Source organism: Anser anser (genome assembly GCF_964211835.1).
Source record: "Anser anser genome assembly, chromosome: 1".
NCBI classification, from domain to species: Eukaryota; Metazoa; Chordata; class Aves; order Anseriformes; family Anatidae; genus Anser; species Anser anser.
In genome coordinates, this window is record NC_139720.1 from 168030047 (window position 1) to 168602514 (window position 572468).

A 572468-nucleotide genomic window follows, 5' to 3' on the forward strand; every position below is an offset into this window, starting at 1 on the left:
AGAGATAGGAACACTGAACTGAAGTGACTTTGGAAAGTGGCTATTCTGGAAAAGATGTCAAGTGCCAAAATAGACAAGAGAACAGGAGATCTTGACTGACTTCCCTCTTTAGGGCACCAATTCCCTTTCAAAACCACTACAGTTTTAGTTACTTAAAATAAATTTAAAAACAAACAAACAAAACAATGCATCTTTATGACCAATATTTTAAGTCAAGGTGGTTTGTGCTCTCATTGCAGCTCATGGTGACAGAATTGATTGCTTTGTTTAACACAGGCTTCTTTTAGGAGCTGGTAAGAGAAAATGGAACATTTCCAGCTCTGAGCATAAGCTATTGCTGTGTTATGGGAAGGAGGAGTGGGCAGAGCTGAAAGAAGAGACATTGATATTAGCTGGGAGAAAAAGGGAGAGGGCAGCAGAGGAGAAAGTTATTAAGACCACAAACAGTAAGTGATTGGAAAGTGAGAGAGCAGTGCCGGGAGCTAATAGGCAATTACCTATCAGCCTCTAGGTGAGGGTTTACACCTTCGATTTCTTGGGATAATCTCATGTGCAGCCAGTGAGAGGATATTGAACCCCATGATCTCAGGGGAGAGCTGTGTCATGAGGAGCCAAGGACCTTCTTGGCTCACAAACAGCATGAAGGGATCGGAGCAGGGGGCTGCACTGCTGACTCAGGCATGAACATTTGCACTGCCCTGGGGGGGGGGGGAAGGCAACTGCAGTCTAATTGTTAGTGCAGAGTTAGTGCCCCAAACTGTAAGAAAGACAGCAATGTCAGCGATTAGTATCTGCACCTCCTGTGCTTTGTGCTTCTAAGGAGTGTCACCAGGAGGATAAATCTAAACTCGCCTTTGGAAGCAAGTGTGGCTGGGCTCTCTGGGTCCTCCAGCCCACCATGCTCTGGCTGAGGGAGCTCCATCGCACGGAGCAAACATCTGCAGTAAGGACGTAGCACTGGATCTCCAAATCATTTCGGCAGCTGGGCATCAGTGCCAAGCTAGAGGAGAGTTCCAGTTTCCAAGCCAGGTTTCTATTATTTGGCTGGCAGCTGGATCCTTGAGTCAAAGCAGACTGTTAGCACTGCTGGCAGCAGAGAGACCACCAGGGCAGGGCTGAACGGTTTAGGCTAGTGAATGGTAAGAAAGGAGTCTATAGTGGTTTCAGTTTATTATAAACAAAATTAGCACATATTTCTTTGCTCATATTAGTACATTATCTACTTGTAAAAAATAATAATCTAAAAGTAATTATTCATAATTCTATATTCCTTACTTGAAAATATAGATGATACTAGAGTTAAGCAGAAGTAGTAAAATAATACAGATGTATAGATACAGCTAACTACAAATAAGGCAGAATATATATATATATATTATTATTTCTTTTCTCCAAATCTTGAATCTGGAGCTGCCATCTCTTGTTGGGAAATGGTCTGTGTGAATCCACAAGAGGAAATAAAACGCATCAGTAATGTAACTGTCTCAGCTGTCATTTCATTCAAACACTCTGCAGGAGACGGTGGTATCCAGTAAGCAGAAATCACTTCAAGTTCACAGCAGAGACACAAATGTGACACAGCTAGTGAATTTCCTAGCTTTATTAGGGACATTCCCAGAAGTCCACACATCCATGTAACACTGGGCTATTTCAAAGATGTGTGTGTTATTAAGTAATGGGTTGTTTATATGCGTTTAAACTCTCCAGTTCATTGACAGCCCTTCTGCAGAAAACATCTGTAACTACAAATATCAAGGAAAATATGGGAAATTGTTCATTTATGAGCCTGTCACAAGAACTGGCTGTGTTTTGCAGAGGAGCTCATACAACAATGTGCTTATTAGTTACTGCTGGCTATTATATTACACAAAAGCCAACGTTACGTAAGGTTTGGTCAGAGCGCAGGTGCTGGCAGGAGCAGGCTCTGGCAGGCTCCTTTCCTGTGCAAACACTGCACAACAGGGAGCCCAGCTGCATCTGCTATTTAAGTTTGACTGATCAGTACCATGTAACTCTAGTCCCCTGGTATGTGGCTTGCTTTGGCTAGCTCTTTCTGGAGAGCCTTTAATTCTTTCTTTCCCAAGCTGGGCCACTTCCAATGTGGGCAGTAGTTGCAAGGGATTATCTGTAGCACTGGTTTAGGGTAGGGGCTACCGTGCTGGCCAACACTTGCCTCCGTGGCCATAGGACCATTGTGCTCCTTGTGCTCCTGTACTTCCCTGACATAGTATTGGCTGATCTGGAGCCAGTCTCTGTGGATTTGTACAACATTGATGACTGCTCTCAACAGCAATAGCAACACCTCTGAAATATGCCTGTTTTGTCCTCAGTCTCCCCATGATGGTCTCTCCATCCCAAACATAGCACCCATAGATGGTCTCCAGTGGCATACACCAGCCAGTCTGCTGACCATGCTTGGATGGGATTCAAAACTGATTTGGAGAGATATTCTTCCCTTCTGTGAAGGGAAGGTCACAACTAACATTCTTTTGGTCAGGAAAAAGAGGGAAAGTATGGAATTTCAATTTTTTTCACCTACACAACTGGGGCCTGGAGCCGCCACACAAGACTTTTCCTTTTATGAGAGCAGCTAACTCAGGGGAGTGACTCCTTCATAGACGATTGCCATGCAAAGACTGTCAAACTGCAGGAGAAGGTCTGGATGCAAAAATTCCTTCTTATTCCTCACCTATTTCTGCACTCATGAGTAATGATTCATCTCGCCTAACTTAAGCCATCTAGGATTTAGTCATCTAGGTGTAAACTAGATATCTAGGCTCCTTCTACAGTCAGTGGACAAAGACAGGCACTTTGCAGTGGTGATTCATCCCACCCAAGGTAGATGTCTAAAGTAGGTGTAACTGAGTCATCATCTGGAAATGCCTCTTATTTCATTAACCATAGACAGAGACTAAGTAATTAGCAGGAGAATGCCTATATGGGGATGGAGTGGGGGAAGAAATCATATAACAACCCTTAAATCCACCAGTAACAGCAGTTAAAAATTCACCTAAACTTCAGAGATCCTTTTTAGTCTTTCAAAACTCATAATAATGCCGAAGTCCTGCGTTCACTTTTGGGTACCAAAGTTTAAGTAACATGAACCTCAATCCAAGATAATACCAGAAAAGGCCAACAAAAAGGGTCAGTCTTCAAATGTGACCTATGGGGAAATTGAAAGCTGTGTATGCCTGCATGTGCTCGTTTTACCAGGCAAACACACCATATTAATAAAAAGATTAAGAGTTTTCAGAATACTTCCAGTCATGTCAGGGCTTCATCATCAGAAAACTGAAAAGCATTGTTATTTAGTTTATTTTTTTACTATTTTATTTCAGATTAGGTAATTTAGAGAGATTAATAATTCCCTTTAGGTCTCATTGAGCTCCTGCTGAGTGTCTATTCCAGAATTTATTTATGAGTCATAAGAAACCTGGCAAGACAACTAACCAAGTAATTGTGCAGGAATGTCACTGTGTTTTGGATGTTATTTGAACGCATATATAGTATACAAACAAATTAGTACTTACTTGCCCTGTTCTTATGCTATTCCCTCTCCTGTTCCTGATTATTGCCTCAATTGGGTAAATCAGTCAGGGCTATTTGAGCCTAGTTTTTCAGATATAAGGATTTTGCAGAAAGGACATAATGATAGTCAGGAAAGCTTAATCTAGTAAGAACTTTGCACTCCATAGCATTTTGTAACTTATTGCAATGAATTTATTAGTTTCAGGGTGAAAGATTATTGTTAAGTAGGTAAAAGATCTATGATTCACCCAAAGTGTGGATTGCCAAATCCATTTTGATTTACTCACAGAATGAACCCATGAATGAATTGGCTGGACAGTACTTCATTTACTTCCAGAATTTATTTCTGGAGAATATAAAATTAAAATTATTGCATCTGCCTCACTATAATTGATGTAATTTATTTTATTTTCTTGGAGTTTGCTGAACTATTTTTCACCAACTTAAGAAGTCACAACCAGAAACTAGTCTGTTGTAAGAAATTAAATCATGAGCTTTGGGAAATAACTTTGATATCAGTTAGCAAAAGTGACAAGTTCCAAGGAATTGTGTAGTTGCAGGTGATATCAGTTTCTCTGGTATTGTTGTCATTGCTGCAATGGGCTAAGGGCATCAGCAAGACAAGGTTTCTAGGTAAAGGTAATATTTGATTTATTTTTTGCTGATTTGTCACTTTGAAATGTTGCATGGTTTATTGAGACCAGTGTTATAAGCTCTTTCCATGCTCACGGAATATATCTAGTGAGACAAAAACAGTCAGTTTTTAAAGACTCAAAACTAGACTTCTAAAAATTCTTGGATTTAAAACCTTGAATCCCTGAGCTAATTAAAAAAAAAAAAAAGTGGAGGCAGAAGACAGATAAATTAACAGTTGTATGTTCTGGTGTTTACAGAAGTCAAGCTGCATGTGAACTCATTTTGTTAAATTCCTGCATCTGATGAATACTTAGTATTTCAATTACATTGAATATTTAATATTCATGATTAATAGTTATAGGTTATAGGAATCAATCCACCTAACTCTGCAAGATACTACAGAATATGGTCCCATTTGTACCAAATCTGCCTTAATTAAAATATCCCATCCTGACCTGAGGGGAGAGAGAATCCACTGTAGCCCTTGGCAAACAGCTTGGTTAATCAGATGAATGAATCAAATGAATCAATGAATCAAATGATTCAGTCAATGAATCAAATTCACTCTATTTTAAATTTGAATTTGTCTGAATTCAAATTCCAAATGTTGGATTTTATTATACATTTACCTTATATTTATATTAAACAAAAATCCTTCTGCAAAAACATTATTCATCATATTGATTAAAACTTAAATGAAGTTACAGGCTTATTTTCAAAACATCAAACAGATAGATTACCTGGAATTTTTCACTTAAAAAGTATAGAAAACACTTTTTTTTTTTTTTTCTAGCTCTTCTTTGAACACAGATTCAAATGGCCTTCTTCCACCGTACTTATCAGAACCAAATCCATTATTCTCAGCATGTTTTCACCAATAAAAGACACAGAGGTAAGGTAATAAATCTCCTGTGTTCTGACTTGAGGTTGTTTTTTTTCTTTTAAGCTTTCATAGATTATGTTAGTCCCTTCTCTAAAAAAACATGAACCCATAATTCCTAGCTCCCAGGAAAACACCCTAAACATCTCCAATGCTATACAGTTTCTTCTAAGGCTACTGGAAGGTAAAGTAGAGAGTATGAGGTACACTTACCTTGTATTTGTTTCACTTTGCCTGCACAGTTTAACTGGTAAAAGGGACAGTAGTAGAGCCGTGGCCCTATGATCTATGTTTACAAAATATTTTATGACAGTTGTAAAGTGAATTAGTGACCAGAGTTCAAATCTCATCCCTTCCAGGTATGGCACTCTGAACGCTGCACTTACAGATTCATAGTTCTTAGTTATTGGGAATTGGATGTATTTCACTCTATGCCACTACTGTATAAATCACTCAAATCACTCTGGTGTGATTTATACACCAAATCTTTCAAAAGGAAGATTGTCTGTTTGTATTGATTTTTTGTGTGTGTGTCTTTGCAAATACCAAAGCAAGTGAAGTGGAAAACAAAGGTGGATATATATCTGGTAAATTACACCAAGAGCAAGAAAATGAAATAACCCACTATGATTAGCTTTGGTAGCTGACAGCACTTGAAAATAGCTGCAACACATTGGCAACTGAACTTTGCTTATCATTTATTGAAGCAAAAGAATGATACTTAGAGAGTAAAATTAAGAGATTATGATATACTCTCCAGTAAATTTTAGAAGCAAAAACTCCACCCCTTCCATGTGATTAAGGATTAGAGAAAAATGATCTCCTCCTTCTGAAGGAAGTGTAAATGTGAAGTACTGTAATTTCAAAAGAGTTTTGCACAAATCCTCATGCAGCTCTGGACTGACAGATACTGAACTCCCCCAAACACAGGAGGAAACAGCAGCGTCTCATGGGGTGACAGTTTCTTGCCTGCTTAGCCTAGTCCTTGCCTGCTGTTTGCAGCAAGTACCTCAGGTGCACTAGCAGGGATTTCAGCTGGGTTTGACCTTTGCATCTGCTTTCTTTCCGCTTTCTGTGATCTGCCCAAGAGGCAAGTCTCCTAGCACAGCATGTACACAATATAAGGCAAAACACCATGGAAATGACACTGTTCATCATTTTCTCCATCCCAGTGCTCAGGCACCACTACTTTTTCCATTTCCCAGATGCTATCTGGCTTTTATATTTATTTAAAAATGGATTTTAGATCATTTTGAGTAGTCCTTCTCTAAAACAAAGATTTTGCTGCACCTTGTCTCTGTCAGAGCTCTAGCCCCAGATGGACAAATGAGCATTCAGAGTAATAACTCTGAAGCACAGACCTCTAAGAAAGCTGTTTTAATAATAACCATACTGACTCTAGAGACTGTAAGAAAGTCTCAATAACAAAATTCCAAAGAGAGTGTATAAAACCAGTATATTTTAGTACAGGTATTCTGTGTGGCAAGTATACCAAGGTTTTGATCAGGTTTAATTATGAAGATCGATTCATTTCTGGCTTTGCTATAGTGATAATGCAGTCATCTGAAATTCCTGATAAAAAAGTTTTTTTACCATTCTATACCAGCAGATGTATTCCAGAGTCACTAAAAGCAAATTAAGGGATTTTTAAAAACACACACACAACAACAACAACAACAACAACAACAACAACAACAACAACAACAACAACAACAACAAAACCATTATTAGGGCTGGCTAATCTTTACATCTGCAATAAGACGTGTCACCAGTATGTTCAAAGGAAAATATGAATATCTCCAAACATGACATTAAGCTGCTTTGTTGAACTAAATGTGAAGATGCCAAGAGCTTTTCTCAGGGCTAAAAGTGAGTGCTTTGCATCTTATCCTAATAACCCAGTCCCATGGGGAAAAAGATCCTTTTCCTAGTCTAAGGAAAATATCAAACCCTCAATGAATGCTGACTCACTTCAGGACAGTGATCTTATAAAAGAAAAAAAAAAAGTTATGAAAGGAAGACTAACCAAAAAAAATCATACATGAGATTAGAAAATCATAACCTATAAAGAGTAATACTTTAGACTAGCTATTTGAATGGCCAAAATAGGTTTGGCTTGTGATGGATTACAGGAGAGATTTTAGTGCACAGACTGGGTAGGATAAGAAAAAAGATAACAGTTTTAAACTGAAAGAGGGCAGATTTAGATGAGGTGTTAGGAGGAAATTCTTCACTCAGAGGGTGGTGAGGCACTGGAACAGGTTGCCCAGAGAAGCTGTGGATGTCCCATCCCTGGAAGTGTTCAAGGCCGGGCTGGATGGGGTTTTGAGCAACCTGGTCTGGTGGGAGGTGTCCCTGCCCATGGCAGGGGATTTGGAATTAGATGATCTTTAAGGTCCCTTCCAACCCAAACCATTCTATGATTCTATGACTGGTTTCTTATATGTCTTTTCAATTAATAACAGTAATCTTCTTTACATGACACTTGTGCTAAAATAGTGTTGTCCCTCTGCCAAGCATCACCTGATTTCTAGGCCTTAAAAATCAGCATCTCTTTAGAGAGGAAATGTGTGGCAGTCTCCTTATATAAACCCTCAAATTACACATGCAATTGTGTAAAACACTTCTCCAGATTATTTGCCACGTGGCAGGTGGGCACGACCAAGTCACATCAGCGTTTCAGGAGCTCAGCTTACAGCAGCCCCTGTCTTGAAGCAGTGACTCTGCCTCCATAAATAGCCCCGTTGTAAAAAGTGTAAGAAAACAAATTCCTTTGCCATTCGAGCCCTTACTTTCCTACCCACTCACTCCAACCACCAAAACGGGCAGAGCACAAAACGCCGAGGTGCACAGCGATTGCTGGCTGCCAGCCCGCAAGACCCCCTGAAAGAGCTTGTAACAGTGCCATCTAGTGACACCTGCCTCAAAAATACACCCACAGGCCGTCCAAATCCGCCCCCAAGTCCCAGAGCGTGCTCCTTGCTGCATCACATCAGGCACACCTCGATGGCGATTTGTACCCGTTGAGCACTCAGCTAAATGAACACCAACATCAACAGGTTGTACAGACGGCCCCCAAAGATGACCTCCTCCCAGTCCTAGACCTCCTTCCCTTTCATCTGTCCTCAGGTCTCAGTGCCTGGGTATCATCCACCCAGGAAGGGATGTTTAAAAAGTACATGAAATTTTCAGATGTAAGTCCTGTATAGCTTTTAATGTTTATATATAGTGTACGTATTAGACCAGTTTCTTTCACGCCACCACCAAGAAAATGTCTTTGTTACTTCAAGCACTGGATAATCATGCTCATTGGGGGATTGCAGTCACCGAACAACCCCAAACAGTTGCCTCAGCCCTGCAAATGAAGCAGCATAAACTGTGGCACAGACGGACCAGGTGCTGAAGATGAAGTAGTACATTCGATTTTAAACATTTTCAGCTTCCCTATGTCTATGAAAATAAGATGATCCTATAAGAATTAATTGCTTAGAGAAATTATTAGCACTTTCTTAAATAAAGAAAAAAGGAAATCTGTTGCAAAGATTCAATGGCTAATATCTAATGCTTCCCTATAAACAGCTACAAAGCTGTTACCCAGCTTTGATTTCTTTGACCACAAGGTGCTGACATGCTTATGGATGATGGCTGGACCATCAGAAAGTGTATCAGATGGATTAATTACTCAGTCTTTGAGAGGCTCACCATGGTTTTTGGAATATTATCTTCTGGTTGGAGGGCTCCTTTATTTGGTACCTCTAAAGACCTTATGTCACCTGTCATGTTAGATCTGTCTTCAAAGCCAGATGTGGAGAAAACAGATGGCACCATTACTTTTTTTCTGGATTCCTTACCGTATGTCTCCTTTTCAGCAAACCCAGAGAGAATAGATACTTCCCTTATGTAAGAGCTTACATTAAAATTGTGCATCTAAACCTTTCTTCCATGTCTGCAGACACACAATACTGCAAGAAATCTGTAAGGTTAAAGTTCTCCAACACTTTTTAACCTTAAGAATTTCTTCTGGTTGCTTATAACTACCTAATTATTTCCACATGAGACGTTTGCCTAATGTATTGGGCTTATGTGGCAAGGTTTTGGCAGCAGGGGGCCTCAGGGGTGGCCTCTGAGTAGAGCCCAGCAGCTGCCCTGTGTCAGATCAGAACCAGCTCCAGCCAGCTCCAAAAGGGACCCACTGCTGTCCAGAGCTGATTTTATCATATGCATTCTTATAAATCATCCTGGAAAACCGAATTTTCTCCCTGCCTCTGTTATAGTATTCGTCTGTGATTCTAGGCAAGGAGTTGAGTTAATTTTGCCTTTAATTTTAAAATACTTTTTTTTGCCCTTTTTCTTCCCTAACTGAAAATTAGAAGTAATTCTATTCCTTTTCCTCTCAAGCTCAACATAAAAATGAAGTCATTTATTTTGGTTATTATGAACATGATGGGGTTAGAGTGAACACCACAGAAATGCCTTTGCTAGGCACATTACACAGCAGCTATGGCAATCTACTGAAGGACTGAGACACATAAAAGAATAGAACAAATATCCCTTAATCAGCATTGTCTATTCAATGTATAGAATGGAGCAGGCATCCTATGGAAAATAATGAATTTATAATCATGCATAAAATACTTATCATAATCCATATACGTATGAGGGAAATGAAAGCTGTATTAGTTCTGCCAGAAGCAGAACTTAATAAAAGAGTTACTTTATAGCAAAGATTGCAATTTTCAAAACTATGTCTCAGTTACATTGGCTCAGTATACAAAGCACAACGTCTTGATAGATCTTGTAAAGGAAATTGGTTCTCTGTGCCCCATTATGGCTGTAGTGTACAGGGGCTGTATCTGCAGGATCTGCTTGTTTCCCAGATAAGAGTTTCTGTGCTGAGAGAATTCCAGACTAATTAAATATTTTCCTGGCAAGTGGTGGGACCCATTTAAATGAGTGAAAGAGAAAGTGTTTAATAAACATTCAAGGAGCAAGCATTGTCTGGTGTCTTTTTGAAAAGAGATGTCACTGGGGAATCAAGAATACAAGATATTTATGTTTAAACAAAACTGTTTTGAAGCTCTGTAATCATGCTGGAAGTTTCTCAAAGACATTAAAAAGGGTATCATAGGGTGTCAGCGTAACTGTACATGTTCTCCCAGCGTAGTCTCAGGGAAGCTTTCAGAGCTGCTAAGCAAAGGGAAACTGGGAGTAGCTTTCACAACTTGAAAAGAACAAAATTGTCATTAGGAAATTATGAATCTCTTAAATAAAAGTGATGACATGAAGAGGTAGCTTCAGCAGTTACCTCTTGAATTCCTGAAGTGAAATAGATCTAGTTATCAGGCTAATCCTTTCTTACAAATACCTATTGCTGTAGTAGGCCATGATAGAAATGTTTTTTTGCAGTTGTGTTTTTTTCTGTTGTGAAGTTGGGTTATGTACAGTATTGGAAATTTGTCCTGCTTGAGAAGTGAAATGCTAATATTTGGGCCAACTATTTTTATTTCTATATCAGACAAGGATGATTTCACAAAGCAAGTTCTCAGAAGTGGCAAGACAAGAATCACAGAATGATTTAGGTTAGGGGGGATCTCTTGAGATCATTCAATCCAACCCACCCTGAGCCACCTAAAGCAAGTTGTCAAGGACTGTGTCCAGATGGTTTTTGAATATTTCCAAGGATAGAGACTCCACAGCCTCTTTGGGCAACCTGGTCTAGTGTTTGGCCACACTCACAATAGCAAAGGGTTTTCTAGTGTGTTCAGGTGAGAGTTCACGTGTTTTAATTTGTGTCTACTGCCTTTTTTCTTATTACTGGGGACAACTGAGAAAAATCCCCTTCATTCCCTCCCTTCATATATTTATACACAGTGATAAGATCTGCCTTAGCTTTCTTTTCTTCAGGCTGAAGTCCCAGCTCTCTCAGCCTTTCTTTATAGGAGAGATATTCCAGTCCCTCAGTCATGTGTGTGACCCTTCACTGGATTTGCTCCAGTAAGTCCATATCTTTCTTGTACCGGAGAGCCCAGACTTGGAGACAGTACTCCAGGTGTGACCTCACCAGTGCTGAATAGAGGGGAAGGATCACCTCCCTCAATTTGAAGGTAACACATTGCCTAATACATCCCAGAATACTACTGGCCTTTTTTGCCATGAGGGTGCATTGCTGGGTTATGTTCAGCTCAGGTCCACCAGGGCCCCAAAGTCCTTCTCAGTAAAGTTGCATTGCAGCTGGTCAGCCGTCACTCTCTACTGGTGCCTGGGGTTGTTCCTCCACAGCTGTAGGACTTCCCCTTGTTGAACTCTATGAGGACCCTGTCAGTCCTTTTCTCCAGCCTGTTGAGGTCCCTCTGTATGGTAGCATGACCCTCTGGTGTAACAGCCTCTCCACCAAATCAGGATATTTAGACATTAGAAAATATTACTCTTCTTCTGGTGTAAATAAGAAGGAACCTGACAGCTTGAAAGTTTCCAGTCATCAACAGAAGAAGGCTTGAAACACCAGTTAATTGTTTCTCTGCCAAAGGCACCATCTATTCATCAGCTTCTTTAACTTTGCTTTGAACCACCTGCAGTACAATACCTTGGATGGTCTCTACCACATTTCTTAGCCACTTCTGATTTTAGAAGTCAAGGAAACAAGAACCGTAGCCCAGAAAAAAATGTATATATATTAGTTTGCAGAAATATATTTTTATTCTTCACTGAAACAGAAACAGGATAATTCCAAATACTTCACCAGGGGAAAGCAAGTCAGAAAAGAAATAAAAGAAACACAGAGAGATAGCCCACCATGACACTGAGGATAAAATATTATCTGATCCATAGGCGATCATAGGTCAATTCCCAGCTCTAACTGACTCAGGGCTGGCACTCCACATCCCCAGTGAGTGCCCTCACACACAAGTTACAGCTTTAGTTTCTTTATGGAGAGCAATAAATAATGAAGAAGAGCTTCAAAAGGAGGGACAGAGAAGGATTAACTACACTTCATCGATCCAAAACAGTAGGGGATTTGCATATAATTCTTCAACGCCTTCAGGATAATTCTTTAGCATTTTCCTGTTAGTAAATCTGTGAGGCTGTTTTTTCATCCTCTCCTCATCTTTTGTCCTGCAGCTGCACAGACTTTGCAGTGTGGGTTTGTTTAAAATGACAGATTTACACAAAAATTTTAAGGTTTAGCAAACTGCCATGTTCCAATATAAACTGTTCTCACCAAAGAAAACTCTTATCAGCACTCCCTTTGACCTTCCATGTTATCGTTTTCTTCTGTTGGGTCTATTTTTTTTTGTCTGTTTTGCCGGAAGCAAAAAGTATATATTCACAAAGAGGTTAAATTTAAAGAAAATGTGTTAAGTGAAAACAAATGAAGAGATTTGTTTTCAATTCTGAAGAAAAAACTACATAACAGATTACGTGGTGAGTGTTATTTTATCAAATTTATCCTTAGGAGTTCTATCTTGATCAGGATGATGTGAACACAATTGTACCTATGGAGTCCTGGGCAATGCCAGACAGTCCAATATCATTGCCACACAATGTTGTTCTGTGTCTTCTGTTCTTTTGGATCTGTACTTCTCTGATAACTATCTATGTCTGGGAAATAGTAAGGTCAAAATCATGATATGATGTTATTTTAAGGAAATCAGCACCATTAAATCATGTTGTCTGAACTGGGCAGTTCTAACATTAGCACCTTCTAGCTCTTATTTTGCCACCATGGTTACATGTTAAAAGTGTTGTAATGTGCTACTTATAGAATGGAAAAGCAAAACAAGAAGCAGTGACTTTAGAAAATTTGTTAAATATATTTTCATTAATGATCTACGAACAAATTCTTCTTGCCAGAGCTATGAAGCATCTAAGCCCTTACACTATTTTGCCAGGGCACTGTACTGTATTTATCATCTCTCCCACCTCTGGTTTCATTTTCAGGCTTTCACAAGATTCCATAGAGCGACCAGGATTCAGAAATGACTGTCAAGTCTTCTTTTATAGATTTCTCAATTTTACCCGTAGAATTTCACTGCAATTGCAGGAAAAAGGAAAAGAGGCAGACAATGAAAGACACAAGACTGTGTAGTATTTCACAAAAGAATCTCACTTTTCTTCACTATAAACTATTTTTGGAAGAAAAATATCTCCTGCAGAGTTAGGCATTCACCGCAAGAGATAGCTACATTTATATGTCTCATTGACAAACCTAAAAAAGAGACTCTTGCATTATAATTTCAGAATAAATAAATAAATAAGGATGCGAGAAAAGGGAAATGTCAATTTGCAGAAGGAATTCCCAAGGCAGAATGACGTTCATTAGAATCAGAAAGGTTCTAGGGGCACAATAACAGACTTTCCATAATACACTGAAATATAGCTCAATATAATAAAACAATAGTAAAGTAATAATAGAAATGTATGGTTCTATTTAGAGCAAGAGATTCTTTGGGGCAGAGAAAAGGGTATATAACCCTTAACTACTTTGTTTAATCTTTTTATAAGTGAAGCGCATATGGTTTTCTCTGCTTGTAATTTTCACAATGATCTGGAGTGTTCCCTATGCCTGGTTTTGTATTATGCACAGACAAGTTCTTACTGTGAAAATCGCATTACACATTACCTTCTAAAATTTAGTGAAATGTAAAGATATTGCTAAGCAGTTGTAATATTACACAGGGCTCAATTCTGTGTTGGAAATCTGGGTTCAGAATTGAATAGTCACAGAGACTTGAAATCCTTATGAGAAAAGTACATACTATGACAGGGTGGACACACAAAGGATTGGTGAAAGCATGATAAGATGGCACTTGGGGCCAGGTCTATTGGTACAAGTTTCAGTGGACTCTTAAATGGATCTTGGAGTGATGACTAAAACAGTTAAATACATTTTTGTTAATGTGTATATTGGTTTGCTTTTGTGATATTATCCTAAATGCAAGGATCAGAGCAGACTGATGGAGGAAACAAAGAGAAAATAAATCAGTGAGGACAATGCTGTTTGGTTCCAACTAAAAGGATAAGATTTATTTTTCTGTGGGTTTATCAGCAGCAGCTGGAATAAGCCTTCCAAAGAAAGACACACACAAATTGCAGCTAGCCCCTATCTCTCCCAAGCTGGAGACTGTGGAAATTGAAAGGCCAGAGGGGATATTATAAATTACAATGTAGATAAGACACATGTAGATGGTAGCTTTTTTTCCAAAAAGTTTTCAACCAGTGTTACAATCCCAACAATCTCTGCAATATCATTCCATATACCTGTTGACAGATGATTGTGACATATAAAGCAAGTGGCTGTGATTTTTTTATTTTTTTTTTAGTCTGTCACCTTGAAGATTAGAGCCCTTATTTTTTTCCTGGTGCTTTGTTTCTGAAAAAGTGTGATTTATTTACAAATCTGAATGATGAACATCACTTAAAATAGAAAAAGTGTTAATCAGATGTACATTGGTAGTTTGGATTTAATTACAATTCACTTTAAATTAAGTAGGAATCTTGCCATGGCATTTTGTCTGTAAACTCTTCTCTAAAAGGCAATTTTGACTTACATACTACTGAGGCTCTTAGGAACCACTGTCATATTATTGATATTTTATGTAATTTATGTGTGAAATTACGGAACAAGGACAGCCACAAGATGGCAAAGTATGTCAGAATTCAAAGTGACTCATTTATACGTTCTTCGATAAATTCAATTGTTATTTTATGTCTGTTTGAATTTGTAGAAATGAAGTTGACAAAAAAATCAACAGCAGGAAATAGCTTCAGCTATGCAACAAAAACACCTGGTTTAGACTTTGTGATGGATATAAGCGAAGTTAAAACAAGTTTTAAAGTTTTCTATTGACTTTCAGTTATAGACAAGTCAAATATTGGTACTTGCCTGTTTCAGTTCACTCTTTCATGTAAAATGAAGACCTTCTTTTCCTGCCTCATGAAAGCAAACCCAGTCTTTCTGAAAATGGTAAAGTTGAAAATCTTCATCATTTTACGAAGTTCATTCAAGACAAAATAGTGAAAAGATGGAAATGTGTTATCATGGTTCAAAATAGTGAATGTTTTAATTAGAAAATACTCAATATTTGTCATTAATAGCAAAACTGTTAACATGTAAAATCTCAGAATGAACTGAGAAAACGTGTAAAGTGTATGGTCATGGGTTTGTGATTATATTATCTATAGATATCTTCTGTATCAAAATGACAAGGAAGTGTTTAAACTAGTTCTTGCAAAGCAGCTTAGGATCTAGAATAGACACATACAACCTTGCTTTTAAATTGAGGGGAATGTTCTGTTGAATAGTCTGATGATAGCTATTGCATTCAGCCTGACTGTCGAAATTGCTTCTGGTGGAAATAGTAACTCATACAATTTATCTAGAGGGAAAAACAGCTCTGAGCTTATTGCACAAAAACTGATCTGCAGTGAAACAAGTAGTTGGAGTAGTTTGAAGAACTGGAGGAATTTTGTTGTTGTTGTTGTTGTTGTTTTATTTAAACTTTTTAATCTTCTAGGATATAAATAAAAAAAAGACCCTCATTCTTCACAAAACAACTAAGTTTTCATTAAAAGTTGTGATCATATAAATTCAGAAATGAAATAAAGGTATCTCAAAGTAAAAGTCTTCATGTCTTCAACATGGTGTTCACTCATTAAACCTTTATGAAAACAGCTGGTTTAGTTGACTGCAAGTTAAAGATTTCTAACCTTTATGCCAGAAGCAACTTGAGTCCTTTGGTACACAGTGTCCTCTCCTGCTTCAGGCATACCTCCATGTCTTTGCTGTTGCTGTAAATGCCACTGGCATGTGGCCTGGATTGTGTGTGTAGCGAGAGGAAGTCCCCCAATGCAAGGAAAGAGGGGTTCACGGTGGGCTGCTACGAGCCAAGTCCTATCACCCACCAAGAAACATGGGGATGCACAGGCATGGAGATCATGTATGGGTGTCTGAGAAGCAAAGCCTGAATGAAATCTGGATCCTCCTGGTTGTTGGGGAATGCCCTGCATAAAAGAGTCTCCAGTCCTGGCAGATCCTCACCACCTCACCTTGTTGTCATTAGTCAGAAGACTTTGGTTTCAGCTTCATTGGATTTCTGTCATGGGCACATGAGAAAATGAAATGCCAGCTTGCATTGGAGCTGGCAGGGATTATGCTTTTCTGTGTACCTAGAATCTGAATGGGCATCATCAGAGGACTGGCAATCACACCTCCTTCAAGTTTCTCTATTCGGTATATTGTATTTTAATAAAACACAGCCTTCACTAGTCTCATGCCTTAGGAATAGACACAGAGCTTCCTGATAGATGAAGAAAGTGGTTATTACACAATGCAAATATCTGCCACTGGGATAAATCTATAATTAGGATATCCACTTCTGGACATTTTCCAAATACGTCTAAACAGTTATGCCAATTACTGGTATAATTGTAAATGAATCAGAATATGCATCATCAAATGAATCAAACTGGAAGTTGTACAGTTTGCCTTGCTAATTATACTGCTCACAAAATAGCTGACATGAGATATCTGCTACCTGCTGACTGGGGAATGCAGGGGGTTCTTTATGCTAATACTGAACACTCTTAATAAATAGGTTATTTAAATAGAAAAATATAAATAGCTTCAGAGAGTGATCAAGAGTGGTTATTTTAACATCTAGGACATTCCCATTCTATTGGATTTGGAAAGCATGCATTGGTGAGGACACCTTTGCAGTGTGTTAACAGAAAATACTGATGTTTTTTTCTTTTTTTTCTTTTTTTTTTTTTTCTCATCAGTTTGGAGTCTGAGTCTGGCTCCAAACAGCTTTTTCTTTTAGGGTTTTATCTACCAGTACCAGCAAAACCTTCTGTGACAGACCAAAGTGTATGTCCAGGTGTTTGTTGGCAATCACTTTATGCCCAGTTAAAGTAAGGATATTCCTGAGATCTCTATAATTCTGTACCCCTCCCCTCCTTAGAGAATTGGAACCTTTTTATTGATTCTGAAATGATAGAAATAAAATGTGTTTTATTTTATTATTTTATTTTATTTTATTTATTATTTTATTTATTAAGGGAACTTTTAAGTAGGTATTTGTCATGGATTTTTGCCATGGTTATTTACAAAGAAACTGACAGGGAACTCACAGGATTGACAGTTAATAATATCAGATTGATGTCATACTCATCGGAATAACCTTCATTTTGCAATTGACCCCTCTCAGTGGCGCTAATACTTGACTAATATAACGAGCTGTGCCTGCTCCCCCACCACCAGCTGGTTCAGTCCCACACAAGATGACAGCAAAAGCTGGTGAGGGGGAAGCAGCAGAGAGGAAGCGGAGACTAAAGCTCTTGCTGCCTCATCTTTGGTGTTGCTTGCTTCGCTGTGCAGCTCGGCAGTGGCAGAAGTGCCTCACAGGTGCCTCTTCAAACAATGATGCAAGTGTTCATGCGTCCTCACCACTTGCAGGAGTCAGGGGGAATCAGCTCATCTGCAACCCCTAGTAGCAGTCTTACAAATCAAAGAAGCTTGTTAGCAACAATAACGAGTGCCAGGCTCATGATGATCTCTTTTGCCTCTTGTGTTTTGCTTCCCCTCAAAAGATCTGACATTACAGCACACATGGAATAAGAGTGGTTGTAGAAGCAGCCACATCTCTATGAATGGCTGTAAAATTTTTCTTGTTCATAGGAGGGAAGAACTGACTCTGCAAAAACGTGGGGTGAAAGGGAGTTCACAGTCCTGTTTAATTGCTGTCGTTATCCAGAAATAAATCCAGACAATGGCTTTTTCCACCTTGTACCTTTTAAAATATAGAGAGGAGAGAGAGAAGAAAGAGGCTCAAAAGGTTAAAGAAGAATAAGTGTTCAAATAATTATGTATGCAAAAGTGAACAGAATTATGTTTGGTTCTTACCTTCTATGGTCTATCTCAGATGGCTCACAAACATTGAATATAGGGAGACTATAATTATCATTAGGTACCTGATTAGAGTTAAGTGTGAATAATAGCACTTTTCATCCACAGGCTGTACTCACACATTGGTATGTAATAGTGCCAGACTCCTTCCTGAACTTTACCGTATAATGTGATAATTTAGGGGAAAAAAGGAGTACCTGAGAATTCTTCTCTTTGATCTCCCAGGTATCCTTATCCACGATAACTATCCAATAAACCAAGTACATCACTCTAATTTTTATATTTTTATACATCTCTTTTTTTCCTCATATTGAAAACCATCTTTAGCTTTCTAACAGAATTTCACAGACACCCACATTCCGCAATATCATGCTTCAGAGAGTAAAGTATCTCTAATACAGGTTCTTGCTTATTTTCTTATGCTGCTAAGAAAGCCAACCTCTGCTCAAAGAAAACTGCTTGTAAAACAACTTGAGAAAAAACATGACATATCCTAAACTCCCTCACCCTTTTTGGCATATCTGTTATGTTCAGTTTTAAACAGTAGCCCCATCAGCTTAGGTGCAGTAGTGTCTTTTGATATGGCCGTAATATCTATGCTTTTGCAGAGCTTGTCCCTGCTCTGTGATGCCTACTGCCTCTGATGTCTGCATACTGGAGAGCTGTGCTTTGAAAGAAAGAAAAAAGCCTGAATCTATTTAGAGATTAGGAGTTTAAAGAAAAGAAGAAGAGGAAGAAGGAGAAAAGAAGAAGAAGGAGGAGGAAGATGAGGAGGAGGAGGAGAGGGAAAACAGAACTCAAAAATGGTTAAAAGAGGCTGTGAAATACTTAATTTTGGACAGTGTCTTGGACCACTGAATCAGTGACAAAACTCTTGCCCTGGTTGCAGTGGATCCTGGGTTTCACTGTTTTTGTATTCCTGAGCAGAGGGTAGATGTTGTTCAGGAATAAAATAATGACTGTATAAATATTATGCAGCACTTTGTCATATAAACTATGACCTTCCACTGCTTAAAAGTTTTCACTCATCATTCTGAAAAAAATTGAGGTTAAATGCTACGGACAAGCTCTTCTGCTGCTGATGATTTGAAAGATGAGGAAAATGCATAACCTAGATGATATTTACAAAATACAGTCTGCCTTTTGATAATGAAGATGATGACGATGTGTAAGAGTGACTATCCGTTACAATGTGATACCTGTTGTATATTAGGTATTACGTTACTGGGACAAAAGTATTTGAAATCCCCAGGAAAACGTTTGCAATTTATGTTGATGGCTATTAAAATATAAGGAAACTTCACCTTTCTCTGCTGAAAAAACAAACAAACAAACAAACAAAACAAAACAAAAAAAAACAGAAGATATCAAAATATATAGAAAAAAATGAAATAATAGGTTAAAGACAAAATGCTTGAGTAAATCATAATAAAGGTAATGAAGGAGTTTCCAGGACATAAATTTGAGATAGTAGAGAAATTTATAAAGGAATATGAGAATAGATGAGAAAATTTTGAGTGGCAAAGAGTGGAAAAAAAAAAAAAAAAAGAACAAAAAAAACTGGGGAATACTGAAGAAGTACATTATCTTGAGCTGTTCCTTCCACTTTTCATCCACTCGGCTTCATTTCCAGTGAAACATCCTCTCACAAAAGTCTCACCTATGCTTCCCTTCTTCCTTGCCAGCCACCAACAATCTTGCCTCCTTCTGCCAGCCCTCTCCTTCAGCTCCTCTCAGCTGAGGGCGACAGAGTCTGTCCAGCCCTTACAGGTTGTCCTGTGCCGAGAGGTGGTGCTTTACATCACCTGATTGTATTGTCTCATGAAAAGGGACAACGCACCCTGCCAGGCCATGTGCGCTGCCATGCAGGCTGCCTCACACGGTGCAGGAAGGAGGCAACTCATTACTATCTTCCTCCTCTACTAGCTGCCCAGAAAAGGAGCTCTAGGGTTTCCAGTTCTTTTCTCTCCAAAGGAATATGAGCTTTTACTTGAGACAAGGGAGATAGAGGCCAAAAAACTGTTTCCATATCAGTTTTGGGGATGCAGAGTAGCTGTCTCCTTCCCTAGGCAAGCTTACAGTGGGATTTGAAGGGGAGTGAGGAAAAAGCCTGTACACATCCCAGTTCCCAGAACCAAAGACCACACAAGGAAGAGGAGAAACACAAACACAAGAAGACAAAATTGCTATGCAGGATGACAAAGCAGTGTGTGGAACAAAGATGACAACAATGGTAATTGATGGGGAGGGAATAAGGGAGGCAAGCTTGGGCAAATGGAAAAGACAAAAATAAACGACCTGCCTTCTCAGTACCTGTCATACAGAATCCTCCTGCTTCCAACCACTGCTGGTGCCACCAGCTGCTTCTCCTCCGTGCTGCCCTCCCACCAGATCTCTCTGCTTCCCGTTACTCACAGTAAATGGTGATAATAATCATCGAGAGTGATCAGCACAGCAACTTGCAGTACTACTCCCGTCAGGAGCTTTCTCCATAACACTCTAAATTCCAGAGACACAAGAGAGCAAAGCAATGATCAGATTATAATAAGCATCATTCACTTTACACTGCACATAGTCAAAGTGCAGAAAGCTGAGCTTTGACAGTGGAAGAGCCTTTGCTCCCACACTGTGTTCCTGCTGGAGAAAAAAACAACAACCCTGTTTCATCCCTCCTAGTTCCTACCATTTCTCCCTGTGATTTTAGAGCCTTCACAACATTGAAAACATGAACTGCAATGCAATGCAAAGGATTTCTTATCTCACCCCACTTGCCATTTCAATTTATTGGCATCTCCTGCTTAAGTCATGGTAGTGACAAATCTTCTCCGTCATATTTATGGTTAAGATATGCTGCAAAAAATAAAGATATCAAACATATGCTGGTTGTAAAGAAACAAAGATTGCAGATTTTTTACTGTGTATATACAAAAAGAGAGAGCATTTTGCTCAATACATTTTTTATATAGTAGTTCCAGATTCAGGAATGTAGAAACAATATCATACATAACTGAAATCCATAGACTTTTAATTTTGACTTTTCATTATGAGTCCTTGGAAATAAACTACTTGCAGCTCAATTGGACAATTCGTGCAATGTTTTTGACAGTTGTGGAATAAAATAGAAGCCTGAAACAAACTAACCAACAGAGCTGGGTAGAAACGGAGCCTGCAGACAATTGTCAGTATTTTTAAACTCCTTGCCGCAGCCTAAATTCCATTAACATGAGACTTGGAAGGACACATCTGTTATTCTTTAAGGAACTAAAGCACTTGGCTGGTGTCCTAGCTCTTGAACAAAGTGTTCAGGGCTCACATGGCAACACTTTGCTGCATATAACGAATCTGTTTAATTTAAATTATTTTTCTAAAGGAAGAAAGAAAGGAATGAGTAATGATTGAGAAGCATCTGTGAAGGATCTGCTATACTTTGCATTTTTTTTGCAAAATCTGTCTTCATAGGTTGGTTCATCCATCATCTACAGTACTGGAAGCAGCACAAACATGTGGAAGTACTCTAGATAAAAAGTGAAATGTCTAGAGATTAGTTTAGCTTCCTGATATACAATCTTATATGTTAATGGAGAGTTCACAGAATAGGTGTGAAGAAAGCTCAGTTTAAGTTGCAGCTATTCCCAAAAAAAATGATTCAAAATACTGGCAAATCTTTTCTTCTCTGAGCCACTTTTGTGTTGGAGTAAACAAGCATATTGTAAAAGGAGAATTCAGGTTTCCTTGAATTGGATTTTGGTGTAAGAATCTGATTCTTAAGATTTCATAAAATTCAGATTTAGGAGTGTAGGGAAGAAATAGCCAAGTGTGAAAAACAAACCAAGAGAATAATATTATCTAAGGAGACAAAACAAGGGTTAAGTGAAACCAGATGTGTTTGAAGCTGTCCATGAAATAATGTACCAAGAAAACCACAAAAATAAATTACAGAAAGAGAAAAGTTCCCATTCACTCTTCAGGTGAAGAGATTCATCTCGACATATCTGAGTGGCTGCATATCTCATACTAGGATAAGTGTGTCTGTGTGTATGTATGCTATATAGACATTCACAGTGGGTTAGTAAAGAAAGAAAAATTACAAGGAGCACTTACAATAAATATGCAGAGGAAAGGTTTTGTGATTTGGTTAGTAGGCTTTAACTACTGCACTCAAAGCCTTTCAGTAGTCAGGTTTTTCAGTATCCTCATAGCTAATACAACCTGTAAATGTTGCATAGGGTGGATAGCTTTATGGGTATTTTAGGGTTTTGATTCCTTCATTCAAAGGACTTAAAAAAACACAAGTGTTTTTCTCTGTCCATCCAAGTTCCAGATGCCTCACAACTCATTCTGGTCACAGAAGTATTTCAAATACTACTTCAAGTAAACCCCTCCAATTATAAAAAAACACTATAATCATGCATTTAGGAACATATGTTTAACTTAGCTTCATCTATTTTAAGCAGAACAAAAGCCAACCGAAAAGTTTCAAAGGAGATTACACCACTTTGAATGGAGACAATAATAGTTGGTGTATTTCTTTTTATTATTTTTTTTTTTAAAGAAACACAAGATATAAAGCTGAAAAATAATATAAATAAATTATGGGAGAATGAAATTTCAGCATGTATGGACTTAAGAATGATTGCCAGGAAATCCCTACCTCTCATGCCAGCTCTGTCAGTGATTTGCTGTATAATATAAAATTAAGAGGGATGAAGTTTCTAGGAACAAGTAATTTGCATTAGGCTAAATGATGTCAAAGAAAATGGACAAATTTGCAAGCCTTTCAAGACTTTAAGTCATGGAATATCTCTGTCCCACTTTTGTCTGTCTGTAGCAACATTCAACCTGATCTACTTAAGGTACTGGCTGATCCAGCTGAGCTCTGCTGCTGAGATACACAATCATGCGTGTGTGCTCCTGGGAAACACTTTGGCATCAGTTCAGCAGAGGCACTGAAATGTGCCAGGCTTCATGCTCACAACTAATTTTGGTCCAAGGACTTGTGGCATCTTACTTGGAGTACTCCCATGTATCAGAGCTTGTAAACTATAATTTCAGTGTGCAGCTTTAACATGGCACAGATACAAGTCTGCCTTCATGCCCACAGCTCTGCCCAAGCAGTTATAGTCAGCACCATGTCACTTTTAAAGCCATTTCTCTGCACCCCTGTACAAGATATCCACTGCTATGTCAGGGATAAAAGTTAATAAGTACTGTGGATTTCAGTTCACCTCCCACTTTTACAGGTGGAAGAATGTGAAGCAGCATGTAGGAAAACTCGAGAATCTTTGAGTCATTTTGCTCCATTGTACTACAAAGGGAATTTTACTGTTTAGAGGGAGACAGATGATGAAACACTTGCTCAAAATACAAGAATGATTGACCTTCAAGGCCAGCAGACCTGGTGGCAGTAGACAGCATAACTTCTTGCTGAGTAGTAGAGGCTGAATGAAATGAATACCTTCAGTGCATTTTTCATCCTCAAACTCATCTTCTGAGACTCATGAAGTAACGGAAATTGTGCCACAAAATAGCACCAAGCTAATAACATTTCCTCTCTTGCATTTCTTTCCTCCATCTGCTCATTCTTCCTGCACATCAGATTGAGCTGAACAATGTTTGGTTGAAGGTCTGTCTGGCCTGTAAGCCTCTTGCAACTTCCGTAATCTGCAGTAGAGAGAAATAGTGAGTGGTTCTCAATGATTTTCCTATGTAAATGTTGACCTCAGAAGGAGCAAAAATACCTGCTCTGTTAGCATTGCATGCACTGTGCCTTGTCCTTTTTGCTCAAAAGCAGAGAAGGAAGGAGAGGTTCAAAGAGCCTAGAATTCAAAGTTCTTTAGACAAAGAGCTTCCCTTCAAGCCTGTAGACTCTCAAATCTTTTAAGTGTGTTTTCTTGACATAATGTTAGTGTGTGATCATGAAAATGGAGGCTTGCTTGTTTGACTTCTTAGAAAGAAAGAATTCTCCCATTCTTCAAAAGACATTTTGACAACAAAAATTTTAAGATTTTCCATTTCTGACTTTAAACAAAGACATTTAGCAGCAGTATTTCCTGAAGGCCATGTTCTATCTTAACATATATATTCATAGATGTAGACCAGAGAATTTGCCTTGAACCTGAGAAATGCTTGAAAGAGCAGAAAGAGGTGGAGAATGCGACACATAAAGATACAGAAGAGTGACCTAGAGATAATTAGGCAATCATGTAATGATTTAGCATTTTCTAGAAAGCCTGTGGAGATGACTGCATCAAAATAACTTTCACTAATCTATGTTTATATGGTTAAATAAAATGGAAGGTCACAAATAGAGAGGTGGACCCTGCAACTCAGGCCCTCATTTGAGCTGTGAGAGGCTGGGTAGGAATTTGAAACTCTCTTCCACAGGCCAATTATATACATTGATCATTGGTCTACTGGCTATTTTTACACAATTTTGACTGCTTTAGCCAAAAATTCTGTGCTGAAAAATCTCTGTCATTCATTCTCATTGACATTCTTTTATTTGTATCAGGTTTCAGAAACGGGCATTTTCCCACTGCAGAGCTCTTGGCAAGCAGAATTAGCACGCACTCTTGGTGACAGTTTCATTACTGCTTTCGTTCATTTGCACCCTGGTGGATGAAACATAGCTCTGGAGTTGAGGAGAGCTTTACTCTGCCAGTTTTCTGCATAGTAACCTTGGGAAAGCTGTCTGTTTTGGAGGCTTCCTTTCCCTTTCCCCAAGAGAAATACAAAGACTTCCCTCCTTTACAAAGTGCCTTGAGACCCATTGTTGGCAATCACTCCATGAAGATTACCTATTTTATATAATCTTTACAGCCACCTTCTTTTCTCCCCATTTAACTGATTCATGTTGATGTTTTCACAAAGAGAGAATTTCTGTGTGCTACCAACCATTCATTCAAGGCCTCTTAATTCAATCAAGCCACTTAATTCCTATATTATATTATCAAAGAACTATGTCTCACACTGTCAAAGAAATGTGATTACATTTCTAAAATTGTTTTTCCAGAAACTAACCTCTGTTTATAGCAAATCAAAACAGAATGTAATCAACTCAGTTTGCTTTTGACAGATGTTTAAAGCAATTTTATGCTACATAGTTTCCTTGTGTCTGGTTTCTTCAGTGCCAGGACACATTAGTTACAAAGCAGGTTCACTGAATATGAGGAGGATTGTTTGCCATTAGATAATCCTCCTCTATACACTGCTATTCCTTTACTTCCAACATGTGTGCTGTGAGTTCAATGCTTGCAAAATGTATTGCTCTGAGAGCAAGGAAAGTCATCTTCTGCTTATAAACTGGGAAAAACACACCGACTTCCTCTACTGCGTTACTGAAGTGCCTTAACACTAACATGGCTCCAGATGCAAAATCAACATAGCCTTGAGGATATGCTTAGCTTTGAACATTATCTGTCTTGAAATCAATTATACTAATTCTTCTCTAAATTGAATCGTTGAACTGCTCTTTCAAACTAATGCTCTACTGCCCACTCCTGGACATAGGAAAGTAGTTCATTCTCAAAACCTGTCTGATTCATGACTTCCCTCCTGAGCATTTGAAGTTGAGTCTGAGGCAGACAGTTATTCCATCAAGAGCAGGAGTCCACTGAATAATCACGTCTTGGCATTCAAAACCATTCTGGACTGGATTTAAGCAAGTTGTCTGAACTTCCCAGTATTTCCCCACTGACTTGTGTATTCTCCTGTATTTCCCTTTTCCCTCCTCACCACTGGCAATAAAATAAATTTCAACATTATTTATCTTTATTAGACTGCAAGTAAAATGAAGGGAATGTATTTGATATGCATCACATCTAGTAACCACCTTAGGAAAATTGTTTTTCTTCTCAGTATTAAATGGCAAACAAGCAATTATAAGCTGAACATCACATGAAGAAGGAACATCTAAGAAATGCAACTTTGGTTATTATAGGAAAAAAAAAAAAAGCTTATAAAAAAATATAGTATCTTGAAAAGGAATGAGAACATGATTAGTGCCCTGAACATAGTACTTAAATAATTTATATCCCTAGGCAAGAATAAACGTTATTTGAAACAGATGAATTGATGAACAAATGAACTGATTTGAAACAGAATCTACAAAGTAAGCTCCTTTATCCCCAACACTGGTTTTGGAGATATGTCTTGCAAGATGGTGGTGTTTGTCTTCAGGACCTAAAGCAGTTCTTCACATTATTTCTCCCTCTCCCCCTTAAGGCTTCAAACGGAGGCTGCCAATTGCTGTTTTAGTAGTAACGGCCATAGACTGATAAATTTACAAAATAGTTATTAAAAGATAAAGTATAAAAAGTAAAATTGCAACTATATCAAAGCAAAAGTTCTCAGCAGAAGAGACTCAAATGCAAGGTGAGACCTGTAGATGCCTGCTCCTGTAATGCAAGGGAAGAAGAGACGTCATGAGTTCAGGGAAAGCAAGAACAATCATAAACAGCCTTGGTCCTACCTTTCTTGCTCTTACAGCTAGTTACAGTCTTTATAAATGCTGAGCATTAGGTCTTACCTGAAGAAGTCTTGTCGTTCTGGGGACAACGTGTCTATCCCATGGATACAACAGTTAATTTTTAGACCACTATCTGTCTCTGTTTGGGACCTTCTCAATAATATTTTTCCAGGACAATCTTGCAGTGGGAAAATCTTCCCCAAAGCAGTGTAGATGAAAACTAGTAGTTGATTTATTTCCCATTGTAGACATGGCCTTGTAATTCCGTAGTGTCAACTCTTCTCTGTCTTTTCCTGGTCCCTTTTCCCCACTTCAGAAACATTTACAAAATATTCTTTCTTTAGTGCCCAAGGATTTAACAGAGATATTGACAGTAGCTGGTAGTCTTATTGCTTCTGATAGTATCAACAACAAATATTCACATTTGGGAGAAGTGCTCAACTGATTTGTATAGGACTTGTTTCCCTAGAAAAACTCTACAGTCCTAGCACTGCACTGTACTTGCCTATGCCACAAGCATGATTATGCAACAGCAGTATTATTCAAGGCACAGTTAATGGTAATAGCTTTTCCCCCAAAATTAATGAGAAAATATATGTCAGCATATTTAAATAATACATTGAAATCAGAGCACAGCATGAATAATATTTAAATTAAATCTGACAACACAAGAAATATAAAAAAGAGTATTCACAGTAGTGGAAAAAAATAAATTTTGAAAACTACATTTTCTAAAGGAGGAAATAATTAAAAGACCTACTTCAGTAAGATAATTTATGGAATCACCTTATCAGCAAATAAAAAGTACAGTTAGACTAAAAGAAGCCTCCATGAAATGAAAATGAGAATAACTGAAAGCAAGATGGATATGTATATTGCTTTGCAGGAATGCACAGAAAACAAAACAGGGAGATTGTTCTCCTGAAAGAAGTCTCATTTCTTGCAGTTGAAACCTTTATGCCATTAAAAGAACTTTCAGACAAAAAGTCTTTAAAAATGATGCTTAAGCACATCTCAAACCAAGCAGCTGAACAATAAGGATCCAGTTCACATTTTTGAATGGTGGAGCTCACAATGGGAGGTTACATAAAAACAAATGCCTGAAAAATAATGAAAGTCACTGTGACAGCACCTTGTTTTGGGCTAGAGATAAGGAATGCACTTAGGTGTAGGTACTGTTTGTTCAATATTTCACTGGTGCAGTGGAAACAGGACAAAGGTAACCTGATTTTGCACATTGCGTGACCAATTCTAGACACCAAGTGAAGTACAGTGGGCTAGAGCCTCAGTTGACTCAGGTCTGACTTTACTACCGTTTAATGTCTTTAAAACTCCAGATGCTAGTGCCCTTCCTTCCTCTCTCCTGATGTGATATAGCCAGCCATGTCTTGTATTTAACTGAATGGCATGGACTTTGGGCAAGGGTGATTTACTCTGCTGAATTAAAAGAATCTTTTACCTTGCTGTCCACTGGTCAAGAGTATCTCCCTCTAATTTAGCTGTTTTTTGGTGGTGTTCCTCAGAAATGCTCCTCGGTGGCTTAGTGTGCTTCCTGTCTCTGTGTGTCCTCTGGACTTTTAAAAAGTCCTTTCTTATATACAACTTCATACTCAAATTGTCCATCAATCATATACTGTGATTGAGCTATGTCTTTGGGGGAATTAGCAACTGATATGAATAGTGACTGATTCATTCCATCCTACTGCTCAGGCTTACATAAATATCAAGATGTAATGGTAGGAATGAAGGTGTCACCTGAACTTTGTTCTGGCACACTGGAGGGTGGTGGGGAAGTAATAGCTTTTCCACTCTAATGTACGTTGCTCAATTAAGCCAAAAACTGATCTCAGACAAAGGTACTCCAAACTTGCAGATGGGAGCAATGCCTTCTTCACATATGGGTGTGAGTGTCCAGTACCAAGGAACTATCACTGAAAGTGTGTTGATGCCTGACAAGATATGTAAAAAAATGGCACTATTGCCCACAATACAAGGCAATGCACCACTAGTCATTTGCAGAACTCCCTGGGGAGAAGCAAGGAGAATTTAATTAGTAGGTTTAAAACAAGCTGAGTGTTGTGAAGTTCATGTCTACATTTAGAAATCTAGAAATTTAGAAAGAAAGAGTCTTAGAAATCTGATCTCAGTGGCATCTTCTTGATTTCATGAGAACATGGGAATAATTTTCCAGGAAAATAATAGTCCTCCTGAAGCCAACAATCTTATTCCCCTACTGCAGGTCCTGCTATTTTAGGGGGAACTGAGACTACATGTCACCAAATATAAGCCTCAAACTCATCTTCTGAGACTCATGAAGTAATGTAAATTGTGCCACAAAATAGCGCCAAGCTAATAACATTTCCTCTCTTGCATTTCTTTCCTCCATCTGCTCATTCTTCCTGCACATCAGATTGAGCCGAACAATGTTTGGTTGAAGGTCTGTCTGGCCTGTAAGCCTCTTGCAACTTCCGTAATCTGCAGTAGAGAGAAATACTGAGTGGTTCTCAATGATTTTCCTATGTAAATGTTGACCTCAGAAGGAGCAAAAATACCTGCTCTGTTAGCATTGCATGAACTGTGCCTTGTCCTTTTTGCTCAAAAGCAGAGAAAGAGCAATAAGACTATGTTCATAAAGCCACTAGTCTAGAGGAAACCACTTTCTCTCATTCTCAGGCCTGTGGGCTCTTGCATAGCCTGAGTGTACTTTCTTGACATGCTTGCTTGATTAGCTTTCTGTTAGAAGACTGTACTGCCATTCCTCAAAAGATACTTTGCTCTGGGGAAGAGACAAGTGGTTATCCAGGTAATGTGAAAGTTAATCATCAAGAAAGGGAAAAGGACAAATATGGGAAAGCAGGATTGTTGAAGGGGTGAGGGTGAGGAAGGAATGGCTTTTACCCTCAATACAGTCTTTTAAGTCGTGCATCATGTCACCCAACATGAAGTTTACTTTCCTCTTCCTAGATGTTACCCGTTACTCAATTCTGCAGAGGAGATAGTATAAATTAGCTAGCTGTATTAGTTCTGTGTTTGTGAGCTGACAATGAGCTTATATAATTTGTTTCACAGTTCAGAGATATACAATTTTTTTGACAGGTATCTCAGCCTTCATGGGATTATATGCATATTGATTTTCTTTTACTCTGAACAGATATTTCTAAACTATCCAGTTCTAATGAAATATATTGTCTGTTTTTACAACTTTCTTTCTTCCACCATATCTATCATCCAGGGCCCAGCACTTGTATTGGGGTTTTGGCTTTTCACTTAGGAAATTAGTTTTCCCTGTGGCAACTTAACATCATGAGATGTTTCAAAAGCTTTACAGTACCTAAAATTAGTTATGTTGGTTTAAGCAGATTTCTTACAACTTTTCATGCATCTAAAGCAGAAGGAAATGCATACTTTTGACATTGTGGAAAGTCTTAGCCATTGAAACTGTTAATTCTTTACAGAATTCAGATAACTACAGGAATTACAGTTCATATCCTTCCATGCATAAACAAGGTATAGGGTATAAACTGTCAGTTCTTGTAAGGAAATATAAATAATCTCCTGACAGTCTCTTTGAACAGAAGTTCAACATTTGTTTTCTGTTAGTAAATACTGTCTTGTCCACCAGTTTTCACACCAGTGAAAATTCCCCTAAGGCAGGCAAACTTTTTGACAAAGTGCCTAAGGGTTTGGATCCACTACTTAATATAACAAATGTCTTTGATTTGGACATCGGATAAGACATTAACTGCTTTAGTAGAAAAATGAGATACTGTGACATTTACCAACTGTTCTCTGAAAAGGTTTATTTTCCTCTACAATTTTTGGTTAATTCACGGAAAAATGCCATTTGGATATGGCTTGGGGAGATGATGTTTGTTTCAAAGTGGAAATTCCCTATGCTGTTGTGTAGAAAGGGAAAAAATGGACAATTTGTTTTTGTCTAAAAGCTGTCAATTTTGAAAGCAATCTTTTTGTTGTTGTTGTTAAAACTATAAACAAAGAAGTTTCTGATAAAAGAAAAGCTGTAAGAATCACAGTGCTTGGAAAAAAAAATCATAATCCATGCACAAATAAGTTATGAAAAGACAAAAGGTTTGATAAGGAAATCGCATCAACAGTGATACAGTAACTCTGGAAAACCATTGTCATTTGAAGGACAGCAGAACATACAGTTGCCTTCCTCATGAGTGCCGTTTTCTTTGTGTCAGCAACTAGAAGTTTTCACTTGTAGTTTGAAAAAAAAAAATCTGTTAGATAACCAGCTTTTATGACATGTTCAATTGTTTTTATTTCCTTTTTTTTTGTGAAAGTAGATATTATTATTAAGCAACACTTACTACTGTAAAACAAGTTTTCTGTGAAATGTTTTACATAAGAATAGTTTTTTCATCTTTTTTCATAATTTTATCCCTACCCACCCAACTTCCAACTCTGTAATTTCTATTGCCAAGTGATAAAAAATAGTCATCTTTCTGCATCGAAAGAGATTATTACATTTCTGTGGGTGTGATTTTTTTCAGATAACTCTGACTAAATCAGTTTAAGGCTGGCATAAGACAAATATCTATGCTTTTCATAGAAAACTATGGTTTCCTCTGTAGTCAGAAAAGAGACATGGACATTCCTGAAAGAAATTTGTCACTTCTGCTGTCTTGCATGCTTATTTTGGGCCATCTTTGAAAAGATTTTTGTTTGTTTGTTTGTTTGTTTGTTTTTCCTTCTCTTGCTACTAACTGTAAAGGAGCCTACATCAACTAGCTTCTGCATAGTCCAGTTTTTAGATGGCTCAGGTTAGGTATGATCAGTTCTACTGCAAGCGTGTGACAGCTTGCACACTAAAAGATTTTAAGTAACTACATGCAAATGTTCCTACTCAAAAAGGAACTGCACACAAATAAAATGCTAGCTCCAATTGGAATTAGTTTTGATTCAATCAAATAAATGTTATCAGTTTGAAAATGTGATAGAATAGGCTGACCAGCTTGAACCAAGAAAGGATAATTAGAGACTTGTAGATCTGGACACTCCTCTTTGTGAACTATAGAGGGGTTTTGATGATCTCCTCTTCTGAGTTCACAAGTAGGCATGCTACACAAGTTTTCCTTTCACTTAAACATTGTTTTCAGCAAGAAATCACCTGCTGGATTTACCTTCACCCCTTATACTGTTACAACAACTACTCCAAGGAGCAAGTGTGAGGTACAAATCCAACTGGGAAGGTTGTTCATACAGAATTTGGGTTGATAATGCATATATGTTTAACTAAGAGATTAATGTTATTTCTCTTAAAACTAGTTTTAAACGCCTGGCATAGGCTATACTATACACAGACACGATAGGAAGAGCTAGAGAGAACATTTTAGCAGTAACTATTTTCTGACTGTTTATTTGAAGCAGTTTTGCTGTTTAATAATTAAAAGCAGTTAGTCAATTTTAGGACCCCCTGTAAATCACTTTCTGGACCCATGAATAGGTATAATCCCTTTCAGTTTTGTCAGGAGAGACCTGCCTAATCTAATCTGCTGTATTTCTAATGTTTGCATTCCAGGGTGTTTAATTGCTTCACTGAGAATCATTTCCATGGAACGGGAAGGAAAATCCTCAATAAAATTGCAGAAGGCTGAAAGTGTAGTGAGCAAAGTATGGTACTGTGATTCATGGGTAGCTTTCTACACTTTACTTAACCAGATGCACTGGGGATGTACTTAATTGTGCATCATCCCAGGAAATCAGTTTGGCCCAAGGTGGTGAATGGCATTGACTGCTGAGTAATGAGGGTAGTTCTGACAAACATTTCTGTTTAATGGATATCATTTGGTAAGGGCCAACAGCTTAGGTTGTGTTTAAGCACAGGAGAAAAGAGAAGGATATTTCACGCTTACAATTTTATAGTACAGAAGCAGCCAAATAAAGAAGTTAAAATAAGTAATTAAGATGGAAGAAAATAATTTTTTTTGTCTGTGTTTATACATTACCGTATCTTATTTTGAATAATTCACAGCATTAAATTGCTTCCAAGTCTGTAAGAGACCGTTGAAACATTATTTACTGCTGAATGCCAGCTATATCTGTCAGCACTCCAAAAATGTACAGTTGACAATGAGTCATAAATAAGAGATTAATTAGTGCAGTAGTTGGAAGTTATGTTGCTGATTCAGATATTTAGTATCCACTTCTCTAAGATAATTTGCATGTGCTCTGCCCTCTTATCTTCTGTTGAAAGATCTGTTTAGAAAAAGGAATCTAAAACCACTGATGGCTGAAAGGAAGAGAGGGACATACAAGAAGGGTGCATGGGGGTACCTCAGTGCTGGCATGAAACAGTCTGGGAGTCAGTGAGGGTGACAGGATTGATGCCTTTGGAAACAGAATAATAGGCATTATATTTAGAAGGTCAAAGGCCAACCATGAAAATACCTAATCAGTTTACACTCTTGATTTAAGCCCTGTTCCCTTATTCTGCATTTTATTTATTTATTTAATTATTTTTCTCAAGTCACTGGGAATTTTGCCAGTGCTCCTAGTGGGAGAATTAGGTCTACTGGAAAAACATTTTCAGATATTAAAAGAATTTATAGCAGTATAAAAAAATGCACACTTATTACAAATGAAACAGACATCACATATTGGAGATGACACGTGTTAAACTGCAGAGCTGTAGAAAAAAAATAATTGATGGTAAATCTTAGTCACTTCACCTAGCTCTGTCCCCTAGTTCACCCTTGGACTTACTTTAATATCCTGAAGTAATGTCCTATCTTTTGGTAACATCCGATGTCTTACTGCAATATCCTAATAAATGCTTGTACAGCTTCTGGAGGTTAACTGTTTTTTTATTGGCAAATATGAAATTCCTACAGGAACAGTTGCCTATTTCTCCTTGCCCACACATAGGACATCAGCAAAATTATGCCCTAACCTGTTTTCTTCTGAACCTATGATGTTATGGGTTCTTATTACTGACTAGTAGGCAACTGCACTCTGAGTTAGTTAGTTAGCTCTGAGATCCCTATACACTTAAAGGAAATAGGTGCTTTGGAGCCTGTTTCCTCATGAGCGTTTAGAAAAAATGTAGCCATCTCCTTTTGCATGACCTCAGTTGCACTTTGGAACTGGCTGTTTCTCTTACCTGGATGAGCTTGGGTGACCAGATCAGATTTAAGTATCTGCATTTGGTCAGATAAACTCCATGACTCCAAATCTCTAGTGAACCTATTGATATTTATGCTGATGGGGTCATAAGTTGAGTGAAATAGAGAAGTCCTTCCATACCATTCATCACTGCTGGATGAATAGTCTGCAGAGTCAGGAATGATGTGGGTCAATTTTAACGTGTTATAATGGTGAGCTTCATGAATGACTGAATGTCTAGAAAACAAGATCTTCATGAAAAGATGAGAGAAATGGAGATTAATTTAGTTTAGCAAAGAGAAGAATGAGGGAAAACATGAAATCATGTTCAGTGTATTTCTTTCATCTGCAAAGAGGCAAACAAATTTGTCTTCATGACCTCTGGGAATGGGACAAGAAATAAAATGCTAAAAGTGCAGTGAGAGAAATCTAGGTTAGATAATAGAGAAATTTCTAAGGGAAAGGTTGCTCAAGCAGAGGAACCTTAATCACTTAAGTGGTTATAGAATGTTATAAGTAAAGATTTTGTAAAAGGGCTGAAGCAATGTCTCTTGGGTATATTTTGAAGTTGGGATGTGAAATGGAGGTCTTCAGGGTCTGTTTTTTCTATCACTCCTTTTATGTCATTCTTTCTTTCATTCACTGATCTCTCTATTTCTCTCTCTTTTTGCATGTTGTATTTGAGATGAGAAACTCTCAGCCTCCAACAGTAGTCCTGGTTTTATTTCTAGGTCTTTATCTCAAATAAGTAACTATTTTTTTAAGTCAGCTGGAGTGTTTTAGATCACTCAGAGTTTTATGACTTTGTGGCTGGCCTACAGAAAAAAATGGTAAGTGAAGAAATATTTCTATTTATTCTATACTTCAAAAATAAAACACAACGTGCATCAACCAATTAGAGAATAGCCACTCTCACCCCAAACTCTGCCGAACAAAGGGGATGGCCCCAGGAGGGCATGCAAAGGAAAGGAATTCCTGCAGAAAACCTGCTGTGCCTTTCCTGCTACCTGCTGACTTAGCCTTCAAAAACATCATGCTTAACAACCCATAAATGAACAAGCTGGTGATTTATATCTGTCTATAAATGTTTATTATATTTCTATTTCTAAAGAAGAATTACTTGTTTCCCTCAGTCTGGGACTTGTTCATTGCATTTACGGAGCTTTTTTTTTCAAAAATGGTGACTGCTAAGTGTTCTGTATACAGCTGTACTATCCTGTAATTAAATGCTCTTTAGATAAAATCAACACTATTAAATTTTCAAATAAGTTTATAAATGAGAATGAAAAAAAAATCATAAAGTCTTTATTTTACTGTATCACATGAAAATAAAGAAGGAATTAGGATGGTGACAGAACAGGAGGAAAAATCGTTTATCACAGTATCTTATTATTTTTCAGAATATCATAGAATTGGTGTTATTTGATAGATTTTGCTTTCTGTGTCTACTAATAAATGAAAAATACATAAAATAATATCTATTGCTTTTGTACTGAAGACACAGTAAGCAAGCATCTCTCCCCCACCCTGTGCCCCCCCCCCAAAAAAAAAACAAAAAAACAAAAACAAAAAAAACACCACTTTCTTTTCCTCTGAAGTGCTGGCAGTTAAAAGCACATTTAGTTGGCTGTTATACAGAATATACATTTGGTCTCTTCACCAGCAGTAGACAGTAATTTCCTATACATTAGACATTGGACAGTGGGAAAAAGCCCATTTTAATATTCCCATATTCTTTCTAAAGCTTACTTCTCTTTTTTTTTTTTTTTTTCCCCTAAGAGAATGAACACTTTTAAAAACAAACCCAGGGTTGATAAACTGTAGTCCAGAGGTTAAAAAAACATATTTCTTTGAGACTTGTTGCAAAGGAAATCCCACTATATTTTAAGAGCAGTTCTAATAGAAAAACTTAGAGTTTCATCTGTTTTATAATAGCCATATGTGCTCATTTTTAATTATAGCCACATGTAGCAAGAATGTGTCTTTGGGCTATTTATGAACCTGGAGCTAAGTTTGTTGTGCAGCTAAAACTTCCCTTGGACACGAGGAATGCAATGTCAGGCCTAGAATGTGACATGCACACAACATTATAAATATACAGCCCAAAGTATCCCTTTGGTCATATGAAGAAGCCCAAAAGGCTACTTTAGACATTGCAAACTTCAACTCTAAATACAAACTGAGCTACAACTGTACGACCACTAAAACATGGGAGCTGCCTGCAGGGGCAGGTAGCTTGATTTATGTACTTAAACCCTTTGGAGAGTCTACTCAGACATTAAATCTGTTCCTGTTGCCTTTCCCTTGCCAAGCAATGCCAGTGTTGATATTTGCTTTTCCAGAAACATCTCCAGACTCATTCTCTCATGTCCCATTCTGTATTAAAACACCTCCTCCAAAATCTTCCCTACTAGTAACCAAAGCTAGAAACATTATTACTCTGCACATCAGATGAGATCCAATCACAAGTGAAGTACAGCTGCCAAGGCTCAACAAAGTTCAGGTAGGAGGTGGTGGTAGTGGGCAATCGTGAAGGTTTAGAGGAGTTTGCCACCTCCTTCTGGCTCCAGGTCCACCATCAGGATGTCTGCATTTATTCTTCCAAGTCAGAGATATTACTAGACTGGCCAGAATCTCTGATGTAGCAGAGGTGTTGGAGGTAACTCAATAAATGTTCAATACGTACTACTTAAAAGACTGTGTGACAGGAATCAGAATATTTCCCTCTTCTTACTCAGTGTTGTCACCTTTGGGTAGAATTGTGATGCTTCTTCCATTGCTTTCTTTTGGTCTGCATTTCACTCCTCAAAGTAACACAGCTACAACAAGAGAGAAGACATGTTTAGCCTGTTTCACAGCTTTGAGTTGCTCTCCTGGGAGCCGGAAATAGAAGATCCATACCCCAACAAAGTGAAAAGAGCCAAGACACGAAGCTTTCCTCCATCTCCCACTTCAGTCGTCTAATTGCTCTGTGGGTTTGGCCTCAGTAACACATTTCCTACACCTCAAACTGTGACTTGGGGTGCTCTCAGAGATACATTTTCAGATGCCTAGGCTAAAAGTAGAACCATATGGTTGTAGGCATAAACAGAATTAGGCAGAATTTGAGGAGGATTTGAGGAGGATTTTGAGGATTTAAGTTTTGAATGTAGCTATTTACAGGTTTGTAGGAAGATAAAATCTATTCAGCTGAAAAGTGGAAAGCTCTGGGGCACAAAAGTTCTTCCTCGGGTCTGAGACAGAAGACTACAAAGCCAAACACAACAGCTTTTGAGCTGCAAAGAGCCTACCACTAAAACATGGATGTTATTTATCAAGACAGCTAGCTTGGCTTATATGCCTTTGTTTACAGAACTAGCAAGTGCTGGCTTCAGAGGCAGCCAAACATCTAAATACCTTTAAGATTTTATTCTTTTTTCCTATTGTGAAACCATGGGAGAAAAAAAGAAAAAAAGAAGGAAAAAAAAAAAAAGAGGAAAATCACAAGTGTTTCAATATATTTTAACAGCAAGTTAAATCAATATTCTTTTCTCACATATATAGCTTTAAAACATAATTTTCTTTGTTGCCAAATACTCTTGTAACAGTATTGTTTGTTTCTTATAAGTACATTTTAGCTGTGTCTTCAAAATACTTTCCAAAGAATGAAAAATGTTTAGGGTATGGGGAATACTGACATTCAGGATAAAGTTATTGCCAAAAGGGCTTTTGAGAAGTAAAATAAACCTTTTCCCAATTGATAAAAATATATTAAGTAAAGATGCCTCAGTAGAATAAGCACATTTAATTTTAATTTTTTTATTTTTTTTTTTTACTTTTCACCAAAATCACAATAATACGAAGTTACTAGCAGAACAGATTTAACACAATTCTGTTATGTCACTGTAGAGAAACTACAGTGCAGGTAAAGATAATGGACTAATTACACACCACATGCCATTAGAGTTCAATGGCTACTAGAGTCCGCAGGGAAAAATCCAGCCCATTCTTTGAGAAATACAAAGGTATGAGTGTGAACAGAGGCAAGAAAGTACTTGACTATCCCACTGACAAGATTTTGTTGTTAACCAATGGACTCCTTGTGCCCAAATTCCCACATGGAATGGAACACTTTCTTTTTTTTTTTTTTTTCTTTGTAATTTTTGTAATATGTACAGTATCATGAGCATAGATTCCTCTAATCTGTGTCAATATATAGCCTTCTTCAAGAGTCTGGAATAGAAAAGTGAAGTTTACTGCTTCCACCTACAGTTTCTTTCAGGAATACCATCAGAAGTGGTCAAAATGCCATTGACTTCACTGTTCCATCCTCCACTTGTTTGAGATCGGAGTGACAGACACAGCACTAAAAAAATGGAGGCGTCATAGATCTGCTGAAAGACAAGTCACTGAATGGGCTGAGCTGAGGACAGGAGGTATTAGCAGCACATGACAGCCTGATTCAAATGTTGTGATTTAAACTAAAAATGAAGTCTGGCCCATACAGACCATTTCTGAAAAGTATTCACATTGTGATATGGTCAGTTATGTGCAGTAAGGAAAGAAGAGCTAATCTCCTGTTTGCTAATTTATTTACTCAGAAATTATTGCTTAGTTACACAAAAATTTTTGCTATTCAGTTATTTCAGGTTCTCCTGGCCTAACTCGAATGAATGAACAAACTTCCATTTCAGTAAAAGGAAATAACTTTGGACTAAGATCAACTATTGAAAATTCTAGGCTAAAAAGAGATCATATGAGCATATAAGTGAAAACTATATGACTGTAGAAGTGGAATTACCAATTTAGCTGTATTATGAATTAATGGAAATTATGATCAGTGAAAATTAGGCTTGAGGAAAATGCAAAGGACTTCTATTTAAATCAGAGGGAACAAATGAGGGAAATGCAAATCCTAAAAACAAATGTAGCCTTGGGCTTGAATAGCCAGATATATGACCTTCAGTGACCTTCAAATAATGTTTTATTGAGAGAGATGGTTCCTGGCTCCATCTTTTCATCTTCACAAAATAAATGAATTATCACTGTATTTCACAGTTAAAGGAGTATCTAAAATGCTGTCAATAGCCTTTCAAGCAAAATCTCACAGAAAAAACTAGGACATACCACTGACAGAAGAAAAAAATAATATTTAAGAATATTTCTGCAGACAAAACTGTAAGATAAACCTCTTGACACAGACTAGTGCCTTTTTACAAAGACTGCTGAACTAAAACATGAAAAAGAGGGAAGAATGGTACTGGCAAGTGCAAAACATGCCAGGTTAAAAACAGAGAGGTTACCACCTTAAAATATGCTTAAAATATGCAATGGAAGTCTGATTCTAGAACAGTGAGGTGCTTCTGGATTCTTGATTATTATTTGATATCCTTATTTGGTAATTCCTTCCAGAAACCATGGGAAAATTCAACTGCATTTTGTTTTCCATACAAGAAATGTTTAACAGTTTTATTTTTTTGTGTGTGTTTTAATTTAAATGAATGTGAGCTAATAGCTAATAGGTAAGTAAGAGGCCGATATGTATATAAAGATGAGAAAAGGTAAGACTCTGAGAGAAGTATTCATTCATCTCTTGGCAGCTAGAAGCTGACCATGATGACAACGATGATATCCCATCAAACATGCTCTTTTGTTCAAAATGAGCACTATACTTTATTGATTCCCGGTGAAATTGCTCTGAGATGAATCAAAATACCAGCTGCCCCATTTATTGAGCTGTGAAATATTTCTATTCGTTGTGCAGCTGTGTGAACCTGAACTAATCTAAAGGGCAGATCATCTATAAAAGAGCTCAAAATAGTTTTAGGGAAGGCATTTTGCCTAAGTATTAAATACTCCCTGCTCATGAAGGATTCTAAGACAGGGCTTCCTCTGAAGGAAAAGCAATGCTACTTGGTGAATAGAATGCAGATTGCTGCCAGTTTGTCATAGATGTATGGAAATTACAGAACCTATTATACATACACAATTTTAAAAAGTGCTAAGAAATCTCATGCGTAAGTGGTATGTCAAGGAGCCTACTGCCTTGCATGTGGTATTTGTGTTTTGGAGAACAAGACCCATAGTTCCACTGTGTGGGTGACAATTCAAGTTATCTTTGTACAACCATGTGTTTCTCTAGTGAGTGTTATCCATATGAGGGGTCGGAAGGGAACAGTATAGCATACTAGTTTATGTTCTGACAGATGGTAAATAATAAAGCAGCAATGAAATCAGCCAACCAGCTTAAAGTTTTCATTTTTAGTGCCAGTGCATATGTATACTGCTTTGGGAATTATGCTCTAATTAACCTAAAGCATGTAGTATTGCTCTTTTACAGATAATGGGAGGATTAAGGGAGTGCAACAGATTTTTATGGTCATTATCAAAATACCACTGGTAATCAAAATTCTAGATAACATATAGGAATACTCTAAGACATTCCCAATTTGGGAATTTTGAGTAATTAAAAAAAATATCTATCAGTTTGCCTACTTCTTTAGCTGTGAAACAGTAGATTCAAAGACTATTCAATCACAACCAGAATTTCAGGGACTAAACTAGTAACTTATGGGCAGAAAAATCTCAACTGGGTGCATTTATAAAGAAAGATGGAAAAGGAGACATATGGGCTTTCTTGTCATCTGCTTAGCACAACCCCAGGTTCAGGAACTTCTTTGACCATTTATACATCGTTTTGCACTTGATAAAGCTATCCTGAACTACAAAGTACCTCCTGGCACCCTCTTGTTAGAACAGAAAGAAAAGATAACATATATTTGCAAACAGGTGATAATGTTATGAAATAGGAATAGGAAATATGTAGGGAAGGGAACGACTACAGTGGGCCCTGGCATAGAAAAGAGAAGATTGGATGAATGCACAATAAGAGGAGCAAGGAATGGGACAAGGCAATGTACATGGTCCCTGGCCTCAGATGAGAGTAAGGAATGTGGCTTCTGGGGAGTACAGAACTGGGGCAAGATGACCCCGCAAATGAGACAAATGGTACTGTGAGACTGAGTTGACAAACTGGTCTAGTCTTAATGAAACAATGAGAATGAAAGAATCTATGACAGATGTTCATACCACTGTGGAGAAGGAGCTGAGGGACCAGAGCAGGATTTCAGTCCAGGTAAAAAAGAATCATAGAATCAGAGAATTATCTGTGTTGGAAGGGACCTTAAAGATCACGTGGTTTCAACCCCCCTGCCATGGGCAGGGACACCTCCCACTAGACCAGGTTGCTCAAAGCCCCATCCAAAATGGCCTTGAACATTTCCAGGAATGGGGCACCCACAGCTTCTCTGATTAACCAGGTCCAGTGCCTCACCACCCTCCGAGTAAAGAATTTCTTCCATATACCTAATCTAAATCTACTCTCTTTTAGTTTAAAACCATTCCCCCTTGTTCTATTACTACACACCCTGATAAAGAGTCCCTTCCCAACATTCCTGTAGGCCATCTTTAGGTATTGGAAGGCCTCTATAAGGTCTCCCTGGAGCCTTCTCTATCCAGGTTGAACAGCCCCAACTCCCTCAGCCTGTCTTTGTAGGAGAGGTGCTCCAGCCCTTTGAGCACCCTTGTGGCCCTCCTCTGGACTTGCTCTAACAGGTCCATGTCCTTCTTTTGCTGGGGGCCCCAGACCAGTACTCCAGTTGGGGTCTCATGAGAGCAGGGTAGAGGGGGGAGAATCACTTCCCTTGACCTGCTGGCCATGCTTCTTTTGATGCAGCCCAGGATATGGTTGACTTTCTAGGACGCAAGTGCACATTGCTGGCTCATGTTGAGCTTCTCACCAACCAACACCCCTAGGTCCTTCTCTTCAGGGCTGCCCCCAGTCCATTCCCCCCCCCCCTCCCCCCGCCTGGATTTATGCTTGGGATTTCCCTGGCCCAGATGCAGTATCTTGCACTTGGCCTGGTTGAACCTCATGACATTTGCACACCTCTCAAGCCTGTCCAGATACCTGTGGACGGCATCTCTTCCCCCCAGCATGTTGAGCACATTACACAGTTTGATGTCATCAACAAACTTACAGAGGGTGCACTTGACCCCACTGTCCATGTCACCAACAAAGATGTTAAACAGCGCCAGTCCCTATACAGACCTCTGAGGAACACCACTTGTTACCATACTCCACTTGGACATCGAGCCATTGACTGCAATTCTTTGAGTGCAACCATCCAGCCAATAAAAAGAATATATGAGGGAAGGGGTGATGAGATAGCATACAGAGTTACTCATAAGAGGAACATTGGCACAGAGAGAAAACAGCTAATCAGAAATAGGCACCTGCCTGGCCAGGAGGAAAATGCAGAGGGACAGGAGTATGGCAGATAGGACCACAGTGATGAAATACAGTCAGACACAGTATTTGTTCACAATAAGCTTAAATGACAATAGCTGATGAAATATGTAGTCTCCTTGCTGCTGCTGCTGCTGCTTCCCCATGCTTTTTAACTACCTTGCATTCACTGCTGCCCAAATGTAACAACACTTTCAGTTGGGTGAGCAGAGAGGATTAGGAACAGCATGATGATTTACTATCCACATAAATCTCGGCAAAATTTTTTTGCAGCTTGGCTTAATGCAGGAATATTTTCATGTCTTTTGGTATGATTGGAAGGTCTTGATAATGCTAAAAATCCCACAGGTAAGCAAGGTCCTAATGCACTTAAAGAGATTATTTGTGCAATGCACTTCAAAAAGAAGGATCAATGTGTTCTGTAATTTTGTAAAGACTGGGCAGACACAAAAAACAAGACATGGGTATATATAAAAAAAAACAAACATATATATGGGTGTTTGCTGTTATGGTGGTTTACTCAGGTGGGAAGCTGAGCTCCACCTCAGCCACTCTCTCACTCCCGCACCTCAAAGGGGAAGGGGAAGAAAGTTCAATGGAACGGGCTCAAGGGTTGCGATAAGGACAGGGAGATCACTCAACAATTATCGTAATGGGCAAGACTGACTCAGAGTAGGGAGATAATAAAATGTATTGCCTATTACTAACAAGCTAGAGAAGTGAGAAATGAAGGAAAGAAACCTTCTCCCCATCCACCTCTTCCACCTCCTCCCCCTGAGCAGTGCAGGGGAACAGGGGAATGGGGGCTACGGTCAGTCCCTGACGCCTCGTCTCCGCCACTCCTTCACGGTCACTCTCTGCCCCTGCTCCACATGGGGTCCCTCCCACGGGATGCCGTCCTTCCCGAACTGAGCCTGCGGGGGCTGCCCACAGGCAGCAGCTCTTCAAGAGCTGCTCCCACATGGCTCCATACCACGGAGTCCATCCCCCAGGAGCAAACTGCTCCAGCATGGGTCCCACACAGGTGGCAGCTCCCCCCAGACCCCCTGCTCCTGCGGGGGCTCCTCTCCACGGGCTGCGGGGGCTCTCCATGGGCCGCAGCCTCCTCCAGGCCACATCCACCTGCTCCACCGGGGGCTCCTCCACGGGCTGCAGCGTGGAGATCTGCTCCGTGTGGGACCCATGGGCTGCAGGGGGACAGCCTGCTCCACCAGGGGCCTCTCCACAGGCCGCAGGGGAACTGCTGCTGCATGCCTGGAGCACCTCCTGTCCTCCTTCTGCACCTACCTTGGTATCTGCAAGGCTGTTTTCTTAGTCCCCTCTGTCTCCCAGCTGCTGTTCCCCAGCAGTTTTTTGTTCCTTTCTTAAATATGCTCCCACAGAGGTGCAAACAACGTCACTTATTGACTTGGCTCTGGCCAGCGGTGGGGCCCTTATCTAACATGGGGCAGCTTCTCCACTGCTACCAAAACCTTGCCATGTAAACCCACTATACTTCTGGGAGGAAAAAAAAATACAAGGAAAAAATGCCTAGAAGCATTTACACAAATTTTTTTGCAAGTGGGCCTGAATTCATGATTGGGTGATAACATAGGAAATCTGAGGAAGTATTCAGAGATTGATTATGCCATGTTAAGTAACAGAGAAATGATTTCCCTTTGCCAATAAAATTAAGTTGGCTATATCTTGTTTCTATCTCTGCAAATGGAGATTAGATCCAAATATTTCTCAAGGCAGTGCTAAGGCTGCCGTATATATAGAACAAATATATATATAGAGAGAGAGAATTCTATATATAGAACAGGTCTGTAGCATTTTTCTGCCTTTGTTTGCAACAATATGAAGCATCCCTTATTCTTATTATCAAACACATCTACATTCTGAAACGGGTCACATTCAAAATGGCTATTGAAAATAGTCATCAATACTATCAATCCTGTCTTCCAAGCTATGCCCAAGAGTAGTTTGCGAAAATGGTGTTTGTCCCAGGTCTAAGCCATAGCAATTTATTACTATATGTAACACAATCCAGTGAGTGGTAGTGCAGCCTCATATCATCTGATTTGCCCATGGATGTAATACCTTCGTCTTCAGTGACCAACTAAAGATAACAGAAACACCTTTCAGATTCTTTAAAACAATACAAATAAGAGAAGTTCTATAGAAACCTCTTCTCAGTGCATCTTATCCCTTATTGCAGTCTGAATGTAAAAAGCTTTTGCCGTGATGTTTAACATTTGGCTTTGAAAAAATTTAAATGGACGATCATATACTCTCTTGGATCTAGGCATTCATCTGTCGAAAACTTCATGGCGTAGCATTTGTAGGCAACAACATTGTGGCAGTACAATAGGAAAAAACAAACCGCTCCTAAATGGATATTCATTTGCAAGTTTTCCTATAAAGAAATATCTTTGGAAAAAAAAAAAAGGTATCATTTAAGTTACGATATTTTAAATAAACTTTTTAAAAGAAGTTTTAGATTTTCTGCCTGCTAGGGATAATGAAACAAAGTGGATTCCAATTAAAAATTCCATTTTGAATACAGACTTCCCAGAAAAAAAAATGCTATGGAGGGACAGAAAGTAAAAAATTATAACAGAAAAAAATATGATTTACATATCCCCAGAGTGTTAATTTTCTTGTTTATTTTCTGAGTATATATAACACTAAGTATCAGGAACAAAGAGAAACAGAGACAGAACAGAAAGCAGCTGAAAAGAAAAACTAATTACATGAGGGAATATGAGTGAAACAAACAGCTTTTCTGCTAGTTTGGTAAATGGCAGAAAGTATTTAGAGAAGGTTCACAACTATACAGACATCCAAATTGTTACAAACAGCCATGTGAGGAGTCTCAAACCCTCAGACAATGGAGAGGATCTTATAGCACAGGAATGCCCAGACTGCATCCAGGAACCATGTAAATGCAGCTTATTGATCAACTGTCCAAGTAGCATTAACAACGCCTGGGATTCAGGGACAGTGCATTCCAGGCAACAATGTCCCAGTCATAAGGACCAGGGAGCTGCTCCATCATCATTGTGGCAAATTTGTGAGAATAAACTGATCTAAGGCAAAAGCTCCCAGCCCCACCTCCTGTACCCTATCCCCCTTAAATCCTTCAGGAACAGAGAAACTAAACTGGTGACAATATTTGCATTTCCAGGTTCAAAGCCAACCATGGTATGGGAGGTGGGATGTGAAATGGGAGGGTGAGAGAGGAGATCTTCCTTTGTGGAAAGTGCAAGAGGGGCAAAGAGTCTGGTATCTTGGTTTGTTCAAGTTGAGAAAGTGAGGAATGGATGTAGAAAACAGGGTCTCAGGAAGGTAAGCTATCAGGAGTGTAGTATCAGGAGAGAAAAGATGATGCTTACATTTGCTGGGACAAATGTAGCTGGCAGTGGTGAGATGATGGGTTAGTGCGAACAATGATGGGCATGACCAATGTGAAAATTTCTAACTCAATTTTGCCATGTCAACATGAGTCTATTCTAATAAGGAGAAATAGCACTAGGAATGTGTCCCTGCATATCAGAAATGGCATTTAAACACTTTTCCCGCCTTACATGTTTATGTACTCTCTAGCCATTTTGCACTATCATGTTTTTATCAAGCAAGACTTGGTGTTTTCCTTTGAAAAGTGCAGCCATCACATTTGTTGTACACACAGGTTTCTATTTTGCTACAGTGTTAAGCCTTATGTTCATTTAAGAATTATGTATGTCAAAAAATAAGAAAAAAAAAAGGTACTTTTGGCTTCAGATGCATCTGTTCTTTTGAAGCCCAAAGATTATTTCAATATGAACAGCTATTTTATGTTTATATATAGAAGCGTATAAAATATGTTTTAAAAGGAAAATCATAATTGACCTACTATTTGGTGCTTTTGATCTTTTAATTAATTGATCCCCTAATTACTGAAAACTGTAGCAGAACAAATGGTAAGCAGGTTGGTTTGGAGCATTTTTGTAAGGATTTAAGCACGCAGACATGCAGCAATATGTGCATGCAGGATTATACAAAATATTGCTTTTTAAATACAATGCAGCTCTAGGGATTAAAGTTTTCTGAATAGCCAAGTACACATTTTGGAGCTGTGATTCTATTGTTGCAGTAATCTCTGGATTAAAGTCTTTAGCAGTGTACATTTTGACACAATAAAGTATAATGACACCAAACGAATATCTCATAATAGACAAAGTTATAGACAAAGGGAAAGCTTGAGATATGAACTTTGATATAAGGCTCTAGCTCACATTACATATTAAACATCGTAGTTGTGTCATTATTTTCAAATATATTTTCAGTGATCCGTTTAAATGTATTGCATGGAATTTCATTTTATCTATTCTTTCCTAAGGCAAAACATATCCTTCTATAGATGAAACTAGTTTTAATTTAGTAAAATAACATTAATCCTTCCTAATCCTTCCTAACTTCCTAACAGCAACTTTCTGCTAGATTATCCTTCCTTCTCCTTTAGCAAATGCATAAATCAGGGACGTTTACAGTATGGGAGATGATCAGCACAGGAGACACACTCAGACTTCTACTTGTGCCCATTGTATCTGATAGTAATTTCCCATGTTTACAGCTTTGCAATGTGAGAAAATATGCTAGTGGAAAAAACAAACAAACAAAAAACCAACAACAACCAACCAACAAAAAAACAAAAACAAAAACAAAAAACCAAGAACATAAGGGAAACCTGGGTAAGTCCCCACTAGATTTAGTAATACCTTAATAGAGTCCATAAAGAACAATGTGATTTAGGCACCAGAAGAGGCTCTTTCCAGTGGGCGATGAGCTATGCATTATGCCAAGAATGCAGATAACCAGTTTCTGTTGCGAGTTTTCTAGTGCCATCTTCAGTGAAAACCTGCTCCAGAAGCCAAGTTCTAGGAAAGATTTTTTGGGGCCTGTCATTCTTCGTAGAATAACTTCTTGTTCAAGGAGTTTTGCCCATTATGAAATACCACTCAAAGGCATTGAAATTTGGAACAAATTAAGACAGGCTCTTTTGTTTGAAAATGATTTATATCCACAAACTCTATTTTACTGTTGCAAATAAATTGGCATTTTGACATTCATTATAAAATCCATCTCATTTCTAGTCTCATCTTGGTTCTATACTGAAGCAAATGCACAAGTATCCATCTAAAGACATTTAAATGAGAGGCTCCACTATGACTCACTCCACCACTGCAGAAACAAAATATTTCTCTAAGCCGATAATGAAAAATCAAGATGACTAAAAAAGAAAATATCTGAGAGAACTCATGGGGTCTGCTGTGTATGTTGTGAGTTGGACTGTATATTTGCAGCAGATCCTATACGGTTTTAATAAATGCCATTGGCAATACTTCTGGTAGTTTTAAAGGAGACATCCTGAAATCCAGGACATTGTCAGCTAGAACACAACAGAGTCCAAGACAGTTTAAAGCTCTTCTCCACCCCCAAATCACATCTGGAAGTAATACAGAGATGCTGAAAGATGCATTTCTCCCCCCACCGATGAGCTTAAGAAGGTACAAGCAGTCCTAGCTAAAGGGCTGAGTTCATCATTCCAGTCCCTGCCAACCGACTGCCTCACCACAGCTGTGTAGTCCTCACACCCTCTTGCTATATCTGCTGCTCATCCCATGCACAGCAACATCACTTTTACTAAGCTGTTTGCCTGCATGCAGACCAGCACTTGGAGAACTAGCTGAGCCCCCTTGGCACACAGCAGATGTGGATTCAACCCCCCCCCCCACCACACACACACACTTCATGTGAGCTGGGAGGTGAAGGTGCATATCTGCTTCTTGAATGGGTGCCTACCTATGAAAGAACTACAGAAAGAGGGTGTAAGTCTTCCTCCATTAGAAAGAGAGTGAAAGAGGGAAAGAAGAAAAAGAAAGAAAAAAAAAGAAAAAGAAAAAGAAAAAGAAAAAGAAAAAGAAAAAGAAAAAGAAAAAGAAAAAGAAAAAGAAAAAGAAAAAGAAAAAGAAAAAGAAAAAGAAAAAGAAAAAGAAAAAGAAAAAGAAAAAGAAAAAGAAAAAGAAAAAGAAAAAGAAAAAGAAAAAGGAAAAAGGAAAAGGAAAAAGGAAAAAGGAAAAAGGAAAAAGGAAAAAGGAAAAAGGAAAAAGGAAAAAGGAAAAAAGAAAAAGAAGAAAAAGAAAGAAAAAAGGAGAGAAAGAGATAGAAAGAGACAGAAAGAAAAAGAAAGAGAAAGAAAGAGAAAGAGAGAAAGAAAGAGAAAGAAAGGAGAAAGAGAAAGAGAAAGAGAAAGAGAAAGAGAAAGAGAAAGAGAAAGAGAAAGAGAAAGAGAAAGAGAAAGAGAAAGAGAAAGAGAAAGAGAAAGAGAAAGAAAGAGAAAGAGAAAGAGAAAAAGAGAAAGAGAAAGAGAAAGAGAAAGAGAAAGAGAGAAAGAGAAAGAGAAAGAGAAAGAGAAAGAGAAAGAGAAAGAGAAAGAGAAAGAGAAAGAGAAAGAGAAAGAGAAAGAGAAAGAGAAAGAGAAAGAGAAAGAGAAAGAGAAAGAGAAAGAGAAAGAGAAAGAGAAAGAGAAAGAGAAAGAGAAAGAAAGCAAGAAAAAAGAAGGAAGGAAGGAAGGAAGGAAGGAAGGAAGGAAGGAAGGAAGGAAGGAAGGAAGGAAGGAAGGAAGGAAGGAAGGAAGGAAGGAAGGAAGGAAGGAAGGAAGGAAGGAAGGAAGGAAGGAAGGAAGGAAGGAAGGAAGGAAGGAAGGAAGAGAAAAAGAGAAAGAAAGAAAAAGAAACGAAAGAAGGAAGGAAAAGGAAGCTATGGCTGTATGTGTATAATGTGCTTCTGTTATTTCAGCCACACTAAGCCCCATTTAACATTATATTTTCTCCATGATTGCTTGGTATGTATACCTCAGGAGTGATCCAAGGCCCTAAACCACTAGTAGCCAAGTGTTGCTTTCCCACCTTGATTGGTGATATCCACACTACAAACCTCCTAATCATGCTGTACTGTTTTTTCCTGCTGGATGTGATAAGATGTAAAACTTTTCTTAATGAACACGCCATTCTGCAATATCTGCACATCATTATGTCAAAGTGTACCCCACTTCCTAAAGAAGCATTAGCAAAATATGGTTATCCACTGGGATCTCTGTGTTCAAACCAGAGCTTTACACCTGCAGCTATGGGAATTCATTGCTTTCCCATTGCCATTTAGGATCCACTGTTCCTTCTAACTCAGGCACCAAAGCAAGTAAACATCTTCAGTTTTTCATCTCCAGTCATTATCTTTACAAACTTGAAATGGACTTATTCAATAAATGTTCTTTCTAGCACTGAACTTCAACTAGTAAATCACAAATATTTTTAAAGAAACTATAGTGCATATTTCCCAGTGGTCCTTCAGTTTCACTGTCCCTATGAAAAGAAAATCAGTAAATTACTGATACATTTTCCCTTGATAGCAGTAACTGTCACCCTGATAAAGCATCAAGAAATTAATATCTACTAAGGATAGGCAAAAACAGGAACTATGTTATCCAAATAGGTACTTGTAGTGAGCCATCACTAATGCTAAACAGAGTCCCAGACTTGTGCTACAATAAAATCCGTTCAGTGGTTGTTATACTGAGATTAATCTTTTGGGTACAAAATCCATAAAAGTACTTTTTTCCCCATGAATATACCAAAATGGTGAATTATGATATTATGCAACCCTTGCTGCCTATCTTTGGTTCAAAACCATTTCTGGTAATATATTTCAGTAGACTTTACCCTGAGTTCTTCCCCTTTCATTGCTTACCACAAAACAGCTTATAGTGACCAAAGACCTCTTTTGCCTGTATAGCTTAAAGCATTTCTTTGGACAAACAGCAAAACACAATCACCATGAACAGGACTTTTCTTTTGTCTGTCCATAGTGCAGCTATATTATATACAAAGATTTCTGTCAGAACTACGGTATTGAAAAATTCCATATATATTTTTTTTCATAGATACTAAGAGAATGATGAGCTGTAAATGCAGGTAAGTCATATATTTCTGTAAGATTACATATTTCATTTATTTCAAGATTATTCTGTTCTGTTTGTTAAGGTTTTAGATGTAATGACATCTCTATTAACATGTTCAGAAAGTGCTTTGCCATTTTATTTGTTTGACCAGAGTTGTAGCTTTGGATGATTAATAGAAGGCATGCCCTGATTTCATAGAGATTTAATGTACTCTTTTCTAGAAAGCTGGATGTGTTTCAAGAATGAAAATAAAATAAGCTAAATGCTCACAAAAAAAACCTAAAAAGTAAAAAAAAAAATCAATGGCTTGTGTACAAAGTAGCATTCAGTAATAATAGTTGTTAATTAAGATTTTGGTCAGTAGGTGACAGCTCCAGCAGACAGCATATGAAGTTCAGAACCCTTGTCTACCTTACAGCTGGTAGGTACTTAATCATAAGAACAAAATTTTGTTACTTGAATGACTTCAGACTAAATCCACAAAGGAACTCTCACGGAGGGATTTATTTCAACTAGATTAGGACACATTTCAGTTATTAGCCTTGACTTGATGCACATAAGTAGGTAGAAGCAAGATCATCAAGGATGCTATTCGTGTGGCATTTTTTCTGCTAGCTGCCTTAACATGTGATGACTTGGACCCTAATAAAGTCCTGCTCCTTGATTGGCTCTGTCACCATGGAGCTGCTTGGATCTCTAGCTTATATTTATGAGGGTAATTTAGGATTTTCAAACTAGGCCTTTAAAACCAGCACTGTGAACCAGGTTCTGATCTCACAATATTTGTGTGACTCCAAAGGATTACTTACAACCTCAATGGATTTATTGAGAATTATGTAAACAAGGACAGAATCAGGAATGTCTAACAATCCTTCCTAAACAGAAAGAGGAGAGACAGAAATCCTGGCATGCAGTTATCTTCATTGTTTGATATTAACCATACTCAGAATGGTTTTGGTCTGTGGCAACCGGACAATGCTCTCTGAACAGCTGGAAGTGTAAAATATGCCCAGGAATTATTCCAATAAGAAGTATGAAGAAAAATCATTTTGGGGAGTGGAGAAAGTTTATGTGGTGGTTGTGCTGTGCCATTTGTCCCAAGTGTCAGAAAATGCCTTTTATTTGGTAGCAAAAAGGCAGTATTGACAGAAGTCCAGGGTTCACGATCTTGACAAGAAGACTGTTGGTGCTACTATATAGAGCTGGCAGTAATGTAAATGTAAAGTGTAAATGTAAATGGCAGTTAATGGTGGTAGTGGTCTGAGGTACTTTGACTACACTGTTCCCAGTTAATCTTGCAAATGGAAATGTATGCCTCTGAAAATACTTTCACCTTCCCAATTAATAGCAATTAATCCTGAACTCACTTATCTCCTTATGCTTTGGAATACTAGTAAGAGGTTTATTAAAATTGCTGTAATTGAAATCTCTTTCTTCTAGCATATGCTAAGAAGTTAATTGTTTGTCCACTAGACGTATTTGTCCCCTTTGAGAATAGATAGCTACATATTAATCCATTCTCATGAGTAATTGTTTAATCAGTTTCTATAGATTTTATGCATCCTTAGTCTTTACTTTTATTCCTTTTCTGTCTTTGACTGCAAGCTACTGAATAACGGTGTGCAGGATGTAGATAGGCATTAGGTTGAAATGGGTTGTAGTTTATATATAAGCTTCACACTTACAGAATTTGCAGCTCTGAAAATAGCTGATGGAAATATTTTCTAAACTGGGCTACAATTATTTAAAAATACTTCCTGTGAATATATTTTATTAGTTATTGAAACATCACCAAAGGACAAAATGTAGAGGATACCTTTTTATTTATCTTAGTGGTAAACTAAAATGGTGTTAAACATATGCTTACAGATAAATTTGAAGATTTCCCCCGGAAAGGTATAATCAATCACACTCTTAATCTATTACAACTGACTTTGATAGTAAGATTTTAATTGGATTAGCTTTCCCTGTACACTACAATCTTCTTTCAATTTCAGTAGCCCCTTATAAAGGTCCTGCCTCATTGCTCAGTGGTAGAGTTTCACAGGCTTATAAGTGAATTTTCCAGTGGGGGAGAAATCAAGGACATAGTGTGAACAGACTTTAAATGTCGCTTATTATGTCAACACACACACATGCATCATAGCAGCTGTAAAATGAAGGCGACCACACACAGCATGAAGTCAATCTCCCTTCCAGGAATAATGTCATTACACAACACCTGGTATGCAGAGAAACTCTCACTTTTGAGAACTTATTCAAATTCTAAAAAAGAGAGGAAACTGCCCTGCTGCTTACTTAGCACCTTTCCAAAGGCTATGGTCTCAGCTGGAGCATAACTTAATGTAAAACTCACAGAAAAACATCTATCAACATTGTGGATTTACTTGCAAGCTAGGAAAAGAACTTGGCAGACAATGTGTAATAATGCCACCTACTGCCACCTGCCAAATGTAATTTGCTTAGCTGCAAAGCAATGTCATGATTCTGTTTTTACAAAGTCCTTGTATTTATAGATTAATGACCTTAACGTTGAAATGAATGAGAATTTTACCTGAGTAGTTTTGAAGTAAACTCTATTCATTGTCCTAATGTTTCAAGACCACTCCTGATTAAATTGACACACATGTATTCACAAAGCATAAATTCATGGTTTCATTCTACTAACATTAAAAGAGATTCTTCACCAAAACTAAATACAGTATTAAATCTCAGTAATCAAACCAGAATTTTGAAAATATATTATACTTCAGATGTTATATTTTGAGACTAAGAAAAGGAAAACGTGAGTTGCCTATGGTCAATGTCATTATTTTTCAGCAGTATTTTTATCATAGTTTGAATGAAGTGATCTGTTTAGAGCAAACATGCAAGAAAATAGCAACAAAGTAATATTAATAAATTTATAAAAGCCTAAATGTGTTAATAAATCTTCCCTTATTTTTTATTAATTACACAGAAATGTAACTCCATATTTAATAATTCAGATTTATATTTATTACTCCATTTTACATTCCTTTCATACTGAATCTATAAGCAAGAAGATTTTAAAGTTAGTTTTGTGAATTTATGATCATATTTTTAAATTTGGTACATAAAATTCTGGTGTTGAGTCCACATTCAGCAAAGCAGAGGTGCACTATGCCTTTTTTTTTTTTTTTTTAACCTGTTCCATTGTGCTTAAAATACTCCAACAGCCCTTGAGGTGAGCAAAAATATGATTTTGGTACCCTTGTCTGGATGTAGAAATGGGGCTTCAGTATCTTAGAAAGCTGAATCTTGCTAATTTTTGCTCTCTGAGTGTAGTTGGAGTTTGAGAACTGCTTTGACTGACATGTCATGATCTGTCAGGTTTTTTTTTCTAAAATACATGTCATCCAGCTCATGATGACATGAGCTTCCTCCCTCTGAGTCAAGAAATAACATCTTCACTAAATAATTCATAGAAACAGACCCTTACCGCTTAACTAGCTTATTCAGCACAAAGATCTTGAACAGCATTTCACTACACCAGAGAATGGAATATCTACCCTATTGAATTAAAAGTAGCATTGTTAATTCCAGGAGAAATCACAAAAGGATCCAGAGGCTGACTCAACATACTCAAAAGTTTTGTCCTTTCAGTGGGTTTAGTGCAAGATTATCATTCTTGAAGACAACAGGGAGCAAGAGGAAGGCCTCCAAGCTTTGCTCCACTGGTATTCCTGAGCCCACGTCTCTGATGAGATGTCGATAAAGAACTCTACAGATTCTTGCTTGCTAATACTAGCTGTGACATTGCCTTTCAGTAAAAGCATTAACTGAAAATTGGGGATACATTTTTGCCTTGATTTAGAGTGCTACCTGGCACTCCAATATAGCCCCAATGTCCTGGATGCAAAAAGTGCAGTATTGCAGCCGCTTCCTTCACCTGGCAAAGGGCCTTGAGCGATATATACGGTTCAGCATCTCTTTCATGATGGTGGCTGAAATGCATCTTTTACAATATCGGCCAACTTTTGCTTTCCTTTGCTATTCAGGAAAACCTGGGTAACTGATCAGTAAACTGAAGTAGTTGTGGCAATATGACACTAAACAGAGCTATGGCATGTGAAGCTTAGAGTTCAAACAAAGATGAGATTAGAAGAATCCATTAGCTGAAGACACTGAACTACAGGATTTTTTTTTTTTATTTTTATTTTTTACAGTACAGCATGCTGCATTCAGGCAGAATAAACCACTAATGACTACAGAAAACGAGCAGATTCTCAGTCATACTTCAAAAAAATCTTTTCAGTGACCTTCTTAAAAAGCTTATAACTGGATGCAAATCATCTTCGCACATTGTTTAATATGTGCCTTTTTTTCCTGGGAATGGCTGCTTTGCAAGACACATCCACATTACTCAGACACACCCATATCAATCATACGAATTATTTTGGAGGTCAAATTATGACACTTTTATAGTTACTTAAATAGTAGCCAACTGAAAAGAGCTACAGCTCAGAGAAAGATATGTTTCAGATTTTATTTAATTTTAAGCAACAAGTAGATTACTGCAAGCCACATATAAGATCAGATGGCCAAAATAATATCAAAAGACTTTCATCACCAATGTATCATATTTACAAAAATTCCAAGTATTGTTTCAACTGATTAGATAATTTTAAAAAAGGATGTCTTCACACAAATAAAAACAAACCTTTTATTCTGAATACCATTTTTATAAAACTTAGTCAGTTTTGTTGATAAAAATCCAACATGGAATAAGTGGAAAAAGTAGAACAGAGAAGTCTTTTCTGCAAGAAAATATTTCATCATTATTATTTTTAAACCAATTTTCAAACATCTGAAATACAATGTACACTAAGTGAAAAATTAGTATTATAACACTTTGTAGACTTTTTCCCAGTTTCACAGGATTCTGGTTTTTCTTGGGGAAAGTTGCAGATGAACTTGATGGCAACTTCGATTTTGTCCAAACTGGCAATATCAATACCTGGAATGTGATAGGAAATAGTTGGAAACCAAAGAGCGAAAAAAATATCAAAATTAAAAATTAAATAGATGTACTTAATTGAGTAATTAATCACAGCATTAACCACTTACAAGTTGTATGTTAAATTAATTCCCACTTAAGGGTTTTGAAACAAGATTAAAAGTATTTTGGAGTGTTACAGACCAGTTCAGCCACAAGTAAGTGAGCTCAATATTGTTTAATTGACAACAGGGAGAAACAGCTTCCTCCTCTGCAGAATTTTTTTAACAGCATTCTGTTCCTAAGATATCAAGATCCTTATAGTACCCTTGGGAGTGAGAGTATAGGAAATTAAATAAGCAGAATCACCAGACTTATTTTTGAACTAACTCCAGTTTTAGTTCCCATGAAACAACAGCCTCGTGTTCCTAACTCACTCACTTGTGAGGTTTTCATCTCATTTGGATTCCAGTGCAAATGGTCAGTCCTAGGTCTGAGGGAGCTCTGTTTAGCAATTACTAATGCAAAACTGTACATATACAAGTGATCTAAGGACTAATGAGACATAAGATGTGATGTTTCTGAGAAGAGAAGATGAATGTCTCAAGGGAACAGGCCTGTATGACCTTATGTACATGTATACTTTCCATTTAATATCATTGGTAGATCAGGTGGATGGTTGGACGTGTTAATCTTGAAGGTATTTTCCAATCTAAATGATTCTATGATTCTATCTTTTGAGTTTAACTTGAAAACCAAGCATAAGAATTATAGCAATTTTTTTTCTCTGATTCTTCTCTTTATTCTCTAGTCCTTCTTCCTGTCATCCTCGTTATTTAGCGATACAAATTAGTGGAAGAGTGTTCCTTTAACGCATTGAAAAATCTTAACTTAGAAAAAAATAGCAGAGGTTGTTTAGGGCCCACTGTCTTAAAAGTTCAGGCTAGTTAAACAGAAAACTGTGGAACCCTTCATATCTTAAGACATAGTGGAATCAGAAAGAGAAACAGTGAGGACACCTAAAATGAGTAGGAAGATGGAACAGATCCTTTGTAAGGACAAGTAAAAAAAGGCTGAGACTTCAATATGAAGGGGAGAAGTCTAAGGAGATGTGACTGGGATTTTTGAAAAATTGTTAAAGGATAAACTGATAACAGAACCTTATTTGTTAAATTTTGCAATACTGAAAGTACAGGGTGATCACTAAAAGTAGAAATATCGGTTCAGTATAGATGTGAATGCAAAATGCTTCTTTACAAAGAAAATGGTGACCTGAATTTTGTTTTCATGGGAAGCCATGGAGGCAGATAATAACAGCAGATTAAAAAAAAGGGGGGTATTAGACATATTCATGGAAAATATATCCATAGACAAATACTAAAAGGAATAGACCTTCTAACATCCTTAACCCAACAATTGTAGAACTGGCAAAGCATAAAGGAAAAGACTGCAGAAAACAGGCAGGCCCTCGTGCTCCCATTAAAAAGCCTATCCAATCTGTGTACTCTTTTGATCCTATGAGGCTTAAGCAAAGCCGTCCTCCTAATTAGCCTCCTAGGCTAATTTTTTAAAGCTTATTTTTGCTGTAGTTTTAGCTTATTTGAGTCAATAATGTATTTTTGGGAGGACGAAAGCCACAAGGAGAACTACTGAATTAGGTTGTTCATATATATATATACATATGAAGCATATATATGAAGTGGGGTATGTGCTGAATTAAAAGGTTTCATGGAATAACTATAGAACTTCAGACAACTGAAACAAAAAATTGTAATGAAAACCTTAAATGTCCTCTTAAATAACCTGACAGAATTCTACCTGACAGAATTCTTCCTCAAAGTTCAACATTATTGATAAACATTTATAATAAGCTTGCTCAAGAACATCATAAATATGTAACTCATTTTCAGGTCTTCTTCGAAGAACTTAATGAATGCAGAAAGTACAACTAAATCCTATTATTAGTATTATCCACTATCAAATAAGAATGCCACAAAACAGCTTAATCTCAGCAGCCTTACAATTGCACTATCTTAAATAGAAAATCTTCTGTGTTCCCTTATTCCAAACACAAAGAAAAACCACCAGAGACTATTGGTTGATCAGTAGGTGGCATAAATTACTCCTGACTCCCCACTACAATCAGAGGGCTTTATACAGTTCCTGTTTAAACCAATAAGAGCTTTTCTAGCAGCCACAATGGGAGAAGGATTAGGGTGGTATTTTGTAATAGTGGGCCTTATATTTAGTGTGACAGTAATTTATAAGTCATTACTATTGAACAAAATGAACACAAAATGTCATCCCACAGCACTAATGGTTTTCCAGTAGTTGGCCAAGGCTTTGCTTCATGGAGAAAAGGGCTGAGCAAATCAGTCCACACCTGCAGTAGCTTTAATAACAAGCCTTATCCAATGATGCCATTTAAAGTATTCTAACTATTTTTGTTTCCCCTCCCAGTTACAACCATACAAAGATGATGGGTAATTGCCAGGCACATTGCAAACAGCTGCATTCGCTCCCTTATGTTAGCTGCCACCTGATAAAGGAGGCAAAATAATACAGCAACATCCTTCTATAGGGAGAAAGCTGCCATCTTTTGCCACCTAGTTACATCCTTTTCTTGCCTGAGGAACTCTCTCTCACTTCCTTGCTTCACAGTAGTCAAATACTAATGAAGAGTGCAAACTCAGAGTACTCACTGCACTACATGTCCTGGCTGAATTTCATCTCTGCCTTTAGCACTTCAGCTTGCACATAACATACCTATCTATCTATCTACATATTATTGGGACTAAACAAGTATTCAAGAAAAATAACAGCATGAAAGTCCTAGAGATATCTGATTCCCCTTTCATGTTCAGGTGCTTGCTTGTAGCCCTTATAATCCTCAGTTCTGTTCATTTTTCTGTTTGAGTAGCACAAGGTTCCCTAGCACCCATGATCTGGTGAAGGAAAATAAGCATAATGCTAGTAGACTTCTATTCTTATGGGCATGAATGATATTTTGGAATATTGTGCTTCTCAGCAAGGAAAGAAAACACTGTTTGGTTACTAGGCTAGAACCTATTAGCCCCCTTTTTCCCAGAAAAGTGCTAGTATTGCAAATTTCATGCAAAAAGAAGAGAGAGAATAAAGTATCCTCCCAACCCCCCTGCATTAACTGAGAGACCTCCTTTAACACTTCTCTTTTACAAAGCTATTTAGGTTAATATACCTCTGAGAACTCAGTGGAGGCAGCACAAACAGCAAGAACTGCAGGTGTGTCAGGCAAATCAGGTAGCAGCACAAAATTGCTGAAGATTTACAGGAAACAAAACTGTTGTTAAAGTCATGTATTCAGGAAGGCATTGTGAGATGAAATGACATGTTCATCTTTGTTATCCATTACGGAAGAGAATAGGAAAAAGGTTATCTGTCTTCATTTTTCTTTGCCATCTCTTACAAGTCTTTAAAATAGAGTTTACAAGATTTGTAAAGGCTCAGAATTCACTCTTATTGAGCTCTGCACCTCACACAAATCAATGAAGACTAAAATGAAAGTCCATAGCTTCTTCCTTGCCTTGGCTACTCAGGGTAGCACTGGGGCTTTCTGTGGGAATTTGTTCAAGACAGCCATTTGTTCATTTTCTCCAGCTAAATCACTTGATCCAAGAAAGACTATTAAGTCCCTAGAAACATTGCCTCCTAGGCAAAGAACAAAGTAGGTGTAAACTTGATTCTTACCCTTTCATTTTCGTCCTTCAACAGAATATACTTCCCTTATCTTAACATTAGAAGACCTTACTGGACATGCTTTTTTTCATCTCTTCATACTGTCTCAATGCCTTTAATCTTGCTGCCCATAACAGATTTAATAATTATATTATTGTCTCTTAAAGATAGAATTGTCTCATGTCAGCAGCCTATCATGTAAGATAATGTATTGGTAGTATGTGGCAAGGTGGGAAGCAATTTGATGGTGGGAAGGGAGGCTGGGGCAGCCTCTGTGAACAGAGCCCGGCAGCTGCCCCATGTCAGATCAGAGCCAGCTCCAGACAGCTACAAAAGGGACCTGCTGCTGGCCGGAGCTGAGCCAGTGAGCGAGGCTGGTTGGGCCTCTGGGAGAGCAGATTTCAAAAAAGAAAGGGAAAAAACAAACAACAACAAAAAAAAACCAAACACACAAAAAAACACTGCTGTGCAACAGCAGCTGGGAGAGAGGCTTGAGAAAATGTGAAAGAAACAACCTTGCAGACAACAAGGTTAGTGAAGAATGAGGGGGAGAAGGTGCTCCAGGTTCCATGGTAAACTATGGTGGAGCAGATCTCCACGCTGCAGCCCATGGAGGAGCCCCCGGTGGAGCAGGTGGATGGGGCCTGGAGGAGGCTGCAGCCCATGGAGAGCCCCCGCAGGAATACTCCATTCCTGAAGTATGGACCCTGTGGTACGGAGCCATGTGGGAGCAGTTCTTGAAGAGCTGCTGCCTGTGGGCAGCCCCTGCAGCCTCAGTTCGGGAAGGACGGCATCCCGTGGGAGGGACCCCACGGGGAGCAGGGGCAGAGAGGGACCGTGAAGGAGCAGCGGAGACAAAGCGTCAGGGACTGACCGCAGCCCCCATTCCCCATTCCTCTGTGCCATTTGGGGCGGGGAGGTGGAAGAAGGTGTATGCAGATAAGGTGTTTTTAGTTTGCTTTTAGTTTCTCACTGCTCTAGTTTGTTATTGGTAGGCAATAAATTACACTAATTTCCCTTATGCTGAATGTGATTTGCCTGTGATGGCAATGAATGAGTGGTCTCCCTGTCCTTATTTCAACCTACAAGCTTTTTTTTTTTTTTTAATATCATATTTTCTCCCCCTGTTCTGTTGAGGTTGGGCAGTGAGAGAGTGATGTGGTGGAACTTAGCTACCTATTGATATTGAACCACCATGGAGAAGCAGAAAACAAGGGGTGGGGTAATGAATTTATACCTATCCTTTCTTCATCACCAACACTTTATTAAGGGCAAGAAAACTCTGGTTTAGTGACGTTATATATATACATATATACAAGCAGATCATTAGGGAGTTTCCTTTGCATGACTCCTCCAGAATTAATTGAAAACCTCATGCTGAGTTTCCTGTGTTCATTTGAACCAGGTAAGTGTAACTGCTTCAAGTAGATTCAAAGTATAGGCACATCCCCACCACGTGTGTGTCATTCTGACTCAGAGCCCAAGCAAAACAAGCACTGAAGACAGTGAGAACTTCTTCAGTGACACAAGTGGGTTTTACATTTGCCCACCTAAGCTAAAAAAAGAGCAGATAGCCTTCATGATCCCCCAACCCACACATCATCATATCCACATGGGCAAAAACAGCAGAACACATAGCACGCCTCCCAGAGATCCAAGATTACAGGGAGTGTTGCAAATACAGATGTCAGACTCCGAAAGACTCCCACTGTTGTCTTGCGACACCGGTCTCAGCATTCCCACATGTTGCTGGATAATTTGGCAACACCAGTCTAAGCAGTTCCCACTGGCTCTTTTCCTCCTACAGCAGGCACTCAGTTTGTTCCTCTGCCAGTTAGCAAGGAAAGAGTATGTTTACAAATATAGTAGCTGTGCTTGACCTGCTAATGGCCATACTTGGTTTGAAAGCCACAGGTAGCCCATACCTGAGCTCAAAAGCTCCTGTTATTTAGGTTCTCTTCAGTCTGCTGCTACTCAATAGTGAAAATTTGGAGACTGTGAGATTATACGGCATTACTCAGCTCGTGAGTAATTTGTCTTGGGTCCAATGAAACTAGTAAAATTTCACTTGTTTACGTCTTCACAGAATATGCCCACCAACTATTAAATCAAGATTCCCTACTTGGCCATAACAAATACTGATAGTGGTACTGTGTCTGCATAGAGTGGACTAAAATCCTGGTATTATGCTGAATTAAACTACTCAGGCTGATGCTATTGCTAATCCTATGTGTGTAATGAAGAAAGAGAGAACACAGAACTACTGCTCTCGATGCCATTTTAGTTAAATTCGCACAAATCGTGTTCTGTATATGATTAGTCAGGAAGCCTGTAAATAAAATTATATTGTGATGTTTCCACATTTTGAAGGTGCAATATAAAGCAGAGTAAATATGAGCTTTACATTCATGAAAGTTCAAGACTCCTAAACAAAACCAAGACTCAGTTTTATTTTTCAAAAATTGAGTTACATGGTAGATTTTAGTTTTTCTCTATCACTTAAAAATTATAGGGGTTTGATAAAGCTTAATGAAATCAACAGAAAAAAATCCATGAGTTACTATGGACTCTGAATCCCACCTGTGATATTCAGGTCTCACAAAGACATCTCATGGCAAGTGTCAGATATGAAAAAAGAGTTCTATTCTTTCCTGTTACTCTCACTTCATTTGGAAATCCAGTCACTTGTAATTCAATTATGAGATCATCCTTGACATATAGCAGTTTTTCATCTTTACTGTGTTCCTTCTATGGTTTTCAAAGTAATTTCTTCTTACTAGTCCAGTGATGGTTAGTCCTACAAAAACTGTTAGTGCTACGTCTTTATTTTGTGTATGCGTAATCATTCCGTTATTTAATATTAATATCAAATGTGAACATGACTTTGAAGATTATTTTTATGACAACTGATATATTTTTTGAATTAATCTAGAAATAAATTTGTTGCTGGAATATAAGGAATATCATGAACTGTGTGCACAAAAATGAGATGGTAAGATCACAGCAATAATGAACTCAGAAAAGGTGCCTGAGCTCAGTACTTCATACATGCAAAATAAGGATCCATCCAACTTCTCACACCTCAGAGCTCTCCTGCATAAGTACAATCCATTCAAAGCCTTTACACACATTGTTATATAAAAGACATATATGCCAAATATCTAACTTAGAAAGCTGGCAGGGGAAAAATTGTCTAGAAACTAGAAAACTGAAATTTTCTTAACCATGTAACACTTGAGCTGAATCAAAGAGATTTGGTCCATCAAATCTAATAAAGCTCTCAGATGTTACAGCCTACTTTTCCTCCCCTGACTTCCCTGGAGTTACCCTAATGAAGAATCTGTGCTCCTGCATCCACTTTTCAGAGTTAACGTGATAGGTACTGTAACACCCAGTGTGCTTTTTCAGTGGCTAAGCCATCCATGGCGAAAACACTATGTAGGCAGCTAAAAGGGCCGTGATCCATGATATTAATTCTCTGAAGCACAATTCTTACTACTGTGGGAAATTCTATAAGAGTGCCTAAATTATCCATGTATATGGATGGGAGCTCCAAAAATGTGCATTTCAGCCAGGAATTTTCCACTTACAAAACTGGCATTCACTACAGCTATCATATCATAGTAAACATACAGTGCATGACAAGGATATTAATCATAGCTATAGGTATTCTTGTAGGTAACCAAAATGGCAGAGAACCAACCTGGTCTGAAAAAGGATGCTGAAAATGATTTTCGCATCCTGGCTTCTATTTTATAGATGTTCTTGACATGTTTTAGTTTTTCATAAAAGCTGCACAAAAAAATACATAGATGAGTTGTTTGTGCCACTGCAGTTAAAGGAACAAAATGCATTTTACAGAGAGATGTTAAACAACACAACCATACTTATTATCTGCTGCGAAAGGAGACCCCAAGACCTGGAACAAGGTGGACCCAGGCTCTAAATTCCCTCTTGGATACTGTGGCAGCTTGGGCTGAAGTCCAGCCAGAGCAGAATTTTGAATTGGTTGTGGCATGATTTAAATAATTTTCCGTATATCCTGCAACTCTGATAGCCAAAAATCAGAAAGAGGAGCATGAATTCTGTCCTGCTCTCTCCTTTTGAACTTTTCTTCCCACAGGTGTACCTGGAAAATAGGAGGCAGAGCCACTTAATAGGCCTTGTGGCTATTGAAGACTCCCCTTAATAAGAAAATCCACATCTTTCTGACTGCTTTGCACTGCTTCAACCAAGTGAAACAATTTTCCTTCCTCTTCCATTGTGCCTTTTCTCATTTGTTTTTATGGCATTTCCTTTCTTCAAAGCTCAGTCCCCTGCTGTGTTTGTTCCTCTCTACTTTTCCCCCTTGCTTGTCTCCCTGATGTTTCTCCATTCTTGTCTATTCACTTGCCTTTCATTTTCCCAGTACTGTGCCCTTATGTACCTCCTGCTGTCTCTGATATCTCAGTGCCATCCTTTTATTTCTCCCTGCTTCCTCAATAGGCAGGAAATTACACAACAGGTTTGCAAGAAAATGTTCATACAGACAAGAGTTCTAAAAGATGTAGCATTCCTAAAATACTAAAAGTTCACTGGCTTACAGGAATAGAAGAACTAATTCTAATACTGGATTTGGTGCCATGGGCTAAAGTGCTTTTCTTCCATTAAAAAAAAAAAAAAAAAAAAAAAAAAAGGTTTTCCCTTGCAAAAAAATCCAGAAATACCCTTAAAATTATGTATGCTCTAAAATCATGATGCCATACGTGAATTGTTCAAATGTCATTAACTATTTAAGAGACTTTCAAAGTTCTAAAAGAAATTAATTCATGGGTTTCTGTCATCTCAATACTTCCCAAGTTCTGATTTAAATATGGCTGATCTCTTTTTGTACTCATTTGCCTCTTAGGCAGGTCACTAGATTGCAATCTGTTTCTGACTTTAATCTCTAACTCTTTTGGCAAAGCAATCAGAGAGGTATTTTGTTTTTTCTTTTTTTCTTCTTTTGATAATGTATTCAATTCATAATTAATATTTTGTGTTTATTAGATCTGAGTTTTTCCCTTTCCTTTCCTTTCCTTTCCTTTCCTTTCCTTTCCTTTCCTTTCCTTTCCTTTCCTTTCCTTTCCTTTCCTTTCCTTTCCTTTCCTTTCCTTTCCTTTCCTTTCCTTTCCTTTCCTTTCCTTTCCTTTCCTTTCCTTTCCTTTCCTTTCCTTTCCTTTCCTTTCCTTTCCTTTCCTTTCCTTTCCTTTCCTTTCCTTTCCTTTCCTTTCCTTTCCTTTCCTTTCCTTTCCTTTCCAACACTAGCAGGGATATTTTTCTCAGACTGTGATATTGTATTGATTTTTATTTCTCTGCCTTTCATTCGTTTCTTGGTATAGGTAAAATGGGAATATTTTCATGCAAATTATTCATTAAAATGTTCATTTTTAACTGTACCTAGTGTCATCCTCTTACAAACTGGCAAAAAATTGTTATGGGCTTACTGTGTGACTTTGGAAGAGATCACGAAAAGCTTTCTCTACAGGGTTGGCAGAAGCCTCATGGGGCTACAACTCATGTGAAAGGAGAATGGCTTGCCTTTTACAAAGTTCCTCTGTTTTATGCTGTAAATAATCAATTGTCGCCTTGTGAAGGTGAAAAGAAGGGCATGAGTTTGGAACAGGCTTATTCCTGAGCTGGTGGAGAATGCAACTGAAATATAGCCCATTACTCTGTAATTCCCAGTTGTATGTAAAATGCCAGAAATAACAGGTAAGCAAGGAAACATTTTCAGTATGCTCTATACACTTGCATCAGCTGAGTCTGAGCAGCAGGAGACCACCCCAGGAGACTGTTACTCTGGCTTCTTGCTGCTTTGCATTGCCATAGCTGCAGGAAACGTTTTGCAGCATTTAAGCATGAATCAAACCTTGGAGATCTGATTTTCTGCACCCACTCTTGCCCATCTATGTTTTCAGCTTGGGCTCGGCTGCTGTTAACTGGGTAACAAGTATTAATTAAAAGACTCTCTCCATTCAGTGCTTGGACTGAGAGCGTGCAGCTCAGTGCTGTATGAGACATGAGGCTACAGCCTGCAGGTACAAGTTTATGCCATATGCCATGTGGATAGCTATAACCCAGGCCTAAAATATTCTTTCTTCTAAGAAAAGGGCAGGATACCACTGAAAACAAAAAGCAACAATTAACTTATAACTTATATTATATTGTCTTCAGAAGGTGCCAAGTTACATTTTTTTTGGTCCTTGCATCAGGGAATATCATCAGTTGGAGAAGACCTCTGTAGATATATGAAGAAAACTATCGACAGGTAATTCTGCACAAGCATAGTATAAAGTGGTGAAGATGAGAGCAGCTGTAGCACATGTATCTAGTTGGACTGGTCATGAACCCAGAAAAACTTGAAGCACAAAAACGTACACCAAAATATTTCAGGAAATGGCTACAAAGCCGTTTAAAAAAAAAAACAAAAAAAAAAAACTGTTCCTTTATTCACCACTTTCCTTTCAATCTAATAAGCTTTCAGTTAATTCTATCTACAACTACCTATGACTATCAGAAACAGTCAAGTATTTCACCTTCCTCACTTCCCTTTAAAACCACCTCCTTTTTTGCAGCATGAATGAAAACCCCATCCCAGAAACAGATCTGGCTCTCGGTATTATGTTTGCCCTGCTACTGCGAGCGCAGCAAACCTGGGAGTCATCCTGGCAGAGCTTCAGTGCCCCTGGGGGGCCCTGCGATAACACCTTACCCTGCTCCCTGATCTTCAGCATCCACACAGTGACTTCCACCCAGCGTGCCACAAGCTGTGACATGTGGCCCTCCCAAACCCCTAAGGTCAGTACAACCTTAAACACATCATCGCCTGAGTGTAACGAAATCCTGCAGTCTGACACTGCTGCACACAGTGGGGATTGGCAGAAGCAGAGAGAACAGAGGGGCAGTGGAGAGAAAATGCTGGTGAGAAAAGAGAAACAGAGCAAGAAACTCAAGAGAGCAGACTAGGTGCAGAGAGCTAAAGGAAGAGGGACAGCGGGAAATGCAGGATGAGGAGAGGAAAGCTCTTTTTTTAGACCTGGGCTGCATGAAATGGGTGCCAGTCCTGCATCAGGCAGACAGATCCCATACCTCACTTGTTTCTTAATTTCAGCACCGATGCTTAAAGAGTAAGTTCTCCACCTTGGCCATGGAAGCGAGAGTTGTCTTTGAAAGCCTAAGAGAAGAGTTTTTCTTGACCGAGTTTAGACACCGAGACTATTGGTTTCATGTGGCAGACAGGAATTCCTATGTGACTTCTCTCCATTGACACACTGTGTGGGGAAAACAGGCACTTACTTCATGAAGCACCTAGAATTTCACCACAAGTTTAGCCTGTAAGGTAAGCAGATATTGTCACATGATGGCATTCTAGGTTGAACATACTGAGCAGATTTGACCTCCCTTGTTCACCATTGAGATAATCTCATTTTTTGAAGACACACAGAAGAAGATGATAAATATTGCTAAGCTTCTCTAGTAACAGCAACTTGTTGAGACCCAGATGTCAGCTTTTATCTCAGCTGCTGCCCGTTATGAGCACACATCATTCTGGGATGAAGTGTTAGGATTATAACATCAAATGTGTCAAGGGTATGGGGGGATGGCACTATGTAGTTTCTTTCTTGTTAAATGAAAATTACTCCCACTACTAAATGAGAAGAATACCTGCGGAGATTAACAAAGAGGAAAAGGATGCACTATCCTGTGCTAGAGAAACCAGAGTCCCAGCTTTTCGAGTCCTAGACTTCACTAACCTCATTTCCTATTTTCCATATGATTCAGGTATCAAAAAACTATTCCTCCTGCCAAGGTTATACAGTCTGAGGCTATACACTTTGTATAGGTTATAGTCTGAGGCTATACACTTTGTATAGGTTAGCCAAAGGGGAGAAAGTAAAAAAGATGATGGCACCAAATCTAGGAAAAGACAGTGAAAAAGCATAGTTTTTTGGGTTTTTTTGTTTGTTTTTCCTATTTTCTTCATAGCTTTCTGTCCACCAAATGGAAAGTAAGGTTCTCACCAGCCTTACTGCACTTCTCTTCACACATATTTAGAGGGTGGAAAGCCCCTTCACTGCCATTAAAAAACACAGTGAAGAAAGGAAATTGTGATCAGAGACACTTCTCTTCCTTAGTCCCCTTTCTCATGTGTGTTTCAAAGAGTCACAGTATCACAGAAGGGCTATGGCTAGAAGGGACCTTGGCGCCCATATGGTCCAACCCCCTGCTCAAGCAGGGACACCCAGAGAAGGTTGTCCAGGTGGCTTTTGAAGATCTTCAAGGAGGGAGACTCCACCACCTCCCCGGGCAGCCTGTGCCAGTGCTCAGTCACCACCACAGCGCTTCCTGGTGTTCAGAAGGAACCTCCCATGTTCCATTTTGTGCACATTGCCTCTTGTCTTGCACTGGGCACAACGAATAAGAGCCTCGTTCCGTCCTCTATGCACCCTCCCTTCAGGTCCATATATGATTGATAATATGCTGTCTGATGCCCAGTCCTGTGTCTGCTGTGAAGGCAATGCCTTTCCTGTTTGTAGGAAGAGTTCACTTTTCACTGAATCAGGAATAAATATCCCATGAGGGGTCTTTCTTTTTTCAAATTTTTGCCTTAATGTTTCTAATCAGTCACACCAATACCAATGATTGTGAAAAGGAGCCAAGCTTCTTACATGTATCAAAAAGCCACTGTAAGAATTTCCAAGTACTGAAAGAATAATAACTGATCATATAATACATGATCAAATTTGATTAGTCTAAATAAGTTCAGTTCCTTATTGTTCTGAAAGCTGAAGGTGGCTATTGTGTAGACCTGCACTAAACTTCTGTGACACAATACTATGTAAACAGATAAACCAAAGCCAGATTAGGTAGATCTGACAAATTCCTCCTTCAATTAAAATAAATCTCAGTACTTCTAAATTAACTTGTTTCCCAGGATGATATTTAGAAAACTGCTAGCAGCTCTGTTCTTGGAAGATTCACTGTTAAAGCTGTGTCTGCCTGCAGGCTCTCACTGACAATGAAGAAGTGCAAATAAAACAGGAGATGGTTCCAAAGACATACTTTTTGCAGGTAAGAGAGTACGCTACCATGCAAAATCATGAAAGAATGCCACTTTTTTGCTTATTTTTGGAAAGAAAGTTGTCATCATATTCTAACTACATCCTGGCTGTATCATTTTCCTCCATGATGAATGCTGTGTGAAAAACAAGTTTATAAAACTGAAAGAGTAGATGATGTAAGCTGAGAGTGCACTAAGCAGTTTGGCTGATAGGAATGACAGCATCCTTATTTGTCCTACTACACTCTCATAGAAACCACAATGTCTACATGCAGTCTGACAACATAATAAAGTCAAAAAGGATAAATTAATGAAAGTTTCTGATGGTGTTATCTAAATGTGGTCATGTCACAGAGATGAGCCTCTAGATAACACCAACTAAAGAATTCTGAGTTTTCCTGCTGTGCTTTTATTAACTTCTGCTTGATTTTAAGTTTGATTTTTGATCTCAGTAAACAAAAAAATTAGCAGCAATACTAACATTGAAAGAGCCTGTTTTCTCAAAATCTCCAGTGTGTAAAGAAAAAGTTCACATGTAGACGAAAAACAGAGAGATTTAAATAATTTAGATAAAAACAGGGCATAGATAATGAAGCATGGAAGAGACCTACAAAGCTATTTGAAGTTATGTGACAGAATACAGGATTTTTACAGAGAAGAATGTACATTTGAAACCTGTTAGGGATTTGGAAAAAAACAAGTGAGATTATTTTGCAATAGAGTTTCTAGACCTTATCTTGATATGCCTATGAAAACATGTTGGAAAAAGAAAACTGTATATCCATTCAGTCAGTTTAGCCTTATGCTTTTGAACTGTCTCAATGCAACTTGAAGAGAAATGGGGCAAAACAAGTAAAAGAAAAAATAAAAGTAGCATCTAGAAAAAAATGTTGTGCAGTAATAAAGGTAGCTGGTGGGTTTTGTTTGTTTGCTTGTTTCATGTGAATATGTGGAAAGTAATTCCTTGGATCAATTAATACAGAGTCCATGCAGGTAAGGTGGCCTCGGACAAAGTCAGAAAGACCAACTGATACAGAAAGAGACACGATCACTTTACATAAATTCATTTCTTGACCCATAAGTGAATGAGGGAGACTTTTCACACCATCCTGATACCTATCATTTCAGTTTGTGTGGTGAAAGAAAAACAAATTTTGTTGTTCTTGTGCCTGCCAATGTTGTAAGTTGTTATTTTATGTCAGAGTATTTTGCTGCTATGTGCCTGGCACTGGACTGGTTATCCCCAGTGATGAAAGACCTGTTTCATATTTGACATCCAGCATCACTCTACCAGTCCTTTGAAGAATGATTCACATCAATCCTTTAAGAGATTAGTCAGCTTGACAAATACAGCCCATCAACTTAGTGAGTGTCAGAGACTCAGTCCTCTAAAACTCTGGACTTAAGAGCTGTAGTCAAGTTTAGAGTGAAGGTCATAAATCTTCTAGGGTGGTGGTAGCTGCAATTTATTTGATAGCTGCAAGTCACTGAGGACTACATCAAACTCTCAGTGAAAGACTTATATTCTTTCAGGATAGGACTTGGACTGGATTCAAAATCATACTGTGTGGTTTAATTGAATGAATGAAACACAGTGTTGAATTGCCAGCTGTTATATTAGAACCCAGACTTTTTAATTCCTTGCTCACAAATGACTCTCTGCATGTAGGAGGAACTAAAGGATTGTTCCATTTAACACCCAGTAATTCAGAGCCTGTAGGGAACTCTGCTGCATGCAATGCAAATACTGGGGATAAATACCTAAACATTCCCAAGTATGAAAAATAAACACCCTCAGAAGTTTTAAAAATTAACATAGTCTTAAACCCAGAAATTGCATTTTGCAAGGAAATGCATACATCTATATATAAATGTGTATGTTATGCATAAGTATGTATGTTACAGTGAAATATTTCAAAGTCTGTTCTTAGTTTACTAAAACTTTGCTTCTATTTGTCTATTCCAATTTGGAATTGAAAAAAAGTATTAACAAAAAATTCTCTTCCCTTTACCCTATCCAGTATCATGAATTATAACTGCCTGTGCCAAGTCTGGCATCTTTCAAAATGAGCACTCTGAATTGCTGAAAATATGACAGAATCTAGAATAAAGATATGGGTAGGCAGAGGAACACAGCTTGAAGGCAAATAATGGTGTAGAAATGTAGCTGTCATTTCCAAATGCAAAGATTTGATTTTTTTTTTTTTTTCACATACCTGCCAGGATAATTTGGGTGAAAGGAGGGAAGAACTGTTGCTTCTTCAATAACTGAAGGACTGAGATACAGGTCTGAGCTCTCTGCTTTTTAGACTCTTCCTAAAAATGTAGGATTACAGAGAAAAATGAACTCCCGGTTATTAGATGCTTTAGCCACCTGGGCACTCATTTTCAATTGTGAATAACAGATTGAATCATAATAGTTAGGTCCTGAAGGCCAACCATTGCTATTACATTTGATTCAGTCAGCAATGCCACATTATACAGACCGCAAGTGATAATCAAAATCCCCTTTCACAACTGAATATGGTTAGATACAGCACTAAGTAACATCTGAATTTAGAGAGAAGGAAATTGATTACCGAACATGTATATTTAATGTCTCCACAGTTCTTAAATTATTAAAATAATCACCTTTAAAAACAAGTAGATCTTATTTTCTCAATAAAAATATAATAACGAGGAGTACTGGAGTTCATTTGCATGAGTTAGGATGATTAGCCTTTCAAAATCTCTTATGATATCTAATTTCCTAAAGGAACCAATCCCAAGAATTATTATCTTCTCTTCCTTTGGTGCTTTCTTCACATATAATTAGTGCAGGCAACCTAGTACTTTCATTCCTGATCTTAGGAATTGCTTTTTCATTGAATACAAAAACATAAGTAGAAATATGCTGACAGCAAAATGAATAGGGAGTTCAGCAATCACAACCTGCTGAAAAATTACTTCTAAATCTTATGAAAATTTGAAGAGCTAGGGAAATTTCAGTTTTGTCACTTTAATGAAGTACAGTGGTGTACTTGGACTCTTTCTGTTACTTGTATTATAGTTATCATTCCATGTGTGAACTTCCAAGCCAACTAAACTCAGTGGCAATTTTTTTTTTCTGACCAAATGTCTAAGATTTCATTTCCAACTTATTGTGATTGCTCTTTCCCTATCACAACTACTGTTCCTCAGACAATAAAGTGAGTTTAAAGTTTCCTTAACAGCAGATGTATGATAAATAAATGAGGTCCAAAATGCACCTCATTTGCTGTTGGATGTTTCCGAGACCCTGTCAGCAAAATGTGCCTGTGGACAAGTATTTGAAGTTTATTAGGCCTATTGTATTAACAACAAAGAGTTAACTGCAAAGCTTTAAAGCCAACTTGCAGACATAAAAATACAAAGTTAAATGGAAAGAATATTAAGACTTCAATAGAGAGAAAATCCAGGATGAAAATTTTATGCCATTCAGTGCAACATATTTCTGCATATGCATTACGATGTAGTACTGAACCTCTTACAATTAAAAAAAAAAAAACAAACTCTTCCTCAATCAGTGTATGAAATAGTCAACACATCTGTTCAGTAGTTTCTGTTCTTGATTAACACGTGTGCCTGTTGCATGCCATGCATCATACACTGCTGCATGACAATGGAAAGTGATTTTTTTCTCTGGTATGCAAATTATTGGAGGTCTTCAAAAACATCAGCAGATTTATTTTCGGAAATGTTACTACTTCTGTCATATAGACAACTTAAGCAGAGTAACATAGTTATAAGTATGAATGTCATGGTTGCCCTTGAGAATATGGCATACAGTATTAAATACTTTTTTTGTGTAACAATCCAGTTCTAGATCTCTGTTGACTATAGTGGGAATTTAGACAGTATGCATACAGCCGTGTACTTACAGACACTTTCATATAGCGAATCTGAAATCTATTGAAGATACATACTGCTGCCTCCAGACATTGAGCAATTCTCTTATTTATCCAACACTAGACAGGTAGACTTGACGCTCTTTAATCTCATCTGAAGTCTAGACCGAAAGTCAGCAAAATCTTCCTTCAGAAAAGGGGCAGGATTTATGGTTTCCATCAGTCTTTGAAGACCCTTCTTGAAAATTCATTTGAAGTAACGGTACCACTTTCTGGAAGCAGCGATTGCTTTTAACAGTTATTCTGGGTATCTATAAACCTTTGCAGCATCCTCGCATACCCAGGCTTATAGCTATCTGAGACAGAAAGACATATTTCTATCTCAAATAAAAATATTTCAAATGCTGTGATGAAGACTGCCAAAATCAAATCAAAAATAAATTAGGAAATTTCAAAATTATATCTGCTTTTTCAAGGCTAAGAGAAGACAGATTACATCATAGACAACTAAAAGATTTATTTTGCTTTCACATTTGCTTAAATTCTCTTGGGCAAGTCACATAGGAAAAAACACCAGTTTCTCTTTCTCTAAAACAGAGATAAGATCATCTTCTGCAAAATACTTCTCGCAGAAACACAATCACCTTCCTGCAAGGAAATTGAGAAGCAGGACTCTAATAAGAAGGATTTTTTCTCCATGTATAGATAGGTCAGTATGTTCGGTCTTGTGATTGTGGTGGTTTAACACCAATAGGTAACTAAGCACCACCATGCCACTCTCTCACACTCTTCTGAGAAGGACAGGGGAAGAAAATATGATGAAAAAAAAAGTTCATGGGTTGAGACAGGGACAGGGAGATCACTCAACAATTACTGTCACAGGTAAAACAGACAGTTTACAGGAGATTAATGTAATTTATTGCCTCCTAATAACAAATAGAGCAGTGAGAACTAAAAGCAAATTAAAAACACCTTCCTCTCCATCCTCCCTCTTCTACTTCCTGCCCCCAGTCAGCACAATGGAATGGGGAATGAGGGTCCCCCACGGGCGGCAGCTCCCCCCAGACCCCTGCTCCTGCGTGGGCTCCTCTCCACGGGCTGCAGCTCCGGCCCGGGGCCTGCTCCTGCGGGGGCTCTCCATGGGCCGCAGCCTCCTCCAGGCCACATCCACCTGCTCCACCGGGGGCTCCTCCACGGGCTGCAGCGTGGAGATCTGCTCCGTGTGGGACCCATGGGCTGCAGGGGGACAGCCTGCTCCACCAGGGGCCTCTCCACAGGCCGCAGGGGAACTGCTGCTGTGTGCCTGGAGCACCTCCTGCCCTCCTGCTGCACTGACCTTGGTGTCTGCAGGGCTGGTTCTCACTCCACTCTCCCAGCTGCTGTTGCACAGCAGTTTTTTGTCCCTTTCTGAAATCTGCTCTCCCAGAGGCCCAACCAGCCTTGCTCACTGGCTCAGCTCTGGCCAGCAGCAGGTCCCTGGAGCTGGCTGGAGCTGGCTTTGATCTGACATGGGGCAGCTGCTGGGCTCTGCACACATAGGCCACTCCTGCTGCATGAGCAATCTTGTAGTATATACATAAATACTGCAATTTTGAGGCTCTGAAGGGCAATACGGGATGCTAAGTATTATTAATTAAGATGTATCACAGCTTATGTTGACAATACAGACAGTTAGATATTGAAGTCAGAATGGAACTACAAAAGCGGTGGGCAAAAACGTTCTTGTGCCCATGGACTCAGACATTGCTGGGTACCAACAGGAATAACAATGAGGAACACCATCTGCTGAGCTCTGAAATGAGCTCTTTATTCATGCCTGGCAGACCTGGAAAAAAAAAAAAAAAAAACAAAGGAGAGTAAAGCAAGGGGTATGTGGAGTTTGTAGCCAAAATTTGCAAGTAGATAAAGGTAAGCACAGCAGATGCTGTTAGCACATCCCTCATGGGGTTTTGTTTGCCATCCTCTATTTTTCTTTAGGGACTGGAGCCATCATTACAGGCACCCATTGAAATTGCCAGTGATACTTTCCTAAGCCTGGTACTTTCAGCAATCAGGTGTTAACAATGCATAAATACATGCTGCTGTGAAGTAAATTTAGATCTTAACAGAACCCAACTGCAATAACTGAGATGGAACTAATGCCATTTGTGATTTCTGCAGGATAGGCTAAACTCAATGCTTCACAGAGGAGCGAAGGTACATCAGAGATATTTACTCATATAACAGCATATAGGTTTAGACCTCCACCTTTTTAAACATCAGTAACTAGAATCCAAGTGGCTCAGTCCACAAGTATAAAGCACAGCTGATTTGTCAGCTGAAAAGCAAAAGGAAGCTTCTATAGATTGTGTTTTCAACTACCAATACTATAAACAAATTTACAGTGCATCTTACAGCTTCAAAAAGGGCTTCCATTGAATGTACAACCCTGAGGCTGTACCCCAGTAAATATGACTTTTGCTATTATTAGTAAAAGTCTGAAGGTTTTGTGCTGACCTGACAGCTCAGGGTCTCTGGATTTTTTGCACTCGTCTTGGCCCTTTTCTGATGTTAGCTAGCTTTAATAAGCATGACCTAGTGCCCTATTTTAACTTAATCTCTGAGAATTTCACATGTAGCAAAGGTCTGACAAACGTAGGTAGTCATCATGGGTCAAGAAACAGCCCTTTGTGTGAAGTGTGGCAGGGGAAGGCTGCTGTGCAGCTTTCACACTTCACCAGGGAACCAAGGAGGTGCAGGCAGGTCTTGTTAGCAAAACATGTGCATTTACATCAAGCAAATAACCCAAGGAAGAAAGCCTCGGCATCAATGCCTTGTTCCCCCTGGCAAAGTAGGGGAAGACAATCCCACCCAGAACAACGTACTTCTCTTGGTAAATCCTAGCAATTTCTATCATCTTAGCCCTCCTCACTGCTGGAGGAAGATGATGTTGTTCAAAGTTAGGGTGCAGGTGATATTGTAAGGATAAACATTACTCCAGGCAAAGTAGTAGATAGTATGCAGGGCTTTTCCTGTATAACAATTTTGAGAGTTTTATTGATGAGGCACCGCTATTAATTTGAACAAGGAGTATATATACTTTTGTAACTGGGTAAATAGTTTTGACTTTTAAAATATTAATTGGACTAGCAGTAAATACTTTTTCTAGGTATATGGTATGTTTCTTTCTGCTCAGCAACATTTGCAAGTGTATCAAGACCATTTACTACCAAATCTATGCCCTCCTGGACCAGCCCTATAAATCTGATTATGAAGACATGAACACATTTCCAGTGAATTAGCTAGAGGATGCAACACAAACTTTATGTTAGCTGTGGGAGGACCAATGACACACGGTAAAGCCTGTTAATGATATCAAGTTAACATACCAGAAGTTTTGCACTAATTTGAACCAGCAAAGCAAGCTTACAGGGGATCAGCACCTGGCTCCTTGCATCTGCAACAGTCTGATCTGGCACTGGGAAAAGGAGACAGACTTTCCTGCATCATAAAATCATGGCCTCAGAAACTCCAGTGTGGTGGATCTGATTGGTATCCTATCCTATTCCCTTTACAATTCACGTGGGCTCTAGAGTGTTCATATGACAGAGAGTGCTCTTTGGGATTCAATAAGTAAGGCATATTATGATGAATATGTCGATTATTTTTCTCCTTTGTGCTATATAAGTATATAAGTATCAGTCACCTTATCTTCCCTTTCTCTCTTCTCTCTTCTATCTCTATTTATCATTCTTGTTGATTTTCTCTTTCCTGGCTTTGTTCTGTCTGGCTTTTTACTAGTTATCTCTTGATTATTTCCACCCCACCCCCCCCCCCTCTATTTTCTTGCCTCCCTTTCTTTTTGATGGCTCAACAAGATCATCTTTCCTACAACTCACTCCACCCCTCCTCCTTGTTGATCTCTTTCTGTATGCTGAGCCCTGCAGACTGCTCATCAGCACTGCTTCACTAAGGAGCAGGGGCAGAGCAGGGTAATGGGTTAGCATGCTGATTCCTGTTTTGAATAAGATGCTCGTGTTTATGGAAATAATTGCTGTGTGCATGGCTTTGCTTTGACTACAAAGCTGCAAGTGGTGCTAGAAGTTTAGCATTTTCCATTTCTACTAAATGAGTAAATGGGAGGTAATAAATAAAATTTAATATACTGTAATTTGATTGTGTTCCATAAATAGTTGAGAAAAAGTTATAAGAAGGTAGTGATTATTTGAGACAGATTAGACTGGAAATATAAAAATGTGGTCATTTGAAATAATAATAAAAAAAAATAGAATAACAACAAAAGGAAAGAAAATAAATACGATATTGTAAAGGAAGGGAGAAACTTTCAGTTTGCATATGCTTATAATCAAACAGATCAATCTCACTCATCCAGGGATGGACTTTACACCCAGAAAAAATGGTTAAAAACAAACATATATACAAATAAGCAAACAAAACCAAACAGGAACCAAATTAAAACTGTACTCGATCAGAGTGGGATACTGACCTTATAAAAGCTGTAGTTACCCTTTTCAAGGTACCACTGAATGTACTGTTGTATTACAGGATGGCTTTTTGTTCCCTATATGAAGTGAGTTGATGACTTTGATCCAGGCAGTAAGGCAAAGTCACCCAAAACATATGGAAAGTTTACACAAATGACAATAAGATATATACATTTTGGTCAGTTTACCGAGAGTTAAAAGGAGCTATTTTCTCTTGGCAATTTTCTCACAAGAGGGAAATGGTATTTTAGGGCTGCTAATATATCCAGAAGGCTAACACGGTGAGATTGCCACATCAGCAGCAGAGAACAATAAAATAATGCAATGCTTGCTGAAAATGTAAAATAAAAAGATCTTTATAGACAGCAAACCTTCATTAATATAGAAAAAAAAAGATGATATATCCACAGGGGATAATTTCAAATTTTGTCTGTGGCTGTCAAGGGACAGAAACCACTGAGGGACTCTAATTTCATCCATCCCTTTTCAATGGGATGTTGAAATGAGTTCAATGGGATGTTTTCAGTGAGTTTTCAAATCACCGTTCCACTTTCTTGAGCTATGTAGTTCAGATGCTAACCAGAGAATTTCATTGCTGCCTCAGTCTCTCAAGATTCAGTATGATATGTGTATTGACTCACAAAACTCTTTTGAGCCCCCTGTTTCACCAGGCACCAGAGATTCAACTAAAATGCCTAAATGAAGAACCAAATGAGGGTCATGTTGCCCTCACTTTCTGTTACAGCTCAGGAGAAATATAGACATTAACAAAGGTGACTCAGTCTTAAATAGGCTAAGTCTCTTTTAAGATGTCTACATGAGAAGCTACAGGGGAGTTATGTTCCTAATTTAAGTTCCTAATTGCTTAAAATTAGGATGAATTAGGCATGAAAGAGGACTCAAAGTATAAATAATGCTGCAGAAAGACACAGAAAATAGGCAACATACACCTCAGGAATTTACCAGTCCAGCCTGTTGGATGATACAGGATCACACAACACAGACCCAGAGAGGCATGTTGTCGTAAGACCCCATTCAAAGCACGTTGAAGTGAACAAGCCTTGATTGATCTCAACGAGCTTTAGGTAAGGCCTTCAGAGCCCCGCCTCTGCTTCCCTGCATGATTTTCACAGAGGTGAGCCAGCACTTCTCACTTCACAGGTGTAGTGAGGTGTGACTGCCTGTCCAACTCGGAGATGTTGTCAGTTACGGCTGACATCACTTGTCATAGGTAAAAAGTGTTTCTCTCCATGCGTTTTGTGCCTGCGTGTTCTGTTCTCCTCTGTTTTGTACTTACGTTCCTGCCTAAGCAGCCTGTAATCCCCAGCTAGGTCTACATGCTGTGGGAGCTGTCTGCATATTTCCCTGACCTTTCTCAATGGCAAGAGCAACTGCATTACTGCTTCCATGCTGACAGCTTCAATCTGGGTTTTACATATGCTGTCATCTTGCCAACTACTTTTCACGACTCATCAAAAACAAGCAGAAAAAAAAAAAAAAAGCCAACCCACCAACACACCACGCTTTATTCAAAACCAAATTATCAGTTTGGACCACAACTGGTTTTTGAGCTTGTACAAAGCCTTGTGCTTGTAGTGTGTGGAGTAGAGGAAGAATAGTTGGATAGAAAAATAAGTGCTTCGACAGATTTCTCTTGTCTTTTAATTTAGAGTCACAGCACTGTTTAAATGCCAGATCTGATCAACCACTGAACAACAGTGATGCAGAGAGATCATAATTAATCTGTAAATCATTTTTTTTGCTGAGGGAAAGTTGGTAGCATTTATCATAATTGCTCTTTTTATGATCACATTTCTAGTCAGACTGAAACCCTGCTCTTCCACAGATCAAAGAACTATTGGTGTATTTCAGCAAAAAATCATTCAACTACTTCAGTATAAAGGTATATGATAAAAGCAGGTTGTTTGCTCACTTTAGCACAGGCAGGCTTTGCTCTAGTACTTAACTTTTTCAGGCACAGTGATTTTTCAATCTTGAAAAATGTTCTTTCAATGTATTTGTGTGCAGAGTTTATTTTTTGTTTTGTTTTGTTTTTGTATAGAAATCTCTAGGTTTTTAAGAAAGTAAACTGTAACAATCAGAACTTTACCAATCCTATCACTCAAGGTAACAAGTACTTAGCAGTAGCAGTGATTCATGTAGGTTTGACAACAGAAAATAAGTGGAACTCAAGAAAAATGGATTATACTGAGCACTGTGCAATGCTAAATGGGAATATTTGAGCTTGCAAAGGTACTGGGAAACTGAATCATGATTCCATTACTGTGGTACTCTTCCTGTGCTAATTTCTCCTGATGACAAGTGCAAAAGAAATGAAGTAAATTTGCCCAGGCAGATCTTTGTTTTCACAGTTATATTGATGCGGGTATGGAATATCAACATGGCCATGAATTGTGCATTTGGGATCAACCTTTCTATCAAATTCGGTCTCTGTCAGGAACTTTCTGCTTCCATGCAGGCTGTTCTTCCCATTCTCTTTAAGCTTAATTTTATCTTGCCCACTGCAAAAGAGTGATCCCAATGGCAGTTCTTTCCCTGCTCTGACACTGGAGCCTCATCACAGCCCCACATAGTCCCATTGCTCGAGTCTTAACTGATTTTTAATAAAAGTGAAAGTGTCCTTTTCTGAACAGCTCTTTTTGCTCCATTTAAACAGCCAGAACCACCTCCTGAACCCACAGCTATGCTATAACTTTTGACTGGATGCGACATCTCACTTTTAGGAACACTGAGTCTTGAGTGCACAGAGTTTTTGCTAAAAGAGCAAAACTTTCTGCAAACTGGCCTTTCATTCAAGGCTTTTCTGAAGTTCACAACCTTTGATCCTCCTCCACTTTCACAATCAAACTCTTGCCTGGGAAGACGCAATATCCCTCTCCCTACTTCCAGTCCCACTTCCTCAAGTGTGCAATATAGTTTTCTACAACCTACATCTTCGAATTCCATCCCATGCCCTAGGCCATGTTCCTTGTGTGTTGCTCCATAGTCACACTCATTTCCCCTTGTTATCCAGCCCAGAATTTAACCCATTGGTGTGTAACCAATTCTTCTTCCAGATCTCCTGGGCCCAACAAGAAAGTTGTTAACAAGCACACAGTAAAGACCCTTAAGATCTGAAACCTGGACTTGGCACAGTTAGAATAGGCCGCAACCATAATTTTAAGCATAGTCCCGTTCAGCCCCCGCAACCACATTCTGGAACTGTCACAGATGGGATCTTTGGAGATTTTAGCCTGGAAAGCTACAGCAAGAGGGTATCTGTAGGACATAAGCCTATTGTGGCTTTCCAAAGGCCAAATCTGAGCAGATTTTTCCAGAGAGAGAAAAGACACGTGTCTGCCAAAGCACACAAATGGATACATACATAAAGGGTTTTCTAAAAAAAAAAAACCTTTCTTTTTTTTAAATGAGCAAAACAAATGTATTTTTTCCATTCCATTACTGCTACCAAACCACTTACAAGTTAATGTTAAAATAAATAAATCTATTGGGCAAAAACAGGCATTTGGCATGGAAAATTTCAGTTCAAAATAGCTAAATCATAGAAAGCTTGTAAGCAGATGAAAAAAAGTCTTCTAATAGGAAGCAGAAGGCATATTGATTGCTAACAACCCCACATCTACTACTTTTCTGTTGCTTTTTTTTTATATTATCTGACACTAAATGCAGACAACAATCTGAAATGATAACAAGAGGGTGTGTGAGACACACTTAATAAATATCATAACTGCTAGGCTTTCAGAAATGACAGAGGGAGACTGGCTGAAGCAGAAGATAACCTTTTGTCTGTAAAAGTATTGATGAAATAGATAAACCACATACTGAGTCTAATCTGGGAATCTGGAGATGCTCAAATGACTGTCAAAACAAAATGAGAAATAGAGGACAAAACACTGTTCCAAAGCCTGCTCATTGATTTAAGCATTTATTAGTGCCAATAGGAATAATAACAATGAAAACCATCTGCTGATCTCTGCAATGAATTCTTTATCTATGCTTGAAAGACTTGTGTAGAAATGGAAGCTGTGTGAGGCTGTAGACAAAACTAGGTGTGTGTGAAACAAGATGTTCAGAGGGCTACACTCACAGGAATCCACCTGCTACGCTGTTTAGACCTCTCCAAAAACTGGAGGTCAGCTTCTTGTGGAGACACTGTCATCAGAGCTAACAATGCACTTCTAAATCTTGGGGTTTAATTAATCACCCATTGACCAAATATAAAAGAGATTCTGAAATGAATACAAGTTCAGACAAGCATATTGCCATAATAATTAAATATCTAGTGACCTAAATATAGATTGATGAATAAATAGAAAATTGATAGAAGATATACTGGTGGTTTTTACCTCCTGTGGAAAATTCCATAAATCCCTGACCTCAACTGGTAGTTTTTTATTGTATGCACTGTTTCAGTCCAAACTGGTCTGCTGCATGCTCGCTGCAGTTGTGATTCCTAGATACTTTTCATGATATTTTGAAGCTACATTATACTGTAAGATAATTTGTAATGTCTGTTTGCATTCTCATGCAAGGAGACTTGACCATTCAGGCAGACCTGACAGAAGGCTTCTGCATAAATCAAAAGGAAAAGAAAATTGAAGATTTAATTAGGGTGGCAAAATTTTCCTCTCCTAAAGCAGAGATAGTCTTTATACCACTCCCACATATATATTCACATGTTGAATATATATGGTTAGCACTGGTTAGCAGCTTCTGTTCACCACCACACAGCCACAGTGTATGTTAGTAAATACAATTTTTGCCATTATTCATACAAGACCACAGGCTTGGCATGGATCTGAGAGTGGAGGGACTCAGAAATTCTCTGGGGCTGAGCTGTTTTTTGTAATAGTCAAGGGACTACAGCCTGACCCTGTTGTTCTGGCTCATGTGGTAAAGGTCCATTGGACATAGGTCATCAGTGTCAGAAGTACAATAGGCCTTTGTGTTCACAGAGGCTGGAGAAGGCTCTTGGGTGATGCTCAATGAGAAGAAGCAGATCTTATTAAGACATGTAAAAGTAGCTCCAGGTCAATCCTGGGATCAAGATGGAAGGGACCCTCACCGCTGTGTCATTCTCTTCCTCAGGACTGCAGGATGCCCAGGACTTGTCATAGACCTTGCCTCTTCCATGAGCTTCCATTTGCATGAAGAAGGCCGAAGCTATTGACTATAGGGTCCATAGAAATGCTGGAAGGGTGAGCATAGCTCAAACAATTTTTAAATTATTATTGGTGATGTACTACCTTGGATGTTGGTATCAGTAAGTGTTTGCTGCATTTCGGTTAGATTGTCATGATTTTCATAGAATCATAGAATTAGCCTAAAAATAAATTATTTTCTTCATATTATTTGCTGCGCTTATATATAAAGTGTTCCCTCATGCCCTGAGCAAGCTTTCAATTGCAACAGTAGCTGGGATGCAACATACTTTTTTCCATGTCCTTTGAAGAAGAAATAACAGTGAAAGATAGATACAGATCTTGCAGTGGCACACATGGTAATTTATATAACTGCAATCAAAAACACAATTGGCTTCATACTGGGACATATCAGTGCTTCTGTATTGTAGCTACCCTATCCCAAAATATTTCTCTTCATTGGTAGCTCTCTGTTAGATGTAAGACCTGAGTTGAAGTTATTTTAGTAATTAGGATCAAATCACAGGTAAGAGTTAGCCTACCTGGCTATTTCTATAATTCTGTACCTCTCTCTATATGCATATGTAGATATCATAGGTTCATAGAGTATATATCTGTATGTGCATTCATCTACCTATCATGTCTACAGTGCTGGCTTCTGGCAGAAAACAAGGACAGGTATGTGAAGGGTTACCTATCTGTCACACCGCCCAGGAGGCAAGCGGAGAGGGAAAGGAGCCTGATGTCTTTGTAGTGCAGAAGATGGAGAAGGCAGCTAAAGTCTGGGCTACTCACAGAAGCCGAATGACCAGACCCAGGGTGTGGTGGTACAAAGTCTGGTTGAGGCCAGTAACGAGCAGAGTACCCCAGGGGTCACTCCTGGGTCCAGTCCTGTTTAACACCTTCGTGGGGTCCCTTCCAGCCTTAGCCATTCTGTGATTCTGTGAAACTTTTTTGGATGGTGAAAGTTATATTTTTAACCACTGGGACAGATCATGGCAAGTCTTTTGTGCAAGGGAGGAAGATGATCATTTCTCTGTATTATTCAAATCCATTCCAGCTGCTATAGCCAAAAGGTACAGAAATAATTTTTCAGTAACTAAAGTTAGAATGCGCACTCCGAAATGCTCTGATGTTGCTCTACATGCTGACCAATAAAATACATGAAAATGAAAGCTGTCAATGAGAACTGCAAGGACAGACCTTGCAGCTTTTTACCTTCTGCATCCTTGCTGATTTGCCCTTCCCACTTTCTCCAAGTGTGGTTCCTAGGGATATCCTGCGGTGATGACTGGGCCTTTTGTTTGGACCTTGTAGGTCAGACTTGGCCTGGAGCCTGCTGTTTGAAGAGCCCGGCACTAAAACTGATACAACTATTTAGTACTTCAGTGTGGCACAGTAATACACTTAACTCTCTAGATCACAGTCCCCTGCTTGGTGACTCATAGCAAGTCCTCTAGGTGGCTAAATTGGTTTTGTTGGCGGTTTTCGGTTGCAAGTTTTTTCTTGCCAGTAAGATCTTTGAAGATGAGCTGGAGAGGAAACTAGCAGGGATGCTCTTGTGTTATTGCCAGCTGCAAAACTGGGCTCAAGAAATGTCTTCTTTTGAGAGCTAATGGTGCCCCTCAGAGATTAAAGGGTCAATCTGTACCATATGGTTGCTGTCCTAGTTCAGGCTCTGATGGCAGAAGAGCTTTTCATGGCAGAAAGCAGCAGAATGAAGAGATAAGAGGAGCACTCATCAGCTAGCAGAAGTTTGGGATTCTTTTGAGCAGAGATGAGGGGTTCTGAAGCCTGCTAAGTAAAATAACGACAACCCTGTCACCCATCCCAACCCTGCCAAACAGAGCTGTATATATATCAGCATTCTTCCTCTACAAATTCCTTTCAAGTGTACTCAGTATTCAGTAAGAGACTATGCACATCTGCTGTTACAAGAAGCAAGTTTAATTGCTGATGGGATTTTTTCCCACTAGCATTTCAACCCATCTGCATGTTGCGATTACTGAAGCCTAATTTTGTTTTTGTCTACTTCAACCTTTTCAAGTGATATTCATTAATCCCATCTATGGCATCTCTAACATGTGGGAAATCTGCCTAGAGTAATTACAAAGTATTTCCTCTGCACTTAGTTCTCATATAAGAGCATGGGAAGATAATGAAGGCTGATTGTAGTGTCATCATTCCATTGAGGAAATGAATGATGCTGTTCAAATAACAGCTGGCTTGTTATATAAAAGAAATGACAGATCAGAATAATAAAGGCAAACTCCCCTTTAACGGATCATTCTGAATTGAAAGTCTCAAATAATTGCCTGGAATCCTGGAAATACAGAAAATAGTACAAAGAGGTCCTATAGCTTGCTCTCTGAATGGTTGCGTGTATACGTATATAAATATATATGCATGCTTGAACATATGTGCCTAAAAACGTATAGCATTTTTCTTTCTATTATTTTTAATATGATATATATGTTAATGTATGTATCACGGTAAGCAAAAAAAGGATCACTAAGAATTGTATTTTTATATCTGGAATATCCATTCTGGAAAATAGAACACAATTTCTTTTTATTGTTAACTGACTTGAACTGGGCATTTACGAATGTGAATGATATGTATTAACACTGAATTTAAGGGGCAATAGGAGTCTCACTATATAATAATAGTTTACAGCACAGTGCCTTTATCAAAATCTTGTGAGAGCTTTAATCATATATGTATTATATATATTATATATATAAAATAGAAGACCTCAGTTTTAAAATATTCTATTTAGAAGGTCTCACTTCTCCACAGATAAAATTTGCAGTGCTCAGCTCATATCTTGAGAAGCTGAAGGGCTCACTTCACTGTTTCTTTTTGTCTGAGGGTGCATTCCTAGACAGTCTTTCAGATGAGCTAAACCCTAGAGCTTGGCACCTTTAATAAAGAAAGGTTAACAAAATGTGGAATTATCCGTGTGCAACACCTGCTTGCTAAATGGAGTTTGGAATGAAGACAGGCTAATAACAAGTGATATTTTTCATGTCTACCAATTTCCTTGAATGATGCAAGGAAAATGTCATTCAGCAAAAGACATGATTTTAAATGATACAGAAGATAAAATTAAAGCCAGCAACTTCATTAGGGTAAGATGAGGCACTGGGATGAAATCTTTGAGAACAGACTCTCTCAGCAGCACCAACTACATTCCTAAACTAGACGCAGGAGATTTTGGAAGAATTCTTCACATGCTCCCATTTTAAAATGTAAAGCTGCAGTAACTGACATAAACTGGGCACGGAGGATCCATAAATAAGATGGACCCCAATAAAAGAATCACAGACTAATACCAGTCTTTAGTTCAACCTCCTGCTCCAGGCAGAGTCTGCTATGAAATCAGACCACATTGCTTAAGGTTTTGTTGAGCTGAACTAACCTTCAAGGATGGAGACTGCACAACCTGTCTGGGCAACGTGTTCCACTGTTTGACTTTCCTAATAAAGAAATACACATATTGTTTTTATGCAGTAATGTTTGCCAGTGGGGTAGCATAAGCTAAAATCCGTGCGTAGAGCTTTAGCAAAGAAATCCATATAGAACATAAAATCCTGTAAGAGAGGGCAATAAAGTAGTTTAAATTGAGAGTATATGAAGTCTTCACGAAAGGCTAGCTTCAGGAAATGGTGGAACAAAAATATAACTTGATTCAATTAGATTTTTATCATTATTCATTAATGAAGAAATAGGGATCTATATTGCCGTAGCAACAAAATACTGTATGTTATTTCTATATAAATTTAAAAATGTAGTGTTCTCACATGAAATTAAAACCAGAGCCCGGGAGCACAAAGAACATTGAAGTAATGCATTTATAATAGGAAACTAGTAATTTTCTGACCAACTGGTTTTGTATCCAAATTAAAAATTGTTGAAATGGATATTTAACACTGAAGTTGATTTTTGGGAAGTATCTCTTCACTCCAGAGCTAAAAATTATTTAAGACCCACATTTTTCTCAAGGAACTATATATGCAGTTTTGCAGAAGTAATGCTTTGTTTGATAACTCAGTGCATAACCCCTTTAAAATAAAATATATATATATTGTGTAGAAAGAGGTATAATCTATGCTGCACATGTGAACTGATTCTACCTCTTGAAAACATAACTTATAGAGAGGTTATTAATCTCAGATTTACTGAATACATTTACTGAAAGGCTTTTTCTGAAAGCAATTTTATACAGCAGAGATATCTGCGTGCATTTAGAATGGCATTCTGCACTCCTAACTTGCTAACCTTTGCATATGTTGTAAACCCTTCAACCTGATTGCCTCTTAATACCAAACTAAGCCCAACTGCAAATTTAAGGTAGTAGTGGTTAGAGCCAAAGTCAGAGTGAAAGTAGTTTGCAATCTTTTAGCTAGTGGACAGCATTCACATTTAGCATTTCAGTATCTCATTGGAATTCAGACATCAGATGAAATTGAGATCTAAATGGGAGCTCAAAATGTCTTTTTATTAGCAGCAGTATTCTTGCAGCTCTCACAAGAGTGTCAAAGAAGGGAGACTGAATAAGAATCTCTTCTGCTGCTTATTCTTTTAAAGCATGGATCTAGACTCTGCTGCCTCTGTTAGAAATCACATCAGCCTTTAAGAATTTGGGGGCTTTTAGGAAAGGATAAAAGAAAGCAATTTCAATTCAAAAATTTGCACCTGACCTGCTCTTATTGATGTCACTGGAAGCTTTCCAGGCTCAAGTATGGCATAATGTGTATGAAGGTGCTGTGCTGACTCTGTTCTGAGTGAATTTTCCCAGATGATTGAGGCTCTCATCTGTTCTACATTTTTAATTTTCAGTAACGGGGATAGACCAGTTGTTCTTTTCTCAACTGATTTGGCAATGGTAGAAATTTTATATTTTATATTGAGTGTCATATTAAAAATTCAGACCTTAGTTCTGTTAGTGAATAATTACATCAAGATCAAGGGGATAGATGTGATGGGTTTTATTCCTTAATAAATTTTTAAGTCATTAACAATAAAAAGACATTTAATTGCTATTTCTGCTACAGCAAAGTTCTCTGAAATTTTATGTGTTCCGTCTCATCACATTTTTCCAGTTCACATTTTCTCCTCTTTCCAGAACGTTGTGGTGAGCTTAGTATATAAATGCAAAATATTTAGATAGTAATCAATGTCAAGTGGCCTTAAATTGAATGGCACTGTCAGTTTTGACTGATTAAATTGCCAGCGGCCATTGTGTCAGCAGAATATCTCTGTCAGTTACAAAGCAGCCACTGACCAGCTGACCAAGGAGATAAGTCTGTTAAAACATCCAGTGTTTTAGCAGCTGGCAAAACACTGAGGAATGCCTGACAGTCAGGAAAAAAGAAGTTCATGCTGCATGCATTGCTAAATTGGTAATTGCTACCATTTCAGCAGTGGGCTCAATAAGCATCGAAAAGATCAGGTAGGGAGAGAGAAAAGAGGATAAGCTCTTCTTTGAATTCCTTTCATTTAAATTAGAGTCAGCCCATAGCTGTCTGTATTTGAGGGTTACAGTTGTGATATAATTCTGTCATTGGACAAAGACTTTTGAAACTTCGATTAAATTTTTCAAAAAACCTGGAAGGAATTAAGCACATAAATACCGCTAAAAAGAAGCAGAAATTAGGTGTTTAATTCTTTTCAGGTCAAAGAAATGTATGGACTAAACTGAAAACATATAATTGTGTTTGGTTTAGGTAGACAAAACAATGCAAAACTGATAAACCAAATCCAATGTTGTTTTCACTTCCTTCAAAAGACAAAATTATTTTCTACTTCGAATTTCCCTAGGCATGTGTAGTCCTGTCTTTGGGTATTTCCATCTCTATATGCTCTAGTCTGAGCACCTTTTCACATCTACATCCTTCGTTAGAGATTACAGACACGATCTTACATGGAAGCACAAGGCAGGACTGTCCCTGTCTGCACGAGTATTGCAAGCAAAATGGCCATTGTTCAGCTTGAGCAATCTGGCTTCTGGGATCCTGGGTCCATTTCAGCAGAAGAGATTTTACAAGGGGATGACAAACTCCGGGCAGTCAGCAGCCTGTCACAGCACTCTGCCTGCAGCAACAGCAATAAATCACTTTAAATCACAGCAGAAGGGAATTCCACCTTGCATAGAAGATATTCCTTCACCCTTGCACTTTTTCTCATGAAAACAAGCAGTATGTGCTGCTGAAGTATCTGTGTGACTCACTGTGGGCACCTGGGCACCTACCCTAAGGAGACAAGCTCTATTCCTGGACAGAGGCCAAGATTATAGCCCTTGAGAAGGCAACGAGATACCCCTGTGATAACTTTTTTATATTAGCTTAAGTTGTACCTACTCAGATCCTGTTCTGTGTTGGGCATCTCTTTGCTGAGGACACTGCTGGAAAGGTCTCAAAATGGAGATTCTCTAATCCTAAATTTTAGCCCCTGATCTAGATGGTCAGATCTTCTTCTATATCATTTCTCTACTCATCAGGGAGCAACCTCATATCAGATGCTTAACACAGGAACACCAGGTTCTTGCTGGGTTTAAGGAGAGGCTTAAGAATATCTGCCATGTGACAAGAAGGGACTTTTCTGCAATAATTATAATAATAATTATAATTAATAATTATAATTTCCTGCAATTGATTATAAGCAATCACATTACATAAATCTCTTTAAAAATGTCAGCTCCACCTTCCAGCTAGTCAGATTTGGAACTACCTATATATACCAGATCCATTGCAGAACCTGCTCCTCTCATATTTTTCTTCTAAAAAAGAAAGAGCATGGAGACAGGTAAGGATATTACAGACCAAAGTGTGGGAAGCAATAGCAGTAGAAATTAAGGAAGAACAACTTTCATTCTTTTTATACTGCATTGGTTTTCATTTAAGCTTGTCCTTTAGTCCTACTGAAGATTATTCATTATAGTTTCTATTTGATTTGGCACTCAAGTTGTAGAGTTCATAACATGGGAGTTTGAAACCAAGTGGCAACACAGCTACTTAGTGTGGGATAACTAAAAGAAGGATCTGGACAGATTTAACAGTACATGTCTGAAATGCCTATGAGAGATACGCCCAGATGGAAAAGCTGTGTAGTGGTATGGCAACTCCCCATGCATATGCATGTAGTATATGTGAGGTGCTGGGATGTATTAATGGGGGAACTACATTAAGACAGTAGAGTTTAAACCTTCAAAATCGAAATGGACAGTTTGGGTGTTGTATAAATGAAACTTACAAAGAATTCTGTTTTCCATCCTCAGACAAAGATCAGTAACATATTTTGAATTGATAAGGAACCAGGCTGATCTTTTGCTCAGCCCTACTCTCTCAACCCTAAGCAGAAATACTAGATGATTCTGCCCCTCCCCCCCCCCCCAAAAAAAAAAAGGATTGTAAATGCCAAATATGCCAAATGAAGGTTGACTGTGTGCAATTAAGATGAATGGATTCAGCCAAATTGTGGAATCCAACAGTTAAACCCTTTTCAGGATCCAAACATGACACTAACAACTACTCGGGCCACTTTCACTATGTACACACAGTACAATAGTGAATACAAAAATCCCATCCAAATGCACAGCTTCCCCTCAGACTCTGTCTTGCTTATGATGTGCTACACTGGTCTGCATGCCCAGGAATCTTGATTTGTGAAGAGGGACCAGCGGCTCTGCAACCCTCCCTGTGCATGTATTCCTGTTTACAAGGTGTGCGAATGTACGCAAACTCTGCAGTTACCCATTTCCCTCTTCAGCCTGGTGGTGAGAAGCGCAGAAGGTGTTTGTTGAACTTTGAACAACATACACTTGCCTCTGAATTAAGTAAGTACATCCATATCAGAAGCTACATGGTAGAATAATGGAGGCTGGGAGCAGGAATAACTTAGTGGTCTGCTGATGAAGCCGTGAATAATGTGATGGTTTATTTCTGTTGCAATTTCAAAGCTGGAATATGTTCTACTAAAAGTTCCGTGCATTTTTTTAGCTTGGGATTTTTGAGAATCCTACACGTCTGTGTACCCACGTTTTACATGCATGCACTCAGAAACACCTACCAAGTATATACTTAGATCTTTGAGTGGATTATGCTATTTTAACATCTGCAGTCTATATAAAAACACGGGTTGAAACAGAATGCTAACTTAAATAGAAAAGGAGGAATTAGGAAGCACAGTTCTAGAGAGTTAGCAGACTGTTAGTAGCAGTTCTTTTCTTTTTTACTAATTTCAAAATTTTAAAAAGAAGACCAAATTAAATTTTAAAGTAAGATGTCCTTCCAAGCAAATAATGAGTAAGCTTTTTGGACGGTGCTTGACAATGATTCTCTATTTTCTCCACTTGCTTTTTTTAGCATTTGAAATTTGCTAGTCAAAGGAGCATTTTGAGGAATTTCTCACAAAAAGAAATAGAAATTAAAAAATGAGAATGTAATTAAGGGGTACATAAATATCAAGTAAAAAGAGGGAAAGAGCCACAATTATTATATTTTCCTTCACCCGTTGATTATGTCATCAAAGATAATTTCTGTTTACTTTTTTCCCTTCTGTGAAACATTAGAAAATGGGGCTTCTTGCTCGTGTCTAAGATATTTCACATGAGCCATTATTGTGATATTTCTATCACACTTTGGCATAATTTGGAAGAAGCTAATTTATTTTCTGGATGCATAACAATTCCCCCGGACAGGTGCCATTAGATTGCTGAGGGTCAGTTGTTGCTCCCTTTATCCATGTATTTGAAAGTTTAAATGATTCAAAGGGCAGACATACTTACACATAATCAGTCAGGAAGAGAATTACTAAAACAGATATGAAACAGCTTTCCATCCTGATCTGTATTTAACAGAGTTAAGTATGCTAACACCATAAAACAGAGTTATCAGATTTATGTGTGTAGAACCCTGTGTAAGTCAAGCCTCTTTGACTTAGATCCTATGGTCAAAGTGAATTTTAAAAAATCATTTTGTTCAAACTATTGCCTGACAATACAGTCTAACGCTTGCGTTGAAAGGCTAAATTAGATACCAACTCCAAAAATCTGGCAGAGCCTTAGCCATGAAAGTTCAATAGGAGGAAAGATGTCTCAGTAGTAGGAGATGCATTAAAATCCTACCCTTGTGGAATGAGATACTAATGTATTTTGATGACTTAAGCATGTCAGGTCTAAAATAAAGCATAGCAACTAAAGAACTCTGTGATGGAAGAACTGCTGGAGAAGTACTGGACATGGATTCCTATTGGGGTCTTTTTTTTTTTTCTTTTTTTTTTTCTTTGTAGTTACTGTTTCATTTGAGAAAAAAACTAATTTGATTTCAAAATGGTGGAACACTTTCTTGAAAGCATATATGCAGTTGTTAAAGAGACTGTTTTGTATCACTGTAATACCAGCTATACAAGTACTGTAATGAACCTACCACATTGTTATAATCAGAGACATTGAAAAACAACTGCAAGTTTCAGCAGAAACTGGATAAAAATCACACTTTGATTATTTTCTATATTTAATTCCATATTAGTAGCAAACCAAAAGAAATAAAAGTATTTTTGATGCAAAGATACAGATAGAAAGTTAATGTGCTGAATCAATCAAAAATGAAAGAAAACAAGCCAGTGTGTACTTGAAATTTTACTTTGCTACAGTAGCTGAAAACATAATCATACTGACAACAGTTCTAACAGTCTGCACATTTCTGGGCATTAAGCATATATTCATTTTTCACTTCAAAATAATTAATAATCTGATCTTATCTGTGCTTTGGCTTAAGCCATGCAGCTCCTCTGAACACTCCAAAACAGCAAAATAAATTCTTCTTTCTCTTCACTATCTCAGCAAATTTAATAGGGTTTCATATTAAAGTTACTGCCTTAAGGGTATCAGATTGCTCATTCACCAAAAAAGCATCTCATGTCCTCAGCTGAAAATCTTATTAAACATAATGAAGTAGCAATCAATCCCATTATGATGTACAGAGCTATTTTTCACCAAAGGAAAAAAAAAAAAGAAGAAAAAAAAACAACTACCCTTCAGTGTCGTGCCAAATAATACATGTGACTGTTACTTCACAATTTCCTTTTTCACACAATCAGAAGAATTTATGTCAGAAGAAACCTCTGAAAGCCATCTTGTCCAAACTCCTTCTCAAAGTAGGTTTGACTTCAAAGTTAGATCAAGTTGCTCAGGACTTTGTCCAATGAGTTTCCAAAATCTCCAAGGACAGAGGATCCACAGCCTTTTTGACCAACTCCCTTCTGTGCTTGGCCACCTTCACTATGAAAAATTATTTGCTGTGACCATTGCTTCTTGTCCTCTCATTGTGCCTCCTTGAGAAGTCTGGCTCCATCTGTACTATAACTCCCCTAGAGACAGCGAAGACTGCTGAGATACCCCGAACTTAGACTTCCTCCTGAGAGTCACAGACTTTGCAGACGCTTCAGGTGATTTAGCTTCCTAACCACTGTAGTGGCCTTCCACTGGACTGTCTTCGGATTATCCTTTCCTATATAGGACAGGGGGTAGCAAAAGTAGATACAGCTCCAGACATGGCCTCACAACTGCCATGCAGAGGGGAATAATCACTTTCTTTGACCTACTGTTTATGCTTTTACCAGCACAGCCCAGCATGGTTATTGTCATGGTTATTGCATAGTTATTGAATGGTTTATTGTCATAAAGGCATGGTGCTGACTTGTGCTCCTCTTGCTGTCCTCCAGGATCTTGGGTTCCTCTGTAGTATGGGACATTGCTGCATGAGATTGTTCTGCTCCACATTCAGGGCTCTACATCCATCTTTACTGAACATCATAAGGTTCTTCTCAGCCCATTCCTCCAGCTTTTCAAGGTTCCTACAAATAGCAGATGTTCTCACCAGCCCTTCATCACAATTTTGTGTAATCCATGAACTTGTTGAGTGTATGTTCGCTCCTATAGTCCAGATTGTTGATGAAAACACTAAACAGTTTTGGGACCTAAATTAACCCCCAGAGAATACCATATTTCATATGCTACCACTTAGATTTTTAACCACTGTCTGGTAATGCTTTGAGCCCAATGGTCTAATTGGTTTTCACACAGGTACTCCATCTACCCCTCCAGTCTGTAATTTGGCTGCAAGGTTACTATGGGACACTATTTCAAGGGGCTTGGAAAGCCAAGACGAATGACTTGCTCTACTCTCCCTTTGTCTACACAGCTACTCTTTTATCACAGAAAGCAACCAGGCCAGTCAGACATTATTTGTACTAGGAAAATCTATGTTAACTGCTTCCTGAAAAACTTTTTTTTTTTTTGCTTGGAAATAGCTTCCATGAAGACAGTCCCCATAATTGTCACAGGCACTGAATTGAGGCTGACCCTCCTGTCATTACTGTCCTGTTTCTTACTCTTTTCCTGAAGGTGGACAGTCTTCAGAAAGCTCCCCCGATTGCCAAACACTTTGAAGAGCATTAGAAATGGGCCCCACAGTAATATCGACAAAACCTGAGTTTAAGCCTGTCCATCTCCAGGGAGTTGTCTGTGTTCAGTTTGCTGTAGCTCAGTCCTCCACCATGGCTACCAACACAGACTAACTAAGAATTAATTGCCAGAACAAAGGCAAATAAAACACTGAGTATCTCTACGTTTTTCATGTCCCTCATAAAGCCATACACCCCATTCAGTACTAGACCTCAATTTCCGTGTTTTTCCTCTGTTGCCGAAGTATCAATAGGACCTTTCTAGTTGTGCATCACATCCTCAGCTGTAGCTGAGATTTGACTTTCCTTGTATCATCCTTGTCTGCCTGGTCAGTTTAGCCAGGAGGTACCCTTTCAGTTAGGCTGGTCTTCTGCTCAACTGCCTGCACATCAGGATGGACTGCTCTTGTGCTTTGAGAAGATTGTTCTCAAATCCTTGGCCCCTTTAAGCCCCATGGCAGCCTCCCATGACTATCAGTTTCCTGAACAAACCAAAGTTCGCTCTTGTAGTCCATGCTCATTATTTTGATAGCTGTTTTCCTCATGTTCTTCAGCTCTATTATCTCATGGTCACTGCAACCAAGGCTACCATTGCTTTTCGCATCCCCAGCAAGGTCCTTCCTATTCATGAGCGCTGTGGTTTAACCCGGTCGGCAGCTAAACACCACACAGCCATTCGCTCACCCTCCCCCCTCCCTCTCTGGGATGGGGGAGAGAAATGGGAAAGTGAAGCCTGTGAGTTGAGATAAAGAGTTTATTAAGATAGGAGAATAATAATAATAATAATAATGTGTATGAAACAAGTGATGCACAATGCAATTGCTCACCACCCGCTGACCGATGCCCAGCCTATCCCCGAGCAGCCGGCCCCCCACCCCGGCCAGCCACCCCTATATATTGTTTAGCATGACGTCAGATGGTATGGAATACCCCTTTGGCCAGTTTGGGTCAGCTGTCCTGGGTCTGTCCCCTCCCAGCTCCTGCTGCACCCCCAGCCTGCTCGCTGGCAGGACAGAGCGAGAAGCTGAAAAGTCCTTGGCCTGGTGTAAGCACTGCTCTGCAACAATTAAAACATCAGCATGTTATCAGCGCTCTTCTCATCCTAATGCAAAACATAGCACCCTACCAGCTACTAGGAGGAAAATTGACTCTGTCCTAACTGAAACCAGGACAATGAGTAACTGATCTAGCAGAGCACCTCTCTCAGCCAGTGTATCCAGCAACTCTGTCACAAAATTATCTGTAGAACTTTCTTGACTTGTTTCTGACACTTCTCTCTCCTCCCAACAACAGAGCTCTAGAGAACCCTAAAGTCATAGGGTCACACTAATTTGTTCACCTCTACTTTGTCTAATTCAATCAAATCTGAAATTGTCTTTAGCCACTTTTATGCAACAGAATCGGATACGGAGCATCAGCTTTCCACATATGAATTCTTTAGGTTGTATGTTTACTTGTAATGTCAGTTTGGGAGGTATGTTTCAGCTCAATCAAAAATTGTGTTTGATGCAATAATTCCTGGAACTGAAAGTCTGCATTATATGGTGTTAATGGGAAATCAAATGAGGTGAATAGAATGATCCCTTGAAGTCTTAGAAATCAATTACTTAGAGGACATGGAGAAATTATTTAGTTAAAATAAGAATCATATTAGCCTTCCAGCAGTATTCAAGCCAAAACTCAAGTGACATAGAAAAACATTATTTCTTCTCTTTAATATCAGAACTGCTTTATCCTTGCCAAAATCTAAAGAAAGGCCACCAATCTTTTAAGAAAAATATTGTTCTTGTTTCACATATTTCTGGTGCAACTGAAAGCAGTCAGTAGAAACCTCACAAAAAGATTCACAATTGTTCTCAGACAACCCTCTGCACTGTTGAGTGCTTGTCCTAACTCTGTTATAGATTTAAAGAAAGCAGAAATTAAGCAAATATAGTTTTCCTACTAGCATTATCCAATATGACACATTCCCAGTTAAGCTAGGTGGCTAGAGCAGTGTGGTCATACAGACCCCACTACAACACACCCACTTACCTGTACTGCTAATTTGCATCTAGACGCATTTTATTGTTTCAGGATTTGGCATTTTGACTAATATCATTAAGCTATGGAATTTTGCAGATGCAACTTTGATTAAAGTAAAAATGCCATCCCCACTTCCATTTCTTCTTCACTGTGTGCTTTCATAATGGCTATTTTTTTCTCCTTTCAGAAAAAAGAAAGTTCTTAGACACTAGTTTATTCCCTTGCTAAATTTAATGGGCTTCAGCAATAGCCTGTTTTAAACTGAAATTTCAGCTCAACTGCAGCATCCTTCATCTAACAACATAATCACAGATGTGCTGCTTTAATGTTCTGTTGATACTGGAAAAATGAGAATAATGACCTTTGTGCTAATTAGTTAACCCAGAGAAACTACTGAGATGGAGAGTGTGAAACTTTGCAGGGCACTGGGTTACATATTCTACACATACCTTATGTTAATTTTGGGCTCAAATAAATATTGTTTCTGTACATGTTAGTAGCCTTCTAATTCCTTCATTTTAGTTGTGGCAAGTATATAGTTCCTCTCAATCTCTCTTTTTTTTTTTTTTCTTAAATTCAGGTGAACTAGAGCATTAGAAATTGATCAATCGTACATGGTGCTGTGCGATTCTCTATGCTATTTTCTGTTGAGACTTATGTCCTCTTTCTGTCTAATCTTCTTCTTTCTGAAGATACTCTTGTGACACATTCCTTTTTTATTTCTGATAATATAAAGAGTTAAGACGTTATCCATGTCATTACAATAAAAAACCTCCTCATAAACATGCAAATTGTATCTTTTCGATATGCAAATTGTGTCTTTTCAGGTACCTCCACAGTGTATCTGCCTGAACTATAACAATAAAATTGCAGCACACAGCACAGTAAATATGATTGTCAGATCCTCTACTCTCAGACCCTATCCTTATAATGAAAACACCCAGAATCTAAATTTTGTTCTTGGACAAGTCACCAGTTCTTTAAGTCCCTTCAGAGGTGACCATTTCACTCAGAGAGCATATTATCTTCAAGTTATTACTTGAAATGTTATTTGGCAGTGAAGTTAACAGAGAGATTGTCAGGTAAGACTGATGCTGTCAGCCTGAAAGCACAGTCATGCAGCTGGTACTGTGCAGAAATGCGTGAGCTTCCATTGCAACAGGATCTGTCAATCTGTCACATTATTAAAGATCTTAGGGGCTGGTGACTGCAAATGTACCAAAGGTTTCCTAGAAGGTAATGGTGCAAAGACAAAAACCTGTTTGATGTTTCCATCACTGAGCAGTCAAGGGCAACAAAGTTAGTTTTAAAGCTTACTTATCCTCGTATTTTCATTACATTTTTTCAGATTACTTCTTGATGGAAGTTGCCCAAAAGTGCTCTTTGACCCCTTGTTGCCTCAGAAAACGCGTATATTACATAATCAATAATCAGGTCCTTCGTCTGCCACTTTTATTTAAGAAAAGGCTGGAAAACAGAAGAAACTTGCCACTTTATTAAAAAGTGGGAAAACATTTTTTTTTGTCTTTCTCAGTTCACAGAACTTTATCTGCATCAGAGTTGCATTCTGTCTCATTTCTGAAAGAGGTTTTCTACCCATAGCCTTGGAGAGGGCCCTTCACTGAAAATAAGCCCTAGAAACTTTGTAAATCGCAGAGCTCTGTGGATGACTTGCAATAAATAGTGGGGAGATCAAAGGAGGATTAGAGGCTAGCTGTGAAGAATACGGGCAAGAATGACAAAAGGAAAGGCTCTGTGTTAACTCAGTTATGTTCCTACAATGAGAAAAAATATAGGAAGAAAACCCTTAACTTTTATTTATTTATTTTTTGATTCACTGCCGAATAGAAGAGTTCCTTGTATACCTGTGTTGCTTTTGTCCTGTTGACCTACATACCAGACAGGAAGAGACTCCCACAGAGCATTTCATGCTAGTGGAGGAGTTGGTTATATGTCCTAAATTTGGAGGCTAGGCTGCAGGAATTTTAAATAGTCTGTTAAATATAGAAACATCTTAAGATTTAGAAAAACACGTAAAAACAAAGTAGAAAACGAGACCTTCTCCATGATTATTGTTTCTTTCCTTGACTTTTCTTCTTTTTGTCTTACACAGCTTGGTCTGTTCTAGCTTCCTCTCAGGCACAATTTGCCAAGGTGAAATAATGAGCAGCAACATTGTTCTTCAGAATAATGAGCACTGACCAGCATTCTCCCTTCTTTTCTTGTCATCAGAATTAGATAAATGCCCACTTTAAGATCAGCTTTACCTTTTAATCTACACTTTCATAGCTGTGTGTTTCAGGAGTCGATTCACAGTAAAATGGGTTTGAACTTAGACCTGAGTACTATGAGATGTGCTGTCATGCACTGCTATTCAATTTAGATGACTAACACATTGTATTTTGTCCACTGTGTTATCAATGCATGGTGACAGTCCTCTGCTATGTGCAGACAGATTATGCGCTATGACCCTTTCTGCTCAAACCAGGGTACCAAAGTCTGATAAATAATGATTGTAGGCAGTCAAGGAATAGCGATTAGGGTAAGCACCAACTATTAATAATCTGTGTCCCCTTATCAGCTGTACTAGGGAAGGTACTGGAGCACACCGCAGCTCCCACATGGCCCCCTTGACCAGGTTTCCTTTCTGTGGAAAAAGGGGGACAGAGAAGAGAAAGAGGGAGAGAAAAAGGACAAAGATCTGTGATCAGGACAGACACCCACAGCTGGGAACAGGAATTTCTCACAGGCCGACTAATATAAACAAAATTCTTATGAGGCCTGAGGTAAGCATACATTATACCTGACTGAGCACTCCTCCATGAGATTGTGTTGTACTTCCTGCATAACGAACATCAACTTTCACTCACAAATGTGTTAACAAGGCAGCATTTGTAACCATCCTTAGCAAAAAGGGAAGCTTAAACACAGTGAAGTTAAGTGACTCCTAGATACTGAACCTCTTGTTGACAGGATCAAATATAATAGACCAGTGGGATAACTGGGACTTGAAAGCAGTCATGAAATGATGAGTTTGCAGATATTAATCATCATTTTCCCTTTGACTTCAGCAACTGAGCAGTCAGGATTTCAGCTCAAACCTTTGACTGCCAGACTGCTGCTTTGAATCACAATGGAGCCTCTTTCATCTGGTGGCAGTGGAGAAATCTCTAAAACATTTTTTTTCGTGGTGATGGCAACCAAGAGAGGAAACTAGAAACTCAGAAAGAAAAACATGATCAAATGCCGTGTTTGAAATATATTGATGTATGCCAAGAAATCCCACTGAAGCTCATACAAGCTTTAATCCTTTTCACTACACATAGGTCTTGCAACCCGTAAAATGCAATTGCTAGGAAATGTAAACTCCGTCTGATGTCAGTAAGACTATTTAGGGGGATAAGGACTGTCAAATGCAGTTAAGATTGATTCTACAATAATAAGAACATAAAATTGGCCAAACTGACTAATCCATTCAGCTCAACAGCCTGTCTTGAAAAGTGGCTTGTAACTGATTCTTAGGAAAACAGGCATGCATAGGGTAAAGGTTCCCCTGATACTTCCCATACAGCTCTGACAGTGTACTTTCTACATCAGAGATTGCATCCAAATGATTGTCTTTAACAGATGCTGAAGGATGTGAACCCATTTTGGCCTCCACAATATCCTGTGACAACGAATATCACAGTTTAATTATTTATAATGTGAAAATAATCCCTCTGGAGAGAAAGCAATCATTTAAGTGAACTGTGAGGCAACTTGCTCAGTCAGACATTCTGTGGATTGAGTTGCAATGCCAGGGCCATAGCAAATACCCCAGGCAGTGCTACCCAGAGCAAAAGACACACATTAGCAACGATCTATTTCCACTTGCTATTCTGAGCTCACTGAAGTGTGATGGGTATCACGTCTTGCATATACCAATAGGACCTGCTCCACGGGGAGGAGTACAGAGAGGCATCTCAGGGAGAGATCTCAGCCCACAACTGTGATTATGCCACTAAAATTTACAGCAACTTCAAGCACGCTGCTCAGCAAATTGTTCCACCAGGCATCTCAAGAAAATTATGTGAGGATCTCTTCAGTTTGGCAAACAGGAATATCACCACAAAAACTGACCTGGAAGAGTAACAGAAAATGCTGCCCACTTTCTTTATTACAGGTTTGAGTGAAATTATTATAGCTTAAAGTAGATGCATTTCCTCATAGATGGTCCAGAAAATAAGAAGTGATAGAGTATTTGGGCTTCTTTTTATCCTGGCAGCCATATAAAAGCTTTATAAAAGAGCAAAAGTTATTTTGATCTCCTTATTGCCCATCACAGAATAGGAGGGGCAATCTTAGGAGACAGTAGTCTTAGGAAGCTAACAAATAGAGAAAAAAAAAAAAAAAAACACTTAAAAACACCCTATGTCAGATGGTAAATGTTTCTTTAACTCACCTTTCAATTCTTGCTACAGATACATGACTCATATTCAGAATCCTACAGATGTTTTCCCTGTGACATCAATGTAAGGTGCCTAACAACTCTATATACTCTTGCTGTGAAAAAATAAAAATAAAATCGCACAAAAACAAAACTGCAACTTTGGAAAGGGCAGGGAAGCAAATTTGTGACTATTAACTGAATTAGGATCACACTAGGAATTTATAAAGAGTCGTCTTGATCTTTCCACAGTACCGGGAGTTAATGCTTGCTAATTTGTCAGGCAACAAGAATTTAATTTAGTCAGTCAAGTTGATTGGGATGACAAATTCTGCAGGTTGACTGTACATATTATTCACTTGTGTTTGTCATCCATCTTTTAAAAGTTTTCTTTGCAAACTTTGATGGAACTCCATTCTTTGACACAGGCCAGAAATAACATCTCTTTTCCCAATGACAGATATTTCTGAAGTCTGGACCTGTCAGTGAAGAAAATAACAGTTTTTGGGCTAAGAATTAGTGTGCTGCAAACCATCTCCCCACATTGTTCCACTGCAATGTGCAATTCAGTGAATATCTACAAACATTACTATAAAGAAATCCATTGTTCTCTTGCTTCCTCTTCAGCTGCAGTTTCCAGAATACTAAGCTTGAAAATTAATTAATTAAAAAAAAAAGAAAAAGAAAAAGAGATCAGAGATGCAAACTATGCATGTAATTTGAAAAAGCAATGAAGACAAAAAAAAAAAAAAAAGTAACTCCCTTTTTCTTGCAAGGCATTTTGAAACCTGAAGGATCTAACTCTCACCCAGGAGCACATACATTAGTATACAGAAGCTGCTGCAGACAGAATATATATATTGGCAGATGTCATCTCAGAAACCAAAAAGAAAGGCATGGGAACTGCAAAGGGACTGCAAAGAATAAATTGTTTTAGAGGCTCTTATAAAGAGGTGCTACAGAAGGGATATTTGTTGGGATGTGTTTCTGAGCTGGCTGTATAAAATCCCAGGGTTTCTGGCTGATATTGCATGAGATGGCTGGTCTAATCTGTCAGCTTGCTACTGACAAGTGGGCTGCCCCCATAAAAAGGGGGTTGAGGGAGTCAGAGCAGGGCTCAACTTTCTCTCCTGCTGCTGTCTTGCCCGTCAGACTGATTGTCAAGCACAGATCATCCCTTTTACACTTGGGCTATGTTGTATAGCGTGGCTGTGATCGTCTGGGCAGAACCTGAAGCAAAGCTTTGCAGTTGCAACCCCAATGATTTAGGCAAAGGGGAGAAAGGAAAAGGGAAACAAGAGGGGCAAGGCAAGCAGAAGATAGCACTGACAATGAAGCTCTGCTCGCAATGTAGTTTAAATTCGGTACTTTGGTACGGGGTATCACTTTGCTTCTAAATGCCTTGCTTTGCCGCCTGCAGGTCTGACTGCTCTGCTCTGAAGTCTCCACTTGTATGTATATCTGAGACAGTTCAGAGTTTGTTTAATCATTTGTAGCTCCCTAGTTGTTTGTAAGAAGGCCACAGCAATGTCAAAAGTATTGAAATACATCGAGCAAACAATCTACCCAAACCAATTAAATGTGACCATATGACCCCCAACTAGCAAGCACAGAGATTTACATTTTAAATTCATACTTACTTCTGTAACAACGATAAATATCAACTCTTACCAGCTGCAGGCCCAAACATTCATCAGGGACAAAATAATCCATGGAGACAAAGAGCTTCTCTCACATTCTGAAGAAGTTTAACACACAAACACAGCAATCTTCCAAATGCTTGTGGCAAAGCTGCACAATTTACTCAACCCCCGGAAAAGTACTGGATTCCAGAAGCCACAGCAATGTCTCATGTACTTGAACGTATCTTAGCAATTGGGTATCTTTACACATAACGTGTGTCTCTCTGTGAGGGCAAGGTACTTTTGCAAATCAACAAAACTTCTTGTGCAAGTTCTGGAGCCAGCTATTAGTCAATCTGTGTCCTTAAAAAATTCTGTCCTCATGTCACCTCACCTTTTTTCTTTCATCCAGAAAAGGTGAGGTGCACACACAGCAGGAAATATAAGATGGAAAGGTTTACTCAGAGCTGTATGGGTATTCCTTCAATTCCTCTCTCTCATTCAGGGCCGCTCCACAGTTCTGCAAATTCTGCACATTATTCTGATCAAAAATTCCTAACAATTCCTATGTTGCAATCACAAGGAGTTCCCAAAAGACATTAGTTTCTTTTCGTTTTACATCAACAGTAGAAGTTTAAATAAATTTATCATCCTAACTCCCCTGGGCATCATAAGAAAAGAAGAGATGTTCTGAGTGCATCCCATGACAATTCTTGGAGTGTCTGAGCTCTGCATGGCACTGTAAAACCGGGAGAAATCCCTATTTATATAACAAATATACCTAGAATAGACTGAATATACCTTATATAATGTATACCCAACTCCACCAGCCAGTACAGGAAAAAAATACCAATGTACAGCAGTACACACAGATAACTGGAGCTCAGTGCATGAGTAGGCGTAGTTTGCATTCTTGATTTCCCATGCCCCTAAGCAAAGATACGTATCAAAGTAACCATAATAAGTAGCTGCAACACATTTTTACCATCTCCTCAATACCACTAACAGCATGTTTTCAGACTATCTTTTTTTAAAAAGACAACATAAGAATTTAATTCCTTTGCCATTTTTTTAAATTGTTTGTGACATGTTTGTGAAAAAGAAAACTAATTGCTAGTATTCTTCTTGGGGTATGTGTAACTGTAAGTTGCTGGGTTTGCCTGTTTTACATTACCAGGATCTGTATTTCTGGGAAGACTTCAGTGAGATTCACCAGCAGGCAACAGTGGTATCTCTATTTCAACCCCAAAGCAGAGGAGTTGGTAATTCCGAAGAATGATGCCTTTAAGATGTCTTGCTTTTTTCCATTAAATATATATATATATATTATATTTTCTTCTTGTTTTCATCCTGTCAGAGCCATTGCAATTTAAAAAGGCACAGTGGCCTTCATCAGATCAGAAAAAATCTATCATCCATCCTGCTGTACTGTCTAGGAAAATGGCACTTGCAATAACGTTTAAAATGATGGTTTAAGCTTTTTCTCTGAGGGAAACAAAGCTAGCTCTTGTCTGGCTAAATAAGACAATGTGTTCCTTTTTTTTTTTTTTCCTGAAAAAATATATGCAAAAAACGTTGTCATGCTGTAAAAATTTCTAGAAAGCTGCTCTGATTGCCTTAATGTGTCACACACAGCAGGCAGCGAGGAGAAATATCAAATTCATGGAGCCCATAACAAGTGTGCCCAGACACACTGGCTGAACTGTTAAATCCCTGTGAGTAGCTGAGGGTAGTGGTGGATCACTGCACAGCTGTATCCAGTACACGGTCTGCAATGAGGAGCCATGCTGGGTGACATGTTAAAACAGCCTCTGCCTACTTCAACATCTAATGAAACATTTGGGACAAATGACATCAGTTTTTACGAGTTAAGAGCTCAGCTTCTGTGATCGTTACATTTGGGCAGGGAATAAGACATTCTACAACTTGCAAGATTTAATCAAGCTGGGATTGAAGCTATCACTCAAGTCTAGCTCTAAAACTTAGAGCAGGCTTCCCATTTTGCATTGCAGAGCTCTCCTTCTGCACCAAATCCTTCTTGCCTTTAATCTCTGCATATAGCCAGGCACATTTTCTTTCATACTGAGAATAGTGTGCACCTCTGGCTCATGCACATTGAGGTAGTCATATGAGGTAGTTCATGTCCTTGCTGGCATGCTGACTGCAGCTGTAATGCCAAAAGGAAGACCCTGATGACAGGCGTCATTCTTGCAAGGGGCAGGAAGTTTATGTTGGGGAGTAGAAGTCATATCTCTGTAAAAAATAAAACTAAAGAATAGCCAACAGCAAAACACAAGTAGTCCCACTCTAAATAATATCGGGCATTTTCAGAACCTACTGGGAAAAAAAGAAGGGAACTGGAAAATCTTTTGGTTAAAGGAGCTGTCTAGACCAGTAAACCTGGCCTCTGTGATGGTTTACCCTGCTGGGCAGCTGGACTCCACCATAGCTACACTCTCACTCCTGCACCTCAAAGGAAGAAGCAGAGAAAATACAATGAAAAGGGCTCAAGAGTTGAGATAAGGACAGGGAGATCACTTAACAATTATCATCACAGTCAAAACAGACTCAGCATAGGGAGATTAATGATTTTTTTTTACCAATTACTAACAAGCTAGAGCAGTGAGAAACTAAAAGCAAACTAAAAACACCTTATCTGCATCCAGGTTCTTCTACCTCTTCCCTCCAAGCAGCGCAGGGGAACAGGGAATAGGGACTGTGGTCAGTCTCTAACGCTTTGTGTCTGCCGCTCCTTCACACTCTCTGCCCCTGCTCCCCGTGGGGTCCCTCCCACGGGATGCCGTCCTTCCCGAACTGAGCCTGCGGGGGCTGCCCACAGGCAGCAGCTCTTCAACAACTGCTCCCACACGGCTCCGTACCACGGGGTCCATCCCCCAGGAGCAAACTGCTCCAGCACGGGTCCCCCACGGGCGGCAGCTCCCCCCAGACCCCCTGCTCCTGCGTGGGCTCCTCTCCACGGGCTGCAGCTCCGGCCCGGGGCCTGCTCCTGCGGGGGCTCTCCATGGGCCGCAGCCTCCTCCAGGCCACATCCACCTGCTCCACCGGGGGCTCCTCCACGGGCTGCAGCGTGGAGATCTGCTCCGTGTGGGACCCGTGGGCTGCAGGGGGACAGCCTGCTCCACCAGGGGCCTCTCCACAGGCCGCAGGGGAACTGCTGCTGCCTGCCTGGAGCACCTCCTGCCCTCCTTCACTGACCTTGGGGGCTGCAGGGCTGGTTCTCACTCCGCTCTCCTAGCTGCTGTTGCACAGCAGGTTTGTTTGTTTGTTTGTTTGTTTGTTTTTCCCTTCCTTAAATCTGCTCTCCCAGAGGCCCAACCAGCCTCGCTCCCTGGCTCAGCTCCGGCCAGCAGCAGGTCCCTTTAGAGCCGGCCGGAGCTGGCTCTGATCTGACACGGGGCAGCTGCTGGGCTCTGCTCACAGAGGCCACCTCTGCAACCTACCTGCTATGCAAACCTTGCCACATAAACCCAATACCACTTCACTTCAGATTGTCAGTCTCTGAGGAGAACATCACGTCCAGTAACATTGTTTTCAATAATTCACAAATGGGGTAGAGCATTTCTACAAATGATCAACTGCTTTGCGAACCTGAACAAAATGAGCTGAGAGCCAAATTTCTTTGGAATAGCCAGTCCTAAAAGCACTTTACAAGCACTTTTCTTCCTACTTTTTAAAAACTACTAATTCTACCTGAAGTTTTTTAGCATCCAATTCTCTAGTGCTAACAGGAAATCTATGAAAGTCAATCTGCGAGGACAGATTGTAGCCTCTTACGCTAATGCTTTCAATTCCTTCCTGCAGCTCCAGATTTATTTATTTATTTATTTTTATCCCTTTTGTGTCATAAAGCAAATTATTTCCTCCTCCAGAAAAGAAGGGAAAGAATAAATCAGAAGTGCCACAGCATGTAGGAAGCCCTACTCTCTTCTTTGTAGTGCTGGCCTGAAGTCTTGGGGAGGTTGGTTGAGGGAGATCAAAGCATTTGGGAAGTACAAGTAGTATCCAAAGGGAAAACCAGACAGGTGAGTCAGCTACTTTTGGAAAAGGATATGCCAGCCTGGGCAGGGTCATCCCCCTGTTTCTACAAGAAGAAATAAAAACATATCAGCAAAGTGGAAATAATGATTCTTCCAGGAAACCACCCTGGCAAGCCACTAAACAGAGACATCCATTTAAACATCTACTATTTGTTACTGGCTATAAGGTCTGTCCCTAATGTAGGATACCAAAGAATCAGGATACCTCCTGATTCTTAGTATATTTTCACTCGGGTGAAAATACGTTTTTCTCTCAGGGCAAATAAATATCCCTGAGTTTCTTCTCAGGTGCAAATACACTATCTTACACTAACACAACATCTGTTTCATTCTTTATATTGCTGTAAAGTAGTTGAAGATTTATTTAAAGACATATCTACAGTATTTGACAGTAATTGTTTCTAAGGCTTTTACGGAGGTCACCAAAAATTCACCGTTTTTAAGGACAGCAGGCTAGCCCAGTTTGAAGATACTGTCAAAAGGTACTGAGGTACTGTTGCTTGGGATATAGGAGGTGCTTAATCTATATGTTCTGCTCATGCTTCCTGTGTGACCTGGAGCAAATTTTAAATGTACAGTATCAAGAATCTTTACAACTGAAATGGTAATTAAAGCCCTTCTGTCTTCCACAGGAACATGATGATGACAAAAATAGAGGCTATAATACCTTGGATACTATCACGCCTCATATAAATTTAATGTTACACAACATAATGGGCATTTGGAACTGGTCCCTGTTCACTGAACCGAGTGAATGCTTGATTTTAATTTGGCCACCAAAAAGATATAGTTTTGCCAAAGGCAGAACATGGTACAGACCTCTTCACACAGCAGTATAACAGCATCCCATCCTAATATTTTTCTAAAAAAAAAATAAATCTAAAAGGTCATTCTCTGAGCAGCTTAGCTATAACTAGTTGAAGACCTAAAGACTACAAAGATGTTTTGGCACAACTGCATTATGTAACATTATGTAAGATTGAAACTACCATTCATTAATACAGGGGATGTATTTTTAGGCAGCATGATTCACTGCATAACTATGACAACACACTTCAAATGTCTGAAAATAAACCAATATTCCTGTCAACGACTTCAAAGCATAGAGGGCAGAATTCAGGCTTTTCAGAGTAGACATCACAACTCAGCAGGCCGCGGGCTGCCTTGCTGAATGCAGTACAACCATCCCTGCTTTCAAATACCCCTGTGGGTGTCTGTATCTACTCTCTGTTCCCACCTGCTGTGGTCCAGACAGCCTGGTCTCAAAAGCAGTACTAAACATCCCTAGCCTATTTGTGATCTGTAGATTAAAAACAGACAGAAATGCAATTTACAGCATTCATTGTTCTTCTAAAGTATAATAATTTCTGCTTCTTAGTATGGAACATATTTTAATCTATTTTCATGAAAACAAAATAATATAGTATCGTCTCGTTTTGCTGACTGTAGCTGACAAGCCAAGGGACTAAACCAAGTTCTGTTGTCTCAATAAACACATGAAACCACAGAGGAGAAAGATTAAGAAAATCTGGCTTTCATCAGTGAAAGAGAGTACTTATTCCACCAGAATTTCATATCTCCCACCTTCATTTAAGGAAATGGGTCCTATTGTTTGTTATGCTGAGTGTCTAGGCACAGCAGCATGTGCTCCTGGGCTTCATGTTCCTGCATACAGACTCACCAGAAATGTTACAGAAGTGTGAGAACAGCTATGTGGACAGGAAATGTTATTTAGTACTGCAAACTCCCCGTGCATTCCAGCAGGAGTATGAAGCCAAGTAGCTCTGGGCTAGGATTCTTGACTAAGCCATCACTCTATGGAGGGCAGCCATTTCCATGCCTTTGAAAATGGGATGCCTTGTTCCTTTTTGTTTTCTCCTCATACTGCTCAAGATAAAAACCCCTTAGATAGGGTCATTTATCAATGTGAAGCCATACTGTAAAATTCCCAGACCTTGCATCTGTGTTATAGCAGTTTGTCACTTTTTCTTGAGTAAATGATAAAAATATCATTATGATTATTTTATATAAATAAAAATAGATTCTTTTAGGAAAGCTTTGAAGGATATCCAATAAGCACTGCTTATAGTCAGCTAAAAACTTAATCTTTCCAAATTTAATAATTCAGGTGACTTAAAATTACATACCTGAATCTGAGCTTGTAACTCTAGATTCACTTTGTAGTCAATGAGGGATTGCTACATTTCAAAGGTGATTCAGCTCATCATAAAATAATAGATTAAAGCAACTATTCCTCTGGAGGTGTCTATCTTTCTCAAATGACAATATGGCATAGGATGAATAACTTAGAATTGTATGTCTAATTTTTAGACTCTTAAATTTTGGCAGATGGATCCCACCATGAATATGCTAATGTAAGGCATCTATGACAAGCACTATTAAGACAGCAACTTGGATAAAAAGAATTTGAAAGAAGTTAAATGCAGTTCCCATTACAGCTATGTTTTTCTCCCGCAATCATTTCACTACCCATCATAAATATTTCTTAGTGATATCTCCTGAAATGAAGTGCATATGCACCTGGTGCCACCAGCTGAGCTGTACAGCCCATAATCTTTTATGTGAGATGTCATAAGCATCAGATACGACATCTTTACAGTACTTTTTAGCATCCTATTAAGGCATAAAAAGTCTATGATACAATGTGGAAAAGATTGTGTGGAAATGTTGATGACACCGGCTTTTATCTCTCCCTACACTCCAGCATCTTGATTTTAGACATTCATAAATAAATATCAAAGAATTCACTAAAGAAAAGAGAAAAAGAAAGCAAGTATTATATTAAATTGCCTGTAAAACATTACAAAACAATATATTGAAACATACCAGAGTTGTAGTGCAGCCCCTAGCTCAAAAATGCAGGATGATTCTGCTGCATTATGTCTAAATCTAAATCTAAATCTAAATCTAAATCTAATCTAAATCTAAATCTAAATCTAAATCATCTAAAACTTTCAAAGTTCAAGCAGAAAAAAAAGAGAATGTTTTCATATTTTCTAGTATTAGTCATAACAATCTCACTGCTATTATTTTGAACGGAACTGTGTAGAAGAAGTAGAATGTCATTTTGCCCTATTTAATAAGACCACAAAGGCTGAAGATTATGACAACATTTGGTAGAGAAAAAAGGATTTAATTTCTGTGATATGTACCAATGCTAGTGGCCTAGGATATAAACACAAGGAACTGGAATTGTTCATTTTGGAGAAAGAAAATGATAATGCTGGCATTACTGAAGCTCAGAGTCACGTGTCTGGAATGTTAAAACACCCAAGGCACATTATTTATACAGCATACTGTGTGCAAGTGAAATCCCAGCAATGCCCTTACACCAGACAGCACTGACACAACTGCCAACAAAGATCTGAAGGCAGATGTGTTCAATAGATGTCTGTGGTCTTTATCCGGGGAGAAATCTGAAAAATGCACTTAAATTCTCCAGCCTTCACTGAATAGCTTCTATTTCCTTGACAAGTTTGTAGCATTTAAACTTTGTAACTTTTAAAGCTAAAAGTTCTCAAGCCTGGAGTACTACAGATCTTTCACCTCAGGGTACCAAAACTGTTGGAGTCTCTTTCCCTGCACAGGGTACCGTCACGCTGTCCTAAAAGCAATTTGAAAAAAAGAGGGTAAGCTGACCTGAGATTAAAGAAATGGTAAACATCTGTTTTCAGGCAAATAAACTGAGCCTTTGGGTCCAAATCAATTTTAGATTAGGAAACCTAAAATGTCTCCATGTAGATGTCTATAGATGTCAGAAATACTGTTACTTGTAATGGAGCCTAGGAAGCATTTCAACTCATGATAAAACAGACATCTAGAAGATGACTCAGCTGCCTACACATTGGTTTCCAGTGGCATCTGAAATGTCTTGAGGTATGCATGATGTCAAACGGACCTATGGGAGACTCTTGCCTTTCAGGAGCAGCAGCTGGAAGCCAGAGAAGATTACCGAGGACATGGGAAATGACATTAATGTCTCTGTGGGGAGAATGAATCACACCCCTCATGGTGGTCAGCTGACTCATTCCCCAAATCTCCACCAACTAAGAAGTCACCCCCTCAGACACTACTGGGTGCCAAACTGATCAGCCTAAACTGATCCGCCCTAATTCTTGAAACGAATCCCACCTGTCAGAACCATTCAATGAAAACAGATGCCACAGTTACACGATGCCAGCTTTCTTCTTCAATGTAGAAACATTGAACTGAAAAAAACATTTGGCATCACAACAATGCAACAGTTCAATGTGATATCTTGTAGGGCAAATGCCATCAGCCAGGAGGAGGAAGGTCACCACCTCCCTGCATCCCACCTGCAATATCTTTTGTAGCTCTGTTGTCAATATTTTAAGGATGATGATGAAAGACAATAAAGCATTTCATAGGGAGCTACAAGACCTGGCCGTGGGCTAGAAAAAAACACTTAATAAGAGGCATGGGAAATATTATTATGCAGTATTGTCAATATTCACCCCTGTTTACATGGAAATAAATTTCTGGCAGTGAAATTCTTTAAAGTATCAGGAAAATAATGAGAGAGATGCTGTGTTCAAAAACTAAGACCTGATAAATTCAAATGTCTTTTCCCTAAATAAAAAAATGCCAACATGCAGAGATGTGGAATTTTTAATCCAGATTTGCATAGATTTTTTGCAGTGATGCTCTAGGATAGGTCATTCTGGTGCTGAACCAGCAGTGTTCTGCAGGAGGTCAGAGGAGAAGAGCACATAGGCCCCCTGCAGCTGTGAGACTTATGGCACTACTTAGTGGTAACAATACGTCAAGGAGTAATCCCCAGAAATGTCCCCAGGCTCTTCCTGAGACCCCACAAACCTTAGGGAATGTACTGATAGAGGGGTGAGAAGGGGCAAAGGCTCCCTTGTACAGTAGGGCACACTGTTCCAATTAGCAGAAAGATACCACTTAGGGACACTGCTTGCTTCTCCTTTGATCTCTCGCAGAATATCCGATCCCTCCCCAAAGCGACATAAGAAGTATGACTAGTAGCACTTTTCAGTGGTTATCACATGAAATTTTTAAATAAGAGCAAGTCTGAAGATTTTCTAGGAGAAACCTCAGGAAACATTTCATGACTAAGGAATTAAAAACAAACATTTAAGAGAGATGTGGAGCTTTAAAAGCAAGGTGTTTCTTAATGAAGCCCAGCAATGAATTGTCTCTGATTAAATAGTATCATCTAGAGAAAGATGACTTCCTCACGAGCTGAGGAATTATTTCCCTTTTGTGTAGCAAAAGAAAAGTAACAAAGAGCTGCTGGGATCTCCTCTGTTTCCTACAAATGTGACTGCAAAATTGCTGCAGAATTCATGGGCATTTATGAGGGAATCAGAGGGGATTTGGATGGAAAAACATTGTACATATAAAGTAATGTAATAATTACTAGTTTCAACTCAACATAATTACAAATGAGCTTCCACCAGCTACTAATTATCTTCTTGGTTACAAAGGCCATATTTTATTTAAATGAAGTGGAATGAAATGCTGTTAAAAGCTACATACATAGCACTAATGAGAGAATGCATTGGAGGAGACCATTTTTCCCTTTAGGCCATCAAATTAAGGGTCTTGTTTTTAAAGGTGTAAGAAGAAAAAGCACACAGAAATTGACCATCCTCCTGAGCATCTGATAGACCCCAAAAAATGCTTTGAATGTGGTAACAAATGGTATTTGCAAAGAGACAGTTAATTTGTGATGGATCTAGTTGATTTTGAGTCCTTTCCAAAAAGAGTCTATCCCAAATCAACTTTCTGGACTGGGGAATTGGATCACATTCCTTATACCTTCCTCCAGGCACCACAGTAAAAGCACCTTCAACACTTTCTGTAGTCATACAGGTAAGCACATCCAAGCACATCCTCACTGGGCCCTGTACTGGGTCTGGCTGGGATGGAGTTAACTTTCCCTGCAGTGGCCCATACGGTGCTGGGCTCTGCACTTGTAGCTAGAACAACATTGGTATCGCACCAGTGTTTCATCTGTTGCTGAGCAGTGCTGGCACAGCACCAAGACACTCTACAACATCCCCCAATAGGCTTGGGGTGGGCAAGAGGTGGGGAGGGGACGTCGCTAGACAGACAAAATCCCATACCATCCCATACCATCCCATCCCATATCATGTCATACTCAGCAACAAAAGCCAGGAAAGGGGGCCGAGAAGGAGGGACTCTCAGTAGGAAAGCACCTGTCATCCTGAGCAACTGAGACCCTGGTTTCCAAGAAATAGCCAAACATCACTTGCTGATGGAAAGCAGAGAATATTTTTTTTCCTCCTTTTGCTTCCACACAGCTTTTGCTTTTTTGCCTTTTTTTTTTTTTCATTAAACTGCTCCTTATCTCAATGAGCTGTGTGATAGAGCTTAGCTGCCCATCGATTCTTAAACCACCACAGATCTCAAGATGCCTAAGTAACATATGTATCACCTAAGGAACTTATGAAATAGCGAGTGAATTAAAGTCAGACCTTCTCCTGTACATAGGAGAGCCTAAGCCCAAAGCCTCTCTCAAGACAATGTTATACATGAAAATTAATTAGCATTCATAATCATGGTTATTTCAATATAGTCTGAGTCCTAAACAAAGCAAGGCAAGGTAACCTGCAGTCCTTGCCTAAAAATAAACTCTAAATAAACAAGGCAGAAAAAAGGTGAAGGAAATGATACAATATGAGAGCAGAAGGCTGTGATGACAGCAGTCATCTGAGATGGTCGACAATTCTCATTTTTTACTTGGAAGAGAAAGCTTATGGAAATATAGGGGAAGGAAAAAGATGTGTTGGGAGACAAGATGGGGAAAGAAGAAGGAAGCAACTATAATGTGTATGCCAGGAAAGAATTTGTTTTCCCAACACATTGTGAAGTCTATAGGGTTAATGACAGACATAATGCACCACTCGGACATAAATCCACAGTGAAATTAAAACATTGAGAGACAAAATAGTGGGAATGGAAATACCAGAGTGATCAAAGACAGTGTAAATCTTGTAAGAATAGCGTATCTGTATAAATAATTTTGACATTTAAATGTCAAACTCATTTTATGACAACAGTAGCTGTCAAGTGCAAATGCACTGAGCTTTCCATTCACCTTTAAAATAGCAATTTAATATGTAATTTTAATATTTTTCTCTTCATATGCAAGGGATCTGTGTTGTGCTTACAGGATTTGTCATTTATAGTAAAAAATGTCATTCTTATCATGAAACATTATTAATTTAATAAGTACCATAATCCTTTAAACTATGTTTATTATTTATTCCTACATGCTGGCTTTTCTTAGGACCAGGGCCACAGGGTCGAAGTCTTGCAGTCTTGTAGTCTTGCAGTGGGTAAGATACCCACTGTTCCCAATAGACTTACAGCTGAAGACACAAATCCCTGCCATAAAGCCCCCAAGCATGCAGCTCTCTAGTCACACGGACTAACATAAATGGCAGTGGCAGCTTTCACAAGCATAAAACCTTGGCAAGTGTCTCACAATGCAGCCATGAGAGGTAAAAAAACTGACACAACCTCAGTATACAAACCTTTACATACACCGAGTCTTCTTATTACAGTGTAATGAACGTACATTATCTGTATTTGCAGCTGGTTCAGCTTACTTATAATTATCTGGCTCATTTCTTGTACATCACACTGAATACATAAATGTAATATCCAGAGATGTAGTAGAATGATAAAAACACAAACATAATTCATACAACTAGAAAAAAATGAGAAGACAATATTACTGTGCTGATTAAGATTCCAAGTGAAAAGCACTTTTTTTTTTTTTTTAAGGACATTTATTTTTTTCATTTTGTCTGAAAGAGAAATGAAGGTTTGGCTTTAACCCTCCAATTTTACAGCCTGTTTTAGAACATGAAATTATTTTGCAGTATTTAGTTATTTATACATTAACCACCAGATGCTCAGAACTCTGTATTATATATGATTATTATTTTTTTAGATCTCTATTCAAACTCAGTAAAAACGGGATTGGTTTTGCAGTTTTTCTAGATAGCGACCTATGCCTCTTGTGTGTGGACTACATTTCCATGTGTGATTAAAGTGATAGGTGTCTTGCGGTTTATAAAACCCAATCCTATTTACTTAGCTGTGTTTTTAATTGTGTGCTTTGCAGTCGAACTCTCTGTGGCACTTGCATGGAGAATGCTATAAAAATAAAATGAGTGACTGAATGTAATATTGGATAGGGATTGCTGAAATGCATTTTAATGTATTTAAAGTGTGCTCATAAAACTTTTGTTGGACAGGCTAAAAATTCAAATTTCCTGGAGCAGAAGAAACTTTTTTTTTCATTATTTAACCAGAGTGACATATGACCAGATGTTACAGACTATCCAGGAAAAAAAAAATCTTTTTATGTCTCTATTTCTCTTCTGAGTTTCAGGTTTTTCTGTCTTACAGCTGTTTTCATCAACCATAGCAGAGCAGGTGATAAACAAGATTCCTCTTCCTGCTTGCAGATTTGTAATTCTGGTTGCTGTGTCACAAGAATGAAGGACTCAGAGCGCCAGCTTTTTGAATTCTGAATCTTTCAAAATTGTGAGTACATCTTATATCTGGAAATTCAATCATCCTTATATTACCTGATGACATCCTGTAAGAAATAAATAATAATCTGGGAGTATATTCAGTACTTTGTGCTTTTATTTTTCTTATGGAACATGTAAAACTTCAGTTTTGATCTCATTCAGCTGATGCCTGTACCCATGCAAAACAAAAGGTGGTCCCTGCCCACAGAAGTATATGGTCTCAACTACAGTTTGCAGAGATACAGGGAAACACATAAATTGTGCCAGATGGAACAATGGAGAGAGAAACAGACGCTCTAAAAATATACATCCACTTTAGAGTAAAGTAGACCAAGCCTCCAAAGTGTCTCTTTCTCTGGAGAGATTGCAAAAGGAATATGGAGATTTCAGATCCAGACATCCACTTTACAGGTGTCTAAAATTAAAGGAATTGAATCTCAAAGAGTCAGAATAGCTATTTACTGCCAATTTTCTCAGGGAATCACAAACTTGAGACTGTTTATAAAAGGACAAGGAAAGAACTGGTTTTGTGCAAATTTATATGGAGATGATCGCAGTCATCTGGCAGAAAGAACCAATGTGTGTTTTTGAGATTTTACCACATGGCTAATGGAAAATGATATTGTGGATGGATCAAAAACAAGAGGTAAGAAATGACAGATCTTCATTATCAGGTAAAGTCAGCCCTGAATGTGTAGAGATTTTAGAAAAGTTGTTACAAATATATTGGGTGATGTCAAATGAAAGCCACCAAGTTTTGATGCAGAAAATCTAGACATTTGGAATTATACAGTACTTTTCACAAAAGTATTGCTTGCCTCTAGTGAAAAAATACAAAAAAAAAAAAAGCATTCTTCCTATATGAACAGGAATTACAAAAATCAGTAATGTCTTGCTGCTTACTTCTCTGTTTTTTTTCATAGCCAAGTTTTTCTATTTTCTTCTCTACAGAAATTTTTCCAAGGTCTTCTGAGATCTTCCACTATGCCCACTTGAACAGCTTCTTGTTATAAAAATGTCTTTTAGCTGAAACAGGCACCCTAACCCTCCTTCTGGAATCATAACTAAATCAGATTGACACCCACCATGATACCAGGAACATCCCAGTAATGCAATGATGCAATGAATGATTTTTCAATGTATTTTTTATACATAATTCTATTTCCTCATTATCTTCTGCAGTAATAAGACAATACTGCATATGTGGGAGAAACTTTATTAAGTTGCAGGGGCAAAATGTTCAGCTACTGCTGTACCATTGGGTACTCCTTAATTTTGTGAGTCAACTTGCATGACTCATTGAATACCCTGCATTATATTCCAGCTAGGAACAGCTAAAGAAAAACTAATGCTCTTTCTGGTGATCGCTTTCCCCTCTAAACTGGAGCACGGGAGCTCTTGCCTCAGATCCCAACTCAGCCACAGACTTTCTGTGTGATCCTATATGTGTTTGCATCACATCTGCTACACAATGGTCCGACCCTGTTCTTGACTCATACCACTTGCCCTCCTGCATATTTACTGGTAAACCAAGTTCGGTCAAAGACTTCCATTATGTTCTGGGATATTTCTGTGGGAAAAGCCAAAGTTCTTGCTCATACAGTGTAAAATGATTAGGCATGGTGGGACTGATCAAGCTGCAGCTAAATCATCTTAAGTTTGCTTACTCTAAGCTTTTCGGGTGCTGGGAGCCTGAGCTGCAGCTGTGACGGTAGCTCACAAGGCAAACAGAAAGTATGTGGATTAGGCAGCAGCATGCTTATGCCTGTTTTTGACTTCTACAGTGTGGCTGAATCAACAGCCTTTTGGTATATCCCTGGATATTTGCTTTTACCACAGATCTTCACTTGCAGAATAGGAAGCATCCCAGCTTCTTTCATTCCTATGTCTATCCTGGATTGCACAAAGAGAAACAACAGCACAAATTCTCTGGTGAGTGATGAGAAACATGTATAGCAGCTTTTTTAGTGCTTTTAGTAGGTGTACCTCCTCCTGTCAGTTTCTGTATTAAAGCAGCTAAACACTCACGTAGATGAAGAAGGGAACTGTATGCTGTGGCATGATCCTGAAGGTAATCTCCACACTCTTATACTTGTGATGAGCATACTACTCTAATGATTGAAATTAGCCACTTGCTGCACTTTAAATTTCTACAATACAACCTGATACTGCATAAGAAAGACATAAAGTCACGGAGAAAATGTGATAGCTGTTGCAAAGCCATATTTTAAATGAAGCAGACTGCATGCTGCTAACTACAGGAGGGGTGAGTATTTCTTTACACCCATTTTTCACATGTCCATATCAGTAAGTGAGCACATCCTGAGTTGCCTACATGTTCTTTGGCTGTGTACAAACCTCTGGATTTTAAAACTAAACATATTTTTACTTTTTGTTTCACTTTTGTAAACAAAGCAGTGGACATTGACAATATTAAACTTTGAGGCTTAAGGAGGTCTGAGGCACAAACTCAAGATGGATGCTAAGCCTGAAGGGTGAGACAGGGAGTGCTTCTCCTGTTTACCCTTGAAGAACAAGGGGATGTTGTACAAAAGGAAGCAGGGTTTTCAAAGAAAAGAATAAGCTTCTGTTATACTAACAACATTCCCTCAATAAATAGTTAGAAATGACATTTTCAAGGATCACAAAGAATATAAATTTCATATTAATGCATTAAATTGTTCTGCACATCCTAGAAAATTGTGGCATTTGAATTTGAACAGAATTCAAGGAATTGTGAATGAGTGAATTTTCTGCAATTTTCCTTTGTAATACTGCATTACCAGTGGTGTTTCCAGTACAAAGCAAACATGCCATCCAGACACAAGAAACACTGAAAGCAAGCATAGCAATGTTCTATTTTGGAAAAGTACTGTTATAGAAGGCAGGAAAGGGCACAGTCCTGATGCACTATGTAAACACTCTAGGCTAGATTCTCAGCTGATAGAAATTGTTACTGTTCCACTGAGCAAAGCTGGACAGAACAAGGTTTATAGGAACTCAAAATATGATCCATGATGACATTCTTTAATTATTGATCACAAAACTGAGCCTCTTTTCTGAGCACCTGCTAGTAAGCAGTTAAGCATTCCTGACTCCAAAAATTTACAGATACCATAGAGATAAAGTCCGCCTTCTGTGATCAACATTACACAACTGTTTCTAACTCCTTGGTTTCTGTCACTGCTGAACTTTGAAGAAAAGCTAGCTACAGCGTGTGAAATCTGGTATCCCTTTGTTATAAGATTGTTATTTCATTACTGATTATAACATACAAAAAATCTTGGTACCACTCTTTGGCATATATAAAACCAATAATGGGATATAAAGCTTTTCTGGTTTACCTTTTCTGTATCCTTATCAATTCTCTATAAATTAATACACTTGTAGTATAATCTAATAAATTTCTTTTTTTTTTTCCTTTTCTTTTTTTTTTTCTGTTCAGCCTTGAGAAAAGAAGACTGAGAGGGGATCCTACTAATGTTTATAAATACCTGAAGTGTGGGAGACAGAGGGATTTGGCCAACCTCTTTTCAGTGGTTTGTGGGGAAAGGACAAGGGGCAACATCCACAAAATGGAGCACAGGAAGTTCCTCGCCAACATGCAAAAGAATTTCTTCACGGTGAAGGTGACGGAGCACTGGAACAGGCTGCCCAGGGAGGTTGTGGAGTCTCCTTCTCTGGAGATATTCAAGGCCTGTCTGGATGCCTACCTGGGCAACCTTCTTTAGGGAACCTGCTTTGGCAGGGGAGTTGGACATGATGATCTCTTGAGGTCCCTTCCAACCCCTACAATTCTGTGATTCTGTGATAAATAAGGGGCATTTGAGGCAAACATTTTTATCAGTTCAGCTCTTTCTGATGTACAAATAATGCAGGAATGATGAGTGCTTTGCCTTCTGAAGCCTTACCAGGTACTGGCTGGTGGTTGGGCATGCTTGCTGAGGGTTGATATCACTTCTGTGAAGATCTCACTGCTGCTAATAGTCTCACCATTGCTACAAAAGAGCATCTCTGCAACCTTTTGGAGTGATGGCTGGACAATGATGTTAGAAGTAGTGCCTTTTTAATGAGCTCAGCCATCCCAGGGGGCAGGAGAGCAAGGAAGTGATGACAAAAAGGGCATTTTGGACAGAGTGGTGGAAAGTTGGGTTGTGCTATTTAGGCACTTGATCTAAAACCTCCTTCCTGCCGCAGAAAGCATGTGCAGAAAGCTTCCTCCTCCCCTTCCTCTCTAGAAAAACCCAGCCACCATTAGCCTCTGTTTGTCTGTACTCAGCTGCCAGCCAGGCCAAAGGCTCCAGCTGGGCATTGCATAGCCTGCAGCATTAGTGAGGCTGGGCAACTCCACACATGCTGTCTGTCTGCTTCTCACCAGCAAGGGATGCTGCCTGTCCTTGTGCCACACTCTGCTTGTGTGACAGGGTCACTGCCATCATGGCAAATGCACTTACAGTCCATAATGTGCGACATTAGTGCAAAGTTACAGCATTGAGTATATTGTATATATTTGCCCAGTTTATTTCATCTTCGTAGTGACACAACACTGAAATGACTCTTGCAACTATTAGTTCATATTGGTGCAGAAGTTTTCCAGTCAGAGAGACTCCCAGAGGAAATCAGGAGGAATACTGAGCAGCTATGGTGGGAAAAAGAGCAGTATCATTTACTGATACTGAGGCACCTTGCTGAAATACTAGCTACTTCTTTTTGCACTAGAGGGAACTGTGCTGAGAAATACTTTTGCATAACCATTGCTATACTCACTGATAAAATAATAAGAAGAATAAAAATGCATTGGGTTTTTGATTCTTCAAACTCTTCTGCAGCTGCTTAATTTCAGGTGTTTGCAAGAACCCCGCTGGCTTGAGCTCAAATGTGTGTTAAGTGTTTGCAGTGTTAGGCTGCAGGCATATAATGCTGGCTTCTTAAAATGTGCTGCCAGACGTGGGGGTCAGTCCCTTCATGCCATATCTGTGATCAAAGTGCTGAAATCAATCTTACAGTATTTAATCAATAAGTATAAAAAACATTATTTTTGAACCATGAGTGCCCATACACTAGAAAGATCTTGAACGTTCATTTTTTGTATAGAAAATATATCAGAAATGCAAATAATGAAAAACAAGGACACAAGAATCAAAGCAGAACTTTGCTGTTTTTTTTCAAAGTGAAAATCAACTGTAGCATACAGCTGTAAGGGCCACAAGATTACAAAATAGATTGAATTTAGCTGCCAGACAGCTATAAAAGCTTTTTTGAATGCATGGACATCCCAGGGCTTCTTATTCACAACAATCTTTTTAGTGTCTATTTTTTTCTTTTCTCGACAACAAAATAAGCCCCCAAAAAGCCAAAATGCTATAACATCATCCCTGCTAGTACTGCAGTATAATGACCCAAAATCAAATAGATTAGCTTAAATTGAAACATTTTTGGCATCGTAACAGAACCATTATGGGATATTTGGTTACCATAGAAACACAGGTAATGAATGAGGCACTGTTGCTAAATCATGAAACCTGAAATAAATTAATACAGACATTGGAATCATAACCTCATGTATTACATTAAAGGACCAATCTCACTGACACACCACTGTCTCTAGAATATAAACTCTAACTTTACTGATTGCACAAATCTAAAAGACAGGCTATGCCTGGATGTCATTCACATACAAAATTAGTATCTGCTCAATACCTGGAAGGGAAAAGAGGATGTGAAGTTTTAAGAACTTGCTGCTATATATTTGCCATTCCCCCTTGTTACACAAACTGTTTTAAACAAGCAAATAATACTGCCTAAAGGGCAACATTTAACAAAGAGGGCAGAACCACTGCAGCTACTACAGCACCAATAGAGAATCTGTAACTACTATAATGCTGTTTTTCTGGCATTTCTATTTTCCAAGTTTTAAGGTTAAATACCATTCTGATGTTATTGGCTTTTCTCCAAGGTAAATAAGGAGTTCACCTTTGCCTTCTCCATCAAGCAACTTTGACAGCAGCTATGAAAACAAGTCTCCACTCTGCTTTACCACATTGAAAAACCTCAGCCTCTACTGCCACTGCCCAAAGGTGAAAACCATAGGTAGCCTGTATGAAGGTCTGTGCAGGGAGGCAGAGGTATGTGTACTTGTGTTTTCTCTTTCACACACACATGCAATTTTAATGTCAGCACCCACAGGAGCAAATTCAAAGTCTGAATCTTCACCAAATTTATGAACGCACAAAGCTGGCCCTTTCAACTCTCTAATCCCATGCCTGTGATTCTCAGCTTGCTCATCTCAGCCCTCATTCTTCCTTCTCTTCTCCTATTTTCTACCTGTATCTCTCACACACAGCTTCTCCTACACAGAAAAAGAAGAGGTGTGCCAGTGTGAATTTAAAACTCTATTGTAAATATTTCCAGTCCAGTATTTCTGAACGTATAGGGTTTTGAGGCACAGAACATTTATTACACACAGTACAAGTCTCTGAAGCTGACTGACAGATTTGTCAGGATATTTGAGAAGGGGGTTTGAATTTGAGCTGCTGCATTTGCGGGACTGGAGAATCAGTATGTACAGTAGAATTTAGGATATATTTGTTTCTGTCTTGCAGTCATACTTCAGCTACCTTCCACTAGCAGGAGTTAACAGTAATATTTTAATATTCCTTGTTTCTGATTCTATTATTACAGTGTTATGAGAGCAATTAAAGGAAAATTACTCTCCGGTAATGCTGATAGTTATAATCTCATCTTCCATTCTATCACTGAAATATGACAACTAGTGTTGTCTCCACCTTCCAGGTGAAAAGGAAACAAAATAAATCTGTAGGAGACAGCCTAATTCTTTTATTCCTGATGAAAGTTTTACATAACAGGAGATACCAGCAAGTAGCTGAAATAAGAGATGATGAAAGTGGCACCCAATACATAGGAAACAATGATGCAATAAGAGAAGGTGAATTTCTGGATTGTAGCCTTTGTTTGTCATATTTATCTTTCCTCCCACAAAGATGAGTAGAGAAAACTGTTGGTTATTTTCAACAGGGTTGTATAAAACCTTCCATAAGTCTTCAAACAGAAGGTCCTCACCAGAGGATAGGTTCCCCAGACCAGCTGGCAGGTCTCTTCAGTACTTGCATTTCAATTTATAGCTGGGTTTTCTAGCATGCATAAGCTCCTACTTTCCAGGGAACCACAGTGCCTCTCCCATGGAAGCAGCTGGCATGGTTCACACCACACTTGCCACCCCAGAGGAGGTGGTTCCTACACATTAGCAATGGGTTTCATGGCAGGTGTTTTTCCCTCAGACATGTCAGGAAACAAAAAGCTCTTAGTTTTCCAATACTCTTCGGACTGGATAGTTGCAAATTCATAAGGCATTTAACATGTAAACAAAGCAGTGCTCTAAATGCAGTACCAACACAAAGGGGTATTGCTTTAGTTCTGTTCCAAAATAATTCCCAGTAAGTCCTCTTAGCAGAAGACTCTCATGAAGAAAGTCTTACACCTTTGCTATCACTCATTTTGATTACACTGAATAAGTCCAAAAGGTCTGCATGGCTACAAAGACCAGGAAGGTTGAATTCCTTCCCTTGTCCTTCATGGGCTTGTCCACTTGGAAAAAAGAGGAAGAAAAAGTTTGATGAAGAGTTTTACCAGTTCTGGCTGAGATGGTATTAATTTTCTTCATGGCAGCTGATATGGTGCTATATTTTGGATTTATAATGAAAACAGTGTTGATACCGCACCAGTGTTTGGGCTATTGCTGAGCAGTGCTTGTATAGCACTGAGGTTTCCTTGTTCCCACTCTGTCCTGACAGCAAGTAGGCTAGGGCTGTGCAAGAAGTGGGGAGGGGACGTAGCCAGGATACCCCAAGTGACTGAAGGGGTATTTCATGCTGTAAAACTTCATGGTCAGAGGTAAAATCTTGGGAAGAGGAGAATGCAGGAATGTTCATTGTTGTGGTACTTGTCTTCCTAAGCAACCATTATGCGTGCTGAGGCCCACCTTTCCAGGAGATGGCTGAATATCTGCCTGCAGACAGGAAGCTGTGGATGAATTCCTTATTTTGCTTTGCTTGCACTTGCAGCTTTTGCTTTACCTAAAATCCTCTTTTATCTTGAGCTGTGAGTCTTCTCAGTTTTGCTCTTCCAATTCCTTTCCCCAATCCATAGTGGGGCAATGAGTGCCTGGGTGGGGGGCTTAGAATACAAGAAGAGGGAGATAAAACTGAGGCTCTGAGATGACCTTTTTTTTTGTATTTCATGATCAAAGGTGGCAAATCCCAAGGCTGGAAAGGGTAGGTGACAGCTCACCAAAAGATCAGGCCCTGTTCCAGGAATAGCATCAAAAGTGACTTCCCACAATCTTTCCGATGGTGGCTTAGCAACTGAGATGAGACAGGTCTTCTACAGTGAAACAGGGTTTAGAAACGTTGTGATTTTCCATTTTAAAAGTCCTAAAAATATTTCTAGATTTTGTAAAAGATATCCTGAATTATTGATATAATATCCTTTTGGTAATATTCTTAATGGTTTTGTGGTGTGTTTTTTTCCTTTCTTTTCTTTCTTTCTTTTTTTTTTTAATTACTGTAAAAAACTCTCTGTAGTCAGATTTTACTTCAGCACATTAAAGAAAGAAATAGGCTCATAGTTCACCTAATGAATATACATCTCTATAAAATCAAATAGTGCTGAAAGACCACATTTTAAAACTTTTTTTTTCCTGATGATTGACCCAAAGAAAATCCTTTGCAAATTGACTGCCATCCAACTGTGAGGTACTTAGGTGGTAACATGTAAGTAATTGTAGTCATTTTAATATTAAAAGAACAACTACTGTATTAGCTGCTTGTGTAAATTATTTTGCATGAAAGACGTTTCTAAACTCCAGTGCTAACTTTTTAAAAACCTTGTCTAAAATGTGAAAGTAAAATCCTGATTGTGTTGAAATAAGAAGCAAATCTTCCACTGATTTCACCAGGGCCCCTTTTGCCTTGTATTGTTAGGGCATGTGTGCATCAAAATGGCAAGTCTATCATCAAACCAATAATTTAGCATTTAGATATGGCTTCCCTCTGGATAGTGCGCTTTGTTTTGTTGATCAGTTATAAATGCAATACCACGTGGAAAGCTCTGTCTTCTCAAGTTATGAATGCACTCACAGAGCTCTGGAAAATTGGGTGTTCTTTACTACTCCTGGCTTGATGCTGATCATCCTTCACACAGCACAGTGCAAAGAAATGCAGACATAACCCAGTTGTTATTTTCAGGCTCTGAGGACTGCAGGGCCAGGAGGCACTGCTAAGTGGTACAGGGCAAGAGTGTCATGGGTCTCCAGCAGGAAAGGCAGCCCTGTAAGGGTATTTACATGAGGTCCCTCCACTGCTGCTTGGAGACTGGGGAAGGCAAGGAGGATCAGAACAGGGGAAAAGAAGGGATCAGATGTTTGAAACAGAAGCCAGTGGAAGACTGAAAAGAGCAAATTCAAGACCCGGGATCAGATTTTCTAGATATAGCAACTGGGGTTTTATTCGGCGGGCCGCATCTTCATGATGGGCCCGTGAAGAAGCCCTTTGATCACCCTACCACTTACTCCAACACAATACCAGCATACAAAGTGCTCTGTGGCTAGTACATAATTTTTTCAGAGCTTCTGCCATTTGGAATATGTGTCCTAATGTAGCTTCATTTACAAAAAAGCAGGATGGAGATCTTGAAATTGTCACCATGAGAGTGCACGCCAATTTGTTGGTCTTTCAGAGTACCGTGTACTTGCACTGCAGCAGGCAGACAGGGGAGTGGAGATACTGCTTCTGTAACTTCAGTTATTTCTTTTAAAGCAGGCTAATGAAAGCTCAATAGAAAGTGAAAAATGTTATGAAGTCCTTGTTGGCTTCGCCAAACACTATAGTCAGGAACATTCAGCAGCCTAAAGCTTCCTTGCCTGCTGTTCCCAGATCACTTGGTTCTGCCCAGTTTCTTTGAGGATCTGACTACATTGCAGCAATAAATTTCACCAGCTGGGTGGGGAAAAAATGGAGAACCTCTCCCTCCCAAAATACAAACAAGTGCAGTTGTGCCACAGAGGCAAGGCAGAAACACACACACGTTCTGCATATTTCTATGCACCTAAATGTATCATAGATTTCCTACAAAAATCACTTTTAGAGACATTCAGTATATTAATTACTATAACAAACAGCACAGCAAAAAATATTGGCTGTAGGCTGCCATCTGCTGTTTTATGTAATGAACGGTCACTCATGAGAAGATTTTATTCACAATACATTGGCACTGCAAACAACATGACAAATCCTTTCCCATGGCAGGCTGTGGGCATCGTATTCCCTTTGGTGGCAGTTGATGAAGTTTCTGGAAGTTGGTGGGTTTTCTGATCCTGGCTTATAGTTTCCCCAAACTCTTTAAAAAGTCACTGCTTTGCACAGGTATAGGTATTGCTTATTAATTATAATTTAAAAGGAATATGATTTGAGGCTTGCTGTCAGGTTATGAATCTCCCAACTGTACAAATGCAAACACATGTGCAATCCCCACAGAAGCTAAACTAATAGGGAAAGTCTAATTTTTATGGAGCTTTATGTCGTGTATATAACTGCACATTGTTTTTTTTTGCAGTAGCATTAAAGTTTTATATTCATCAGATGGCATGCCCTGAAGGTTCTCCATCTGTTTTCCTGGGCTCTTAAAATCATTTAATGACTTATTACAGCTCAGAACACTAACATTTTACTGGGTTCAAGTGCAGCATGTAGATTAAATGAACACGTGCTAATGAGGAAATATTGGTGCTCTTATTTAGCTGACATTTACATTAAGATGTACAAGATGTGCTCACAAAAAAGCTCTAGAGATAAAAAACAGGCTTGGCTGAATCAGTAGGGTTTTTGCCACTGACTTCAGTGAGTTAAGGATTTCTTCTGATATATCTGATATATCTTGGTCTTAATATATAAATCCCAAGCCTGCAATAAGCTCCAAATCTACAGACTCTCAGGCTGCAAATAGTGCTGTTAGCTTTGCAAGGGGAAGGGACATGAAACTCTCTCCATATTGACCATATTCTCAGCAAAAGTTTCTAGAGATCACTTCAGCATGCAGTGTGCACCTCCATCTTGTGGTCGTTATTGTTTCAGAAATAGTACTATCAATACTTCAGTTCTTAATCTGAATGATTCACCAGTTTAAAAAAAGTCTTGAGTCCCTATTAAAAGTAATGTAACTGACTACCTAATGGGCCAACAAAACAGCTGAATTTTGCAATATTTGGGCATCATATTCATAACAATGTAATCAAAAGTATGTTGTAGTAACAGACCTTACTACTAACTTACTTTTATGTTCTTTAAAGACATTTGCAGAATGGATATAATTCTTTATAATGTGAAAAGATCTTTGCTTGTGTGTTTTAATGGATCTCAGTGGAAAGTACAGAAATACATGGTGATGTATACGTATATGCATTCAGAAGTGTATGGTTCAGAATGTACATACTTTGCAGTTTCTCGGAGAAAGATAATAGGGGTTTCAAATAAAGTTTTTGGAAGATAAGAGCATTATTATATTTCCTGAGGCTTGCTGTTTACACCCATAAAAGTCTTCAACAACATAAGTAAAGTTTGTTGGAGCTACCTTCTGAATTTTATTGTCTCTTCTTGAAAACAATGAACCTCTTAAAATATTTAACATGGCACTTCTCAATTGCTTGAGTTGACAGGAACATCAGCATGCTTACCAAAGGCAAATGCAGCATCCTACATTTGGGATGGGATACCCCAGGTAGCAGGGGAAGCTGGGGCCCTGCTGGCCAGAGAGCACTTTGCAGGAGAGGACCCAGGGTTTCTGACGGACAGTTTGAACATGAACCACCAATGCACTTTTGCAGCACAGAAGATGAAAACATCCCACACTATGTTAGCCGAAGTTAAACCGACAGGTCAAGGGAAGTGATTATATTCAGAGTTCATTAGACCACATCTAGAGTGTTGTGTCCAGATTTGGGCTCCGCAGTAGAAGATGGACAGACACTGACTTTCTAGAACAAGCACAGCAGAAGCCACTAAGCTGGTTGGGGGGTGCAAAATGTGATGTACGAGGAGATGATATGAGGTCTGCACTTCCAGAAGAGAAGGCTGTTGGTGGGAGACCTTGCTGCTGTAAACAGCTAACAGATGGGAAGCTGTAAAGAAAGTGGAGTCATACTTCTCTTGAAGGTGCATAGTTATAGAGCAAGAGGCAACTAGCACAAACTGGAGCACAGGAAAATCTAAATTGCTACAAAGAAAAAGCATTTTACTATGAGGGTGGCCAAACACTGGAACAGCTTGTACGAAGAGGCTGTGGGATCTCTATAATTAGAACTACTCAGAAGCCAATGGGACACAGCCCTAAGCAACTTGCTCTAGCAGACTCTGCTTTGATTAGGGGAACTGGATGACAGACCTCCAGAGGTACCTTCTGGCTTACCTAACTCCCTCCTTTACTTTCTGAAGACTTTTGTTGTTCACACAGCAATAACAACATGATACAGAAATTTTCCACTGGCTTTCACTTAGGCACTTCGGCAGTCAATGAAGAAACAGCACAAGACACTGGAACAAAATATCTGCTTGGTGCTGTCAAATCTATCTGTCGTGCGTGCATGGAGTGAGACAATTCCTACCAATGTACCCTTATAAAATGTTTGCTTCTCGTCTGTGTATTGGGGAAACAGCTACCTTTCTGTTATTTAAATGATGTTCTTGGACACCATCCGTAAATATATTTGCCAGCCTAAAAGCACAACAACAATATGAGCTGTCACATTAGTAGGCAACATGAACAGTTAGTATTTTCCAGTTAGTGGAAAGCAATTAAGAAACATCAGAGTCACTCCAGTAGTCATCACAATTGGATGATTGTTGTTAATCAGTTACAAATGTCACCTTAAGTAAATCGATAGACAGGTTTTTTGTAAGTAGGACACACCCATTAACAACTCTGGGGATATGCTTTATGAAAAGCAGTAGTTGTCACCAAGTCTGGTCTGTGCTGCAACAGCCATCCTCTGCAGTCAGGTTGGCCAAAATGTCTTCACCTTTTCCTGAAGGGAATTTTTGGTGGCCTGCTGAGTTATTTACTGCCAGTCTGTGGGAGAGGAGAGTTTGAGGTGCAGCGTGAGGATTTTTATTTGTTAAACATAAGGTTGCCAACAACAGATTTCAGCATCCAATTTCCTCCCTCAAATCTTTTATTTATGCTGCCATCAGGGTAAACAAAAAGCAATCCCCAACTACACAGCAGCTTTATATACAAACATGTATTAATATAAGACCAAATATTACTATAAAGTAATTCCTATATGCAAATATATAGATTTGTATTTATTTTTATTGATGAAAGTATTATAACATATAAGAAAATGCTAAATAAAATACTAAATAAAATATCTCATATCTGAATTCATGATAAAACAAATCCTAGTGCTATTTTGAATGACCTAGGCACCTTTAGACTGATAAACCAAGCATCTCAACTGACAGTCAGTGGATTTGTCTGTTTAGTCCTGGGATATATGACATAATTTGTATTTGTTTTGGAAACTCCATTGATGCTGTTCTCAACAGTCTAACGCAGATTGTACTGTGACCTCTTTTGGAAAGATTCATATAATGTAGATAATCTGTTTCTAACAGAAGCATTAAATTCTTAGTGACAGAGATTTTTTCAAGGATCACCTCCTAGAATACAGAATTAAGGGTTATAATTTAAAATCAGTTTCCAATTCAGAAGAACATATGAAGCTGTATCAATGCCTGTAATTGGCATATGTAACGGCAGTGCCATAAATAATGTATGAACAACAATGATTGCTAATCATATTTGGAATCTTGTAAATGTAGCTCTGACTTCATTTGGTTTGAAATCGGAGGAAAACAGTAAAGTTTATGGGGCATGAAGAGCTGCAGTTTCCTGTTACATATACAGGTTTCAAAGGGGTATTAAGAGTGCTTTCAAGCCAGTTGTTTTCTATAAAAGAAATGTTAATTCCTTCAGTAAAAAATACAGGGCTTGGGATTTACACTTGGAGCATTTCTTGTTGAAGAAATAGTATGGTAATGACAGATACTTATTTCTGGCAGATCTTAATATGAAGTTTTCTTCTAATCAGTTCTGTCTTCACTGTTCACTATTTTCTTAACTACATCTAAGAAATATGTAGAAATATGTAGAGAGGAAACAGATGACATCCAGGACCATTATTTTTAATTTATTGTAAGCCTTTCCAATTTCATTAGCTTTCAGTCCTGTAAAAATGTCTCCAGGGTTCAACAGACTACTGATCTCTCATCTTTTAAAGTCACCAACTGTTAGTCCTGAAGAAAAATATAAATTAATAAACCCAGGAAGAAAAGCATCTAGGCAGCACATGAAAAAAATGGTGATTTTCCAAGCTCTCCCATTGCCTTCTTCTCTGTGAGCAAGGTGTCTGGTAGCAAACATTACTTTGATCTCTGGAGAGAGACAGCCTTCTCTATAAATCATGCTGGCAAGAACAAAAGGAAAGCAACACTTTCCTTTGATGCTTTGCCATGCACAGCTGCTGGTCTGGGTACATATAAAAGTAGCCCGCTCCAAACACATCGAGTTGCAGTTCCTCAGCTTTTGGATTAGGAGAGCTGTTGAGCATCACTGTGTTAAGATGCTGTTCTCATCCCCATGCCATGGTAACTTGCCTGCTGTAAGGGTTGGGAGCATGTTTGATTTGAACAGTTTGAATGGCTGTACGCTTATCCTCTGCCTTATTTCCCTGATGTCATTTGTCATGGGTGCAGATCTTGTTCTCATCCTCAGTTTACTCTTGTTCTGTGCAGCATCTCCGCACCCTGCAGTTCCCTTGGCTGGAAGAAAACAAGCTGTCAGCACCGCCTCAGCAAGTCTGTTGCCAGGGCAGAGGCACGTCTGCTCCTCCTAATCATGAGGAGCCAAGACAACGTTTTACGTATGTTCGTTTTATTAAGGACAAGGTGAGACAGTTACTTCAGAAAGAGAAAGTACGGATCAGGAGGTGTAAAGCGGATATCTGGCCCGGGATTAACATGGTGCCTAAAGGCCACAGCCCTGGGCTGCATCTGGTAAAAAATAAAAGTGATCTGATTCTAAGACAAATACAAATAACTTGACATTTAATTGGGGGGTGGGGGATGAGGAAGGAGAAAAAAGGAAGAGGCAAAATACTACGAGAACTGGAGCTTCAGCTTTGCTACCATGATATTTTGTCAAATACAGAGTGGCAAATAAGAGAACTGGTAGTTTCTCAAGGGTTTCTGATACCAAGATTTCTTGGTGCTAATCCTGTCTAAGCACAAATGCTTTGGTACTTCAGAGGTAAGGTAAATTCACAAGAACAAGACATGGCTATTAATGTAAGGCGAACAGATACACGATTTCAAAAAAGAAAGTCAGACAGTTCATTTAAAGGCAGGAAGGAAAAAAATCAAGCGGTGCTTTTACATAAATTGGTTCTCACAGCTGACCTTTTCTTTCTGTCCCTATAGTAAATGTTTGGTCAAGCACTTTATTTCTGCCATTTTAATGACTGCAACCTACTACTCTATGGCCTCTTTTAACATTCACACTTCCCACGGTTCATGCAAAACATATCTATCTATCTATCTATCTATCTATCTAATCTGCAGGTTCATTTAGACACACAAGGATGTTTAGAACATCCTTGCCCTTTGGTCTGATCTTTTCTTACTCCCCACAGAATTCTGCTGCTGTGATCTACCACTCACAGTTCAAATTGTTTGCCTTTCCTTTTGCTTTCATGTACAATGCTTAGATATTCTTTTTCCTGTTCCTCTATCCCTTCTCCATCATGGATGACCACTCAGAAATGATCTGTCAGACAAATAAATTTTTACAGCTAGGATCCTCTATATGATATCTCCTCTTGAGGATATCAACCAAGCATAATCCTCTTTCATCTAGGTAAAAAACCTTTTTTGACTAGGGAGGTAACAAACTTCTTATTTTGTATGGCAGCTATCACTTTGAGAGTAGCATTGTAACCAAATGGTAATGGAGACAATACACTGCTTGCTCCAGAAAGCTGCTGAACTCTATACAGGAATGTGAAGATGTGGATTCCCCCACAGCATTAAAGGTGATAAAAGGGATGGACTCTCAATAAGAGAAAAGAAAGTCAGGCTGCCCTACAGCAACTTATTAAAGGGCGTCAGGAGAGAATCTGAGATCAATAGGTGTTTAAAGGGTAGCTACTGTATGAAGTACATGTTTTTGGAGCAGAAGAAAGTATTGAGAAAGAATGTAGGTGCCTGTGAAAACCTGATTGTTGCTTAAACAAAAAATAAGTAAACTAATAAATAAAAGAAACATAAACTTTCAGGGTCCATGCACTTTGGGCACCTTGAAAATATTTGCCCAATTCAGTGGGAGTTTTGGTTATGTGCACATTTTTTGCCTTTTTTTTTTTTTTTTTTTGCTATTAACCGTACAGCTGAAAACCATTTACTTGACTTATTTACAGAACCATAATTGGAAAAAAAAAAGAATTTTCTTTTCGAGCTTACTCTGTAACAGTATCATTAGTCAAACAAACAATGACATGAAGAGCATGCAGCAATGCAAGTTGAGCAACATCATTTAACCTTTTCATTACTAACAAAATATGCTTATTTTTTCTCTATATGCACCAGCTCATTAAAACTGTTTTGTTTTTTTTTCCTTTTCATTTTAGAAACATTTAGAACATTGTTAGAATGTCATATAAATCCACTTGAGGACAATAACAGGAGAGGTAAACTATGGCATAGACAAGATAAGCTATGGGTAAGTATATATCAGGCTTCTGATATCAGGTATACAGAGCTTGCAGGTCAGTGGAAGTTCAGACCAGAAAGTTAAAAGCAGTTGTGCTAATTTTCAAGATTTTTGGTTCAACTCACTGGTGTTGCCCAGGACTGAAACCATCTCATAGTGGGGCTTTGAGCATGCAAATACCTATAATTTGACATGAACTTCCTTTGAAAATAAAAGAAGCCAGAATTTATGCAGAATTTAGGCTCCTTGAATTCAAAATTGCAGTTCTCGAGTTTCTGTTCAACTGCTACCTAGTCTTGGAAACCTCGTTGCCTTCAAAGTGAGAGTTACTTAGCAGTTAGCTTTTCCCTGCCCATACCTCACTCTTTGTAAGGTTTGTCAGATTATACCCAGAATCACCCAGGGTCTAGAAATTAATTGTTCCCCCAGGTATCTAATAATCATTTCAATTCAGTAAATGTACAGTGAAAACAACCATCATAAATCCATGGATGTGTCACACAGTGGCAATAATCTTCTAAAGTGGCAATTTTCTTTAAAGAGCTGCTGTTACCTTCTCCCCTCAGCCTCTACTCCACGGTTCTATAGAGAACTTAGTAGTTAAGTCACATATCCAAGAAAAGGGAGATTGAAGTCTGCTTCCCATTTTGTCTTGAGATTACCTAAATCAGCAGACTTTTCTAGCTTACAGTGGGCACACAGAGGGAAAGACCTTGCAGAAGCATGTTTGTATTTGTTCCCATTCTTAAATCAGGCAATGCTACCTTTAGCTTTGTGCACAATTTCAAGATTCATTGCATTGGAGCAGAAGCACAAAGAGGGTGAGGGCTATGCTATGTCCCTTGCCCCATGGGCTGTTTAATGAGTGACTTCAACATTGATTTTGAAAGAATGAGGTTTGTGTGAGTGAAAACATCTCAGCTTGTCAGGAGGACAAGCTGTCTCCCAACTTGTCTCTTGCTTTGTTTTCCTCATCTGTCCCTTGTAGTGGGTCAGATGACCTATCTCCAGGATAGTCTACATTTGGATTCCTATTCTTATATTTGACTCTGAAGCACCTGACTCTTCCCATGTAATACAGTGGCATAAGAAAGGACTCCTGGACATAAACACACATTTTGGAACCAGAATATAACTCACTGATGAATCAAATGTCTTACTTTCCATCTATGTTCAGTGCGTATAGGAGGACACTTTGTAAAGGAAGTTCACAGATCTTCTGCTGAGAATTTGTCTGAAGACTCAAGGTTGCTTAAGTTCAGTTTGATTCATTTCACATGCAAAACATTCACTCTTCGGTAATATATTTATGTGTCTCGGGAATGTGATTAAGCAGTAGCCTGGAGATGAGCTGCAGGACTTTCTCCAGATCAGAAGCAAGACCATCACACTATCTTCCCTTCAATCTGGTAGAACAATTTTAACAAGCCTCTAAAAAGTCCTCTTTGGCACACCATTGGCATTGAACATCATCAAAATGCAGTCATATGAAAACTTACAAATACCAAAGCCGAAATCAAATTGCTTAAAGACTACAGTACATGTAATTTCTCTGTGCTTGCCAAAAATTTCTGAACTCATCAAATGTAGGCCTTTCAGAGTCCTTTGTCACCACTGATAAGTAATTCTGAATGTTTCGCCCGCAGCTGAGATACTGCTTGATATATCACGAGATTCCTGAAGTATTTTGCTCAAATAAAGAACTGTGTGTATTTGGGAAATCTTGGGTTGGAGCTGCAGCTGTGAATAGCATCATTCAGACTTAGCCACTGTTTAAGACTTGTACAAGTATCCATCTTTTCTAAAGAAATTCCAAAAGTTTTGTGGGCTTGTTTTTTTCTGTGATACTTCTTGCCAGTCCTTTATTAAGCTTGGGACACATCAGCTGCAATAATAAGTGTGTGACTAATATCTCCCAGTATTTCAAATATCTGATGAGTCAACATGGAGCTTTGGACAGTCGGTGTATATTCCACAGGAATTTTCAGCATATGAGAAAAATTGAACTCAGGAAAAATGATACTTGGGAAAACATTCATACTTATTAAAAATGCAGAAAATAAAGTGAAGTTTACAACCTGTTGAATGCTCTATTTGAACAGAAATCATACCTGCCTGTGTGACCTGGATTCACACTACGAAGAAAGGTGAGGGTGATTCTTCAAACAGTTCAATAGGACCATTTAAGTGGTTCGAGATGCAGAAAACAGCTGTTTTGGACTGCTGTTTCAGCACATATTCATCTGGAAGGCCTGCAGACTACTGCTGTCTTCAGAGCAAAACTTCTCTCAGGCTCTTGTTATTTAAATATTGGCCATCTTATAGAATCAGCTGTAGTTACCTTTTCAGACCCAATGTCAGTGAGCTATCAAACTCACTTAGCCAGGAAGATCCATTAGCTTAAAGAAAGTCTAACAATTAGTGATAATTTATTTTGTGAGTTTGCAGTAGATAGCTTGTGCAGTTTTCCAAGAGAAAAAAAAAATAATAATCCATGGAATTTGTAATACACTTGGCTGTTGAAAGCAAGGGCACTCTTGAAATTGCTTTACAGCTGCAATACCTATTTCATTTCAGCCTTTGCGCATTTTCTTACAACTCAGCAAGAGGTTTATAGCTTACTGTCAAAGACAGAAATAGAAAGAAAGGAAAACAAAAAGGTGTCAGTTGTATCCCTGGAACCCTGGTAATCATAAGAGGGTTTCCCATTTAGCTGGTTCTGTTTTGGATCATTGGATCAAATTGACTTTTCATATTTTAAATTATTACAGTAGAGTTTTAAGCTTTTATGTAGGAGACTCATTACTGCTTCTGTAATATGTGAGAGGCAGCTATTTCAGTGCTGTTTCAGGGGGAGGAAAAGGGGTTGAAGCTCTGTTCTGGAAACAGCTCTCATTCACAGGAGCAAGCTGCTGGCATTGGAAGAGGCAGGGAGACACCCAACTCCACAAAACTCAAGAAACCACCCAGAAGCCACAGCCTTTCACTATGAGATGGTACTGCTGACCAGGGTTATCTTGCAGATGTGGGTGTGCTGGGACCTACAGGCACAGAGCTCAGCAGAGCTGTGTGATCCTATTCCATTGCCCAGGGATGCTGGTTGTCCTACACAGGAGGCATGTCACCTTCCTGAGGCACCTGATGGCTCCAGCTGGGCTCGCAGGTTTTTTCATGTAGCTTCTGCATATGCTTTAGATAAGATCCTCCTCCCCTGTAAGTAGTGAGCATATCTTAGAAGAACAGGAAAAAAAAAAAAAGAAAAAAAAAAGGAAAAAAAAAAGGGTGGCACAGAATACCTCTGTTCTCCCATGTTGAGTATTATTCTTATACTCATCTACAGATAGGCCAACTATAAGCATAGCTAAGAGAGTAATTGAGTCATTTACCTGCCTCAGCTCAGTGATTAAACTGTAAATAGAAGCCAGACATCCTGACCTCCTAAGTACACTCTAAAGTTGTCACATAGTTATGTACAACTCAGACGGACTTGAAAATACAAGTGAAGCAGGTGACATTTTAACATGAAAAACAAACATATATAATATGAGCAAAGGAAAATTTCTTCATTGTAATTAAAGAGAAAAATAGAATATGTAATCAATCATAAATGGGATTTAAGGTTTACAAAATAAAGGATATGATCTAACAAAAGCCAAATGGATTTGCAGTAATCTGGATAGTTACTGTAGATATCCCAAAAGATGGCTGCATGCACCTTTATCTATGCAAAGGTTGCCTGATGCACAGCCATGAAGGGCTGCATTCTCTGGCAAGGACTTTGACAGGTCTGGTACACATTTCATGAAGAACTGGCTCTTTATAGTTGTTCTGAATCTAGCTAATCTTCCATTTCATGGTGTGTTATTCTCACTCTAGAAGAGGTGGCAAACAGCCTTTCAACCTTCCTGAACTACTCTGAGGTCTGCAGACCTATAACAAGCTGTACAGGTGCTCTTCATCCCTTTACTCATTCTCACTCTCCTTTCAACCTTTTCCAACTGCAACATATCCTTTAAAAGACAGAATGGCCAGAACTCCATTCAGTGTATCAGCTGTGGAAAAAAAATAAGTTTTCACAACAGCAAGATTATGTTTTCTCCTTGTTCTTTGTTTCTTTTTTAGTAATTCCTAACACTTGGTCTGACTTTTGACTGCTAGTGAGCTGATGTTTTCTATTATCATAACCCCACAGTTTTTCTCTGCAGCAGTAATGACCACTTCAGAGTCCATCCTTTTATGCAATTATAGGGTTGTTGTCATTTTATTTTATTTTTTAATGTATATTGCTTTACATTTGTCTACATGGAATTTTATTGCCATTTGTGGGCCAGTCAACCATTTGCATACATATTCAATGTTTTCCTGCCAAAAATAGAAGTTTCACACTCCATCTAACTATTCATTTTGGTTTTCACCCTCTATCAGATACTTTCTCATGAAAATCTTTGCAAAATTCATACATCTCCAATAACTATTTCTGTTTTGCTGAAACAACAGCTCTATAACAAAAAGTTGCATTCATCAAAAAATGTTGCATCCAACTTTCCTTGCTAATATAATAGACTCTTCATTTGCCTTGCAGTTCTGTGACTTTACGCCTTTCCAATGTTTTGCATATAAACTAAGCTGAAAAGGACAGACACAGCTGGTATAGCTCAATGTGGTTTCAATGAATGTTTCTAATTTTCTTCCCTTGTTTTCAGTTATTTGAATAATTTTATTGTGCAGTTGAGTGGAACTACATATAGAACAGTTAGTGGGATGTGTGAAGTAGCAACACTAGAGATGATCTGAGTCCTTTAAGAATTTTAATTATTTGAGCTTCCCCTTCATCTTCTTCTTTGCTTTCGTTTTATCCACAATATCTTTAGTACATTGAAATGACCCACAACTGACATGAACATAGAAGCAAGCCAATGTATACTGGCAGCGTGTTTTCTGGGATACATGAATAAATTGGTGAATTCAAAGCAAGAGTTTTCTGAAAATATTGACCTGGAATTTCTTTGCAGCACCCTAAGTGCAAATATAAACACAGAATACTGCACAATGCATGGGGCATTGTTTACATTATGGCCAATATAATAGTAGCTATTTGATAAGACATATGATTATCACACCATGTGGTGATACAATCCCATAAAACAAGTCAAGTGTTCATGTCTAATGATCCAGAACAAGGGAGCCCCAGCAAGCATAATTATATGAGCACTGAATAAACAGCTTATATTGGACACACAAGAACACCTGCCAAAACAGTGATATTTTAGAAAAATATTGTTTTATTAAGCATCTTAAGACAATTTAAAGTAATTAATTATCCACTTGTTAATGTATTCTATTTGTCAATGTTTTTTATTAATTTGCCAAAAATATAATTGTTCTGTAAACCATCAATGTTATTTTCTGCCTCAGTATTACACACCTATAACTGCTGGTGGTAACTGCTTTGAAATGATAAAGGCAGAACTATATGCTACTTTATCCATTAAATAGAAGAGATTACCCAATCTCTTGATATTAAATCACATACATTCCAATATGTTTACCATATTTACTTGGGCTGAGAAGCTCAAAATAAGAGGAGTCAAAACAGCATAAATACCAATGTCATTCCAATCTACAGATAGAACTCTTAAAGACATGGCAGTTTATTTTTTGTTGTTGTTTGTTTTGTTTTGTTTTTATTTTTATATCATGGTCATGACACCCTTTTTGTTTGCTATATTTTTTTCTATCAGCCATGTATTTTTATGTACTGTACTAGACTGAACAATTAAGTCTCTAAACAAATGGATTTCAGAGATTAATTTTTTATGAAGATGAACAGGAAATAATTTCATATAAAGACATCTAAGTCCAGGGACATAAATCTACTCTGAGCCAAAAGACAGTGATAAATGTTTTGTAATCTTAACAGAGATATATAAGGTATCCAGTACTTCAATGACAATCTACCAAAACTGCATTGTAGAACAGACTCTGAGATTACTCATGAATACTCTATTTTCATTTTAACTGGGACTGTGGTAAAAGTATGATTAGTAGTTTGAACTCTGCAATAATTTCTCAAAAGATGAGAAATCTTCACTAAAAATAAAGATTGCCTGAAGCCATGCATGTAGGTGAACACCTCGTTGAGCACCTGAGTTGACCTAAGAGTGATATAAACACTAGGGATAAAGTAAGGGTCATGGACAATGTCAGCAAAAATCTTTTAGAAAACGGGAACAGAGAAAAAAATACTGAAAAAAAAAAAAAAAAAGGTAATGAAGGTCAGAACCAGAGAGAATAGTCCAAAGCTTTCACTCACAGAAGTTTTAACAGAAATATTTACTGGTCTGAACGAAGAGCTGAATGAATGCACATATCTGCATATGAAAACACCAAAGAACTCCATATAGAACAAGTGTCAAAATAATAGCATGTATTAATAACCAAAGACATGATTGACAGCAATAGGCTTGTTAAAACCCAGGAATCTGATGTTATTTTCATCAGGACCAGCAGGTCTGTGATCTGATCAAGTCTCAGCACAGACAACTTGTCAGAAGAAGACCTGCATGATGACAAGAGGAAGGTGGCAATAAGGTGGCACCACAGTGTGAGTGTTATTCCTCCTTCTCTTATCCCAGCTGGAATATATAGAATATACCAAGTAGAGCGCTGAGAATATACAAAATGTGGAAAGTGACAAAACTTTGTTACGTTTTATGCAGGATGAAGAAAGCAAGATTCTGATCACATGAGAGCTCATAAAAGGTGTAATTAAATAAATAAATAAACAAATTATATATATAGAAAGAAGCTCATCATTGCCAGATGAGAAGAGCAAGGTGACATGTCTAGGACTCAACTGCTGTTTTCCCTTTGCCCTGTCACACACAAGTGACCATGGGCAGGCCACTCAGACGTGTGTCTTTGTGCTTATCATTGAGTCTGCAAGTGAGTGAAATCTATGTGGGAATGACCATGAATGTCTGAATTAATTATTTAGAAAAAAATATCTCCTTGTCCTTCTACAAGGTCTCACAATGAATTAATTTCCTGTTTATATCAGATAAACCAGGCCTGTATATTTTGACTACAATTGCAGGCTTAAGAAATACTTAAGAATTTCCTTTTTAAACAAAATATTTCTGTCTATCTAATGAAAGCATATGCACTGTAAAGCCCATATTTAACCTTTTCACATTGCTATTGTTTCCATAACATTGTTAGTAAAAAATAAGGGATACTGAATTGTAAATTTGTATAAGTGGCAATGATCTCAGCATCAATGCTTCACATCTAGTGGTGAATATTTTAAAATCATTTTTAACACAATTAGGAATTAAATTTTGCTGATTAGTTTGAGTTTTACGCACAGATTCTCAAAAACAGACACATTTTTACAGAATGTTTAAATATCTTGACACCCAAACACTAATAAAGGTTCATTAAGGTATGTAATTGTAATACACTAACAAATGTTCATTAAAGTGTATAATTGTAATCTTCCTACTAAAACCAAGAATATATTACTAGGAAGTGGGATGTATGAACATCAGAGAAAGGAAGCAAGAAGGACAATAGTAAGCATAAGGCTTAACTTTGCTATTTATTCTTCAGAGTTTGCGGGGGAAGGGAATAAAGAATGTTATTAAAGTTAAGCTCAAAAGATCTTGCCTCAAAAATTGTAATCGTATTTTCTCTGTATGAATGAGAACACAGCCATCTACTTGTTAGCCTGGCAATACCATAAAATGCCAAGAAAATCCTTAGTATAAAAGTACATTGGAAATTCTGCAGTAGAAATGCTGCTCATCACGCTTACCTGTACAAATGGTCATTATTCAAAATAGTGTCTAGATTTTACAGGCCATGTAAAAACTTCAGTTCTCTTTCATTTTGGTATCAGAAATAGTGGCCCAATTAGGCACCAAACTTAGGTGAGACAGATGAAGAAAGAAAGGAGGCACAAAGCAAGGACATGTTTCCTGTGGCTGAGTGTGTGTGGAGATGATAAGAGAGAAGACTTTGGACGCTAAGGTCCCTCACAGTGCATCAAGTTAGGAGTAGACACAGAGCATAAAGACATTTTAGTCTGAACAAGAGCCCCCAAAATTCACTTTATCTATTAAAAAAAAAAAAGAACACCCTTTGTTCTCATTCAGAAAACTGGGGAAATGATGGGGCTCCAAGGCAAATGTTCGGGGAATATCAATCCCAGAGCCTCAGTTATCATGGTCACTTAAAAGCCTTAGAAACAGCTAGACAGGTGGAACTCTGTCATCTGCATTGCATGAGGTTTCTCTGAAATGCAGCGTCTAAGATTGAACCAGGTCAACATAGCTGAGAAAAGATTGGCCACTAATAAGTTTGGCCTCAGAAAATTATGAAGAAGTGTGTGACTCCTGCACCTGTGCTAATAAAACGTGATCCAAAGTGACAAAGGACAAAACCAAAAAATGTAGACAGATACAGATACAAATACAGATACAGATACAGATCACTACTTGGAAACCTTTTTGTCCAGTAACTCAGACAACTAGCTAAAAGACAATAATCCAGGTAAAAGATAAACCTGAAAGACAACGAAAACAGAGCGCTTTACTTCTCCTGAGGGCTTAGAGACCCACTTCACCCTGTTGACCTAGCAACTGTGAACACTTTGGCTTTCAGAATTGTCAGGTTCACGGTGCATCAGACAACCTAGACCAGTTGACTTTGATGAAGCCTCAGTGATACACCTGTGCAGAACTTTCCTGAGGTCTGTGACTGTGCTGAATACAGGAAACAATCAGTTCTGTAATTGTCAAAACTTCTGAACTCACGTAACTTCAGGTGAGACCCTGGAAGATCCAGAACCTTCTCACTGCAGTTTGGTGAAATTGCATTAGATTTGCATTCCTTAATAAAATTCATTATTTCTACACTATCTCAGCAGTCTCTACACTTTTCAACTCTCCCTCATGTTCTCATGCCACATCCCATTTACTTGGCTGTGGGCTAGAAAAAACGACACTTCGGTGAGATATACAACAGCCATCTGAAATTTCAGATGCTCTGACCTGGGAAAAAAAGCATGTAAAATGGTAAATATGATTTAGAGCTTATAAAAAGCACATAGTGTAGTAAATATTATAGAGAGATACAGGGCATTTAATGGGGTATTAGAGAGACTAAAGGCCAGGTGCAATATAATGGGAGCATAGCCAGTTGTGAATTGCATCTTCAAGAAAAAAGAGAAATAAAGGAAGAGCAGGATCCATCAACAGAAGAAAGAAAGAAAAAAAAAAAGGGAAAAAAAAAAGAAGAAAAAAAGAACCTGGTTGGATCAGTAACTAACTAGGTATCTAATCATTATTCTTGAACTCTCTCTATTGTGCCTCCTTCCTCGTCCCTTTCCCATTCCTCTGCTGCACAGCCTAGTGTGGTAATGCTGAGAATGTCAAAATAGGTACAGCACTTTTCATGTGAGCTGAGGAGGTACGGGAGGAAAGCAAACAATGTACTATCCTCTGGATGAGGTCTCCCCATCCTCTGCCAGTTCTGCCTTTGACAAGAGCATTTCCAAAAGTTTTTGTACATACATCCTGACCTCTCCCATAATATTATGGATGGAGGCTGCTGATTAAGGATGTCATTGCAGATACACCACTACAGAAGTAGTTCGCAGGTTATGACTGTTCCATATTGGTCACTACTCTGCTGTGTGGTTGCTGATGAAGTGAATAGTTTAGGATTATCATGATACAATTAGAAATAGAAGAGCTTGTCTCTTAGTCAGTCGCCTTTCAGGAGGACAAAACTCTTGGTCCCCAAGATGGTCTGAACAGCTGGAGCTATCAGAGCACAAGTGGTAGGAGCCAAATACGCAGAGCACAACTGGGCAGGAGAGGTCCACATGCCCTGTGCTGCCAATATTGAATAACAATTCCACTGTCCCAGGACAGCTCAAATCCATCTAAACTTAATCTCTGATAGAAACCAGGCTGTTGAGTGCTCAGTTTGGAGTGAGGCAGCTCTGCATTAGGACATTATGGTCTTCTGCAGCAAGCCAGGGCAGCAGAAGAACCATTATCAGGGTCCAGACAAAACAATGCATACATTCTCAAATAATGACTGATCTTTTTATCTTTTTCTACTCTTTTTCATTTACGCATCCTAACTGCAGGCAGGAGTGGTGTCTGTACAGAAATAACAGGCCTCAGCAAGCACCACCTGAAGGCAGGTACATGCAACACAAAGAAACAAAATAACAATGGCAAATTGGGTAGGATGACATCTTGTCTCCAGCAGTAGAAAGACTAGTAGATAGCTCGTAGAATCTCTGGTGTATATGTTCTACTCTTCCCACCATTTCCCAAGTCATCTCTGATGACTTTATGTTTGACTTTATGTTTTCTTTTATTGTTTTCCTTACACATTTTCTTTACATATACACTCATATACTCTTCATAAGAGTTACGAGGCTGTTTCTTGTCAGTCTTTGAAACTTTAATTGCATCTTTTCTTGTTCTGATACTTTGGTACTTAATTTGGGGGTCAGCTTCAAGAAATCCATGTTACAGAATGCCTGTGTCTGGGTCAGGCATCTGGAACAGTGCCAGAAAAGCTTTCTGGTTCCTCTTCTACCCACCCATATTTTGTTTCATAAATAGGTGATCTCATGGAAAGAGGCATAGTTCAAAGCAGCAAAGGATGGGAAATACTTTTGTTTTCTTCATAAAGGAAGCTGCATTGCTCACATTTTTTCTCCTTATTTAATTCTTCACACACGAATAATTTCCATAATGATGCATCTCACTAAAAAAAAAAAAAAAAGCCTTTAAATATGACTCTGAAAAAAAAAATCTCCTTTTCAAATTTTCCAATTAGTTTTTTGCACATGCTGCAAAGAAAATTACAGCAGGCAAAAACTCATTTGGCAATCTCAACTCTGACTTTAGACATTCTTTCAATCTCATTTTAATTCCTCAGCGTACGCTTTCTTTTGCACAGTATTCAACTCTATGCATCTAAATTTGAGTGATGCATATTTGTGTTCTTCCACAGAACCTACAGCTGTCAACATTTTTTTCCAGTTAATGTAGCACATTCATATAGTCACTCAACAATGAAGAAAAATCCACTACAGCTACATGGCTAATGAGAACGTATTAACAATACTTGATTGTGCAGTACAACTTCAATTATTATTTAAAGACAGAGCCATGATATAACAGTTAATGCATACACAGTGAAAAGAATTGCTTTCTTTTGTGTACCCCTGTTGTTTCAGGCAAATGAATTTAGTACCAAAGAAAAGTTTTTCTTCAAAAGTAGTTTTATGAATCACAGTCAGACCATATCTAGCCTGAACAAAAAAAAAAAAAAAAAAGCAGTTTTACCAGATGCAGGGAAATTAATTGCTTCAATCAATTAGAATAGCTTTAATGAAGGATTCCCAGGAGGTTGTGAGAGATTACTCCAATACAACATTGGAAATACATACTTCAGCATTCACATCCATTTGAACTTATTCTGTAGCAATATCTGGAGGAAAGCAAAACCAATCAACCAAACAAAAAACACTTTGGCAGGAGAATGACCATCATCCAGTTGTTCTTTTTTCTTTACTGCTAAAAAATGGGGCAACAAATGAATTCCTTGATTAAGCTGAAAGGCTTATGTTCACATTTGGCTTGCTGAGATTCATGTATGAATGTTCCTAGCTGAAGGTTCCTAGGCTTTTCACATAAATTCATATTTTACACTGTGTCTTTATAGTGTTGGGTAAGCAAAATTTAGGTGTTCATACACACTAACACAGAGTTTTAACTTTCAAATACCTGAAGTGTGCACAAATAATAGATTGGGGCGGGGGGGGGGGGGTGGAGAGTTATTATTATTTTTTTTTTTTAATAGTTACCTTTTGTAGTTTATGGATAAAAACAAAAGCCCGTTCCAAAAGCCCTCTGATATATTTCTTAGGAAGACTTGGAATGTCTTCTGATAATGTTTAGCACAGGTGTTACAAACTGCCCTATGAAAAAACCTCTCCACAGAAAGTCAGAAGAGCCATCAGGATGTATAACTCAGGAGTCATGTGTTCACTTCTGAGACCCTCTGCTGGGAGATCTGTCCCAGCCACAAAAACAAGTATTTATCAGAGGGTGCAACACCAGCATGACCTACTTAGAGCCTACAAAATGAGGTGTCCTTTAAGATCAACAGAGCTCTTTAGATCTGTAACCTAAAAAGACCCCAACATGCAAAAGGCAAGGAAGTGCATTAAGTAGGAATTTACTGAGAAGATTTTTTTTCTTTTTTTCCTGAAAATATCTTAAACATTGGCAGTATAGTCCAGACGCATTATCAGTTAAAAGGAGGAAAGGACACCAGCACACAGTCACTACAACTATTACATAAAACATAAGCCAGAATCCCCTTTATCTTCACTCAAGTTTAGTTCACACAACTCTCTCAGTAAGGCAAGTAGGATTTAATCTGTATGTGCACTGATTTCTTAACAGAAACCGGCACTCCAGAGGGGTACATCTATGTTATCAGAAAAGATAGCACTTCTGAGAGTGGACACAGAAACTAATGCTTGATCGCGCACTTTGCTTATCATTAGCACACTCCTGCCTCTGTTTCAGATACAGCTGCTAGCTCCTTCCAAGGCAAACCTAGAAGTAGCTACAATTAGTCATGTGTCGCATGCACCACTGGGGCACTCCTTCTTGCAGCAATATCCCTGGACCAGAGTAATTTCTGGTATATTTTCTGTGCATTGTTCACTTCTTTCTTGGTTGTATATAGCACCATTTCATAAAACAAGGACAATAAATCTGATTACAATCCTGCAAATAAAATACATGCGGGAACACGCCCATGTACAGTGTTTGGATTTGGAGTCATAACCACACAGTTTCTGGCCTCCAGGCAAAAACTATTTTTCACTGTGTACTTGAAAAGTATAACGTTAGAGACATGCTCAAAGAAAGAACTCATTTGACTTGTTCATGAGGTAAAGCTCCTAAACTTGGGAACTTTCTACACTGACACCATGCAGGAGTTGAAGAAAATTATTTTATAGGTATAGGTATACACATGCATATATTTCTTAGCTACCCTCCAATTGCCGAGGGCCATTCATACAAAGAGTTGCCATTGAATGATTTGGGGCAGGATCCTTCATGATGTTACTCTAGCTCAGGGATCTGTGTCTGGCTATTTGCTGTCTCCCATGATGGGGTGGCTCTGCATCAGAACACGCCCTTTTAGCGTACTCCAGCTGCTAATCCTGCCCTGGAGGCAATTCCAGAGCTGGCATGGAGGTCTGCAGAAGGCTGCTCAGCCAGTCTGGAGATTTGTTTCCTGAACTGCTTGCTCACCCCTGACTGAACTGAAGAGATGGGTGCGCCTGCTTCTTATCCTAAACATGCATTATCAGCACCCCTGGCTGATAAATCATGTACTTATTTGTTCTCAGTGCCATAGAACTAAAGCTACAACACCTTCCCACTGCAGGGGTTTTAGCAGCTTGGCTCTAAATGTGTGTGAGTATGAACCAGGTTTTCACACTTCCTGGGATAGCACCTGGTAGAGTCAGGGTCAAATCCATCAAATCTCTCTTGCAAAACAAGCATAAAGCAACAGTGATAATTCTAATGGTAATATTCACTTGCAAAAATACATAGTTATATCTGAGTGGCAGAAAAACCTTCCCAGAGGACTGAACTCTTATTGTTCTTTCCATCTTAGTCTACACCATTCTTTTCCAGACATTAAAATTATCTATTTTTTTTTTGAGAAAGAACAAATTTTTTTCTTGAAGCCACTTAAAAACATTCTGCAGTGAGTAATGCAATCTCACTTTTGACACATTCTGTATTATGAAGCAATAGGTGTAATCTGATTTCAGATTCCATTGAATGAAAATATATGTCTACTATTCATAAGAATAGTCATTTCAGAACTGCAATCACAGAGAGCTTTCATTTGCTTGAAACAAAATACAGTAAGTCACATGGCAGTCACAGCAGTGGTATTAACATGGTGCTGGTGGCAACAACTTGGTTGCTAGGCTTGAAAAACTTGCATAAATTCTTCTGGAAAGAGCTACTACTGCATGAATCCCCTCCTTCTATGTTTTTCTGTCTGGAATACCAATAAGCTCTGCTAGCTCCATAAGATAAAATTCCTTTTGACAAAAACATAACATTGGGTTGAGCTTGTAAACCTTGAATATGCAAATCGTTCAAGTTTACTTTTAGTAACAGTCAGATAATTGCACTTACACAGTGAATTAAAAACAAACAAACAAAAAAACACATTCTGTTTGCTTAGGGTTTTTTATTACTATTTATAGTCCTTCAAGGTTCTTTCTGAATTGTGTGTTCCATCTTACAATGCTGAAATGCAATTTTAAGGTGCTCTCTGAAGTAGTCATTCATAAGCATACTGTATGTGGATTGTATATTTATAGGAAAAAGCTACTGTAATGAAGGCCTGCCTGCATTCAATTTCTCAGGACTTGCATTTATTAAAACAACATCTGTGTTCATTAAAGAAGCTCAGGAAGCTCTTTTGTCTCTTTAACAACAATAAAAAAAACCTGAGCAGTTACAGAAGCATTATGTTGAGTTAATCTCTGGAAGAGTTGGTTTTGCTTCATCAAGGTACATTGCAGTTTTGTCCTGAATTGGTTCATAGAAACAGGGACTTGGGGCCTGAATATGGTTTTGTTCACACAGGAACTCCACCCCCATTGGAGAAATACACCTGTTTTAAGTTTCTGAAGGGAAACCTGAGTTACTGCACTGTAACTGAGAGGATAATCTGATCAATTAATCAAAAGAATGTAAAGGAATTCTTATACCTTGGGCTAAATTTTCACTCTAGTTTACATAATTGTACTTTTTTTTTCAAAGGTATTTCCATAAAGCAAAGTATTTGGTTAATGTTTATGATCCATACCACCACCAAGCTACAACCCTAAATTACGATAACCTCAGTCCAATTAGTTGAAAATATCTCCTCTGGTTTAGTCCCTTAACATACAAAGAGTAACTGAGTCAAACCCTGCCTCAGTCCACTGTTATTTAATGGAATCCAGTTACATCTTGCAGCTCTCCCTGATATTGAAACAGATAAATTGCCAGTAACATCCGTACGCCTAGATAGCCTTACCATATGGAAAAGTTAAAAGGCTGTCAGGCAACTACAAGGCCATCCAAAGCTAAAAGTGCACACTTTGTGATCTGTTCAATAGACCGGATCAATTTCTATTACTTGGACCATGAAGTCTCCTGCGGGTTTTTCTGTGGTTCTTATTAAACTGAGGATGCAATGAAGATCTGGATATCACTTATCACTGATGTGTGATGTGCAGGCTCTGATCATAATCTAGCCATTACTTTTTTATCATCCCCTCAGCGACAAAAAAAAAAAAAAAAAAAAAAAAAAAACTTGGGTCCTGACTTATCAAAGCTGCTGTTTTCTGCTGAATGTGCCCAAGAAGATCACAATGGCAACAGCCAGAAGGTTCAGAAGCTAACTGGTGGCCTAAGCTCACAGTTTCAGATGAACCTAGATTTCACACCACCTTCTTGTGTGTGTGCAGTGTAGGTTTATTTAGCGCTACAGCTTCCAGAGGTGAAATAAGAAATGCAGCTTTCCCCATTCAAAATGCAATTGCTGTTCTTGTACTCATTCAACTCATAACTGAACCTGCATAACATTTAAAACAACACATACAGTCAATGATTACAAAGAGCAAAGGGGGGAATGTTTTTAGTTAATGCTGTTGCTCCTTTTGCAATAATCTCCTACAACAACTGAGCAATAGTTGGCATGTTCTCCTGCCTATGACTGGCCAGTTTTTGACTCCCCTTCCTATCATATGTCCTTTTTCAAGCTTCCACTTTTTCATTCATTTTCAGATACTTTGTGTTCCTTACTGAAAAACAATAGCCATTAACTGTCCAATACATACAGAAATGCAGCAAATAAAATCTAGCAATGACAAAGTGAAAGTGCTAGGGATCAAAATGTTACCATTACTGGTGTCTTAAATCTTCAGGGGAAAAGAGCGCATGGAGGAGCTGAAAGATGTCAGGTGGGAGGGAGAGATGTTCTTGTCGAATGACAAAAAAATAAATAATTATTGCCCCTTACTTGTGTGTTTGCACTTCATTTTGAAGAGTAGTATCCTACTATATTGATTCTTAGCTCAATTAGAAAAGAGCAAATTCCAGCATGGTATTAAGTTTTATTCAGAAGAATGGTTCAGGTAATTTAATAACTACCAGACCAGAAGCCAGAGCTAAGACTGTTTGCTGTGTGGACAAAAATAAGTCTAGCCTTCTGCTACAAAACTACTGCTGCAAGCTAAGAAAAAATCAGAACACCAAAACTTGCAGCTACAGAACTACATAGTCTCAGCTGTTATATGTATAGCTTGTACCCAATACAATCAAATATCACTGTTTGCACAATGTGTGGCATCAAAAAAAAACAGGTTAGGAATTCTGTCAGCAGAATCACTTTGCTGAAATCAAGTAACCTTTGCCAAGTCTCATCAGGTAAGAATCTGTCCTTGTGTCTTCTCTTGGGTCACAACATGACTTTACAGGCAATACTGTTGTAGTGTGTTGACCCCGACCAGCTGCCAGACATCCACCTAGACGCTCCCTCGCTCCCTCACCTCAAAGGAACAGGAGGAGAAAACAAGATGAAAAAGCTCATGGGTAGAGATAAAGACAAGGAGATCACTCACCAATTACTGTAATGGGCAAAACAGTCTAAACTTGGGGAAAAAAGACTTTAATTTGTTACCAATTAAAATAGAGTTGGATGGTGAGAAACAGAGACAAAATCAATCTTTCCCTGACCCCCCCCTTTTTCCCAGGCTCGGCTTCACTCATTCATTCCAAACTCCTCTTCGTCATATACCCCCTAAGCAGTTCAGGGAGATGGGGAATGGGGGCTGTGGTCAGCCCATAACCGTTTGCCTCTGCAGTTCCTTCTTTCTTGGACTTTTCCCTGCTCCAGCATAGGGTCCTTCCCATGAGATACAGTCCTACATGAACTGCTCCAGTGTGGGCCCTTCCATGGGGTTCAGTCCTTCGAGAACTGCTCCAGTGTTGGATCTTTTCGTGGGGTACAGTCCTCCACAAACCAGTTGAGATTGTGTCTTGTGCTTTAAGAAGAGATGGTCCTACAAATAAGGGATAAACATTTCTCATGCAAGATGGTAAATGTGGCAGGGATTTATCCCTTTTAATAATTTTAGTCATTCCACTTGTGTTCTACTCTATACCCTAAGCCAAACTGAGGGACCTTCGTTGTTGCTCATCCATAAACTAAATTGAACTTTAATGATCAAAGCACAATCTCACAATAGGAAGCACATTCACTTCTGCTTTAAAAACCATGTTCAAGACATACGCATCTTTACTAAACTTTATTAAAATTATATTGAATTTGCTTAATTTTAGGTGTTGCAGATATCTTTTATGTCTTTTTTCACATCTGACATGACCTTGCAAAGGTGACTGAGCATTGGCACAGGTTATTCTGGAGTCTCCTTCCTTGGAGATTTTCAAAAAACACTTGGACCTGACGCTTGACAATTGATTCTGGGTGTTCCTGTTTGAGCAGGCGGCTGGACCAGATGGGCTCCAGAGGTCCCTGCCAGCCCCTTCAATCCCTTCAACCACGGTATGATTTGAAAAGTTAGAAGAGAAAGAAAAATCCTTTGTGTTTCCATAAGTAAGGTGGCACTTAACAATATTATTTTACCTGTTGGGACAGCAGTAACAGGAAAACAAAAAAATGGACATGTTCAAAGCACAGAAACTGACAGGCCAATTAGTGTTAGCATAGGAGTGCTGTAGGGATAATTTACATGGGAATTTTCAGAGGCAGTAAATTACTGCCATGGTATTTCCCAAATGGAGTAAGGGAAATTATTTTTCACCTCCATCATAACAGTTGCTTCAAAGATTAAAATAAAGAAAGGCAAAGCTTCTTATATACACATATATATATATATTCAAATTTTGTTTTAAAATATACTTTCTGAAGATAAAAGTACATGTCTCTAGAATTTACCTCCAGGATGAAAGAAGTGTGCTGCTGATACAATTGTTATACTTTGAGAAGTGAAAGTTAAAAAAAGAGGGGAAAAAAGCATACTGCTGTGGCCCCAATTCAGGAAAATAAACAGCAGCCTTACTTGAAACTGGTATTTCAAGTACCAGTTTAAATGCCAAGTCATTTGAACTCCAAAGATAGTACACTTAGCTGAAGTTCAGTAAGATAAATCTTTTCTGAAAGACATCTCATTTAAGCCATTCACGTAGGCTCCTCTAATAGTGAAGGAGAAGACAGAAGAGCCCCAAAGGTGATTCATGGCACAAGCCTAGTCACTTCACAGTGAGCTGAACTGTGCCTGAAGTGTTTATCTTTCTCCATGTGGCACCAGAGGGAGGCTAGATGATTAAGAAATAGTTCAGCTGAACCAAGATCTCTGTCCTGAACTCATCTCCTTGTGTCAAAATGCACATCAGAGGCCTGGAAATAACAAGGAGGTCAGTACCTTATCAACACAGAGACATGTGCGAGGCTTAGTTCTTGAGGTTGGATTCATCTCACCTAACTCTGGATACTTAAATCATCATAAACTCGCTGTGTATGTGATGTCGAAAGACTGGCATTTTTAGAAAAGGATCTATTTATCTGTTTTAGATATCTACACCAGAATGGGATTAAACTTACCTCTTCCTCTCCACTGGGTAAGAGGGAGGCATATAACAGCCCCCTCTGATGTTAATATCTGCACTGAAGATTGTTGGATATATCCCGTTTCAGGCATCACTCTGGTCTGGGGGATACAGCACTGTCATTCTTATAAATTATTTCCAGGCAGTGTGCTGTGATGGCAGACAGACACCTGACTCCAAGGCCATGTGCAGATGTCTTTTGAAAAAACTGATTAAACCAGTGAGTCAGTAAGCTGTCCATCTTTTCCATCCTTTGTCACTAACTACCCCAAGAGGGTTAATTCAGTTTCTAAATAACATGCTCTCAGTCCTAGGCAGAAAGGAAGGAAGAAGCTGCACTGAAGGATAAGGTGTTCTCCCCAGTCTCTTACTGAAGTTTCTTTGCTTGTCTGTGCAATAGTTTGTCTTCACAAACATTTTACCAAAAATGTATGTATAATCTTAATTCTTGATTTGTGAAGCATGCATCTCAGTCTGTTCAATGAATACAGAGAAAGAAGGAGAGGTTTTATGAACGCTTTCCCTAAGATACTAAAGAGTATCAGAAATGACCTCTGGGTTGCCTCCAGTGCCTCAGCCTTTGAACTACACTTAGTCCTACATCCTCAAATGATTTTAACCACAATCCCATTTTATTCTGAGTAAACATTCAGCCCTCTGAAATTTTCTTTTTATTGCAAAGACCTCACAATCCTTTCTTCTCACTTTCCTTAATTCTCTGTCTGACAGAAGCCTGTTTGTCCTGTTCTCTCTTTCCAATCAAGTATTATCAAAACATTAATTTAATTTTTGTTGTTTTGTTTTTTTCCTATTGAAGAAAGTGCTGAAATCTCTGGCAGTGTCCCTTCCATTTTCACTTGGTCTGAACTTCTTTTCCCTCCAAACTTTCTTTATTCTAGATCATCCAGTGCCCTAGATTCTATGGGTTGTTGGCAGTTGCCTTCATTTATATCTTTTAATCTTCCCCTGTCACTCTTTTGAGCTGCTGTTCCAGGCTTATCTCAGTCACCTGTCATTCACTCCAATCCCCTGATTTCAATTCACTTCCTTTTTTTTTTTTTTCTTTAGTGAGGCAGCTTAGACACTCATCATGTTAGTTTTCTTTATTCTTTTTTTTTTTTTTTTTACATAGATACACAAAGGACTGAACTCTCTTCTGCAATGTCTATACATACTAAATGACTTAAATGGAGAAAAGTTTTTTTAAAACGTGAGGAGAACTGAGATCCTAGTCTCAAGTGTGCCTGCTGGAGCAGTTTGAAAACAGTAAAGACAGATGAGATGAAAAGACTGAGTAGAGAAGAATACATAATTGGATACACATGCTCTTTTTTTTTTTTTTAATCTCAACAGACAGTGATGCTTTGCAATGTTGAAAGGAAAGAAGAATACTTTCAGAAGTAATAGTTTTGAAATCTCATTAAACTTTGCAACTTTTCCCTCCTAAAACACCAGGTTTGGGAAAACAAACAAATAACAACAACAAAAGAACCACAAACAATTTTTAGATGGATTGGTGTAAACATAAAATTAAAATGAATGAAGAAAATTTTTTTAAGCATTCCAAATCTCTCCTCAACACTTTCCTTCCCACAGTTTAATGTAGGCTACTACATCAGGCATCATGGCAAGTACTATTAAACTGCTGTTCACATCAATAAATTCTCAAGCCTTAGCAAAGCATTAAATCTCCTGTGAATGGTTTAAATGCCATGCTAATAACCATAAATGAATTAATAAATGAAATATCTATATACTGAGCAAAATATATTAAAAACTGTATATATTGTATCAATCTATATTTTGCAATAGAAAAGTAGAAAATTATTCTTCTGGTAGCCTTATTTTCATTTAGAGAAGAGCTATTCTAAGTGCTATAGCTTATCCAGTAAATACATAAATAAATAAATAAGAAATAGAAAAATCATGAGATAGACTCAGCTTAGTGAAAATAAGTCATTTTATAAAATACCATTCAATCTTTTCTTGCTTGTCACCTCAAGGCCATAGCACTGATATTTGCAGTAGTTACGATGGCACTGAAGAAATCCAGACATTTAATAAATGAGTTTTCTCTACTCTGACAACAGCTTTTCTAAGTGCTTCGAGTTCACTGTAAATAAAAGTTGTACAATGAGACTTTTGCTTTCCCAGTCTTCCTTGGACCTTTCGGCCTTTGGACCATATGCAGGAATTCTGCCCTGCAGAGCCAAAGGAAAACATCACCACTGTGTTACATTAAGAAATGAAATAAAGCAATAGACAAGCCAACATGGCAGAATATCACATTTTTAACAGTAGACTATGTTGGCTGGCAGCCTGTGAAGACACTTTCTCACACACCTTCAGTTCCCCATGGATAGCAGTTCTGAGCTCACATCCTCCATACTATTTTTGGGGGGCAAAAATGTACTTGTGGCAAGAGTGGTCAATGGCATGAATTACAACCCAGAAATTATGGTGTATCCATTACAAGAGCCGTTTAAAGTACCCTATGTACACATTACAGTAATAGCCAGATCGGAAATCCAAACAATCCAAACTATTTAAAAGTTAAAAGTGAAACCTAAAAGTAACATGAGTTTTATTACATACTGAAATGAAGAGGTTCTTGAATCGCAGGGTTAGTGCAATGATAGTCAGTTTATTATGTTGACTGCAAAGGAATCAAATGGAAATTGTAGAAGACCCACTATGCATGGCATTTGTCTTGCAGCTGATATTCAGAAAAAGTGCCAGTACACACTGAATGTCCTAAAAAACACTGCTATAAGAGGGCATCAAATAATCTGCAAGATCTTGTGTGTCAGGATAGCTATTTTCTATGTGACACCCATTTTGTCCTGACTACAGATGCAGTCCTGCGGCAATCACTTGGAACAGAGGCTTGGCAGTTGTGAAACCCTTTAGGTCCATATAGGAGTGTAGGATCAGAGTCTATATTTACACAGAGAAATTCAGAACATGGGGGAGTTGCTTGTCAAGCTTTTTATGTCATCTCTGCCCATGTCATAAAACATAGATGTACGATGAGCATCACAGTGAGAAGAGGTTTGAAATTTTCTTCAGATTGTGAAGTTTCCAAAGGAGCCATGGACACTCAGAGTTCATATTTAACTCAACGCTTTGCTTAGTTTCCTTTTGCAGACTCCTTGGAACTCATTCTTGGATGTCCCCTGTCATCCATAAACCAGAAATTAAAAACCACTGTCATAAATCAAGCAAAAAGACTGGGTAAAATAAAGAAACCGTTACTAAGGCTGAATGAAACCAGGAGCAATAAACCAACTCAAGCCCGAAAGAGCAGGAGAGAGAAAGAGAGCCTGCTTTCCTACAAGCCTCCTTGAAAACAGCTCAGCACCAAAAAGCAGAGAGACATCCCACTACTCCCCTGCAGCACTCTGAAAGATCACACATAGACAGCCATTTTATAAACAAGAAGTCGTTAAAAAACAGGTTTGTTGAAAAAGACACACAGCTGGGCTATGGCAGAGGTTTAAAGGAACAACTTCAAGTCAGATTTGCTTGCTCAGCATTCAGATTTTGTAAAAACAAGGTTTTACAGAACTGTACTGTTGGCTTGGCTTTAAAACATCTACAGAAATAGATTGGTTTTAAACAAATAACATATTCCCCAGTGGTGTTGGCAGCCTGAGGTTCCTCAGACACTGGACCTGAAAGCAAAAATGATGTTAAACAAAAATGTAGCTAACCTCAATGTCTAAACCGAGCAAAACAAAGGAAAGGAACAAAAGCTGTCCACAGCCTGGACAGTGAAAAGCTGTTTAATATCTGCATTCTTACTGAGGTAGGAGGTTGATCTCAGTCTAACCTGAATCAATGAAAAGATTTACAGTGCATTTCCAGAGCCATGCATTAAACCTTCCATTATTATAATGAATCATCTAATGTGTATTTAGCAATTAGTAGCTTATTCATTAATTATCAAATTCTCTGGAATATATCAATGCTTAAAAAAAAAAAAAAAGTTAACTTATATCCTAAATATTTCACTGTAACCAGCTAAGCAGCTGGCTTTGCCATTTTTTTTCTTTCTTTTCCTTTTTTTTCCTTTTTTTTTTTTTCTGACAGTGCAACACAGAATTTAAATATAAACCATATTTAATATCAATTTGAATTGCTTTTTCCAGGAGGGTTTAAGAGACTGATCCTGAATAATACTACAAGATTACTAATGAGTCATCTGGATTTTGGCTAGCATGTCACAATAAAAAGAAATTGTAAATTTCTTCAGTCCAAGCCCAAAGAGATTAGCTATTTCCTGGTTTAAAGCATAGTCAAAGTAATGTACACAGATCCTTTTGGTCTGCGATCTCCATGCATTTGGTGTGTTTCAGATGTTAGCACTTGAGCTCATGACGCTAGAAATAAGGAAAGAGATGGGGAGTGAGACAAGACAAGCAGGAGCTTACAGCCAAAGCAGCAATTAAGACTGTGGGGCTTAACACTGTGATGAGTACCTTCAAAAAGAAAGTTGAAAGCACAGTACAGTTGTTTCAACCTACTGCTGTGAGCAATGTTCTCCACCTTCTCACATACACACACACACTCAGAAATAATCCTTTAATGTCCTTCATCCATTTTCAAGTTTCCTAACATGAAAACACTAACTTTCACTGATGCCCCTCACTTTCCTGGTGGGCTCTGCTACCATCATGATTGCTAGAGGCTTTTTAAATGCTTTGTACAAGGGGGAGAAAGGAATCAAAGGCATAAAATGTGTTTCTTAAATTCTTTTCTCCTTCAAGTATTTATTAAAAGAAAACTCTCCGGAAGAAAAGTGATCTCTTCCCATGTTTGCTGTGAGATGAAGTTAGTTTATGAAAAGAATTCTGTGTCGTGGATTACTTGAAAATGTTAGGTCTCATGCTTTCCCTTCAGCCTAATATTTATATGGGATTGTTTACATGCATAATATATATATACATACATATACAAAAAAGAATTTGTAACTTAAAAGCTTTAAAATTTTGCTATACTTGTATTTTCCCTTTGCTTTGTTTTGTTTTTATTTTCCAGAGGGAAAAGGAAGCAGTCTGCACCTCTAATTCATGAGTGCAACGATACCAAATCTAACAGGCTACTGTCCCTTAGAAATGGCTCCTGACTTTATACCATCTACCTTTGAAGACCCAAGTGGAGAGTCTTTACTCCTCATGCAATCAGTGAAAAAAGAAAGGCATCTGGAAGGCAGCTGAATAGAAAGGCAATAACGTATGTAATCTCACTGGTCCAAAGTACTCTCTAAAGTTAACTCTTCCCATGGCTGTATAGGAAACTTCAGCTCCTGATCTAAAATGAGTACCTACAGTGTTGTCACCATTAGTGTTGGGAGTATTTTCACAAGATCCTTGACTGCAGCCCCCAGTTCTTTCCTGCTTATGGAGAAGATCAGATATGACAGCTAAATGACTTCATATATTTCTTCAGGAAAAAAAAAATCATTTATCCTCATGAAATCAAACTGAAAGCTAATGTGTATAATCATTCAGTATGTGTCACATTCAGAGACTGATAAGACATACTGTAAAGGTAACTTGATAAACATTTTTGGGGTTAATAGATCTGTATTGATTTTGTTTTGTTTTGTTTTGTTTTAAACTGATTTGTACAGTCAAGGCCAGGCAACATTATTACAGTTATTCATTCTATCCTCCTGTGTAACTGATGACACAGCTATTATTCAGTGGATCACACAGAAAATCTGTAATTTCTGAAAGGACTGGAAGGTTGGAAGCAAATCTGTAGCCTGAGCCCACTTCCATCTTAATCTATCTTGGAGGTTCTTATGTGTAGTGCTTAAATATCGAAGCAAATAGGTATGTAGGGATTTTTTAAAACCTGGTTCATTTATACTTTTGAACTATTAACATCTACTCCAGACCGACATTCATGAAGTTGATAAAATGTTTATTAAACAGAATGAGGAGAAGCAGAGTTCTTTTTCCATGCTGTTTGGTTAAAATTTGATATTAAATACTGTTTTAGTATCAGATGGATGATAAAACACCCTTGAATTATTTTTATGTAGACAATATTAAAAGCACAGATTTCTGCCCAGAAAATCTCTATTAAAAACAGACAGATGCTTATGTCCAGCAGCTGACTTAAAACTGCTGGGCTGGACCAGATATGAATTGTTTTTAGTACATCAGAGGAGGAAAGTATGAGACCACATTTAGGGAGTGACAGCTAGACAAAATGCTCGAGTTCAGTAAAAATACCGATCACCCTGTCTTAACAACCGAAGTCGTCGTCTCTTGAAATGGCTTTAAAAAGTGTTTCCTAACACAGGCAAAATAACTGTATGCCACTGACCTTTAGAGCTCTGTGCAATCTGATCAGAGCATTGCTTAACAAATCAGATTCCCTTATTACGGTGCTTTTTTTGGATACTCATGGACTCACTTTTCACAGAGGCTTCAGGCCTCACCTTCAGAAAATTCTGAATTCACATGCAAAATATCTGTTTTTCTTCCCCCGCCATGTTTTTTCCTTCATGTATGTGCTAGTGCATATTTCATTGCTTTCTTACTCAGTCCTGAGGAGTGAATCCCTCCAACCTGTTTCCTGCAGAGGGAGCGTTTGTCCTGAGATTAGCATCAGCCCTGTCTCTCCTACAGAGACAGACAGAGGAGAGGCCTCCTGAAACAGCTGCTAAAGGAACAAAATAGCAGCAGGTCCCTTCTTTTCTTTGCTCTTTTATTGACCATGTCTGGTGCTGTAGGGATGGAGGCCCTATTCCCACCAAGTGGTAGGATCTTCACTCCTACAAGCTGTCTCTAGCCAATTTTTCAAAAACAAAGAGGTCTGCATTTTCAGAAGTAACTAGGTATATCAGGAACATTGTTTGTCAAGCTTACTTACAAGGGTTTTGTTCTGAAAGTAACGTGCTCCCATCCTCAGACCATAAAGTCTGTTCTTTAAGATATTTCATGCACTGAGTACCAAAAAAAAGTGCATAGAGATAACCAGACACCAGCTCATTTCCAGAAGCCGGGTTAACAATTGCAATAATGGTTGTCAACTTCCCTTTGTTACCCATAAGGACATAGGCCAGCTATTCTTTACCTTTGCCCTATGTAAGTGAGAAGAGTGTCAGATCTAAAAGGGAAAGGGTGAAAATGCTGAACAAGTCAATTTCTAGATGTGACACTTAAATGTCTCACCTGTTAAACCTGCTGAGGCTTGCCTGCTGACATTTGCTGATCATATTTGGTCCCAGGTGCTGGGAGACCCTCAGTACTTTGATTTCTTTGTAAATCAGTTCTCTGCTTGCTGGTGTCTATATTACAAGCAGTTCATGCCAGAATTGCATTATGAAAAATTAAAAAGCACAAAGCCTCCTAGGAAATACATAAAGGCCATGGCAGCACGGAGCTATCACACTTTCTTCAAAAATCAATGGCAAGATGCCCACTGATTTTGCTGGTGACAGTATACATGTATACTAAGTCTAGGTCTGACTGCTGCTGAGATCTCAATTTCATTCCTTGTGAGTCAGAATGATGGTAGAAATATTTAAAATACTAAAATCAGCTCTAATACTTCAGTGGTCTCTCATCTCCCTACAAGAAAGCCTTGCATATTCTTGTAAGTTTTTTTGGTTTTGGTTTTGCTTTGGTTTTGGTTTTCCAACAGTTGTCATTAAAAGTTCGTTCTTCTCATCTTCACTCTGATATAGTTTGCTGTACCATCTCTTCTTAATCTTTTCTGACATGGCTTAGGGTGGTTATGTTATGCACTGCACCTCTGGGTCAACAAAGAATGAGGCAAATTCTACAGTTGTAAGAAAAAAGAGAGAGAAACCAATCAGATAATGCCAGAAAAGGGACAAATCCAACAATGCCAGAGGCAGAAAACTAACTGAGAAATGGCAATATATATTACAGTTGAATCAAGTGAGACCACAAAAGTAGAAACTAGTGCTTAAGTACAAACTAGTTTTTGTCCAGAACTGATCCAGCTAAACTCTGAAATTTGGCTCCTACCTGCGTTGACACAGCCACAGTGCCCACATTGGCTGCTCAGTGGGGCTCTTTACCATGACACTCATATTCCTGCATTTCTACAAACATCTGACTACTACATAGGTATGGCTTAAAATGTTGGGTTTGAAATATGAAGCCTCAAAAATTCTGAGACCTGCTCCTTTGAGAAATTTTGCAGTCCGAAAACAGCTACTTAGGCTACAGAGCAACTGTGTCAAAGCCTAGGCTGGAGGCTGGGATTTAAATCTAGGATTCAAGTTCAGATTTAGGCATCTCAACGTAGATGCATACACAAAAGTGCACACTTAGTATTAGAGGGGAAATAGTCAAAACAGCCACGGGGATCAGAAGAGCAGTTCATTGCACGAATGCAGAGACTCAAATCTGTTGACTCAGTCAGTTCACTCTCACATCTGCAAGGCCCGTACAAGTGCCTCAGATATCCTGGAATATTTCAAATGTCATTAGAAAGCTATGTATCAGCAACTGAATTGAGCCCTAGTTATTTGGTACGGGATAAAATGCATAGCCATCCCTCTCGATCAATCCCATTGGACTGTATTGGTCCATAGTGGAAATATAGACTTTCAGCACACAGGTGGTCATGTAGACATATACACTAAGATGTGAATCTGGAGGTGAATCCCACTTTGGCATAGTGCTTGCATCTATCAAACCTCTGTGTTTGACAAAGAGGTTCACAAATTCACCACTGACTCATTTAAGTCCAAAGTGAACTAAACCTGTGTATGTCCAAGATCCTTTCCCAAATTTCTTTGCATTGATTGCTGGTGTTTAACATAATTACACACTCATTAACTTGGTGAAGATGAAAAGACAGTATTTATAGGTAGGATATTTTCTCAAAATAAATAAATAAATAATTCATGTCTTCAGGTCTATTTTCCATTTTTCTCTGCTTTTGGACTCTGTTGGATTATACAGGGGTTTGCGCCTAGTTTGTTAACAGAGACACAAAATTTATATACAAATACTTTTTTTTTTTTTTAAGTGTAAAGGCACCTTAATATTTGGAAAACTGTCATGAACACGGCTGTAAACAAGTACTCCCATCTATGATTAAACATAGTTTCTGTCCTTTTTCCCCGGCATCAGCTGTGCTGTGACATTAGCCAGCTAGTCACTGATACTTTCCAGACATTCCCTCGCAGACTATTTGAAAAGGCTTTAATTTGCTTTTCACATCATCTCGTCTGGCTTCAAGATTGTTTAAGTTGAAGAATGCAGAAACAATGGTCTCAGCTTTGAACATGAACTCGGGTGAAAGGCAGGAGAGACCTGGAAAGAAGGAAGCCAAGTGGGCAGTAAAGCATAAACAATGTGACAAGACTTTTCAATACACCACAAAGCTGTTTCAGTGCCTGTTCAAAAATGTTTACTTCCATGAGCAGCAGAATTGTCCCACTGCTATCATCCTATGGGTTTGTGGCCTCTGCCCCCTAAATCCCTTCACCACCAAAACTCCAACTCTCCATGTACCCGAGATATCTCCATAACAAGCCCAGGCATTTGACATGTCTGCCAGGGCATGCCATAGCTGAGTCTAGATCAGTTTGTATCTATCAACAGCCACCTTTCTTTTGATGCATGCACTGATGTGGGCTTTTTCCTACTCAGGATTTTCACAGAACTTCCAGGAATATATATATATATATATATATAATTATTTTGAGTTTTCCACATCTCTGTTGGGATAAGTGGATGTTAGCCAATAAAAACCTGACAGACAGTGCAATAATGGAAGCTTATTATTCTTAAAAAAACAGACAGACAGACAGACACACACACGTGAACAAAACCTCCACAGGTTTCAAAGGTATTTTCAAAGTCAATGGGGAACACCTTCCATTTCAATAATCCTGTAGGTTATGAAAAAAAGAAAGTAGCACACTTTTTTCCAGTGAAAATGCTTAGTTTGTACACAATTTGAGGCAAAAATATTGTTTGATGATGCACTGAGCTCACAAAGGAACTGTAAGAGCCATGTTAAAATAAATTGCCACAGCAGAAATATTGAGTTTACTGGCTTTTCTCTCCCAGACATTGCACAGAAAAAGTAAACCATCACATTTTATCCAGGAATTTCTGGAATTTTCCATCAGGAAAGGCAAGTAGCACAGACTTACCATATCTGATCATGGATTCAAAAAGAAAAAGGGGTGCAAAGTCAGAAAGAAGACAGTAAAAGTCAGAATGAACTAGGGAGAAACCATTGCTTTCCTTTTGAATGCAGACAGTTAAAATTCAATAATTGGAGTCAATTTGGAGAAGAATTCAGTGTTAACATCCAGCATTTCTGTACTGATTGTCTATTTATTAGCAAAGAAAAAGAGAAAAGGCTGTTTTCCTGAACACAGCAGGAGTCAGACGGCAATGAGAAGCTCTTCAGAAAGCAATTCCAGATCATGGGAAAGTTTGTTTTCTCAGCAGTTTTTCCTTTCTAAGGGAGAATAATGCCATGACCTCTAAAAAATTTGCAAGATCCAGCTACTGCCATGAATATTCAGTGGCTCTGTGATTATAGTACTTGTGCTGGATGAAGAAAATTCAGAGGTTGCTAGTTCTCTGTGGATTCCCTCATACTGCACCACTGAGTCTATTAACTCTTCTGGGATGTGTCTTTCTGAATTTTTGTCCATTGATGTAGACCTAAAATTTTGCTATTTGAAGTCACATTGAAAGCCCTTTGGAAATTTGCTATAAATAATTAGCACTTCTCTATTATTTTTTCTGGTATATACTTTTAAAAATGCAGATTTTCTCTAAATACAGCTCCAACCATCTTTCTTCACCCAGAGGAATTCTCTCTCTAGGCTTTTCTGAAGACTACATGTCTGTGCCTGGGTCTGGTTTTATTTGTCCTGGTTTCAGACACATGCACAACTTCACTCAGCAATGCTGAACAGGACTTTTGTATATCAGATGCCTGAACACCTAGATGGAAGAGGTGGCAGGAGGGAGAGGCTGGACAAACGGGATGGAAATGGAGAAAAATCAGGGAGAAGTAGATGCATCGGTGGTGATGTGGTGGTTCACATATGGTGAGCTATGTTTACCAGTTAAGTAACTGCTTTGCAAGCAGTGAATTTACATTCATAAGTAAGGAGCCAACCATTTAGGAGAATATAAACCAGTAGAAGATATGCATCCTTCAAGCTGTTGTTGTAAATCATATTTATACGAAAAGAATCATTAAGCGGATATCACAGAAGTTACCTGAATTAAGTGGCTGCATGCTTGAAGAGCTTTTCTTTTTCACAGTTAACCATGCTTTTCTTGGTGGTTGTTGTCAGTGCTGAGTGTATCCAAGACTGTCTGGATTTGCACAAGAAAGAAAGAGGGTCTATATTGCAGATAGATAAAATGTTATAAGAATATGCAATTGTACTTAGCAAATAGATTAGTTGAGTGAAGACAGATGGCAATGAAGAGACTAACAGTGGTTTGGGGTACTTTTTATTTTTTTTTTTTCAGTAATGAAGAAATTATAGATTTCTCCAGTCCCTCTGAGAGGCTTCCTCTTACATCTTCTAAGACACTGTGACTCTTCTCTGTCTCTTTTCAGCACAACGTACATGAATCTGCACACAACAGCTGCAACCCACTGATGTCTTATTGCTGGAATGTCTTCAGCAACAGATTTTCCAAACAGCTGGCAGAAGATTTCAGCTGGCAAAGAGGTCGAGCTGGAGATTTAGGCTAGAGATTCATTATAGTACTCTTTCATTATGCACTAAATATTTTACCGGTCAGATATTTCTCCCCCAGAAATACTGTCAAATGTTTTCAACCTATACTATTCTATATAAAATAGCATCAAGCCATTTAAGCAGTTAGTATTTTGAGAAATCCACTTTACATAGCTCATGGACATCAGTGAAATAGTCCCATTAACAAGTGGAGTCCATATCTAAGCATGATTGTCGTCTTTTCCTACATATAGCTGCAGGATAACAGAAAGTTAGGTAACATCTTATGGTATTAACCCATATTTTATCTGTGGAGTAGTTACACACTGTAAAGAAGTCAGCTGTTAAACCCCTCTGCAAGAATTAAGGACAAGCTATGTGATAAATTTGGGCACTACAGATGTTTACTTTCCCTGAAAAACTGGCCAGATAAACAATATTTAGGCTTGTCTCATTGCCCAGTAAATTTGTTTTTATTATGACTGTCTTCTCTACCTGGAGAGAGATTCCCGATATAATGTCAGGCAGTGTGAAGAATAAAATAGCAATGGAGACCCATTAAGACACAACGGCTTTAAATAGCCAAGAACTGTCATCTCTTTATTTTCAATATAAACAAACAAACAAACAAAACAAAACAAAAACAAAACAAACAAGCAAAAAACCTATGTCAGTCAAGAGAAAAGCGCTGTTTAAAGGAAAGCAACCACTCTGCAAAATACCTCAGGGGAGATCCAAGGAATGAAGAGGAGTCCCTGGGACACAGTGATAAAACACTGTGCCTGTGTGATGAGAAATATGCAAAAAATCTCTTAGCTGAACTACCATGGTCCACTGAGATATTCATAGCAATACATAGACACATTTGAATGGATGTTAACACCCTGATGGTTTCAGAAAGATTAAAAGAAAAAAAAAAAAAAAAACAGACTACCCTAGGGACTCTGCAAGAGAAACAGAAAGACTCTGGCTCAGCTTTATCACTATGTCTGATTCATAGGGCACAAAACAGAAAGGTTTTAATAGGAATAATTAAATGTGCTTGTTAAATATTGCAAGTAGCATAACTTCAACTGGACTAATTTCTAAAATATTTTAAACAACAGTGAATACTATAATATTCTATATTTATGGTATTAGAAACAGAGCCAGTACAATCATATGCATTGATTCTGATTTGTAGTTCTGATTCTGATTTATAGTTCTGATTTATAGTTTTTAATCTTCATCTTGAGTTACAATACAGTACATTAGGCCATCACAATTCAGCAGTGTGATTTTTCTGCTTTTCTACAACGAGGTGGTCCAGCCCTGAACTACAAACCCGAATCTCTAAATGCTAAAATGTTGTGAACATGTGTGAGGGGAAAACACCTCTACTACCTATTGCCAGGAAATAATTTTCAACCCAATATAATCTTGCCAAACCATTTTGAATGCATTTAGCCTTTTTTCTTGTAGACTCTGCACTTCAGAGAAATACTGTGAAAGATGTAAATTTATATACTGTGGCAATACTTACCACACATAGTTAAGTCTAGGAATTAATAGGAACCTGCTTTGGCAGGGGGGTTGGACCCGATGATCCGAGGTCCCTTCCAACCCCTACAATTCTGTGATTCTGTGATTAATTCAGATTGCCCTGTTGTGGTTCAACCCAGCAGGCAGCTAAGCACCACACAGCTGTTTGCTTATCCACCCCACCAGTGGGATGGAGAAGGGAATCAGAAAAAGGTAAAACTTGTGAGTTGAGAAAAATACAGTTGAATGGGATAAAAAAGAAAGGGAAAATAAAATTATTATTATTAATAATAATTGTTATTATTAAATTTTTGTTATTAAAAGAATATACAAAGCAAGTGATACACAATGAAATTGTTCACCACCTGCTGACCAATGCCCAGCCAGTCCCTGAGGAGCAATGGCTCCCTGGCCAACTCCCCGCTAATTTTATTGCTGAGCCGTGTGCCTTGTGGAATGGAATATCCTCTTGGCCAGGTTGTGTCAGCTGTCCTGGTTCTGTACCCTCCCAGGTCCTGGTGCACCCCCATCCTCCTCGCTGGCAGGGCAGTGTGAGAAGCTGCACAGGGTCCTTGGCTCTGTGTAAGCACTGCTCTGCAACAGCTAAAACATCAGTGTGTTAACAACTTTATTCTCATCCTAAATCCAAAGTACAACACTATACCCGCTACTAGGAAGAAAATTAACACTATCTCAGCCAAAACCAGGACTGAAAATATGTAGATCACTTGATCACTAAAACCACAATGAGCTGTAAGAATTTTACTGCAAATATCTCAGTAGAAGTAGTATGCAGCATGGAGAGGATGGATAGGGAAGAGATGAACTGCTTCAGAGCCAACTGAACACTGTCTATTGTAAAATTTAGCAGTTACTCACTTACTAAAACTAAAAGGAAAACCATTTTAGTAGCCAACCTACTCCATGAGTAACAGCTGGAAAATTAAAATGGAGAGGAAAATATCCTAGTTATTATTTCAGTTCATAACTCACTTTATGTTTAGAAATATGTAACAAGAAAGAGTTGGGAAAAAAAAAAAAAAGATAAACTATTGCAATGAGGAATTTTCAGTTTTTCCAGGCTTTTTTAACTTTCAAAGGAAGGGACTGATTTTCTATTTCACCCCAAGCTGCTAAAGTTCAGAGCTCTTGGAAAACTGTCAAGTATTTCCTTACAGAGTTGCTCTGTGTTGATATTAATGAAAGATCATATCCTTTATGGAGAATACACATTCATTAGTTTCTACCATAGATAATCTTATTTCAAAAGAAGAAAATAAAAGTAAGCTAATTTTTAGAAGTCACCACTGCCTGTTAACATGGGACAATAGGAAATAGAAAATCTTCTCTTTGTTTTTAATAAGGAGCCCCCAAAGACCCTCTTTGTAATCTGCATGGAAAAATTCCACAGGAGTGACACTAAATTCTTGAAGAAATATCTGTCTTTCTTGCTCCTCATTAACTTTTGATCTGTTAACATTTGCTTTAAAAGATCAAATTCTGAAAGTCAACACCAATCCTTAGTGTGTAACACCTCCAGTTTGAATAACACTTAAATAAATTAAATGGACCAGCACATTTCGTTAAAACTTCTTGAGAGCAGTAAGATGTTACTATAACATGAGCTGGCAGTGTGCCCAGGTGGCCAAGAAGTCTAACAGCATCCTAGCTGTTACCAGGAATAGCGTGGCCAGCAGGACCAGGGAGGTGATCGTCCCCCTGTACTCTGCTCTGGTGAGTCCGCACCTCCAGTACTGTGCTCAGTTTTGGGCCCCTCAGTACAAGGAGGACATCGAGGCCCTGGAGCATGTCCAGAGAAGGGCTACAAAGCTGGTGAAGGGCTTGAAGCACAAGTCCTGTGAGAAGTGGCTGAGGGAGCTGGGGTTGTTTAGTCTGGAGAAGAGGAGGCTCAGGGGAGACCTTAGTGCTCTCTACAAATACCTGGAAGGAAGTTGTGGGGAGCTGGGGGTTGGCCTCTTCTCACAGATAACCAGTGATAGGACTAGAGGGAATGGCCTCAAGTTTCCATGACATTCTACTTGAAGAATAATTCTCACAAATTGACTAGAAAATGTCTTCACTATTTTTTGCTGCCCAGTATGAAAAGAAAATAATAGGATCAGAGAACAAGTGTTTAATTTTGAATATTAGGGGTAACTGACCACGAATGCATATAGAAACCATAAATTAAACTATTAGTTGATTTCCTACAATGAAGTTATAAATTGTTGAGAAGTAGTTTTACTTTAATTTGCTTTGAAAGTTGCCAAAAGGAAGCTGAGGATTTGGCCCCAGCATTTCACTTCAGTAGTACAGGAAAAAGATAAACGTGTAAATTTATGCACGTATTCAAATCTAAGTCACAACTTTGATATAATTTGCCATATGAACTGCATTGTGGAAAGAAAATGTAAAGTTAGGTGTACACAGACATAGAGGTGATCATTGGTGGGTAGGAGCAATATAGACCTCATGAAGTATTGTGCTTCAGTGAAATTCTAAATACTGCATCTCACCATCTCATGTGAAAAATTAATTTGTATTGTCTTACTGTGTTATGAACTGAAAGACTGGAATAATTTTAATAATAGTCGAATATCAAGGATGTCACAGAAACTCATTTCCAGACTATGTTGGGAAAAGGTCTTTAATGACCTGGAAAACAGAGTATATTCAATCTGAGCACAATAATATATATATATTGGAGAAGTATTCTTGTGACGTGAGGTACTGATGGGGAATTACTGACCTTGGAAAACTCAGATTGGGATGGGACAAAACTGTGTTACAAAGAGGCCAGCAAATTGTGGTAGGGTGGGGGAGCTGTGAGAAAACTGAATAGATGATGTAGGTCTCCACTAAACAGGAATGTGATAAACACCTAGCTGTACCTGTACAGGGCAAAACTGACCTAATGCATAAGTATCTAACACCCTAATTCAGCCAAAAATCACAGCTATAATATGCCACAGAAATAAATCAGGAATGATCAAGAACATTGCCAGCATCCTTAATCCTGCTAGCAACAGAGAATTTGCTTTGTAAATCTCCCCTTTCCTCCTGGCATGTCCCATGACAAAATCCCAGTCATGCCTGCCAGTTTACCCTTCAGGAAAGACTCTGATTCCAGTCCCAAATATGGCAACCGAGTCACTCCTGTGAGTGATCAAAGCACACAGATCAGGGACCTGAAAAATATTCAAATGTCATTAGAAAGACCAACACACCCTATTTGTGTTTGCAGCTTTAGCGAAACTACCATGTTTTAGAAACCATTAAGAGAAGGAAGAAATTAATTCCAGCCCTACCAAAGAGATAACCACTTTCACAAACCCCCTCCAAAATCAGATTAAAACAAAATAAATATTGTTCAAATCAACATTCCTTTCAAACCCTCTGAAGGATGCCAACACATCAGACACAAATGGATTTGGACCACAAAAATATTTTTTTCTTTTCCTGGACCTGCTCTATCTTCTGTCATATGTACTCCTCTGTACAGCTTTAAAAGTCCATCCTGTCTCTTCAGCCATGTTTGCAAGACTAGTTCAGACCTCATTCTTCAAACTGGTCAGAAATCTTGTTCTGATTTCCAATATAAATTTATGACAAATGTACAACACTTTGGTCGTATGTCAGGTCTTCCTCTTAATTTAAACAGATCCTATCTTTCTTGATGTTTACTTCCCTCCCTAGCCTAAGAGCATTTACAAGGGAATCAACTTTTTTAACCTTTTGCTAGGCCTCACAAATATAGAAGAAACAGAAAAAAGTCATGCACAGAGCATTTTGAATGTTCAAAAAAAATAATGTGAGAGTCATATTGGCTGCCCCATATGCCATCCCTATGTATTATAATGACCACATAAGATCTATAACAATTTGCATTTTGAATATAGTTTAAAACACTTAGTTTGCTCCTGTTCAAATTATTCAGATTCTAAATATATGCATAGGAAATATAGTTGATGTGTGTCTGAATTCAAGCTAAGCTCAAAACAAAACTTAGTCAACAAATTAGACTGATGATAGCAAATAAAATAGAAATTGGTACGTTCACCTAATTGAATATTATACAGAACTATGTATAATAGTGCAGTTACTCCAGTAAGTTCCTCAGCATAAAAAGGCAAAAAGTATAGCATCATTTTAAAGAAAAATCTTTAAATTCTTTCATCAAATCTATTTAAATGGCATTTATGGAAAAGAGCATGACCTTTTATTAAATAGTCTTAATGTGTTTAGCCTGAGTAGATAAGATTCATGTTGGCTGACAAGATTTTTAAGGGAGAGGAAAAGGTGAAAAAAAGATAATTATGGCATAACTTGGCCAGTCCTTAACTAAACTAAAACGACAGAATCAGCTGCAATTCTCAAATGTAACAAGAGCTGAAGCCAACCCAAAGCAGAACAAAGATTTCAGCTTTTTAGGACTTATTCCTTTTCCTTTCTTCTCCACTCCCTCCATTTGAATTAAATATTGACTAAAAAAAGTATATAGTTTAATAGGTCTGCAGAGCCAAAGGCATTGCCTCAAATGGCACAAGAAAAGCAAGTTCAAGCCATCAAAGAGCATAGATATGAAACCACAGAGAAAATCCGTCATCTAGAAAAGAAAGTGTCAATTACAGACATTCTAAAGCCAACATCATTTTTGAGAAGCATTGAAAAACTACCCAGCATTGTTCAGATAAATTCTCCAAAATTTAGCTCTATTATTGCTTTAGTGCCAGTGAATCAACTACTTCTGTTGCTGAGCAGCTGCTGAGTCCTAACTAAATTCTTCAGGGAGAGGCCACTAGAAATTGTCTCTTTGATTGAAATACAACATGAGGGTTTTATGCCAGACTAAAAAAACAATAATAATAAATCAATCCTATTATACCCTATTTTGATGCAAATAGTTTTTCAACCAGTAACCAATGAAGTTTGAGAAAGCCATATTTCCATCACATAGTCCTTCAGCAGAGTGAGTTTTTCACTACATTGGTTGTACCTTCTTAGAAAGAGGAATTAAATTCATCTGCCAAAGCATGCCAAAAAATCATCTTGTATCACATCGTTACCCTTTAAGTTCTAATTTTTTCTTTAACCATCAAACACAGAGCTCAGTGTATGATAAGGGAAAACAGTTTTAGTAACTGTGACCAGTGAAGTTGAAAGCTGTCTTTCTATATCCTGGGTAGACTCTTTTACTGCTATGAGATGCCTTCATTTAAATTCCTGCAGTTAGATATAGCGCGTAACACATCCATCACAGTATCACTTAAAAATATGAGGCAACCCTTCCTTCATACAGTTCTCCATATCTGTGCTGTTCTTGGAGATGGGATACAAGGGATGAATATCTCCCCTGCACAACAGTTCATGTTGTACTTCCATTACTTTAAACTTACGCTGTTTCTGCAGCACCTGATTTAGACAGACAAGGGGTCAAACACACTGCTCCCGGGGAGTATCCAACAGCAGATATGTCTTCTGCTGAAAATGCACAACTTCCATTTCATGGCAGCAGACATACATACACACAGCTCTGATAGAAATCAGGAAACTCCAAAACTACCTCTAATTTATGAAACCTACAACTTGACTTAATTACAAGGTCAATGGAGAAGAGTTCCCTTTAACAAAAGAAGAAACCAGATCTCTAGGTAAATCTGTAAAGTGAAAGGCTGAAGAAAAGAAATAATTAATTAAGTTCCAACTCTCACATGGGTTAGCTGCCAAAAGGATGTTACACCTGCCAGCAACACAACTGTCAATAGATAATCACTGAGCCAGCCTGATGGTGTGGTAGGGATGTGAGGAGACTGTCATATTTTGCTCTGCAACACGGCTGTGAGAACCCCAAGTCTTACTGCTTGCCAAACAAAATGCTACAGTTAATTACTGACTTCACAGAGAGGGACTGATAGAGGCTGAACATCAGGTTTCTTCTTGTTTCAGCTTTAGTGTTGGAATGTGAGTATGGAGAAGATAAAAACAGCAGCTACAGTGTGGGAATTCATACAATCCTCTTGGCCAGAACCAACAGTGAACAAAATGCACTGAAAAGTGTGGTTCTGCTCAGAAAAGTAACCATGTAAACACACCAAAAACTGTCCACTACAACCCATAGGGCAAAACCCCTGCTGGCAGAAAAAAAGAGTCTGTGCTCCAATGGAGGAGGAAGCAAGACAGCAGAATTTGCTTGCCATCTATCTGCTCTGACTGTTATCTGCCCAGTCTTCTATCAAAAAGCTGGTAGGTGAAAGCTATTTCTGCCTATTATGGCTTGTAAGTGTTGAATCACATGCTGGGGTTCAGGGTTTCAATTTCTGGGCAGAGAAAATAACTAAAGAGTACTCCTCGTCTGGACCAAAACAATAGAGAGGGCAAGAGACTGGAGTCCCAAAACCTTCTTTCACTGCTGGAAATGTTATATTGCAGTGCAATTTCTCCATCCTCACAGCAAGTGTCCTCCTCACAGAGAATATCAGAGAGATCTTTGCTGAACTTAGATCTAAGATTAAAAACATTTATCATTCTCCTAAGCATCCTCTTCACAGGTTTTTTATTTGAATACTAACGCTTACTAACAGCTAATGGGTGCTACAAATATGGCTAAAAATATTTAAAGTTCTCATATGGAGAAGAATACTGAGTACAGCTACACAGATCTGTGTTACAAATATCTGATAAGAAACATTGGAAAATACTGCCCACTGTCTCCTTTTAAAAGTAGTGGGGGATCACAAACACATCGCTCAAAGTCCAGTACCAGCAAATTGTCTGAGATTCATTTTATTATTTAAGAGAGAATTCAACCCTGACATTTCTTTTAGCGAAGCAATCATCTATCAAGAACTCTTGACACACACTATTAGCTGAAGAAATGCCATCAGAAGTTAATTTTTTATTGAAGTATTCAGTTTGCTCACTTTGTTTTCTTGCTTTAAGGAGAATAAAAAAGGTCATTTTGTTGATAAAAAATACCATTTAATTAGCTTGAAATCAGTGGTTTCAAGACTATAACAAGGAATATTTATAATCTGACAAAATAGGTGTGAATTCAACGTCTGCAAAGACTCACAGAGTATTTATTTTATCACTCTCAAATCTCTAGCTGCCCTCTCAGGCTTCCGTAAAAATTAAAGATTAAAAAATAAAATAAAATAAAATAAAGTTAAAAAGTACTCTTGTACAAGAGCTCTACAACATCTATAAAAATTTTGAAAGGAGAGATGAGACCTACAAGGTAATTTTAATTTCGTCAGCACCAAGCATACGTGCCCAGCTGAGGAAAACCAACTCAGTTCTGCTCACGTCAATAGAGCTGATTTTTCTAACACTGACCAGCAATATAGCCTTTAGTATTTAGCTCAGTCAAGGTTATCAATTCACAGTCTCACTAACGAGCCTTGCTGATCTGAGTCATGTTCCTGTTCTAACTTGCCAGTAATTAAGCAAATCTTCAGTGATTCAGGCTCCCCTTTCACGCAAGTCACTGGAGTTTACCAAACAACTGAATGTATCTGGCACCAGTGGGCTGCATGGGTAAATCTTTTTCTCAGGCTAGAGAATGGCAGCGCTATTGCAATGAGACCATTCCATCATGGGAAGTAACAGATGGGGAGATGGCTCCCAGGCTCGCTTCTATTGAATGCTCTGCTTAAAACCAACCAGGCTCTGTGGGAAATGAAGAGTTGCAGTCGACCTGCATGCATGAGAACAGCATTACAAATGCATCTGTTTTGCATCTCAGCATGAAGTCTGATTGGAAGATAAATATATTTGTTGAGCAATATAAGCATTATTGTCACCCTGGGAGAAGAAAAAAAAAAAAGACACCACCACCAAAAAAAAACCACCAACAACAAAAAGAAACAGTAACGCAAGACTGATGAAAGAAAAAAATACACTCCTGATTTTCATAGTCAAAGAGTCAAAGTAAGTGTATATATATCTGCTCCTTGTGGGAAGAACTCAGGAAGAAATCTTCCCCTGTCTATTGACACTTTTATTTGTGTATTTCAAAAGTACCTTTAGACACTGAAGGCAAGAAGAAGAGTGAAGGGATGCTTTGGTTTTACAAACTCAATGAAGTTAGCGACTTCAATTTGTATCTTATGAACAATACACAATCTGGTAAGGAGTGTGATTAAAAGCTTACGTCAACAAAGTTTCTGTATAGGCAGCTTCTTAGCTTTGAGTCCAAGATGTTACAGGGAAATAGGATTTAACAGAATATAAGAGCATATGATACCAAGAACATGCTACACGATTACACTATACATCTTCAAAATGGTATAGGGAATAATCAAAGAGAACATTATCTTAATAAAGATAAATGGATTGTGTAACCTGTACATCCCCATGTTTAGCATCTACTCATCTTTCCAACACCGACATCACCAGTAGTGAAGAAACAGATGAAATTAAAAAGATGGGTGAAATTAAGGTGTCTGGTGTAATGCAGTGTCCTGGGCAGTCTAAATAGCTTTCTACATTGACAGGGATGACCTTTTACCCCAAATCACCTCTCCTTCAACATACAGTTGACATAATACTGAGGGAGAGAAAACTTGAAATCCTGAGGTTTGCAAGTGTTATATGCAGTATGAACCATCATGGGCAACAGAAAACCCCAGAGAATACCAAGTCTGCCAGTCAAAAGCCAGAAGCATCCAATTATCCCAATAGGAAAGGGCAAAGAAGTGATTTGCCACATTTTTTTTACTTGCTGATGTCCAAAACTACTAGTACGCATTCAAATTATTGATAGAAATGCATGCTTATTTGTAGCATGAATTCTGCATAAAATATTCTGACTAGCATATCTTGTGACTGCCATTCTGCAACATGTTGTGTCAGATGGCTGTGGTTCATTAACAAGCGATAGCTGTGACCGGCTGAAGGCGGTTCATTTACCAACTTGCTCCATTGCAATTAGTGGGACTTTTCCTAACTGTCTTGGGATTCTCTTCTGATTTGTGCAGACAGGATTACACTGGTACTAGCACTGGCATTAGTAATGAGGTGCGGCACATAAACCGTATGTCTCATAGATGCAGTAGGTTACCTCAGTAGGAATGAAGGCTACTTAAAATGAAGGATCATATGCAAGTAAAACTAATGTTTTTCTGCAAGAGTCTTGTTTACATGAGCATTAAAAGACAGTAATTGTTATCTTTCTAGAGCTAGATTTTCTTGAATGTCTGCAGGTTGGACCCCTCCTATTAATACTTGCCAAACATAGCAGGAACAAATTGTATTTTTGCAGCTGACACTTCATGCTGAGAAAAAGAAAAAAAAAAAAAAGAAAAAAAAAAAAGAATTTGATCTTGCCTCCTTTACAACTGAGACATAGCATGGGAATCTCTTCCCTAAGACAGGAAAATTAGCAGAACCACAAAGGAAATCTGGCATGAGCATTCTCACAAAGACAATTCAATGCCTTACTTATCGCACCCGAAGATTTATGCAGCATAATTCCCTTCTGGACATATGCTCTTATTTCAAATCTATGCAGAAGAAATTATTTTAGAGCTTCAGAATTTGTAATGCTTTTAAATATTACTTCCCCTCTGTGTTACATATTTCCTGAGAGAGCTTTATGTTGCAATTCATTTAGTGAGGCTGGAAGTATCCATAGTATCATTCTACAGAAGTTATCTTGCATTTTCTGACTGATGTGAGCAAAAAAATGTTTATGTGAAAGTATAAGAAATAAAACTGTGAAAAACAAGGATTATATTAAAGTCAAACATACAATCTAGGAGAGAAAGTGAAGGGAAAAAAGAGTTAACCCAGTGCTAGGACTCTAACCAAGTTAAATGAATGAAAATAAAATTGTAACAAGCTAGAAAGCTCATTACAATCAAATAGCTAAAAAATAACATTTTTAACAGTGCTAATTAACCACTGGAACAATTTACTTTGACATGTGGAAGATTTTCCATCATTTGCATTCTTTAGATCTACACAGGGCTTCTGGCCAGCAAAGAACACTGCTGTTCAAACAGAAGCTGTGTTCAATACAGGAATTATTGGGTGATAGGTTTTGGTCTTTGTAGTGATACAGTCAGATAAAATGACTGCAGTAGCCTCATCTGACCTTGAATTCTGTGAATTTCCATCCCAGAAGAGCCTCATGCAATTGATGCACCAATAAATGGCACATCTGGTTGACTGCCTGGGGGCAAAAGAAAATTCCAGTACAGGCAACCTTAAGCACTTGCTCTAGTACAGCTACTTGCAGAAGGCCATTTAAGACAGCGTGCTGTGCTGACCACAAGCCTTCCCTCAGAAAATTGTTTTTATATGTCGTTGAATAAGAGTATGAACCATCAGCTCAACAGTCCTAGCTTTTTCTTTCTCCTTCCCCCCCCTTCTATTAATAAGAGAATGTGTGTACACAAATCTTTGTACTTTTTATTAAGTGCTTCAGTTCTTGTACGTTGTTTTCTGTTAAAGCAAACCCATAAAAGTCAAGAAGCACAATGTATCTCCCTTGAGTGTTTATTGTCTTCAGCAGCTGCTTAATTGCCAAGTTTGTTTCCAGAAGGTTGAATGAATTATAAAAATTCTTCAGCTTTAATAAACTGATACCCTACTGATCACCCTAGAATATTCCTTTTGTGAGTGAACGCTCTACATTATCCTCCTATGTTGGTTCATGTAGATGTCACTAGCTCCTGAGAACCATGGAGTTAAAATGAAAACGTTGAAGAGCTTTCAGCATGGAGCTGTTTTTCATGTAATTATTCCTGCTGTTAATAGCCTTCCATTAAAGCCATGGCACAGGTTTTGCTAAACCACTGCAAATGATTGGTTGAAATTTAAAATACCACAACGAGCATACCAATTTTCACGCTGAGCTCAAATTGCCAGATTTCAAACCTTTTTTGCCTCTGTTAGTGACAGGGTGGGCAATATTACAACAGCTATTACTTAAGGGAAGCACTGAACTTATCAATTTGAAACTATGAAAATCTTCCTCAGGGCTCACCTGGGAGGTGCTTTCCTGAAAATGACACAGCTCTGCCTATTGCTGCTGGTGTCAGTGTGAGCTCCAAATTCAGACAACAGGATCTAATAAATGGCTAGCTGCATAAATCCAGATGCTAACCAACATCCCCTGCAGTGCTCCAGCTTGCCTGAAGAGGTGAATGCATAGGTAATTGAGCTTGGACTTTTTTTGAAGAAGACTTCTGTCAGTAAAGGAAAAAAAAAGTCTTAAAGAAATCCCAGTAAAGTTAGCACGTGCAATAGCTTGAAATTCATTCAGGGATTCCTGATTTGTTTGTTCTTACATATTGAGAAATCCCACAGCAGCTTCACTCTGAAAGTTACAGAAAACATTTTCATTTTTTGAAGTGACATTTTATTAAACATTGTCCTGTGCCAGAACCACCATCAGCAGACCACTCACTTCCAAAGCCATATTCAAATGATTCCAATTAAACAGTTTGCAATCTGTGAGCCTAAAGGTAGGACAGATTAAGGATTAAGCTGAATCAGAGTTCCTCATGTTCCTCATTTTGCAGAGAATCCAGTCAACATTAAGACAGGCAAACACAGGCATGTAAAAATGCAAGTGTGTACATGTGAGCTAGGATCCAGACTCATGCTGAAGTCACTGAAACAGAGCCAAGTAGGCCACCCTGCGGTGGACACCTATTCACTGGTCCATAGAATCACACCTTTGCTTCACTGTCTGTATTCACTTGAGCTTGATTCAGGTGCTTGATCATAAATCCCTGCTGCCCTTTCAGATGCTCTAAAGCATCCCGCAAGACCTTCAGCAGCAGTTGTACAAGTATCTCTTAAGTCTTGTATCACATCCCCAGCCCCTGGCTGATGTCTGAGTCAACTTGACAACATACCAAGTAGCAATAGACAACTGAGAGCATAAAATTTATTTTAGACTTAACTCGTCTCTTCTCCCCCGCCCCGATTTCAATGGTAGTACAGAAGCTTAGCTGACCTGTAGACACGTATACTCACATACATGCACTTAAGGATTTTAACCTTTAACAGAACACCTGAAGCTGATGAAAGACAGAACAACTGGTTCTTCTTCCTCCCTTGAACAGCTCCTAAAATAATAAGAATCCAACAAAATACATGGAAATGCTCCACTAGGAATCATCTAGATTATTTTTCTCCATAGGAATTGTTCTCTTCTCTTCTTACTTGGTACTGGTTAAGTAGCAGTTAATTCACCAACTAGCAGAAAAAATCAAATGAGACTGCTCAGATTCAGTTGTATATAACTCCTCCAAAACGCAAAGCTTGTGTCTTTTTCCCAACCTCAGAGAAAGTTCTCTTTACAACTCTCAATACATTGCAAATTTCATGTCATTTATTAAAAGGTGTCCTTATACAAAATCCAATTTTCTTGTTGCAACTGCAACATGTTCATGTAGTGAAAGAATCCCATTATCCAAGAATTTTGAGCAACAGCCTTGAAATGATCTGATTTTGATCCCTCAGCTTTCTTGATCTTCTTGATGACCTTTTGTGCGACCAAGAACTTCTCTATGTCAGATGCTAATATATACATAATGCCAGGTCTAGCATTTCAGAAAGGTGCCTGGACTGTCCACAAGATTAAAACCACAGACAGGGCTCTTTATTGCACAAGCTGCATTTACACACTGCCATCTTGTGTTGCTAGTTTATAATTGTTTTTTGCTGACCAGAGCACACTACACTCTAAACACTTTGAGTATCAAAAGGCACAGAAATGACATTCATAACATGAGTTTTTATGCCTCCTCCCCTCCATGGGAAGGCAAGGGGGAAAGAGTTTTCTTTGCTAATATTTCCAACTTGAATCAGCAAAAAGGAGGTTTGAAGGAGCCCTGTTAAACTAGGCCTTTAGCAAGGATGAGAAACAGCTTCAAATCTGGAAGAGTTTGAACTTCAGCTTTTTGCCCCTCACTAAATCTGAAATTCTACTTTTTTTTTCTTTTTTTGCTCATGACCAAAGAGAAAACTTGGAACAAGCTAATTAAATTTATTATTTTGCAAATATTTTGTGGGAGAATGAAATTGCACAGAAATACTTGACATCATTTATGGAAACCCAGGCTGGCTCAGAGTGCATCGCTCCAGGCTGCAGACCTCTAGAGCTGCCCAACTGCTGGCATCACAGAGTGCAGGTTTCTGAGTTTTCTTCTTTCCCTCCATTCTTCATCCTGTAGACATTTCTGTGCCGAAGTGATTCCCAGGGACGGCAACATGACAAGGCTCAAGATCTAAAAGGTGGTTTGGCCATCCCTGACTCTTCCTACAGCTTTACTGCATAATACAATGTTGGGAGGGGGGAAATTAAGGGTAAGTTAAGATAAATGCTTTGATGCATTGGAGGGTAGAGAAACTGGCCCATGACAAAGACGTTTCTTTCAGTTTCTTTCAGGGCTGATGGACGGTACTAAAAATGGATCCTGACTTATGAGGGGGCAGGAAGCATTGTCTGATGTCACCATATAAAGAAGGCTGAAAAAACAGACTGTAGAGGAGCATCTAGACCATCTCCATCAGGCATGTAATTGTATGTTTCCCACCCAACACTCAAATCTGCACAGCATCTATTTTGGGTTCCTACTCTGGGGTGCTCTGAGGCAATCCATCTTCCACCACCAGCAGAGAGGACCCAAGATCCTAGACAGCTGCAGGATCAAACTTCATAGGCTTCATTTGGGGTCTAGGTTCTTCATATCCCCAAGTTCTCACTTGTGCTCTACCATGTCATTACTTACCATGGTAGTGGAAAACGAAAAGTATCTTTACCAGTCTACTTCGTAGGAGACACTAACTGAATACCAAAAGCCAATGCCAAATGACAAAGGTGGTTGAACAAGTTCAGCAACTTTGGGTTGATGAGGTGTTTTAGATTATTTATTTTTTTAATTTAAATCAACATAGGAAAACAATATTTAGCACTTTGTAATTCAGCATTTACTGCAGGTAATTCCTTGGTAAGAGAACCCATCTGTTCAGAGAAAAACCTCAATATAGCAAAGCAAAACATGAGACACGTGGAGTTAAGCAGGAGTTACAGGAGGCTCCCGCAGATGAGCGAGGTGGTCCCACTACACTAAAAGAGCATGATTTTCCCTTGCTGCCCTCAGCTACAGCAGCTATGATGCCTCCTCCTAAATCTGCTAGCTCTCCTATCCATCTGAGTGATCCCTGGAGAGGAAGACTTACTTCAAGTTGCTTTGGCAGCCTCCTTGGAGCTCTTTGTGGTGCCACATCCAAGCTCAAACTCAGCTGGTATGTGCAGGAGGGTGGTGTGGTCCTGTCCTCTTCATCAGTTTCATCCACAAAAATGCTCTCCCAGATTTCTCTGATCCACATCTCACGTTTTCTTTGCACCTTCCACTGATGGACACAGAACGCTACACAACCATGCGTGAATGGATTTAGGAAACTGACTGACCAAAGCAATTTGGGAGCCACTGATGAAAACCTCACAGGGCACTTTCCAGCTGCATTTTCAGAAGCTGCAGTACCTAATCCAAAATACTTTAAGCACCTCATTTCTAGCCACAGCAGAGAAGTTTTGGGGAACTTGCACTTCACCTGCTTGTTCTGTTTCAGCAATGAGCATACAGGACAGAGCATCAGTCTCACCACTTAAATTAAATGCTGAGGGAAAAAAAACACAAGGAATTTGACAGGAGAAATACATATAAAATTTGAAGTCTTCTGTGAGTGAAGAGAAAGCAAGAACTACTGTTCTTACACATTTTTATGGTGACATTTTAACCCTTTCATAGAAAAAGGTTTTCCCAGGACCAGAATTCAAGTTATATTTCAGCAAAGCACCTTAACAACACATTTTGCTAGAGTGAAAGAAAAGAAACTTCTAATAAATGCAACATCAGAATTTTATTTACAAATACACTGTAATTCAACAACCATTCTCCATCTAGTTTGTGCAGGAAAAAAAGATAGTTACATTTTTCAAATAGGAAAAGAGAACTCTTTCCATTAAATGGATTCCACAGAATATTATGCCATCACCACTGAGCAAACAGATTATTCTTTGTATTGAAGTTTCAAAAAGCACAATTTTAGAAACCAGCGTATGGAAAGCAAACACATTTGTGTGCATTTAAACGCAGCTTCGTATTAACCTAGAGAATTCGCTCTCAGTATATGTCAAAAATAAAGACAGCAATTGCAAATATATATTTATATTAACTATTTCTCTAATGCTCATTTTTGAGAGCTTAGAAACAAAATACCCTCTTCATATACCATTGGAAAGTCAACTAGTTGATTATAAGCCTCAAAAATATTTTGAAGTTATTATTGAAAATATACTTATTCTCCCTTGTGCTCTCAGTACTTGAAGCTGTAAAAGTAAAAGCATCTTCCCAAGATATTTCCTTACTGCAATTACTTTATCATAAATAAAAATACAGTTGTATGAGGAATATAATGCATTGCTATAAAGACTAGACAAGCAAAGGAGTTACTCTTAGAAAAAACACACATACACACAATATATATATTTATAGATCTACATCAGCAGCAATCACCTCTTCTTTTATCTGCAACAGTGGTTTCGTATCTAGGTTTGCTTCACATGGAGGTTGGTTGTCCAGCTGTTGAGAGAAAAAATTGTAATTAAATTCTAGCTATTGAAGAATCTTCCTGACAAAAAATTAAGATTTTCACTTAAAAATTGGCAAGGGTGTTACCGGTATCTGTGAAATTGGTAACAAAATGTAAGGCATACATTCTGAATCTATAAAGCCAAATGTAATAAGCAATAAAAACTTGGATTTAATTCAATTACAGCACTGCAAATATTTCAGGCCAAGTAGTTTTCCACAGAACATGCATCTTACCAAGTTCTTAGGAATTGTTTTTAGTATCAGCCAAATAGAGGGTCACTGTTTTTCTGAATTTATCCTTCAATAAATCAGATTAGGATTTGCTAAATAACTGTAGCGATATATATTAAAAACAAAAAGGTTATCCTCTCTCTCTCTACATATATTTGAGGGAACCTGCCAATACACCAGTGTTTCACTACAATATTACAAGTTTAAAACAAAAGCAACATAAAAATATGCAGAAATATTTGACTGTAAAATTACATTGTGAATATTAATAATCCTACAGTTCATCAAACATTTTAGCCAATATGTTCACATTCCAAACTACTGAATTATCAGAGTGATGTGAAATGTTAACTGCAAACAAAAAGTTATCTGCATTACAGACCACTGCTGCATTGTCAGTATATATTTTCATTGCAGTAATCACATAGCTAGTTTTTGTATTGTTCAAATCACTAGTTTCAATATTTCATTTCTATGAAATCAGCTATCTTATGTTATGAGGTGCCCACTGACCCAAGAAGATGCAGTCTGAAGGGAAGGGTATACAACCACTGACGGGTATACAGCCACTTCTCCAAGATTAATTTTGCTTCTGAAAGGCTACTCACTGTCATGACTTTATTAGCTATAACGTCAGAGAGATTAAATAGTGCTTTATCCATGATAAAGTTTTGAGTTAGTTCCATCCCTGAATACTGTCTTGTCAGGGAAAAATAAACTTTCTTTTCAGTTCCAAACTCATACAGCAATTTTGCACCCAAAAGAAAAATAGGTAAAGCTAAAATAACATGAGCAGGCTCCAGGTTGAATTGCTCACACATTTTGGTGCTTTAATTAGGAACATGGTCACTTCAGCATAGTCTCATCCTCAACAAGGAGATATAATCTCCAAACACGCGTTTGCAGAGATCTGACCCAGTGCCCTGGATCATCTCCAGAGGAAGAGGGGGGCGGGAGGATTTTCTTCCTCCTTCCACTGATCGCAGAGGTGCTCCTGCACCTAACATTAGTCTCTGTGAATACACTGTTAGCATCAAGTAGAGATGTGGAGTTTTCTGCTTGTTTTTAGCTAGGGCATCACACAATCATTTCAATGGTGCAGTCAGCTTTCCCTCCCCGTGGAAGCCAAAAAGCCTGAAAACAGCAAAAGCATCAGATGCAGAGCTTCTCTTTTTCTGAGCTGGGCTTCTCAGCCAGCAGATGCCGACGTCCTGCTCATGTGTAGTAGCGTAAGTATCCTGTTCCCTTCGCTGCCTTCCGGACCACAGTGAGAAAAACGTGCTGGGCTCATGCAAAAACAAGCATGCTTCCCAGGAAGTCATTCAGAAATCCCTTTCCCTTAGCTGAATTCTATCATTCTAGAGAATTCTATATTTGCTATATAAAAATAAAGCTATATAAAACTCTTAAGATTTCTCAAAATTAGGAGGTTGTCTACTATCATGTATGACAGCAGAAAAAACAAAACACTACTATTCAAATCCTTAACATCATGCTCCATAAATCAGAATTCTGCAAACTATAATAAAGGAAAAAAGTTATACTGCACCTTTTAATTAAGATCTGTAAGTAAATCAATTCCTGCTGAACTTGTACCTAAACGAATAACCAATCACAGACCTATAATTCAAATAATGATAGCATGCAAAAAGAAAGAAGCATTTCTGCCACCTGCACAAGATAAATTAATATCTTTCCACTTTGGTTAGGACTGAACTAAACACATTACTTTTTTTTTTTTAAACATAGTTTCTCAAAAAGACTTCTCTGCTATCAGTAGAAATTGTTTGCTGCCTAGGCAACTTCTCAATACCCCCTTCTCAGATCTATGAAGAAAACAGGATGACTACACTGCATTGTCTGTTTGAAGCCATTTAATAACAAGGTGGTAAAACCATCTACCAGCAAGTTAAAAGTTAAGAATGACTACACCCTACAAAAGACGGGAACGGACAATCAGACCTTTCTGAACCTTTTCACTAACACAGCAACTTAAAACGAAACATGAAAGCTATCAACTGTCTCAGATGTACAAACAATTGAGGTTTTACAGCACAAAGAAGAACTACAGTCATGCACACTGCAACTGGATTGCCTTACTTTTAAATCTGATATAGCAGTCGTTGCAGAAGAGTTTGTTGTTTCGGATCCTGACTTCAGCTCCAGAGCGGGATCCCCCAAGGTCACATCCACAGGCAACACACTGCATGACAGATCAGTAGTTAGCAACTCCTTACAAAATACTAAAAAAAGAAAACGTTGCTCAAAAGCAGCTTGAATTAAGCCCAACAAAGCTTGAACCACAAACCCATAACCACTAGAAGCAAATGTATAACGATTAGTAGATCAAAATGCAACCAACCCTGAGAAGGTATTTTTAAGGAGATGACTGGACAACGAATAGCAGAGAGACACCAACTAAGCAAACATAGACCAGATGCTATTTAGAGATTAGTTCATTAAATCTAATTTGAACTTCAGTTTCTCTGAAAACTAAAGTTGGCTCAACAAGGAAGAATTTGTTGTCTACATTGCAACAGCAACTTTGGCACCGAACACCTGGGTGTGCTACTTGCAGATTTCCATGTGGCAATACACGTGCTGGGTTCCTCAACCCTTTGGCAGTCAAGGCAGCATACACTTGTGTACTACGCAATTTACTAGCTTTCCATCATTGTAACAAATCTGTATGTGGGAAGAAGGGGCCAATTTCACTTTTCTTGAACACATGAATAAAGGGCTTAATAACTTTCATACTAACAGTAAACAATTTAGCTATGGTGGCTGAACACATCTTTGCTATGGATATGAACCACCTCTGGAAGGACTGGAACTCAAATCATAACACTGTCCTTAACAAATTTATGAGGAGAAGTAACTGACTTTCTACACATAACTTGCCTGCTTAAATGAGAAATAAATCTTCTGGATGGCAGGTTTTTCCAAAGTTTATGAAAGACTGAACAAACAAATCTTAACATTACGAAAGTTGAAGAAAAAAATTCCAATTGCCTTAAGTAGGTTAGGGCCTACAGGTGAACTCCCTTGCACAGAAGACATGTTCTGCAGGAAGGGAGTAAAGATCAGCCTCTGTGGATTACTGTCTGGGTGGGCAGGACAGGGAAGAGCTTTGAGTCGATTCCTTGAAATACTCTGATAATTTGAGCTGGGCACAGAGGGAAACTGAATGAGACACAGAGGAGTCTTTACTAAAGCCATGGAAGATGCAAGGTATGATGGCACCTCCAAAGCTGAGTCTAATTCCTCATCTAGTCCTATGTCAGGGAAAGTACAAGTGCTTTTACATCTTTTGCAGGAAGGTTTTTATTATTAATATTTTTTCCCCTGCTCTGCATTTACCCCAAGCTGACTGGAAATCACGTAACTATGTCTCAGTGCTGGAAATGAGCTTAATATACCTAGCTACTAACCAGGGCTGACTAGTTAAAAATTTCTGCTTTGGTGCTTGGTTGTATCTTGCCAGTTTGAACACTGACAACATACCTTTGCCTGGAAAGCACCGCATGAACACTGCTAGCATTAGTTTAGCAGTGATGGGTCATCTTAGATGCTGCAATTGCCAGGGTCCAAGCTGAGATATTTTAAAAGGACCTGATTTCTCTAGGAAAGGAGGCTCAGCACCTTCTGATTCTTTTGCTGCCAATTCAAAGAAGGAACTGTGATCTCACAGTCAGTGTGTCCAACTACTTGTTGAATTCCTACTTGTTAGCTCTAGCATTTATGAAACAATCCTAGAGTTGAGTGCTAAATGCCTGCAGATAGGACTGCCTCATGGAAATATGCAGATACCACACTGTTAGAGTAGAAGGCAAAGCAAGTGATTTTAGTAGAGCCCCTGTGAGCATAACATTGAGTAGCCATGCGTGCTTCTGATTAGTTCCTGTTCCTTCATGATGATACTCCCAGCTCTCACCTTAAAGCAATGTAAATGATAACAAAGACCAAGAGACTCAATGATCATGGCTGCTCCTTTGCCCAGAACGTTATTACAGTATGAACAGATTTTCTTCCCACTGACTGACCTAGATACAGAATGAAAATCCTTAAAACCAGCTTGAAAAGGTTTAAAAAGGCAAAAAAAAAGTTAAAGAATTTGAGATTAAAACCAAGAACGTACTGGTAAAAAGTGGACTACTAGGCTTGAGGAAAATAAATTGAAAAGGAGTATTATTTGCAGTAGATCTGAGATCTAGGAAAAGCTGAAGTGTTATAATTTAGATCAAAGTTACATAGGAACAAATGAAGAATTTTCTGTCACATTCTTGGGAGAGATTTCGTTGTTCACAATACCGTCTACAAATAAACTTAAAAGTATATTGTTAGGATTGGAGAGTAAAAACACACAGGTTTCGTGCTCCTGCCTTATATGCAAGGACTTATCTTGAAAACTAAGTTTTAGCAAGCACCCCTGCCAAGTCCCACCATCTGCACCTTGTTAGGTAACACAAGGTTAGTCCTGGACATATAATATTACATTAACTCTTTGAACATAAGCCATACAGAGTTCAATTTCCTTAGATCTACCAAGATGTTAACAAATCAGAAAATGGAAGTGGGAACAAGATAAGCAAACATGTTTAAGAAGGTCATTTCCTTACATTATAAGGAATGTAAGAACCTTCAAAAAAATGTTCAATTTATCAAAAAGTGTCTGAGAATGTAAGAGCTAATGAAGCAGTGTTTACAGTGCTGTTATATATAATGCATGTAATTGTGTGCGTGTGATCCTCTCCAGTCTTATCTAGAGGTATTTTTAAAATGTTTCAAGTACATAAAACAGCAGACTTATCTATCCTACCACAATTGATTTCCAGTTTGTTTCAAAACATATTGCAATTCCTGCTTTCTGCTCCTACATTAAAAACAACATCCTACTACGTAATTCTCCAGGGTCATGGGTTATGAGCATTCCTGAGTGCTCCTTGAGATGATATTGACCACATGCCAGGAAAGGGGGAGGAGAGATGAAGGTGAGGGCCATAAAGTGTGGGTTTGTGGAATCTTTTGTTAAAACAAATCTACGGAAATAAATATCAGAAGTGCCAACTGGAGTATGCTTTTACTAAGCATTTTGGGTAATCAACACACAGCTTGGAGACGGAGAGATATATTATTCCAGTGTATTTTTTTAACCTATGTCAAGCACTGATGACAAACCTGGAGAATTTTCTGAATGTCTGGAGCAGGGAGATAATACCAGCCCCCGTTTCAACGATCCTATCCAGCTAGAAAAACACAGGTACTTTTCAGACTGGTTCATTAACATTACAGGTGAGGCCACTGCTGTAGACCACCACATCTACAGAGTCCACTCTTCAGTGCAGCCCAACGTCTCTATCTTCCCAGCAGAAGGGCACCTACTCACCTGCTGCGTGTCTGCGACCCTGTCTGGGAAGCAGAGATGGGAGACTGAACCCGGGGGGCTGGCTGGGACACAGATGGGGCCCTCACAGAGGAGGCCACAGGAGGTGCTTTGGCAGAGGAAGGAGTGCACATGTAGGCTCGGTTTGAAGTGGACACTGGGCGACTGAGATCTTGACTAGAGGACAGAGATGAAGTGGAGGCAGACTGGTTTAACCACGAATGGTGTCTCCATGAACTTGTTCTTGGAGAATCAAGGTTGTCCAAAGACTCCCCTCTGTAACACAAGTACATACACAAATGTAAATGGTAGCACAGCTGAACCAAAACAGCTACATTCTGAGTTCAAAAGACAAAAGAATTCTCCTAGCATATTATCCTAGCAGCTTATCCTCTCAAGATTTTCTAGCATGAATATGCTTGTATGTTTAGGATATTGCTCAAGATGATCAGACCAATTTAAAATATTTGAGCTACAAATTATCCTTTGTGTCCAGTCCTAGTCTCATGGGAAAGAAAGCAGAAGAGGTGAAGGAGAGGCTGCACTTAATGACTGCAGAATAACAGCAAAACACCCTTCACTGCTGCCTTATCAGGCGGAACTATGTCAGAATTTGTTGTACAGCAACATACTTCAGATAAGTAGGTTTTTTTTTTTTTTGGTTTGTTTTTATTTTTTTTGTCTCTAAGGGATACCAGATCAGAAATAACAATCCACCCAGGCTGGACAGCAACATCTATGAACAAGGTGTTGGCCCAATAGCCAAACACTCTCCTGACTGATAGTTTAGCTATTTCTTAAGTGACAAACCCAGTACTCATGCATTACTTAAAGCAAGAAATGAACTCAACACTTTCTGATACAATATTTCTATATAAAAGAGGTACACCCTTTAGCTATAGTCATTTCCACACTGAATTGTCCTACTGAAATTCTTAAACACATCTGTCAGAGCTATTGATTTCCATTGTGTTATTTGCAGGTCACGTCCACGTTCTTTTCAGAGATTTAATCTCATCTAGAGCATTTAGAATACCACTACCACCTTCTCTACCTGTGTTGCTATTCAGTTTACCTTAAAGCCTTTTACATGATGGATTTGTTTCAGTGCTCTGTAATACAAGCTGAAGTTTAGAATAACCAAACAAACATCTGAGGAGAGACAAACTTAACTTTTAACATGGTTCCTACCTCCTCATACTATTGCCGTACAGACTAATAGGCTCCTTATGTACACTGGAACTGCGCTGCCTAATCCAACTGCTGTCCGTGTGTAGAGACGTTCTCTTTCTCATTTCCTGAAGGATTTGTTGTCTCTCTAACTCTGCCGCAGACAGGTTGTGCTCCTTCTGAGACCCCTTCTGCAGGTCACCCGTGTTCCAAGACCTCTCCAAATGCTTGCCCTGAGTACCTGTTTAGACAACATTCAGGCACAAATGCAGTTAATGAGCATCTAGTACTCTTAAGTATAACTCCAGAAGCAGTCATTCATCTCCACATTCACAAGCTTCTTTAGTTCCTTTTTATGGTTGGGTTTCATATGACTAGCATCAAACTTGTCAATACCTCACTATTATTGACAGATGTTTTATTCATATTTCCATTAATAAGTTAAACATATAGAAGAAAATATTGAATTATCCAAAAATAATTATTTCCTTTTGCCTCTAGTAAAATATATACACATTTGTGTATATATGTATTTACATGGAATAATTTCTTCTAGTTCCACAAGACTTCCTCCAACACAAACTGAAGCACACAAAATATATAACTGAATGGTGGAATGCTTTCTTTCCCTTTCAGAATCCATATTCTCTAAGTTGTCTCTGTTTTCAGGAATTCTTTCTCTACTCACACTAAACACATTAACCTCACATTACAAAAAGATATACATCTACGCACATGTCCATGTGTGTATATATATATATATAAGTTAACTAAATACATTTACAGAATGTTTCTCTAATACATAGACACTGTGGTAACTAACCAGTGGAAATTAGATTATGCTGTACAAGCTCTTTTGATCCTTGTTTGAATTTTTGAAAGGGGAAACCAATAAGCCTTCTTTCTCCAATCTTCATTGACAGATGACTTTTTTCTTTGTTTTCTAAACCCAGTAACTATTCTTTATAGTAAAACTATTTAATCAAGAAAATCACTCAGCCATAAGTCACTTCAATTTAAATTTCAGTCCTTTTAAATACTGCTCTGATTACAGATATGCTCTTGATTTTACTGCTACAGATTGCCATTATAAAATATTGCGTGTATTCCTTCATTAGCTTCAATGACTGTGCTTTATGTGTGAAAACAACATTGTCAATTTGCAATATTCTTTAATGCACCAGCCTGACAGAGTTCAAGAAGTGTTTGGACAACCCTCTCAGACATAGGATTTATTTTTTTTTTGGGTAGTCCTGGTCATCAAGCCAGGAGATGGACTTGATGATCCTTATGGATCCCTTCCAACTCAGGATATTATACGTTTCTATGATTTACTTTTCTATGATTACTTTTTCTAACTATGTTTTAGACACAGGAATAGCTTTCAGGAATTTTTAAGTGTAATATGTTTAAGAAAGTCTTCCTCCCCCTCCCATGTGCTTTCCTCTGGAAACAAACAAAAAACCCATTAACATAACTGAAGGACAACTCAAGAAAGGTAGCAGTAAACTGCAGTCCAGGAAGCTGCAGGGCCACTGTGACAGTGTCAAGAGTTGACTTCCACCTGCGTTATTCCTGTGCTAACATAAGCTAAAACCAGCAAGCACTTGTGTTAAAAACATTATCAGCTTGGTATATGCAGCCTTTTTTTTTTTATTGACTGAGTCAACACATCAAGAACGCAAACGTTTTCAATAATATATCTACATGATGGGTTTCGTCTACAATTTCAGATGCCAAACTTTTAGATGACTAAGATCCCTTTGTAATCAGTGCTACTTCAAGACAGCAGTTAATCATATACAGTCAACAGATAAGCCTAGGACAAACGAATTTCCTCTTTATGTTGGAACTTCATTAAATTGTGCCATCACATAAATTTGAATTTACAGTGTAGCTATGAAAAAGCACCTTGACAATTATTTTTCATAGGATAACTACTCCTGATACACGTCTTTAAAAATGTATTTAAAAATAATGGAAATTAAAAAGTACTTGCCATTTCTGTTTGCAGTGAATTCATTCAGTTCTGAAGTTGACTTGGATTTATTCCTAAAAACATAGAAAACATTCATTTCAGTACCTCAAGCAGGAGACCTCATCAAGGACAAAGATCTTTGCAAAGTCATTGAAGACTACAGATACACAACCACCTTTTCCAACATCCCTTTCATCAAAAGCTTACAAACAAAAACACAGCAGGGTATTACATTGTCAAAAATGTATTGCAAAACATAGGTAATCATACATTAAAAGCTGAAATTATATATCAAAAGTTCCCAGTGCTTCCGCTATAAGGGACTGATTATTGTACTTGCTTAACCAACCCCCACCCCTAGCAGCCCCCCCTCCACCCCTCTGAAAAACAAAAACAAAGTCCCTTCCCTGTGGAAGTTTTCAGAGAACTACAATCAAGAAGCAGTAACTTTCAAAGCAGGTTTATAAATGATTCAGATTCACAAGTAACTTGAAACATACTTCAGTAACATCACTAAGCTAAATACCTTCTCAAACACTGCATGCAGACTGTTCACAGGAAATTTATTATTCACTGATTACACCCAGCAGCATATTTTTTTAATCAGTTTTGGCCAAGAAATGCCATTCGCTATACAGGAAGGCAAACAGCAAAAACCTGGGTTACTGACACTACATAGCAGGAGCTTCAGCAATACCTCTGTGTTGTATTATTAGTCTCAAGTAATAAGAGCCAGTTTCCTATTTTAAAATGATTCAGAAAGGGACAGAAGTCTTTTCCTGGGACACAACTCAAAGCTGCTACAACAGTATGTCTATGAGTGTAGCACTGGATGCATAAAAACGTGCTGAGGGAGTTTTGTCCTTTGTGTACAGGTAAAGGATGCATAAACAAATTGCAAACTTCTTGTTCCCCCAAGTTCTGATTATTTGCCCTATATTGTGGACCTATTTTATTCCTCAAGAATATGCAACAATTGCACATTTGTTCATATTGAACAGGAGCTCCAAAAAGCAGGTCAACCTGGTCTGGGATGCTTTTAAGCACTTGAGAGTTCTCCTCATACATGTATGCAAGAGGTAACTACCTAGTGCAGGTACCTTCTGAAGTTAGATTTAGATCTTCCAGATAAATCATTTATTAGTTGTTCCCTGTAAATGCTGGGGTTCCTCTTAATATACAAAGGCATGCTCACTCAATTATAAGACCTGACTAAATACACAGAGATTATCTTTCATTACTGTGAGATGCTATCTAAGACAAAGGCTTAATACAAAGGCTCTGGATCTACATCTGGATACAAATGCTCAGGTTTTTTTTTGTTTGTTTTTTGTTTTTTTTTTTTAAACACAGCCCAATAACTAAAAGGGAGACTATTCAAAAAGTCCAGTGGATCTGTACCAGCTAGTACATTCTACTGAAAAAAGAAAAAACAACCCACATGCAACAACAAAAAAAATCCCAAGCTAACCAACAAGCAAAACAAAATACAAAGTTGCTAAGGTAAGAGAGTATAACTTAACAGGTGGCACATTACTATCTTCCTGATAAATACGCTGCTGCTGTCACTTCCCTCCCTGTTTGCTATCTCTTAAATTTCACAATCTTCATTGAGATGACTGCACCTTAGTTTGTACAGCACACTGTGACACAACCACAGGATTGTTTTCCAGCCAGATAAGTCTAGTACCACCCACATATTTACTTCCTTATAGTTCTGCTTCTCCCAGTAAAATCCTACTGACTGACTGTTGTTTACAGCACAGCATATAATTTGCCAAAAGTCTGGCTACTTGTTTTCTCAATACAAAAACAGGACAAAAACTGCAAAACACAGCAGTGGTGCATGGTATATGCTTAGCTGGCTGAAGTTTATTGGAAGTTTCAAGACTTTCTGACACAGAAACAGTAATATTACCATCTATACCAAAATCCAGTATCACATACCTGTCAGACAACGACTGACCAGGATGCTCCTCAATGGTTTTGGAAGTTTCATAACGTTCATAATGCCTATATAAAAAAAAGATACATTACCTTTATATACAGAGAAAATAATGAATAGAACTCTATTTCCTGCCAAAAATATTCAAAGCAGATCCTTGAGAAAAAAAAACCTACAAACACAAAGATCTAAAGAGGTTTATTTTTATCAGCCCAAAACAATGTAAAAAAGAAGCCTGAAAAAGAAAGGTTGTTAGAAAAACAGCCTGAAATTACTTTTTTTTTTGTAAGTGACAAGGATTCTAGACTTCAACATGCCTAAATAGTTAACATTTGTTGCTGAAGATGTTTCAACCTATCTACTGATTCAATTTCTTCTTACCTCTCAATGAGAGGATGGCCAGGTCGGTCCTCTATTGTTTTAGATCCTTCATAATGCTCATAATGTCTAGAGGCAACAAAGATGAAAGAAAACAAGTATTAAACACAAAAAACTTTTTCTAGAAATTGAACAAGCAGTAAATATGCATACAGAAAAAAATAATTTCAGAAGTTGGTCAAATATAAATACATGGGAAGAAAAAGGACACTAAGACACTGCAAAAATTACAAGGACCAATATACGACAGTGATTTTCTCATCCATTTCAAAGCCAGTAGGTAAGCTTTATCAAAACACAGTTCTCCAAAAGTTAGATGCATATTGTAGCAAGTTTCATGGGTGCTGTCTGTAATCCATAGAGAGAAACACTCACTAACTTCTACAAACAAAGGTCTTCCAGTTGCCTGTCCGCAGCCTCAGCACTCTGCCATCAGCTGAGCTAATCCAGCTCTTTTCAGTAAATATTGTGCCTTCATATGTGTTTATGGAGCATCTCAGATTTCAAGCCAAATCTTTGGATATCATTGTAAAACAAACATTTAACAATAGCTACTTTAAATTCCAGTTTGAACTTTACTAAACAACATCCTTGTTTAGCAAAACACATCCTTTTACAGCAACCTCAGAAGCAATTGCATCCCCTGAGACTAAAGCATATATCAGGTATTTAGATATGCAGATATTACAGCAGCTTAATAAGTTACTGCACAAAGTCCTATTACCTTGCAACTGGGGAAAGCTAAAACTACAGAGAAACCCTGGTTCAGTTGCCAAGAACCTGTTTAGCCATTGTAACAACTGTGCCTCTGCTTTGCTCAGCAGGGATCTGAAGCAGCAGTATTTCTCTGTGAGCTGAAGTAACTCCAGATCTCACAGCCTCCGCTGTAAATACATGCAATTTCATAATCATATTCTCTTAAGATTTAACTTGATACCATGTGTTACCTCCAGTAATTTCTTACTGCTTATACAAGAACAAAGAAAAAAACTAAAAGAAACAGCAAAGTTAGTTGCAACTCAAGGCAGTAAGCTAAGTGCACATGAAACAAGAAAAAGTTACTGTTCTAATCTTTCGAACAGATTAATCTCCCATGATGCCTGCAGCAGTAGTTGGAAAACTCCTGGACAAGAACACACACTTGTAAACTTTTTTTTTTTAAAGCAATCTGATGTAGAAATTAATGGAAGAAACTTTATCATGCTCAAGGATACAAATATCCACTGTGGGTATTTCTAACAGGCTTTGATAACTAAGATAGTATTTGTTAACTCATATAGCACGATGCCCCTCATTGAGAAATTAGCACACTAGCACAATTAAATTTTATTATCACATTGTCGAGCTACAATGATAGACGAGTCTGGAAAATCAGTCACATTTGTTGGAAAAGAATTAACCTGGTATTTCTTCTGAAACACCTGTACTTTGAGCCAGTGGCTCTTACTTTACATTCTTACACAAGGGTTCTTACACAAAAGTTCATAGTAAGTGTTTTAGGTCATCTTTGATTTGGCTAAAATTACTGTATATGTACTTCCTATTTAAAAATGAGCAGAAGTAGGTTAATAGAGCACTTGATTCATGGAAGAAAATTTCATCTCACACCTGGTTCTTCTACATTCAGAAAGAAAGAAGAGCATTTTATTCAGCCTCAGCAGGATACTCTGTGTAATAAGATATTTATAGCGATGAGCACTGCCAGTCAGGCTGCAGAATTTTAAGTTATCACCCATCAGCTTCTAAATATCTTTCTTCAGCTGAAATGCAAAAATGAATATGCAATTATTTCTAGACTTTTAGAGCACACAAGAAGACTGGTCTGCACAAGGTAAATAAGTGGTTTGCAACAAAATGGACTAAGAAGCAGTGGGGCTCAAATTATGACAACTCAGTCACAGGTACCTATAATCAGATGATTATGCTTACAAAACGTGTGAAGGATGGCAGAACCACGGATAGCTTTACTGTTTCCCTGCCAAACTACGTATACAAGGGGTTAGCAGGCTGAGGCTATCATGCAACATCTTGCACTGATTAATCCACAATATGAATCCTACATGAATGCACTTACATATTCAAGATATACACTCCCTTTAGAAAGATATTTGAATTTTTATGAAGAAGGGAGTGTTCATCTCATCACAAGTACAGACCTTTGGTACTGAGATGTCTCCATCGACACTTCCTTCGGCCTTTCTGCCCGCCGCCTCTGCTCCTCCATCTCCGCCCGCCGCCTCTGCTCCTCCATCTCCGCCCGCCGCCTCTGCTCCTCAGCATACTGCTGTTCCCTCTCTTTACGTTGTCTTTCAAGCTCTAGTTCTTCAAGTTCCCTTTCTTGCTCAAAACGCAGTGCTGCTTCTTCCTGGACACTCCATTCCTTCTGATGTCTCCTCTCTTCTTCCTTGCCCAGCAAGTGTGCTGCCAGCTCGTTTCCTACATCTCCTTCTGGCTCCTCAGGAGTACTTGCTTCAGGGCTGGCCCCCCAGCTGGACACAGACGGAGCCCGTGCAGAGACAGAGAGCGTGTTTAAGGTTAGAACGGTCTGCTCCTGTAGCAGAGAAAAGAAATGTTTTTAGGGGGGAGAGCTCTGGTTGTTTTTTTTTGTTTGTTTGGTTTGGTTTTAAACAGGTAGCTGAATTAGGTTATTTATTCCATGAGGGAAGAGTGCTGTAGAAAGCATCCCTAACACTCTGAATGAAAAAAACAAGCAGCGTATACTTTTGGTTTGTTTTGTGTTCCTGCTAGCACATTCTCCTAATTCAAAAGCTTTGTTCCACACAGCAGTCTTAGCAAGCACAATGGGCAGCTTGTCCACAAGTATATGAAGCATTCAGCCTTCTAAAGCATCTCTTACATTTCATGACACTCCATCTCCACTTAAATCCCCACCAGAAACAAGCTCTTTGTGACATCCAACATTTCCCCGTATTATTTTGACTTCCAAGACCTACCTAAGAGAGCCATCATAAGTGGCTATCAGACCAATGTATTTCACATGAATCATCATGCGCAGGAAATTTCATCCTCCTACATTCTTCTGCCATTTGAAAGTCAGGCCTCAGACTTACCACTCTATAACTTTTCTCTCAAACACAAAAAAAAGAGATTTCAGTGGTCAAAAGAAGCTTTAATGGCAAAGAGTATTTGTTCTCTGCAAATTAAGGACTGGTCCATTCAAATTTCTTATAATTTAAAAAAATAAATGTTTTACATTATCATACAGCAAAGTTCTTTAACAGCTCAAAGAATTTTCTTCAGTTTGAAGTCCTAAGATTTTAGAGTCTTCATGTTCATGACCACATAAACACAACTGATCTAGCTGAGATGCCTGAAGTTGCACTCATGTAGCAATAGAGATCCCACACTTTCCACGCTCAGCAAAAAACCTGTACATCTTCTCAAAAACAACAGACACAAAAGTAGGCAGCTATAGAAACTACACACACTCAAGGTTTTGAAACATATGATAGCAAAATTGAAGCTGATTTGATATGTAAATTTTCCAGAGATAGGACAAACTGGGTGCTAGTAACAAGCCAGAATATTACAAACATGCCTAATGATGAAGCATTGAAGCAGAATTTCAAAAGGTAAAATTAGGAGGTAAATACTATACAACAAATGTAACCATTTCATTCTCATCACAAAAGTTCATACATGCTGTAACATTATGCCAACATCATGTTAGTTATCTAACTGATCCATGATGAAAAAGAGTCAAATTCAGCAGGTCTCAGAACACCGCATTTCCTTTCCATCTTTGCAACCTCTTTCTACCAAGTTATAGACAATTTTATTTTAGGACCATTTCTTTTCCAAAATAAGGTAAGTGACATAGCAAAATAACCACTTGCCTGGTTACATGTTTCTAATAGAAGCAAAAATAAACCTATGAAACCATGAAACTTATCAGTCAGAAGTGAAGACATATTCATAGTTTACCTCATCTAAATATTTGGAGTTCTCTCTTTCGGCTTCTTGCTTAGCTCGCAGCCATTCTTCCCTCAGTTTTTCTTGTTCTCGTTTGTATTTCTCCTATTAGGTTAGATTGAAGTGATACACATAAATAAGAAACTTGGTTTACTTGCATTAAAATGTACTACTCTAATTTAATGTATTTTGTAAAAGACCAGCATGGTAAAAACATGCTTGATCTCTACATCAGGTGTGCCATAAGTGAATGATATCCTGTCTCAAATACAATCAAAAGGAGTTCAGTCATTGATTTCAGAGAAGCCAGGCTTCTTGCATGCTAACATAACAACTGACCTCACATCCGTTATATTCCCTGTCTTTACAGTTCAGTTCCAAAGCGGAGAAAAAGATCAGCTATCTTAAGTATTTATTGGAAGACAGTATTTATATTTAACTTGGAACTGGACACAGTAATATGATAAAGTCATTACTAAGTGAAATATGAGGCAGTAATTTGGTTTCAGCAAGAACATTTAGTCTTTTGGAAGCTTATCCTAACAAAAGCCAATTTTTGGACCTCCAATTTTGTCCTATGACTAGATTTAGTATGAAATCAATGCAGTGTCTTAAGACATTACTCAAGGTACACAATAAATATTTTGGTGGTTTTCTCAGTCACTCCCTCAGTCTTGGGAAAAGCAAAATACGTAACATTAAAAGTTTTCCTTCTAAGGTTTTAGGATTATTTTTTTTCTCCTCTCTCTCCTGGAAATAAACAAAGAGACTTACCTTCCTTTCTATTATTTAAAAAACAGTCATTATTGGGATCATCAGGAAGAGGAATAACATTATGACTCAGGCCAAATTTAGTTTTTCAGATGGCAAAAAAGGAAAAAGAAAAAAGGAAAAAGGAAAAGGAAAGTGAAGGCAGAGGGATCAGATTAGTCTCAAAAAAGGAAAAACAAGTTTTACATTTTTCAAAGCCATCTCTCCAGGTGTCAAATTGTACACCCAAGCCATAACAGAGACCACACATGTTTAGAAAGGCAAAACTCTCCTGCCTTGTAGAGTTTGCAAGCTAAAAAGGAATAATAAAAGCCAAAACATGAAAAAAACACAGGGTAGTTAAGTTGTGCTTTGTCATTGAGATTTACTGCTGAATGCCTAAATTTTATTAACACAGCTTGTACAGAGTAAATGGTGTTCATCGATACCTCTTGCTAGCCAACAGACATTAGATACTTAATTTCCAGAGGTGTGTCAGAGCAACAACCTCAGCTTAGTGAAGCATAAGCCTACTCAACCAAGTGCTTGTTTTATTTTGTACCATCTTAACGTGGTAAATATTGCCCCTTCCATTTGCAATGCTTTTCTCCATCTCTGTCACCTGGTTATCGAGAAACTCATTCTAGAGACAGTTTTCTTACAAAAAATAAAATTCATATTCAAAAATGATGACTTAAGTGGTCTTTGCTTGTAACTTTTTTTTTTTGCCAGTGAGAGCAAACCAGCCTTCTGATGATCGAGCACTTCTGGCTGTAGTGAATATACAAGTCTGGCTTTGATTTCATGAAGCTCACCAAAGCATTTCCCTCTTTTTTGCTGAATAATTGCTAGTGTCTTCTATTGTGCAGCCCAGCAAATGTATCTAAAAGTCCTCTTAGGCAATCAGTAAGAAGAGTTGCAGAAATCAAGAAACGTTTTCTTCCCTAATAGTTAACACATACAAGGGATTGCCATCCTGTGATCATGAAGATTAACTATACCTGCAGTAAACGATCCTGCTCCTTTTGCCATTTTTCCTGTCGTTTTCGTTCTTCCTCTTGATCCCAAACCCGACGACTTGAAGCACTAATGGATGGGACTGGGAGCTAATACAGCATGGAAATGAATGAATGTTATCATCCTACACATAATTAATGCTACATTTTAAAAGAGAAATAAAAGCATTTACAAATGCTATAGCTTTAGAGTGACAAGAACCTAAATCAACTTCTTCAAAGGGACAGTAAGTAACCATTCTCTTAGACATTAAAAAAATCTTAGTGCTCTCTGATTTGATTGGAATTTTAAGGCAGTGTAAAAAGCAATAGAAAGCTGTGGGCTTCTTGAAAAGACAAGGATTATAGAGCTCATTAGTTATCTGTAAACAGTACTTACATCAGGCAGTGCAGGCTCCGGGCCTCCTGTGGGATTTGCAAATAGAAGGCAAAAAAAACAAAAAAAAGAAAATTATTAGAACCATACTAACTACTTTAAGGCTTGTTCAATACATTAAGACTTGCTCAAGTGTGGAAAGTCTGAACTTCAGACTAAGTTTTGCTTCCTTAGTAAGCCATGCTTGTAGCATTTGACCCTACTTCACTTACTTGAGGTCAGAATTCATTAGGTGCTTTCAACTAACGTGTGCAACTCTTTAAAAGCTTTACATGCTTACAGGTGCTATCAGCAATGGTTTGAAATAGCAGTACCTCTCCCACTGTGGCAAAACAGAAGCTCCTTGCTGCAGTTTTCCTATTGTTATTGTGAAAACCAACTGTTCAGCATGCCAGATGCTCAGAATGCTGCTCTGGTGTACAGCAGCTACTCACCCAATAACCTTGGCATGAACTAAGAGCAATAGGCAACTTCTACATCACGAAACTGTGCTTTTTCCCTTTGCAACTGCTCTCCCTTTCCTACTCTCCAAAGCACACTTGAATTTGGTGAGCTTGTCATCATTTACCACAAACCTTATGCTCTTTGAGGCTATCATGCTTGATCACAGCTTTTGCCAAAACAATTGTTAAAAAATAAACCCTACATATTCCCAATTTTGTCTTCATTATCAGACCAGAACAGCCATAGTAACAACAGGACAAATAGAATTGATCTCCTGTGCAATTGCACCAGGAGAGGTTAAAGCATAAGCAGCAATCTTTGCTCCTCTCTTTTCTCACCCCTGTAAGCTTATACTGGCCTGCACAGATTTAAGAAAGAAAATTCTTCCATAACATTGTAATGTCAAAGTGCCAGAAGTTAAAAGTGCACAAAATTACACTGAGTGTACACTCTAGAAATAAACCCTTCTCTTCCCCCTCAAGCAAAAATTCATCAAAACAAAACCAAATTTCACAGCCAGCCTTAAAAAAAACAAAAGCAGAGAGGAAGCCATCAACAAAATACCAGCTTATAACAGATACAATACAGCAAACAGAACCACAAACACAGATATATGCTGTGGCACTTTACATATCACTTCTGAAAAAATAAAAGCCATCACAACCAAGGGCGTCAGTCTTGGCTCTGCTCAGATCACTGGCCAAATTCACACTGGACTTCCAGCAGGCCACAATTTCACTCTTTCAGGCTACAGCAAAACAGCAAGGCATATATAGTCTAAAGAATATAGTCTAAAGACAGCATTAGACATACATTAGTGGAAGTATGCAAGTTGTGACATGCAGAACACCAAAAAGCAACCTACAAAACCAAAACTGAGAGCCTCATTTATTTATTTATTTTCGCCTTTAAAAGCTAGCAGATTCAATTCAAAATTTATATTGGTCTTCTCAGGATCTAGTGACTTTACCCCATAGTAGAAGACCAGCCACTACTGTTTCCCATTGATTTAGAAAAATGTATAGTGAGCTGCAACTCCAAATAATAAAATGCTTAACTCTGAATTTGAGTTTAACAGCTGTTTGAACTCTGCAATAAGCTTCTGCTGGAATGTTCAACGTTATTTTGTTTTGTAGGTAGCAGTAAACCTGAACAGAGAGTGCTATCCCTCTTACTCCTAACCAGTGGAGAAAAAAAAAGGAATATGAACAATATAAAAGATTTAAATAGCTATAGATAGAACACACAAAGACCCATTACCACAAAGGTAGACCCATGAATTGTAAGAATAACCTGATGACCCTGGGGAAAGAAGGGAAATGAATTATGTTGCTTTGTCATAACTGCAGCAAACAATGCTGAAGAGGCAGAGTACCCAGCACCAGACTTGTTAAGAAGAGTGTGCAGCAGGAACAATTTCATGGAAGTACATGAAATGTTAGCTCTTTGGTTTACCTTGTTCAAAAAATTGTGACCGTCTTTTTAAGTTTTTCAAAGAAATTGGTTCAGATGCTATTTGAAAAATACAAAGAATACAAGTCAATGAGGTGCTGTTTTGTTTTTCTTTTAAATGACTATCACCACTGGATAACAAATGTTTGTTACACCTCCAGTCTACAGACTGGTCACAAAAAAAGCCCCTGAAATAAAGGAAAACCTAATGTTTCATAGTAATAAATATAGTAGGTTACATCATATACTGATTATTGTTTAATTTTATCACTGACACTGTTCAGCTTTAACAACAGTACAAGCGTCAAACTTGGACTCAGATTCTTCCTGTCTAATTTCAGCCACCTTGACTGAGATGCCAAATTGGGCTAAGGAGTCTAATCACCATTTAACGTCATCAGAAAGGCATCTCCAGAGGACAACTTATCTCTTGGGGGATACTTTTGTATATCACCAGGCACGTGCAAGATAAAATGAAATACAGAGTTCCCATTTAAGGCTTACTGTTCCATTTGGAAGCGTAAATACCTGGTTTCTCTCACTGTCATCTAGTAAGATAATAATTGTTCACAGCATCATAAGTAATTATTGTTCATACCAGAACCATCAATATCAATTCGCCAGGAACACAACTAAAAATAGTAAAAAAACAACCACAGCTTCCTCTCTAAACGTCACAACTAAAATAGAAAAAAAAAAATGGATACTCTACATTTTTTTCCTGGGCAGTGAAATAAATTGATACTCATACTGATCCAGTCTCCACACAATGCAGTAGCAATTATAACAAATTCTGCACCTTCTCTTTTTCTTTAATCCCTACTCTGCATTAAGTTTACAACCACTAATGCTGAGACAGGGGATTTGTCACTGCTTTGTTGTCAGTTCTCCAACTGTTTAGCACATCGAGGAAGCAAACTACACCCAGTTTGGATGCAATTAGATTTCTGTGATACCTGTCTAGCTTTTAGTTCATTAAGGTCTCACTTAGCCCACTGTATAAAGCTTGCAATAATTACAGGTTTAGTATCTGTGCTTGTTCCAAACCCATACAATTAGAAGATGAACAGTAATGGTAGTAATACCTCTTTGTTCATTAGATCCAAGGTCTCCTTGCATTCCATTTATCAACTTTGTTTCTGTACCCTAAAAAATAAAAGATACAGGACTCAAATTCATTAGACTTGTGAAAGTTGATCCAATTAAACTTCTCCCCTGATAGGAGCTGTGTATCATGAAACACTTGACTTCAAAATATTAGAAATGCCATAGGAGGATATAAAAACTAATTAAAATTTCCCGAGTATATTAAATGATAAATTGACTGGAGGAGGCATTTGTGGGATCAGTAACAGGCTGTTAATTGGTAGCTGAAATAAAAACCATTAGTTTGCAAGAAAATGCCAGGAGACAAGATCTTCCTATTTCAGCTCCTCGGCAGGCAGGTTGGGAGTTATTTGCAAGTAATTTGAAAGAACGTAACTGCTGTTGCTTTGGACTGCGACATACATTTACACTAATGATGGAGGTTATATGCTTTTCTAAAGAATAAACAATGTACACACTTTAGCTAAAGCATGGTCTTTAAATATTTTAATATTTTTCATAGTCTTTAGACCACTGTATCTATCTTAATACCTATGTTTGCAGTAACCTTTATATTCCTAAAAATAAGCAATGCAAGTTAAGAAAAAGATGTCTAAGGTCTTTTCTTCCTCTCCATCCTTCCCCTTATCAAGGCAATCAATTTTCACTTCTCCCCAACATCCCGCAACTGTTCAAAAACATACTCACAGAACTTTGAAAGCTGCTGGAGAATTCTCTTTTTGATGATATGGTTGAAACATTCGAAACACGTTCTCCAGAGGTTGCATCAATCCATTTATTTTCAGATGTACCTATAATGTTGGTACCCATACTGGTGAGATTGAGGATTTTATGCCTTACTTGTGGCAGGGAAGGCTGGTCTTTGCCCCAGTCTTTTGGTATGTGGAGATCAAGAAATTAACGTGGACAGTAATGTCAAAGAACAGAACAACAGCGAAAACACATTAAAATAACACAAGAGACACATAAACAAAGAACAAAGATGGGGAGACACAAATCAGGTAGAATTTGTGGAGACAGAAAAAGGGGCTTTTATGAGCAGACCGCCTTCCCCAAAAATACAAGTGTTAGTCAGAAGCCACAAGTTTACCAGGTATTTTGCTAACATGGACTATAGCAGCTCAACATTAGAGAGTAATTAGTAGTAATTGAAAACTATTTCATCAGCATTAGTAACGATCAAGAGAATTCTTTCAACTTTACTCACACAAGGTAATGTTTCAATCACACACTATTCAGGGAAGTGTCATTTTCATGTCCAAGCTACTCAGGAAACACATAGGGCAACAAAAAAAAAAGGAGGGGTAGTCTGGACTAGAAAAAAATGATGAGGGGAAGGAAAAAATCAACATCCTCACTCAGCCTCCATGATTCTCCCCACCCCCCATTCCCCACAATTTATTCAATGACCTCTCCAATAGTTTTTCACTCTCCATTTTTGCTAGGTCCTGTAGAAATCATGATTTGTTTCGTGTCTTTTCCCCACTCAACTATTTTCCTTTATTTTTTCCCACTTGCTATTCAGTTTTTCTACCAAGCATCCCACTAAAATAATGTTTTGTCATTATACTCTCAAATAAGTCACTGATTACTCTCCCAATTCTGGAAAAGTTATTTCATGATTTTGAAAGGGTATCCTGATCAGACTCATGGCAAGCCCAGAGATTAAACAAGACCTTCAGCTGGGATGGAAATCCTCGCTAGCTAGAATGGGTACTACCATTCTGTTGAGATTACAGCACCACAATATTTGGGTAAATTTTTAAAATCATATTACAGAGGAGTTATATCAACCACAAGCTTATATACCAGCAAAAGCCCTCTGTGAAGGTAAACAGGCAAGATTCTCCTTCACTGAAGAAAGGAGCTGCTGCTGTTTCATGGACAGAGGCTCCAAACATGACTATCTTCTAGAGACTAGCCCCTCTTTGTTTTTGTGGTATGGCAGGAAGAGAACATTTTAGATTTCCTTGTGTGTTGGTTGTATATTTTATTTGTTCATTCAGCTGTGCACTCTCTTAAAAGCAGGCCAGAGCACCAGACAGAGGTAAGTTCAATGTTTAGTAGACTTGCTTGCCACAACATTTCTAATGCACGAGGAGTTAAAAAAGCCAAGCTGTGTTAAAATGCAACAGAGGTTAGCAAACTACTTAGCTCAGATACATGTTACTTCTGTAAGGGTAATAAGGACTCTCAGCTGTCAGGTACAGCAGAGACGAAGCTTATTTGCCTTACAGAGCATACTGTATCTGCCCTATGAAACAACTCACCATTCTTTCCATATCGTCTAACATCCATGACCAGGTTTCCAGTTTCTAGTGCTCTGTTGATGGCTTCTTCCCACTGACTATAGTCCATATGTGAAACCTTTGTGCCATTGATAGCAATGATCTCATCATCTACATGCAGCTGACAAAGTCCTGCAGGGCTACCTGCAGAAAACAGAAGGAAAAAGATATCTTTAACAGTTATTTATTTTTAACCAGAGTTGTTATTGGGGGAAAAAAGGTAACAATTCATTCAGAGAAATGCTTATTAGTGGATATTCAGAAAGTCCTGAAAAAAATGACAGTACTGTGAATATAAGGTCAGCAAAATCAGTTAATATCAGAGTAGCATTGAACTTTGAAACACAAAAATGACAAACATTAGTCTTTTGGGTTTGCAAGCATCCATATTTAATAAACAGACTCTGGTTAGCCCTCTCCTGGCTTTATAATTTGGGATAGTGAAAGAGATAGGCAGCACCACAGTGTGTGTAGCCAACAATTAGCTGAAGTTCAGCCAATGTTTGGGTAATCCTCCTATTTGCCCAAAAATGTACTCCATTTTGTTAATTCCAGTATAAACTGACTTCCTCATTCTTATTTACATTTTCTGGGCTCTATTGACAAGAATATGCTGCTATGTTGCTTTGCTAACAATATTTTATAGCTCTGAGTTGACTGGCAATTGGTCTCACTCAAGGTATTGCTAGGTGCTGTCCAGTTAGAGTTCTCTGAATTGTATTTATTTTGTCAGTGCCTACAAGTCAAGAGCAAATTTTATTGCAGTTTGGACTTCAAATTTTAATTATATTTTGCAAGACAGGCTGCACTTTATACTCTTTTTCACTTATTACTATGTGCTGGCAAGTGATCTTAGCTACCTAAGGACAGAGTGCATACAGGACCAGGACTAGTGAGTGACCCCTCCTTCTCCCCCTCCCCCCTTTTTTCTAAATCTTTTTTCTAAAGATTGCAAAATAAATCTGTATGTTAGTAACATCGAACAAATTTGAATTACACAACGGAAGCATTTTCCAGATTAAATCGAGAAATGCACACATCTTTTTAAAAATATACCAAGAACAATGCTATATTTCATTATCATAAACAGATGTGGACAAACATGACAGAAGAATTTAGACATCATATGCTTCATTCTAACCTTCTGACTCACTAGAAAAATGCTATTAGAAGTCTGGATCTAAGTATTCAAATAGCTCTTAAATTTCCTGGAATGTCAGTAAATTAAGAAACAAAGAAGAGCTATGCTTCCTATATTATACCAAGCAGTGATCCCTCGTATTCACAAAAAATGACACTACTATGGTGGAAGAGCATAGATTCATATTCTGGTTTTCTGCATTCCTGAGGTATGGACTGATATTCCATTAGCAGTTACCAGCAAAACTTTTAAAACACGCTAAATACTTTTAAGTAATGTTAAAAAGAAGGAAAAAAACACTTGAGTTTTCTTTTGGAGGAAGAAAGCATGGGCAATATTTAAACTGGAAAAAAAAAAAGCATCTCCTTAGAGCCAGGAAGATGTTAAAGAATTAATAGATTTGAAGGTCAAATTCCTTCCAAATTCCATCAAAAATACTGTCAAAGATTAATATTGAAGTCACTACTTGCAACATTTTATAAACATTTTTAAGTGTCTGATGTGACAATTTAAGATATTTTATACCATATAGTTTGAACACATTGATGGAACTTTACACTCATTGTACAGAGAATGCTTCAGACTCAAAGACACTGGAACTGTTTTGTGTTGTGACAAGATGAGCACTAGGAACCAAGAAGTGGTCATTTTACTCAAGTAATTCAGTTGGGATGACATTCAGCTCAAAGGTGAGAACAGTACCTCTGGGCTACCAATTCAGGTTTTAGAAAAGGAAGGAAGTTGAAGATGGCACAGTTCTTACCACAATATCACCAGAAAAATATATCCAGATCACACCACAACCATTCAGATTTGAACAAACAGCAGTGGTCTCCAAATTGCAAATGTACTTAACACATTCAGGAAAAATTACACTGCACAATTTTTGTCACGTAACTTCGCTGGCTAGCCTTCCTATGCTGCCTTTGCAGTCTATGAATGAAAGGGCTTCTCGGGAGTGCAAACTAAACCACCTATATTGATTAGGCTTTTGCTCCAGTTCAACCTCCAGAGAAGCCTACAGAGATTAGCTGGCTATTCAGGTTCCTAAAGCTGTATGGTGCCAATCACCTTCCTTGAAGTCCTCCAAAAGCATAGAACTTAGTGATAATTTCTTGTCATGGGTGTAGAGGATTTAGTTTAGATTACATTTTTAAAAAAAAGAAAAAAAGAAAAAACACAGTATGGCTGTTTTACATAAATTTCCCTGAAGGTAGAAGATTTTTCTTTCTTACTAGCCCTTTCAAAAGGAGACCAAACAAAAGAAAACTGACAAATGCAAAACAATATTTTCTCACTCACTTTCCATCCACATTTATTTCTCTCTACCTACCCCCACCTGTTGTTACTACAGCAGAAAAATAGCCGCTTGTACTCTTACAGAATAATTAAAACATGTAGGAAGTGGAACAAATTTACTTCATCTTACATGTGTTCAATCACAAACCTGTACACTCCTACATCAGTGCAATCCCAAAAATCAATTGCAAATGGGGCAACGTATGGCAGGTGAACATAATACAGTGGTTATAAATGGAGACATGGAATGTTCTGACGGGGATATATAGAAAGAAGTTTCTCTTCTAGAAGTTAGAGTAGATGGCACAGAGAACCTGTGTAGTCTCCATCCTTGTAGGGTCTCAAAACCAACTAGGTAAGGCCCTGAGCTCTGGCACGAATTCAGTTCTGACATTTTTTTGAGCAGTGGATTGCTCTAGGTCCCAAGGTCCCCTTCCAATCTGAATTATCCTATATCTTATTTTTAAAAATAGGAAACACAACATTCAGTAGCCCTCAGCTGAAGGCATATCTTACTCTTCAATGAGCTGTCTACCTCCTTCATCCTTCATTCCCTTAAAGGAACCTACAGCTATCATATAAGGACACAACACAAGCCAATTATTGAAAAAAATGTTAAACATGCTAGAAATGAGATGACCAAGAACATAAAAGCCACCAAAATCTTGTCATTTTATCTTTATTCTTTGCATCCTTCCTTGTGAGAATGGTAATAAAGCATAACCCAGGTAACAGCTACAACGCAGTCATTTTCTTGCCTACAGATCCAAGGCACAGAGTTCATTTGGAATTTTGTGAATGACAAGCGGAAACACCTGGTACCCCCAGGTTTCTCATTTACAGCTGGCAGTGCAGACAGACAGTCCTTTGCCTCCCAGTAACAAAGTTAAACCAGAAGCCTAACAACAGATGAAGTAAATGAAGTTATTCTTCACACAAACTAATTATTAACGGTCATAATGTAATTATGAGAAGTACGCAGCTACAATGAAGGGAGCTATAAATTGACTTTAAAACAAAAATCAAGACTGCCAAGTAAGTACAGTTAAATGGTATATTTTCCTCTCTGGAAAGAATAATGACTAATATATATAACTAAATGAGGAGTTTCCAGTTATTACTCTTTTCTCAAAATGAACTCATATTTGATGTAAGAAAGGGGACAAAATATATTATATTAAATATAATCAAGTATTTCTGACAATGTGAGAGATCACTGTTCAGAGAATAGGCACTACATATGATTTACTTGTTGGTTTTGCATTTTTTGTTTGTTTTTTTACTCAAGAAAACTGAGCTTGTTCTCTGCAGGAGACTACTAAAGCTTAGAAGTGATCTTTATATATGCTTTATTTCAACACAAAAACTTTTGCTTTTCCTCAATATTAAACACATCTGAAAAAATTGCACCGGTAATCAATTCAGAAATTGCAGTTGCCTAAAAATATTAAATGTCTCCAAAATACGAGACTAAGAAAGATAAAATCAAAATAAAAATATTAATGCCTAACAAAGTTTGAATTCATGTTTTATAAACACATGAACTCCTTTAAAATAAGGCGAAAGGAACAACCTCAATGTTAAAAATCTGCATGTACCCCTTACTACTGTTCTGTATGAGACTTGATGAACCTTTGACTAATCACATTTATTCTTCTTCAGTAGTCATAGGAACATTCTTGATTAGGAAAATGCTTTTTAGTATTTCTGAATTAAATCCATTTAAAGAGATGATGATTCACAGAAATACAATAGTAAACAAAATATTAATTTTTCAGTTGTCTACCTGATTATTATTATTATTAATATTCTCAACATACTTTATGGTAAATATCTTAATTTAGAAGCCTCTGCAAACTAGGTACAAGAACAAAAGTTTGTACAGTTAAATGCGCATTTACCTTCTTCAACTGTTTGTACAAAGGCCCCTGATGAAGTCCAATTTGTTGTAAACCCGAAGTTGCGACTGTGGCCAGGTCTCTGGTTTATATTGATTCTCAATTCACTGTACTGTTCCTGAAAAATAAAACATGACACTACAGTATCTGGTATCACGGGAATCTAAATGAGGGAAAGTTTATCCACTAAATAAGCAAGGCTACTCACAATGTGCACTTTAATCATCTATTATTAGCATCACCGGCAAAGGAAACAGCATTTAACTTTGTTAACTAGCTAGCTTATTTTATATTCAAAGGTGTGTTTTCAGTGTACTTTTATATTTTGGCTATACATATAACATACTTAGCCATGCGTTTCTTCTATTTTAAATATTTCATGAAGTGATGTTACAAAATGTAAGGTGTTTGAGGAAGCTAAAACCCTAAATGGGTCTTCATGGACAGCCTTGTCAATTTGTAGAATCTACTGCCTCCTGACCAATCATCACTCAAAAAGGAATGTGAAGAAAAACAGCAACAACAAAAACAGATAACTAATTCATCTTATTTTTTCTTGCACATACTACAGAAGTCATCATCAGTTTCCTTCGCAGGCTCAATGCTGCAACTAGATTTTCTTGGGTGAACAATCACCTTTTCAGTTTTGTGTGAAATACTACTAGTTTCCTATGTATTTTGTAATGGAGGCCTTAGATAATAAAAATAATCCCAGAATTAGCTAGAATCCAGTTTTTCCACCGAACATTTACATTTTAAACTACAGAAATATTTGACTTGGAATGCATTTCGGAAGACCTGCTTTCAATCTCACAATATATTATGAACATGTGGTACACACATTAACATTCTAATGTGAACTCCTTAAAAAACAATTAAAATACTCAAATGCATGTTATTCACTTCATTATAATGGAACTGATACTGTTATAAAAGGAAAAAAAGACTTCTGTCAAACACTTAAAATAGATATATTCCAGTAACATGTTGCATGGAGGAAACCCCACATGCTTATGTGTGCACTAAACATACATCTACATTTTAGCTCCCCAGCAAACCAGTTTTCTGAAGGGTGGGATTCATTTTTCCCTAACTGCAAATATTTAGAAATTTAGGTACGTAAGCCAATTCCCCAGAACTCCTGTGTTGGTCAAAGGACACAATGAGCTGCTTTACAAGTAGAAGTAGGTAGCTGGCTTCTCAGGGCAGGAAGCAGCCAGAGGAGTCTTTAGCAGTACCCAAGCATTGGGTCCAGAGGACAACAGTAGCAAGGGAGCATCCCTTAGTTTCTCCTTGTGTTACAAGGAGATGTCCCTGACAAAACACTCCCAGTCACAGGCCATGGTAGAAACTATTGAATCCTTACTTCTAAACAAGCTCCTTAGTTGAAACATCTTCCACACTGAAACAGACTTTTTTTTTCAATTCATCCCACCTCCTTAGTTGACTAACAGTACTTTAAAAGTTATTCTACTAATAGGTTAGCACATACATAGAAAGCTTCTGAATTTGATTGTGTTCCTGGAAATCACAATCATCAGTATTTTTTATTTCCACCATCCCAAACCAGTTCTTTTTTAAACCTACCTTGTGAGAGGAGTAATGCAGTTTTGTACACTGAACTTCGTAATTTAAACAGGTAGTCTCCAAAACATTTAGTACTCTACAAATCCGGTGTTATTACTGTGATGACTAGTGAACTATCAACTGGTCAGCTCTGGCAATGATTTACAAACATATCAAATAGAACTTGCATTCTTTACATTATAGTTTGTTTGATGGACCACACAAGCAGTATTTTTTTATTTTTATTATTTAAACACTTTCCTCATTTACAGGCAGGACAGTTTATAACTTGGTGACCAATTAGAGAAAAATAGAATCTAGTATGCTTTGCTCTCATTTAGCTCACCTGAAGGGAAACAAAGGACCCATATCTAATCTATGTTTTCACTGATTAGAATAGCAGCTTCTCTGCCTGTTTTTGCTACAATACAGAAAAAGGATCATAATTTCTTTGCTTATAAGTTTCAATCACAGTTTTCAATCACAGTTTCAAAAAGTTATAATAATTTCATTGCAATGGCTAAAGAGTTATCAGCAGTATTTAACTGAAACGTGTTCCTTTTTCACAGGTGATTAGGAAGAAGAATGAATCAAAATTACTGAATATATAAAAAAGATAGTGTGTGAAGTGATTTCATTAATCAGCATCCAAGCATTTTTTTTTTTATGATCTTCACTCAAACTACTGACAATTAACTTGTATAGCAGTGTCAGGAATGCAAAGCATTCACCTTTTAACTCATCAAGGGGTATAAACTACATCATTACATATTGCAGAAAGGTGGTGACAGTTAAAGCTATTGCTATTCATTTTTTACATGTGAAACATGAGATAAATTGAAAGAAATAGTACTGGATGTATTTTTCCAAGGTGCTGAAAGAACACTCAAAAAACAGCTCCTGGATAAGCACATACACAAGAAGATGGTGATTTCTTTTTAAATTCATTAGTGTGAATACCAAGTAGAATAATTTCAAGTACATAATTACAGAACCCAAAAAGGCTTAAGCCACAACTAATGGAAAAAAAGGATATTGTGATATTAATGTATAAGGTTGACCTTTGAAAAGCTGATCTTTATTTTCCACCACCAGCTTAAAAGTGCAAATGAATGCTACAGCAGCTCAGAGCATTCATCTAATTAACATTCCTGATTGTACGCACAAAGTGCTGATTGGGAGAACACCAGAAACCTCACAAACATCAAATTAAATATTTAGAGTATCTACTTTGAATTTTATTTCTAAATAAAAGCACAAGAGAGAAAGAGTAGGGAAAGAAAGCATCAAAAGGACCATTTATATGTTCTTTCCTAATGCTCTCTTTCCCCAGAATTAAATCAAACATAACAGTAGTTCTTCAAGTTGATTTCTTACCACCAAGGAATACTTCCATGAGATCTTGCATGGGATGTTTTCTTTTGTTGTTGGTGGTGGTTTTTTTGTTTTGTTTTGTTGTTTGTTTTTTTTTTTTTTTTTTGACTCTGCTGCAGCATTCAGTTACACTAAGCAGTTACATGACTTCCACACTTACCAGGGATTTTGAATCCTCATGCTCTGGCAGACTCACATTTTCTGCAGAAGATGCAAGTGAAACAGAATCAGGAGGAGAACAATATTCTGGTTTAAGAATACTGCCTCTGGCATCTTGGTCTTGGGGTTTTACAGGTAATGTCAAACTAGAAGTAGGTGTTGTCTTAACACCTTTTTCCTCCTCCTCCTCACCTCTGCTTCCAAGTACACTGGTAGAGAGAGAGTATGATGAGTCTGGTAGTGAAAATGAACTGCTAGTTAACAAAGTTTGAGTTCTTTTAGCTTTTTCCACTTCTCCGTTGTATTTCTGGGTATCATCCATCTAGGACAAAAATAACAGTTTGGTAAATATGTGCTTTAAAAAACCTTTATCTTTCAGCAGCTTAAATATTTAACAAAGTACTCCTCCCTTTCATGCAGCTTCTAGTCACTGTACCCATTACTAATTACCCACTTAAAAAAAAAAGCAGCAAGACTTTTTTCCCTTGAAATATTTGCAGAATATATAGTATAGACTCATTAGGATAAACTTGTTAAAACGATCTGCTTAGAAAAATTTGCATGCTTCCCCTTTAAAAAATTGAGCCAGATAGGGATTTATGAAAAAGCTATGAAAATCTATGTAATAATGGAAAAACCAATTTGTGTTTCAGTGCTTTACTGAGCAGGCAAATTCTAGGCTGGAGTAAAGCTTTAATTTCAAACTCAGCAAAGCAGAATAAATTTATACCACCTGAAAGTTTGTCTTTAACAATTACATTAAATTCACTTCAGACAGTTACATCAAAGACAGGTTTTCTCTCTTTGGAGACTTTTTTTTATTTTTTTAATGTAAAATTTAATTTTAATTTAAAATTTTATTCTTCTCCTTTTGTAATAAGGAGACATTAAAAATAATAATATTTCTAAAAGTGCCTTTAAATATAGAAACACAAAAAATCTTACATGACAGAATCACTTGCTGTATTAACGCAGCCTTCATCAAACAAAAAGAACATTTAAGCCCTACCGTTCACCCAGCTATACAAGACACCAAACATTTATAAACTTCAGGAACTAAAGAGAATTTTACCGTGAGCGACCGTGGAAGTGAGGAGATTCCTCTTGAGTGGACACCAAAAGGTCTTGGTGTAACCACGGATGTTAACCTGGAGGTATCGGTTTTCTGGTAACTTCTAGGGAGAGAAGCTGAAACCTGAGCTGACCCAGTTTGAGCATTCACTGAGTAGAGCGTAGACAAAAGAGATGAGCTCCGCTCTTCTGCCAGGCTCTTTGAGGGAGCAGGAGCTTCACGTGTGGCAGAACTCTCCTGCTTTGGCAGATGATCCTTGCTCCTTTGAGCAGCAGACAGGCTTTTGCTGTCTTTAGTGCTGTAGGAGGTTTCTTCCAAAAGGTAATCTTTCACCACTGACCGTGTAGAAGGTTCTTTTTCTTCAGTAAACACATCATCGTTCAGTGAATATGTCCATCTGTGTTCATATTTTCTCTGCCTGTAGGAGTCTTGATCTCTATCCTCCCTATGGGGACAGAGCTTATTAAAATCCCAAAGTGAACAGACAAACAGGTGCGCCCTAGGTGTTTTAACTACTGATTATTCAAGGCAGAGCATAAACTGAGAAACACACCTCTGGTAAGTGAAAAAAATGAATGACATCACTTAAAATATATTAAAATATTAGTATTTTCAAGTCCACCTCCCCACCCACCCCTACTCCCTCTGAAAACACTCAGGCATACTACTGCCATGTTATCAGGTTGCCACCATGACAGAAATCTCTCTGCCAAGAAAATGATACAGCTATTCATGTTACATATCCTCAGAAATTCAGATTTCATTGAGGAAAGAATGTGAAGGTAGTCACACAACATTGCCTAAACTGCATAGTTCTCTTGACGCTTCTACTCTCTGAAAGTACAATACTATACATCAGATAACAAATGACAGGGTACCTTGAAATTTAGATTTTTAGATTTATTCCTTTATTTTGGGATTCATTCCCTTGTCAAAATAAACCACCACAGGGACAGATAATCCTTAACATTATTATTATTATTATTTTTTTTTTTTTTTAAGATGTTGGCAATACTGGACATTCAATTTGAATCCGTATTTGTCTTCAAGTTGTTGTCCTCACAAATATGTCAAAAATACTCAAAACATGTTTTAAGACCTACTTAAATTTCATTTATGAACATGCCATATGCATATTCCCTTCTTCACCTGAGCCATATACATTTAAATTTAAAAATAAACTTCAAAAAAATGACTGTCATCAGGAGACGTAGTACTGCACTACTCTATTGAAACTTGACCCTCCAGAGAGAAGTTTATTCTGTAAATACCCAGAGGAACAATAGGGGATACAAAGGAAATACAGTAGAAGTTGATTGTTCTGTGATATACATAAAAATGCTGACTGTATTTATCCACTGTGGTCAAGAGAATAGCAAATTCAGTGTTAGAGGAAAGAAATAGTTAAGTTGATCCAAGAATAAAAGAGGCAGTTAACTGGCTTAATTCTCTATTGTTTTAACCTCTTTAAATTGGATACAAATACTGACTTCACAGTACATTTATTCATGGTTTGAGTAAAACGTCATTTAAAAAGCCAAACTGTTTATCATTCTATGAAAAGAATGTATTAGCAGATCATATTCTGCCCTTTAATTGCCTAGATTTCTACTCTATAATTTGGAACTAAAATTGTTGAGACTTCTGAAGAATCAATTGCAACTTGCCAGTAAAAACTGCTCAAGAATTAAAGGGAACTAAAATAATCAAATTTAAGTTCTACAATTTAATACTCCCATTAGGGTCATTACCTTTCCTGCTGCATTTCTTTCAGTGACTTGCTGCTCCTATCAGAAACCTCAGAGGCTCTCCTTTCTATTTCTTCTCTTTCTTCCTTTTTCTTTTGCAATTCTGAAGTGAAGCTCTTTCTACGATTCTTCCATTTTGCTAGATCCTACAAGAATCACATGAACAAACAGAATGAGATTTTCTCAAGACCTTGCACGTCTACAGAGGCAACCCATCTCAAGCAATCTGATGCCTTGATTTTACTTGCATGTCTGCATCAAGGCCACATTTTCATGCACCTTCCCCCAAGTGCTTTTATTTTCGCCCCTTGACATTTTCAATTTTTAATAATAGTTCACACAATGACAGATAGTTGAAAACAAATGCAAATGGCATGTGAATTTCTTTGTTGTAGGCTTTGGATTTTTTTTTTCCTTCCCTCAAATAACCAGTATGTTAGACTGATATACTAGCTTGAGAATAAACACGCCTTGAAGTCTAAATTGGAAACATAAGAGATCAACTTCTATGTTTTGTTTATTTCTGTAAAACCACAATGTGAACTGGCAATCTTCTCCATGAAATACCAGAGCTGGGTTCAGAGAACTATTGAATATTGGAACTGCTATGCGCTGCTTGCTTGGCGTTCTGTTGTTAATTTCAGCCTCTTGTTGGTAATCATTGCCAATCACAGATTTTAATTAAAAGTCTTTATAGAACCTTACAATGCTGTGTAAGGTTATCATACACTTTACAAGCTGAATTTAAGACAGAATTATTGGGAGACAGGAGCCTCAAGAATTTGCACAAGGAAATATTTCCTTCTCTTCTCCCAAAGGATCAAATTCTCAGACATTCCAATCACTTCACAAACAATATCCACAAATCTCAGACATGTCAAATTGTGCCCCAACTTTTATGTCCACAGAACTCATGCCTAAAGGCTTTACTGTGACACCACAACAATACATACAAATCATATAAAAAAATATTAAAAAATAATTTCAGTTCTGCCTTAAACAGACATCCTCCAAAACACTAGGAGTTGCACGAAATGCATAATTTTAAAGCGTGATCCTGTAAATTGCTGCACATATGCCAACAGTAAGTTTTCTAGGGGCACTGAACATTTGCAGCACCCCTCCCTTTAGCTGGGCATGTCAGGAGGAGTGAAAAGGAGTATTTACTTCTTGCCACTTCAGATCTTGTTCTTGCAGCTGTTCTTTTATCCTTTGCAGTTCTTCGTAACGGATTTTGCGCAACGACTGCAGCTCCTCTGCACTGACATCATTCAAAGATTTACTCCTAGAAAGAAAAAAGACTATTCAGCTTCATCACATCTTAGCCATTTGTGCAAGTGAAACCTTCAACAGAGATTTATATTAGTACAACTGAACGCTCCTAAGTGTTATTTCAAACAGAGCAGGAAACATACCAGCAGCTGAATGAGCAAGCCTTGGATGGGACCTAGTGCCAGCACTGAAGTCAGTAGTTGCATATTCGGGCAAATAAAATCAGGTTAATTAAATAACCAGCTCCTCCTGCAGCAGCTCCATGCTGATGATTCACATCGAACTCCTCATGTCTACTACTTCTGTTTAAATTTTTTACTCCATTTATTGACCTTGCCTGTTTCTTTTTATCTAAAAGCCATCGTGTCCCCCCCTCAAATCCAAACTCCCATTATTTCACCTTTTCTCTCCAGCAACAGCCTCAGAATCATCTCCTTTTTTTCCTTCCTTAGGCCAATTCTAAAATCAAGTTAGTTATCAATGCACATTTCTAAAAGACAAAAGTGATTTACTACTAAATACTCAGTTCAATCATGTTATGGACCTCACTAGTCTATATAACTCCTTTCCAAAACCTTCCTGAAACTTTCAGTTCAAGCTGGGATAGCTTGCATCCTCTTGTGAATTTCTTCTACATGTCAACAAGTTTTTCCATGAACTCCTACTCACTAGTTCACTGTAATCTCATTTCCTCATAACTCACTTTTCATGCCCCCCTCAATTCTATTCCTGTTATTTTCTGCTTTTTTTTATCCATTTTACAGTCTCTGCATTTAAATGTAACAGAACTTTTAGCTTGAGTATAGGACAAGACTCCTCCTCAGATTGATCCCAAGCCTGTTAGACATTAAGTAACATGCAGATGGTTTGTGTTGTAATAACACACTTTGTAACGTTTGGTGCTATGATAGAAAAGGAAAGCTAGGCTTCTGTTTTGTTATTATTATTTTTTCACAAAATGCTTCCATTTGTATTTATTTGTACAAAATTTAAGTGATGGAGGAATATTAGCGTAGACAAGTTCTAACAGGACTTGAAACCATAATGCTTCTCTGGTATGACAGAAAATCAGGTTAAAAACAAAAGTGATTCAGCACAAGGCCTTGCTCTAATCTCTTACATACCAAGAGAGCTCTGAACTAACAAACCAGTCTCTTTCACTTCCTCTTAAGAGGCCCGACTTACTTACATTGGTAACATAAGACTTTGGACTTCGGCCTCTGGAAAAAAGGCCAGGGCATTAACTAATTATTCCTGTTTGCTTGTTTATTTTCTGAATGGGAAGAATGCCACATTAAACAAAAATCTTATAGACACTACTGCAGAAACTCTTTTCTTGTGTAGTTCTCTCCCCTTTCTTCCTTTTTTTTTTTTAAATGGCTAAGTTATATCACATGTAGAAAGGGTTTTGAGTTAGCATCAAAACCATTCCAGATTCACTAAACGAAACTTACATGATGATGGTTTCCTTTTCTTTCTCTAAAGTTTCTATATCTGCTTGGAACAAAATAGGAAAATCTAGACCTAAATACAATATACCCTAAGAAAGGATATATTCACTTATTCATACCAGCGAACAGTATGTTAGTTTTAATTCTAGTCTTAATTAAAAAAAACAAACAACAACAAAAAAACACTAGTGACTCAAGCTTCCTGAGTTTCCCTCCACTAACACCCAGCCTCTTCAGACACATTTCTTGCTTCTCCTAGCAGCATTTGTTCATTTACCAGCTTTGGCTCAGGGTGAAAAAAGAATATATATACACAAATATATGTTCATATACATATGTTTACCTTCTTTTTCCCTCTTTGGAAAATGTAGAGCACCATGCATAACCAAATACTTAATATGCCATCACACAGTAAATGTGAAAATATTTCTGAGCCAGTAAGCTGTAAACAAGGCTACATAAGTTAACATGGCACTAACCAATCAGTTTACCACTGAGGATTCAATAACTGGAAGTCCAAAAACTAGACATAAAGTGTTCAAAAAGCTCATCGATGTTAAGAGAAACTACAGGTGAATGGCCTCGAGAACACTTTTCATTTATTTATATATTTACTTTGGTTCAACTACCACCTTTTAAAATGTATGTGCCTCTTTAAAATAAAAAAAGAAAGTTAAGTAAAATAATTCTTTAAGTCTGCTACCATCAGAACCAAAATATAAGATGTGAAGTACTAAGTGCCAGGTCAAATGGTTCTGACATTCATTTAAACTGCCAGTGAAATGTATTAACTTGTATATTTTATTCTGGGATTCATTTGATACTGTATTTCAACCTGCCCTATTTGAAAATAACAGATTTTCAATCGTTCCCATGGTACATATGCATGTCATTAACTATTTTCAGAATTCTAACTGTGCAGTCTTTAAAATGAAATATTTACTAATCCTTCTTTACATTTCTGAATGTTTTAGAGCCTGATTTAAATACAGAACTTCAAGTACTTCAGCTGGAATAAAATATCAGAGCTGATTTTCAAAATGCCTGATAACCATAACTGATATAATCCTAGATGCCAGAGAGGACTTTTGCCAGATGCATAGCTTTTAGTGTCTTACATTTGTTATGTAAATTGCTCAAGCACAAAACAACAAAGCAGCATGCACAAGTTGCTTTGAGCACAAGTTTTTAGCTGCCGTGCATGCATGAAAATTTAAACGAGAGGCAAAAATAGTGTTATGATCTTTCAAGCTTTTACAAAACTTACCCTTGCTCATCAGAAAGCTTTTGAAACAGTCTGAGAAATTAGAAACCAAAAAAAAAAGGAGAAAGATTCAGTGTCATGCTTGATATTCATAACAACATTCATATGATCAGTACGCCAGCACTCTCACTAAGTGAATGGGAAACTGTGAAAGCTTTAGGACCAGACGGCATGGAGTAGCACATCAGTGATCTGACACGAGTCAGAAGCACATCAGGACTTGCATGATGCGTAAGTCAGGAAGAAAACTGACAAAACAAGGCTGCCTGTAAGTTTCCAATGCTTCCAATTTAGAAATACTGCATGAATAGAGCCTCGTTTTAGTTCTGCATCACTTATTCCAGTGCTGCTAAACAGCATGACGCTTGGAAGATACTCATTTCAAGAAATGAAAATGAAGCCTAACTTGAATCCCAAAAAGAAGCCTGGCATACAAAGGCTGTTTTCTTGTTAATTCAACCACCCCTGATGCTAAATGCAAGTAATACATGGAATGGATAAATCTAAAAGGTCCTATGTACAACTTTACACATTAAGTGGAGAACCAAATACAGCCAGTGTGATTCAAGAGGATTTTTAGTGTTCTTGAATATGAGTATTGTATTCTATTAATTCTGGAAATGTGAAATCTTTTCAAGCACTTCAGAAATATTCCTCAGTGAAGCTTGCACTTTGTTAACAGCATTAGGCTTAAAAATTAAATGTAATGACATCAAAGGTTCAACTAGAACATGGAAGTGTCTTAGTCACAAATTAAGGATGCACAGCCGGTATAACTGCAACTTGCAATGCCGTATTTTCAGAGCCAAAAAAACATATAAAACTCCACTCTCTCACAGCAAGTACGAAACCTACAGGAGAGCTAGGAAGCAGTTAAAAAAAAGTCTTCACTCACAGAAGAAAAACTTTGGGTACACCAGGAAAGGATTAGGGATAGTATTAATTAGGACTGTATGAAATATGAAAGCAAGGAAAACTGCTGGTAGAATAAACATGTCACAGTAGAATTTAAAATAATATGGACACACACCTTGCATGCACCATGACTTTAGATAGGCAAAAAAGAGCACTAATATCTTTTTATCTCATGGAGCCATCTCATAAATGCGGCAAGACATTTTACAAACAAGCATTTTTAAATTTAGGTGCAAACAATAATCTCAGAATGCCCATCTCCAGAATTTGTTAAGGCATTCATGTCATGAAATTTATATAAAACTGAGTCTGAAGGAATTATTATATATTTTCTCCAAAATTGCTGCCTAAAACTAAAAAAGTCATGATTTTTGTTGAAAATATGGTATTGCAGTCATGAGCTTCTATTGAAAGCAAATAAAAAGCTTGTCCAGGACGACACAAACAAATTGCAGATTTGCACTCTACAAATGGTTCAGCACAAGACGATGCTTTTCTGAATGGAAACAGTTCAATTAGCTCAAGCACAATCCGTGCAGGACACAACCTGACCTCTCCACCATCTGACGCTTCTTGTGTCTAACTTTGCTGGCCTCTCTAATTGCTTCCCACTTCTTCCAGTCTTCTTCACTGCATGGACCTGGGATAAAATTTACTGGCTGTGCGTTGCTTCCCACTTTCCAAGATTCAATCTTGCGTGTCAGCATGTCGTCCTTCTTATGTCGGGAAGACGGTGACAACACTCTACCATTGCTCTTTCTGTCCTCTGGTGTTGCACTCTTTTCAAGTAAACATAGAAATTTGGACCGTATTTCCTCAGGAAGACTCCAAGGATCAGGAAAGAGTGCAGGGTGGTACTTGTCTGGAGCACCTGATAAAGGCACCTCTTTTTTCTGAGAGAGGATTTTACGAAAAATCATGTCATCCTTTTCCAAATCTGGAATCACAGCTTGGCCTTCTCTAGGCTGCAGAATTATTTCACCCTCTATAAGAGGCTCTTGCTCAGAGAATTTTTTAAAATACTGGGGGTCTTGGAGAACAACTTGATTCATATGGAAAGCCCCAGTTTTGCGAACAAACAAGTCATCATTTTCTAAATCTGGATACAGATATAGATTTTCATTGTCTCCTTGGTCACATCCTGGTATAAAGGAAATATTCTTTCTACATTTTATGAGCCTAGGGCCAGAAGTAGGATCAATTTTGGTCTTCGTTTCAGAAGACAAGTAGTCAGAGTATTTTTGCAGGGCCTGAAGTAACGAAAACTGACTGAAGCATATAAAACAAAAGGAGGGAAGTAAAATATCATTAACTAGTAACATACAAGCAGATCACAATGTATTCAGATATATGCTTGTTTTAGATTTGCAGTATTCCGAGCAGTACAGCTACACCATTTGGCATTCACCACCACTAACCAGAACACAGCACACGTCAACCAATGTAAAGGTAACATGACATACTGACCTGCTCAGAAACAGCACACTTGCATGCTAACACACAAAGCCTATGCAGCACGTTATGCTTTCGCATTTACATCTTTCAGAAGACCAACATCAACTCACGACTATATTAAAAAAAATAAAGTTGTAATAATAACAAAAAAGCACGACATCACAGGATGCAGTTTAATTTCATTTAGCTGTTGCACGTCCAGCCATTTCTTTCTGATGCAGCAAGAGTACAGCTCATGCAGCAGTATCAACCTGGGCTGGTCAGAAGCCTCCAAGATTTTTCCTTCTGTAATCTGTGTCAACGAGCTTCCCACATACTCAGCAGTTGGCTTATAGCTTTGATCCCTTCTGCAACTGCTGTTCCATTCGAAACTTGGTCTTGGTTGATTAGCAACAATGGCAGAGCTTTGTTTATAAGCATATCCCTCATCCTCAGAATCTGATTTCTTTCTACTGTGCATGAGCACAAAGAATAAAGAGAGGGAAAGAAAAGTGTATGCATTGAGTAAAACGTATAGCATCAAGAGTGGAACAACTAATGAAAAAGAGTACTTCAAATTTTTTTCTTAAAAAAACATATATCCTGCTGCTACACAGGCAAAAATTAAAAATAATAATTTTTAAAAGTCACAAAACAACAACTTTAAGGTTTTGCATACATGAGAGAAACAGGGGCATGCATAAAAACGCACCTGAACCCTTGAATCTCTTTATACCAGGGTTTGAAAGAGGATTTCCTGATTTTTTTCCATAGCAATTCTTCTTCTGGAGTCCAAAACTTAGGAAGAAATTTGTCAAAAGCAACCACTGTATTTGATGCTGAAGAATTTAGCTTGCGAAAATAGAGATCATCTTTTTCAATGTTTGGGATGCCTATTTCTTCTTCCTCGTCCTCATCAAAATACCCAGATAATTCTGAAGAAATGTTAACTCTTGGTTTGTTTTCCACTTTAGTATCCAACTGCCTCTGCCTCCTCTGGTTACTGTTCAAAATACCCAATCAGTTAAGATATTTTAGGAGCAACTTGACAAAGAATGCAAAAATACATGCTTTTTGGCTCAGGAGTTCAACCTCGTGAATGAAGCAAATTAGTTCTCAATTCCACCACTGCAGCACCAGAAATAATAACAAAAAAGTTAAATTGTTATATCAACATCCTATTGCCTCTGACAAAAAATACAAGATTTGACAGAAAAGGCATAGTAATTTATCATCTGTGTTAAAATGCTGATTAGAATGCTAACTTTATGGAGTTATTTATGGACTGCAATTTAGGTAATACAATAGTTACTCGATCTTGGATTAGTATCTCTAACCTCAGTGGTTCAAGCATTGTAGCTAGTGGACCAGCTGGATCATTTTCTTGTGAGCAAGATTTAGAAGAGTCATTGCGCAATATGAAATGATGTCCAGGTGCAGCAGAGCTTACAGGACTCTTTTTGACTAGAAATCTACGTTTTGCTAAGTCATCCATAACCACGTCGGGCAGCCTTCTTTCATCTTCTGAATCAGAGCCACTGTCATACTCATAGATCATCTGGAGGGAAGCTGGATTTGTGAGCCCACACTCTGCTCTGCTATTTTGGCAGGAAGCTACGGGATTCCTTTCATGTCCACTGAGGTTGACCAAAACAGGAACAGAATGAAGACAGTGAAGTCACGAAGATTATGACGAAACACAAGAACTGCCCACTATTCTCGAGTGTGTAAACTAAGAAGTTGGACAACAGAAATTCATCACCAAATTTTAGAAAGCTTTAACAAGAAACTAAAGCTGTACATCTAACTCACTGAAGACTTCACTTAAGATCACCTAAATCCCCTGTGTGAAGTTTGACAAGCCTCAACACATTACTCAAAAACCAGAAAACTAGTTATGTGGAACAAAGCCAAACAACTTAAAGAACAATAGGGAAAAAATAAAAATTAAAGACCTGACCATCAACCACCCTCCCCTTAAAACATTGAATACTTTACTTTCAATTACAGCAACAGCAGCTTTTCTTAAGTTAGTGAAGAAAACATTTGTTAAAATGATAAATCAAAGTCTGCTTTACTAAGACTTCACACACCAGTACCTTGAAAATGTTCCATCTGACTCTGTGTAGACAGGACTTGCCCAGCTCCTCCTATTGTCCTCATTCTTCTCTGTCCTTTTCTTCCTTAAGGGTGCTGGTATATACGTTGGTTGCTTGTTTTTGTTGGGTAAGAAGCGATTGAAGTCAGCAGTAGGTTTTGGTTCAATCACAGAAATCCTTCGGTAAGACCTGTCATCTTTATGGGAGTCACGCATTTTGAAAGGCAATTCTGAGTCTGTGTCACTATCACAACCTTGGAAGAAAGGGGAGAAAACATTATTTTCTAGATACAAGTTTCCAGCTACAAGTTACACTGAAATATCCTAAAATCAGTTTAACTCCAAGTTTGGTATGTTTCTGCTGCAAACTTGCTGAGCTACTGATGGGGCAGTAGAAGATATATTTTTAGAAGTTTGTTGTGAAGCTGTGATAAGGTCCATTAAGCTGAATTTGGTTTGTATGCTCATGCTACATTCATTCCACTCTTTCACTATCACTGTTGCCTGCAGGAAACAGTGCTAACCTCTAGATTGAGAGAAGTAAAAATAGCAGAGAAGTTTTTTTTTTAAACTAAAAACATATTTGCCACTCAGATTTACTAAGAAAGCCAAGTTATTAGCAAATAGTATAAAATATGCTCATCTCAGCAGATTAACACCCATTAGAAGCCCTGGGTATGTTGCATAGGTAGCATGACTAGACTTTGCTTTGCTCAGAACAGATATGCTCCATGTGGCTTTGGCCCATTGGTTTTATGTTACCCACATGGTACAAAATACAAAAGCTCTTCTTTTTTTTTTTTTAATATAACTTCTTTAAACTACAAGTTCATATTGCATTTTACAACTGGGAGAAAAATACAGATTACAGATGTCAGGATCTAATGTCAGACTTTTTTCTTGTTACCTTTCTTCCCATGACAAACTGAAATATCGAAAATAACAACTACCATTCTGATTTCAATGTAGGTGGGAAAAACCCTACTTACATTGAATATTCATAAATAGAATGAAAACAGAGGTTTGATATATCCATACTAGGAACTAGGTAGGAACTAGGCAAGAAACTTATGCAACTGCCGCAGTTTTAGGTGATCCCATCAGGATCCGAATTCTTGCATTCACCCTCCCTGAACTATAGAAAGATATCCCCCATGGACATGCATCCTAAAACAACAGCAAAAGGAAGAGTCCCAACAGCTCTTCCTAGGGAAATTCCTGCAAGCATTGCTTTGTTTCTACCAACTGTTCAAGGTCAATATTTACTTAAGCAAAACACAACTGTGGCAGTTACAAAGCTAGATTACCCTTCAAGCCAAGTACTGGGCACCCAGTAGGGACCAGGCCCATACATTGTCTTCACTCACATTCATGAGACACATGCTAACAGAAAATTTAAGAGAGGAAAACATACCTTCACTGCCACCTTTCAAGGTTATGTCTGATGAAAAGCTTGTGGAGGATCTTGAGCCAAGAGAGTCCAAGCTATCAAAGGAATCGTCTCTTTTATGGCTAGCTGAAGGTGGAAAGGGCTCTCCCCGGTCCACGTACCAAATATCACCGTACCCACTATCCCTGCCACTTCTGTTCAGCTGGCTAGACTCTTCAAGTGCCTATGGGAGTAAGTTTTGAAAGATGTTTTGTAATAGTTTAAGGCAGAATGCTGCTAATGATTTTTCACTAAAAAATTTTAAAATGCCTTGTGCCTGCAAAACAAACTTTAACAAAGACTATTGCAATATCTCTGAAAGAGACCTGTACAACACAAGGTCTTAAATTTCCCTCACTTCAGCCTAACAGAATCAATAGATTGTGAAGAGCCCTGTTTTAAGTCGATCACAGCAGATGACCTCTGAATTTCTTGATTATATTGTTAGCAGAAGAACCAGTGTAAGTTAAACTCATTCCCTTTCACACAGCCTTTGATAGCAAGCAAAACAAACAAAAAATCCACATGACTGTGTTCCCCAAATTAAAAATAAAATTAACCCCCCCCAACAGATTCTTTAGTGTTGACGCTATAACATACAGAAAAGTATAAAATTTAGGCTATTTATTTACTACTCCTTGTGGATTTCTTACCTTGGTCAATGCTTGCCCTAATAACTTCTCAAATGCTTTAAGATTGAGGTATGGACCATTATAATGAGGGTTACTTTGTGCTTTTCTCCCAAGCCAGTATAATGTAATCAAAACCTAGGGGTATAAAACAAACAAACTCAAAGTTCACTACTTGCCTCTCAAACCATACACCAGTATAAAAGCATCTAACTAAGCTGTTACGAGATGTTTTCCAAAATGAAGTTATTAAAATCTTGTCTACAGTATAAGCCAGAATCTCCATTAAAACCAAAGACTGTTACGATGCACATAATATAACTCAAGTAATCAGATATAACTGTTGTTTCTAATTATTGCATTTATTTGGAAAGGAGGTTAGCTGCACAGAGATCACCATAACATGACACTAATTTGCATCAGATGGAAGAACAGCAGAAGAATAAGGTAAGCATGATAGTGCCATAAACAGAAATGTTTTTAAAAGACATTTAACCGAAATTAGTGTAAAATTATTTCAGATAGCATTGAAGGAAGTATCTTACATTTTTCACTCTTCTGTTGGTCTCCTCTGGTCTGAAGCAGGACAGGGAATGAGAAAGAAACAAAACAAAACAAAGTTTTAAAATCACTTACTTAAACTTTATTATTCAACATTTAAATGGTTTGAAGTCCAATTAGAAACTAGTATAAAATATGAACTATGACTCTTCCAGAAGAAATAAAAAGCAATGTGCTTTGAATTCTCAGGCATAACTCCATACTATTTCAATCATTACATATAAAGCAAGAAAACATTTTAGTTTCTGATTTGAGAGGAGTTCAGAAAGGCTCTAGGCTTTTTTAATTAGCCAAGGTTTTTAGTTACCAACAACTACAAAAAAGTGGAAAGCAAGCTAATAACTTTGGGCAATATAGTTTCGATTATCCAGGAAGAGCTTTGGTTCCATATGAAAGCAAATTCAATTGTTACAACTAGGGGGTGGTGGGAGGGTGGTGAAGTAGTATTATATTTTCCAAAATATTTGCCTCATAGTTGCGTAGGACACTTCAATCTAAAAAGAATTTTTCAGACAAAAAAAATATAAGTGAACTTCTGAAACTGGGACATCTGGAGAGAGCTGCTGCAGGGTTGGAAGGAGGGTTTTGGTTTGCTTTCATATGAGACATCTCTCTCCAAATAATAAAAAAACCGATACAAGCACTAACGTTAGTGTTTTGCTTTGTTTTTTAAGTGACCAATTTGTGGCACATTTTGCAAGCATACCAATGCACACCCATAGTGATCCTGTTCTCCTGCTGCTCCTTTTAAGGACATAAAGAAACTTCTCTGGTGGGAGCCTCCCAGACAAGAGGTACCATAGGTTCAGTCCTCAGGTGTAAATATCCACAGTTGGACTGCAGAGAGCAGCTGAGCCACACTCCCATCCTCAGTGCGAGCACGTAAGGAGGGGAAAACCGCTTCTCACCCATCTAAATAACATATGTGCCCAAGATGATTTTGGTTTTGGGCTGGCTCAGCAGCAAAGCAACACGTGGCAGAGGGGGGAGATTCCAACAAAAAAAAAAACAGGTGAGGAATCATTATATGGTGGCAGAAAGTCCTACGTAGAGTCCCAGTTCAGACCCATGATGCATCAGGTCACATAGCCCATTTCTGGCTGGCTGCCTAGGAACAAGTTAGTCAAAGGGTGCAAGGAAAAAGTCAAAAACTGTGCAGTAGTTAACAAGGTAGCAAAATGACTGGGCCTGGTCAGCATAGACAGCACTCATTAGGGAAACATGATACTCAGTGCAATATGACAACCAGCCCGCATGCAGATTTCCCTCCCTCTCTTTCCTCCTATCTTGAGGAGTTTGTTCCCACTCAGGCCAGCTGGGATTGCCATGCCCATCCACTACACCATGAAGAAATCACATGGCCAAGAGCATGAGGTCATCGTGCACCCAACCTGCACAATGCCTGCCTGAGACTTCCTCAACATCACATTGTGAGGGTGACACCGGTTTTGTAGCAAGCAACATATTGCTCATAGAAAGGAGAAATGCATCTCTTCTAATGTCAAATATTTGCAAATGTGTTTTAAAACCCCTTCTGAAACACACTGCCGTTTGGTTTTGGTTTTTTAAAAGGGCATGAAATTGGAGAAATTTTTCTTCCTTTTCATCAGTCCATGGATCTCTTTGCAGATGTAGATAGTACTGTACATGCTATGGCTGTTACCTAATGAACTGACTAGAGGCAGGTTGGTTACCAAGCAGAAAAAGGAAAATTGTTCTTGTGATGCAGTGTATCAGCATAACTTTTTCCACACCTGAAGGAGAATGTTTTAATGGTCTCTTTATCTTCAAGGTCTAAGAGCCTTTCATTAGGGCAGAATTTCCTTCATTATTTGCAATTGTAAAAGCAGAGGCTGTGTATGCCCTTGCTAAGGATGCCTTAAAGCTTGCTTCCACACTTTAGCAGTCTAGTAAGCAGTGGAAAATTCTGCCTTTAGTCAGCTGTGGCCCATATCTAAGAGGTTGCTGGTCACACCAGCTTTCAGAAGGAAGCTCCATGATTGAACATGGTGTCCACTTCTGCTCTTTATGAGTTCTCTGGGATCATTTAGGTCAGTCATTTGCAACAGGAGGAACACTCCACTGCTTTTATTTTTTATATATTGCCTAAATTTGAATAATCATGTGCATAATGATGCCTATGTACCTGGGCTATAAATACTGCAAAACTTAAAAGTGTTCACATAAACTAGTGAGCATGGTTTGCCCGAAATGCAGGCAGAGAACTATTTCACACACACACAAATGGGAGACAATGCTCTATTCACACGTTTGCTAGGCTAACAACGGAAACAAACTGTCAAGTTGTTTACTCAGTACAGCTTTTCCAGATTTGTGACTTTACTTACGTTACTGCTCTCTTTGAACTATGCCCGTTAGCTTCTGAACCTTTTAAGCAACTTGTCACAATAGATGTAGCCAAGCATAAGAACAAACAAAACAAGAAAACCCCTGCTAATCTAGAGCAATCAGTTCCTCATTTATATAGGTATATATTAATTCTTCGACAGCCCTTACATAAGGAAAAAAGGGGACTCTGGGTGATTAATGTATTGTCTGAGAATCTGTGTAAATTTAAGTTTTTTTTTTGCCAAAAAAATAAAAAGCCAATGCTGTCATCTTATTGGAATGTCATAAAAATCAGTTGTCACATACAGACTTCACAGCTGCTTCTCCAAAACATCACCAAACTATCACCAAAACGTAAATACTATGCAGTACTATGCAGGTTGGCTGGGTCTTTGAGCAACCTGGTCTAGTGGAAGGTGACCCTGCATTGTCCCCATGGCAGGGGGGCTGGAAATAGATAATTTAAGGTCCCTTCCAACCCAAATTGTTCTATGGTTCTATGATTCTATGCAAAGAATGGTCTAACGGGTAGGTCTGAAAAACTATGGATCATAGCAGCAACACAAAGCTAGAAGTCATAACTGGCAACAGCCTTCTCTGAAGTATAGAAAATTCTTTGCTGCTGTGTGAGGAGGCAGGAACCTACCTTCTCTGACAATCCAGAAGCGAGCTGCTGCTCTCACCTCTCCTCTCTTCTCACACATGGCTATCTAGCTCTAAAAATATGTGGCCAAAACCCTCACATTCTCACACTCTATTTGACTAAATAGGTTAGAAGATGGAATGCAAGAACTTCAGCAATGCAGCTTTTAATCTTTTTAAACACACCAGGACAATTATAACCTACTTTTGAACATAAGTCCAAGTGCACACACAGCGCTGGTTATACAGACATTTGTTGCGTGAAAGCTGTTCTTGCACCAGGTAGAGGTAACCAACTTGCTGAAGTATTTTCAGCAATGCAAACAAGCATCAATCCTACATCGAACAATTCTGAAAGAAAGTTGCTTTTTTATGTTTTTATTCAAAATGATGATAGTGCCTATCTGGTGCAAACTATAGCCTTTATGAAAATGTTATTCTGTGTAACCTAATTTCTGCCTTGAATAAATGAATGCCATTGTGCTGAAACTTATAAGCAGGCTGCTGCTTTACTCAGGAGGGTACAGCCAAAGCTGCATCTTAAAAAACAATCTGCTGAAAGAAGCGTGATCCTGTCCAAATGACAATTTCACACCGCTTACTAAATCATTTCATGTCACTTCAAACAGTATCCTCATTTTCCCAAAGGTTTTTATTTCTCATTTCACTAACAATGCAACTTCACTAAAGATGTCTGAACTAAGCAATGGAATCTGCTAAAGAGTGCAGCTGAGATTTTACAGAAATAATCTTATTGCGTATGTACGCTTTGTCTGCTCCTGCCACAGTCACAATGTTTTTAGTGTTTACTCTGAAATTTAAAGAAACACAATTCTGATCCTCTGTGTTGCCTAATCTAATCTCAATGTCAAACCCCAACTAACACTGAGGTCTCAAATTCAAAAACTGCAGCTTCTAATTCACGTAAGGATGAACCTTAAACTTTTATCGAAACCACTGCCGATAGTTCTGTACAACTTCAAGGTTAGCTATCCTGGAAAATATATATCAGATGCAGCATGGAAGTCTAAAGGCCATGACATAATGTGTGAGATATAATAATAATTATGAAGAACTGCACAATTCCAGGCTGAACACTGCTACAAAAGATGTGAAATAACAACCCATGAAGAAGTAATACCTTCTGTGTAAGTCATCTGATCTACGTCAATCATTTAGCAAACAGAAAAAAAAGACAAATGGGACAAAAATAGCTTTCACTTGTTAGTAGATGAGATACTTAGAGACCAAATACCTTAGTCACATTTGAACAAAATGCACATTCACACACATCGCTCACACCCAGTCACCACTAAGGGAGGAATGTTTCTCTAATGAGGACCACTACGAGAATAAAAGGGACATGGTAGATCAGCAGACTGAACTGCAGCTCAAGGAATTTATTCTCAGCTCCACTGTTTGCTCAAGGTTAAATAGCAAAATTAGTCACTAAGGCCCTTGCCTGACAATACAAAGGCTTTGGCAGCAGCTCTACCTTCAGGATTTCCTGGTCTCCCTTCCCCTTCCAGCTGCCTCTGTTTGCTGCCCTGTGGTTATGCCAACACAGCTCTGAATCACACTCTGAATCAGGACCACAGGTCTGAGCCAGTTTCTCTGTTTGGGTTTTTCTAATATACATTTTTTAATGCCCCAGTTAGCTCACTTATCTCTTTTACGCCACACTCGTACAGCCTCATACTGCCTCAGCATGACAGCGGAGACAGCACATGGCCACAAAACAGCGGAGAGGTGCTTGGTTTTGAGGCGCAAGGAAAGCTTACTGTTATTTTGATGTACTTTGAGGTATTTCAAAAAAAATTGTACAGGACAGTCATACAACTTACAGTGGCAAGCAGATTGTAGTAGTTGGAGAAAAAATCAACTCGACTTTAACAAATCATAAAACATATCCACTGGAAATGCTAACACTTGCATACATCTATCTTCTGTGACTCTGTACAATAGAGCAGTGTATTATAAGTAGCTATGTTTAGGTTGACTGATTTAAAACCTTTTATTGAATATACCCAGTGGTTTGGATTTTGTTTTCCTAACACATTATTTGGTTTGCTTCCCTGATATCCTAATATATATTAAATTCCAGAAGCCATCAATTCATGGCAACAGCTCTACTTTGACACTTGACTTTGTTGCTTTCCAAGGAGAAAATCAACATGGAGCTTAAGACCAAAACCAAGTTACAAGATGTCAGAGCAAAATCTTGGAAGATGATTTTCCAGCACCCCTTTCAGAAAACGTGGCTTTCTGAAGGTCTGTTTCTAGTGTAGAAATGCACATGAAATGCAGATATCGATGCAGAATTAACAAAATCTAGCTATATCAGAGAATCCTCTTCCCCTAAATGAGCTATCTGCTGAGTAGTAATGATATGGTCATGAGAGATAAGATAACTCTGGTTCCATTTACAGAGAGGAAGAAGGGACGGAGACACTCCCACTGACAGAAAGGAATGTGCCAGTGACAAATGCACCGTGCCCAGTGCCAAACCCTTCCCTTGGTGACGAGTACCCCAAACAACCCGACAGCTGCCAAAGCTATCTGTTTCCCATCCCTTCCTCCATGCTACATTTCTTACTAACACAGGACTTAAACAGAAAAGAGACTTCAGTTTCAACAGAAGTATCGGTGCTCTCCTTCTCACTTTCTACCCACCCAGGCAGCGGTTCCACCACCCAGATGCCCTCTGAAGGGCTTGGGAAAGCCTTGTCCTGACCCAGGGGCAGAACAAGCCTCCTTGCTGAGCTCCAGGCATTCCAGCCCGACAACAACCACCTTCACTTACGTGTCTGAGGAAGACAGAGGGTTCGAAGGGTTCTCCGCCCCCGCCGAGGTAAGCCACACAGGAGACAAACGCTGTCTGTCCAACTTGCAGCAGACTCGTGCTAAGTTTTTAACCTCTTTGGACACCTACTCAACTGCTATTAATATTGCCGTTATCGGATTTCACTGAATTCCCGCATGCTGCTCAGAATAGAAAGGCTTCAATGGACGACAGGACTGCGGCATGGGTACGGAAACATGAGGACATTCCTCCAGCCAGCACTTGGATTCTTAGCGAACTGATACTCAGCCCTGAGAGCCACAGCTCGCCGCTGAGATTGCTGGAAACAGAATGGTCTGGTTATTGCAGAAGCGTTTGAGAACAGCTTTTGAGAACGCACCTTCCTACTCCACTGCTCTATAAATACAAAAAGCACATGTATTTTCCATAGCAACGTATCCACCGCACCCCCGTGCCACTTACATTGTAACCGTATACAGTGTCAGGTGTAAAATGACGGCAGAAAGCGTTTCTCCATGCCCCTACAAAACCACCGGCACGTAGCAAGGAGCTCCGTGAGCCCTGGTGGCCAAGCAGCCTGTCCCCACCCCACACCCTGCCCTGCTAATGAAGGGGCCAAGGGGTGGGGAAGAGAAGGATGCCCAAGAGGGGAAAGGCAGTGAGGGAATTCAGCCGGCCAACACCCTCCGTGGGAACACAGCCCTGTCCATCGCCTCAGAGCCCGTCCCTTCATACTGCCTCTCCAGCACGGTGCTTCCTTGCTGATCTCACCCATTATGCTCCCATGCTATTCTTAAATCTTATCAAAACAAAAACAGGCACTTCTAGAAACGCGCATCAACCCTGGCGAATTACAGGACACTCATATCATCCATTTCCTCACGCTCTTTTCCAGCCCCTCCCTGGGTGGCCCATTTCTGCCAGCTTCCTCATATCTCAGCATAAGCCATGGGCTCCCCCCAAGAGGAAACTAACATTCAGGATGTTGCAGGGCAGACAACATACCTGTCAAATAAATTAAAGAAAAATAAAGAGCCACACCCCACACCAAATCCACAAAATACAGTGCCAGAAGAACAAGGCTGTGCAGAGGAGCCTGGCTGATAACCCAAGTGCCCCTCATGCATGGGTCAGGACTTGGCAGAGGGAGAGGGAGGGATCATCACTGCAGTAACAGCTGGCAGAGAAAGAGGGGACTGAGAGGTACCTGCATCCTTCTGCTCAAATTTTAATGTATTAGAAATACTTCAGTGTTCTTTAATATCACTAGCATGGCTTTGTTGACTGCTCCTTTTCTGTATGGTTCATCTACATTAGCTTCTATTGCATTCAGTTTTGAAGAACCCTTCCCTACATTCAGTCACCCCTACCAAACTACACCAACTTGTGTAAATTTTGTAGATTAATCTGAATAGAAGTCCATACGTGGAACATACACAGCATGTTAGCTTTCTTTCCAAAAGGACTAGCTGGTATATCTGTGGGGTCGGTCTGAATAGTAAGTATCAAAATAGGCAATTCGGTGCAGTCCTGTATGATTTTAGGAATGCATACAAGAATACATGAAGGTAGAACTGTTAACTAGCACAGAAATAGTTCAACAGCAAGTCACAAAAAAAAAGGTATTCTGTATAAAGTATATTATTTGCTTTAACTGAACTGCAGCAACCATGGCAACTCACAGTTAGCATTTTTTCAAGGCAATATCAATACTCACTTTCCTCTATTGCCTGATGCCTCTTTGCCATTATTAAATTAAATATTTCTAATACTGTTGTCCTTTTCACTCCCACTCCTCCATCTAATGACAACATTTCAATATCCCCTCTTCCCACAGACAGATACTAGAGGTAATTTTGTAGAATAGCCCTCAATACTGACTCATTTATTCCCTCTGAGTATTGCTCAGACACCTCTGCACCAACTCAGGGTATAGATAAACAACTTACTGCAAGGTAAGCTAGGGTAAAAATTTTCCATGTACCAACCATTCCCTAGCAACTGCCCGTGTGCACTCTTTTGCCCTCAACACCCAGGATTAATACAATTGTTCAATTAGGAAAAAGCATTCGGTGGTGGTCCCTGAGGAATAGGTAGGATTTGGCAGGTTATCCATCTTTGCTTACTCAGAGATGGATTTTTTTTTTTATAGACTATATAATCAGATAGGAAAATAAACTGACTTCAATCTCCTGCCTTGCCCCATGCTCTGAAAAAGATTCAGTTAACGTATTTTTTTTGTGTGTCAAGCAAACAGGTGGTGATGTACAAACTCCTTGCGTATAAGCAAAAGTTTATTACAGTTCATAATACTCAATACTAACTTCAGGAGGTTTATTTAATTTCTAGGGGTACAAAAAAAAGTCTAAAAACATCATGTCTATACAATATAAGTTATACCTCATATTTGGCAAATAACATACCGACTGACAAAGAAAAAAAGATGACTGGCAGTAACTTATACCAAGTATCACTATGCTCATGCCTGTGCTCATATTGAGTTTCAACAGTGCAAACAGGTATTTACTTGGTTGCTGTTGTTCTAACGCATACACAGAAAACAATTCAGTACATAGAGGTGACTCACTACTAGTTTAGAGAAAAAATTACAGATGCCTCTGCAATGGCCCGTGAATGGGAGGTGGTCCAGACTTTAGTCCACTCCAGTCACCATCTCTGCATGGGAGCCAGAGGAGGACAAAGTTTATTTACCATTCAAAACAAAATATTCCCTGGGGAATCTCTGGATTCTCTGACTATCTAACCATAGTCTGGTTATCTTATTTTGGATGCCTGTATTACATTACACAGGAAAGGACATGCCTTTTGCCAGCTGCTAGGTGAAAAGAGGTAACCAACCCAGCTATAAAGGCTGGACTTTCCCATTCCTTTGCACCACAAAATAACTACGATTGCAAAAACTGAGGCTGATGGAACATCCACTAGCCTGAACTGTCTGAACATGGACATGAATATTGCTGCTCCTTCAATGCTGGATGAAGACAAAAATTTGAAACTGACAACCGGGGCAGCGTCAGCCCCAGCCCTTCTTTATATTTTCAACTTTTGCCTCAGCGTTAAAGAACAAATACTTAACATTTTAAAGCAGGATTACTAAAAGCACAGCTTTTAGGGAAAATATCATAGAACTGGGATTTTTGAAGTAATTTAGATCTATTTATAGAGATGGACAGAGCAAAGATGACAAAATGGAGGTACAAGGTAAGTGCAATTTATCCCATGATAAATATTTTTGGAAAAAAGTTAAAGCTATGTTGGAATTTGTCCTTAAGTAAACATAAATCACTACTGCATGGCTGGATCATTTAGTTTAATGTCTACATTTGGAATAAAAACTTTAAAGGACTACTGGCTTTTGTAGGTAATATTTTGGCAAAATATCTCACAATCAAAAAGCACTGAAGGAGTTACAATGCTTCCTTTGTAAGATTTTTGCCTTATTTTCTTTATACTACTTTGAGTTATTCTAGCAACACAGATCACATCATCACTCACCACACAGCACAAAAACATGACACAGACGGAACCTGACTTTTCTCTATGAAAGCCAGTTCTCTATCAACTTGAGTTGAAGCACGTGTACCCAAAAAAGTGAGATAAGTAGATCACAGAAATACAATCAGACTTTAATATTTCCTACCTTTTTTTCATCTGTCTTCATTGGGAAGACAGATTCAGAACTAGGAAAGAGCCCTTCAATGAACACAGAATTAAATATTTATTTATTCAGCCTTATCGGAAAAAATGCTGGAAGAGAACATACTTCCTGAAATTAGCTCTCCAAGAAGACATGGCATCAAACAGAAACAAAAATTTAAAAAAAACACACTACCAAGTTATAAAAATATAAACTTCACAAAGTGAAATTTTTAACTAACTCTTAGCAAAAACATGCCCTCTTTTTTTGGGGAGCAGACAAGATCTAAGATGAGCAGACACTGTTTTCCATATTTGCTAGAATTCTCACCTTCTGTCCTCAATTCCTGCAACATGTCCATGTAATGGAGCTACTTAAGAATGTAACTATTCTTATTCAGGTTCCTTATAGCTTCAGATTTATTTCTATAACATATGAAATGACTGAATTCAATTTGTTCCTATCAATATCACCGGATAAGTATCTGCTTTTTGGTGGAAAAAGAATCTGTCCACCCCAGTGGACAAAAGCACTTTAAAACTGCTTTAAGCAGCCCAGTCAGATAGAGGGTATTTTAAAACATTTGCTCAAAACATTAAGCGTTTGAGGTCAAGTTTTCTGGCCAAGTTTTTAATGTTGGAAAAATGAATGCTTCTTTGCTGCAAAGTGAGAGAATGGGTAAGAGTCCAAATACTTGCTTTGCCAGAATGTTAGAAGGTCTGTGTGGGAGGCAAAAAGGGGGAGGCAAAAAAGAAACCCACAAAATCACCTCCCCCAGCCCTTCCCCCCCCAGTATGACCATATACCTCTGGAGCTGGAGAATTTATATCAAGCAATATTCCAAGCATCCCAGCCTACCGCAACCAAATGTGCTAGAGTTTCTGTTGTCAACTTAAAGGAGTCTGAAAATAAAACCTTGAACAAAATTAATGATATGGAAAAACAATCCCAACCACAAAACTGTAGATGATCTCACACCATCTCTTTTCATGGGTACTCATGAAGTATGTAATTTGTACCACGAAACTGATGACTGAGGAAAAAAGCTTAATACACCAATTAAGACACCACCAAAATGCTCCAACAAGCCATTACAACTCAATCTGGTGGTAGGGAGGGAGTGGAACAAAAGGATCCAATTCTGCTCCAAGTGAGGCCATGGCAATATTCCCAACATTTTTAATGAGTGTATGAGTAAATGCTAAATTAGGAATCTTCCTTCTCATGAGAAAGTATATACTATATGCACTAACTTCTGGAAACTGCAGTTAGCCATCTGCAGAATTTCCCCAACTGTCTGGCCAGAAGTAGGCTCCTTAAAACACACATGGTGGTTGTAAGCTATCGTTCCCAGAAGCCACTCAAACTGCAAAGCCTGGATAATGAAACAACACTTAGGATCTGGAATAGGTTAATCTAGAGATCCTCTACCTAACAATCCTCTACAACTACCTGAAAGGAAGTTGTGGGCAGCTGGGGGTCGGCCTCTTCTCACAGGTAACTAGTGATAGGACTAGGGGGAATGGCCTCAAGTTGCGCCAGGGGAGGTTTAGGTTGGAAATTAGGAGACATTTCTTCTCAGAAAGAGCAGTCAGGCATCGGAATGGGTTGCCCAGGGAGGTGGTGGTGTCACCATCCCTGGGGGTGTTCAAGGAAAGGTTGGACCTGGTGCTTAGGGACATGGTTTAGCAGGTGACATTGGTAGTAGGGTGGTGGTTGGACCAGATGATCTTGGAGGTCTTTCCCAACCCTAATGATTCTATGATTCTAATTTCCACACAACTACCAGGCAGAAATTTTGACCCTTATAAGGTTAATAGAAACCTAAAAACTTGTCTAGGAATCCATGGCTTAAACATATCTCTATAAAAGGATCTCTTAATAAGGCTGTGAATTGCAATCATTATTGCATTTAATCATTGCAAAGATTAAATGCAAACTAACGATTAAACTTCAAAGTATGTCAATTGCAACAGTGAGCTACAAGGCTCAGCTTCCTAGGGAAGACTCCACACATTGCATTAGCAAATACTAAATCCAGACTTTGGAGGTGTCTGTGGAAACAGCCCTTTTGATCTCAAGTTCTTAGTCCTCTTTGAATTTAGAAGTCCAAACAGCAACACTTCTGTGGCTGTATTCACTGTTTTCCAATTCAATTAAAAGACAAGGCCCTATCATCCCCCAGTGAAGACTTCTATTATAGACAGAATGAGAAATGCAAAGGTAATTCGATAAAACTAATCGGATGTTTCTCCTCTTGATTACATTTAATTAGAGTTGCTAGCCTACCTGAAATGAATTGCAGTTAGGGAAGGATCTCACAGGAAGCCATCTCACAGGTCTCATCTCCAGGGTGCACATTGCAACAGCAAGATTTGGGATAAGTTCCAAGGTCTCCCTCTCTTTTCACCACCAAGTTAACAGAAATACATAACAACTACAAGTAGTAGTTAACTCAGTGCAATAGAGGAGTAACCAGTATCATTCTCCAACAAGGAGAATAGATCAGTCTCTGCTGGTGGTTTAGGAGTAGGTTGTCAAAGTGCAGCAAAACTAAAGCACTTCTTGACTCAGACAACCACCATAAAGTGCAGGGGAAACAAATGGGATGGAAACACCTTCATCCTTTGACCCAGAGAAAGCATACGTGAGAGATAAGCAAACACAATGATAATGCTCAAGGTTGCTAGGTGGCAAAATGTTGACCCATGTTATCCACACAACACTGCCTGGCAATAAAAACCTACACTAACTTTTTTTGCAGCATACTTTCCCTTTCTTGCTGCATAGCAATAGACAGGTGGAGAAGGCAGCCGTGAAAAACATAGCTGGAGTGCCCTTTACGTTTTATCCTTCCTACATGTCGGTACAGATGCAGTTCATGATCCAATTAATATGTTGAAGTCTGTATCTTAAAGCTTAGTCAGTATACTAGATGTCTTTTTCAGCAAGTGAAGGTAGAAAAATGCAACAGTCATCATCATCATCGAGGAAATACATTAATGGCATAGTAGAGTGTACAAGTTCTTTGAATACTCAAAAATAGCTTATACTGCAGTGTAAGTTATGCAAGCCTCGTTTCTAATAACATAAATAAGTTCCATCAAAAACAGCTCATGCTATAACAAATCAGCCATCTGTTTGATGCTAATTTATTGGAAGACACTGATTCAGAACCACTTCAGTAGTCAGATATTTATTGCTCTGTGAAAAAGAAGGATGATGAATATTAAGGCCTCTACCACACTGCATATAAAGCTCCTCACCTGGAAAACAGCATATTGAGTAAATATGAAAGTATGCACCTTTTTTTTTTTTTTCAGGCTGGAAAGAATCTGTAGAAGCTTTCACTAGGGAAAAAAAGCTAGAACTGTTGCAGGAACTCTGGACAGAGCATCAAGCATATAATTATATGAACCATTATTAAAAATTACGCAGTTACTTAAGCCTCTGGGTGGGGGGGAAACAGCTAACAGACACAGGACGTGTACACAGATGAATATATTTGAGCTTTTTTATATAATAAAGTTACCAACAAAAAACAGGCAATATTTCACAAAGAAAAGCTGTCAGGAAAAGAACAATGCATTAAAGACAGACATTCTATGCAAGGAAAAAAAAAAGCATCCTGTCGAGCATCCCCTAATCCCTTCTCTTTTTAAGCAGCGACACTGGAATTTTAGCACTGATGAAGGCTGAAACAAGAACAGAAATCAGCAACTTATGAAGTAAACAGGCCTTTTTAACATACAAGAAGACATATTTAAATTCATTTTGGCTCATTTACAACATGTAAAATCTCAAATACACTCATTCTGAGTGTCATACCAACTACCCCCCTCCCCAGTATGTTCACTAACATGCCCCTCATTTCAGAGCAACGTCTAAAGATGAAAACTGCTTTGAAATTATGCTTTCTTAAAGGAAAAAAAAAAGCCTTTTCTTTTTGCTAAATTTTGTTAGCACAGCAGATTCTGCATTTCACATGTATAACTGAGCCTTACCAAAGTGCTTCCACAAGTAGAAGACCAGCCAGGGAGCACCACCAGGGGTAAGCCAGCTTTAGTGTAGTCATTATCAAAGTCAAACCAAAAAAGCAATCCTATTCCATGAACACAATATCATGTACTCTTAGTTATCAGATTTATTGCAGGTACAGTTGTATGTTTTTGTTTGCTTTTAAAGTGAAGAAATATTAGAATAAACTGCAATTTGCTTTATTTAATGAATCTACTTTTTTTTTTTTCTGCCCTCTGTCTTCTACAGGGCTGCCCATAGAAGCTGTGGATGCCCCATCCCTGGAAGAGTTTAAGGCCAGGTTGGATGAGGCCCTGGGCAACCTGATCTAGTGGGGTGGCATCCCTGCCTATGGCAGTGGGGTTAGAACTAAATAAGCTTTAAGATGCCTTCCAACCCAAGCCGTTCTATGATTCTATGACTATCCCAGTTTCCTCACACTCTTTTCTTTATTCCTGTATCTCGCTGAGTTGACCATCACTGAAAAGCAATCTATTCAATAAACCAGATACTTTCAAATCCTAGCTTAAAACAAATTACTGCAATATCCTCCACCACCAGGGAAAATACAATTATTATTTTTTCCCCCTAATAAGTACCCACTATTTTTTTCTGTGTGTGGATCAGGGCATTACACAACTTCTTAAGGAACTGGATGAAAAGCTCTACAGCTACGTTTTGCAATACCATTAAAGAATAACCTTTTATAACTGTCACCTGTCTTCTACTTCAAAGCAGGCACTCTTTGAGGCTCCCCAGTGTTGCTGTTTGTTTTGCAAGTTGTGTGGCAGAGAGGCCCAAGCAATGAAGAATGAGAAGAGAAAAAAGCATCTTCATCAAGTATCCTATCCTAAATTAGCTGGAGAGTGATCAGAAGGCTATTTCCAAACCACAGAAGCAGTGGCACATTGATCACCTACAGTAAAAGGACCTTAAACTGAGATTATGCTACGCCTTCTTCATTTACAGGAAAATGCAGATTCTAGAAAATTTTACAGGTAAACACTGACCTTAATACACTAGTTTTGAAATTGAAAGCAGCTTTCGTAATTAAATATGTAACATTGACAAAGATGCCACAGTACCAAGAGCTGAAGTAACCTGAAATAATTAGCTGGAGAATTCTCTCATGGAGTAAGGTAGAAAATAAAAAAAACACTGTTCAGTAATTTTCTTCCACCACTCTCACTGCTACTTATTTCAGCTCACAAGGAACCCAATCGCTCCTGTGTCTACAGATGCACAAATAACAGGAACATGTTCCATTAAACACTGTATGCCAAAACCTACATGCAATTAAGCCTGACCAAACAGTTTCTAGGAACATGAAGATATTTGCTTTCCTGACAAAAATTTCGCAAACAAAAGCTCCTTACATAACTACCTATGCCTTGGGTACATTTCCATCAAAAAGATTCCTTCCCCAGGAAATAAGAGCGAGCTTCTCCCTCCTCTGACTGATCAGTAATATACCTTCATTTTTGCACAAAGGAAACCACACAAATACATTCCTGCATAACAGAAAAGAAGAAGCTCAGAGTGTTCACTGCTTCCCCACCTCCCCTGGACTGAAAGTAAGCCCATGCAGAGTCTTTCAGTTCAGGTTCCTCTATGAAAATGAGAAAAACACCCGTGGGTATGCAAATGAAATCATTCTGCCCTAAGAGGTGCTGCATTTGAGAATGGGAAGACGGATTTTGGTGATGCTGACAATAGGTTGCTATGCTTCTGTGACCAGCTGAGATCTATTTCTCCACCACAGTTAATAATAAACTGTATTCTTTAACATTAGCTTTGCATCTGATTTTACTGTAATTCCTTTCTTTTGTTCTCGCTACATTATCTTCTAACAAGATGTGTAGAGCAACACAGCAATTTAAGTAAAGCTCAGGTTAGATAGCTACACCAAGCAGCACAGAAATACTAAAACTCTTGCGGACAGGGAAAGAGAAGTGAGGACAAAGCCACGGCACGATGCTAGTCCAGTAGGATGCAGTCACACATAGCCATGAGACACAAGCTCTGGAGGCACCATGGCAGGACAAAGCTCTGGGCTGCAGCTCAGTGTTAGCAAACGTGCTGCTGCTCCCACAGTCCAGGAGCTAAGTCAACCCAGTACACTTCATTGCGCAGATCTACTCTGTTCATTTAAAACAAAGAGAAGCTGTGTACTGTCTAAACCAGTATACTCCTTTCTTCTTCAGAGCCTATGCTACTTAGGAAAGAGAAGTCTCTGCTTTTTGACCTACTTCTACTTCACCATTTTCATTTATGTGCTCATATTTGAGCTGCCGGAGGGAACCAGGACTTGGTTTTTTATTCTCCTCATATATCTTTATGTTCAGTGTGTATTTCTATTTAGACAGTTTTTCAACCCACAGCACTTTTTCATTGCAAAATTCATCTTTTGGGGAAAAAAAGGCTAAAAAGTCCTAGAAAGAAAAGATATTTGATACGTTAAGTTTGTTTTCAAAAGTAAGATTTCCTTTCTCTTCTCAGCCCTATTTCAGTTGGAGTTGTGAAGATTTCACAACTCACACTTGAACGTAGTTTCAGAAGTGTGAATCCAACCCTTGCCTTCAGATTCTTCTCAGTTTTTACCTTGTCCAGCTTTCTCCCACACACATTTCTCTGCCCTTTCACTGCAGCACCTTATTGTGCAAACACACGTCCTGACAAAACCGACAACCACCAGCATTTCACTCCAGCTTTTCTCCCGATAATACTCGCACTGTCCATTAGAAGAAGTAAATTTATCAAGCAACTTTGGCAGACACCCGACACAGTACAAACATAGGCTACCTGCCTAATTCATTCTGAGTACCTGAGGCAATACTGTATGCTCTTTCCACAACAGTACTGGGAAGGCATGTGATGAGCTGAATTTGTCCTCCTGCATACAGAGCCTGGTGCACAGCTGCGAGCAGCTACTATGCAGCCATCGTTCACGTGGACCCCAGCAAACAAAGCTCAAGATTGTGGGCTTGTACACTGTCTGCCATCAGCCCATGGATTCATAGGCTTACAGTCCTACCCAAACAATGAAAAAGAGTACAGAATAGAAAAGTAAAAAGAAATTTACAAGCACAGTCACATTATTTTGGTGGCAATCAAAACTGACAATCAAAAAAGACTGACTATACCACCCGAGTAACTGGAAACTTCTGTATGGGTTATGCCAAAATTAAACAAATTGACTCGTTGAATGCATTTGTGGGTTATTCAAATAGTATTAGAAAAGACTGAATTAAACTGAAGAATTTGGTCACAGCTAAAAGAGGAAAGTGTCTCAGAAGGACATACTGTTACTTATAAAAGTTATTCTTTTACAATGTAATTATTTTCCTCTTGAAGGAACAAAACATCATAATGAAATGTCGAATAACACTAATTAGTAACTACTGCTAAGTGGCTTCTGTATGATTTCTCAACAGCAATCAACATCGAATACAAGAGAAGAGTCCGTATTTCAAAGAATAAAGTGTTCTGCACAGCAAAAGCAAGTGTTTTGCAGGATGAGCACAGCAGAGGAATATCATTACTGATGCATCTTCTGTGGTTATTCAAGCTGGGTGGGTGTACCTTCTGCATAACCATCTGATGTGTGATCTTCCAGTTACATTACCCATGCCAAAACCAGTAACAAAACCTCTTAAATTAACTGATCTTTTTAGAGCAAAAGTAGGTTTTCAGTAACGATGCTGAATATAGCATATGCAAATATACGTGCCAGCTTATTGGCAGAGAACTTCAGCCATTCCAATTATTCTTATTAAGCTCTTACTAAAATACCAAACGGTTTGATGAAAGAAAAGTTAAGATTTCTAAGAATTCATAATATTTTTCCTTTCACAATAGCAAAACCTGGCTACATGTGGAAGTAGTGAAATACTGGTCTAGATTAAAAGGTGTATAATCCCTCCCCACAACGGTTTTATTCACCTCTTCAATCTCTGTATACAACATTCCACACTTGCTAAAGCTTAACAATAGCAGATTGCTTGACTGATTTGGAAAATCAAATTATTTGCTTCCATAAAATTTGTGGCTGGTTTCTTTCCTCAGCCATGCTTTCTTGGAGGCAGTCATCAAAAATTTACACAAGTTAAAACCAGCTTTCACTGGATGCGACCTTTGCCAAAGCTCACTCAGGAGTGTCCACATTGGGCCAGATCAAAACCCAGTCTAGCCAAGGTTACACAGGAGGATGGGATTCTGAATGGTTGCCTAAGGAAGAGTAAAAATAGAGCAAGCAAGATGCTTCTCCCTCAGGCGCTTCCCAAGTTAGATATGGTTTCCCTGTGTTAAGTAACTCTTAAGAAATTTCTCTTCCATTACCCTCTGAACTCAAGCAAACTTTTGTCTTACACAGCTTCTTTTAACAAGGAAGCTTGCTACCCCTTCGTTTGGTTGATTATTCTTATAGCATGAGACACAGAGACTAGTTGAACTACTCTGCCATACCATTCCCTAGTGAGGTTTCTATGTTCATTTGTTGCTCACTGCTTTGCCCACCTACCCTCTTCATCCATTGCCTCTCTTTCTGACCAAGGACACCTAGCATCTTTAAACCAGCAGCAGGAACTACTACTTATGGTCAGAGAATTGTCACAAGAATGCAGATCTCCCAGTGCCATAGTTTTATTCTGGGGGTATTTAGGTGAGATGGGAGAATGGCAAAAGGGAAAGTGATCAAAGTCCAAAGCTTGCTAGTGTCATAAACACCACCTGAAACTCCAGATTACCCACAGCAGCGCAATAATGTGCCATTGTTTTTCCTAGTCCTCATAAGTCTTAGCAATGATCGGGGTCTATTTCTGTGTGGGACTTTTTTGACTGCCACTGAACAGACACTTTTACAAGAACTCTTAACCCTGTTATTTCAGGCTTGGGCAGTATCAGCTGTTCCAGAGCTTATCGTTTTCTATATGAAATTTGAATTGTCCTGATTTTTCTGTTCTAACTTCAGTAACCCAAGTTTTCCTTCTATTTTGTACAAATAACATTTCTGAAAAATTAGTCTACAAAAGATTATTAAAAAGCTGCTTACTAGACTTGTGAATACTGGTAAATTTAGACAGATTAGGATTAGTTTACAGAACTGAACAGTAATTCCATAATTCCATAACTCTGTGATGGAAATAGATTGCATCTTAAAGTCAAACCATACATAAGTATATTGTGCCTTCTGTTAACTTGGGCATTTTTAGGTAGTGTTTTACCAAGCACATCTCTCACCCTAGAAAATGATTACTGCTGACAGCATCTTATAAACATCAGGTCACAGAGTTAAGAAGCGTACATTATTGCATCGTAAGTCTGACATGCATATTTGAGCACTAACTCACAGGGCACAAGTGGCTGTCTGTAATGTAATATCTTTTGCCAAAGCAAAAGTATTTTGAACTTAGCCTCCTTTTCCCCACCCCAGTTAAATAGTTTATCATATCATGCATTGGAATCCACGTCAATTAATGAGTATCTTTACGTACTGGGTTCAAAGGTGTGTACATGTTTACATTCACAGGATGCTTTTTCTAGAAGAGAAAGGAAAGAGGAAATATAGATCACATTACTCAACCTCCTTACTCTAGTCTGAGTAACCTGCCACAGCAACTTTAACATCTTTTTTTGAGTTGGTTTCTGATACGCCTTGCTGCCAAGCCTACAGGAACATGGGGAGGGCGAAGTCGATACGCAGCAGGGCAGGGTTGCCAGTCGGAAACAGCAGGGCAGGCAGAAGGACTGGCTCTGCGGAAACCTCCAGACTTTCAGAGAGAACGAAGTCCAAGTCCTGCCCCTGGGACGGACTAACCCCTGCCACAGCACAGGAGGGTGGGGAGCTGTGCAAAAAAGGGAGCATGGGCACAGGTTGATGGCCGTGATCATCCCCTCCTTCCTCAAGACTTGTTACACCACAATATATATTGATGCTTCCAGATTGGTGTCTCCCAGGACAGCGGACAGGAGACAATGATAAAATGGAGCAAATTCACTGGAGGCTACTGGGCTACAAGTTCACTGGAGGTTGAGGCTTTGAGATCCTGAGCTTGATAATCCAGCTTTTTCAGCCTTTTTCTCTAGTTGTGTTTTGTGGTGGTGTCTTTTTATTTTTAAGACATAAAAGAACCATCATTTAAAGAAATTTAAAAAGATCATGCCTCATGTGGCCAAGCATGCCTGTTTAGTAGTCTTCCCCCCTGCCCCCCAGTCTTCTTTTAACCATGTGATAGGACAGGATTTCATTTAACTGATCTCAGTGACAAAACGGAAAAAACCCTGCAACTTTCTCGACATGTGCTCCACGAAAAGCATTTGCATTTATTACTGTATTACCATCATGTTCTGTAGCAACACAGTAGAAAACCTGTTAATGTCACCTTGAAGGATACAATTTAAGTTCTCCAATGAAGTGATAATAATAATAAGAGTTGAAACCTCTGAAAGCACTGTAAAAATAATATTCATCACAGCACAGGAATAAAAATGCCCCTAAGTAGGATTTTGTATCAAGTATGATCTAGAGCTGTCAATATACTGTTCAGCTTCATTTTCTCGATTTACAGAGTATAGTTAACTGACAAATTCTTGTATTGGTGGAAAGCTTCAAGACATCGGTTTCCTCCAATATTTAAAAGTATGAGCTCTGCTATTGGTCTGTTCTGTCTACTGAAAAGCTAACTGAACTTCAGCAATTTAACAGTAAAATGCAATTAAAGATAAGATTGTAAATTTGTGTAGTTTTCTGTATAATTGACATGGAAGTAATACAACCTTTTTCTTTTTAGAAGTCCTTTAACATCCAAACTCAGACAACCATATTTTTCCATGCAAAGAGGAAAAAAAAGAAAAAGAAAAAATCCAAAATCACCACTTCCTCTCCCCACTGCCTTGATTTATAAACTGTGTTTAATCCAGGGAAGTTAGGGTATTGGTGTACATGCTTACAAATGAGTAATTGGTGTACAACATTAGAGGTGCATAAGATTTAGAAGGATTCTAAAGGGAACCCTAAGAAGTTAGAGACATTTCTTTGAACACAAAGCAAAAGAGCTTTGAAAAAACACTGTAAAGGCATAGTAGTAACTTTTGTGGGGATACAAAACCTTTTTTTTTTTTCCCCAGAGATGCTTTTAAAATGTATTAGAATCAAGAATGACAACTTTGAAGAAACCAAGATCTTTTAGCAAGAAGTTACTGTAACCTCCTCCACCAAATCATTTCGTTTTGTAGCACACGTATTTAAATACCAATAAGACTATGGATACGTGTTACTAAAAATAACTGAATTACTCTCAGTATTACTACCATACACTTATGTCATTTTCTCCAAATTTGTTCAGACTCTGTATGCTTCTAGGTACAGATATACCTAGAAGCTTGTCATTCTTTCAGCAAAATCATCTCATAAAGTAGATAAATGGTAATCGAACACCATCAAGAATATAATCCCATAAAAATGTACATTAACTCTTAAATTACCAACAGAAAAAGTGAACAATGTCAAACATTTCTCTTCATGATCAGAAACTTCACAGAAAGTTGAAAGATTATATAGTACCACACCCGACATTTTATAGAGTTTATACTGAAGAGTTGGAGGTTAGTTCCTGGAAGGTATGGTCCAAAGTCTGGAACATTTTGTTACCTACAATGGTTTTACTGGAATGATTTAAAAGTTATGCAAATTAATGACATGTGTGTGTATTGTACACTAAGCACAACAGCATGACATGACGGATGAAATACACTTATTTCAATTTTGTTTCTTTTTTAACCTCTGTGTGACAGTGATCGGTATAGATAAAAGTAAAACGTGAAATGCGTGATCTTGAAAGGAGTTATCACAAGCTACATGAACACACCAATTTTAATGTTTAAAATATGGATATGCCCAGGAAGATTAGCTGTTGTGAATATTACTCAATTCTATGAAAATGTCCATAGCAAAAAAATTTCCATGCTTACAAAGTCATAGGAACATTTCTAAATTATTCTGTAGTGAGGGTGCTGCACTTTTCCATTTCAAGGGTAGTGTCACTAGGAAACTTAGTTACCACAATAAAACCCTATTACAACCACATGTGTAAGAAGTGTTACTTCCCTGGATGTCAGAAAATGATCTTAAAAAGCAGCATTCATTATTCTAATAAAATTTTGGTTAAAAAAAAGTTTTCATTCCACAAAACTCATTCTTTTAATCCTTTCCCCCTCAATGTGAATTCAAGAATAGTTTCTTAAAACTCTGTGCCTTTGGACTGATTGACTTTTCAGTCATACAGGTAACATCTGGACACCCTACACAGGTATAAGTTTGAGTTTAGGGCTAACTACCGTGATATTTCTTGCATTGAAGCTCTTGGCTTTCATCCAGTCCACAACTTTCTGTTCTACACAAAATAAAAAGGCAGGAAAGGGTGTTTCTGTTTTGTGTTTGGGGTGTTTTTGTTTTTTTTTTTAAGAAGCCAAATTAGAACTAGGTTTTTCAACTCATATTGTGTGTTTCTTCATAACATTAAATCACTACAGCAAACTCAGGCTCAGGTCCATCATGTACTCTCATTATAAGCCTAAGATTCTTGAGTAAAAAAGAATTCAAGAAGCTATACTAACTTTGTAAGTACATTAGATATGTAAGAAGACCCAAGTATGAATTCAATATTATCAACAACAAACACCAACTCTGAGCTACCTGACCACAAATTGACTCACATTCTCTTCTCTCTCTTTTTTTTTTTTTTATATCTCTACTTCCATGGTGTAGACTGTGCCTCCTTTGATTAAAATTGGGCAGTTCTTTGTGAAGGACAGGATGGGATACTAGTCTCAGAAGTGTTTCTTCTTATGTCTCAAACCTTTAGCTAAGTCAATTGCCGAGTGTTACTGGCAAAGTAAACCTAAAGAATTCCCCCAAAGGCTGAGACTAGCTGTCCAATGTTCATGATTGAATTATAAGCATTTGAAGAGTCAGAGACCCTCTATCTCTTCCTACTAAATCACTGTTTCTTTTAAAAAACATTCTCTATTTTCCACCTAGTTTTCTCACAGCACATTTTGGTAAAAACTTTCGTTCCAACTGTACCGTTAGGAAGAACACAGCTGGGCTTTCTAAATGACAGTTGAGATTTCCATGTAGGCATCAACACAAATACAGGCGCTATAGGTTTGCAAAACAAATTCTTAAGAGCACGGACAATAATTCTCCACTCAGAAAGACCACCTTTTCAGGGCTTCCTACACAGATTGCTTTCTTCAATGATCTATTCAGCAGCTGTAACATGTATAACATATGAACTGAAATTTTACTTTGCCTTCATTGACCCTGAAGAAGAAAGCATCCTCAATGAGAAACAAGTGAAATCAGGAAACCCATCATTTTCCTCACGACGAGACAGGAAAAACATTAAACTCATGAGAAACATCAGCATACATACATAAATTAAATCTATTAGAAGCTAAAATCTACTTTTGTGCAGTTCCTTTCCTAGCACATGAAGAACATCAAACTCAACGATGCTACATCTACATTCAAACTCTTTTTGCTACTGATTTAACAGTATTTTCAGCACCCTATATCTGCACATTTTTCAACTGCATCAGAAAAGATAAGTAAAGAAATTTCATCATTGAAAGGAAGCACTAGTTTTACAGTAATCTGACTTATGGGATAAAGAAGGTAGGTACCAGAGAATGTTTTGTGTTTGGCTTAACTCAGTGCTAAGAAGGCTTACTTTCTGACAGCCCCTAAAAGGAAAGGGTAGTTTAGTATGGTACAACACTTGTGATATGGCTTGTAGAAATTCTGTGCATATGTTTAAAAGAGATTGTTTGTATAAATCAGTATAATTGTTCATTTTTAAAAGTTTTATAGGGCTTTCTAATGATTAAATGTATACTGCTTCAGATGGAGGAAAAGCAACAGAATACAGGCTAAGTGATGGGGTCGTAATCAAATATTTCATTTTCTCAAGCTTTACTTTAAACACACATCTGATCTCCAAACAATGTTTTTGTGGAAAGAGAGCCTGTCTCAAAAATTCAGCTTCTGAAATGCATGAACACAATGATGAGCATGACAGATAACTGTTGTTACTACTTCTCTCTAGTTGGCTCTAAATATATAAAGCTTTGTGCTACAGAAAGCATTGCATTTTTTTTTCCAGGATCGTTTTTTGCTTTAAGAAGTTATGAAAAATAATTGCGCTAAATGACCTCTAAATTGATAGTTAATACTATCCAAAAGTTAGAAATGTCGGGGCTCTCTTACTCCATCTGATTTATGCACTTATTTATACTTCAGCAAGATTTCTCCGACAGGATTATCTGTTTACTTTATGATTTCCACTTCATTTAGTATATAGAACTGAAGATGAATAAACAAAAAGTACAGAGCAGCAAAAAGTTGAAGGCCTTATCCAAATATCATATTCTGAGATATGCTGGGTTCTGAGATACTTGCAGCCATCTTACAAGACAATATTTTTGTTTCACTCAAGACCTACTCTGAATATAAACCCATAGTAATAACATTAATAGGAGTCAAATATTTTTATATTTATTGAAGAATAAAATTATTACAATAAAACTAGCATCAGGAGGCATTGGGTTTGTGTTAGTTTTATAAAAAAGCTATTTAAGATAGCACAGTGAATTCTTACACAAAAGTTTGGCTTAGTACATTTAATAGTTTCATGTATTATCCCACACTAGGATGCCTCCTTTTAAAATGATAATTGGGATAGCAAATTCGATCAGAACCGAAGTCTGATATCTGTGTAAGCAAGTTCTCACTTCATGGCTTTGTTTTGCTAAGTACCCTTCCACAGCTGGGAACAACTGGGTGTGTCAATTCTGAAGAGCTGGGTAAGGAAGTGCTTAGCATTTTTAAATGGTAACTGTGCTGTCAACTCAAAGTTGCTAAGCTCATATTATTTCCTTGCTGTGATAAAACTAGAAAAGAATAAAACGAAATATTAAGACAGCCTTGTATTACTAAAAAAAGCTCCTGTATTTAAGATAACATCTCTGATTCAAAATAATAAAATCCCAAGCTAAAAAATAAAAAAAAAAATCAAATATACTGAAAAAAAATCTAAGAGGAACACACGCATTTACACTAATACCTGAGACAATATACTTCTCACATACTGTGTTCAGTCATATCTAAGTCCATCTGGATAATTTTTATTGGAAAACATGACACATTGCTGTACTATACCATTGAGCAATAACTTCTGCAGACTTACAGAAATACTGAAATATAAGTCTCAGGCATTAATCTATACTCATTTTCATTGGCAGAAAAGAAACCGTCCATGCCAGTATATTTTTCCACATCACTCAACAACTAATCTCGTTGCTGATCTGGCAAAGCATAGTTTGAAATCCTTTGAACAACAACCAGTAATTTTAACCAGCCCTCTTCACACAAACTTCTAAACAATAAAATTTTAAGCAGCTTTTTCTTTGCAAAAAGGATAATCGCATAATCACTTGGAACTAAGAGTCTCCAACATACTGGAAATTTAAGAGGATTCTTGTCCTAGATATAAGTAGTAATTACAGAGAAGGGTTTCACATTATGCCTGTACATCATCTCAGTCACCGTAAAAATACTAATAACTAAAAATCAGTTGAAAGTTGCAACCTTATTACCAGATAGGAAAATTGTTTCTTACTAAGCTTCTGGCAAGACATAAGCAACAGAGGGTCTTACCTTAAGCTCAAGTGACACAAAACCACACTACATACAAGAAAGAATTGGTATCTCTAAATGGCTTGACATTGTCATATCTTGTTAATGATGCTGAAAGATATATTGGTATCAGTCAAGGTGCAGTGAAAGGCAGCAAGCACACTCAGATACAATATACAAGCAGAAAATAGCTCAGCTGATTGGGAAGGAAGCATGGCCAGGTGGGACACGTCAAAGTCTGTTAAGATGCCCAACAGCCCAAAGGCATATAATTTCCCACAATAAAGAGACACCAAATGTAACCATCAGGCATCAGACACAGGAGGAGCAGAGGAAATACTTCACATAATGCATTGTTAGACTGAAGATTTTCCCAGTACAAGACACCCTGAGTGTCAGAGGCATTACAGGGTTCAAAAAGCAATTGGACAAACTTACGCAAGGCCAAGCACAGCTCAGACAGAAATGCAACCTCCCCAGTCAGTGTTAGAGGCTGGTTTTGCTCCGAGATATGAAGACAGCTCTGGTGGTCTCCTTAGTGCTGGAGGTGGACCCACTCTTTCAATGACATTCTCCTCTTTACACACTCTTTTCACATACAACACAAGTTGGCATTTTCTGTCTGGTAGTACATATGAGTTGCCTACGAGAGCCCTAAGTACTACTCTCAGCAATGCCAGCCTTAAAAATCTTACTGTTTAAGTAACAGTTTATTTAATCTACTTTGGGTAGATAAAAAGCACATACTAACAGTGGTGCAGCAGTAGAAAACAGGAATACTATCAAGGTGTCAAAACACATGCTGCTTCAGGCACACATTAATATTATCCTGTATAACCTATCACAGCTGATTCAAGATGTGGGCAATTAGCCTCAGGTGATGGCAGCAAAAAGAAATTTGCTTAGGAGTGCCAGATAGTCCAAAGTGAAATGCAATCTTTTATAAAAAATCAGCATACAAGAAAAAGTTTTCCCTCCTCATGACAAGAAGTGATTTACTTTTAATGCTGAAACCGGGGTTAACAGAGGATAACACAAAAACAATGCATGAAACAATATCCCTTTTCTGATGACTGACATCCAACAAATTTTGAAATGTCTAATTCCACTTGAATGCATGATATTACACACTTCTATTACATTAAAAAAAAAAATATTGATCAGCAAGCTCCTGATCAGCATTTCTTTCCTGACACACATAGGACTTTCTCTAGAAACTGTCTGAAGACTAGCTTGCCCCCGGGTGATCAAATAATGCATAATTAACTTTTCAGTGGAGAGTTATCTTTGTGTAACTTATTTCCTCCATTTCTTGGAATAAAATGTCCCTCCTGTCCCTCCACAAACTGCTAAACATGTCAAAATGTGTTAGCATAGCTCAGTTACCTCTTTACAGCATAGTCAGATACAGAAGTTTTGAACTGCTTTGTAAGCATTTTAAACATACTGTGGAACTGTTATATGATACATAATGTGTGGAAAATCAAACTTTTATTGAAACAAATTAAAAGAGCACAGCTATATAGCTGGCAGCTCTTTCAGCTATAACCCAGACTCCCTGCATTGTTGTCCGCAAGAAGCAATCAAATCTGCTTTTTTGAAAAACACTAATTAATCTACTGCCAAGCAGGTATGATGCAATATGCCTGTTGCCTTATGACAAATTCACATTCCAACCTTACTTTGCTCCTGGAAGGAAAACTAGTAGTGCTGAAAGGATCCAAAGAAACAAAACAAAATGGAAGAAACCCACAGTTACAGACCCACTAGACTAATTTCATGGCTGACCTCACTTAGGCACTGCGGTTAACGTAGGGACAAGTTGGACAACACAGCTTGCACAACAGTTTGCTAACTCTACCTATCCGACCTCCCCTGGCTTTCAGGCTGTCATTATTTACATTGCTGAAGACCAGCTCCTGATAGTGTCCAACCATCTCATCTATACCCGTAAAGTAAGCCTCAACCAAAATAACTTGACCAAGGTTTTCTGTGGATAATTAAGGCTTGGCAGAGGTTACCAAGCCTCCAGCTTTCCGTGTGATATACGAGCCAGGTAGAGGATACCAGTGTTCTGGAGGGGTGCCAAATCCCAAACACCACATTAGCAAGAAATTATGTTTCAGGTATGACTCAAAGCCTGGAAAAACACATTTCCATCTCAAGTATCAGACCTCAAAAATGCATGAGCTTTCATTCCGAAACCAGGCAAAGAGCATGTTAACATAGCACCATCCAGTCCAGCTACAAGATATTTAATTAAAGCAGTTGGATGTCATTTCACCATATTTTCTCCTGGTATTTACAGAAGGATCACTGCCTGTTCCTCTTTTATAGATCTGATAGCTTAAGACAGGAATCAGTTCTTAACATTTAACTTGACAGGTTTTCAGCACAGCTCACTAAAGCTTTTCCTGTTTGGAGATGACAGTAAATTCATCCTTTGTACTAACACAATAAAAGCAACTAATACTGTAACAAAACAAGAAGTCCCATGAAGATATTTCTGTCACACATTTAAAACACCTGTTAAATGCCTACCTATGAAGTTCCACCTTAATCCCTCAGAAACTAGAAAAACTCTCAGACTCAGTAGCCTGAAATTAGAAAATTCAGTAACTACATTTCAGAAACAAGCTATTTTGATTTCACAGAAAACTCTCTCTGTAAACATAACAACTACTCTATGCCATTCAGCACTTAGTCTCTACCCTTACACACTTTGAGGGGAAGTGTGACACTCAGTAACAAACATCTGACTAATATTTGGAATGGTGAAAACAGCGGCCCTTTAGGAATACCATACCCAAGAACCACAGCAATTCAGATAATCATCAGAAATACCACGCCAGCCTTTCAGATTTTATGTCAGTAATATCAAAGCATAAAGTGATGCTTGTCATATCATTTAACAGTTAGTTTTGCTCTGATCTTAAAATAACCTGAACAGCTTCCATTTTATATATTAAACGCTGTAAATATTCATTAACAATTAGTTTGCTTGTGTGAGGTATAATAATTCATTTCTGAAATTCAATTTGTGCAAGTCTTATCGACCGGGTTTAAGAATGCACAAACCCTCACCACAGTATTCAGAACTGCTTTTAGCAGGTTAAAATAATTTTCTATAGGCAAACATTTTTAAAAAAGGACTGAGAAACATATTCAGTTAAGATTAGAGGTAGAAGGTGAGGGAAAAAACAAAACCACAGAACTCACTTGACAGTAACTCGATTGGACAAATCCTGAAGATCTCCTGGATGAAAAAGCTGAGCTTCTTTCAGTCCAATATTTTCGCAAGCTTTCAGAAAAACATTTATATTATCCTGCGAAGAGAAGTAGAAAGCAGTTGCTTAGTTAAAAGCACTAAGCAGGTTTTGCAAGATGATTAGTGCGAGCCACTAAATGTCAAAGCCCAGCTCATGGAAATAATACTAAAAAAGCAAATCTCCTGGATCATAAAAACAGGTCGTTTCTCATATACACATGCAGGTTGTGATCTTAGCGACTGACTGGTACGTTAAAGATTACCTGGCATAAAGCAGCGGCTAGCCAGTAGGCAGCAATCTCCACTTTGATGTCAGCTCTGTTCAGCAAACAAACGCCCCCTTTCTAGCTTTGCACGACAAGCCTCACCTCTTGCCTTTAAAAATAACTCCAGCTACTGACATTCACCACCCAGAAACTCTTGGCAGGGGAGGAAGAGGAGGAACATGCTGTTTCTATGATTACAGACCGATTATGGAATACTGCACCTGGAATCTGGGTTTGGTTGCTGAGCAAGCTCCTGAGAGACAGAAACCAAACTGTATTCAGCCCTGCTGCTTCCTCACTTGTGGGGTTTGCTCTCCTCCTCGGTCCTCCCCTTTCTCTCCACCCCCCTCCCTTGTAACGCCAACATAGAACAAACTGTAGGTGCAGTGTATTGCAGCACCCATTTGCTGCACCTGTTACAGATCAACTGACCAGCAACAGCAGGTTAAGGGGCCGGGGGGGGGGGGGGGGGGGGGGGGTGAAGAAAAACCAGACTCTAACGATATATAGAGAGATTATACAACTTGTGATCTCTTTCCACTTCAAAAACAATAGGCTATAAGCAAGAAATTCCTTCTCGTTAACATGGAATGCTATCAACAACAAAAGAATTTGCCCTCTTGCGCACTTCTCAGTTTGGTTGAACGCCACAGGAAAAGGTACACGGAGTTACTTAATTCATAAACTGCATACAGCCATGTCATTCAGAGTGTTTGTAAAGTCAAGGTACTTTTATGAGTTTCACAGTATGAAAGAGCTCCACATCAGCAATTTCATATACTTGAAATGCCCCCCCCAACCTTTTTTCTTAATTTATTTATTTTTATGACATATCCTCACTGGATATAACAATATCTCATCTAAAATAGAAAAAAAATCCACAGAGGAAGTAACAGCTGCTTCAAATACAGACTAAAAAAAAAGTATATGTTTTTACTTTAAGTAAAACAAACCCAAGAATCCCCACAACCTTCTGTTTTGAAGCTCCCCAGGATTCCGGTATTTCTTATCTGTCTGCAAACGTGGTTTCATTCAAGGAAAATATTTGAACAAGGTATTCCCCATGCAGGCTTCAGGCTCTGTGTTACCACATCTGAACGATCCCAGCTGACTGCCAACCCAGCAGTGCTGTGCCCCAAGGTCTGACATGCTCCAGTGGGGGCTGTTCTGCTGGATATTGAGGGGGAGGAGAGAAGTGACTTGACAATGACAGCAGGGGACATGACATGGTGGCACATGAGCAGAAGCAACAGGGAACGGTACAGGACAGGTAACCTCACCTCTGCACCAGCTCCTGCAGCACCCAAAAGGCTGCCTGCACATGTGGCCAAGATAGAGCTTTGTGCTGAGGGGTGTAACCTAATGGGGGACACTTCCTTTTCCTTCCCATCTTCCTTGCACCTTCAAGGAAAGCTGGCTAGATGCACCATTTGTATTCAAGTGTAACCTTGGTACCAACACCTCAAAAACTTGAAAAGGCACAGTTTCCTTCATATGTGAAAGGCCACTAATTATGGTCTTGCTGCAAGTTCCAAAATAGTGTGCTCTGATGGGTGTACCAGTTGCCAAAACACAGAGCAGCCTCCCAAACTAGCTTATATCAACCAAACTGCAGAGAATGAGTGTATTGTGCATATCAACAAGGAAGAAGAGTCAGATTTAGAAAAAACAAACGCTGCCTACACCCGGAGTGTAATAAAGACAGAATTACTTGCTCATCAGTGGTGGCTTAGCTGTACAACAACCAAATTGTTGGCATATGAGAGAATGAAGTTTGGAGGTGTTGTAGCAATTAAACCTATCAAACATGAACTTCCTAATAAATAACTCATATATGGCATTTAGAGTGTGTGCCAGAAAGGAAGAGGGAAATTTAAAAATAATTAAAAAAAGAAAAAACACAGCCAGTTTTGGCACTCACCTGTGTGCAGGCTAAAACAGCTGAAAATCTTCCTTTCCACAGTTCCCAAACCATCAGTTTGATCATCCTTACCATCTCTCAGGTGACTGTCCCAGCTGCAAACCCTCTTATGGCCAGGGCCTGGGATTCATACCCAAGCAGAAAGATCACCCAAAAGTCTGTTGCTTGAGTTTGGATATTGACAAAAAAAAGTGTACCTTCAACTAATCTGTGCTTGTAGTTATTCTTGACCATCCCTAATCATCATTAGTAGATCACTGAAGCTACAAGTCTCAAAATATCTAGCAGACACTTCAACGTTTAACAGAATAATGAACCTGAAAATGAATTTTAAGTAGTACCACAGAAATAAGCAGAAAAAAAATGACAAGCTGTCAACAATTAGATTCATCATTGGAAATGTGAACAGGAACATTGTTCTGTGATTAATGTGCTCAAATATAGCAACCGCCACACTATTCCTTTTACCAAGTCATGGAATATAACTGTACTTTAATAAGACTAATGGTTGTTACCTCTTCAACTTCAAAGACTGTAGTGCAATCAATCTCATCATACTTGGTACACACACACACAGAAAAATACTTTAAAAAAAATGTAGACCTCAAACATCTAGAGAAACACAACATACCAGATCTATTTCTTGGTGACCACAACACACCCATACAGTGTGCTTGAGAAAAATGGTTTTCATGCCTGTATCCCTACAACCCTTCTGCCAGCAAGATGCTCCTAATCTCTGTACATCAGGGCAGAGCATCTAATTTTAAGGAAGATTTAATCAGCAGAATTGCAAAGAAAGAGGAGTAGGATAATAAGGAAAAAGGCAGGGACCCTATACAATAAGCAGAGAACATGAGAATTTGGTTTTGGTATGACAATAAAATCAGAGTCATAGAATGGTTTGGGTTCGAAGGGACTTTGAAGATCACCTAGTTTCAATCCCCCTGTCATTGGGTGGGGGGGGCGGGAACAGGACACCTCTGTCTAGATCAGCTTGCCCAAAGCCCCATCCAAATTCTTCCAGGGATGGGGCATCCACAGCTTCTCTGGACAGCCTATCCCAGTGCATCACCACCCTCTGAGTCAAGAATTTCTTCCTAATGCCAAATCTAGATCTACCCTCTTTTAGTTTATAGCCATCCCTCCTTGCCCTAACACTACATGCCCTGACAAAGAGACCCTCCCCAGCTTTCCTGTAGGCCCCCTTTATGTATTGGAAGGCCACTATAAGGTCTATGCTAAGGATAGCATCAAATCATAGAATATCCTGAGTTGGAAGGGATCTACTAGGATCATCAAGTCCAACTCCTGCTTGTGCAAGTCCAAGTAGATGACATCAGTTGCTCCTTCCCTATCCACCAATGCTGTAACCCCATAGTAGAAGGCCACCAGATCTGTCAGACATGATCTACCCTTAGTGAAGCCGTGTTGGCTATAACCAATTGTCCCCTTACATTCCATGTGCTTCGATGTGCCTTTGCATAGCTTTTTGCATAATTTTCCAGGGGAATTTGCTCCATGGTCTCTCCAGGCACAGAAGTGAGATTGACTGGCCTGTAGGTCCCTGGGTCTATGAAGCATGATAAACAATACTGTTGCTACCTACACGCACAAGGGGAGTAACAGCGAAGGGAAGACAAGAGCTGACCAGTCCCAAAGCATTGTGTCACAGGGATACACAAACAGACCAAAAGACCAAATACATTCAGGGAGAGGGAAAAAAAAAGTTTCTGACCATTAAAACAAGAATGTTCCGAACTAATGGGAGGGAAGGAGACAAAAATCAACTAGATGCTTTCAGTATAGAGCTTTATCAATGCATATCCATGAGCATCTAAAGTTGGAATTAGCATCACACGATTACACTTCTTAAATCATAACAAAAATAAAGCCTGAAGTGTTAACCACAAAATTCAAGTGCAATTCATTTTGGGTATGTTATTACTTTTTCTAAGCGTTTCAGTGGGAGGGGGTGGGGAGGTCAGAAGGAGATTGGGAGGACAGGTTGTGTGTTTTTTCCCTAGACTATCTATGTACATGAGGAAACAGTAAAGCATTTCAGATGCTCCAAGCACAACTTCAGTTTCCCACAAGCAGTAAAGACTTACATTAAAAGCACACCACAGAACGCTGACTAGGTATAGCTATTACCGTTTAGCATCTCATTTTCGCCACAAACTTCAAAGTAAACCGCACCCAAAACCTCTGCAAAGTTGTAACACGAGAGAGACCCAGCCTGCAGTGGGAAGCAGGTCATCCACAAGCTGGCATTTAAACCCTGCAGTTCGGAGGAATGACAAACGATACCACACACTTTCAGGCATGCACCTGCCTCTCTGGTCCCCACAGGGAATCACAAAACATAGAACCTGCCCTCTGCCTGTTGCCAAGGTATTCCCCTCTAACCAGCATTGAAAACAAGAGAAGATGGCATGCCAGTATAATGAACAGCCTTTGTCTTCGCCATGCCTCGCTTTCACATAGATAAAATGCTGGTGAGACTGTGGTCCATGCCCTCCCTCTGATATCGTAGCAGAGCAGGGCTGCCTTCCTTGCTCCTGCACACTCACTGACAGGAGAGGAAAGAGCTGGAGCTTTCCCACAGTGCTACTTCCCTGCTGTTTCTTGCTGGGCCTCAGCCCTGCTTCTTCTCCCAGCAAAGGGCAGATGGGCTGTGCCAGAGCCCTCTAGCTCCATCAGATGAATAGGGTTGGAAAGGCAAGGCTGGGCTGCTCATTCCCATCTCTACCCTCCAGAATGCAAAGAACCAGTCACTATGTAAGAAAACATGAAAGCGTGGACAAATTCCTTTAAAAATAATATTAAATCTAAAATGGGGATCACAAATGACAGTGGTGCTGTGTTTGCACCTGTGGTCAGCTCCAGACATCAACATGGTAAGAGTTTGAGATAAAGATGATGCAGCACTATGAAGACAGGCATACAGCACTGGTGGTAGTGGGGAAGTACACAGGCTCCTCAAGATCTTTAAAGAAAAAAAAAAGGTTTACATGGAAAAAAATAGCATGAGCAACAGGGAATTGAAGATAAAGAAAAGTAAAACTGAAAGAGGATCAAGGAAGAAGTGGCCTTAAGTAGAAAAAACAGAGAAGGGAGGCATAGTTGGTAAAATATTAAAAAAATAAAAAATCTATCATGTAACAATGCAAGAACAAAGTGAAAGGGAATGAGGAGAGGTCTCCATATAAGGATTGGAAACGATCTTATTTTGGCTATACATGCAATGCAAGATCACACTAAATTCAGCTTGCATATATGAGTTGCAATTTAATTAAAAAATAAATCCCTCATTATCATGATTATCTGGGTGAGGCAGGAATATTAATTTAAAGAAGCGTGTAAATACATTTGCTTTCTTTAGGGTGCAGTCATGTTGTGTGGTAAGCCTGTCATCTCCTTAGTTAACTGTTTCTCTGAAGCTCTACACATACACTAAAACACAGGGAGATCTTGCATGCATACAAGTTATGGCACATCTTTTGATTGAGTTGGCACCTGGGAGAAAAACACTTTAATTAACATGGTGTTTTTCTGCTTTTTCCAGGCTGGATAGGCCAATAAACAAAAGCAGTCCTCCATGTTGTCTCCTACTCTTGCGCAAAATACCTACCACTTCACTTATAGCTCTTACTTCTTTTGCCATTCAAGTTTTTATTGTTGTTGGGGTTAGATTTTAGGTTTTTGTTTTGTAATTTTTTCTTTGCAGAGGGTGATGGGGAAGGAAGGGAACAGAATTTCATACCAGCACCCCATGCTCTCAGTACCATGGAACAGATTTGCACTGAAATGTTACAGCATCATCCAGACTGTGATTTGGTGCCAGAAGTTGTTTTCAATTTCCAGGTTCCCAAATAGGAGAAAGACAAAAAAAAGAAAAAAACCACCACCCAGTACCTACAGAGAGCCTAGCAACAAGACTTTTGACATTTTAGGAGGAGAGAGATATATTTTTATGGCTAACAACTTCTGAAGAATCATCTGAATAGCCCATGTTTAGCAGATATGTTTCTTAGTATTATGTTTATGGAAACATTTGGAGTAATCTTGAAACCTTATGCTACATCTCCTTCATGAGAAAACCTTCTTGACATCTGCATTCCCTCAAGAAAGGGAATTTTTCTATGACAAAAAGAGGGTGGGTTTTGGTTTGTTTTGAAGGTATCAAACAATTTTCATATACACAGCATCACGCTAGCCACTAAAGCTGGCTCAAATCAGTACAATAAAGAATTTAGAGCTGTGTTTTGCAACAGCATCACAACACAGCTACATGTTGTTTATGTTCAGAGGTGGGGTAAAGGAAGAAACCTGCAAAAGGATCTCGTTCAACGAGTTAGGTGACCTGCTCTTCCTCGGAGCTATGTTTCGATTATTAGCACTTGTTGTGGGTGTGGGGGGTGGTAACAGGGGTGAGGGGGGAAAGCAGAGAATGGGGTTGAACCTTGTGGTCTGACCACAGGCCTGGGAGCAAGGAACTGCAATTACCACCTTGGCCTTGCACAGCAGACTGCCGAGTGCCTGCCACATGTTCGTCCCATCTACAAAATGCAACGGCCCGAGCTCTTACAGCTCTTGCTGTTTCTGCAGAAGGCTCATAATGGGTTCAGTCTTGAACTGGAAGTAGGAGGAGTGGGTGGAATAACTAAACTATTTCTTTTTCCCTTTTTGGTCCCAAAATTAAAAAAAATCCTGCAAGCGTAATTAAACTTAAAATGACCTCAGGGCTTCTGTTCTGTAAATTATCCCACCTATAGCAGAATGCATGGAGCACTACATTGGCCAAAGATCTCAAACAGTACTAATTGCTTTGCCACTCCCCTTTGTGTGCCCTCTGCTGTTTTTCCATATAATGTAGAATAATAAAATTGTGAATACTATTGTGATCCTTGACAGACAAGTCTTCCCTACTGCTTAGCTCTGTGCATGATTAGAGAGATACAAGGAACAAACTCTCCAAAGATTCAAAGACTCGTTTCCAGTTTTTCCCTCAAAAACCTTGTGTTCATGCTGCCAGAACGCTGGCATGAACTGTCTGTTCCAAGCATCAATAATTTCAAATCATAATCAAGAAGTATAAAATTCCTCTTTGCTGTTGCAGTTCACTCACCTACAGCTGTTGCAGCAGGTCTTAGAGTTTAACTTTTATGGAAACCACCTTCTGAAACAGCCTTAGAAAACAAACACTTAGGTTTCAGACAAAAAGGCCCATCCATCCCAAAATCTCCAACTGTAAATGTGATGATAGCAGCTGGTTATGGACACACATAAATATGAGGTATGCAATGAAAGACCTTCCCCCAGCTTCATTTCTCAGCCCCAGCACTCCCCATCACTGTGGGTAACAGCCAGCAGAAGACCTACTCTACCCAGTTCACCTCAATGTCTGCAACCTCTTGCAGCACTGAGCTCCACGAGTTATTTCCAACAGTAGCAATTCATGTTGTTTAACCTCAATCTCAACAACAAAAAAAACCCACTCATTTTCTTTTTAGAGGTAGGACTTCTACGTTCATAGTGTTCTACATGCTTGACACAGGAAGGGACCAACTGGCTTCAAGGACTTGAAGTCCCTTCCAGGCCTACCCCATCTCTATCATGTTGCAGTGTAAACTTCACTAAGGCAATATAGCAACAGTATATACTCCAAATGAATACTTCAGTGATAAGAGAAATTGACAAGTCATAAAGGGCAGGTGTGTTTCAGGGATGTCACTGTTACCAAATAAGGTAAACTAGAGAGGCGAAGGGCAAAAGTACAGCACTTGGACACCCTGGGCAGACAGACATTTCCAGTCAGGAGAGCTCCGTGCAGTTCTCGGCTTAATCCCATTTTGGGCAATACAAAGGGAATTTAACTCACTCAGTTAACAGGCAACGTTGACTGTAAAGCAAATATAGGCTCGAAAAGTTGGTATGGAATAGCATCCCAGGCTATTTCCTTGTTTAGACAAGCCTTAACTTTCCCACCACTTACACACATTCCAATCAAAGTCAAATAAATAAATAAGCGATGTACTTTTCACTCTGAACAACTTATAAAAAGCAACAGACTTTACAAGCAAAGTGTGTAGAAACACTCTAATGCCAATTTATCCCACTATACAGAGTTGTGATGACAGTAATCCTCTTAAAGGTGAAACTCCCCTGAAGCCTAATGACTAATAAAATAAGAATTCTTGTTCTCGAAACATTGAAAGTTTTGGCAGAGCTTGCTTTTCCTTTTTGCCCCTCCCCCACGTTTGTTTTTTTTTTTAATACACGTTTTTCTGTTTTCGTTCATACAGGTTAACCATTTGATATAGATGAAATTCAGCCCCACTGGTTGTCCAGAGGACTTGAAATAGAGCAAATTCCTCAGATCCTCAGTTCACATGGTTCCTGATTTTCAACTGTGATTTAGTACTCGGTCTTAAAAGAATTTGGAAGTTCCCTTTAACTTTTCCTTCTTCAGCAGCCGCAGACAGACATCTTTTGTTTCCCAAGAGGAGCAGCATCCTACCACCTTTTTTGTTTGTTTTGTTTATGAAACCTGCGCGTTAGGTGTTGGCACAGTGTTTACTAGCTTTTACGCACATTACCAGAGGGTGATTCAGCACAGGCACATGGGTGCAGAGGTGTTCAGACAGGCGTTGAGAGATGTGGTATGAAGAATGTGTACCAAACAGAACAGTGAGTAACACAGATATACAGCTCCAGCACTGATACCACAGGAAAAAAAAAAGAAACTATCACTGCTGCAATTAACAACTAGTTTCTTTGGAAATTGATGTGAGGTGTTTAGAATTCAGAGCAATAAATATCTGACAAGACAGAGAGAAAAGCACTGTAGCGTTTGCCCTATGAAGATTCAACACAAAGACACTGTCTACCGCAAGAAGTCTCAAACCTGCATTTCTTTGGCAAACGTAGAATAAATCAGATTATAAATGTCAACAGTTTAACTTAAGGTGTGTACCTTTTCTACATGGTTAACATTTCCTTCCAAACTGGAAAGAATGTTTCTCTACAAGCACAGAAACAGTCATCAGATATTTGAGAAAATAAAAATAGCACGTAAGTGACAGAGTATACAGAGAGCATACCACAGACTACAGCTGATTGAGTTGAGAAATGGAAATTTTTTGCAGTTTGACAACCATATTTATGTATTTTGTTAGGTGATGGCAAGTTGAAGGAAAAATGGTCATACTTGTTTGGAGCTTTAGTTTAGAGCTGAAGGATGGACGAAAATTTTCCCCATTAGAAAATTCTTGAAGACAGTAATATTATTTTACTGTTTTAAAATTGTTAACTAACTAATTAGCATTTTGACATCTCCTCCTAGTAACTCAATGGACACATCAGTTTGGAACATACAGTCTCATTTAAAACCTCCCAAAATACAATCTCGAATTCACAGAGATGAACCAATATGCACAGCCCCTACCACCCCTTGATAAGATTTCAGGGCTAGCAGTTGAATTACCATTTCTTGGGGTGTGTGCTTTGGGGTCTTCAACTAAATAATTTCTCACCATTTACATCTTTCTGGATACATTTCACTTCATCTTCACCTCCCAAAACTCTGCCGGTTTATTACAGCAGCTGGATTTCGTTCTGCCTGATAGAAGTCTTGAGCAGCTACTAAAAATGTCACAAAGAGTTTGCATCAACCTCCCCTTTCTCCACACCCTACATTTCAAAGTGTTTAGGCAGCAACAGAAAACAATTAAAGGAAATTCATAGCTAAGGCTGAAACATGCCATATGTTTTCAAGCAGAAGGGCACAAAACATCAGTAAACCACTGCAGTGATTACGTACTCCCACTATCAGCCATTGAAAAACTATAGAACAATATCATCCCCAACTATTAATAACCATACTTCCTTTCTAGTATACAGCCCTCTTTTCTTAATTGTCTAACAAGGGTATTTTCATACAAACCATATTTCTCCTTCCCATAAGACAGCAGAAAGAATACAAGAAATGATTTATAGTTCTATGTACATTCCCACATCGTTCCTAACATTTAATTTATAGTTTTAAGTTCTCTATACTCACTGCAAACGTTTTGTTTTGTTGTATAGTTTGAGAGAATTGAAAAATCAAAAATTTCATCCCTGTCCTGACCTTCCTGGTTGATTTCAGGAAGGCCATTGAAACTCCTCTGCCCATGCTCCACATGCTTGAGGTGTAGAATTGAAACAATGGTAAGTACCCTCTCATGAAGCATTTTGAGACGTAACATTTCAAAAGCTTTTTAAATACAAAGGTAAAAATTTCCTTAAATACTTAAGCAATAGTGATCAGGTTTTAAAAAAAATCAGTCAGTTTATAAATTGTCAGCATTTTCATTCCAGTGTGTGTTTTCCATTATTCTCCAAATTTGAGGTAATCTGTTTATGAATTTGAAGTAAAAGTAACTAAAGTGTCTGATTTTTACATTGGAAATATACATGCTAATTTCCAATTGCATTTTATCATAGTGCTGAAAAAATTTCACTAAAATTCCTTAAGTAAAAAAATGCAACACACTGTTTGATGGTTATATTTGAAATACCATCCCTCTGTCACTTCACAGCGGAAAAGATATTTTCGTAGACTAATATAAATTCTTTTACGTCCAGGAAACTTGTTTGAGCACTTCAGCTGGACCACTGATCAAAGAAAAAAGTCTCCCCTCCCATGTAATTGTACTTGTCAGAACAAAACTAGATACTTAAGGTGTATCCCAGTCACCTATTTGGTAACAGTCATGTAGAAGCCCTCACCTAGTTCAAGCTTCTTAAAGGTCTGGAGATGTTATTGCACTTACTGGAAGCAATGCCATAAACATACCACATTAAAATGCTCTTCAATATTCGATAAAACTGGGTAATTTGCCAGAGCAGACAGGTTTCAAGCTAGGCATAAAGCTGAAATATACGAAGGAGAGAAGGGAAAAAAAGGCATTGAGAACTTCTCAAATTTTTTAAGGCATAGTAAAATACGATTGCTTAGAATTACACTGTCCTTCCTTGCAATTAACATTTCTTTATTTAAAATAATCTTGCCTCCCACAGGAAAAAGGAAAATAACAGTTTTGAGAAGTATTTTGTTACCTGCAGCGTAAAAGGGATGTTGAGAGATAGATTACTACTATAAAGGAGAAACTGATAGTTTCTGTCATCTGAAATGTTACTAAGCCTGCCTAAAAATTTGCAGGGTGCCTTATGAAGGAAAGCAGATGTGATGGGAGGTGGATGAACAGCACAAGTTCCATCAAACCAAATTCACTTTCTCCCCATTCCTCTCAACTTTCAGACACATTAAAGTATGGACAGAAGTCACAAGAAACAAGAAATTGTTACTGTAAAACTCCATTCATGTAAGCAAAGATTGCACCAGGTAAACAGAAGTCTCTTAAACACTCATCTTTTGAATTCTCCAACAACTTGCTGTGCATATTCATCTGAAAAGTAGGTGGTTAAGCCTTCTGCCTTTTGTTTTCACATTAAAATTATTTTTTTTTCTGAAAAAGGTTTGTATCATCTTGTGCCTTGCCTTACAAAAAGGCAACATCGGACTAATCAGCTTGCAGGTGAAGCACATCACATAGTACTTGTGCAACTTCATTCTTTGAAAAAGTGCTGCGTACACACACAACCTCTACCTCCGAATTTACAGTCCAAAGAGGAATCGAACACACAAGACAGATCAGCCATGAGGGAGAGGCCGTGCAATGGAGGCAGGACTCGAGGCAGAGCTTGTGGCCACATTAGCTACAACACACCCTGGTACTTGTCAGAAAGGTTTCTTAAACCTTCAGGAGAAAAAGCAACGTTCCGCATCACTCAGTATAATGTTCCCTCAGCACGTCCAGCCCTCTTGTCACTGCAAAAAGAAACAGATGAGCAAACAGAGCAAGTCAAATGCTTATTAACTCATTAGTCAGCTCCCAACCAAAATTTACGAGGCTAAATATTTCTTATAAGAGATTTGGGATACTGTTAGCTGCTGCACTACCAGCAATTCTATCCAGGTTTGAGCCTTTTTTTTTTGGTAGCAAGGCCAAATAAACAACAGTAGCTGTTATGCAACTTATTCCATATATTTGTGCATTTGCCTCTCCACATTTTCCATAAGGAATAGAATGAAGAAGAGGTTCCCATACATTTATTCTCTCATACCACACAAGCTAGTATTAATATTACTAATGTAGTCCATACTATTAAACTTCTGATTTGCAAATTGACTAAGATACTCAAAAAAGCTGAAATAACTTTTTTTTTTTAAGAAAAAGCAAAATGCAAGGAGACCGAAACCACAGACCTGTGTAAAGGCTATACTAAAAAACAAGGATTTGAGAAGTAGGAAAAAATGAATACAGTCAAGATTTTCAGCATGAAGGAATGACTCCAAAATATTTGAAAAGTAGAGTTGTTTTTAAAATTCTCTGTAAGAACATACTAATATTGCCATCATTTTTTAAAATTTTCTAAGTGGAAAACATAACTAATTTGAGTTTATATAATCTAGAGAGGGAACTTCACAGCCAAATCCCCAGGAAAAAAAACACACACAATGAAAATGAAGATTGTTTCAGTGTTGTGTGGATTTTATCTCAAAAAATTTGTTTTAAGATGTCCTACAGCAGAGTGAAAAATCTCTTCTGCTTGACATTCCCGTTCTCCTCCAACAAGGAAAAAACAAACTGTGTCAAGAAAACATTCCCACAGAAAATTTTGGCCAGCTATACCTGATGACAACTGATAAGGAAGTACCAGGGCGTCTCCAAGGTTTGCAAAGCATTAGACACAAAGGCTCAGAAAAATATTTTTTAGTGGCAGCATTTTTTACCTTCTCCACCCTTGTCTTTATCTCCCTTTTATTTTGGGATAATTTAATTTTCTTCCATATTTCTCCCTTCTTCCCTTTATTACTCCCTACTTTACTGGTTTAGTAGTTATATGTTGATGATCTCCATAACCAAGTGGCTCTCCCTCTCTTTTTCAGGTGGCTGTTTTGGTGCAAGTGGAATTAATTCCTTCTGATACATAAAGTAAATACACTAAGTTATATAGTGCTGTTATATTAGATTGTATTAAAGGAGAGATGGAATGATGTTTGAGTAGCACTTGTCAGAAGGGCATGTTGGGCCTGGGTGAACTAGGAATTTAAGTGTTTGAAAAATACTACTTGGAAAACTAGCAAGACACTCTTCACCCTAAAGCAACCCCAGTTGCACAGTAGAACAACAACAAAATCCCACTCTACAGTTTTTCAGATGCACATGTTTAAACCTGGGACTACCTGGTTCAAACCTGCCTACTGATGAGCAGTTTTCTTATATAAAAGGGAAACAAAATTCATGAAGATGATGTTCAGTGCTCATGTTCATCCAGCTCTCACCCAGAGAGTTAGTGAGCAACATCTCTGCTCATTTGAAATGAGGAATGAGCTTTAAAAAAAAGTGCTGATGGCATTTCATCTACAATTCTGAAAAAAACAGTAGCTCTCTACTCTGCCCTATGGTTTGACCACAGCCTTCATGCCTCTGATGTGATGATTACTCTTCCTGACCACAGGGCAGAGCAAAGCATTGCCCTTCCACCTTATTAATGCTAGTTGCGAGGAAAGACAGATGGTCTTAAGTGCCCAGGTCAGGACACTGCAAGGCAGGATTCCCATTAGCTACCTTTTTTTCCAAAGGAGGTACTGACTTTTTCTTCACTACGAGGTCTCAGATGGAAGCTTACATTTATTAAAAACTTTGCATTGCTACAGACCATACAGCTGTTTCTCCTGAGCAATGAGCAAAACAAATTATTCTGACAGATACATCGAGGTTGCCTTATGCTACACAGAACTCATTCATCTTCCCACTGTCTCGTGATTTCTGACTTCCGCCACAGTTCAGTCTCTTTTTGTTCAGCCAACTAAGTTGGAAATTTGAGGTTTCTGGGGAACAAAGGCACTACGAGAGATGCATCTCAAAACACTCAACGGAGCCCTGTTGGAAAACGTGTTGTCAGGCCAAAGTCCTCTCCCTGGTGTGATTATATGCAAACCATCTCACATGTTGGGATTCAAGCTGAAAAGTAGGAAACACATACTTATTGAGAAGCTTTTTTTTTTGGGGGGGGGGGGGGGGGGGGGGGTTCCACAAAGCATTCATTATATTTTTCCCTGAGAACTCCAAACAAAATCAGCTTGCAACTTTTTATTTAGTAACATCCTGAAGCTGCAAGATTCAAGATTACCCTTTCTTTTTCCTCCTGTCTATTTCAATACTAAAGGGAGAGAATCATTAAAAAAAGAAAAAGAAATACCATACATCAAGAAAAACAATGTTCTTGTTGTTAGGAGTAAAAAGTTGTGGGGTTTGTTTTAAGAAAAAACTTCACCTTGGATAAAAGGAAAGTGGAAAGGTCTTTGGGGATTACTTTTTCACCTTCATCAGAAACTTTGGAGTAACACTAGGCTAGGAAACAGCAAAAGGAATGAAGCATCAACAAACCATGTTGAAATGGTCATTTAATGCACAATGTTTGAAAGAAAGGAGGGAACAGAGAAGCCGGGATTGCTCTTTAGTGCAAGGCAGCTTTTCAGAAGGTGAGGTGAATTGTCTGCTATCCACATTTCAAGTGCAGTTGCATCATGTCGATAGATGGAACAAGGCATAAAATTTATAGTTCTTTGTCTAGATATAAGTTGTGCTGTTCTAAAATCAATATAAGCAGTGTTTTCTCCATAACAGGAGCCAAGCAGGGGGAATAGGATCAACCCAGCAAGATCTTTCAATGTGAGAATTTTCTTTAAATCACATTTCCCTGATGTAAGCCTATTTGATACAAGTGTGGACCACAAAGAGCGTCGTGTTTTTGTTTTTTTTTTTAAAGGCAGACTGCACATTCATTGCCTTGAAAAATGAAACTCCGTCTTCCGCAATTCTCTGACCTTTTCCTTACCCTTTCCCTGTCCCCTAGAAACACCAAAGAGCTTAAGAGCTTCATGAACTGCTACTCTGTACTGGTTTGCTGCTGTACTAGGGAAAAAATATGGATTGCTCTTTGTACTGTGTGTTTTATACAATTGGAAAGATAAGCAGAAACTAGTTCTTCATTCTCCAGAAGATATTTCAAGTGCAAAGTTTTCAACAAATAACATTCTCTCAGCATACATTTAGTGGTGTTAACTGCCCTTCACAGTCTCTTGAAAGGTAATTAAAGCAAGCAAACAGCCATGTCCAAGCAAACTCCCTTCAGGAATCCTGCAAGCACATCACCCTCTGTGTGCTGTTAAAAATCAACCTGCAGCAAGTTACAACCTCCTGCAGGTACCACTGGAATTAGTCCTTTGTACCCTGAAGGCTGCACGTGTCATTGCTCAGGAACCTCCTCGAGAGCTATGCTGACATTATGTTGGTCACTCATGGTTGATTTTTGTTGGTCACTCATTGTTGACCAGCAATGACAAGAGAGCCCAGGATGGCTGCAGCAGCATCTGTTCCTGCCACTGCAGCTCTGCAGCAGCAATAAGGTTGCACGTCAACTCAGCTGGGCAAGCTGACATTGATCTAGGACTAATCAAACGTGTACGCTGCTCTGTGAGCCATAGACTATCCTGAGTTGGAAGGGACCCACAAGGATCTAGGATGTGCTGCTGCAGGAGCAGGTGTTCCCAGCAGTCACGACCTGCTAATTGCCATTGGAATAAGAGTTTCACTTCAGGGCTGGGGTAGTGTGAGCACCTCTCGTCACCACCAAAAGATGGTTCCATTCTGCCCTCTATCTCCTATTCCCACCACTTGCCTGCAACTTTAGTCTTGGTCTCTTCCCTCAGTGTATCAGTTCAGTTTTCCAAACAAAAATTAAAAAAAGACAGCTAAGATGACTGATAGATCTCACCCAAGCAGCAGGAGACACATGCCTCTGAAATGGAGCAGCAGCACTTCAGTAATAGCTTAATGAATTTTTAAGTTTGCCCAGTACCAATTCAGTATTTTTGACAACTGAATGCTAAGTTTAATTTCAGCATTTAATCAAGACACATATTTATCCATTCCATCATGATTATACCCAAACCACTGAGATCCAAACCCAAAATTGCTAGGCAGCAGTGTACTCAAATTAGAGATGAAAGTTGAAGCCCATTTTCAGTTGTCTAAAATGAACTTGAAATTTAGGTGATTCTGCTAATATAAAGCTGCTATTGTATTTTTTAAATATTAATGTATCACAAAAGCAAGTGACAATAACACATTCACTTCATTAAAAACAAAAACACCACCAAAAAACAGTTCAGTCTTCCACCTCAATACAAAAAGCATAGTGTACAATATTCCATAGAAACCAGATTCTTATTATTCATATAGGCTTTCACTTCCTATTTTACTCAATAAGTTTGTCTTCAAAATAACCATGAAGTCAAAGAAACAATATAATGAAATCCTTCTGGAGATTCAACCAAAGACGCCTGTTGAACATTGAATTTCAGCACTGCTGAGAACACTGCCAAGTATTTGAAGTGAACATAACTTTTCAGAGGGAAGAGGAGGAAAAATACCACACTAATATGGCAGTCAAATACATTAACTTGAAAATATATATACATCTTTTAAAGCTTTTGTTTTCTGTAGACTGCCATTCTGTCAAAAAATAAATAAATGGTATTTTTCTCCCTTTTAACTAAAAAAAGGACAGAAATGGATGCTAGATGCCCAAAGATTAATAAATATTTAGGAAATGAACTTGAGTCCTTAATCACGATGAGTCCAGAGGACCATGAAGGTGTAGAAAGAACAGGATCAAAAGATCAAGAGACTCAAATTCAAGTTGGGGGATCTGTTTATCTGTTAGAAATAAATCCTCTCTCTTGAAGTTAAAGTTTACACCTGCTTAACAAAAAGAAAAAAAGTCCCCCTACCAACAGTATTAGTAAATCTCAAAGGCTTGGTGGGGAGCAATTAACGTAAGACCAAAAGACACTGAATGCAGCAGAAGTGAGAGCTGTAGAAGTGGATATGAAGCCATGAAAAACACAGCCTAGAAGCAGATTTGTGGGAGGAGCAAGTAACAACAATTAAAATATTTCTAGAGCATGGCAAGCAAGCCTACCAGCTAATTCCTAGCAAGCACTGTAAACTTTCTTTTTCTACTGACAAATTCTCTGCTTTTATTTCAAGTATAGAAGTATAGATGGAAAGGATCCCTGTCAACTAAATCTTGTGGTTCATCAGCCATGGTATCCTGAGCCTGTCAGGTACCAATGCTTGTGTTTCTGTAAGTGCAGAAAACTATATTTTTTTAGTGAGTTTTACATGCAGTGATGACAGTGGGACTCTCCAAAGCTTGAACACATTCCTCTCAAGTCTCCCCTCAACGAAAAATAAGTCTCCCCTTCTTCCCATTATTGCCACAATAATCACAATCTTCTGAAATTGAAGTATTTCTGTAAAATCTTTTCCAGAGGTTAACATAAAACATCAGCTGTCTCAATGACTATCTTTAACCGGTATGTTAACACCACCACCACCAGTGGATGGTCCTGGTTTATGAGATTCATTCACCCTTCCTCTGCTTTCTTTTATTTTTGAAGACTTGCAGGAACTAGAAACAACTTGACGGAACAATAATGCACCACAGCTAAGACAAACTACACACCTAATGAATACTCCAAATTCTCATATCTGAAAACAAAATAATAATAATACTTGTAAAAATGAAAACATTGCATTTTATCATTCAAGACAATACTTAGTCACCACAAAAATGAAATCTATCCTATGTTTATCTGGTTTGGATTAATGGCTACTTTAGAGACCCTTTAGGCAATCAAACTACTGATAGAATAACCTCACTGTCTTCCCCAGAATGATTTTGGTTTAATTTGAATTCTTTTTTTGGATGCCTCATAGGGGAAGAATGTGCAGCACTCATTATTCACAAACCTAATACCCAGAGCTTTTCTGGGACAAAGGCAGCTAACGCTTTGTACATTCATTTGATGTGGAAATACACTTTCTGAGCTTGTGCAATGATATAGGGCAAGTTAACCCAATCTTATGACTTCCAGCCAAGTTAAATACACTTTAAAACTCTCTTTCTCCAAAGAGTTGCATAGCTGACCAACAAAAGCAGATGTATTAAAGGGATGAGCAAACAAAATAAGTTATAGAGAAATATTGTATTCTACTTCTATTAAGAATTCAGATAACTTTCTCTAATGCTGAAATTGCACGTTTACCATGAGGTGGGATCTACTTACTTAAAGACCCAAGGTGAACGGGGACAAAAGAGTTTAAACAGTTCTGGCCACAGAACTGCCTAAGAGGCATAGATACTCTGGCAACAGGAATAACTAACAAGGCTACTTTCTTTAGGAAAAAAAAAAGATGAAAACTCTGAATTTGTTTATTCTCAAAAGCTTTTCTGTTGTCAAATGGCTAAAAAAAATTAGCCTACAGTCTCTGACCAGAAAGTTTGCCAAATAGCAAACGGGAAGTCTAAGATTTCCTGTGTAAGTGATTCCATCATTATTTTTCCCCTTCTTCAGATGACGTGATTTACAGCCAAAACATCAGCAAATCCCTCAGCTGAGGCATGAAGAGAGATTTCTGAATCAGAGTTATTTTAATGCAACATAGGCTTTACTCTGGGTGGGGAGAAGCAGCTTCTAAAAATACTCAGATTACAAAGAACATTTCTGCCCATTCCCTAATAGAGGAAATTCTGAAGTGGTTTGTGAATAGAATATAGGATGGTGGCCTTTGAATAAAGAAAGGTAAAGTTGTATATATTTGCACACAGGAGGCACCAGTGCTGATACGGGGATGATGCCGCCTCATGTGGTGACAAGCTGATTAAGGATACAGATCCATATCACAGCACAGGTAATATTTGCATTCTACATCAAAGTATATATGGCAAAATCTTAAAAGTGGAAATAGAGCTAACCTTCTACACACTTGGAAGGTTTTTTTTATGAGACTATGTAAGACCAATAGGCAAGAGCACACATTAAAAACAATGAAACAGAACTTGTAATCATACCACAGATACTAGAATTGCTGTCATTACTTACCAAGCCAGCTATTGGAGTTGACAGACGATTGATCTTCTTAACAATGCCAGGTTTGATCTTGTTAATCAAACTGAAAATAAATCATATGATTTTCTGTTACATAACTCTAAGCATGAATATCACTGCTTATTAAGAACTACTCCGCATATATTCCTCACTTATATCACGTGAACCACATAAATTTGACAATAACAATTTAAATTTATAATAAATAAAAAAAACAAAGTAGCATGAAATACGGAGAACTTTCATGTCTTTCTTCCTCTAATGTATTTAGTAAAAGAGATTTATAAAGATATTTGTAAAGAGATAGAGTATAGCATCAAAGGATTTATCAGTCAGCTCCTGATCAGTCAGTTAACATTACACACACTTGGTCATCAAGTGGGTCAATCAAGCCAACTGGGCTACCCTTGGAGTATAAGGTGAAAGCATAGGTCTGGTCTGCTGTAGTTTGTCAAATATCCATCTCCAGAAATAATGTGTATGTGGACATTAAACTAGTCAGTACATGCGGGAACCAAGGCAACAACAATGCTGCATCTAATTTGTCTCCACTATTTAAAATCTGGTGTTCTGTCTACTTCAGTGAAAACTGGACATAGGAAAATGTTTCACACTTTGCTGTTCTCTATTTCCACTGAATTTCTATGGAAATCATTTATCCCTTGACTTCAAGTATGTCAAATTTAAAAATTATGATATGGGAGGACAGCTATATGATTGAGTGCAGCATAATTAGATGTCTTTACCTTTAAAAAAATGTTGCATGCCTCCTAAGGCAAGTTGCTCATCTGAAGAGATTACAGAATGTTTTTCTTGCATGTAACTATTAATTACAGATAAATTTAACTGATTTACATTTGGCAGATGGAAGCTTATATTCTTTTGCCAAAGATGTGTCAACAACGAAGATATCAGAGAGTTAGAATATATCAGTTCATTACCAATTCTTGAAGACACTACTGAAAAGTTACAGCTGAATACAGTACACACACCCCAATAAGTACATACCTAAAGAAATAACTTAAAGTAGAAGCTATTCTGTTACCAGATTCAGTCTACTACACATTTGATTACACAAGGAACAAAAATACGGTGTCCATCCCTAAAACATCATTTAATCTTAAAAATATATTGTCTCCTTCACATCACAAAGTTAACTGCAGAAGCAACTAGCAAGATAGTCTGAAAGGTGATGTGCCCAAAGGAGAAAATAAGAGAACAAACAGGAAATGCAATAACATTAACAGAAGGAAAGATGCAGAAATGTTGCATTTTTTTCATTTACTTTGGTTATTTGTGATATACGCTAAAAATAGTAACTCAGAACTGTACCTTTATAAATATTTTCTGGAAGTTGGCTTGGTTGAACTGATCTAAGAGCGTCTCTGAGATTCAAAGTATTTTTTAAGCATCACATGCAGACCTCTAATAGGATTTCTCTATACTGACAGTCTAATTACATTTACACCTTCTTTTCCTTAAACCATAAGGAGTTAGCACTGCTTCCAGTCCTGGAAACCTATCCTAGTAAGTACAGATGAAAGTTACAGACATGTTGAAGCGACCTGATGAGTGGATGTTTTATACCTCTGACTCAGTCTACCAACGAAACCAGACAAGTTCCATTACTGCTAAGTCTAACACATATAAATAGAAAGCAGCTTTTTTTTTTTTTGAGAAAGCACTCTAGAAAAAGTTGAGGTCAGAGTACTGTTTGTTGTTAAAAGCAATAACTAATTCAGTCTAGAAGGTACCGAAACCTGGGCTGCACATGCACATACAAGAAAACATATTTCTACCTGGTCTAATGGGAGGTGTCCATGCCCATGGCAGGGGGTTGGAACTAAATGGTCTTTAAAAGGTTCCTTCCAACCCAAACCACTCTGATTTTTTTTTATGTATATGTATGTACATGACACTAATATCCAACCCATTTACTTTTATCATCCTAAAGTACTTTTTTAAAAAATTAACAAACAAACAAAAACAGCTTATAAAATATGTCAAGTAACATCCAATAGATTTTATGGTATTGAGGTACTTGGATATAATTATAAGATGGCAAAATAACCCCTCTCATATTTTATGCTCAAGAGCAATACTGGTAAGTAATAGACACATGAAATCAGAGGCCTGCATGCTATTTTTAATTTACAATTTCATAACCACTTCTGAAATTAAGTACTTTTTAAAAGAAATGTTCTGTGGGTGTCAAGTTCTCTGTGAGGAATAACTCTCTTTCAGGATTTAGAGAACAGCTAGCACATGGAGTTTACAACAATTTCTTGTGGAGAAGCAGGGAAACCACCACCACCGGGCTGACAAGTAACTGAGTGTCTTGATCACAGCCATGCATAAGCTTTAGAGAAAGTCCGGTGATGCCACAAGCATTACAGCCAAAATAATTAATCAACAAGCCAGAGGATTAGCACAATGTTCCAGCTAAGACACAAGGAAGTGTGTTGGACAACACATAGAATGTGTAGATCTAGAAAGCAGATATTTGCCATGGGAAGGAAGAACAGCTTTCAAACAATATATATTTTTATATGCTTACTTCACAATATTTTTGTTACTTAAAAAATTCCAACATGCCAAGAAGGGAAGAGGCCAGCTAACTGAAGCATTTTAGCATAGGTAAGTCAATACTCACTCGCACAACAGGACTCCATTTTCTAGAGCTGCTCGAAAGTCTTTGGTTTCAAAGCTTTTCCCAGTAACTGTCTATAAAAATAATAAGAGTTAATTTGACACATGCATACAAAATCAGGACTAGCAAGAACATCTGAGAACAGTTCAACACATAGTTCATATTATTCTTTTTTTTAAAATATTAAACTTTTAAAAAGTCTTTTTAAGAACAGTTCTTTGTGTCTCAAAAGAAGTCAGATTCAACATCTTCAAGTAGTTTCCACTAGGGCAACACAATCTTCAGCTAAGTTCTGTGGGAATACTTATTGTTGTATTCTACAACAGTACCAGCTATACTGAAAAGCATAAATTAAATTTGAAACAGAAGTGCTAAGAAAGAGTCTTTTATCTCCTACTTCGTTTTACAGCTTGTACACTCATGATATCCGGCATGAAGTTTTGTTGTTTTGTTTTTTTTTTTCCCCTGCCACTTGCACTTAAGGCAGTGAGACTAAGGAACCACTCTGGCATGTCTTTGCTACCACATGCACATCAATTTCCATTAGCTGGCAAGTGGTAAGACTATACTAGTGGGGCTACTTTATATATATGGGGTGAAAAGCAGTGAACAAGAACAATGTCTTATAAAGGACTTAAGATACCTGATGCCAGAAGCATTGCCTACAGGTTTGCAGCAAAGCTCTTTTCCACAAAAGAAATTTGCTTCTGGCATTAACCCACTCCATCTCAAAAGAGACCATCAACGCAGTACCCTTCTCAAGCCTGAACTCATTGAGATTCTTCTTACTAGATTCCCCCTCTGCACAAGTCCGTTGAAGTGAACAAGCAACCGATTTCTTATCGACACTCAGATTAGTAACACACAAATCAGGAAGGACACAAAATTTCCAGAACAGCCCAAAAGCATTTTATCTCAGTTGAGTACAGGAATCAAATGCTAAGAAAGGCATTTATTTTTGCTTCGCTCAGAGGTCTCCAGGTCAGTCACAAGCTTATTACAAGCCTTCTTTAGAGGATCCTGACCATCTCCATCACTGAGCAGGACTTCAGGCACACAATTAAGAGTGCTGTGGCATCTCTGTGCATCCAGACTAAAGTTACTGGTTACCACAGTAATTAAAGAAATTAGTGGTGGAACAAATGAACAGTGCTTGGTAAAAGAGCAAAGGAGAGGACACAGCTCTTTAAGGAGCTGCTAAATTATCACCCTTTCATTTTTCCCTAAATTGCTAAAGGAATGCATGCTACCACTAGAAAACCTAGAATTAAGCAGTTAGTTTTTACATACGGTATTTTATAATTTCAAAAGCTTGAACTTCAATCCCTCTACTGAGAGCAAAACTAGATGTTACAAAAATAATCTAATGGGTTTAAGTTCTTTCCTAGGACTCCAATCAATTCTTAGAGTCAAAAAGTTATTCTCATTTTAGAGTTTTCTCAGACATCTGTGGAACTGCACCTTTTTTTTTTTTTTTTACACTCTTAAGTCACACAAGCAATAGACAGTGAGATGTTTCTTTCACCTAAGGTAGCTGGCCAGAGTTTGGCCCATTCTAAAACTGCAATGACATATGTATCGGCAAATAACCGTTATGCTGATATTCCTTGCAAAATTACAACTGCATGTAACTACGGAGGTCACTCCTAGGAAATTATTCTCAAGAAGCCAAGGAAGATGTGTCACTGAAGACACATTAAACTTCAGCATAGCTCCTCCACAGGAGTGTCACACTGCAACGCATAATCACATTTTCATAGCACGTTTTCATTTCCTAAAGTTATTTCTAAGTAATTTAAAAAACAAAACAGAACAACAACAAAAACTTATCCAAAACAAGGTGTGGAATATTTTTGACTGTTACAAAGTTTTAAGATGGATCAACTCAGATAAGTCAAGGCCATCCTTGAACCACAAGAGTCCAACTTCAGCACAAAATTGTAGATGTTAGTGTTAGCCTTACAGACCTCTTAAAATTACATTAAAATTAGAGGATATTACACTGAAAGCCTTTTGACTAAGTTATTTGTGCAGCCACTGTGGCAATCCACATTGATTTGGTATACAGGATGGAGCTGTCAGACTGATCTTGCAACTAGCAGATTTCGGAGACTACCTGGTTTGTTGACATTAAAATAAAAGCATCAGTACTGCCAAGTTCAGCTTTATTAATATTGACTTTTAAAGAATAACTAATAATTAAGTAGTTAAGAGGTATTCTCAAAGAACAATTTAACACTGATGGCTTGAAACAAACATTTTCCAAGTTGCACAATACCTTGAATTTGTTGATGTCAGAAAAAAGTAGTACTCTGTTTTAAACTCAGGTTTCATAGAGAGAACATTTCTTGCAAGGGACTTTTATCCAGCTTATACCCACTGCAAGGCATCAAACACAACTGTAATATTGTAGTCTACATAGGAACAAGATACCATTAAAAAAATTGAAAACCATTGACCAGCTCAGATGTCCCCAAATTTTAAGGACTTAAGTAAGACAAAGTGAATCGCACCCTGAGATACTACCTCTTCAAAGAATGTCTATAATTTGTGAGTCATTGTTTATTCATTAAAACTGCTTATACTGGGTGTGGTATTCTTATGTAATAGACATAATTGATTTTGGATAATTTTTCAACCACTTAGGCCATGTGATCCACCAAACAATAAAAGAAACATCTCCCAAAAGCGATTTTTATCCGTGTCTGAACATAATCTCTTTGTCTTTTTTTCTCTCCTTCCTTCAGCTGAATGCATTTTGCTTCCTTCTGTTTTGAAGGAAAGAAGGCAATGACATAATTAAAGACTATATCATAAATCACATTTAATTGCTGCAGTAAAACAGTTTGATTTCAATTTTGTAGGAAAGCGTCCCCTAATACTTTGGTAACTTGCAATTGCTAGGTCTATGTAATTTACTTCAAACAGCATGTAAATCAAGACTTTACACACACATACATGCAGAGGGCTAATTTAACTTCAGGTTTGCTATGATTTATTTAGGAAGCAAATCAAGAAGAAGTAAACAAAGATAAACCATTCAAAAGATGTCATGACATCAAAATCATGAAGGACTGAACAAAAAACACATAGCACAAAAGAATACACTAATTATATGTCTCAGTACCAAAATTAACACTGAGTACATTTCAGCTTGTCCTACTAAACGCCAAATACAGCTGATCATAATGGGCCTTTTTTTTTTTTTGCCTTAAAAGCCATTAAGAATGACAAGATCTTGCAGTGTTAAGAAATCATGCTAATGGAGTTCACATCAAATTGCTTCCATGATTTACACCTATTCGAATGGCTTCCCAGGACAGGCAGCCGTCCTGTAGGACTATAGAAGTTTTCATGTGGATTGGCTTCCTATATATATATATATATATATGTATATATATGTATATATATGCATTTCTGTGAGGTACATGTGGCCTATACATATACATATATATATGTATAGGCCACATGTACCTCACAGAAATGCAAATTACCAGCACATTTCTCACCTTAATTTTGCTGTGGTTAAAATACTACAAGCTAGACTCTCCCCATCAAGTGCAAAACCAACACTACATACCTAGGCATGCTGGTTAATTGATTCTCCATCACAAACCTCTTAGCTGCTAAAACCCAAGAGAGAGGCATTCATCATGCCCAAACCACAGCCTGAACAAAGCCTTACAGCAGAAGACCCCACCAGCCATCTAGTCTGCTCTGCAGTTCACGTCGCCAGTCCTGTCTCTTGGTCTCATGTTCAAAGGTCCTCTAATACAGCCCCATTTAGACCACACAACCTAAAGCCAAGCAAGGACCCCACAGACTGATCCGTGAGAAATGTTAATTGCATCAGTGTGAAGCATGCAACTCCCTGATGTAGATCTGTAGGTTAGGGATGGAAGATTCAAGATAAATACCAAACCATTTGTGAAAGAAATAGCCTTAACACTGGATTACACACGGATCCCACTGGGCAAGAAGTTAATCAGACAGTGACCTCAGAGACACTACACTGATTTATGAACTTCAAGTCCCAAGCTTAGCCTGCAGCAATAAAAGCCAAGTTTACCATCATGCTGTAGAGATGATTGCTAATGTTCTGTAAAGTGGGGCACTGATACAAATCTGATATTGTGGTACAGTCCCTACTGCAATATTTCAGCTGTGTGTGCCAGTTTCCCTGGGTTCTGTCACACTGCCTGCCTCCACAGAGCTGGGTCTGTGCCAAAAACTACAGAACGGAGAGATCACCTCACATATGCGTCAATGTCTGAATTATTACCTTGCTAATGGCCTTTTCTTCTTTTTTCAGTTACCAAAAAAAGTGGATCAGGTTCCAGGGCGAGTGGCTCCATCATTGCATAATCCTAGCATTACATATCTCAGTTTACAGTACTCATTTAGCTCTAACCACCCCTATCCAATATATCACTCCCAAACTGTATTGTTACTGTGTACAGTAAGATGCACAAGGAGATAAATAGACTACACCCACAGCCAACAAGCAAGAATTCAGAAAACTCCCAGTGCTCTGGCATCTGTGTTTTTTGGCAGGACCTGGAAGTAAATTCACGGCACATTTTATACCACATCTTGAGTCCATTTCATTTTACCTAGAGTTGTCAGTAACACGTTATACCTCAGCCTGACAGATTTTGCCTTTTAGGGTCTGTCAGGAAGGAAGAGGCCTATAGCACAAAACCAGTAGGTTTTTATTTATTTGTTCATTTGTTTTTTCCCCTCTCTTGCAGGAACTGGTGGTTCTTCTAGATGGTGACAATAAGCACCAGCTTTGTGGAGAACTTCAGATGCATTCACCCAGAGTACTGCAAAAGGTCCTGCCCCACCTTTCACAACTATTTATAACCCTTCTTAAGTATGCAGGAGATGAACTTTTGTCCTTGATCAGTAGCTGTGAACAAAAATACTACCATTATCCCTAGAAGCAAGGAGCTTGTAGTTGTCAGCCTTTGCAGACTTTCTGTCCAGTTTTCTCCTCCCCATTTCTTCTTCCTCTCTGAATTTAAGTCTGACATCACCACAGTTCGCTGCAGTAGTCAATTTATTTTGTTCAAAGCCTTCCAAAGGGAAGATGATAGGAACCATATTTAGGGGGGTTGCGTACACAACCTTGAACAGAGAAGCGGCTAAATTAGACTAATGACCATCTGGGTAGAAAGCCTCTGTCTTTGCAGCAACCAGCCAGACCAGAGAGGTTACTAGCTTTCTCAAGGCCAAGCACTGGAAAAGAACAGCTTGTTTCTGAAGCAAGCAGGACCTACCTCCTTGAAATTTTAGGCCCTGAGAAGAGTAGGCATTTATATCTTCCACCCATAATAGAACTCATAGAACTCTGCTGGCATTTCATTCCTGGTAGCAGGAGAGATGCCTGGTTCAAAGCAGCCAAGGAAACCATGCTGCTATCTTCCTTTCCTATCACAATTTAGTTGATGGCACAAACTCCTGAGAGGCTAACAAGTGCTCAAGAATCTGGTACCCACAGAGGCTTTCCTTGTAACTGCCCAGCAATGAACTTATGACACTGCCAACCCTAACAACTTCATATGAGTGAAGAGCAATGTCTGGATTTCTACAAAAGGAAGCTCCTCCTCTCTAATTCTTCACAATTCATTACTAAAACCCACAATGGGCTTGACTGCACTGAAGAAAACAGGCAGGATATCTGGAAATAACAACAAGAGTAAGAAGGATGAAACTGATTAATATTTTTGCCATTGATCATTTACACTGGTGCATGTGAATGCTCCCCTTTGTATCTGTAAGACTTCTGTATTTTTCAGCTGGAATAATTCCTGCTCTATTGCTTAATGCAGAGATGTATTGTCCTGCTTAACCCCATACCCCAAATCCCTAGACATAATTTTGGTTTAGAGGATGTGGAAGTCTTTCAATCTTCAGCCAAAAATGCCTTTGATAACAAATCAAACGGACATTTATGAAAGGAAAAGACTGATTGTTGAAGAAGTCTTACTGCAATTTTCTATCATCATCATAATGATGGGGTCTTATTGTGGTATGCCTGCTGAAAGAGTCACGCCAAGACTCTTGAAATAACACGTAACTTTTTTTTTATTACATACAAAAGATGAAGAAAAGCAATGGATAAGGGGAAAGCAAGGAGAATCATGTTTACTGGTATAGTAGGTATGAGAAGTACAGATCTCTTCACATCAGCTGCTTACACTCTGGTTTTTTATATGCTTTTTCGTCTCTTCTGCCAAATTCTGAGGAATGGAAATGAAGTCTTTATTCCAGTATTTAAGGGAATCCCTGACTTAGGAGAACAATACTGCAGAAAGAGCAAGGATATTTTCCATAAACATTTGAGATCAAGCAATTCAGTAAAGCTTCCCCACCCCCAACCCTCCTAAACAAGATCATCCCAGAAGTGACAGCAAGATGAATAAGCTTACTGTTGTTTATATTGATGACTGTACTGACAGGTGTCAAACTAAGAAAAACAACATACGTTATTTTGTTTGTGTGATAAAAAATTCTCACTGTATAGGCAGATTGGCAGCATAAAGTAAATGGATGTAGGTGTTCCAGTAGGACATAAAACTTGCAAATGTGAACTGAAATTAGAATGACTATGAATCTCTGGAAAAAAAACCCAGTCACTGAGATTAATATAACATCATAATATCCAAATAAATCAGATGTGCCTATAAATTCTGCAAACAGTTTAAATGTACACCATTTCTCGTCACCACCCTAATTTATGCATCCGGACTTCAACTTGAACCACAATTCTTTACAATTGCCTGTAGTGACAGGACTAGGGGCAATGGTTTTAAAATTGAAACAGAGTGGATTTAGATTAGATATCAGGAAGAAATTCTTGACTCAGAGGGTGGTGAGTAAGGCAATGGAACAGGTTGCCCAGAGAGGTTGCAACTGCCCCATCCCTGGAAATGTTCAAGGCCAGGTTGGATGGGGGCTTTGGGCAGCCTGGAGATGTCCATGCCCACAGCAGGGGGTGGACTAAACAATATTTAAGGGTTCCTTCCCTTCCAGCCCAAACCATTCTGTAATTTATGTTCTCATGTGTATTTCCAACTAACTTCAGTTAAATAAGAAGTCCACATTTATCTATGTTCCCAAAACAATAGAAGAGCAAGATGATTATTTTAAGTTTGCCAGATGATCTCCATATGAGTTCAGTTGGTGGTACAAGCAGAATGGCAGTACCTTAACCTTAAAATCCCTAATTAAGTAAAGAAAAGGATAAAGTCATCATGAGAAAAAGTGTCCAAACATTGAGTTCACGCCAAAATAAGAAAGCCATTGAATTATATACATACAAAAAAAAAATTTTTCTGAAAGTTCTCTTTTCAAAGTAATTCACGTCATAATGGTGATGTCCTAGACTTCAGTGGTTTTTTTGTTTGTTTGCTTTTCTGCCATAGAAAAAAAGAAAGGTAAACCCAGGGAACAAAGTCTATGAAGGAATAGTTTCTAGAAAAGTCATCTACTGAGTTAACAAGAGAAGAAGGGAGCAAAAATTCCATTTTCACTGGTTAGATATCTTTTAATGATCGTATTTCATAATGTACATGCTCTCATGCTAGCCAAATTTTGAGCTCACCTATTGTAAAAGTCATTTCGTATGTCACCTCTTAATCTTTTCTTGTTTTTTTCCCTGTAACATCTACCTCTTCTTCACAGCATTCATTGTTACCTGACCTAAAGTTGTTCACTTCTCCAAGATAAGGAATAAGTGATCAAAAGATAAATGAATCCGTGAATAGCTGAGTCTCAGCTGGGCTTCTATATAGTGTCAACCTGGGTAACACAGAAGACAGAGATGTTGCCCTGGGTAGAAAAATCAATGTGTTCTGAACAACTCCTTAGGAGGCTGAAATAAAAAGGCTAGAAAAAATATCAGCAACAAAACAGCTTAGAAAACACTACAACAGCATACACAACGTATGAATAGAAGGTTTTGTAGGGCTACTCAAGCAGCCCTGAAATTGCACCAAAGCCTCCTTTCCCCCTTCATGCCAAGTGTAAGGTTTGCGTTTAGAAAGCATCCCAGATGACTTTGTGCTTTAATATGGCACTAAAAATGAAAGTGTACCCCCCACCATAACCCCCTTACACACCAAACCGCCTCTCCCCAGCCCCCAAACTCCTATAGCTATTGACCTGTGGGTTCCCAGCATCCACAGATTCAAATCTATCTATCCACAGGATACTGGAGGTGAGATAAGGATAACATCTGGACTTCGTTCAGATTCTTGAGGCTTAGCGTACCCAAAGATCCAGCGATTCAGCACCCTAATGAGACGGGCAGTACATGACTCATGAGATGGCTGGCCACGTGCTATCACAAAGAACTTTGAGTTGGGACAATTAAAAAAAAAAGCAGTTGAAGAACTATGTGAAATCTCTCCATACCATTGTTTTGGCTATGGAAGGAAAACAGTTTATGACAACAGCAGCACTTGGGTTTCAAATGAACAAGGAAAGAAGTGTTTTCATGCATTTTCAGTTAAAATAGAAACATTACTTGAAATATTAACAGATAAAGGTATATCAACAGATACTAAGATCACATTTGTCTAGGGAAAATGTAAAGAAAGGATTAAAGGAATACATTTTTGCTGTAGAGGTACTAAAATCACATTTGTCTAGAATGTTATCTTAGTATTTTTAACTAATGTATCCACTTTGTTGTAATTGAATCTTTAAATACCTTATTCTTGTTCATGTAAAAGAAAAGATAAATGCAAGCTTGATAGTTGTATTTCCCAAGTTTATAGCCCAATTTTATTATTATTGTAATTCCAGGCCAGGGAGCATATGCTGCAAGTTTCAGTGCAAGCTTTTAGTTCATTAGCACTTGTTTTGTAGGAAGGACTTCAAACAGTGCAGTATCTTTGCTTACAGCAATTAAGAAAAATGTAACAACTCTTCTATTTGCAAGCTAGTCTCTGTTGCAATTATTTATGTAGGTGTCAGAGAGAGACAGATACCAAATGAAATGTCTCAAACCAAAGCACATTTCAGTCCTAGTTTACACATAGACTGCTTTACTAGTAATTCTGGGTGCATTTGATACTTTGAGTTTTCATATAGTTTAAATCATTAACAGTGTAAATACACACTGTTCTCCAAAGTGGATGGTCAGAACCACAAGCAAGCCAGAGATCTAACGACAAGGTTTTGTAACCACATTCAGCACAAGGAAAAAGGCACCAGATAGAAAGAATAAGTGCACAACAGGGAAATGCTTCAGATATAATTGCTTTCACGTGTTTAGAGACGTTATTCATGCGTGGAAGTCATTTCTTGTTATTACTGGAGATTTTTCAATCTTTTGCATTTTTCAGTCTTTACTGGAAGCTGTACTTTCAGCAGCATACCAAGACATGGTTTGAGCAAGCTACAGGCAAAAACGCTCACCAACTCCCCTCCCCCTCCCCCTTTTTGCACATACACCCACACTCGCACATATGCAGTTTGGGGAACCAACAGCCTTCTGACTGCATCTTCTCTCCTGTCTCCACATTCCCTAGCTTTTATATCTCCTCCTTACACATCCACGTTTTCCCAAGCCATTTCACCAGGTTTACTTAGCTTGTTAACAAGTAAACAGATGGGCAATGAGCAAAAGAAATTGTGCAGAAACTAGCATTTAACAGGGTCAAAAGACACCATCGAGGCAATTAGTGTCACATACAGAGTCTGGAAAAAAAGAAGTCATGGCACCGGTTCCCAATAAGCTATGGCACTTAACATGAATTGCAGCATTTCAAAATTCCAATGTTATCTAGTGACAGTTATGTAAGAAATAAACCATTAGGTGGAAGTTGCAGAAAGTAAAGCTGAGTTCACTGACTTCAGCTGTAGAAATATTATGTTATTCTCTCAATTTGGAATAATTTTCAAGGGGAAAGATTAGTGTAAGGGAACTCAATTGGTTTTACATGTTCAAAGACTGTAAAGCTCCTGAATACTATTATGTTCAGTTTTTTAAAAAAAATACTTAAATCTACAAAGGCATTTTAAGAAATGAGAGTGAGTAAGCAGTAGAAGCAGCCCTAAAGAACTGCGACATCAGGTTAAAAATATTTTTAAAGGATTTTTTTCCTTAAGTCTCAACATTTAAAGGAATATAAACACACAGAAATAATTATATTAGGATACTTGAAATACACTGTACGTGCACCAAGTCACTAAACTGGAAGTAAGACTTACGAAGGCTCCATTTCCCACTGCTCATAGCAATATATTGCATTACAGGTAATGAGCTGCTAATATTACAGCATTTGATGGCAGAGACCATTGCCACTGCCGTGCAGCACCACCTAATGAGAGACGCCAGGTACAACAAAGGACCAGAGACTTTGTGCTTACATGGAGTCCCTCTCTTTGGCAGGAGATGAAAGAAATTGCCTCTGGCAAAGAAATGAAATAATTGCAGACAGAGGAGGAAGGATGGCTACAGAGGAAATTGAAGTCCAAGGGAGCTGCAGAAGGATGTTGTTCATCTGAAAAGACGACAGGAGCAGAACTGGAAGAGGCAGAGTATTGGTCTGGGGAAAGGAAGAAAGAAATTAGATGTTCAGTAAGTTTTGCTGACTAATTTTTCTCTGATTATGTTTTTGAGGAGTTCTAAAATACGAATGCTTCCCTTTTAAAGGATTTAAGGATAAAGAAATATCTGGTGAACATGCAGCAAGTTACTGAAGTGCCTTTATGATACTTTGAGAACTTAGAAATGAACATGCTCTCATACCTGACCAAGCAGCTTTCAGCTTTTCAAGGGATCCTGTTTCAGCTATGCAGTGTTCAAGACCATCCTGTCATCTCATGGAAGATGTGGTCCCAGCCTGGACTGTAGCCTATGCTATTCACCCATTATTGCCCATGTTATCTTCCCCCACCCCAGATGCCATTCCTTTGCAATTTGAAATGCATTTGCCTTCAAAAATTAAGAAGTCATTACTAAGAGAAATCAGGGATCAGGCTTCAATCGGCCATAAGAATCAGGACCTCACTCTTAAAGAGTGAACATATTTTTTTATAAGGTCCCTCTTTTTGCATGACACTGCCCTTTCCTATCAAAAAGCTTCAGTCCAGTCCGCATTTGAGCATCTCAGACAGTTACACCACTAGCAAACTCTGGTTTTGCAGGGGTCCCTTCTGCCTAATATTCCCCTTTGCAACACCACAGAAATGTCTGCAACTGTCAGAATTGTAGGTGGCCCAGCGTCGGGCCACCGAGATGATCAAGGGACTGGAGCATCTCTCCTCTGAGGAGAGGCTGAGGAAGCTGGGTGACCCCAAAAGGAAGCGGCAAGTGGCAATTACTGCTGCGGCCACTGCAGGGGAACCACCTTCCAGTCTCTCCTCTTATGCTTTGCCACTCCCCACTCAACCTTTCTTTCAGGCTGAGAACTGACAGAACCCAAGTGTTAGTTAACCACCTCCAGCGTGACACTTCCCTCAGCCATTTTATTGCTTCACTGCAGGTGAAGCTTTTTTTTTTTTTTAAAGGAACTAAACTGGTTTGACAGAGTGCTTCCCTCCTCACCAGGGTGTGTTTAGAGGAACCAAAGATACGTCTGTCATAGCAGCTACACATGGTTGCTATGTGCACTGCCCAGAGGTAGGATTTAATAGCGAGTCAAAAGCAGCCAACCTCGCCCCCTTGTTTCAGAACACAATTATGATTTGCTTATATTATGACCTTCTTGCAGAAATCATTTAGGTTGAAAAAGACCTGTAAGATCATCTAGCCAGACTTCTTGCTAAGGTCTCCTTGCAAACAGTTCCATACCCTGCAAGGGCGAGGCAGATATTTTCTAGAGTTTTCACTTGACCCCATTAAACTTTTAAAGTGGGGATCCTCAATATCACTGAAATTAAATGCAATATTTTTGATATTTTCAGCAACATGGAATTTTCTAACAAATGTATTCTTCTCAAGGGACTATTGACAAATAGGATATATCAGGCAGATGCAGATAAATTTTTCCTCAGAGGGGCACGGACCTAGACTCGTATGTAGAAGAAATAGAGGGGTTCCAAGCTGTGGTGTGCTGGTTCATGTATACTCACAATCTCCTCCAATTATAAAGCCACAGCGATTAGAAAAAATAAAAGCCCCACAAAGTGCGCACACACAAAAACACCAACATGCAAGCAGACAAATCATATTAGAAAATCTAATATCCAGAGTGATAAAAAAAATTCTTGGAAGACTACTTGTTTCCATTCATTTGTAGCATTACGCTTGTGTATTTTAACCACAGAAGAGAGACAGCTTTTGGATTATAAACAGATGCATGCACTTGGGGCATTTTTCACCAATAACTTCCTTCTGTCTTTAAAGTAATAACGCGTTAAATGGAGAAATATTATCAATAATCCATGCAGTGTCTCAAAGTTGAAGAATATCCTTGTCACGAATGACAGATTTCCTTCCACTCTAGGCAAGATGCCTCAAGCACTTTGTCTTTGAACCCCAATGGTTTCCTATGATCTGCTGCCTTCCAGAGCACACAGATTTCAAGAGTGTCTGAAGTTCTGCCTAGCAACAGAGACAAAGCACAGACTGCTGCGATTTAAACATTTTCCTCTATATATACTTCATGAAGTTATGCCAATTTCTGGTGCTTGATCTGGTAAATGATTAACATTTCTAAATGAAATTTCCAACATTTTGTTTGCAGTTCAGTAAAGCAGCTGAAGACACTTCTACCATAACAAAAACAAAACTGGGAAATGTTTTTAACATTAGGTCACTGCTTTATCAAAGCAGAGTGATGTTTTTGCTTTTTTCATTTGAAACTCCAGACAGAAAGGAATGGCACTTTGTATCAATGTTATTTCCTGTGCAAGATTTAATTTTGTTTGGGGGCATCACAAAATTATGCACTTTATTGGACACATATCCTCTTAAATATTTTCTGCCTGAACAAAAGGTTGAATTCAGCTTTGGCTTGAAGCATCCAGACACTACTTGCACAACACGCACAAACTAAAACAGGAATTATACCATTGAATTAAACTAGTTGTCCATCCTGCCCAGCATCCTGCAGTGACCTGCACCAGGTATGAAAGCATGTTCCCGGGGTGGGGAGGGATGATACCAGTACTTTCATATTTAGAGTACAGGAGTTCTGGCCTTCTCTATAATTAAGTGGTAAAAGACATGGATTAAGAGAGCACCAAATCTCTTCACAAACAGTTCTCTTGCATCAGAAATCATTGCAGTATGGGAAAATATCACCCACAACTTTTCCAACCCATCCTACTTCCACATATAGCAAAGAAGTCTCTAAGCAAGTAAACCTCAAAAAATGATAATAGACAAAAAATGTGATATAGAGTAGGGCAGGGGAACTTGTGTCCAGGGAAGGCTGGAAATAGCTGGAATATTAAAAAGGCATTGCATGGATCTAATTATTTCATTGGTTTTTTAAACTATGGCATGTAACCATGAATATGTCACAAAAACCTCACATATTTTAGGCTGGCCAACATTGTCCAAGACTGGTATGTCAATTTGAGGGCCTGCATTTATTTGGGGTATAAATTCATGCAGAATCCGGGTATAGCTTGAAAACTGATCTCATGTATCTTCTGACATATTCTGACCTCTGCTGTCGTAAAGTGGAATTTATTTTGACAATCATTCTTTTTCTTTAAAATATGGCCTTCAGCTGAATAAGAGTTTTTCAATACCTGCAATTATCCAGAATAAAGAAATGATGGGAAAGCTGCTTTTATTTTACACTCTGAAGCACAAAAATTAAGTGCCCAAGCTTGTCTTTTCCCCTCATATTTCTATTATCCTGTCAACTACTATAAATTGACTATTTGATTATTACATAAATGCACATAGGCTATTATTTTAGCATCTGGACTTGACACACGCTACTAAGCTGTCCTAGCAACTTCTTTCTCTGGGAACACACATTGGTTTAGGCTTGTGCACTACGGCACTGTATTTTACCAGCATTATGACAGATACTAGCAAAGTCACCTAGCACACCAATATACAGGCTCTACTGCTAACACGAGCCTATGCAAACAAATGGTTTTAGGCATATGCCTTTTTTTTTTTTTCCAGTTTAGTCTCATTTTCACTGCAAAACTATTCTACAATAGACCAGCAAGCTCTTTTTTTTTTTTTGTACAAGTCTAGGAAGTTTATGGTGAATTTTGACAGTACTGTTTGGAAAGAAACTATATTCCTAATACCCCGTACATTAACATCACTGAACACATAAATCTGGATGAAGGGCATCCATCATGATGTGCTACTTTTAACCTGCTCTTTCCATCACAGTTAAGACTCCTTCCAGACCTTAGTCTTGAATATTAAGGCATGGACATTTACTGTATTCATCACAGATGCTCAAAGAACATTTGCTCTTCCTCTCCTATCATAACACCTGACACTTCAAAATCAAACCACATGATTTCTATCAGACTTCCTGATCTCCCTCAGCTGTAAAATGATCAAGGTCAGATTATAAATACTTGATCAAATACAAACCTCAGACTGTATCTCCCATTAGGTAACATTTTTGACTAAAGAACAGAAAGACAGGGGCGCAATGCTCAAGTGTTTTACCAGTGAATGCACTTTTTAGTCCATGTTTAACTAGGAAAGAGACACTAATCTCAAATCAGTAAGCTTACCCCAATGCCAAGAACCCACCTACACACACCATTCCAATAATTACCCTCATATGGTTTTATGGTTTCTTCTGCCTTTAGTTGCAGTAACCATCTGCTGGAAAATACAACAAGTGCCTCAAAAATGTTACTGCAGCTCCAGTAACAAATGCCTGGTTATTACTGTCAGCAATGGGTTGTATCAAATACCACAGATGTCCTGTATGTTTTAACTATACAATTAATATTTTAAAAATATGGAACAACTTTAAATAGGGCATGTCATGACATCTCAGTTTCCCACTCGAGGATTTTTACTAATAAAAGACACCAGGTTTTCACAATCTAAGACAAAAGCCTGAATTCTGCTGTCAGTGTATAAAGACAACAGCGTATAAATTGAACACTGCCCTGCAATTCAGCTCAAAACATTATTTACTCTTTTAAAAGCTGTTAAAGAATCTGTTAAGTGTTCAATCAAAACAACAAGATGTTATGGTTAGTTTAGTTTTGTGTACCAGAGTATTCCAGCAAAACTGTGATGAGAAAATGAATCATACCACTGTTTGTTTTAGGCTATTGAGTGAGAAGTCTTTAAGAAACAAAAATTAACAAAAATGAAAGAAGTGAACAAGAATCCCATAATTAGTGTAATAAAGAGTCCAGAAAAAAAATCAAAGACAAAAACGTGGAAGAATTTCTGTAGCCATGCTAGAAGAAAAAGAAGGAAAGAATGGGTCAGGTATGTGAAGCTGAATAAATAATTCATGACAAGATGGCTGTGATGTTCAGTTAAAGAGCTACCTGTCAGATTCTTCAGAGAATAGAATTGGGAAAACAACAAGAGAGTATAAGAAAAGCATACAAGACGGCAAAGCCTGGGGAAATTTCCTTAATTAGGTTCTTGCATGTTCTAGAGCACACTATGTTATTAGCGATTCTTTTTAACTCAAAGGGCTGGAAAGGTCTCATTGACTGAATAAAAAACTAGAAGATACTTTAGGCATGTGAAGATACAAGAAGAAACCAGAATCAGAAAAATACTTAGTCTGATAACCTCAACTTCAGTTTCTAGAAAGCTATTAAAAATTGTTGTCTCTCCCCACGTGCTCCCAAACTGTAGATGTTTTCAGGGAGACAACACTCTGGTTTGACATGTCATGTAAATCTGTTTTTATCCTGCTTTGGTAAAGTAAATGCTCTGGTACACAAGAAGGAAAACAATAGACAGGCTATAGATGGAATTAAGTTATGCACTGGCAAAAAAGATGCATAACTAGTTAGAGACAGACAGACTGTGGAAATCCAGTCTAGATAAAAAGATTCCAAGGCTGTGATGTGGCAGTAGGAAGAGAAAACACACATTTAAGGAGCATTTTTCTGAGGTGCAACATCAAATGGGGATACAGTACTAAACTGGATCCAAAAGAAGTTGTTTCAAATTCCGTGACTTTTTAGCATGTTCTTCACAGAACTGTGTGATGGACTATAACCCTACTGTTTCTAAACCCAAACCAAAAAGCTGTGCAAGCATTGTGGGGGAAGAAGAGAATTTGTCATTCGAATCATAAATTGGAGCATCAGTCTAAAAGTCAGCAAGAAAGCATTCAGCAGAGCTTAGTTACAAAATCTTAAAATAGGACAACTGGACACAAAAATAGGATAATCCTGTACATCTCAAAATGATAAAAATATTTTTAATAATAGGTTTCAACTCAGTTCATAGTCAGTTTTTATGCGGTGCTGCTTCCTTAAGTGGGTGTTCACCAATTCGCATGCAGTTGTCTTACTCAGTTTGGTCCCAGCTAGAGAACACACTATTGCTGGCATTGCACTTGAAGACAAGACAAAAAGGCTTAGGAGGAAAAAAAATATTATAAAGAGTTGAGATGTAGAAGGAACACTACTTTGCTAAGTTTATCAAAGCATAAAGAATTAGCTTAATTTGCAGCAAAGAAGATCATCACATATTAGGAAAGAAAAATTAACCATACAAGTTACATAGACTAGTTTGCCTGTTTTTAAAAGGTTAAAAAAAGTTAAATGCCAGGAATGGTCTAGGCATAAAAATATCCGGTCTTACAAGACAGTAGTCATGAACTACGTGACCTCTGAGCCCTGTATGCAATTTTGACATGAAAGACCTTATTACTCATTCAGTCTCAACATCTGAATACCAAACCAAGAGAAAACTTTTAGTTAAGCGTGTATGCATTTGCAGGATTTAGTGCATAAGACAGAACAAAGAGTTGGTTTTTTTCTGTGTGTGTGTTGTTTTGGAATTAGGTACATCACAGCAACTGCTCAAAAAAAGAAACGATAAGCTGAAAGCAAAAAATGTCTACAATCAGAAATTAATTTATAGGATTTACGGTCTAAAAGAGAACTCAGAAGTTCAAACATATGTTTCTTATGACTTGATGTTGTGAAAAAAAAGAAAGAAATCATATATCCATGAAGGGGGTGATCAGGTACTCCTCCTCTCCCCAAAACACAAGTACCTATAATTATACAGAGTAGGATAATTACCATGTCTGAAAACACACATTTTAAGTGGCACTTACACTATCATATATAACCCAAACACCAGACCTTTTATAACTAATGTAATGTTAAAAATTGCATAGGGAAATAAGATTTATTAGAACTTAGAAACTAAGCTACTGGCTGAATCTGATTTATGCACTGTGATATTCTCCTCACAAAGTCCCTCTACTTAATTCCCATCACTTGCTGGGAATTGGGGGGGAAGAAACTGACCTCTCCTAATGCGCAAGATTGTTAATAAGGCATAGTTTAGGGATGGTGCTGGCAGTCCCCGTGCTCCTCCAGCTATCTGCTGCCCTGGAGCTACTGGAGATGCCTGCAGAAGGGTAGGAGAGCACATGCTGGTGTTGCTGAGGATGCCTACGCACAGCTCAACACTTTCTGCATCGCCACAGAGATCACATAACGGTGTCAGACAACAGCAAAAAAAAAAAACAAACATTCCTTTGCCTTTCCACAACGTAAGGTTGTCTTGATCTGGGAAAAAATAAGTGACTGGCCTCCAAGCTCTGGTGGACAAAGCACTGTTCCTGGGCACCTCCAATTAGAGTTGTACAGGAGTATGGCAACTACCAGTGGAAAGGGTTGCTAGAGCTACTCCATTGTTTTCTTTGAAGAACCACATAAGAAAAATAACAAACATTTTTGGAAGGGAGCATTCAAAGTAAGTTCAGGTTTGGACTTCATTACTTAGCACCTGTGACCAAAAGCTATATGAATCCACCTGCTCAAAGCCTGTCAATTAGACGCACACAAAAAATGCTAGGTTTTTGCCACCTCAAGGCAGACAATGCAGAAACACCCACGTTATCTTGCTACCAGAGGAAGGAATGGAAGAAACAAAATGGGACAAAAATGGAGATCTACTGCTCATGTTTACAGTAGAGAAACGGGGTCAGAAAGATGAGATGAGACGCTTCTGTTGCCTGTTCCACCTCTTCAGCGTGTGCTGCCAGCGAGGCCAGCACAGCGCCCACATAACCCTGCCGCAATCAGCAGTGAGGACATCCGTTGCTACCCCTTTATCTTATACCTTGCCTTCATTTAGTGTGGGATAAGGCTCAAGTCTCTGTGTAAGTCCAGTTCCACTGCTGTTTCAGTCCAGTACAACTTCAACACCAATTTTAGGGACACTTCACAGGACCCCAGTCAACTGAGAAAACCCTAAGGCTTGATGAGCAAATGTTTCACAGTAACAGCAGCTGGCACACAAACCTCAAAAAAAATCCCAGTTACGGAAGTCAAAAGCTGGTGGATCAAAGGCAGCCCTCCAAGATTTTGTCTGAATAAAGCTTTTAAAGACACGCTAGCCAGACCCCTATCCTCCCCAAGAGGAACAAAAAAAAAAACACAACAAAATAACAACAATCACAACAAACACAGAGAGAAGGATATAGTAAACACTACATATACAGATGCCAAATTCAGACCAGTATGTGTCCCTGTCAAAAGATGACAAGGTACTGTCAGTCCTTGCATGAAATTTGTCAGTGAAGACTACAGGATAGATTTGGGGTCAATAAAGCAAGCCTAACGGCATGGCTCATCTTTCATTCAATAGTTTTCAATGGATTCAATGGCTTTCATTCAAAGCAAATTAAAATTAAGCAACATCCAAGAAAAACCAACAAGGAAGTCATTCTTACCTACATGGAGGGAAAATATATTTAGTCTACAATATAGCTACCCAAAATAAAAAATAAAAAGGTTCAATATAGCAATTCTGAAACTTGCATTCAACATTATTTTAAGATGACTTATTCTGGAATGAAAAATGTCTCTTATAAACACTGATGGAAAGTTGAGAAACTCTGCAAAATACCTTCTGAATCCTTGGGTGACAGCAAGTCGCAGTACACTGCAATGGAAGACATTGTTCACAAAACCTTTTATTAGCCAGCAAAGTGCTTATTGCTTATTCTAGTTTCTCTTTGTGCAAAGTTCTCAGATTTGATGAAAATCTGAATTTTCCATAACATTTCTGCTAAAACAGACAAAAATACTTAATATGAAAAATATTACGGCTGAAAACTGTTTGTAGCTCTTAATAGTAATTATGCAAACACTGCAAAGAATGTTGTACTACTTTAACATACGTTACATTGTTCAGCTTAACAGAAAATAACTGACACAAAATATCAACTCAGCTCCTTGATCCTATTTTTCTCCCCCACATAAATGAAACATTTGTTCAATTCACAGCATCTGAACTCCAAATACACATTTTTTCAGAATGACATAGTGAGGGTTATTTTAAGATCCAGGAATGTCATTAATTTGTGCCCCTTAGCTCAGCAATTTGTAAATGATTAGCTCCAAATCACTGACAAAGTAAAATCTGTCTAAGCCCATTTCATCCATCTACTAGCATTTAATTTAAACATGATTTCAAGACCTAATGCCAAAAAAGACAGAACATGCTATTTATTATAATATTGAAAAGAAAGCCTGCTGAGTGATAGTTATCTATCTACAGGAAGACATAAGCAATTTAAAAAAAAAGCTTAAAACTCAGCCTTTTTGGATTCCTGAGATTTCAAACAAGTACTACATTTTTGCTGGTAAGAAAGCCCCTGAGGAGCAAGTCTAGCATGAGATGTCACTGTCAAGCTTTTTATATGATGTGGGGAGGGAAATAAGAGTTGGATTGAGCACAATGCTTTTTAAACAGCTATTTTTCTGGTTACAAGAGACTCATGTACAGGAGGTTACAAGTGTCCGCAAACAAAGTTAGAAATGAAGTTACGCAGGAAAGAAGTGGGGAACTCCAGAAAGTTGATGAAAGTTTGGCTTTAAGAGGGAGGCTCTCACAACAGCAGCTTTGAATGTGGCAGCAGACACTAGTTTGTGTTTGTTTGTTTTAAATCCATGAAACAGACACGCCTACAGCTTCTTTTTTTTCATCCCCAACAATTCATTAAAAGTCAAAACTTTGGTCTGAAGTTTAATGCCTTCTATTTTTTGCTTTGTTTTGGGCTAGCCTTAAAGGAACGGTGAAAGGTTTTAAATTGGCAACATCATTCACCAGGAAATGCAAGTTATCTGCTCTTGGGCACCTGGGAAATGCATTTGTTTCAAGTTCCTCAACTTTGAGGGGGGGGGGGAAATCTGGACTTGAAAAATTTCCTGCTATAATTAATGACTTGCTCTAACTTAAATTTAAGTTAATCGCTATGAAGGAACACTAACAACAACAAAGTTCTGCATCACCAGATATTTTAAAAGTAACAGCTTTAAAATGGAGCATCAGTGGTTACCCAGCCCCCACTTCAAGCCACAAGATGTAGGATCCCATTAAGCTTAAAGGAGGAAAAAATAAAAAGCAGTAACCAGAGTGACATCACTCTGAGCCATAAGTAACAGATGTCTAAGGACACACAAGCAGCTGTGCAAGGCCCCTGTAAGGTCCTGCTCCTGGACCAGCCAGGATAGCGGAGCTGGAGAAGAGGAGAGGAGAGAGAGCACCCGTGGCTCCCTCTGCCCTAACCCATTTTCACAAGGATTTTCACCAGATATTTTCAGTTCACAACCATATGATGGCTGGCTCTTCAATGATTCTACAGGTCTTGCTTATTCAAATAGATGTGGAAGTCAAAGGAATACACAGAAGGGAAACTTGGAAAAGATGATCTAGAATTCCCTTCACTTAAACAAAGAGAAATGAACTTTAGTAGTCCAATTCCTAATTAAAAATAATAACAACAAAATACATGTTCACTTTTATTTATTTAGGACAGTTATCAGGAAGTTTTATAAGCTCTTATCCACCTGAATGGAATCGTAATATGGAAGGTATCACACTGAAGCACAGAAACCCAATGCAGATCACTTCCATAATCTCAGAACAGTGATTTCAAATTTTCAATCTCTTCCACAGTAAGTGTTTTTATCTCCAATTGGCAATATTTTCTCTCTTTTCTTAAAGAAAAAAAAAGTTCAAATATGCAGGCAGCCTGCTCCAACAGCTCCTATCCAAGACATTCAGCTGGGCACTATCCCAACTCTGATGGACAACACCAAAGCAATCAAGTTGTTTAACATCCTATGCAAGTTACTAGTGATGAATTCTCAAATCCACTGGAACGCATACAAATGGAAGTTAGCACAAAGCAGCAATATGCTAATTCAGCATGATGCTGAATTTAATGCTAACTTTGCTAAAGGAAATCACCAGGAGATAGGAAACAAGACTGATTTCAGGACTGTAGTATGAGCTAGAGCAGAAGGTCCAAGTGAGAATATTCAGAACAGAAAACCCCACTCCACAGATGTCTTTTGATCTGGAACATAAATAATATTTATTTGCTCTTAGAAACCACACACACACACCCTCCTCCAGCCATGGGTACATCTAAAAGCTGCTGTGGCAGACATTCGGCACCATTGAACCATCTTCAACTTTCTCCCCCGCAAACTTAATCTCTGCATAGCTAAACATATATTAACAATTGAAAACCACAAAAAAATTACTCTATTAAGGGGGTAATTAATGACTTCATTTTAGTTTAGCAGCTGATTTTTGGTTGGCCTTAAACCAAACAGGAGCTTGAAAAGAAACTATTACTCGAGAATAAGATTCTGAATAATCTTGCGAGTTATTAGTTGGCAGTTTGATGTGGCCTTCAGACTTCAAAGGACCCTTTTACAAGAAAAGAGGACAAAGGCAACGAGACCTTTAACATCTTTTATGGTAAATAAGACAGAAAAATTGACTACGTATTAGAAAGCTGATGTTTTCTGATGAAAGCAAACTAGAAAGCTGATGAAAGCATATTAGAAGAGACTGAACTTTGCATGAGTTTCATCAGCATTTTAGGAACCTTGAATTATCCATCAGGTTTTAGATTAGAAGATCACAGTAATCTGGAAAGTAAACAGCAAATAGTCCAGTAACAGAAGAATCCAGATAGAGTTTCTGCTACTTTGCTATCAACAGATGCTTGGGGGAACACACCAGATTCCAGCAGAGCTTTCACCCAAACATTTGCTGCCAACTTAAGGGAAAATATCAGGTCCTCCCATTCTGGGCACACACAACTCAGTAGTTTTCCTACTACTTACCCTTAAAGGCTCATTTTTCCCCAGTTATGAATGTATAGACACACACTGATGTTTTCTGGCATTAGAGAAATTGCATGTTAAGGTCTGCTACTAAATAAATACACTGCTGATAATTAGACCATGGAGAAACAAGAGGATCTTCCCCTTACCAGAATTCACTGATGAAAAAAACAGCAACAGCATATGGCTTAAAATTAACGTAGTGTGAAATGAAAAGCACAAACCTTTAAGTGGAAAGCTGCCTAATGTAATTTTCACAATTACCATTTAATTTAAGAAGCAGATCAAAGAAGTGCATCATTTACATTCTTCAAACATTAAGTTTTCAAGATCAAAGACCTCAAGTATTTCCAGACTGCATATATGGGAATAACATGGTTAGAGTAATGAATCTATGCAGAGGGAGAACATGAGCTGCCAGTTTGCTCTGTGCAGCAGTTTCCCCATCATCTGAGACTGTAACAAGTAGTATCTGCAACAAGCATCATCAACAAGCATTATTTAACACTATGCATATAAATAGAAGCAAGGAACTTTGGGCTCAAAAATAACATTATACTGATTTTCTGACTGCTGGAAACTTCTTTCCCTGAAACTATCCACTGCTTCAGAGATTTTTTCACAACTTCAGGCTGACAGCTATGTTTTAATAGCTCTTATACAATGTTCTAGAGGTCATTAAAGACTTTACTGCCAGTCATTGTAGGCTTTAACCAAAGCTGTGTTTTCATGACAGTGCTCTAGCCTAATTATACTAGAAGTTTAACACCAAGAAGTGCACCACATAAGTATGCCAAGACATGTCAGTTTAATTTTAGGTTAAAAAAAAGAAACATCACGAGCAAAACTGATATTTTAATGACCACTGGGAGTTGCTATTAAGACACAGTGATCCAATTCAGTGTAAAATAGAAAGTGCCCTGGCACTTATATCCAGGAAACAATCACAACTTTAGTTCACACTGAAGATCCAAGCTTACTTCTGAGGGCCTCCCAAAAAAACGCAGCTCAGAATTCAAGATTAAAACCAGATTTTCTTGGCAGAAAACCAGAGAGCATTACAGATGTAAGACCTCCAGTAAAACAAGAGATGATCATTTAAGCTGGACCAGTAAACAGGAGCTGCTCGTGCAAGTTGAGAAGATTCCTAAAACTTCTTACAAAGTTGAAGGACATGACAACAACAGGCAGGTAACATAACATCAACCATCAGGTACAGAATATTGCCATATGATAACATTCAGTCCCCAGAGTTTTTCTTATACAATAAGAAAATCCTCAATACATCATACTGGTCCAACCAGAGGATGGATTTTTATCTGCATCTTCTTCATGCTCCCTACTTTCCTCCTTAATCACATGATTAAAGCCATATTAAAAGTAGACAGGAGGGGTTATATAATGCTAACATTTACACAGATTTAATTTTTTATCATGGTACTACACATCCAATACAGCAAAGGAAGGGGCATATGAAGTCCACATCCCTACTTCTATGTAGAAGAGGATTTAAGACGGCTTGCTCAGAAGAAATTTCTGAAACACACTTCTCATGGTAAGAATATTGCATTCCATAACTAAGACTAACGAGCTCTTAAGAAAGATGAACAGTCATTGCGCTTTTACAGTAGCTGAGAAACCTGTACATTATCAGTACTCTGGGAAACAAACTTGCTGACAGACAAAAGAAATTACATAGAAGCAAGCTCTGTTTTGTGGGAAAAGGTTTAAAGTACAGAAAGGTGGAACAGAAGGTGGAACAGTCTTCAACTTGTCAGATGAAGAAAATGATTAGCTGTGTCCAGCTGAAATCAACTCACAGCATCCTAAGCTCAGAGGATATTTAAGGTGCACAAGGCTGTGGAATACACGTGCTCGTGCTAGATCCAAATTAGCTCACACAGTTCTGTGTAGCTAAGCTACTTGACATACGCAGCCTGGATCGGGCAGATAGATGCAGCCAGAACTCATGAAGGTTGTAAATCTGCATCTCTGACAAAAATTAAAACCCCTATGCACAATCTAAGTAATATTACACGTATCTGTAGATCATAATATTGACCAATTGGCTAAAAATTGGTACGTCACATCTACCTCAACAAGCAACCTGCATAAAAGTGTCCCTTTCTAAAACAGGAATAAATGAAGACACATACATTTCTTTACTTGAGTGGAGAAGCATGTGCTGAGATTGGTATTAGAAGGATCTCGAGATCAGGCTCTCTTCTCCACATCCTCCCCTGTAATAACATCTGTTAAGCTGAGCCTGCATCAGGTTCTTGGGCCCCCAGGCGCCACACAACAGGGTAAGAATAAAGATAACACGTGGCCATAGTGCAGCCACGGCACAGCTGGGTTAGAAACAGTGCTCCAAGGAAATTTAAAAATAAAGACCAGAGTGGGAAAGGCTGGCATACCTTTAAAAGACAGCTGACAGACACCTACATCCTTTCATATTTCACTCCCCCCATCTGAAAGGTAGGGGATCTCTGTCACATTATCACATGAAACACACCCTCTGCTCTGCCTCCTAGGCTGGCTGCAGAGGAAGGAGGAAGCAATCCTATGAGTCACCGCTAGAAACCTGCATGCAAACATCTCACCAGACACAGGGAATGAAATTAAAGTCAGCTTCCCTACCAACTCTGCACAGGCACTGGAAAAATGTTGCTTAGATCTCACATTTTGTTACCACGACAGAGATAGGGTTCTTTCAAGAGACTCACTCACATGCAAAGACCAAATCTTGTTGCTGAAACATGCACGTTTTCAGTCTGAAAAAATAAGTTGTTGTACTGAGGACCAGACAACTGATAGCATTGCTCTTAAGCACAGTATATCCACACAAGTTCAGAAAAAAACTTTACTGTAATTTTCAAGGAAAGTCAGTTTACATAGGGAAAGATCAAAAAATCCATTGCCACAAGATTTTATTTGCTGGGTGAAATAATGTTTTATTTTTATATATATTATTTTTATTATTTTTTAGTTGGGGAGGTAAGAAAGAAAGGGAAGAATGAACAACACATACACACATCTTTTTCAGACAGGTCTTACAATAGGCTTCCATGCCCAATGGCAGATAAAATAGATGAGTACTGATTTTAAAAATACAATATGAAAATTGTAATAAATACATTCATATACTTAGAATACTCTGAGATGGTATTCCTCCCCCCTTCTCTTTTAAATGGAAAAAATGCAGAACAATGCATTTGAGAATCCAGTCCTTAATACAAAACTTCATAAGTGAAATACTCACAAGGCAAGAAATTCACTCCTCTAGGAAGAAAAAGTTGCTGTGTACAAATAACCTTAGGAGCACATTTCTCATCTTCACTTCACCAACCTCTCTTCTTTGTCATTTCTCCACAGCACAGAGCTCCCAAATGCATCCACTGACACTTGACGTGCAGAACTTCCTGGAGTCTTTAACGATGCTCCCAAATGAGAATACAGCCCATGTCTGCAAGACCTATCCCAAAGTCACAGACAACTTTTGGATTTTATCAGATGTATGAAAGCTAGGCCATTAGTGAGCAAACTAGTGTCTGCATTTTAATGGGGATTTGTCTTTGAAAAAATCGTTGACACATAAGGCTCGTAGCTGTGAAGCAATACTTTCCTGAATAATCATTAAGACGATGTTTATTATATCAGGTTGTTTTTTTTTACCCTCTCTCTCTACAGCATCAGGCAAATGTCTGCGAGAGATATCTATCTGTACCTGGAGCTCACTCCTTCTTCCTCATCCCATTTTCATTCAGTCCAAATAAGAGCAGCTCCACACAACCTTTTTATTGGATGCAGAGAACTCGCTAAGATGATGCCCACTGGACATTTCAAAAATTATACAAAGGCACTGTAGTTAGCTCAGACAATCAATATTACTTTATTACAACCCTTCTGTATTTTCAGACAAATCTACAGTCAGATGTCTAGGTCATTTTTCCTCAGGTTTACATTTTAAGGTGAATCAAAAAGACGCATTTTGTCAGTGAAGGTATTAATGCCAAAAGAAAAGGACAAAAGGAGGAACAGATTTCTTTCCCAGACTGGAAATGCAGCTTCACCTACTCTGAAATAGTACCCAGAGAAGCATTTCAGGGCAGTACCACAGCTCTTAGTAAAAGAAAAAATAAATAAAAAATAAAAGCACGTGCACACATGTATAGTATCAAACCTTGATCTTAGTTTTTCTTCATCTTCTCCACAGTTACTTTGACATCTGGCTTTGTTTGCTTGCATCCTTTATCACATCATGAATTACTAACTCTACATGGTCAAATGACTATGTCAAAGTCTCAGAACAATCTCTACAAGCTGGATTTTTCAAATTCCTTCCTGAAGGAAATGAAGGAGAAATAGCGGGGCCAATAAAGTACTTCCAGGAAAGAATTTACAAGTAGCACCAGAGATTAGATCTGGGATTAGATTGCACCCATGAACAGCAGGCAATCACTGAGGAACAGCTGGGTGAGACAGCCCAATACCATCTAAAGGATTTCCTCCAAACAACGAAACTCCAACAAGATGTAAGGGCTGCTTCTGCCATAACAGAAGATGCTTGATAAGCATATCAAATACTTTCAAAAGCTTGGGCCCAGAAACTCCTGGCAGAGTTTCTATTTAAAACAGTTTCAATTGTATTTATAAGCCTTATGAAATTCATCCAGAAGATGTTATTTATGGATGGAAGCCAGCCTCCCTAATTCAGATGTCTAGCTTATACCTCGACCCCAGGCGCTTGGGGAATGACTCCCAAGTCACATAAGGAAGAGATACAGGCAATGAGCAGAAGCAGGCGATTGTAGAGGCCTCCAGGGAAGGAGAAGGTTTGTCTCAATTCAGGTGTCTGCCTCTTCATCGCCTACATGGACAAGTTGCACCAGCTGGGTTGCAACCAAACAGCTGCCACCAAAATGTGAGCTCTGCCACTGCCACCACTGCTATGAACACTGGTGGCCCTCACCTCCCAGGAGGCAAATGCTGCAAAACTAAAATAGAATCAGTTTTTACTTTAATTTAAAAAGGAAAAAAAATATTCTCTTTTATTTTACACATGCAACTACCCTAAGCCACAATTCAAAGCTCCAGGGGTCAGCAACACCCTAAATACAGCTTCTGTGTAGCATCAAGCAGATACCTTTCACAAATTGCTTCTGTGCATCCTTATGTGCAGACTGATAAAGCTGATCAGGTAAAATAAGCACAGTACCTTAAACAGTTGAACACAAACGCTACAGAGCAGGACAGGTCTCCATCATCAGAAGGACCCACTGATCCAAATCACCGGAGGCTCAGAAACCCCACTGCCACCACAAGAGGAGGCAGGAGAAGCACATGCCAAGGGCTGGAGTTTCACCAACATCTCATTGCGATAACACAAAACCACATCGTTGTGGAACTTACTCTTGGAAGACAGGCTGGCCCAACACTTCACATTTTCTCTATGTTAATTGAATTGATCTCAAGCCAGGTATTCCTTTAGAGACGTTATAGGACTGTGATTTTGAATTTTTTTGGCTAACATGCTAATAACTCTTTCCCAAAGCCAGTATATTGGGTTTATTTTCTAAAAATAGTGATTCAGAGCTGAATCTGATTCTTACATTAACTGATGAAAAAAAAAGACCTGCCAACACACCCTGCACTGGAAAACCATAAGGCAAGTCTATAAACCTCAGGCCGGTCTAAGATAATCCCAGGTGTTTTGTACCACAAATGCAAAACACTGTTGAAATCAAGTTTCTTTTCTCAGTGTAACACAAATGAAGGTTTTACTACTAAACATTCAACTGGAAGCTAGCATACTGTAAGTCATATCCATACACCTTGCTTTTCACATAAAAAAATATTGTACTACTCGTAAAAAGCTAGATTTACAACCGCTTACAGCATGAGGAACCAAAGAACCTATTTTAAAATAGCTTATCCACTGCATTCCTTTAAAGTTAGATTTTCTGCTGGATCGACAGCATTCAGCTATGTGAAGAACAGCAAAAACAAGACACTCCTTCCAAGGTAATTCACAATATGTAAGGTGTGTCAAGCACACCGTAAATTACCAGAAGCACTTCTAGCACACTGAGTTTGAGAACACATGCAGACTTATTAAACTGATGAAGATGGAAAGTCCATTTCATAAATGATAAAGTTATGTCAGTCTCTTAAAAAAAGTATTTTGTTGTTGTTCCTAATTATAAAAAAAAAATTCCCTCCTCCAAGAGTGAAAGGAACTTTAAAGACAGGGAGTGGTAGGTACAAGGAACAGCTGGAATGTATCTGGTTCTTAAAACACAATAAAACCCAAGTGTTTTCCAAAGCTCAGCAAGATCACAACTTAATGTAATATACCGAAGTGCTCTTTAAAAACAAAGAATTTGGACCAAAAAAAAAAAGTGTTTGACAAAGAAAAGGTGCTAAAAGCAAGCCCACTAATGTAGGAAAAAAAATATTCCTGAATACAGGAATCATCATCTCACCTCCTCCCCCAGACTACAGGAGGTAAACACACATGACCTCACAAAAACTCAAGGAAGGATCAGGTCACAGTTCAAAAACAGAGCAAAACAAAAAAGACAAGAGGAAAAGAACAACAGTGACTCCACAACTGACTCTAGCTGGTAACCACATAATACAAAAGAAAAAAGTTCAGTCAACGTTTTCAGTAGATGCCCTTAAACAGCACTACAGTTCCGAAATCTACAATACTTTTATGTCTCTAAATTCCACAAGTTAATTATTCCCCTTAAAGTGCCTGCAGATGCTGATTTCATGCAAAATATTAAAACACTGAAAACTAGAAAGAGGCAGCTGTCCACAAAGGAAGCAGCCACACTGGGAGCTCAGCTAAAAGCTACGCATGCCCATCACACACTGGTGTGAACACTGATCTCAACCATCTCAGAGAAATGCAAATATAGAGTTAACTTGACAATATGTAAAACCTACCTTGTAGGACCTTGGATATAGATTTTTTTCCTCCAGCAAATAAATCAGTCCTGCTTTTCTCTCAGACATACCTCTGTGAATACCAGAGGTATATTTCCCAAGCTCTGGGAAGCTCCTTGTCCCATGGATAAGGTAACAGAGTGACCGGTGTCCACCCAGCTAAAACAATACTACTGTCACTCTCTCCCTTGAAATCATCATTGCTATGCCTGTTTTATGATATTTTGTCAAAGTGCTTTTAGAGCCTGCAGCCGAAGAGAACATCATTTCCAGGATTTAAATTCCTACAATATTTACTAACAGTTTACAACTGTTTACAACAGTTACTAATACTTCTGTAACAATCCATGTCCATATATTAATTGGATACACTTAGATTTACTCCATGCAAGGGTTCGCTGCCAAGAACCTACACACAATAATGAAATATTGATGCACCTACCTAATGGGGGCTTAAATACATCCCTTATGCAGAAGTGAGCCAGAACTTTGGTGGTATTGCTGTAACACATTCTCCAGAAACCAGCCCACCCAGGTTTTATGACTTGACAGAACTAGCCAGTATTAGACACAGGTTAGGCAACACAACATATAGAATTTGCCTTTTCTTGCAAACATTTTTCACTCTGACACCACTGAGTACAGCAACTGGCTCTCTGAACACCATCTGAAAATACCTCATTCAGAAACAAGAAAAAAGCTTTTCATAATGATTAGTGCCACTGAAATAAGTGCCTCTATGAGAACGGGATTTGAACAGTAAGATGAGTCTGGGCCAGCTTCTCTCTCTACAGTTATTTCTCCCATCTGCCATACCAGACTGTATGCATTAGATTCATGCTTGGGGGAAAAACAAAACCAAATAATCACTGAGGTAAGATCTCTATGCAAATGCAGGAAAAACATTGCTGCTAGACCTCTTGCTACATTTGCAGAAGCCATAAAAATATACAGTAGAAATGCAGAGTCTGAACGGTTTCAGCAAATAGAAACATTTGGTGACCACATGTCAGAGACCATTCATTGGATTTGATTGCTTTACTGCTTGTCCAAACCAAAAGATTTTAGTAAGCAGTACTGGCTCTCAAGTTTTGTCCTGAAGCTGACTCTTTCTACCAAGCAACTCCTCAAGTCTGCTTTTCAACTTTTCCAGGCAGAGGTGCATGTGCTAGCAATTCTCTTTCCCAGAAGTCAAAAAAAAAATGTAATTTTGCCAACAACCGAAGTGTAAGAGATGCTTCCAAATCACAAAGGGAGATAGCTTTCAACTCTGAAAAGCCTACTGTAGTGGAATAATGAATGAAGCTGTTAGCACACACAGCAGCATTCAGATAAATCAGACTATTTTGCTGCCTGTTTAATGGCCATGGCACAATTGGAGCTGCAGAGCTGTCTTCAGTTGCCCTCCAGATAGGCTGGGGTCCGTTCCTCTAATGCTGCCTAGTGAAAATGATAAAAGCCTTCTCTTTAGAAATCCCACCCGTGCAATACCTCCTTCCATCAACACTGGGCAGTGCTGGCCATGGAAAGGCCTCCTCCTGTTGCACTGCAACATCCCTGCACGAGAAACAGCCCAGGACTATGGGATCTTCCTTGCCACTCCAAGGCTGGTGTTCCCGATGACAGCATCAAGCGAAATGAGCAGCTTTCAGAACATCTGACTTCAATAACGCCAGATCAGTCACTGGGGGAAGACTCACTCACTCACTTCCCACTCTCCCCCAGCCAGGATTTGTACATGGTGTACATTTGACTACTCTGAGGCAAGGGGAAGAAAAAAATAGAAACCAAGCGTTATTTGCCTCAGGGCACTCTAACTAAAGATTTACAGACTTTACGGGTCAGGTTTCAAGTTGCTTTAGCAAACAATTTCAAACCATAGACATTTACCTGAAGATTAGGGTTCATTTAAGAGACAGAAAACACAAACGTAAAGCTGAGAGGTTTTACAAGAGAACAGCCCCTCTTGAACTCTGAAACGATCCAGGGTGTCTGTGGGTAGAGGGCCCACATTTCACCTTTCTTTACACACACAGACTTGGTGGTGGACTGCGGAGAGGAAGGGGTAGGACTGCCCTCCCACCTCCTGAAACAAGAGTGCAGGAAACACAGACCGGGCAATTTGGATAGTTAATAGCCGGGTAGGAATGCTGGGTTTTGAGGAATAGCTCTGGCTTTCTGAAGCCATAATATGGAACAGAATGTAGTAAAATCGTTGTAAAAGCCCGGCTATTTCTAGCTCTGGCAAACACTGCTCTACCTTAGAGAAGCTATTTCTAAGCTGTGTTATTTCTGTATTTTATTCCTGTCTCAGCACACACCATATGCCCAGTTAAGGTGCTAAATAAAGGCCAAGCTGGATGTGATTTTGAGCAGCAGCAGTTGCTACACACACAGCTCAGAACACTCCAAAAGCCCCAAATGCACAAACCCAACACCACTGAGCAGTGCTGGGCTCTGGACAAGCCATCAGCACAGGGCACCCGAGAAGATTTGGTGTTTTGCAAGAAAATCACTACTCTTTCTCCAAAATGAGCCTGTGTGCTAGACAGTCAACTTTCCAAGAGGGACTAATCATCCCCAATTAGAGTTTGGGATATCAAGACAAGCAACACCCCCCCCCCCCCCCCCCCCCCCCGCCAGTTCTCCACAGTACACAAAACCTCTTTTACAAGAGACTGGGGGACTTTGCATTGTAAAGGCTACAGACCTGCCTTGTCTACATCATCATAAAATATGCCTGAACATGAACTTGAACTAAAAAAACAAACACAAAACCAAACCACAAAGTCTCTCCTTAACAAATACCAGACATCAAATGCAATTTTTATTGTTATTGCTTTTAATCAGTTTTATTTTAATAGCATGGAGGTTTCAGCTGGGAGCAGGCAGAACATGGACCTGAGCAGGGCACAAGTTGGTTTCTCTTAACAAAAGCTTCACGAATAGATGGGGAAAAACTTTTGGGGTGTTCTCCCCCCTTCCCCCCCCCCCCCGCTTTGTTTCGTTTCCCCTCCCACTCCCTGAGACCTGACAAATACAGCTACCCATTCCTGGAAGGAAGAAAAAAAAAAGAAAGAAAACCACTCTTTGAGCTCAGGTTTTCTGATTTGTTTATTTATTTTTTTAAATCTCAAAATCTAAAAAGCTCTTTATTGAAATACAGCAATAGGCTAACGTTGATTTCATTAGCAAAGGGAAATGTCAATGGTTCACAAAGAAATTTTTGCTCGCTATTTTAAATACCTACTAGCTAGTGGTTGTATGCTTTCATCTTCCTCTAACTTTAGAGGAAACTGGCACCAAAAAAAAAGAACTTACCAAATGGTAAGAACTTGAAGTTCATAAATATTTGGGAATCTGCCTCACCCTCAGAACCAATGGCTTAATCATTAGGAGTAGGTATTGTTACAAGTTTCACTCTCACTCACATGCATACCACTGCTTTGCACCAAGGTTCACAAAACCTTGGGATGTCTCATTACTCTAAAAATGTCTTCTCTTATACAACGGAAATGGTTGGCCTTGTGTATTTAGTTTATCTAGATTTAAAAAGTAGAGCAACACAACAGACCCTCTGAAATGAGAGCCTCATTTTATTTGAAAATAAATATTTACATTTTCCTTCAACACTAGAAAACTTTTAACATCCTGTGTATCAACACCTTCAGGTTTTTAAGTTACTTTGTTTAAAATAAAAGTTTATTCAAGGCATGAGTTTAAAACGTTACTTCAAAACGAGAAAAGCTTTCACATCTTGGAAAGAAAGTATAACCAGATAACCTAGAAGGGGGGCAGAATAATCTGAACATTTCCACTATAGAACAAATAGCATCGACCTCACACTTACATAGCTTTGCTATTGCTCCCACGTGCTACTGGCAGACAGGGAGATGCTTTTGTTGCATGGCAGAGCCAAACAACATCATACAGAAAGAGAAAAATCCCCAAACTCTTAAATTAAAGTTTTCAAAGGTGGTATAACATCATCTTCGTGGAACTCTCTAAAACAAGCTTTGCCAATTAAAAAAAAAAGTGCAAGAAATGTATATACAAGAGAAAAGTGCTTTAACAGCCTAAACTCATGGATATCTCTTAAAATTGACACCTGGGGATATCAGGGCTGCTTTAATTACCCAAACTCACAGATAGCAAATACACTTGAGAAAATCATTTGTGATACCCTTACCTACAGTGCTGTCAGTTCAAAACTCCCTGCCTTCCCTCAGTAGGATTTAAGCACTAGATGTCATTGTTTTACAGAGGAAACAAAGAAGCACGAACTCAGATCTCCACAAGCTTGCAAAGAAGAGGGTAAAAAGTACCAGACCCCCTCCTTTGAATATTTACTGTTTTGAAAGTTCCTACAATCGTGTTTGCGACCACCGAGGTTTCATCTCAGGCGGATGGGTGGGAGGGTACGCAGAAATACGATGAAGTTATTTAGACGTTCAACCACACACAGAGGGATTGCTGAAGTTCACCTTTAGAAGCACAGCCTGTCCCAAAAGGACGGACAGGGTCTAACACCTCTTCAAGCAGCATCCCCACTGCTGTCCTAGCCTACCCGCTCCCACCGCGACTTGACTCACAGCGAGCACTCAGGTGCCTGTTTCCTACCTTTTCCCGTGCATTACTCTATTGAGTGTGGTGACTGCAGAAATAGAGATATTTAAGACAAGCTATGTACAGTCAGACACTAATAGTTAAAACAAAAAAAAAAAAGAAAGAAAGAAAAGAGGAGAGAAGTAAATGACTTTAATTTCAGGTTACTATTTCCTACACTCTTCACAGACAGGAAGAAGAGCGCCTTTAATTCAAACCGTCTCGGAGCAAGAGCGCTGAAGAAGTAATTTAGGAGACGGTAGGAAATTGCGAGCCCTAATTACAGGAGCGGAGCCGTGCCAGCCTTTAATCGAGCCGCGGGGAGGGGGGAGCCGAGGGTACCGAAAGCACAGAACGACCCCTAAGAAACCAGCAGCCACGGCTGCTCACAGAGGAACGAAGCTGGGGAGCGGGACTCCAGGGGGACCCCGCAGGGACCCCGGCCCCCCCGGGAGCGGAGCAGGGGGACCCCAAGGGGGTTTCAGCGCCTCACCTCCAGCCACCTCCGCGCCTCGGCGAACGCCGCCTCGCACTCGGCGTCCTCTCGGCCCTCCATGGCCGGGCAGCGCTCGGTCCTCGGCCGGCAGCGGCCGCTGTCATTCAGCTGCCTCCTTTTAACGCTCCCGTCCCCGTCTCCTCCCTCCTTTTCTCCCTCCTCCTCTTCCTCCTCCCCCTGCCCCTCGGCGACCGCAGGAATCCGAGGAAGCCGCTCGCCGAGAAACCGCACCGCGGCCCCCGCCGCCTGCCGGGCACGGCTGGGGACCGCCCGCCTTCGGGGGCGACACCTTGTTCCCCGGCTGCCCCTTCAGGGGCGACACCTTGTCCCCCCGCCGCCCCTTCAGGGCCGCCACCACCTTGTCCTGCTACCCCTTTCGCCTTGCGAGAGACCAGGCCCGCTCGTGCCACCTTCCCTACCGGGAACCAGTGCCACCAGTAGCCCCCGCGGCAGCCACTGCTGCTTTCCCTGGCCCCCATATCCCCAACGGCTTTGGGACTTCCCGACACCTGGCATCGACCCGCGTTCAGGCCTGGAGCTGAACGCCTTCCCTGGGGAGGTCTTCCTTAGAGACACTTTCCTTGGGGAGGCCTTGCTTGGGGAGACCTTCCTCCGTGAACCTTTTCTCCTCCCCAGCGAGCCCTGTCTCCTCCCCAGGCCCACGGTAGCCGCAGGCCAGCTGGGGTGGCACCACACCACGCATTGCTGAAGTTTCTTCCAGGCTGCCCTGGCCCCGGAGTTGTGGCAGAGCTGGTGTGCTGACTGAACAGCGTGTGGGAGGGCATCAGCCACCCAGCGGAGCAGCTGAAGGGGGATCAGGACAAAAAGCCCTTTGCTGGCACGTTCAGGGGTACCTAATGTCATTGTCACTTTCTACTGAAGGTGAACTTTTTCTACTTGAACTTCTAATAGCGTTTTTCTTACGTTTCTGCAGTGCATCTCATTTCTGCTTTGTAGACCTTTTTAGGATGGGAGTGGAGACTTTAAGAGATCATCTCAACATACCAACCAAGAAGCTGTTAGCCATCAGCGTCTGCCGTACACGGAGATGTGGATTTAGCGGTACACAAAGGCATGAAAACCCAATGACAGTGGCTGAAATAAGTTCCGCAGCAGACAGAAATGATGTCGTTAGCTCCTCTCAGTGGTATGATTTAAGACATCTCTGATAAAAAGGCAGCAATGAGTGAAATTATAATGGAAGTTATAATTTTGAAGACTTTTGCTACTCCTCTTTCCTGCCTGAAGCCAGATCAGCCAGCCACAAGACTGAATGCAAGCCAAGAATCTGTGTTCCTCTCGAGTGGGAAGCCCGAGCATCAGAAACCAACCCTCCCACTCTCACTCGTTAGCGCTCATGACTGCAAAGATTAAAAAAAAAAAAAAGTCAAAGCAAGTATGCGCTGCTGTAGGCTGACGTCAGTTTTCATTAGTTGTCATCGCTAATTTCTTTCTGGAGAACTCATGCAGTGTTTCCAAGCCTTTTTACTTTACGTAAAAATAAGATGCTCACCCTTCGATAGAAGAAACCAACTATGAATACTATCAACAATTTAATTTGAGAATAAATTCCATGAAACGTGTTTGAAAAGGTCATGCTTTAAAAAGCTTCAATTATTTCTGGTTGTTTTATTGCACTTAATGACTAATGAAATCATTTTTCCTATGATTGTTTGACAGATCAAAAATCTCAAGTAAATTTGACAAGGGCCTCCTTTTAGTAAGCTGCAGAGACCACAGCAGCTTTCAAACAGCAGTTACTCACTGAGAAACAAAAGCTCCAAATGCACCATTTTTTTCTCAAAGTGAATTTTAACTTGTCACATATAAATTTTCTCTGTACGCACAAACAGCTGTAGTTTAATACACCTTTGAGCTAACAAGCTACCAGACTCTTAGATCAGAAAAAAATTACATATACCAGGCACGATTGCTAATTATTGGTGTCGAAAGTAGCAAACATCACTCTACTCGGCAAAAACGAAGCCTTGCCATGTCTGTGCTCCCAGGGATAAGTGAAGCAACAGTTTGTCACTTCCTTTTCGTAGAGTGTTCTACAAGTATTTGGTACAATAATATTTTCCATCAAGGCACATTTCATCCCCTCTCGAGGAAACTCCATATTTATTTTTTAAATATGGGCTGTGGGCTTGCTTTCTTTGTTTGTTTTTCTTCTGTATCTTGCATTTCAATGACAGAAGAGGTTTTTTCCTTCTCACGTAGTTTAAAAACTTGATGATGCAGCCATGACTGAAGGGAAAAACGCATTGCTCTGGTTCTTGCATTCTTGGTTTCTCAACAAAATGCTCGCAGTATCATGGGAAAGCGCACACCAATATACTTAAAAGAGCTTGAACAATCCCGAGTGCTTAATAGCAGCCCAGCTCCACTCAGGTAAAATTACAGAAGCGCTGAGTGTGCATCATCCCTTCACTCCTACACGCACGATTTCCATACGGTGATGTGCGTGGCCAGCCCGGGCTGCCACAGCCCAAGAGGGATTTCCTGGCAGTCACTAGCACTGAACGCCTGCAGCCAAACCATGCTATACGTGAAGGTGGCGAGGCTCTGGCAGGGCTGCACAAGTTTGGAAACAGAGCAGCATTTTCCCACGGAGCCTTAGGTAATGAGCAGAGGTTGTACAGGTGAGGCAACGCCTGCACGGGCAGCGCAGAACCAAAAACAACAAGTGGCTCTGCGGTGCTTTTGTGCCCTTGGTGAGAAGCCGGCTGGACAACACATGACAGCTCCGTGTTGGCACCTCACTCCTGGTATCCAACCTATCCAGGTTCTTCCAGTGCCAGAGATACTCCAACATCTTGCAGGTCGCAACACCTCCTGCGTCGGTGCACTGTTCTTCCCTTGTCAACACACTTTTAAGAACCCTTCTAAACGGAATGTTCATGAGAAAGTACCGTGTTACATATTAATAAACCCCAAATTAACACCGAAATTAAACCAAAATAGAAGGGAAGCTTACTCTGCAGGACAACTGATTTGAAGATTACATAGAGAAAAAAAACTGAGCAAATCTGTACTGCTAATATACCCAGAGTTCTTATTTATAAGCTTACTTGATATTTGAGATGTATTTTTCCAGTGTGCCCATGAAAAATCCCACCTCCATTTTACTATTCTAACCCTGTCATTTGACGTTTCCTTTGTCAGAAGTTCACTTAATCAGTCCTAATACTCAATTAAAATTCCAGTTATGAAGTTATTTTGCAGTAATTGCACATCCCTATTTATTACTTAAAAATACCAACATCTGAACATTGAAGAGCATATGGTGTAAATATTTTCCCAGATAACTGATGTATCTTTCAACTGCACTTCCTCTTCTTTCCCTACTCTGAAAGTGCCTTATCTATATTAACTATAGTTTAGTTGCTTAACTGCAATCCTCTGAGTGACATTTAACATAAAATATGCTCTACCCCAATTATCTTGTGACAACCTTTATTAGATTTCCTGGTATTAGTAGGAAAACAATGCAGTTTTTCTGCTTAACTTTGAGTTAAGCCCCTTTGACTGTTATTTAAAAACAAGTTTCAGGGCTTCAGTAATGTCCCTAGCAACATAAATACAAGTCTTAAAGACACTGCATTTTGTTGGGGTGAAAACAATACCCCAAAGGGAAGCTCATTAGTATTGTTCTTCCTTCTCACTTTTCCAGCCAGCTGACTTATAGAAAACAGACTCTTGTTGTTAGTGGATTCTCCAGGTGACATTTGTAGACAAACAATCTGACTTCTTTAGAGTGCAAAAGATGCTCTTAAGTGATAAAGCAGACTCCCAGGCCTCTTTCTTTTCACTAAAGAAGGAAAATTCTGCCAGATTACTTCTGGCATAATCCCATTCCTTTTTCCTGCAATGACAATTAATAAAGAATTAAAGCACCCTCTGGGACACTGAGGGTTCAATTTCCTTTGGCAGCAGTCTTAACTGGAAGCAAAACTGAAACATTTCACTTCAAAGCAATAAATAAATGCTTTTCTGAAATGTCAAAAATATGCCCATTACACAAAACCCACCTTCATGAGAATCCTAAAGCACAAAATTGCTCAGCCAAAAAAAAAAAAAAAAGTTGCTACTAATTCAAGTGGAAAAATTGGTCATCAGTATCTTAAGATCCCGTGGGTGGCATGGGAGAGATGGCACAGGGAAAGGATATCACATAGCATTCAGTAGTGCCACCTGACAAATTTATAAGATATTCCTACAGGGAAAAAAAAAGCATATGGCCATCATGGCTATCTTAAAATCTATAGACTATTTGTGTTCTCCTTGTAAAAAACTTCATTGAAACAGTCAGTATGTTTTCTATCATTTATTTCAGTTAGCTGAGATGCTTCATATGGCTGTATTCACCTGGGTGTTCCCTCTGCAGTCCTAGCAGTTCAACTACCGTTAGTTACTGTTGTAGCTTTTTGGGGGTGAAAAAAAATCACGTTTTTCCACATATACAAATAGCATACACTGGTTTAACTACATCTTTTTGATAATTTATTAACATTATTAGGCTTGAAAAACAAAATTAGTTTTTATTCAAAATGTAAAGATAAGAAATGCAAAATAGTAAGAAGAAACAGTCATTCTTCTGGCTTTTTTTCTTCCATATATTTATTTATAAATAATTCAGTGAAAATTGTCTTGAGTCACCTGCAAAAGTTCTTATAATATTCTTGTATCATTTCATTAAAAGATGCAGATAACCTCGTATTTCAAGTTTTTGCCCATTATCACCAACTCCACTCAAAATGTTATAAGCAAATGATATGAATGATAGTCCTGCTTTGAGCTAGCTCATCGTTATTACAATGAAGTATCACAGGTAGTAAATCCCAAAACTTTTAAGGGCGTGGAAGGAGAAAACCCCACCACACACAAGTCTTGCACAAAATGCATGCGTGTATATACATACACGAAGTTGCTTCAGGAACAAGCACTAAGATATAGCAAGGACAAATGCAAAGTTTATTCCACATATACTACAATTAATCAAGATGTTAGGGAAGTATCAAAATTTGTACTATTAACATATGGCAACAGTTTTATTGTTACAATACATTGCAGTAGATTAGCCCAACTGGAAAAGTTTTAAGCTGCAGACAGTGCGATTGCATTAAATCTTAATTCTTCTGGGTCACGTTCCATGAATTTCTTGCAAACCTCTATTGCATCCTAGGGAAAAACAAACAAACGAGACCACCACAATTATAAATCATACTTATTCAAAAAAAAGCAACTGACATATGAATAAATGGACTTTTCCAAAAAGGATTACTAAATAGTCTAACAAGTCTATATAAACTATATTTCTGATCTGAGTTACCACTATTCAGGATTATTTACGGCAGTCATATGGGCAGCATAAGAGACCAAAGGTTTTGTGCAGAACCAGAACAACACTGATTTTTTGTGACTGAATATTAGTTTGTGCAACAGATGTGTTACTTGTCTGACTTTCCAAACGCATCTCCCAAGCTTGCCTTTACTAGTATTGCTCTACTCTGATTTTTTTCCTTTGTCTCAAGATGAACATAAGATGTGCGGGGTAAGTGAAAGATTATTTATAATTCCTTTAACTGGCTTTGGGGTGCAATATGGAGACCACATGTTATCAGAAAAAAAAAAAAAAGGCCTTAAAATAAAAAGAAAAAGCTTTATCCAACTTCTTCCCCGGCCCAAACAAGCACAAATTGTATGCACACTTTACAGAGATTAGTCAACAGTACTAAACCATAGAAGGTTTTGTTTGTTTGTTTTTCAGTTTCTCTGGTTTCCTTCTTTTGTAAAGCTAATCCAGTCTGGATACCGTACGAGTCAGATGTACACATTGCCTTCTCTCAGCTTCAACTTATTATCCTTCTTTGGGGATGGCAGTTTATCCCGCCAGTTAACTGTATTCCTTTCAGATTCACTTCTCAGCTAAGCAGCTCCCAACACAAAGACACATCCAAAAGAAACCATGAATCCAGACAAGAATGATTATTAGCAAGGAAGAAAGGGCAGAAATTGTAAGTGTTGGAAAGCAGATCAACTTCTGTCTAACTTGGTGCCTATCAAACTAACTAAACCGAATGAAAGAAAATGAGATATTTTCAATTTAATCATTTCATCTCATGTACAATTTCAAAAAAGCACTGGCATATGAAAATCCCAGCAGAGAAAAAAGTCAGTCTGATCTGTTACAGTCAGCCCTTCTGACATTCCCCGTTTTTGCATTATGGTATTCTCTCAACACCCATCACAACATGAGCATTCTGAAATACTTACTTTAAAACTGAATAAACATAATTTTGTCTCTCAAACCCACTCGCTCATCCAGCCATAAATATAGCAAGATTGAATTTTGTATGACACCATTTAAGAATATTTTCTATTCCTACCTCTAGGAAAGAATCATCACTAGTTTCTCCATGGTTTATTGGAAATGGCTTGCGTCCATCTGTGGAAACAGAAAGCAGGATTGATCAATGCATTTATAAAATTAAAATAGAAATGCTTCATTTTTTTGCTAGAAGAAACAATTCAACAGCTTCATTTTTTTACCTCTATTTACAAAAATGCTACTTTCTTTTTGATAGAAGTATCACACGAACTATAATATGCAGCTAGCTATTCCCTAGTTTCTTCTCTACTGTTGACTGCTTCAACAGGCATCATTAGGTACATCCTTCTGCAGTAAAAATATCCAATCAAAGTGATGAATTATCTTTTATTTGAAAAAATAAGGCTATAAGGCTATGAGTTGCAACTTTTCAACTTTTTAGTGCTGGTACAGTACTTCTGTTTTTCAAGGGGAGAAGAACAATTTCAACTACACTTACTGGATTTACTCAGACATCTGTGGTGTTTGACAACTGTCATCAGGGACTCCATGACAGACCAAACCCACTAGTTGGAAGAGCATAACTGAAATGTTATTCTCATTTAAACAACAAACAAACCCAATAGCTTAGGTACTAGGTATTTTCACAACACTTAAAAAAAAAAAAAAAAAAGGGGTTGCTATAACTACATTTTTTCCCCATTTGCAATATAATAATGCTGTAACTCCCAGTATTTTTAAATAATTCTATTTATAGAAATAAGTTTGACGTTATTTATATGAGATGTATAACAATATGAGAACATATGTCAGCATATCTTAAGTATTTGCTAGACCAAATTCCCTTTTGGTTCTGTCCTTTTTAAAGGCTTCCCTCCCCACAGATTCCACTGAAATCAACACTACTTCCAATATACATTTTCCATAACTGAAAATAGATTCTATGTTAAAATGCTTTTGTATTTACAACCATGAACAGCCTCTTGTTCATATTAGAACAGTGACTGAAGATATAATAACACAAATTTGTCAGAACATGCCAGGAAACAATACTGAGCATTCAGTTCTGTTGCAAAATAGGTTTGATTAGATTTTTTTTTTTTTTTTTTTTACATACAACTTGGCAGAACTGTATTTTAAATTCATCTGCCTATAAATAATGTCTTCAGTGCTTATGTTTTTACTACAGAATATTCATGTGACTCCCCAGCATTTTCTGCCTGCCAAAGCCCACATGCAGGCCACAGTGACTAAAGCCAGTGAACGAACCAAAAACCTTCTCCCATTTCCTACTTTTAAGTATTTTTTGCTTTCTTCCACTAGTCCAGAGAGGAGTTATTTTAAGAACAAAGGAAATAATATTAGCATTCCACTATACAGTTGAGCTAGATGCCTTTTTTTTTTTAATTGAAGCAAGAAATTAAAGTGGGCTTTAAAATGATAATCGTAATTCGTAGCGTGCTCTTTAAGTAGAGCAAATTAATGAACAATGAAGAGGTAGCATGGAAATAGTTGCACACAACTGAAAAAAAACAGGAAGCCATTCATCATGCTTTGAAATTTAGAGTCAGAAAATATTTAGATTACATCCTACAGTATTTGGATGCTATTTCCATGCTATTTGATCTAGTTCACTGACAGACCTACAGCATCATGAAAATACAGAATTTAATGCCTACTGTTCGTGGATGGCCACTGATATTAACCCTTAGATTCACTTTAATATAAACATCTAACATACTGCTTATGTCCCAGGTTATGATTAGTTGTCACCTGTTAAGGGCATTGCTTAATTACATGCGGATTTTCAAAAGTAGCAGCAAATGTTCTCACCATAAAATACTGGAAAAATTAGGTTAGGAAAGACCGTTAACTTCCAATTTTTAAATCCGTAACTACTTGATAGTTTTTTTAAAAGGCCTGCAGCAAAATATGGTTGCCCAGCAACATGCTTCAGATTTGAGTCATTAGAGAATATTTGAGCAGAACCTGCTGCTACACAGTCTGAAGAGGGGAGGAAAATAGCTGTAAGTAATTCAGAAAACAGAGATACTGTTTGGAAGTTAACTGTCTAGTGAGCACTAAATTAAGACAGATTAAAAACTAACCAGCCTCTAACAAATGAGTTGCAGAGCATTAGTATCTGGCTAGTATTCTGAATATGTAATTTCTACTTTAACTGTATCATGCTATTTAATAATATAACTAACACTTGCAAAGTTGCATACAGTTCATTTATTAAGCAAGTCAGGGACACAAATATAAGTGCTTTCCTCTCTGAAAGTATAAGTGTTCGTCACTTCTTTCATGCTTCCTGTCTCTGCAAATAATAGAGGAAATTCAGAGACAGTCAAGTATTATGTTCGATTTTATCTTAGTAGAAGAGAGTTGAGGAAAGGTCAATCCAAAAAAGCAATGGGAAAATTGCTGCAATCGTTTGACAGAAACCCTGCCACCCCTTAAACCCGACGATGCATTTGAAAAGAACTTAAATCCTACATTAAATCAAATCATCTAGTCTCAAACTCTGATAGTTAATGAGATTACTAGTTGTATTTCTTTTGAACAAATGGAGAGAAGAGATAAAAAGCGTCCTTACCCAATTCATAGAGATGACCACCTACGTTAACTAATGCAATAAAGTGAAGATCTACTTTTTCATCTATACTTGGTGCCTGCAAAACAAACAAAAACCATATTGCATTCATTAAGACTCATCACAGTACGATTAACGAGAATATATCATAATACGCAAGACACCTGGCCAAGAGATAGCAAGTGAGAAGCACATTCTGGATCTATGCAGAATGGCAGAAGCCACACTGCAAAACATTTTTAAACATAAAGAAGCTTCCTGAAAATACATACACATCAGTAAGAATCATCTCATTCAAGCTCCTGGAAGCATTTTCAGTTTTAGTTCTATATAACAACTTTGTTTTTCATTACTGAATTAGTAGTAGTATCAATTCAAATACACCAGCATTAAAAATCAGATATTGATATAAATAGCAACTCCTTCACTAACCCACCTCCCGTCACAAAGTGATGTAGGACTGAAGTGTGAACCTACAGTATTTTAAAACCAAAAACATTCACTTGGTCAAAGTAATTTTTCTGGTACGTCATTTATAGTAGTTAACCTGTCTTCTCCTCACAGGCAGAGGAAAGAAACAACTCCCAGGATATAGTTCACACATCTCCTAATTGGCAAGGAAGGAAAACTGCGAGGTGCATAGAGCTCCATTCATTTCAGAGACTCCTGTCTCAGAGACTTCTGCAATTCTGAGGTAGCATCACAGGCATCACCACTGCATATCAAGAAAGGACTGAAGTGCAGTGACAGCATCAAGTGACATGACATAAAAAAATGGTTAGTCGGTAAAGATCTATCTAGCACAGTACCATGTTGCCAACTGCAGCCAGCAAAGGCTTTTTCAGGAGAAGAAAACAGGGCATGCACATTGTTCTACTCTACCAGCATGCACTCCCAGCACCATGTCCACTAAGAAACGTTTTTTGAATTTCCATGCCAAAAGCTGCATCATCACTGTTATGTTCAGTAACAACTGATGCTCTTCTTTCCTCATGAATCTGTCCAGTCTGCACCTGGGCCCTGATCCACAAGTAATAAGATACTGCTTGATGGAATGGGAAAAAGAACCTCAGTTTGTCTTAAAGAGACTATCAAGAATCCGACTTAGGTGAAAATATATTTAATATATTTCTCCTCCATCCTTGCTCCTAGCCTTATGTGAATTTCTTAAAGCATTAAAAATCTAAGAATTTAGCAGAAACAGATTACAGCAAAAAATGAATTGTGTAGAACCTTACATTTACATCATGTTATCAAGACTGGGTTAAAATTTTCCTTCTTTCTGATGATCATGAAGAAAGACTTTAAAAGATGAAAAAACAGCAAATCAAACCAACAGAGTGAAGGAGAAGGAACCATAAGTCCTTCAACAGATCAAGAACACCAAAAACCACATTACAGAGGAACTGCCAACAGCTTATGGAAATTCTATATATGAAGTTCAAAAAGAAAACAACAACAACAAAAAAACAAACCATAAACAACCTCCCCCAGTCCTCATTTGATTCCTCTCTGTGACAGTTAAAGACTGAAAGACACCAATACCCTGTTTCACCTTTGTTTCGGAAGGCCTTAAATGCAAAAAGGGCATTCCTGCAGCTGCAGATGAAGATGATATGAAAGGGACAAGAGGATCTTTCCACCAGAACTCCAAAGAATGTTTTTTCCTTATGGTGTATGTGAATTATCTTTGAGAATTTTGTTTTAATGAACGCGCTAACAGTGCCGCAGCTTAGAAAAAGAAGCACCCTCAGAATTTGGCAACCCCAGTTGTAAACTTCCCAAGATCACAAGCTTCAGTAACTTCCCCAAAACCACACAGGACAGTGACTGACAACCAATAGGAATAGGTGCCATCAATCAGTCAACTGTTCAGAGGCATGTAAACCATGGTGCTACATTGCCACCTAATCCCAGTGCAGCAGTATGGCTTCACAGCTGTTGACTTTTCAATGAAAGCTACCAACTGGGAAATCTGAACTCAAGGAATTTCAGGGTAAGGGGAAAGACTACTATCAGGTAGTCTCACTTTATGAAAGAAATGGGTTGGCATTTAAAAGCTCTCAAACTAAAACTAATTGGGCTCAAATCTACATTAACTAGAAGAGCTCACGGTATCACAATTCTATTTCTATTTTCCGATTTTCAAGATTTGGTTTTGTTCATATTTAGAACAAAATACATTTGCCCCTTTGACCACTTTGAGGCTTTATTTATTTATTTTCTTAAACTAGCTTCTAGTAAGGACCTGTTCTATAGAGAGACACTTGACGTGCTTGGAATGCGAAGTCTACATACAGGTAGAAGATGGATAGGGAGGCCATCAAAGCAGCATGATCAACTTTTCTTAGAATTTATTTGAAGACAGTTATAGAATGCTGCTAGGATTTTGTATGTGCCTAATCTAATTATCATACTTTCATTAAGTGCTATTGCCACAATCCTCGAGAAATGTTGTGTCTGCATTTGAAATTCTGAGCTGTCACAGAAAAAAATTGAGCAAACTCATAGAGAGGATGAAAGTTCTACGCCATTATTGAAGCTTCTATCATCAGCTCTAATGTAGACCATTTCCTTCCCTTGTGATTTCTTTTCATCTGATCTAGGATAGTAATAAATTTACTATGAAATAGATCTATCCCATTTCTTGAAACGTTAAGATTTCAAGCATTTCTTTTATACTTTTGTATAAACACAGAGAAACAATAGCATCTGAAGAGTCAAGACAACCTAAAGCTTTATGTTGCTTATGACTTCGGCAAACAAGTAACTGGATTAAAGTTTCCCAGTGTGATGAATCTAATTCAGAATATTCCCACACATGCTGGGAAGAAGAAAAGACAACAATTTGCATGTGTGTGCATGCATGCGTGTGCACGCACACGCAAAAAGCTGCCTTTTCAGGCCAATTTCTACTTCACTGGGAAGCTCCAGCAATTCTAACACTTGGACCAGATGATTTTAAATATCAAAGGGAGGGAAAGAAGAGGGAATATCAGCTTCAGGGAGATGTCTTGTGGTTTCTACAAAAAGCTACACCTTTGGTCAAGGTTTCAGCTTTTAATAAACAGTCTGCAGGAATGCTTAACAGAAAAAGAGAACATAGCTCTAAGAAGTCCGTTTGCATGTTCATTAATAGGTAGTATTTTAATAGCAATTACAGGATTTTCTCTTTATTACTCTTCTTCTCAAAGAGAACTGTAACATCAACATCAGTCAAGTGCTGGGAATATCTGTTCCTTTGGTTTTCCACTTAGGAAGCCCTCTCAGTGTGCAGGAGACAGCAGATTTGAACGATCATTCTGAAGAACGACAAAGGAATGAGAAAGACCTAAAAATCCAAACAAGATCATTGTCTAGCTAGGATTCAGAACTGACCTCTGGGATTCAAGATTCATTTTTCAAGTCTTCAGAACAGCTGTAGCACTCAGTGAATAAAAGAATTTCTTTCTTTCCCATCCAGAAGAGACAGAAAGAATACAAATATCAGTATCTTGGGTAGCTTACAGAAGCTTATGTTATTGCTTCAGCCTTACTATAAGAAAGAAGTTTTGGTGGTATATGTCAGTGGACACAACTTTTCCAATTTCTCTTTAAAAGAAAATCTGAAAAATAATGACCAGCAGATTTGAAGTGGATTTGAATAGAAAAAAAAATACAAAAAGTTTAGCACTCAAAGTGATGATTCTAAGAACATATAATTTGTTCTGAAGGTACTGAGGTAACTCTTAATGATAATAATATAGCGTAACTTTGTGGACATCCACTGTCATAGAGTTCACAAACTTTAGCACATGTGCTCAACAGGCAACTTTCCAACCTTTCAGTATCCTTTATTCTCATCATTTCACATTTAGCAGCTATTTTCTCTGGTGTCTTCCAACTGCTCTCATCCCCTATATAACAAAACAGCTTTTTGCTATTAAAGGTGTTCCAAGGTTCACGGAAGTGACAGCCAGCGAAAACAGCACTTCCCAAGGCTTTTACCGTGCAAATGGTAACACCTTCCTATTCCCTCTTGTACTAAGAAGTTCTTTGATTTCACCTTTCAGAATTGCAGGCTGCCCTTTGCTCACAAACTACAACATTCTTCTTTCTTCTTGTTGCACTAACCTTCAGAAACTCAAAGGTACAATCCTAAGTCACTATTAGCCCAACCATATCAGCTGGTCTAATAAACTTCATCTCCTACACAGTCTATCTTGCTAATGCACTTAAACCATTATCATCATCTAGGAGGCAGCATTCAACTTCCATCCATTTGAAATCTTTTGATCTTCATATGTTGGTAATTTAGTACAAAACTTGATCAAATCCCCTAGTTTCTTTTCTCCAAAGCTGCGCTTCAGGAGCAAACACAACATTGGGAAAAAGGATATGTATCTCTATCTTGCTATTACGGCCATATTGAGTAACTCCTCATCTCATTCTGCTTAAAATTTATTTATATATAAAAAACGATATAAAACCAGATTCAGTGATACATCACTGACAGATTTCATTGACAGATCATCACTGACAGATACATCAATGACAGATTTCAGGCAGCTGCTTCTAACTGAATCTTGTATTTTATTATTTCCTTACACTAGCTCTTGGGAAAATGCAGTGAGGTAAGAGGCCCCACAAACCAGTTCAGCAAAATGCTTTGTGTTACAGGCAGTGACTAAAAAAAAAAAAAGCCACAAACAAAAGTTACAAACCAAAAATAAAAAACACCACTTGTGTTAAGTCAAGAAAATGATATCAGAAATCTGTCAAATTATAGAAGGAGGTAAAGACTGATATGGAAAAGACAATTTTGCATAACCTTAAGGAACAAAGTTGCAGATGCATCAAACGAAGATTATGACAAGAGTGACTAGTAATTCTAAGAAAAGAAAGTCTGTTAGCGGTTTAAATGTACAATTGCACTCACAAGAAGTTATGAGAAGACAAAGGAAAAACTAATTGAAGTGATGTTTGCACAAAAGAACAATAGGTATGGCTTGGATTCAATAAGTTTTGAAGTAAAAGGGAAAAAGTGATGCCTCTGCTATTGGGTAGATCAGGCGTCTACAATTTCCATTTTGAAGCATGGGACATACTTACACTACCCTTAGGCAAACTTACTCTGTATGCCTGTGACAGGCATTTGAATCCTGTTAAAACACTGTAATTAAAACAATGACCACTGGAATGATGATCACGAGTTTCAGCAAGATTATTTCTGACTCATTCTCAGAGACCAGTCACATCTCTATTCATGCTCAATATACTGCAGTAAGTTTACTGAATTTGAGATGCTCTGAAGCTTCACGGCTGAACATGCACAGCTTACTTCAGATCAAGGTATCCCTTGTCCAGATGAAAAGAAAAATGCAAAGCGATTGTGTCAAGTGTTGACCCAAAAATGGACAAGAAGTTCCCTTGCTAAGCACTGTCTGATGTATTTTTCTACCATGCTGTCTGTCTAAAGCTTATTAATTTTATGTCCTAACTGTGGTTAAAACATGCAAGTATCAGGTTATGTAAAATTCCAAGCTGCACAACAGCAGCACCTGTAGGACAGCAGCAACTGATTTTGAACAAGAGGATGTCAAGCAAGAATGTGAAATTCAGAGATGGGCTCCATCAATGATGGAGTATCTGGATACAGAATGCTTATAAAAACACAAATCTACCTGTAAATAGGTAAGCGAGAGGGATTATTCAGCAGTACGCAGTTCTCAAGAGGTATTTTTTATTTTTAAGAAAAAGGAACTTTAGTCTGACACAGAAATCAAAGGTTGAGTAACCGAGGAGAAAAAACAAAGCAAGTTTTCTTATTTGAGAAGTGCAAGAAAGAAAAAAGAACTAAAAGATTAGAGTGACATAAAAAGCTGCAAAATGATCTCAAAGCAAGCAGAGGCAAAAAAACTACAAGAATAGATTAATTGAAAGAGCAAGAGATCATTACAAAGGTTGAGAAAAAGTCAACATTACTAATAAGGCACGTTATTAATTATAGCTTAAAAATTCATGACATCTACTGCAATTTATGGTGTTTGCACAGAACACTTCAGGATTGTGTTTTCAATATTTTTCTATAATATGGGTTCCTCAGTCATCTGGAGACTTTACCTAAAAAGTCAAAGAAATATTTCAAGTATGGAGAGTCATTTTATTTAAGGAGGAGAAAGACAGTCTCTCACCATCGATCTTCGCTCTTTATTTTGAAACAATCTATTTCCTGTCTGTTAGTGTTTAGTACGAGAAATGTTCTTAAAATACAAGGAGGTTCAGCTTTATTTTAAACACAATATACAGGAACACCCCCCATATTTGTCATTTTTTAATAAAACTAGTATTAGAACAGTTGCATACAATGCTGTACTAATGCCCAACATGCTGTCTGTTTATATGCTTTTGAATCTTCTTGGAAAGGTATGTCACACAAAAGTGAAAAGACGGGTGTAGTTAACAATATATATCACACTGTATACTGTATTCAGTGATAAATCTTCCCATGTAGGGCTTACAATTTTAATCTGCCAGATGGACAGAGTCAGGATCTAAGTGGAGTTAATGAGTGATAACTTCAAACTAGTAGCTTCTGTTTTGCCAGATAGTGTTGTCAAAGGGCACTGATTTTTCTGAATGAAATTACAGTTTGTGCATTATCAAAACAAATGCTCACTGCTAATGGATGAGGAGTTGCTTTTAGAAATCTTTTGAAGTAATTAAGATTCTCAACTAGCCAAATAGTGGTTTTCTAGCATAACCACAACAGACTACACTTTAACTTCCATCCTTGGATATGTCATGGCTTATTTAGTGCAAAAAGGAACTCACAGTCAATAAATGCTTTTATTCTAGGCAGGCTTGAGTCTTCCTCACTCGGTCTTTTGTTAATATCAAGTTTATATATACACATGAAGTTCACATAAGAGCACGTTTTCTAATTACAGGAATCGGACAGAATTTTCAGAGTTTTGCTAAGCAAACAAAAAAAAACCCCAGGTAAAATATCACGTTTGCCACTGTTACTGGGAGAAATACTATGTGGTATTAAGCATGAGCTAGGAAGAACTTAACTCTGTGCTTCTTCAAATCCTAAGGTACTTAACTAGCTCCAAATGATAATAACATCAAGAAAGTTCTGTGGTTATTGGATTGCAAGAGAGCTAGATACTTAATAACAGCAATTCATACGACGAGACCCTTTCCTTGACTCCTTACACTTTTCGACATATTTATCAGCATAAAAATATAAGAGCTGTGAGGAAATAGAAGCTTTTCGACACTAGTTTTTAATAGTAATAATATATTAAGAATGATTTCAACATCTGGAAAGACAGATCTGTATGAAATAGGAAATTTGGTCGACAGTCAGAATACTTGATTCACATCAGTTAAAAGCGACAAACACAACATATACTTCAATTAAGAACTTCTAGTAACAGAGAAAATGCGACTGTTACCAAAAAATGCTTAAAGCAAAGCCACTCCCTGTTATGCTTTTAAGGCCATTCACTTCTACACGTCAAGATTTGTGTGTGTACAGGCGCATGTGCACAAACTGAAAACATCACTCCTTAAAAACAGGATGAAAAATTACTACATCACTCTTTCAGCTTAGTGTTTCTGGTAGTGGTCACAGCACAGTTTAGAAATACTGGCTATTCTGTGCATGTAATATTTTCTACATTTTGAAGATGTATTTGTGCCCTGTAGGTCAGTAAGAAAAAAAAAATTAGCGAAAAAAAGGTTTAAGTATATTTGATGACAAGCTTTTATGCACTAGAATGTCTTCCCCTTCAACCAGAAGGCCTGTCTAGAAAACGGATAAAGAAACAGATGTCAAGTGAGAAAGTACATGAACACCTTGGAATTACAAGGAACACTTCATCTTATTGAAACACTCAGGGACCATTAGGCGAGACTTAGAATGAAAGAAAAGGAGACTAGGTTTAGGATATGAGAACATAAACCAGGTCTCAAACAGAAGAAATAATACCATTTGACAAGAAATTAGAAGCCCCTTGGTTTAGCACATCCAAACGAAAGATCATGAAAGATGAGGTGAAAAGAAGAGGCTGGATGTGGAGCCTATGACCAAAAAAAAAGAAAAAGAAAAAGAAAACGTGTCAATTCATGAAGGGCAAGCTTCGTCTATGCTTTGAAAATGATTTGGCACGTGTACTGAATCAAAAATACCTGGACAGCAAAGCATGGAGTGATGTACTTTTGCTGTCTGATATGGGGGAAAGAAAAAAAAAAAAAAGGAAGAACGAAATCCTAAGAATGGTTGAGAACGGATCCCAACAACAACCAAAAAAATGATGCCTTGAAGACTGAAGTTACATGGCAAAAAGCCATTTGTGTCAGAGTAAGAAAAGACTGAAGATGGACTACACTTACAACAGAATGAAGCCCAACAGATGGAAGGCGTATCAAGGGCCGCCAACGACGAAGACGGATTGACGGACTGGTAGCTTTTGCAGGACCTACATGATTACGTTTAGCCCAGGAGAGGGATGCAGAGTGACACAATGGTGAAGCCTTCGTTCTGCTGTGGCTAACCTGAGGCTGCGATGAGGATGGTGGTGAAGACAGCGAGGACGATGACGACTACATAAACATTAAAAAAGAACATACTTAGCCCACTTAAACTTGAAGTAACATACCTAGAAAGGCAACTGCAAAGATGTCCACTGTTTATTATACTGTCCTTTAACTGATCAAATCTACAGAAGCAATAATCAAGAATGTGTTGAATTTGAATGAGATGACAAAAGAACATTGAAAATAAGCAAAGACATGGTCCAAATCTGAAGTTTATCACCAGATAAACTAGAGGTTATTCACACCCACTGAACTTTGTAATAAGAACATAAAGTAACTGACTCCTTCAATAGACAGACTGTTGGAAAGTGAGGCAGAAGGGGACTGAAGTAACATCTCATGGAAGGAATAGTTGAGAATAGCAAGAGTTATCAATCTTGTCTACAGCTACAAAAACTGTAACACACTTCTTTGGTGATTTGGGAAAGCTATGTTGTGCTACTCAGGATTTAAAATGAATCAAGTAACCACTGTAGCAGAACCCAGGGTTTCTTTACTGTTCCATGCCTAACGTAAAAGGAATGCAAAGGAAAAGGGAAGCTTACCGTGGTGAGGTATGCAACTTCCTAAGTTTTTCACCTATTCTTCTAAAATAGCAGGCCAGTGGCAGTATTGCCATTAACACTCAGGATCCCTTTAGTATCCGTGGAAGCAGTAGGACTATGTTAAACCATTCAAATTGTTACTATTAGAAGAAAGACCACAGAAGTATTAAAAATGACTCTCAGCAGCAGCTGACAAATTTACAGTAAATATATTAAAACCATAAAGGACCATTGTGATGATTTAGTTTTTGATCTTTTGTCCCACACAGGCCACAGGACCGATAAAGCTTTGTTTGGATTAGAACATATTCACAAAACAAGAACAAACACTCAAGCTTAACAATTTATTGACTACCAAAATACATCAGAACAAGTCAAAATTTCAATCTGGTCTACAGCTACAGAACCAGTAAGCAATATTTTCATATAGTTTAGGATACATTAGTGCTAAATGAAAAAGGTTGCTTTTCTAGTCCTGCTTAATGATGATATGAACATGGAGCAATGGTTTACATTAGTCCTTTGGGCAATGATGTCCTATCAGAGGCTTACCTGATGATAAACTTCCATCCAACTTATCATCTACCTTTAGTTTCTCCTCATATAAAAATCCTCAACATCATCTTCAGTCTGTCAGAGAATCCCTGACCTTCTCTCAGGAAATAAACTTAATCTTTGGTGATAATTGCATAGCCTCAGAAAAATACCCTTTGGTTTGAAGGTAACCTGAAGGGCAACCCAGACCGTTCCTATGAGGTCTGGGACTCACCATTAACCTAGTATCTCTTGATCTTTACACTGTCTTTAGATTTTAACTTGTATTTTTATGTTGCCTTCCATGTAACTAATAGAAATTGTTTAACATTACAGGTCTTAGAAGCAATCCCTGCAGAGCCCCACAAGAAAACATACTTACACATTGATGATATCCCACTTAGCTGCACTGAGACATGCCAGCTGCTCACGAATGCATTAAGGTTATGCAAGCAGAATAGCAACTGCAGTTCCCTAAGACAAGTCCCACATCATGCACTCAACAGAACAATTCTAGTAGACTTCAGAAACTGATCATTAGGTAACTTTCCCTGAAAAACAGATTTTCACTGTTTAATCAAAGCATAAGCACCAGTCAAAACCATTTACTTTCTTTGTACCATTTTTTGAAGCATTTCACCTTCTTTCCTGTTCAATTTTCATTTTTTTTCCTTTTCCTACCAAGAGTAGGACAATGAATTGCTTCTTTCTGCTCCCATATTGCTGACCTTAAAACACAAGGACAGGGATAAGAATTTTTCATGAAGAACAAGAAACAAGAACAGTAGCAACTTTAGAGCTCAGAGATAAGCATGAAGTATTACCAAGTCTCATAGCCTGTCCAGAGAACAGTTTTCCACAGGTTTGACAAACTTATTCCCCCCAATTAGATTCTGATTTTCAAGCATTCTGATACACCCCTAAATCTCAGCAGGTCCACATAAAAGAGGACAAAACTATAAAATCTCCAACCCAAAATATAACTGTATGAAGAAAGAAGAATTTAGCTATGACAATACTTTTAAGAGTCAGAGAAGTTTACAGGAGTTTAATGGCTATTATACTTCACCTGTACCGTGTTTGTTTTTTCAAATTCTTTACATGAAATGATATTAAATGAGACGTTTTTACATTTAAATAATATTTCAGATAGCTTTAAAACAATTTATGCTCAGCTTGCCTAACAAAACTTCAAAAGATGACTGATAAAACACTGCTACTAGAAGACCTCACAGTCCACAGACACCTGCCTATGTACAGAGGATCCTTTTAATCTGAGATTAAAACATGCAGTGGGGCAGAAATTTAAGAATTATGTTGAGAAGTTCATGATAAAGGACATCATGCACCACATTATGTTTTACCATTTTGTAAGCTTCTGCTATGAAAACAGACAAGATCACCAGCCTTCCTGAAATCTGCAATATAGTAACTGAAGAAGTTTATCCTAGCTTTGATGCATTCTGTTGCTGATGTTTTCTCTGAAAAAAAATATCTTTTAGTATTCCTACTGTAATTACTATGAAACCCATTAATAAAAGTTTAAATTTAAATTTAAATCTTTAAATTTGGTATTGCTTAATTGTCCAGGGATGACCAGATTTTTGAAAAATGTTTTAATGAAGCCTTTTGACAGTCACTACATTTACCATAATTTCTCACTTTTATCACTCTTCATGATTTTGCTAATTTCTTTTTTTTCTAGCTAATGTCAAAATAACGATAACACATTAAAAAATACCCCTTGCCTAATGAGACCAGGAAAGTCTCAAGGCTTTCAAAGACCAACTTATAACTTAGAATGCAGTTTAAGGCAACTATTATTCAGTTTACTACTTCTAGGTCAGTATTTTACCTCATTTTAAAATTCCATTCCTTGAATCTTTTTAACCTTTATTTCTTGTAGTACCGAGTACCCCTGTGAGATCAACCACTATGAAGAGAAACTTTTTCTCCACTGAAAATGTACTTTTGTATTGCAAGAGTGAAATTTCAACAGACAGTAAATAGTTCTGGCAAAGCTAAATTAATACTGGATTCTAACTAATTAACAGCACTGTAATAGCCATGAAATTCCATGCACTGCTTTAATAATAAGCACAAGTTAAGCTGCTGTCATCTGAAGTTGTTCTCAACTGAATATTAGAAATACAAATATTACAACAGAATTATATGTCAGTATTAGTAAGAAATTAATGCTAAATATACATTGCCAAATAAAGGATGCAAAGTAGTACATTCTACATTTAATTTAAAATGCAGAAGACAAATCATAACTTTAAACACTCTATTCATACAGGACTCATTAACAACGAGCAACCTGCAGAGAAAAGAATTAATTACTTCACAAGAAGAAAACATCAGAGGAGCATACTTCGGTGCTGCAAATTGTAACAGGTCAAATATCTGAAGTGGTAAAAGGGAAACCTTAAAATAGAATTGAATATTATTGTCAGATAAACCAGTAAGCACATTAAGTTAATTGTTTTAATAATGTATTTTAGCATTACAGAAGTTAAGTTTTCATGGAATAGGTACAAAAAAAAAAAAAAGGCGGCAGCTCAGGCAATCAATTTCTGCCTCAAGCAAAACCTTATATGTATAGCGGCTATTAAAGCCTATAGACATTTAAATCCAAGATCTCAAGGAAATACATACTATAATGTTTCACAGGCACTGAGATCTGTGCCTCTGTGCATGCCTAAAAGTGCTCAAGTTTGATAATGCTGAGTAGCTCAGGACCCGGCTCAAGTCCAAACCTGTCAGGCTCCAGAAAGAGGGTGTCCATCTGCTCATCTTGTTTGGGGAACTTGATACAGCAAAGTATCTCAGTCCACGTGCAAGACATTGAAGACCTGACAGGACCAAGTGGCATTTGGGGTTGCACAACCATTTCTTTCCAAGTGGAAGTATTTATTAGTGATGAATTTTCTAGGGGTTACAAAAATTCATCTACCTGGAAGTTTAAGTTCAGGGAACCCCCATCACCAGAAAGCCTATGCCACCTTCCTCTTTAAGCCTCTAAGGAGGCTTCCTTGTCCATCATTTGATAAGCTATGCTGGGACTGGGCCTTTCTTTCCTGCATTTTGAGGTTTTACTAGTGGGTAGAAACAAACGCTAGTTCTGCTGGGACAGAAATCAAAGGAGGTTTGACTGCATATCATCATCACTGGAAGCTTTGGAAATACAAGGAGATAAAATACTATTAGTCCTGGTCTTTGTTTCCAGAACTAATCAGATGCACAGCCCCTGGGATCAGAGGCCTTGCCACATGTTCTGCATACGCTCAATTGAGTCGATCTGCAAGCGTGCAACAACTCCTCCCAAACTGTTTGTAGCCTCATTACACAAGTACAGTAAGCCCTGTAGTAGAGACAGAGGAATGTTGAGATGACACTAAAAAATGTAATCTTTCCAGCCAAATGAGCAACATAAGACTTATCCTAGCTTTAAGATTATATTCAGAAAGGATACACTTAGTATTTTTCCATCACCTTTTGATGCCTTTCCTTATAACTGGATTAAGCACAATGTTTTGAAGAGTCTGTATTGCAGTACAAAGTGTAATACGTTTTTCTTTCTTAGAAGCCATTGTTCTTAGTATTTTTTCCACATAAAAATTAAACCTATACATTACACTGTCTGAAAAGATCCTCCTCCTCTTCCTTCCTTCACCTTTTTAACAGCATTTTAAGCCTCTTTTGGTGGCAGTGGTAGAGCTTTTAAGGATGTTAATTTCCTTCCAGCTTTTTTAGGAAGATGGAAGCAGTCAGAACACAGAAGAGAAGCCTGACAAAGGAAGTAAGCCAGAAATAAACACTGCTTCATGAGTTCATCTCCAACAGCACACTACAGAAATCACTCTAGCAAGGGGCATTACGAATATTTCTAATGCAGGAAAAGCCTTTTTCCTAACTAAAATTCCATTACATACAACAGTCTCACACAACATGCAAATTTTCAGGAAATCAAGGTTCATTAAGTCCACTGCTAACAGACCTACTAGCTTTCTCAACATTGTAATTACCAGCACTAGAACATATTGAAACTGACTAGTTTTTAAACTGAATCGGGCTACACCTGTTAGCTGAACAACTTCTGCACCAGTACGTTTAATTAGTGCTTCTGCAGCTGATAAAAATCTTTACAGTATTCGCTACATCAATTCAATCCAGGATTAAGAATGGATAGTATCCTAAGAGTAATACTTAGCTAGAGGTATGGGTAAAAACATAGCTTAAAGACGACAAAAATGCTGAGATCAGAGCACCCAAGAAGCTTTTCCAAAGTTAGCTATAACTTATCTCTCTCAACACCTAAATTTAAGTTCTATGGCCTATGTTAGGCAAAAGTCAAGCTAGATTATCACAATGGTGACTTCTGTGATCAAAAATTAATGGAATTACAAAAGTCCTTTAATTAAAAAAAGTCCAAATGTTGGGGAGCTCTGAAAAAGCTAGTTAACTTGAATTTTGCAAACAGTTTTTCCTCTTTAAGATTCTTCTTACAATAAATTGAACGTCACTGTTGCACACCCAACTACATATGCTTGGTGTCCTTCTTTGAGGAAAGTAGGTTGATGCAACATCAGTTCTTTATTTTAGCCTACTGACTAGCTCCAGCTGTATGAGTAAAGTGGTAACTGTCTTAAAGATGGCATGTTCTTTTAGTTTTTCTCCCAAATTAGTGTCTGGAAAAAAAGGGAGTCAAACCAGTTTCTCTCCTGCCTGAGGAAAAAAATCTTGAATGTGAACTCAACCACAACCTGACACGATCAGCCTGCTAAAACGCTAGTGAGCAAACACATGCCAAGAACCTGCTACTTACTGTCTTACATATGTAGTGCAAGAACAGCACCATACTGTTATGGATTGGAGACGTGTGATGCACAACTGTAAAAATATTTTGTTACTTTCACTTATTTACTTGTTATTTGAATCCATTGGCTGCCTTATGGGTGCGAATATCCTCCGTAGTTCTGTTTCATCCTAAGAGCAGAGTTCCTTTGTACAGATTTTACAGTTAAGCATAAGATCCAAAATAACAGGTCAGAGCAATACTGTATTAATACCTTCTTAGTTAGTTGCTCAGTAGAGTACAAAAATCAGATTGATGAACGTCTCACACACTGACACAAAAGGCACAGGACAATGCAAGGAGCCAAAGACTAACCAAATGTAAGTTTCAAAACATTTCACACAATTCTAGTAATTTTTTTGTTTTGTTCTTTTAAAACACACACTTTTTACAGAGTAGGCTATAACAAAAGGAAATACTATAGCTAAACATTTTTAGGCAACATCACCACCTTTAGTGGAGGGATTACGTACTTGTTTTGTAAGGCTAAGCTAGTCAAAAGTCATCTTAGAAGCAGATGTATAATTGGTTTCATATTCTCCTTAGATGTAAATGTTTCTTTACAACAGTGCAAGGATTATTCAGAAGAAACACTGAGGAATATGGGCTATTAAAAAGAAAATCCCACATGTTCTTGGCAGGAGTGAAAGGGAAGCTCCTTTATATTTCTGCTCTAACAATAAATTGCGATCCCCCAGGGAGTCAAAGATCTTTGAAAGTTCAAGTTTTACAGCAGCTGAGAACAGAGTGCATTGACTCTCCTTAGTTCTTGCCAACATTAACGACCGTTACTGTGATCAAAGTCTAATTTAGTGCATTCCAAGCAAGATTATAGTTCTCAGGGCATGCTAAACAAGTTTACAGACTAGAGTTTGCAGTTACGGTTTGAGTTAAGGAAGAAATCAAGCCGTATAGGGGCTGTCAATTTCAATTGATGTGGAAAGTATTTCTAATCATACTTGTGAACAGTAAGCATATGTAAGTATACTGATGTGCACAAGTATTTCAGTTCTTGGAAAACATCTAAGTCCAGTTCTTACTTATGACTCTGACAGAGTCAGATACCAATCTTGATTTTCAAAGGCTAGTTTTTCCATCATCACTATTTCTGAGAGAGGCTCAATGAGGTACAAGAATGCTGTTTTCATTTGAAGTGGCAGCTCAGATACAGCATCTAAGCCTGCTCATTGCGAAGCCTCATGTAGCCAAACACATAGCTCTAATAGCCACAGCTGTCAGTTGGTAAATACACGTATGAAGCATGCTAAAAAGAATGAACAGGAACAGTTCCGGAATCAATTGCAGTATCTACTCTGCTTCCAGAGATAACTGATATATTTTATATTCCAGTTCTGCTCTCGCTTCCATAATAACTGGTAACAAACACTAGGTTAACAGTAGGTTAAACTTCATTTAGTTAGATGTTCTCAATAGCCTCTAAGGAAGAAGGAAAAACCGTAGTCTTAGAGCTCCTAATTTTCTCCTAAGAATTTAGACCACCAAAATCAGAAGCTCTTAACTACTCTCTAACCAGTATCAAGTGCACATGCATTTCACTTTTTGCTTGATTGAAACATTATTCTGAGTTACTCTGTAATAAAATTTAAAGAAGTAAATTTCCTAAACACTACAAATCACATTCTTCTCGTATTAATGTATAAACCATGCTAAAAACTCCCCGTCCAAAAACTTTCAACCTCAAACACAGAAGCTTCCATATGCCACAAGTACCACACATAGTAAAAATTTCTATCATTTAAACTTCATAGCAAAAAGTGATATGGAAAGCCATGTGTCAGCAGCTGGTGACACCTTGACGTCACACAAACAGCTCATCAATTACTTAGTACCACAACCAATTGAATATTTGCAGTCCACAGCGGCAAAACTTGATTGAAGTCTAGTCTGTTAAAGTCTCTTCCCCTCTTTCCCCATGAGTTTGCTTCTAACACTTCTGTGCCAGAAGTAACAGAAGTAGCTCCTACAAGACCAGAGGATGAGCTGCTTCAGGAAGCCAGTGGAAGACAGATTTTTTTTTTTTTTTTTTTTTTTTTTTTTTTTTTTTTTTAGGTAGCCTGACAATCCAGAATGATTTCAACTGCCACAGACACACAGCGGACTAGAGCTTCAAATACTGTTACCCAAATAGTATTTGAACAAGTGAAGCATGTCAAAGCCCTCAGAAATGCAGAGGTTGGATACAGACCACTCTCTAGACCTAATCCTTGACTAAAGGCCAATTAGTCTTTTAAAAAAGTACTTCATACGGGACAGCTTGACGTTTTCTGCACTGTAGAATTGAGCTGCAATGAAGCATAGTTGCAAAGTAGTTGACATGGATGTCAGTAATACAGGAGCAAAACAGAAGTACCTTGCTACTCACATTATTATAGTTAAATATTAAAAAGGTAATTTACTTCAAGTATCAGCACAGATAATATTTCCTACCTGGAACGACTTTCTGAAAGCTATCATAGCAAGTGATCCAGATCAGTGCTATTAATTGGTATATTTTTTTTTCTTGGATTTGGTCAGAACTTCTTCATTAATGAACACTGTAGATTAGATGGCTTATGTGGATGTTCTAGCATCCACAGGCTGCATTGTCTTTTTATTATTTTAAAATTATTTTTGTAAGAGAGTAACAGAAATGTTAAGATTTATGGTAGTACAGGGTTTCAGCCATTTCTGAACTGCTGAAGAGGGCACCAAAACAACAACAAAAAAACCACGGTTTAGCAAGACATGACAATACAAGAACCAGCTTAAAAGCGTGTGTGGTTCTGTGAAGATGCAGGTTATATTTTCCATTATCTTCAGACATCCTAGGTATTATAAACAAAAGCACATGCCCAACAGAACAATAAAGACGACATCTTAGCTAAAAGATCTTGAGTAGTTGGCAACTATACCAGTTTCACTATTAGCTGCCTTTTAGAGAGAGGGGAGGGTTTAAGAAAGGTAGCAATCTGGCAAAAAAAGGAAAGGTTTCCTTTTTGTTCCAAAGTACATGGTTGTTGCATCTGTAAAACAATCAACAAAGAAATAGATAAAAAGAGCTTAAACTCTGCTGAAAGCTGAAACCAGAAAACCTGGCCTTCAGCCACTGGATCCATCCAGCTTTTATCATAAAGATTCAGCTCCTTTTTTGGCACTTTCAGATAGGAAATAAATGGCATTTGAGAAAGCGTAAGTTTCAGGAGCATACATTTTAGAAGAAAGACTGTTACAAGAATCTTACATTAATTGCTCTCATTCCAAATGGCAATGGAGCATGGGACAAGAATCAAATCACCCTTGAAACCTCTAAAATCCAACACTACGTTTCTCCAACAGAATTATTCACGGATTTTCCTGTAAGCAATTTTAAACAGCCATATATTTTTTAAACACAGAAATACTCGCAGCGCTGTTTTATCTGTTTATTTGCTTTAATGCAGCAAAAAAGCAAGCCATGGATCCAAAGAATCCACGAGTTTTAAGACCAAACTTAAATCAAATCTGGTCCAAAAATCTGGCCTAAAGGATAAACTCAACTTCACAATCTTTTCAAGTTGCAAATATGAAATTAATTAGAGAAATAAAAAACACTTAACTGTTTTCAAAAATGAACTCTGTTTTTAAAAGAACAGAAAATATATCGATTTTAAGAAAATATGGAAACGTTTTGACAAAAAAAACAAAACCATCACTAAAATTCATTAAAAAAACTCATATTTTATTACTAAAAAAGGCTACCACAAATACTCAATTCTAGCCCAGTCTCTAGTTGGCCTGAAAGGCTTTGAATGAATTACCAGAAAATTACACAAAATGGCTAGGAACACGGCTTTATTCTTGTCCTTGTTGCTTTTTAAACAAAGTAAATGAACCACAGCTATGAAACCTGGGAAACCTGGCAAAGCACCCCTCAAGACAGAACACTAAGCAAATGGACTGAAACTGACAGCTACAGCGATTCATCTTAATACTTCACCTAAATAGACTGCACATTAATGATAAATTCCAGAAGCTAACTGGCCACATAACTCTTCTGTCTCTTCCAGAAATCACAAACTGGAGTGTAGAATCTAGCAGTCCACTAATATTAGACTTACAAAAGTACTATCCTGTCTAATACCTTCCCCCTCCCCACCCACAACAGAGTTTTCCTTTAAAACTTAAGAAGTTATAACATAGGTCTGATTACAGACCATTTTAAACCAGAAACAAAGCATACCCACCCAGACAAGACAAATGAATAGATGAAATATGTAGATATTGGAAAGATAGTTCTGCTTCACTGCTATTACTTTTAACTGTTTATTTCTAGGTAGACTCACTTCATTTCCAGGTTTGAAATACACACACACAGAACAGAAACAAAAGCAGAAAATCCAGGGGCAGACTGTAAAAAAATCAAGAAGCCACTGAGATGATAAAAATAGTTATCCCAATTTAGTAAGATTGTCAAGCTTTATTTACCATTATAAAAGGCCGAATCCTTAAACATCTGAGAAATGAGAGCCCAGAACAAATATTTTCAGAGGAGAACCTGTCTGTAATTCTTCGCTATTTTTAAACTTTCCACATCCCAAGACTCCAGAAAATTTTACTTTATCCCATGACACTATGTAATGGCGTGTTTTGCTTGGGGGAGGGGAAGAACAGCATCTTGAAAGCAGCTGCAGTTGCACAGTGTCTTAACCAAGTTACCAAATCTGACTGCCATACTTCCCACTTCTGGAAGTTATTCTATTCATTGTTGAGCTTAAGCAACGTTTTCAGAAGAATTTGAGCCAACAGTAGTATGCAACACCTATGTGAGGGACAGACAGAACTACCCACAGAGCAACCTGTTCTTTTAGGAACTACACAAACCAAGTTAATCATGCTAAAAGAGTAGGCCTGCATACTTTCTTAAATCTTTAGTTCTGTGGGAGACCTGGGAAAGACCTTTTGCTTGTAAAGCTGCAGCACTTACCATCATTAAGCAACTACATAAGCCACTTTATTCAAAGTAGAGATTTTTATGAAAAATGTCCTTGCTGTTCTAGGGATGGAGGGAACAGGGGGAGCAACAAAATCAAGAGAAATAAAGGAAGACAAACATATTCCTTCCCAGCGTTCTGAAAAGAAGTTTAAACTCCCAGGAAAGCAACCCTAGCAATTGCAAATATGCAGGAGGAATAAGATTCTCTTCTTTCTTGATCCAAAAGCACTAGAAACTTTCCCTGCAGGACAAGTCAACATCCTGCATGTATGACCTGCATATGCTAACATCAGAATCTTCAACGGCATGCTGTTCATCAGTCCCTTTGTTGTTACATGAAAAGATACACAGCAACAGCCAAAGTGTACCACTGCAAGGTGTAAGACTGGGAGATGAACTCACTCCAACCTCACATTACATTTCTCAGCACATTCTCATTTCACGTATTTTATTTTGCTTAAAAAGAATTGTACTTTACAGGAGGAATTGCTGTGCTTTAGAGATGAAATGGGAAGCCTCACTTGCTACTTAACCACACAATCGTAGGACAGGACCTTCAGGCAATTATATCTTCCAGTATAATAAGTTATTTGTTTCTTACTTCTTTGATTGATGGATCAAAGGATATTCTGAAAAATGCTCCCAGGACATGTATTCAGCCATTGTACTATTTCAGCTTTGGAAACAGAAGGACAGGAAAAAGTTGTTTTACTATTCTAAGGAACATCCACATTGAATTACTTCCAGATTTAGTTACATAAAATGGAATAACAAAAATTTGGAAAGGCCACTACCTATTCAACATTTTTGTTTAGACATGGTTGCCGAGACAATCTTGTAATTTTTTATTATGAAAAAATGTCTGCATCTTTCCACACAATTTCTTAATATTTTGTATTGTAATATCTTTGTCAGGAAACCAATTAATTTGTGGAAGTTGAAGAAGCTAAGTGTCCCTTATTAAGAAAATCCGTAATCACTTAGAACCTTCCTGAATCCTTATAAAGAGACCCTCAGGAAATATGTAACCCTTCATCTTCTTCCCAGTTATTCCATAATTTCTGCCAGCAGAATGCACAGATCAACTATTCCCTGGATGAATGCCACCGTACATCAAAACAACTAAATGTTATTCTGTTTTGCAAGTATCTAAGGAAGAGATTCACAGTCTTCAGCAATTTGCAGAACAACCTCCACAACCTCTCTCTTACTGAGAATCCCTAGAAAAGGACCATCTCATTTTTAAAAGAAAAGAGACAGGAATTTTTGGAGTCTCTCATTTAGAAGAGGAAGAGAAATCTGCAGCTGCATTGATGTTTCTTCTTGAAACATAGAACCTTCCTTGATTGATTTAGAGAAAGAAATAAGAATTTGAAAGAAAATAAGACACATGAATGAAGGTCAATATTAATACTAGAAATAATTCAAACAATTCTCTTAAGTTTCATCCATCTTTGACTTAGAATGAGTAAGTATAGGTTTCCAGATGGCTGGATGAGGGGGAAGCAGAAATGTCTGCTTTGCTTTCTTCTGCCACGCATAGAAGACACAGCACAAGCCTTTAGAAAGAAAAACTCACTTGCAGCACTGGAAAAATAAAGAAGGAAAGCAGATGAGCCACTGAAGTCATGGGAAAACAAAGTGGTGCTGGCAACAACCTAATCAATTTTTCTTCTGTGGAACAGATACTGAAATCTCAACCAGAAAGATGGAAAACTGCCTTAATAATAAGGAGGCGAAAAATGTTGAGTGGCTTGCTTATGCCTTCTCAGTGACTGACACAGCTGATCTGCTTCGAAATCCGTAAGACTGAAGATACACTGACTGTCACGGAAACTTCAATAAGCGCTTGCTCCTCTCCTGAAAAAGGATTCAAAGCAACAAAACCAAAAAACACCACATACACTCCTCAAAACTTCACAAAGCCACTTATTCACCTGGCATTTACCTTCTATTTCACTCAGTGAAACTAAATGTGTAATACAGATCCTTCCAAAATTGATTTCATTTTTGAGGTTCTGTTCCCATATTTGATGAAATACAACAAAGTACAACATTGAGTGCAGAGAGACTTTAAGCTCGGTCCTGTTTTACTTGTAAACACAGATAAAGGAGCATTCTCTAGTACTGATTAAGCAGCACAGCAAATTTCTTTGATCCTAAACATGGTTATTTATTTATTTTATGTCACTCAATCTCTGGTGATAAAAGCTTATGCGTATATTTCACAAGTGGTGCAAATTTATCTGAAGTGGTATTTGTACACAAGTACTGAAGTATTTCTTTTCCTGGGATAAAACTTTTCAGACTCTTACACAATGTTCGTTCCACTTGTATGGTTACTATGGATCCTACATCTCAGCAATGAATTTGCAACATCCTGATCTCAACTTTCACTAAAACATTATTTCTAGCTCTTCTACTGTGAAATAAAGCTTGAAAAGATCATCTGTGTTATACAAAGGCTTGAAAAAATAATACAAAAAACTGTAAAGCTTCAAGTTTCTTCCCCTGCCCCCCAACGTCACTTCACTTTGTGCCCTGATTGTTGATTGACATAATACTGCAAATTAAGCAAAAATTTCCATTTCTGTGTAAACCTTTATTATGGTTGTTTTAAGCTCCATTATATTCAACTCAAAGTAGTTGTTAACAAACATATTTGTCTTTGTTTAAAAAAAAAAAAAGAATACCTCGGTCTGACCTTCATGGGCACTGGATTCATGAGTGACACGAATAGCCTAAAATTAAAGCATATTTCAATCAGACATTAAAATGAGAGACTTAAATATTTTAAGAATCACTGTATGCTCTTCTTTTTAATCAAATGCCATAGCTGTAACTTCTTTTGCTCAATGCTTGTAATAGTTAAATAAACGAATCAACAAATCTCCACTTTCAAGGATCTCAAGAGACAAGTGTTTCAGCCTCATCAGACTCAATTCAAATATGTAGCAGTTTGTTACTGCAGTTTAACACACAGAAAACAGTACTGGCAAGTGTTTTTGGTATTTCAGTTCCTGGGTTCAGTAAACAAAACACTTTAGGTAGGAGCTGTGATCAGACAGCTTGTATCCAGCATTTCTGCAGATAACATCCTCAAACCTCTACTGTTCCTGTTTGTTATTAGTTCCTTGAGGCACATGTTAACAACCTTATTCCTGAGGGCTTCACAATAAGTTTAATTTGAACTCAGGCTTGGAACTCATCAATATTTTCATTTTTACAGAGGATCATTGTTATCATCATGAGCAACAGCACTGTTCTCCCCTTCCATCAGCGGTCAGATCCTTCCGTCACATCCTTTGAATCAGCACTAATAATGATCCAACTAAGCACTCGATCAGCTAACTCATCTAACTGTTTGTCATGGGGGATGGAAGGAGAGGGGGGACTATAATTCTGTGCCCTGAAGAGCTACAGCCAAAGCAAGGTGACTTTAAGGCATAAATGGAAGGAGACTGCAGGACTGTCCTTTCAGCAATAGCCTCAGATCAGCCTAAATTGACCATTAAACTGGATCTTGAATCAACCAAAATGATTGTGCAGACATTACTCATCCACTTCAAAATCATTTTAAACTAAGCCAGGGAATTAATATGGATGAAGAACATTGACAAAATCCATTCTGCTGACTGAGCTATGGGCGGGCAGGAATACTTTAAACCACCAAATCCATTTTATTTTATTTTTTTTTGCAGCAGCAGCTGTCTGATCACAAGCTCACACGTAAACTCAGATTGTTTAAGTGATTCACTGGACCAAGTCCAAAGGACTTGCTCATGCAAATAATTCTTATACCATTTTCAAAAAGAATAGGAAGTACAACACTAACTTCGTAAGTTTCTAGATATTTGGCCCTTTCTTCTGGAGTCATAGATAATGAATCTTCTAGGAACTTTTTCAGTGATGAATTAGTTTCTTAAAAAAAAAAAAGACATAACATTAACATATTTGGAACCATGCTTTCAATTCTACATTGTTCAAAGCTAACAGAATGCTTATAACCAACAAAAGATTTAAAGATAATAATTACATTGCATCTTTAAGACAATGAAGGCTGACTGCACAAGGAATTGCTACCTGCTGCAGTTTGAAGTGTTTTCAGTGTTTTAGTTTTAGGATTAGTGTGAAATATGGTGTTTTTTTATATATAATTATAGGCAGAAATGCTCTTTCAGTAGAGCAGTTATATTCAGAGAAAACAGTACATATCCCATCCTTCCCTCCACACTTTCCCCAGCGGTGAGGGAAAAAAAAGGGGGGGAAAGTACTACAAAAACAAGCAAGCAAACATAAAACACTTACCAAAGTTCATTTTATCTCTATTGTTTGCAATAGCATGAATTAACCCAATTGTTCCACAAGCATTGTTGATAGTCTGCTTCATGAAATACACTGATGATTTGACATCTTGCCCCTTAGCTTTTATTCTCTCTTCTTCTTCTGTTCTGAAGGTTTCATACTAGAAGGGAAGTTACAGAAGTTTCACAGGTAGTACGAATAGATACTTGTTATATTATCCAAGCAAAAACAATTTACCTAAGTAAAACCTTCCTAATAAAACCAAAACACATCTTGCAACTTGAAACGTTTAACACAATTGGTCCAGCAGTATATGCAGACTTCCCCAACTGGAAAGCTCCCTAACTGGATTTTGACTAGTGATAAGACCTGATATGTTTAAATAATCATTTTGAAATATGTTATCTAACAGCATTTCAAGAATATTCAATATTAGCACCTGTCACCATCTCTTTAATCCAACAAAAAGTGTTTAAGGACAGAGGTCTCAAAAGCTTTATCAAGCAACTTCAGGTGTTTAATCAGCACGAACCATTCTTGTAAGTTCCATCTTCTTACATTGCGTTTTTTCCAGGAATATAAAGTAAAGTTCATATAATGTGTAAAATAGGTCCTTTAAAAGCCATAATCATAAGGTAAAGGTTTATCTTCTGTAGTAATAATTTACAAAATACCGATGTAGATGGAGTTTTTACTTAAGTGTGACAAACGTGAAGTTTGAATGTAAAACAGAGTGAGGAACTCTTCCCGAGAAATTTCTCTCGGATTCCATGCACTGTCAGTGACGAACAGAACTAAGAAACTTCTCCAGCATCGTGATTCCACACTTGCAGCTTGTCTCAATGGTCCAAGCGTTCTAAGTAAATAGCAGGTGCCTTTACAAAGAATTTTGAATTGACAGCACTTGTACAAGATAACATGAATAGTCTTAACTGAGGAAAAAAAGGCCTTAAACGTATTAGACAAAAGTTCAGACTAGAGAAGGTAAACAATATAGCTGCCATTCATTCCCTGCCCCCCCCCCCCCCAAAAATGTTGTGAATATTGAGAATATCATTTTGAGCAAGGGTTGGACCAGATCACTTCAAAATGTCCTTTCTGACTTGACCTATCCCTTGATAAGCATTCACTGGATCAACCTATTCTCTCTGTCTACAGCCTATGATGTTGATTTAGTAAGTCATTAATCTTTAAACTGGACAATAACCCTAAGATTATCTGTATGTTAACAAGGGTATTCAGCCCTAAAACCAAGTTCAAGCAAATTGATGTATACTGGGGGGAACGGGAGTGAAGGAGAATGGAGAGAAGAGGCAAAAAGAAATATATACACTCTTTCATCTTAGAAATATGCTCTGTCTGTCCCAGAAATGAAAGCCATACTGGTACTGATGACTGAACTGAAAATGGATTGATGTTTAGTCAGTACAGCAGTACAAAAAAAAAATCAAAAAGTAGTTGCATTTGATAGTCTCACACACAACCTTAGTTTGCTCATGCTATTGTGGCTTTCTACTAAAAGTAGCAGAATTCTGCCATTTCACAGCCAGCCTTTTAAAACTAAAGTACTGAATTATCTGCAAGAGGAAAATGCGAAGTATATTTCTTTTTACTTCTACGTTAGCTTTTCCCACTCCAATTAAAACACTTAACAATAAATTGGAAATATACACATAACATTATCATTTATTTATTTATAATTAAGAAGTCTCTGAATAAGGTTTAAGTCTCATTTTGATTCTGACACCAAGGCACAAGATTTACAGATTCACACAACGGTTTGGGTTGGAAGGAACCTCTGAAGATCGTCTAGTTTCAATCCCCCTGCTATGGGCAGGGATGTCTTCCAGTAGATCAGGTTGCTCAAAGCCCCAGCCAAGCACTCATTTACAACAGAAATGATATACTGGTTACTAAATGAACTTTTACCTTTTCTGTTATCGGAAAGAGAAGTAGCACTGCACATACAGGTCTTGGCACCATGCTAAGCAGTTCTGGTTCCATACCATAGACATCTACAAATTGCCAGTCAGGATGTATACCTAATTGTTTGAGAAACTGGAAAAGAAAATACAGAATAATATTAAATGAGTGTGCTGGTATACTTTTTTTTTTTTTTTAAAAAAAAAAGCATAACTGTATTTACAACCAGACATCTTTTGAAGATCTCCAAGGAAGAGACTCTACCACCTCTCTGGGCAGCCTTTGCCAGTGCTCAGTCACCCACACAGCACAGAAGTGTTTCTTGATGTTCAGAGGGAGCCTCCTGTGCTCCAGTTTGTGCCCACTGCCTCTGGTCCTGGCACTGGGCACCACTGAAAAGAGCCTGGCTCTGGCCTCTTTGCACCCTCCCTTCAGGTGTTCATACACACTGATAAGATCCCCCTGAGCCTCCTCTTCTCCAGGCTGACAGCCCCAGCTCTCCCAGCCTCTCCTCATATGACAGGTGCTCCATGCTCAAATCCTATTTTGAAATACTACATTTTAGACAAAAAAAATTAAAGGTGTGGGAGAACTCTATGTATTTTTGAAAAAGTAAACATTTCACAACTCCTTTATTTCCGCTAGAAAAACCACATTCTGTAGGAAGATCTCCAGTCACCTGGGGTTATCAAATCTAAAATACGGGAAGTGTCTTGATAAACAGCTAGAAGTTTAAAATGCCTGGAAAAAAAACAACTTGCAGCAAGTAGTATTCCTCTGCTCTCTCTAATGAAAAAAACAGTTAACTCCTAAGGCATTTCTTTAGCCAGCTCTCAAAAATTGCAACTCTGCAGTTTCCAATACTGTTCCCAAAAGCAATACAGTAGACCAGAGTATTTTGTTTATTCTTTCTCAGAAAGGAAAGATTCGTTCAAAGCTTCATCATACTTCCTGTCCACTGCTATTTGAGGAAACCTCTCTATTGATACATTTGCAGTTAAGATGTTTTAAGAAGAACAAGATGGTAAAATGAATCATCTATGCCTTTTTCTTCCTTCCAAAATTCACCCAGTGAGCAAATTTACACATACACGCAATAGTTCAGTAATAATTATACCATGCTTGAGCAGATTCATACCTATATAGATATGCCCATAAGAAATACAAAAATGAATCTTATTACAAAAATTCTTCTTTTTCATTTTAATAAAATACTAAATGTCTACTTCTAAGACAAGATCCCTTCAAATACCGATTTCAATTCATACTAGGCAAGAAGCAAGGTTACTGTCTTTCAGAAGACACAGCCAGTGATTAACTCCCAATATTTAGAGATACAAAGGACACCTTTTAAAAAGGGTGAATGCATGGCCTCGTGTTTATGAGTACAGAAGATTATCATTACTTTTGTTTTAATCAGCAAAGTTTAGGAATATCTTCTAAAAAGGGGGAAAGAATAGAAAATATGCACACCATTAAGTTTATTAAGAGAACTAAGGTGGAGTTTGCAGCCAGTATTTTGAGGGTAAAAGAAAAAAAAAAATACACTTCACCATTTTAAATGTATTCCTCTCTCTCCACTTTATACTCTAAGGCAAGAAATCAAAACCAAGAGCAAGTAAAGGCAATATAAGTTTGAAAACAAAAAGTTAAAAAGAGAATCTTGAAAAAATTACATATGGGTTTTCTCTGTATCTACTGAACTGACCTAAACCATTCACTGAGCTAGTTCAGTATTTGATTGTCTGCACTGTAAAACATGGAGACTTTCTGTTCATAATGCCACATAAAGATTTTTTTTTCCCATTTTCATTTTTCCTATGTTTCCACTAAAAATGAACAACGTGAATTGACCATAAAATCAAAGAGGAAAATGGGAGGTGAAAGGAAAATAGTGTCTTTTATCAAGATATAAGGAAGATTTGGTCTCTTAGTATGGGTTTGCGGGACTGGGTACATGTCCATGATCGAGGCTTTGCACAGCTTTCTAACTAACGTTAAAACAAGGTAGCTCTTATGTATGACAAGAAAATTAACTCAGGAAATCGCTTATGTAATACACCAAGATCTTTTGGTTCTATACCACCTTTAAGTCTTGCCAAGGTTAGGAATAAAGCCAAATCGTTATCTTTTAATGAAAATTATATGGAGGGAACATGTGAGTTTTTATTAGCTGATGAAACAGAAGACATTTTATTTTTAGTGTATATTTTAACCCTCCAAGTTATGAGGATAATTACCACTTTGTGAATGACAGAAGAAAAGTTCAGAAGGAGAGGGGAGTACATGTAGCTGTGTTAAAATATTATTTGTACTTTAAGTGCTTCTATGATTCTAAGTTTTCTATGATTTTCCCTGTTGTTACTCAGAACTGTGGGAAATGTAATGCAACTGAGAAAACACTGGTTATTATTTTGCAAGATTACATGAAAGAAGGGTACAAAAGCCCAACAAAATAAAGAGACACCTACAGAGAAAGCAATCCCACAAGCAGACGAGGCAACAATAAAAGAATCACATGAAGCTACTGAATAAATAAATGATGCACATTCTCTTGTCTTGTTGCCTTTCACAGGCCGGGGAAAAATACACCCCCTAGACCCAAGAACAGATATTCAAACTTCTGAATGATATATTCATCGTAGCAAAAACTTCACAGAAAGAATGCTTTTCAGTACTCACATTACCGTAACACATAGAAACGTTAAAATCTAAAAAGTTAAGAGTTTCGGTATACTATGACAGCGATGGCTAGAAGTGGTGGTCAACACTATGACAGCGATGGCTAGAAGTGGTGGTCAACACTACAGAGAAACACCAAGAACATAGCCTTAGTATGGCACGCAGCAAACTTTACACACGAACAGCCTAACAACTTATTTTAGCAACAAGAAGAAAATATTAAGGGAGATCCAAAATAGGCTAATAAGATCTCTCTGCTTCCAGAGGGCTTCATTCAAGCCTGGAAAAAAATGACAGATGTCTTTCTGAAAATTACATGACTAAAAGGTAAAAACTGGCAGCAAGTGCCCATGTGCAAAAAAGACTGCCAGATGAGTTTACAGATGAACAATAGATGGCAAGTGCAGAGATCCCTTGAAATAAATAGATATAGCTTATTCTTAGTGTGGAGAAATGCAAAGGGGAAAAAAAAAAAAAGAGTTCAATCAATGACACAGCCAGACAAGTAAACTTTTGCAACTGTGTTCTGAATGGATAACAGCAATGGAATGCTATTTAGCAAGATCTGGGAAGAGAAATTTTAAAGGAGTAAAAACAAGTTCTTAGGAACCAGGGAAAGTTATTTAGAGGGACAAAAATCCACAGATGTGACACAGAAAGCTCAGAAGAGTCTATTCACAAGCAGTAGCTTCAATTTCGGCAAATTACCTGAACACCATAGAAATAACTAAATGAACCCTTCTTTTTCTTCGTCTTTTCCTAGCTCTTTCTTAGGCCAGTCATGCTGGTACATCACTCAGTTACCTACCAGCAGGTGAACTTCCACGCTTGCCAAGACACTCCTGTTTTAGAACAGCAGGCAGTTTTGTATACTTTTTAGACACAGTCTTGTTCAGAGGTGAGGACTTCTGCTGCTTTGCAGCAATTACCCAAGCAACTCTATCTAACGATACTTACTGGGCAGAGCAGTTAAGGTATTTTTCACTGTATTTGAGGGCTCATCCACTCTCCATTGTTTATTTTCCTCTTATTTTTATGTTCAGCTGAGCATATAGCATCAATAAGCTAGCAGCCTTATATTACTCTACAACTGCAAAAGAGAATATTAGATGTTTTTCTGTCACTTATCATATTGCTGACTATTCTTTTATCTTTGAGCACTTACCTTAGAAAAGAAAAAAAGAAAACATATTCGCTTACATTACAGAAGTCTTCCAGCAGCTCAGAAGGAAAGACAGACAACACACTTGTCCACATCTAGTTGACCAACTTTTTCAGAGCTTTACTTTTAAAAGTACTTTTTAAAATTATTATTATTTTAATTTTGTTGTTGTATTTGAAGTTGTCTCTTTCTCTGTTGTATTAAAATGTCATCCTGAATGAAAGATTCCTCCTTGGTTTTTCATTGGTTCAGCTAACCATGAGAAAAAAGTCACTTCTGAAATTAGTTATCTTTTCCATACATCTTAGCACTTTGCATGATTTTCTCCTTTTTGCTCAAGTATTCCAGAAGGCCTTTCCTTCTTACCTGACACCTAGAGTTCACTAGAAAATTCCAAACAATTTGCCTTCAAGTGCAATTGTTCAGACTTGTTTCAATATCTGCAACACTCAAACTGAAAATATTAACACATCAAATTTGCTAAAAAAGTCTATCCAACCTTTTGTTGCATTGTAGAACTCCAGAGTTCAGGAAATTTACATAGGCCTTATTTTCAAGGGTGCAAATGTGGAACTCCAATTTTCATTTCTTTAAAATTGCCTGCTGAGAGCAAGGGTTTCCTCAAAATTGGCAGATAACAGTATAAACAAGGAAAAACTCGTCCAAGCTGTGAATGTGGAGGGCCAGGACTACTGTGATCACAAGATAATACAGAATGCAGAAACTCAAAAAAGTATGACCAAAAGCCACCACAGATGAATATGTAACTCCTGTCTGAGGTCAAACTGAAAGGAAGTACATGGAAAGAAACCAGAGGAACAGGCTAACCAGAAGGGATAGAGGTGCACTGCTTGAACACAGAGGCACGTAGTTATAAAAGCTGAAGTTCAACTAATGCTGAAATTACAAGGGATGTGAAGGACACAAGAAGGGCTTCTGTAAATACACTGGCAACAACTAGAAGGTTAAGGAAAACACAGGCCTACTGCACGATGGGACCGGGAACCTAGCGATGAAGGACATGGAAAAGGTTTAGGTTCTCAATGTTGATATTTTGCCTTAATCTTTGCTGCCTCCTGTCCTCCCAGTCCCTAGTAGCAGCATCTGTGAGAATGCAGCATTTCACACTGTAGAGAAGGACATGAGCAGGGAATACTTGAGCCATAGCGCATGTACACGTCCACGGGACAACATCGATCAAACACTGCTACAGGTATCAGCTGACACCTTTGTGAGCCTGTTCCTTAACATGTCTGAAGGGTCATGGTGATCTTGGAAGGTTCCTGCTGACTAGAAAAAGGAAAATATCACATCTATTTTCAAGATGGACAAGAAGGAAGATGCAGATAACTACAGGCCACTCATCTTCAGCTCACTCTCTGGGAAGGTTATGAAGCAAATCTTCCTGGAAGCTACTCCCAAGCACAAGAACAACTAAGTGATGGAGAACAGACAGCACCAACTTACCAAGGGCAAACGATGCCCAATTAACCTGGAAGCTTTCAACAGAGTGATCACTGCCTGCGTGGGTAAGGTGCAGGGGAGGGAAAGCAGTGCAGAGTCTTTATGAACCAAGGCCTTTGGCAGAGTCACCCATACCATCCCTAGAGCCAAAACAGTGAGATGTATGAGCTGGATACAGGGGAAGCTGGTGGAAAACTGGCCAGACTGCCAGGTTCAAAGGACAGCATCAGCAACACAAAGTGCAATTGGCAGTGACGTCTCTCGGGTGTCACTGCAAATACTGTTTAACATCTTCCTTAATGACCGGGACGGTTGCATACCACACACTCAACAAATTTGGATATTACACCAAATTGGGAAGAGCACTGGAGGGCAGGGCTGCAATTCAGAGGCAATTTCAGCAGGCTAGAAAAATAAGCTGACAGGAACTTCAAGAAGTTCAAAGACAAATGCAAAATCTTCCATCTGGAATGGAATAGCCTCATGCAGTCACAGAGGCTCAGGGCTAATTGGCTAGAAAATAACTCTGCTGAAAAGGATCAGGCCATCCTGATCAATAATAATTGAACATGAGTCAACGTGCCCTTGCAGTAAAAGCCAACCCCTATCACTGGTTGCCATACTAGCAAGGGAAAGTAGCCGGTAGGCAGAAGAAAGACCTCCCCTCTGCTGGAGGACTGTGAAACTCTCTGGAGTGCTGTGCCAACGCTCTGAGCTCCCCGTTATGACTGAAGCATCGACATAGCGAAGCAAATCCAATGGAGAGCCACCAATAGGGACAGGAGCATGGAGCCTTGTTGTATGAGGAAAGGTTGAAAGATGGGTTAAAACCATTTTAAGAAAAAGCAGGGGAGATGGGGGACAGGACACTTAATATTGGTGTTTTCTACTAGCTAAGGGAAGCTGCAGAGAAGATGAAGACCAACTCATCTCAGCAGTACACAGTAGCACAATGAAAAACAATGGACACAGGCTGGAATGCAGAAAATATGAAATTGGTAAGGAAAGCATTTTAAAATAATACAAAAAAATAATAAGCATGGTCAAGCACTAGCACAGGCTGTCCACGAGTCTGTGGAGTCTCCATCCTTGGAGGAATTCAGAACTTGACAAGCCCCCGAGCAACCTGCTTGGAGCAGAACGTGGTTGGACCACAGAACTCCCAGAACACAGAAGAGTCCCTTCCAACCTACCTGATTCTGTTCTAAATCACCACAAACTGTCAATCTGCATGTGTCAATCTGCATCTGCATGTTAGTTAACAGAATAAAGAGTCACTGTAACATGTCTAAATGTGTTTATTGTAAGTTAATTTAGACATTTCTGTGGTATAACCTACGTTGCTTTCACTGTTGGTACCGCTATCTTAATCTATTAACTGCTAAGCATCAAAAGCAGCACAGAACAGTGATCTTTAATACACAATTTTGCTCCAACACGCGGTGGCTACCTTTAAAATTAATTAAATTTCATGAACCTTAAAAATATAGTTTGGACTAATTTAAAGAGCCTCAAAAGTCAGATGGACAACAGCAACCTAGCAACCTCTTGACCCAGGTGACTTGATTTCAGCAGATTAAAGCAGCGCTTCTGCCAACATAGCCACAGAACCACTAGGAGGATACAATTTATGGGGCTGACAGAGATGTGGGAAGGGAAACTGGGGTAAGAAAACTTAAGAGTTCAATTTACTTTGAACAGCAGACTTCTGAAGCAGTCAATGAACATTTTAAATACTGTCTGAAATAGCAATGCTCTTTTCTACTTTGTCAGTTGCAAATAAAAACAATGTGAAGACTAACATTGAAGTAAAATGGACTTTGAAATCTAGGTGCCAGTGAAGTTGGACAGCATTTGTAAATATTTCAAGAATGCCACATTCTAAATACTAAGGCATTATACTCAAAACTAGGACTTTTCCATTTTTCTGGGGTGTTTGTATAAAAGTTGGAACCACATGAACAAAAATGGGAAAAAACAGAGACATTTCCAGACACAGACATAAGTCAAAGAGCTTTTGTGGGAAGAACCAACTGTTGTAATCCTCTTCCAAATACAAACCAAGATACCAACAGAATCCATACCACATTGTACATCTGCTCAATGGACTATGGCATCACTGTATCACAGCAAAACCAGTTAAGACTTTCTTCCACTAAACTAGTTGTTCCTATGGTTTTAGGGAACTGGAAGTACTAAGTCTTAATTAGTTTTAGATGTAATCAGTATTTCATAACTTTATCATCAGCAATCAATATTTTGTAATTTTATCATTAAAGCGTAAGAATTTTTGGCACCCTGGTGAATTGAAGCTGATCTTTTTCCCTAAACAGTAGCAAGACACTGCGCAGAATGTCTGATGGAAGTATCACCAATGGAAATTAATAACACCAACAAAAAACCTTATATGACAATTTATATGAGCCTACAAATAGCTTGTATTTAAGCCCTCTAAGTAACTTGCTCTTACTGACCTAACCCTTACTAAACTGATCCACATTACAAATACAAACGCATAATAGTTTGTTTTCAATTCTTTATATATATTATTTCTGGAGGCATGCTACAAAAAACTGTTTCAGAAATCAGTATTTTGTTTGGGCCTTGTAAGAACGTACTTCTTAGTTTTTTCACTATGAATTTAGGGAATTTAAAGGAAGGGATCATTTTTCAATAAGGTTTAGACAAAGTGTCTTCCAGTCAGCCATTAACCCAAGTGACTTGATGTGAAAATACAGAAATACCTGTCAGAAACTTTAGTTCTACACTGCAGGTCAAAAGTTGTATTGCTCAGGAGCAAATGCATGGGCATAACAAAGTGTTTTATTCTTCTTTACCAACCAGTCCCCACTTAGACTGGTCACAGTATGGTCTTACTGGAACAAAAGATGATGCTCAATTAAAATAAACTTATCCATCAAGTTCAATATTTATTACGAATTCTTTAATATCCTCAAGCACCATTATTTCAGGACCTCACAATGAAGTTCATGGAATACAGCCCATTTATCATTACATTTTTTTTCAAGTTTATTTATTTTAATTTGCAGTGAAGGAGAAAAAAGAACACAACTTCACCAAAAATGTGATAGATCTTACACCCACAAGATTTTTATCCTTCCAACTGTGTTGGTTTCTTCAGGGTGTCTAGAAGAGCAGCTCTGACTCACAGCTAGAGCTCCTGGTCTTCATGCTGATAGGTACATGTTTTAAATATAACCCATCAAGCAGCTTTGAAACTTCATACTCGCTATGCACAGGTACTACCATACGTATTGAACCGGGGTCTGATCATCACCCAAACAGCAATGCAATGTACCACACAGAAAGCTGGACTAAGCAGCTAGCTCAGGTTCTCTCCGAAACTGCTCTTAGCAAGCAAAAGCTTTGGAGTGCTCTGAGGACAAGTCCTGAGGTGGAGCTGCAGTGATTCACAACAAACTTGTTCCTGCGATCTAAATAATTGTTCATAACCGGCATGAGCCTGAACAATCCATGCTTACAAATAAGCTGCTGCATGTGTTATTTTTACAGTGTAATGAAATAACAAGCGAATTATACTGATTCTGCTGGTCCTTTAAGCTAAGGAAGATAGAGAAGTAGGGAATAGCATCTTCAGAACTACCAGCTAACCTACCTGGTGAACCAATAGCACTTGTTTTCTGCTCTGTAGCATGCTGTTCACTAAACAAACATATCCTTACCAGCACTGGTAACAGTAAGGATTACGGTTGTTATAACGTTCAGCTTATTTCATCTGAAAATACATAAGCGACTAAGCCAAAAAAGAGCAGAAAATGCTAAAAGCGACAAATACAAACAGAAGAATGAAATGCATGGTTTTCTCAGCTTTCGATTACTGAATGACCTACAAAGACAGATCTAAGTTCATTTTTCAACTATTCATATGAGTAAGGCTCTAAACTCCACAAGTCATAATCTTCCCCCTTGCAACATATCTGTTGCAACATAAGAACAACCTGTTTAAACTTAATAACAGGGCTCTATAGCTTGAGGTATTTTAAACCAGAAGAAAACATCCAACAACTGGTCTCACAACAATCCTCCTTCGCATCTGCCTCCTGCTTACACTTTGCTGTGGCACAGCCTTGCCACTTCCCCTTTGTTGGCTCTGTGGAAGGCATTCTGGGGCACTCTCTTCACAGAAAGATCCGAAGACCCAGTCCTGCTCTTCCCCATTCTGAGGCTACGCTCATAGCACGAATTCTTGGAAAACAGCCTATCTCCACTATTGCTACTTGGCTTACAACAGAAGAGTTGCTGTTAAGCTTAACTGCTTAACTACACATCTTCAGAAGGACATTTATGTCATTTCACATCACACGCGCCTTCACTCCACACAGCAGTTCGTCTCTGAGGACCACCACCACCAATGCATGTCAGGAACTGCAGGCACTGCCCTTCCAGTGACTTTGGTCAGCAGGGTTTTCTTTTGGGGAAGCTTGTGGACAGTGCTGCAAACAGTTCATAAAACGGAACGACCTTCTAGGAAGAGTAAAGTTCATTTCCTCAAGATAATTAACTAATCCCTGTATTTGCCCGACACCTAACTGGATGAAGACTGGGTGTATCCAGTTTCTGCCATCTGCTCTGTGATCTTTATTGCCCCCAGAAAGTCACAGCTGCCAAGAGGGTCCATACACTGAAATTAATTCCTTTACGTGGCTGACTCTCATTGCATTAATGGTTTTAAAGAAAAAAAAAAAAAAGGTTGGATCAAAGGCCTGAAAATAATGCTGGAAAGTAGCTGGCAAATAAGCCCTCTGTCATAAGACAAACCCAAATCACAGACAACTTTGCACAGTTTAACTCTGGGCTACCTGAAGCCAGTACTTGAGCTTCATACCAGATGCAGTCAATTACTGGAGCCTTACCTGGACAGAGCAAAGGCACGAGTTGACATTGTACCTTCTGTAGGAAGTAAGGATATTTCTTAGAACAGGGGAGATCAACAAAGAAAAAATCATCTACCAATACTACTTTTTTATCTACACTTCCAAGGGAATTGATCACAGATTGCAAGCCAGACTGAAGTGATGTCACCATGAGGAGCAATTAGCTTGCATCTGATCTTTTCACTCCCAATGTTCATAAGCAGTCTGACTTTTTTTGGTGGTAGAAGCAACTGTGAACAAGACACATAGCCAGACATCATCTGGTGAACAGTGGGCAGATAAACCCACTTTCTCTCATTCTCTCTCCCACTAGTAGAGGGGCTTCAGAAGCTTCAAGAAGAGGGACAGCACCTGAGGTCCCACAGCTGAAGGTCAAAGAGAAGAAAATTAGCTGTCATCACTATACTAACTGGAGCTTTGTAAATGCTGAATCATCAACTCTTTCTATATTGGAGGTGGACTGACAATGCTTCATAATCTGTTCCATCAGACTGCAGAAGTGGAGAGAAAAGGGCATATCGTGACAGTTAAATTAGCACTGTATGGTACATTTAACTACGCTGACTTCTCTCTTAAGATCACTACAGATACATGGCAGCAGTATCCTGAGTGAGTCACTGCCATTGGAAATCTTTAAAGCTGAGAAAGATCATTCATATTTATCCTTTCCAGCCAATTTCTAAACCTTTTACATAATTCCAATCCATATGCACGAAGAAAGGTCCTATATACTAAGAAATTAAAAATTCCTAGACTTGCATTAATACAAATGCTTTCACCAAGGAAAAAAAAAATCAAGATATTTTGGAAAGATTTTACACACCCTGCAACTACGAAATACCAGCTCTTTTCCATTATCTCCCAAATTTCTGCCACAAAGTTTGAAATCGTCAACATACATTACAACACACATCTCAACGTGTTCATTACCACACCTAACAATAGCATTGATACTAACATAAGTAGTATGTTCCAAGGATAGTCTTAACATCCAAGTAAAATAAAAAAAAAAAATCCAAAACAAAAATAAAACCAAGAAGCATATAGCTAAAGGTCTGTGTAAGAAGATGTATATATTAACTTCCTTCTAGACATACATGCTGCAGCTATAAGAGGTATGCCTTTTTTTATCCTGAAGAATCCTGTATTTTATAGAGTATAGTGACATACAATACCACAAAAAAAAGACTGTACCGACTGTCCTTGCAATTAACTCCCTAGGATTTTTTTAAATTTGTGTTTGCAACTTCATTTGGATGTCAAATTATTATTACTATTGTTAAACAGAGGTATGAATAACTAGTGACTAACACTCCTGTTGTTATACAGAACAATGACTAATAATGCAAAGTGTACTCCTATTCAACAGAGACCTTTGTTGTTGTTTTTTTCTATTTTGGAAAAAAAAAAAAGAAGATACACCTCAGTCTAAATAATAACTACAACTACTGCTCAGTTAAGTCTGTCAAAATACAGCGAAAGAGAAAGTCGACCGTATCTGAAGTGGCCCTTTCCATAAAGATTAAGAAGAAAATCCCTGTGAAGTGAAAGTTCACATAAACCACGATCATCCATAACGAAGACATACCATACATCACCAATGCAAAGCCAATGGGCAAAGGAGGTTTTGAATACACTTAGAACAGTTCATTTAATGCTCTTCTAGGATTTTCTCCATATTGCATAAACTTAACAATACAGTATTTGGAAAAAGTCACTAGTTTTTCCTCCTTGGTTTCTACTTTACAGCTGATAACACTTCATTTCATGTGAACACAATGAACTCACCCCAACACCTGATTGCACCACAGCAATACTAATGATAAAATTACTTGTGTCAGGAAATTATAAAGCCGAGTACAAAATGACCCAGCAATGAATAACTCTTCATTCACCTGCATACTCAATTAATTAATTACAGCAAAAATAATTAAAAAATAATAATTCTCCACAAACAGAAATTCCCAATTTTCAAAATATTTCAACAAGGTAGTAGTTTCAAGAATGTCATCTTACTGATGGAAGCTTTTGGCTCAAGCACCATCTGTAGCAAAATCAATATGCCTTTCTCTAGTGTGGATTCTGCTATACTGACAAGAACAACAGCAAGAAATTATGCCAACATAGTCACAAATAATCATCAAGGTACAAATACGGTAAAAATACATTAGTTCTTCTCGTCATCCAAAGGAGAAAAGGACTGAGACATGGTGAGGTAAGCAGATCCATATGATCATATAAACCCATCATGTACAGATCCATAAAATACATAACAACGTTTTAATCAATGATTAATAAAATGAAGCCCTCCCTGAAACATATCAGAAATTGTGTTACATTAATAGGCTGTTTCACAACTGCAGAACACATTTATTCTATTTTCCTTTACCATTTGTGTTTTATACAGGTTTTTTACATTACACCCTGTACTCAGAGGCTCCACAGGAGATTCCAGTAAGGTCCAAGAGCAGAAGGCACAGCACGAGCACCCGTGGGGTGGCAAGAACTTACTCTCGTTGGGGCAGCGGGAGCCTCTACTGCAGGAAATAAAAGGCGATGGGCCTGGAGCTGCAGAGGGCCTAAAGGTTACCTCAAATAAACGCTGCTTACCTGATTCGTGACCTGAAAAGAGAGCAGAAAACGGAGGGGGGGGGGGGGTTAAGAACGCGGTCAGGCCTGAGGAGTAACACCCCCCGTGCGCGCACACACGCTCCCCACCACGCACCGCACCGCCGCCGGGCCCTGCTGAGCGCCTTCCCCTTCTCCCCACCGCCCCCCCCGGCCCGCAGGCAGCCCCCCGCGCACCCCCCCGGGTCACTCACGTCGGGGTTGGCCTCGAGGGGCAGCCAGCGGTGCGGCTCCATGGCGGCGGGCACGGCCCCTGGCGGCTGACAGCGCCTCACGCCGCCGCGCTCAGCCCGCACCCGGGACCGCGCCACCGGGACGGGCGGCTCCGGGGGGACCCGCAGGGGGAGCCGACGCTTTGCTTGTCCTCGCACACGCTCCTCCCGCCTCAGAAGCAGCGGAACAAAGCAGAAAATTGCGTAACGATCGCCTATTTATCTCCGGTTGCTCCCGGCCGAGGATGAGCGGAGGATTTTCCCCTCGGTCCTCGCTCGGCTCCCCCCCGGCAGTGGGCTCTCCCGGAGAGGCGACGGCCCGTGCCTCGGCCGCCCCGCCCGCCCGTCGGGGCCGGCATGGCGAGCGGCAGGCGCCGGGGGGCGCCGCCGGGCCGCCAAGTTTCAACGGCCCCTTCTTCAACGGCCCCTCACAGCAGCACCTCCAGTAACCGCCCTGAATAAAAATCCGTCATCGCACTGAATAAAAATGGTTTTATTGGAGAAAAGACGTGCGGAGTTGTTGTTTCTTTAATGATTAAGGTGTAGTGTTCAAACGTTCGCAGAAGCACAGTGATCACTGAATAATAACGATTAGCAAAATAAAGATTAACTCTTCATAAAGAGTAATAAAGATTAATTGAAAGGTTTTAGTGCTTGCAATGATTTGGGTGCTTGCAAGAGCAGCTGTACATTTATTTTCTGAAATGGACGTTTGGGGAAGGTTTTTGTGAAGTGTGGGAGCTGGTCCCACAGACCTGTCCAGCCTTCATGCAAATGAACAGATGGACTTGGAGCAGGGGTAAGCTGGTTTTGGAGCCACATTTATGCCTGGAGTGAGCAGGCAGTGGGCAGGAAAGAAAGAAACTGCCAGTATACAGGCAAATCAAGAAGTCCTGTGAGAGATGTTTCCAGCTGCTGTAGAGACAGGAGTACCAAGCTAACAGGAGGCAAAGAAAGGTAGGGACACCACAAAACTGGAGGCCTAAGCACTGGAGAAACACAGCTGTTAACAGAAAGACTTTCTCCCTTCTACCTCAAGAGCTCCTTGAAAAACTTGGTGTAGTTCTTTAGCAAGTGTTGATGTTAATAACAACACCCCATTCTGTAAATGTTACATTTGTGAAATGGAGTAAATTACCTAAAGTAGTTTTTATTTTACCCCGTTACTACTAAGCAGGATTACTGTTATTACACGCCTGCATTTGAAGATTCTGTATTGACCTGTAAAGAATACCACAGCATCTCTCTTTAACAATCCAATCTTCTGCTAGCTAATGAGATATGTCTTTGTTTCCATACAAAGTATATCCTCATATTAGGTTTTCAGTCCTTAGCTAGCTAAAAGATGAGCCGCTACTGTCAGATCACAATCACAGCCTGCATCTCAATTCCTCTGCCACAAAAACCTTCAAAGAACATACTTACAGGAGGCAACAGTTTCTAGAGACACAATTTAATACTAGGGATGGGCAGACTAACTGAAATCATTACATTCTTCACCATCCTGCTGTTCCAAATTCAAAGAACTATGTTTGTGGACGATACTGAATTAGGGGAGCTGTTGGCTCCCTCAAGGGTGGAGAGGCCTTGCAGAGAGATCTTGACAAATTAGAGGGCTGGGCAATCCCCAGCAATATGAAGTTTAACTAGAGCAGTGTGCCCTGGCAGCCAAAAGGACCAACTGCACCCTGGGGTGCATCAAGCACAGCACTGCTAGCTGGTTGAGGGAAGGGATTGTCCTGCTCTGCTCTGTGCTGGTGCAGCCTCACCTTGAGCACTGTGTACAGGTTTGGTCAATATAAAAAGGACATAAAAAACTTAGAGAGTGTCCAAAAGGAGGGCTACAAAGCTGGTGAAGGGTCTGGAGGGCAAGACATGTGAGGAGCGGCTGAGGTCCCTCGGTTTGTCCAGCCCAGAGCAGAGCAGGCTGAGGGGAGGCCTCATGGCGGCCTGCAGCTCCCTCACGAGGGGAGCGGAGGGGCAGGCGCTGAGCTCTGCTCTCTGGGGACAGCGACAGGACCCGAGGGAACGGCATGGGGCTGGGACAGGGGAGGGTCAGGCTGGGGGTTAGGGAAAGGTTCTGCACCCAGAGGGTGGTCGGGCACTGGGACACTACCCCAAGGCAGGGGTCACGGCACTGAGCCTGCTGGAGTTCAAGAAGCATTTGGACAGTGCACTCAGACATAGGGTCTGATTTTTGGGTGGTCCTGTGTGGAGCCAGGACCCAATTGATGGCCTTTGTGGGTTCCGTCTGATCCAGTATATTCTATGATTCTATCAAAATAACTCCAAAACAACTCAAAATTTCAGCAAATGCTTCAGAATTACTCTATAATTACCAAACCACCAAAACACTCAACTTCACATCTATCTCCACATCTTGGAAAATGAATGAAAGGTAACATAACAAGTATTACTCATATTGCTAAAGGCACTAGTAAAAGACTTGATGAAAATGTAATATAAAATAATATACAAAGTTCTGTAGATAACATACAAAAGTATGCAGTAGTTACCTAAGTTAAGAACAAAAGGACTGTTGAGTCATGTCCCTCCTATCACAGGCAGATCTTACCTGTATGTACGTTGTAAGTGTTTTGACAATCATGAGGTCATAGAAACACATATTACTCAAAAACATTTGCACACTTAATTAGATACTTTAAAAGGGAGAGGTCAAGTACCATAAATGTATAAAGTTCATAAACACACATACCATGTTCCACAAGAATTTCCCTTTGCATGAAATATATTCTAAATACTTTAATTCATTTTACTAAAAAAAATTAAAAAAAAAATCCAATACATGATTTAAAACTAGCCAGCACTACTATGTGACTGGTTGTATTTCACTACTTGGTCAGTCTTACTATAGGTGTACTAAAATTGTAGCATTACAATATAGAGGGAAGCCAGAAGTGATTGCTAGAAAAGTCTAAGAATATTTTTTGTTGTTGTTGTTTTTAAAACATGAGACTGGTAAAGGATCAGTGTCATTTCAGGGTTTCAGCTACACCTCAAAATCAACTGCATTCAGTATGGAAATTTTATTGAAGAGAGCGGCCTTCCAGCCCCTAAAGGGAGCCTACAGGAAAGCTGAGAAGGGACTCTGTCAGGGGGTGTAGTGATGGGGCAAGGGGGCATGGCTTTAAACTAAAAGAAGGTGTCCTGGTGCCAGTTAGGACAGAGTTAATTTTTCCTCATAGTAGCTGGTAGGGTGCTATGTTTTGGATTAGGATGAGAAGAGCGCTGATAACATGCTGATGTTTTAATTGTTGCAGAGCAGTGTTTACACCAGGCCAAGGACTTTTCGGCTTCTTGCTCTGTCCTGCCAGCGAGCAGGCTGGGGGTGCAGCAGGAGCTGGGAGGGGACAGACCCAGGACAGCTGACCCAAACTGGCCAAAGGGGTATTCCATACCATCTGACGTCATGCTAAACAATATATAGGGGTGGCTGGCCGGGGTGGGGGGCCGGCTGCTCGGGGATAGGCTGGGCATCGGTCAGCGGGTGGTGAGCAATTGCATTGTGCATCACTTGTTTTCTTACACATTATTATTGTTAATACTATTACCATTATCACTATTATTATTATTATTGTTATTATTATTTTCCTGTCTTAATAAACTGTCTTTATCTCAACTCACAGGCTTCACTTTCCCGTTTCTCTCCCCCATCCCAGAGAGGGAGGGGGGAGGGTGAGCGAACGGCTGTGTGGTGTTTAGCTGCCAGACGGGTTAAACCACAACAGAAGGTAAGTTTAGATTAGATATAAGGAAGAAATTCTTTATTCTGGGGGTGGTGAGGCACTGGAACAGGTTGCCCAGAGAAGCTGTGGATGCCCCCTCCCTGGAGGTGTTCAAGGCCAGGCTGGATGGGGCTTTGGGCAACCTGGTCTAGTGGGAGGTGTCCCTGCCCATAGCAAGGGGGTTGGAACTGGGTGGTCCTTAGGGTCCCTTCCAACCCAAGCCGTCCTGTGACTGTATGATTCTCACTGTAGTTTTTCAATAAGGGGCTATTCTCCCATTGAACCGAAGGCACAACTGACCTCCGCACATCATTCACAACCTGCGGTTTCCTTGCAGGTGCACGACGCGCAGCCCACCCTCCCACAGCACAGGACACACACGCACCCACCTAGCAAAGCCCCGCACCCACCCGCACCCGGCCCTACACCCCCAGCCTACAACACCCCCCGGCAGCACCCAGCCCCGCCCCGCCCCGCTCGCACAGCGCATGCGCGCTTCCCGCCGGCCAATAAAAGCCGGGCGGCCGAGCAGCCCCGCCCCTTCCCCCCGGAGCCACTCAGGGCGGCGCGCGGCGTGTGGCGGAAGCGGGGCCTTGTCGGGAGCGCGGCGCCATGGCCGCCGGCTCTGCCGTGGTGCTGGCGCGGGCCTTGGAGGCGCTCGGTGAGAGGGGGCTCGGCCTGGTGGGGGGGGCGGGGGGCTGAGGGGGGCTTGGGGAGCAGGCCGGGGGGCGCCTTCCCGGCTCCTCGGGGCCAGCCGGAGCCTCCCCGGGGCGGCCGAGACCGCCGCCAGCAGCGGGAGCCCAGCGCTGGGAGAGCAGCAGGCCTGCCTGCTGGGTGAATAAATCCGTGACGAGCTGTGGTGTCTTCAGGGAGATGGGCGGCTTGTTATGATGGTGTTCGAAGGGTTTGCTTCTGATCTCAGCTACTTGTGTCTTTCAGATGTCGGCGGTGCGGCAGATAAGATTAGTTTAATACCTCAAGACTTCTTTGCAGAACTAGTAAGTTCAGCAGTGGGAGGGATACAGAGGGCTTCTGGCATTCTACCAGTCTTGAAAACCTTTTTATTTAAGCTCTTCTACTTCCTTTTGTGTGTGTTGCAAAGCAAAGGTTACATATGTGTAGCATAGACTTACGTGGCTCATGAAGTAAACTAGTCCTGCCAAGAGCAGTGAGATTGCTTAAAATTTGTGTTTATCACAGAAGACTTTTAAGGATATATTGTTCTTTCTCATCTTAATCAGGTGCTAGCCTAGCTAGCTTTACATTCAGCTCCTATTTGTCATAAAGCTCTGTACTTGGACAGGATGGCTATTGAACTAAATGGTGCATTAAAGAACAGCAAATGAGGTAGTATCTAAAAGCTTTGATTGAGCTTATTTGTTTTTCTTGGTTTGATATAATTTGAATATCAGTCACTTGCATGACTATTCTTCCGTTTCCTTTTAAAGCCTCATCTTATTGTCCATTTTTGCATTAACCAATTTTCATTTTTGTTGTAATCTCCAAATATTGAAACTTGCTTTGTCTTGTATATTGAAATACATATTTAGAATGTTTTCAAATTTATTTTCTTCTTAGTGTGAGCAAATAATTCAACATCTGAACCATAAGATCCCAGGTGTAAATACAGTTGAACTGTGTCAGGTAAGTTTGGATATTAGCACTTAGAAGCAATTATAATTGCTCTGCATGTTGTACAGGATACATTTCATAAATCAATTTATTTGTGCATGTATTTATGTGTAGAGTCTTTTGTTCATGTGTAAATTATTATTACATGTAATGATTTGATCATCCTGTTTTAGAGGCTGCGGACATCCGGAATTGAGATCAGTGTCGGTGAGCTGGCAAAAATAACTAATGTTGTTTCCTTTTTGTTTAGGTAAGCACAAAATAACACCAAAGGTGGGTATAAAATGAACTGATTTGTGAAAAGGGCTTAGTTTGTGTTCTTAAGGTTAAAAAAAAGTGTAGTAACTGCATACATGGACTCAGTAGTGGAAAAACAGAGATGAAATTGTTCTTCTTAGAAGCTATCTGCAAGCTTTGGAACTACTGGCAAAATAAAAGAGAAAGTTAATGGCAGTTTTAAAGCTGTCAGCTAGGCTTTTTTTTCTGTTTTATTGATCTCCCTGGGATTAGACGGAGGGGTTCTGGGTGAACAAACCTAGGGTGGTTTTTTACTTGCCTTTTTTTGACCTATTTCCATGGGGAGAATTGAGTGACACTTTTTGTTGCTCTTCATCTAGACTTGCTGCCTATTCAGTTGGGGGTTTATTGTATTATTTGACTCCTGTTATTACGAATTATAACATTGCTTAGAGGTCCTTACATGCCCCTTGGTGGTACTTAAATTGCTTCTCCTAAATGTTTAATTAAACTGCCTCATTTCTAAAGTAATAATACTGTTTAATAGTCTTAACTGCACTATACACACATCTGTCACTGAACTGTGCTCTTTTTTCACTGTCAACAGCACTCAGAGGCTGTGATTATTTTTGTTTGTTGCATGTTGTGTAAGCCCAGCAAAGCTTGGTTTCTGCACATTAAGACATGTTAAAAGTCAAGTGTTGTTTTTCACGTGGATACACAAGTCATTTTCCCAGAGGAGAAAAATACTCTGCATTTAAAAAAAAGAAGAAAACACAATACAATATGTCCAATTATTTTAAAGTGCATAGAAACAAAGCTGGAAAAAATGCCTATTTGGGGTGAAGTGAGAAACTTTATTAAATTCTTGGAGGATGAAACTGATGTGGTGTTCTTTGGATATACCTGTAGCACAGCAGCCAGAAACAATCTATCTACAGAGGACCTTGTCACTACAGTGGGCAATGCAGTCAGCACACTGCCTAAACATGCTGTGCAAGTTATTCGTCATGTATGGAATGAGCACAGCAAATCGGTCAGCGTGTCAGAAGACGTAGGAAACATGGCCACAGCGGGGCAGGTAACTAACAAAACAATTGAACTAAACATTTTCAGAAGTGTCAGTGCTTCATTGTGTGCATTGTAGTGTCAAGCACGTGATGGTATCTTGGCTGCCCAAAGGTCTCCTGGGTATGTGTTGCCGAAAGTCTAGCCAGACAGAAAAATCATGTACGAAGGTCATCTAAAGTCTAAACTACTTTCTAATATTATTGTTTGGACGGTAAATAAGGATTTAATAGCTTTTTAAAAATTGTTTTGTAGTATTATTAAGGAAGGTAAGTCAGTATGACAATTTTACTGCTATCAATGTTATTTGAATTGTTCTTTAGAGTCAATTGCACCAGCACATCAATGTGTTATTCTTTGTCTCCCTTAAATTTACACTTGATCTTGAAACTTTGCCAGTTTTCAACATCTCTTAAACTTCTTGAAAAAATAAGAGTGCATCTGCATTTTAAGTTTTTGGTCCTAACACCAACTGTTAAGAGTACAGAACTAGAAGATGAAAAAAAAAGTCTGAAGCTGGATCATAAGCTTCTAAAGGCTCATTTCACTTCTTTATTCCAGTTCTACCTAGCATAAAGGGGTAAAAATACGTGACTTGTATTTATGATGTGCTTTATCTAAAACAGTTATAAATACCTTCTTTTTTCCCCATTATTGCTACTGTAAACTTTTTGTATACTGACTAGTTTTTTCATATTCATTTGATTTAGAAGCTTTAAAGAGAACATAAAACCATGAATGATAAACAAGCCAGTTGAACTCTGGGACTTAAGCTATTACCAGAACTTCTTGAATATTAACAGTACTTTAATAAGCAAAACAGATTAAGTGAAATAAGTTATTGGGTATTTTTCAGTCCCCTTCTGCTTTTAATAGAAATGGCAGAAGACTGTTTTCAGAATAATATTTGACATGTATGTTTTCCATATAGATATGGGCTCTGAATGTCCTATATTATCTGTAAAAACATCTGTCCAACAGTATAGCAATGGTAGGCTAGATCTCTTCCTTTAATACTGTTTCCAATAATTTTCTTCTCTACAGTTTGTAGATATTAAATGGAAGCTTGGAGTTGCAATGAGCTCTGACACCTGCAGGTCTCTGAAGTATCCTTATGTTACAGTGACACTAAAAGTGGCAGACCCTTCAGGACAAATAACGGACAAAACATTTGAAATGACAATCCCACAGTTCAAGGTCTGTAATCCTGTGTCATTAGATTCAGTCTCTTTGGAGCAACAGTGGCATTGTTGTGAAGAAGCAAATGTGTACTTTGCATACATGTAAATAAGCATTATGCTAGTATGATCATTTAAAAATGAAGTATTAAATGTTTAAAAGACTGAAAATAAATATTTAGTTTTTACGTTTAATTCTACAACACTTATTCTAAAGTGTTAATTTAGCAGTAATTACTGTCACAATTTATTTTAGCTGCAAAGACAAAAGGTTTTTTTGTCCTATCCATCTGCCTTACTAGACACTGGGAGTATTCTGAATCTATGAAACTGTTCACTAGTCTCAAAATCTAAAACTTGGGTTATGCCTGGCCTTTGCTATTGATAAAGAATGGAGGTCAATCTCCCTTGTCACTGTTGGCTCTTAATTATTGTGCCTTCATCTATGAACTTGTGTAACTTGGTTTAATTTAATTGTTTAATAAATACGGCATTTCTGGTGTCATTCCCTGTTTAGAGGGCCAATGCATCATGTAGAACATTCTTCAGGCTTACAGGTGAAGAAAATGCTGGGAGTTGAATAGGAAGGAATTTGAGAAGGATATTCTGAATCCTTGGGTGTTCTGCAATCTTGTATTCCATCTGGCTGAAACCTATTTTTAATTAGCTGTTAACTAATGTAAGGGATGCTGTACATGAGAAGTATGGGTTATTTCAGCTGGGATTAGAAACATTTGCATGAGATTTTTAGTTTTTCTTCTGTGGTGTGACAGCTACTTTGGTGTGTTTTTGTTTTTTTGTTTTTCCCCATGTCATCCTTTCCTGTTAATAAGCAAAGGCATGCAAGTAAGTCACCAACTGTGTAGATTTAATAGTGAATGTGCCCAAATTCCAACCAACCCCCAAAATGAAATGCAGTAACTTCCAGTTCAACATGCAAATTCTATCGGGAGGAAAGAGGCAAACAATGGATTAAGTGATTTTTGTCTATTGTGCTAGTTTGAACAACAGTTCAAGGTTTTTCTTTGTGCAACTGAAATTTATCTTAACTCTTCCTTTTCAGAACTTCTTCAGACAGTTCAAAGAAATGGCAGCTGTTCTTGAAACAGTTTGAACAGAATTATTTGCACTACAGTTTCTGGCAGACTTGTACCAAGTAAGCTTTCTGTTCTGCAAAGGAACAAGTGCCATTGTTCAGCAAGGTATGCATGCTTGTCCTTTCGGCAGGTATCAGCAGCGTTATCTTTGCATTGCTGTGAAGATTTCTTCGCTTTTGAATACTTGAAGTCAACTCTACAGCATTTGTAAAACTGGTCGGCTTTCTTAATCATCTTAAACAAAAGATCAGGATGTGTACAGAGAGAAGCGTCACTGTAGACTTTCTACTATCCAAAAGTAAGAAAGTACATTTAAGAAACAAGATGTTAAGCTCTGGAGTGCAGAAAGACATGAAAATGTTAATTTGACTAAGGAGATACTGAAAGAAGTGTAAATACCATGATAAGTTTTCTCTGTAGAACGGAGATGTGCTTGGAATCAATGAGATCATTAACTAAAAGTATAGAGTATATAAAATCACAACATAAGCGTACTTATTCCTGAAAAGTAGCAATGTCATGTAGTTAGTTGCAGGTATTTGCAGGCTTCTAATCTTCTTTTAACTGGAACATGTATTTGTCTTAACAGCTTGGTTATTTTTAAATACTTCTCACCACCCAGACTTCTGAAAACTGAGTTAATGCATAAAACCTCTCTGGAGATTTAAACTTTATTTTCTGAAATGAAGACTGGAGGCTAGTTTTAAATATAGAAAGAAAGGTTAACTTAATTCAAAAGCATTTTAATATATTTTTGCCTTTCTATTTAATCCAGCTCTAATCTGTGTCACTCTGTTTTGATTAGCAGTTTGCCTTCTAATTAAATTAGAATATTGATGTAGTTGTCTCACTCTGTGCTCTGAACTAAAAAAAGATCGAGAGGAAACTTGAAAGCTCAGGCTGGTGTGTTAGCCAAGAAGATCAGAAAAATTAATGTACTGAAAGTCAGCAAGATTTCTGTGCTTGCTGTATTGTGTGGCAGGAATCTTCTGGATGATGTTGCTCTCTTGTTCTCATGGTGTCCTAACCAGTCAAATTTTGACTTGGGTTCTGAAGGAGAACGGGGACACTTTCAAAGGGGGGTGTCAAATCTGGTGTGCTAGAACGCTCTTTTTCATTTCATTTTTTTGAGTTTTACTAAACAAAACCCAAACTACAAATGGGGTGAAGTAAGAACACTACTGTTGCATTCCAGGACCTGATGATGTAGTAGAGCAGAAAGTCTGAAGAGAGAATTCATAATAAGCAGGCTGAAATTTGTTTTAACTTCAGGATGGTAGAGACCAAGAACCAGGTCTGTTGGGGCAGATCCTCAAGTGATTTCAGGCCCCCTTAAGTGAGAATACCTACCTTTCTGATCCATATAAAATTTTTATTAACTTTTTTTAGAAGCTGGCTGGAAGTCATTGATGTGAGTTTTGTCTGCCTTTGTCTCATGGAAAAATTAGACTGCAATGCATTGTGCTCAAACATACTGCACTCCTTTGAATATAGTAGGAGTTTTTCTCTTTATAAGTATTATGCATAGTACATAAAAACAGTACTTGGTGTTTCTTAGAACCCAATTAAGTGAAACACTGTCATCTTTAAAAAATAAATAAAAACAGTAAAAAGTCTTGGCTGTTAATCTGGACAATACTTCCTCTGTGCTACTGTTGTCAGAGGTGTTTCCTTTAAGGCTGGGGGGAGCAGAATGCTGTTTTCTGGGCCCCTCTCAATGGGTTGTCACAAAAGGGTCTGAAGAAAACACTTCCCATTTGCCTTTTCCCTTGCCTTTCTGCAAGGGCTTGGGGATGAATGTGGTGCAAAAAAACCTCTGTGTGGACAAGTGAGCAGCTGATATTTTTGCTACTATTATTTTTCTTGATTTGTAGAAGTTGGAGTGTAAGACTGATATGACTGGAAAACTGTTGAACTGTTGTGCTTTGGCCTAGTGAGTTAATTGGTTTTCATCACTGTAAGAATTCCAGAAAAAATTTTTGAAGCTGGAGCATTACAAGTACTTCAGTTCTTCATATAGCTGGAAATACTTGTGCCTTCACTGGAACTGGATGGAAAAGATTTAGTTAATCATGTCTTAAGTTCTAAAAACAGCAAATTAGTAAACCCTGGAAGGTAACGAGGAAACGTTTTGTTACCATATTTGTTTGGTCCATAGCCAGGAGAAAAAAGTTAGCAGCCTCAGAAGAGTGTAACTGTTACATTTTGTCAAGTTAAATATTCTAGAAATACTAAGGAATGTTTTTTGAGGTGTCACTGAACTCTAGCAGGTGGTAAAGCTGGCTGGAAGTTGCCTAGGTATGTGTGCAGCACAACCCTCTGAGAATTCTTAGAGGTGTTTATGGACGTCTAGGAGATGTGATTAAAAGTTGGCTGTGTACGCAAGCTGTGAGGCTTGTCCTGATCACTGTCACTAGGAAGTCACTAGGAAGTCCTATACTGTATAATGGAAGAACTACATACTTTATTTAAAAAAACAAACAATCAAACCAAAACAGTTTGCAGGGTAGCAATATTAACATGTTTAAACAAGCTGTTGAATTGTTTGATATGTGCAGAATCCAGATCTTTTCAAAGAGAATGGGGAGTTCCTTGTGTATTCCTAATTGCCCTCGTTGATTGATACAAAGTTGTATAACATGATATTTTTGTAAGTTCACAAGCAGTCATTAAACATACAGGTAACAAAGATGAAGATGGTCTGTGTTTTGTTTTAAGCCTACTGTGTGAAAGTCTCTCGTAAATACTGTAATGGGTAAAGTTCAGAATCAGACTATGCCTAAACTTCTTTCCTTACTAGAATGGGATGAGGTTCAGACAAACGCAGTCCTTCTCTGAGACAGGGTAACAAAGGGATAATGGCAGGTTGCTAGGAATATTTATTTCAATTACAGCTAGACAGAATGCTGTATAGAGTCTGGAAAAGAGGATGTATGATATTAATGAATCTTTGTAAGAAATTGCATGCGAGTAGTTTTCTTAAGCTTATTTAGGACACAACTATACCATTTCTCTCTTCAACATTTCTCTAGAACAGGGCAAGAGAAAGGAAAAGGGAAGAAACGGTATTACACAGTAAACAAGGCCAAGGGAATGAATAATGAAGGAATCTCCTGACAACATCTGTATGTCTTCATTGCATGGTTTTTATTTTTTTTGAATTAGCTTCAAACACACCAGTCCCCTTGCAGAATGGTACTTCGTATAAAAATGGAAAAAAGGCTCACAGAAAGAATGCATAAATGGTTCCTGTGCACTAATGGCGCATATATATTTAGCTGCATGTTTTGGCCTGGTCATGGCCAAAGGAAAAAACCACGTCCCTGTTACTTTGTTCTTGCTTCCACAGAATTGTTCTGCCTTTCTAACCATTTTTAGAAGTATGTAACTTTTTGTTCACTGTGAACCTGTCCCCTTCCCTGTTTAAAAAACTTTTGTTTCCAAGCTTTCTCACTTTGTTTGAACACCTGATGTTATGTTAGCTTTGAACCACTAAAAATGAAAATATGGAGAGGAGTTTGGTGGAGGGGAAGAACTGCGCTTCTTCCTGCTTGCTCTCTTTCCTGTTGTATTTGAATGTTTTATTCCTCTCTTAGCCTGACTATGGTGAGGGCAGTTTCCAGTCCTTCGCAGAGGCACGCAGGGTTATTCTGCTTAGCCTTTGTGGGTACCAGAATAACATTAAAAGGTACCTGAGTCATTTAACCTACCTGCAGAGAAAAAAAAACACGTCATCTTCCAAGAATTTTTGCAGCAGAGTGAGGGACTTAAAGTTCAACAGCCTCTATCCAGTACCCTGGGGTTGATTTGCCCTGTTTTTTTTCCTTTGCATAGTGGCACTCATTTCACAAATACCTTATGACTCTAGGTGGGGCTGCTAGTGCAATGGCCATTCACTTGGTTTAGGAAGCAGGGTCTGTGTGTGTCAGCACATGATACAGTAAATGCCTAGAGCTGGGTTTGGCCTGCATGGTGTGCTGCCATAGTGCTCCCTTCCTGATGCCTGTAGGAGGCTCGGTCACCTCAGAAACCACTGAATTTGTTTGTCACCATGCACTTCGGGGCTGCATGTTTACTTCTGGTTCTACCACATAGCACTGTCAATGCATATTCTTCCAGTTTTTCTTTTAGCACTAGAGTTGCCCATAGGAAGCAACTAACTAGAGGGACGATGCTTGGCACTTGGTGTGCCCAATCCTGGCTGCTTAGACTTTGTTTTAAAGACTTTTCTGGGCGATTGTGGAGAACTGACCTGCCATTTGAACCAAGTTACTGTACTCCATCCCAGCCAGTCCCAGTGCGCTGGGATATGCCTCATAATTATTTATGACTTTGTGTTATTGAGAAAGTAATGAAGGTGAGGTGGTTGATCTTCTCAGAGATGGCTGATATTAGTGGTTCTAGGTTTTCTCTTCCCCGAGCTATCTTTTTCTCCTGTGACTGATTATGTTCCTCCTGGCTTACAAGTGAGAATCTTTTCTGCTGGCTAGGTGTAAGGTACTGTAGTTTCCAAATGCTCTTAGTGTTTACATTGCAAAGTATCCTTATTTATAAATTGGAATTTTCAGTTTCAATTTTATACCTTACACTTAAATTTGAAACAGTAAACTTTAATATTCATGTTTAAAAATGGAAAATTCTATTACTTGATGTAATAAACGTTCGTGCTGAAGTTTTTAGAGGAATGTGGCATAGCGTTGGTCACCAGGTGGCACTGCTACATGCAGTCTTGCTACACAGTAATCCTCTGAGAGCATATCTGATAACGGGATAGGAAGTCCAGGTTTTCTTCTGTGCATAGCCTGTACCTGCGCTGTATATGTTTATAATTTCCATGCTACTTTTTACACTGTAGGGAAATAGTGTAGCTTTTTTGTTAATTATTAGAAAGATGAATGTAAAGATTTCCAGTGACACAAACAAAATTCAGCTCCTGAAGTGTAACACATACCTTACATTATATATTTGCAGTAGCTTAAAACAGTAACTTTTAAATATATTGTCACTTCTGCATTCTGAGTTGCTCTTTAAACAGTATCATGTTATCTTTCTACTAGGGTCTATTATAGGTTTATATATTTTTCCCTATATACATATATGTTATGTTTTTCTAGTTCAATATCTTGTTCATAGAGTAAGCACTGGCATTTCCCTGTCCTAGATTTTCATGCATTTTAACCACTCTAACATTCTCCTTTTGATATTTGGTTTTGCAGCCTGCTCTTAAGTGTCTTTATGCTATATTGATTACACTCACTATATTCCTCAGCTACTCCAAGTGACCCCATTGCTTAATTCCCCTTTGAATTACCTCTGAATCTGAAAGACAATGTTGTGATGTTCTTGGTACTACTGAAGGTGCTGGAACTGTTTGTTTACCATTAAATGGGCCAGAATTTCATCACTTCTGCGTCTTAGGCAGGTTACAGGATTTTTTTTCCTATTAAAAAAAAAAACTTCATTTAAGAACTAAGCCAAATCAAAGCAATACAGGCTTCCTACCCCCATGATGCTTCTGAACTGGCAAGTACTGAATGCTGCAGCCACACATGAAGCTTGAAGAAGGGTGTTAAAGTTTACATTTAAAATGAGGGATGGAAACGTGCCTCATGTGAATCACTGGTGTGCAGCACAGTCCTGCTTCTCACAGTTGGGAATATTAGAAAAAGAGATGTTCAGCAGTTGACAGAGTCAAGACAACAGATGTCAATTTACCTATGCGAGAGTCAAGGAAGATGAAAAAGAGGATTAAGGGGCTCCCATCTGTTCTTTTTTCTTTTCCTTTTGGCAGCTACACTGCACTATTCTTGGTATTGTGTCAGGACTACAAGTGTCCTGTAGTTTCATGGTGCTTTCTCTCACCAGACATACAGCTGAATTGTGAAGTTGCAGTAAGGAAGTACAGTGCAGAAATGGTGGTATGGTGTTGAAGTCTTAAGTGTATTTGCATTTGCCTCTTGAACAAATAAAATTTGTGACCTTTGAAACTGAAGTACTCTTGCCTTCCGAAGCATCTCTTTATTGTTTCTGTACTCTACTACACATCTGTTGGCCTTTCTAGCCTGTAGTGTATCCTTCATTGTAATATATTTGTGGAATACTGTCAAGGATTTCCTTTTAGCTTTGACACATCTCTGGAGAGCTGAAGGTAACCAGGATCCCTTCCAAATTATAAAAAAGTAGTAGAGTTAATGGGCACATTCTGGGAGAGAAGTCAGCTCCACCAGCAGCTGTGGTAGTTCGTCATTTTTTCCCTCTAAGTATATTACTGCAGTGGTCAGGGAGTAGCCTGGAAGTAAATATATCCTTTATGTAAAAGAAATAAGTGTGAATATGGAAGTTCTTGTTGCAGAAGTTCTGTCTTCTGCTATAACTAGCTTTGCAACTGGCCTGAGCTGCTAACAGCCACTGAATCAGCTCAACAACAGGGATTTAAGAAAGCTGATCTGATACTGTTTTTTGAGGGGGATATAAACCTTAAAAAAAAAAGGGGGGGGGGGAAAAAAGCAAGCAAGTGCTAGTGGTTCCACTTGGAAAGCTGCTGTGGTTACATGTAAGTACACACCTGAGATTAGCGGGAAGTCAGAGGAATAACTAGAATGTACTTGGTCTGTATCACATAAAGAAACTCTGCAGAGAAACCTCACCGTAATAAGCATGTTATGCTTTAAATATTGTAAAAAAAATCTTTTTTAAAGATAAAGTAAACCAGATTCCACACCAGATTCCAAGTCTGCTCTGTCAGCAAGATAACTCTGTTGGGATAACTATTAAATGGAAAAAAAAAAAAGACAAAAATAAGAATTGAGAAAATAAGAAACACTGCTTTGTGGAGGGCAAATAAAATAATTGAAGGCATTGTCTCTTTCAGTCAGTGTAATGTTAAATGGTGTATTGATACACTGAACACAGACATAAACATGGTAGGTTGCTTAAAGTTCTAGAGATATTTTTGAAATTTTCAGCTAGGGATTGTTCTCTTATGAACTTTACTCATTCCAGTTCCCCTAAATATATTTTGGAGTGGTTCCTATTGGCAGAACAAGTTATAATCTGTCATTACAATCAAAAAAGATTAGTAGTATTTGAGTAAAAGAAAAAAAAACACCTCTCAGGTTAATTTTTCATCATTTTTATTGTGAACAAATTATAATGTGCCTCCTGCTGTTGGCTTGTCTCTATGTGACCGTCTTACTCAAGCCTTTGGCAATCCATTTTAATCTATAACAATATCTATATATCCTGCAAAATACATAGTTTTTGTTATTTCTAGTTACATTTTGCACACTGAATAGAAGAGGCACCGGAGTTTTCTGTAGCAGCTAAAGCCTAAAGCCTTGGTATTATGCCCAGACTTCTGAACTTTCTAATACTAGAATTTTATTTCCAAAGTTATTTCATTAGTGTCTTCAAATAAGACTGGGTGATTTAAATTAATGAAATGTTTTTTTAAAATCTAAATGTCATTATCTTAGATCTTAGTGGCAGTGAAATTAAATTTGATTAGTTAAAAGTAATGCAAATACAGTCATGGACCTTGAAATGCCAGAGTTAAGTAGTTAAGTGCCAGCATTCTTAGAAAAGCAATAGGACAAGAATCAGTTCCAGTTATAGGGCATATTACTGAAATGTTCTAGTCCAAGGTGGCTGAAGTTATGCATAAATTATAGGATTGTAAAATAAAGTCTACAGCTCCTCTAATAATTTAATATTTTTCTGCAATTAAAATGGTTGCTGAAAGCTTAAGAAGATAGGTAATTATGGCAATTAACAGTCTGATCATGTGAGATGCTGAGGTCTCTCCACTCCCAAAGAAATTACTGAAAACTGTGGTTGCTTGCCACTTTTCCAGGTTTAAATCCTTTAAAACTAAAGATGGAGTGTGATGATCCCAATAGGATAAATGAAATGGCTGCGTTGGTGGTGTCATGTACAGAAACAGTGCACATTATCAAGGTATTGTCTTAATGAACAAAACATACTTGCTTTAATGAACAGAGGGAAAATATACTTATCTAAAATATCTAAAATTCAAGTTTCCAAAGTAGGATAGGATAAAAAATATTTTTCTTTACTGATTTCACTGATATTCTCCTGTTTTGTAATATCCTCTTCCCCCACCTGTTTTTTTTAATAAAATCTCGAATCTTTATTTTTTAGTACTCCATTGGCAAGCATTACCAATTCCAAAATGTTCAGAGGCACTTAAGTTTAGCTAACTGTATCCATGTTTGGTCACTTCAGTAATACACATTATTTTGTGAGACTGTGCATCTAATTTCTGTTTAATCAACAGAATTCAGTGGCAGGTAATCTACAACTCAAAAAGGCTGATTGGCTACTTGGTCAGACTGACCAAACAAACATGTATTTGCAGCACATCAGTTGGTAAATATTGAGCACAATACTTAATCTACTTTGTATCTGCCAACAAAATTTTTACCTTGAATTTTACAATTTGGTTCAAGAAGCTTGGCCAATAATTTAAAAAAAAAAAAAAAAGGAATTGAAAACACTTGTGGCATCTCATCAGGGCTTTTATATGTCATGCCTCTGCATGGATGCTGCATTTATGCTTTTTTTTCCATTTGGGATGACATGGAGAGAAGCTGCCTTTTCATCAAGAATAAACACATTTTCAAAGCTCTGCAGATAAAGACTATGGGAAGTTGCGTTCTTTTGAGTCCCAGCATTTCTGATTCCCATTGGCAGAGCTATAAAGATTATGTAGTTTAGGCTAATTCCTGACAATATTGTTCAAAGAGCTGTAGAATGGTGCTTTTGTTATCATTATAATTTTCAGCAACAACGCTAGGGCAGAAATTAGATGAGGAGCGTGAAAGGTGAAAGGCCTTGGGCATGGGCAAAGGAACACTATGTTCAATGTAAGATTAATTAGGAAGCTTAATTTCAAGGTGCATGAAGTCTTACAACTGGAATGAGAAAAAGGAAATAACTTCAAGAAGCAGTTATGTAAATAAAGAAATACTACTAAGTAGATGATGGGTGTAAAAAGAGATGGCCATATTAAAGGATAAGAAAGAAATGATGAAGTAAATGAATAAAGATAATGGACAGCTGAAGGGATTACTATGAAGAATTGATTCAGGGAGACATATAAAAACCTGAAGCAAGAAGAAAGTATGAAAACTGTTTGGAATAACATCTGAGAATTTTATTTTGAAGGCAGTTAAAATATTAATGGTAGGGTTTATATAGATCAATTTAGTCTTAGAGAAATTTGTATAGAGAGTTTGATAATAAAAAATAAATTAGGTAGATCAAAATGACCAAATCTCATATCATCCAAGTGAAGTAAAATACAAAGAGCTTTCCATAAATGCCATAATAGTGATAATTTAACAATTTCAGATTCATTTCCCACATTTTGTTCCTCGCAGTTCTAGTTCACAAAATAGAAGTCGTATAAAATGATGCAGTCTTTTATAAAATGTAAAATCCAAAGAAAAAACATGTAAAATCATTGCAACTGTGTGCAACTGTGTGTGGGGGGGGAGAGGGTGGTGTCTCTCCTGCCGTAGTGCAAATCTAGTGTGCAGTTCACTTCCCTGGAGGTTTAAATTTGTCTTTGAGCTCAAGTGACTAAGTTGCAGCTTCACGCTCTGGATGACTCACATAAGCTAGCGTTCCCCAAAGGAGTGAGTAGTCTTCCTGCCCTCTTCACCTCCGGGCATCTATTTTTGCTTCCTTGGTGCCAACAGCAGTACCTCTGTGAGCGCTGTCACTCAGCCTTGAGGCAGCTCACAGACCTGAGCTGGCAGAACATGAGCAGCTCGTCATGGCATTAACCGAGTGGGTTAATGGGTCTTCTTCGAGTGTCCTATTAGAGGGTCTAGGTGACTCCCAAACCCATCCCACAAGGCTGGAGTTGTGGAACTGGTCTGCAGCTGGTTGATAGTTGGCTGAATATGAGCCAGCAGTGTGCTCAGGTGGCCAAGAAGGCCAACAGCATCCTGGCTTGTATAAGAAACAGTGTGGCCAGCAGGTCTAGGGAAGTGATTGTGCCCCTGTACTCGGCTCTGGTGAGGCCGCACCTCGAGTACTGTGTTCAGTTTTGGGTCCCTTGCTACAAGAAGGACATAGAGGTACTCGAGAGAGTCCAGAGAAGGGCGACCAAGCTGGTGAGGGGTCTGGAGAACAAGTCTTACGAGGAGCGGCTGAGGGAGCTGGGGTTGTTCAACCTGGAGAAGAGAAGGCTCAGGGGAGACCTCATCGCTCTCTACAGGTACCTTAAAGGAGGCTGTAGAGAGGTGGGGGTTGGTCTGTTCTCCTACGTGCCTGGTGACAGGACGAGGGGGAATGGGCTAAAGTTGTGCCAGGGGAGGTTTAGGTTGGATATTAGGAAGAACTTCTTTACTGAAAGGGTTGTTAGGCATTGGAATAGGCTGCCCAGGGAGGTGGTTGGGTCACCATCCCTGGAGGTCTTTAAAAGACGTTTAGATGTTGAGCTTAGTGATATGGTTTAGTGGAGGACTTGTTAGTGTTAGGTCAGAGGTTGGACTGGGTGATCTTGGAGGTCTCTTCCAACCTAGATGATTCTGTGATTCTGTTTCATGGAAGCAGAAAATCTTGTTAACTTTCTCAGTTAATGGGTTAATGAGAACTGTGCAGATGTGGACATGGACAGATGGACATGTGCAGATGGACAGCAAACTTTTAGGACTGATAGGTTTGTGATTAAAAAAAAAGATTTGTATTCTGACTACCCCAGTTATAAAATCTACTGCAGAACAAAAAATGTGCTTCAGTTGCTAATGTTTGTGAAAATAGTCAACTTGGGAAAGCAATCCCATCCTTGCTTTCGTTTGTACCATTCTAGCAGATATTAAAGCCGATGTCCAGTCTCCAGAGGTCTTTTTGCTGCCCTGTTCTAAGAAAAGCTCACGTTAGTATGGCGATGGGAAGGGCAATGTCTGAGGTCTTTCCAAGTCCCGGTGTTAAAGCTGAAAACTGCAGCTGATTACCCATAAGCCAAAATGCATTCAACCAGAGAAACTAGCAAAAAAAAAAAAGAAAAAAAAATGCAAAGCGCTTTGCGCAGTAGATGAGCACAGTTGCTTGTCACACTATTAAATAAAATACCGCTAGCACAACAGTTTTGGCGTCAGTTCTGTTTGTTGTGGGTGATGTGGCTGGCTGTTACACAACCTCTCTGCCCAAATTATGTAGCGTGGGGTCTCCAAGAGCACGGTGTAGCTCTTCAGCCCAAGCTACTGACTTTTTTAGAGAGCAGTAGGGCTAAAAGATTTGCCGTAACTGCGTTACGGGGAGTTATCACTGCTGTTCCTACCGACGTGAACACAAGGGCAGTCACTACATTTGATAATTACAAGATGGATACGGATGCTGTCTGATTGGAAAAGCTTCTTTCTTGGAGACCAGTTACTCCCACTTACAGTAGGTGGCAGATTTTACACTGTCAGATGTTATCGCGATAGCGAGGGAAAAAAACAACCTAGAAGCTCAGAGCAGGAAAAAGAAACCTAAAAAAAAATATTTAGAAAACAGTTTTAATTTAAAGTGTGACTTGAAGGTGGTTCGGTAGCGAGGCTTGGCCGGGGGGCACCCGGCGAGGTCCCGCGGAAGGGAGAAGCCCCTGGCCTGAGGGAGCCGCCGGAGAGGAAATGGGAGTAAAATAAAATGAAAACAAGCATAAAATGGGATTAAGAAAAGAACTAACAAGAAATTGAAGTAGGAAAAACCCCGGCGGCCTCCCCACCTCCTTCACACACACCCCTCCCCCGGGTGACCTTCCTCCCCTTGCGGACCTCCTCATCCTCGTCCCCTCCCGCTCGGGGCGTAGCTCCCGCGCTCCTCCCCGGGGCGGTGGGCGGAGGAGGAGGAGGAGGAGGAGCGGAGGGGAAGGACAGGACGGCGGAGATCCCCCCCGTCCCCGCGGGCTGACCCTAGTCGAGCCGTGCCGAGCCGTGCCGGGATGCGCGCTTAGCGCTCGCCCCGCGCTGAGCTCAGGCCCCGGCGGCCGCACCCGGAGCCCTCCGGCCGCGGCCATGGAGAAGCCCCCGGGGGTCCAGCCTCTCTCCCACCCTCTGCAGCCCTCGGCCGAGCCGCAGCCGGCGGCGGAGAAGCGCTTCAGGCTGTGGTACGTGGGCTGGTCGTGCCTGGACCGGCGCACCACGCTGCCCATGCTGCCCTGGCTGATGGCCGAGATCCGGCGCCGCGGGCAGCGGCAGGAGCCCGGCGGCTCCCTGGGCAGCGGCGTGCCGGCCCGAGAGGTGCTGCTGCTGCTGGGGTCCCCCACGCTGCGCTGCGTCCCCGCCGGGCCCCCCAGCCCCGGCCCCGGGCGCCCCGGCAGCCCCGCGCCCGCCGTCTTCATCTTCGAGCACAAGGCGCAGCACATCGCCCGCTTCGTCCACAACAGCCACGACCTCACCTACTTCGCCTACCTGATCAAGGCGCAGCCCGACAACCCCGACTCCCCCATGGCCTGCCACGTCTTCCGAGCCACCGACCCCAACCAGGCGAGTGGGGGTAGATGGGGTCGAAGGTGGTGGTGTTGGGGATGGTAGTGGTGGTCGTGGTGGTGCGTTGGTCACGGTGGTGTTGGGGTTGGTAGCGGTGGTCGTGGTGGTATTGGTCATGGTGGTGTTGGGGATGGTGCTAGTGGCCGTGATGGTGTTGGGGATGGTGGCGGTGGTCGTGCCATCAACCACCGCGCAGCAGCCGTCACCTGGGACCAGCGGGCAGGACGCCCGGCTATGCCCAGGCATGCTCCCCGGTGCTCCAAACAGCCCAAGGTTTGGGTGGAGGCATTGTTGATAAAGTGCCAGATGGGGGGAAAACAACAAAAAACTGAACGGCAAGACCGTGTTTTTCTGACTCCTCAACAGGCTTTGGCTCGCGCGTCAAATGTGGAGCGGCAGGCTTCTTTCTCCTCCCTGTTTGGAGCGCGGTCTGACAGTTGGGTTTGGTTGTTGGTTTAGCGTGGTGGTGGCAAGAAAAGGGCCTTTGGTTGAGAATACCTTGGGTAAATAAGTCAAGACACCTTCCCCCGGTTTTTCAGAGGCACATATAGAGGAAAAACGCATGTAGCTGGAAATACTGGAATTTACCAAAACCACTCCGCTTACTGAAAATTTTTCCTTTATTAATTTTGATTTGAGCAAACGTGCTGCCAGAGATTGTTACATTGGAAGGGTTTAGATTACGTACTTAGCTAAGGCTTGAGCCATCATCAAAGATGGGACGAGAGGTATCCCGAACAGAGGTAACTGCGCTTAACTTGTTGGCAGCTGCTGCCGCTGTTGTGCCCTGCCAAGGAAAAGGGAATATGGGGTCAGGAGAGCACGCAGCAAGAGCGTGAAACCGAGGGGATGGCGTCTGGCTAGGGTGCAGCCACGATGTCCTTTTATGAGTCTGGCCATATGGACTGAAGGCTCCTGCTGTTGGCAGAAGGCGTAGAGACGAATGTTATTTCTTGGGTAGCTCTGGTCTGATGCTATGGCTTTGTAAGGCAACCTGATGCTATGAGATACGGGGCGCATATTACTCTTGCACTTGGTATTTCTCACGTTCACATTTACATTTGGGATGCTGTTTCTGATTAAACTGATTATCCATATGTCTTCCCTTCATTCCTCATGGAGGAGAATATCTTTATGTGCATGGACTTAGATTTATACTACAGGTAAAGTCTTCCTTTAGAAGGAAGTTATTAGTATGAAGAAGTTCTCTTTTATAAACTCCTGTTTTATTCTGACAGTATAGTCTACATTTTATCTGGCAAGATGTTTTTTTAACCTTTTTATCATTAATAAAAGGCCATTACGGGAGGGTTACTTGGCACAGGCTTCCAGACAAAGAGCTACGATAAGGGTAGTAGGTGCACAGCCAGCTATGTGATTCACAAGTATCTGACTAACAGGTAATTTATTTTTTTTCAGGTATCAAAAACGAAAGAAATTTCTACCTTATTTCCCTCTTAAGTTACTTTACCAACTGGAGAGGCTTGGTTGGCTAAGTCTGTGCCGGTCTCTGGCTCTTGATCAGTGCTTAACCCTAGTTTTGATTGGATGAGACCAGGCTGCAAGTTGCTAGCTCTGAAAATCTTCTTTTGATACTCTTGTTTGTTATAAAACAGATGCCATTCTTGCACACTTTCACGATCTTTAAGTGCATGCATCTGATTCATCTTGGTTATGTGAGCTTCATGGTGCATATTAGTTTAGAAAGTATTTTTCACAGTTGTTATTTTAAGATGACCTCATTTTTGCTGTTGGGCCACGGTTCCTTCCAGCCAACGTAAGCTGGCACTGCAGCCGCGAGACACGATCCTGCCCTCTTCAAGCCTCAACCCCTCGTTCCTTCCTCTTGGCTTTGTCCTCATGTCAGCACAACTGTTGTTTGTGCAGCCGCTTGACAAATGGGATCAGGGAATTGACTCGAGTTAAATTTGCTTTTCACCCACTTCTGCCGGATTGGTCCCAAATGACTTCCCTCGTTTTTGCAATGCAATACCATATATATCAACACAGGTAGGCTGGAGGCACAAGGTAGCAAGGAGCAGCTGAGAAAAAGAAGGGTGGGATGGTCTCTTCGGCACTTGAGCTGACTTCAGGCTAGCCTAGGCTGACCACAAAGTTGTGGTGTTCCTGCTGTTGGTGGTATGAAGTTCAGCAGCATGCCACGGTGGCTCAGGAAGGCTGCGGGAGCTGGCCTGTAGTCTTTGACTTGGAAGACAGATAGCCATAATTTTCAGTGGTGGATGAAAATTATGAAAGTGAGATGGTAACATGCAACTACCAGGATATTAGTGCTAGTGCTGTAATTCAGGATACAGAGTAGCTGAAGGAAAATTTTGGCTTTGAGCCTATTGCTTAGCCCACCAGAGATATTGCAGTGTCTAGGATGCACGTGCATTCACTGTTACAGCAAAGCTAGCTGTTGTTTGCAAAAGAAAGCAATACTTCTTGCAAATTTCTATAGCAGATGACCAATAAAAAGCCAACACAATATATATGCCCTGACAACATAAGGCAGGGAGACAACATCTTTTAGTGTTATTTACCATGACTGAAGAAAAACATTTGAGCGAGGTGGTACATCCTAAAATTTTATTTGAAAACCTGCAAACTGTAGGCAAAGCTGAAAAGTAGGAGTCAGTGGATCGGTTGCTGTCTTGGAGTAGTACCTTGGCACAGTGTCAAACCCAGAGCTCAGCTGTCAGTATGGGGGTGGACGCAAAGATGCTTTTCTCGGGGGGAGTCTCTTTCTTTTGCTCTTCAGTTACAAAAGGGAGAGAAAACTCCTGGAACTCTCTGTCTAGTCAGGGTGGGAATGAAAGTTTTTGACTTTTTTTCATTTAGAATTATTGCAGTATTGGCTGCTCCTAATAACTTTTTAAAGTGGCAGCAGCCAGCTGAACTGGATGAGGGTAGTTGTCTGGTTTAGTGCTGGCTAGTAGCTTTGCAATAACAGCCAGAGATGTGTTAGTTTTGCACTGCTGTCATTTGAGAATTATGTAGGATGCACAGAGTCTGTCTGTAGACATCAGATGACAGCATTGTCTCATTTTATATTTGGCAGATTTTCTTCACAACCACAGGAACAGATTTTCTTTTAGTAAACCAAAAGTTAGTTTCTAAATATAGCAGGCATACCCTCCTCCCAGCCACCAAGAAAATCCCTTTTGAGTAGTGTTTGCAACCTCAATCTCAATGATTTTTTTACTGTGAAATACTGAATTTATTCTGTAAAACAGATTTTGATTGAAACAGATGGTTTGACGATTTATGACAATGGTATGACGATTTATGGTTTGATGATTGCCTGGAGTTACTTAGTTACTTGTTTTCTGGAAAAAAGGCTATGGTCTGATCTGTTTTTACACTTTTTTTTTCCTTGTGCTTATCTAGACTGTATGCTTTCTTCTTAATAAATGAGTAAGTCTGTCTTATGAGATTTTTTATATATTTTTTTAACCTGAACTGGAATCTTAAATCTAATTATACTGTAATTGCTTCTTATTAATGAAGATAGTTACGTAATCATAACCTCCTCCAGTTAGGCAAAAACTTACTTGATGCGTTTTGTATTTCTTGTAGAAACCTTATTAGCAGTGATCCAAGTATATTGTTATGGCTTTCAAAACTAATCCAAGATGGCCCTGAGAGAAAACTGCTCCAATGCACAGACCTCAGTATGGTTTAGCCTTTGTTTGTCTCAAACGTAGCTGCAACCGCAAGTTAGTGGGATTAGGCTGTCTCAGGCCAATACTGGAGCATTTTGCTGACCAAGTGAAGCTGTGGTAAGAACTAGAGAGGTGTAGAGGGCTAGAGATGAGAGCTGGAGGCAAGCTCTTTGTAACTCAGATCCTTGCTCTGTAATCACTGTAAAGGCTAAAAGTCAAAATTGTTTGTCTATCCCAAGTGAGTATTAATTGTCTGTTAGATAATACATTTCAGTAAAGCAAGGCCATAGGACAGCTTGTTCTGGAAAACAAGGCATCAGTACAAAATCTCCAGTTTTAGCTATTTGAAGGAAACTTTTATATTATGATAAGATCACACTCTGTAAGGCTTCTTATTAGAGAATGTAAGTTGGAAACATTTGAAGAAGGAAGTCAGATAGCAAACTTCGCATTCAGATTTTGTGCTTTGGTTTTTATGTAGAGTAGAAGCATGTGCTGAATCCGTGCAAATTCTTGGCATATTACATATGTATGTACGGCACTTTTTCAATTCATATGAGAAATGTTGCACAGGTTGAGTCATCGGGTAATCTGTGTTTTAGATAGGAATAACCGACATGACGGAAAAAAGATGGGCTCTGGGTTTTGAGGGAAATGAGAGATGCATGGCTTAGTTGTTAGGTAGACTTGAGCACGCTTTGACTGTGGAGGAAAGAGGTACCTCTTTCCCATGAAAAAGATCTGTTTTCCCAGTTTTATCAAGAAAACAAGCCTTGGAGAGAACAAAGGAAAATTGTGTGGGTCAGAATTTCATTCATTGAATGAGAAATTGAAAAGCAATGACTCAAAACAAAGTGGATGCTAAAGGCTTGCAATGAACACAGAATTGTTCTGCTAGCAGCCTCATTATCTCCAGCATGTATGGGCTACAGAGACTCAAATGAAGTCTTGGATTTTCATTTAAATAGTGTCTGACCTAAGGTTTGGGAAATGGAACTGAATGTTGAGAGCTTGAGGTTTCATTTTTGTTTTGTTTTTCTTAATGACAGATTCAGCACTTTTTCTTTTTTTTTGGTGTGGTTTTCATTTTAGGCTTTTACAGCTATCTTTAGTTTCCAGTTTTGAAAAGAAAAAATTAGCCATGATGATTTCCTGCCAAGTCCCAAATTTAAGGAATAGTAAAAATAATGAAATTGTTAACTGTTTCTAAGTGTTGCTATGTAGCCTTTTATCTCTGATTAATGTTTAGGAAAGAGGGAACAGTTTTGAGTGCTCTCTTATCTGCTGTATACATATGTTTAATTCTTGCATTTTTCATTTTGCAGTTCGTGAAACCCAACCCATTATTTGGGAATAGAAGGGATGTTACTGAGGGTTGCCTTTTCTGAAGTGTAAAATAAAATATAGGATGGTAAATATGTGAAATAATACAGCCTCAGTGAGAGTGGCTGCAGGTAACACAATGACTAGAAAATAAGACTATTTGATTTAAGGAAAAGAGCTGATGTGCATCTCTGCACACCAAATCAAGCCTTCTCTTCTGAGGGTGTTTCTATGTTTTTCTGTCCTGTTTCTCAAATGTCGAGGCAGATCGTTTCAAAATTAAACAGAAAACTAACTTCCAGAAAGTTTGGCTAGCTTATGTATATGTTGGCAATAGGTAGAGCCTGATTTCTAGGGGTGGTGAAAATCTCAGAGCAAAGTTAGTGTTTATAAAAGTGAATGCTAAAAAAAGTTTAGAGTTCTAAACAGTCATTGCAGAATAGTAGCATGACTGACTTCTTCCCATACCTACTATTTCCTAGAGGCTGGTATAGCATTGGATGTGCACAGATCACCCTTCTTTGCATCTTTTCCTTCTGTTTTCCCAGTTTGCCTTGGTCTCTTTGACCATCCTGTGTTTCTCTGAGGTAACGAGGTGAACTCTGCGATGAATTTCAGAGGCCGATTGTGGGGGCTGCTGTCTAGGCTGTGGGTCATGCAGAACTTATAGCAGCGTTGGCGTGGTCCTCTCATGGTGCCAGCTGTCCTCTGCCACCTGGTGTTGTTTTCTCTGTGGTTTCACATACTCTTTCTAGTGCACAGACAAGAAAAAAAGAGAAGAATTTATTTCAGTGTAATGACTTTTGTCATTTGTCCCATATGTGAATTATGGCACCATCTACCTTCACCTGCTGCAGTGCTCTGAAGCAGCTTTAGAGACTATAGGGAGATCACTGAATAAAAAGGCCAGACCTACTGGAAGTCTTGTAGACGTCAGAAATAATGCAGTGACTGAGGGCAGCTGGACAACATAATTTAGGCAGAAAAGTGAAGTGACTTAGTTCTTAAACAGAATCTGTGCTTTTCTGTTCTTTACGGACTGCAATACCATGTCTGTCACCTTGTTTTTTCTGACACAAATAGGTGCATGAGGACCATATGCAATAACAATAATAAACCATACGCAATGGGTTTCCAAATAAATCATAGCATCACAAATGCAAGGTACTGTATGATCATGTCAGAAACAACTGCACCTGCTCTGAAGATATCTTCAAAGTATAAAAAGACGATAGAGAATGTTGGAAATGTTAGAGGGGTGCTGAAATCATGAAATGTGGAGGTGGCTGCACCAAGGTTGCACAAAGTATGTTACCTGTTCTGTGATCACTTTTGGCAGAGAACACACATCACTTTTATGTATGAGTGTGTTCATTCATGAACATTTTTTTCCCCCTTCCAGGTGTTTTATTCCCCTTTCCAGGTGTTTTAACTAGGTAACAACTGGTGGATCAGTGAGCTGGGTAAATAGACGTATGTGATTGTTCTGCAGATCTGAGAGTAGTCTGGTAACTCAATCTTCCTCTCAGCATTTGTCAGAAGCAAGCCTGTTTGTACCATAGGGGATTAGTTCTAGTAGTATATTTAGACACTACAGGGAAAACAACACTGAAAAAAAATCACCACACAGAAAATAAATAAACAAAAGAAAGCACCAAGCAAACAAAAACACATGCAAACACCCCCGAGGGCTCACTGAAGCCCAAACTGCAGTATATTATTCTGTGTTTTTTTGTATCTTTGCGTGTTTTTAAGGACTTGAAAAATCCAGTCAGTCTTCATTTTGAACACAATTTTCCTTTACCATCACAAAATCTACTCGTTTGAAGCTATGTTAATTCCCCTCTACTTCTCAACATCTGAGATCCTACTTGCAGTAAAGTGTTATGGCCTGCTGTTTGACGTGAAGGCTGCTTAAAGCCATCCTCCTTACAAGAAACCAAGGACTTGGTCCTGCCTCTCCCTGCTGCAGGGAATTAGGGGCTCCCAATCAAAAGTTAATTGCTTGGTTCTCCTCTGGAGTGGATGGTGCTGCCAAGGCTTCCCCTGTTCTCTGAGCAGGTTCTCTTTGGGCAGAAAAAGGAGAACCATGTCAGCAGCGGGGCCCCTGGGTGTTGTTTCACCCTCCTGAAATGCAGTGTTGTATGCCTTCAGCTGCAGAACGTAAATATGGCTCTTCATGTTCTTCCACTTGGGTTTTAGTTCCTAAAGTCAGCTCAACAAAACCCTGGGACGTACTTCAAAAGCCGTCATGCCATGAAGGCTGTTCAGAAAGGGTAGATGGCATATAGTAAATACATGTAAAACATGCCTTAAATTTTATTTTTCACCTTCTGAAAGTTGTCACAAATTAATGACTAGTTACCTAGATACGGTACAGTTCTCTTCAGTTTGAATAAGAGAGGCAAAATATTTCAGTTGATTGACTGCAAAAAGAAAAATGATTTTTTTTAATGGACTCTCAATTAAATTTAGAAATTCTGCTAGTGCTTTGGAGGAACTGTATCTACCAAACCACATTTCCTGACTTTATAAGTTACTTGTAATAGCGAGTTATCTTCATCTCTGTTCAAATCTGATTGCTTTCTCACAGAATCTGTAATTTCCTTTTTTTATCATTCTCTCTCTTTGTACTTAGAATTTGAAACATTCTTTCTTCTGGAAATTTGGAAGGGTAATATGGTAAAGTTTTTCTTGTTCTCTGGAACAACTGAAGTTGAGAAGGATTTTACAGTACTGGGCACGTGGCATTTTCTGAGGGATTAATTTAAAATGCAAATATGACAGAAGATCCTTGTTTAGAGTTCAAACGGTGTACGAAAAGACTTGCAGAAGCCACTAGATGATGAGATAAAACCAATCCCGTACAAGTGCAGCATTTTTCCGACTCCACCATCCCTGTCACTGTGGTTTTCCCCCTCCCATTGTAGCTTACTTTAATTAAAGTGGTTTTCGGTCACGCGGTTCATTTTTGCACATTGATAAACCTTAACAAGCAGCCTGCTCAGTTATAATGACTAGGGTTATGTTTTATTTCATTACACTTCTTAGCAAGAACGTGTAGATCTGCACAGTGCTGTTTAGAGATCTGCGATGCATCTAAAAACATGTTGTGGGAAGTAGGAATATTATCCTCTGGGGCATAGCAATGACTGCCTTCCAGACTGTTCACAGTTTTGTTTTTCCTAGCAAGACCAATAAATATTTAATTTTTTAGGATGCTGATGTTAAATATATTTCACGTACTCTGTGACACCAGTGTGGGTTTCCTGTTGTGTTCTTTTAGGCTTTTTTTTGTTTGTTTGTTTTTTTAAAAAAAAGCAATGTCCCAGGAACTTTGGGAGTAGCAGTGGTCTGTGGGTTCTTAAGTATTTCTAAACTAGGGTAAATATTCAGAAAGAGAGCAATGAAAGACTAGGACATGCAATGCTATAACTTGAAACATTTTTATGTGCCTTCTCATAGTTTTTCTTGCTTTGGCTTGATTATTCTTACAACTGGAGATCAAATTGTGGTAGGACTTCCAAATAAAAATAGAAGTAAGGTAGTACATATTTAACAGATCCTGGTTTGCCAGAGAGGAACAAGTTGCTCTCTTTAGGAGCACCCAGCTGGAAGTGTAGAAACAAAGAAGTGCACCAATTCTGGCTTAGCTCTGTACTGAAAGTTGGTGTGTGACCTTCACATTGATGTGCATGGGCGGGCTGCTGTACACACACAAAGCTCGGTGATTCCTGCCTGCCCCGGCTCTGTCACAGCGTGCAAAATTATGGATTTGGTAGTCTGAGGCATAGAAATTCACTCTTGCTATTATGCAGATTAGAAAGAGACAGTATTGTGTATACAAGTTGCTTCCATGCTTGGCAGTGGAAATAAATACCAAATGGCAGCCACCGTCATGGTACTTTTGTGGCAATGTCAGCTGTTTCAGACACAGATTCCCACACAAGCCATTGTAGTTGTCCTTAGGAAAACTAACAAACAATAAAAAAAATGAATCCAGCAAGAAAAGGTAATTTAAGATGCTAATGTGTTGCTCTAGTGTGCAAATCCTATAGGATCTGATAGCTTTCTGTGGAAAATACAGCTTTTTTTTCTAACATTTTTTTTAGGCTTGTGTACGAGACTTTGCTTTGAATAGAGAAATATTTTAAAGAAGTGTGCCTTCTGTAGAAAATACTTCTGGCCTGACTTTGTGATCACACTTGATGAGAGCTGCTTAATTTTCTGTGCAGCGGGACTGCAAGCTTGAGCTCTACACAAGAGTTTGTGAAGAGGATCCGCTTTTTTTGTAAACCAACCACATTATAAATAGAGGCAATATTTTGGCTACTCTTCAGTAGCACTTTCTTGGGCAAGCCTTGCCAAAATAGAAAATCAAGTGGGCCTTTCAGTTGGAGCAGCACATCCTACTTTATCTGAATTATTCATGATAAAACACATCCAGATTGTCCGCAACATATGTGTATGCATGTGTTCAGATTTAGCATTGACAAAATTTAGTGTGGAGGAAATTTGCTGACCTAAACACAGGAACAGAGTGGGAGCAAGACAACATGATTAAAGCCAGCTCAGAAGGAGTGGGTTTACATCCTGGCACGATGCCTCCCCATGCCTCAGATTCACTCTCTGTTTAGTGCAGGGAAGAACTAAAAATAATATCTGCAGTTCAGTGTGGTGGCGTGAAGTTTGCAAAATGAATGCATTTCCTCCACAGTGACCTTTACTCTGCAAAATCACCACAGAAAAGGAGTTGTAAAAAAATATATATATATATTATATATATAATGAACATGTCAATCCATCTGTATGAATGTTGTTTTCCTTCTTGCATTTTCTTTTCCTTTTGCTCAATACGTGGGTTGTCCTTAAATTATACAGTATCACAGTTGGGAGCGTGAGAAATGTGGAGACCAGCCCAGAAGGCTAGATTAATGTACTTGTTGTTTCTTTATGTAACCAAGTATTTTGTTTCTATGTATTCACCCACTGTTCTGCACTTCAGCTGTGCTATTTAGTATAATACGCTTGCTAATTTTTGTTGTGGCTGTATGGGAATTTGAAAGGTAACTTTCTGCATCCAGTGAAAATTACAGGTTAAAACTTCAGCAATTCTTTTTAATGACAGTATCAATAATAAGTATTTGGATTTGTAAATTTTCTCTTAAACTTTTTAATTATTTGAAATTTTCTCTTAAACTTTTAACGGAAACTCAGCCTTAGTACCATTTTATTTCTTATCTGAGTCTTAATTTTTCAGATTTGACAATCTGTTTGATATGCTTCTGTTTTGAGTTCTCACATGTCTGCCACAAAAAAGGTCAGATTTTGAGAAGGGGATTTCTAATTTCTGATTTTGTGATTTCTGTGGCCTTACAGAATGGATACTTCAGCTGACGTTTGTGACTTCTGGGAGTGCCAACCTAAGGCAATCTGGGATGTATATTTACAGGCTGCTGTTTATTGCCTGTCAGGTACCTGAAGATGCACCTTCAAGAATCATGTTATAAACTGAAACTTCATAAACTTTCTTACTATGCCGAGTGTGGAGTTAGAGGAAAGCAAGAGAATGAAACATGGCAGTGCTAATGCATTGTTTGCCAACCCAGGCTAAAATATTAGAGGCCTTTTAGATATTGTTGTGGTTTAACCCGGCTGGCAGCTAAACACCACACAGCCGTTCGCTCACCCTCCCCCCTCCCTCTCTGGGATGGGGGAGAGAAACGGGAAAGTGAAGCCGGTGAGTTGAGATAAAGACAGTTTATTAAGACAGGAAAATAATAATAACAATAATAATAGTAATAGTGATAATGGTAATAGTATTAACAATAATAATGTGTAAGAAAACAAGTGATGCACAATGCAATTGCTCACCACCCGCTGACCGATGCCCAGCCTATCCCCGAGCAGCCGGCCCCCCCACCCCGGCCAGCCACCCCTATATATTGTTTAGCATGACGTCAGATGGTATGGAATACCCCTTTGGCCAGTTTGGGTCAGCTGTCCTGGGTCTGTCCCCTCCCAGCTCCTGCTGCACCCCCAGCCTGCCCGCTGGCAGGACAGAGCGAGAAGCCGAAAAGTCCTTGGCCTGGTGTAAGCACTGCTCTGCAACAATTAAAACATCAGCATGTTATCAGCGCTCTTCTCATCCTAATCCAAAACATAGCACCCTACCAGCTACTATGAGCTACTTAACTCTGTCCTAACTGGAACCAGGACAGATATTTAGTCTCGCTGTCATATTTTGCAATTGTACCATTAGATTTTATAGGCCTAGTATACCCCCACCTGAAAAACCCCACATTGCTCTACAGGCTTTGATGCTTATTTTGCTGATTTTAAAATTCTTGCTGTAGCTCTGTGGGAAGCTCAGAATACTCTGCTGAATCCCACAGGTTGTTGCCACCCTTGTACAAATAGCCAGCTCCTATCTGCCTACACAGCCAAGTACGTAGTAGTTTACACCTAATATGGCAGAAATACATTGGTAAAATTCTTATTACTATGCTACATATTTCAGTCTTTTAGGTAATGGTTTAAAGCTTGTTTGCATCTATGTAATGCCTTTGAGTTGGATTACTGATTACAAGCAACATTATATCAAGTGTAAGGTTTAAACTCAGGATCATCTGATTTTCTTCACCAAAAGTTTAAGCATTATGTATGCATGATATTCTTCTTTCCATCAGTTGTAAAGTATTTAAGTGTTTTACATATGCAATATATAGAAAATACTTTGTTTCAACCCTATGCTGGCCGGTAAAATCCTATAGTGGCTAGAATAAATGTAGGCTTCATGGCATAATTTAAAGAAGTAAATTAATTCCCTTGAGCATTGTGTTGCCATGTTGGCCCTCCAGCCATGCTGTGGGGAGCAGCCTGTATAAATTGCACTGGATCATTTCTCCTTGAGGGCTGCTGCCGTGTACCAACAAAAATCTGCATGGAGCTGTGCAGTATCTGCCTAGGGCTTACATCCCAGGCTTGACTGCATCGGGTCAGTTTCAGAGGACCGTTCGGTCAACAACTTGAGACTCTGTCTAGAGAGCCCTGCTCTTCAATAAGGAGCAGTTTCCAAACGCTGCCAGAATTGTGCAGTGTTTTCCAATAGGACTGCCAGCTGCTGGAAGGTCGTACTGTTTTACTGCTCTGGAGCACGTTTCAGGCTTTTATACTGTCTCATGTATTATCCTACCATCAAGTACAGCAGTCTCTTGCTATTACTCTGTCATAAAAATAATAGTCTTGAAGTTTCTTGTTTCTGCTGGTACTGTTCCTATTAAAATGTCAAAATATCTTTCAGCTTGATTTAATAAGCAGGTGGATAAGGATGTGACATGTTTCTAATTCAGATTCAGTACATGGTGCTACTGTCATTTGCAGCCCTGCAGAGACCTAAGGAAACATAACAATTTTTGTTGGCACATGGATTTGCTGGCCTTGTTTGTTGTTCACACCAGGAGCATTCCTCAAGAGGAACACGTCTGTTAAAGGCTTGTTTTCTCTGCTTGGTGCCCGTGAATGGCCACAGCGAAGTCAGGGTTAGGAACTGCAGCATAAAGATAAGGGGAACCTGCTACAGAAATCAGAGCTACCCATAGAACAGTAGGGGACACAGAGCGCTGCAAGATCCCTTACTTGTCAACAGATGCATTAGTTCTCAGATTTGCAGTCTTTTTCAATCTTGTTACCATACGGGCATACAAGGCTACTGTTTATTATTTTCTCATGTCGTGTCTCTTGCTCTTCCGCTTTTCTCAGCTCCTTGAAGTAGTCCCAATCCACCATTATAATCTGTTTGTTGCAGGAGTTTTCATTACTGCATACAATATTGTTGGCTGTGAAGTCGTGATTCTGGCCGTGGTGTGGCCTTTTGCCCGCAACCCTGCTGGCTTCAAATTAAAAATTTAAAGAAAGAAAAAGCCCAGCTTTTAAAAAAAAAATGTAAAACAGTCTAGCTCTTATACATTTGTGTGCATGTCTTGGTTATTTTTTTTCTCTTGGCATTAACCTATTTTTTTGATGTATTTTTGAATAACAGCTGTTTATTGCACAAAAATTTTGAACAGAAAATGTTCTGGAAAAATAAGCATGCATGAAGGTACTTTCAATTTTAATAGGGCTATTCTAATGTTTTTACTGGCTTTGTGTTTGGGATTTATTATTTTCACCTTCACACCCTTTCTGAAAAGACACTACCTGGCACGCACTTGTTTTTAAGTCAACACCACGTGGCTGATAAGAAGTGAAAGTTAGCTTCCTTTGTGATCAGGTCAGTTGGATCACTTTTTAGAAAGAGGATATGGGGAATAATAAAAAAATAGATAAAACAGCAACCTGCGGTGGAGGAAAAAAGATGCTGTGCTGTATGCTAAAAGGCTGTGATGTTAGCAGGGCGACTCTTGGAGCATGACATGAGCAGCTGAGTCACTTATTGCTGGTACTGAGACAAATTGCTGCTGGCGGATGCCTGTTACTGCGTGGCTGCCGCTGCAGCTGGTAGATTGCCTGGGTGAGAGCAAAGCAAACTTGAGCCTGGTAGGAACTGCTGCGAAAAAGTAAACTCTAGATAAGTGTGCTCTAATCTCTGGAACATTTAATTGGTTCAGCAGCGTTTTCTAATGGCTGAGCTTTTAAAATGTGCAAATATTCATGACATTGAGATAATCACGGATTTCTAATTTGTTCTTCTGTATGAATCCACAAGTAGTGGTAGAAGAGGATCTTTTTTTTTTTTTACTGTTAATACAGTTATGGTTCATATATCAACTTGTAAAATTAATATCTGACCTTGAAAGTGTCCTAAAAATTACTTCTGTGAATCTTAATGTAGTACAAGGCTGTCATTGTAGGTCACTATCCTGATATTTTAAATATCAAATAAGGTTTGAATGTGTTTGATATGAACCACAATGTATCCTTTCCCTGCAACTGAGTAAAATTAATTCTTTCAAAAATTTATATTTAATTTGTGGTCTTTGAACATTATCACTGTTGAAAGATTTTTTTGACAGATTAGTTGTTGATTATTTTTTTAAAGCAGGCCCGATGCCTTATGATAACTATCTTTGTAGTTCTGCTAACTATCATTTTCATATCATTTCATAAGATACTGTTTGAAATTTTATTTGAAGATGAAAAGGACTTGTATTTTGATTAATAATGCCTTTGCCCCTCAGCTCCCAAATTTTTTTTTTTTTCCAAGCAAACAGGCTCAAAACTGAGCGTGAAGAGTATCTCCCAAGCTTTTGCCCCAGTGCGTTGTGGCAACACGAAGAGTTTTTAATGAGCCCTCTGTTTTTTCTCTGGTCTTTAAGAAACTGGCAAATTCATCAGGAGTTGAAACAATATTTCATGGAATTTCAGGGTATCATTTAGGTTCCATTTCTGAGATGCTTTGGCAGCATAGTTTAAAGTTTTGGGGTGAGAAGGAGCAATTCCCCTTCTCTATTAGGGAATCGCAGTGCTTCCATGGAGGTGCTTTTGCTCTGTTGGATGGGTCAGCTTGGAGGAAAGAGAAGGTGGTAGTGTCCTGCTTGATGATCAGACTCCTGCGTAATTAACTGGTGGCTCTGACAAATGTATTTCTTCCAGTTCTTAAATCATGCTATTTCTAAAAAACCAATCGGGGATAGTTGCCAGTTTGCTCACAGATGTAGCATTGCAACTTTACAGACAAAATAAAAGCTATCTGTGACTTCTTAGGAGTCATAACTCCCAGTAGCTATGTAACCTTCTGTCTCTTATCCTTGTGGCGCTATTTTTCCTCTTGGCCCATTTTTTTAAATCTGTCTCAGACAGTAGCTAATCGTGAGGTTTTAATGTCATAGTTATTCATTTGTTGCTTTGCTTTGCTGAAATCTGCACAGGTATAGTGACACGGGGAAGCAGTATTACAGGAGTAATTTATTGAAGTAAATTACTTCTGGACCCTGACAGATTGAAGTACCCTAGGGAGCCAAACCTTTGCCAATGTCTTCTGACCAGTGAGCTCAGGGTGCTACAAGAAGTCTTCACCACACATTTCATCCAGTCTTTTCTTTCTGTCAAGTCAGACGGTCTCGGTCTGTAGTAGTCGAGTATATGACAGTATACATCAGTGCATACGTCTTACTCCAATCCAGGTAGTATGAACAAAGAAATGGTGTCAGCTGTGGAAAGAGAAGATATTAACTACATCCAGAAAGCACATATTTTCTAAGGGTGCTATTGCATGAAAATGTACTTGAATGCCTCAGGTATGGATATTCAATTTATAAAAGTATTACTTCTCCGTGACATTGCAGATTTTGTACGTTGGAAATAAACTTATCTAATTAGAGTAGATAAAATCTTTTAGAGATTAGAAAATTTAGAGGAAAGTAATGGTTGTGTGCAGGCTTTTTTTTTTTTTTTTTTTCGCCTTTATGTGCAGAATGATTATTAGGACTATAAAAAAGATTAGATATTTGCAGGAATAGACTGAGTCACCAGTAGTGGTTAATAGCCCAGACTGGCAAAAATGTCTCTCTAGAACCTTTGGGGAGATCTAATACCTGTGCATTTCTCTAGCTTTTTTTGTGAAGGACGATTTTGTTTCTGTAAAATTTCTCTGCAGCTTCCACCATCATTATGTTTTCTTCACTACAAGTGACTTTCACTTTCCTCTTTTGGATTCTGAATATCTGACTTTTTATGTAAAGTATTACACCTTTCCCTGTGCACCACAGCACAACAGTGTAAAACACAAACTTCCATGCCTTGCAAAAACAAACACACGGGAACATCAAGACCTAGTAAAGCAATTTGGATTCTATCAAGCGTAACTTAGTGCACTGGATTTTTCTAGCTGGTTTTGTAATTTCACATAAAGGAATCTGCAAATGCAATACTTACGGCTGCTTTGAACAAAATGAGTCCTGTTTCAACAAATGTAGACCTCCTGTTTGTGGGACAGATCTTAAAATGTCCAGCTCTCTACGTATCATGTAAATATTTCCCTTCCTGTAAGCCAGAGATCTAGATCCCTTGCTGAGAACATGCAGCAGGGATCATACCTGTAATTTCTAATAAAGTATTTTACTTCGGGTTATTTCCCAGTTTAGAAACAACCTTCCCTATGACCTTGCTGCAGTCATGCTGCCTTGCTCTGAGCTGCAGTTCCTGGTTTGACTCAGGACGCAATTACCCTGTGTTGCAGCTGGGCTGACTCTAAACGTACCAGCTATTGTGCAGAACTCTGCTATTTTGGTAATATTGAATACGCTTATACTTAGAAGTGATGATTCTTTCAAATCTTATTTCTAAAGGTACAACCCTTCAGGTGTTCTTATAAAAGTCTAATTTCGAGTTCAAGGAGTTTGCTCATGTGCATAAATTTTCCAGAAACTGGCTGTAAGCCTGAAATTTGACTCAGGGTTAATCTGAAGTTCAACATAGATAGGACTTGTTTCTTCATGAAGGCTATTAGATTTCTAAAAGATTATTGTAAATTTTAATTTTTATAGAGACTTTTTAAAAAATATATATATATTTGTTAGCTGTTTTGAAATGTGCTTAAATAAGAATGTATCTAGAAAATCACATATCCTCTTCCAGCAGACATAGTTTACTTTACTATGAAGTATCAACTTCAAGTAAATACAAAAATATTCTAAAAAGAAACTGTTACTTCATTTACCACAAACTCAGGTACTTGAGGGCTTGCTACTGGATCTTTCTTCCAAATACTTTTTTTAATAGATTGCAGTCTTCTGTGACATTCCCATAATGTCTGTTGAAAAAGTTCTTTTACCAGAGGTATGCCATAGTCATTGATGGTGTGGGTCTCTTTCACAAAGTCCCTTTTTTTATTGCAGGAGTCCCTGAGGATGAGAGAAGGTACAAATAAATGAATAAATAAATCTGTAGAAAACAACCAGAACACATTTTTTTGTCTTTATTATTTTTACCAAATGCTAAAAATGTGTTATGCGTTGATGTAGTATTAACTGCTTCAAAGAATTTTGTGAGTTACTTATTACCATAGAATCTTAACGTTTTACAGAAGCATTATTAAAGTGTTACATTTGTGAGAAAAGAGGTGTCTCAATTTAAGAAAAAAAAATCCCAGTAAGGAATAGAAATAGAAAATATTTGAATGCTTGATTTCAGGTGTTTAGGAACTGCCTTGTCAAAACAGCTTATATATCCAGACTTTATACCAAGTTCTGTCCGAACAGTAATCCCATAGCCTTCCAGCTAATCAGACTCAGCACCTTACATCCGTCACTCAGAACCTGAGAAGCACTCAAAGTGTTGGACTCATTGGTTTGAGCACTTTGCCTAGCACCACAGAAGACAACAACAGTAGAAGAAGAGTGACAGTCTCCTTCACTACAGTTTATCTTCTGTAACTACAAATTCATCCTCTATTTCTACTTTCTGTTCCTCAGACCACATGCAACTAGCTTGCGTATTCATGGAGCAAGTGCATCCTCCACTGTGGTTGTGTTTCTTTCTCAGATCTTGCCCATTTTTGACGGGAATGAGCCAGGGGTTTTGTGGAGAGAAAAGCATCACTTAAGATACCGATCACCATTGCAATATGTGCACACAAAGTCCAGAGCAGTTGCACAATCAGTGCTCTGTCTTGATGTTGACCTTATAAGCTGGGTAGTTATACATATGTTTTTGTATGCACAACTAACCTTTTAGAAAAAGCAATTTAGAGAGGAAAAACAAGCAAAAAAAAAAACAACAAACAAACAAAACAGAAAACAACCAAACCACCAGATCTTCATGAAAGAAAAAGCTGATACTTATAAAAATTGTAAATAAACCTCCCTATATCCACTGTAAATCCTTTTTGAACTAGTTAGATAATGGATGGCAATTGACTTCTTTCATCCTCCAGTGCTTATGGGGGTGGGGAGAACATGTTTATAATTTTTCCCAGACATTCGCTGAGGGAAAAAAAACATTTCAGATGCTGGGATGAGAATCACTAAATTCTCTTTGTTCTCATGTAAAATGTTCTGCTTCCAGCTCATCTTTGCCTAATCCTGTTTCTTTGCCATCGTACCTCCTTCCCAGTTTGCAGGCTGCTGCTGCTCTGCTTGTTTGCACTCAGTATGACTCAAACTTCTTAGATCTTTTTCTGATCTCTGTGTTTTTGTCAGTGTTTTCTTATTGGCAGTCCTTGGTCTGTCATGGGTCTTCATCATTTTTTTGTGCATGTTTTTACCTTATGCCTTCTGTGAAGTGTCTGTTATTTCTCAGCTCCCCCTGCAATTCCTTTTCTTTTCTCAATCCCTTTTCCCTTCCTACTCCCAAACTTGTGGACTTTCAGTATTGCAATGTAATTAATTTCAGTCTCCCTTGTCCCTCTGTCCCTGTCTCACAATTTCTCTTTCTTTCCTCTTCTAAACCATAGCCTCTTTTTACCCTGGTTTCTGCCTGTTTGGGTCAAATTCTGTCCCTGTAGCACTCAAATCAGAGGCATTCTTATAGAGCAGGTTTTCCTAAAGGTTGGATGAAAGCACTTAAAGGATCTGCTGAGCATCCACGGGTTCTGACCACTTATATGTGTATTTATTATCAAACCTCTGTTAGCCAATGTCTTGCAGAGACCAAGCTGAAGAGTTTGAGTATCCAAATGCCCTGGAGGAGTTCCTTGCAGTGAGTTTTTAACAGGAGCCAAAATCCAGAGAAAAAAAAATCTTTCTTTCTTAGCAGTGACTGAACTATTCTGAAGATATCAGTCCAGAAAGCTGTACAAAATGGCGATCTGAAACCACAACCTTGCAGCATGAGCTATTGGCTAACCTTTTTAGAGAATTTATTATTTTAATTTGCTGAACATGTCATTTAGTTCTTCCTGCAGATTACCTGGGTGAGGATACTGTCTCTTTTTCTTTTTTGAAGATATTTTCACCTCAGAAGTGATATGAATTTTACCAAAAATATGAGTGGGGGGCGGGATATGTGTTATGAATTCATTTAGTCTCAGACACGAGTATGTGGAAATGAGCAATTATGTATGTTGAAAACATATTCAGATTAACGCAGTGAATGTTTCCATTTTGTGATTGAGGTTATAGCAGAAGAGACAGCATTGTGAAAGGGAGTAGGAGAAATTAAAGACCTACTGTTTCCCATTATTACTTTGAACATTAGACAAATATTTCCATCTCTAATACCAAAATGCGCATTAGTAAAAAGCCCCATATTTCCCTGGATGGTGCTTACAAGTCCATAATATAGAATGATAAACCAGTATTTGAAATTCTGCTGACCAGTGAAATCGATTGAAAGCTCTGCTCTTTCAGAGAAGACTGTCCATCCTAAGGACACAAGCTAAATAGGTAGGGTTAGAGTTCCAGCTCATTCCAAAATCTGGATGCTAAACATCTGGTGGATCTACAGAAAGAGTTAAACAGATCAAAAGATAAGTAACTTACTGGCCTCTTGTCAGAGCACAGGTTTCTCGTAAGAGAAAGGCAGAGCAGTAGTTTACCCTAGTTCAAGCCAATATTAGGTGTATTTTCTCCGATGTGGGAAAGAGGTGTATGCTCACACTTTATTGACCCTTGTTAGATATGGCAGGGTTACTCCCTAAGTGTGAGTTTGTCTGGGGACAAATTTTCCACATTTTTCACTTAAAAGACAGCTTAATACTGAAATCCACAAATGCGTTTTGTGTTTTGAGACTGGCAGGTGGAAAACAGAAATTGTTCTTAAAAATAGTGGAGTTCCTTTGAACTTACCAGGGGATTGCACTTTCATGACCACAGATTTGGTGGATGACTGGTTTTGTTATGTGGGTATTAGTGCCTGGCTTCTCAAATGCTGAGATTTCTAGTGCTACAGCTATTCATCTATTTAGAACTACTGTTTCAGTTCATATTTTACAAGAAGAAAGCTGTGCTTTCCGATGTGTTTTAAACAAAAAAGGGAGCATGGTGTTTTAAGCACTGGAGTGCCATAGGTTCTCTCCGGGTGGATTGACAGACCAGCAAGAGCAACTAGGGAGGAACCCAAGTCTTTGGTGGTACAAGAGCCTCTAAAACCAGAGATTTCTTTGTGAGATCACCTTCAGAAAGGACAGAAGATAGTGATGCAGTTAGCTGATCCTTTCACCTGCTGTCTTCTAATCTTGTTTCTGAACTAATGCCAGGTGAAAGAGCATCTTCCTGGTGTGGCAGTATGAGGGCTACAAAGAAGTGAACATCAGCAGAGCTGAGGTCATCCCTTTTGCCTTAAGAGTAGACAGTAAAGGCAGAATGATGGAGTTATATATTGTATGCAGTCTGGTGAGCTGGCAAAGCCCGTATATGCGTTGTCCATCGCTGAGCCTGCTACTGAAACAAGAGAGTTCTCAGGAGCTGCTTTTCAGGTCAGAGTAAAACTAGGCATGGCTTAGCCACAAGCATTTCAATCCAGGATCATTAAATAAATTCCCTTGATTTTATGGAAAGGATGAAAATCTAGTCTATTTCCATAATATTTCAAAACAGTAGATCTGCTATGTTAGAGGTACTAGGAGGTACTAGAGTTAATGAATCCCCAATTCAGTCCAGTAAAAGCAATTTTATTTTCGAGAAATAAGTCTTCCAATAGTATTAAAATTAATTTCACAGCTTAAATGACTTCAGTCATGCTTCAGTCATGCTTCTTCAATAAAGACTGTATTACCCTTTCTGTTATAGTCTGTAGAAACTTCTCTTGGCTACGTTTGAATTTGAGACACCGGTTACACTGGTCCATTCCTCATTGAAAGTAACTGGTCTAATTTTTGAAACTATAGTTCCTAATAAATGCATGTTTATCAAATACAACTTCAAAAAGGAAATGATTACTCATTTACTGAATTTAATTATAGAGGACACCTTTTAATAGCCTACCACTTAGTAACCGGTCTAAATATACAGTAGCTACTTTCTAGGCTGTTAAAGTATATTAAGGGCAAATATGGTTCTCTGTCAGATAAATTAATAGAAGCTTTTATATAAGAACTCCATTTATCTGAAACTAAATGTAAAATTCCCCAATATCTTTTTGAGACAGATATTGACTATTTCAAGACAGATTTCTATGATTTCTTCACACCTAGATTGTAACGCCTATATTACATGTAAATACAGATATAATCTGGGCACATTCTTCATTTTCCCTTTGATGTTTCCTGCTGTATTTATTGGTAGTGACTGCTCAGTCTCCTTTGGTTCTCAGATTATAATAGAAAAACTGCAACAATTTTTTAATCACTAATAGATATTTCTTAATTTGAAACAGTTTATAGAGGCTGAATTTGGGACATTATGGACACATAAATAAAGTTCAGTATAATGGCCCATATACTTTATTTTAGAATTAAGCAGAACCAGCTCATTTTACTTGACATCTGTTGTTAATGCTTTTTTTTTTTTCTTTTTTTCTTTTTTTTACATCCAACCAACATCCTACACTGCAAAGATGCAAAGCACCATATCTTCACCCTTTCACAAAGATTTTTCCACTGACTGGGAACAACAATTGCAATGAGTCTCATTTCTGAATTTTTCTATGCTCATATACGCACCAAAACTGTTGTATATGGAGAGAGGAGACATTTCATTCATTAAGATTCCTCCAGAGTGATTTTCTTTAAAGACAGTTAATGACACAAAGAGGTTTAGAAACCGTTGGAATAGACTATGTGATAGGAACAGTTGAATGTTCAACAGTTACTTACTAGCATAGTGTTTTAATCAAACCACAACAGGAAGGAAATTTCCATGGGAGGTTGCCTTACATATCCAGAAGAATATCAGTCTATTTTTGTTGCTCAGTGCAAGTTTTGTATAGCTTTAGTATAAGCTGAGCAAAATTGCTCTGTCTTGCACAAATAAACTGCACAAATTAGTCTATTCTGGATTTCAAATAAAATACGGATGACAAAGATTTGTCTATATGAGGAAAAATCCATAGTTGTTGCTTTTTGGTGTCAGAAAATAAACTGGGTTCTTAGTTGGTATTTGTAATATGGGAAAGCCAGGAATGTTTTTCAGCTCATGAATCTGGTTTCCTCTGTCCATGGCGTAAGGTCATAGAATGAACCCACATTGTATGTTTATTATTGCCATATCTTAGCCATTTTTTGTGTATTACAGAAAAGGGAATCTGTCTTTGGAAATGAGGCATAACAAAATAAATCCCTTTTCCTCGGAAATTGGACTTGCTTTCTTACCAGAAGATTTTTCATCTACTTTCTGCCTGGTTTTGGAAGCAGCTGTTTGGCAGGCAGGCGCTCCCAGATTCCCAGTGTGGAAGGATCCAAGTCACGTCCCAGATCTGTGACGCTGGTCCCCCAGACACCAGTCCCCAGTCCTGTCTTCAGAGTAATGAGTCAGAGTATGAGAATTCCTGACATGCATTTCCTTCACTCATATGTTACAGCTGAATAAAAAATAAATAAAAAATGTTGCACATATTATAAATTCACATTGTTTCAAGGTTGGCTGCATGGCCGCTCAAGTCTTTGGTAGGAACACCGAAACACTTCTGTGGAACATAACCTCCAGGCACCATGGACAAGTAGTGTGTTATGCAAGAACTGTTTCTAGTGTACTAAAGATTAACGCCTATGTAGAAAGTTAATCAGGAATAAACGCCGTGTGGTGCTAAGGTAAAATCTGTTTTCCAGTAAACACCTGTATTTTTAAAAGTTCCCCAGTTAGCTCTAAAACTTGTTCTTTAGCTAGACAGTGGCCTATGGAGTAGTTAGACAGGAATATCATATTTTTTAAGAATTGTGTTTTTTACAGTGACTGACTTTTTTTCTTTGAGTTTTCATCTTTGATATTAAATAAAAAAGTAAATGTGTGCATTTACTTTTCTGCTCTTTCAGTGGTAAGGACAGGTAATCATTCAGACTGATGAACATACTGTTTAATCTCAAAAATATTAAGCTAATTGAACTTGCAAATACTTATTAGAGAAAGCATAAATTTGCCCCAGAGCTACTTAAAAAAAAAAAGCAAACAAAAAAACCTACCCACCATTAGTGATGCTTTTCATTTAGAAGTTGATGCATTAAGATATGAAATGTGCACTCCTGTTTTTCAGTGCATGTAGCATACTTCATTTTAGACTATTTTAAGCTAAAGCATAGAAATAATGAGTTTCAGTACAGATATAGGTTACTCACTGTGAAGTACTGTGAAGTACTGTAGTACAAGTGGTCTAGGATAAAAAAAACAAAACACTATGAGATTATGTATACATTATAGCTTGTTCTACCAAGAAGGGATGATATTGCTGCTTGGACTCTGAAAATTTCAAGAATGTCTTCATAAAAATTAAAAAGATTGAACAGGAAAAATACAGTAAGACAAAAAGATGTAGTATATTCATGCAGGTGAATTCAGACACCCACTTTTTAAGGAAAAAAAAAAAAACAACACAAATTTAAGGAAACTGACTGCAATGAGCTTTCTTTGACATCTGTAGCATGTGTGTAGGCTGAGAAATAAAATTGTTTTTCACTTTGGAACATTAATTTGCATTTTGCAGTTCATGTGAATTAGGGTTATCAATCAAAGTTTATACTTGACATAAAATATAGTAACAGAATGTAAACCAATAAGAAAACAGTGAGGAGGTAAATAAAAGTGTGAGCGATGCATTCTGAAGGGTTTTCTCTAAATACAACTTTGAATGTCTGATCATAAGATTTCCAAATACTTTTCAATACTTTTGTAGGTGCCAAATGTCTGAGAATCCACTAAATTTGAAAAAAGCCAAAATGAAAAGATCAAATATAATAAGGGAAAACATGGTGCAGGAGAGCTTAAGTCTGCTGAACCTTTCCTTGGCCAATTGTACTATAGGACAATTCAGAAGTGGCACGTACGCTAACTTCTCAAATTTGCTCAAGCTCTCAGTATCTTTGCTCATGCTTAGCTATTACAGGTTGCAGGTTCTTTCACAGTAAAAATAAGCTGCTAACTCTTAGAAGGGGAATCAAAGCTTGTCAGTTTTACTCTTAAAGTTCCTTTGAACTTACTGAAAGTAACCCTGCTCGTTCACATGTGTTAGAGGGGTTTTAGTGTTAGTCCAGAATTGTAAGATTTGTTTTTTCTTGTGTACAACAGCCATTTAAATTGTGAAGTTTTGATTATTTTGGTGGTTTTTTCATCCTCCTGGACAAATGATACAGGTTCTTCCAAGGCCATATTTTCTCTCACCATTTAGATGATAGCAGCACAACAAAAAATTAGTTTGCAGAAACAAATGGGAGTAGGAGGTACTTGATGACAGTGGTCCTTGGAGCATTTTCCCTGTCCAAGATGAGCACGAGAAAAGAAAACCACAGTAAGCATGCATTACATTGCATGCTATTTCTACCTTTATTTAAATCTTTTGCTATCACAACCCATACGTTGCTTCTCCATTGGAGGACTTGGAAGTATTGGTCAGGACTTTGCAAGAGAAATGTCTTTGGAGACATGGTGTCTTCACCTTGGGAAGGGAAGAAGAGGTTTAATTAGCACCACCGGACTCCCTTCCCTTCCAGTGCAAGGCAGCCTGCAAGGTTGTCCTTCTGTGTTCCTAATATTTCTAACAGTGTGCAGGCTGTTGGTAGTGGTCTTTCAGTTTGTGTGTAATTTAAGCTATTACGTTTTGATTGAAGGGGTAGGGTGTCAGTTATGTAAGACTTCCTCCAAAGTTTTTCAGAAATTAAAACTGCTTTAACGGTGACGTTAATTACATCGCTGAAACATTTGTATTAAGGCAAAAGCCCTAGCTAGTGATTTTATATATATTTGTTGGACTGCTGCTCTCAGTTGCTTGACTTTCATTTTATTTGTTCAAGGCCTCTCAGAAAGATTCCCAAACTCGCTAAGGACAACACATCAGCTAAATACATTGGAAAGTGGCTTGAAATTTTTAAAACTGAGGTCATATGAAACAGAGGTAAACTGTGAAGATGCTTCTGCTATAGTAATTGAGTTGAAGTTATTTATACTTCATCTGCGTCTATATTTAATTATATTGCAATTTAAGTTCCAGTTGGAATACAGTTACAAGATGACATATGATGCTTTTAAGCAATAACCTAGTGCTGTGCTTTCATGGAAAAAAATAGTATATCAGATAAATTATGCCATAGCTGACAGTTAGGCAGGATTCATTTCGACAGTAAGTTTTATGGTCATGTGGTTAGGAAAAACTCTAGCAGATATGCACGTTTACTGAAGAATCTGGATTTGGAGATTATTATGTGTTATGAGTTGCAAATTAAGTCTACTCGAAAGCTTCTCCCCTTTTTATGCTTGCAACTGTGTTCTTAGTCTCCACGATCTGAAAAGCTTTTCTCCTATTACATTAGTAAGTGCTGAGAAGAATTCACAGATTAGGTAACTAGTTTTGTAATGCGGTTCCTTAGCCATAACTGAGTAATGGCACACTACAAAAGTGTGCATTTTGCTAGTTACCATGCAAAACAACCCCAAAAATGCAAGAAAATGTTTCTTTGAGAAGGAGAGAAAATAAGATTGTATGATGTCCATTATAATGTTTTTATTTTAAAATAAATTTGAGTGTTTCTCAGGGAGAGACTGAATTGAGGGGAGAAAAAGGCGATGCTGCAGGATGGCTGGAGGAATGGCAGTAGCAAATGCCAGCAAACTCTGGAACAGTTCAAGAGGGGAGAACGGCTCCTGAGCTGTTCTCACGTCTTGAGTTTGTATATCCGTCGATGTATTCGCGGTGATGCCACAAAAAAGCAGCAGAATAAGAGAAATCCAGACACCTATTTATAAGCAATGCTGACATAAAGCTTTTAGAGTGGTTTATATAGTGGTTTATTTTACTGAATTAGTGGTTTATTTTACTGAATTAGTTCATGTTCTCATATGTGTGTAGTATATATACAATACATAGTTAAAAAAAAAAGCTAAATGCTCTAACATCTTCCATCCTAGCTTATTTTTCTGAACAGTATATCATTTTAGCATATCTGCAGTCTTCCTGCTTTTGCTGGTGTGGCTTTCTGGTATCCTTGCCATTGCAGGTGCAATTGCCATTGCAGGTGCAGCAGCAGAGCACTGCAAGGGGCAGGGCACGGATACTCTCTTTCCTGTTCTAATTCCCCCAGTGCCTTTTCTCACTGTAAGTTAAAGATCCTATTAGGCACGTCTTGGATAGCAGCACAAAATGAAAATAATCGGTGTACTTTGAATTAACTTAGGGCTTCAACTCATAGTTGATGAATATTCAAAGAGGCTGATTAGTAATTAGCTGGCCGTGATGGAAAGTTTGCCATAGGTTTTGCTTTGGGAGGCAATGACTGAGAAAATTAACACCTTCATCAGCTGACTTGTTCCTCGTGCGCAGTCAAACCCTTGTGTGTTTTGCCATTAACAAGGCATGTTCCCATGTTTCTAATTCAGGTGTCAGTGCAGCGCAAGCAGGGCTGGGGCTGTTCTGCCTCAGTGCAGCAAGGCTGCCGGCATTCAGCCTGTGGGTTCTGCCCTTGGTTGTCCTGATGAAACTCCAGGCACAACTTGCAATTAATTATAGGAAAACACAATGCAGCTGAAGGCAGAAGTTTATTGCTAGATTTTATTAGTTAATAAAAAAAAGTACTCCCTCCCCCAAAAAAATCCATCTTGATTTTTGAATTTTAGGTTGAGTTAGCAGAACTACCAACTGAGGGTGGGGGGAAGAGTTGTATTAAAAAGACATTAAAAGGCATTAAAAAGTCATTGAAGTACCCAAAAGGTAACTGCAATTTTTACCCAAACATTATTCAGATTATTGGGGTGTTTTCTTATTGCCAAGAAAGTATACATTTTAAGGAAAATCAGCTGAGACTTGAGATATACAGTCTGGCTGTACAGACAGCTACTGACATGAACATGGAACGGTGGTGAGAAATGTACGCTATATGCAGATCCTACACATGGTTGCTTCCATGGCTGAAATGCAGTTAAGTCCTTGCAAAGGACTTGCAAAAAAATACCTGTAAGCTGAATGTTCAAACTTGATCATTAGAAGTGCAGAGTGTATCTGAGATAGCAGTTAAAACTGTTCAAAACAAAGAATCTCATGATTGTAAAGGGGATTATTCTTTTATTTTTTTAGGCTTGAGGTTTCAAGGCCTCAGTAGAACAATATACAGAAGTAGATGTAGAAATAAATGCAGGGCAAGAGCCTAAAATGCTAAATCATTTGCAGTTGGGTACTTCTTGATATAGTGAAGCAATCAAACGCTACTCCTCTTGCCTAGATGCAGGAGAGACAAATTTGAAACTGATCATATTAGAAAGTAATTAATAACCAATCCCAGTATTTTTGAGTGTCCAAATGTGGGATTTGCTTTCTAGAAAAATAGAATAGAATGAAAGTTACTTTTAAAAAATGTTATTATAAGATAACAACATCTGAGCTGTTTCTGAGCTGTTTGATCTTACATCACGGTAGTATGGAAAGTTATTTTTTTCATTTAAGTTTTCCTTCCCCCAGCTCTCCCAGTTTCTGGTCATGCTAATTCATCCTCAATTTTAAGGCCTTTCACACAAAGCTCCAGATAGCCAGACTTCGATCGTCCTTAATCTCTTAACAGCATTAGAACTAGCTTAAGAAATAATGTTTATTTTCATAGGATTGTGGTATATTCTGTTGTAACCCATAAATTTGCCATACTTGATAATTTTTAGAGGTTGACACTAATCTTTTTCCTGCAGAAACCAATCTTGTTAAGCCGTCATTTGTTAATTCATACCTACCATCTAGCAAGTAAAAATATACTACTTGTGTTTTGAAATTCATGATCTTTTCTAAGCTAGAGTTTTCTGTACAGTGTATCTGTAAAATTATGATGGTTTGTGATGGATTTTGTAGTTACTCCATCTTAAATGTTTCTCTGGGTCTGGCATACCTATATGTGGATAATATGGTATATATCCTTTTGTAGTACAGATCAGTGGTCACTAAGTGGGGAAAAAAAAGAATGGGACGAGAGTCTATTGATACAAGATATCAATAAGATATACTACTTAGGGGCAAAATGTTACTCACCCATGAAAGAGTTTACAAGAGCTTGATTTTGAGGAGTTGAGAAGTTAAACAAGTTTCTCTAACAAATGTAGCACAGCAACTTTGGGGAGTAATTAAGTAGAAGTATTCTAGCTTGATTGGCAGATTTTTAGAAGGCATTGAAATTTGGTTATTTTAATTCATGAGTTTTTGTAGCACATTAACTACATGTCAAACATGGCTGAAGGACTAGTAGTAAGGTGTTTCTTCTTTCAGTGAATGAACACTACCATTGCTTCTAGGAAGCAGTTCTTCAGACTTGTGTCAGATACAAGTAAACTCATATCTGATAATTTAGAAGTACTTAGAAGCTTAAAATACCAACTCAAGTAAAGGAAAATTTAGTAAAACACGCATACGGAATATAATTTAAGAATATAAGGAGACCAGTTAAGCAAACTTACTAACCTGGAAAAAAATGAGGTTTATTATCAATTGCTCTGAACAACTGAGGCACAATAGTTTTTACATTACTGTTGTACTAGCAAGACACGGTTGGAAATTATAGCACAGAATAAGTCAAGAAAACCCATGGTGCAGCAATGTATTGCAATTATATGTTTTTATATATATACATTATATATACTTATATACATTGCAATATTGCAACATATATAAGCCAGTGTTTAAAAACATACAAAGTATTTTTCAGATTTACACTTTCATTCTCAAACTAGAAAGTGGTAGTATATTTTATTTTATGATTATCCGAATCAGATTCTGGTTATTATGTTAAAGTTACTCCTACTTTTATTTGGGAATATAGCAGTAGGTCTTGTATAAATAAATTTTCAGACAAACTTAAGCAGCATCATTTTCAGGTTAGATCATAACTACCAAATATTGAAAGTAATACCACTTACAAAAATAGTTATATATTTTATAGTTTCTAGATCAGAGAACTAAAATATCACGTTTTCAGAATTAATTTTGCTCTCTAAAAAAGTTAAATAAAAATCCTATGTTCAAGACAGAAAACCAGTGAACTAAATCCTCAAAATACTACCTTAAGCAAATATCACCTGTGGTAAATACTATATCTAAGCCTTTGAATGTGGTATCAGGTGTTTGCTGTGTAAAATCTTGGCCCCACCTCCATCTTGGCTCCACCTCCACCAGTTGCCAGCATTTCTGAGGAAAATTAGAGTATGTGTTAGACTAAGTTAATATGACTGTACTTCTAGGAAAGGGAATTTAGCTGTTTACATGTTATTCAAATGGAAATTCGTAGTGCCTTTTGATATATTAGTAGATACAAAAGAACAGCTTTTGTAGACATAAGGTTTTTTTGTGTTTAATTTTCTTTTATGTTATAGTTTAGTATATGTTGTATGAAGTTGTAAAAGACAATGAAGGAAATCAAATAAATTGCTTGATTTTAGTAGCTGTTTTATTTATATAAATATCCTACTTTAAGATTTCATACAGTTTATTAGAATGCCTCCAGAGCTGACTTGTACAATGCCTTATTTCTTTCTCCTGCCCTCCAGGTTATTTACTGTTGATAATGCTTCAGTGCAATACATCTCTTAGGGCTATCTGTGTGGTCTTTTGCTTTATGACATCTGATTTTTTCCTTTATGAATAAGTAGCAAAATTATTTTTATTTATTTATTTATTGTTAATTACAAAAACTATTGTGAAAAATAAATTATAAATATTAGTACTTTTATACTTACGGTTTTCTATCTAAATCATTACTGTTGCAGCAAGGGACTGAAGTTTCAATAAATAAATAAATAAATAAAATCCCTTTCCTAAAGTCATGGAGATGGTCTGTAGCAGGTAGTCTGCTGCATTAGAGCTCCTGTTTTCCTATACAAATTCTACTCTACTCATAAGATTATTATTTCTTGTTTTTCTCTATTTGTCTTTGTTTTTCTGTTCATGCTTGTTACCAGACTTCCATGGTATTGCCTACATAGTAAAACTGTTTAGGAAATGATGGCAGAAATGGTTCTTCAGAACAGCTTGCTCTGTGGTTTGTGCTTGCATTGTATTCTGGAATAGTTTCCTTGGAAAGCAATTCAAAAAAAAAATATCCTTCAGTAGAAAACTTTGACTAGAATAGCTATGTTGGTGAGACATGCTTTATTCTTGGGTGCATTTTGTATTCCATAAAAGCTTTGGTGAGGTGAGAAAAAAACGAAAAAGAGCAGAAGTCATAGCATGCATATCTCTTTATACATTCAGATTTACAAGTTACCTAAATACGGAGATTACTAGGTGCTTGGTGTGGAGTGTAGCGTTGATGTATCTGGCAGAACTGAGACACCAGTGCTGTGGAGCTAGTACTGCAGAGGTTTATGAAGATGGAGGAGATAAAGACAAGGAGGATATCTTTCTGCAGTGGGTTGCATATCCCAAGTATATTTGGGTTAAGGAGGTGTCTAAACTCATATTTTAAGATTGCCTGTGCTTATAAAGTGAAAATATAGAATAGAAATCCTTCTCTTAATTCAGAGGTCCACAAAAACTTGTACCTTGTCCAAAAGGCCTAATACTGCAATAACTGTTGATGTTGTAATGCTCTGTAAATCTAACAGAGTTGTCAAAAGTTATTGCTGACCACCAACCCAGTCAGCAGGCTGGGGAATAGAAATGGGGTCCTTTAGTTTTGATGTTCTTCTAGTCTGGGAGAGGACAAAAGCTGAAGCCAAGAAAAAACACTAGTGCAGAGACATAGGCTTAGTGCCCTAAATTGTATCAATCGGTCTGTTACCTTCCTGGATCCAAAGAGCTGGTACTCTCAGTCATTATTGCTGGGATTTCAAATTGAGGCATGCATAGGAGATTAACCTGGAAAATCCTATCACTGTGCCCTGTATTTCACAAAGTGCTACCTTCATGAAATAATATATCTCTATCAGTGGTATGGGATGCATTAGTTCATCAAAACAGCGTTTCAGAGTTCAGATAGGAGCAGAGCTTAGATATGTCATGAACTCCCATTGAACTCTGTGTGCTACTGTGGGGTCCTGCTGGTCCTGGAAAACAAAACTGCCTAAGAAGTAAGCATTAAATGTATTGATACTGAAAAGCATGTGAATCTGTCACTGGTTTTAACATTCTTAGAGGATAATGACATTGTGAACAGCATGTGCCTTGCTGGATGTGGTAGTGTTTTGTGTGAAGTAGAGCCTTGAGTGACAGGTTTAATCTAATTACAGGGAAGCTGATAGCATTAACAGTTGAGGTCTCTCTTGCACAGCTGAACAGCTAGACTCAATGCTGCATTGCAGTGGGTGTTGTGCAAGCATAAATAAAGACACGATACTGTCCTTGAAGAGCTTCTTTGATTTGCCATACATCCTGCTAAAGCCACCTGCTCTGGGAAGTGGTTCTTGACTCCAGCACCAAACAGATCGGAGCCCTCTGAGCCTGCCTGGCCAGCTCCATCTGGAGGGTATGGGTAGTGTCCACACTGCCCAGCATCTGCCTGGGCTTTGGTCTGGGTTTCTTGTAGAGCAGGCACAGGACCTCCAAGAGTAGGTAGGTGCTTTACGTGGTTCAGAGCCCTTCAAACATGAAGGGAGGATAAGGGGTGATATAGGGTGAACCACGGCAGTTGAGGATTATTGTTCTGATACTAGGGGAAAAAGGGTCAAATCTGATGCAGTCTTACTGTTGTCCCTTATTGTAAAGGGGACAGGCAGCAGATTATCCTTTGCTTAATGCCTCGTGTTTGAGGAAAACAAATGGGTAAGACTATGAGAGTCAACAGGACACCTGGGAGTGAGTTTGTATGCACAGCATAGGTGAGCAGGGTTGAGGTTTTGGACTGGAATTGTAAGAAAGTGTCAGATTGAAAGGCATCAAACAGTATTTTCAAACAATTTTATTTTGGTGCCTTTACCTCAAGTACTCTGTATGGCTTTAGGTGCCACAATATGAGAAGGACATAAAACTATTACAGAGTGTCCAAAGTAGGGCCACAAAGCTGAAGTGCTTAGAGGGCAAGATGTGTGAGGAGCAGCTGAGGTCCCTCGGTTTGTCCAGCCCAGAGCAGAGCAGGCCGAGGGGAGGCCTCATGGCGGCCTGCAGCTCCCTCACGAGGGGAGCGGAGGGGCAGGCGCTGAGCTCTGCTCTCTGGGGACAGCGACAGGACCCAAGGGAACGGCATGGGGCTGGGACAGGGGAGGGTCAGGCTGGGGGTTAGGGAAAGGTTCTGCACCCAGAGGGTGGTCGGGCACTGGGACAGGCTCCTCAGGGCAGTGAGCATGGCACCAAGCCTGCTCTAGTTCAATAAGCATTTGGATGTTTGTCTCAGACATGGTTTGATTTTTTTGAGTGGTACTTTGCGGAGCCAGGAGTCAGACTTGATGATCTTTGTGGGTCTCTTCCAGCTCAGGATATTCAATGATTCTAAAAGTATCAGCAAAACACTTGGCCGGGTATTTACCCACAATGATGCACCACGAAAAACATGCACAGCCTTCTCTTCAGTGTCTTTCATGGTTGTCAAAAACGTGTTTTACCACATTAAATTCATCAACAGCCCATTCAGGGAAAGAGATGGTGATGCTGACAGTCAAGAAATGTGTGTCCAGAGGGTGCTTTCAGTCATCTGGTATTTGTACTACAGGTGCAGGAGATTAGTAACCAAAAGATAGCGAACAGCATCTTCAAAGGCATTAACACTGTTTTGGAGGGACTAGTTTACCTAGATCACTCTGGTTGTCTTGACTTAGGTTGGATGTTAGGAAGAACTTCTTTACCGAAAGGGTTATTAAGCATTGGAATGGGCTGCCCAGGGAGGTGGTGGAGTCACCATCCCTGGAGGTCTTTAAAAGACGTTTAGATGTAGAGCTTAGCGATATGGTTTAGTGGAGTACTTAGTGTTAGGTCGGAGGTTGGACTCGATGATCTTGAGGTCTCTTCCAACCTAGAAATCTGTGATACTGTGATACTGTGACTTTGGCAGTTTTTGCTTAGAATGAAACTATGAAAAAAAAAGTTATCTTCTCAAGAGGTAAATTGGTAGAAATTTATTATTGCATTTGGAGAGAGAAGACTGAAAACACTTTATAATAAAACTCATAGTATTCATAGTGTTTTCCCAGTCATGCCTGATTTAAAAAAATAAAACAAAAGTGTTAGGATTCAGGTGGAGTTATTGCAGCTGTACAGTGCTCTGCCTCATGGGCATCTAAACTTCTGTACCTGCCACATCCTCTTTCTGTGTTTTAGAGAGCAGCAGAACAATGACAAAAGTCTTCTGTACAAGAGTTTTCCTCTAAAGATTGTCTCTGTTCCCGAAGCTGAGGTCAAGTTACTGAATGAACTTCTGTAGAGGAACTTAAAGGCAATTGTAGCCACTTGACTGGTAGTATGAGGAGCACGTGTTTGAATTAATCACAGCACAGCAAAGTTTCAGAGTGCTTGCAGAGAACTTCACGTGGAGTTGACTGTTGGGAACTAATAAAGCTGGTCACATCTAACAGCAACTGAGTCTACACAACTGTGTAAATGAAATAATCTTACTGATGAAGAAGTAGTTCCTTGATAAAGGGGGAGCTCCTCCAGCGATTGAATAGGTAATGCTGGACCATCTTGGTCTGTGATGAATGTGGGTGTTTCAGCATTTGTTTCTACGACTCATTTCTTTTTGTTTTGTGCGTGAATTAGGACATTAAGAAAATGTTCTTCTTATTAATGCGAAATAGAATTTTTGTGAATCAATGTTTGCTTAGCAAACACATCTTCAGGAACAGTTAATCCATTTTACTTGATGAAAGTGTTTGTACCCATTTATACAAGTTGTACCTTATTTCCTGTATTATGCAGGAATATGACAAAAGTTCTGTGCTGTAAATTACTTGGGTGATTTTTTGTCTCAGATAAGGAGTTTGCCAATGCTTCTTTTGATTAATGATTGAGCGCTTATTTGAGTCTTGGGTTTCACTGCCTTTGTAGTTAGTTAATGAGAAAAACCTAGAGTCTGGATTTCAGAGCCAGAATTATTTTACTAATAGTATCAGGAAATGTTTCCACAATAGGGCTGTCAAATTGCCTGCTGATTTGAAAGTGTCATGATTAAAAACATGGTAATCTTTTTCTGCCAGAATGTGTGAAATATCACACTGCAGTTTAATATTACTAATGAAATCGCTTCTTTGCCAGACTAAAAAGAAGTCTCAAACTATAGAGTCACAAAATATCCTTGGGTACATCTGTGGGATTTGGTTGCTGCCTGTGCTGATGCTCTCCTGTTCAATGTTGGTTCCCTGATGCATGTTTTTCATAGCCCGCAAATGGGAATGTGTGCATCACAAATCATGAAATTACAGCAAATGCAAATTATTCATGAGATCTCCAGAGTTTTTTCAACTAAATTGCTCTCTAATAATTTTGGTACGCAGCTGGTATTTATGATGTTTTTAAGGGAATTTCTGCTGTGGTGTCTTGGTACTATGACTTCTCTGGTTTATCAAAGCATGTAGAGAAGTGAGGCTCAGTGTGCTGTGGGAGTAACAAGGTCAAATATTGAATTCAAGCTGAGGCTTATGAGTCTGTTATGCAAATATTGATGTAAGCTACAATTGGTTATGAGCTGCTGATGTGGATAGGGAAAATGGAGTTGTAATGGAGACTGAGGAGAATTCAATAAAATATGTAGCATATCACTTACAAGATAGACATCTTTGCCTCCTTTTCTTTGCTACACTTTTAAATGACATGACTTTCCCTATTGCTTGTTTCTCGAATTGATCTCTCTGAACAGCAAAAGTGGCTCATGCCACTCCACGCAATGTCTGCACAGACACAGACACACTTGACATGTGCTTCTGCTATGTGCAATTGGATACACCACAATTACAGTCACCACATTTCTAAGGAGTGGGTATTTTAACCTAAGCTCTGTCTGTTCCATTGACCTTGCTGATGAACAACTTACATTCTTCCAGCAATTTCCACTTAAAGAAATGTGAATTTCCTCTTAATTCCATTCACAGGCATAAGGTTTAAGAGGTTCTGCAGCAAAATTTGCTGTAAGGTACTTGTACTATGTGCGTTAGAACAATGCTAGAGTTGCTAAGGGATAGAGAAGGATTATTAATGCAGGAAGGGTTGAACTAGTCTGGAAACAAGTCTCTTATGTCTCAGCAGCAATGCGTTTAAAGGGTAATCTTTTCATGTCACTTCTATGTCACTTCTACAGACTTGAAGTTATAATATAAGGCTTTACGAAGAACAAGTCCTATTTCCTCCTTTTTTATAATCCTGAATCAACTCATGGTGTCTTTCAATTGACTCACAAGGATTGTACGTCTAGTAAGGCAGGAGATAATTTTTTTTTCAAGTGCTTCCATTTCAAATAATTTTGTCTGTTCCTTTGTATTGTTCAGAGTGCCTTATGCAATGTGCATATTGTGCCAAACTTCCGCATGTTCTCTTTTTATTGCTGAAGTTTACCAAAGCACTGGATTTGCATGTAGTCACATACAAGTAAATGCTTTAGATGTAATTTGGCTCTTGTAATACCTAAGTTTTACAGAATGGTTTAAAGTGAAGAGTTTCAACCTCTGATTATGCTACTTCATTTATCAAAAATGATAACCCTTTGCTTACCTTAGTTGAAACACATTCTGCACTTGTGCACCTCATGCTTTGCATTGGCTTTTGAGAAGCTCCTTGTATTTCTTACTAAATATCACTCCTCAGACATTTGCCTTTATCATTAATGCAGCAGTTACATATATATACACCTATATATCACTTATGTAGAACAATGGTAATTCATTCCTGCCATCCTCATCTCCCACCTTACCACTGAGCATCCTCCTAAAACACAGCTCCAATCCTGCATCCTCTTCTGCTGCAACATCCTCATGCCACTGCTGCCCTAAGGTGCATCCTCTCCATCTCACCCATCTGAGTCTGGGAGTGCAGAGCTCACGGGACACTTCCAGCACTGTATGAAAGAGGTGCCTGAAGCTGCTGCTTATGGGGGTAAGCTGCAGCTGGGTATCTGCTTAGCAGTTGCTTTTAAAAAGCAAAGCTTTGAAGTGCTTCAAATAACAGTGGTATGTGTACCTTTTGATATAAAGGATGTTCGGTACAAATAGGAGAAAATACTGAAATACTAAGATAAGCAAATTATGCCGTCATGAACAATGATTCCCAGGGGAGAGCTGACAGTGATCGAAGTGTACCAAAGCAAAACCCTACTTTCACCCAGTTTGTAATGGCTGAATAAACAAACGTCCTTGATTAAAAAGAAAGTGGGCCAAGGCACACTAGTGACTGTCGGTGTTACAGCTCCATCCTGGAAGAGACACGTTATGTGCAAAGCCAAAGTCTTTATGGTTCTCCATTCTGAACAGCAGATCAAACATGCCTGGGCTTAGCTGCATAGATTTTACTGTCAATGCCTAAGAAATAGTGGGACTAGCTGTACCTTTTAAAGTGGATAACTTTCCTAACAGTGTTTTTACTTGCACAGAGGTTTGGTTTTGTTTTTTTTCCCCTATGGAAAGTGAGGTTAGGGTTTTGGCAGAGGGGTCCATCATGTAGCAGAACTTAGTTTATCTCATGCCAAACACCAGCACTTGATATCAATAATCTTGGACTCAAATATTGCTCTTGGGTACATTTATCTTTCCCATTGTTCCATAACACAGTAGGAAAAACAGTCTTTAACAATTGTTAGCAGAGAAAATCTGCAAACAGTGGGAGCTGCAATGGTTCTTGCAGTTGTGTAACAAAACCCCAAAATGTTGGCAGTGTTCTGGACCTGGAAGGGAATTTTTGTTGGTGAAACGGTGGTTTCAGGCTGTCGTGCATCATTCTGTTCACTCTGTGTGTGGTATTGAGTTACACTGCACATGCAAAATGTAATCTTTAAAAGATGTGTTTTTCCTCTCCCCACCCCAAAGGGAGTTACATGTAGGGAACATCTGACTGATAAATCCCAACACTATGAATTTGAATTCCCCTGTTGAATGACTGGCAGTAAAAATGGGTGATATATTTCTTTTCTGTAGTCAGATCTAGCTTTTCTAGTTTTCAGTGAGGCTAGCTTCTGATATGGAGCATGTGTAGGTTTTAAGGAAAAGAAAGATACAGGATATATCTCTTCTGTTTCTTCCTAGTAAGGGGAACTAAAGCACAGAATACTTTTTTCCCTCTTGTAGCCCTCCCCAGGTTGTTTGACTACAAATCATGTTTTACAAACAGCAAAACAACTTCCTAAGGCAAATAGTTTTAATTAAACTTCAGGCAAAGATCCTTTTGACTTTATAAGACAAAAATCAGTTGAGAAGCTAAGATATTTAAGGAAAGAACAGGACAATATCTACTCTGTTTTTAGTTAGAGCAACCTAGTTTGTTACATTGAAGGAGGTAAAACTTTCTTAGGTACATTGCTGTTGTCATTTTGATGCTATATGAAATTGAAAGATGGATGAGACTTCCAGATCTTCTTAAAGATAGGAGAGTGTACTTCCCTTATTTCCTACTCTGTGCATAATAGTTTTCTCTGGAAGAGACCTGGTGAATGGCAGCCCTGTTGTTGAATGCGCATGGTTGGGTACCTAGGATCCTCGGACCTAGTAAACTAATTCAATGCCACCTTTCAGCACATCTCCGCTAAACCCATGCTGTCTTTCATTAGACTGCACCAGTGGTGTGGAAAGCCTTCAGACCAGCCCTGAGACAGGCACAGGTCAGAGCACAAGACACATTCCAGCTCTTGTTCAAACCTGTCTGCTTTGCAGGAAAGATACAGGGAGAAGTGTTCAAGTGCTGGCAGCTATACAGTAACTTTGCAATATCTGTTCTTAACTCAAAGTAGTAATATAGCAGCCATTCAGCATTTCCCTCCCACCCTCAGCTAGAATTAAAGCATGTCGGCATAACCAGCCATGGGATGTGTTGTGCAGAAACAGCATGTGTAAGAACATTGTGGGGCTTTACTTTGGTAGGCTAACCTGGCTGGTCATCAGCTGCAAAGATGTCAGTTGCTTGATAACTGCACTGAAGATGTATGCTCTGATTTCTCTTTGATCATTGAGGCACTCAAAAAAATGTAAGCCTTCCTTCCATTAAGATTATGAGCCTCTTTGGTAATATATTTTGATTCAGAGGCAGGGTTAGAGAGGGAGTTCTTTGTTAGGAATTTATATACAACAAAACTTCTCATCCAGTATACTTTCTAATAAAACTTTTTAATGGGGTCTCTTGAGAGGCTCAAACATTTCCTTCATCACTTATTCCATAAACTACTTACCTTTAAATGGTTGCATGCTTCGTTTCAGGTACTTAGGTGCATCTGTGGTTCATACCAATGGATTTTGAAAGGATCCACTGAATGGTGACATATTGCTCTGACTTTATTGTTCCAAATGCTAAGATTTAGGTAAAGTGTTAGCCTGAGTCCTGTCAATGAGAACAGATGGTACACCTGCAAGAATAAACTTGTCTTGTCTCTGAAAACCCCTTTTCATTTGGGGTGCATTCAGCTAGTTTGTATTTTTGTAATTGAAGACACTGTTAAATACCTTTATCATCATGTCTACCTGGTGCACAAGACCTCTTCTTTTTATGCTGATGGTTTTGGAGAGACAGCCAGACCAAATCACTGATGTAGCAATAATAATTTATAGTGCTGCAAGATAGTTTTTCCTTTACTCGTTATCATGTTCAAGAACAAAGTCCAGGTAGGTGGTTATGTGCTGCCAGGTAGTGTCATAGCTGCTGCTGTATCAGTAGCAGCAATGCTGTTGTAGCAGAGCTGTTGGTTGGGAACAAGTCATGACATCTTTTGAAATAGTTAATGGTATAATAGTTGGCTTTTGAGACTACAGTAAAGGAATTTTCTGTTGTAGGAGGTATGGTTGATTGGGTGTATTCTTAACCTGTTTTACTGGTCATTTTAAATAGGAGTTGTAAAAAACAACTTCGGCCTGCTGAGCAGCAGAGTGGGCTCTTGTCAGAGAACAGCTCTTACTGCTGCTTGTACAATTTTCCCCAAAGAACTAGAAAAATGCTAGCTACTATTCTTACTTCTGTCACTGAGAACAAAATCTCTTATTAATTTTTGCAGAACTTCCTAAAAGTGTCTTTTGACTAATGCCATAATATTTACAGAAATCCTGACATGTGAAATGTCTAAATCTTATAGAGTTTTAACTCCAAAATAATTTTCCATATTTAAAACTAAGGTTTTTCATTGCTATACACGTATATCTCCTTTTCAATTGAGCTGTCTTCATAGCTGTAGTAATTGAATTGACAATATCTTTCAGTTATATAGGTGTGGGACAAGAAAAAAAGGGGGCAAAAATCTGTTGAAGTTAGTACAGGTGATGTTACATTTAATGAAATACTTCAGCAATGGCATTTGGGGGCAAAGAATCAACAGATATATTGTAGCTGAGTTTCATGGGACTTGAAGCAATACCTTGTTTGCCAGGTGATGGCACTGGAAGATGTTCAGGTGTTGTTTTCACAACGCCATGCAATTTCCACCAAACGGGTTCTCTTCTACAGGTTACTTCATTGTTATCACTTGCAGATGACCCTCTCTGACTTCGTATGGATCACCTTCATAAATTTTTCTGCTGTCAGAAGTCAAGTTTCCAAAGATGATCTTTCCAACAAGTGAACATAAACTAAGTCTCACGTACAATTTTAACCTAATATTTTTTTTTACTGCCCCAAGTCTGTTTAGGTAAAAGCAAAACCAAGAGAAAAAAAAAAAGGCTGACAGAATCAGTTGGAGGAGACCTACGTGTATTTGACAAGGGTTTGTCTTTTGCCAAACTCTTGAGTATTTGATGGTATTATCACTTTTCAGGTCTTGCCTCTGCCTTTCCCCCAGCTTGCAAGCTGATTACTTGTGTAGAAACCTATAGTATTTTCTGAAAGTTTATATGCTTTCTAGACCACTGTCAGTGCACGGCACGGTTTTGGTGAAGCTGGTCATTCGTTAGAAGGAACCTTTAGCAGACTCCTTAAATGTCTTTTTTTTTTTTTTTTCTTCCCCCCCCTCATAATCAGTGCTATTGCCCAAAGTTAACCACTTGGAGCTAGCAGAACCACCATTTGCACAAGAGGGAGTATATATCTCAGATTGAGATTTTGAAATACGTTTAGTTGCTTTCTGTAAGCAAGGGTCATCAAGCATGCATTGATTAATGTCTAAAACTTGTGCAAGGATTTCTTGGAAGCTGTAAACTCCCAGATATAAGGGAGGGTCTGGAAGAGTTTTTTCCCAGACCTGTCCAAGTGTGGTAAGTTGTTCTCTAAATGTGCGTGAGGTGATCCTGTAGCAACATGGTAGAGCTTTGCAGTGGGATTCCCTGAAGTTCCCAGGCTTGCTAGATGCAACTTAGCTCAAGCCTCCCTAGGGTTTATCTTGCTAAACATAAACTCTGATTGAAAGGGAACCAGAGGTGGTAACAGGGAGACTGATCCCTCTCATATTGCTTCCTTTTTCTCAGGTCTACTCATTAAGAAGGAAACTCTCTCTTAATGAGTAGTACATCAGGGGGTGGTGGAGGCAGTAGGGCAGAAGGTTGTTGTACCTGCTATAGTATAGATATGTGGCCTTCTTCCTAATAGAGTGTGCTTACTACCAGGGATTGAAGTTGGAAACCTTTGAAATGCCGCCGTCAGGTGTGCAGCATGCAGTAGGAAAAGCCCTGCCTTCTCTGATGTTTATCATTTGGCTGATAACAAATAGTACCATTGGTTCGTTAGCAGCTCAAATGGCAGTTGATCATTTAGCCACACTACAGGGTTAAGAACCTTCTGGATAATAGTGTAGTGTAAGGGGAAGATGTGAAAGCTTTTTAACATATATATATATATGTTAAATATATATGCAAACTATCATCTGTCCTGAAGAAGAAGGCTAAATTCTGGCTACAAACCAAAATTGAAGTACATAAATTCTCATAATTAAATAGGTGGATATTAGGAAATACCTCTGTTGCCTTAACCCACTTTTTTAGTTGCGTAACTTTGCGCAGGGGGAAGGGTGTTGGTGGGGTATGAAGAATTTGCTTTAAAAGGAATGAGGTTTTTACAAATAAGAATTAATTCCTAACTTATATGAAGCAGAGATGCAATGGTAATAGGAAATAACTGGGAAAAGAATTGTAAGTAAATAACCAGGATGAAGAAGAAAAAAAAAAAAAAGCTTTCACCTGTTCAGTATTACTCAAGATAACAGATTAGATTCAGTAACTTTGGTTCTGGTGTGGTGCTCATTTGAAAACGAGTCTTCCCAATGACTTCAGTGGAAACCAGATTGGGATTTTATTTATTTATTTAATTAATAAACTGAAAAATGCCAGACAACAGAAGAAGATAAACTGAGTGTCTTTATCTTCAAAGGGACTCTTGCCTGGTTTAGGGCTCTAACTTAGGGTTGGTTTATGCAGAGGTGATAAAAAATTGAGCTCAGTGTTAGTGGATTATTGCTGTTTCACAGTCCTGAATTTATTCACCCAAAGGCACGCAAACCTATGCTTAACTGAGATGTTCAAGTTACCATTATATTTCAGTGGCAGCCTAGTAAATCAAGTCTATGGAATCTGGGGTGCTCGTGCCTGACAAAATGTTGGCATCTACCTCAAGGCTTGGTGAAAGGTGTTTTGTTATCTAACTCTCTTTCATCTGCCTGTAGTGTGAATTCAGATTCTTCAGTCAGAAAGACTTATTTTGGGAGAAAAATGGGAAGATACTAGGGGGCAAGAGGACAGCATGGCAGGGTGGGATTCAGCTAAAGACTCAAGTTCCACCTTCATCAGATTACTACACATGAATAAGGTATGGTAATAATATTCCTCACCATCTTTTATTTACTTTCCACTAAATTATTAATCCAGTCTCATATATAACTTAATATAACTCATAATAAATAGTCTTGTCTAAAGCATGATAAGTTGTGTTTTGATCAACAGTCTCAGAACTACTTCATGAGTTCTTTAGCTTACTTTAATAAAAATATGAGTCCCAGACAGTTTTAAAGTATTATATGACTATCTTGCATTTGAAGACCTCTGATTAGCCAAACATGGTACTACATCAGTGTCTTATGTGCTATTTGGAGTCCATCTTTTTATTGAATATGATAGAAAATCAGTGTTGTTTTTTTTTTTTTGTAATGAACTTCGCTATAACTTAAGTAGTTTTTGCTTTGTCTTACAAAATAACAAAATACTAGCTGCCTATACTCAGAATTAAGAATGGTTTGAGTGCATAAGGGTTGAGTAACACTGAAAGGACATGAGGTTTAGTTCTTGTGTATCTGTAAAACGTGAAGTCTTCACTTGTAGAAGCCATGGACAATCACTGTGAGACAAGCTAACAGGGTTGTGTTGGACTCACCACTGTCCTGCTGAGGATGTGGCTTTATCTTGTTGCTCTTCAGTGTAAGCCTTTAGTGGAGGGGAAGCTCCAGATGTTAAATCTCTAATTTGCCTTCAGAGGCAGCATTGAAGGCAGGAAAATGCAGTCAAATTCTTAAGCAGCAGATGGTGTTGAATGACATATTGCTGAGTGTAAGTGTGGACAGGTCAATATTGAATGCAGCAAATTGGTGTGGCATTGGTGATGGTCAATAGTGTAGTGTCTGTGATTTATCAGCATTTTGAGTCACTTGGGTTAATAGTGTAGAGAACTACGAATGTAACCAATGAAATACTGCAATGTGTGTGGGACTAAGAAGGAGTAGGAAAGGAGGTCTTGCACTTGTGAAGCAAAGGGATCTTCACCATGCCTGAAATGACTAACACTGTGTTAGTGTTGGTGTGAAATTGTAAAACATTGGGTAGTAAGAAAAGTCTAGATCGCTGCAAAACAAATACTCAGGCCATTTTGTGAGTTAGGGACTACGTCGTTTTGATCCACTTCCTTCTGCTTTTAAGAGATAAGAAAGTTGTATTGTAATCTGCTGGATACCTCAGAAGATTCTGTTAGGCCTCCAGTATTTCCTAGAAAACAAATGTGAAATCATCTGGTGAGATGAAACAGAAATAAGAGTGAAAGAAAAACATGCAAATAAAATCCACAATAAGAATTTATTTCATGTAAAGTGATTCAGTAATTTTTTTTTCTTTGGTATCTTTAGTCTTGTAGTTTTCCATATTATCCTATGTCCTCAGCTACTTGCTGGACAAGAAACGATGTGTTATGCCAGCTGCAGCTGATGTTTGATTAGAGCACACTTCTATGTGCACTGGCCAGCTGAGCAGAGCAGATGCCTTCAGTACATGCTTGACAGTTCTCTGTGTGGGTGTCTCTGCCTTACCCGGCCACTCTCTCACTTTCTCTTCTTCCCCTCTCTCCCTCCCCCTCAAAAAACCAAGCAAACAAAAAACCTGAAAAGCCCCACCTCATGGCAAACATACGGTCGACCTTAAGGCAGTGAGAAGTCAAATTTAGCGGGAGACTTGGGCTCTGGATGCTTATTAGGACGGAGAAGGCGAGATGGAACTGATGATGTAATTTCATTTAAAAACAAAACAATGAAACAAAGAAACATAAATTAGATTGCACTCTTCATGCTACTTATTTGCTATGCCATATGAATCGACTTTACTAGGGAATGGAATATCTGGAATATCACTTTCTGAAGTAAGAAGAAACAGAACTTGATGCCTAAAAATAAACTTGAATATGAATTGTGTGTGACTTGGAGCTTTTAAAATTGGAGCTTTTATATCACTTTTACACAATTCTTACCAAATCCTTGAAAGTGATTTGCCGTTGCTTTGAAGTGTTTCCAGGCAGAATTCAGTGCAAAGCACTTAGCTTTCCTCTTAGTTCTCCATGTTCATGTAGAAGTTGCATGGTTGTAATATTTTCAGTTGCTTGGTACATAAAGACTCAATCCTGTATTTCAAGGAGAGAAAAAAAAAAAAAGTTTGATGGAGGCCTTTCCATATTGCTGAAATCTGTGGGGTGCATCTTCTAAACCATATCCAACTCCTTGAATGCATAGGAAAATGGTGTCAGTATGAGTGACTTCAGAGAGACTAGGAAAGATACAAAGTGGATGCTGTTGGCCCACCTTGTTTGAACTATTGTAGGCTGTCTTGAATTTGGCTGCTTCAGGAAATGTCAGCAAGCAGTTAAGTATACTAATGATGGGTGAAATAGAGGGGGAAAGCTTTATCTTCTGTCTTCTCCTCTTGGGAAAGATGGACTTTGCTCTTTGGTTCAAGTTCTGGGAGCAAAGAGGAGGAACAAAGGAGGAAAAATATTAGACTTAATTTGTTCTTTATAGTCTGGAAGAAATGGTAAAGGCTTGGGCTTTATTTAAAGGGGAAAAAAAGTCAGATGAAAGTAGAGAAGCTTTTAAACTTAAAAGTATAAAAAACTTCAAATCAGTTGCACTCCATTTTTATGTAACATTATAGCAAACAAGTTTCTTTGCTCCTCCCCTCCACTGCTAGCAAGTAAAATGAAGAGCATTTCCTCTCTAGCTTCCTAGTCAAACAGGTAGGACTGAAGCACACATAAACCCCTCATTCTTCTAAAGAACAAACAAGCTCCTTCAGCTGTCAGGGATTAGGTGAGAAAAGGTGACTTACTTAGAAACAACAAAAAAAAAACACACCCAAAATGTTTTGACATTATGGTTAGGCTGCTCCTGGTTAAGAACAACAACGAAAAGATAAAGAAAATGTTTCAACAGAAGTTATAATAATTCTTATGTAAGAAAAATATTTTCTTTCTTTTTCTATTGCATAGGCTTTGTGATTATATAATAGAGATCTTACAACATACATCAGACCTGATGAACCTATGCAGGCATTTAAAACTCTGATCCCGCAGTTGAATTTTAGAGGAAGACCCCCTTTTCTTTCAGACACCTGCTTATTAGAAATGCTTCTAGGAAGCAGTCTATCAGTACTCTTCTGGACATGGAAGGAGACACCTTAGAGCCTGCATCTTTACAATAATGCAGAAACACTGGTGGGACAGGTGAGACAGTAATTACTGCTAGAAAGAGCAGAGGTTTCCACTTTTCAACTCCTTGAATGCCTCAGAAAAGTGAGTTCTTTTTCCTCCAAGCAGATAGACTAGCAAGCTCAGTATTCTAACCGTAACCTTTTAGTGGTGAACTTGTTTGGCAGGTCTGCCAAAGAAATGAACTTGCACATAACAAATGCTGTACTAAACAAGTTCACTTTCTGCCATTCGTAATATAATGAGGACCGCTTTCTCAGTTTTGCTTTTAAAACTAAAAGCACTTGCAGAGGGTCCTCAGTGAGCCCTCAGAACAGAGCAGAACAACAGGAACAAGGCCGGGCATTGTAGTCTCTCGGCCACACTTCTGTTCCCTTGCCAAGTGCTCTGAAGCCCACTGTGCGTGCCGCGAGGTTGATTTACTGCACCTTTGCGTGCAGCGGGTGTCTCTTGCTCCCTTCCTTGCTGACCTCATATTAAAATCAAGTCCTGCTGTCCAGTTCCTGGCTGTCTCTCAGCTGAATGTGTCTATTGATGTAAAACCACAAAGACTAGGGTGCAAAAGTCTCCTGTAAGAATAAAGCACTGGTGTGCTCCCTGAGCACAGCTCTAGGATTAAGTTGCAGGTGTAGAGACAGCATTTGGTGGTTGCCACAAGATAATTTTCTGCTTAAAGTTTGAAGTGTCCCCCACTGGTGATACGCCTGTCAGCTGGTCACTAGCAGCAAAGGCACACAGTAGGACCTGCAGTGTCTGCTCAGTTCAGAGATTGTTACTGTGTTGGTCATCCATGCTGTGCTGTATAACAGTGTGATTAAATCCAGGTGTAAAAGTAGGCTGTGTTTGAAGAAAAAATAAGAATATTTAGCAGTATATTGATAGTAATGAAATGGTAAGTGTCTGTGGTGGGTTAACCTTGCCCAGCGCAGCAGCTGGGCACCCACTCACCTACCCCGCAACTGGAAATGGGGAGCAAATAGGATGGAAAAATGCATAGGTTGAGCTAAAGACAGGGAGATCACTTACCAGTTACCATCACAGGCAAAACAGACTTGGAGAAAATTCATTTTTTTTGTCCAATTGAAATCGATTTGGATGTTGAGAAACAGAAAAAAAGAACTAAAACACCTCCCCCCTCCCTGACCTCACTTCTTCATTCCTGGCCTTCCCCTCCGCTCCCAGTGGTGCAAGGGGATGGGGAATGGGGGTTGTGGTTGGCAGTCCATAACGGCTCCTCTCTGCCACTCCTTCCCCCTCGTGTTTTGCCCCTGCACCACTGTGGGGCCTGTCCATGGCTGCAGCCCTTCGGGACAGGCTGGGAGCCCTTGAGCTCCTGTCAGGGGAGCCTGCCTCGCCATGCTCTCCCTCTCCACAGTCCGAAGGGGAGTCTCCACTCCAGCACCTGGAGCACCTCATCCCCTCCTTTTTCTCTCACCTGGGTGTTCACAGGGCTGCTTCTTGCCCCTTTTTTCCTCACTCATGTCTTGTCCAGTGTTTTTTGCCCTTTCTCACATAGGCTGTGTCCTCCACGGGGCAGCCCTGGCCTCTCCTCACAGAGGAGCCCTGCAACCACCTTGCCATGGACGCTCCATCCAACATCCAGTTTTTAATTAGCTGAGAGGGGCGTGTAGGCTCCTAAATTGCAGTGTGGCTTTTTGGAAAGGGAAGAACAACAAAAAGTGTCTACTTGGAAAGGTAAACTTGAGCTCTTTTTTATTTTTTAGACTTCTCCCTTTTCCCTGTATGCAGAATGAAGGATTTCTTTCAGTCCTGCCTACTAACTTTGCAGATCCTCTTATATGGCTCTGATTGCTGCTGGCACTGGGTTGCAGTGGTGGAAAGTGGGAAAGTAGAGAAAAATTCTCTCTTCAGGGGAAAACACGAAGGCTTTGCATTCAGACTGCAATTTTTATTCAGGAAAGGGGAAATACAAACTTCAGCCAAGCATTGGATCCATCATTTCTTTTAGGGCTGTCCCTGTTATCATCGCATTTGTTTTGTCCTCCCATGTCATCTTGACTATCCTCCCTTGGCTATCAGAGTAAATACAGTATTTAAACACAACACATAATTTGATTAGCTTTGTATGAATACACTATACAAGCAGCATCCATCTAAAAGCATTTAGCCCCTCAGTGATTGCTCTTCTCAGATCTGTGGGCATGCAGAGGCTTTGTTAAGTGGCTGATTAAATCCAGGCTGAGGACATAAACCTGAAATCTGCTGTTTCTGTGCTACCTGTGGTGCCTGTAATGCGCTTCAGTAAATGTGTTCAAGGCTTGGTGGAAGTGTAAGGTTAACTCAGTGCGGGGTGTTTTATCACAAAAGAACTGTGTGTTTTACTAGATAACGTAGGGTGGTGTTCAGATAAGCAGTCAAATAATATAAATACAGCTTTGTTCTTAAAGTGATGAAGGGACATCTTGTATTAGAGCAGCTCCCTCCCCTATTCAGTCTAGTAGACACTAGATAGTTTAAATTACCTATGGACTTTATAGCTCTGAAACTCCATTTTTGCCAGTTGTTGAACAGTAGCTGCTGGGTAGAGTTTCACAGCCCATGTTTTTTCATCTGTGATCAGAGAAATCCTGCTCACGAAACCTGTGAAGGGGCTGGGTAGAGTTGGGTTGGCAAACCTTTGATTTTTTGTAAATGACCAAGTGGAATTATTTTCGTACATAATATGGGCGTGAGCATCTAAGTAAACCCTGTAAAAAACACAGTAATGTCTGCAGTCTAATTTGTATGCAACTATAATGACGAACATTTTTGGCGTGATATCTTGAGAAATTACTGGGGGAGCTCTTCAGTATCTCAGCTTCCAGGTAGATCTCCTCCTTGTTGGCCGCACGTTTAGGACCAACAGCAGAGGCAGGTTCCCACCTGGCAGGGGTTTCATCTGTCCTCTTGTCACTACCCATGTCATTCTTTCTGTCAATTGGAGGCTTTCTGATTGTGCTGCCTGGAATCACGGTGTAAGACACACACACATTTTTTGTCCACTGAGGTTTTGATAGATGCCTGGAAGTTCCAAGGGTGACAGCAAGGGGCTGTATGTGTGTGCGTGCGCGCTTTCAGCAGCTGGTGTTCCTGGCTCTTTCATCTCTTCCCCAACGCTAATTTCAAGCTTTGAAATAGAAGGTCTTGCTCTGAAGGCAAAACTCCGCTTGTTTTGAGAGGGCCAGTACTTTGTCAGTAATTACGTGTTTCTACTGCTTATGCCAATACTACTGAGCTGTTAGCTGCATGAATCATGATTTCAGCTTCCAGTTGGGCTCCTTTGAGAACTGCAGAATCCAAAGTGATGTATTCTTGTACATTTTAACATAACAAGTGATTTGTAAAAGTTTAACTACCATTTACTTTGTTTATGAGCATATCAGGTCTTGGGATTTGACAGCTCCTATAGGTGCAGGTCCTTTTTATTCCCCCTGGAAAGCATGGTAAATCAAAACCATGAAAAAACAAATCTCAAGGAATATAATTAAAAAGCAGTAGGTGATTACTTCCTCCATTAGGTATTTTCCTCTCTTGTCCACAGCTTTCTTTTCCCATATAAAGAATCTTCTACGTTCTGAAGCTTGCGCACAGAGAAAATAAGGCTGTAAAGAAAACAAACGAAAAATATTTTTTAAATCCTTGTGTAGACATAAGTATTCTCCCAAATATCCGTATGGCTTTTTGCTTGCTGGATTAAACAGTAGAATATTTCATAAAATGGGTAAAATTATACAAATATCTTTTTCTTAGAGTGACAACTCCTTTACTGTAAATTTCCTGATTATGAAAGAAGATGTAATTTAAAGGCTGGGGGGAATCCTAATTTCTGTGTGGCAAGTGTGCATCCCTTAGGTTTTATCAAGGTGAGGCTATTAGTGAAGCTTGTGTCTCATAAGCAATTTTTAACTGCTTGGGAATCCACAGCAGACAATTGGTGTAGCTATATGTTTACAACACAGGACTCTTGGGGAAAAAAACTTTCCTGCAAGATGACCCTTTGTTTCTAGTAAAATACTTGTTACAGTCAACATTTATTAGAGCTGCATCACCTCACTTTGATCATCATTTCCTACCTATATTGATTAGGTACAAGAAAACAAACAAACGAAATGCTGGTGCTGCCTATCGTTCTTTACCAGTATCTGACTCTTCCAGTAATCAGATATTTGCCATTGGAAATAAGCCTTGTGTCTCTTACATCCTGTATTGCACCTTCATGCCACTTAAAAACACTCAGTATTACACCAGGATATTATTACATGACATATGTCTGTTATTACCTAATGTGTCTCTTTGAAGTTCTGCCTTAAAATTAGCCTCCTACTTACCTATTTATCCACTTAAACCAGCAACTGATTTCTAGAACTGAAAAGCACTCAGCCTTGATGCTTTTGAGAATTTTTTACTTGAAAGACTATCATTCTTTGGTCTGCAGTTATACCTAAAAACTTCAGACCTGTCAATCCAGCAACTTTTAACAGACTTTGTTCTGCATTCCTGTAATTAGCTGAATTGGTAGGTAACGCTTTTTTGTAAGCTCTTACTTCAGTATATCCTTAACATGGACTAACTTCTAATGGGTGCTCGAAGTACCTTCCTCTTGTCATCGTAGTACAAAAAAAAAAGGCACAAGTTTTAAATCTGCTATGTGGTAGTATTTTTTACCATATATATGAAAATGCTACCGAGCCTCCCAATTTGCTTGCAGCAATGCTGTGTTCTTCTGGAACCCCTATCCACTATAGTCAGCCTCAGTGCAGGCATCATCTAAACAAATTAGCCTAACAGTACGAAGCAGCTACCAGGGGAAAGTGATATTTTCTCAAATATTACATGCTGGTGAGTGATTTTGAATAGCTGTTTATATGCAATGCATCTTTGAAGCAGTCACGTAGGCCAAACAGGGACTGTGATAAGCATAAGACTCTTGGAGTAAAATAGGTCCTCTTATATGTATTCACTGCTTGGGGAAAGAAAGCATGTTTAAGATTGTAGATTAAACAAAGAAAAATGAACTCTCTGCTCTGCACAGCATGAAATACAGGTTATCTGTCTAAGGTAGTAGGGGTATAGAAGCTCCTTTTACATCACCTCATAGACTCTTCACAAGGGCTGCAGTAGTTTTAGGGCGATATAAAGTTGAGCATCCGAGTCTGAGCTAGTCATTCCCAGTGTTGCCACGAAGGGAAATAGGCTATAAAAAAAATCTCTTTACAAGGAATTAGGTTGAGCTGTCTATGTAGAGAAGCTTCAGCTTGGCAGGTTGCAACTCTGCAGAAGGCTGCTCTCACATACCACTTTGAAATGACTTACATACCAAGTACTGGATTTGGAAGCAAATAACCGTTCTTATGTTTTTCTGTTGTTTTTACTTATTTTTTTTTTCATTACATTAATATACACCATAAACCTTTTATAGTGGACTCCTCATGTAGAGGAAAATAAAATCCTGCTTGGGTCAGCTTGATTTCTGTTCATCTGAAGATACAAAGATGTTAGTATATTCAGCTTTAGTTACCTCTGTTTATATAACATATGCAAATTCCTATGAACTAAGCTCCATCTTGGTCTGTGAATTTAATTGAGCTTCTGAAACAAATTCTACTTTTTTTTTCATATTTTTGCTGGCTGACTGTCCATGTGCATTTCTGAACTTTTTTCATTCTAATAAAACCCTCTTGATAAGCTGTGAATCTGTTACTCCTGCTTCACTGTAAAACTCTTTTGAAGTTACCTAGTTTATGCAAGATGTTAATTTTTCTGAGAGCAAAACCACAGAAATATGTCAACTTGTATACTAGTCTAACTTCGGCTCCCTGAGAATTCACAAACAGTACAGCACCTGTGACTATGCCAAATGTGATTTCAAAACTCCCTAGGGAATAATAAATCTAACTAGTGTTGCCTATTTCTTTCATATTTGGTATAAGCTTTGTAGTGGAGATTTCTCTTGTTCCTCTCTGAAGTACATCCGTGTCTACTGTATAGAAATGCATGGAATTGTTTTGGAAGCCCTTACAGACGTCCCAGCTGGAATGCAGAAGGCATGCGTGCAGATCCCACTACACAAGAGACTGAAGCTTGATGAGTAAGACGCAGCTCATCTTCCTAGATATGCTGGTGGGTAGCACAGAACAGATATGTTATGAGATGCTCTCACTCTTGCTGAGACAACTGTCATGACTCCTTGCTGGCTTTACAAAACAAATTTCAGCCTTGGCTTCAGTGAGAACAGGACATCCAGACATGAGCAAGAATAAATTCCAATGTAGATAATTCCCAGATAGGGGAAGCTCCCCCGGGGGAGGGAGGGGAGATGAGGGGAAGGGGGAGGAATGAAGTTCACTTCTCAGGGGAGCAATAAGCTATTCCTATTCCTGCTAATAGTCTCATGTTCACTGCTAACTCTCATCAGCAAAATGACTTTCAGTTGCAGAAAGAAGTATTTCATAATCTAGACCATCTTAAGAAAAAAATAATTAGTTTCAGCTGCTGAACGATGAAACTGGATAAAAGGGGTTTTAAATGCATCCATCCAGAGAAAAATGTCTTTTTAGAAGAACTCACACACCTAGTTCTTAAACTTAAAGTTACTTGAAGCCTGGTCTTGCTTTGATTACAGCTGAGCACGAGCAGTAATATCATAGCTGAAATGATTTAAGAAACTCCTGTGGTATTCTGAAGCGAATGGTTTCATGTTATCCTTTAAAATAACTTATTTAATGTCCTGAGAGTGCTGTTGGGTCAGTGGCAACAGCACTCTTCTCTTCTCATTCCTCCCCATGCCAGCCCAGAAATGGGTGTTCAGATTTTAGGCTAGAAACAGCCACGGTGCAGAAATTGCCACGTTATATCTAAGTATGCTTTTGCCAAGCCCTAGACATTGGGGCTCTGCTGCTCTTCTCCTGTACATGCAGGGAATATACCGTAATACATAGGTATCAAAGTAAGATGTGCTAGGAACACTAGGAAGACGAAGATGCTGTCACAGGAGGTAAAGCAGCATGGGCTTTGGTGTGCTTTAATTATCAGCAGCAATTAGTGAAGCACTACAAATGCTACTTTATCTGAGGTATATGCAAATGTTTGCCTACAGACAGAACCCCCCCCGCCCTGCCGCAGCTCCTTTCCATCTGTCTTTATTCTCTGTAGTGATCACCTGTTGTGTTTTCTTCCTTACCCAGGGACTGCCTTTATGCTGTCTCTTTCCTGATAGTTTTACTGAACACGGTTTATAAACTAAAGCAAAATGCTTTCTCACAAGCTTTTTGGGTATATATGCAAACGGTCTCCTGGGTCTTTACCCCCTTAGATTATTCAGCATGTGTATCACTATTGGAGCGAGAGTCTTGCCTTACTGTCTCTTCACTTCATCGACTTGTCTCGGAGCTTTCTGGGAAAGCATCTTCTTTTCTATTACCCCTGAGCCTGGTGAACTGGGCTTTTTTTTTTATTATTAATGGTAACTCCGTAGCTATTTTGGAATTCCTCCACGTGGAAAATATAAAACAAGCACTTGCAGCTATTAAATCTGAGCTACTTATCCATTTGACTGTCTGGATGGATTTAATTTTGAACGCCTTATCTAACTGTGTTGAACTATTTTCACAGCTAATATAAGCAGCTGATGAAATCGTAGCATTGTAACAGCTAGAGATGGACAAGATTACACTCGTGACTCCCAGTGAGAGCAGCACTTGGCGTTTTGTGGCGTTAGCTGTGTCTTCAGGCCCGGTGCTCCCTGCGTCTCTGCCTCCCCCAGGCAAGGCAGTGATCCAAGACAGTGGTGCTGGAGGAAGCCAGGTTGGGTGAAAGCTTCCTGCTCTGCCAGGCACCTGGTCTCCAAGCAATTGGGAATTTGGCCTCCGGGTCAGTAGGGCTTCTGGAGCCCCTTTTGCTGTGTTTAAGCTAGGGACGTTTGCTGTTTTCTTATCTGGGAAAAGTTAATTGTGCTACTGGTTGCTTAGGCGGTTGATACTGAGGTGAGATAATATAGTTGCTCTTGTAAACTGTGAGATTACCAGGCAAGCTGGGACTTGCACAGGTGGGCATTTTTAAACTACTAGAAACTAATGAACTTTACTTGGCAAGAGTAGAGAAACTGTTGAAAGGCTGTTAGGTTCCAGTCCATGTGTTTTTTTTTTGTGTTTTTTTTTTGTGTTTTTTTTTTCTACCAGGTGCACACTGGCTGATAAACAGTGTGCATCTGTCTTTCACGGTTTCTGAGTGAATGATCTTTCTAGCAAAGGAGCCTTGAATCAACAGTAACTTCTTATTCTGTATCTGTGCTGCAGTGTCACCTGCTGCTTGACGCTGTTTTCTATGTACACATTTCTATAAGGAGAGCTCTTTTCAATAAAGGGTTGTAGTCTGAAACCTCCTAGGACTGCAGTCAAGACTAGCTGGGAAAACATCAAGTGGGGAAAAAAACTAATTCATTGGTTTTGTGTCATTAAGGAATTTTTAACATCAGTAAGGGGATTTGTTCGTGTTACTGCAGTACCTGACTATGTCCTTGACTAGATATTTAGGCACCTGCCAGCTCTCCTAATTTTTCCCAGAGTCAAGATGAGTTACTAAACACTAGCCTTTTTTTCTTTCAGTGACACAAGGTGTCGTCTATCAGAAAATAAGTTACAAAGGTCACGTCGAATCCCTGGAAGTCAGATGCAGGTGGTCTTCAACCAGATGTGGGCTCATACTCACTCTAGGAGTCATTGTAGTATGTCATGCAGGAAGGAGTCTGTAAACTTTGATCTCTTGTTAGCTTCATAGTCAATCAATATGTTAGTTCATCTCTTTAAATAAAAGTCTTGACAGTTTCTGTCTAAAATTACTGAACGAAAAAATTCTGCTGCTTCCTTAAACATGGAGCACATGGTTGTCTTAGCACTTGCACCTTAAATCTGCTGAAATGAAATTCCCTAGCTTCTGATCTGCATTTGAAGAGTGGCCATAAATGGGCAAAATGCTTCAGTGAGCTGTCCAACTGTAGCTTTTTATTTTTATTTATTTTTATTTTTTAAGGAAATGAATGCAAAGAATGCATTAATTGTTTGGGAGGTCCACGTGACCATCTTATCTTCTCTGACAAGCTCTTTTAAAAATAGGCTATGCATTAAAAACAATGGAGATCTTAAAAAAAAAAAAAAAAAGGCAAAACACATCATCATCTTTAATAAATCTCTAGAAAATGAAGTGCCAAATTAAGTTCAAAATGCAGTTTCAGGAGTAAATCTGCTATTCATATCTTAATTTCTGCTTTCATACTTTTGAAAAACTTGGGATAAAACAGTTGGAAAGTTTTAAGTTGAATTACTACTGCAAGCAAGCTGTAATTTGCTAAATCTTTCACTGGGAACTACCTCCTGAACTTGAAAACAAACCCAAGAATACTTGTGTATGCTCAAAGTACATAGCTGCTAGGTGAATTGAGACTTACTATTCTACATATTCAGAGAACATAAGGATCCTTGTCACAGTTGTGCTTTTCTGTCCTGACACTTCCTCAGGCTGTGAAATTATTCAAGCAGGGTGTATGTGAGCTGTATCTGAAAGGTGGAAACGCATAAGTTTGACTGGCCTAAGTGCAGGAACAAAATACTGAGTGCAAGAGCCTTGCACCGTGCTGTCACTGCCATCTATTAAGGTCTTTGATATACCATGGTGGAGTGCTAGCATGCAAGTATAAAAAAAGGCATCTGTTGTCTGCTCAGGCATCCAGACAATCTTGTACCTCTTACACATTCTTCCCTGTTAAGCAACTAGATCCTCCTTCTATCGGTATCCTGCCTATTTAAATTTGGATACTTGGCAAAGAGCATCCTGTGTGCGTGTAGCATGCAGAATGTGTTAGGTGATCCACAAGTTTCCAGAAGCAAATTAGGTAACATGGTGGGTTCTCTAAGCATAAGCTTTGCAACTGGTGTAGACTTTTCTGCCCAGCGACTGCCCCGAGACTAAATAGTGCAAGTAATTCCTGGGTTGACCTCAAGTAAGATTTTAAAAAATAAAAATATTTTTTTATCTTGCCTATCTAAAAATCTCTTTGCATTTAGGCTGGTATAGCGGTGGTCTTCAGCTCTGTCTTCATCAGGAATATACAATGTCCCCAGAATATGGCATGAGGTTGAATATCGGAGTAAAATAAGTACATTGCTCTGTAGTAGTTCTTTAGAAAGAAACCTATTTTGGTCCTGAACAGTCACCTGGAAAAAAAATTATAGGCCAGAGAAGTAGGGGATGGACTGTGTTTCTTGAAAACAGAACTTTATTATGTGCAATCCATAAAGGTTTTCTTGGCTTATTCCTACGTCTTGCTGTAGGTCTCGGCTACACTCGTGAACCTGTAGAGAAGAGCAGACACATGAAAGCAGAGGCTGCCAGGGGTGAGTGTCGGCTTGAAGTTCCAAAAGCAGCCTCCACCGGATCTGTCTTTGCCAGCCCTTCCAGTTCTAGCTTCCTTGCTACTGGACTTGTTTCATGTCAGCACAGACTTGCAGCAGAGTGAATCAGAGTTGATGGCAGATGCTTATTAGTGCCTGCTGAGAACTTGACTTAGTGTTTTATAAACTGTATTTTAAGAAGCACACTAAGTGCAGGTGGGTTAGAGACATACTAAGCAATTCATCTGTTATTCTTTTCATTTATGATAGTATTTCTCTTGGCTGCGAATCCTTGTTTCAGTAAAACTGAAGATAGTTGGTATTCCCTCAGCACAAAGTCAGCTGATGGAGACGAATTCTTCTGTTCCAGTTTCTAAATATCTCTAGTGTAAACAAAGTCAACAAATCGATTGTGTGACTGCGTAAATTGAATCTCTCTGAGTTGGTCTTTTCTCTTTTTATGAGAGAGATGCATTTTTAATAGTGAATACTTCTGGCGTGTTGCCATCAGTGTGTGATGCAGCAGACTGCTATAGATTTAGATGTACAGAAGGTCTGGATGATCAGTGCTTGTACTAACTAGATGGGGCTAAAAACACTTACATCAGTGAAATTAGCAGTAAAGAGGTTTTATTCCCTCTCCCACTCCTCTTTCTGGCTGAGACAGGTTATGGATATATGAAACTTGGCTGGTATTTGGATGTGCTTATACAGAAGATAAAAACTTTGTCTCAGTGTTGAATGCTTCATATGTAGCAGGATACGATATGTGGCTTATTTCGTCTCTGTGTTTCACTGCAGTGGCTGAGTTCTCTTCTCCTGTCTTGTGGATGTGCAACTTAACGCTGGCTGGAAGGGGAGGGATGTCTGTATGGCTGCTGTACAAAAACTGTTATTATTTTCTCGCACAGCACTGTTTCCTGATCAGTAGATGTTGAACTTCCAATGAAAAGCAAAACACGGAGTATGGATTTGTAGATAGGGTCTTGTCTCTCTTTATATTCCTCTCTTTCATTTCTATTTGTTTTCAAATACATGGAGACAGAGCGTTAGTGGGCCTGTAGCTATTCAAACCCGAGCTTCCCGCCCCAAGTCAGGAAATGCCTGGCTTTGGAAGCACAACGGCTCTGCGCCGAGCCCTGCCTGTGCTGCTGCCTTCCCACGAACAGAGCCTGAGGAAATGCCTTGAATTCACCACCAGCGGATCTTTCTGCTCGCACTTCTCACAGGAATCTGTTCTCGCTTGTGATCTGGAGCGCTTGTGCTCGCTGCTCCACGCTTCGGTGGCGGTTTTGCTTGAACATGCCTCTGCTTCTGAGCTGGAACCCGCGCCAGAAGGTACCGACGGCTCAGCGCACGCGGGGTGTTCACCCTTCTCCTTTCTCGCGGCGCGTCGGAAACGGTCTGGCACGAGGGCGAGCTGGGTGGTTGGTGCTGAGCTGCTTCACTGCTTTGAAAATAATCGTCTTACTAGAAGTGCTGTCATTAAGGAGCTGGAGCTATTAGGCATGTTTTTTACATTAGGCCTTCACAGCCATGCTGATGGTTTTCAGCCTCGCGCTAAGAAGAGGAGCTCTGCTTTGTTGACAAACTCCAGGCAGAAATTTGCAATGTAGAAACTAGAAACAAACTAAAAAGAGTTGCAGCATAATGAAATTCTCTCTAGCTGTGGATATGAAAATATCCAGCAAGTGAATTTTGTTTTTCTTTGCAATATTCACAGAGTGAAAGTTTGAAGTTTCACTTTAAATTGAAAGCACTGCTGGGCAGCTATTGCTGGGTGTGTTTGTACGTTAGTCCTCCAGCAAAAACAGGGAGCTCCACCTTTGTTCGGTGAAGGCTGTTGTAAATTCAAAGGAAGTATGTTTTTTAATGCTTTAACTTCTGTCACCGCTATTCAAGACAGCGTGCAGTATCACCATGGAGATACTCTGCCTAGAGTTATGACAAAGAAAAAGCACAGAAGAAAGCTGCTAAATGCTGCAGCATGCATGATTTAGTAGGCTTGATAGACTCTCTATTTTACAACTTCAAGGTATGGATGACAAACACCTAAGTTTCTTGTTCTTTTTAAAGGAGGGTTGATAAAGTTGGAATTTATTTTAGCAAAAATCTAGTTGCATGACATGAGAAGACTTGATAAGAAAGTTTCAATTTGGTGTTAAATATTTTCACATGGTCTTTTACTGACTTTTTCATCTGACTCTATAGAACCAAAGGTTGCATTAGTTCTGTCAATTTAACTGATGTTTCCAACAGAAAAAAGAATACACTTCTGTGTTGAACATAGTTATGCTTCTTGATATATAGTGGAATGTTTTTTGGCTGTAGTGTACTCATGCACTTTGAACAGTGTACTGTTTATGCTTGAGGAAGGTATTTGTTCTCCTTCCATGACCCACTTGTAGGCCTAGTCACAAGGGACAGGGTAGGGTGGAGCTCATGAACTGCAGAGGTGGAATTATAGGAAGATAATATTAATATAGGACATATTAATGTGTATTTTTTCCAGGGTTAAGTGTTGCAGCGTTATTCCAATCTAGCTGGCCAAATAGCTGATGCACTGCAGTAGCTCTAAGGTCTATAACCAATGTTGTGGGTACAAAGTACAAATGGAATAGGCTGGAGGACCGTTTGGCTAAAATTGATGCAGTTACTAGTTTCAGCTTACCAAAACTCTACAGCCTAGTAAACAGAGTTAGAGAGAGTTTAACTCCTATCACTCTTTAATTCTTATGTTCAGAGCTGAATCTTACTGTAGGTGATGCAGAACTTGGCTAGTGACATCCGTTCTGATTTGAGCACAGCTGACATCCCTTATTGAATCACCACATATTGAATCAGATCTAACTAGGTAAAGAATAATTTACACAATTTTAGGCTACTCAAATATGCCTGATAACTGATTTAATTTGGATTCCAAAGCGGCATTTTCCCTAATTAGGCTTATTAGATCTATCGTGTTTCCCTAGAGTGAAATGTTGCCTCCTTAATGTCATTATGGAGCTCTTCTTACTTGCTTCTCACCTTTGTTTTTGCTGAACCAGGTTTTGGAGGCAGTGCTGCCCACACTGAAAACCTTTGCGGGGTTTCTGGTACAGGCCCTGAAGAAGGACTTCTGCTCTTCTGTGTCCTCTTGGCTCTAAAACATTGCTAAAGAGTCACTCTCAACTGTTAGCCTTGGAAAACTTCTCAGTGCCTCAGATATAATCTCAATAATTCCACTAAATTACTGAGATTTAAGATTAATAACTATGAGCACTCTTTCAAGACTGTTAGAGTTCAAGTGCCACTGCTGTCTCCTGATAGATGTGTACGTCTCTCAGCATCCTGAAAGGAAGGAAAGCTCATCTGATACTCACATGTCCATTTTGCCTGGTATCAGTTTATTAGTACTTGATAAGAGTTTAGTGTGCCTTCAGCTATTTAAGCATGAGATCACTGCTGTGGCAGAGAAAGCTCTGTCTGTGTGCTGTTACAACGTAAACAAAAAGTAAATGTTTTGTCTAGTTTCTTTATCTAGATAATACACCATATCTACCTAGCTCTTTATGAAGCTTGTCAGGACTTCTGTTTGTTTTCTGACAAATTTTCTCGTTTTTAAATTGCCTGGTGATGCATGTGCTCCATGGTTTCTTCCTCTTTCTAAGGACCTTGTATCTTCTGTTTCAGGAGCTCCTCCTCTTCTTCTGTTAACATTTTAAAGTGAAAAGCTAATGAACTTTTTACATTATGTGGTCAATGAATACCTTGTATTGTACAATTAACATTTGGAATGACGGCTTAAGATGATTATAATGTTAATTTGTATAGACGGGAATACGTCTGTCCGTCTGTCTCTAACAAGCTTTCATTGTCTTCTTACTGTACTTTTTTTTTTTTTTATTGCCTCCTACTTCATGTAATAGTCCGCTACTCCTCATCAGTCTAGGGAAATTTCCTGAATGATAAACACAGGCATGTTGCTTCTGGTTCCTCCTCCTGTCTTGAGAACCACTGTCCCAGCAAGGCCTATCAAGCCATTAGCTTTCAGCCTGAGAAGCCCTCGGCGACTCCCTCTGGGACGTAGCCATCTTCTCCTTCTCTGCCTAGTGATATTTGGAAAAAGGTGGTAGGCCCTGAGACTGTGGGACTTGTAGAGAATCAACTCTTGCATTTTTCCAGGACTAGCTCCACTGGGTTTGTTGGGGCTGGAAGTATGCCTTTCACCCTGCAAATACACTGCCTATCCACTTCTACGCCAGTCTCCCAGCTTGAAGGAACTTTCCTCAAGGTTTAATGACAAAAATTCTGAGTATGTTAGATTAGTTGTTTAAGTCTTTTAAACATTTATTTTGTTTGTATATTGGTAAATGCCAAAAAACTATTTATGTGATAACTTGTTTAAACTTTTTGCTCTGCTATAATTGCTGGTAGTTTATATCCAGGAAGATCTGCAATGACCCCATGGGCTTAAGGAATAAGAATCCCATTTTTCCCCTTTGCCTGCCTAATTTCATGGGTCTGCTGCAGGGAATTACTAGAAATTCGAAACACGTTAATAAGTTTTGAACATTTTAGTAATTTATCTTCTAAATGTTACTAAACTGATTTCTGAAAATACTTAAGCGGTTTCATCCTGTTAATTTGCTATTTTTAATGTCCATTCTGCTTACTCTCTCGTCTAACTTTGCCCTGCAATTTCAACATTAATAGCTAATAAGCTAATATCTAAATCCAAAAAAGGTTACACAACTTTGATGGTGAAACTCTTGTGACTGAGGCTTCTTGATATGTAGAGGAGCAAAATGCAAAAAACAAACAAAAAAATCCATATACTGAATAAATATTTAAAAAGCCGTGTTGGAGTGGTTGCCACCCTTGATAATTTTGTAACTTTTCCTGTATTTTGCATTTCAGGAAAACACAGATGCAAACTCTTGTTTAGATTCCACTTGACTGCAGTTATGGTGTTTTCCCAAAGTCAAAACATTAAATGAAAATATTTTAATCTGATAAGGGTCAAGTCTCAGCAAATGGCAGTGACACTTGGTTCTTGACAGGTAACACGGTCCTGGAAGGGAAGAAGGTCAGATCTAACAATATAAGTTGGCACATCAATCATTGGGCACATCAGCATTGGGATACTGTTATTCTTTTACTTTGAAGACAGTAAAATCCACATGTATAACTACACTATGAGCTGAAAACTCTGCACTAATGCTAGGATCCCTCTATGTTGAAATGAAAATACTTTGGCTGTCCATGTCGTAGGTAGAAGTAAAAGCAATAGAGGGATCAGGTATCATGAAATAATAATTATGGCTCACATACTAATGATTTGTAGGAGTGTTGCCAGCAGATCAAGAGAGGTGATCCTTCCCCTCTACTCAGCGAGTCCAGAGGAGGGCTACGAAGATGATTAGAGGACTGGAGCATCTGTTGTACAAGGACAGGCCGAGAGAGCTGGGCCTGTTCAGCCTAGAAAAGAGAAGACTGAGGGGGGACCTCGTCAATGTGTATAAATATCTGAGGCGAGGGTGTTGAGAGGATGGAGCTGGTCTCTTTTCAGTTGTGTCCAGCGACAGGACGAGAGGCAAAGGGCACAAACAAAAGCACAGGAGATTCTGGCTGAATATGAGGGGGCACTTCTTTACTGTGAGGGTGACAGAGCACTGGAACAGGTTGCCCAGAGAGATTGTGGGGTCTCCTTCTCTGGAGATATTCAAAACCCACCTGGATGCCATCCTGTGCAATGTGCTGTAGGTGTACCCCCTGCTTGGTAGAGGGGTTGGACCAGATGATCTTCAGAGGTCCTTTCCAACCTCAGCCATTCTGTGATTCTGTGATTGAAGAGTATTCATGATGTAGAAAAGACAAATAAAACCAAGTGGTACACAGCAGGATGGTAGTGTTTTTTGTTTTTGTTTTTTTTTTTTTCTTTTTTACTACATAAAATTCCATGTTTGTATCTGTGTGGGAGATCCTCAGGAAAAGAGGGGATAGGGAATCCTACTGTGGTATAGGTGCAAGTCTCTTGTCCCCGGCCTTTTTGGATGTTTGTTGGCAGATGAGGTAGGGATAGGATGCATAAGGAGGCTCTCAGGTATTATTTGTAAGACTTCAGAATTTCTTCTCTGGTCTCTATTGTGGAATTTACGAGCAAGTGACAAAACCCAGTTATTGGAGTGGTAGTCATGGCATGCTTTTAAAAAATCCAAATAGCTGAATGAAGAGCTGGCATTGCTTAATCCAGTTGACTGCAGGGAAGATTTGTTTTTGAATAGAATTATTATTTGTCACTGTACTTTGAATAAAATAAGTAAATTGTACTGTATCACATTTTGGATTTGAAAAAGGGAAATTTAATTAAAATTCAGCAAGCTTGTGAACTATGCTAAAATCAAGAGCTAAGGGATTTAAACTCTAGAGTGTCTTTAAGCACAAACCATTGAAAGAATGAGAAGAAAAATGATCAGTGAAAAAGATGTATCTCAGAAGATGAATCAGCATGAGATTTGTCTAAGTCCAGCTGAGCTGAACAATGGTAAATGGTAATGCTGGACAGTGGGTAATGGTAAAGCAGCCGTTAGTGAGAACGAGTAAAAAGATTAAGTACAGTCCACTGCCTGCACCATATCAAGCCTAACTTTTGGCCTCGTTGAAAACTGAGATGATGATGTCTATAGGGACGAAAGCCAAATGGTCAGTAGAACATAGAGTAATTGAACTTTATTTTGAAGCAAATGAAGTAGAAGCAGGTTTGAGTTGAGGAGAAGTGTGTAATGGGATATAGGGGTTAAGACAAGGTAATTTTCTACTATGACTTGCAAAAGTATTAGCTTATAAGATCACTGCCTTATTAGCAAGTTCCAGATGGTATCGTGACTGGAAGAAAAAGATACTGTAGGAAACATGGTTTATTTACTAAGGTGTGACTTCAGCGTTACCTTCTCTTTTTTTTTTTTCTTTTTTTCCAAAACTTTGAAAGACATTTTCAAATATTATACAAGTGAGGGAAGGCTGTATGGTGTACAACATACACTATTTATTGATTGTTGGATTAGGTGAGCGTTGAGAACTGACTTATTTTGTGGTGAAACTAGGGTAGATATCATCCCTTGATCTTATTGTAACTAGCAGCCTTCCAAATGTGTGTGCCATGATGCCATTCATTATTTTGTCTGCCAGAGGTGAGACCTGGGTTAAGCAGAGGTGGATACTGTTGAAAGAGGAACTAGAATCACTCTGGTCACCTGTCAGTAGCGTTGGATGAGTCTTGGCTTTTTTCAGCGAAGGCAAAATGAAAAAGGAGCTTGTATATTAAATATGCTGATACTGAAGGCAGACATCCTTCAAAGTGATTGGGATAAAGTGGAGGAAGAGCCTCGTGGCCTTAAAAGACTGGGTGATACAGGTCCGAAATGGAGAGTTTCTGCTACAGTGATGTGCAGTTTGGCCTTACAGAGCATAGCAGGAAGCTGTAGGCAAGAACGATGGTGGAACGATGGGGAAGAGAGATCTGGGTGTTCTTAATTGTGTGATGACTGAGACAGCAGGGAAATGAGACCCTAAAGTAAGCTCTGTCATAGGATGGACTAGGTAAAGCTTTTGTAGTGGATAATAAACGAGAGCTAATGCTGTCATGTACATGCTCTCTCAGATGTACGTGGTACTTCTGTAACATTTCCGTATGCTTGCTGTCTGTATTACAAAATTGCAAGTTGAAACTGATGGGCATTACTGGTCTCTCTCCATGCACAAAATGTGGTTTCCGCAGCTGTCCTAAGAACAGAATGTCTGGCTCTGCAAAATGAATGTAAAGAAACAATGATGGCCCTCTGCAAAACACATCCGCGAGAGACACTGATGTAGGAAGAGGGCTGCAAAAGAGAGAAGGCAGTATAAGTAAAAGGAAAAAATATGTAAACATTTGTCAGTAGACTCTAAGCTCATTGCTCTGGTCATTTAAAACCTTACATTCTAAAACAATTTATAGTATTTTTACTGAAACTTTTTTGCTTTGTTCCTACTTCATTCTAAATTTTGCACAGGCGATTTCTGTACTATGTTTATATTGTCAGCCAAGAAGCCAGTGCACTGTACTGAAGAAATAACCTGTGAGAATATTTACAGTAACATTTTTTTGGGGGGGATACCACTGTCTATTATCTCATTTGTGTCTGCTAAAGGGATCTTTTAATCTATCCCTTAGGTTCCTGATGTCATCAGCAGCATAAGACAAGTCTCCAAAGCAGCACTGAAAGAAGATGCCAAACCAAGTAAAGATAGTGAAGATGCCTTCTATAACTCTCAAAAATTTGAGGTCTTGTACTGTGGAAAGGTGACGGTGGCTCACAAGAAGGCTCCCTCGTCATTAATTGATGATTGCATTGAGAAATTCAGCCTTCATGAGCGTCAGCGCCTGAAACTATTAAATGAACAGCGGAATAATGAGTCAAGTTTGGACTTACCCCTGTGTGAAGGAAACGTGCCATCTTCTCCATTGGATAGCCCATTTGAGGAGCTGGAGAGCCCAAATAACACCACAGGACATGCCGCGATGTTTACAATTGGCAGCCAGACCAACTTGACCAACCTGGCCAGCACACGTGGCTCATTTCCAGAGCGAATTTTAGAGGACTCTGGCTTTGATGAGCAGCAGGAGTTTCGTTCCCGGTGCAGCAGTGTCACTGCAGTTATGCAAAGAAGGGTTCATGATGCAAACCTGAAAATACAGCCACGCAGAAGACATGCAAGTGCACCCAGTCATGTTCAGCCCTCTGATTCTGAGAAGAACAGGACAATGTTGTTTCAGGTGTGTCCTAGGATGAGCGATTTCATGTTGGTTTTGTACAACATCTTCACCTGTGCAGTTTGAGGCTGAGACAAGTCCTGTAAGACTTATCTTCCATGGATTATTTTATATCTTATTTTAGCGTGGATTCAGTATAGTTTCATGATTTGTCAGAAATATTTTTGCATATGTTCATAAATGATTGAAACACAATTAGGAACAACACTTTATGGAAACCAGCATAACTCATGAGCGCAGGTAAATTTTAAGAAAAAGGAATCGCTCATGGACAACAAGAACAGAGTTTCAAGGGGCAGAGCTGACTTTCATATGTGATTCTGGTTCATCTGTGCTGGTGAGATCTAGGACTTAGTTGAAAAAAGTATTTTATTCAAAAAGATAATCCATGAAGATTTTCTTATGAACAAATAATTTTTTCAGTATGACTAAAAAGAAGCCCCAAAGTTCACAGCCTTATGTTTGAGCCTGCTTCTTTATAATTTGTACTGATGTCAAACTGTTCTCATCTGTCTTTCCCAGATGAGTAGTCAAATGTCTCTGCTTGCACTGAAGGTTTCTTGCTTCAGACCTCAGAGTTCTTTCTTCTCTTGCCTGAATTGTATTTGACATCTTCAGAGCTTGTACTGAGAAAACAAAAGGACACTTAGAGGAGGTGACCCATAAAAGGAAAGATCTTTGGAACTTAAGCATTTAGCTCTCTGTTATTTTGAGTTTTGTCATTCGATTTGCATTAAAGATCGTTCTTGCCTTTCATTCTCTTGGGGAAATGCTAACTGAAGTGAGAATGCATTGCCCTTTGGAAAGCCACAGCTATCCCTGGTAATGAAAAGGATTTAGCTATAAAACTCCTGAAGCTCTGTGGAGTAAGTTCCATACACTTGCAAAGCAGTTTGGGAAAGCTGAAGGATTTGTAGCAGAACCTCCACTTTTCTCAGTCAGAATTGTTACAAAAACTTAAAGTATCACCTTAAGATCAGCATAGTTTCTCAGCTGATCTGTGGAATAGCTGTTACGGTGTTGGGTTTGTTTTAAATCAAAACCACCCACAAATTCTGTAGTTTTGCTGATTTCTGTATTGGACCTTATAACTTAGCCACACTGTTTGCTAAAGGTTTTGGTGTTATCTGCCAAGCATGTGATCTTTTGCCAAAAATAACTCAAAATGATAAAAGAAAAAAAAAAAAAAAAACAAAGCCTCTTTCCAAATCTTTTTCCTATTGAATTGAGTGTATTTTTCTTGCTGAAATACTCTTGCTCAATCGAGGCTAAATTATGGCACCCTTATTCCTGCTGAGTGAGCTGGTATGCTGAAGGTACTTCATGTGAACAAGAAAAGGCTAGATTTTGACATTTTTATTGCTGCTAACACTGTGCCCTGTGCCTCCAAAACAGTTATAAACTAGACTTTCTTATTTTTCTCATTTTTTTTTTTCAAGGTTGGAAGATTTGAAGTTAACCTCATCAGTCCAGACACCAAATCTGTTGTGCTTGAAAAGAATTTTAAAGATATCTCCTCATGTTCTCAGGTAAGCATTAATAAGAAGCAGAGTATAGATTATCAGAAGAAAAGGAATTGATTTGTTCTTCAGCTTGGTTGCCTTGTTAACATACAGGAAGCAGAAAAAAGAAATGTGGAGGTTTTTTTGGCATTCTGTCCTGCTCTCCTTTATTCAGTCTCAAAGGCCACTTTTAAATATTTTATCCTCTTTGTCTAAATCACAACAAATGAAAATAGATTGCTGCTTTGCCCCATTTGCTCCTTAATTTAAAAATAGGGTGGATTTGGGGAGATTGTGCAGGATTGTGATACAAACCCTGCATCATGTTTGACAGCAAAATGTTACTGACTTCTTTGGGGAGTACAACAGAAGAAATTGGATATTAAATTATGATTGCTTCATAAGCAGCTGCAGCAGACTTGAAGTAGTGATGGCAAAAAATTATAATAGTGAGAGCTGTTATTCAAATCAGGATTGCGCTCATCTGGTAGCAGTTTCAAGTAGATATTGCACAAAAATTATGCAATGTCATTCTGAAAGAGCTTAAATACAGAAAAGATGAACACAGAATAATCAAAGTGAGATGCAGTAGTGGTAACTTTGATCGTTGGTCAGAAAGCTAAGTATAAACTGTTCTGCTTTGTGAGAGCATTGGATTTTCTTTGGAAGTAGCTTAATCTCCATTTAGGATGTTCTGGGAGTGCTGTCTCTGAATTGCTGATCTGAAAGCCTCTGGAGTGAAGGGAGGAGAGCATCAGATCAGTCCTCCAGAAAAACAGCAGTTTACCTACATCGTTTCTTCTGGAATATATGGTAATAGATGAACCTAGCTTTCTCCAGTATAAATGTGTCTCATAAAAAGTGAAACATCAGGGCTGAAGGATTTTTCTTTTTGTCTTGTTCATCAGCTGTTACTTCTGGTACTTTCTGTTTTAAGGTCTTTTTTTTTTTTTTTTTAACCTTCTGCCATTCCCTGTGCAGGTGCATCACTTCAGGCCACCTTAAACGTTATTATTCTAGTTTAAAGTATGCTTTCAGGCATACTCTAAACCTGCCTTTCACCCCCAAGTGCTTTCATTTTAATGCTAATAACAAATCTGCTCTTGCATAACTGTGCTACAAATGCTAATACAAATTAAGAACTGGTCAGTACTTCTGAATCAAGTGGAGCCTTAAACTACCAACTATAGGCCCAGGTCCTTATGTAGAGTCTAACTACAGCTCATGTTGCTGTTGAGAGTGGAGAAAGGCATGTGAAAATACAGAATGGAACAATGATCAAACAATTGCCTACTAATAACTTTATAATAAATACAGATCAGAAAGATTCTCAAAGCAGTGGTATGGAAAGCAAAACTTGCAGATGGTTGAATCTTCCTTCCACCTGCCCGCCCTTTGTGGGTGTATTGAGCTCAGTAAAAGTGACACTTCAATTTTACATGCTTGTAACAGGGAAACAAAATTCCTAAGTGCAGAAAACATTTTTCAGCTAACTTTAAAGTGTGATGGAGACCAGCAAGATCATTGTAGACCTTTGACACCTAGCTTTTCCTTCAGTAAAATAACTGTGTGCAGTCAGTAGTGTCAGGTAATGCTGCATGTTGGGTTTTGGAGGTGGAAGATTGGATTTCACTTTCATTTGGAGCAAAGCTTTTGTTATTTTGCATGCTTGAATAACTCAAACAGGCACTGACAATACTGTGGGCTCTTCCTTTAATGCAAGAGATACTTTAGAGAAGTCTTTTTTTTTTTTCTTTTTCTATGTTCAATAGAAATGAAACATTTAATTTGTTCAAGGCTAAGGATTTGTTTGCTCATCAGTCTTTCTTTTAAGAATTCAGTGCTAGCCACAGGGCTTCTCTGTTGTGGATTTATGGGGAAGCGACTTACTGCATATTGTGAGACTGCAGCTTAGCAATGTTTGTTCTTCTGAGCTTCAAGAATGATGAAAAAGAGATGTTCTCTTCAGCTTGTTCTGGATTCTTTTAGTCTGGCCTAATAAATTTATTTTATTCTATAACTTAAGTATGGTTGATTGGCTGCATTCAATTCATTATCCACATTTTTGCATAATTGTCAAAGCAGCAAAATGGATGATAAACCCCTGTGTGTGCTGGTGAAGCTCAGCTATCAGACAGCTGTAGAAATATTCTTGTTTCAGCCTTGCTGACCTTGAGAGAACTGAGAAAAATGAGAAAGGTACGTGTTCTTTTGGCATGACAAGCCAGGCCACCCCCCTCTTAAAGAAAAAGTGGTGGAGTTACTGTTAATGCTGCTTACAGCTGCAGTGGTGCAAATGTCAAGTCCTTCTTCCCACCACACGTTCTCCTGTGCAGTCTGACAAATCTGACAGCAGGAAATATGTTCAGGCACTGTCAGCAATGAGGGAACCAGCATCTCTCCCATCCGCCTTAAGTAAATACAGTTTTCTTGTAAAACAAGGCAACAGTTCGCCCTTATAGAGATGAACATATGCGTATACATCTGTTCTTTTTCATTTTATGCCTTTGAAAGCTTTGCATGTTAGAGGAAAATGGGTTCAGTTAAATCAGAATTGATGTGGACTACAGTAAAATGGCATTTGTGCCGTCATAGGTGGTCTCTGTACTTAAGTTTCGCCTAAGCAGCACAAATGTAACCTCTGGAATTTTGTTTTTAGTTTTAAAATCTACTGGGATTAGTGACAATATGTTCAGTCTGTCACGTAGTATGTTACCAATTTTGTCTAGAGTGTTTTCTGTACACACAGACAAGTTGTTTTGCCTCCTCCCCTCTTTTGCTATATAGGTGTTTTCTTTGGAGATAGATCCAAGCAGCTGAGTTCTGCTTTCTGTTGTATTTGAACTTGAGGAATTAGGCTTTCTTTTGGAGAGAATCTGCTATTACCATACTTAGATGATAAAAACATTGGCAAGAGCTTTAACAATAGTGAGTCATGTTCCATGAATCGAGACTGGGAATATAGTGCTTCTTAGGAAGCAGCTCTCTTTGATCTTCTCAGTGCTGTTTTTAGCAAGGCAACATTCCTTCTCAAGCAGTTAGACTAGCAGTTAGATCTTGAAATAAAACATCAGTAGTAACGAGTAGTAATTCTTGAAACTTCTGGTATGTAACTCAGTCTCGAAACAAAGAATTTAAGAATCCAGTTGTAATTCTACATGCCACCGCTCATTCTGTGCTCCTTTTGGTGTAGTCCAGGTTTGCATTACAGGAAAGAGAAGATCCGTCACTACTTTGATGCTCCTCCAGTCCCATGTTTTAGTGTGGGCTCACTGCATCCAGCTTTCACTGCAGAGGCAATTCCAAATACAGCCTAGGACTGTTTCATTGGCTGCCCATTCAGTTTTCTCTAATAGAGGATATTCAGATCCAGATTTATTGCTGTATGACTTTTGTTTATCTCATGTAAGGAGCTCTATTACCTTCTTAATGCAAAAAAACAATTAATGAAAAATTAACTGTTGTAGTTGTGTAATAGATCATTAGGAGGATGTATTTATAGTTTCTCAAATTTTTGTGTTGGCAAGTGTTGGAGTCTGGTCACTTTTTTTTTTTTTTTCATTTTGGAAACCAAGGTGTTTGTAAAGTAGTTCATTAGTGCTGTTTTTTAACTCTCTCAAACTCCTTTTTAAACTTTTTTTTTGTTTGTTTTGTTTAGGGTATAAAACATGTTGATCACTTTGGCTTCATTTGCCGGGAATCTGTTGAACCTGGGTTAAGCCAGTATGTTTGCTACGTGTTCCAGTGTGCAAGTGAGTCTCTGGTGAGTATAAAAGTTAGCTATCCTAACTTTTCCATTGGAGCATGTCTAAAGCATTTCCTAAGCCATGGGAATCTCTGCTCTGCTATATCAGCTGAGACTCAGTGACCACATGTTCTAAGGTGTGAGATCTCAACTATGAATTTGAAAATAAGAAAAAGAAAACACATACATTCTGTTCATATATAGCCTTATCCTGGTACTCTACCATGTCGTTATTAGTAACAAATGGAAAAAGTCCAGATGGATGAGTTCACACGCAGGCTGCAAGCATATTTGGACTTTGTATTTGATTTTAACTCTTGCATTTCTGATTGTTGAGACACTTGGTTGCCCGTTAAATACACAACTACATGTATTGAATCAGTAATAAAGCTGATGATTAAACCCAAACAGACTTTTCCGGGTAGGGTTTTAACTACTGGCCTGATCCTGCATGTGGCTTCTGTATTTTTGCTGTAGCCTCTTGTTCCTCAGGAGAGGAAAATAACAGCATCTGATCAAAGAAGCAGAAAACCTAAGTTCACACATGTTATGTGTGGATGTATCCAACTGAAAAGTCCAATGGGCATTTGATGAAGTATGTATCAATGAGTTGAGGATTGCAGTGACAGCGATTTAACTGATAGAGGTAGTTTAATAATGTGAGACATCAAGGAAATTATTTTGGCTACTGCATTTTTATTTTGAACTCTGACACTTAAAAAGAAATTGGTTTCTGTTCTGAAACATATTTGCTACTTATGGCTGTGCTAACAGCTGTTAACTCTTTCAACTAAACTTAAAAATCACCTTTCTATCTAGCTGCAAATGTGATTTCTAAATCCGGTAGCCAACTTGAGAGTTGGTAGATTTATGTCAGTAAAGCTTCTAACAAGTAATGTCCCTAGGTGTACGATGGTAGCTGAGGCTGTGCTTTTATCAGGATAAGAGTTTGCTATGAGATCAGCTGACTCTTTGTACTAACATGAGATGTTACACCTGACTTATTGATAAATCTGACCATGAATATTTAGTTCAAAGATGCTTAAAATGTGGTGTATAAAGAAAACACGTATCTATGAATCCTTCTACATAGTCAGCTACTGCTGTATGTGGGTACGTCCACATTGCAATACTAAATGAACAAATTCTTTGACACTAGAAGCAGTGCAGAGCTGTAAAAAACAAGAGCTGTCTGGATTCTACACTGCCAGACTATGTTAGTAGTCTTGTGTATATTGGCTCTAAACCTAGCTACATCCTGTGCTACAGTTCTCATGATTTCAGTGTGGTCAGAATCTATGCGCTTAGCACTGTCCTGTGTATCTTCCATTCAAGATACCTTTGCTAGCTTACATTTAAGAATTACATATCAGCATTACAAGATGGACATTCGTATTTCAACGGCCTGCCTTATTGCTAAGAAGGGAGAGCATTGAGGAACTACTTGTAGTGCTTAAAACTCTTTTAAAAAATCATAAATCAGGCCACAATTAATTCAAGTTTCCACATTCAGGTGCATTTATTATATTTTATTTTTGCAACTGACAGACCTTCAAAAGAGCTTGTATATTTTCAATGTTAAACTGCATGATTTTTGTCTCACGTTTCAGCCTTCTTCAACCTTTTTATACAGTGCAACAGGTAAGATCAAGGACATGATTCTGAAGTAGAATACTTAATTCTTTTCAAAGGTTGTCTTCAATCTTGCCTCCTTCTTTCCATGCTAACGCAAAGACATGGGTAAACAGCTTTTAATAAGGATTGTGTTGCCCTAAAATACAAACACGGAAACTCCAAGTGCTTTGTAGTATATTTGAATGGGTGAGGAGAAATCCTGTCAACTTTTGACCTTTCTATGTGTGGGAACATAGCACTACTATATTTATGGTAGTGGAAGAGGATCAGGGCAGACTGCAAGGTAAGTCAGCAGTACTTGTAGATGAGTCATTGGTTGCAGTGAAGCTGGTGGCCACTCTGGTAGTCTTTTGGTCTGGAGAAAAGTGAACTGCTGTGGGAAGCTCCTGGCTGCCAGCAGGAGAGGTCTGTGGGGTTTTGTGCTAAAATAATTGAGAAGGAGTAAGTGTAGGAGAAACCTGAAGCTAAAGAAAAGAAATGAAAGGTTTTTTTTCTATTTGGTCAGTAACCTTGAGTTGCTGCAAAAACACACTTTCTAAATGAACTTTAAGATGGTGAGCATCCATACAACTCATATTTCAGTGCAGACTATAGAAATGCAGCTTGTCAGAGAACCTTTTTTTCACGCCAAAGAGGTGGTGTAGTTGAACAGCAGAATCTTGGCAACATAGTCTGAGATCCTTGCACAATGAGTACATGATAAACTGCTTTCCAAAATTGTGGTTTTATTATCATTTTTGCTGTTAATGGAAATTTACTGTACAGCTTTAAAGCTCTTTTCAAGCATACTGACGGGTGAGTTTTTAGGTACCTTTTTTCTTTAGGAAATGCAGATTTTGGACATATCCCAGATGCAATGGGAGCTAGATGTGGAGGCCCTTCTAAATGCATATTTCTGTCGTCTATTCTTATAAGTCCGTTTACCTTTTGAAGTTCTTTACATTGCTAAGGCCTCTATAAGCACAGTAGTTGGAAGTTTCAGAAAACACATGAAAAAAATCCAGTTAACACCTTGTTGCCTTTGTCTTCAGAGAATAGGCTGGGGATACAACCTTGAAATCTTTAGAAAACAACAAACAGGTTTCTTTGATTGCAAAACGCCTGTCTCCGATGTGATTTATAAACCTTATTTGATGTATATAGCGTGGATTTTTGTTTATATGCTATCTTTTTGCTCCTTCCCCTTTAGGTTGATGAGGTAATGCTTACCCTGAAACAAGCCTTTAGCACCGCTGCAGCTCTTCAAAATGCCAAGACACAGGTTAAACTGTGTGAGGCCTGCCCAATGCATTCATTGCACAAACTTTGTGAAAGAATCGAAGGTAACAGCTGAGTTTTTCATTTTTTTCTTCTGTTTATTCTAGAGTTGTTATACTACTATCACAGAATCATCATTATCATGTTTAGTTATGTCAGTTGTGCGCTTTCAACTTATGTGATGTAAGAACAGAAGGAAAAGTATCCCAATAAGGAGGTCTTACCATCACTTTCCAGTCTGTGCAATTAAATGGAGGTGACTGTAGTAATGCTATTGCAACTGAGTGTAATACAGCTTGTATTATATATACGTACTCTTTCACTGTCATACTTCTCTTAAACTTTGAGAGCCAAAAAACCAACAGCTCTTCCTTTTATTATCCTGAAGATGCATTCTTTCAAAATGGATCATAAAAAGACAGCAGTGATCAAGAAATAGTCTTTCTTTCTCATGTGTTCCTTCCTTCCTCTGTGTTGATATTTTTTGCCGTTTTTTTAACTTTAAAAAAAACTTTTTTGTTTTCATTCTCTTATATACTTCAAAGCCTGGTTTCCTTTCTATTATAGGAAGTAAATTAAGATAGATGATTAATATCTAATAAAGTCAAGGCAAACTACCTGACTTCAAATATGATTCCACAACACTTTTTGATTTCTGTGCAAGTGCGGTATGCTAGAACCTCTGCAAAATACATTACAAGATAGAATTCCAAAAATTTTAATTGCAGGATCCTATTTTTTGTAGTCTGATATGTCTCCATGGAAAGTGTTGTATGAAAAAAAAAAAGGGGGGGGGTGCAAGTATGTTACAATAGTCTTGTATCTTCTGGTCTGGTTGCAATAATGATGACAATTACCAGCTCTCTCATTCATCAAAAGTCAATATTGCTGATTATCTCCCTCTGGTGGATGAAAAACAAACTATAAAATTCTAGTGGAGAGGCATTCTTTTAAGCTTGTGACTGATGTTTTCTGGGTTCAGCAACAGGCATTCAGAAGTGATAAACATTAACTGGGAAAGTCTTCTGTAAATGGATAACTACAGGGGCTGCTGTATAAGGCAGCATAAGTATCTTGAATATGAGCACTTGCAAGGGTTAAGTATCTGGCATCAAAATAAAATCTTTTTTAGGGTAACAAGTTGAATAACATAACAGAAATTTCTTACTTTGTACTTAGTGACTGAAAGACTTTAGTCTCCTTTTCATTTTATTTTTCTTCTTGGTTTAGAATCTAGAAATTTATCATAATGAAACCCAGGACTTCATGACTTTTGAAAATCTTTATCTGCTATGATTGCAATTGTGTATGAATGATATCTACCTTGGGTGGAAAAAACATATTTTCATCTGATTTGCTGTGGTTGTTTTCCCCTAGTTTTTTTTTTTAAATATTCCTAGAATAAGGTCTGTTAATAAATGTAGACTTTATCAAAGATAAGAATTTTTTTTTTAATTTTATTTTTTAATGTATTACTTCTTTTATTCAGCTCTTGCTTTTAAAGGTGATGTCTTCTGTTCTCTGGTATGACCTGCACCCTTTACTTTCCTTGTCTAGAAATTCATATAAACTTTCAATTAAAAGCCTCTGAAAGCTTCTTAGTATCTTGTGCAATGAGTATCTTTCAAGTTATATCCCTGATCTGTTTCTCTCTTCCTCCCGTCCCATACAGATGTCAGGCTTCTGTCATAGTGATCTCTCGGTACTAGGATGGCAGATGTCAGTGGGGTAGGGACCGCAACCTTATACTCAGGAGCCAGCTGCTTAGCTGCTGTTAGTTCTATTTTTACTGCTAACGAAATAAGAAAACATATGGTTTAGCAAAACCTGAAGTATCTTGTATCAAGTACATCACAGATATCCAAATATCATACATCAAACTTTTTTGAACTTAAATGCAAGTTTATACCTGTTAATTAACATTTTTTTTTCAAAAGTGTTTTGAGAGATCATTTGGGAGTCTAGAAGCTTTACTTTTCTTTTCTCTTCTCAGGGCTTTATCCACCAAGAGCCAAGCTAGTAATCCAGAGACATCTGTCATCACTAACTGATAATGAGCAAGCAGACATTTTTGAACGTGTTCAGGTAATAAGTTGGAAGTTGTTGTCTCAAATTTGAAGAAGACAATGATAAAGTGAACTAAACAATTTTTTGTTTTGTTTTGTTATGCTGTTGATCTAGAATTCACTACTGTTCCACCAAACACCATACTGAAATAGCATGATCCAACCTAATCTAATATATGGTACACTGCTTTCAGAAAAGTTTTGGTTTCCAAATCTGCTGAAACTTTCTGTGTTCATACCCAGAGTTTTTTTTTTTATTTTCTTTTACTGATCTTAATTCTTCATCTGTAAACATTTTTTTCCTACCTGAAAGTGATGTGGAAATGAGTTGAGTGAGATATGAAGGTATCAGGCAGGTGGTGGGCATTTTCAGAAGCTCTCATTTGACTTAAATTCTGAGGCAAAATGGTGTATACAAATGTACTCAAGTGGATCAGCTACATGATAATTTAGGTTTCTGAAGGCTACACTGTTTTCTAGTGGTCTCTAGAAGGGAATGCCTGTTTGATTTATGTGTGTTCTTTATTCCATTTATAAGCTTAGACAGTGACAGACAGCCTTTGAAAACAAAATGTGTAGTCATAAGGCCCCCTTCCCTCTTTGTCCTGCAACCTTCTCCATATGGAAAGTTTTTGGTCTGTTTTGCTTGGGAGTATGAAGGCACACAAATTATGGTGTAATACAACACATTAATTGTGCACTCTGGCATCTGGAGTGTCAATATATTAACTTCAAAGAATACATACATATGGAAATGAAAATAAGCAAATCATGACTTGAAAGACAACTTTTTTGTTTTCTTTGCTGTTCTTGACAGAAAATGAAGCCTGACAATGACCAGGAAGAAAATGAACTTGTGATCCTACATCTACGCCAACTCTGTGAAACTAAGCAGAAAACACACATTCACATTGGTGAAGCACCGTCGGTAAAGCTGAATTTTGTATTATTCCTCTCCCTCTTCCACATCCTATTCAAATGCAACCTTGAATACCGGAGGGGACGCTGCTAGAGTTCATCAGGGACAGCTGAAGCTGGGTATTGTAATTGAGAGAGAACTGTGAAAGATGTGATTTGGTTTGATTTACTGTGGCATTCCCCCTCCCCCCCCCCTTTTTTTTAAAAGGTTTGGGGGCAGAAATGGAGGGAAAAAGACAAGCCATTATTTTTAGATCTCAGTTTCTTTACAGTGTGAGGATACCACTTTTTCTCTCCTTTTCCTTCCTCCCCGATCCCTATTCTCAGTCATTCCTAGGGAGAATAAAGTAAGAATGAAGAGGGCAATGGCTTCAGGTTAAACTACAAGCTTATCTAGCTTATCTTTAACAATGTTGTTAAATTGATATGCTTTTTCACGATAGTCTTTAGGGATTAAATGTTCCTTTAACTACTTCTTTTTTTAATAAAGGCCAAGGATGTGTTGTTTATTATGTAACTTGGTGCGGCTCTAGTCTTTGGAGGCCTGCAATTGCAAAAAGAATTGTCAAAGCTGAACAGTGTCCTTGTTCATTTCAACAGATTACTTCTAACAGTGCAATTCCAGAAAACACCACCAGTGGTGGCAGGTTTAAGCTTGACGTTCTGAAAAACAAGGCCAAGAAATCCTTGACTAGCTCCCTGGAAAATATCTTCTCAAGGGTAAGATTAACAATTCATTGTCAGCAGTTCTCCCTGATATCCTTGACAGTAAAATCCTATCAGATTTTTTTTTCCTCAGTCTAAATACTTTATGAAGCTAGATCACTGTTTTGAAATCTGAGGGTTACAGCTGGGCTGATGGTGCCTTAACGATGCTAGAAAGCTTATGGTAAGGTCACACACACACACAGAGGAAAAAGGCAACTTTCTGAAAAATGAGCATTCATTGTATGTGGCAAGTGAATTAGCTGAGCATTATCAGATGTTTTGCTTCAGAAAAAAAAAATTACTCAGGATGGTTTTATGATCCCATAAATGGATATATTACCTATTTTTGAAAGAGAATAACTGTCTTTACATAAACTGGAGATTTTTGTTCTGAGAATTAACATTGCCTCTTATATCTAAAAGCTCGTGTTGGTCATTAACAATTTTTGTACAGTAGTGGCAAAGTAGTCCTTCTGCAGGAAAAAAACAGAGTATGTTTAAAAAAAAAAGTGAGTTGCTCCTCTTATCAGTGCTGCTAACTAGGTGTGGTGTGGATAATTGCTGGGAATCTCTCATATTAATTAACCTTTTAAAGAAGTAATCTGAATTGCAGATTTTGCTTGTTGTCCCTTGCTTAGGAGGGAGAATCCTAAAAGCAGAGAAGAGGCTTATAGAGGAGTAACTGAAGAAGGCTGGGTGCCTGGGATCCTGTATGGTGTTACAGAGAAGGTGCAATGAGCTGTGATATTAAATGACAATGTTCAAGTATAGTTCAAGCAGTGAAGTTAAGCTTCCGCTAGTAATTTTAAAAATACCGTGTTAAATCAAGGCTTAATAAAGTTAAAAAAAAAAAAGTTAAAGTTACACTTTTCCTGCAGCTTGTATGGGCATGTCATAAAGTAACCTGCAATCTTGAGATGCCACAGATGTTCCCTGTAAAAGAGGCAAAGCACTATTTGCCAGGGACAATCCAGCTTAAAACTTAAGGTTTTAAGGCTAGGGCTAAAGCTCACCTGGTCAAACCTGGCTCACCTTTGGTGGCAAATTTTGCACACTGGGAACTTGGTTTGAGTATGGAGAGAGAGCAAATAAGAGATGTTGGTCAGCAGATACGGATAATTTCAGCAGTCTGAAATATCATCGAATGGTGACAGCTAAAGTCATGCTTCTACTGAGTCTGATTTCCTTTCCATGCCTAAAGGACATGTGACTGGAAAGTGATCTAGCTCTGATGGTGGGGCACTAACCCTGCAGTCATTGTGGAAAAGGTGAACATCATTGGGAGCATCCCAGTAAAGCAGCCCTGCTGTATATGGACACAGTTCTGTGATCATGTGAAGGAAAAATCATTTAGAAGAAATTCACTGCTTAAGTTGAAGTCTCTCTAAAGAGAGCCAGCTTATCTATTGTTTTTGGTATAGTTTGTTCCTTTCTCACTCACAGGATCTCTGAGCCATGCTACATGTTACAGTACAAGGTTCTACTTAGTCTGTGATCTAGTTTAAGGGGACACCCAAATCGGCACTAGGGCTGTTTTAAGTTTGCCCGTTTATGAAGCAAACTTGCTGCAGTGAGAAAGATTGTCTCACCTTTTGCTAGAGATCAGGAACAGCAGTATATTGCAGTGAATCATGATGCACACAGGGATCATCACTGCAGATTTATTTAAAGGTTACACAATAGAAGAACTAGAAAAATAATTTACAGTGCAGATCAGACACTATTAATTTGGTTAGATCAGGTATATATGATTGTTTCTATACAACGTTACTGTACATGCACTGTGTGCATTCTGTGTGTGATACACATGCATGTGTTGTACAATGACTGTTCTGATAATTCTTACTCTTCAACAGACTACTATAACAAGCCTAATAGATCATGGTTAATTTCTAAAGGCATTTAGGCACCAAATACCCTTTGGTGTAGTGGTCCTTGCCCTTAAGTCAGCTGCAAATTGCATGGCATTAATGTAAGGGAATGCAAATTGTGCATGACTTAACACCTTTATTTTTAAAGTATAAATAGTAACAAAGATTCTAGGAAAGAAAATATATTTTTATAAAATTGGCATACAGCACCTTACTGCATATAAAAAAAAAAAGAAGATTTAAATAAAAGTCAGCAAATGTGGGGGGAGACTTAAACAGCCTCAATCTTAGCAATATAAGTATGCAGTAACCAGGTATCTAGGAGCACTTTAAATGGAAGGCTTTCTAGCTAGATAAATAACATCAAGTGACATTTTAAGCTACTTGAACAAGTAGCTGCTCACTGCTGACCATAGGGAAACATGCTGGGTTTTGTGCTCTGGCTTCTTACTCCCACAGGAATGTCACTTTTTCACTTGTTTGTTTTTGCTGGAATGGTCTTATTTTTGTCAGGTTTGAACTGGAAACAGGCTGTGGTTTTCTAACGAGATACCTCAGAAAAAAATAAATATTACCTCTGTTTGACCTCCTGAACACGTTTCTACTAGCCCATGTTGCACTAACCTTTGTGTTTTTCTGAATCAAAAAGCCTTTCTTACATTGCCAAAAGCATGTGTTTTTAAAGCTAGTAAGAAACTTCCGGGTTACCCTTTGTTTGTTTTATTGTGAGAGGGTCAGTGAAGAGATTCTTCAGGCAGAGTATTCATTGGTAATGAGCTTAAATGGGATAATGTACTTAAGGGGCACTGCAAGTCTTGAAAATGAAAATAAACCTCACCAGGAAAAAGTAGGCTACATAAATGTTGCTGATGTTGATAAAACTCTGCCCTCTAGTTGCAAGCATACCAAGAAGAGCCCTTGGTCTATCTGTAGTTTTCCTAAAACCCCTATTTTTTTCTCCCTGTTAAAGTATTGAAAACAACTTACTTCAGCAGTTGGTAATGCCCAGCAGCATATGTCACCCATGTTTTGTGGGAGTTAAAGACAGGCTGAAGGTAGTAAAAAGCTTTGCTAATTTATCACCTCTTTCTGTGAAACAAGATGACTCTGAACAGGTTTGGCAAAGATCTACTAGCACTATCAATTTAGGCTCAGCATTGTCATTGAAAAGGTTTGCCTGGATCCAACCTTATTTAGTTGGACTTGCAGCAAAAGAGCGCTTGTCTCAGTTTTAGTGCTTTCTTTACTTTTGCCCCGGTGGACTTAATTTGTCTGAAATCTCTGGATATGTAGTGAGGTCTCTGCAATTGTAGCATATCAAGTGCATCTGATAGCTGCAGTGCAGGCACAGTATGGAAGTCTGGAGATTTTCTAACTTGACTGTTTAAGCCAACTCAGCTATTTTGCCTCAAATGGATGAAGAAATACTCGGTTGCTTAAGACAAGAGCTGTAGGGTTAAAACTCCTGGGAGTTGGGGGGAGAAGATATGATTCTGCCAGCTAAAGATATTACTGCTTGCAAAATCGAGTGCTTACCCTATTATGTGTGGTCTTCTGTCAAACGTATTGCATGCCTGAACTGTCCTGTGTTCACCTGCACAGCTGTTGTTTAACCTTTGGAAAAAGGAGAAAAAGCTTGGATTAAATTATTCACTTTTTTTTCATGTAGGGAGCCAACAGAATGAGAGGCCGCCTGGGAAGTGTGGACAGCTTTGAGCGCTGCAACAGCCTTGCTTCTGACAAAGTACGTAAGGAGCTTAGTTAAAATTGGCACGCGTTCATGCATGGGTGGTAATGAAGCATAAATATGCCTCTTTTCGGTTTGAAGGAAGTAGCACAAAGCACATCAATTTACAAAACTCAAATAAGAGTTTCCACTGAGAGGCGGAGGTTGTAGAAAAGCTGGAATATATGTTGACTTGGAGCTTCAGCTTCAATCTATTGTTTGGTTGCCAGTCCGTTGGCTTTTTTTTGCTTTTTTTTTTTGTTGTTTTGTTTTCTTCTACATTTCCCTTGCTTTTACAAAAAGCAAAGAACTTCTGGTCAGCTTCTACCTTGTTTTGCTGAAGCAATTGAAAATGGTCCTATCTCAATAAAAGGAAATGCTCTGAAGGTGAAGAATCCTTTCTGTAAGTAATAGTTGCTTTAGGGAAGTTAAAATATTGACCTAAAACCAGCTGTTGGGCATGCTTTACAGTGGCAAGGGGGCGGAATCCTGTTCACTTTCATTTTATTTCCTGTTTTCAATGTTTTTCCTCTTACCTCATGCGAGGATTGGTTGCTGTTTTTCCCAGGAGATGGAGATTCTGTTATGGTTTTCCTGCCACAGTTACTCACAAACTGGCTGTGTAATAACAGCCTCTTTTCCAGGATATCGCTTTGACGGTACAGGAAGCGTGCTCGTGATATGTCGAGGAAACTAGCTAAAAGCGGTTTCCCTAGTCTTTTCAGTCCCTGTGTTCTCCCGAAAGAGACAGAATTCTGCTAGCTGGAATGCTGATCTTTGTAAGAGGATGCCAGAGTAATTAGTATGTTTTTGTATTGTATAGAAATTTTTATTCCTCCTTTCCGTTATTTTTTTTTTCCCAAGAAGGATGCCGCTGTCTTAGCGTAAGTTATCAGAGGATGTCTGCTTTGGGTGATAATTAGCATACAATAGGCCGTGACCAAGAGGGAGGAGAGGCTTTGGTGCCCCGATGAGGCGCAGGGCTGGCGGGGTTAGGCGAACTCTTTCAGGCCTCACTCCTCCAGGACTTCCTTCCAGGACGCTTCGCCGAGCGATTCTCCACCGGCCACTCCTCCGGCATCACCCGTGTCCTCGGCCTGGCAGCCGTTTCCCGAAGAGGACTCGGACTCCCCCCAGTTCAGGAGGCGCGCACACACCTTCAGCCACCCGCCCTCCAGCGCCCGGCGGAGGATAACCTTCCAGAACGGGAGGTCCCAGAGCGCCCGGTCTCCGCTCCTGCGGCAGAGCTGCGTCGAGCCGCCGAGGTGAGTCGGGGCTTGACGTGCCACGGGCCTCTTCCCACCTGACATTTCAGTACACTAACTTATTATGTATTCTGTTTCTGCACTGCTCTGCGTTTATTATTTTTTTTCAGCCTGTCTTCTCCACCTCCGAGTAGTTTGGTGCTTTGCAGTAACTCGCTAATCCCCAGATTAGTGGTAGAGGGGAAGCAACAATCCATCGAACTGATCAGCAGGCTGGATGCCAAGTTGGTTGGTTGTTTATTGGCCAACTTTGAGATGAGCCTTTTTGGCTGTGCCTTTTGGAGGCTGTCAGGCCTTTCAGAGAAGAGATCCCTACCACTTCTAACTGCAGAGACAGTAGCCTGAGGGTTTGCACTGGGATGAAAAAAAGTACTATCAGCTTCCAATGTCAGCTGCTGTGTTCGCCAAGCTCCTGGAGAGCATGCCCAGAATTAAAACTACTGAAGAGTCTCAAAAAACGACTTAAGGATTAAACACCTACTGTGAACTGTGAGGCATGTGATTTCACTGTTTGCTTTTCTCAGGAGTTTCCCTCTGTAACTCCTTTTCCCTTCCCATTTGGAGGCTCTCCAAATAAATGTCATGTGGGATACGACTACTTCAGGAGCGCGGCATAGTTCCTTCGCTTGGTCAGGAGAGGTCCCCATAGTTCACTGTGGACCTGCTTGGATGTGCTTAACTTTGTCTGCATCCTGCCTGTCTATAGTAAGTCACCAAGCAAACTGCAAAACCTTTACAAGTCTCAGGATGAATTTTCTGTGCTGGAGAAGCACTTTCTCCAAACTAATCATCTGGCGCAGTTCATGGCTGCAACTTATGCTTTTTGATGACTCTTTCTAAATATGGCTTTAAATAACGTATCACGTGCTTGGTGTCTACATTAAAATATGAGTATGAATGCCATGCTGGCTTGTAGATAAAGACAAAGAATTTTATTCTTTTTTAAGAGAATGGAATGGGGGGTGAAGGGTAAGAAACCAGCTTTGAAATAACTTTGTTACATTGTGTTTCTGAAGAGATAACTTTTTTTTTTACTGAGATAAACTTTGGTTATTTTTTTTTCCACTTTCCATGTTGTATGCAAACAGGAAGCCCTGGCAGTTCAAACTGAAGGACTTGCTGACTTCACTTCTTTGTAATAACTTTAAAGAAGTCGCTGATTAATTCACATCATCAGCAGATTTTCAGTCAAAACAGCTTTGTAACAACTTGGTTCTTGGCTGGGATTTGCAGTCTCCCCTTTCCTATTGGGGATTATCAAAAATGTTAAGTAGAGGAAACTGAATTGACTTTAATGTCCCCCCAGCACAGATTTTCTCTAAGTAATGTTTAAACATATAGTAGGACTGTCTTCCTTGATTAAAATACTCAACAAATAAAATCAAAAAATAATTCCAAAATAGTGCATTTAAATAATCTCTACTTTGTATAATGTGTTCTAGGAATCCACTTTAATTATTTTTAAAAGCAAGAAACAAGGGGAAAAAAAGCAACAAGGTGTTCTATCTTACTGGAAGCAAGTTTCTAAGGATTTATTTTTTTTAATCATTTCAGAAAGTCTTTCTGAATTTGCTTTGAGAATAAATAAGGCCAAAAATTATGGTCATCTGTCTGTTCTTAAATGTCATCAAAATAATTCTTAAGAGAAATCAACCATAACAATAAAATCAATGTTTATCAGGGAAACTGTCCAGTAGTGCATTTGGTATACTCTATCTTCTGGAAAATTGAGTTACTGTAAGCCGAAATGAGGTACTTGGCCAGTATATTTAATTGGGATATTTTGTTGTATCTGATTCCGTGCTGACACATCTATGTTCTCTTATTGCCTGCACAGCCCAATTGTTGGGGTTCGACGCTTTTTCAGTGAGAGTGAATCTACACCACCTGGTCTCCCTTCCTCTGTCTCTGCCCCTTCTTTCTTGAAAACCCTTTACCAGGGCTCAGGAAGGTTACTCCAGCACTCTGAAAATGACCTCTCCAAGAGGTGAGAGCATTGTCTCCTGACTAGTTCTTCAATGCCACCAACTTAACAACACGTTTCCCAGTGCAATGCCACACACTGGATCTCTCCCATCCTGCCTTGAGCTCCTGCATTTCTAACAGACTTTCTAAAGACTTGATGCAAATCAGCGAACAGGCTTTTGGCCAAAAAAGCCTGTTAAAAATAGAGGCTTGTCTGCTGACATCTAGTAACTGCGTCCTATTTCTGTTGCAGTGTTTCATATCTTCTGCATTGGTTTGTTGCTTGAAATGCAGAGTTTTTCAAGAGTGTTATGCCACTGTGATGCTTTCTGTGCTGAATGCATGTTGTTGCTGTGATTGTTGGCATATGAAGATGAGAGAAGAGCAAAGTGAGAAGACTACAGTACTAATGTGGCATGTCTGTACACGGGGAAGGGGAAATGCCAAGTTAGCTGAGTGATACTAGCTATGAGATGTTTAGAGGGAATTGCCAAGTGACTTCCAATTAAAGATGAGTGGAGAAGAAGCCAAGATGCAAGAAGGGCTTTTCTAACATCAGCATTAAAGACTGAGTACCTGGATGGAAGTTATACTTTTTAATATAAGAATAAGCTCTCCTTCAGGAGAGTGCATGAGGAAACCGCTTATGGGTTATTCGTCTGAAGTATGACTCCTCCTTATTCATGATGGACCTTGTTTTGAACTTCATGATGGTTTTTTTTACCAGTTGCAAGCCTCTCTGTTTCTCTTCTGTCAATGACAACTTCAGTCTGGCCTTGTACATGGAACTATTCTGAGATTTCTGCTACTCTTCATCTCTGAAGAAAAGTAACAATAGTTTGCATTTGTAACACAAACGGGTGATAATGAAATCTTGTTTTCAGGTGTGTCAGGACTCTACTACGTGGGGATTTCAGTTCTCAGATGTGTGTGGAACTTCTTTAGGGGTGCCTAAAGACTTTTTTTTTTTTTTTTTAACCTTGTGGAATGCAGTTTCATTAAACTTGCTCACATTATTATGTCATCTCCATTTTAGGATAGACCATAAGAAATTAAGTAAATACACAAATTAATGTGACAGGCAGTTGATTTAAAGGTGGCTTTAAGGTACAGTTTGGGTTAGTCGTCTCTAATAATATATAGGTTAGAGTAACTAAATACAAAGTATGTGTCATCCCTAAAACTACACCATATCCTGCCTTGATTTTACTGACATTTAAAGTGTCTCTTCCCAGCCTCTAAGCTCTAACTAATGTACAACATGCATACAAAAACTGTAATGTGGAAATGACTATGAAACACATAGTGAGAAGATTCTACAGTAAAAGTCTTTCCAGCAGAATAAGCTGGCGTGCAAGTGCAATAAGGTGAGACGTCCTTACAGGAAGGTGACCATGTAGCCTTTGTGTCAGGACCCTTGCCCACTTCCCTCATGCCCCTAATTCCACAGCTTTTAAAAAGTAAATGGTAAATTACCTAGATTCCCCTTCTAATATTGAGGTAATATAAATCAATCATTCCTTATTTTTGAGAGGAATTTCAAGACCAACTTTAGAAACTTTCACAGCTTCGAAGATGCAATAACTTTCTAACTCACCCTACCCAAGCACAAATGAATAAGCAGTAAGCAGTGTATATATTTGAAATTTGAGAGGAGAAATTGTCATCTCATCCACTAAAAGTAGGCCTTTAATATCACCTGTTCTAGACCTTGTATCCAGTAATAGTCACTATGTAAGTGAATCAGATGCCTAGATTTTCCTTTCCTTACTAGACTGAAGTAATACTAGACCAAGCAGCAAGTAAGTGAGTTGTTATATTAGAAATAAAAGAAACTAATGGTTGCACACTGGGATGTGCAGAGATACGGGTGGAAATATAACCTCTTACAGACTACCTTAACTTCTTTTTTGTGTTCTAGTCCAACTTTGTTTCTGTGATCCTTTCAGTTAGCAGTCTTGGTTCAAGCTGAACCAACTCCTGGATCACTTTTCATGGGCAGCTGGATCCATTAAACGTAGTGTTCTGAATTTGGGGAATGCAGGTATTGACTAAGACTGTACTTAATGCCAGGTAGTTCCAAGATGAAGTGTCTGAGGTACTACTTTTCCTGGTTTTGGCTATGCATGATAGTGAAAGTATTCAGTTTTATTATAAGTGTTTTGAACAGCAAGATGGGGAGATCTTCAAATTAGAAGTAATTTCCACTGGAAATTCTGCCTAAGTTTTGTAGTATGCAGTTTTCTGATAACATTTAATCTTGAATTTGTGTAAAAACTGTGAAAATGGCATTTCATCAGTTACGGATCTTGCTGGGAGCAACTGGGCCTCTAAATTGTCGTGATAAGGAAATTGCAGTAGCCAAGGGCAAAGCCCTGGCAACTAGTTGGGTTTATTTTAGTGAAGTGTATGTGAAAAATACATCCAAAAAAACATGCTGAACAAATAATCCCCATATGGTGTGACTCAGGTAATCCAATTGTCATTTTAATTGGCTGATGGAAAATGACATATTTTCCAACTCATGTTTGTTCATCTCTTTAAATTTTCCCCGATTTAGCTTGCACATGTGTTGATGAAAGTACCTTGTCATTCCATCAGGTCTGTGCATAAGAGGAAGTTCAAATCTTTAATGGTGTTCTTTTTCTCTTTTGGCTCTGTTCTGCTGAGAGGGCTGTCTGCTATCCTGACAGAGTGTCAGGCTCAACATGAGGTGTTCCTACTGTTCTTGTGTGACTGTAAGTTGGAATAGAGTGAAGTGTGGCAGCCCCTACAAGATGAAGAACGGTAAGGTGTTAGGAGCCCTAATTAAAACTTTAGTGCATTTTCCTCTCAAAGAATAATCACAGTGACTATACGTTCATGAAGTGTATCCTATCCGTGTTGCACTGGAGGAAAATTCTTGACAATCTGATTTCCCATATTGCATAGCTTTGAGGTAACACATACTACAGCAGGCAGCTTTTCTTGGTGTTCTGGTGAACTTCAATGTGCAGGAGCAGAGCCAGTTTCAGTCAGAATTCATTTTAAAAAGATGTTTGATTTGTAGCAGTCAGATGGGTTTATGCAAATAGCATCAAGTCAGGGTAAGCTGGGGAGTAGGATGTTAAAACGCATCTCTGCTATTATATTTTTGTCTCCATGTATTGGCTGCTCTAGAGAAGATAATTCCAATGCACATTAGCATCACCTTAAGCATATGGTCACAAACCCAGAAACTGATAGTAGGGGAAACTGCTACTAGGGTATTGGAGATATGGGGTACAGTGGCTCTTGCCTGACTGTAGAGATCTCCATCTCAGCTAAGCAACTGAGAGAAGTAAACATTTCTGTGGCACAATTGCTTTCATCCTAATTTGATCGTCTTGTATTATTCTGACATTTACAGAGCTCGCCCTGCCTATATATCTACCTTTCTTTCTGAGTACTAATACAGTCACTTGTGCCAGTCAGTGGGAAATTCTTCATTTAGAAAGGATGAATCACAATCTAAATGTCTCTTGACCTTCATTAAAGAACAAGCCCCAGTTGGCTAAGATTTAAAAGGTTATTGTTTAAATGTCTCTCTAATGGGAGACACCTAAAGACAGGAGGAAAAAAAAAAACAAAAACGTTGTTCTTCAGAGAATTTCACTGTGGGAAAAGATGTATCTTTTTTGTAGTGTTTGTGAGCATGGTGAGATTTTTGTTCTTAATTCTAATAATCACTGCTATAATGCTTTATGTACAGAAGAGATGCTTTCTGCTGTAAGGAATGAACACTATAGTAAAGTTGGGTGCTAACACAATATTAATAGGTGCCTTCAGAATGTCTTTACTGCAGTGTCAATTCATTTATCTAGAGAGAAGTCTAGAATGGAAATGGTGCACACATTTTTTTAAATTTTGACAAATGTGCAGTATTTAAGATTGAACATAGGCAAGCTCAGGGATCTTTTTAAAAAAATCTTGTCAACATGAAGGTAAACAAATATGAATTTGTGAGCATAATCTGCTTTTAAACTTATATTTCTGTAATTTCTGGCTTTTGTCCTCCTTCTGGCTTTTGTTACTCTTGAAAGACAGGCCATTGGAAGAATCTTTTTTTGTTGTTTGCTTGTTTGTTTTTAATAGAAAAATAAAAGCACCCTTTTTTAAGAATGGGACAACCTTCCAGCATAGGTTTGACTTGCACTCACTTTCTCTGTTCTTTGCATTGTTATACAATGCTAATTTAAGTTGACTTATTGACACTTAAATTTGAGCAGATTGCCTTTTCAAAACAGCTTCTTTCCTCCTTTGCAGAAAGCAAAATACTTCAGAATAAGCAAAATAGCAAAAAGTAATTATTCAGAGTTAAGATAAATGACGGGAGCGAGAACCAATAGAGAGGTGTAAACTGATTGGAATTAGTTTTTCTTCTTCTCTGAAGGGAGGAATACTCTGTGTTTTCAGCTTACATATAGGCTTTTGTCATCTGAAGTCTAGGAACTGAAATATTACTTGTCTTTTTGTACTTGATCTGGGGGATTTTGTACCATGTTAGCCTCCAAATTGCAGATTTGGTTGAGTTGAATCAGTTGTTACCTAGGGCAATCAAAATCAGAATTCAAAATGAAAGCAAATAGGGAAAACTTTGGCAAGAGCAGCAACAGTATTTTATTCTTGAGATAGTTGGCTTACATGGATTCAAACGCAAAATAATTCAGGTAAGTTTTGCGTAATGAGTTCATGTGTATTGGGGTATCTTTTTATTTTTTTGATTTACCAGTCCATGGGAGCACTTCAAAGAACAGTTTTGGGAAGAGATTTGGGTAATTGAAACCAAGCAGTAAGCATGTTTGCAATAAGAATATTTTTTTTGTTTGTTTTTCATATATTTTTTTTTCAACCTAGCTGTCTCATCTTTATACAGTGCATTATCTGATAGAATAGTGAATGGGAGGATGCATTGGTGAAATTGCATTTTTATCTCGGATAACTGCAACTCATAGATGATCTATACTCTCAGTCCTGAGTATTTGGGTTATCACCTGTGGCTGCTTAAGGACGAAAGTAAAAACTAAAATGTTTGAGACATTATGTTGAATTTATAGCTTTTCAATTTTTATAAGATACAAGCCAACTTATGGATTTTGGTTTCTGTGTTTGGTCAGTAGATAGGCTAAGTAATCTTATGGAGGGAGAACTGCTGTTCTTCAGACCAAACTGTGATGCATTTGTCTTAAATATAGAGAACTACTGTGTTGTCATTTTCCAAAAGTCCATGTCAGAGGTACGTCAAGGGATTTAAACATAAACAGTATGTAAAGTAAAGTAAAGTTACTTATGTAAGTAAATATTTTTTTTTTCTGGGAATTTTCTTGAATTATTTGGCTTGGCCTTTCATTTGTCTGTTTTATCAAGCTGAAATATCTTATGTAGAAGCTGTACCATAATCTACTTGTCATTTACTTCAAAAAAAAAAAAATCCACTCTTGCAAATCATGTCCTAGTTTGCAGTTCAGTTCTTGAACATCTCTTCTGTAGTTCATTAAAATTTTATATACTGTCATCTCTTCATTTGTGGTAATTCAACTCTGATGCGTTTAAACTTGCTCGGTTGTGGGTAGCTTGCAGTAGGACAGTAACTACTTGTAGAATGTAGTTGAGTTTTTTTTTTTCTTTTCCTTCTTGTTGGTGCCTATATCAGTGCATAACCAAAGAAATATCCATCCTCTGCCTTGCCCTGGTGTCTAGGCTCTATGATCCGTAGTTTACACAGAAGTTATACAATTTCTTGAGTCTGAGGTTGAGGAAAATGTCATTAAAAACTGGAATTAATGGTTAGATTATTTCTGCTAGATAACCCTGTGAAATGTGTCCCATGTAGATGTTTAACCCTGTATGTTGTCAGAACAGGGACTTTATGGCCTTTTCTTAAGAGTTTTCCCTGTGAGTATTTGAGGTTGAGTATCACTGCCCTGACAGGAAGGTTGTGAAAGTGTCTCTCTTTCCCCGCACTGGGAGGCAGCGAAAACTCTGCTCTGCTTTCTGGTAGCAATGACTGAACTCCATTTAAGATTTCGTTGTTGATGTCATTGTTTTGGAGCTGCCCTTGCTTTTAGTCTCTCTGCTCGCATTAATAAACCTCTACATTTTGCAGGGAGCTGGTAATGATTGCTCAGATAGATATACCCTCCCACCCCCATTTAGAAGTACTCACAGAGCTGTTGCTGGCCTGTCTGAGCAGAGCACTTACCTGCCTGTGTTTTAAAATCCACAGCTACCTTAAAACCTGAAGTAACCTAATTTCTTGCAAATTTGATCAAGAGTGAAGCCAGCCAATTACATTTAAGTATGGGAGATAGGAAAATCTAGGGATAAGTATTATGCAACTCCTGTTTTCAAGTTGGGAAATGTGTAACCAAGTTAACTCACAGGGTTTTTGCACCACCTTTCTGAACCACTTCATCACAGGATAGGTGATATTACCGTTTTATTCTGACTTCATCCTGATTTTATTCTGTATTGTTTCATACCTCCAGATCTTATTTTAAGCTATGACTTTTCTTTTTCTTTCTTACTTTCAAAATATCACTAAGGAAACTTTGCTCTCTTTTTATCTTCTGTTTCCTAAATTTTGGTGTTTTCACTGGTGCTCCTTGCCCTTTGTTGAATATGGCAAGGGGTGTGCATGAGACGTTCAAAAAATTTCCTCTAATCACTCATCAGACAGCTCTTTGAAGGAGGAGGTGATTTAATGGTACTTGCTCAAAATGCCAGGGGAATTTTGGTAGGGATGGTGAAACAATAGAAATATAAGGCCTAAGAGTAGTATGATTTGCACACTTCGTGAGGTAGCACATAATGACTAATCCATTCCACTGTAAATTCTGGAACTTGAATGACTTAAACAGCTTAGTTCTGTAGCCTTAAATAGCTGACCTCTTATTCAGACTTTCCTGTAAATTTTACTACTGTAAGTTAAACACTATTCCCAAGACTATCTGTTTAGGGGGTACACTAGCCATGTGTAGATTTCTGTACATGGCAGCAGAAATCAAGTTTTCATTCCCTTGTTGCATAACTTCTGTTTTAAGCCCTGGAATGACTTAGTTTTTGTGTTCTAACAGATAATCTGTAGGACTTGAAATAGCGAGTAGTAGTTTCATTAGTTATTTATAAATAACATGAGTTGTTTTGGTTAATATATCCAAACAAATACATTTCCAGGAATTGTTGGACTGAAATACCTTTTGAAAACAGCAGCTCCAGATTCAAACTTGGTTTTGTAGTCACTACTTTGACAGCACAAACAGGGGTTCCTTTCTCCCGCCTTCACCCTCCCAGACTCTGTAAAAGTTAGCCCAGGAAGATTGCCACTAGGTTTTCTGTTGCTCTTTTGGTTGGTGCAACGTGGGGCTCAGCTGAGACCACCCACCAATAGGATCAAGGGTAGGGAGCTGAAGCACTACAGAAACTGTATCAGGAATAGCAAATAATTTGGACTGTTATGTTACCTCTATGGGCTGTCAGCCCTGGATGTTTTTAGGGGAAAGCAGGGATGCTTGCTTAAGTCTGGGCACGTGAGCTTGAGGACACGATTATTTCTCTGCTAAGATGTGGAAATGGGGTCTAGTACCTGTGTGTAATAGTGAGCTCAGTTTGCTCGCTGAGGCTTATGGACATCCAGGAGCTGTTGTAGATCACTAGCATAGGGACAGCAATGATCCACCAGGAAGGCCTGTCCTAGCTACGTAGGTTATCATTCAGCACGGAGTATTCAATGTGAAACGTGCTGCTTGGGATGGTTTAGCTGAAATTTCAAGAAGACATGGTCATGCCTCCATTGCAGGTCTCTCCTTTTGTGCAAGCCCAATGTGGAGAGACTGGCTGCAGCTGGAAAACTGTGGTCATGTGCGCCTGAGATACCACTAAAAGCATAGCAAACACCCAACTTACTGGGCTTCCTTTCATCTAACAGTTTTTAGGGACATTGTTCTGTAACATGGAAGTTCTTCACAGGCTGGAGGTTTGACTGCAGCTGCTGTTGATACAGAAGTTATACCAGCGATGAAGATGAAGTTGCAGACAAATCTCCCAATATTTGATGGTGTCTTCCCAAAAAGCTCGTGGTTGTGTGTAATATGTAAAGCCAGCAAGGAAGGTGTGCTACAAGAAAACAGTTGGATACTTCTGTATTCAAGGTGAAACTACCACACAGCACTCTACCTTGTAAAGCTTTCCAGCAAATGCTTCTGCAGGTTTTGTTGTACATTAGACAGTTTTAATAAAGACCTTTTGTTTGTTTGTTTCTTTTCTCTCTTTTTTTTTTTCCTCTAAAGATGACTTGCTTTGATCACCCAATCTGCTTCCTTTTTCCTTCAGTGATGGCGAGGGAAAGAAAAGAACATCAACCGTCTGCAGCAGTGAATCTCTAAATGCTGTGGGGTCCACGCTCACACCTCGCCGCATCTCCTGGCGGCAGAGAATATTCTTGCGGGTAGCTTCACCTATGAACAAATCTCCTTCGAAAATGCAGCGTCCAGGTTTGTGTGGTCTTTTCAATAAACAATCAGTTTTTACTGAATAGTTTGTAGCGCAATATGTGAAGATACAAAAGGAAAAAGGGGGTCAGTTTGATGCAATGCTTTTGGTAGAGCCTCAGTAGGAAGAAGTTGATCTCAGATTAATTTTGATCTTGGTTGCTTTGAACAGAGGATTCTGTCATCAGAAATGAAACAGATTGCAGCCTGCCCTGTCTGCCCTGGTAGCAAGGAACTAAGAACTGCCTCTTGCTGACAAAGATGTCCTCTTTAACAGCTAGCAAATTTTTGCTCTAGCCTGCTGATATAATAGTAGTGTTGGCAGAAAATGGTTATTTTTCTGCTTTGTCCTTGTACTGCACATAGCACCTGTTGAGTGTGCTAATAATTCATATAGTTTTAGGTCATTTAATGTAGAAACCTGAAATCTGTGATGTAGTCCTGTTGGCAGAATTTACAGACTCTTTATATTTAGTGACCATACAGTACAGTAAACCTATACTGCAGCTTAGCAAATAGAGTAAATTGCTTCTATTACAGAGCCTGTGCTAAATCACAGCAGTAAACAAGTTCAGCAGTAAAGGAGACTTTATGGATAAATGTCTCTTTGTAACTTTAAAAGAAGCTAGTAGAGGAAAGTGTTGAAATACTGGGTAATCCTAACACATTATTTGAAAAAAGAAAAAAAAAATCTCTACCGTTGAAATGCCTCTTTTTCTGTCTTTGGAATCAATGTCTTACTGGTGAATATGAAAGACAGCTATTTTCGTTCTGCCCTGACATAAATTTTCATGGTATGTCAAACAATCTGATTTTCCTGTAATAGCCTTCTGATTCTTTGCAGATGGTCACGACGGAAGTGAATTGTTACCATTATCCCCTCTTGCTCCACCCTTGGAGGAGGATCCTCTTATTTTAGTATTGCAAAATGAGGATGGTACAGATAAAATTGGAGAGAAGAAAAACTCGGAAGAGCTACAAAGTCTGTGGAGAAAAGCCATCCATCAACAAATTCTATTGCTTCGAATGGAGAAAGAAAACCAGAAGCTGGAAGGTTAGCTATTTAGAAAATGCCCTTAAAACTGCTGCAGATTCTGCTACCTCACACTGAAAATTGTACTGGAATTGGGTGCCTCAAATATTGTTGTGTTTCTGTATCTTCTGGGTTAACAGTACTATCATGAAATGAGTTTGCCCAGTCCTGTGTCAGTTCAATGGGTTTTCTGTCCACCTGCCAACTCACTAAGTCTTCAGTTAAAGAAGAAAATGTTTTTTTTTTTTTTCCACGCTTTCTAGTGCATGTTAGACAAAAATTGCTACAGTCTGTGTTCTAGCTGACTTAAGTCCAAGAATTTTAATGTGAAGTGGCGTCAGGAGAATGGATGCTGTGAGAACTTTAAGTCTGGTAAACCTTGCCATCTATATCTCACTTCAGTCTTTTGCAGTTTTCTGACCAGGCTTTCTGTCTCCCATTAACCTTATCATGATGGTAATGTAAACATTTGAACCCAAATAGGATTTTTGAGCAACTGACTATTGAGGTATGTCAGAAAGTTCTTTTTTCACACAATGAGCACCATACACTGAAAATTTAGCCTGCTTACAGTAGGATCTGAAGTTGGCCATACTGATGTGTCAGTGGTCAGAGCTCCTGGCTAAAATATTTTATTATAAGTGGTCAGGACTTGCACACATAAACAGTAGGATGTACTGTCTATCCTAGAATATAAAAGTTCTTGAGTATCATAGACTGAATAGCTTTCAATGCAAGTTAAAATTTTAAAATGTCCTCTCTGCAATTGCTGCCCTCATCTTCTCCTGTATGATGCTTAACCTCATTATATGGTAGTTGGATTCTTCAAACAAAACATCATGGTCTTATAAAGGTCAGTTAATTCTTTTTTCTTCTCTAGTGTTCCTTACTGAGAAGACAAGGAACGGAAAGAAAAACAGCAGGGCAGAAATCTTTCCATGTCCCTACAAGCATACATACTTTAATATATTTCTTACACATGTAGCATATTATTCTGTATGCTTTCTCTATGCCTTTTCTCCCTGTTGGCACACACTTCTCTGGAAGCTCCTAGATTCATAGGGATCATGTAGAGAGGTGTCTGTTTTAACTTAAGCCAAAATCTTTGTTATTTTGTCAAATGGTCATTTTAATGTTGTGGGGTGGGAAAGCTGGATGTCTGCTGTAGTGACGGATCTCACGTTATTCCCTGTGGTAGTATGAGCTGCAGAGGGACAAACTCTTTTTCCATACCATCCCTATGTGGCAAGAGGTACTAAAAACAGCTAAGTCAGTCCAGTTCTGCCTGCCTGATTGCTCATAGTAAAAACAATTAACCTACAATTAAAGGTACATCTTGGGGATGAAAAATGTAGTAACAAAACACACGCATTTTTCTACTTACTGCCAGGTTCCTAGCTGTGAATTTATTCACTGCATATGACTGGTTTAAGGTTGGAATTGCTGTGGAATGGTTTTCAGTGATTTTCTGTTACATTTTGGTTGGTTTTATTTGCAACATGTTAATAGAACCTTTTTTCCCTGTTCCTTTTGCTGTCGAGGAGACTTGAATACTATTAGCTCTTTACTTTGCAGAAGGTAAGTTCTGTGAATTGCACAAACTTAATTGTTTTTGTTGTTGTTTTCTTCTCTGAGCAGCTAAAAGCTTCTTTTCCTAGTCGAATACCTATAAATGGAAGGTCTACAAGAAGCAGCAGGCCACCTAGCAACGTCTAGAGCATTAACAGGGTTTGTTGCAAGTAACCAAGGTTGGCATAGTGGGTAACATGGATAATTACATTCAACAGGCAAGCTTGCCAATTTGCGGCAGAGTTAACTGCAGAGCCAAAGTACTGCGAATGATAACCAGTGCACTTAATTCTGGAATTCCTTGTTGCCCAGAGATATGTTACTTTTGTCTTGAAACTGACACAGACTTCCATACTGCTTGTAAGAATGAGCCTTCTTAAATGAAATAATAGAGCAATAGAGCAGAATTTAAAATAATTGGACTGCAAGTTCTTTTGGTGAGACTGCATTCCTGTTTTTACAGAAGAGTATTGCGCCTTGCAGAATAGTTGCCTCCTCAAGGTCCCCTATAGTCTTCAGTAGATAGGGTCTCACTTGTGTAACATATGGCTTTTGAAAATATTTTATCGCCTCCCACTTTTGAATGGGCTAGGCAATGAGTTTACAGATTCATCAATATTGGCTGTATCCAAAGGTGATTAGGTGAAGGAACTGACTGTGTTGCTTTGCAGGTTGTATAATGATGTGAGAGTTTGCTTTAACCTAGAAATGATGGTTGGGGACAGTGGTTCATCTGTAGGGGAAACAGACTTCTGCAAGGAGTGAGTACTGCACACAAATCAAGGCAAATTTGGGGGGATAAATTAAATTGCAGGTTCCAGAGAGTATATTTTGAACTGTACAGTTCAGTCCAATTATAAATAAACATAACTTTGTAAATTAAGAGAGATTCAGAAATAGACTACAGTTCTTGATACCAGTGGTGTGTAGAAATAGTGTGTTTTACTGCATGCATGTCATGTATAATAAAATAACTACAGTTAATTTCTTAGTAATGGAAATGGAAGCTACTCCTCCATGAAATTTCAGAGTAATCTCATGGTTTTATGTCAGAAATAGTCCTCTGGAGAAAATATCTTGCCGCAGGTAGTCATGCAGCAAATCTGTTAAGTGTACAGTAATACATGTTCTGCGCTGAGGCACAGATGTTCCTTTTTGAATATGGTTCACATTGGATACCTCATTTTATTTACTTCTAATTAGCCTGATGGTGCCAGGTAGCAGTGCCAGCAGCTCTTATGACTCTCTTAAGGGACATATAAAAATTGGGCCCAGTGTGACAGACTTCACTTTAGAAGATTTGCCTAGCTTCTCTCCCTAAATCTCTAATATAAACATTAATATGTTTGAGATTTTCTATACTAAATCCATTCTGATCTTAAGTATAAATGAGAACAATCATCAAAGGTGTTTTTGCAGTTGAAAACAGGAGCAGATGTGGTGAAGTTCAATGTGTTGAGTGGGTTTTTGTTCTTGCCCCAAGCCTTAAAAAAATGTTTTGATGTACTTCATGAATTACTAATGTTCATGGCCCAGTAATAGAAGTCAAATTGCTACCTGCAGCATCTTAGGACAGAGGACTGGGCCCATCTCAGCTATTAACTAATGAATTGTAGATTTTTTTTTAAATCCCTAGTCAGATTGTCAGATAGGTTTATCTAACTCAAAGGCTTTTTGCATATTTGATGTTTTGTGTAGTTTCCTGAAGTTATAGTTTTTGTGTTCTCTTCCTTTGTTTTGTGCTGTAGCAAGCAGAGATGAGCTCCAATCAAGAAAAGTCAAACTGGACTACGATGAAGTTGGTACATGTCAGAAAGACGTCATAAATGTTTGGGATAAGAAGTTACTTAACTGCAGAGCCAAAATTCGATGTGACATGGAAGATATTCATGGCACTTTGAAAGAAGGTATTTACATAGGGTGACTTTTAACTATGAAGTCTCTTTTTTGTTGTTTTTGCCGTTGCCTTCTTACACCAAAGGAAATCCACCACCAGTACCATCTTTCCAGTAGCAGAAAATCATGAAAAAATTGCCTTCTTTTTGCACATACTGTCACCTCCTACTGCCAAACTGAAAATACCTGCTGTTGTGTCTGTAACTTGCATTGTCAGCAGTGTAGAAACATGTATAGTCATACTTCTAAAAGTAGCATCTTATCCTATCCTGCATGTAATTGTGCATTTCTTCCTGCTGGAGGCTAACAGCTCAGAGGTGGCAAACCAAGTGACGTCTGTGTCTTGGTTGCGTAATATGATTGCTTGTTTTAATTACTACGAAATTGTAGTTAATGTTTAGTTAGTGGGACTGAGCTGAGTGAATACATAGCTTCAGAAGCTGTCCACTGTCTGTTGTAAGGGATGCTCCAGCCTGGTTAAGCCAAGACTTCACAAAGAAAATTCTTGCATGTTATAGCACTAAAAATATGCCCCTGCTTAGGCCTCTTGTATTGTGACTGAACGGCAGGTGTACCAAAAAGTCGTCGGGGAGAAATTTGGCAATTTTTGGCTGTGCAACATCGAGTCAGACACAGATTGCCAAACAAGCAGCAGCCTCCTGATGTCTCTTACAAAGAACTTCTGAAACAACTGACGGCACAGCAGCACGCCATCCTTGTGGATCTAGGTATGTCCATTTGTAGCTGGGAGATTTTTCTGAGGTGTTCCATGTGTGTGAGTGGAAACACACCAGTCTTAATGGAACCTCTTGCTGGAGATGGATGGTGCTGTATAAACACCATTTTCTGTATTGTGAGGATACATTCTGCCTATGTCACTTTGTGTCATAGGAGAAGAGAATATGAAATAAGTTCAATGGATACAATCTGAAGTCGGTGGTAAAATATGGATTGATCTAAAATCAACCTGCATATGAAAGCAAAGGGACAAGGCCTATGGGAAGAGAGATGGGCTGTTTATCTGATGGATCTGGTTTTTTTAGAGGAACTGAATATCTACTATTCCTCTCTTTACATCAGGACGAACATTCCCTACACATCCTTACTTTTCTACCCAGCTGGGAGCAGGACAGCTATCGCTCTTTAATCTCCTGAAAGCATACTCTTTGCTGGACAAGGAAGTGGGTTATTGTCAAGGTATAAGCTTTGTAGCTGGAGTGCTGCTTCTACACATGAGTGAGGAGCAGGCCTTTGAAATGCTGAAGTTCCTCATGTATGACCTTGGCTTCCGTAAACAATACAGGCCAGACATGATGTCACTACAGGTAAGTCGGTCCCTCTGTTAGAGCAAACCAGGGTTTTGAATGACTTGTGAGCAATCAGAGGTTGCTGAAGTTCTCCAGGGGCTTATGAAACTTCTTACGCTGTTTTGGAGATTGTAAGGTGCAAAAAATATAACTGCTAAACCCCTTTCCAACTCTGAATTTGCAAACAAAGAAGTTTAGAACTTGCAGACTCTTCCTGTCACACATCCCCATGATCTCCTGTTTGCAAACTCTGCTTTCTCTGCTGTTTTGCTCTTCCTTTTCTCTTCCTCACTGTTCTCCTCTCTTCCTTATTCAAAAAAAAAACCAAAAAAAAAACCAAAAAAACCCCACTATCTGCTTGCATCAGTACATACAGTTTAAAAATAAAATTTTGCTTTTCTTCTGTTCATGCTTAGATTTTTCTCGTTGACTTAAAGTCAAACCACTAGTGACACCCAGTGGCCAGTCAATGTACTCTGCAGGTCTCTCTTATATGGTCTCTCATCTTTTGCCCCTCTTTTCTCACATACTTGTCTTCTCCCACTGCCAACCCCAGCACAGAGGAAAGAGACAAATTATTAATCATTTAGTTTAGTTATGAAATGAGGCTTGTTCTTCAATACTGGTCTTTAATAGCTATCTACAAATACTTAAGGCTGGTTAAGAAGGAGACAGGAACTCTTTCAGCATAAGCTTTTTTTTTCTCTTTTTTTCCCCATGGGAGATGCCCTGTTAAAGCTTGTATGTTCTGTTGCAGTTGTAGACTTTAAATAACATATGATGCTTTACGAGTATTCAGATGTTTAGGATTTCACCTTCTGATTTAAATGACTCTGAAACTTTCCTCATCAGAAGCAATTAGGAAGAATTTTTTCCTACGTTTGGAAGGTTTACCACATGTAGCCCTGTTTGCCTTTAATTTACATGAGCTGTCTTACCCTAGAATTTGCTCCTGGTCTAGACAAAAGTAGAAGTTTTGTCTGCTGAAGACAAACTAGACTATTGAAGATGACTTAGAAGATCTCACTGAAGCCTGATCTTTTTTTTTTTTTTTTTAACAGGATTAGAGCACTTGCAAATTCTTTTTGCATTTGCCATACTAAAACACAAGCAATCTTCATGCAGAATTAGATTCTGTTCTGTAGAAGAAAAATGTTGGATATTTCTTTAGGATAATGTAAACTTCTTACTTGACTTGCCCTTTTAATTGTTGTCAGGAAAAAGTAGTTTTCTAGATTCTTATAACCCCATCCAATAGTTGGTTTATTGCCTCTGATATTTTTCTAATTTCCCATATAAATGTGTTTTGTATCAACACTACTCCAAACTCTGCTTAATTAGCATCTTTGATAATTAAAGCAAGGACTCAAATGCATGCACGGATTTAACTATCTGGCTTGAATGAGAAGTGATCTGACTGTGGACAATACTGACTGACAGGTAGTTTCAAGTGCAGTCAGTTTGTGGTAGGGAAAAATCATGACCACTAAAAGTAGGATAGAACTAGATCCAGTAAGTAATTTTCTTATTGAGCAATAGATTCATATTAAAGATAAGGCACTGTTGACAGCAAAATTGTACCTGACAGGTAATCGATATATTCCTGCTTCTCACTTTCTGCTTTTTATGAGCAACTTACCATGGAATGTAAAATCAATATAAAATCAAAATTGCAAGGAAATAATTTGCCACAGAATGGTGTTTTTAACAATGAATAGCAACTTTTAACCAATGTGCTTTGCAGCCTTTGAGAGATTGTATAGCAGCACTTCTAGTATCAGTCTTAAATTTCTCTGGACTGCTGGCGTGCAGGAGGTGTGCTGGGAAATATGTACATGGTACATCTCTATTGACCCATCATATCTAATGTAGTGTGTACAGAAGCTGTAAAAAGTGATGACTGTGTCATAAGAGTCTTAAATGCAGCAAAAATATGGCCAAGATTCAAAGGATGAAGGCTGAAATACCTAAGTTTAGCCAGAAATAGTTCAACTCTGTAGCTAAGAGTTTTGACGTGTCAATGACTTTACATTACTTGGAAAATGTGCCTTAACTTTCCTTGCTACAAGACTGGAAGTTCTGGTTTGTTGATCAAGTTAGATCAACATGTTCTCTTCTTGCCAGAAACTCGTGAATCTGAACTGAAATGAGACTTCATTAATTAATAATCAGGTTCAAACTGTTCGTTGTTATTGACTACTGTCTTGGTTTTAATTCATTAGGGCTAGGTTGTTTATATGGCGGCAGATATCACCTGAGGCTCTAGGCAGCAATTAAGCTTCATTTTACAGTGCCATCTGTACTGAAGTTAATTTCTCTTGAGTGAAACGTGAATGGTTTGGAAAACTGAGTAAAGCTGAAATATTCTTTCTCCATTTTCCTTCCCCCTTCCCCCTGTGCACTATAGATTCAGATGTATCAGCTGTCAAGGCTTCTTCATGATTATCACAGAGACCTCTATAATCATCTTGAAGAAAATGAAATCAGCCCCAGTCTTTATGCCGCACCATGGTTTCTTACACTGTTTGCATCCCAGTTTCCGTTAGGATTTGTAGCCAGAGTATTTGGTAAGAAAGATTAATCTATTGCAATAATAAATAGAACAACATTGTCCATAATGTTTTCAAACTAAAAGGGAACAGTTTTCTGCATACTAATGATGTTTGGGATTACTGTTGTGGGTGGCAAGTAGCAATGCTGTTCATGCTGGGATGTCAGCTCCTTTTCAAAGAGCAATACCAAATGTATTTTTTGAAACATCAGACTTGGACAATTAATCATGTCTGCTGTTATTTACCAAGATTTGACTTGTGAAGTGAGAACGGCAGAAAATTTGTTGCAAATGTATTTTATGCATCAAGTGTTCAGTCTGATCTACAGAAAAGTTTATCTTGCTGAACTTGCAAACTGAAATTTAGCGCAGTGTGTGTGCGAGAGAATGTGGTTTTAAAGAAAATATTTCTGAAAAACTGTTTTAAAGTGCTTTCTAGTAAAAATTGAAGTAAACTTAGACTTAAAGGTTGTTATAAGTATTCATGTATGTTGAAGTGTGTCAGTATGCATTCTGTTCCATGATACTCTTCAGATGTCTAGTACAGAAGCTTAATTACTGACTGTGCCTTGTACTGTTCACAGTATCAGCAAAACAAGTACTCGGTTTTGTATTCTTTTATTGTCAATAAAAACTGCCAGCTTAATCAAATCACTAGTAATGTAACATTTTATTTTATTTATTATTTTTATTACGAAAGACTTGCTATATTCAAATATATGCTTGTTCTGTGGTGCATATTATATGCTTCCTCTTAAGACTTTTTTTTTCCATTTGATATTTTGTTTTCATAAAAGACCTTTTGTACTTTCTTAGAAATATACATTTTTGTCTCCTGTTTTATTACTGAAATGCGTTTTTTCCACTTTTTTAGTTGTTTGTGAGGGTTTTCATATTTGTTTGCTTGCTTTTGACCTAGTAATTTCTCCATTCCAGAGGTGTTTTTACAGCATTTTTTGACTACGTTTTGAGTGAACAAATGATTGCTGTATCTGTTTTTCAGTGGTATTCATGTGATTGAAAATGTCTTTGCTAGTAGGATTATTAGATTTCTGGACACTCAAGACTTTGGTTTTGTGTGTTTGTGTTTTTGGAACAGTTGTCAAACACCAATAGCAGGTGGTTAATGTCTACCAATCACAAATTATATGCTTATAGACTGTACTTATGCTGCTTGAACATGCATCATAGAGAAGGGAAAGATTTGGGAACCGTGTGTGAGAAAGATGATTGCCTCACTGGTGTCCTGGTGCTACCCTGTGATACCAGATTAGGACCAGGGATGACCTTGCTGTATCAGTATCAGAAGCTGAGGATGTCGAGAAGCATAGCCCTGCTTTTGGTGGTGTGACAGAGCCTAACAGCACAGGAGGCTTATTTGAACTGCTCATGTGCTGGGTTTGTCTGTTATTACAAGTCCACTGCTGCTGCCAAGACTGTGTTTTTAGTTACAGTGATCAAGTTTCTAGTTTCTGTCCAGCAGTCTGTCTCTACTGACTTCTCTAGGGCCTGGACTTTCCTCTCACATCCGTGTAATTATAATATAATTACCTCAAAGTAAAGATTTGAGGCTTAAATTATAGCCATTGTGATCACTGTGATGGATTTTGAAAAAAGTGTGGTTGATACTGGAAGCTTAATGATCATTTTTAAGGACTAGCTTCTGCATGTAGAAAACAGTAAAACATCAGTACATAGTGATGTGATCCACTTCCAAATTGTTTTTCAGTCATAGGTGCATTTAAAAACAGTTAGTAGTTAGTTAACAGTCTATAGCCTACAGTAGACAGTAATGAAATGTTTATTGCAAACAACCACTACAGACGTAAAAAGCATGCAGTACTTTCTTTAATGCACTCTTACATCTGTAAGATGACAGGAGATGCTTTTATGTTTCAGCCTCATGCTGAAATAAGACAGATTGCACTTCTCCTGAACTGAATAAATTTGCAGTATGTTTGCTTAAAAAGAAAAAAAAAATCTCAGCAAATATATATTTATGCAATTGCCTTAGCTCTCATTTTCAAGGTATTTTAATTATTTTCTTTTTTAGACATTATTTTTCTTCAAGGAACAGAAGTCATATTTAAAGTAGCACTGAGCCTACTTAGCAGTCAAGAGACATCTATAATGGGATGTGAGAGTTTTGAGAATATTGTTGATTTTCTTAAGACCACTATTCCAGACATGACTCAACCTCAAATGGAAAAAATTATTACCCAGGTACAGTTGTTTTTCTCTTTTTTTTTTTTCCATTTAGTTTACTTTTAAAAGACCATGCCTAAGGTGTACGTAAAAGTCTTCTCAGTATGTTCCTTTTGGTATGAAATGCAAAGAAATCATCTTCCCGTAACTGGTGTAGGAAAAGAACATCAGGAAACACAACTATGCAGGTGATGGAGAACTGGCACAGGTTGCCCAGAGAGGCTGTGGAGTCGCACTGCTTGGAGGTCTTCAAAAACTGCCTGGGTCTGGTCCTGGACAACCTGCTCTGGGTGGCCGTGCTTGAGCGCAGGGGCTTAGACCAGATGACCCCCAAAGGTCCCTTCCAACCTAAAGCATTCTGTGACTGTGTGATGATCTATTTTCAATGGCATTTGAACTACAGTTTTAGCAAGACTTTGTTTGCTACCTCAGCATAAATATAAAGAATATCTAGAGGTTTTTTTTGTTTGTTTTTGTGCCCCAGCTATTAGGAAAACATGTCTTTGCTTATACATTTCACATCATCATCAGAGTGGTAAAAGCAGCCTATCTTCCAAACCTAAACCCTGCTGTCACTCCCTGCTAGGGGGTGAGCAGTCCAATAATTTATGACGGGAAGCAGAATTTGCCACGGTAGGAAGAGGCAGCATTACACTAATGTTTCCTCTTGATCCTTTGATCTCCTGGCTGCACAGGACTAGTTCCCACTGTAGAGACTCATCTAACACCTTCAACTTAAAATATCATGAATTAGGAGGTTTGTGAAGCCCTGCTTTTGTGGTCTGTATTAAAAACAAGGTCAAGCAAACTTTTACTGTTTTGTTGCACAGGCAGCTTCTGTCCTCCTGGGGATTGCTTTCAGAGTGCCTTGGTACAACTTCCCTTTCTCACCCTAACTCTATTCTTGTAGGTGTCACACCTGTCAGGTGCTTGGTGATAGAAGTAAAAGCTCCTCAGGAGTGACCCCTGCCTTTCTCGGGTAAGAGAAAGGAGGACTGGAGTATTTCATCCATGTCATTGAAACTTCATGGCAAAGGGTGAGAATGGAAGATAAACAAAGAATTGTTGATGTAAGGAAAGCACCTGTTGAAGTTCCTTGTGAAGTACAGTCAATGATTGGGATTTTCATCTTTTCACCTCCTCTTCCTCTGCAATGAAGCTGCAAATTAAACATGAATCTCAGTCTAGTAGCTTAACTGTGAACCTATGAGCAGCTTTCCCTGTTCAGGTGGCAAATCAGAGATAAGAGTTCTAGAAAACCATCTGCATATGCGGGAGCTCAGTTAATACTTAAACATACCTATGGCTTTAACGCTTGAATGTTTCAGGTGCTGTCAGTTAATTCACTTGTAGACATCATGTAAATCTTCAGTTCCTCGTTGCATTGACTGTGATCACAATGCTAAGCCTGTGTCAGGCACTTTAGTGTCTATCTTCACAATTCAGTAATTCTGGCAGTGATGGAGATGGTAGTTCAATATTTTTGATACTGTTGGAAATTAAATATCTGTCCCACATTCTGTGTGGGTTGCAGAGTATCCATGCTGCGATGAGGATGGTACAAGCGGCTTTGTGCAGAGCCATATCTGATTGAGTAAGGAACAGTTTATGTTGCCTGAGCAGAGGTGGGTGTTTTTATACATGGGTTAGCATAGCTCTTAGATGAAGGTCACCTGCTTGCCTGTTGTATGGTGCCATGCTGATCAACCTTCTGGATCTGCATTCACATGCCCACTGCTTACATCATATTGCTCCTAGCTAGGTGGGCTGCAGGTGGAATTTGGCTGTCTCAGCGTTGTCATTCCCAGTACCTTTGTGATGGCAAATAATGAAAGAAAAATGCAGGTATGCAGGACTGTAATATTCAGATAAAGAGTCAACTGGGTTGGTACTTCAGAGGAAAATGGCAATTGCCAACTTGAACACCGTATGTACTTTAAAGTTCTGTCTCATCTGAATAACCTGAAGAATGATAAACATAAAGCAGAACCTGTTTTGTTGGGGGATTCTGTGTGTGTCTTTTGATGGTGAAATGTTTGTGACTTCTAAAATAAGGAGTAGAATTGATGTTGCTGTAAACATCCTTCCCAGTTTAAACTGTTTGGTAACTTTCAGAAGCTGAGAGGCTGTGACTAGATATATAAATGATGAAGGGTCATATGGCCCCATCAGTGTGAGATGATAAGTCCCATAGTCTTCATTCACAATGCTTAGGTGTTTATTGCCAGAATATCCCAACAGGAAAGTAGTATGTCTAGAGACAGCACAGAGAAACTGTAACTATGAAGAGTATTTTATAAAAGTCTACATGGGCACTTGGAGTAAAGAGACCCAATTTTGAGAGAGGCGATCTGTTGATTCCTGGATTATTTTAGCTCATTTTGAGATCCTGCTCCCGTCAAGAAAAGATGATAATTCAAAAATTAAAAATTAAAAACTTCTTCTTCAACTTCTTAATATCTCCATGCAAGAGATGATAAGACTTGGCTCTGTTATAAAGTTCTTGGATTAAATACAACTTTGCTGATATATCTGATAGCAAGAGGTAGTATTTGGCAGCCATTCAAGTGGTGATCTAATTTATTCTAAAGTCTATGATGCATTGTGGCTACAATGAGAACTCTATATGACAGAATGCTCTTGCTTTAAAATATTTTTATTTTTTTTTAATGAAAGGAACAGGAAAAAATGTTAATCATACAGATTTGCCTCTTAGCAAACTTTCAAATGGAACAAGTGCTTTCTCTCTCTGTAGTCAAAAATTCTTTTTTCTCTCATGACAGGTGTTTGAGATGGATATTTCAAAACAGCTCCATGCCTATGAAGTAGAGTACCATGTTCTGCAGGATGAACTTCAGGAAAATGTGAATCCCTGTGATGAAGGTGAACCTCTGGAGAAGCTGGAGAGGGCAAACAGCCATCTGAAAAGGCAAAACATGGATTTGTTGGAGAAGCTACAGGTAAGTGACTTATGACCTCTCCACAAGTTTGTGATCTTTACTGTGATTCAGCCAATAGGGAATTGTTTTTTCTAAACAACACAGAAGTAGTAAGTACAGAAATCTCTTAATTGTAAAACCTTATGCAGCTAAGCATTTCTCTCTAATATAGTTATTTGCTTCTGTTAGACGTATTTTTAACTCCTTTGGGATTCCTTCTACTCTTCCTTCTTGTTTTAGATTTCTTTTTTCTTGAAACATTTCTACACTTACTTCCCTTGAAAACTGTTGGCTAATTTTTACGTATCTTGTTCTAAAAATCAGTTGTCTATCCCTTCATCACCTTGCTTCCGTGCTGAAAAATTTCAAGAAATAATCCATAGTTCAGTAGCCTTGCTTTCTCCAGACCCTTGTAGGCGGTATTGTTCTGTTTCTATCTACTGAAGCAGATAGTCATACTTTTGTTTTGAAAGGTGGTCTCTCCAAGCAGACTTTAATATAGCTGAGTGCTCCTGAGACCTTGCTTGATTCAGTCGTGCTTTAAAAAGCCTTCTCTTTCTCTTTCATTCTTTACCCTTTCTCCAATTGCCTGGCCAAGATTTGTTTCAGGTTTCTCTAAATGTATTGTCTTGCATTTTCCTGAAAGATAAGTTATTCTTCTTGCATCACCAGGCCATTCTTGATATAATTGTTATTTGAACAAGCATTGTGAAGTTCTTAGAGAGTACCTTCAGCTTCAGAAACCTGAAAATAGAAGCAGAAGAAGAAGAAGAAAAAAAAAAGTAAAGATCAAATTGGCAATCACCAACAGTATGAAATTTAACAAGAGCAAGTGCTGGATTCTGCACCTGGGAAGGGGCAGCCCTAACCCTGGCTGTACATAGAGACTGGGGGATGAGAGGCTGGAGAGCAAGCAGCCCAGAGGAAAGGGATCGGGGCGGGGGGGGGAGCGGGGCGGTGGTTAACAGCAAGTTGAATGTGAGCCAGCAGTGTGCCCTGGCAGCCAAAAGGGCTGATTGTGTCCTGGGGTGCATCAAGCACAGCACTGCTAGCTGGTTGAGGGAAGTGAGTGTCCAGCTTTGCTCTGTGCTGGTGCAGCCTCACCTCTAGTACTGTGTGCAGTTTGGGGCACCACAATATGAGGACGTAAACCTATCAGAGAGTGTCCAAAGTAGGGCTACGAAGATGGCGAAGGGCCTTAGAGGGCAAGATGTGTGAGGAGCAGCTGAGGTCCCATGGTTTGCTCAGCCCCGAGCAGAGCAGGCTGAGGGGAGGCCTCATGGCGGCCTGCAGCTCCCTCACGAGGGGAGCGGAGGGGCAGGCGCTGAGCTCTGCTCTCTGGGGACAGCGACAGGACCCGAGGGAACGGCATGGAGCTGGGACAGGGGAGGGTCAGGCTGGGGGTTAGGGAAAGGTTCTGCACCCAGAGGGTTCAAGAAGTGTTTGGACAATGCTTTCAGACTTATGGTCTGATTTTCAGGTGGTCCTGTGTGAAGGCAGGAGTTGGACCCAATGATTCTTGTGGATCCCTTCCAACTCAGGATTTTCTGTGATTCTAAGTCACTGTTATTTTTCTGTTTATGGGCTGAGGGTGCTGTGCTCTGTTCTTTGAGTATTATTGAAAACAGGGATCGCTTTTTAATTACCATTGCTAATTAAATTATTATTACTATTTTTCATTGCTACCTGAGCCTTTATCTCTGTTCTGAAAATGGACATAGACACACCAAGGGCATTGAATAATTATGAGTGAATAATGTTAAAAGTCTCCATTCCTCTTTTTCTCTTTATTCTTCTGTTATTCGAGACTACCATGTTATCTTCATCAGTTCCTTAAACTCTTTGTCTTTTCGTTTGCATGGCTTCTTCATTGCTGTTCTTTGCTTTGGCCTTTGTCTAGGAATGATCAGCATTCCCCCACTTCTTGCAGAGATGCATTCAACACTCATGAGGTCCAGCGTTTCTGATATCTAGTCAGCATTCTTTTCACAGAGGAAGCTGTATGTCTTTTGTTGGAGGGTAGGGAACATTGTCTGCTAAGCAACCGAACTTTTAGGTTCTCTTTCCCTTTCACCTCTCCATCCTGATAATTTTATTCCATGGGGTTACCATTGCTTCCTCACTGTCAGACAATTTTTTTGGAGTGTTACTCCAGCTGCTGATTTCCTTATATCCCCTGCAATTTCAGTTCGTTGTTGCTCCCAAATGTTTCTTGCTTGCTGCAGCATATCTTCTTCCCTCTGCAAAGCTTTCAGAAATCCTTCATATTAATCTAGCACCTCTAAGGAGATCCTGCGTATGATGCACAGTAGGTGTTCCTCGTATCATCTGCCTACACAGATGTTTTTTAGAGACATTTATGTAGCTATGCTTGTGTTGTTACCAAATAACATGCTGTAAGACAAAAAAAAAAAAAGTTGTTCAGAGTGTCTTGATTTATTAAAAAGATAATGTTATTGTTTATAGGTTGCTCATGCTAAAATTCAGAGTCTGGAATCCAGCCTGGAGACTATTTTGACTCGAGAGAGCAAAATGAAGACTGTAATTCAGTCCCTGGAACAGGAGAAGATAACATATCAAAAGACTCTTGAGCAGATAATGAAATATTTGCCAACAGAAGCATTGTCTGACTGTGAGCTACTCCTGAAGGAAGTAAACTACAATCCAAATAATAAAACAAAATGAGGAATAAGCCATAAACCAGGGTTTTCTAGGCAGCATTTTGTCAAATATTAAGGGAAAGAAAAATGAGTTTTCTGCTTTCAAAGGACTTAGCAATAGGCAATTATTATCCAAAACTAGTGCTGGGACACTCATAGCTACAGATGGGCCTTCAAATCCCAGTATGCAAATTCAGGCTATTATTTTTTTTTAATGATTATGTAAATAAATCACAAGGGGGAAATAAAGGATTCTCACATGTAATTATGATGAACAGATGTATATTTAGAGTTGACCTAAAGGAAAAGATAAATTTTAGTAGTCAGAGCCAAGGTAATGGTAAACTACAATTTCACTATGGATGTGCTTGTCTTGTAGTGAAATGAAGATAGCGTGTCTTTATATATAAATACATATATATATACATACATATATATATATATGTTGAATAATACTTGAAGAAGAAAAAAAGAATGTAATTGCCCTCCAAAGAGCAGCATGTTTCACATCTTCTGTGGAAAATCTGTGTGAACTCATGCGTGCCTCTCTTTTAATTCTACTGACGTGTGCGTAGACCAGTAATGCAGAATAAGTACCATGACCTGGTTCATACAGGAAGAACTCTAGTGCCATACACTGCCTGGGCCGTACCAGTCAGCAATGTAATTCCACATGCATGTTGGACCTGAAAAAAAGCATCACATCATCGCCAAGCCTCCATAACTCTGACTTAAGAAATAGGTATCTATACACACACGCAGAACTTTTAAAAGTAAGAGCTGAGAGTGATACCTTCTTCCTGGCTTGCTTGTTTCTGCCTGTACTGGCATTGGTCAGTGATGATGGGTGGAAGGAAGTAAAGCTGTGGAGTGGTATTTATTCTGATGTTAATTTTCCGCAGGATACTTGCTGTCATAAGATTTAGGCATATAAAAGGTTCTCATTTAACCAAAGAAATATTGCAAGAAGCCTTGTCTTATCATAATGGGAGCCAGAAAGCTAATATGAAATTTTGTTTGAAGAGAAAATTGAGGTAGGTTGCAGAAAGAACAGTGTAAGTGCACTGAGAGAGGACCAAGCAAGTTGCAAATATTATGTACACCTTTCAGTGGATATAAATTTCAAAGGGGATTCTGAAGTACAGGTGCAGTTTAATAATATTTAAGGTTATTCCTGTTTTAATCCTGCTTTGTGGTCTTTTTTCTTTTTTTTTTTTTAAAGAAAAAAAGTCATGAATTTGTGTGTTCTGAGCAGAAGGTGAGGTAAGCTCTGGTCATTTTGTAGGAGAAAATATCTTTATAACAGTATAAAAAGATGCATTTGGTTTTGAAAATGATTTGAAGTGGAATTTTGGAGAAGTCTTAGACAAATTTGTAATAGACACGTATTTTGGAGTGCATGTCTGAACTGTTAATCGAGTGTTACTGTGGCTCATGTTATCTCTTACCGTTTATACTGTATTTCAGGAAACACTTTTTCTTTTTTAAAGAAAAGCAATTAAGCAAAGTGCCAAATCCAGCTGTGTCTTTATGCATAAGATTGTCCAATTTAGAAAGCAAGTACTGAAAGAGTATTACGTTTTATTTTAACATAAATAAAAGTGAGGAACAACAATGCTGATTTGCTGCACACTGCTGTGGAACTTAGGGGCTTGGGGTCTCTTGGGTTCTTTTGTTGTTGTTTTTTTACTTCCATGGTGTTTTACTTGATTAAAAATATTGATTTACTTAATGGTCTTTCTTTTTACAGTTGGGGTGCAAGGTCTTAACACTGTGTATAAAATTATGTGGAATTTGTCTAGATATTTCAAGAGTATTGTATTGTACCAAGTGGGAAAACGCCAAGCGAAAAGGCAGTTCTTTGCTGTTTTGTTCAAAGTAAGTTTTAGCTGATGTGTATATACAAAACCAATCCCAGGAACTGCAGTAGTGTGTATTACAAAGAATCAAGGTTATTCAGATGCATCTTTTTTTAAGATGCACTGAATGTGCTTTATCTTCTGTTTCACTTATCTAATTTTTCATGTAATGCCTGGAGAAATTCCAATAAATGTCATTGCTGCATTTCCCATGGCCTCAGGCTACTTCTGTTTTTTCAGACTTCAGATACCAATCTCATTGGTAGTAGTACTGTTTACGTGAAAGATGAAAAGGATTTGCTTAGTTGTGATAAAATGGGATTTATAGAAGGACATGGGGAATATAGAAATTCTTAGCAGGAAAATATTTTTCATTGTTCTTAATGAATTACAAGGTATTTTTCTTCTGTAGAAGTACGTTTAGTGTGTAAGTATGTTGAGAATGGTATTTTGAACTCTACACTGTACATCTAGCTTGGAAGGAGGAGGGACCGTATCAACAAATAGGAATAAACTACAGAAGTGAAAATACTCTGAGGTAAGTGTCTCATGACATTAGGATATTTTTGGTAGCCTTTGTGTTCTGGACACAAGTGTGGCTTGTAACTGGCTATCTCTAGGGTGTCTAGCTTGAAACCTACAATCATGCAGATATGCTGCAGACCTTCTTAAGATAAATAGCTAACAAAAAAATGATCGAGAAGACTGTGCATAGGATGTCTGTTTGTCTCCATCTGTTCATTTTTCACCCTCTATCTTACAGGCTATTTTATGGGGTTTAGTTGCAGCTGTGTTAAAGTGGAGAGGGAAGTCTAAGGTGCAATATGCCAGAGACAGCAACAAAAGTGTGTGCTTGGGAGAAAGGATGCTTCCTGGGTTTGGTCTTTTTTTTTTTTTTTTTTTCCTTGTATCTTGTTTTTCTGTTGGGGAAAAATGTTTTCACAATAAAGCTATTGTTCTGCTTCAGCTAAACACAATAGCACTCTTGATTTTGACAGTCAATGTGCTGAGAACTAACTTAGGAGGAAAAAGTATCCACTGTTTTCAGGAGCAGCTAATTTAAATTGGTTTCTGCTGGCAGAGGGCTTTCTTGAAAGGTCTGGGAAGAGATCCATCTTTGTAGCTAGCAAACTAGCTTGTAAATGAAGAACACTACACTGCCAGGAGTACAGTTGAAATAGGTCAGTCTGGTAAGAAGGGCTAACATAGGGAACTCTCTGGTATTCACTTCATTTATGGATGGAAATCTTGGCTGGAAAGCTATCCCCCACCTAACCCCAAGAGAGGAATATTTATGTAGAATGGAATAGAATAGAATAAAATAAAACAGCTTGGGTTGGAAGGAACCTTAAAGCTCATCTAGTTCCAACTCCCCCTGCCATGGGCAGGGATGCCACCCACTAGATCCCATTGCCCAGGGCCCCATCCAACCTGGCTCTTGACACCTCCAGGGATGGGGCATCCACAGCTTCTCTGGGCAACCTGTTCCGGTGCCTCACCACCCTATGAGTGAAGAATTTCTTCTTTACATCTAATCTAACTCTACTGTTTGAGTTAAAAAGTATTCCCCCATGTCCTATCATTATCTGCCCAAGCAAAAAGTCACTCTCCATCTTTTTATAAGCCCCCTTTTAAGTATCGAAATGCTGCAATGAGGTCACCCCAGAGCCTTCTCTTCCTTAGGCTGAACAGACCCAGTTCTCAGCCTTTCTTCATAGCAGTGATGCTCCAACCCCTTGATCATCTTTGTGGCTCACCTCTGGACCTCGCTCTAACAGCTCCACATCCTTCTTGTGCTGGGGGCCCCAGACCTGGACACAGCACTCCAAGTGGGGCCTCACAAGGGCAGAGTAGAGGGGGACAATCATCTCCCTCAACCTGCTGGCCACTCCTCTGTTGATGCAGCCCAGAATGCTGTTGGACTTCAGGGCTACAAGCACACACTGCTTGCTTGTGTTGAACATTTTGTACACCAGAACCCCCAAGTCCTTCTCTGCAGGGTAAGGTAAGGTGCCTTTAAGTTGCCTTTTTTTTTCTTCTTCACTGTTCTGTAAAAGGCTATTAGATTTTACTGAAAAAATATTCTAACAAATGGCGTATTCCAGTTGAGGGTCTGACTTGAAAGCACAGTGTGATATGTCTAACTAATCTTAAGTGGGATGATTATCTCCTGTTCAGCATGACCCTGCTTTGCTTAATATCATTACTGCAGGAAAGCAAAGCAATTTGCAATTAGAGCAATTAGAGCAGTTTGTTCTAAGAACTTGATATCATTAGTATGGTCCAGAGGGTCTAAATTTGGACACTTAATCAAAACCTAAAACTACATAGGTATTAGTGTAAATAGCCTTTTGTGCTTTGAGGTGACTAACCCAGGGCACTGTTAATAGTGAATAACCACTCAATCTACATAGTTGTTATAGATGGTTGTTGACAGGCAGTTCAGTCTGTAACATTTTAAGCTTTTTGCCAGGCTATACAATCACTTTGAAGGATTATAATTGATTCTGTATTTCCATATTTCAGCTTCTATGGTCATTGTTAGCTATTAAATGCCTTCAATATATGCTTTGTCTTCATCAGTCTTTCTAGTGACTAGAACAAAATTTAACTTTATTTAAAAAAAAAAAAGAATACTTAATGTTTAGTTATATCTTTCCTCCAGATATCTTGCATGCAAAGGATAGAGTTTACATGCCTAAAGTTTAATACACCCACTCATTCAAGATTTAGGGATTGCAGAGATTACCATGTGCCTTGAGCAGTTTATGGTTTGTGAGCTGACTGGCTTGCAATGAAGTAGAATCTGGATGGATTGGTACTTGGTGTTTTTAATTTCAATATTAACCTTAATCCTGGACCAAAGGAAGGAGCTGCTAATGCTCCACTACCAAAATGTTGTGTTGGAGGGGGGTTTTGGGTGTTTTCCGCTCCTTATTGTTCTCCTCAGCACTCTTGCTCAGCAACTGCTTTTTAATAAGGGAACTGGGACTTGTTGGTGCTCCTAGTCTCATGATCAGAAAAACTTCTCTTTGAGCTTAGCCAAGCTATTTCTGTACTCAAATTACGACTTATTCAAGTCTCCGCTCTGTTAAAAGAAAGCTAGATGTTTTGAATACATTGGTTCTAATGTTTTATTTCTGGTTAGAGTGTGTGGAGTGCATACTCAGCGCAGGGAGTGCATGCTAAGGGAAGACAGAAACGTATTGCATTGTGTTCTGTTGGAACATTCGCTGGGAGATGTATAGAGTGAGCTTGTGCTTGTAAAATGCTGCACAAAGCGAGGCCACCTCTTAGTGTAGGAAATTAGGTCTATGTCTAACTTAAACAGAGACCTAGTTGCACTGGCTGTGTGTACTCAGTGCTGCTACCTGCCCGAATGATTGGTTCGATCACCTGCACACCCTTAGCATTTGGAGTTGCAGATATTTAAGATGCATACAGCCATTTTTGTCTAAAAAGTTTGAGCTGCTTGTACCACCCAATTTTGAGCATGAATGAAGCGTTCTGTATAGTATAAGTATTCCCTTCATTCCCAAGATAACCATCTGGCTGAAAGCCTTGTTTCAGAACAGAATTAATACACAGTGAAGAAAGAGTTGGTTTGAGCCTGCAGGAGCTTTTCCCTTGGCTGGGCAAGTGGGCTACCTGAAATAATGGAGAATGCAGGTAATCAGGGGTACAGTGTGAAGTGAAGAGTAGGTCCGGGCTGGCCAGAGCCTGGCAGCAGCTGCTCCAACACCATGTGAAGACTGGCTTACTGAACATCCAGGAAGGGATCTGGGGCTCTGGATGGCTCTGACAGGGCTGCACATCACCGCTGTGCCGCATTTTGGGGCTCCGTGCTTCAGACAAGGGCAAGTCCACTCTTGTGGACTGGGCTCCTGCTTGCCCCTTGTGATCTGTGTGCTCCTGAAAGATGTCTTCCAGTTCAATTTTAGGTGCTGAGACTGCACTATGATGCTGAGTGGGGTTGAGTGGGAGGTTTCCACCAAAGAGAGTGCCTGATGCTGACTAAAACTGTGCTGTAGGTGACTACGCATTGATGGCCTCGTGCTATGTTTCCAAAACTAGTCTCAGCACTCAGCAAAGGGTGGTTTTCCAACATGACAAAACATTTTTTCCATAAACTTTTCAGCGATCAATCTACCAAAGTTAATGCTTCAGAAGAAACCTGTTGCTAAATTTGTACCAGTGCAGTGTCCACAAGATGTCACTGTTGCTTTTGTGCGTGCATCTCGCAAGCGTGTGTACAGTTTCCTGGTTGCACTGCTCCTGTGCAATGCATAGCGTGCAAGCAGCACACTGTGGCTCTTATTAAAGAGGAGAATTAAACGATTGTGAGAATTAAATCATTCTCCTGCCTGGTGAAGCATGATGCTTTATTTGCACACTTGTAATAAAATGTGACGTTCTTGGTCAAAGAATTTATTGTAATTTATTGTACTTATAAGAGGACTTACTAAATGACAGATGCAGCCTTCTTGGAAATAGCTGCCTCAGTTGCAGTCTTTAGCTTCTTTTGTTGTGCAAGAGAACTATGCAACCACTTTCAAACCCTACAATAGGCATATTGTGACCCAGCAATCGGATCCTGGGTGTCTCCTTTTGTGCTGGTCGGTTGAGTAGCGTTTATTTTTTTTCTCTTGAAACCAGCACTGAGCTGATCTACCTGCATCATAATTCTACACTTACTATTATTTTTTTTCTTTCCTTTCCTTTTTTTTTTTTTGTTTTAAATACAGTTTCCTTGCAATAAGCTTCCCTAATTAATCTTACTGTGTTTTCAGTGATTGGAACAAAAATGAAACATTTCCTCCTGTGTTTTTTTTTTTTTTTTTTTTCCCTCAGAGGTTCAGAGAAAACATTACTTGCTAATTCCATTTTACAGTTAATTTTTTTTCCCTCCAACACCTCCAAAATGCAGAGGACATGGTCAGGGTAATGCACTTTCCAACCACCAAGACACAGCTATTCTCCAATAAGCCTGGACAACACGCGCAAGGCGTGTTTACCTATTGACCAGAGCCTAATGTTCAAGCCGTACTCAGGTAATTATGGCATCAGCTTCTCTCTGGGGACCTCTGGGCATAAACAAAGAGACCACATCTCTTCTACAATGTGTTTGCCTTCCTAAAAGCACCAAATTATAGATGGGCCTAATGGGTCGGAGGTGCTTAAAGCAGGGCCGGTACACTTCATGTGCAATATACCGTCATTTGAAAAGCTATCACGTTGTGGAAACATCATTCAAGAGCTAATTTAAATAATACTAACATCTAAAATGAAGGCATGCTCTGACATTTATAGGTTTAATGTCTATTTCTGCACTCTACCAAAATAGATGGGCTGTGGGTGGATCTATGATTATTACCGTGCATTAGCAAGACAAAAATTGTGTAGGCAGCTGGTATTATGCCTGGGTAAATATAGATGAGGGAGAATCTACAGAGTAATTTTTTGATGTCACGTTTATTTAAGAAACGATTGGGAACAATGTTGTATTCAGCAGCCCTTAAGGCTCTAGAGAGTGGGAGAGGGCCTTAAAAGCTTGATTGCTGGACATATCTCCTTCCAGCATAGCCTGCGGTCCCCGTGGCAGTGATTCACTGCTGTCCTTTGGCTGCTGAGCAGTTGTGGGGCTGTTGGGGCTGGATGCATTGCCAAGTCACTGCCCTGACCGAGATTTGTGGTGTTCGTGTCTTCTGCCATTGCAGTAATCCTGAAAACCTGAGTGGCCTTTGATGGGCTGAAATGGGTATTCATTGCTGGCTCCTGCTATTGCACAGTGTAGAAGGAACAAAGATAACATTTTTTTCTGCTGCTGCTGCTGCTTCTTTTTTTTTTTTTTGGAAGAACATCCATCAGTTTATCACTTTCTAGCTAAAACAGTTTAAAACTGCATGATCGTTCCTACTCCAAATGGACCAGTAAAGGGAAGAGAGGTGTGCCAAACCACTGAATTGCTCACAGGGGCTTAACTGCTTTTATAATAATGTGTGCTTATGTGTAATAAGTCAATTAGGGGGTACTTCTAACAGTTTTCTAATGGAGACGCATAAGTAAAGCTCTTGACTTGAGAGAATAATAATAAATCTCTCCCTCTTTAGTTCTTTTTGGCTAAGAAACTAAGCTAGGTAAGATGACTTAAACACCTACGAGGTCCTTTGTACAAAACCTTAAATGTAAAAAACCTGCCAATATCTTTGGGGGGAGGGGAGGGAGAAAAAACATTTTTGTGTTTACAAGAGGTGAGGTGGGGCAGTGGCAAAAGAACGGCCCCTGACTTGTACTGTTCTCTCTACCCTCCTTTCTCCTGGCTTTGAGCTGACCCCCTCCACAAATATTTTAGTTCCTCTTTTCTGTGCAGGAATAAACTTGACGTGGTGGTACACTGAACTTAGCTTTGTGGTGAAGGGTTGGCTTGTTTGGTTATGTCAGTGGGTGGGGGAAACTGATAGAGCAGCTAAACCTGAAAGCCAGTAACTAGCGGTGTAGCCCGGGGGTCAATACTGGCTACAATCCTGTACAAACATCTTCATTAGTGATCTCAAAGGGTGGTGGTGGTGTGGGGCAGAGTGCAACTCCGCAACCTCAGCAACTCTGCCGGTGACAGAAAGCTGGGAGGAGGGGTTGATATGCCAGAGGGTCGTGCTGCCAGCTAGAGGGACCTCAATAGGGGGATAGCGACTGACAGAAACCTCGTGAGGTTCAACAGGGAGAATCGCAAAGTCCTGCACCAGGATACACGCAACCCCAGGCACCAGGACAGGCTGGGGACTGCCCGGCTGGAAAGCAGCTCTGAAGCAAAGGACCTGGTGGGCACCAAGTTGAACATGGGCCAGCAGTGCACCCTTGCTGCTAAGAAGGCTGATGGTATTCTGGGCGGCATTAGGCAAAGTATCATCAGCAGGTTGAGAGAGGTGGTCCTTCCCCGCAGCTCAGCTCTGGTGAGGCCGCACCTGGAGTGCTGGGTCTGGTTCTGGGCTCCTCAGGACAGGAGAAACATAGATGTACTGGAGAGAGTCCAGCCAAGGGCCACCAAGATGATGAAGGAACTGGAGCAGCTCTCACATGAGAAGAGGCTGAGAGAGCTGGGGCTGTCAGCCTGAAGAAGAGGAGGCTCAGGGGGGAATCTCATCAAAGTATACCAAAACCTGAAGGGAGGGTGCAAAGAGGCTGGAGCCGGGCTCTTTTCGGTGGTGCCCAGTGCCAGGACCAGAGGCAATGGCACACACTGGAGCACAGGAGGATCCCTCTGAACACCAGGAGCGCTTCTGTGCTGTGCGGGTGACTGAGCACTGGCACAGGGTGCCCAGAGGGGTTGTGGAGTCTCCTCCTTGGGGACCTTCAAAAGCCACCTGGGACACGGTCCTGGGCACCCTGCTCTGGGTGACCCTGTTTGAGCAGGGGTTGGACCAGATGAGCTCCAGAGGTCCCTGCCAGCCTCAGCCATGCTGCGATTCTGTGAAACGTGAAGGTGCAATGGATGATAGCCCAGCACTCTTGCTTTGTACCAACTCTTTCTACAGCATGATCATGACTGCAGGTCCTCGTTGACATTCCTCAGAACAAAAAGTACAAACTAATATTAAAATTGGGCAAGTATGCATGTGTCTTTTCCCCTATTTTCCCACCTTTTTCATATTTTTCTCCTTCTATACTTTTTCTTTTTTGCCTTCTTGAACATCATCCCCCCACCTCCTTTTTACTCAGAGGTTTGTTTCCAAATGTCACTGCCTCTATCCATGTTGCTTTTTGTTTTTTTCCAAATATCTTGCCTCCCAGACAACTCCTGCTCTCCTGAACATTTGTTCTTAAATGGTCTTTTATTTTGCTGCCTCTGCAGGAAGATGGGATCCTGCTGTGTAACTTGTTTTCCTTTCAGGCCAGCTGGCTCCCACGTGTGCAGCCTTTCCGCTGCTGCTTGCATTCCTCACAAAGGGTGGGACCATTGGCCATTTCCTTGGTTTGTGTGTGGTGTTCTCACCTACCCAGGCCTGCTGGAGAAATGTGGCACCAAAGCTCTGTGTTTTTCGAAGAGATGCATTTCCAGCAGCCAGGTGGGCAGTAGCATTGCTGCCCATCACGTGAAAAGGCAGATAGCCTCGCCTGCTAGTTCCTTGGGGTAAGCTCATGTGCTCTTGCAGAGGTTACGCACAAGCAATGCAAGAGGATGCTTTATATGCCTGCTAGCTCCTTGTTAATGGTCCAGGATTTGGATGACTGTAACACCCCTGGCACACAAAGGTGTTACTTTTAACAGTGTAAGCCAGCCTGACGCAGTTAAACAGCCCTGGAGTAAACTTTTGTTTAGCTGGGGAGGGCTGGGGATGTGTAGAGTGGTTTTGTGTGGGAAGGCAGGAAGAAATGGAATTATTACAGGAAATCATAAAGTGGATGTGACAGACACTTCTGCCTTTTGGTAGCTTATTTATGCCAAAGCACATGATAACATGCCAATTTTTGAGGATTTCTGGCTTCTTGACATTTGTCCCACTTACCCGTTACAGAAAATGTGTATATTTTCTTGTATTGCCTGAAATTATCATGGCATCCTAGAGAAAAGCTACAAAGCCAAAGCACTAAAATGATGTGAAGTTGCTAAGTGGTGAACCTGCATTTTGGAAACAGTATTTAGTATTTGTTTTATAACAAAGCCTAGAGAGAGACGCAGCAACATAAATCTGGTAAGACAGCAAAAGATGTACAGTGTCCCAAGAAATATACCACTAAATCAAAGAGGTGGGAAGGAGGATGAGAATAAGTTGCTAAAACGAGCAGCGTGTCTCCAACAATTCTTGGATCTGTTTGGGCAGACGTGCAACTACGTCATGGGTTCCTGCTTTCAGGAGTGGGGAGGCATGATTTAGTCTCCCTCGAGCTCCCCACTGACTTTATAGAGGCACCTCCAAAGAGGAAATCTAATTCATCTAATTTTGATATCCACCTCTGTCTGGCTGTGTTTTGTCATAAAACGTTTGCCCCTTCCTCTCTTGTTTCTCCAGTAAAGGCATCTTGGAAAAAATGTAAGTAAAGTGAAAATATGTAATGCTGATAGCACACAGTCTGTTTCTTTATTATTATACACGGAGATTCAAATAGAGTGTGATTAGACCCTCAAAGGTTCTCAATTATTGACTCTTTCCCCATTTATGGCATGTTCTGAAGGAAATTATAATGAACACGCTATTAAACAAAACATGAACCCTCAGGCTGTCTAGGATATGGCAGATCTTCTGCTTCTTGGAGTGTGCATAAATCTCTCTCCCCACTCTTCTGAACCAGGATCCTGGTAGGACTTTCTGGCCCTTCTTTCCTCCTAGACCCCCAGAGCTGGGGTCTCCAGCCCCACCAGGTCAAGGTGGGAGGGACAGGAAAGAGAAGAGGGGAGTGCGATGCTCTCACTCTCCATGCTGACACTTGAGGCACTGCTGTTCTGCAGCTGTGGTGTCATCCAAGCTACTCATCTTTTCTCTTTCTTCTCTTTTCTTTCACCTCATCCCATGGGACGCAAATTCTGAAGAGATTCTCAGTCAAAACAGAAATAAACTGTATTCCATCCTGTGTGCGACAGGAAAATAAATAGTAAAGAAACTTTGCCTGGAGCTGCAGAGGATGGTGGAGGAGAAGGATGAGCTGCTTCTGCAGGTGTCTTAAGTAGATGGAGAGGGTGTTGGAGCTTGGGGCCTTGTTCAATACATCTATCATGAAATAAATGTGCACTCTACCACCATCTGTAATGTGTGTACAGCCATAGCCAATTCCAGACAGAGCTAAAACTGTAATTCGTCCAAAGGCTGGGAAGGAAAAGGAGAAACAACAGGAAAAGAAGGATCCTGCATTGCAGGAGGGAACTGGGATTGCACTGGGCATGCAAGGAGAACTAGATGCCAGTTTTCATTTGTCTGCTGGTAGTGCCTGTCACCATGAGGTCTAGAGTTCCAAATCAGGTTCATGATCTATCTTCTGGGCTCTACCAGCAAGCTGAAAACATGTCAAGGTGTAACTGTCACCTCCCTTTCCCTATAGCAAAGTAGGGAGGTGGGAGCATGTACAACCAAATCCTCTAGTACTGTGAGTAAAGCTCTGCCCCCTTCCAAAATACCAAGTTTGGCATCATTTAAACTTTTGAAATTTGGGAAAGGAAGAGGTTTTGGGTAAACATCTACTACATAAAAATAAAAAAATAAAAATAAAAAAAATTCCATTGTCTTTGTCTATGAACTGCAGGTGAATAGAAACCATTCTTTTCAGAAAACAATCCAAGTACTAAGCCAGGCAGTAAGAGTATGCACCTTCCTTGGGGTTAGCTTTTTTGTAACCCTACAAGTACAGCAGCATCCATCCGGTTTGTTTGTTGCTTCTCTCTCTCTGTTAAATTAAACATTCATCTGTCCATGTAAGTGATAAGTAAAACTTCAGTACAGAGGGCACAAGAGTGTATAGCATATTTCTGTGATTTTGCAGGGCCAGTAGAACTTGTGTACTGAGATACTTTGGGTATCTTTTTACAGAAGCTGTTCTTGGTTCCCTTCTTTCCACATGAAAAAGCAACACAGATTCATGGCTATTATACCATGTAGGATGAACTTAGAGTAGCACTGAGCTTGCAAAGGTTTGTGGTGTTGTGCTTTCTGCCAAGTCTGCTACCTAAGTATTTAAGCACTCTTCTCATTTACATAATCTAATTGTTTCAGGCATTAACAATTATTCTCTCTTCTAAATCCTACATCTGATCTCCACTAGGCAAATTTTGTCAGAGCAATTAAATAGAAGCACATTAGATGTAGACAGGAGGGAAAGAAAATAGGCAAAAAAACATCAGTTTCTCAGCAGAGTTGGTGGCTCTTGAACCACTGTGCAAAGCTGATTTAGTTGCTGATTCTACCTCCTTCTTCAATTTTGTCCCTAATAGCCACAGAAACAAAGAATTGTCAGCAACAGCAAATGTTCTACTCAGTTCTTTTCAGACCACAGTCTGCACTGAAAGCTTTGCTATTTGCTTTCTGCCGTGTGTGCTGGAGGGAAAGGAAGGAGATAGCAAGGTAGCTCAAAGAGGACAAGGATCACTGCAGATGGAGCAGCAGGGTGCCAAGCTGAGATAGTGATGACCAAGGCAATTGAGAGGTGATGTAATGTTCAGAAAAAAACAAGACTGTCTCAATTTTTCCTACACCTGCTCCTTACACTTCAGCCTGGAGACCTCAAATGAAGGGGCATGGTCAAATGATGGTGAAGCAAATCAGAAGCAAAAGAGAGAGCTTCACAGAGGAGTGTGGACAGCAAAAGAAATGCTGTCTCTTTGAGGCTGAGGAGCAGTCCTGGCCTTCCTCTTCTCTTTCACCAGCCTCTTTGCAATTCCCCAGTGAAGGCTTAGAGAGGGCTGGGAAGAGGAAGAGGTGGCTCTAAGCAAAAGGAGCCTAGGGACTAGGAGGGGTGAGTGGGGAGGAGGCTTGGGGAAGGCATTCGTCACCAGTGAAGGCAGGGAGGCAGTTGGGGACATCAAGCTGTGAGAAAGTAGAATGATTTTTTTATTAAAAAAAAAAAAATGAGTGAAGGAGGCAAAAAGCAGAATTGGGGAAGCATACATGTGGGTTGCAGGGGAAGCGTCAAACAGGACAACATCAGGGCTTCCTAGATGAAGCCTTTTCAATACCCTGACTCAAGAGTGAGTTTTAGCAGGCTGTGCTAATTATATATATGTATATAAAAGAGGATGGTCATTATCTGATAGCCATCAGTAGTGTCAGGCTATTAATAGGAATACTTGAAGGTGGTAATAAAAATGTCTTCTGCTTTTTTTGCAAAAACTCTTTAACTTTGAGTGAACTTGCTAAAAACAGTGAAGCTGTCAGTCATTCTCTGTTTTTTTTATTACCCAAATAAAAAAAATGGTACCAAAAATTTCAATCGCAGAATTTCCTTCACCCCTTTAACAAAGAGAGTTATGGGTGCTTGCAGCTAGGTTTTTGGCGACTGAAAAGAATAATGAATCTGAAATTTAGGCTTTGTGTAAATTTTCAAAATACATGTAATGCTAAACTTTTAATTTATTTTTTTTAAGGTTCTGTGAAGATGATGCTACTTAGTTTAACCACAGTGCTGTTGGCTTTAGTGTCCCATTGTTTTCCTCCTGATTTCCAGAGAAATGCTTTCCAGAGACGTCCACTGTATGGAGATACTGAGGTGAGCCTGGAGTTGCCCTGCATAGGCAAGAGCTGTCACCTCAAACGTACCGCTGAAGTTATTCACTGCAAACTGGTGACTGGGAGCTATCATTAATGTGGATTATTTTAGAATGTTAAACCATGAGACAACTTTTTTAAATCCAAGGGAGATTGGATGTAGGTGAAAAATGATTGCTGTTAGAAACAGGATTGAAAGGGAAGTTTTAATATATCTGCACTAAATATATACTTAAGTCTCTAACAAAATACTGATTAGAATACATACTTATGCTTATGGAAAAAGATAGTTTCACCTGGAAGAGTAAGGCATGGCTAAAAACCTTGTCTGTGTCTTGGATGTCCTTCAAACCACCGTGAAAGACAAAGTCTCGTCTCCAAGCTAAGGGAAGGCAGTGGGTCGGAGGAGAGTTATCGTCTAGATTTATCCCAAAACATGAGGCGCTAATTTGTGTGTTTCTATGCGCTCTCTGCAGGAGGAGATGAGTGAGAGACCTCCAGAGGAAAATCCAGATCTTATGCTAATTTTGAAGTAATTTAGTCCAAGACTGGAATTGCTCTCTGGAGGGACCTCTCTTGTTTCACTGACTTCTGAGGAAGTGTTAAATTAATTGGGTGTGCCTAACTTAGTTGAGTAAGTCTAGGCCTAAATGATGGGACTTTCCTTCTGTTGAAATGTTGAAATTCTGTTGAAATCCTTCTGATCTGACTGTCCCTGTTCGATGGTGGTTACCTTGAGAAAGATTTTGTGCATGTGTGTATGACATTGGATTGAATTTGGTGGGGGTTTTACAAGTCTCTCTCATAACCCTGGGTACGGGTGATGCTTCCCTTTTGAAAGCCTTCCGGACTGCTTGGCTGTCCTCAGTTTTCCTTGCTGATGGTGGGTTTGGGGTTTAAGTAGTTTTATCAAGCCTCGAACATTCTACAAGCTTCTAACATTAGAACATTTAGATTTCTAAATGAAAGGATATGAAAGAGAGAAGATAACAAGTCTTAGCAAAACCCCACTCATCACAATTAAATCTCTGCTGCTATCACAGGATTTCTGTTCTGCTGCATGGCTCTAAATAGTGGCAATTACCTGTATTGTTCCACAAAGATGGAGACAACAGAGTAAATATTGCTGTAAGGATGAACGCCAATATGTTTCACATGTGTTTTTAAGGGTATCTGCTGTATTACTATAGGTTATTTAAACAAGATTTTCTTGTTTTGGAGCCTGAAAACAAAAGAGAAAAATGTTAATGTGTTTATTATTATTATTATTATTTTGTAAGTTTAATCATCTTTCTGTATTTCAGGGATGGAAAGTAATCATAAAAGTTAACATGGCTCTTCAGATTGTTCTTCTTTCTGTAAGCATGGCTTCATAATGGAGATTTAGTGGGCTGTAAACGGGATGTCGTATGGTGCTCTCTGTCAAAAATTAATGATGGCAATGAAGATTAAATTATTCTTCCATGAAAAAGCAGCACATATACAGAGAGATGTTTGCAAGCAGGCTTAAAATAGGCCATTCCCTGGGGACAGCCTGCAGAGTTTATTGCCTGCCCCCTAGTCCTGGTGAGAGCCTTGGTCTGCCACCACGGGGAGCTGTGTTTAATCCCTGCAAAACCGGGTGGCAGCAAGGGAGGCTTTTGTTTCCCTTCCTGCCAGGTGAAAGCTGAGCGCATCCCTCGTCTGCATAATCTGATACTCAGCTACCTGCGGCATACTCCCTTTGCTCCAATTTGCACTGCTGGCCTCCTTTAGCTGCCCTTCCTTGTCAGTGCTCAGAGCATCTCGGTCTGTGGGGATTCATTGTGAATTCAGCTGTGCATATTTGAGGGGGAGGAGGGAGAGGGAGAAGGGATTTTCCACAAATGGAAACTGAAAACCTGCAGCCTATCTATAGGAAAAAGGCTTCCACTTCATCATCTGCTTCTGATTTTTTTTCCCTGGATGCGGCACGAACATGTCAGTGGGAGAAAAAAATATTATGTTTTCTGAGACAGGTTTGTTCTGATGCTGGCTAGTATGGATTGCATGGTGTGCCAAGCAAAGCTGTTTCATGTGAGGCATGGATTTCTGTAATGCAGCTCTCAGGAAGCCTGTGTGGCTGTTTTCTGTTTCATTTTTTTGGCAGTAGGTGGCTGTCTGCCTCTGCAGAGGCTCAGCGCAGGCTAGAGTATTCCCCAAGCTGCTTGCTTCTACATTCCCCAAACCTGTTTTCCATATTACCGCTCAGTAAAGATGTAAATATTAAGCAGAGGATTTCACGCCTTCCACAAGGGCACAGCTTTCTCAGTGAATCATTCCCGGTACCGAGAGAGAAAATGAGGAAACTACATCTTGGAGGGAAAACATCATCGTGACCTTTTATTCCCTTGTGGAAGAACTACTACCAGTATCCCACCTCAATAATCTTTGTCTTCTCATGGCTTCATCAATTAAAGGTTAGGATCCCGAAAAGCATCAGGTCTGAGGATTTTAAATTTTTGAAAATTCTTTTTAGTCTAGTGAGCTGGCTTGATTTTTTTTTTTATCATATCCTGCGTGTCTTCTCATGTGAATTCCCTTGTGGATAGATCTTTGTAGCTGTATAATCCTTTGAGCAGTCTAGACCTGGGAAAGTACATCTTTCCCCCTTGTTTTTGAAGCTCGATGTCTAAGAAGATAACATGTTTGTGTACACTTAGAATCTATGAGCTCATTGAAGTGAAAGGCAGAAAAGGGTGACTACAGGTATGGTGCTGGACCTTTGACACGTGGTTTTATAAACTGATGCACATCTGACATTTTAAGTCTCCTTTCAAGAATCTGAAGCTCCATCTCTAGATGAAGTTACAGAGTATTCATCATTTTAAAACCAACTATTCCCATCTCTTCACAAAGATCCCTTTTCCTTCAATTACTTGCATATTTCGTGGGGAAAATTGCTACCCTGATACATTAACTCTCTCAGTGAACAATGAATATTGTTGTTGTTGCTTGTCTCAGAAATTAGCTACATTGGCTAAGTTAATCAAACCAATACAGTGTGTAAGCATATCTCTCTTTTTGCCCTGTCTGTAGGACATTACCAGCGCTGCCTTTGGGGCAGGGATGACCTTTCCTGCTGTAGGCTGGGGAATGTGGCAAGGCTTCCCAGGTTTGCCTTTCAAATATGCACTCCAACTCTATACCTGTGCAGGCACATGGCATTTTTGATGTTGCAAATTCTTTGACATGGGGAAAGGTGTGTTTAATGAGTTCTTTTTTATTATTTTATTATTAGTAGTAGTATTTTATTTCCCAGAAGAGTAGATTTTACTTTACAGGCTCAGATATGATCCCTGCTCTTCCCTTAGTACTGGGGAGAGCTGGTAACTGGGTATTAGCTACATAACATGGACTCACTAGAAGACAGAGTGAGCCTCTGTATGTTGCTTTGGTCTGGTGTGGGAGAGGAGAAGAGCTGATCACACCTATTGTCCAGGCCCTCTGTCTCTAGCTGTGACATATCTTCTTTCAAAAACACCTTCTGTACACAGATGGCTGTGGTAGGACCTTTTGGTTTAAATCCCACCCACAGGTAAGTGCCTGTCCAAGTTCCTGTCCTCTTTTACCAGAGCTGCCTACGTCTGAGTAAAATTCCAAGGTGAACGGACTGTTTGGGTAATGTATTGGCAATTTTTGTAATATCTGTCGGTTGTTTTCAGTACAGATGGTGATAGCAATAGATAGGGAACACGTCTGCATTTTCAGATAAACTCATCAGTATTTCTTGCCCATTTGCTGAATTTAATTGAGCTGGGGATTCTTGTCACTGAATTCCCAAGAAAGATCTTTAGGCCTCAAAGTGCAGGTACACCTGAAGTTTTATAAATGCTTCCTAGGTTTCATCCACTGGCAAACTGTTCAGGAAGCACAGTTTAAGTGGTAGCACATCTACCACTCACACTGGCTACAGGATGTGGATGTTTGTGTTTCCTTCTGGATTTTCTAGGTCATCAATGGGTAAGTCAGTTCTGAAACATGATTAGATCAAATAACATTTTATTTAGTAAGCCATCATCTCTCTGGAATAGGTCATTTAAGTGGTCATGTCTAGACTTGTAATGAAATGCCTTTGGAATTAGGCTAAAGAAAGGTATTAACTATACTAAAAGGCAGAGACTGTGCATCTCAGCCATGTGCAACCCAGCTGAACCTACAAACACAGATTTGTAGACTCCTTATTGCTTTCAAATAACCTGTGTTCTTCTTTTCATTTCTTGGACATGGTTATCAGTGAAAATGAATCCTAACTACTGGTTCAAACCTGACCTACCCTGAAGGGAGAGTAGCAGAAAATATGAGATTAGCTGCCAGTAATTTAACACTTGAGACTGCAACGGAAGCAGTTCTGGAGAGACTGCTCTCCTTTACCTGCCACATGGTAAATCAGAGGTGAAAACAGCCAATAATGGATGGCCTTCATTAAATTTCTGTAAATAAACAAACAAATAAATAAATAATTGCTCTGTAATGGTAACAATGTGTATAAATAAGAAATAAGGACTTCTCATTGCAGAGTCTGCCCAGATATGAGTGAATTTGGAGATATAAAGTAAGACAAGAATGCATCTTCAAGTTATTGGGATTTTTGTGTATATTTCAGTCATTTTTCAGATATCTTATATGTTTCAGATAAGCAAGAAAAAATATGGGTAGTTATCTAAATAAAGCATCCAACCTTTATCTCCTATGCTTTTTTTTTTTTTTCTAGCCATGTGATGCTGAACTTCAAGTAACTTAGTCAACATCAGAAGCTATCTCAAGCCTAGGAGAAAATGGTTGAGAGATTACATTCTCTTTCTCTATTGATCATTATCTCAAAGGAAAATACCATGAATAATTTCACAAGCTTCTAAGTGGACTGCAAAAACACATACAGTGGAAAACATCTTTTTTCTGCGTTGTATTTCCATTTTTGGGGGGAAAAAAATCTTTGAAGTTGAACAAAAGCCATAAACTCTGTTGCCTTAACCCAATTCCTTTCTCCAGTCCAGTGAAGGACTCTTTTTTATTTCTTTTTTTATTTTTTCCTGTGTTCAGGTGTTAAATAGTGTAAGTCTAATGAATAAACTCAGCTGCACTACTGAAATACTAAAACAGCTGGGACATCACTCATAATAACCTCCACTATTTGTATCTGTGGTGGTCTTAGAGAAGTAGAAAGGGAGATAAATATAACTCTTCTCATCAGTACAGGTTATATTTGGAAAGTCTCATGTGATGTAAATTTCCATTGTTAAATCATTGCAGGGGAAAAAAATACACCAAAAAAACCTCTCAGGCTCTCAACCCCTGCAACACTGATGGAAAATCTTGGTATCCCACAGTAATTTGGGGTCAATGTGTCCTTCAGAAAATTACAGATACCTTTGTGCAACACTACTGTGAAACCAAATGAGGGTTCTCTTTCACATTTGGGTGGCTCTTGAACCTCAGTGAGCCTGATATAATAAGCAAGTCTACATATAGGGCAGCACAGGCTGTCAAATGAACTAGCAAATACATGCTGTGTTAAAGCAAATTTGTAACAGAAAATGTCAAAAGGAAACGGACCGTAAGAGTCATGCCTCAAACATAGCTGGCTTTTGCTTGCTCCAGATATCAAATTTTACTGCAGATATGAAAGCTGTGAGCTATTTTAATAAAGCTTGCTCACAAAAGGGGCATCTCCTTGTAGTGGAGACTCTCTAAAATCTCATTCTCTTTATTCTGGAGCTGACAGACAGCACAGCTTGTTCTTTGTTTTTCTTTTAAATGCTGCGGTTTCATTCACCATCTCTTCTACTGGAAAGACCTAGATCAAGTATGATTTGTACCTGTTTGTATCTGCAGCAAATTATCTCATTTAAAATATTAATTTTGACCCATTCATGCTCAGGTGAGAGAGTACAGTTTAAAAGACTGTTTGCTTGAGATGTGACATCATCAAGCCTCTTCTAGCTCTGAAGCTCATTATGAGCATTGAGGTTCTTTATTGAACATGAGGTTTGCCCCCAAGCCACATACTGTCCTACCTACCCTGTCAGGTCCCTGTGTGGCTGTGACAAAGACAGTATTAAGAAAGACACATTCATACTTGTGTGAGGCCCAGTGTGGACATGGCACTACGGTTCACCACAGTCCTGACCCAAAGTCCACAGAAGGCCACTTTGCTATTGGTCTTGAAATTGATTTTTTGTTGACGTTCACTTCAGAGAAGAGCAAGGCCGCAAAAAAACATCTCACAGGAGAAACAGTCATCACGGTAATAGCTGTATGATTGGCTCTGCTTTGCTAGGGGTCACAAGTAAGACTTCTATTTATTGCTAAGTCATCAGTATATGCAAAATGGACCTCAATAGGCTCCATTCTGTATTTCTTTTAGGCACCAGAGTGTTTCATATCATAGTTTAGGTTATCAATTCCCAATAATTCAATGTTTCCTTAAAAAGATGATTCTAAATGTAGTTCAAATTGAGGATTGCATTTACATTTAGTGATCTCTGTACACAAAAACAACAGAGAATGCTAACTAAAAAAAAAAAAAAAGGAAAACAACAAAGAGGGAGGTGACCAATGTGGAAAAGAGGAGCAGTGGGTTGGGAAGGGCTAGGAGTTGCCCAGAATAATAACCATAACTGTCTTTTAAGTACAAAAGCTTAGGCTAAACACTAAGTATCAGGAACCCATTAAAACTGAGTTGGATCCAACCCAGAACGAGTTGAATTGCCCACTGGAGGTGTCCATCTTCTCTCCATTGACTATGAAAACAATCTTAGCGCTGGTATGAAAGAGTTAAAAATATTTTAAACATCTGAATTTCAACAAATTAATCCCACCCTAGTGTGTTGTGATTGCCAATCATTATAATAATATCCAGATTGTTTTGGACTGGGAAGCCTTTGTAGAGGAGGTCGGTATTGTTAGCTATTCAAGCTGGGGTATAGCAAAGTAACTGGCCCAACATTACTCAGCCAATGATGGAAGTGGCAAGAACAAAGACCAGATCTCCTTCATCCCAACCCAGTGAACTTCACGTAGTCACTAAATGTCACTGTCTTAATTTTCTGAAGGGCAAAACTGACCCTAAGCAGAATGGAAAGACACAGGACCAGTGTCCTACCTGGAGTCCCAAACCTGGGTTTCACACCTGGGTCATCACCGCCCTAGTTCAGAGTCTCTGGGGACACCTCCATTCCTCTCATTGTTCTTCCTCTGGATTTCTGCATAGTCTGTTCTGTCATTTATGGAAAACAAACAAATAAACAAACCAAAACACTTGTTTTTCTTTTCTGAATTCCAACCAGACCATTATGCTGAGCTGAGCATTTCTAAGTTGAAGCAAATCCAACTGCAGTGGCCTTGCCATAGGCACACCCTAATTAAATGCAAAAAATTCCATATGTTCCACCCTCTATGCAAGCATGGCTTTTCTGTGACCTAAATGCTCTGGTTTGTCTCATGTGGGAGAGTTTTCACACTGGGAGCAACTTTGACTTGTGTCACTGCCTACATCTGCTTACCTTTCAGGTGTTTTATCTTCTTTCCTCCCCAAGACTTTGTGGCTAATTTTCAAAGGCATTTGTTTGCTTCACTGAGTATTTTTAACCCCACAGTCTGTTTTCTTTTTCTCCATCTCATAGTAAAGTTATAATGCTGAATTTATGACATGGCAATTATTTTCATGGCAACACACTGTGGCATCGTAAAACAGGATTATGATGACTTCACTGCAGGATCAAGCAGAAGAAACAGCCAGGTTCTGGACAGTGAAAGGTCTTTTTTCACAAAATTGTAGTATCTTCAAAAACAATACAAGGAAAATTGTTGTTAAAGTCAAATTGCTAGTTTCATGCACAAGTTTTATTACCTTTCACCCAGTGAGTTATGCCTTCCAGTGATGCAAGGTAAATCTTTGAGAAACTCAAAAATCTTGGAAACTCTCTTAGTACTTATCTGCTGTTTATTCAGAGTTTTCCATTGCTTCTATTGTGACTATTAACATTCTACTATATATATGGAACAAGAGGTGTATACTATATACATGGAACAAACTTTACAAATAAATGAAATGACAAGTTGTTGCCTCCAGCTGCCCTGAGCCATCTCAATAAAGGAGATAGTGAAGCTTGAGCTAGGCTGGAAATAAACTCTCCTGTGGTAGCTCTGTAGTTTGAACTTATAAATGTGGGCAGTTAGCCAGTTTCTCAAAACACTCATGCTCTTTTTTAGGGCTTGTCAAGCTTCTGGCAACTCATGATGTGAATTCTTCTCTTACCAGAACTGATTATTTCATCTTTTCCTTGCAAGTCATCTCAGCAGCTATTGCGGCTCCATTTCGTATCAAATTTTGGTTCAGTAGGAACATTCTGTAACCTAAGCACCACATGCCTCACTCTAGACTGGAGCAGGCTGGGGCAGGTGTGGCAGGAGCTTGGTGAAGTCACAGAATCACAGAATTGTAGGGGTTGGAAGGGACCTCAAGAGATCATCAGGTCCAACCCCACTGCCAAAGCAGGTTCCCTAGAGCAGGTTGCCCAGGTAGGTGTCCAGATGGGAAAGTTCCTCACAGGTAGGCATCCAGACAGGAAGTTCCTCCTTCCCTTTTTATTCCACATCAGAATTGTTCTTTAGGGCTGCCTGTGAGGTGCCCAGACTTTTGACAGGATGTGACACATACAGCAACTCCAAAGAAAAAATAAGGCCTGATAATGTTGCTTTTGTAAACATACTAACACACAGTGAGCACTCTCAGAATACAAATTACATCAAAGTGGAGGACTCCTATAACTAGGCTTCTAGTGCAGAAATTTATCACTTCTATAGCTCTTGTATTCCTGACCAATATCGGCTGTTCCTGTGTAGGAGAAAATTGCAATGATACCGCTATCTATCTCTATCTCCCCTTCCAGGTGCTAGTGATAGCTGCATCTGATGTACTTCATTGTGCTTGAGGATAGCATTAGTGTATGCTGACACTGCGTTATATCTTTTTGGAGTCGGTGGGAAATGCTGTGGACATCCAAGCCAGACTGCTCTTTTTTAATGGAAGTATTTTCTCCTGTGCAAAGGATCTACCCTAGCTGGTGTTGTGGAGTGCACAAGCTGTGAGGGTTTAATGGGGTGTTTCATGAGGCTCAAGCTACCCCCTTGCACAGGGCTGAATTTCACTCTGCTCATGTTTTTGTTAAACCCTATGCAAATACAATATTCAACGTTTCCTTCCTCCCAGCTCCAAACCACCTATCTTTATTTTTTGCTAACTCCCCAAAGCCCTAATTTGCTGTGCTAGTATGAAAAATCTGACAGGAACATATGACAGCTCTGGCCAATCTCTCCCCTTAGATGTAAGTAAGACAGTTAATAACCTTTTTAGCAGGATGAGGCAGAAAGCCTGTATATATCATCTCTCTGTATTAATAGGCTGCATATGTGGCCCATCCGCCACATCTGTCTGGGGAAAACACAGGTTTCTGGTTTCACTATTTTCACAACGCGGCTGAAGAAGATGGTGGTGCCATCTCAGCTGGTTATGTCAATCAGTCACCTGCAGCACCTCTGTGATCCACACCGTTCAGCCGTCCCACTGCTCAGTAACTCACTGACTGCAAGCCTTGGGATTTGGATTTAAGGCGGGGGGGGCATAAAGAGGTTCTCCAGATTACAGATGTTCCAAATTTTCTGTGTATTTGGGGGAAAATAATCACCTTAATATTTAAAATAGTTACAAATGTGTGGCTTTTTAAAATCAAAACAGATTTAGCACAGATGTTTCATAGGTTTATTCTAATGCATTTAATGGCATATGTATTCAGTGACTAATACTGAAATGCCTTTACAAGAAAGCAGGGCTGCACAGTGTTCTGTGTAAGCTGGCCAGAAGAAAGGCAGATTCTTGGGAATGTAAATCCATAGGCATTTGACACTGGTCTCTCCCTGGAAAAAATAAGGTAAGATGCTTGAATTTCAGCATCCCTTTAGGGTAATACAGCAGTCAGAGGCAACCTGTGTGCTGAACAGAGGTTTAGCATTAGCCGCTGAGCTGCTGCAGCCTCAGTGAGGACTAAGTGCCAGTGCTGTATTCCCATCAAACTGCTGTCTTTCTTCCTTCCAAGGATCTGGCAAGAAGTGCCAGGGAATGAAAGAAAAAAGTGTTTCATTCAAGCAATACAAATCCAAAACCTCACATTTAGCTGGAAATCCAAAAACATTAGCTCACAAGCGAGGATGGAAACACTGCCTGAACAGAGTTCAAATATCTTTGGCAGCCCAGCTCGGTCCAGGGCTGCTGATACCGCAAATTAACCAAAATCAGTGTGAAAGCTTGTATGCCTGTATGCTCATCATCCACAGACCGTGGTCCATGGCTGACAGGTTTGCTGCAAATCTTCCAGGGTCTCAGGTGCCTTTCCACAGGGCCGTGGTGTGCAAAGCAGCTGCTCTGGCTCCACCGGTGAGCAGAGCAGCAGCGACGTGCAACCTGTTATCCTGCCTGCATATCTGTGGCATAAACAATCGCTCCATAATGATTACATTTATTTGATGCTGCAATCTGTGTTATAAAAATCTATTCGTTATGTGGCTGCTTGGTTTGTGAGGGCAAATGGCTTGGCACAGCCAGAGCCTGCATGTTTGTCGGAGGTTTGCCTACCAAGTGCTAATTTTGGAAGGATGCGGGAGGAATGCCGGGGGAAAGTATTTTTTTTTTTTTTTTTTAATGCATGAGCTAAGCCAGCAACATCAGCAGTGCAAGGGCATCCTCGGGAAGCGAGCAACAAAGGGAGGCAGAAACAAACATCCCCATCTCAGGCAGCCGGGGAAACCGCTCGCCTGCCAATTTGCAGCGTGGCGGAGGCAGGAGGAGGAGGATGGAGGCTTCCAGGCCGGCTGTAGGCCGGTTGCCATGGATATCCCCGATTCCCACCGCTGATGGCAGGCTGCCGGCAGCGCTGCGGCTGGGGGGGCTGGCTGGGGTGAAGGATGAAGCAGAGCCCCACGCGGCATGGGGTTTTGGGCCTGGAGAAGGCCTTCCTGAGAGCAGGGAGTCCCTCCCGCAGCAGATGTGGGGTGACTGTCACATTACTGAGCCTTGGGCTGAATTAGCTGTTCCCTCGGAGTGCAGAGGTTTATTGCTGAGCTGTGCCTCCGATATTTCTCTGTCTGTGTGCAAAATTTGGTGGGGATGGGCTTTGGACTCCTGGCTCTGGACCACTCCTGGCACTGGACCACTGGCTCTGCCCTCCAGCCATGAGGCAGATGCAGAGCTGGCACTCGCAATAAAATCAGAGTGGCAGGAGTGCAAGTCTGTGTGCGTGTGTGCGGTGCCATGCTGGAGGTTTTGGTGTGTGCATGCATTTTTCTTTTGTTGCTTGTTTTTTCTCTCTTCAACAAAGAACCTGGTTGTAAAACTTTATTTCTGAGATGTTCCTGCTGATTTCAGCAGAGTGTATTTGGGCAGATACAATGATTTCTCATACGAGTGGAAGCATTGTGTTTGCCTGTACCCGTGTACTTCTTGCTCTGCTGCTCACACACTGCAGTTCTAATCCTCTTCTGCTCTACTGTCTCCCTGAAATGGTGAATGTCTGTGTGAAGAATAATAAACTGAAATTATTCTCCTGTTTTGCTGAACTAGCAGGAATGAACTCCAAGCATGCTCTTCTGCAATGATGTTTAATAAACATTTGTGACTAATATTTTTCACAGCCTTGATCCTTTCAAGTCCAGTACTCATTTGGTCATCTGCTGCTGTAGCAGTCAGGTTCAGTGCTCCCTGTTTGATTTCCATCCCAATATGGCCCTATAAAAATAGGATAGAATTCACCTCAACCCACCAACTGACTTGGAACACAGAAAATATGTAGGTTTGAATTTGTCATCATGTCCTCTGTTGCGTAAATCCTGATGAGGTGCTGTTAAAGACTGTGTTTCTGTGGGTAGAAACCAGCATGGCACATGGAGGTGAGGTCTAAGTAGGCAGGGCTGGCCTTAGCTGACTTGTGACTCATTTGGCTGTGATGTACTGGTGATAAACCAGTCTTGCTGAGGACATAGGATGGATTTATTTTCATTAAAAGAAAAGAAATACATACATCATTGACTCTTTATTCACTGTGCATGGAAGCACATCAATGAAAATTTATTCCCAGAGGTATACTCATCTCTAGGCAATGTTCCTGCTTCAAGATGCTTAGGACCTAATGCGTGATCCAGTGGACATGAATATGCTTAACCTTAGGCATGTGAGTAATAGCCACATTCAAGTGTCATCGAAGACAAGCATTTGCAGGATCAGGGCTTTAAAGGATGCAGTCTTGTAGAAACACTTACACATTCTGTTTGTGATGAATAGAAGCATTTGTGAAAGACAATATTTTATAGCTAAGGACATTTTATGACATAAAACACTAGTGCAGCTACTGTGTAAAGTACTGAGGGGAGCAACTGCCCAGGGTATATTTTTTATGATTGTCTTCTAAAGAGGTGGTTATGGGTTCTGGTGGATTTTCTCTGAAAGACTGAGCTAATCAGAAATACGATTGTCAGGTTATATTTGTGGGTACCCTTCGTGAGTGCAACATGTGTCATAAATGTCAGTAGGCAAATTAATCCCTGGTGTAATATTGTTAATTGGTAGGGTTGTGTGAACAATTAGTCCATTATAATCCACTATAAATGCATTCTAGCAATTGGACAGATTTTTTTTGTTGTTGTTTATAGGAATAAAAAGAAGAATCATGTTTCCAATCATGTTTCATGTCTAAGTAATAAGGTTAGTATTGAATCATGATTTTCCATATTTAATAGGAAAGACTTCTAATGCAAAGGCCAAGAAAAAGGAAGATAATCCATCTAATATGCTAATTTCCCTAAACTAAAGACACCAAAGTTATCATTAAAGCAATTAAAACCCAGAAGTAGCTACAAGCAGACTCAGTTGAATGTTAAACATGGGAAACTACATATTTTGGAATCTGATGTATTTAGATTGATGTAACTGAACGTAGTTGGGGCTATTAAATGTAATGTCCCTACTGAAGAGAAAATTCTGGAAAAAGGGGAATAAATAAAAAAACAGCTATTCAAACTACTTTTAAAAAGGGAGAAAATTATGTTACGTCTATTAGAAAGCAAGGAACTGTGGGTAAAATAAAAAATTAAAGGCTTTTAAGAAGTAAATGTGAGTTTTCAACAGGCACCATCCCCATATAACACATAAGGATGAGAAGGGTCCTGGCTTTGAGAAGAAGGGGAGGTCTGCAGCTAAGATCAGAAAACCACTGGAAATCACCTAATATCTGAAGTCCCTTCTGTGCATTATTGTACTACCTGTCACCGTACGTGGAAAAGCAGATATTGGTCATGGGAAAACCGATTATTTTACAGCAAAGTTCACTAAAATAAACATATCATTGTTTTGGAAATGGTTCTTACTTTGGTCCTTAGGTAATGTCTGGCCTGGAGGAAAATGACATAGTCATCATGACTGTTTGCAGTAGGATTACCTCCCTGTAATTTACACCCCAAACTGGTCCACAGCCTCCTGTCCTGTTCCTGTGCTGATCACTATGTCCCTATCCTGCCTATCTTTGCCATGTTACAGCTCTTTGTTCTGCCTATCTACTCTTTGCAGTATTATATCTTATTATCCACAGGCCAGCATGCACAAAACTTTTCTGCAATGATTTAAGCATTTTACATTATTCTTAATCTGCAAGGAGATCCGATATGAAGTGTGGACAAAAGGGAGATGAAGCTATGCTAATCTCTTTGGCATTCTTCATCAGCTGAAGTGGACGTTTGACTCATAAGCAGTATTGTCCTTTCTCAACAGCAAGGACAAGCTAATGATCCAAAGAAGCAAATCATTTAGGTCTTCACTGCAGAAGCATGGTTTAAGAAGCATAACATTCCTTGTCCAAGAGAATAGACTTATCTAATACAGAAATCAAGGGAGACAGTGACAGCTGACAAGTAATTGTCCAATCTACAAAGCATATAGGACAATCAAAACACTGAAATCAAGTAGGTGTTTCTCTGTATATATTTTGACCAAATAGTGTTGAAAGATTGAGTCATCTCTCCTCACAGAGAGATACCAGAGTACTTACAGAACAGATTCTGGCAGTTTCAGCTCCCATGCATGGCCCTGCACTATCCGTAGACCCAGGTTTTTTTGAGTAAAGGGAGTATTCATCATTAGCCATTTGCTGAAAACACCAGGAGTGTCACCTAGGGTGATTTTTAATGTGGGGGCCAGTCCACTTTGGTCTGGACTGAGACTTTTGTGTCATTGCATTGGAGATTTAATTCTTCTTGAGTTTATTAAAGGTGAGAATTTTCCCTCTATCCCAGTGTTATTGTGTAGGTGTAACACTGAAGGACAACAAAGCTGCAGACAAACAGCAGTAACTGAGTAATGGCTGGAAGTACACCCAAGGGCTCTTTCCTCGGTTCTGTTCTTCACAGAGAGAATGGTTTTGAGAAGGCAAGTCCTGTGCTTTTTTAGCGCAATGTGGCTACTATGCATTGCATTTCACACTACACAATGTCAGCATGACATAACAGCAGCATTTTCCTGTTTTTTTGATTGCATTACATTACAGCATGCTGTTGTGAATGTTGTGACACTGATGTAGGTATCCGCGAAGTCATGTAGGGATGTGTCTCACAAGACAACTACAAAGGAGTCGCTGCCTTACGAGACTTGCACATGAAAGGTATAGTTTTGATAAACTGAACACTCACATGCATAATTAAGCAGCTACATGGTGTTGTGTATCGTACCAATCTGATGATCAAGATGAAATGTAATAATTTTAAAAAGTAATAAGGGAAATATAGAGCAGCAATAATATAACTCTGTGCAGCAGGAACAAGACAGAACTGGCATTAGTCTTTGTTAGAACAAGGGAATGCCTTTGTAGATCCACAAACAATATGATCTCAATAATTTCTGAACTTGGAAACAGATGTACGGTATATTCCCTCCAGCAGTAAGATTTTGATTTTCAGCTCATCTGCCAGAGAAATTGCAAACAATGAGAAAGTAGGTGGGAGGGGAAGGAAACAAAGAAAACCCCGTATCTCCAAGCGTCTAGCCGTGTCAGTACATTTTCAGAAGTCACGTTAGCTGAGTCACTCAGTATTCTGAGACATTCTCCATTAAAAACAAAACAAAACAAGAATCTTCCTATGTATCATAACTGCTTTAATACCACAGATTGCACAGAACACACTAAGAAATTTAAGCAGGAGGAGGAATTGGGAATCTATTATAATATATTCAGCTATAGGGAATACTTTGTCATAAGCAATGAAACAGCCCTCTACTTGCCAAGACAAACTTGCAGTTCATTATGGGGTAGCTTTTCAGGACTTCCTATCACTGCTGAGCACTCTTGAATATCTGGCCCATGGTCAAAATAGCCTGTGGTAGACTATAAGCTGGTGAATTATAGAATCATAAAATGGCTTGGGTTGGAAGGGACCTCAAAGATCATCTAGTCCCAACCCCCCTGCCACAGGCAGGGATGCCACCCACTAGATCAGGTTGCTCAGGGCCTCATCCAGCCTGGCCTTGAACACCTCCAGGGATGGGGCATCCACAGCTTCTCTGGGCAACCTGTTCCAGTGCCTCACCACCCTCTGAGTGAAGACTGAGATGCTGAGTGCACAGGGAGCATAGTGCAATGTGTTACTTGTGTCACTGAAGTGACAGAATAAAGACAAGGAGGGAGAGAGAGGGAGAGAGAGAAGGAGCGGCTGTCAGGATGTGCTCCTGCATCTCTTGAAACATGAAGGATGGAAAGCTGTGGGAAAATGGCCTGGAAATTCCTGACGTGCATACAAGCACAGATGGTGCATCTCAAAGGCAAAACCATCCTCTTTTGAGAAAGAGAGAATCCTTCTTTATAAGAACCATTCACTACCATGAGGAGTGAGGGAGAGTCCCTGAAGCAGGGAATCTATACTTCTCTTGTCTTTAGGCTTAATCCTCATATCAGACATGCATTTGCTGCTGCAAAGTGCAGCTACTCATGATGAATAGGTCTATTGAACACAGCAGGGTCTATAGAAAAGCAATCAGATTGCATGTGTTGCCCTGCATTGCAAACCCTGTTCCTGCTACCTTCAGCCAGCCTGTCCTCTGCTTTGACTTGGCCCTTTTGTCCCCCCTCCCTGACACGATGGCATCTGGCACATGCCAATCCAGACCTTTCAGACAGAGACGATACACATGAGGATGACGACTATGCTGTTAAGGATTTCAGATTAATTTCTGCTGTGTGCCTGCAGTGTGTCTTGCTCCAGGTGAAGCTGTTCCCCACATGGTAACCAAGAGAGTTTTCCTCCAGGTGAGACTGGCAGGGACCACTGGAGGGTATTTTTGACCACAGTATAAGGGCTTGGATGACTTTTTAAGAGCTTACATCAATTCTCTTTTTAACACACGTACTTTTATTGGAGGGATCTAGACCACTGATGAAATTTTTGATCTCTCCTGCTTTTTTCTTTGCCCGACTATGTCTGTGCTTTTAGTCTTTTGCTGTAGACTTCAATCTCGTTACTAGATTTAAAAGATATTCTGTGATCTGGAGAGGAGATGGGTGGTGGTGGTGGGAGGGGAGCACGGACTTGGAGAAAACTTCCTATGAACTGCTGTGGATTCACCTGACCTAAGCTGAGTATCTAACACAGAGACAAAAGCCCAAGCTAGTCCTCCCACAGCTCCTCTAGAAAATGGGAGTAGGAATCCTCAGAGGATGATTCATCTCACTCTGATGTAGCTGTCTAGATAGGTTAGATGTAATGCCTGTGCTCTCCACTATATATAAAATGACCTTATGGCACAGAAACGGCCAGTGAACCTTATCCTGAATGCCTGTGACCTGATTTTCTATGAGTGGTGTGAATTTTACTAATTCTATGAGTTCTAAGAAAATTTTCTCTGAATTCTATGATTTTTTTTTTCTATTTCCAGCTATATGTTCCAATTTTAAGCACTTACCATATGAAGAGATTTCAGTGGAGTTTTGGCTGCAGCCATTTGGTGCACTACTTGCAGCACAAACAGCAGGGGAAGGAGAAGAGGGCAGTCTCCAAGGGCTTGCTGCTTTGCCTTTGTTCTCAAGGTTTTGCACTGCCAAGAAAGAAAAAGGAAATTAATTTTAACGAATTAGAAAGAGTATTTTATTGAGGTTATCCAGATACTGAAGATACTGTTTCTGATCCACAGTACTAACAGGAATGAATGAAATGAGAAAAAATTGCCCACTCACAAGTCCTTGTTTTTAATTACTTGGAAGTTTGTGGGAAGAGGCAAGCAATGGTGTACCTTAGTCTGCAAGGAGAATGTTAACAAACAGCACAGGTGTTTACTCTTATGTATTTAAAAATTCATTTCCTGTGGGTTAGTGTCAGCTTTCTTGTGGTTCAAAATGTTGCTGGATCCCTGATTGTCTTCTTTACCCCCAGATGCAGCACATCAAGTGCTGACAGTGAGCTGTACCGGTGCTGATATTCAGTGGATAAACCCTGAAGGCTAGCCAGGAGTGTTTCAACCGTGCGTGCCTCCCTTTTCATAGTTTCTTTCTGAACAATATGCCAAAACAGTTATGGGTCTGATTGGGAGAGACACAAACACATCTACATGACTTAGTCTGTTAGTGTTTATTAGTTCTCTAACATAAGTCTAGCCTATCATACATTCCTTTCCTATTAAAAATATATTTTCTATTGCCTGCCAATAATAATAACGATGATAATCCAGTCTAAGGCTATATTTCATGTTCATCAACCTTTTCTTTCCTTTTTTTTTTTTTTTTTTCTTTTTCTGTCTGCTTGTTTTGTTGTGTATTTTTTTTCCTTTTAATATCAGTCAGGGAATGCGAGGCAATTGAAAAGCACTTGGAGCTTTACGATATAGTCCAGCACTTGTCTTTAAATAATGCAGCCCCGTGTCCAAGGAATGGATAGATGTGCAGGGTTATAAACGTGAAAAACCTGATTACCTAGCATTTATAGCCATTCTCTCCTTTATATAATAGCATGTTAAGCTTTGTTCCATTGCGTGTATTTGTGCCCCTGACAAGCATTCTGGCACATCTTTGTTGTACCACAGCTTACTTGTCTTCAGTTACTACAAAGAAGAACATGTTCTCTCACTACATCATCCTGAAGGAAATTATTTCATATGGTGTGTGGAAAGATCCTTCCCATTAGGGGCAAAGCCTGTGTAAAGAATTGTAAAATTATTTAAGGAAGAGAGAAGAAAAATGCCTCTTAGCTCATCTAGCTTGTCATAATATCTAAGTATTTTTCCAATGAATCTCCAGTCTAATTTTAAGCAGGACTGTCAAATACAGTTTAAAAATTCTCACTGATTTATCAAACACCCCTGAATATATGGAAATAGCTCTCTATCCATTATTGATGGTGGCGAGCTTTTATACAAATGGTCCTATCTTCGTGACCAGCAAGTAAGTATTGCTATCTTGGCAGAAGACCCTTCTTTGAGAAGATGGGTCTCATCCATGTTTAGGACATACAGAGAATAACTAAGTAAGGATTTTCATCTATGAACTCCAAAACAGCATCAAGGATTGTGTTTCAGAGTAATATTATTACAGCAGGAGACAACCTATTGCCAACTACTTAACCATGAAGAAAACTTGCCACAGCTAGGAATTGCCTGCCAAGAGACCAATGCTTACATGCAGCTCTCTCTCTTTTTAAATAAGAGATGATACATTCATTTAATTTCTCACTCGTGGGCTTTCATTTATCATAATTCTCCCTGTTGAGGGTGGCTCCTGCTGAAAAAAATTAATCTGGGGATTCAGCTCCCAGAATACTTGTATTCCCCGAGAGGTGGTGAAGGTTGTAGGTGACCTTGCAGGAGCTCTGTGCATCCAAACAGGAGCTCCTGCTCCTTCCACTGCCTTCACAGGTGGTTGCTTCTAGCTCACCCCACCCCAGCAGAGGGATCAGTGTTCAAGGAAAACACTAGCTATTGATAATGTTGCTTCAGAGCCGCAGAAGGAGAGGAACTGATTTTCCTGCCTGAAGGAGAATCTGTGAGGCTTTTCATATCTTTAGTTAAGATGAAAAGGGAAGGGGGAGGAGGGAGGACAACTTAAAAGGAAAAAAAGATTGGTCCATTTGGAAATTCGTATTTCAGATTTTTAGGATTTCTTAAAATAAACGAACTTCTAGGAAGAGTTATTTTGAACTCCAAAAAGTAGCCAGATCTCCAGTAAAAGATAATCTCAAACTGACACATGTTAATAATTAAAATATCATTTCAAAATATTGAGAACAGCCCAGTACTCTACAATTTGACACTTCCAAAGGAAAAAAAAAATCAGAGAATAATTCCTGATCAGATGTACTCAGTAGTGCTGCAAAAAGAACTCTGAGCCCCTCAGTTCACAAACACTTCTGCTGGCGTAACCAGGAGAGCCCCTGGGGGCAGCAGCCCCTATCCCCCACCCCAACTGCTCCCTCCTGCTCTTCGTCCCCCCTTTCTGCTGGGGTCCTCTAGTGCAGGAGAGCAGGAGGATGCTCCAGGGTAATGAGAAGCTGTGCACGGGGTGGCTGGGCATGGGATGCATTTGCTGGTGTCCTCATGAACTAAGCCAGCTATCCTGCTTGTTCCCGCTGCTCCCTTGCATCAGCACAGATAGCTTTGCTGATCTTGTAGTGTGCTGGTCCAGGTAGTTCATCCAGTAGCAAAGTATCTACTAATATAATAAAAGGAGTAATCTCCTGCTAGTTTAGGTTCCTTCAGCTAAAGACATGCTGGTGCAGTGGAGGAAGATGGACTGTGTGCTGTGGATGAGGGAAGGTCAGGACCAGGACTTGCCGTGCAGCAGTCTCTTGGGTCACCTCAGATAGTTCCTAAAATCACGCTTCAGATTCAATCTGGATCAGTTCCTTGTCTGATTCATTGTTTGGCCATGCAGACAAGTGTGCTGTGGGAATTAGGGGCTCAGGAAATGGAGAGGAGGGTGGAAGGGGACAGGGTGAGTACCGCCATGTAAACAGCCCTGGGAGACTGCAACCAGTGCAGCTGCTGGACTCTCCTCCAGAAACACCAAGCTCACAGGAGCGCAAGAGTTGGAACTTGCTTATTGAAACCATCAGAAGAGCTCAAATGAGGTGACAAGAACTCCCAGAGCTTCATCTACTTCCAAATTATTCCCGGCCCTGCTCTTGCTGGCTCATCCCAGTGCTCAGCATCAGCAGTGACTCTGCTGAGCACTTCCAGCTGGGGACACACAAGCAGCATGAAGGTGGGAACAGGAAGAGGGTATAAACCCTTGGTAGATGTGAGCAGGGAGCTGAGAGGATTGCTTGGAGACATGGATAAATATGTGCAGTGGGGAGATGGGGATGGGCAAGAGGTTGGGATGGTTGGGAGAGCATCTTTTGGTGGGGGGTTAGACAGAGACATTTCTACAGCGATAGAGAAAAATGGGAAGAGACCCTTGTTATGTCTGCTTCATACTCTTCCTCCCACTACCAGAACTCCCCTCCTAGCTCTCAGGTCTGCAGACAATAAAGTGGATCCATAATGGGAGCCTTGCACCCTCCAGCAGAAGAATCATAGAATCACAGAATATCCCGAGTTGGAAGGGACCCATAAGGGTCGTCAAGTCCAACTCCTGGCACCGCACAGGTCTGCCCAAAAGTTTAGACCATGTGACTAAGTGCACAGTCCAAATGCTTCTTAAATTCAGACAGGCTTTGGGCAGTGACTACTTCCCTGGGGAGCCTGTTTCAGTGTGCGACCACCCTCCCGGTGAAGAACCTCTTCCTGATTTCTAGCCTAAACCTCCCCTGCCTCAGCTTGACACCATTCCCGCGGGAATGGGAAGCCCAGGTTGGGTGTGTGGAAGAGGTCAGGTCCTGGTCCTGCAGCACCACTGACCGATCAGCTCTGCCCTGGCCAGGTGCAGGTTTACATGTTAAATAGTCCATGGAGAGAGGCAGGAACAAACCCATGAAAGGGTGTTTGTGAGAGTATGGAAAGGGAGGAGCAGCCTAAAGTTAAGCATCTGTGTCAGCTGGATGGAGTCTGTAGGATGAAAATGCAGACGTTTTCTTGAAATCTTAATTTTCTAAGGTACAGATAGATAGAAACTTTTTTTCACTCACCTTCATGAACGTGAGGGATTGGGATGTAGGGGAATGCCAGGGAAACAAAGGACACAGTGGAGGACGACAGTAGTTTCTTTAGTTTCCTCAACTAAGATGTATGATAGCATCTTGTACCACTGTTTATTCAGATAATATTTGAGGTTTTTCTGTATATTTTAACACGAGGTAGGTATAATCCACCATGTCCCATGGTTCAACATGTGTTTTAACTATGAGAAGCAATACTGTGAAAAGTACTAGACTGATCAGTGGCTTTGTCTCATTAGTTTTCCAGTTGTTTTTCTGGGGGTTTCCCAGCTGCCAAAATAACAAACTCACCTTGAGATTTGAAAGAAAGACTGTGCTCTTTTTTATTTGCATATCATCACTGTTTTTCTTTTCTTTTTTTTTTTTCAAGTGTATGGCAGGCAAGTTTTTTCATTTGTGACTTTTGCTCAGCATGGTTTTCTTTAGTGTATTATCACCATAAAGATAAAACTTAGGTACTTCATCAGTGGTTTTTCAAACACTTTACAGATTAGGCTACTGGGAAAACTAAGGAATGAAGAGATGGTGTGATTTGTTTCATAGGCATGCAGCAGACCAGTAGAAGAGGCAGGCAAAAGCTACGTCTCCAGTGTCCTACTTTGGTACTCTCTCATCTCGCTTAGTTTCAGCCCTTTCTCACTTTAGTAAATTTGGCACTGAAGGAAAAAATGGCAGTTTTTACCAGAAGAAAAAAAAATGTTTCTACAGACTCAGTAGATTTATTAATATTATGTCTTTTTTTACTATAGCACCTTTTCCAAATGGAGCCTTGCTTCATCAAAGCAAAAATTAAATAAAAAATAAAACACTAACAGATGCATTTGGTGCATTTGGTGGCTCTCATTCACTTCATGTTCTCGTTGTTTTTTATGTGTACCTTAATTTGTCTAATCAAAAAAAAGAAAACAAAATACCAAAGAGTGTTATTATAATATTTGATTCTAGTTTACATTGATTTAAAAAGTGTAGTTTAAGTGGTACAATCCTGAACTGCGGAGCAGCCTGAGAAATACTCATTTTCACTGTTTCATGAAGGAAAAAAAATGACCCATCTTTTTTCAATTTTTTCATGTCTTCTTTGTTCCCCTCCCTCCCGTTAAGTGTGCATCCCCAAGCATGAAAAACCATCTTTGGCAAGAATTTTAATAGCATTTATTAGCAATTCTGGTGCTAATGAATACTTCCACAGGCTTCTCTGCTTTCCTGTCAATGGAGAACAGTGGCTCAGCAAGGACTGGAAGCAGCTGTCTCCTACTGAAGCCCCACCAGAGAGAGATGGTATAGCAGGCCCGGGCTATGTCTGCATGAACCAGAGCAGACAAATACTAGCTTCTTCTGCTGAAACTGAAGCACAACTGCAGCTCCAGTGCAGGGGCTTATGACCCATGGTGCCAGAAAGCCATGCTATATGCTCCCATATGCAGAACTAAGGTAGCTGCAGTGCCTTGGGCTCACGGCCAGTAATTTCTTTATGTTGATATTGCATTGCAACAGTGTAGATATACTGTTAAATTTGTTAGTGCAGTAGGGAAAAGTCAGTACTAAGATTAACGATATCTACTCTGCTTCTTTAAAAACCAGGGCCAGGCAGTGAGCTAAATACTAACATACTCCCTAACTCTGCTCCTTGTGCCTTTGTGTAAGGCAATATGAGTGCCCTTCTAGAAAGAATCCCATGACGATGTGATCTTGCTACCCAGCATGTGGCTGTTGGGTGAGAGATGCTATGCTCAGCCCATTGCCAGTTGTGGTGGTTTCACCCTTCTCAGAGGATGAGGGGAGAAAATACATTGGAAAGGGCTCAAGGGTTGAGATAAGCACTGGAAGATCTCTCAGTTATCATCATTAGCAAACTCAGCATAGGCAGATTAATGTAATTTATTGTCTATCCCTAGCAGACTAGAGCAGCGAGAACTAAAAGCAAACTAAGAACACCTTCCTCCCTCCACCCTCCTCTACGTCCTCCCCCTGAATGGTGCAGGGGAACGGGGAATGGGGGCTGCGGTCAGTCCCTGACGCTTCATCTCCGCCGCTCCTTCACGGTCACTCCCTGCCCCTGCTCCCCGTGGGGTCCCTCCCACGGGATGCCGTCCTTCCCGAACTGAGCCTGCGGGGGCTGCCCACAGGCAGCAGCTCTTCAAGCACTGCTCCCACACGGCTCCGTACCACGGGGTCCATCCCCCAGGAGCAAACTGCTCCAGCACGGGTCCCCCACGGGCGGCAGCTCCCCCCAGACCCCTGCTCCTGCGTGGGCTCCTCTCCACGGGCTGCAGCTCCGGCCCGGGGCCTGCTCCTGCGGGGGCTCTCCATGGGCCGCAGCCTCCTCCAGGCCACATCCACCTGCTCCACCGGGGGCTCCTCCACGGGCTGCAGCGTGGAGATCTGCTCCGTGTGGGACCCGTGGGCTGCAGGGGGACAGCCTGCTCCACCAGGGGCCTCTCCACAGGCCGCAGGGGAACTGCTGCTGCATGCCTGGAGCACCTCCTGCCCTCCTGCACTGGCCTTGGGGGCTGCAGGGCTGGTTCTCGCTCCTCTCTTCCAGCTGCTGTTGCGCACAGTGTTTTTTTTTTTTGTTTGTTTGTTTGTTTTTTTCTGTTTCTTAAGTCTGTTCTCCCAGAGGCCCAACCAGCCTCGCTCCCTGGCTCAGCTCTGGCCAGCAGCAGGTCCCTTTTGTAGCTGTCTGGAGCTGGCTCTGATCTGACATGGGGCAGCTGCTGGGCTCTGCTCACAGAGGCCACCCCTGCGACCTGCCCCACTACCAAAACCTTGCCAAGTAAATCCAATACTCCAGTGCAAGTAGCTCCATGTCTGAGCTCATGAAATGGTATAACCCAAATCTGAGTTTTCTCACGTGAGCATAGGATTTTTCTTTCCAGAAAGTGAAAACAAGGGAAATCTGAATTTGAGACATTTGCTTTAAATACACTACAGGTATACCTACTGAGATCACAAGAATCAGTCACTGTGACCATAGACCTGACTCCCCAGAGCAAAATCAGCAAAAATGATTATTAGAAAGTTGTGTTGGATATTATAAGCTTAAAAACTATGGTAAACACTGGATATTTTCTTACTTGTAGCTCAACTGTAGTGTAGAAAAGGATAAAATTATTTGTCTGTTAAAAGGCATTTGATGAATAACAAATTTAATTTTCTGATTTAAAAAGGGTTCAAGCTGAAATGGGACATGATGGAGTACTATCTCTCCAGTAAATGTCTCATGAAGATATATTCCAGGTTTTAACACTTCTACCACAACCATTTTGTTCTGTAGGCTCCCGTGATCATCTGTTTGTGGTTTTAACATTACTCAGGGCAGCAGGAAGAAGATGCCACTGTAACCTTTTGTTTTGAGACTCCAAGAGACAAAGCTTTAGGAAAGTAGAATTGCTGTAATCCTGTTGCTTCAGATTAGTTTACATCAATTGAAAATCTATTGTAAAAATAATATTTGAGTTAAATTAAATTGACCTTACTTTCCTTCCCAATTCCTACCTTTTTTTTTCAAGCTCAGCATTTTGGTTATCATATTACACCATACTTCAGACTTTGTCAGCCCTACTGTGTATGCTCAAAAAATAGGCACCTCTGCCTGCATACAGAGAGAATGAATGGAACAATATCAAACAAATTTTTCTGGGTAAAACATTACAAATTCAGATCTTTTTATTATTTTCAGCAAGTATGGATCAAAAGAAGTCTTAAGACCATATTTTTATGTTTATAATCTATGTTTGTGCATATTATACATACAAATTTATTAAATAAGATATTAAATCCTCCTCTTCCCTGTATCCTCTCTTGCCTGGAAACTTTTGTGTAATAATATTACCCCCAGTCTCCCAAAAGTGCAATAAGAGAGGTATATTTTTAGGCATACATACCAACATACAGCTTAAGAACCTAAAGTTACCAATCTTTGCTACTCTTTCCTGCTTCATCTCATTTTAGAAGGTGCCAACACATCTGTCTTCAGTATCATAGACTGAGTAGTGCTACCTGTCACTCAGGTAGAAGTGATAAATACTTACAGGTTTACCTATCTCAGCTGTATACCATCCATGAACTCCTCACCACTGGCTCTGCTTCGAAACTCCTGAGCAGCTTCAGACTGTAATCTGTCATTACAACTAAAACAAAATAAATGGGTCTACTGCAAATAAGTTTCATTCATCCATCTAAATATAGACATCTATTGACTCAGTGTGCAGGCTAGGCAAAATTTAGTTTTTGATCAGCAGTTGATTTCCATTTACAATCTCAATAAAGCTAAAATAGGAGCTTTATCCCCCTGGAAAGGGTAATTACTCAGCCTTCCTGTGGACTTCAGGGAGCTATGGAAGTGCTGCATAAAAGAAACCTCTATGAATACAGAACTCTTGTGGATAAAAACAACAACAAAATTTCACCAAAACGATTTAAATTACTAAAATCAAGAGCTTTAAATTTAGGAAATGACAATTATCTTGTTTATATTTGATCACTCTCCATTATGTAGTCATCTGCAGAACAAGTAGAGGCTATTCATATAATATAGGTTATGTACTTACATGCACTTAAGTATATATGGATTCCCTCAGCTCACTCCAGACTCAGGGCAGAATATTATCACATAGACAATCAGTATGAGAAAGATCTGGAGTTGAATGGGAACTCAAGCTAATGCAACAGGTGAAGAATGGTATAACAAACTATTTACCTGACTGAGATGGGCCCTGATCCAGTGATTCATCACTCTCCATCAAATGTTCTAACCATTGGACTAGCCATTAGATTTACCATTAATCTATATTTCATGGGTGTTTCACATGGAAACACCAACATGTTCAACAGAAAAATGAATTTAAAATACTTTGATGCTAACTGAAGTTCATTTAAACCATAAGGCAGAGAAACATGAACCTTTGACTGAGTACCATCACCTTGGCACTAGGTCAATCTGATTCAACTTGTTACACGTTGATATAAAACAGAAGAATCTTTTCTAATGCTAAACAAAAACTGTACTAGCATAAACTGGTCTGAGATCAGACCTGGACCTCGTGGGAGTAGGATGGTGGTGAGTGTTTTTGACAGATTGTTCAATAGGTTACCCAGATCATCTCTGAGATATATACAGACAACTGAACTGGATGAATCTGGACGTGAGAAGGGAACTCTGCAGGTTTCAGCTTTGTTTGCGTGGGTTGAAAGCTATTCTCCAGGGTACATCCACTGCTTATAACTACTCAGCTGTAAATCTGAATGAAGGCTGGAGAAACAAAAAGCTGCCTGTGTAGACAAACCACTTGGCTCCATGCCCTCTTCAGTATTTACCCAGGCTGCAGACTGTTTTAGCAAAAGAAATCAAAGAATAAATATGCTCTAAGGTCTAAAGATTCTCTCAGCTATGTAAAATCCAAAATAGGGGCTGGGAAGGGCAGCTGCTCATTTGCATTTCTGGCATCCAGTGCTAGTTACTGGAGGAAACTGTAAGAAATGCTGTTTTTGAAATGCATTAATATTTAAAGGAAAACCACACCTAACAGAACAGCACCTTTTCTTTTTTTTTTTTTTGGTTTCGCTTTTTCATTTTTGCACTTTCTGTTTTCCTTAGATACATAATTGAAATGCCCCTATACCAGACATTTTCTACACAGGATGTGTGTTTTTGTTGCTATGAGCTCTGCTTTCCCACTTGTCCCACAGCAGATTCCTTAAGGTGAATGTCCTGCAAAGCTAGCTCTTGCTATGGCCCAGAGTTTTCCTTTCTCAGACACAAGTGACTTGCCCTGGATGTTGCCCTCTTATTTTCCTTCCCAGTTTATGAAGACTATTCCTCTTTCCATTGTAAGGCTCAAAAAATGTAAAAATTGCACAAGTTTTGTTGCAGTAAAACATACCCTTTGAACTTTCTATCACAGCAATTTTCTATTTCAGGTTCACAAAGCTTCTGAATGAATCTAGGATGTATATGCCAATACTTGGAGACCATTTGTGTTTACTAGAGGAAGTTTGGCTTGGGGAACTGAACATAGAATTGGAAGTATGGGGTGCTAAGCTCTCCCCATCTCTGCCTGTGGTGATTTCTAACAATATTTTGCTCTAACGGGACTTGCTAACATTTGTAATATCTTCCAGAATTCAGATGGGTGGAAGACAATGTTATGCATTTCACCTTTTTCAGATGGGTCCCTGATTAGGTCACTCAAAGAATGTAAAGATGAAAAGCTGTCTGGCTATGCTGTGGTGCTGGCTATGCAGCACCACATTTACACAAATGGCTTTGCTCTGACAGCTGGTCCGTATCACAAACTATAATCCTTCCTGTATGCTTTACTAGGGCAACAAGTAGGGAAGAGGGGAACTCCCATTCTCTGCTGTTTTAGAGGAAAGTGGGAAAGTTTGTTCTTTTAATAAGGAATTATTTCTCCTGTTTTCTGTACTGAGGTGCTTTTGAGGTGTAATGAAAAATTCAGAGCAAAATTCTGCTTTTATATTTCCTGCCTTTTGTGCACCTGCTGTCAACACCTAAACCTATATGGAATAGGAGTGTGAGTTATCATGTGATGCAGCTCTGCTTATGTATAGCTCCTTTTCTGTATTGTTTTTGCGGTCACGTTCCTCTGGCCCTCTTTACTCCATCAAGCCTCTAGTGCTGGTATCAAGACCAAGGAGATGAAATCCCAGGCCACTTGAAGCTAATGGCAAAACAATCATTGATTTGAACAGAACCATAATTCGGTGCCTACTGCCATAAAGCAGACTTCAATACAGTTGATTTCCTGAATTGCATTCACTGAATTTATGGTTTATTCTAAGGATTTGTTCGGAAAGTAACCACAGTGGCTGTGTTGATGCAGCAATGCCTGCTTGTGTATCAGCATGCATCCATATCCGGGAGAAATGTCTTTCTCCTTTTATTGCTACCCCCAGAAGGACCCACTCTCAACCACTCCAAGGTCCGTGCCACTAACACCTCCCAGCTGCGTATGTCTCCACGTGTCTTATGTCTCCCCAAACCAATCCTTCAGTTTCTGCCAAAGCTTGTCAAAATGTTTTGCCCTCTCCTCACTCCCACTGTAGCTCTGCTTCTGTGCTCAGCAGGGCAGCAAGCAGCTCCTAGTCACCGGCTTTGCCCAGCATAATGCCTCATTTTTGGTGGGGCTTGTATACTGTGCTCTAAAATCCTGATTTGTATAATAGGCATGGATATATAACACATCAATAAACTTGGCCTGATGCTCTGTGATCTTTGATCCTTGCTACTCTCTGGGTTCCTGATAGACTTCCCCACTTTTTCCCACTTTGGCTTCTTCTTCTGGCTTCTCTTTCCTTTCCTCCATAACAATAATTTTCATCATTACATAATTTAACAAATTAATTTAAGGGCTTACTTGGATAAAGTATGGGATATTAATCTGTCTAAACCCACAATGGTGCAAGTCACAAGTACTAATGTCCAATAGATTCTGAATACATTAGGAGCTGAAATTTCATAATCATAAAAACACTCAATACCCCAGAAAGCAGAGAACAGAACTGTATTTGAAGTAGAATTGGGTTTTAGAATTAAGGAGCTGAATAAAAGCAAAGCTAGAAGCCCTTGTGTCTTGCCTAAGGCATCAGGACTGATGCTGAGCTTGAGCATTTATTTTGAAGTTTTGTTGAACTTGAACAGGAGCTGAATCAGGACAAGCTCAGTCTCAGCTAGACCCAAATCAGAACTCAGCAACAAATTCTGCTGGTTTGATTTCCTCCGTGAAAATCAGACTTGTGCATCTCAATCTATTTTATCAACAAGACCTGAAGCTGAAGATGCTGTGGTTAGTGTGAAGGCAGGAAGCCAATTTATGGTTAGAGTGAGGGGGGATGGAGAAAATTAGGATTTCTTTTGAAGAAGAGTAGAAGGGGCCTTTTATGCATGCAGTAAAAGGGGAAGGAGGGCACAGGGAGATGAGCAACATGAGGCAGAGATGGCCTGACAGTGAAGTAGTAAGAGCATGTAGTAAGGGACTAGTACTAAGCTGCACCTATATGGATCATACAAATTTCCAAAGTACAGCTGTGACCCTCCAGGTCCTGCATTGTACCCAAAAGCTGACAACATTTTATCCAATATCACTAGCTTTTTTAGCAGTCTCCCAATGGTACATATTTAGGACATTATTACATAATTATATTATCACAACATGTAATTACATGCTGCAATATGAATACTCCGTATAACACAAGATGCAGTTATCCTGCATAGAGTATAGTTCATCTAAATAACAAGAAAACGTGGTTAGGAGGCTATGGTCCTTATGCTGAATGTAAATTCATCTAATATGACTCAGTAGTAAAATCAGTATGACATGTATTCAGAGGAAAATGGGTTTTACAAACAAGGTCAATAAAATTTTTATCTGTATATCACACAGAGTAGAACAAATACTGCTGTTTTGATCTGTACAGCCAATCAGAAAATTAACTGAATTACCACTGAAAATCAATTAGCATTTTGGCTGAAAGCACTAATGGAGGAAACAGATTTTTTTAATTTTTTTTTCTGAATCATAAAAACACCTGAAAGAGAAACATCTCACCTATGTCCACAAAACTGTCTAGACGTGAAATGTAATGTCACAGTTAGTAAATGCGTACACCCCTTAATCAAACTACTGCAGGCAGAAACCCACAATTTTGTAAGAAAACATCAAATAAAATTGCAGTGCAGCTTATCAACAGGCGTTCTCTGTGTATCTTTGATGATATTTATTGCCAGTTTACTCCTCTGAACTGAATCCCACTAATAGTAGTAGGGAAAATATCTGTTTGCTTGATTTGTGATAGTAGTCATTTTTACATGAATTCCAGCTTCTCTTGTTGTTGAAGTTTTATTCAATGAAGCCTACTAAAAGCACAGAACGGGACCTATTCCTTGCCTAGCAGCACATTATAGCTTTGTCTCACCCACATGGCAATGAGCAGCACAGGTACACCCAGACAGGGGGGTGTATTTGGATTGATTCGGTGGCTTTTGTGTATGAGACAAGGTTCTATAATAGTATGCTTTCAATTCCAGGCAGTGACCAGCTTTCTAGAAAGTGGATTGGAAGAAAACTGCGCTTGAAGCCAAGCTACATAAGGTTTTCATGTGAACAGGTTAGGAATTTGTGCCAGCTCTAAAGTTGCTCGTTGATTTATCCATCTCATTCACAGGCTATTAAAAGAGAACATATGTTTATTAGACCCTTGACTGAACTAAACACAGTAGTTTCTGGAATATATTTTGCAGTTATTCTTAAGAACGGAATGAAATGAAACCAGCTGACCTGCAATTAAATTGGCTTCTTGACTTGTTTCTTCTAGTCCTACTTCATAGCCTGGAAAAAACAGGTAAAAAAGAGAGGCAGTTGTGGACGTCTCACAATCCGGCCTCTGCTCTGGCTATCAGTCAAGCATTTCCATGTGGCTGACGGGTGGCCAGTTTCCCGAAGACAAGCACAGTGTTCCTGAAGCTTCCATGAGGCTCAACCATAACGAAGATGGCATTGACACAGAGAATCAGCGTGGCTGTGAAAAACATCCCCAGACCTGTACTATCTTTGAGCCTATCCTTGGCAGGAGGACACAGGGCCTCTGCTGACTCGAGCAGCAGCTTGGGTTGGGACTTGTAGAGAGAGTGAAATAGAAAGGCACCCCAAGAGGTTAAATTGTGTGGAGCGCTGGACGGGATGGGGCTAGCCACACCTGAACTGTTTTTCTTCTGTGCTTCTGCAGCCCTCAGTTTCCTGACTAAAATTTATCATGGTAAGAGTTGCGGTTGGCATTGTTAATGTGTCTGTCATTTATGGTTCCAGCCTGTTAAGGATGGGTTCTTCCCACTACCATGCCTCACCTCCTCTGCTCTCATATTTTATCTCATATTTTAATTTCCTTCCTTCTACACTGTTTTCTCCAAAGCCCGGGCCCATCTCACCAAAAATCCAACACAAGGTGATCCCAGAGGGGGCCCTGCCATACAGTCCCAAACTGGCCCTCAGTAGAGTGTCCCTGATGCAGGCTGCTGAAGTGCAAGTTGCTTATAGTCTGGGGGAGTTTTTGATGACATATTTGAAATTTATGTGTTTTTTTTCTTTTTCTTTTCCTTTTTTTTTTTTCCCTTCCACTGGCTACATTTTAAATCATTGATGTGATTCTCAGTCATTCTTGTGCCAGCATATAAATCACTCACCTCCCACCAGCTATTTATGTGTCTGCAACAAAGTGCTTTCTGTGTGGTAATTTGAAAGGCAATGAGGGAAAACTGGTACAGATCAATAATGTAGGATTTTTGGGGTGTTTAGTACAGAAAATGGAATGAAGGATATTCTTTGAGGATAAAACATCTGTTATATCCCATTACAAATAGCAGAACTGGGATTTAATGGTAAGTCTGGCACGTGATACTGTTATTGTCCTAACCAAATAAAGAATATGTGTTTACAAGGAATACATTAATGCTTGATGAGGCATGGATAGCACCATAAAATATCAGTTGCTTCATGTATTTATGAGGTGAACAGTTACTATTACCGATTTTGTAGAAAAGTCTATCTCGCGCTAAAAAGCTCATGATGAGGAGTTTATAGATGCAAACATCAATGGCATTAAAGAAGACAGAGCTGGATGCTGAAGAGTGCATAAGGAAATATGTTCTCTGAAGAACACACTTATCATTGAGTTGTGCTATGAACTTTTTATTTATCCCCTGTTGGGCTGACGTGAGCTGAGGTGAGCAGACATAATTTTGGCTTCCTTCACGCATCCTTCCTTCACGCATCACGTAGGACTGAGTGAAGCAGAGGTCCTTTGCCCAGGACCACATTAGCAGTTGTTCCCCTTTCTGTCTCTGAACTCTATGTGTGTCTCCTTGCAATCTCCATGGTACCCCTACTGCCACTGGAACAGCCCTGGTTAAAGACTATCAAAAATTTCGTGGCTCCCTTCTGCAAGAGGTGGCCCTTGAAGTACTTACTTGGAGCACTACAGGAATAGGTAGAGTAATTTATAGGATGCTTTTAGAGAAAATAACCCACACTTGGAACATCTGTGCAGTAGGACAAGGGTTGTTTCTGCTTTTAGAGTGCAGTATGATTTACTCCTAGGAAGAGAAATAAGGAGAAACATTTCTTACATTTGAAAAACTGTTCTTAAATGGAGTATCAGGGAACATCAGGTTGAATCTCCACCTGACCTGCAAAGAAGAGACCTTTATACAATTGCTTTGGGGGGTTGGGGGAGGGAAGAGGGCGGGGGATGATAGGTGTGTGTGTGAACATATTACCAGCAGAAGACGGATTTTGAAGAGAAGCATCTTGACATGTTTGTTCTGTGCAACCTTTCAGAATTTTGCTTCCACAATGGTCTAACAGTTATTGTTATTATTATTAATTATTAATATAAATTATTATTCCTATTAATACTATTATATTATTTGTGGGTTTATTGCAACCCTTTTCTTACTGTAAGTAATGTGTCCCCTAAACAGGCACGTCATATAGTTTCTAGAAGACTACTGAATAAGGGATACAAGATATTTTGTTTGATACTTCATATTGTTTTTGATTGCCAGCTTGAAAATTACAACAGCAGTGACAGAAGCTGAAAGACCACTTCTGCAGGCCTGATTCATAGGAAATAATATATTTTTGTGCAAGGTGCCACAGCTAAATCCCCTTGAAACGTTACTCAACGTGACTGGTTTGCAGAGTCAGGTCTTCTTTGAATAAAAGTCTTTAACTTTCAGAAGAACTGAAGGAGTATGGTTTCATCATTATAGTTAAATAGATGCCAATGAAGAAGAGATTAATTTTCCTGTCTCTTGCTGAATCCTTGAAGACTTTTATATGATTCAGTGTGTTTTATGAGCTGTGTTTCCAGGAATGCTGGCAGAAAACAGGGTAGTTGCAACTTCACCATCATGTCAGCTTTATTTTAACCAGCCCCCACTGACTGCTGGAAAATTAGGAGCAGTAGGAGCCATCCGCCAGTTCTGTCTGCATGTTATACCTCTGCCTGGTCACCTTACCTCACAAGCCTGCCTGCTTTATTGACTTTATCGTGCACAGAGGCCCCATGAAATTACTTCATAAGGGAGGAGCAGGACAAAGCGTGGAACAACTGAGTCTTTCAAGCTGAGGAAGTGGGAGCCCTCCCAGCAGCCCAGCCAGCAAAGTGAGCCATTTGCAAATCTGCAGCTTGCTGTGTTTTCTGGCAAGCTGTTGTGCAGCATTGCCTTTAAAGTGTTCTCGTCAAGGTGGCTGTCTGGATTTTAAGCTCAGGGTGTTTAGCCCTGCCCCATTCCTTCCCTTCTCTCCTACACCTGCCTCATTTTATATGTTTTCATAGGATGGTGAGATAAAATAGATGATAGATTATTTTTTTTTTGGTCTGACCAAGACAGAATCTGTTATTCAGGCCACTCCAATGAGTGCTACACATGTGTACTCTGTGGATATGTATCCTGTGCTTTCTGGGAGTGATACAGGTGTACCCACATTACTCTCCATCACCCCCTTAAATTCCACATACAGTGAACCTGTTCCAGGTTGTTGGCAGAAATGACCAAGGACCAGAAAAGACCTTTGCCTTGCAGACTAATTAGTCTGCATTGTTCTTCCTTCTGTGTTCAGATACTTTGCAGCAGAATAGTTTTACCAGTGTTAAAGGGAATATACATTCTGGGTCTCAAGGCTGCTTTTTAGGTCAGCCTAGAAATCTCTCTAGGGCACTATGCTGTCTTTAATCATGACCTGTGGCAGGTGCTCTGGAAAAGGATGACAGAAAAATTATGTGAACAGAGTGACCTTGAATTTGGCGTACTCCTCCCCTCCCAGGTACCAGATGCTTTGGGGCTTTGGATATGAAGGATGCATGTTGGCCATCATGCTAAAACACCATCTCTCCTCTGTTCACTCAGCTGATTGCTTTCTATACCATTTTTCCTGTGGGTTTTTCCCTCCACAGGCTTTCAGTGAATACCATGATATTATTCCATACCACATACAAAAGTACCTCCTCCTGCTTGTAAAATCACTCTTGGTAAGTTCACTGGGAATTCTTTAGCTCTGGTATTGTGAGAAATAAGAATCATGATCCATTTCATCCACAGTACTTAGGATTTTGCAGATCTCTGTCATATCTTCCTGCAGATGCTCCTTTCCAGGGCAAAGAGTCATAGTTTACATGGGTAATCCTTAATATGGGAGCTGCTTCATCCTTCTGATTATCCCTATTTCCCTGCTCACTACCTCTCATGGCTCTGTTAGACTGATCTGGAAATGGGTTGACAAGAGCTGCAGGAGGTATCTGGAATGTGATTGTTCTATAAAATCACACAGCGGTATAACAATGTAATATAACAATAACTTTTCTCTTTTTGACCACTGCCGAATGTATGCAGCCTGGGTATCTTGCCTAGTACCAGGTATCCAGCCAAACAAGTTTCAAAGACTTCAACTTTCTAGTAATTATTTAAATGATGTTAGATTTTCCATACAGAATAGAACCTGATTTTTTTTTCTTATATTCTTTAGCTTATACCTAAAATAGAGCACAGAGAAAAAAAAAAAAAGAAAGAAAGAAAAAAAAAGACTGGATTTTAAATCTGCAGCCATTCCAGAACTAAATATTACTCATCCCAGACCTCAGAAAAGTGTAATTTTATGGAATAAAGCCCAAATTTGAAGGGATAGCTGGAAAACTTGTTGTTAAACCATTTTTTGAAACCTGCATAGAGTTTGAAACATTGAGAGGTAGTTCCAGGGAAGAAGGATTAGTGACCAGAATTCAAGAAAAGCAGTCAGATGTGAATAATAAATTTCATTTGTTACAAGACTCTGTGGTTTCTCACATGGGCACTTACATGGTATATATAAACTATACATATGAGGTATAGTTTCCAGAACCTTTTTCTTTATTTTTTTTGTACCCTTGACTTTATAGGCAGAATTAATGGCATGTGTTCCATCCACCTGAGCACATCTATATGTCACAGCACAGCTCCAAGTGTTATGGATGATTTAAATTGAATATTTATAGCTAATAGGCAATGGTCACAGCCCCTGCTTGGGCTCACGTGCAGCAGTGCTGAGCGAGTAACCACACTGCTAGTGTACTGCACTGCTAGAACACTTTGCCCTGCCTGTCAGTCTGGGCAGTGGCATCAATGTTTTACTTTTTAAATTGTTCCTTGCCAGGAGCAACATCACAGGGTTCTGCTGCCTGCAGGCTGGAGTGGGGACCGTAAGTCAGGGAGTTAGTCTTCATGCCTATGAATAATAAGGCGTCTGCACATTTACAAAGATCACATTTGCAAAATATGTTTTTATTTCGTTTTCCATGCCATCAGGGACTGAAGGAATACATTGCAGTGGTCCCTGGTATGAAGTCTTGGAGACTGAATATAATCCAGCTGTTTCACATGGCTGGATTCTGGGGTCTTGTTGCTTAAAAGGAGTGTCAGGTAGTAGGTCTGTCCCTGGGATGTATACTTTTGGGATCCAGAGGTAAGAGACCAGTCCCAAACCTAGAGAGTCTGAAAATGTGTGGGAATTGGAAATAAGATGCAAAGCAACAGCAGTTCAAACAAGTCCACTCAAAATTTTTCTGTGAAAATTATATATACAATAGACAATTGCTTTTGGATAAGCTTAAATGAAATATGTCAACTGTCCGTGGAAAATATTGATATTTTATTTTAAATTTATTTATTTATTTTATATTGATATTTTATTTTAAAGAAATCCCCATGTGAAATTCCTAACAGTTTTGTGGGGAAGAGAAAGAGGAAAGAAAAAAAAAACAAACTCTCCTAGTTATCTGTGGGTTTTCATATTGATTTATAAATCTTGCAGATTAAGCTACAGCTCTTTTGTTCAGGTGAAGTAAATAATTTAATACCTAATATGGTAGAAATAGGTAGAAAAATAATGTGAAAGTGTACCTGTTTCTTTGAGAACAAGAAGTCATCAAAAAATCTGATCTATAAAAATGTCCCGAAGCTAAGGGCTTCCCTGCTCCCTACAAAAGCATGAGTCAGATGGATGAAGTAGGGAAGAGAGGAGAAATAGCAAGAACAGGTCTATGAAAAAATAATTCCTGTTTTCAAGTTCATTGTACTTTTTTTAATGTTCGAAAGCTTTTCTGCTTGCGGTTCCTTTGGTCATGTGACTTGTTGAAGTGGTTTTATGTCACTTTCTCAGTCTTTTATTACGTGTTTTGCGATAGCATTCTTCAAGATCACAGGCACAACCTTTATGTGCTTGACAGCATGTCAGTTCCCTCATTTGGCCCATTGTATGCTGCTCTCCGAAATGGCCTGTTTTGCTCTCCAAAATGGCTTTTCAAAAATCCAAGTCCAGTGTAGATAGGATAGCAATCTTCTCTGGTGGCTCCCTGAGGTCATCCTTTGTCCCCCTCAAAGTGGGAAAAAACAACATTAAACTCAAAGATGCCTCTACGTAGCTTCCACAGACACTTGTCATTAACAGTGCAAAGACCTAAGAACCTCCAGGAGGTGAGCATTGTAGCGTAAGGGTTTTACAAATGTAACCTCCCATAAATAGCTGTCTTTTTATCTGCACTTCCTACAGACAGCCACTTCACAGAACACACATCTCTTTCCTAAGGGTTTACAGTTCTCTTAATCTTTGGCTTATCAAGGATAATTCACCATAAAGATGTGAGGGAGATGGGTTGCTGTGTAATGAAAAAATCGATACACAGCTTATGCATGTTCCTCTCATGTAGTTGTCCCTACTGCTACACAGTCTGAAGCTGGATGACTGTAAATTAAATATAGTGAAACTCCATTGGTAATTATATTGCCATGTATAAGACTATCAAGTTTGGCTTGTATACAGGTCACTGTATACTGCTAGTTATGCTGTTCAGGCTCAGAGTTGTGGATATCTTTCAGATTTGTGGTTAAGTTTAATGAATAAATTTCTTCCTAGCAATACAAATCACAACGTTGGTTAATTAGAAACAATGTCTGCCAACCAATGAGCCAAGCCTTCAAATGAAGAGGACCTTGCCTTTTAGTCCAGCCATAAACAAGTCATATACCAATAAGAAATGTGAGGGACTACAGAGTAAATCACTGTGGTTTCATTAATCAATATGAATATCAGCTCTTTAACTTCAGCAGTTTTAGGATGAGAGTTGATAAAGAATTCTGCAAATTATATTTATTTTATGCTCCTGGGGATATTTCTGTTCATCTTGGTTAAGACAACTGCAGTTTTTGTGGTTACGTCACTGTAGAGCTCGTCACTGAATACACCATCGCTCACTTTTTAAGACATGGATGATTTACATATAATATCCCAATACTTTGGCCATTCTGTTTCTTTCTGTTCCCCTTTCCTCTGGACAGGAGTAACATAAACCAGATAAAAAAGATGTAAAGACAACACTAAAGTATTGTTAATGATGAAGAGAGAAGATGGGGTTAGTCTTTCTGGTTTCCTTACTTGAACAATATCAACATCTTCCTGAGTGCCATGAAATGTTAATAATGCCAAAGGTCTTGCAGTGATAACTTGATTTGAAATCTGTCTATATTTTGGCCCTGACTGTGATCTGAAGCTCTGAATTCTTTAGATTAGCAAAATCCAGAGGTGGAGTGCATGTGGAGGCAACATCTGTTGCAACTGATGTTGTCTTTTAAAAGGTAATCTCTTATGCATGGAGCCGAGTGGGGCTGTATTTCACTGCATCCCTTGCTGTGATTGCTGATCGTGTAGACATACCTCAAGCTAGCTTTAAAGTGTCTCGTTTGGATAGAGCTACCAGCAAAGCAGAAGATGTTTGGGGTTCAGCACACAGACTAAAGCATATGAATGTTTTTTCCCAGTTGCTGGTAGATTTTGCTATCAGATAGAACTAACATAAAATAAGGTTGAGCATAGGTTTCAGTTATAACAATGACTACTGTGAAGGTAGATCCTGACCAGCATGAAAGTCAGTAAAAATATTGTAAATATAAAAGTTGTCTTTATATATGCTTTTGTAGAAATAGAGTGTTACTACATTGTATTCCAAATACCCCTTTTACTACCTATCTCCTAGAAGTACATTAAGGATCTATTTCTTCATTCCTTCATGCCACTGACTTAGCAGAGTTACCCATTACTCTTGTATGCAGGAGATAAGAACCAGGTGTCAGCCCCTTTGGCTTGTGGATGCTTAGGGTGTACCAGGATGCCATCACTTTCTAGCCAGTCTTTTCTAACAGACCTTAAAAGCAAGCTCATTTAAATGAAAACAGCAAAATTCACATGAAGGAGTTGAGTGACTTTTGTTGACAAGTTTCTTCTACATAATTTGACCATCTTGGAAATAGTATTTTGTTGTTGCCCTCCTTCCCTCTTCCTCCACTATCCTGTCCCGTTGTCCCATACCCTATTTTTTTTTTCCCCTCCAGAATCTTTAACCAAAAATACTTGCTGAGAAGCTAGGGAAGCCCAGTAATGGGGAGCCCAGAACTCGACCCAGCACTCCAGGTATTTCTAACCTGTGCTGAGTAGAGGGGAAGGATCACCTTCTGCCATGTGCTGGCCAAGATCCCCCTAGCGAAGCCCAGGGTGCTCTTGGTCTTCTTTGTTACAAAGGTACATTAGTGGCCCAATGTCAATATAGTGTCCAAAAAGATGCCTTTTTCTTCTGCAAACTGCTTGGCAGCTGGTAAGTCTCCAGTGTGCACTGGTGTATGGGGTTATTCCTCCCCAGTGCATCACTTTACATTTCCCTGTGCTGAATTTCAGGAAGCTTCTGTCTGACCACTCTTCCAACTTGCTGAGGTCCCTCTGAATGGCATCCCTGCCTCCCAGTGTATTGACCGCTTCCCTAAGCCCCCAACTTAGGGTATCTGTTAAATCTCCTTCTGGAAGGCTTTAAGGACTTTGCCTGTATGAAATTACATATACTTTTGCTGTTTTAAAGCATGGTGGCCAGCTTACACAAAGGGCTTCTAAACTGGGTGTGCATTTGTGTATAGCAGTCATCACTGGGCCAGGTTAAATCCTGAGTATGCCTGGGAATTGTGTGGGAGTATTTTAGCTGCCCTGGGCCAAACCCATGCAAAGACCCCTCCAACAATTTAGCTGTGGCTGTAACTGAGCTCAAGTGCCCAGAGACATTGCCTGGAGATGTTTAATGTAACAGACACTGTTTAATAAGAGACACAGCATCCAAGTCCAGTCACATTTATCAGCTAGACAGTCTTGTATTAGCAAGAACAGAATCTTGTCATCTTGAAAGCTAATTAGCAGTAAAATGGTGACAAAATAATAACAACTTTGATGCATCCTCTTCTGAGAGCAGTAAGGTCAGATGAAGAGTTTAGTGTTTTCAGACCTATTGTTAGGGCCATGAAAGGAAAGTTTTTTGTGTGTTAATTCTCCCTCTCTTAGTCAAAGCACAAAAGAGTGTGTTCTTGGTTTATGTTGTAGTTATGGCTGGTCCAGATGAACCAGTCAAGAGAACGGGATACATACTGAATCTGAAGGCAAACTTAACTGAGAACCGCTTCCTGCCATAGATTTTCTCCATTCCCAGATTTCCTTCTCTTTTCCATTGTGTCCTCTTCCCTCCCAGAGAGCCTGGGAACCCACTCCAACACCACACATCCCAGATCCCTACTCCCTCATCCCATATTCACAACCTCTTTGTCTCCTACTGCAGGTGAAGGAGGACATCCCCAATTTCCCCCAAAGACAACTCTTTGCTTTCCATCAGTGATGCACTTGCTTTAGTTTATGTTCCATATATTTTCTAGTATAGACACGTGTGAAATCTTTCTAGCGTTAATCAAAACAAGATAATTTATTTCATGAACTGAAACAGGACTTCTCTTGGAACCTGACATCAATTTGATGGAAATGGTTGATGAAATAATAATGAAACTACATCTGCAGTCAGAGAGGGGGGAACAGTAACCCTTGATTGGTGGGGATGGGAAGAGGGGGAAATAGCCTGGAAAACAGAGATAGTGCAGTTAAGGGTAGTAACCTCTTCAGCTGTCAAAACTGTAGACAGTTCTGTGTCTACAGCCTCATTAATTTTGTTTGCATTACAGCTCTGATCCAAAAAAGAGGTATCCCACTGATTCCATCACTTTCCCAGTGCCTACTGTTCCTGTATCCATTCAGCAAAAATGACCTTCTCCATCCTCACGTGTTGTGGTTCCAACCCTTTCAGCTTCGTCCACAGCAAGCTCTACAAAAAATTAAAAATAATAAAAAAGAAGCATAAGCTAAACTGCACCCTGTTGTATTACAATCGCGTGTCCTATAACCATGATAAAAAATTGCTGTGATAAATCTTTATGTAGGGGTCAATAAAGCAATAATACTGTACAGTGGAAACTGATCATTTAACATAGTGACTGATTTATTACACCATTAACTTGTCCTTAGCTTTGTCTTAGGGCAGTTTACTAAGTGAGTTCTTGTTAACTACCGTTATAAACTGTTTCTTTGGGGAAATACTTAAGTAAGAGCCTGTAAGTTATTGACAGGTGGGAAATCAGTCCTACAGTCTACCAGAATGGGAAAGTTTGTAGCATTGAGGAAAACATGCATAATTTGGTCATTTTCCGTTATTATGGTATCAAAGACAACATTCAAATATATGAAAGAAGATACAATCAGTAAATAATAGTCTATACTACCATGTTTTAAAGAATTAAGCCTTTGGGAAATGAATTTTTTGTTTACCTGCAACAGGTAGGAAGTGTGTATGAGTGCTGAATTCCTGTCAGACCATACCTTCAGCCTGCTGAGACCTGGCATTTGCATGATACTTCTTCCTCTGATTGTGTCATGGGAGACACGTGGCAGGGGAGTAGAGGATAGTGCTGAGAAGAACTTGAAACCTTTATGAAAGGAGGCAATAGATTGTCCATGGTAGTATAACATGGGACTCAGAGACTCAGCAGCTCCTGTCCCAGAGTCCTGTTTGTTCCTCTGTGTGCTCAGGAGGACAGAGTTCATGACTCTTGCCCTCCCCATCTGGAGGGCAGTCCCTTCACCAATACCTATTCTGTATTTGTTGCTGACATTGGAGTGTTTCATAATGTTCTTTGGCTAAAGAAATGTGGGCTAGCCCATGCTCAGGACTTAATACTATACCTAGACCTCAGGGTGGGTTATCCTCAGCTTTGCACTGAGCTGTGCTTACCAAAGACAACTACTTTTTTAATCCAAATTGGAGGCTTAGCAGACTAGTACATGTGCAATAGAGATGAGACCTTAGTGGGAAACAGTAGGCTGACTGTAGGGATACACATTTAAGATTATACATGCAAGTAAATCAAATGTGTTTGCGACAGTTTTCTGACACAGAGGACATCTGGTATGGAATGGCCCTTGTCCATGCAATTAAACATTTTAGCTTCCAAACCAGGTGTCTGCACTCAAACTGAGCATGGTCCCTGCCTTGTGCTCCTGAACCACACTCAACAGGGGACTATTTTGGGAGAGAGCTGTTTTGCATTGAAACCATGCCAGGGTCTCCACCGTACAGGGAGATGACTGAAATCTATTGCCCTGGAACTTTTCCTGACACAAATTAATTTGTTTGCATATAGGTGGCTTTAGAGTTTTAGAGAGCTGAGGTGTGCTATCTGGGATCTGTACAACCACAGTGATATTTTTATTTTATAGTAGTGTAGCTCCACTGACTTCAGTGAGGATACTCAAAATTCACCCTGGTGAGACCAAAATCAAATTTTTCCTAGAATGGTGATGGGAGAATCTGAGGCATCAGGTGAACGAACGAGGTGTATGCCTGGTCTGAAGCAGGGACTCAAGGCTCAGGAGTGGGGAGACAGAGAGAAGAAATCTGGATCCAGCAGGGAGAATGGAGACACTGAAATGTAGGGCTCAGGGTACTTGGGAAACACAAAGAAAAGGGAAGGAGACCTTGGCACCAGAGAAGAGTATGCCAGAAAAGCCTTGGCATGAGGAAAGGCATTGATGGAAGCTCTGGCATACGCATGAGTTGGCCATGTTGGGGGAGAGGAAGGCAGATCATCTGCCATGGCAGAGTGTGCAAGAATTAGTGAGAGAGGGGAGGGTAACAAGCAGGCTCTGCTGCACGGGAGAGAGAGGAACCTCAGACAGATTCCCTGTTGGGTGCAAGCGTGTGACACATTAGGCTTTAAAATGTTTATAAATCAGTGTCAAGAGCAAGTCTGCCAACAAAAGCAGTATGCACAAAATAGGAACTGGAAACCTCACTATCATCCTGGGAAAAACACATTTTTAAATGCTGCCTGCCTCCTACATGAAGCTGAATACATCTGAAAATATCCCCTAATTTGCATACAAATAGCTACATAAATTGGACTTGATCTTGCGTTTGGTTGTAAACAGGGGCATGGGAACAGGAGACAGCGTGGTGCAGTGAAGGTTGTGCTGGACTCAGAGACAAGAGCCTGGCTTCTGTTTGCAGCTGTGCCCTAGCCTCACTTTCTGACCTTGCGTGGGAGGCAGCTGGGATAAAAAATGCAGAAGGTACCATTTATGTTCAAGAGGAGAGTAGTAGTAGTTAACGGGGATGGGGAAAATGTGTCCTTGTGTGAGCTGATTCTTTCTGGGCTATTTAGAGTAGGACTGTCTTTTTTAATTTCAGATATTGAAAAGTCGGGCATCTCAGACTGAGACCATTACTTTAGGTCTGATTGATACTGAATGAAGGCAAATAGGTGGAAAGCAGTTCTTTTCACCTGTTATAAATATCTGTCTCAGCATAAGATGAATTGCCCTTGGGAGATGGCAAACATTAGCAGTCATAAACAGAACATAGGGCAAGTACATCAGATTCAGATGTCCAAATAGCAGACATCTGAATTACAGCAGGTGGCTCCAGCCTAAATGGTCTTTCTTTCAGGAATCTGAGTGAAAATAAATAGTGGCAATACTTAACATTCCCTGTAAATGTTTTAATAGCTAGACCACGAAGTGTGATATGTAAACATACATATTAGTAGTAAAAAAACTCTTGACTTCACATTTTTAGTACTTGAAATATCAGATTTTGTGACAACTAGAACATTGAAGTCTCAGCATTTCAAAGTGTTTTTCTCACTCCTTTTCCCCTCCAAATTTAATCACTGAAAACAAAAATATTTATGTGTAACTTTTATGCAGGCCAAGTCACACTACAAGCAGATGATGTTTTGTTCTAGGAATATTAAGTCTATTATTAGAAAGTAGCTTCTTTGGCACAGTTATTCAAAATCTCAAATAGAAATAAAATCTCTTTATAGAGATAAGCCCTCACTTATAATGTAAATGAATATTTTTGGGATTAAGCTATTTCCCAGATGATTTTACTGAAAGATGACATCGTGTGGGGATCCATGTCAGTTTTGTTTAGCCATCTACAACTTCTGGTCTAAATCTAAACAATTTGTTTCCTTCTATAGCTGACAAAGAGGTTTCTCCAAAAAGGCAATTCAACCTATCCTAAAATGAGCATTCAAGACACATGAGATATCTCATTCTTTGTAGGTGTATCTTTTCCCCATTGACTACAGAGAGAACAAAGTTTAGGATATGAGGACATTTACACAGCTACAAAGAAGACAAATGTCACATGCAATGTGCTCTACTTGAAAAATCATTGCTATTGATTTTGAAAGCCCCCAGGATTACCAGTGTTACTCCTGCCTCTACAGCATCCTTTCTAGGAACAAGGAAGTGGCAAGGCTGCCTTACATCAATGAATCCACTCATGGAGGACAAGAAGTGATGCCAAAAAAACGTATTTAGACTCTTAAATAGAGTTAGGCTCTTTATATCCTCATTCTCATTGCACACTGCTCTTTTAAGTAGGCTGGTCTAGAGCATCAGTTTTAATTTTGCCAGAATTATTTGCTCCAGCATAAAGAACACTCAGCAGATCTTCACTATTTCTTCCCTGGTCCCTTACTATCTGGAGCCTATGCTGTGTACCCATCCTCTTGGTAGATTGCACAGCTCTCTGTAGTCTGGATGCACTTGTCTGAGAAACCTGACAGATCTTTTTAACAAGAGTCTACAACCATATTTAGGATCTTTTTTTTTTTTTTCGTGATGCTGATGTGCATGTGTGGCCTTTTACCTTCCTCTCTGCTTTTTGCCTTCTTGGGGGTTAACCTCAGCACAGCCTCTTGCTCACGTTCCCCCCAAAACTGTAGTGGGGTGGGGCAAGAGGAGAGGAAGAATAAAAGCAAGAGAAATCATGTATTAAGATTAAAAAAAAAAAAAAGTTTAATAAGTAAAGTAGAATTGGAAGAAGAGAGAAACAAGACAAAATAAAACAAATTATGCAAAGGCAATCACTCACCACCTCCCATGGTTACATGGATTCTTAGACAGAGATAACTCCGCTAAAATATGTTCAAAAGCCTCTTTCCCTAGACAAATATCTGAATAACCTGTCAGAGCAGTGTTTTTGAGGAGTTCTCTGAAGTTTGAGTAGAACATTTCTGTAAAACACCATAATAATTTCTTAAATTATCTCCATTGAGGGGCAGTTGTTACACCCAACAGTTTCCAGGAGGTCCAGCCCTACCCTTAACAATAAATAATTCTCTTGCTAAAACTCATATGTTGTTATTCCTTTGTCAGAACTGAGTTATATCAGAGCCACAGGAAGTCAAAGCCTTTTAACTGTACTGAAAATTAAACTGTTGCAGGTGGTTAAATGCTTTGCCCAGATAATGTTGCAGACTTGGAATTAGTTAGCACAAATACAACCCCATCATCAGCTGTAGAAACAGACAGCTAGGCCACTTTCACGCCTTTGATGTTCACATCATAATGCACATAGATATTCTTTTCATAGGTCAGAAAAACAGAAACAAATCAGGAAGCACAGAGGAAAACCACAGTTAAAGACATGAGGGGAAAATACTAAAATGAGCAGGGCAGAAATTACTCACTAGATGCATTTGAAAGGGATGGGTCTTTCCTATAACACCTCTCTGTTGGGCCAGATGTTATGCTGCCCCTTCCCCTGGTAGCAGACTAACTCTGAGGTTTCTCTCAGCCTTGTGGAGATTTCTTCTGATATTATAAAGCTTACAGGGGCCACAGAGCTCACTGGCACTGTCCAGAGGGCCTTTGTGGATGACCATTAATTAAATATGCAATTCACTTGTGCCAGTTCATGCTGTGGAGCAGTCTTTGGACTGGTTAGCATGAGGCTCGGGAGAAGCCAAAAGGACTAAAGCTACATTAGCTTCCTTTTCCTCACTTCATGAGGTGTCTTCAGGCTCAGAGTTGAGGGGGCTTGTACACAAGAATCTCAAGGATATGTGTGCAAACTTCTACATAACTTCTTGGGAAATTTGCCCAAAGGTTAGTAGGTTTACACTAAACTAATTTTTCTTAACCTCCCACTGTGAGATGAAATCCTGTGTGTGGTAGGGAGAGCCACATAAAGTAGACAGTAATCTGTGGACTTGGCAGAATAGGAAGTTTGGATGTAAAGTAAATGAGCAGGAGGTTTGGGCTGAAGGGCAGAGGTTCTCTGAGACCAGTGCTGACTGCAGCTAGACACTTTCTGTTTCTAGTGGTTTCTAGCAATTTATGACTTGAAAGCATTCAAAATTCAAATTGAAACCAGTGGCAAATTCAGGTCAAGTTGAAAGAAAAGCTCTGACTGAGGAAAAGCAAGCAAAGAAAACTGTTGGCAATGTCAAAAAAATTTGCTTCAGTATTCTCCAAAGTACAGTGTTCCAATTTTTTTGAGCTGGATTCAAAAAGAGCATCTGCTGAAGGAATTCCAGCTCTCATAATACCCATCTCTATCTGATTCTGAGAGGGAGTTTGGATATACAGTTTCCTCTTCGAAGGAGACATTTTTCACTGAGCAATCAAGTAGTGCATCTTCAGAGTTTTTTGTTTTGTTTTTATTTTCTCTGTCAGATCTGTTCCACATCAAAATGGAATAGTTAAAATCCAAATATTCACTGGGAACAAGAGAGACTCCATAGCCTGGGAGTCTAGAGAGGAGGGACACTTGAGATCAACTCTTTCTTCTACATTGCACAGCAAGAGGGAGTTGGACACAGATGAGTGCTTTAATCAGTACACTCTGGAGAGAGGCGACAAATGCTACCACATCCTTTTTGTGGTTTTGTGAATGGCTCCATGGACTAACTTTTCACACAGGCTTTTTTTTTTTTTTTTCTTCCCCTTTTCATTTCCTTTATTTATTCATTTATTTGTTTATTTTTAGGTTTCAATATCTGGAAATGAAAAGAAACCTTTCATTTCCAATTGGATGAAAACCTCCAATCCAAACTCTATTTTATTAATTTTGTGACACCTCTTTTTACTCCAAAATTTCATTTTGTTCCTCAAATTTTCAGTTCAGGTGCTAAACCAAATATCAAGAGTGAACTGATTGTGGCACTTATCTAGCTCACTATTGGATTTCCAATCTACAGAGAGACCAGAAAACTTTCTTTTTCTCCTGTTCCTTCTCCAAATTCAGAATGAATTTTACTTGTCTTGGAAAAACAGCTGTGGAAGTTTGTAAAGGAAAGTAATACATTTTACCTTTTTCCTTTTTTTTTTTTTTTTTCCCCATAGGAATGGGTGACTGAGTCTTCCTTTTACCTAGGTCCTTGTTTAATAACACTCCACTGATTTTGTAAAGTCATTTCTCTGCATCAGAAATAATGACCTTTTTGTCTGGCCCATTAAAAATAGCTCATGAAAGGCACAAAACCTACAAATTATACTACTTTCCCATTATACCATTTTTCTGGGAACTTTTTCTTTCTGTCATGGTTTATTGTACAAAGCAGAATAAAATAGTTTTGCAATCATTTCTAGGGTGTTTTGCATAGTGTGATATACATCATTTTTTAATGTTTCAAATCCTTTAATCCTTCAAGTAAGAAACATATCCTAACTTTACAATATTGAGCTTCCAGGAACTTGTGGGAATGAAGGATTTAGAAAGCCTATAGTAAAGGGATTATTGCACATTACTATTACTTAATGAGTATTACTATGTGCAAATTCAGATTCCATTGTGAAATCAGCACATTCAGCAAGTAGTAGGAGAGATATAATAGAGAGGAGAAGTTAGGGTCAGTGATTTGTTTAACTAGAAGCCAGTCTTTTTGCAGCAGTACCTAATTTCTTGTCCTAACACATTGTAACTCAGATCTCAGGCAGGCTGAGTCTTCTGGATGAACTTATCTCTTTTTACTGACTATCAAGGGAGTAAAATGAGCAACTGTAGCACTGACTTGGGTGATTAGAGGGCTAAATACAAACCACATTGACAACTACCTGTTATCTGTATGCTTAATCTGGAGAAGACCATCAGTGAAGAAGGCTGGGCATGCCCTACTGCAAATCTAAGGCCTTCCTTATTGTCATGGTGGTTTTCACCAGTGGACTAAGATACAGGCGCATGGGGACTGAGGCAAAGTGTTCTATGCAGTTGTGCACCGTGTGTCTAGCCACCAGCCAGCAAATAATTGTGATGCAGAGTGACAGCACAGAGTAATAATGACAGAGGTGAGCAAGGGGGGCTCTCGAGTTCTGGCTTGCTGCATGTCCTCACATTTTTCTGTGCTTCACATTTTCTCATCTATTAAAATGAAAATGATGGTAATTAATTGCCTACCTTGCATAGGTGGTGTGAAGTTTAATTAATGCATGAACTATTCAGTTGCAAGATAGCTTAGTGTTGACTTACTGTAGTGCCACTTTTTAATTTCATGGGAGAAACAAGGCACATTACTCAGAATCTGCTTATATCTCAAAAGCGGGAGAGGCAGAGGAGGGTGAAGTAAGAAGTAAAGGAGTTCTTGGTGTGGCTTTCAGTATGTTGATAGAAATGGTCTGGAATGAAAAAGGCTAATCAGCAAAATCATCCTTGTTAAATCTGTCCATTAAGAACAAAATAATTTTGAATCATTACCAAATGTACCCAGATATGTTTAGATGTCTACTGACCTATTTGATGTAATGCAGTAAGACCACCTCAACAGCACTAATGTTTTTGACAAGAAATGCAACTCTGAAGTCTTCTTTGCTTGGTGTAAACAGCACATCTATAGTCTGCTTCATAGTGAAGGTAATTATCTCCTAATGAACAGAGAATTGTGGTTAGGGAAAAATCATGATAGAGGAAGAGAAGTAACTAATTTTTTTAAATGGAATTATACATGTCTTGTTCTTATTATCATAATTAGCTTTTATCCTGTTATGTGTTTTTTTTTTCTATATTCCAGTAGACTATTAAATCAATAGCAGTCTCTACAGTGTCTGAAAAAAGTTCAAGGTTCCCATATGGATGTAATATTTGCAGCCATAAATAAATTCTTGAGGTTTTTGTCAGGCTTTTCACACACCCACAGATTCTGCTATCAGCCAGTAAATCTTTGGTTAAGACACTATGAGATCAGATTTCCCTGGATGAAGTGTTGCCCAAACAGGGAGAAAATAACATTACAGAGAAACTGTAGTATTTCAAAGTTCTGCCTTCCCTTCTACTCCAAACAGAATATTATCTTCCCCTCTGCCTGTGTTTAGGATTTTCTACCAGGGTGTCTACTTGGAGTTGGACGGGAGAAGCAGATAGTGTCATCAGCTGGCATTTCTTCTAATAGCAGAGAGGATCTTACTGTTGGAAGACTGGGATTTGAAAAGTCAGAAGTGCAGTAGGTCATCTGGAGCCCTTGCTGTTTTCTCCTCTTCTGGTGGGACATCTGTTCCAATAGCTCACTTTCAGAGCTCAGTCCCTGTGCAACAGCATGAAAAAAGTCTTCATGATTTCTAAAGGGATGTCTGAGTATCTCTTGAGATTCTTCTGCAAAATACACAGTGGTCCTATGACTGCTTGAAAACTCAACCCAAAACAAAACAAAACAACAACAACAAAGCAACCACCACCACCACCACCAAAGAACACAAAAGAAACCAAACAAACAGAAATGTAACAGATTTACGCATAGCCATTCACATAATACTTTTTGTAATACTGTACTTTCTTAGAGACTCTAGAACTTCACCTATACAAACTCTCCCTGGGAATCAGATATGCAAATACTGAAGCAGTGCACAGTTACAGAGAATACCACGGTCTCATCAGGGACTCTGTTAGACAAAATAAAATAGTACCCTTTTTATCAAAGAGGGGAGAGAATATGAATTGTAGAACTTCAGCATCTGCCTGGAGGTCAGAGTAATACTCTGTATGGTGTCTAATCCTTAATAACCCATTGATTTTTGCATCTAGGGATGTTAGTAATTTCTTATTTGGGGAGGGCTGCATCTTTCCCACCAAATACTTCCTTTAGGCTTCTTTCCTTTTGAAGCCATGGCAACTGTAGCCATGGCATTTACCACCTATAAGAATTATTAATGCTCCACAGTTGAGCTAGCTTTAGTAATTAACAGATGAAAGGCAATGGCTCAATAATAATAATACCTCTAATCAGCAGGGTGTATCTTATATGTGCACTGGACTTCTCTACACAAGAAGAATCTGATTATTTCAGCCAGAGATTAGTTCCTACAATCACAGAAACATAATGCTGAGGGAATCTGTAAAGTCCCTACACATTCTCCTGCCCCGAAGCAGGATGAGTTGTAAAATCTGTTAATTACAATAATTGGGGTGGAATTAAGAAGCACCCAGTGGTACATGGGATGCAGCTACTACTCTGATCATTGACAGGACTTTTACCTGACCTGAACAAATACAAGTAACAGTAAGCCTATTTCCAGATGAAATCTCATATGGGCTATTTTCCTCCTAAAGCATCTTTACCAGCAGTTCATAACACTTAGAAATTGGGGCATTAATTAAATCTACCTTTGAAATTTACTTTAATTGAATAAAATGTGCCAGCAAGTCTGGAAAGAGTTGTTATAAATATCTTTACTGAGTGCCCTTCTGCTCACCTTTTGATCACTATGTTTAGCCTTGATAGAATCACACTCATCAAAGGGAGAAAGTGTCAAGATGGACTTTTGCCTCACTGACCTTTTGTGTGATGCTGAATGAATTGCTAACTATGATATTCTCCCTACCCCCCCCCCCCCCATGTTTGCTATTGGATTCTCCAAAATTGTACCCAATAAAATTAATTTTCAACAACTGCTGAAAAAAAAAAAAAAAAAAAAGAAGAAGAAGTTAAATTCAGGAGATGTGGGATTTCCACCAGTAATCCCCCCAAAGTCACTCGTTCATGTTTAAGTAGTTTTGGTTGTAATACCTTGGTGGAATTCATCATTTTGCTTAGTAAGAAAACTAAGTTTCTTTAAATTTAAGTGACTTCTACATGGCAATGTATAATGTTCCTTTCAGAACTAGAATTCAGGACGCTGGGCCTGTACATTCAAGACAGGGTAAATTAATAACTGTCTAAGATATGCTTTTATGCATCTGTGATCATCACCTCATTCCATGTTTATACACTAGAAAATAGGGCCTAAATTGTGCCCTTCCTTTATTAGTAAAGTAAAACTCAGGACTTGACACTTTTCAAGGTAGCAGTGGCAGGAGACATCTGGCATCCCTGTCTATATCTATGTTCGGAACTTGCCTATGAAAAGCATCATGACAGAGCTGAAAGCAGAGGCAGTATAACTGGGCACTACTAGGTAGTGTGCCAGATGTGCAATTAAGTTTGATGCAGTATTAAACTCCCTATTCATTAATTAACAAATCTGGATATCTCAGCTATACCCTTCTAAAGAACTAGCTGGTCAATGCCCCAAAGCGCAGTGCATATTTTGAAACTGTCTATTAGCAAAAGCCATTAACAGATAGACAGACATTAAGAGATCTGTCATGGGACTGAGCATCTGAATATCTCTCACAGCCCTACCATAGTATGGATAAGATTGAATCTACACAGCAGAATTGAGATAGGATTTTAGCCTGAGCTGGAGTATTTGCGCTAGTGTAGTTTCAATAGGTTCAGTAACAACCAAGACAAGTGACAATCTTGTCAAGTGTGTACTCTGGTGTAGTCATAAAAGTCTGTAATGCTGGATCGTGTTACTGTTTTTTATCTGTTCTAGCAAAATCAAGGTAGGACAGATGTGCCAGCTTCTGCTGCAAGCACACATCCATTTTACTGTGAGGCATGCACTGAAACATCAATTTCAATGCTGAAAAAAGATGTGGGCTGGAGTGAGCTGTGTAATTCAGGAAGAGGAAAGAGGCCAGTTGGCAACTAATTTCCTGCTGCCTTTATTACTCTAACAACTAAATCAATTTTTGTGTCTGGATGGGGTTGCTGAAAAGCACAACTTTTTAAAAAGCTAATCCCTGCCCCTCCCCTTCAGACCCATGAATCTGAACAAGTTCCACACACTTCTCTATGGAAGCACAGTTTTAGAAAAACAAATGGACTGAACTAGCTCAAGCCAGCATAAGAGTAAGAATTTCCATTTGGCGAATACTACTCAGATGAAAATAACTTGTTTAATGGGGAGAAAAAGAAGGAGGAAAATGTTTCTTTAACAGAAAAACAGCCCATACACTTTCTTTCTCATTGATGGTGGGACTTTGTAAACAGAGCAGTACATTATATCTTTCCTCCTTGAGTATGTTCTTCAGACGCACTTTGCCCACTAATCTGTGCTGGAATTACCTCTAATTCCAAACTTTTGTCAAGATGTCAAATAGACTCTTCCTTTCCTGGTAGGAAAAACAAAACAAAACAAAACAAAACAAAAACTACCATGAATATTTCCTCTTTTTTTTTTTTTAATACAAAAGCAGATCTTTTAAATCTGGGGGTGGGTGAGGGTGGGGTGCATGTTGGAAATGGCAGTTGACTCTGGGGTTTATCTTTGACATGAATTTATGGGATTTTTAAGCCCTGATAATATGACAAACAGAAGAATTAATTGAAATTTGTGCTTTGTTACAACACAGATCTGACAACATCTTAAGCTGAGGATGTGGAGTTGATTTTTTAACTGTAAAAAAAAAAAAAAAAAAAAGCTGTGGCTTTTTTGTTCTATGTTTTTGCCAAGCACAACTGGTAGCATGGAAAAAACTCTGTGTGTGTATCTGTTGGGAAAAAGCAAAGTGGGGTTGTCATTAGATCCATCACTATTCCCACTGGAGATTCTTACAGCAGATTCCTTTAGGAGTGGAATGGTCAGGCCATGAGAAACGCTAATGGACTCTTTTAAAGGAAGTGCCAGACTGTCAAGGAGAATTCCCTTGGCCACATATAAATATGACGTGAGGCAAATTATTTCTGCATCTAGATAGTCACTGCAAGAAGAATGTGAACATGAGATCTTGTGTCCCAGGAGAACCTGGTGCCCAAAGTCCTCTGATGTTGTGGTACCTCATATTCATGTTTCCTTTGCTGGCACCCTGCCTTCTATCTCTGTTATTGTTAATGGCTTCGGCCTTCCAGGGAAAGAACCTGAAGAAATGTTTCTGCTCCCTGCTAATCATGTCACTCTGCTGCAAAAACTGGTGAGATGGATGAGGGTGTCTGGCCCAAGTGCAAGGCACGTGCTAATGGATGAAGCAAAGCCAAGTTTTTCTCCCTGGAAACCACTGCAGCTGGACTGGCTCAGAGCTACCTGAAGCATCCAGTACAGGGAAAGTGGTGTGTCTGAGTCAAATATGTTTTGGTTCTTCCAAATTAGGGCAGACGTTTCAGATGGGTCAATTTTTTTATTTTATTTTTTTTCAGAAAAGTTAATGATCATCACCAAAAAACACAAACCAAACCAAAACAAAAAACCCAAAAACACACACACAAAAAACAAAACAAAACATCACAAAACAAACCAACAAAGAAACAAAATGAGAAACAAACAACAACAAAAAAAGATCAAAGATAGAAGGAATACTTTATGAGAGATCGATAAGTTGGAGATTGATGCATGCAAATGATAACCGTTTTTTTTGGAAAAAAAAAAACAAAAGAAAACAAAAAACAACAGAAGGGGGAACATTTTCTGTTGAAGATAGTAGAAAGACCTTATTGTAATTGTATGGAAGTGATGTTTTAGGTAATTCTAACTATGAATGTAGGCTGTTTTACTGCTTTTGCTGCCCCTTTCACCCCTTATGTTTAATTGTTTTCTTTGAAATACAAAGTAAATCACACCAATGTTTCGAAATAGCATTGGTCATAGAACCTCTGGTTGCAGATTCTCAAAATGAAGAAATACAATGCAATTAAAGCCAATTGGATTTACCTGGTAAAACAAAGCAGAGATATTCTGTGTACAGCAGCTAGATCCCATTCTCAGAGTAGTGTGAAGTCTTTGTGAGTGTAGTTACAAAGATACCAGAAGGAAAAGGTGTTGGAGCTCTGTAAATGTGGTTTAAGCATGTTCCTCTCTAGAATAGCTACGATACCTCACCCTTTGTAAAGTATCATAGATTGAATGCCTTCTTTCAACTTCTTTAGGTTTAAAGAGATTTACTAAGGACTAAGTGTGAATCAGCCTTGCAAAGTCTCTATGGAGGAAGGCAAGATGCTTTTTTTGATGAGAACCATTTTGGGATGAGCATGTGAATTATCATTCTTTTTTTTTTTTTTTTTTTCATTGTCCCCAGGCCTCAGAGAAAGAATTGAATGAGTGAAATTTGCATAAGAATTTTGAAATGTTGCCCCATTGTTTTCTTAGAGGCTCAGTTTAATGTAGAAAACATCTGTCTCCCTTTGAGTGCTCTGTGGATTATTTGGTTGTTTGAGAAATCCTGTTTCAGTCTTGTCTCTATTGCTGGGCTTGGAAGTGTTTGATCAGGTGGTACCTATCAGCCAAGAGAAAAAATCATCAGGAAAAAGAAAAAGAAAAAGAAAGCTATTTTATGTGCTTATCAAAATACTTTTCCCCTGGGCATGGGAGTAAGCAGATCTTGGCACATTCTGCGTCAGAGCAGTCCTAAATACTCATGACAGTATTCAAGACCAAATGTAACAAAGATAATAATAGATACTAATTAGAGTCTTCAGGGAAAAAAAAAAAAAAAAAAGACTGTTGATTTCAATGGTGAGATTAGTAATATAAATAGCAACAGATTCCTGGACCTGCTAAGCCTTGTGTTAAGGATCCAAGGATCCCATACTTAGCTTGAACTCTGTGGTTTGGAGCAAGGCTTTCCCTCTCCAGAATTTTCTTCTCCTCTAAGGAATTAATTCATCTTTGTGTCTTCCAGTACTTAACTCTAATGGCCCTTTAGGGCTTGAAGAATATGCACTAGTTTTGTTTAACATTTGCTCAGCAGCTTTTGTATCATTACTTTTCGGTAATTAGAACACCCAGTGGCTATGATGATAGACACTATACAAATTAGTGATATAGACAAGTCATTTCCTTTTGACACTCTGAAAGAACAATATCTTCACCCTGCTATTTAATGCTGGCTGTCTTACTGTGAATCTGAACATTCTTTTCTCTATACCTTGCTTTTTTTTTTTAAAAAAAAAAAAGGAATATTTTTTTCCTTATTCTATCATTCTTTTTTTTTTTTTTTTGTTATTCCCCAAGGGGTACACTTTAAACCAAGCTGTTCTAGTGTTGTTTTCTCTTTTCTGTATCTTGCAAAAAATTTTATAAGAAAAATGTTACTACAGCTTTCTAATTTTGTCTAACAATGCTAACTTGGACAGGATTTATGAAAAAAATTTAATAACATGTAGAACCCCTGAGAAAAACAAAACAAAGAAAAATAAAACAAAACAAAAAAAAATAGGAGAAAAAGAAAACTCTTCTTTATTTGATTATGTGGCAGAAGCTATATTTTTCTTCCAGAAATTTGCACAGGTAAAGGTATTAACAGCTTTCCTCCAGGTTAAAAGGATGGGTTTTAGTTACTTTGGTATCTAACACTTTAAGATACTAAAGGAAGTCCTGCCTACCCAGATGCATGCAGGTCTTCTGGGATTCCTGTGGGATGTCTTAGATAACGTACAAGATCTCAAATTGCATGACGCATCTAAGTTTATGCACCTGAACCATTTACTAGTAGTCCAGATCTGGGACTCCTCCTATTTCTATATCATCTAGGTACCATGATGAGGGACACAACAAAGAAATCCTTAAACATATGCATCTACTGCCATCTAGGTCACCACAGGGTGTCTGAGGCACCTGTGTGGGTAGGTAGACATGACCTAGGATCTACAAGAGAGAGACCATAAAATATTTCGAATCACAATAGACACCTATATTTTGGCAGAGAGTCCCACCCTCGGTGTTTGTCCTTTTTTATGGTTCATAACAAATCCTGAATCTCTGTAGTGTCTTCTGTGGTTGGGCGGGGGTTGTAGTATTTTTCCTGCTTGATGTATTAATTTTGCATTATCGTGTTCCTTCAAGTGTCTTTTTTTTTCTTTCTCCTCTCTTTTCTTTTTTATTTTATTTTTTTCCCCTCAGTAATTGCAAAGCATTTCATGAGGGATTCCCCAAAGGGGAAAGGTGTTGAATTTTTGACATAGACTTTTTTCATCTGATTTTATTAGACATTGAAAATAATTATGTGTTAATAAAGAATGAGTATTTGTTTAGAGCTTTATAAGTCTAAAATCTCTTTCTCTGTCAGCACTCTCTTCATTCATTTCATGCTGTAATTCTAAGCTTTTTTACAATCACAGACGTGTTTTTATAATTGTAGTGGGTTTACGTGGCAAGGTTTTGGTAGCAGGGGGCCATAGGGGTGGCTTCTGTGAGAAGAATCCATAAGCTGCCCCATGTTTGGTAAGGGCCCCACTGCTGACCAGAGCTGAGCCAATAAGTGATGTTGTTTTGTGCCTCTGTGAGAGCATATTTAAGACGGAAAAAAAAAATAAAATGCTGCGCCACACAGCATCTGGGAGAGTGAGAGGAGTGAGGAACAGCCTTGCAGGCACCAAGGTCAGTGAAGAAGGAGGGGGAGAGGTGCTCCAGGCGCCGGAGCAGAAGTCCCCTGCGGCCTGTGGTGAGGACCATGGTGAAGCAGGCTGTCCCCCTGCAGCCCATGGAGTACCACGGTGGAGCAGGGTTCCACCCTGCAGCCCGTGGAGGAGACCACGGTGGAGCAGGTGGACCTGCACCGACGGAGGCTGCGGCCTGTGGAAGACCCCTGCCGGAGCAGATTCCGGGCTGGACCTGTAGCCCGTGGAGAGGAGACCACGCAGGAGCAGGTGAGCTGGCAGGAGCTGCTGCCCGTGGGGGACCCAGGTTGGAGCAGTTTGCTCCTGAGGGATGGACCCCATGGTACGGACCCATACCTGGAGCAGTTCTTGAAGAGCTGCTGCCTGTGGGCAGCCCACGCCGGATCAGTTCAGCAAGGACTGCATCCCGTGGGAGGGACCCCACAGCACAGGGGACGAGAGTGACCGAGAAGGAGCGGCAGAGAAGAAGCGCTATAGACTGACCATAACCCCCATTCCCCGGTTCCCCTGTGCCACCTGGGGGGAGGAGGTGGAAGAGGGTGGATGGGGGGGAAGGTGCTTTTGGTTTCTTTGTTTCTTACTTCTCTAGCTTGTTAGTAATAAGCGATAAATCTTACTATCTCCCTATGCTGAGTCTGTTTTGCCCGTCACGATAATTACTGCACGATCTCCTCGTCCTTATCTCAATCCTTGAGCCCTTTCCATCATATTTTCTCCCCATTCCTCTTTGAGGAGGGGGAGTGAGAGAGCGGTTGTGGTAGAGCTCGGCCGCCCACCCGAGTAAAACCACCACAATAATATGGTCTTTCTTTTAATCTACCACGTGTACTGTATTTTATACAATGCGAAGAAACACAGTGAAAAAGGAGACTGTTACGGTGACACAAGCCAGCTGAGTCATGTGAATGACCTCACAATTATAGCTAAGACCTCAGAAAGGGTCACTGACACTTCTAAGTCTTCGGGTGGGTGCGTTGTGCGCCCAAGGCAGGGCCAACCAGGGTGAAGGAATTAGTACAGTTTAACTGTGTCCACTCTACCATTTGCCTGGGGCACTAGAGTGACTGGGATAATCTCTGTGGCAAGGTGCAATAGGAAATGGTGTTCTGGCTTCCCAGGCTTGACTTAGTCTTCACAGTGTGGTTGCATGTGCTCAGTGTATTCTGTACCAAAAATGGGGCCGTTGGCAAAGTGCCCTTAATGAATACTGGGTGGTTTAGACCACTCAAAGATAAGAGCTACTTAAGCATAACAAAGTGTTATCTAAATATGGCCAGGACTATGTAGCATTAAGGTAGTATTACGCTTCTGGCTTCTAAGGTAAGGGATTACATTTATTTTTATTCTTACAAATATTTACTTTTATTATGTTCTCCTAAACAAAGAGCTATTGTCCTTTTGGTTGCTGTCATTATTTTCTGGAAACTTGGCTAACACACAGTCCCAAAGGGTAAAACACAGACTATCCCTTCACCCAGAAAATAGCTTCTCTGGCTTGCAACTCAGGAGAAAGTTCTTAAAAACTTCTTTTTCTAGTAAATTGAAGTTGGTGTGCTATTTATGTTTGCTGCCTTATGTATGAACAGCAAGTCCATGGGCTGTGATCAAATTGGTTTTCAAAAAAGAAAGACAGAATTTAATATGTCAGAAGGAAAAAGAGTGCTCTTTTCTACCTTTGCACAGAAAAGTTTGGGTTTATGCACTTGTGCTTTAATAATCCACGAAAAGATCATCCAGCCAATGTCTTTAGTGACTTTGACTGTCTTCAGAAATGTGATGGTGGCCTTGGGCTGGAGGGAGAAGAATGGCATCCTTCAGAGGACATGGGGAGTCAGATGCTGAAAGGGACTGAAATGCTCTGCTGTGAGAGAAAGTTGGTGACACGTCAGGAACCAGAACATCTTTTTGTGTGTGTGTTTGCCAATATCTTGAGAGTGGTATTTTGCTTTGGTTTGGTTTGGTTTGCGTGTGTGTGCTTGTGAGTTTTGGGGGGGGGAGGGGGGAGGCAACTACAAGCAGCATCTCACCCCAAACTGACTGATCAACCTGACTGCCCTGGGGGAGAGAGCTGGGATGAAGACAAGCCTGAGAGCTATAGGAACAGAAGGAAAGATTTCTCATTTTTGTCATCCTCCTCATCTTTGGAGGTTTTATAAAGGAACCCCACATGCCTTGCTGAGATGAGACCTGGCACAGAAGATGGCACTGCAAAGCAGAGCAGTGAAGGTGGCCCAGGAGGCTGTACTCTTAGCTAATGCTGCCAGGCATCCATCTTCTGTGAATGATGGGAGACAGCATTGCAACAGAGCAGGATGATCACCAAGATCATCATCAGCTGTACTGAAACCTCTATACAGCAACTTAAGCACAGCATGGTTTGTTGAGTCCCAGAAAGCTTAATGCAGCCTATAGGGACAGTCAGCTGCGAATGAGGTGCAACTCAGGAGGAAGGCTGTAACAAGCTGTGCCAGCAGTCACTGGTAGTTCATAGAAGAAGGATTTGATTTAAACAACAGTTTTGGGGACAGCTCATAACATTTTGTATTCTCCTTTCCTCTCTCTCCCTTCCTCCACCCCCAGCAGTTCCTTTTAGTTAAACAATTTGTTTAACTCACAGCTTGTGACTTGGGAAGTAGTGCTTATGGTTCAGTTGAGTTTCCCAGGTTTGAAAAAGTGTTGGTGTTTTCTTGAAAATATTGTTCATGACTGAAACTAGGTTTGTTGCCTGGCAAAGGGGGTATGACATTTGTAGCAAGATGGGAATTAATAGGATGAAAATAGGATGAATGATCCCCCTTCTTCTGGAATCTGGGCATTTTCTGTAGTGACTGAAATGACATCTGTGAGCCTCAGTTGTGAAACGCATTGCTTTTCCAGCGAAATGTTATAACCTAGTCCGCATCCTACTCAATGCGTATTCCACTACATGCTTTGGTGTTCATGCTTTTTTGCACCTGATTTGGGACATTGGCGAGCTTGTTGGTGATGCATTTGCATGACGTGCCCTTGATTCATCTAATTGCTTGCCTTTCTAATCTCATTCATGTGCTAGCACAATCATTATTCATTCAGTTGTGCGGGTCAGTGATTTTTTCTGTGTACTGTCCCGTAGCACAAACATAAGAAGAGTCAAACAGTTTTGAGTTTGAAATCACTGTTGTCCTCCACAAGATGAGCTTGCAACTACATAGCCAACTCTGTGCTTCCACTGGAGATGTTACTGGGGTGAGATCCAGACTGCTACTTAAATCACACTTTCACTTCAGGCACTTGGTTAACCAGTCTTCCTAAAATAAGATCCTTATAAAACCATTTAAAGTGGAAGAGAGTTAAAGGAAGAAAAGTGTCTTTCAGTGCCTTCAAGGAAAAATCCTGTCCACATAACTCAGGTGCCTAAACCTAGGCAGGATTTCTGGAGCACTGGAGGATTTTGAAGGCACCTTTGGCTAATGAGAGAAATGTAGTAGGATTTATTTGACTAAATATATACTGTATGCATCAGAGAAAGGTGCTTACAATTCCTATGTAGTAAATGGAGAGAATTAAACTTTCACATAGAACAAATCTCCTTAATGTATTACAGAGGCAACCATTTCTCTTTAGTAGGGTAGGGGGACTGGTTTGGATCAGGACTTTTGGACCCTACCCACAGTATGGACCTAATAGATTTTTTGGTTTGGTTTCTATTCTCAAAGTAACTTTTAAGGATAAAATAAGAAGGCAAGGCAAGGAAAGAAAAGGAAAGGGAACATACTAACTTTGGACAATTTAAAGCCCTTTGCTCTACCCCAGACACATTTTCCTCTCCCTTCTCCCTGTACATTTTTGCTCTCTGAAAGACAATTAAGAAGGAAAGAAAATAGGAAAGAAAACTTCTGTCTCTGTGCTTCTATTTATTTCAGTATAAAATACTGGAAAAAGAAAAAATGTCAAAGAATGTGGTGTTGGCAGTACTGATAATTTTTCATACAATTATTTAACTGTTCAAAAAGTAAGAAAACTAAAAATTATTTTAAAAGAAACAGAAATTAGGCCTCGAAGATATTCATTGAAAATTGTCCCTAGAAAGAGCTGTCCTTTGAAAAAGAACAATTTTAAAGTATGTCTATTGCTATTCCCACTAGAAACTAGAATTTTTAACCAATATTTAACAAAGAGAGATAAAGGTCTAGAATCAACGTATGTATCATTCTCTGCAAGTCACTTAACTGACTTTATGTGCCCAGCATCATGCTTAGCTGGTGGGTCTTATGTCACCTTAGGTAGCTCAGTACCGAGATTGCTATACAGTAAAGCTACTAAACTTGTTTTTGAACATATTAATTTACAATAATGTGATGTTTTAGTCACTTTAAAGTTGAAAGTGGGCTCTCCATATTTTATTTTCCTGCCTAGCTCTTCAGGTGGTCAAACCTATACATTGCTAGCTCGATTTGTCAGCTCTAATGCCAGCCCTCTATACAATAACACAATGACTGCTTTTCAACTTAAATGTTATTTCACAGTGTGATTACTTTTATTGAGATGGGCTTACCTGAGTATGGATAACCTGAGTTAACTCTGTAGTAAACACAGAGCATGGTACAATAGACATACTGCAATATTAGTTTAAGGCTTCATGTGTAATCAAAGGCCATATTGGTACTGCTTTGAGGGTTAATTTAAGAGTGGCAAAGTTTGCTGACAATATGCACTGCATATTAACATCTCCCTGACCAAAAGACAAATTATACTTTAATCAGAAAGCCAATAATGAGGACTTCAGGGAATGCTTTCAGGCAGAAAAGATCATTGTTCTCAGGGGAAGTGTCAAGAGGAAACTGGGCCATATCTTGGTCATAAGAACTGTGCTTGAATTTGAGGGTGACAAGAATGACTCTTTGGACAGATCTGGGTGCACACCCAGCTGCAGTCAAGCTCTGGGAGTGGATGTGTGATTAAAACAGGGCAGTGAGTGAGCTTCAGCCCTGTATCTCTCTCACTGCCCATGCTGCTTCTGTTGTTAGCCCATTTTTGGTCTCTTTTCTTGGGCTCGTCCAACCAGGCCTCTATGAGACACATCTGTTGTAAAGAGGCCCATCCTCAGCAGTGGAGATATTAGTCAGATACCACTTGTACTCAAGGTCAGGTTTGGTTACTGGCCTTTTCTGGTTAGCTTTGGAGTTGTATCATGGCCTATACCGGCCACATTCCTCACTTGGACAACCACGAGATTAGGATTATAGGAATATAGCTACAATTGAAAAGACCTAGTGATGTCTGAATTTGCTTTCTTTCTAGTTTGCTTTCTCACACAACCAAAAGACTCAGTTAGCCCAATGAGGCTGCATGTCAGAACAGGCTTCAGCCCATTCCCTGACATATGCTAACAGAGCTAAATTGCTTGTTTAAGGCTCAAGGGCCATAGTTTACCTGCTCATCTCATTGGCAAGCAGGAAACACAAAAACATCATGACCAAAAAAATTAAAAATAATAAGACCAGACTTCATGGTGCCAGGCATGGCCAGGCAGTCAAATAAGATGATGGAAGCCTAATGTCATTCTATCAGATTTTTTGCATCTTAGGGAAGGCTATTATAGGCATCTAACATAGGAGAGTTTTTGACCTCTGTTTTTTAATACAGACAACATACATAGAACTGTTGATAGCTTAGATGTACTGAATTATTCTCTGGAGGTAACAGTCTCCCACCAATCAACTTGCATAGACCCTAAAAGAAAAGCACCACAAATGACCTCCTAAATCTTGGTGAGATGAGTTTAAAGTGAGTACTGTAAGGGTCCAAGGAACTGTAACCGTTGATTGAGTTTGTCCTTGCACTTCTTGTAAGACTAGTTGCAGTGCCAGAGACAGGATGTGAGAGGGTTCCAACACGTCTCTCTTACCTTCCAGGTTGCCCAGCTAATGCAACAAGCTAAACCCCAGTGGTGAGAGTCATGGTCCAGGATTCATAAGCAGACAGCTGTGGACCAGCATTGTTCTGTATCAATTCTTGCTACTGTTTCTTCTTAAATAGTATTATCTTAGTATTCGTGTGTAGTCTATCTTAAATAGTATAACCAAAAGCTTATTTAGCACACCCTCAGGGAGGAACATAGTGTGATAAGCAGTTTTTGAGAGAAAGAATAAAGGAGAGATGAGAGCCTTAGGTGAAAGGGCAGAAAGCCCCTCATAAATACGTCTCTTATTTCCTCTATCGGTGCAGTTCTCCTCAGGGACAGCTGAACTGTTTGTAAGCGAATCCTTCTCAGGTGGGCTGTGCTGTTGGCTTTGTTAGAAATAACATCTTTAATTGTTTCTCGATATAGACATTGCTTCCATGTTTTGAACTGAAAAAAAAAATCCATTTAATTCCACCAGGCTTTTTGTGTCATGACCTTTGTGCAGTGCTCAAGTTATAGAGTAGGGAAAAGGTGTCCCTTTCATGCATTACAGATTCATGAATTTTTAAACTCACAGTATGGGGCAGCCACTGTCAAGTAACAATGGAAAACTTATATTCTGTCCAGTGGTGCACAAATCCCAGGAGAACAGACAGGAAGCAGTAGGACCTGAAATGAAAGCTGCGTCTCTCATGCTACAAAAAAAGCAGGAGAGAAGATTTTCTCCTTCTTACCCTCCCTATTTCTTGTCTCTCGAGTTTTATCTCATTATCTTTATGTATCTAAATATTGTTTGTGTCCAACAGAAGTGACAAGAAGCAAAATAAGAATTAATTAACAAAAACAAACTAGCATAAATGTAAATCTATCAACTGATATTCCTCCAGCAGGGGAATGAGAAAGAGTTCAAATATAGAACCATAAAAGCTGAGAACTCTTTTGTGTCAACGTTTTAAAAATTTCTGCCAGAATTAGTTTCTAATTCTACTCATAATACTAGTTATAAGCAAATAAAATCTCTCCAGTCACCAAAGTCTGGTAAGCATGCCTGTATCTATACCAGTATTTCTCTTTTTGCCTTGCCTTGCCTTTCTCTCTCTCTCTCTTCCTTTTTTTTTTTTTTTTTTTTTTTTGAGAAGAGTAAAAAGCCTAGAGATATCCCCCCTTACAAACTTTTTGCCTACCCTCTATATCTTTATTATGGGCTTGTACATGCATGAGGTATTTCCAGCACTAGGTGGACACTGCAACCTTTCCTGCTTCTAGCAGGAGGATCATATTACTAAACCCAGGTATAAGCATCATTGCGAGGGTCCAGTGCAGTGTTCATGAAAAATCTTTTAACATCATGAAGCCCCTATTGATTCCAGTTATCAGGAGAGTTGCAGTTAATTTACCATTGCCTTTTTGAGATCAGGCTCAGGATCATTGTGTCTAAATATGCTTTATAAGATTGATTACTGAAGAAAGTAATCTCTCTGGGGCTACAGAATTAAGCAGAGAATTTTAGTAATTAATGAATTACATTAATGTTATGATCCTTCCTTATCATTTGGTGATCCTTTTGTAATTCTTTGAGCTATTACAGCCTAATCATAAAAGGATTCTAGAAAGTTTTCCATTCAGAGGGATATAATATTACTCAAGCTGGTCAAAAATAAGTTTCTAGTTTATTTTTTTTTAATGGTAACTAAAAAATATGTCTAGATTTTATCTAAATTTTGAAGTCTTTTTTTTCTTAGTTTCCTGATATAAAACGACAAACCAGGAAAATGTTTGGTTTTCTGGTTTTTTGGTTTTTTGGTTTTTTTAAATTATTTTACATAAAATAAAATCAATTTGATGTTTAATCTCAGCAGAGTCCTTTTTTTTTTTTTTTTTTTTTTTTGTCTGTTAGAAAGCACTAACCTGAAAATGCAATTTGATTACAGTGCTCAACTATACGCAGAGAAGAGAGCTGAGGGGAGAGAGAGTTTGTTTGCTAATGAACCCAGATAAAAACAAGTGAAAGTGAAAAAAATCAGATCCGTTTATTTTCTACTTGTAGGCTTCTCATTTTCTCTATATTAAGATTATAACATCCTTTTATCCTTTCACATCACAATCTCCCTTTAATATTCTGGCACAAGATAAACTAGCATACAATACTTGGTTTTTTTTTTTCAGTGTTTTTTACTTCAAGAAGGATTGGACATCACTTTGGACAACTTATAAAAAAAAGAAAAACTGTTCTGCTTGGAAGCATCTGGAGATTAACATCTAATAACATTGGAAGGAAAATAAAAAAAAAAAAACACCTAAGAGTTAACTTATTTTAAAGTTTTAGAGAACTGCCAAGGATATTTTTTTTTTCGCTTCCAGTCTGCCTTCAAAGACAAAATATTACAAAAAACAACTACCTACCTCTGAAGAGGGTTTGTTCTTGCCAGTATAATAAGAAAAAGGAAACAAATATTTATACCTAGTAATGAATGTGTACACACAACATTACGTTCAGTGGATTGCATCCTCTCAGTTTCACTTTTTCCTTTCAAATGTTCACATCAGCTCCCTCTATTATTCACAAGCGAGATAATTGATGTTCTCACCACTTTCTTCCAACTTTCGTTTTTTCTTTGAAACTGAGGGAATGTTTCTGATGAGTGCAATTAATTATGATCCTGCCATCTTTTTCCAATATCTTCCCTGACATGTTGCTTCTGTTGATGAAACCATGGTATAAACAAGGTAAGAAACTAGTAATGGCACTAGAGCTAATTGTTCCTAGGAAATTTTTCTGCACATAAAGGAAAGGATAGGACTGGAACAAAAGTGGTGTCTAATTTCTGGCTTAGTTTTGCAGATCATACTGCTGCAATGACTTGCTCTGAAAAGGAGCCAGTACTTCTGGAAGTATTACAAGGTCTTTTTACTTACACTGGGTAAAGATTTATGCTCATCACTGATTCTGTTGAAATAATTTAAGTGTTCTACATTATTTTCTGTGTGTGGAGGGACTTGCAGTTAATAGACCAAGTTCTTTTATTTATTTATTTATTTATTAATGTTCAAGGTTAAAATTTTAACGGAAGTTTATTTTCTCGGAGAGGAACGAAATTAAATGGGATAATGCTAATTTATCCTACATTCATCCAGTCAGTATTTCAACAGCTAGCCACTTCAGCTTTTTGCATCTGAGTGTACTATTCCATTGACTCTTGAGTGGCACTTTAAATCTACATGCCTTAATATCGTAGCTAAGCTGGAAGACTTGGAGCTTGTACCAAGTGCCATTCTTAAAAGAATTATTAAGGTTTACCTAATGATTTCCTTTGTAGACTTGGAAAGAATTGTTCTACCATTTTTGAAAGGTGATACTATTAGAAACACCTATTTCTCTGAGTATATTTGTGCATTACCTATAATTTTCTAGGTTTCTTTTACCACGTACAATAGAAAGTAGCAGACATTGTCAAGCTTGGACTTAAATTATGTGGATGAAACAATAGAGAAATATGGGCTATTGTATGGAGATTTCTGAAGCTATCACAAAGGAGCTCTGGTAACTTACTGTTTACTATGGTTATTTTATAGGAATCCTCTCCCACAAAATGTATGTATGTCCATAGCGATGACAGAATTTACCTATAAACTGTAAGTTGCATCATCCTATAAGGATGTCCACACTCATGATATTCTTATTGAATGCCTAGGGCTCACACATTATTCTTACTTTAACACACTAGTAGTCTGAGAGAAGGTTTGCATACAAACAAGGTTTAGATACATTTCACTGTCTTGTTTGACTGTAGTTACCTGTTTGGAGGTTTATAGCACTGAATTTTGAGGATTATTCTTACTTTGCAGTACTTATTTGCACCTTTTTAATAGTTGTGGTTCAGGAAAGACCTTTTCATCTGGTTCATATGAAGGTGTTAAATCTGATCAGCTGTCGTGCTCTCAAGTCATGTGCAAAAGGAATTTATGCAGCCAAATGCAGAGGGAGTGATGAAGTGTAACAGAGAATGTGGAAATTGTGGTGAACAAATTGCTGATCTGCTTCCCTTTAAGAAGGAAGATTGGGGTTTCTTGGTGGGAGGTTGTCTGTTGGCTGATGGAAGGAGAGTTGGTGAGGAATGTGTCATGAGCACAGGGTATCCTGAATTCTCTGGAGTGTGTAGGAAATATTATTTGTGTGATGTTTGGGACCACACTGTTTGGATTTAATCTGAAACACCTCCAGTGTTTACATGAGGAAACTCATAAAATATGCAACGAGGAGTTGTTTCAGATTACAAAACACACATATCAGAATAAGGGTGGCTCCAATACCAGTCTTCCTGGGGCAGCTTCACAGCTACAGGAACACAGACATATCAGAGGCAGGGTCCTACACACACCAACAAGGACCACTGGGGAATGCTGGAGTCCTCTTAACTTTCCATGAAAAATCTAAGCTTGCTAGTGGAGATGAGATAACTAACTATCACATTGCCTTGGTGTGAATAAATAATAAACAGAAAAGGTTTGACATTGAAGTCAGTGAGGAAAGAAATACCAGTTCAGAAAAAGTCTTAAATGCAATTAACCTTCATTCTGGAATTAGTCATGCTAATAGGTCTGATCCATCACCCAGTGAGGTCAAAGAAAATACATTTGCTTCTATGGATCTTCAATCAGGTAATCTATTTGTGAAGTGTACTCTTGATTGGGTTTCTGTTGTCCCAAGATGGGTAAACTACACATACACCAGAATATCCCATCTATTTTGTGCAATGAACCAAATTTACAATGTAAATTTGTTAAAAGTCGAAAATGTAGGCCAGACAGATTTCTGAAAATGGGTCCTTTGATAGTCTCATCCAAAATCAGATCTCCCCCTGTAATCTCTCCTTTTTGCAGTTGTGGACAATATCCTCCAGATAATTTTCTGTCTTCTTCTTGTCTTCCTCTGAGCACTCAACACATTTTAAATGGTATAATGATGTGTTGCAAATATTTCCCCTAATGTATTAAACATTTTCTGGGGAAATTTTAAAATCCTGCAACTCCTTGTTTGAAATGTGCCTGTTATAGTGTTCCCTTGTGAGTGGAACCTATACAGTGGCACAAACCTTACCTAAAAATATCTAAAGATAAGCCGGAGACGAATGTGTACTGATTTACATGTACAAGAAGTCACAGCAGCTGCTGGTGTTCAGACACAGTATTATTTCTCATGAAAATGATTTCAGACAGATTTCTTTTTTGTGCAGTCAGCCCGTGATATTGCATACAGGAAAGACTTGTCTTTAACAAACATAGGAACCAAAAAGAACATAAGAAATACTGTTCTCAATGAAGAAATCAGCTGCACTGACTCTACCAGAAGGTGAATGGTAGCTGCCTTTACTGGCCTATCATATGAGAGGGCAGCTTTTGCAGCAAGGGGCTAAACTGGAGGTAGATCTGTCACATGGGGCTTGTGGAGGGGGAAGGTCCAAATCCAGGTCAAAACAGAAAGAAAATATGTAAGCAATTGTTATAATAAAACAGACTTTGTTTGGGGATCTGATACAACTTTTTATCATGTGAAAAAGCTTCCTAACCATATAGGAAACCGTATAGGGGTGTGTGTGTGTGGATTTTTTTTTTCTTCTATATCTATATCATCTTTTCTGCCTAGGGAAGTCTGTGGAATTAAATGTTTGGGTCTATGTTTAATTCTACAGCCAAGTTAGGATTGTTCTCGGAAGAGTAGATGTGTGAAAAATTCAAACTGCGTGACATGCTGGTTCACAGAAGAATCTACTATTCCACCTAACTTGAATAAAAGATTTACTGAAACCCCCTGAAGGGATAGGAAAATCTTCAGAATACTCATTCACCCTAAGTCAGTTATAGGAAAGGATCTGACTATTGAAACTGCCTTAGCATTATAGGCTGGGCTAGTCTCAGAGGCATTCGCTCAGTTTAATGTTAGTTAAAGGTAAGTACTATCAAGTCTCCATTAGCAGATAAAAGAGATTCAACCAAATCCAACAGTACTGAGAACTTGGCAAATACTAAACATAAAGCTTTAATCTCCACAGTTTCAATTGATTTAAGCCTAACAATGTAATATACTTGCTTTGTTAAAAGAGTATTTTAGAGCAGTGGAGAGCATTGCCTGGTCTACTGAAAAGCTTGATTGCTAACCTGCCTACACCAGTTTCACCATGAAATACAGTGTTTCTAAAATGATATGTGTGATTAAAGACATGCTGTCAGGTTTGGAATTGAGACCAGGATGCAATCGGAAGTGTGGAAGAACTCCAGCTTACAGTTTTATTCTCAAACTGAGCTTTTCATTCTGGGCAAAAAAACAAAAAATGAAAGCTGAAAATTCATTTCACCTTCATCAAAGCTGAAGTGTGCTCAATGTAGGGAAGATCCACACAGACTGTAGATGCAGCTTAGGTGCCCTCTGAGCATGAGACCAAGAAGAGGAGGCATAGAGCAGTCCCTTTCCGTGCGTTAGCGTTTTAGCTCTAGCATTTGTTCCACCAGCTCCTTTGTGCCAAGTGTGTGATGTGTCATGGCCATGAATATGTGTGTGTAATATCCATGCAGCCTATCCTCTCGTCCTCCTTTGGCTTGCCTCCACTTTCCTTTCCCGCTCCATCTCCTGTTGAGCTCCTTCCGATTTGGCAGGGCATCCTTTGGTCTCGTCGCTCCAGCCTCAGCATATCCTAAGTGTTACACTTGGAGAGGGATTTTAGTTGGCCTTCAGCTATACAGCTAAATTTCTCAGGATGTGGTTGCAGAAAGAAAGCACCCTGGAAAATATGAGAAGACAAAGCTGACAATGTGCTTGGGTATATCACCATCTGTAGCATATGTTAGATGAGAACAGCATGCAGTCAATTCCATCATCTTGCTCTCCACCCCTTTTTGAGATCACTTATATGTTGAAGTCCTATTTGTGAACACATGAATTTCAGTGTTATATGTTGTGAAACTGTTACCAATTTTCTGCATTTTCTGTTTATTTACATATGTAAAACTGACCCTTACTTTGTTTTCAGTCGTTTCCTGCAAACTCTAGAGGCCAAAAAGAAAAATAAAAAAAAATCAGTACTTAATGTATCTGAGGAAAAGAGATGTAAAATATTTTTGAAAAAAAATTCTTGTTTCATTTATTACCTTTATCATTTTGATGTATTAGACTGGTTTAGTGATGTAAATAGAAGAGTGCTTAAGTTCATAAAAACTTCTCTCCTGGTTTCAGCTTGGATAGAGTTAATTTTCCTCGTTGTAGCTGGTATGGTGCTGTGTTTTGGATTTAGGGTGAGAATATTCTTACTCTGTGTTGCTTCATTGAGCACACCATAATTTACAGATATAGTCTTCTTTCTTTCTGTTGTGGCTGAAAAGTCACATAACCATCTTCTCTGACTTGGCTCAAAACTATTTGGTGCTATAGTAAACCAAATACTATAAAACCTGATTTGGAACATCTTGGAGTCTTCATAAGATAATCACTTGTAGGAGTTTTGTTTTCAGACAATGCCATGTAAAGGACTGATATTTAACAAGCAATTAAAACAGAACTGAGATTTATTATATTTTTTTCCACGGCACCCTGGGGATAATTTCATGTCTTCAGTCAAATAATTCAAGATTCATGGTTTGAGGGAAAAAATGATAATAGCTTATTAGAAGCAGAGCATTATTTATCCTTCTAATAATCTTTGAGGCTTTATGTTTCTGGTTTTCTTAATACAGTCCTGATTCTTACATCAGTGGTGATACAACAAATACAAATACAAGCAACTCATACTCACTCAATCCTAGTCCTATTCCTTCTTACCCTGTGTTTCACAAGGGTCATTATATGTATTTATGCTCGTGTTAACAACATGGGCTTGGAAGTTCACCTAGCATTGAACAGTTTTCAAATGTTAATCTCAAATTTTTCCTAATGGGAAAAAATAATATTTTAAAAAGACATTTATTTACTTTTTTTTTTTTTTTCATTAGGAAAAGCTACTCATCTGATGATGCAAATCCTTTGGAAAACATATCTTGTTCCAGAAATATTTCTACTGTCATTAGAAATACTGATGGAAACTGTGTAAGTCATAAAAGGTTCGGTTAGTGGTCTGTAAAAGGGAAATCTGTATTTCATTACAGAAGTTTCATTAAAGAAAAAAAAATCTTAAAGAAAAGCCTTGCAAATGGTACTTGATTCAGTTGATTAACTTCCAGCTTGTCTGAAAAATGCCAGTTATAACAGCACAATCCCAGCTTTGATCCATTAGCTGTTAGAGGAGTTCTTATTTCTGATTGCAGGATGATCTGCGTTATTTATATTTCTGAAAGGTTGGCTGTGGTGAACAAAAGCAAGGGATTTTATAATGATCTGAGCAGCAAAGGCCAAACTTTTTCTTAACTAGCCCAGATTAGCATTGTGCAGAGAAAAAGCTGATACTGCAAAAAAACATGATAAATGAAAGTTTGGAGTATTCCACCATGTACATAAACGGTCCTGAGGAATGTTGAGTGGGGACCCCTACTTGCATCACACTTGGGTCTATTAGGCTCCTGGTTCTCCTCTTTCTTACTTTTCACATTTAAGTCACCACAGTATGTAATTTAGTGAGACCATACTGGCTCACTATAACAGTTATTAAAGTTTAACCAGTGGTATTGTATTAGAAATGGTCTATTTTTAGAAGTTTCTAACCAGACTATAAAAATAACTTTGGAAAGACTTGGCGCTAGAAAACCTCTACATCGACATTGTGTTGAAAGTGTAATTGGAAATAGCAAGCTGTGTTTGGAAATGAGTAAATGCAAGTAATTTATGTAACGGCACTCTGATCACCTTCTGTATACTGTGACTCAAAGCAGTGTCTCAATAAGATTTTACTTGTATATTTATTACACCTTTTTTTTTTTTAATTATATTATTATTTCCCCTTGTAACTTGATCCATGTACAGCCCTCTTTCAGGGTAAAGAACAGCAGTGTTAAAGATGTGCAGTTTAGGTGAGTGGTGGGTTATTCACACACAGCCAGGGACACTAGTATCTTGATCCTTCCAGTAGATACTTGGAAGTGTTTTCTGTTAATTTGTACCTTTTCAGATGCATTCACAAGAGCCTACAGAAGCTGTGAAGAAGTTGTGGGGAACTTTTTTGAAGGCCCTTGGCTATCCCTTGCTTCTGCTGCAAGGATGTTGGCAGGAGGGATGGGGCTTGAGTGGAGCTGTGCCAGCACTTGGATACTGTATGAAGATTAGAGTACCATTAGACTTTACTAAACTCATAAAATATCTACAGAGTGGAGAGAAAAGGTGAGTAGAGTGGAGCTCTACATTTTCCCTGTGTCTAAATAAATCCAAATGGGTTGTGGTTATGGGGCATTTTAGTTAGTTTTTTTTTTCTTTTGCTTGTTTGTTTGTTTGTTTTTAGAAGGAGGCTGTAGAAGGTGGGAGACAAGTTGTGAGTGTCCTGCCTATGTCACTAGAAGGCTGCCAGCTCTGTTTTGTTTTGTTTAGGTGGCTTTTCATCTTTTCAGCTGTCTTTGCATGTTGACCTGATTCTCCACATCATGGAGGTACAGACAACAGAGGAATGGATGTGATTCATGGATCACTGAAGCATAATTGCCGTAAGCAATGAGCTAGCTCCTGTTACTCCCCTTTGGTACAATAGACAGCAGGTCTTTAAGCAACAAAGTCACCTACATGGGGGTTACTTTTTCCAGATAGCCTGTCACCTGGCAGAGGAACCACAAAGTTATAAAAAGGATAATGAACCACCCTCAGCAGGGTAGAAGGGTACAAACAGACCTGGAGGGAAGAATGAGGTAAGATGAAGGGCACAGTCTTCAGTTATTAGGGCTGGATTCAGCTCACCTAACTTAGTTACTTAACCTTCTGGTACCTATTGAAACAGCCCTGTAGTAGGTGCTGTAGATCCCTCTCCAGTCATTTGGGGAGGCAGTTGCTTGTGGAGATTTCTAGGGAAAGATCACATCCGTGTGAGGTGTTGCATGCTGTGTGGATCCAACCCTTGGCAGATTAACATCCTTCTGTTATAAAAACATTAGAATTTGTCCTTTAAGTAAAAGGTGCTGTGTTTCAAATCTGTGCAAAGCTTCTGTGTACATGCACACACCACTACTGATGGGCAAATGTGTAAAGATGGAATGCTACCGTTTCTGCCATGTGAGAGGAGTCGGAGAAGTTGGTACTTTGCCTTGGGATGCACAACTACATTTTGAGTTCTTGTTCTCAGGTGATTTGTAAAACAGAGTATGTGCACTTTGGAAATATGCCACAGGGATTTCGGGGGTTCTAGAAAAAGCTTAGGCTCCAGAGGCGTGCAAGAGCTACATATGCAAAGGCTGAGTTCCCAGCAGACTATCTAAACTTTCAACAGAGGGTGCATGATTAGGTCTTGTCCCTTGGTCTATTGAGAGTCTCCATCTTCTCCATGACTATTCAACAGTTACATTCTTTTGGGCTTGATTTCTGTTTTCTTTTTATAGGAGAAGAGAAATTGAGAAGTTCCTTGCTATTAACTTGAGTGTGAGAGTCTGAGAGTCTCTGGAATTTGGCTTTAAAATACATATATTTCTAGTTTCTTTAAAATATTATTCTATAGTTTGTAAGGGTGTAGTTACATACATATTTTCTTCAGCAGAACAGCAACTTTAAACAGTACCCTCAGGCAAATAAAACATCTGTAATGAGACTGCTGGAAATTTCATAAACAATTTAAACTGCATATTTACAAGGAGTATACTCATTTTAGGACCAGGGAGAGGTTAGTACTGAATTATGTGTGGAAGTATCTATTAATCAAAATAGTAATAGATGATCTCAAAAGAAAATACTTTTCCAAACTTGCCAGAAAAGCCCAGTGGACAAAAACAGCAAATCTGTCTGAACATTTATGTTTCAGTGACATGACAGCTGTTAATCACCTTGTCCCATTCTGAATTGAACACTCTTTCAGATTAGAAGAATGCAGAAATCACAAATGTTTAGGTCTGGAAAGGTGCATTTCCAAGCTATAGTAGGACTGTCATTCAGCTGTACCCTAACCAATTGCATATACATTCTTCATTCACAGAATTAGAATCATAGAATCATAGAATATCTTGAGTTGGAATGGACCCACAAGAATCATCGAGTCCAACTCCTGGCACCCCACAGGTCTACCCAAAAATTCCGACCGTGTGACTAAGTGCACAGTCCAAATGCTTCTTAAACTCTGACAGGCTTGGTGCTGTGACTACGTCCCTGGGGAGCCTGTTCCAGTGCACGACAACCCTCCCTTTTAAAAAAATAATATGCTTCTGTTTCTAACACTTGTGGACAGCTTTTAAAAAATATGAGCTGGGTGTAAACTCATGTAATGTTGTTTTCGAGAATTAAGAAAGGCTGGACTGAGAAACCCTGGAAACTACTGAAATACCAATGCACTGACTCTTGCAGAAATATGCAGTTAATGTATGTCTCCTAGAATCCAAATATATATCTGTAACTTGTCAGTTTCCAGCAAATCTCAGCTTGAATGCACTCAGCTGCCAAGATCCTCATCTTCTTGTTCTCTACCCTGCCCCACACTCTGCTAGCACAGGAAAATGGCCGACTAGGTAAGAGCTGAAAATTTCTTCTTCTCCTGGTAATAATCATGGAAAAACGTACGTGGATGATCTCTGGTAGCAGGCTGTTGGACCTGTTTTTAAAAGAGTTCTCCTGCAGAGGATGAGTAACTCTCAGTGTAAATGAAACGAAATTAAATAAATAAATAAATATAATAGAATAGAATAGAATACATTTTATGCTTTATCTGTGATGTATAATGAGTGCATTCACTATTATTATGTGATGATTGTGGGATAAGTCACATGAATAAAGACAAAAGGCTTTGGGTAAAATTAGAAACTAAGGAAGGGGATATGATTATACTACAAAAGACCGTATGTCCGCTCCAATGTGGACACTGGAATCACAAAATTGTGTTTTGTTTAACTTTTGTGTTGAAAATTCCAATTTTCTGTTTCTTTATGAAACCAAGCCACGTACATTTTTGTTTGAGAGAGAAATAAGAGTAAAAAACCCATCCTGTCCAAATAATTTCAAAATGATGTTCTGCAGGTGGATTTAAATAAATTAAAGAGTTTCAGCACCATTGCTGCCCAAGCTCCCAGCACCTTGGCTCTTACTCAGTGGGAAAGGAAGGACAAACATGGGGTGCAAAGCAGGAGGTGACAGGGCTGGCAGGTCTCTCCCAGCCCTTTCCTGGCCTGCCAGAGCCTAGGGAAGGGGAGTGCCTCTCTGGAGGAGGCCCCTGGGGAATTTCTGACCACCTCCAATAATTAGTTCTGTGTATCTGGCAGCAGTCAGAGATGAAAAAAAAATAATAAAATTGCACCATCTCAAAGTCATTTTCTGTTGCTAATGGTCTGGTTTTGCCAGAAAGCAGTATAGCATTCTTATTAACTCATATGTCTTGACCCCTTATTTTTTCTTAGAGTTGTTTCTTAATTGGCTTAATCTTTTTCTACCAGATTCCTGAAAGTTTATTGTAAATAATCTTCAAATGTTTTAGTTCTAGAATATTATTTCTATCCCGATGCACAATACTAATGAAGCTTATGGGAAATTTTTTACCTGAATCCTTTTTTTTTTTTTCATAAAAGCATAACCCACAGCTGGCTAAGAACTGTATCAACCAGTAACATTGTTTTCTTCTACTGTATAGTCTCAGAGTTGACAGGTCCATCACGAAGTTTAATTGGAAGGCTGATACCTACTTCTAGAAAAACAAGGTCTCTACATGGGAAGCGTTTTGTCTCTTCCTCTTCCCCCTGCTCCAGGCAGTTAGAAGTTAAACAAATTTACATAAAGGTCAAATTATGTTAAAATAACATTAAATCATGAAAAGAATATTAGTGTTCACTGCTGCCCCCACAACGTATGCCTCTCACTTATGTATGACCAGGATGTGGCTTAGATCATCCAATTTAAAAAGAAAAAATAAAAAAGAAAAAAAAAGAAGAAAAAAAACCAGTAAAATCTAACACTTTGAAACGAACACTGTGAAAATAGCGTGTCTATAGAGCTTATTGTCTTTGTTTCTAGATCATTATGGTTATGCTGTATTTGAGCGTATATCCTTTCCTTTCATCCAGTTTGCCAGGAGATTCAGATTGCTCTGTGTTTCTGACCTTTCCTCTTCGTTATTTTTCAGTCCACCAATTTTTGTGTCATCTGCTAATTTGATCAGCAATGATTTTTGGTTGGTCCTTTTTTTTTTTCTTTCTTCTTTCTTTTTTTTTTCTTTTAATTTTTTTTTCCTCTCTCTCTCTCTTTTTTTTTTTTTCTTTCTTTTTTTTCTTTTTTTCCCTATCAGGTTCCCGTGTCCAAAACACAATCTGTGCAGGACTCCATCAACAATACTCTCATATAGTACTGAGTCCCTGTTTACAGTTACATTTTTAAACCTATCAATCAGTTAGCCAGCTCTTAATTCATTCAATGCCGTGTTTGCTATATTGATTTTACATCATTTGAGTTTCCTGATCAAAATATTGTCTGGTACTAAGTCAAATGCCTTACAGGAATCTAAGTATATTACATTATCACTATTACTTTTATAAATCAGTTTTGTAACCTCATCAAAAGAGATAGGAAATGTTCTCTGACAAAGTCTATTTT

General features: G+C 39.0%; 5 protein-coding genes and 2 long non-coding RNA genes across 44 annotated transcripts; 4 read left to right on the forward strand and 3 right to left on the reverse strand.

Moving 5' to 3' along the window:
• Positions 1–13167: 13167 nt before the first annotated feature.
• LOC310892434 (uncharacterized protein) lies at positions 13168–106339 on the reverse strand. Of its 19 annotated transcripts, XM_083820206.1 has the most exons (6): positions 100634–101429; positions 99009–99472; positions 87003–87172; positions 84498–84555; positions 69781–69880; positions 28634–28890 (listed from the first exon to the last, which is right to left on the reverse strand). In XM_083820206.1, the coding sequence occupies exons 3-6, from the start codon at positions 87059–87061 to the stop codon at positions 28682–28684; spliced, it is 426 nt and encodes a 141-aa protein (XP_083676332.1). In that variant the 5' UTR covers positions 87062–87172; positions 99009–99472; positions 100634–101429; the 3' UTR covers positions 28634–28681. The 19 variants fall into 19 exon arrangements, 3 of the variants coding, with proteins under 3 accessions (XP_083676332.1, XP_083676333.1, XP_083676334.1); XM_083820207.1 differs by lacking the exon at positions 99009–99472; XR_014578115.1 differs by lacking the exons at positions 28634–28890; positions 69781–69880; positions 84498–84555; positions 87003–87172; positions 99009–99472 and adding exons at positions 13168–17832; positions 20262–23609; positions 36230–36362 and having other exon boundaries at positions 100665–101429.
• Positions 106340–114875: 8536 nt separating this feature from the next.
• On the forward strand, positions 114876–118049 carry LOC310894005. The gene is made up of 2 exons (XR_014579473.1): positions 114876–115184; positions 116698–118049. It is a non-coding gene; the product is annotated as an uncharacterized lncRNA (long non-coding RNA).
• Positions 118050–176953: 58904 nt separating this feature from the next.
• On the reverse strand, positions 176954–306286 carry LMO7 (LIM domain 7). Of its 11 annotated transcripts, XM_083819889.1 has the most exons (35): positions 306129–306286; positions 271814–271884; positions 269155–269224; positions 249851–249957; positions 221452–221482; positions 220931–221044; positions 220263–220461; positions 218850–219102; positions 218088–218387; positions 217463–217753; positions 217023–217223; positions 215869–216585; positions 214405–214434; positions 211582–211699; positions 210418–210560; positions 208667–209111; positions 207787–207916; positions 207596–207636; positions 204499–204613; positions 200140–200301; positions 198557–198741; positions 197848–197908; positions 196766–196822; positions 194870–194895; positions 194476–194580; positions 192737–192829; positions 190948–191342; positions 188795–188860; positions 188416–188481; positions 186490–186542; positions 184512–184731; positions 183324–183596; positions 181872–181980; positions 180038–180140; positions 176954–177694 (listed from the first exon to the last, which is right to left on the reverse strand). In XM_083819889.1, exons 1-35 carry the CDS (start codon positions 306189–306191, stop codon positions 177672–177674), a joined length of 5436 nt encoding a protein of 1811 aa, XP_083676015.1. In that variant the 5' UTR covers positions 306192–306286; the 3' UTR covers positions 176954–177671. The 11 variants fall into 11 exon arrangements, with proteins under 11 accessions (XP_083676015.1, XP_083676025.1, XP_083676016.1 ...); XM_083819899.1 differs by lacking the exons at positions 196766–196822; positions 215869–216585; positions 217023–217223; positions 217463–217753; positions 218088–218387 and adding exons at positions 179487–179533; positions 196571–196612 and having other exon boundaries at positions 198557–198660; positions 306129–306285; XM_083819890.1 differs by lacking the exons at positions 214405–214434; positions 215869–216585; positions 217023–217223; positions 217463–217753; positions 218088–218387 and adding an exon at positions 179487–179533 and having other exon boundaries at positions 198557–198660; positions 306129–306285.
• A 21-nt stretch (positions 306287–306307) lies between these two features.
• Positions 306308–308408, forward strand: LOC310892323. The gene is made up of 2 exons (XR_014578051.1): positions 306308–306981; positions 307066–308408. It is a non-coding gene; the product is annotated as an uncharacterized lncRNA (long non-coding RNA).
• A 2206-nt stretch (positions 308409–310614) lies between these two features.
• On the reverse strand, positions 310615–354037 carry UCHL3 (ubiquitin C-terminal hydrolase L3). 3 transcript variants are annotated; one of them, XM_083819911.1, is made up of 9 exons: positions 353831–354037; positions 353619–353630; positions 340791–340919; positions 338865–339021; positions 338392–338477; positions 337250–337297; positions 315065–315140; positions 312524–312582; positions 310615–311315 (listed from the first exon to the last, which is right to left on the reverse strand). In XM_083819911.1, the coding sequence occupies exons 1-9, from the start codon at positions 353870–353872 to the stop codon at positions 311232–311234; spliced, it is 693 nt and encodes a 230-aa protein (XP_083676037.1). In that variant the 5' UTR covers positions 353873–354037; the 3' UTR covers positions 310615–311231. The 3 variants fall into 3 exon arrangements, with proteins under 3 accessions (XP_083676037.1, XP_083676038.1, XP_083676039.1); XM_083819912.1 differs by lacking the exon at positions 353619–353630 and having other exon boundaries at positions 353831–354036; XM_083819913.1 differs by lacking the exon at positions 353619–353630 and having other exon boundaries at positions 353814–353943.
• A 3284-nt stretch (positions 354038–357321) lies between these two features.
• On the forward strand, positions 357322–365495 carry COMMD6 (COMM domain containing 6). 2 transcript variants are annotated; one of them, XM_083819922.1, is made up of 8 exons: positions 357322–357359; positions 357496–357600; positions 358534–358592; positions 359173–359238; positions 359400–359476; positions 360376–360544; positions 361576–361728; positions 362773–365495. In XM_083819922.1, the coding sequence occupies exons 6-8, from the start codon at positions 360527–360529 to the stop codon at positions 362821–362823; spliced, it is 222 nt and encodes a 73-aa protein (XP_083676048.1). In that variant the 5' UTR covers positions 357322–357359; positions 357496–357600; positions 358534–358592; positions 359173–359238; positions 359400–359476; positions 360376–360526; the 3' UTR covers positions 362824–365495. The 2 variants fall into 2 exon arrangements, with proteins under 2 accessions (XP_083676048.1, XP_083676047.1); XM_083819921.1 differs by lacking the exons at positions 357322–357359; positions 357496–357600 and adding an exon at positions 358098–358255.
• A 9146-nt stretch (positions 365496–374641) lies between these two features.
• Positions 374642–484842, forward strand: TBC1D4 (TBC1 domain family member 4). 7 transcript variants are annotated; one of them, XM_083819916.1, is made up of 21 exons: positions 416107–416228; positions 416977–417119; positions 438846–439448; positions 440885–440974; positions 444606–444710; positions 447517–447649; positions 449578–449669; positions 450468–450578; positions 451169–451288; positions 454817–454891; positions 455912–456138; positions 457976–458125; positions 466453–466613; positions 467455–467664; positions 470961–471119; positions 471678–471836; positions 472189–472433; positions 474823–474982; positions 477020–477189; positions 479955–480131; positions 482577–484842. In XM_083819916.1, the coding sequence occupies exons 2-21, from the start codon at positions 417054–417056 to the stop codon at positions 482793–482795; spliced, it is 3432 nt and encodes a 1143-aa protein (XP_083676042.1). In that variant the 5' UTR covers positions 416107–416228; positions 416977–417053; the 3' UTR covers positions 482796–484842. The 7 variants fall into 7 exon arrangements, with proteins under 7 accessions (XP_083676040.1, XP_083676041.1, XP_083676042.1 ...); XM_083819914.1 differs by lacking the exons at positions 416107–416228; positions 416977–417119 and adding an exon at positions 374642–375306; XM_083819919.1 differs by lacking the exons at positions 416107–416228; positions 416977–417119 and adding an exon at positions 426336–426386.
• Positions 484843–572468: the final 87626 nt, after the last annotated feature.

Bases quoted from the DNA above. Each gene is read 5' to 3' on its own strand.
- COMMD6 (XM_083819921.1), top strand. From the start codon at position 358,207: ATGGCCGCCGGCTCTGCCGTGGTGCTGGCGCGGGCCTTGGAGGCGCTC. The intron at 359,477-360,375 runs GTAAGCACAAAA...ATATACCTGTAG, and splicing joins GTTGTTTCCTTTTTGTTTAG to CACAGCAGCCAGAAACAATC. The intron at 361,729-362,772 runs GTCTGTAATCCT...CTTCCTTTTCAG, and splicing joins TGACAATCCCACAGTTCAAG to AACTTCTTCAGACAGTTCAA.
- LOC310892434 (XM_083820207.1), bottom strand. From the start codon at position 87,061: ATGGCCATTTTGCTTGCAATACTCGTGCAGACAGGGACAGTCCTGCCT. The intron at 84,556-87,002 runs GTAAGATCGTGT...TTTCTTTATTAG, and splicing joins GTCCTGCCTTGTGCTTCCAT to GAAAGTCAAACAGTGGAACA. The intron at 69,881-84,497 runs GTTAGTTCAGCT...CTACATTTTTAG, and splicing joins TGCAGTCTCCATCCTTGAAG to GAAGAGTCTAAAAAGCAGAG.
- UCHL3 (XM_083819911.1), bottom strand. From the start codon at position 353,872: ATGGAGCCGCACCGCTGGCTGCCCCTCGAGGCCAACCCCGAC. The intron at 315,141-337,249 runs GTATTCTTTTTT...TTTGTTTTGCAG, and splicing joins CCCATGAAGGTCAGACCGAG to GCACCAAGTATAGATGAAAA. The intron at 311,316-312,523 runs GTAGGAATAGAA...GTTTTTCCCTAG, and splicing joins GTGATGATTCTTTCCTAGAG to GATGCAATAGAGGTTTGCAA.
- LMO7 (XM_083819889.1), bottom strand. From the start codon at position 306,191: ATGGAGGGCCGAGAGGACGCCGAGTGCGAGGCGGCGTTCGCCGAGGCG. The intron at 216,586-217,022 runs GTTGATACTGCT...TATATGCTTCAG, and splicing joins GAGGCTTCTGACCAGCCCAG to TCAGTTTTCGTTACTTCAGG. The intron at 204,614-207,595 runs GTAAGTGTGGAA...TTTATTTTTCAG, and splicing joins ATGAGGATTCAAAATCCCTG to GAACAGTACAGTGAATTGAG.
- TBC1D4 (XM_083819914.1), top strand. From the start codon at position 374,836: ATGGAGAAGCCCCCGGGGGTCCAGCCTCTCTCCCACCCTCTGCAGCCC. The intron at 471,837-472,188 runs GTATGTCCATTT...TCTTTACATCAG, and splicing joins CGCCATCCTTGTGGATCTAG to GACGAACATTCCCTACACAT. The intron at 477,190-479,954 runs GTACAGTTGTTT...CTCTCATGACAG, and splicing joins TGGAAAAAATTATTACCCAG to GTGTTTGAGATGGATATTTC.